Genomic DNA, 558,674 nt, shown 5'->3' on the forward strand with positions numbered 1-558,674 from the left:
TTCAAAATTGTATTCCAAAGATGCACATCAAATTGTATTGCAAAGATGTACATCAAATTGTGTTTCAAAGGTGTACATCAAATTGTATTCCAAAGATGCACATCAAATTGTATTTCAAAGATGTATTGGGTCGGAAAGAAAGTTCGTAACGTTTTGAAATTAAGAATCCAAGATAAAATTAAGGTAGTTATTCATATATTGATTCAATAATATGAGAAGTTACCTCGAAAATGGCAGAAAATAATAGACTAGAATGGAAAATATATTACTAAGTAAATCTATGAATAAATATCCGAATGTTAGCTTTCAATTTTAATTTACAACCGCTACGAACTTTCGTTCCAACCCATCAAATTGTATTCCAAAGATGTATTGGGTTGGCAACTAAGTTCGTTCGGTTTTTGTGATTTATTTCAATGTAAAAAACCGAACGAACTTATTTGCCAACCCAATACATCAAATACTTATTTCAAAGTAATCACCAAATCATTAGCTTTGTAACGTATGAAAACTGTGTGCAGATATGTATGTGTATTTATTTCCAGATAGCACGCGACGTCTTAACACTAGAACTACCGAGCACTAAACGCAATTGGCATACATTGCCTTACAATAATGACAAAATTGCATTTGTTTAGATTCTGTACCAGTTTTGTTTAAATGTGTACTTCAATAGAGATGTTGACTAAAAAAATTTCTGAGAGAAACATATTTACAATTTTAATATTTCTAATTGAAGAAAACAGGAGCAAGTCATTCTGACTCATCTGGTAGTTCTAGTGTTAAAGATGTCTTTCTCGAGACGTCGTTTTAACGTCTGAAATAAGACAAATGATCAAAACACAAATAATTTACACATTAGCTAGTAAACTAATCCTTCTATCATCTGAAAAGAAACTCAAGCTGTTGGGTCCAATTTTGAAAAAGTAATTCGTTTTCTTAACGTGTACGAATACTTTGTGCACCGACTGTATTAGCTTCAGCTTAATAGGACAATTACAAGAAAAATACAGTTTTTATTTGGCTCCTGTGTCCTGCAATCAATGTCAACATTTTTTATTTTGCATGAAGAACCGCAGTCTAGTAATTAATTTTTAATATTCTTAATGATTGAGCTTGATTTGCAAAAGATTGAATTTGACTAGCAAAAGTGTGAATTTGGGGTGCAAAACCTATATACTCCATTTATCTAACTTCATCAGAACACTTGTTTATCAGACAACTTGCGCCTGGACGCATGCGTCTACTTCTATGGAGTAAAGATCGCAAAACATTGCGTCCAGACGCGTTTAGGAGATCCGATCTTTACGCTTCTCGCTTCTGGCTTCTCCGTTCTAGCGAATCGAAGGCGCATCGTCCCGAGGGACGTTTCGGTTGACCCACGCCCCACGCTGGTCCCGAAACTGGTTTGGAACCTGGGATTGTAGTACGGCGGCCGAAACTGTACTCGCATAGAACACAAACAGAACGGTTCGAGCTGCGACTCGCGACGCATCTCGACCCCCCACGCGTCGTGTTGTGCCACGCCACGAAGAGGATCCTACGGTAAATGCGGTTGTTCGTCCATCTTCCCGGCCTTGAACCCTCTTTACCCTCTCGTCCCTCTTCGACCGTCTCGGAACCCAACTAGCTCCCCTCCCTCTCGGATTCGGCCGTACCCGTCTTCGGTATTCCTCGTTTATTCCCCGCTGGTTCCGTCACCTTTTCTCTTGGCCCTGTTCTCGAGTCGATCCCGCTACTCCCACTACTCCTGCTACAGCGTCTTCCTCGTTCGCGTATTCACGACCGATACTCGAACGCTTCCCGATTCTGCACCCGTATGCCCTCACCTCCGGCCTCGCGCACTGTGGTCTGGAAACCCGCTTCTTGGAGCCAAAATATTTCAGTTAAGGGCGTAGTCTCGTTTCCAGGATTGCAAGGGTGCTCGGTGCGCATTCTCATTTCTCGATAATCAAAAGTGCTACATTAAAAGATGAATCTAGACTGCAGTCGCCCTCAAACGTCCTATTTTTACGTTTACTTTGCGTAATTTTCATTATTCGGCAGCTACAAGTAATTTGAAGAAGGTGGGACCGAATCAAATCCTATTTTCATTGGCAACAGCATTTGTAGATCCGAAATGAATACAAATTATACTAAATCCTGTCCAATTTGATACTCCAGCATTTTTTGAAAAATTTTGGACATTGTAAACGCATGAAGATCCGCAATCTAGTAATAACAATTTCCTTCGAATAGGGTACCAGTTACCGGATATTTACTGACGAATTGGAAGTTTTTTTATTAATTTCAAGACATTCTGTAATTTACTTTGCATTGTCAACCTTTTTTCTGTATCGTCAAATTTTTCTGGACGATTTTGTTGGGAACCAAAGAAATATTAACGAATCTTTAATCCGAAGTTTTGGTTCTACTTACCGAACACAAGAAATTTTTGATAACAAATTAATCAATTAATTTTTTTCTAATATTAAAATTGCTAGCTTGATTTCTCTCGAAAATGGACTTAGGCCACTTTCAAAATAAACGGCTCACTTCATGTTATTTTTACTAATTTTTAAAAAGTTTGTTTTATGCAGGGCTTCGGAGTCGGTAGACAAACATCTTAACTCCAACTCCGACTCCAACTCCTCTTTTCTTTAGCTCCGACTCCGACTCCGACGCTCCAAATTGAAACAATATGTACTCAAAATAATTAAGATTTGTAATAAAACTGAATAAATAGTTGAAATATTGTATTAAAGTCTAAGAATATGGAACAGATAACTCTGATACAACACAACACGACTGTTACTTTCTCACTTTCAGGAAATAGTTAGGAGAGATACTACTACCGGTAGTAGTACTACCTACTACTACTAGGAGAGAAATACTACTACCATAACTTTAACTGTTTCTCCGCTACATAGTGCCGAGGTATACATATACATACATATACAATACGTCTACACTGTAGATCGAATATTAGCAATTTATTTATGTATACATAAATCTATTCATGATTTATAAACAAAAGAGTCAGAGTTGGAGTCGGTTGTCGATATATTTTTTTCCGACTCTGACTCCGACACCGGGAGTCGATCTATAGCTTTTTCTTGCTCCGGCTCCGACTCCAGTGATCAGCAATTACTCCCAAACTCCGACTCTGACTCCACGACTCTGACTCCGACTCCGAAGCCCTGGTTTTATGTCCGATAACCGGGTGGGGCACGCTACCTAAAGAGTGGATTTATAGTGGAGCAGCGAGGTGAGCTGTGCGGTGAAAAATAAGAAAAACAAAGAAAATACAGATGTACTTTTTCATTAGTATGTGACGAAATGTTGTCACGAATGCTGGTTTCTTTTCACCGCGCCGCACAGTGATCGATTCCTCGATTCTAGGTGAACAAACGTTACAATTGAATTGTTATATTTGTCCATTTTAAATAAATGATATAATTCGTTTAAATTCATGTAGTTTTTATACACTTGTCATGATTTCTGAGAAATAAAGCGTTATTACTACAAGAGAACACAAAAATTTGAATTTTGTCCACCTAGAATCGAGGAGTCGATCACTGTGGCGCCGCTATCATCAATGCTCGCAGCTCCACTATAAATCCACACTAACACTACATATTCAGTTTCGACAGAAGAAAATCGTACATCGTGATATCGTGTTATAAACGAGTACATATTGCGATATGCAATATCCGCACAGTACGCGAAGTTATTCGACGACTCGCCTGGAACGAATTTAAAGAAGCCGCGCGCGGTACTCCAGGCCATCTATGGACGATCGAGGAAACCAGCAGGATCGTAGGAAGATCGACGCGTGCGTCGCGTCGTGTCGCTTCCCGCACGTACGCTGAGTATACGCTCCAGTCACGATTCACGATGGAAAGAGTAGCACAGGCTACGGTAGGCTATGGCAGGCTACGACTACAGCCTGAGCAGGCTGGTTGAGAGAGTTGAGAAGGGAGGAAGGAGAGAGAAGGGGAAGAGAGAAGAGGACGACTGGGACTGAGAAATACTCGACGACGGCGACGGTGGTTCAGTGGTTTCGCGGTAGTCGAACTGTTCGAAGGCAGGCTCCGCGTTTGTTGTTTCTCCGTCGTCGGAGCACTCGATCGAGCACAACGGACCGTTTCAATGTTTTTTTACCCGATAATCTCTCGCGTACTCTGCCCGATCGCGGCGCGAGTTTAACGCTCGAACGAACCTCGAGTGTACGCGTCGGCAATAACCGTGGTCCAGCCGTTCGCGAGTTTGTACATGGGAATCGACGATCGTAAACGATACAGCCGAGATTTCTGTTCGTCGATTCGGAGTACGTAGAACCACGGGTCAAGCAACCCGAGCCATGCACGAGAAAAAGGAAAAGACCGGTTGGGTGAAATCGGAGGATATGTGATCGGTTCTCTCTACATCGGAAGCTGTAAGTACGATTCTCTTCGAAGTTTACCGAGCGTTTTACAATCGAGTCGCGGATCGTTTGCGATCGGTCACGATCACTGTACTCGAATGTGGAGTAAGCTAGAATTTCATTTTTCTCGACACGAGGCGACGCTGCGGGCCGGCTCGGGCAAAACCGATAAATCCCTGAGCACTGGCCGCGTTCTGGCTTCGGGGAAACCCGACTCGGGTCCCCGGGAACAGGCCCTTCGAGCACGAACCGATTATCTCGTTTCTCGGATAACCAAAACACTGAAACGTTCGACGAATCAGACGTGCTCGCCTCGTCCAAACAAACAAATCCGACCGCGCTCGGAAATCGGTATTCGTCGCGGCCGGGGTACCGGGAGAAAAGAAGCAACGCGCAGATGGAAGAAGGACAGGTATTTTACGGGTAGAATCGGCGGTTGTCTCGTCACGCGTTCCCCTTGAAACGACCGTAAATCGTTTCTTCCAGTCACGTACGCGTCGCGTTCGATGTTTTGTTCGGAGTCCGGCGTGCAGCGTATCCTTGGGTAATTCGAGCGGTTATAGAGTAAGGGCGTCTCGATTTGCGACGCGGAACGAGAAAGAAATCGGGTATTGTCCGATTTCCGTTTCGGATCGCGGGGAACCGATGCACGGAGAGCCGCGCAACGAGTTTCAACGATCCGTATAAGGAGCTGCTCTGCCGCCGGTTCTCTCTTCTGCCGGGGTCGGTCCACTCGAGGAACCTCTGGGGGGCTCGGACGACCTAGAAAATGCGCGTCGCGCTCGTCCCCGGATCTTCGCGACGATCCACGCGCGAATTCGCGAACGAGCTCTCTCGCCGATGCTCGCGCAGTGCGCGGCGCGCGTAAAAGTCACACTTTCTCTCGCCCGCGGCAAGGCAGCCTCGAGAGTTTACCTTGCCGTGTGTCGCGAGGCTCGGTTTTCCGCGAAAAAGCGGTCCCAACGGGAGATCCCGTTCGAGAAGACGGAGCGACGCCGCCGCCGCTTATCGTGAATCGTTGTCTCGTATCGGCCGATGCGACGATGCGTAGATACGACGCGACGTTCCGCGCCGCCGAGCCTCGCGAATCTCGGCCTCGGTTTCGCTTTCGTGCTCGCCGCGCGGCGTACCGGTTCGTCGCGTCCGTCGACGCTCGGCCGAGATTCGTCGTTTAAACGAGCGTAATTTATTGCCGGCTATTATACCGGTCGGAGCGAGTCGTTGCTCCTCGGCAACGAGCGCGGAAAACTTGGCCAACGAATCCTCTCCCCGTCCCGCGCGGCGGCGGTTTGCCACCCCCGTTCGCGTGTTTCGCGAAGCAAGACACAGCTTTCGCCCCGTAAACTTGCGCGCGGAGGTCGAGCAGCGATAGATGACCCTGTTATCGGTGACGAGCGTGACGGTCCACCTGTTTCGCCTCGATCTCTCGCGTTGTTCTTCACTGTCGGTTCTCCGACGAACCCGCTGCTCCACGAAGCGGTATCGACCCTCGTGCCGAGGAGAGCCGCGTTCGCGTGACCATGTTTGGCGACCCGCTCCCATAAAATTTCTCGCAGGCCGTTCGCTCGCTCCGCCACGCGCGGCTACACTTTATTCGTGCTTCGTCGTGTGTACGTGCCAGCAATCTAGTCGCCTACCGACTCGGGATAAATCGCCGCGTGGCGGTTGTCGCGAGGAAAGCACAACCGCGAACGCGGCTACGCCAGTCGCGACGCTTCTAGCCGTGGAAAGCGAGTTGGTCTCGCGAGGTACAGATGCGAAGAGAACGCCAACGGTGGAAGAGAGAACGAGAGACTTTGAGAGAAAGAGCGCGAGCCGCGCCACACCCTGCGAGAAGATCCGCTGGAAAAACGGCGTCCGGCGAGGCTGGACAGAGACGGATACCGGGAAATCGCGTTTAGGAGAGAATGGGAGTTTATGCTCGTTCGGTAGGTGGGTTCCGTTGATGGGACGATGTTCTAGATTAGTTAGCTTCTTCCGTTTCGCGTTATCCTACGCGGACGGATAAGATGAGGCCGAGATCTAATCTCGCGCTACCTCTTATCTCAGGTAATCAAAAGCCGACTGGAAAGAGTCTCGCGCAATACGAACGCGTTCGTCGGCCAAGCTAACGGGACTCCTCTCGTCGACTCCTCCGCGAACTTCTCGCCGTCACATCGAGCGTCGTCTCGTCCTTCTCGACTCCTCGAACAAACCTCCGTGGAACCATCGAGTCGCTTCGATGACGGAGTTTCCTTCGACATTCATTTTTCTTCGAGATTGGCTGCGCGACACCCACGCCTTTCCAGCCCTTCCCAGAAGATCATCGATCACTGCCTATCTTCTTCGGTCGTTAATCGGACGCGATTAACGCCGGCAACGTTACGTTTATTTTTCGACGCGCGGTTATCTGTAGCCGATAGGCAAATAAAAAGTTTACAGGCCGAGAACGAGCGATACCTGTACGTGGACGTATACGTGTACGTTAAGGGTGTGCGAGAACTCGATGGTCGAAGAAGAATTTCGAGATTCCCGAAGGAATCCGACATATGTCACTCTTGAATAGAATTCGTGATAACATTCTTTCAACGAAAAGAATTTTGTATGATGATTATGAATATTTATATTATACTAAATATATAATTTATTTATAAACAGATGATTGCAAAAGTTTGTACCCTATGTAAACAGTTTTATGTATAATGTCACAAATATGGGACATCCATAATCTGACAGTTCACTTAAAAACAGTGAAATTAATTTTGTGCACTTCGTTGTTTAAAGTCATACTGGAATGCATCATTTTTTTAGATAGTCACCACTATTTTCTACAATTGTCTTCGAATACTTTTCACTCTGATTTCCTTTTTCGTAAAAGTTACATGTAAGTTTATTCTCAAAAAGCGTGGCTACAATGACAGAATTTCACGAAAAAAACCATATACCAACGATGTGAATCGAAAGAAAAGATTACTGTTCGCCAAGGAATACATTTCTAAAGAAGAAATATGGTGGAAAGATGTCATTTTTGCTGATGAAAGCAAGTACGATATTTTTTGGTCCGGTGGTCACAAACGTATGTGGCGTAAAGACAATGAAGAGCTTCATACTAGAAATCTCAGACCCACCCTGAAACACGGCGGAGGAAGTGTAATGGTTTGGGGTTGTATTTCGGCTGCCGGAATGGGCGAATTAGTTTTCATTGATGGAATTCTGGATATGAATAAACATTTACATATTTCGAAGCAAAATTTAATAAACAGTGCCACTAACATGAACATTCGCCACAGTTTTAAATTTTATCAAGATAACGTTCCGAACCACAAATCACGTATAGTTCAAGAATATTTATTTTATAATTGCCCCAAAGTATTGCAACCTCCTCCACAGTTACCGGATCTAAATCCGATCGGAAAATGGGATTAATTTAGATCGTCGAATCAGAATACCACCGATAAGGTCGAAGGAAGAATTCAAATTACGATTAAGTGAAGAACGGTCACGTATTCCACTAGAATATTTAAACAAACTTATTTCTAGTATGGCCAAACGATTGGGCCATGTAATTAAACAACAGGGCAATCCGACAAAGTACTAATATCGATATCTTTTTTAATTACAAAATTATAATTCGGGAAGTGTCCGAATATATTTGCGATGTTAAAATTGAGCATATTTTGTGTAACACCGATTAACGCGAAAAGTGTACAAATCAAATAAATAAAAATTATGTTCCTAGCATTTAAAACAAGTGTTTTTTCTCATTACAAAACGACGAATTCTTTAAGTCCATTAACAGTGGAGATAGCATGGCGTCCGAATATTAACGCCGGCGACTGTAAATTATTTCGAGAATCTCGATATTTTCAAAATCTAAATCTAGTGTACGTATACCTATGCGTATGATATTATACAATAGATGCGAACGGTTGTTACAGTCCTAACGGAGAATCGGCTATCGGCTACTCGATAGGCCGCGTACGGTCTTCGCGGACCAATACGGTAAACCGTCTTCCGCCTGGCCTCGTTCGTTGCGGATGTCTCCGTAACGGGCATTGCTCCGCGTCGATTCCCCGATTTCATGTTTTCGTTTGAACCCGCCAAACCCGAAGCTCTCGAAACACCATCCGTATCGTTTCCGCGACGAAACAATTCGAATCGGCCGCCCTAGGTTCTCGATATTTATATTCGACGGAAAGCCGCGTCCCTTAAACAGTTTCGGGACCACCGTGGCGTTCGTGTATTATCGTACCCTCGACCGAGGGATTTTTAAAAAGTTTACCCTCTCGAGACCACCTCGACGCGGACCGGAATATTTTACGTGGGACGAAGGGGAACGCGACCGAACCGATTCGGTCGGTCCGAACGGTAAATGGCTGCGAACGACGGACGAAAATTGCGGAACGGCAAATGGCGAACGCGTTGCGGGAAATTCGCGTTTCGAGTCGGCATTTTCCAGCGAATCGCGAACAGACTCGAAAAGGAACGTCGACCCCTGTGTCCTCTCTCCTACGCAGACTCGGAGCGGGACGGAAATACGCGTACACTGTATACGTAGCGCAACCACGTGGGTCCGATGGCCATATCTCGAGTCTCCCGTCTCTCGTTCCTCGTCCTTTGTCCCGCTATCGTCTATTCATAGAGGAGAAAGCGCGAGCTGTCACAGTGACGGCCGCTCAAAGAGGATGCGCGAAAAATGGAAGACGGGCTCAGCGTCGTCGACGATCAACGGCGAAACGCCACTCCAAGGCCCGCTACACACATCCGTTTTTCTAACGTGCGGCGACCGTGCGGTAACGGAATTCCGGTAAATATTGTATTGCGGATGCCGCAACTACGGTTCAAAGAAATGCGCAGCGCCTAATTGAATCCATAGTACAGTAAATCCTCTATAAATGAAAAAGCCTCGGGGAGGTTCGTTTGCAAAGGTCGTAGACGGGCAGTATCTTTTTTAGCTTCAATGGCCGAGCCGAACGTAGAGAAGGACAGCGGCCGAAGCGACTACGACTCTCCACGGCTCTGTCTTTCCCATACGCTGTCCTTCCTTGCGCCCGTAACGTTCATCGTCAATTAAACCACTAAATATAGTTGAAGTTATATCGTGTTTGGTCTCATTTTAATCAGAAAAATGCCACAAATATATTGGTGAAAGTTTCATAAAAAAATAAGTAATAATAAAAAAATGTTTATATTGGTATTACTTTGTGAGTACGCCCGGGTCTTTGAACTGTGCCGGCGACAGCGACTCTCCGCGTCGTATTAGTAGTGGTTCACACCGATATACCCGAGTCGAGATCAGATTACTATAATGGAAGGGATATTTTTTGGTGTTTATAGAGGATTTACTGTACAGTTAGGAGCAGAACTGATCACACACACTTTAAATCAGAATAACTTTTTTATGAATGGACTGAACGTCTTCAATTTCTCTGTAAGGCTAGAAGAATTAGTTTAGTAAGTGGCGTCTAAAAAATATGTTGGAAAAATACATTTGGTCGGAATTGTGAAAAACAATAGTAAAATTTATTTTTACGGCTTTTTTAGCTGGGCCAATAACAAAAATTTATAAGGTGTGTTTGGTCAACTTGTATAAATTATATGCGCTCCGACAGTTTCATTGAAATTGGTTAATTGGTTTACAAGTTATAAACGATTAAAAGTGGTGAAAGGCAGAAAATCTTGAAAAATTGCAATTTTTACCACTTTTGATCGTTTATACTCGCAAACCGATTAACCAATTTCAATAAAATTTTCGGAGCGGATATAATTTATACAAGATGACCAAACACATCTTATCAATTTCATTGGTCCTCTGCCCGAAAAGTTATAAAAATCAATTTTCACTATTGTTTCTCACAATTTCGACCAAATGCATTTTTCCGGCATATTTTATAGACGCCACTGACTAAACTAATTCTTCTAGCCTTACAGAGAAATTGAAGTCGTTTGGTCCATCAATAAAAAAAAGTCATTCTGATTTAAAGTGTGTGTGCTCGTAACTGTATTTCAAATCGCAATTCAGGCACCGCACGGTCGCCGCTAGAAAAACGAATGTGCTAGCGGACCTTACCATCTCCGAAAGAGGAAAAACCCACTGATGGATTTTTCCCCCGTTGTTCGTTTCAGGTGCTACGTGGACGCGTCGTTTCGAGATGGATTCGAGACGAAGCTCGACGCTGCTGGCGATGCTGGGAACGCTCGTCGCGGTCCTGAGCGCCGCCGATGACTTTCGACGCATCTCCTACGATGGTAAGCGAAACGCGCGCGTGCAAAACCGCGACTTTCGACTCGCGTGCTCCTCGTCCTTTCGAAGCAGCCATGCAGCCTCGATTGAAACGTGGGCGGCCAGCCGTGGACGCGTGGCCGATGCGCAAGTAGTCTCGGGATCGTGCGCGATCAAAAAGTTGCCGAGGCGAGCTGACTGCTATGGTTTTGGCCTTTGGGCGTGCGACGTGCGGCCGCGCGGAAGACGCGTAGAGAGTAGAGCGTAGGCGGCGAGCATGGCACGCGTCGGCACGCGTTCGTAGCCTCGGCGAGTCGCGACATACGCTTCGATTTCTCTGCCCCCACTGTTGTCTCTCGCCTCGTGCCTTACGTTTTTACGCTTTAAGGGAGTAGACTCGTTTTTTCTTCAGGATTGCAAGGTTCCCGGATGATCTCAATAATGCAAAGATGGGGGTTTTCAGCAGTCGAAAGCGCTAGATAAAGGATCTAGGACGAAATCGCCCTCAAAAGTCCTATTTGAGGTTCACGAGGCGTAATTTGCATTATTCGACACCCCATACAATACTTTTAGTAGTGTATTAAACTATTAAGGGGGTTCTCATGTCTCAATAATACAAAGATGGGGGTTTTCAGTAGTCAAAAGTGCTACATAAAAGATCAAACTAGGCCGAAATCGCCCTCAAAAATTCTATTTGACATTTACGAAGCGTAATTTCCATTATTCCGCAGCATGTACAGTAAAGTCGTGATCTCGCTCCCATCGCCTGTTCCGAGCAAGGACAGAGGTCGTGTAGGGAAACTACCGAGCACTAAACGCAATTGGCATACATTGCCTTATATTAATGACAACATGCTTTGTTTAAATATGTGCTTCAGTAGAGAAGTTCACTAAAAAAATTTCTCAGAAAAACATATTTATAATTTTAATATTTCTAAAAGAAAAGAGATCAGGAACCAGTCATTCTGACTGGTGTGGTAGTTCTAGTGTTAAATACAAGAGTTTTTGAATAATCTACACACTCTGGTTTTAGCTGCATAAGGGTTAATGTCCGTCCTTCTCGCGTCGCGTCGTCGGGACGCCCTGTACCAGCTTGCGTCTCCTTTGTTACTCGTCGCATCCTACGGCGCGGCATCGTTTTTCCTTTCTCCGACGAGGTTGCGAGCGCGAAGCGTAATCCCTCGACCTCGAGCGTCGTCCTACGTCCCCGTGGAAAGCTGTCCAAATCGGTGCCAGTATGCAGACGTTTAAGGTTCTTGAAACCCGTCGCTTCGCGGTTCGTGGTCCCCGTGATCTTTCCGGTTTTCACCGAGAGGCGGACTCGATTCTGTTGTGCTCTACCGAAACAAGATCCGCGCGCACGTTTTTATCGTTAGTCGAATTGAGTCCGCGATCCGTTTACATTCGCGGGCGTGTCTCGGGGCGCGTCGCCTCAGCCGAGACGATTGGGGTTCCGCGTTGCTCTCGAGCCGATGCTATTTCGAGGACCAGCGCTATACGAAAGCTGCTCGAACTCGGAATCGATCGCACACGTTCTTAGCCCGCGTTTTAACCCTCATCCATCCTTCATTTCACCAGATGAATCTGTCCCTCGGTGTCAAACTGACACAGTGGTGAAAGATCGATGAAATAACAAGGTACATAGAATACAGTTATTTCTCGATGTTGTTTCATACAAATTGACGAGTTAACGTTTACATCTTAGGTTTCTCGGACCTGTGTTTCGCATTAGTTGTTGTCTATCCAACCAAAATGTATAGGTCATTTAAAACCTTTTGTATTTAACATATTGTCACAAATTCTCATTTTAAAATATACAGTTGGGAGCAAAACTGATCACACACACTTCAAATCAGAATAACTTTTTTTATGAATGGACCAAACGATTTCAACTTCTCTGTAAGGCTAGATGAATTAGTTTAGTAAGTGGCGTCTAAAAAATATGTTGGAAAAATGCATTTGGTCGGAATTGTGAAAAACAATAGTAAAAATTTATTTTTACGACTTTTTTAGCTGGGCCAATAACGAAAATTTAGAAGATGTGATTATTGGTCAACTTGTATACATTATTATTATTATTATTATTATTTATTTTAAACGGACCGAAGCCCTCTTACATAAACGTTTACAATAGGAAACAATGAAAAACTACCCATATAATAACTGTAAGTTGCTCGATGGTTGGTAGGTGGATTTTAATGAAACAACGTAATATGGTTAACTGAAATTTATTTTGTCCGTCAGTGACGAGCGCTGGTTCAAGTCTGACTCCCGAAGACCTCCTCCAAGGTCCTGTCCCTTCTCGGGTTTTGTTTTGTTTTTCAATCGCTGTATGTACCAACTCTCTCGATTTTGCCGGCAGCCCGTCGGCTCTGGAAGACCTTATGTCTTCTTGTGCATGTTCCCACCATCGTTATCTCAGGTACCTAGCCCTGCGTGGTTTTGCGGCCGCGGCCTAGGAAAGACCCTGTGTCTTCCCTTCCACTTTATGACCCTCATAAATTCAGGTACCTGGCCCTGCTTGGTCTAGCGGCCACGGCCTAAGGATGACCTTGTGTCTTCCCCCGCACATTGGGCTACACCGATTAAGAGTTGGTGCTCATTATTATTTCAATAGCTCAAAAACCTTCTTCTTCCACCTCGAACCAGCCTTCGCCGCTCTTCTTACACACATATCTCTCACATAAATTTACTTTTACGGAGAATTACAACAATTTTACAACATACGGTACCTCGCCCCAATAATCTCGCATACATCCTTTTTATCGCCGCTACAAACAGTAATACGCTAATTATCCTATCCGCAACAATAACATAGAAGGGACATGCACCAAAACTAATGGTACAAACTATATGGTATTATCCTATAATCCTGCGTAATTGTTTTTTAAACATGTGCAAAGATTCAATGAAAAAATCAACACGATTATACAATTGTATTATACAATTATATACGCTCCGAAAATTTCATTGAAATTGGTTAATTGGTTTGCGAGTTATAAACGATCAAGAATGGTAAAAATTGCGATTTTTTAAGATATTCTGCCTTTCACCACTTTCAATCGTTTATAACTCGTAACTCAATTAACCGATTTCAATGAAATTTTCGAAGCGTATATAATTTATACAAGTTGACCCAAACACATTTTTTAAATTTTCGTTATTGGCCCTGCTAAAAAGGTCGTACAAATCAATTTTTACTATTGTTTTTCACAATTCCCACCAAAATTCGTTTTTTCAACATATTTTTTAGACGTCACTTACTAAACGAATTCTTCTAGACTTACAGAGAAATTGATCCATTCATAGAAAAGTTATTCTGATTTAACACTTTGATTGCCCAGCGTAATTCGGCTGTTTTCCGCGGGGCCCAAATCCGACCGTCGGTACACAGAACGTAAACACAGCGAAAAGCGAGAATTCATGTTGCATATCCTATAGATAAAATCCTATTTTTAATTAACTCGAACAAGAAGAGCGTCACCCATATTTGGGTGACGGGACCTCCACGGAAGCATACATTCTCCTTCAATTGCAATAAACTGGAGTGAAATAGAAATTTATTTTCTTCCTTAATATATTTAATAGATCGAAAATGATGTAATAGTATTTTTAAATTCTTCTAATGTTTTCACTGTTTGAAATTACGCCTCTCCAATTTTGTCACAAATGCATAAAATCCGCAGCGTAGTGATCAGTTTTGCTCCTAACTGTAGTACCAAGCAAAGAATGGATATTCAGAGAGAAATTTTGCAATATTTCTAGAGGAACATTAACAAATTCCTGAAAGAAATGCAGAATATAGGTACCCGGGTGGCCGGTTGCTAAGCAAGGGTTAAAATAATAAAAGTAACAGGCACAATTTTTGTTTTGGATTATTGATCCGCGCGGGCAGATGCGAACAAATACGAAGACGCCGATGTAAATAAGTACCTCGCGTTTTACACCGTGTCTTATTCGATTTCGAGCGAGTCGACGTTGGCGTGACGCGACATGGAGTAGTCGCCGATAGCGTCGTTGTCCTTTCCCGCCGGTGAAAAAGAAAGGGCGCGTAAACCGCGAAAACGCGGATAGGCTTCGAATGGGTGGAACGGCGACGTTGAGGACGGAAAGAGCGGACAGGGACGCAGCACGCGGAAAGGAGAAAAACTCTTGACAAGGTAGGGACAGAGAGGGGACGAGGGGGGACCGGTCGAACAGGGAAGGGATCTCGGAGAAAAAGAAAAGGCGGAGAGTGAAGGGAGGATACCCGAGAGGCCTTCGAGATCAGGTTATGCTAACTGGGGCCCGTTCGTCCCACACGTATCTACTTATAAGCGCGTGTACGTGGTTGCACAGAGAGACGTCGATGTCCGTGACGGTGTAGGTTTGCGGTGTACATGTACGTTTCTGTGTGCGTGTTGCGCACTGGCTGTAGCTCGCGGTCTTGTTCGCGGGAGCGCCCGCGCACGCACCATCGACGAACGAGTGTACCTGAATACGTGGAAACGCGAGAGGTACGAGCAACGATGCAGGTATCTCGGCGGAATCGTTTCTCGGCGTCGGCAAACCGGCTGGAAACCAACAAGACCAACGCGGCGGCCCGAGGAAAAACCGGGAGACTTCGAGCGTTCGGAAACCGGAGAGGAAACGAGTCCACGACCTCTCCGTTCTGCTCGCGCCAGTTTCACCGGCGAGAAGTCGTTTCTCCGGCGCGTCGACCAATGGCGATCCGTCCGTCCGGCGGGCGGTCGCGAAAAACTGGAAAATTCTCTGCCGCCGAAGAAGTCGTCGTCGAACGTAATACAAAAGGGGGGGTTAGGGGAGGGGTAGCACGTCGCGTCAACCGTACGGATCGTCGCATCGCGCGTTCCTCGGACGTCGTCAAACTAGTTTGTCCGGAAGGGAAAAAACATTTCGCGGAACACGGATGCGATCGCGATCTCGCGAGCATCGACGAGGTTCAGCGAACGAGACTCTCGGTGCCGATGGACCCGAGGTATCGTCGCGAGACTGTACGATATCGTTGACGTATGTTTCAGATTTGGTGGACACTGCGCTGTTCCAGCAAGAGGGAGTGACCGCGTACTCCCAGTTGCTGTTCGACGTAGCCAGACAGCAGGTTGTCGTCGGAGCACGGTAAGCGCGTCCAACCACTCGAACGCCCGAACACGTTTCCGGGTTCGGAGAAAAAAATCTCGAACCACGTCGGGCAAACCGAACGTTGGATGTTGGCGATACGCCAAACGGGAATCGCGTGTTTCTCAGCCGACGAGACGCGTTCTCGGGATCGTCGACCGTTTCGGCGATCCTCGAGGAACGCGCGACGCCCGCGTCGCCCTTTACAAATTCACGAGAACCGTCGGAAAGATCTGCGCGCGCAAGGAAAATTGTCGAATGTCGGTCGTCGGTGTAGATCTACCTACGCGTCCGACTCGTCCGGAAAGGAACGCGCGGATATTTGAAAAATCGATCCGGTTTCTTCGGTTTCGCGATTCGCGTCCGGCGAAAGACAGGCGGCCCCCCGCTCGCCGCAATCCGGCTCGGCTCCAAGCCCGATTCGCTCGGACAGAAATAAAATTCGGTCGACTTCTTCCAGTCGTTTCCCTTCGAGAGCAGAGGCGGTCGGTTATTCGGAGTGAAAAACAGAGAAAGGAGAGACTGAACGTCGGAGAACGTCGAGACGGCGGCGCCAAAGTGTCCTGCCCGCGAGTACGCAATCGTTCTTGTTCTCGGATAATCGCTCGCGCGCGCGCGCGAGACCAGGATCGCGAGCCTCGCGAGCCGACAGGTAAACGAGTGGGCAGCGTTTACGTCGCGATATCGGCCCAGCTGCCAACGAACCGACCGATTCTTGTTAACCGGACCATGGAAATTCGACGAAACCAGAAGGAAAATCGTGGCGCCGACTCGTGTCGCCTCTGTGGACGTGTCTGACACCGTTTACATTCCTAATTGACTCGCGGTGCTCGACAACCGTGACGTCACCAAATTAGAGCTGATCGAGAGCGAACAGCGACAGGTATCGACGGAACGAAAAGAACCAGAGTCGCTCGCCTCGTCCGAGCAGTTATATTTGTCGCTTTCTACGCGACGCGACGACGTACTGTTCTATTTTTTACGTTTCACGCGGTAGGTAAAATTCTCTCGTCGAGGAGGGCGACGAGAGCAGCCGCGTCGCGACGTTGCTTGAATCGAAAGACGCTCGCGAATCGTCGGACGACGCTTGGCGCGGTCGCGCGAGGGAGCCGACAGGAAGCAATCTGTTTCAATGAGACGACTTGAACGTCGCGATGTCCCGAACGCGCTCGACACCGCAGGGTTCCGATCGAACAGTCACGAAACTGTCGTCAGACGCAGTATAGAAATTTCGTTTCGACTTTTGCCGAGACAATGATATATTCTGGTCGCCTAAGCGGGTTGCGGGGAACGGAGGACTACGGAGAGTGGTCGTGCAGGCGCCGTTTACGCTTCGCTGCGAGAGGTCGCCTTCGGCTAGAACGCCGCACAGTGGTCCAGCAGCCCGCTGTTTGCGGGCGAAATTCAATTTTTGCACTTTCAATTTTCAACGAAATGTTTCTTTCTCTTGAATATGAACCCTTATAAAATATACACCTTATAGAATAAGAACTATAGGGTAACTGCAACAGTGAATGAACATTTAAGAAATTGTTCAGGAAAAGATATTTTATTTTTAAAAAAATATCTGAATTAAAAGAATCTCATATATGCCTATACTTCATTTGTCAAAAATAAATGAACACAAATAAAATGAAATTATTATTATTTTTCTTTATCAAAAACGTTAAATAAAAAATATAAAAAATACCAGTCAATGAACACTACATTCTAGTACCAATATATTCTTACTATATTCTTTCTATTGTACCAATAGGAATACAGCTACGAAAAAAAGTCATATTTCCGGCCGAAACCGGAAGTTAAAAATATCACCATTTGATAGAGCGCATCTGATTTATAAAAGAAACACTTTGCATTTTTGAAAATATAACCTATTTTCTAGATTATAAATGGGTGGTGTGGGTGGTCTGGGACATCCGGTATATAAAGAAAATTTCATCGAAATTGATTAGCATACACACGAGGTATAAGTGGTCAAAAGTGGTGAAAATCTTGGTATACACAGCTCCCGGTCAGTTCCTGCTCAAAATCCACAGATTCGTACATCTTTCGATGAGTGTTGAACTATTCGATCTCGATGAAATATTCAACACATGTTTAACTAACATAGTAGATCTACAAAACGCATATTTTGAATTTTCATTCCGGGTCCAAGTAAATAATAAATAAATATATATTTATTTTTTTGCCACATAATCGTTGTACATGTGGCATGCTTTCCACAAATTTTCAAGCGGATTTGTTGGATGGTTTGGTTTTTATAGATTTTTTCCGTTTTTTGGCTACTTGGCACCACTGTGCGCCGCACAGTGGGTAAAATCGACGTTCTAGCTGTTCACGCCTATTTCACCATTATTTCAATACATAAAGACCACATTAAATAGGTCGTTGGATTCGTCTTGCCGTCAGCTATAACATTATTGAATAAAAAATATATAGTTATAAATAAATAATGAAGGTGACCACAATTTTTTATTGAAAAAAAATTTTTTTTGGAAATTTTTTGTATTGATATTTGTAAAAGACTGTGTACTGATTACTTTTTGTAGGAAACATTTTCTTGTTACACCAGCGGAAATGTCTGAAAACTCGTGTGAATAATGAATAATTTGGCCACGATTTCGATCGAACTCACCACTGTGCGCGTGTCCCGCGACGCTTTAAACTATCATAACTTCGGATAATGGATTATACTGGAACTAAATTTTGCACGATCTTTTAGAGGAGATCTTGCTGAAAATGTTCCACTTTGTCAGAACATGGACATCTCCGGACATTTTAACTTATCCCTTGTCAAAGGTGAAAAACTTCGACAATTTTCCTTAGTTGATTAAATATTTTTTTTTATAATAAATTATGAACAATGATGTTTAGTTCCTGGTGCGTTCTCAACATAGATATACATTCTTCATATAAAAAAAAATTGGTCACTTAATCTTCAGTAGGTTTTCCAGGACATCATTATGAAGACAAGGAATTTTTTCGGTGATAAATCGTATCTGAAAAAGTTTGATCTTTGAATGTTTATTGCAACGAGAGTTTTCAATAGCTTTAATTAATATTATCGTTTTCGAATGTAATAGACATTTAAGAAACATTGTGCATTCGTGAAAAATCGATATGAGGACTTTGAGTTTTTAGCCCGTGAACAGCTAGAACGTCGATTTTACCCACTGTGCGCCGCGTCGAGAGTCGACCTACGCGCTTCGTCTTTCGACCGAGTTGGTATTCGTTAGGTACTTGGTACAGCGTCCGCGTTTTCAGAGATAACCTGTACCGATTGACCCTGACGTCACTGACGCGGCTGGAGCATGCGGAATGGCCCGCCCCGGACGACAAGATCAACATGTGCCAGAACAAGGGGCAGACCGTCGAGGACTGTCGCAACTACGTCAAGGTGCTCCTCAGCAATGGGAAGAGCTTGTTCACCTGCGGCACTTACGCGTTCAGCCCTTGGTGCACCTGGAGAGAGGTGAGTTCGAACTTCGTCCTCGGAAAGTCGAGGAGAGTCGGTCAACGATCGAGTGATCCTTTCGTGTCGTAGATCGAGAACATCACCAGTGTGACCAGCGAGATGCCAGGCGTGGCGATGTGTCCATACTCGCCGCACGCGAACGTGACCGCTCTCCTCGCCAGAGGACCCACTGGAGGATTGTTCACCGGTGCCCCGACTGATTTCTCTGGCGCCGATCCTGCGATCTGCAGAACGCTAGCATCGCCGAATCTTCGTACACACCAATACGACTCCAGGTACGAAACGGAGAAATCCGGTCCTGGTCCCAATCCCTTTCCTCAATGCGATCATCCGGTATTATTATGGGTCACTACCTCTGCGCAGGTGGTTGAACGATCCGCAGTTCGTCGGCAGCTTCGAGACCGAGGATCACGTCTACTTCCTGTTCCGCGAATCCGCCGTCGAGTACATCAACTGCGGCAAGGTAACGATCCGAGGCGATCCCTTCTACTCGAGAACCTTCAATACTAGAAGTTTGTTGATCCTCCACTTGTTGAATTAAATAATATCAATAGTTGTGCTGAGTTGTGCTAAGTTTGTGCTTCATTGTGCTCGAATGTTAGAACTATAGTGTAAAATAGGGGTCGGCGGGTACCCGAGCGTCGAGTCGGGACTCGAAAATTAGTGATACTTTAGAAAATTAGTGATACTCTAGAGAATTAGTGATACTCTGGAAAATTAGGGATACTCTAGAAAATTAATGATACTCGAGAAAATTAGTGGTACTCTAGAAAATTAGTGGTACTCTAGAAAATTAGTGATACTCTAGAACAGTAGTTCTTAAACTGTGGTCCGCGGACCCCTGAGGTTCCTTTATTTACCGGGTGGTCCGCGAAACAGTTTTGACATCAACAGATATTCCTTATTTTTGCTAAAAAAAAGTCATTCAAATCAATTTCATCTGCTCTAGAACATTAGTGATACTCTAGGAAATTAGTGATACTCTAGAAAATTAGGGATACTCTAGAAAATTAATGATACTCGAGAAAATTAGTGATACTCCGAAAATTAGTGATAATTAGTGATAAACTAGTGATGGACCCGAAAATATATGAACTTCGGGTCCCCGAACAATAACAATTTTTAGGTTTTCGACCCGACCAAATTTCGATTTACCCTTATCTTTTATATTATAGTTTTAATGTTCGAGCACAATGTAGCACAACTGTTGAAATGATTTAATTCAACAAGTGAGAACTAGCTTCTAGGAGGCTTCATTGAGCGTTCATTGATACCCGAGTCTTATCTTTCCCAGAAAATCTACTCCAGGATCGCGAGAGTCTGCAAAAACGATCGCGGCGGACAAATCATGATGAGAGAAGTGTGGACGACCTTCAGCAAATCGCGATTGAACTGTTCGCTCCCCGGCGAGTTTCCATTTTACTATGACGAGATCCAAGGCGCGGTCTATCATCCAGAAGAAGGCATCGTTTACGCGACATTCACCACACCCGTGTAAGTAAGCAAGTTGTTCGGGATCACGGTTGAACAATCCTGAAACGGTTTGCGATTTTTCATGTCTGGGTTCGAACCCGAGAGGATCGCGGGAAAGGAAGCGCGAGGCAGGTAGGTAGCCGACTGAAATCGTTTTCGCAATACAAAAAAAAATTCATTGTTCGATCGTTCCGGAACGAATGGGGGAGGTTACGAGGGCGGTCGATCTAAACCTAAACTCTGCTCCGCTAAACTCTGCGTTGTCGCGTATTTTTAGCAACGGAATCGCTGGCTCGGCGATCTGCGCGTTCAACATGTCCGCGATCACCGACAGCTTCGAGGGACCGTTCAAACACCAGGAAAACTCGGGCGCGGCTTGGCAGAAAGGCCCGGTCCCTCATCGGTCGCGACAACGATGCGGAAGTTCTGCCGACGTGGCGCCGCACCAGATCGTCGACAGCCAGAGGTATCAATTGATGGACGACGCTGTTCAACCGACAACCCCCGAGCCGCTTCGTGTCGCAACCCTCGAGAGGTTCACGCACATCGCGCTCGATCAAACTCCGACCAAGCTGCACCGGGGCGTCACTGTACTTTACGTCGCCACGGAGGCAGGTCTGATCAAGAAGATCTCGGTGCTGCCCAGAACGCGAGAGACCTGCGTCCTCGAGGTATGGGGGCCGTTGCCGTCCACCCCGTTGACCCTGCAGTTTCTCAAGGACACGCAGAGCCTGTACGTCGGCACGGAGATCGGACTGTCCAGGTAGGTACGCCCAAGAATTGTTCACACACTCGCGCGGGATAAATCACTGATATTCGTGAAAGGAGAGTTTTCTCCGTGAGAGCTTCCCCCTCGAAAGACGAATAGCCGGTCCAAACCGCGCGGTTTCCGTCAAACACCTCTCTCTCTCATAGCAAATAAAATTGTTCAGAAGCGACAGCCGCGCGGTCCAACGATCTAAAACAAAAATTGCGCGAATCACGCTCAACTTAAACCTACCGAGCACTAAAAGCGATTAGTGTTGCGGCTTACAAAAACGACAAGGCCCTGTTTATTTAGCTTCAGCGCAATTTTTGCCTGGATAAAGAAATTTATCGAATCAACTTCCATGTATTTGCAATAATTGCAACATGAAAAATATAAAACCGGTCATTTGACCGTCAGTGGTAGGCTTACAAGGGAAGGACCCCAATTGTCCGACTTCGATTTTGATAATTTTTTGTGAGACGATGGTATATGGATCCCTAATGATGTCTGCAAAATATTAAACAATTAAACTTTCATACCTTGTTGATATGTGTACCTTGATATGCTGCTCAAGTTTTCGAAGTTCCATTAGCCATCTCTTTAAAACTATTGAGTAACAACACCAAATATTTTGCAGACATCATCAGGAATCCATATACAATCGTCCCACAAAAGATTATCAAAATCGAAGTCGGACAGTTGAGGTCCTTCCCTTATTAGTGTTAAACACTCGTAACTTTTGAACCACTATTTCTCCAGAATAGAAACTTGGATATTTGGCATTATCTCGCCTGTATCTGCTAGGTTACATCACAGAGAGGCAACAATTTCTGGTTACCCAAGTTACAGAGCAGCCGAACAAGCACCGAACAGACTTTTTACTTTGGTTTCTTGTTTGTTCCGCAGAATACCCGCGGTCCAGTGCCATCGGCATCGCAGTCGCCAGGCCTGCTTGAACGCCCAAGAGCCGTACTGCGGCTGGAACGAGTTGTCGATGAAGTGTGCACCTGCGCCTAGGCAAAACCATCTGGCGAACCATTGGCACCAGGAAGTGACCAAGTGCCCGGTCCTGACGGATCCCGTGGACGGCGGCTGGAGCGCCTGGAGCTCTTGGTCCGGCTGCCAGCATGGCACCGCGGATCACGGTCGATCCCACTCTCATGCGCATCCTCACGCTCATTCACATTCGCACTCTTACTCGCACTCGGATCACGCGGAGGTTGGTTTTCGCTGAAGATTGTCGTTTTGAACCTGTATACGTGTATCCTAAATATTGGATTGGCAAGAAGGTAATTTCGGTATTTTGAGGTGAAATAAAACCGAATTTCTTTATTCAAGCGATGTACTTTAATCAATAATATATTTTCTTTTTTAGTCTTTTTGACAAATGATCATCAAACAAAAGGGAGAATATCATCTTTATTAAAATTCATTGTATGGATAAAAATAATTAGACTCTATTTCACCTGAAATTAGTTTCTTGCCAACCCAATATTAATTAAAATTCGGATACGTTGATACGCGTGTATTTCGTGTACGTGAAATAGTACACGTGTTTACGTGTACTTAAAGTGACGCCTTGTATTTAAATACAGTAAATCCTTTATGGGCGCAACAATTTCTACAGGGTGTCCCAAAATTCCTTCAACAGCCGGAAATAGGAGGTTCCTCAGATCATTTAAAGCAACATTTTCATACTCCGATTTTGATGAAATTTAAATATGTTATACAGCAACACATTCTGAACAACTTTTTCCTTTTCCAATATAGGGGGAGTCGCGTTTAGTTTTCGAGATATTTGCAAAAAACTATCGCTACTACTGTATTGAATTTTTCGTATTCTCGCACGCTCCGTGGCAACGTAAGCCTGTCCCGGTGCGGCGTTTTTTTTTAAAAAGCGACCCCCCTATATTGGAAAAGAAAAAAGTTGTTCAAAATGTCAATATCTATAACATATTTAAATTTTATCAAGATCGGAGTAGGCAGACCTTATCTGTATAATTACCTCGGATAGAAAGTTTTTATTTTGAATAAAGATCCGCTGTCTACATGTGAAATAGGGATCTCTAGTTTTCACCGGTTGGCCGCCGCGGTCGATTGACGAGGAATGACGTGTCACGAACGTTTTCAGGTGACGGACAGCTGTCAGTGCCAGACCAGAGAGTGCAACAACCCGCCGGCGCAACACGGTGGAGCCGGTTGCACCGGTGCCAGGGTTCGAGTCACCAATTGCACCGTGCACGGTGGTTGGACAGCCTGGTCCGCTTGGTCCGCGTGCTCCCAGACCTGCGGTTTGGCTATGAGAACGCGTCGACGCTCTTGCACTAATCCAGCTCCCGATTTTGGCGGTAGAGTTTGCGTCGGCCACGATCACGACGACATCGTCTGTATAGATCTTCCTCCTTGTCCCGCGCCGACCAAAGCCGCGACGCCCGCTCCCCAATCCGGTCAGTGGTCCTCGTGGGGCCCCTGGAACTCTTGCTCTCGACCTTGCAACACCGGTAAGTTCGTCAAACCCCGTCTTGATCGGTTCTTTTGATCGTTTCGATCTTTTGCTGATTCGGTTCCCTTTCCTCGCAGGCATACGAATACGCAGGAGAACGTGCGAGAACACCTCGCTGCGGAAATCCGGCGGCGTCGAGTGCAACGGGTGCGACGTTCAGGTAAGCGACTACTCCCAGCGGTGCCAAGTGGCTAAAAAGCGGCAAGAAATCCAACGAATTTGTTTGAAAATTTGTGGATAGAATTTTTTTAAAAAGTTGTTAAACGTTAAGTAATATGGGCTAATCGGAAATCTTTGTTTTCTACTCATTTTTATTGCCGCGCTCATATTAACTTGCCGTGTTGTTGTTGTATGCGTCAAATTTTGTAATCGAATTTTAAACCTTTTCACGTATACACACTTGCTTCCGATAACAATAAAAGTAGAAAATGAAATATATAAAAAAACTTTTTGCAAACCACGCTTATATTAAAATGCAATAAAAAGGAGAAGATAATATTTTTACTAGTTCTCCATAAAATACCGAATCCAGTTAAATGATTAATAATATTGTCTTGCAAAATTGTAAGCAATTAGTTCACAAAATTGAAATGAAATCATGAAATTAGTCACTATAAAAATAAAAGCGCTTTTATTTTTTTTTATTGAAACTCCACGCTTTTATTTATAGTCATTTAAATTTATATTAAATTTTTCTATCGATTTCAACACTAATTCTATAACAGAAGAAATTTTGAACTAATTGCTTAAAATTTTGGGGAAAAATATTATTAATCATTTAACTGGATTCGGTATTTCATGGACAACCAGTTAAAAAGTATTTTCTCCTTTTTAGTGCATTTTAATATAAGCGTGCTTTTTTAAAAAGTTTTTTTAATATATTTTTTATGTTTGAAGAAAATCTTAAATGTGATACGAAGCTTCGGTCGGCCACTTTAGCAAGGTTTAGCAAGGTGTGACGTTGAAGTAACTTTGTGTTAAAAATCTCGGCTTACTTTGGACCACTTTCGCCGCAATTTAACTTTAAATATCAACTTTTTAGGAATATTTCTAAATAATAAAGAAAAATTCGCGCGCGCAGGTCGAAGAGTGCAACAGCCATCGATGCGTCGAGACTAAGAGGTACTCCGGTTGGACGCCGTGGCTCGCGACGAACGCCACCGCCCTGCAGACAGGCAGCAATCTTGGATACGTCGAGAAACGTTTCCGGTTCAGCTGTCGAGCGCAAACCGACGACCCATCGAGCGTCAGAGTACAGCTCGCCAAGGAGGAGGAGCGTTACTGCAAGAACGACGGCTCCTGCACGAGGGGCAGCCTCGGTCAGAGCGGATACGGGGATCTAGCGACGGAGACCGGTTGGAGCGAATGGTCATCTTGGCGGGCCTGCGATCGCCCCTGCGGCGGAGGTTCTCAGCGCAGGGTAGGTATCATTAAAAAGAACGGCTGCTCTTTTCCTTGCGCAACCAGAAATTCTTGCTATTACCAACATGGCGGCGCTCTTACCTGTCAAAAACCCTGTAAATCGCTCAACTTTAAACACTTATAACTAGACTGCAGATGTTTATGCAATTCTCAATTTTTGTAGATAAATTTTAAGGAAGTGGTACCAAATGAAATCCTATTTTCATTGGCAATAACATTTGTAGGTCCAGAATAACTAAAAATTGTACGAAATTCTGTCCAATTTGATAGCGCAGCATTTTTTGAAAATGTTTATAAACCATAAATGCATAAAGATCTGCAGTTTAATTATAACTAGACTGCGGATTTTATGCATTTATAACAAAAATGGGCCCATACAATTTAAAGCATGGGACGCGTTTAAAATATTTAAGGACATCAAGGTATTAGTTTCAGCTTAATAGGATCATTAAAAGAAGAAGACCATTTTTATTTGGCTCCTGCGTCCTGCAATCAATGTGAACATTTTGTATTTTGCATAAAGATCCGCAGTTTACTTATAACCATTGATCCTCCAGAATCGGAACTTGATTTCTCGCATATTCTCGCTCAAATCTGCTGGATAACGTCGGAAAAAGGCAAAAATTTCTGGTTACGCAAGGGAAAGTTTGCCCAAAAGAACCATCGTCGAATCACCAAAGAAAACCAAACGAATCGATCATCTAATCTAGGTGAGGCAGTGCGAATCGCCGCCTTGCGAGGGAGGAGTGTCGATTCAGACGAAAGCGTGCAACACGCATCCGTGTCGATCGACGACGCTGATCGGCAGCAGCGCGACGTCCATCGTCGCGGAAAGTCCATGGTCCTCGTGGACCGAATGGTCCGAGTGCTCGACTTCGTGCGGCTCGGGCGTTCGGACTAGAACCAGAGAATGCCTCGGCCCGGAGGATTGCGAGGGACCGCGTCTGGTTCGCGAAGCCTGCGAGACGCCGAGCTGCGAGTCCCTGTTCGGTTGGGACTCATGGTCGAGGTGGACCCCGTGCGACGACGATCGTCAACAGTATCGGAAGCGTTTGTGCGTCGAGCACGCAGACGGAGCGTGCCAGGGACCAGCGAGAGAAACGCGCGACTGTATACCAGACTGCATGGATAATGGTGGGTTTCGGATAAGGCTGTTACTTTTCAAAGAATTCGAAGTAACGAAGGGAACTTCGAACTACACGAAGTTTCAGTCTTCGAATCGTATGAAGTTGTACTGATATAAACATTATGTGTCATAAATAGACAGCGCATTTTATGGATTCATGACAAAAATGAGTAGGTGTAATTTAAAACAGTAAAAATATTAGAAGAATTAAGAAATGCTATCAACCTATTAAACATAGTAAGAAAGAAAATAAACTTCTATTTCACTCTAGTTTGTTGCAAATCAGATAGAAAGTTTTTATTTTGTATAAAGATCCGCTGTCTAGTCATAAAATGTTGGGGTATTTGTTTATAATGCACGACTTCAATCTTTTAGCTGCGGGGTGTCGTATCAATCACGTTTTACAATCACTGTAATTGCATCAAGTATAACACAACAGCGAAATTTCGAAGTTCAAAGCCTCGAAACTCCGTGTCTTTTAATCTTCTAATAATTTACTACGCAGGTTCGAAAATCGAAGCTTCGATTCTCATCAGTAGACAGCGGATCTTTATGCAAAGTAAAATTTTTTTACCAGAATTGCAACAAATTGGAGTGAAATGGAGATTTATATTCTTTCTTAAAATGTTTTTAATGGGTTGAAAATTATACCAGAGTACGTTTAAATTCTTCTAATGTGTTTACTGTTTCAAATTACACCTACTCATTTTTGTTATAAATGCATAAAATCCGCTGTCTAGTGATGAGTAGAATGCATATATACAATTTTCAATTTTTGTAGGCAAATTTTAAGAAAGTGGAATAAAATAGAATCTTATTTTCGGTGATAGTAGCCTTTTTAGATCTGAAATAAATTAAAATCGTACTAAATTCTGTGTTTCTGAAACCGAAGCTTCGAAGCTTCAAAATCTTCGACCTCCGAAGTAAAGTAACAGCCCTAGTTTTGGACGTTCGCGGACGAACCGTACTCGAAAACTGATCGTTCGTTGTGTTTCAGACGTGAACGCGCTCCGATCGAGCGTGGAGCAGTCGGGCGTTACGATCGGCGTGGTGGTCGCCAGCTGCGCGGTCGGATTCCTGGTCGGTTTGGCAGTGACTGCGGTCCTCGGCTACTGCTATCTGAAACGACGCCAACGGCGAGTCCCGGGGAGCCCGCACTACGCCGCCAAGCAGAATCCTTACGTGACGGTCCCCTTGAAAGAGGTGAGCTGAGTTCAGTTTTTCGAGGGCTGCGTCCCCTTTTCCCATCCGCGCGTCTCGCTCCCCGCGAGGGTCCCAAATAGTTCTCGAGCCAGGAAGTGGCGGCGGACTAATCGGCCGCGTGGAGCCCCGGGATTCCATAGCGCCCCGAATTTCACAACATTCATTTCTTTTACTCTTCTTTTTTGTTAGTAAGCTTATGAGAGTTTTCTTGCAACTTCTATTTCTAACTTGAGTTTGAGAGTTAACAATTTTCTTGAAATTGTGCAAGTTCAACGAATTTTCTCAAGGTTAAAAAACGTTCGTACGATAACCTCCCTATTTTTCCCATATTCTGCAAAGTTTCAGCTTTAATTAAAAAAAAATTCATCGCTCTAGCTCATTTCTATCGAAAGTTCTCTGATACTGAAAAAGATTTCGTCCAAATTGCCCACTGTGCGGCGCAACGCGAGGACGACGGCGAATTTCTCCGCTCCGTGAATCTACAATTGGGTGAAACACAAACAAATTTTCTATGACAGCGTTATTAGACTTGGGTAGCTCTGTAAGTTTTGTTGAAGGAAATTTTGTACCGAAAGATATTCCTAGAATTACACTATACAATTAAATTATGGTTCGAAGTCCATTCCAGACGCTAGGTATCTGAATGTTATAGAAAGTCTTTCGTTCGCAGGGATAGCTTCGCGTATAACAGTGTCTTCTTTCTGGATGTTGGGCCTAACTAGCTCTAATAAAGTTTGAAAGCCTTCCTCGTCCATTCGAAGAAAATTTTTGTAGTCGTTCGGTTCTGTAGAACGCAAAACATTCAGCAAATGCTCGTGTATAAAGCGGCTTCTCAACTTGTACCACTCTTTGGACCAGCGTCTATTTCTCTGTCTCTTTGATTTTTTTTGTTCGCACAGTGAAAGAGTCAATGCTAGGAAACCCAAATCCGAACTGGAGAACATTTCGAAATTCACAACGAAAACACTGTGCAAAAACACAGCCCCGATGCAGCACGAATATTTTTATATTGGTGAGAATATTCATGCGTTTATATTGAAGCATGGTTGATGCGCGCTTCAATATATATGAGCGTCAATATTGACGCGAATATTGACAATATAATTGATCGTGTAGGAGCCACTTTATAGGCCTATCCCAGACAGCACGCGATTAAACTCGCCGACCTCTAGTTGATCGTCGGTTTACTTTTTGCGCAGGTGAACACCAAACGACAGCCCAGCTTCTCGGGCAGCACGAACGGCAACGGAACTCTCCGGGGGAAGAACAACGCGAACGTGAACGGCCTCGGTAGTCCGAAACCGTATCCGAAGAGTCTCGACTACGAGTCCGCCACGCTGAAACGCAACAGCCACGGACAGCAGCACATCCGAGTCGATCTCGACCAGGACAAATACTATTGAAGCGTTACCGTCGCCGATTCTCCGATTGGAACCGGTGATCGCGCGAGGACGACGGAACGCGGCGGACCAACCACTGGTTCGAATTCGACAGAGACTCTTCTCGACGCGAAGGGAATCGTTCGGGGAGAGACGCGAGAACGTGATCGAACTATAGAGAACTACGATTACCCTTTTTATTGTACAGACAAACGATTTCTATTCGAGTTTTATATCGAACAAATCAGTGCCATCGCATGGGACGAGTGCGCGAACGGAGTTGCACCCGGAATGAACGTTTTTGTGTATGCATCTGCGTGGGTGAGTGCATGAGTATGCGTGTATGTGCGTTCGAGGCACATCGATTTTATTGGCTCACATTGAGTCTCGGAGACGCGTCGAGAATACCAATAAAGCAACGACCGTTCGTCCGGATAGGGCGAGCCGTGTCAAAACAAAAAAAGAAAAAAACGGACGACGTTCGTTCGAACCGCTTATAAATCACCGCCGAATCGTTCGATCTTATCGATCGCGTAATCCATCGAAGCTTCCGTCGGAGGAGGTTGACAGGTGACGACCATGCGGAAGAAGTTTCCGTGATTCTTGTAGGAGAGCGGCGTGTAGCCGACCATCAGCGAACCTTCGAGCATCATGCGCTCCTTGATCTTCGTCGTGATCCTGTACAATTTGTTCCACCAGTCCTGCGTTTCCTGTTCACCGCGCATGCTCGGCGGCACGAACCTGCAACAGGATAGACGATCCGGTCGAATCTACACGTTCGAAATCACGCTTTCTCTTTCCTACCAGAAGCAGACGTTGCAGCTTTCGTAGCTGGGAAGAACGAGCCGAAATCCTTCGCGATTCTTGATACGTTCGTAAAAGTACTCGGTCGCGTGCATGGCGTTGTCGACGGATTCGCGAAGTCCACTGGTTCCTCGCGCTTTCCACATCAGCCATAATTTGACGGCGTCCACCTGACGGAAATGTAGGAGAGGAGCAAATTGATTTTGATCGCGATCTATACGATATTTTACCTTTCTTCCGCATTGCAAGCTCTTGTCGCCCGTGTCCCACGATACGTCGTAGTGCTTGTCCTGCTGGAAGAGGTACTTGGCGCCCGCGCAATTCGCCTCGTGCAATAAATTCTTACCCTTGATCAGGAACAGCGAACACTGGAACGGAGCGCCGAGCATCTTGTGCGGATTCCACGCCATGGAATTCGAGCTGCGACCATAACAACAACCGAACGATCAATGGAGATACCAAAACGGAATCGACCGCGCAATACGGCGGTCGCGACTCGATCGTATTACGTACAGCTCGATTCCCTTTAGTCGCGCTCGATACTTCTCCGATAGCAACAGCGTACCGCCCAGACAAGCCTGAAACAAGAGGTCGATACATACACCGCGGTTTCGGGGGTAGTTTCGATTCCAGGATTACGAGGGTGCGGCACGCGCCTTCTTTTTCAGTAGTCAGGAACGATAGATAACAGATCTGCTGGAATGTACTTCGTACGTGAGGAACATAATGAATCTATTAGACGATTGCACAAGTTCGTGTCCGTATTCTTCAAAATTTAAACATTGAATTTTATTTTCAAGTCGGGCACGAATATATGCGATCACGAGGAACGATCGGTTCGATTTCGGTTTGTTTATAAAACCGTTGTTCGTTTGCTCATGGGATTCGATCAATTTTCTGGCCCGACGTGTTTTACTTATGCTTTTCTTTCTTTTAAATAAATTTCGTTGATTTAATTTATATCAGAGACCAAAAATAACAGTTATTCTAAAATTTTCTACGATAGAAATCATGAATGAAAAGTTGATTATTATTGAAATTTAAGATAATGCACACAAAATGTAAAGAACATGTTCGAAGAACAACATGATTATAATATATCGATTTTTATACTTTTTGGTTAAAAATAACAGTTATTGGTGTCCGAAAAATTGGATCCTCCTCGATAACTATTATCGACGAAGAAAAACTGTTTCGATTGCTCAAAGCAGTTATCGATGAGAGAAATTCGATCGCTCGTAACAGTTATCGATGAGAGATGTTCATTTCGAACACTCATAACAGTTATCGATAATTTATTTCTCTCGCTTATAACAGTTATCGGTGAGAGAAATTTATTTCGATCGCTCATAACTAGACTGCGGAAGTTTATGCACGAAAAATATGCAAATATGCTCGAAACATATGCAAATTTTTCCGATATTAATGATATATTACATTAAGTGTTAGGTACAATATCGAGTATTAACAGACATTTCACAGTTATACTGGAGTATTTCGATTTATTTTCGGCAATAAATCGTGAAAATCTGCAATTTTTACCACCTTTAAACGTTTCTTGAATTTTGACGAAATTTTCAGAATATATTTAATTGACACAGATCTACAACGTATTTTTTAAATTTTCAATATAAGCCCACATAAAAAAGTTAAATAGTCAACTTTTAGTATTTTTTTCAACAATTCCGATCAATTGCAATTTTTGAAAAAATTTCTTTTCACATCCTTTAGTAAACTAATTGCTCTAGCTTCCCAAAAAAGTTCAAATCGTATAGTACAATATTAAAAAAGTTATCGTCTTCTTTAGAGCGGTCTTAAACTTTTGTCCGCTGCAACCAACAGCTGCATGTGTTCTTACAGCTGATTCAGCAAGCAATATAAGGTCGTAACATCATAACTTGTTGAGGCTTTTTCAGTATTATATCGGCGTATGACTATTATCGACGCTATTCGGTTATAATACGAGTGCTTATTAATAGATTAAATAAATTTAACAAGATAAATGATTCGTATGAGCATGAGATATGCATATACACGGTAAATAATATGTTCTTCAAGAGAAATATGCAAAACATATGCATTATTCAAAAAAATGCAAAATAAAAAACATATTTTTGGAATCCTCTAATCGCAAAACATATTTCTGTTTAAGTCCCATTGCTTTATCAGATTTCTATATAATTATGCATTTGCATAAACATCCGCAGTCTACTCATAACAGATATATCGATGATCGAATTTCTTTTTCACCTGTTCATAATAATTATTGATGAGAAAATTCATTTTGGTTATTTATTTATTGAGTTGTCTACCCTTTTTCGGAAGGAGCAAGCCTGTGAAATTCATTGAGAAGGTTTCGTACAACAAGACGTATCAACAGAACATAAGAACAACACAAAATCTGTTTGTTTGTCACATTAAACTTTGATTGCAGCAATTAATCTTACGAATAAAAAATTTATGAAATAATTGATTGTCCACCATTTGAAAGTTGTACTATTTTATAATAACTATTACTAATTTCCCTCATCAATAACTGTTATGAGACATCGAAATGAACTTCTCTCATTGATAACTGTTGTGAGCGCGCGATCGAAATAAATTCCTCTCATTCATAATTGTTATCAGTGATCGAAATGAATTTCTCTCAACGATAACATATACAACAAGATAAAACAATTTCGATTGCTTACACTAACGAGCATAACTGATCACACATACTTTAAATCAGAATAACTTTTTTATGAATGGACCAAACGACTTCAATTTCTGTGTAAGGCTAGAAGAATTAGTTTAGTAAATGACGTCTAAAAAATATTTTGAAAAAATGCATTTGGTCGGAATTGGGAAAAACAATAGTAAAAATTGATTTTCACGAGTTTTTTAGCTGGGCCAATAACGAAAATTTAAATGGTGTGTTTGGTCAACTTGTATAAATTGTATACGCTCTGAAAATTTCATTGAAATTGGTTAATTGGTTTCTGAGTTATAAACGATCGAGTGAACTCAAATTTTTTGAAATTGTCACATGCGGCGTTTTTCCTGACAACCACAGAGTTACGGTCCCTGATTTATACAAAGCGCGGTTTACTCTAGTACATAATCTATTAAAAGTCTCATATATACGAGGCGTAATTTGCATTATTCGGAAGACAGCTCTATCATCGAGAAACGAGAAGGCGCATCCGCACCCTCGCAATCCCAAAAATAAGACCACCCCTTAACGATTCGCGAACTCCCCGCGAATACGTACGTCGACGTGCAGCCACAGACCCTCCTCTCGACAGATCGCGGCGATTTCGGGTAGCGGATCGATGGATCCGAGAACCGTGGTTCCGCAAGTCGCGTTCACGAAGAACGGTACGTCTCCCTGTTTCCTGGTCTCCGCGATTGCCGATCTCAACTCGTTGGGCAGCATGCGACCTAACGAATCGGTCTTCACTTTACGGACTTGATCAGTCCCCAATCCCAGCCAATGAGCTCCCTTCGAGATCGAGTAATGACCAGCTTCGCTGGTGAAGCAGACCAACGGTGGTAGACCCGCGAGACCCTTTGTCTTCACCTCTGGAAACATTTTGAATCGAGCAGCCACCATTCCGTACATGTTTGAGATGCTTCCACCGGGACACAAAATCCCATCGCCATCTGGCAGCGCAGGGTAACCGGCCAAATCTAATGATTTCTGGATGACCAGTCGTTCCATCAACGTAAACACTGGTGCGACTTCGTACGTGTACCTAAAGGATCGCGCGTAACGTCAAGCATATCGCGCGAGATAACGCTCTGATAGTTTTATCGCGTTGCGAGAATCTGTCTACTCACTGGCTGGTATTGAACACATCCGTCAACCAAGAGCCCGCCAACCCGTACTCGTCGATGCCCGCGTACAGTTGATTGTGGAAATGCGGGCTGAACGTTCTCGCCGAGTATCTGATGGTCTGTCGGATCGCCGTCTCGACGTCCTCGTCGGAGGCCGGCTCCTCGGCCAAGTCGATCGACATCAGGTTCTTCGAACAAAATGGAAACGAACGGGACGATCAGACGCGGTCGGTTTCTCCGGGAAGCGACGCGACGCGACACGCTTACCCTCAACTCGTCCGGCTGAACGAACCGCACCACAGGCTCGTTACCCGGCTCGTCGAACACATTCTCCTCCCGCAGGATCTCGAGGATCCGTTTCAGCAACTGGAGCGTTGTTCCGTCGGTGGATCGTGATCCTTCCATCGCGTATCGTCAACTGCGCTTCGGATCGAACGGGATCGCGATCCAAGCAAACTCTCTTTTGTCCCCACCACGGCTCGGTCCGTTTGCTTGGTTATATTAATGTTGGTTCTGTCTCGAGTGAACGGGCGCGCACGCATTCACGCACGCACGCATACGCGCGTTTCCCGCGACGCGTCCTTCGGCGTCCCGCAATCGGGCAGACGAAACGACGCGACGCGGTCAATCGGGGTCGACAGACGACAACACGAAACCGAGATAACGACCGCGGTAGATCGATCGAAAGAACGCTGACTCTCCGGTAGAAAATAGTGTAGCGATAAGTAAGCGTCGTTGCGTTCGTAATATTCCATGCTCGGAGACAGAATCCGGTGGTGAAGTCGTAGTAAAAGTTGATTGTCTAAATTTCAGAAGCGGAATCTTCCGAGGACGGTGGGTCCGGTTTTTCGCGGGAAGCGTTGTTACCGGCGGTCGAGCCGTGATCGACCGGCAATCGCGGCGCCAAGCCTTGCATCGAGGCCCATTGTCCCTCGCACAGCTCGTAAATCGATAATCGCATCACCATCCTGCCGCCCAGGGTACCGGGCCCTCTGCAGACAGCTCCGGCTCCGAACTCCCATGCCGTGAAACTCTCGGACGAATTCGCGGTGACGTTCGCTCGAGTCCGGTATCGTTTCTGCAGCCACGTCGCCAGATAGGAGGCGGCGCAGTCGCAATGCCATGGATTCCGAGCCAGACGTAGCTGTTCGATCGACGAAACAGGATCCAAGATTCGAGCCGGCAACGAGGACAGATAGTTCGACTCCAGCTGCCTGAGAATTCAACGGGCACACGGGAATATCTTCGACGAATTTCGACTAGAACGGCCCACGGACGACATGGTTTGTCGTGTGGTGTAGCCAAGTTCAGTGTAGACGTCTTTCAGACGGCTAGATGACGCCAAACAGACGTCTTAACCCTTGTGTAGTCGACCAAAATGTATTTAAAGATTATTTAAAACCTTTCTGTATTTAACATTTTTGCACAAATTCTCGTTATAAGACTATAATATATTAGTAGACTGTGCGGATTTTATGCATTTATGACACAAATGGACACGTACAATTTAAAGAAGTGGACATGTTAAAAATATTTAAGGACATCAACGTATTAGTTTCAGCTTAGTAGGGTAATTAGAAGAATACAATTTTTATTTGACTCCTCTGTCCTGTAATCAATGCGAACATTTCTTAGTTTGCATAAAGATCCGCAGTCTATATATTAGCGAGTGAAGAATGGACAGTCAGAGACATTTTCTAATATTCTTTAGAGGAACATTAACAAATTGTTGAACGAAATACAGTAAATGGGCACCCGTGTACCCGATTGACTACACAAGGGTTAAAGACGTACCGTTTTGCATCACAAGACGATCAGAAAATGTTTGAAAAATCTGCTTACAATTTTTGTAAATTCGGCGTGTCCTGGAACAACTCCGGGTGCAGTATCCTGAGATGGTTCGAGTGCAGAAACAGGGACGTCAAATTTGAGAGACCGCGAAAGGCACCGCGCGGCAATCTCTCGATACCGTTCGCGTACAGAACCAGTCGCTCCAACGAGCTCGAACCCGTGAACAGGCCCGGCGTCACGTTCCGTATGCGATTGTGGCCGAGCTGAAGATCTTTGAGCGCCGCAAGACCGTGGAAGGCGGACGGGTGGATCTACAGGGAACGAGCAAACTTGAGTCTAGCAAACTGGGATTCTAGCAAACTAGAAGTCCAGCACAATAGGAGTCTAACAAACTATGAGTCTAGCAATCTAGGAGTCCAGCAAACTATGAGTCTAGCAATCCAGGAGTCTAGCAAACTAGGAGTCTTACACAATAGGAGTCTAGCATACTAGGAGTCTAGCAAATTATGAGTCTAGCAATCCAGGAGTCTAGCAAACTAGGGGTCTAGCAAACTATGCATCTAACAATCCAGGAATCTAGAATACTAGGAGTTTATCACATTAGGAGTCCAGCAAACTATGAGTCTAGCAATCCAGGAGTCTAGCAAACTAGGAGTCTTACACAATAGGAGTCTAGCATACTAGGAGTCTAGCAAATTATGAGTCTAGCAATCCAGGAGTCTAGCAAACTAGGGGTCTAGCAAACTAGGGGTCTAGCAAACTATGAATCTAACAATCCAGGAATCTAGAATACTAGGAGTTTATCACATTAGGAGTCTACCAAACTAGGAGTCTAGCAAACTAAGTCGAGAGACTAAGAGACCGTTCAGACACCACGCGATTTTTGTTTTCAATGGTTCGATCGCGCGGATCTTATTTACATTTGCGTCTTGGTATTCGTTCACACGTGTCCACGCGGTCAAACAATCAAAAACAAGAAACGCGCGGTTTCCAGCTGAGCGGACTCTGAACTAATTCTAATTCGGAAATTTACCCGTGATATTTTGTTGCTGGACATTTCGAGAGAGCGCAGCTGTTCGAGCGGGGCCAGCAACCCGGCGGATATCTCCGCGAGTTGATTGCCTCTCGCGTTTAACTCCTGAAGCGACGTCTGTCCGCGGAAAACTTCGTCGGGCAACGCCTTCAGTCGATTATCCTCCAAACCGAGAAACCTGAGGCTCTTAAGGTCCCCGAACAGATCGTTCGGCAACGTCGAGAGACGGTTCTTACCCAAGAGCAACTCCTCGAGCATCGTCAATCCACGAAACGTACCTACCGTCAGCGTCCCAATCCGATTGCACGACAGATCAAGCAGCACCAGCAGGTTGGTGCTAAGGAACAGACTCTCCGGCAACGCTCGCAGTCTGTTCGAGGAAGCATCCCTGCGTCGAAACGCAATCATTTTATCCGTTCCATTGTTCTCTTTCGAGAACGATCGCGAGCTAGATTCGATAAACACTCACAGCATGCGAAGATTGCGCATCCTGAAGAATTGAGAGCGATGCAGCTCCCTCAGCAAATTCTTGCTCAGTCTCAGATGCGTGACGGCATGCAGCGAGAAGAACAAGTTCAACGGAAGATGCTCGATGGAGTTGTCGCTGAGGTCTCTGGAACGACGCCAAGTTCCATCACGGAATCCCGTCGCGATCTCGCCGAAGCGCAGTGTGATGTTTCGATCGTTTAGGGGAATTTATTAGGTTGAGTTATAAATAACTATCGTTTTTACAATAGGTTCTACCTAGCTGCATCGGCAGTTATTTATGACTCGACCTAACAATTCCGAAATTGAACATTTTTAGAAAATCGCGTATTTACTCCTACATTGAAAGCAACACCTCCCAGAATCACTATTGTTTTTCGTTTTTATTTAGAGCAATTTATTAGGTTGAGACATAAATAACTACCGTTTTTAATTGTAAAAGAACCTGTCGTGGTTCTACCTAGCTGCATCGGAAGTTATTTATGACTCGACCTAACAATTCCGAAATTGAACATTTTTAGAAAATCGCGTATTTACTCCTACATTGAAAGCAACACCTCCCAGAATCACTATTGTTTTTCGTTTTTATTTAGAGCAATTTATTCGGTTGAGACATAAATAACTACCGTTTTTAATTGTAAAAGAACCTGTCGTGGTTCTACCTAGCTGCATCGGAAGTTATTTATGATTCGACCTAACAATTCCGACATTGAACATTTTTAGAAAATCGCGTATTTACTCCTACATTGAAAGCAACACCTCCCAGAATCACTATTGTTTTTCGTTTTTATTTAGAGCAATTTATTCGGTTGAGACATAAATAACTACCGTTTTTAATTGTAAAAGAACCTGTCGTGGTTCTACCTAGCTGCATCGGAAGTTATTTATGATTCGACCTAACAATTCCGACATTGAACATTTTTAGAAAATCGCGTATTTACTCCTACATTGAAAGCAACACCTCCCAGAATCACTATTGTTTTTCGTTTTTATTTAGAGCAATTTATTAGGTTGAGACATAAATAACTACCGTTTTTAATTGTAAAAGAACCTGTCGTGGTTCTACCTAGCTGCATCGGAAGTTATTTATGACTCGACCTAACAATTCCGAAATTGAACATTTTTAGAAAATCGCGTATTTACTCCTACATTGAAAGCAACACCTCCCAGAATCACTATTGTTTTTCGTTTTTATTTAGAGCAATTTATTCGGTTGAGACATAAATAACTACCGTTTTTAATTGTAAAAGAACCTGTCGTGGTTCTACCTAGCTGCATCGGAAGTTATTTATGATTCGACCTAACAATTCCGACATTGAACATTTTTAGAAAATCGCGTATTTACTCCTACATTGAAAGCAACACCTCCCAGAATCACTATTGTTTTTCGTTTTTATTTAGAGCAATTTATTAGGTTGAGACATAAATAACTACCGTTTTTAATTGTAAAAGAACCTGTCGTGGTTCTACCTAGCTGCATCGGAAGTTATTTATGACTCGACCTAACAATTCCGAAATTGAACATTTTTAGAAAATCGCGTATTTACTCCTACATTGAAAGCAACACCTCCCAGAATCACTATTGTTTTTCATTTTTATTTAGAGCAATTTATTCGGTTGAGACATAAATAACTACCGTTTTTAATTGTAAAAGAACCTGTCGTGGTTCTACCTAGCTGCATTGGAAGTTATTTATGACTCGACCTAACAATTCCGAAATTGAACATTTTTAGAAAATCGCGTATTTACTCCTACGTTGAAAGCAACACCTCCCAGAATCACTATTGTTTTTCGTTTTTATTTAGAGCAATTTATTAGGTTGAGACATAAATAACTACCGTTTTTAATTGTAAAAGAACCTGTCGTGGTTCTACCTAGCTGCGTCGGAAGTTATTTATGACTCGACCTAACAATTCCGAAATTGAACATTTTTAGAAAATCGCGTATTTACTCCTACGTTGAAAGCAACACCTCCCAGAATCACTATTGTTTTTCGTTTTTATTTAGAGCAATTTATTAGGTTGAGACATAAATAACTACCGTTTTTAATTGTAAAAGAACCTGTCGTGGTTCTACCTAGCTGCATCGGAAGTTATTTATGACTCGACCTAACAATTCCGAAATTGAACATTTTTAGAAAATCGCGTATTTACTCCTACGTTGAAAGCAACACCTCCCAGAATCACTATTGTTTTTCATTTTTATTTAGAGCAATTTATTAGGTTGAGACATAAATAACTACCGTTTTTAATTGTAAAAGAACCTGTCGTGGTTCTACCTAGCTGCATCGGAAGTTATTTATGACTCGACCTAACAATTCCGAAATTGAACATTTTTAGAAAATCGCGTATTTACTCCTACGTTGAAAGCAACACCTCCCAGAATCACTATTGTTTTTCGTTTTTATTTAGAGCAATTTATTAGGTTGAGACATAAATAACTACCGTTTTTAATTGTAAAAGAACCTGTCGTGGTTCTACCTAGCTGCATCGGAAGTTATTTATGACTCGACCTAACAATTCCGAAATTGAACATTTTTAGAAAATCGCGTATTTACTCCTACATTGAAAGCAACACCTCCCGGAATCACTATTGTTTTTCTTTTTTCATCGCATTCAGATAATAGAAATAAGCCTCAAGTGAAATTCTTCTGATTGCTCGAGTGATTCTGAATGATCGAAATATCATATTGTGCGACGCGCTCTACTCACAGGTGGTTCAGCCGCGTCATGTCCAAGAAGGTGTCTCTGTGGAGCGCCGTCAATCGATTCCCTCCCAGGTCCCTGAAAGTATCGCGCGAAATCATTTAGCGTTTCGTTTCGTACCGTGCGACGCCTAAGCTTACAATTTCAACACGTCCCGCGGGACAAGCTGCGCAGCCGGAAGATCCAACAAGTCCTGTCTCCAGCAGGACACCGATTTGATCTCGGGCTGACATCGACACGGCCCCTCCGCGCAGATCTCCCAGTCTTCCTCGGTCGCGCCCATCTGCCAAACTAAACGATCCGTCGAACATCGAACCGCGATCTCCGGGTAGCCGTACTCACTAGGGCTGTTACATTCCCGAAGCTTCGACTCTTCGAAGGAACGAAGGGAACTTCGAAGTGTATGAAGTTTCGAATTATTGAAGCTTCGAAGCCTTCGAAGTGCCCGAAGTTTCGAAGTCTTCGAATCGTAGGGTAAAGTGCCCAAATATGAATCATTTTTTGTTGACGTCATTTTTTAATTATTTTAGAATGCTCTTTTCGTCGACCAAAAAATTACCAGTTGTAGATTTCCTCTCTATAAGATTCTGGGGTCAAGTTTGTTCCAAAATGAATACAGCTTGGGAAAAATATTTTTTTTTGCGGTGTCATTTGCAGGTTCCAGCGAAAGGGGTTCTTAATATGGTACACCTTGAGTCCCTAATATGACACCTAGTGCCATATTCGGCACCCACAGCAAGAGTGTCAATAGCTATACACATATTAGGGAACTCTTGGTAGTGCCATATTGAGAACTCCACGTGGACTGATAATACTAGCTACTGACAAAAAGAAAATGAATTTCATCCCGAACCAACAGTTGGCAAACGTTAATATAAATAAACTGAAACTACAGACATATTCAAACATTTCAAAATCACTTACGTTCCTCGAAAAAGATACTATCGAAAATCTAACCACAAAAATATGTTGAGTAAACTTGGAAAACTATCGTTTGAGGATTTTCTCACTAGAGTGCGACTTCCCTTTACAAGATATAAGGTAGTGCCATACTAGAGAACTATACCATATTTGGGCACTTTACCCTACTAAATTCTGTCATATTTTATATCCTACCTTTTTTAGAAAATTCTCAAAAGCCATAACTGCATGAACTTCCGCAGTCTACTGCATGCAATTATGTCTTTTGAAAATTTTCTAAAAATGCTAGGATATAAAATATGACAGAATTTAGAAGGGTAAAGTGCCCAAATATGGTATAGTTCCTCAGTCTACTCATCGCTTTCGAAATTTCTGGAACCGAAGCTCCGAAATTCGAAGCTTCGAAGCCTCAATATGTTCGACCTTCGAAGGAAAGTAACAGCCCTAGTACTCACCGGGTTGCTCGACCGCCCTCAGTCTCCTCTCGAGTCGCGACAGCCGACCTTCGAGTTCCTCGAGGAACGTCGAGAGATCGCTGTCTTCCGCCACGTTCGCAATCCGCGTCCCCGTGATCGATGCCGATTCCGATGATCCCGGATCCGCGCTTGTTAGTCGATCGACCTTCGAATTCGGAACAACGCAATCGCTCGCAGCTTCGGACCACGGTATGGCAAGGTCGCGCCGAATCGCTATCGTCGAAAGAAGAAGCAACAGGTAAAGGCTCTCGGTCATGCGCGCCATATTGGTCAACGAGATCTCGCGTGAGCTACTTCGATCGGTCGCGGACGACTCTAGACTAATTCGACCGAGTAGGACGCTTGTCTTTCGGGTTGCATCCTCGTTGAACGCGACCAACGCGCGCAACCGTCGAGATTGGCGAACAATGGAGGAGCGATCGCGCAATCATTTCCCTCCAAACTCTCGTCCCTCCTTTCTCAACGAGACGACGAAACGGGGGAGAATCAGTTTCGATACGTGTACCACTTCTGAACGCGACGAAAGAAAAATTGACCAGCGCGTAACTTGGTCGGAAAGCCTCGAGGAAGCATCGCGTAAGCGGCCTCAATTCGGTATAACATCGAGCGATTAACTATCTCGTTATTCGCCTTGTTTGCGAGTACGGCCTCGGTTGTTTTTAACCGACTTCGAAAAAGGAGGAGGTTACTCAATTCGATCTGTATGTGCCTTTTTTTTCTATGAGTGTTCGCCGATTACGCCGAGATGGATGGACCAATCGGAACGAAACCTTTTGCATCTTGTAGAATATGTCCCCGGAGTGGTCCCGTGAAAAAAATTGAATTTTTTTATTCCTTACGATTTTATTTGCGAAGAATGAATTTTTTCACGTATGTTCACCGATTACTCCGAGACGGATGGACCAATCAGCACGAAACCTTCTGCATTTTGTAGGGTATGTCTCCTGATTGGTCCCTTGAAAACAAATTTTGCATTTTTTCATTCTTTGCGGTTTTTATTGCAAATAACCAATAAGACCGAAAAACCATCCTACGGTGTTCTACAAATTCTGCTCGTTCCACTAAAAAGTGTGAAATAAAAAAATTTTATAAAAAAAATTAATCCGACCGAAGAAACGCACTAAATAGTATGAAATAATTTCCATTTAATTAATGCGAATACACACGAACTTAAATACAATACAATCTTTTGGGAGGCGGCGTAAAATTGAAAATTTTCCAAGTGGCAGATGTTGCTGATTATAACTTCATTGGAATATGGTGAACTTGGATATCAGTAGGTGGGAAGAGAAGATACATTAATATGTGAAAGCATGTAGACGAATCCAAGGATTTTCGTAATTTCCAGTGTCGAAAATTTTCAATTTTGCCCCATCTCCGGAAAGATTGTATTGTATTTAAGTTCGTGTGTATTCACATAAATTAAATGGAAATTATTTCATACTTTTTAGTGCGTTTTGACATCGTCCACACCGCAAGATATTTCGTATGATCGAACGTCTTTCAGGGCGAATCTTTTATTCGTTTCGTACATGCGTACATGGACACGGTGGCTGTCGGATACGGCGTACCTTTGGCAAGTCTCGCGACGACTCGTGCGTCGCGAACGATCATATAAATAGCGATAAATAAATATTGGATCAACAAATTCGTCGACTATAAACGCTACGATTTCGATCGCGCTTCTTCCAACGCGTAACTACGCAACAAGAGGTCGTAATCGTGCCAGGTTTCGCGGAATTCGATGCTGCCCTCGTTCGATCGACCAGCGCCGTTCAAGCTCTCGTATTCCTCGAAGGCGTTGCTCGCGAACGCTGCCAGCTCGTTCAAGCGCCTCCAAAATCTCGGATGAATCTCTCCTGAAACCAAACGAAGAGTTTCGAACAGTTCTAGGCATTTCTGAAAACAACGATAGTGGAAACATTGGGCCATTACCATTTAGCGATCGTCGACCCTCGTCGTCGTCGTCGTCGTCGTCATCGTCTTGCATGCTCGGCCTGTTTACTTTCTTCTTGATCTCGAGTTTCGGAATAAAGAGAAGCAAGCAAATCACGGCTATGAACTTGACGATCATCTTGAAGATGACTAATTTCAGAATGATCTTGGCTAAAGTGAAGGCGTTCAGCTTGAGCGCGAACGGCCAGGAGAAGTCAATCGTCGGAAGCACGAAGGTCGGCGATTCGGAGATTCCATGGGGTGCTCCGTAGACGGGCGCCGGTGGACCATACGCTGAAAAAAATCACAGGCCTGTCAACGATTTTCGCCGCGGGCAGCACCCTTAATCAGCATTCGAAGACTGCGGATTTTATGCATTTATGACAAAAATTGGCTGGTGTAATCTAAAATCGCAAAACCATTAGACGAATTTAATGCTACTGTTATATTATTTTCAATCTACCACGTTTTTACCACGTTTTTATTAGCTTGCTTTCTTGTCTGTCTGTCTGTCTGTCTGTCTGTCTGTCTGTTTGTTCGGTAGAAATTTTGCGATTGATTTTAAACTAACTTCCCGATGAGCTAGAGATTTGAAATTTTATTTATTTCAGCTCAGTTTGTTGCTATTCAGGGAGAAAGTTTTTATTTTGCATAAAGATTCGCAGTCTAAGCATTACAAATGAACGACCGGTCGTACGAAATTAAAGCATCTTCGAGCCTGAGCAAAATTCAGACTCGCCATTTCTTCGTTCCCTTTACGAACTCTCAACGTGTCAACTTCCTTCGCTATTTTACTTTTTAAGGGATTCCTCAGAGCGACACGGTCAACAAATCGATTTCTTTTTACAGCCTGCTTCTTTACATATTTCTTCTTTCAGACGATACCATTCTTCTCTCTTTATATTGTAGTTTGGACAATAGCCAGGCTCATGCAAATTGGGAATTTTTAAAGGAGAAGCATCCTTTTGCAACTAAACCATATAAGCATTTTATTTAATCATTCTTTTCTTGCCCCGTAGCACTTGAAACAAGGTTCGAAAGCATTTTTAAACTTTGTTTTAAAAGCACTGTATCCCCTTTCATATTTCAGCATAAAGTACATGTTTGTTTAAAAACGGATAACTATGAAACTAAACTATATAATTTCATGTAATAAGAAGCATTTTAATAGCAGGCTTGTTAATCATTCTATTCTTGCCCCGTAGCACTTGAAACAAGGTTCGAAAGCATTTTTAACTCTCAGAAACGATCTTGCCCCATTTTCGGGGTAAGTGCTAGTTGACACTTTGTACAATATCCTATTAAAATGATAATTTTCAAGGAAAATTAGAATCCTACATAATACCAATTCATCAGTAATAACTGTGGCAAGAGTTTGATACCAAGAACATGAAGTTTTTACATACCGGACTGAAAATACATCAGTTTAAAATCCAACTTTGCAAAAACTAGGGCGGACTTACCCCAACCCAGCTTACAAATTATTTATTTTTTGTTTCAGTTCACCCTGGAACCTTCAAACACCTACGTCCACAAAGTACGTTCTATGAACACGATCGGTTAACTAAAACTGTATGAAAATTGCTATGCACGACGAAAAAGCAATGAAATAGAATACGAAGAATTATATTTCCCGAACGCAATCATCAAAAAATCGTTAAAAAAAAAACAAAAAAAAAACAGGAAGTACGTTGAACGCGAACGCGATACGATACCTCTTCCCTCACCTTGCTGCGGCGGCGAGTAGTTGTGAGGCGCTGTAGGGTAGCTGTGGCTGGGAGGACCGTAGGTTGCTCTAGGGGGTTGCGATTGACTGTAAGAGTTTTGGAAGCCGGTGAAATCGGTGGATCCTCGAGTGGGAAGGCTGTACGAATCGCTCGGAACCATGGAGAAGGAATCCCGGTCCGGAGAGCCGTAAACGATTCGCGGATGCGTGTCGGAATCCTTGCCGGTGTAGACCGGGCCGGAGATGTACTCTCTTCTTCGTTGAGAGGGGCTGGTCGCATCCGTCGACACGACTCCCTCGCGAGGGTCGGTGCTGGTGCGGGAGTGGCTCAACGCCTCCAAGTAGCTGTCTCTGGCCGAACTGGCTCGTCCGATCTTCCAACCCTTGGCCGATTTCAAGGGAATCGCGTCTCGTCTTGTTCCCTCGTCGAACACCGTCTCTATAGTTTTCTCAGCAACGGATTCGACCACGGTCGCGTTCTCTTTGCTACGATCGATCGACGCGGGACTCTGGGCGAGATCGCTGGCACTGGTCAGACCGAAGACGATCAACAACGCGCAGCAGACGTAAAAGCATCGTGTACCTCTTCCGATCATTTCTGGCGAACACGATCGACCACCGAATCTCGAATGAACACTGGACTGTGAAACCGATCGCTCGCCTTCCGAACAATCGAACGATTCTCGAGGTTCTGAGTTCTCGAACGACACCGAACCGTCGAGCAAGCAAACGCTGGCCACAGTTTCGCTGTTCCCCTCGGACGCGTCTTCGGCATATTAATCGAGTAGCGGTCCTCGGCCTATATCCGGGTTTCCTTTTCACCCGGTCACCCGCTACCGCCACGGAATGAAACACCAGGCGCGGCGGTTCCACTTTCGTCGAATAACGCGCGCGATTTTCGTTTTCGACGGACGGAGAGTGGCCGGATCGCGTCCTCGCGCGTCGTCGGGACGGTTCTGTTTCGTAGATTTAGTTGATTGCATTCCGAGTCGCGTCGTTCACGGCCAACAGTGGAAATTCCGCGCGAGGATATCGCGGGGAGTGTTGGCCCATTGCTATGCGCTGCGCGAGGTTCGCGATAACGGTCTCACGATTCATCGAACCCTCCTACGATCGCAGTGATCCGCTGACCTACTGGGCCCCTTTGTTCAAATTCTCGCGGCGATATCTCGTTTCGATCAGTCACGAACATCGACCACGACCCGCGACGAAAGCGAAACGGTCAAACGGAGCCGTATCGCGTTTTCGGTGGTCGTCACGGACTCGCACGATCGATTTAGGCCCGTATCCGAGCAACCCGTCCGCGAAGAACGCGACGCCTTCCAGTCGAATAGGATCGTGCGGAAAGGGATGCGGTTCGCCAACGTCGAGACACCGTATGTATGAGATGTCGTTAATACTAGACCTACTGACACTTGTCGGATCATGTAGGATGATTTTATACCCTCGATTTGGTTGAAATTGAACTAAGGAAGGTGCCGTAAAATTGACCTTGATCTTGAATTTTAAGGTTAACAGGTCAACAATGTCTTTTTAATTGCATCGTATTTTACTCGTCACGGTTGAGTCGCGACCCATGGTTCCTTTTGCACTTTTCACCCTCGCAGCGAGTAAAATACGATGCAATTAAACGAAATTGTTGACCTTTTGACCTTAATATACGTACATATAAGTTCTTTACACCTTGTACAGGTTTTGCACTCCAAATTCGCCCTTTTATAAATCAAATTCAACCTTATGCTAATGAATTTTATCTAAAGCAACTTTTCCAGTCTTTCTTCAACACTAATTGTTTCTCTCACGTGTGCGGTTTCTTTTTTGTAATTTTATTTAGACGGCAGTACAAATAATTTGAATTGTTAACCCCTAGCAGTCGAATGATGAGTATGAAGCGTTACTAAAATTGCTGTACCATTGTTTATATTATTAAATATATCGGTATCTAATCAATTACTAGACATTTACGTATTGCGCGAAGTATTATATCAATTTCATATCCATAGAATTAAAAAAATCTTAGGGAACGGAAATATTCTAGGTCGGAAGAGATGTTTAATTTTCGAGTTAAACCAGCTCCGGGTGCAAAGTGTTAAAACGAAGAAATATTGTAAAAATTACAATTGGTCGAAATTACAAAACAAAAAAATACTAAAAGTTGTTGTTATTAAAAGATACATTTTGTATTAAAATTTCTAATTCTATAAAGTTGGAAAACATATTGTAAAAATTTCATCCGAACGAAGGAGAAGTTTCGTTCCGGGACGGAACAACTGAGATTCACGTGGTCCCTCACGTTTTCCGCGTTTTCCGCAGATGGACGAAGTTTGCGAAAGCCCAAGACTTCGCGTTCGTCGGAAGGGACGCCCTCGCCACGGTCTCGGGGGTGCACGCGCGTTTCTACGACCTAAAGACGGGAGAGACGCGAATCGAAAGATTCGAGGGCCGCGAGAGAGGAGACGGTGCATGCTGCGTGGCCGGGCTCTCAGTAGCGCCGATCTTCTCCCTGGTCGAGAGGAAGTCCAATCCCAGGATCACGATATTCGCGTACCCGTCGATGCGGAAGGTAGCAAGATGCGCCAACAGTCAGGAAGCGAACGGCTACGCGTGTTGCGCGTTCGCTGGCACCGAGTACCTGTTAGGTCAGACCATCTTTCCCGATTTCCGGACGATCCTCTGGCAGTGGAGAACCGGAGAACAACTCACCACGACCGATCCCGCGACCATTACACTGAATCCCGCCGGCGATCTACGCGCTACCTTCTCGTAAGTGCTCGATCGAGCATCTCGATCACGACCGCAATCGATTCTCCATTTTTCCGTGTCTCGGCAGATGCTCGCCGGACTCGCCTCTGCTGGTGGCGAGGAAACTCGCGACTAAGGACTCGGCGCTGATGGTTTTCCGAGTTTTAAGCTGCTCGAAGATCGTGCGATTGTTTCCTATCGAGATAAGCGGTATCTCAAATCGCGAGCCATCAGTTTCCCTCTCGTGGACTTCCGAGGGAACGTTGCTTCTCTGCGATCGACTGGGAAACGTTGAGGCGATCGAGATTGATGAGGACGAGGCTCGCAGCGTTGGAACGGTCGTGCCATCGGTCGGCCAACCGTCGAGGAATCCCGTGCTGGTGGCTCATCGGGATGGAGCGATGCTCGTCGTCGCGTCGCCCGTGGGGGGATCGAATCGCCTAGACGTCCGCGCCACGGTATTGAATAGACGTAAATCCTTATCCCAATAAAAACATTCTGTACACAGGAGCCAAGTTCCTATGGCCGTAAAAAGTTGTGAGATCAAACAAAATACGGCCAAGTTCGTTAGCTTAGAAAAATAAAAATAAAAATTAGTTAAAAAGAACGCTATTTAGTCAGTCAGTCAGTCAGCCAGTCAGTCAGTGACAAATTTAGCGATTTTTATCTCGGAACCTACTAATGTTGGAAGAATAATGTTTTTTCAATATTGAGACATGATAGCATTTAACAAGTGTACGAAATTACATCTCTCCATCTGCCTCCAGTGTCGAGTTATAAGCCTCTAAAAAACGGCTAAGTTGTTTCGCGTAAAAGGAGGTAGTGCAAGAACTTGGCTGGTGCACTACCGTGCACCTAGGATTTCAGGTGTATGCAACGCGTATACACGTGTAGCAAACGAATCCGAATCTCAAACATGTTTAGAATCCGTGTATAGTGTACACTGTACAGTGTGTAAAAAAATGTTTTGTCGTGACTATCCTGGATCGTTTTTACATCTTCCGATCGGTGGAGATCTGTTAAAAAAACGTCCCGCAAAATTGACCTTCAGGTCAAATTCTTTTTCTTGCATCTTTCAAAGGAATCATGGGTCGAAACTCAACAGTTTCGTCAGAAATGAACTAAGTAATTGTCACTTGTGAGATGAATTTTATTCGTACCCCTACCAGTTCCATATTTGAAACTTATATGCGTGTATCAGACAAGTCGGTGCGATAATGTGAACAGACCGTCGGAACGTTACTGAAACACCTTCTGTTTCCAGTATTCTCTCAATAAACATAAACACTTCTATTATGTATATCTTCCCGGATTACCTCTTCTCTTCCCAGATAATTTATGCCTCGGATTTCCTTACACGCGTATGCTGTAAAGGATATGGTTTACAGAGAGAGATCGGGACAACAATTAAGAAATTATCCAGGAATTAAGAGCCCGTATAGATGATGCATTCCACCGGTTGCAAAATATTCCAGCCATTCACCAAAGAATACGTGACAGTACAAAATCGAGACTTACAAGTTTGCTTACGAAATAATGGTGGTCACATAGAAGTTGGTATGCAAGCTCGATTATTACGAAACATCAAACAAGATGGATCCGTTCTCTGGCAAGATCTCTGGAAGATAAACATTTTTGAAAATTCAACAGGTAAAATTCACGAATATTTACGTCATATTATTCAATAACTATTTTCAAGATAATAGTTGAGTTTCCACCCATGGTTCCTTTGACAACTTTAACCCTTGTGATGAGTGGAACAGGATGCAAGGAAAAAAATTTGCTCAATTTTGCGGGACGTTTGTTTCACAGATCTCCACCGATCGAAAGATGTAGAAGCCAGTTATGATAGTCACGACAAAACATTTTTTTACACCCTCGTCTTCCCTCGCATAGTGTTACTAGCTCGGGGGTATGGAGGCTCAGAAAACGTAAAGGTACTACGTTCTTTGACGGTTCATTTTCGAGGATTTTCCTAAACGCAGTTCTCTGTATAACACCTTATACTCGAGGAAGTGGAACTCAAAAATGTGTTCAATACTTTAAAAAGAAAATATATAGAACGTTTTCCCGTTATCTGTGGCCACTCAAACTTTGCACAGATTTGGTTTCAATTCATTGGAACAACCTTGGCGGGTGCCGTAAAAGGAATTCGCCATAGCTGTTACTTCTCTTGAAGTTTTTCAGAAGGCGGACAAACGCGACCGATCGAAACGAGCATTGGCGACCGATCTGGACGATATCGCTGCCGTCCTATCCCAACAGGGCGGAGAGTCATTCGAGCGACGACAGGATCGTCCTTTTCGGGGAGGGTGGCGAAATGTTATCGATCGTAGGCGGATCGCGCGATCGCTCGCCACGACTCGACATATTGTCCAGAGACGACGACGTCGGCGAGGTGGCAGCGATCGCGCCTCTGCGAGGCCTTTCGCAGTACTTCGCAGCCCTGTCTAACCATCCAAAGTGCCGACTGTCCGTGCTGGACGCGACAACCGGGATGGTGGTCTCTCCGAGGAACCGTTCTCCGTTGTTGAATCATCACGGCGAAGGTTCGCGTCGATGGACGAACAGGAAGAGAAACGGGAGCGAACAAAGAACGCGACGTTTCGGTTTCAGTGACACGCTTGGCCTCGCATTCCTCGTCGCCCATTCTGGCGACGTGTAGCGTCGATGGAAACTGCCTGGTGCTCGACGTCTCGACGCCTTCCGCCCCAAAGATCGCGCGCTGCGCTCACCTGCAGAAGGACCCGTTGGACCGACTCAAGTTCTCGGAGGAAGGAGCCTTGCTCGGAGTCGGATCTTCTCGCCTGGGTCGGGTGTTTGTTCTAGAGGCGACGACCGCCGGGGAGGTCGTAGCCGCGTTCAACGTCGGTCGTCAGGTACTAACGTTTAGTACCTGATATACCTGATTATAGTTATAGTGGAGCGGCGAGCATCGATGATAGCGGCGCGATGAAAAGAAACCAACATTCATGACAACATTTTGACACATACTAATGAAAAAGTACACATGTATTTTCTTCGTTTTTCCTTTTTTTTTCACCGCACAGCTCACCTCGCTGCTCCACTATAATAAACCCATACTAACCCACACTCGGTTAAACCTTCTCTTATTCATGCTTTGGGGCCAATCAGTTGAATTTATCTACGAATCAATTTTAAATAATATAAGTTCAAACCATAGACATATAGAGATAGACTGCGCCTTTTATGGGCGAGTTGAAGCCCACAATGGCGGCGCGCGGTACAAAGAGTGAGAGGGAGAGCATTAGCCGGGGTCCATAGCGCTCTCTTTCTATATGATGTGTCGACACATCAATTAGAAAGAGAGCGCTATGGACCCCGGCTAATGCTCTCTCTCTCTCGCACGCCGCCATTGTGGGCTTCAGCGCTTCGTTCAGGCCACGCAGTCTATCTCTATATGTCTATGGTTCAAACATCGTACTCAAAACCCGTTCTTAGTGTGGGTTACACAGTTTCATGGATAACAAAAATCGAAAACCGATTCGGGTTACGGCTACGATCCCTGTTTTAAAGCTTTCCGACTATAACCCGCTCTTACCGGGTTAACCGGGTTACAATGAGGCATCTAGTAACCGGTTACCGAAGCTACGCGTGTTACAGCTGGTTATTAAGAACCGAATACCCATTTTCTATAAAAATATGCATTCGCATAAACATCCGCAGTCTACTGATCAAGTAGGAAAGCGATACTCCGCGCGTCGATTAATCTTGATCGAACGTTCTCCGGCAGATGGTCGACTTTTTGATTTACCGCACGAACTCGCGCGTCGAGGCGAAAGTGCTGGTCCTCGTGGCAGCGAACGAAACGCGTCCTCTGGCCGGTGGCGCGATCGCGGTGTTTTCCTGCCAGCTGAACGGCGAATTTCGCGAGACAGCGACAGCTGATCGCGCGATTACGGTGCCGTTTCTCTACGAGAGCGTGTACGGCATCGGCAGATCACATCCCGGCGGCGCGAGCTCGGGCGAGGCAGTGCTCGCGATCCCGTACCTCTCGAAGCAGTTGCATCGAATCGAATTCGAGGTAAGAGCAGGGATTGAAAACAGTTATGATATCGGTTTCGGTCCTCGAAACAGTTATGAAGGACCGATATTCTGAATAACTGTTATGAAGGCCCGAAATTTTGGTTGATATCGGTTTCGATTACGGTCCTTCGTACATGGATATCGGTCCTAGCATAACGGTCTAGGACCGTTATTTCTCGGTCCTATATCGGTCCTCATATCGGTTCTAAGTTCGAAGTTTCAAGTTATAGCAATCAGGGCTTGAAACGGGTCCGAAAATAACTACCAACATTAAAAACGGTTATATTTTGGTCATAATTCAAAGTTGTTTTATTATAACAATAAATGTATACGTTATTGACTATTTTTGAAGTGAAACTTCATTTGGCAGGGTGTAGGCCTAATTCGCGTCACGGAATTCGCCGAGCTAGTCTTAAATAAAAAATGGCTGTATCTCGAGAACGGTGCGTCCTACCGCAAAAATAACGAAATTTTCGAAAGGCTCAACCCCGAAGCATATAGGGTACGCCGAACCACATGACGTACGTAGTCTTTTGAATTTAAAAAAGAAACCACGTGCGGCAAAAGTGAAACTTCTTGCAGTCTAGTAATGTTTAGAAGTAAATTAAGATTGGAAATGGTAAATAATCCTAATGAAGCGACAATAAGATCAGGAGAACTTCGAAAGTTGCTGAGCTTCTCTCTAGGCTCTAGGTTTTCGCTTGCAGAGTGGTGAGTCTTGTGTCCAAGAGGATGTGTTTTGTTTTACCAGAGATCATTCTGATTGGTATCCCCGCAAAAGCGTCACCGATGACGTCGAGTCAACAGTCGCGTCGGCAATCGACAATAAGGTGCCGGTCTCTTTGCCACCGATTACAAAGCATCGGCCGACCCTTAGAAGTCGCTGTGCCTAAAGCATCGGCCGAGCAACAAAGTATTAGAACCGATATGAAGACCGATATAGGACCGAAAAAATATCGGTCTTAGACCGTTATGCTAGGACCGATATTCATGTACGAAGGACCGTAATCGAAACCGATATCAACCAAAATTTCGGGCCTTCATAACAGTTATTCAGAATATCGGTCCTTCATAACTGTTTCGATCAAGCCCGAAATGAAACAGTTTCAAACAGTTATTTCCGGGCCCGTTTCAAGTCCTGGGTAAGAGACTGCGAATGACGATCCGCTTCGATATTCTTCCCCTCGTCGCTTTTCAGTCCGATTTCCAAGAAGCGACGCTGACCGAAGTTGTTCCATCGCTTCACCGAACGAGGAACCACGGGATTGGCCTGCACCGTGGTCGATCACGCGATCGAGCAATCCTGCTCGCATGCGGTTACGACGGATCGATCGTTGCGCGAGATGATGCACGCACGTTGCGAGCTTTCGCGGTGTTCGTCGCTCATCACAGAAGCGAGGGCGGCACCAGGAGCGCCGTGCTCGTCGCCGCCACGATTGTTTCCCTTGGTCGGAACGGGGATCTAGCGGCAAACAGGTACTTTCCAACCGTTCTCTGATCGATCTCGGCGTTCTCTCGCGAAAATTGATTTCGGTAGGATCTTCGAAGCGAACGGTAAACGCGTCCGAGACCTCGGCGATCGTCCCGACTCTCCGCGCGGAAGGAACTCCGGACCCGAAAGCGAGAGCGAAAGCGAAAGTAAAGCAACCACGCAAGAGGAAGAACACGCGAGCGAAACATGGATGGAACGGAGCATTCGTAAACGGATCGCCGTCGAAGAGCGGGAAGCACTTTCAACGCGTCTCTCGATTCTTGACGACTTAAATGGATTGAGAACGCGGGTAAGTGATATTGAAATGAAACAACAATTTTGACCTTGCGATTTGATTTTAAGGATAATGGTACCGAGACGTATAATTTTGAAACACCCTGTAAATTCTGCAAGTTTACCAGAGATTTCCAAGGTTAGAAAACGTTCCTATACCATAATTTCTTTATTTTCCATACATTCTGTCCCAGATAAAGACGTCTTCAAGACCATAAACAGTGTGGTTTTTATATGCCCATAATAAGCATTAAGTATTAGCATTGGTATTATTTGTTCGAGTTAGTATTTTTGCTTCAATTTCAATTTCAACTTCAACTACAATTTCCATTTTTATTGTGATTCTAATTTTTATTATTTTTACTGTGATTTCAATTGCAATTGTTATTTTTATTACACTTTTTCTGTTAATTCCACATGCGTTCTTCTGATAAAGCCATTGGGTTGGCAAGAAAGTAATTTCGTTGTTTCATGGTGAAATAAAGCCCAACTTTCTTTATCCAAGCAATGAATTTTAACGATTAAGATATTCTCCCTTTTGTTCGATGATCTTTTGCCAAAAAGAATAAAACAGAAAATATTTCATTGATTAAAGTTCATTGCCGGAATCAAGAATTTCGGTTTTATTTCATCTTCAAATACCGAAATTACTTTCTTGCCAACCGAATATCTATTGGTTTCACTTTAGACTCGTTTTTGTTGAAATCTATTTTTACTCTTCCCTTCTTTTAATTTGATTAGAGACGTCTGTAAGACTTACCGAATGTCCCCTACGTACGTCTCACTTCTTTAAGACGCGACATTTTTTAATTAAAAAAAAAAATCATTGCTCTGACTCATTTCTGTCGGCAGTTCTTTGATTTTGAGACAAAATTCACCACTTTGTCCTACTGTGGAACGCAGATGAAGGCGTTGCTCGATTCGAACGAGAGCGAGACCCCGGAGGCGAGACTCCCGATCAGCGCGTTCGATCTCGACGCGGTAGCTCGAGAATGTAAACTGGCAGCTGCGAGATCGACCGGGGAGCGAGTGTCGCAGTCGATCGAGTTGAAAATCGAGCGATACGATCGAGCCAGTCGATACTTGCGGGAGAGATTCGTCGAACCTCTGCGTGTTCCGCCGAGCTGCGTGTCGTCCGTTCTAGGAAAATCGAAAGTCACCAACTATCCTCTGGCAGAGATGAGTTCGCAGGACTCGGATCTGCTGGCTTGGTGTCGGTTCTCCGAGGAAACTAGACAAGCCGTGTCGAAGTGAGCTTAGGGCTTAGAGTATCGTGAAGAGATTCGTTCGACCGGATCGCGGGAACATAATGTTTCAGGTTGGAGGCGGAATACGACTCAGAGCCATTCAACGAGGAAAACCAGCCAAACCAGCCGAACCTGTTCGACTCGCGCCACGGATACCTCCAAGTCCGAGAGGCGAGTATCCTCGCTAACGATAGCGAACGCGCCGCTAAAATTCGTTTCAACGAATTGTACGAGGAGATTCGAACGGATAAACGAAGGGAGACAAAGGCGGCTATCGAACGCACCGAGGAAACGCGGCGCTGCGTCGTCAAACTGATGGAAACGTTCGGCGTGGACACTTCCGAGCGGCTTCCGAACGCTTCCCTGTGGTACAATACCGAGGAAACGTCTTCCCTCGACGGCGATCGAGTCGAACCGCGGCTCGAAGCCGAGAACACCGGGAACTCTGAGAACTCTGAGACCGGAGAGGAGAATGATTGCGCGTTTCGCAGATCGGCGCTCGAACGAATGATGGACGGTGTGCTCGAAGTCGGGTAAGGATCTTCCTATGGCAAACCGATCACGTTTTGACGTCACCATCGACGAATTTCTTCTGAATAAAATATGATTAATAAATTTTCGTGAATTATCGAAGAACACAAATATATTCCGATGATAAGAATTAGTGTTACAATTGTGGAATTGTCGCGAACGAATTGAATTTAGAATAGAAAGAATTGAAAGAGGATATTACCTAACTAGGATGCACGGTGTTGACGCACTGGCAATGCCGGGGGTCTCGGAGCAACTTTATCACTGCCTAATAGATTTTACACCGGACTCGCGGAATCTATACGGTTAACTTCTGATTCGAAGGTGAACATTAAGCCCGATCTCACTGGTAGATCACTTTCCGAGTAGGGATTGCAATCCCGCGTCATTAGTCCAGTCAACGAAAAATCGTAGAGGAAAATGGAAGGAACACAATTTTTAATTTTGGGACTTTGTTTGGACTAGTTAGGAGGTAAACATACTAAAAGTCCCCACTCCTAGGAGGTGAACGGGGTGCAAGGGGCACGTAGAAGATCCCTTTTTCGGTTTTCCGCTTATATTTCGGAAACTATGTGCCCCCTGCACTCCGCTCACCTCCTAGGAGTGGGGACTTTTAGTATGTTTACCTCCTAACTAGTCCAAACAAAGTCCCAAAATTAAAAATTGTGTTCCTTCCATTTCCCTCTACGACTTTTCGTTGACTGGACTAATGACGCGGGATTGCAATCCCTAATCGCGATTCGCTCTCGAACATTCCAGATTGGAGGAGAACGCGAAGAGGATCGTCCCGATGCCGGATTGTCTGGTGAATGAAATTGATCCGTCTGGCTACACGAAGGAAGACGTCGAGGCGATCGAAGCGTACGAGAACAAGTTGAGCGCGTTGCGAGCCGATCGTCTCGCGTACAGATCGACGCTGGAAGAGAACATAGATCGCGCTAACGGTTGATGCATACGTAGTTGTACTGTCCAGAGAAAGAGTGTAAACTAGCGGGACGGGAACACAGAAAGAAACCCGACCATTCAGATTGTCTTTGCGTTCCTCTAGCCCCGTTCCCGTCCCGCTAGTTTACACTCTTTCTCTGGACAGTTAATCTTGCGAGCGAACGAGCAAGATAACGAGGAAGGGAGATCAGGATCAGGATCGAAACCGGCTGCGTATTGTTCTAGACGAATTTTGGAGCCGCGCGAGAGCGTTCGACGACCGGCTGAACGAGTTGGCGGTGGAAAAGATTCGAGTCGAGCGATCCGTGCTTTTGGATAGGTTGACCGCGTCCTGGCGAATCTTGTGGCACCGACGAATCGGCCAACGCAGACGCGAGATCCGCTACGCGATCGAGCACGAGCTCTCGCCCGCTGCAAAAAGGGTGCGCACCCTCGCTGCCGAGAGCGAGCTGTTCGAGGCGGGCCTGATCGAACTGAGAAATCGGTACGAGGTGACGCGTAGGCGAGACAAGCTGCTCGAGGAGAAGTTCCGCACGGATTTCCTCGATTCGAAACAACCGATGGCGGCGGAACAGCTGCTCCGGCATTATCGGAAACGGCCGAGAACAGCGTTGGCCGCCGCATGCGGCACATCGGTCGCGTTCCTCCGCGAACTCGCCGAACGCGTCTTGGACGCTACAGCGAACGAGTCGGAGTTGCTGCCGCGAGAATGGATGGCGTATCTGAGAGGCTTGCGCGATTTGGACGCGACTCCGGACGGTGGTCTGCCCTCCAGAGTGGAGGCGGACCAGTGGCGAGAAGCGTGCGCGCTTCGACGTCTCAAAATCGAAGCAGAGATAAAGGTAGACGCGATTTCGCAGTATGCTTCGTTATATTAAGAAAAATATCATAAATAAATGTTAGAATAAACATAAGACATTGAGTACTGATATCACTTTGCACTGGGGGTCCATGAGCACTGGGGTGAAACTTTTTATGTGAGATCTTTTTCACAACTCCTCATAAAATGATGCCATTTGGTAAGAAAATAATTCCTGCAAAAGATGAAGTTGATCGGATAAGGGAAAGGTGTGCCACATTGACGTTGAAGTTGCAAAAAAACATGAAATTTTATAGGAATGGGAATATTTGAAGGAAAGACTTTTGATTATGACCAAACGTTTCTTCTTGTTTGTAACTGAAGATCAATTTGGCGCGACTTCCCCTTATCCGATCAAGTTCATTTTTGCAGGAATTATTTTCTTACCCAATGGCACAATTTTAGGGGGGAAAGTGAAAAAAATTTCACCAGGTATTGCAGAGGTCCACCCTAATGCGTTACACCTTCCCGACGACCGATTGATCTAAAACTTTGGGTATATCATTTTTTCGTGAAATGGAACAGTATTGGGTGGAGTCGTGCTCAACATTTCATGGTCGAAAAATAAGGTCCATTCTAATGAGCACCCCACGTGGACAGTAGTGGACACTTTCGTTTCAGAAGTTCACGTCGCATCGGGGCACTGCCGGGTTAAATAAAAAAAAAAACTGCTGTTCCGTTCACCGTTCGGTTCGTCGTCCGGTACAATGTTCGGCGAAATGTTCTGTACGAAGCTTTATCGAAACCGCTAATGGACAACGAACACGCGTGCACGCAGGTCAGGGGCTGCGCGATCGAGCTGGCGGAAGCGGAACAGAGTCTCGCGTTCCATCGAAGGGCTTGTTCGAATGCGCGCGCGGCTGTCGCGCGTCGCAAGGAAAACGTCCTCCGTCTGGAAAAGGCGATGCTAGAGCTGCTCGAGGACCAGGAGGTTCGTCTGGTTCTAAAAACGGGGCAACTACGAGAGCAACCTCGCGGTTGTTCCGCTTCCGAGTGGGCCGAGGCCGTGCTGATTCCGCGGAGGGAACTCGACGACGTCGCCGAAGCTGTCGCAGCCGCTAGCCAACGAAAACTGGCCGAACTACGTCGAGTGGTGAACCTACAGAGAGCCCGATCTCAGGAGCAATGGCGGCGCGCTTGTTTGCAACTTACGATGGAAGATTTGCGAGCGAGTTTGCTCGACCTGACCATCGTCAAGGTAATCGCCTCGCTTGGTACTTGCGTCCGCCGTTCAACGAGCATTCTCGTTTTACAGGCGAGGAAACTGGACGGCCGAGGATTCGTTTGCGCGAAGAATCTCAGCGAGCTCGCGGAGTGTTCCTCGACCAAACTCTCGATTCGGGAGCTGGAGGATACGGTGAGGGAAGAGAGGAGAAGTTCGCAGCGGATATCGGACGAGGCGGGATCCTGGCGAAGGAGAAACTCGAAACTGAAGCATCGAATCCAGAAGACCGAGGCTGAGACGGATCGCATGGCGGCGGCGATCACCCGAGACCCTCTTCGCGTAAAAACTGCCGGTTTTCGCGAGAGAAAGATGCGCGCGATCGCGAGAAAAGCCAGCCTCGCGCGAGCGGTCCGAAGCAATTTTGAGGAACTGACGACTCTCGAGAATCACCTAGAAATTTCCAAGCTGAGGACTTACCCTACCCTGAGACTGAAAATGTGAGCGCGATAGCCGCTACACTCGGTACGCACGCTGTGTATCCAAGCTTCATCCGTTCGCTCGTCGTTTTATGTATATGTTCTCGATCTTCCTCAGGAATTTTCCTCGGCTAGCATCGCGAATTCCATCGGCTATGGATTTTCCGCGACGCGCGCTCACTTTCCTCTTCCGCGGGACTGGCAACGCCCACAAACTCGCGATAAATATCGCTGCGAGTTATACAAGGTGAAAGATTATCGCCGTTACCGAAGTTTGTTTTCGTGTTTACTCGGGTCCTACACAAGGTCTCGGGTCAACTCACCTCGCCTCGATATCCGCGCATCTCATAGCTGCGCCGAGAGTATAACGACCTTGACACCGGGGAATTACGCGGATCGTTTGCACGCGTCCCGCGTTTCGAGCATCCCGTCTCGACCAATGAGCAACCACGAGACGTGCCTCACAGATCCACGGGGGTTCACGCGACGCGACGCGAAATCGTAAAAATAATCCCCTCCTAGAAGTCGTGCTAGGTTGTGCTAAGATTGTGCTGCAGCGTTGCTTTAAAAAGATAATAAATAAAGAAGTTGTGGTGAGTAATAGTCTTGGACATGTTTTCCAAACAGCATATGTAATCGTTAGATTGCGGATCTTTATGCATTTATAGCAAAATTGTGTATATGGAAGTCGAAGTTGTTGAAAAATTAAAAAATAAAATTGAAGATATCAATATATAATTTGTCCTCTATATTAAGATCATTACGGGGCGAAGTAACCTTCAATTTAGATTTTTATTTCTTGCAATCGGTGTAGAACATTTGTATTTTGCATAAAGATCCGCAGTCTAGTAAACATATTTCTGCTACGCTAGCACAATTCAGATATGTACAGTCGGTGTACAAAGTATTCGTACACATTAAAAAAACGAATTACTTTCTCAAAATTGGACCCCCAACAGCTTGAGTTTCTTTTCAGACGTTAGAAGGATTAGTTTACTAGCTAATGTGTAGATAATTTTTTTTTAAATTGTTGTTGGTCGCAATTGCGAAGGAAATAGTGAAGATCACGATTTTTTAATTTTTTATCTGTACCTGTAATGAAAATTTAGAAGGCGCCTCTTTGGTAGGTCTAACAATAAGTAAGTTATACAGGGTGTCCCACGCAACTGAAACAAGCTGTACCTCCTAAACGGTCGGAAATAGAGGAAAATGTTATAAGAAAAAGTTGAATGGCATCAGATGGTGCATACTACGCAACTAATTTTATGCACTTTTGTGCATCGGTGCATCAGAAATATGCAACTGCACTTTTTTTTAAAAATGGAAACCTACATTTTTGATTGCACCAATCGATGCAGTTTGTTATGCTCTACATAAAAGTACTAACATACCTATGCCCTAAACTTATTCCTTAGGAAGTTGTCGAAGCTGAAAGTTCTCTGATTTATAATGGAACATAACGTAGGTACCGAATAAGTTTAGGGCATAAGTACAGTCACTGACAATTTAAAGTGGACACCCTTAAAAATCGCATAACTTTTTAGAAATTGGACCAAAGGACGTGAATTTTTTAAAGATGTTAGACCGGCTAGTTCGCTAGAGTATAAGTAAACAAAAATTTAATACGATTGCAATTGGTAGAAATTATACAAAATTTTTAAAAATGATGTTTCGTCAACTTTTTTATCTGGGCCTGTAACGATAATTTAAAAAATGCGTTTTATAGATTTTTCGATGAAAATTTCATCGAAATCGGTCTACATTGCAATGAGCTACATAAATCTGCGACTTTCACCCTTAAGCTCCCTTTTTCAAACGTATCTAGCTCATTGCAATGTAGACCGATTTCGATAAAACTTTCAGTATGCATATAAGTTGCCGAAATCTATAAAACGCATTTTTTAAATTATCGTTACAGGTCCAGATAAAAAAGTTGACAAAACATCATTTTTAAAAATTTTGTATAATTCCTACCAATTGCAATCGTATTAAATTTTTGTTTACTTATTCTCTAGCGAACTAGCCGGTCTAACAGCTTAAAAAAATTCAAGTCCTCTGGTCCGATTTCTAAAAAGTTATGCGATTTTTAAGGGTGTCCACTTTAAATTGTCAGTGACTGTACGTTAGTACTTTTATGTAGAGCACAACAAAAACTGCATCGATTGGTGCAGTCAAAAATGTACGTTTTCATCTTAAAAAAAAGAGCAGTTGCATTTTTCTGATGCTTATAGAGAGTTCGAATTCGATCAATCAAAGTTCGAACCTGTTTGCGAGGTACTTGATCCCATCCCTAGCGACAAGCGAGGGGCTACCTTCTAGGCGGCAAAATAATCGTAGATCGCGGAAGAGGGGCGACAAAGAAGTCTCGGCGGGGAGGTGCATTTCGAAAGGAACGAATCGAGAGGTTGTGTTCGAACGAACGATACAAAAAAAGAAGAGATGCGCGATAATCTCGACGAGGTCAAAACTGTTCTCCTTCGAGATCTCTCCGTCGTCAACCGCCGCGTCCGCGTCTCACTCCGCAGGTAAACGCGTCGAGACCGACAACTAGTTGTCGCTGCTATATGTATATAAGGAGGCTGTCGTCGAGTCTCGCCGGTAGTGTTGCACGGATCGCGAACCAACGAGGCAACTGTAGTCTCGATCCGCGATCGCATCTTGCCGCTTCGTTCGCATTCGTATCCGATTTCGCGTTATCAAAGTCCGCCTTTTGAACCGTTCGAGCGCAAAACTCCCGAAACGACGATGAGGCGAGATATTGGCGGCACGGTCGTCGCCTTGACGATCGTCGCGCTTCTCGGCGACTTCGCCATGGCCGATGGCACCACACCGGCTGGAAAAGTCTGTAAGTAGAATTCCGAGATCGGTAGAAAATACAGTGAATTATGGTCCGTTTGCGAAGAACCTAATTAGAGTCGGTGTACAAAGTATTCGTCCACCTTTTAAAAACGAATAAATTTGTCAAAATTGGACTCAGCAGCTCGAGTTTTTTTTTAGACGTTAGAAGGGTTAGTTTACTAGCTAATGTGTAAATAATTTTTTTTGTAATTGTTATTGGTAGCAATTACGAAGGGAACAGTAAAGACCACGATTTTTAAATTTTCTATCTGTGCCTGTAATGAAAATTTAAAACATGTACATATTTTGTACATCTAAGTAAGTTATATACAGGGTGAGACGCGAAAAACAGGCCACCTGAATAACTTGGCTGATATTGGTGTTAGGAAGAAATGCATTAGATGGAACTTGCTTGGTTTCGAGGGGGCATTAATCTGATGTTAGTAGCTCTTTTGTAGATGGACGCGTAAAGAACATATGAAGGTCAACTTCGTTTTCTTTAATGGAATGAGGTATTTTTTAATACATCAATCGATGCAGCTGGACATTCGCTATAAAAAAGTACTAGCCTATGTATGTCAAAAAGTTAGTAGTTCAGGAGATATTTCAGTTTAAATAAGTCTAAAATACCATTACTGTCGTGTGTACCAATTGTAAGACGTTACATAATTAAGTAAAGTAAACACAACGGACCATAATAGCGGTGCGCTCGACTCGCCTGCATCTGATACGGGGGTACACGGCGTCCATCACCAGTTCATTTTAAAGGGGAAACTTCAAGGAATATAACCATATTTTTTCAAAATTTAAATCATTCTGGTCCATCATCGAAGAAAACGTAAAGAAAGAATTTGTTTAAATTTTTTCGACATTATAAAGTTGATTGTCGAGGTTGAAAAAATTACTTTGTAATAGCCCAATCCTTTCCGAATAAAACAGAAAAGGATGTAGCTCAATCGGACAAACAGTTCCAGAGATAAAATAAAAAAGAATGTAGCTCAATCGGACAAACAGTTCTCGAGAATTCCCGAGAATTCGTAAGTAATGCCCGTTTTCGCCAAAATGGGCAAAAATTGAAAACTTTGAAGGTCTGCCATTTCTAAAAAAAATTCGGAACCGGCAAAATGATGACTTAAACTCCCCCCGCCCCCACCCTAATTTCACATGGACTACAACATATTTCATTTAGAACAAAATCGACAATGGTGCCTGCAAAAAGTGTCCGATTTGGCATGGAACGATTTGTTTAATGTCACTGCTAAAAATCGGATATTTCGTATGCAACAACCTAATAGATCGTTGTAATGCTGATTATAATCAACTCGCGATATATCGCCGCCTAATTTCTCGACGTCTGTCTCGTTCAGTCACGATCTGCGTGCCCGAGATCTATTGGAAGGAATGCAAGGAAATGATCGAAGACTCGGCCGTGAAGGGTATCCCGATCTCTTGCATTTCCGGTCGCGACCGATACGCGTGCATCGAGAAGGTCGGCAAGAAGCAAGCCGATGTGGTGGCCGTCGACCCGGAAGACATGTATTTGGCAGCGAAGAACAACGCTCTTGCCTCGAGCGCCGGCTACAGCGTCGTCGAACAGGTGAGCTCTCTCTCTCTCTCTCTCTTCCGAACCGACCAAAGAGCCTAAAGCTTCCACGGTGTTAGATGGTATCCCCCTAATCGTTCGATTCGCAGGTGAGAACGAAAGAGGAGCCGGAAGCGATCTACCGGTACGAAGCCGTGGCGGTGATACACAAGGATTTGGACATAAGCAACGTGCAAGGGTTGCGCGGTTTAAAGTCCTGCCACACGGGGGTGGGCCGCAACGTCGGCTACAAAATACCGATCACCAAACTGACTGCAATGGGAGTCCTGCAGAATGTTCACGACCCGCACTATTCAGCGCGCGAGAACGAGCTGCGCGCCTTTAGCTCGCTCTTCTCGAAAGGTTGCTTGGTGGGCACGTGGTCGCCGGATCCAGCGATCAATCGACGACTGAGTAAGTTGCGATCGTCCGTGATCCTCTTTCCCCTCGTAACTCTCGTTGTTTCTATTCCGCAGAGGAAACGTACTCGAACATGTGCGCTCTCTGCGAGAAACCGGAGATTTGCGACTACCCGGACATTTATTCTGGCTACGAGGGCGCGTTGCGCTGTCTCGCCCACAACGGCGGCGATGTCGCCTGGACCAAGGTGATCTACGTGAAACGATTCTTCGGGTTGCCGGTTGGCGTGACTCCTGCAGTACCCACGTCGGAGAACCCCGACGAATTCCGGTACTTCTGTCCGGACGGTAGCAAAGTGCCGATCGACGCCAAGACGAAACCGTGCACCTGGGCGGCCAGGCCTTGGCAAGGATACATGACCAACGGCGAAGCAGCCGAAGGTGGTAACGTCGGAGCGTTGCAGCAGGTACGTTTATTCTCCCGTTTATCAGTAAGACAGTAATTAATTACATGTGTATTTAATAACATCTTCAATTACATGTGCAAAAGTGGACTACAATTACAATAAGAAAACGGTTAAATGGTCCAAAACATAAAAATTAATGGTTTAAAAGAATAATTACACCGAAGTACTTGTTAGACTTACATGTACATGTAATTGTAATTGAATTTCTGCAATATCAAATTACAGTAATTGGTAAATAATTGTAATTGTAATTGAGATTACATTTTGCCCAACTCTGCCGTCCGCGTTCGCAGGAACTGACCGATCTCGGCAAACTGGGAGAAGAGGAGAAGGCCGATTGGTGGAAAGACATCATGCTGTTGGACAAGAAGACCGTGGCCGTTGCCGCGCCGCCAATTCTTCCCGAGGACCATCTCAAGAACTCCAAGTACCTGGACGTGATCGAAAGAAACTCCGGTGCCGTGGGCAAGATCGCCCGCTGGTGCGTCTGGACCGAAAGCGCGCTGGACAAGTGTCGGTCTTTCGGTCGAGCCGCGTTCTCCAGGTACGCGAACTTCAATTTTCTAGGTACTTACTCTCCGTACCTCACAAGAAGCCAATGGTGAGGCCGTTACGTTACACACTTCAGCCAATAATTCTGCTATAACCGAAAGTGCCAGTGGAATGACCTAATCGGACGGCTTGCTGCCGCATTCCTTTCGTATTCCTGCCAGGAGACTTCTTGTGAGGCACTGCGAGCACAGTTGGGCAATAATCAACTAATATTTAAAAATGACTAACAGTCTTCTTGAATGTTAATCGCAGCAATAGCAAAATAGTCATTAGACTTTTTGATTAGTGAGTGATAACTAGACTGCGGGTTTTATGCATTTATCACAAAAATGAGTGGGTGCCATTTAAAACAGTGAATAAATTAGAATGATCTAATAATGCCAATCTAGTATTGTCAGCTTGTTAAGATTCTTAAAATAAGAATTAAACGTCCATCTGACTCCAATCTTTCGCAAATGATACAGACAATTTTTATTTTGCAGAAAAATCCGCAGTCTAGTGATAATTAATTAATAATATTAATGTATGTTAATCGCACAATAGTGACTGATGACTAAAGATTGATAACTGATCATCAACTACTAATTAACTAATAAGTAGACTGCGGATCTTTATGCATTTATAGCAAAATTGAATAGATGAAATTCAAAATTGTTGGAAGATTTAAAAAATTCAAGATGTCAATATACGATCTCTCCTCTATTAAAATCATTAACGGAAGAAATAACATTCGATTTAGTTTGCATAAAGATCCGCAGTCTGATAATAAGCAATAGCTAACGATTACCTAGAGCTGTGACTAACTATTTGCCATATAGTTATCACTAACTAAACAAAAAGTTTTGACTAATGACTAGTTTGCTATGACTAACATTCAAAAAGGCAATTAGTCATTTTTAAATATTAGTTGATTATTGCCCAACTTTGACTGAGAGTATGCAGATTTATCCGGACAAACCTCTACGTCAGGGGTAGTTATTTTTGTCTCAATTGTGGCAAGACCGTCCCCACCATAGCACTCAACGTCCCCCACCAGTATCCATCTTTACCTTGAAGAAAGAAGCGCGCTGCATACAAGAAAGCATGGTGGGGGAACCAGGAGTTTGATGGGCCATAGGCCCCTACCGTGCCCACCTTGCTGTGCACCGTTGGGGTCCCTCAATCGCTTGCTTCCCCCACCAGCATTTCTTCCGTGCAGAACGCACCTTCGTCGCGTTCGCTAGTGTTTCGTGTCTTCGTTGCCCCACCGTAACAGCGCTAACTGGAAAGGGTCAGTGAGTACGGAGACGGTGGGAACGGTTTTGTCTCAATTGCGACAAATGTGCCCACCCCTGCTCTACGTTGAACGCGTCTCCGACAGGGACGTCCGGCCGAAATTGGAGTGCGCGAAGTTGGGAACGGATCAGGACTCTTGCTTGAACGCTCTGAAGGAGGGCAAAACGGATCTGGTGGTTCTTGAGGGAGGCTCGGTGCTTCGGGCGATCCGAGATTTCCATGTGGCACCGATCGTCGCGGAATCCTACGGAACAGGATCCACCAAGCTGAGCGAGAGACCGGCGGTCGCTGTGGTGAAGAAATCTTCCTCGATCAACGCATTAGGTGAGCCAACCTGGCGTTCTCTTCGACTGGATCGAATCGCCGTCGATTCGATCATGATCCTCTTGAACTCTTTCTCGCGTTTCAGCCGATCTGCGTGGTAAACGCTCCTGCCACAGCGGATATAAAGACAGCTTCGCCGGCTGGACGGCTCCGATCCACGTGCTCAAAGAAAAGGGCTTGATCAATTCCGAGGACGAGGCGGCCAACTTCTTCGCGGGATCCTGCGCACCAGGCGCACCAACCAACTCGAAACTGTGCCAGCAGTGCGTTGGAAGCCTCGCAGCCGGTGACGATCGAGTGCGAGACGCGACCAAGTGCTCGCCGACCGCGGCCGAAACTTTCAGAGGCGGAGCCGGAGCCATCGCGTGAGTTTTGTTGTTAGTTAGAATACGGATCTTTATGCATTTACAGTCGGTGTACAAAGTATTCGTACTAGGGGTGTGAGGAGAGATTTCCGGAAATGTTCGAGATTCCCGTAAAATATCCGGGATTCCCGAAAATATCCGAGATTCCCGAGAATTTTCGAGATATAGAATAATATTTGGGATTCCCGTAAGTGTCATTATTCGCAATTACTTTCTACGAGATTAGTAACATGAACATTCCCGGCTAATAAGATATGTAATCTTCGAGAACACAATGACTTTCGGATACTTGTAATTATTGGAAGTATGCAGAACCTTCAAAATGTCGGGAATCACAGATATTTTCGGGGATTCCGAAAGACCGGGATTCCGTCTCGATCCCGCGAGAAATTCCCGTCCCGACCAGGATCACATACATCCCTAATTCGTACACATTAAAAAAACGAATTACTTTTTCAAAATTGGACCCCCAACAGCTTCAGTTTCTTTTCAGACGTTAGAAGGATTAATTTACTAGCTAATGTGTCAATAATTTTTTTAAAAAATTGTTATTGGTCACAACTGCGAAGGAAATAGTAAAGGTCACGATTTTTTAATTTTTTATCTGTACCTGTAATGAAAATTTAGAAGGCGCCTTCGGTAGGTCTAAGCAAGTTATATACTTGTACAAAGTTTCATCAAAATCGATCAAGGATGTTACGAAATATGATTGATTGAAAATAGCAAAAATCGTAAGGATCTGCGATTTAAATGAATCGCAAACCGTAAATTCTAAGACTTTTGCGAACGTCGCTCGACGGTTGCCGCAACGGCCGGCAAATCCCACAATTTGAATCCCGAACAGAAATGCTGAAACATGAAATTCCAGAGAATATAGTACAATTTTTATTTATCTTACAACCGCAGGAGTAGTAAAAATAAGATTTTACCATGTTTCGATTTATAATTCGCGCCTGCGAAAATGAAAAATTACATAAACGTTCGCAGTCTAGTTAGTGTTCGGTCACGAGACGTATAAATATGTATACATATAAAAATAAAAGAGTACACCTACTCGAATCGCGCGTCTCGTTTCAGATGTTTGACGGCTGACAAAGGAGACGTGGCGTTCCTATCGTTAACGGCGCTGTCGCAGATCGGTGAGTAAAACCAGTAGAATGTATGAATTCGTAGCGTATCGCGCGCGCGCGCAGAACGCGACCGCCATCGTGTCTTCGTTTCCTGTTTGCAGACGAGGATAAGAAAGAGAAGAACGAGGAGCTGGACGTCGGCCGACAAGGAGGATCCAAGAGCACGGACTTTGAACTGCTGTGTCCTCAAGGTGGACGCGCACCCATCGACGAATGGTCGCGATGCAACTTGGGCATAGAACCACCGCGGGTTATCGTCAGTTCCGCCGACAAAGACGCAAACGCTCTCGAGGAGTTGACGCACGGAACGTTGGCCGCTAGCACTCTCTACTCGAAGAGACCGGATCTTTTGAATCTGTTCGGCGCATGGGGAGGCGTGGTCAACTCGTTGTTCAAGGTACGAGACCGCGCGAACCGTTTCTCGAGTTTCCTCTGCGCGATCAATTTAAGCGACGCGAATCTTTTCGGTTTCAGGACGACGCGCAGGGTCTGGTCTCCGTGGACAAGTCCTGGGACAAGTGGAACGAATGGCAGAACACTCAGCAAGCGTACGGCACCGCTTGACGGACGAACGAACGGCTGTAACGAGCGCGAACGAGCGCAATCGCGGCGGAAATGCAAAATAAACGACGCATCTGAACACGAGAAAACTGACTTTCTTTTTATTCGTTAAAATTGTGTAAAAAACTATAAAAACAGTAAATCTGTAAAAGACAACGAGATCGCGAATCCTCCAGCGCGATCCTTTTCAAAATTCGATCGACTCGTGGAACGTCAGCATGCCTGCTAGCTCGAGAAGACGTGTGGCTATCCGACCGAATCTGCTGCGATTGTACTTTTTCCACACCACCGTGAATTTGGTGTTCTGCTCCCCAGACAGTAGAATGCAACGCAGCATCATGACTCGGCATCGGTCGATCTCCTCGTCCTGAAACCTGTTCCCCGTCGTCACAACACCGTCGCTTTCGCTTCCAATAAGACAAGAACAAAGCCGGTTTAAGGCAAACACGAGAACGAGCTGGCACTAACCTGTAGGTAAAGCGAGAGCCGACGGTTGCGCCAGCCCCGCACAGCAATCCTCTCCAATATAGCCATCGCGGTTGAACGTCGGTGGTACGACCCGCAGCGCAAGCCAGCTCGGTGTCCACGATGAGGCCGAGAACCAGCTCGGCCGCTGTAATGGCAACCACACTCGCGGACATCCGACAAAATTTTTCGTCCAGCAGGGTCACGTCAATCTAAAAAACATAAAAACCTAGTAAAATACGTTCGGTCGAGCTCGCGGTATTTCAGACAAGTAGAGTTTTCGTATCGTGCGTCAGCTTACCACGTAACCACCCGCTCGATAAACGAACGCGAACCTGCCCTCCGAGAGGTCCGCGCTATACCTGCAGTTGATCAAATGGTACGCGAAAAGAGAGTGCACGTCGGCGAAGGTGACGTTGAAATTCAATACCCGCAGGATTTTTCTCTCGTAACCGATCAGCAGGTCCTCCCGTCCAGCGTAAAGGTCCTTGGCCAGGCTAATCATCTCCGTAGCCTGGAACCGAAAACGCGGAAATACAAAAATCGCGCTGATCGCAGTCACGAACCCAGCTCGCTTACCGTGGGTATATCATCATATTTTCCGAGCGCTTTCAGAGCGATCCACATGGTGGCCAACGCTGCCAACTGTATAAAAACCGTGCTCACTTGTAACTTGTCGATCGCCGCGTCGAACAGCTTCACCGCTCGATAGATTATATGCGATGGGTATCTGTTGTGCGTCTGCGAACAATCGCGCTGTTAGAGCCAGTTAGAGCCCGTTCAGACGCGGCGGAGACCGTGCGTTTTTTGCTGTTGATTGTTGGATCGCGCGGAGACGTGTGAAAGACGCTAATGTAAATAAGATCCGCGCGATCGAACCATTGAAAACACAAATCGCGCGGTGTCTGAACGGACTCTTATCTCTCGTCTTAGTTTGCTAGACTCCTATTGTGCTGGACTCCTAGTTTGCTAGACTCCTGGTTTGCTAGACTCCTAGTTTGCTAAACTCCTGGATTGCTAGACTCCTAGTTTGCTAGACTCCTAATGTGCTAAACTCCTAGTTTGCTAGACTCCTGGATTGCTAGACTCATAGTTTGCTAGACTCCTAGTTTTAGACTCCCAGTTTGCTAGACTCCTAATGCGCTAAACTCCTAGTTTGCTAGACTCCTAGTTTTAGACTCCTAGTTTGCTAGACTCCTAACGTGCTAAATTCCTAGTTTGCTAGACTCCTGGATTGCTAGACTCATAGTTTGCTAGACTCCTAGTTTTAGACTCCTAGTTTGCTAGACTCCTAACGTGCTAAATTCCTAGTTTGCTAGACTCCTGGATTGCTAGACTCATAGTTTGCTAGACTCCTAGTTTGCTAGACTCCTATTGTGCTAGACTCCTATAGTGTTAGACTCCTAGTTTGCTAAACTCGTAATTTGCTAGACTCCTAATTTGCTATAGACTCCTAGTTTGCTACACTCCTAGTTTGCTAGAGCCCGTTCAGACGCGGCGGAAACCGTGCGTGTTTTGCTTTCGATGGTTGGATCGCGCCAACACGTGTGAACGAATACGAAGACGGTTGAAAACGCGCGCGTTTCCGCCGTGCTTGAACGGGCTCTTAGCGTCTTCGTATTCGTTGACACGTGTCCGCGCGGGTGAACAATCAAAAACAAAAATCGCGCATGCCAAAAACAAAAATCGAGAATCGCTTACTCCTAAATGCAAAAGAAACATAACAATGAGTGTCCTCTGATCGGCGTTCACATGCTCTCTGAGGAAATTGGTCGACAATCGGGGCTCTCGTTCCTCCTTTTCGCGCTCAATGATCAACAAATCCGCGTGGTACGCTGTGTTCCAGAATAACTCGGCGCGGATCGAGGTAGGCCGTGCCTCGGACGCTCCGACGGAAGCCTGCTGTTCCGGTGTCTTGCAAAGATCGACGGCGAACGTCTTCGGCGAATGAGCGCACGCCGGTGTCGACGGCGAATGAGCGCTCGCCGATGTCGACGGCGAATCGTTCCGACGATGGCCTTTCCTAAGCCACGGTCGCAAGTCGTTTGAGTCGACCGTCCTCCTGAACCTAAAGCGAAAGAGAAAGTATCAACGATTCGTCGCCACGGATCTGTCAAACTCGAACGTACCTGTTTTCTTGAACCGTAGTCGGTGTAACAACGCGTTCCGATGGTTCCACCCTGTACGTACGATGTGTGAGCGCCGCACATTTTGCTGCCCTGGTCCTCTCGACGGCTCTGGACGATAGACGGGTGGCCGAAATCGCCCGCCGCGGCAACGCGTTCTCATTGTAGCACGACCGAGATCTCTGTTGAACCAATCCGGTGGAGGTCGATCTGCGAGCAACACCAAATTAAGATCGTTCCAGAGTCGGTTACAGAGAGGTGTCACCTTACCTGACGCGGCGGGGAATCTTCGATGGCAACAGGTTCTCATTTTTTCGTGATCGGTCTTCCGGCAACCGTTTTCGCGAAGTTCTGTCGCCCGTCTCTTCGATTCCCGCAGCAGGCTGGAACGCCGAAAATAAAGTAAACGAGTGGATTCTGCATAGTTCGGAACAGAGATCGCCATACCTGTATGTTTTCGTGTCCTTGGACTCGCAAAGAAGCAAGCGGTATGGAAGACGCGGCGGAACCGCGGCGCGGTCGCGCTCGCGGTTGATGCTTCAGTTGCAGCTCATTTTTGTCGTCGCAATGAACCTGAAACGACGTTTTCTTCGACGAGAGGGTCTCGGCGATGGCGAGTCCCTGCCGCCCGGTCGATCCCGCCAACCCTGCTCTTCGTTCATCGTTTGACGATAAAGAACCGTGTCTTCGAAGAGCTAGTTTCTTGCACTTTTTCACTGTCGTGGTCGCAGTCGTAGTCGCGGGATGTAGCTGATTTTCTTTCCCCGTCGACGAACCCGAAACTTTCGCCGCGAAAGCGTTACGCGGACCAGGCGCCATTTCCCCGTCGTTACAGCCGCACAACTCTATTCGAACTCGCAATCGTTTAGCACTGTGGATTCGCTCACCTTCAATGTTCTGTCCGCATAACTCGAAGAGACAACCGCTTGTCCGGACGCGCGACAAAACTTGTCGGCATGTTTACTTTCGGGCGACGACGCGGCGATGCGCAACTGATCGTCGTCGGCCGAACGGCGGCAATCGCGCCCAATTAGATTGCTGAGCAATCGCGGGGCGCGAACGATCTATGCTCGGCTCGACAGAGGCGCGAGGAACCGTTTCCGAAATCGGGTTCGAATCTCTGCGTCGCGAATAGATCAGCAACTCGGCGAACAACGTCAGCCATGTGATGAAAACAGCGACAGCCAGGAAGATCAACAGCGGCATCGCGTCTTCCAGCTCCACCGACGTCCATCCGCTTTTCGACTGGAACCGAACAAGCTTCCGATTAGAACCGGAGCCAGACACGCGAACGAAACCAATCAGAGTTGTGCCAATTTAAATAAATTGTATCAGGTTGTTGCATATGAAATGTCCGATTTTAGAATGGAAATGTTACACTGCGTTTTGATCTAGAAATACTATTACAGTTGACACGTTCATTGTATGTCACTTTGAGGTACAAAGCTTACGATCCTATGTTTAGTTATAATTTACACATACAGTGACTCCTACTAATATTCGGACACTCTTAAAAACACCCTAACTTTTTTCATAGTGGAATATACGACTTGAAATTTTTGGAGAAGTTAGAACAATTGGTTCGCTACACAACGTGAGAAGAATTTTTGAAAAAATCTGCAAGTTGTCGGAATTGCAGAGAAAATACTAACAGTTGTATTTTTCAACTTTTTCGTGTGGGCTTATATGGAAAATTTAGAAAACACGTTTCGTAAAACGATTTCATCAAAATCGGTCGGCGTTGTAATGAGCTACGAACGTTTAAAGATGGTAAAAATAGCAGTTTTTCACGATTTTCGGCCTCCAGCTACAGTAATTTTAAGGATTGTTACATCTTTCAATGCCTATCGTTTTTTTTCTACATCAACCGATTACTATGAAACTTTAAATCAGAATAACTTTTATATGAATGGACCAAACGACTTGAATTTCTCTGTAAGGCTAGAAGAATTAGTTTAGTAAATGACGTCTAATAATTATGTATAAGAACAAAATTACAAATGTTTAATTTTAAGTACACAATTACTTCTAACTCTGTGACTGCGATTAGAGTATAAGATCGTCTGACGAAAAGCTACTGTCTTATAGTTTTATCGCGGAGTGTAATACAATCTTTGGAAAAATAGAGGAAAGAACTTATTTGCACGCCTAATAATTCAACACAACTCTGAAACAAACTCTCGACGAATAATATTACCTTGCTCGAGTGTGTGGCCCACTCAGCTTTCAGCAACCTTTGAAGAATCCCGCTGTCTCGTAGCACCAAAATACTTGGAATTCGACAAAGACGAGATAGCAATGAGCATTTGGATTTTCGAAGATCCCGTTCGATCACTCACTTGGTATCGATGATGCCACGATAAGGGCTCTGACTCGGTACCGCCATCGCCACGGTCGTCTGCACCATCGTGTCGAGTGGTTCCAGCGGGCATTCCACCACTTCTTGAAGCACGCTCGCCATATTATCCAACGTCATGAACGCGTATTTGCTCTCTCGACAGACACGCTGCAGTCCGTCCAAATAGTTGACCGGCAGATCGGTCTCGCTGGCCAGCAACTCGTCGAACATGATCGCGAGTATACGGTCGGTGGTGTTCTGTCGCGTGATCGGATCGTGTAGAGTGAAGTTGAACCGGAGAATGGATCGGAGATGATAACTTAGATATGTATATTCACCGTGCTGATTGATTTTTAAAAATGATAGTACGCATGTATTTATTGAAGCTAGGGGTGTGCGAGATTCCCGAAAATGCTCGAGATTCCCGTAAAATATCCGGGATTCCCGAGAATATACGGGATTCCCGACAATGACAACATCGACAACTCGGCAAGCTAATATAAGCGTGGTAATAAATAGAAATTGATTTGCAAAAGGTTGAATTTGACTTATGAAAGGGTGAAATTGATGTAAAAAAGGATGAAATTGATGTAAATACAAAAGGAATGAAATTGATGTACAAAAGGATGAAATTTGAAATTGATGTAAATACAAAAGGATGAAGTTTATGTACAAAAGGATGAAATCGATGTACAAAAGGATGAAATTGATGTACAAAAGGATGAAATTGATGTACAAAAGGATGAAATTGATGTACAAAAGGATGAAATTAATGTACAAAAGGATGAAATCGATGTACAAAAGGATGAAATCGATGTACAAAATGATGAAATTGATGTACAAAAGGATAAAATCGATCTGCAAAATCAACGCGTGTATTTGGCTTGGAAAAGCGTGAATTTGGAGTGGAGAACCTGCAAAACATACCTGGAAAAAGCTGTAGTCGGCCGAATCGCCAACCACGGCGAACCGATAGCTGCCGTCCTCCAGCATGCCCTCCATCGTGGTAAACGGCATCAAGAACGTCTTCACCGCGAGGAAGCTGATCAGCGCGGCCGAGTAAGCTGCCAGCACGACCACCGCAGTCAAGTGAATGCTCAGCTGTGCCAATCGTGTCGGATCCAACGACGACGGCTCCATGCCTGCCGATTTCACAAATCAGACGACGAGCATACCTTGCGTCGCCTCGCCTCGCCGTTCCATTCAGTTCGTGATCGAAAACGCGAGGGGTACGCACCTTGACCGCAAAGTGCGCCAAAAACGCAAAACAACGCCTCGGAGAGCGTGGATCGCGGCATCGTCGACGAAGTTTCCGACGGCGAGAACGCGTCGATCGTGACTATCGCTAGTCCCACAACCAAGATCGTCATCGCGATCGCGTTCCACGTGTTCAACGCAAACGGCGCCAAGTACGCGTTCCACTTGACCGCCATTGTGTCCGGCTTCTTGATGTACACGCGACATCTGAACACGGGAATGGAAAAACGCGCACATCTTATCTCTTCCGTGTCTCGTAGAAGCCGCGCGTCTACTCACTTCGTCGAATAAACAGGGGTGGTGAATTTCACGGCGTCCAACCTGTCGGATGTCATCATCAACTCGGTGGCTGCGAGGTCCGCTTTGTCCTCCATCAACATCTTAATGGAACCGGTCCACGTGCCGTTCGGCAGTCGCACCCCCCACGAGCCTGCCTCCATGTAGGTGAATCTGCAATTATTGTCTGCTATTGAAGGGTTGCGTGGCCCAACAATTCGCAACCTCTAGACCCAACAATTTCTTTACGATAAATGCGACCAAGAATACCCCCCCCCCCGAACTGAGTAATCTGATCTCTCTTTCGGGTCGGTATCAGTGTCGCCAGATCAGGTAGAAACCGGCTTCATTTCCCCTCTCCTTCTCCCCTTCCACTATCCCATTCCAGCACCATGCGCATACTCCAATGTCCCCCACTAACAATAAGACCGTAGACCACGGTGCCCGTGCCGTGGACTGGTCTGCTCATCAGAGAGGAGGTACATCATCTCACCGTGATTCCCCTCATCTGGCGATACTGGATGTATGTATATGCATTTTCCGATTCCTTCTCCTCCTCTTTTTTAATAATAGAGCAAGGGGAAGCAAACTTTCGTTTGATGCCATTTTCCTCCTATAATACCACAGCACAGCGTTGTATCGACAGCGGAAATAAACGCTTGGTGGTACCACATTATTTTCTACTTTTTAGTCTTCTTTAAATGCAACGCAAGATATAGTAATACTGATATGAAATAGTAAGATATATAGAAGCGCAAGATAGAATGGGGGGATAACTCCGAGAGAGACAACGTCTCTTGGTGGGGTCCGAAATGGAACTGAATGAACGGAAAACGGAGCAGTGATGCCGAAATCGTGGTACTGTGGTACTAAGCCGTGGTACGAGACCCCCCCACTATGACCTACCGTTGCCCCTACTGGCCTTCTCCAACTCGCTCGCGCGCTACACTCACCAACGTACCTCTCCTAGGATATGAGAGGTACGTTGGTGAGTGTAGCGCGCGAGCGAGTTGGAGAAGGCCAGTAGGGGCAACGGTAGGTCATAGTGGGGGGGTCTCGTACCACGGCTTAGTACCACAGTACCACGATTTCGGCATCACTGAAACGGAGTGCGGATGAATCGGAGTGGGAACGCGTAGCGGAGTAGGGAGCGCTGGCGCGCGGAGTGGGGATCGCTGAACGTGATGACGTACTACCGAGCGTCGCACGGCGAGGTGTGAATCGCGGGAGCCACGAGCTGAATTTGCAACCGGAAACCGCGGAAACAGTGAGCCGATTCTCGAGAGCGCGATCGTCTTCGGTTTTCCGCAAGCGACGCGCGACGGCTGCGTTCTCGCCGAACATGTTACGCGGGTTAGGAGCGAGGCTCGCGCGACCCAACGGCCCGGGTACTCGGAGCCATGGGCACACAGCTCGTGTGTTCTTTTACGAAAGACAGCGAAGGAGCGGCGACGGTCGGAAAAGAGACGCGTTCGAGGAGAGGTCCGCCGCCAATCAGGAGAAGTACTTCCGTAAGGAGACGGCCAGGCAGCTGAAAGAACTTCGTGAGCGCGGTCGCAAGAGGAAAACGACGGATCGCGAGCCGGAAGATCGCGAGCCCGAGAATCAATCACCGCAGAAAAACCCGCGGACCGAATCGTGACAAATCGGAATCGGAGTTCGGAACCACGAAATCTTGGAGCCTCACTCACGTGCAATTCATCCCTTCCTGCAGCAGATTGATCACTTCGCCGAAAAAGCCCGCGATACCCACCACCTGATTCGCCGTGTCCCGAAGAACGCGCGACACCGGAGGATCCTATGAACACAAACATGTTTCTGTACGTATGCAAGTGAAATTAATTTGCGTAAAAGAATTTGGAGTGCAGAACCTATAATGAATTCAATTGTAACTCGAATTTCGTAGTTTTGGTCTTGGAACGCTATACAGTAAAGCCGTGATTCTTGTCAACCAGCCTGTGTCCTGCACGGACAACTAACGCATACCGACATTATTTCTTTATGACTGCGTCTACCGCGCCGACCGGCCGAGAGTTCAATCGAAAGCCGAACGTAGAGAAGGACAGCATGTAATGTATCGGCGACGGCGACTGTCCGTGTCTCTTTCTTTCCCATACCGTATGGATGGTGATGGTGCGCATGGTGCTGGAATGGGATAGTGGAAGCGGAAAGGAGGAGAGTACATGATATCCGTTTTGGTGCCACTCTGGCAACACTGGTGGCTGGCACCTGACAACTATCGCGTACCCGGTCGTTGACAACTATCGCGACTTTACTGTATCTGCTCGGAAAGTGATCTGAAAGATCTAATATTTTAAATTTCTAGATCTCAAAGGATTCTTATTTCAGAGAAAGAGGTTTGTTGACATTTGAAAGTCGAAAAATTGAATTTTCTCTCTCACCTGTACAGTGACCACCCTGATGTTGCGTCCATAGAGATCGTGTCTGCGTTGGTAGAGGCCCAGTTGCGATCCGTGGAAGCCTCGATCCTTGTCCCACTCGCCGAACGTCGTCCATCTGAGATCCTCCTCTTTGCCGATGCGGTACACGTCTCTGATCACCTCGCCGTTCCCCTGATCGTCCGGCTGAGCGATCATGAAAATGCAGTCGAACGGTACGTGAACCTCCGCCAGAAAATCCTCGTATCTGGTGTCGTTTCTCAGAAACAGCAGCCACGTAGGATACGCCATCGTGATCCACTGGGAGACCTGTTCAATTTCGGAGAGTCATCAACCTTTTACCGTGATACTCGCCCGACCAGACACGACGCGATTCGCCTGGTTGCAGCCGTTTCGTTTCGCGCAATTTACCCGAGAAAATTGCTCTCTGATTTCCTCCAGATCGTTCAGCAGAACAAACAACGGCCTCTTGATGGAATTGTAGGTGTCGCCCAGCTGAAATCAAAGTTCCGAATGATCGGGTGTACGCCAACCGAGAAGACAACTGTCGCTTTTCAACGTACTCGGTTCTTGAACGTGCGAAAATCCATGATCGAGGTTCGTATGCTCAAAGTTCCGCTGAAGTATCTCTGAAGGGACAGCAGTCCGTCGAGCTCCCGCAAACCTGAAACCATGTTTCGTTCGATGCGAACCATCGCGCAGTGGGGTATTTGGACGAAAAGCCGGAAAAATCTATTTTAACGTATTTAAACATCCGCAGTCTAGTTATAACTCTTCGATCTGGGCAAATCTGCGACCAATTCTTTTTGTATTATGATCACAAACCTTTATCGAATGTGACGGTACCGGAAAGGGCACCGGATGTTACTCAACAGTATAAAAAGATCGTCAATAAAGTTTTATTTAGACGATAATTAATTTAGACCTAGTCGACAAGTACTATGCGGCCCGACCAAAAACTTTGAAACTGTTGCTGAAAATGTATGACTGGAACTGATCGAAATGCAGTGTGAAACTAACAAGAAATATATTGATGTTGGGATCCCAGATTTCTACAATTATTTATCCGTCGATCGATTTCCAAATATGTTATGTGCGATCAGGCGTATTTCAGCTATGGTCGGTAGCACATATACTATGTGCGACCCACTATTTTCAACGTTAAAAAAACTGAAGATTAATTTCGAAAATAATTACTGCTCAACAAATTCAACCGAATTTTCAAAATTTCGTTAACCGAAAACCGTTGCCAAGTTTCTTCGAAACGAAAAAATGAAATAATTTTATTCAAATGAAGTAAATTTGAAAAAAAAACAACTTTTCTACTTCATACGTGTTTTCGTAATATTGTTGTGTTTGTACTATACGTGTTATTTTGTATGCGTAACTGCAATGTTAACCAAAAAAATGTGTTTCTTCATTATTTCGAATCTGCTTCTTTTTATTGCGGCCCTCGAATTAATTTGTAATACTTAACGAGGCCCTGATTTAGACAATAACAAAATGAAATCTGTGCGAAAGCGCTCTGTACACCTACCTGAAAAACATCAGTAATGCAAGAAGAATTTACACAATTTTTTGTTAAAACACTTGAAAATCTCCAATAAACGGACGCTGTGCTCGGTTTCTTGAATTTCAATGAAGTATGCTACTTCACGGGTGTACGAATAAAAAGAAACAATACTGAAGGACTTATTCTACAGACCTTTAACTACGTCGGACATCAAAAATGTCATGGCACGCGCAAAAAAATTTAGACATTTAGAAGACTGTTTTCCGGCTTTTCGACGAAATATACCACACTGTGCGTCGACGACCAGCGACCGCGCTCCGTCTCACTTATCGTCTCCGGCGAATCGTGGAAAAGTATGATGCAAGTGTTGTTGAAGTAGTCGTGTACGCCTTTGATCAAGTTCTTGTAGACGAACAGTGGTCTGATAAGAATAGGATAATCTTCCGACTCGGAACTGTCAGCCGTGCTCCCCTGCGAGACGCGAAGCACGAGCAACAGCAACAGGAACGCCTTGCCGCGAATTCTCGATCGGAAGACGCGGTCCGACGGGAATATCTCTCGCTCGCGCCACGAACTCGCCATTTCTAATTTGTATTTCGTAGTTCGTAATTTGCAGTCGCGTTCCCGTCCGCGATCCACGCGGAACTGATTCGCGATGCGTTGTCTACAATCTCTGCTGAAACGCGCGGATAATCTGTGTTCCTCCAACCCGATAGTTGCCTAGTCCGACCGGAATCGACGAAAACACAACAAACCTACTACCGTGAAATCGATCGCGGCTCGCTACCACGAGCAATCGCTGTCGTGATTTTTGCGAAGAAGAATCGTTGCGGCATTGCATCGAAATCTCTTCCAATATTTGCCGTACAGAGCAAACACCGTTCGTCCAGGCTGCGCGAATAATTCATATCGCCAGCGAGACGAAACGGTTTACTTTTCGTTTCGTTTGGTTCCGAACTCGATCGAGTCGACCGGGAATATATGCCGGTCGATTGTTCGAGTGGCTCGTTCGTTAGCGAGTCGTCCAAGGACCTGTCGCTATCGGTCGCTGTCATTTCTGTACGCAATTAGCTCGGCACATTATTCGCGACCCGATTCGCTCGCAGTGAATTTTCGGAAAACGTTATGTCGACTGTTTGTCGAAATGCAAGGTCGGGCGAGACGACGCGCGACGGGGCCGCTTCAACACGCGTACGGTAGAGACCGCGGTTTTGAACGTGTACTGAAATCAGAGTTGTGCGGAATTACAATGGATTAATCCAGGAATTACAATTACAAGATAATTGAATCACATCGTAATTCAGTCATATTGTAATTTATAATTCAGATATTCATTCAATTAAATTACAATGTAATTCTTAATTGAAGTACAATTATAAAATATTTTGTAGTTACATTAGGATAGAATAGAAGGACGAGGAATAGAAACTACGCCGCACAGACAGCAAACAAGCATATGGAAGAAAACGGACTTAAAAGTATAAAACAATTTTTCCAAGCCCCGTACAGATTCCTAATCCCATACAGATAGTCCTGGAAATTTGTGATTGTAAATTTTGAATAGCTATGAAAATACTTGTAAGATTTAAAACGAAAAACGTGGGGCGCTGTAGTAAGCAGAGTCGGGCAAATTTTATTTCGAATAACGAATAAATCCTGGGATTTATTATTATTATTATTATTATTATTATTATTATTATATTATTAGAATAACGAATAATTATTTTATTCGCTGAGAAATTATTCGTAGCTTACGAATAACGCTTTATTCGTTATTCGTTAGTCACGAATAAATCCCGGGACTTTTATTCGTTATTCGTTATTCTAAATGACGACAGCGAATAAGAATAAAGGCCGAGAATAAGCGCAACCAGCGGCGGGCCGCTTTTGAAGTAGGAACCCGACGACAATAAAAATTTCGTTCGTGAAATTTCGTTCGAATAACGCCCAACTCTGTTGACAACTCTAAGCGTAGATGTAATTTCGATTGTGAAACTCTTGACCACGTCCTTTGACAGTGTAATCTGTATGATACCCAAAGATCATTAGATCTACATTACATACAGCGTTCTACGTAAACAGTTATGTGGAAAATGGAGTGCTAGTAACTGCAGCTTAATCGTCACACGGATTGAGATCTGAACTCGTTTACTACATTAATGGCCGCCCGATCAACGAACCGGACGAACCGGAAGATGAAAACTCGAGAGGATCGCGACGCGTCGAACGGGTCCGCCGAATTCGGCACGCGAACGCGTGAAAAAGTTGAGGAAAATCCAACCGATTTAGCCCGCGCGAATGCGATCACGAATGCGAACGCGATCGCGAACGCGGTCGCAAATTAGCATCGATAAGAACAAATGCGCAGATAGGACGAGCCACGCGAGTCGTTTCCAGCGTATCGTTTCGTGCCGCGCCGTGCCGTTTCGTACCGTGTAATGTTTTCTATCATGTTGTACCCCGCCCGCCGCACGAAACCGGGGTGGTGGAAGAGGGTAGAAAAACCGGGCCGTCGATCGGTAAGACCAAGACAAGTTCGCAACGATCGGCGATACCGCCACGCTTCGTTCGCTGCATTCGTTTGCTCGTCGCGCGTTTCTGAACCGAAATCCTAAATCGGAACGATGAACGATCTCCGAACGATCGTCGCGGTCGCGATCGCGATCGCCTTGTCCTTCCCGGATGGATCGTCGAAGGGCTGCGTCGCGCTCAGCGTAGCGAATGGCGAAACTGCCGCTACCGAGATTTCCGTTCCGACGGCAGGTAAGCTTCCGTCCTCTGACGGCAGGTACATTCCGCGACAAAACTATAAGACACCTGCGATTTTAACTAATATTTTATTAATACTAATTTCTTCGTAAAAGTTTTCGTTATTAATCCAAAGAGTCGACTAAAGTACATACATTTCTATAGTGGCAATGTTGTTGAATTAGATTGAAAAAAGTTTCATTAAAATTTCTAATTTTTGATAAAATAAGGTGCGACAAAACTACAAGACAATGTGTATTTTACGTAAGAAAAAGTCGGTGGAAGTTGATGAAAAATATTTTTTTCTATTTAGTAGCAATGTGTTGTGCCACCTTTATTTTTTATAGTTTCAATTGATCGTCGTGGTATCGATTTATATAAATTTTTTATTTGATCTTGACTTAACTTGGCCCATTTTCTTCAACTCGAGCTTTCAACTCTTTCACCGACGAAAACTGTTTCTGATTTCCATATATACAGCACGTGCTAAAATTCCTCAGATGTTTTCTATTATATTTAAATCTGGAGACCTCGCAGGCCATGGCAAAATTTGTATGTTACGGTCTTCAAAATATTTTTTTACACATATTTAATTGCATTCACGCTGGTGTGTTAATCAATTTTGCATCGGTTCTCTCGTTGTACCCTATTGCGGCCCATACCATGATGCCGCCTCCGCCCATTTGCCTCCTTGACAAATGCAATTCTTCCTTCCGCAAATCATGAAAATAATATGAACGACCATCCGGTCCGTCTAAATTGAACGTTTTTCATCTAAAGAAATAACTTTTCTCCACTTTTTTCCACTGGAGATGTCTCTCCGCAAAATCTTCCCTGGCTGCTTTGTGTCGATTCGTAAGTGGCGGTTTTTTATGCAATTTTCGTCTTTTTAAATGCTTGGCCCGTTTAATTTATCCGTTGCACATTACGAATATTGGTGTGAACGCCAGCTTGCGCTGCAATTTGCAGTGCTGTCAAGCTAGAATTCGACGCTACCCTCAGAATGGCTCGCCTTTGTCGCTCGGTTGTCGCTTTTAGACGTCCACCAGAATGTTTTTTCCATAATTCTCTCTACTTTTTAAATAATTGAGCACGGCACATCGACTTTGCCCAGCCACTCTTGAAATTTCTGAAATAGAAGTATTCTTTTCCTTTAAATTTACGATCACTCTTATTCCACTGTCTGTCAGCTATTTCCCACGCGGCATTGCAGTTATATTATGTAAGAACAAAATTACAAATGTTTAATTTTAACTAGACAATTACTTCTAATCCTGTGACTGCGATTAGAGTATAAGATGGACTGACGAAAAGCTACTGTCTTATAGTTTTGTCGCGACGAGAATAGCATATTTGCATACATTTCCCAAATTCTTGGAATTGTAGCTTTCGATATTTCGTAGAACTGTAGAATATACTTTTGTATAACGTAAACAATAACACTATGAATGAAGACGAAACTCGAGGCTTACATAGAATTTTCATCGAATGTCGCACATGTCTTATAGTTTTGTCGCGAAATGTAAGCTTCAAAGAATACAAGAGCGATACTTTCAGAAGTCGAGACGAGATACGACAACCCGTTGGAAGAAATGATCCTGCGCGCCATCACCATCGCACGGAGCATCCTCGTGAACACCGAGGTCCAGTTCGCACAGTACAAAGACAAAGTTCTATCGTTCCTCGCAGCTATCGAGGCTCCATTTGTACAACCAAGCACAAACAACGCGGCGGACGACACCAGCAGAAACAGACGGCGAAGATGGACCGACCCGCTGGCAGACCTATCCTTCGGCCTGTCCGAAGTCCCAAATCTGCTGGGAGACTTGGCGGTATCGATACCAACCGCCATCGTGCATCCGTTCGAATTCGCGACCAACCTGACGAGCGCCGTCGAAGGATTGGCCATTGACGGGGCTGAAACGGCCGCGCTCAGCGGTTTCAACTATCTCTGGAGATTTCTAACCACGCAAGGTCTGCCGTGGTTGCGCACCACCCTCGACAAGTTGGACCGAAACACCGCACTCCCTCCCAGCATTCACGATTTCATAAAAAGGTTCGACACCGCCTACGATGTTGTTAAAACGTTGGGTTTCATCTAATAGTACGCTACATTTGTACGCGGATCCTACAGTATCTGCTTCTTCGTGCGAAATAAAGTATCGTGCAAAGTCGAACACGCCTTTTGATCCATTCTGATCGGTGCGAATCGGGACCGGAAAACAGACGATCGCGAACGAAGCAACAAGATAAACAGATGGCGCAACGCGGACGGAGAAATCGGCCAGATTTTCGCGTCCCGGCGATGCGGGCGCGAGTATCGTTCCGCGACTGTTTCGACAATCGGAAATGATGCGGGTCGGTTCTGTTCTGGTTCTCGCGCAATCTTTCTTTCGTTCCGCCGGGACTGCCTCACGCTTCCGAATCGTTGAACCAATTTCCGAGTTTCGGGCAACGATCGAGCCGAATCGCGCGTCAGAATTCGCTGTCGTTACGTAAGCCGAAGGACGCTCGCGTCGCACCGTGACGTGTCATAGACAGAGTAGCAATTTGAGATCGCGATTTTGAACATTTTAGTTCGTTTTAGTAAATAAACGTGTACACGTGAACCGTGTAGTAAGGAATTGACACTAAACCTACCAACACCGGTTCCAGATTTTTTATTTTACTATTATTGAAATAATAAAAATGATTTCATAAGGAATGGTTGTATAGATATCTTTAGTAGAGCACGCATTACAACAGGAGTCGCACAAAGTCCAAATAAAATCAATCTTGCGATTTTTCTAAGGGAACATGTACCAGGAACATGTACCAGTTACTTTTAAGGCTCGGTAAGTTTAGTGTTAAATGGAAACGGATCCGTCTTCACGGATTCTCGACACGTTTCACGCGCCACGTGTACCCGAAATACGCGGGTATGAAAAATTGCACGGATGGAGATGCGTATTCATTTACTACACGTGAAATAGCGATGCTACTCTCCTTCCCATTCCCCGCTTCGCCGTCGATTCGCGTTTTATATCCGCGCATTGTAGCTCGCGATTCGTCATCGCACGTCCAACGGAAATAGGCGACGAGGCGCGATAACAATCGTTGAGCCGCGAGTATCGTTGCGTGTCACGCGTCCCGCCTCGCCCTTTGCCCGTCTCACTGTTCCATTTAGCGAGCACCGGGGCCAAGCCTTCGTCGATGTCTGCGAACGATTCGTCTCTCGTCGAAACCGAGAGCTCGACGACTCGTCCGAGATCCGTTCGCAGCATGCTCCCAATTACGCGCGACATCACGTTTACACGTTGTTACACCACGGTTCGACGATTGGCGAAACGCCGTGCGCGCGCGGCTGTGCTTATTCCCATTCGGTTTCGTTTTTGAGGATGCAGGTGAACGCGCGAGCCCATGCGGTTACATCCACGTTGCGCATCAGTCGTCGGTGCATTTGCGACGCGTCCGCACGATTTTCGTGTACCGAGTCGTTCCCACGATTAGTAAATCGCGTCGAACAACCGCACCGTCTTCGTCGTCAATATCGCTTTATTCTCGGCGAAACAACGCGACTCGCAAATAACGATTCAAAGTCTCGAATGTCAACTAGTTGCACGGTTTTTGCGCGGCGCTCGCGTACAGGTTCGGCGTGGTCCGCTTCGGTTACGTAAACGAGCAGGCGCGTAATCTATGCTGGCTCGCGATTCTTCGGCTAGCGGCAGGACAAACGACCAGGCGATCGGGAAAATCCTTGGCACAGTCTCGGCCGGCTCGACGAGCACGCGGCCGCGAGAGCAGACGAGCAGACTAAACCGAGCATGTCGATGATCGCGCGTCTCGTAGTCGCGATCTCGTTTTGCGGCACGGTCGCGACCACCAACGATCCCGACGAACGAGAATCGCGTGCGAGGACAATGTGCTCGGACATCGGTTGGGAAAAGATCGGAGGCGTGAAACCGGAATTGGTACATTCGCAGACGATGCTGTTCAGCGCGGTGAATTCGCACGGCATCACAAAGAGTTGCTTCGAGAGGTAGGCTGGGACCGGAGGAGCCGACAGGAATCGGTTTCGTGATCGTCGTTTCTCGGGTTGCAGGTGCTCGCGCTCCAACTGCACCGCGTTCGTCGTGGATTTTAGTAGGAGCGTTTGCTACGCCGTGGAAACGGAAAGCGACGATCTCGTGCCGGAAGCCGGCTCGACTTATTATCATCAAATCTGCGTGAAAGGTAGCCGAATCGAGAGTCCCACTGGAATCCCACCGGTTAAAAAACGTCATGCTTACGATCAGTTCCAGCCAGATGCAAGCGAGACAGACTCTGGCAAGTAGAGAGAACCGCGGGAGCGGTGTTCATCGATTCCGGCGGGTTCCACTTGTCTCGCTCGATCACCAGGAGTCAGTGCTACGAGATATGCGCGGAAACGGGTAAGCGCATAGAGTCGGTGTCCGAACGAACGAACCGATCCGATCGCCATATTGGACGTCTCGATCACAGGTAGAAGCTGCAAGTCGGCGCAATTTCGAACGAGCAAACCGCTCTCGGCCGAGAACGCGATCGGCCGATGTTCGTTGTCTCTGCTCGAGCGAGGTATCAGGCCGCAGGCCTACAGGGCTTCGATGTACAGGGACGAGTATCTTCGGGACCAGTGTCGAACCGTGTGTAAGTAAATCGAGATCGCGGAGAATCCGTTTGTCACGCTCCGCACTCCGCGTTTCTTGCCGATTTTCAGCGAAACGAGAATACTGTTCGTACGCAGAGTTTCGCAACGCGTCGCTGCCGTACTCGGACGTCGCTCTGACCAATGTCGACCAGAAGCAGGTAAGAACGAACTCGTGCCGCGTTTCCTCGTGTCTCCGAACGCTGTGATTTTCTCGAATTCAGTGCGAGCGAAGCTGCGACGCGAACGATCACGGTTTCTTCTGTCGGGGATACACGATGGACAATTCTTCCGGCGCGCCGATCTGTCTGTTGCACGCGGAGGACACCGTCGGTCTCGGCGTTAGTTCGTTGGTGCCCATGGCGAACGCGATTTACCGGGAACGAGAGCCTTGCCTGGATCGTAAGTACACCAATTCGAATGAGGCTACGATGGAAACCTGCTGCGGTCCATCTTTCAGTAAAGGTGCGATGCAACGAGACCGCGATGCGAGTCGAACTGAGCACCAGCGGCGGCTTCTTCGGGCGAATTTACGCGTCCGGCTTCGCGGAGAGCTGCGCGGTCCAAGGACGAGGCGCGAACCATACGGTATTGTCGTTGCCGTTGCCGTCTCTGCCGCCTCTAGCTTCCCTTCCTCGAGTGGAGCAATTTTCCAACGTGGCGCCGCGATGCGGACTCAACGTCGCGTTTTCCGTCGACGATCAGAATCGGTAAAAAGCAGAGGTCGCAGATTCGAACGTGTACTAACATACACATGTACGCGTGGCACGTGGACCGTGTAGTAAGGGATTAAGGGGTAGTCTAATTTCAGGCAGGCATTCTAATTTCTCCAAATTTTCTAGGGCTAGTTTAAATATATCAAGCCATCTCTTTGTTTATACTCTCCCTTTATTTATACACGGATTGACACCCAGATTCGTTTACTACACGCGTACACGTGTGTTCAATACGCGTGAAATATGGATCTCTGGTAAGCAGTGCTTCCAGCTGAACTCGCATCGCAACCGCTCGAAAACAATCTGTCGCAGGACGCGTCCACTCTTTTGGACAACGATCGTGGTGCAGTTCAATCCGATTGTTCAACGTCTGGGGGACCAAGCGGTTCGAGTCGGTTGTTCGTTGGACGATCGGGAACCCCCGGAACCGAGGAACGTTACCGTCCAATCGAGTTTCAGCTTTCTCGACCCGAAGTAAGACCATACCGATTCTACCAATCCGCGTTCTTTTCTTTTATTCTATTCTGCCCTGTGTTTTCCCTTCGTCTGACGCCTGGCGATTCGAATTTCGTGCATTTAGCGCAGGAGTACCGCCGATATCGTCGACGATAGTGAACGCATCGTCCCAACCGCCGTTGGTAACCATGAGGATTCTCGATGAAAATTTGAAAGACGCCGTCGTCACCCATCTAGGACAGAAACTGATTCTCAAGATCGAATTACACCCGGCGAACGGTAAGTGCGTCGCGGTTGTGATCGCTAGACTGCGGATCGTTATGCATTTATAGCGAAATTGTGAAATTTTTGAAGATCTCGTCTACTAAAATGAAACAACGTTCGAAAGATCCGCGGTCCGGTGATCACGATGCGTTTGGTCGATTCACTTTCTACGTTATCTCCGGTGTGTTCGCAAGGTCCTTACGACATCGAGGCCGGTCACCTAGTGGCGAGCAGCGCATCGGGCGACTCGTCTTTCCTGTTGCTAGACGTGCTCGGTTGCCCCACCGATCCGTCCACGTTCCCCGCTCTGTCTAAAGACCCCACCGATGGGAAATCGTTGATCGCGACCTTCGCCGCTTTTAAATTCCCCGACAGTCAGCTGGTTCGATTCAACGTGCTCGTTCGATTCTGCGCGGAAGAGTGTACGCCGGTGAGTAGTGGTTCTTTAGCAGTTTATCTCACGTCTTTCTTACGTCTAAGTGTTCCCGCGGTCGATTACAGACCAGGTGCAACGGCGATCAGCCCTCTTACGGCAGAAGGAAACGCGAGGAAACGAGAACGGACTCTGACCAGGCTGCTCCGGATGAACTTCCGCTTCAGCTCTCCATAATTGTTCAGAATCCCGTGGCGCCCACGCCGGACCGATTGTCCTCGAGGGAGAGAAACCCGTCCCCCGACACTGTCTTGCTCACGGCCGGAAGTAAGCGCGTTTCGCGTTCCGCGACGCCAGATGCAGAACGCAGAATACAGAACGCAACGCGTACCGCTACCGCCGCTTTATCATCGTCTCTCCTCCTCTGTTCCCAGACTCCGTAGACGGACTATTTTGCGTCGACGCGAGTCTCGCTCTCAGCCTCCTGATCTTTTGGCTGATCATTCAAATCGCGTTGATTCTCGCCTGCCTGATGACCGTCGCGCGATACAGACGAACGGCGATACGAGCGGAACAGGAAAGGATCAACGTGCTGACCAGGCATCTGTACGGCATTCACGGAGGAAACTATGAAATCGCGCGAAGAGTCAGGTGGGCCGATCGCAACACTTCGTCGTCGTCCATCGGCTGAAGGCTCGACAACTCGACCATAATTCTACCCGACACCGTTCGAACAAACTTTCTGCCTGCCCGCGCCTGATACAGCGGAATACTAGGATAACGAATAAACGCTTGACGATCCGTCCGCTTCGAAATCACATTTTTATTCGACAAACGATCCTTTGGTAGCGCAGCGATCCAACGATGATTAGCCTCTCCCGGTCGAAGTCTGACAAGGCCCGTAGTAGTTGATCCTCACGTCTACGAAACAGCAAAACGTTCCATCGATTAATTCTCAACCGACTACGAGATACGCGTCGTACCGTATCGTTCTCCATCACTCACCTTTACCGCACACCGCCGCGCAATTCAAGCGTCCTGGATTCTGGTAAAGGACGTTGTCGGACCCGCAAACTGGATTGTATTCGAATGTTGTCTAGAACACGAATCGTGTCTCGTTACTGCTCCGAGGAGCATCGCGTTGTCCGCGTGAACTTTCATCTCGGACGATAAACTCGACCCGACAAAACCGGTACGATAATCCTGACGACCTTGTCGCTGCGAACGCGAAGGAAACGTTGTACTCACCGAACATCTGTCGAGGCACGCGGTGTCGCCGCTGGCCGCTGTAGTAGTCGTGCTTGTCGTAGTAGTCGTGCTTGTCGTTGTCGTCGTCGGCCTCGTGGATCTCTCATTGCCAGAAACCGGCCCGTCGAACACGAAACCGTCCACCGCGAAAGAATTCGGAAGGTCCGCGGATTGGTCGTTGTTCTGCCGCAAAATAAACGACTATTGATCGCCGGAAGTGTCGACGAGTATGTAGATATACACTCCCGTCCATATAAGTCACTTATGGACACTTATTCAAACTTGGATGCAGACGATTTTTCATTTAAAACTGGTACTTACTAATTTTTTCTTATATTGTCTAATTTTAAAATATAAGTGGAGTAATCGTTTTCCAATCTGGCTTCTAGACCTGTCCATAATCACCCCACAATTTCTCAATCTCTATTTTCCAACATTTAGTAATTAATTTTGCATTCAATTATCGTATAATACATAGCTACACCTAATCAAATCAACCTGGAAGCTTGTATTCTTCAACCTTTTGCACTCGGAACAATATATATAAACATTTCTTCTGACCTAGAATATTTCCATTCCCTATGATTTTTTAAATTTTGTAGATATGAAATTGGTATAAAACCTCATACAATAGCTAAATGTTTAATAATTAATTAGACACCGACATATGTGTAATAATATGTGCTAATAAGTGTCCGATGATTTATGGACAGGAGTGTATCTGCGAGAATCCTTTCGGCAAACCACTTACCTGTGGGAACGCGACCAGACTTCCACTGAGCGCGGCAACTGCGTAAAAACGATTGTACGTGCGAGACGTTATGTTTACTCGGTAACGCGATAATTATCAGAAATGTTCGGAACACCTCCGCTTACTCACCCAACACTACGTAAAATATCCACATCCTGATCGATTTCGCGACTTTGTTTCTTCTGTTGCTCGACATATACCTATATCTATCGTTCTACCTGCAGCTTCCTCTTGCAGCTTCGTTTACCAGAGAGTTCCGTCCGCGAACGTGAAAAATTGACTGATCGAAAAACTCTATCCGCATTTGCTTTTATACATAGGTCAAGACGAACCGGGCAGGGGAATCCACGTATGAATCTCCGCCTCTACCGCATCAGAGAACTCGTCTGATCTCCCTGCATTTGGTCTCTGCCTCTCTCTCTCTTTTTTTCTCTATATTTTTCCGTGACCCCCCTCCCCCGTCGTAAGTCTGACTAAGTATAAAACAAAGACGAGAACTCGGAGAGACGTAAGAACAGCGAGACATGCTTGAACGTAAATAGGTGGAAATCCCACTTTCCTTGAGATTGCAGGATCAAGGTCCGTCCGCGCAGTTGAAGAATCGTGTTCGATCGACGCGTACGATTACTTCTAAAAAATTGCTCGTTCCCTCCGTTTACAACTCGTACGCACAATTGGACATAAAGTACCATCCTAGCAGCATTTATGGTCGGCGTTTTATGACCTTTTATGCAGTTGGGCCAGCGGTCAGGGCCAACGTCGCTATAATATAAACGGCCAACTGGGCCCACTAATATATTATCCTGATCTTCTCTTTTCTGGTTATTTTTCCACGATAAAAATTGGGGAAAAATAGGAAAACCTAAATTACCCACGTCTGATGCCCTACCATTGAATCTACAGAGGCGTCTTGCACGTAGGTGCCATAATCTGGCCTATTAGATACGCCAACAAATTGAAATCAAAATATCTAAAAAACAAAGGCTCATTCTGAAGAAACCCAAAAGGGTTTTCTCATATTACATGAGCAGTAATGAGCACTTGCTTTCCCCTTGGAACAATATCCCAACCATAAATGCTACTAGGGCAGCAAACGGAGATCGACGACGAAAGGACAACCGAAACAACAGTTTTTCGGATCCATGTACATGTAATTACAATTCTATATTTTAACAATTTCTCCGATCGGGTGACTCTTGCATCGTTCACGGACACAATACTGGCTAAAAATAGACATATTATTCCTATCGATTGGTGTGAATTCCTTACGTAGCTTCTGGCTCGTGGTTTGTACACGCTTCTACCGTACAAGCACAAAGACAGCGCGCGGACTACCGTATTTCGATCTAGGCGATACAATACGCTTGCACGCGCAAAATTGAACAAAACTGACCGTGGATGTGCGTCGAAATGAAATTTTCAAATCGTCGTTAAGTACGCAGCATCGAATACTGATGCGAATCATCGGGATCTCGATCGAGTCGGCTACCGTTGATTCCATCGTTCCGAAACAACGTAAAACACGCGAAAAATGTGGATAACTGTCGTGCCGGTCACGCGAGATACGCGAGATAGTACGGTTTATCGAAATATAACAACCGAACCCAATTACCCAATGCTCGTTTCACGAGAATCATGGTTTGTTCGAACGAATCGGATTCGTTCGAACAGCCTTGTCGAGAAAATCTCTCGCGCGATCTTTCAAAATATATTACAGGATGACGTACGTCGTTTGCATTTAATCGAACGAATACTTTTAAAGAACCATTTACAGATGCACCGGAATCGTGAACTTCCTTCTTAAAATGTTGTGTCGTTGCGACAATACCGTAACGGTACCGTGTTCGAACATTTTCATTCTGTTTTCGTAAAAAAGCATAATCTTGCGTTTCATAACGCGACACAGAACAAAACGATTAAACACGGATTGGCAGTTGAAAGGAATGATAGTGTAGCATAATGTGCAGCATTACCGTAGCAGAGTTGTTCGCGTGACAATTTTTCTGCGATTCTTGTGCAAGAACGATGCTTGTACGACGCTTCGAGTAGACGCTCGAACATGGGAAAATGATAACATTTAAATGTAAAACTAACTAATTCCCGCATTACCGATGTCAACCTCGATTTCACGCTATCCTCCGTGTGCTACGATTCCTACGGTAACGATCATAGTTTCGAAACATTCTACATTTTAGCCCCAGTCTCCGGAAGAAAAGAAAAACTGTCTACCGTTCGAAACTATCGGAAAACTGACGCGCGTCTCGAGACTGTCCTCCAGCGATTAACAATTTCTTTAGTCGACGACGAGATAGTACGAGTCGTTTTCATCGCGCCGTATCGTGCCGTGCCTGGCCGTTGTTCGTTTACGACTGCTGCGGTTGACAAGCGGCGTAGATCGGTCCAGCCTTCTTCTTCGCTAAATCGGTCGCCTTCTTCGCAACGTCTTTCACCTTCTCCGCTTTTCCTTGCAACGAATGCTGGAAATCTTCCGCCAGTCTAGATCTACTCGCAGTTCCATCGTCGAGCTAGTACAGAGCAATCGATTAAAATGTGTAACGCGCAGTAACGAGCATTCTTTGGGGACGCCCCGCCCGCTACTCTTCTCTCAAATCGCGTCAATGTCGACTCACTCGGTGAACGAAACCCATTTGAGAAAGGGTCGGATTCATATGCTGCGCCGTATGCGGATACATGTGTGCCAATACGTAGTTGAAACCCGCGTACATGTCGTTACAATTCTTTTTGAATTTGTCCAATCCAAACGTCTGTATAGCTCTGCCCAGTCCCATCACTTGACTGTCGATCCATGCCGATCTTTTCGCTACCGTCCAATTAGGGTTCTCTTCGCACACCTTGTAAACAACTTTCTCCACGACGCTCTGAAAAGCACGAATTACCATTAGTTTATTATACGCGTCAAGAAGGAAGAGAACAAGCGCGCTCGCTCGAATTACCATTATCTTCGTGTAGCCCAAATTTCTTGTGTATGTGGTAAAGGTCTTGGTTTTTAGATCCACCGTACTGTCCTCTACAATCTTTACCGTGTTTTTGCTAACGAATCTCTTTGCCCACTTGGGCACACTGTTGGTTTTCGTCAGCAATCTTTTTGTGTATAGAACTCCATTTTTGACTTCCCTCGATACGGTATCCTCCGTGAGGACATGAGTACTGTGGAAACAGATTGAACTTTATTTGCAAAACTATTCCTACACATAGAACGAAAGAAAAGCTTCGCATACCTGTTGGGATTTGGATATCTATGCCAAAATCCTTGCGCCACTTGATACCAATCAAATTGAAAGATTTTAGTATTCTCGTAACGCTTCACCATCCTTTTCAGATGCTAGAACCGTTCTACGAATAGAACCACTTTGTGAGGATGCACAGCCCTGGTTCTAAGAACACCGAATCGACCATAAGTACAGGCGTACTGCCTGTATCGTACTGATCGAATTAATTTCCGTGGTTCCCTCTGAAAGCAAGAAAAGACATTTGCATCGTTTGTCGTGTATACGTTTTCAAAAATTGATTTACAAAAAGTCTCTCTATGTACGTGTATATACTAAATACAATATGTAAATATGTATGTGCGCGTATACACAAATCTGTGTATATATATATGCATATATATACACGGGGACAGAAGCACCAGTTTTATGAATGATGCTAAATCTGTTTCTGCTATAAACACATGTATTCGACCATAACAATCGATCGAGTTGTAAAATTCAACGGAAACACTAGTGTCTTAGCTTGGTAAACTTGATAAATTACATAACCCTCATTCACGTTCGATAGCTGCGAATCGCTTGCCGCGTGAAATTATAAAACGAGAACGCGCGAATTGCGTTCGACGATGTTCGGAGAAATTTCGAGATGCAGTTGAATTACGCGCAAACAATAACCGACAAAAATTTCTCGGAAGAACTTGTCGGTGAACCCACTGCACGATCACGTAAGAGTTGGTAAGAGTCGCAAAACTCTACAAAAGCATCGTTTCGATCCAGTAATCTATACATATATGTATATTGTGTATGCACATGCACATAAGTATGTATTTGAACATTGAGTCCAATGGAAAACACGTGGAGGCAGGGCTTCTTGTTACGGATTACGGGTAACCAGAAATGACAAACATTCTGAACTATCCTCAACTATCCTTCGTGTGCGGTGTCTAGAAAAATCTTCATCTATTTACGTGTGGTATAGGCGTATGCAAATCATATTCGCGCTATGTATATGTTAGTATGTTAGAAACGAGTTGCCAGTCATACATACGTACTTACATACAATAAATACACAGATAAATACACAGATGTATGTACTTATATAGATTATACTTATCATCTGTAGGTATATGACACAATATGACACAACAAGGAAGTCTGTGTATAAGAATAGACTGAACGCCTTATGGACTTTCTTGGGTCGCTTAAATTGCTTTACCGACTGAAATTAAGGCCTAATCCACAGACGAGATCTATATGTCTATATATAGTCTATATATATAAGAAAAACTTCAACAAACGCTTACAGCTATTAGAAAGTATAAAAGAATATATGTAATTGATTATATGGATATATAGGGAAGAGTCCCCTCTATATTTTCATTCAAACCTGAACTGTCTCGCATGTTTAGTTTTCCCATAACACCCAGGGTATCGCCACTCTAATAGGAGAACTGTTAGCACGAATTTAGTACTATAACACGAAATAAAGATGTCACTACTTGCAGGAGTAATTCTCAAACAGTCCGCCAGATGGAATTGATGCCAGTATTTTGGTGCACGTTGTAAACAGTTGTAAACAAAAATATACGGTTTCAATGTATTAGGTTGGAGAATCTTATTATTCCGGTCGAATAAAATTCTGGAGCCTGGAGGTGACAAACTCGTTGAATGCCGTTTCAGCATCTCTCTGGGATTTGAAGCATTTCTCACGCAAGAAGTTGTCGAGATGCTTAAAAAAGTGGTAATCGGTGGGCGAGAGATCTGGTGAGTATGTTGGATGAGATAGTTTCGTAGCCTAATTCGTTCAACTTTTGAAGGGTCGGCCGGGCGTTGTCGTGGAGAAGGATAGGACCATTTCTGCTGACCAGTGCTGGACACAAACCTTGAAGTTTCTTGTGCATTTCGTCGATTTGGTGGTGGTACTTTTCAGCTGTAATGGTTTCACCAGGATTCAGGAAGCTGTGGTGAATCAAACCGGCCACAGACCACCAAACTATCACCATGACCTTCTTTTGGTGGTCAGTCGTCGTCCTTCGTCGTAGTCTAGCCACTCAGCCGATCGTTGATTGCGCAAAGGAAGGACAGATGACCCTCGCTTTCTGCGATATGCGATATGTTATGCGATATGCGATGTGTGTTGTATGATCTCGATGTATGTTCTGCGATATGCGATGTATGTTATACAATGTTGATGTGTGTTACGAGATATAAGATGTGTGTTACGAGATGTACGATGTGTGTTACGAGATGTACGATGTGTGTTACGAGATATACGATGTGTGTGATGTGTGTTATACGATCTCGATGTGTGTTACGATATATACGATGTGTGTTACGCATCTACACACATCTTATATCTCGTAACACACATCACAGACATCGTATATGTCGTAATACACATCGTACATCTCGTAACACACATCGTACATCTCGTAACACACATCTTATATCTCGTGTTATACGATCTCGATGTATGTTGTGCGAGTTGCGATGTGTGTTGTACGTCTCGATGTGTGTTACGAGATGTACGATGTGTGTTACGAGATATACGATGTGTGTGATGTGTGTTATACGATCTCGATGTGTGTTACGATATATACGATGTGTGTTACGCATCTACACACATCTTATATCTCGTAACACACATCACAGACATCGTATATGTCGTAACACACATCGTACATCTCGTAACACACATCTTATATCTCGTGTTATACGATCTCGATGTATGTTGTGCGAGTTGCGATGTGTGTTGTACGTCTCGATGTGTGTTACGAGATATACGATGTGTGTGATGTGTGTTATACGATCTCGATGTGTGTTACGCATCCACACACATCTTATATCTCGTAACACACATCACACACATCGTACATCTCGTAACACACATCTTATATCTCGTGTTATACGATCTCGATGTATGTTCTGCGAGTTGCGATGTGTGTTGTACGATCTCGATGTGTGTAACGAGATGTACGATGTGTGTTACGAGATATAAGATGTGTGTTACGAGATATAAGATGTGTGTTACGAGATGTACGATGTGTGTTACGCATCCACACACATCTTATATCTCGTAACACACATCGTATATATCGTAACACACATCACACACATCGTACATCTCGTAACACACATCTTATATCTCGTGTTATACGATCTCGATGTATGTTCTGCGAGTTGCGATGTGTGTTGTACGATCTCGATGTGTGTTACGAGATATACGATATGTGTGGATGTGTGTTATACATTATTTTGCTTTTTATTGAGCCAGTTCATTGTTAATTGCTGTGATATGCATTTGATGTATTCTCATTGTGAAAAAGTTTGTAAATAATGTTTAATTTGCAATATTTGTAATGAAACAGTGTTATCGCGCTTGATAATATGGTTTGAATTTATTAATAAGTAGAAAATTGTACATATACTTTTTGTAAGTGTTACAATATTGAATATACTGAATTTAAAATGTATTAAAATGTTTTAATTTGTTTTATTTTCAAATAAAAATTATAAATTAGCAAGGAATGGGTAGTATGGATTTAAAATTCCCGCGTTTACCCGTTAGTTATATAACACGAAATTCAGATGGCGTTCGATTTCCGTGCTAACAGAAAAATACATTGAGTGGCGATACCCTGATAACACCTCATTTTTTATCACAATCATGCATTTTTACAAAAATCGATGTTCTTCAAAATGTTGCGCGATAGAGCAATTTTACTGTTGGATTTGGAATTACCCAACAGTAATTGCTGAACATATTTGTTGTTGTACATTGTACAGTGTTGTCAAACTCTCTGCAATTATTGGCAATTATTTATATATCCAATGAATTTTTGTGGCCCTTTTCGAGGGTCACGTATCCCCATTACCATTTTCCTCCAGCGAGTTTTCCCCTCTCTGATTTCACGCGATTTAGACGAGTTTATGCCAGAATCTTCGTGCTACAAATAAATAAATAAGTCTATTTCTGTTCTGAATCGTTGTTTCGCGTGCTGGATAACTTTATTTGCATGCAAATAGGCGAAATATAAAAGATAATGACGTTACGTGACCCCACAAAAGTGGGCCGCAAAAATACGTTAGATGATTGGTCTATCCTTATACCTCGTCTGTGGTCTAAAGTTCATAATAAAAAAAATAGTTCTGCTCTGTCGATAATGTTTGACGTGTTTGACTAAGAATTTGAACATTATGCCGCCATATTTAATGGCGCTATAGGTACTTTGAGCGCAGCAAATGATTCTTGCCGAAATTGATATTGCGTCTTACGGAAAAAATACCAAGAATCATTAATGCTCCTCTAAAAATTAGTATTTCGATGCTTTCCCGTTGGGATTTTTGAACTTTTGAAAACTCCGAAAGATCACACTCAATCACACTCCTTGGAAGGTGGATTGTAGATCATTATTTCCAAATAATCCATCACCGAGAATCGCTGAAGCTTCGCGTCTGTAAAGATGTTTTGTGATTTTGCGACGCGCTGCTGTTTATTTACAGTGGACGAGCGGTAAATAAGATTGTTACGAAGTGTGTGAAACACTTCTGTTATTGCTTGTCTTTATAGAAACGATTATTCGAAAATTTCTATGGGCAATAGAATTCACTCTGACAACGACGACGTCAGCATCGGATTTGTTGTTGTTTTGACAGATCGTGAATAAACAGAGAATGGTGGCGACGTGAGAAATGAACGAACACCGAGTTTCATCGTTCAAAACAGACAAAAACTATTCATTTGCTGTATTCACATTATTTACAAACAACCACGAGTCGCAAAGTTGACAACAACGTTTGATTAAACGAGGAAGGAAACGACAAAATGTCTATAAAAACGAAAGAAATAAAAGGGATATTGATACCCATAGAAGAACAGGTAATAGTATACATTGGCAGCTCTTATTTATGACTACAATAATGTCCACTTATAATGGTATTGGTTTCTTACATTGGACACTTCAGGTAAATAAATTAAGAGAACTAATAGAAAGTAACTCTTTGTGTGCGAATGATACGTTGCCAACGAAATCGACTCTTTCCGACCGATTAGAACGTTTAGGAGAAAAATTTGATGCTCTGCGGAAGGAAGATATTGTCGATTATGAAGAAATGGAATCAAGAATTGCTGGTATAGTACAGGAGTTTTGTTCCCTGGAACACATAAAAGATACGGTACGTTTAATTGAAACACGAGTCAACAGAATTTGCTATTCATTGTGGTCCTTAATGTAATCCTTGCCTTGTCATTTCTTGATAATACAAAGACAGGATTTATCAGTAGTCAAAAGTACTGGATAGGAGATCTGGATAGAAAAGGCATTATTTGCATTATTCGGCAGCTTGTAGCTATCGCAGCTTTATGAAAATAGCAAATTACACCTTGTAAACGTAAAAATAGGACTTTTAAGGGCAACTGTGGCCTTGATTGATCTTTTATCTAGCATTTTCGACTACTGAAATATTGGAAACGAGACTACCCTGTTAAACATTTTCAGAGGGAAAGTGTAAACAAAGAGACAGTCGAGAAAATCCTGTCAGTCTTGTTCGATAAATTTAAATTAGCCCTAGAAAATTTGGAGAAATTAGAATGTCTGCCGCTGAAGCAAAGATTAATCGATTGTTTGGATTATGTCAGCGAAATGGGTAAAGCCAATGAAATCGAACATTTTCAGAACATAAAGGTATAGTAGATACTTCTGTAAACTATTGTCAAATGCTTTAAACAAATCATCAACATACCTTTTTCTAGGAGTTTGGAATGTCCATTTTGGAGTTGCTCGGGCCGTTACAAATATACAGAAAAAGCTTAGCGTCTCGTGTGGACGCAGAGAAGATCGTATTATATTCGTGTCAGCTGTGCACGGCGTTTAAATTATTAGTCCAAGTGGTACAAGAACAACATAAATTGAACGCGTCCATCTATGTAATGGCATAATCTATGATATCCAGTTTATCCATTTTATCCAACTTTCCTCTAATCGAACGTTCATTCTTTTATTCGTACAGAATTGCAAGAAGTACATCTGTGAAAGGATTTGTTTCTGTTTGACGATGATATTGGAAATACTGGACACGCCGGATCCATTACCCGAAGATGAAATACTGGAAAGAGAAGATCATTTTGTTTATAGGTGAGATATCGCGCGCTTAGGCTCGCTAATGAAACATTCAATGTTCCGTTTGCATCTAGAATGGACTTGGTGTTGGATATATTGGCAGAAATGTCAAGCAAATCTCAGGAGGACCAAATAGAAGAATGCAAAGAGTTGTGGGTACAAATCGAAGACGTATTCGCGCACGCTATGGCAATAGCACAAGTCTGCAAACCTTGCAACTTTAAAGCAATCACCGGAACCTGCCATTCTATCATATCGGAATACGAGAATTTAAAGTTTCAGCTAACGTCCGAATCGTCCGACTCTGCTTTGAATAGTTTATTTATGAATAGTTTAAACGATGCGCTCTATCGTTTGGAACGTAAAATTAACGTGTCGGTACTGAATCTTGTTATGGAAGTTTTCAGCGACCGTTTTAACGCCCTGAAGAAACTGTTCACGATCTGTGGCAATCCGTTGATCGCTAAAAATCGATCCAAGAACGATTTGTCCGATGCTGTGGAAGATTTCGATCAAATTATAGATAAGACTATGCAAATCGGACTGTTCGCTGTTGCTTCCTGTAAAGATAGAAATCGTAAGTTGTAGAAACGTGTAAGAAACCAAAGTGCTCCTCATTCAACGCCAATTTGTTTTAGGGATCATTCAGATTCGAAATTCTTTAGCAAGTCTTGAGTCATTGGAGACTGAATTGATTTCATCGATTACTACTTTTTATCTACATCCCGAAAGCAAAGAGATGCGAGCAAACGTAAAACTGTTGACCGCCCAGTGGAAACTGGAAATGAATAAGTTACACGACGCTATCAACCTGGTTATGGATTCGGCAGCCTATTGCGAGGTATTACGATAGATGCAGCACAGCATAAAATATGGTTTGAACAAAGTCTTGCCTTACGTATTATTATTTAGGTAGTTTTAGACGATCTTCAAGAACGTGTCGCAATAATGTCAACTTGCCTTGACAATAGAGAGCCAGTAACCCAAGCGCAGGTACAGAGCGTTGTGCTTAGATCCGCGTCGTTGTCTCGTCAAATCAGCACGACTATAAACGACATTGGAAGCGACATCATTGAACGGCAAACGATAATGATGATCAGAGAATTGAAAGCTGGTAAGAGTTTACAAATTGGATCTGTTGTATATGTTGGGACACGTGTAATCGTGTATACTTTCAAGCAATATTCGAAGCTGACGCTGCATCGAAAAGTCTCTTAACGGACAATGCCACGGAACCGCAACAGTTGCGTGTAATAAAACGATGCGAATTAATCTTGAATGTCGTGAAAAGGTTGCATCCTGCTCTGGTTGGCATCATGAACAACACGTCGTTGATAAATTCAAACTATGGAAGGAACGGGAAAGGTCAAGGGGACACCATTCATGGTACATACATACATCGAATCTTGTCACAGCACACCATATCACATCACACTTAATAGTCGCTAGAGCAACGTTGTTTCGATATTGATCATAATGTTCGTTATTCCCAGACATAAATAGTCGGTTGGCATCCACGCTTTGCGTATCGTCTTACGATCGCCGACAAAAGTCTGTTACGTACATCAGAACACCGTACACAGGTGAAAACTTTTCGTAATGAACGTAATAGGTAGACTGCGGATCTTTAAAAACAGTAAAGGATTAGAAAATTTTTAAGAATATCGTAATGTTGTTTTTAATGCAACAAAGTCATTAAGGGATGAAATCAATTTTTATTTTATCCTTGCTTCCCACAATCAATGCAGAACATTTTTATTTTGCATAAAGATCCGCAGTCTAGTAATAGGCGATCGCTACGCGTCCGTAATTACATCTATCCGTAATTTTTCAGTGAGCAACTACAAATCACCGTTGTCCATACAATCTGCGAATAGCGTTTGCAGAACGCAGTCAAATTTATCGTGTCTGATACCATACATCAAGAAAGGTCGTGAAATGCGAACAGAACGTTCGGTCATGTATAAAACACCGCGTAGACACGATACCGTTGACCGATTGTCGAGAAATGCCAAACCGAAGACCAGAAATCTGTCCAACGTTAGACAACATCTCTTTAGCAGAGACAGTATTAGTTCTCAAGATGATATTTGCTTAGCCGAAGAAAGTATCAACTTGACAGGTAATTATCACGTTGGTTTCGTGAATATCAACCGGCCATTATCGATGCATTGACATTTTTCAGACATTCTGGAAAAATTTGTAACTTCTTGCGCGACTTTAAACGGGACTACATCGAAATTCCACTCCGATAAATCGCAGGACGACGCATCCGATGAGTCGAACAAAAGTAAAAAGTCGATCGCAAGAATGACGGAGCCACTGGTTGAATCGATTGAAACTCAATCCGAAATAACAACTCGTCAGATAGATCAATGTTCTTCAATCGGCGGTGGAGATGGGCCATCGGTCGTAGAAGCGTCGAAAAGTTACAGTGACGTTCAAAGGATGAATCATACCACTGAAATACCGCAGAAAACATTATTTGGGGATTAAGCGTATACATATGTGTATCGTGTATTTCTATAATTCAGCGAGGACTTGTTCACTTTTGTCGAGTTCCAATTTCAGTGTATGTATTTTCTGGAACAAAAGATGTGAAGTATAATTACCTGCATTTCCATCATCATTCAAATAAAATGCCTTACCAGGAAATAAAAAAAAAGCAGCGGAACGTTTTATCCTTGCACCTGGAAAAAATCGACATTTCTTTGCGCTATTCATTTTGAAATTTCAAAAATATTGTCTATCCAGGTTTAGCATAGAACAGAACCTATGCTATGGTTCTGTTCCATGCTAAACTGGCGTGGCTGTGATGTCAGAAAATGCTCCTGGTGTTAGCACTCTCAAATCCTCTCTGTTATCAATGACTGTCGGATTTAAAGACTTCGATCCTTACTTCGATTATCGAGAAATCGTATCGTATCGTGTGCGACCTATCGACTACGTATTTACTTTCGAGATATCGAGATTCGTATTCACGTGATCCACACTTGTCAGTCGAGTTGCCAGTTTCGTGGTTGTTCCAACCCATTTGTTCAAACATCGAAGAAACAATTAATTAAAAGTATAAAATGGGAGCATCGTTGTTGCCAATATTATTTTTTACAGCACTTTGGGCCGTAGTGGGAATCGTATTACCCATTTTTGTCCCAAAAGGTGTTAATCGGGGGTACGTTGCTTATTTCGTTTCATCGACTTCTTTCATAGGAATGTCTATTTTTCGAAGACTATTAGCGTTACAGAAAAAATATCAATAAAACGTCATGGCATTGTCGTACTGTTATAGTCGCATGTGATTCTTCTACTAACACGCCCTTTTCCATTTTCAGGATTCTTCAGGTTATCCTTATGTTGACAGCGTTTACGTGCTGGCTATTGTAAGTTGACGAGAACTCCGTTAAAAATACTTCAATAGATTTTCCTAATACTTATGTTTCTCCATTCTCTATTTGTTCTTATAGCTGGTTATGTTGCTACATGGCACAGATGAATCCGCTCATCGGACCAAAGCTATCCAACACTACGATCCTTATGATGGCTCGTGAATGGGTAAATATTATATGTACATATAATCTTTATCGTGGTAATATCTTCATATTACGGTCCATAACTTTGATATATTCTTTTGCAGAGCAACGTAGAGTTCGATGCATAATCTGCAAGAATCGAGCAATACTATTCAAGTGGGAGCATTAAAATAATTCCATAAATATAATGCGTTATCGTTTACGAAAATAAATTGTAGAGATGAAGTTGTATGGTTGGAACGAGCATTGGTCGATTAGGTATTTGCAAACGTTGAATTCCCCTGATGACTTTTTCATAATGTTACCATTCCTGAACACGCAAAAAGTTTAGTTACAATTGCTGTACAATTTAATCGTTGACCCATTCGTTCAACGTTCAATTCGTTCGGTAAAACGACTATATTGAAAAAATGTGTACAGTACACTATTCAGTGTGTGAACTGTATGTAATATATGTAAAAACAGCCAACACAATAATAAAAATAGATAATAAGTGACATATATGTACATATAGGTTCGTATTAGTTTTTCTGTTTATTAAACTTCTATGTATCTTTTCCATTATGGTTTCAAAGCAAGTTGGTGATCCGAAATCGATATGAATTTGACGTGCATGATGCGCGCACACGTTCCAAGTTCCATGTTCCGTGTTTCGTCGTTTCGTCCAGTCCAGTCCAGTCCGGTTCTCGGATAATGCATGGGTTCCACGCGCATGTGTGACGATTTTTAGCGCCAGTACCGTAAAAGTGTGGCTAAAATGAGGTACCTTGGTCACCCTGCATAATTCCGCAAAATTTGTTATTGTTTGATTTTGAAATATGAATGTATAACATGTTTGCGTTGTATTAAAATTTAATATGTGTGCGTACATATAATATAGAAACTTCTGAATTCTTCGGGTAACTTTCCTGCCAGTAATAGTTCCCCACAAACTTAGAACGTAGATTGTCGTAGATACGTTCCTGCATTTAGTCGCGCATGTGCGTGAAACCCTTGCAATATGTCTCGTGTCACGGTGATGTCGATAATGTAGATTTGCAAGCATTGTCTTCATTGTCTTGTCGTGTCGGGCCAGTAGCGAGCAGTAGCGAGCAAGACGCGCGGGTGAGTGCATCCATGTTTACGAGTGTGTGACTTGGGAAGCCTATGAGGCATGTGATTCGTGCATAAAGCAAAAGTGACAAGTAGTGACGCGATATCAGCCAGGAAAAACAATAATGGAGGCGTGTAATGCGGTTGAACGTGAAGTTGACAAAGTTTTATTGAAGTTTGGTGCAATAAACGAGCATGCGGAGATGGTATTGCGGGATTTAATAAATCATATAGAGTCTCTAAAAAAGGAATTCGAAGAAGGTAAAATAGCAATGGCTAATACTACCATGTCCCGATGACATTCCATACAGCGAAAAGTAAAATTTTACTGAGATCTTCATATCTATAGTTATTGCAATGCGCGGAGAAAAATTTGGACGATACTTTAATACGAACACCGAAGGATACGTTGATATCGTAAAATCGACTTATCGTAGTCCACGAATCTTGCAATCTTTTCGCTTCTACCATCCTTTTCTTTACGTACATTTCTAACCTCTTTTATTGAGGCGGTAAATCAAATGTCTTGTAGCATTTAACGCGACTAGGAATTCTCAATTCAAGAATGAACCATGGAAAATTCGTGATTCTCCTAAAATGATGGTACTCTAATTTTATAGTGGTGACGTTTCTTTTTTCTTTCCAGCACCGTCCGATCATGAGTTGACACCAGGTCAAGCGCAAGTGTTGAAAGACACGATGAAAAAGGTACGGGAGACCGCTCATCACTTGGCTACTGAACATCGGGAACTGCATAGTACAGTGTCGAAAGTGGGAAAAGCGATTGACAGGAATTTCATCGCTGATTTCGCAAGCACCAGCAGAGAAGATGTTTTTTCTGGTCCAGAGAAATCGCATATGCTGAATCAGGTCATTTGTCAGCATTTCTATCGGCATGGAATGCTGGATATCGCAGCAGAACTAGCAGCGGTAATTGTATAATCGTACACTTGTACAACCGTTAGGATCAAATTTACCCGTAAGATTTTATTCTAGGAGGCTGGAATCAAAACGGACGAAGGAACAGGAGAGCCGTTCACGGAATTAAATTACATACTCGACTGTTTGAAACAGAGAGATCTAGAGCCGGCTCTTTCGTGGGCTAAAAAACACAGGGATGCTCTCTTAGCACAGGTATAAACAGCTTTTCGTACAGCTTTCGAAATACACGTAACAAAGAATAACATGCCATCGTGTTGGTAGAATTCGTCCCTGGAATTTCAGCTGCATAGATTACACTTCATAAAGCTAGTTCAACAAGGACCTAGTAAACAAACCGAAGCGATAATGTACGCTCGACAAAACTTCACGCAATACGTAGGACGCCATGGGAAAGAAGTGCAAGCGTTAATGGGTACACTACTTTACTTGCCAAATGGAATACAGTCCTCCCCTTATAGTCATTTATTAGATCCAACATTGTGGTTGGATATTCACGACGTTTTCACGAGAGAGGCATGCACGTTATTGGGCTTGAGCGTCGACAGTCCTCTTTCAGTGTGGTACGTGTTTTATGTTTCACTTTAATTAGAATTTGGAAGACAACGCAGATTGTTAGAAACGTGTTCTCCGTTATAGCATTAACGCGGGATGTACTGCGTTGCCCACGCTATTAAATATTAAACAAGTGATGCAACAGAGGCAAGTAACGGGAGTCTGGAATGGAAAAGACGAGCTACCCGTAAGTAAACGTTTTTACACGATTCTCTTATGATTACTTGTTATGCAAACGTATCTTTTTCCATACAGATCGATATAGATTTGGGCAAAGAGAGCCGTTATCATTCTGTGTTCGCTTGCCCGATTCTACGGCAACAGAGCACGGAAAACAATCCACCGATGAAGCTGGCCTGCGGCCATGTGATCTCGAGAGACGCGCTCAACAAACTCACCAACGCGAATAAGTACGTAAACGGATAGAAACAGGATTATACAGAGTTCTCTCGATAATTGTTCAAAACACGTCGATTTTCTTTCAGATTGAAATGCCCGTATTGTCCAGTGGAACAGAATCCGGAGGATGCTAGGCTGATATATTTCTAGGATACTGTGATACAACTGTACGGAAAAGATATTACAGTTGTTCCGTAACGTCACGCCTAAACCGTTTAAGTATTTAGTGACTTTTGCTGGTACATCCTGTCTCATGAACTCTTGTGGTAAACGCGATAATCGCGGTAATTACCTTTCATTTCCCTTATCGGGATGCACGGGATATCGTTGAACTATTCGATTCTTTTGGTTAAATTCTTTTAGTCGTCGGTAACAGTGTGACAACCATTAATTTCAGTTAATCATTTAATATTTCGACATCTTTCAAAGATTAACAAGTCATTCAAAGGTAATCGGATTCAACATAAATGAAATATATTAATCGAGTTGCGATTTAGAACGAAATATATATTTATATTCGTGTACCCGCGAATCTGACGATACTAACATTGTAATTGCATATTTTGGTAGCACGAGCTCTCGAACATACACGTTAAATATCGTCTCACTCACCATTAAAGCTAACATCCTCTCGTGTTGTGTCGTGTCGTGTCGTATCGTATAGTATGATATCGCATCATATCGTATCATGGCATATGATCTTAATCCAACCAAGAGTTTCGTGCTACAGTTACCGATAACACTACCTTTTAACGAAATATTTTTCTAACTTGAATATTTAGAGAATAAACAAAAGAAAATGTATATCTATGAATTGTATATCTATTGTAAGAATATTTCGTACTGTAATTAAAATAATATAGTATTGTACAGGAATAGAGAAGAGAATATCCTATGTTGACGACACAGGTGGAAAATCCTTTTTCGAAACCGTGCCCCAACTGCAGTAGAATCTTTGAAGCTTCCTCGAGCGAAACACTTTTATTAATATACACGATATATCGGACACATAACACACATAGAAATGCACGATGCATATACATTAAGAGAATAATCGTGATCAATGCCGGTTGATTCGTTGAAGTAATGCTGAATGAATGCAGAAACGAATCGTTGCACGAGACTTTCAATCAATTTTCCAGTTTCTCGTACCAATAAGCAGGAGTGGGCGGGTACCCGAGCCTATACTGCGGATGTTTATGCATTTTCCAATTTTTGTAGACAAATTTTAAGAAACTGGAAGCCTTTGTAGGTTCAAAACAAATAAAAATCTTACTAAATTCTGCCGAACTTTATATTCTAGCATTTCTTGTAAATTTTCATAAGCCATAAACGCATGAAGATCCGCAGTCTATTATATTCAGGTCTCCGAACAATATAAATTTGTTCGGACCAAATTTCGACTTCTGATACCCGAAATTTCCGGGCACCCGCCCACTTCTACCAACAAGGACCGATAAATATATATATATAGATACCGGAAAAATGTCCACGATAATTCGAATCCGTTGCACGCGTTTCAGTTTTCATTCATTTAATCTCCGTAGCGCGGCACACGACTAAACAACGCTTTCGCACAACATTCGCACGCTACGATTCACCGTTCTAATACAAGGGACACCTTTATTTTTCTCAGATCTCGTTGTCTTCGAACAACTACACAGGCATTAAGTATCGGACCCATACACCAGCTGATTAAGTATTTACGTTACGAGCATATTAGGAAAGGAGCTGAAAATGAGAAGGTCGCGTACGCATAAAAATGATTAGTAGGATTGACGTTCGTTCGTTCGTTTTTCTCTTCTTTTTTTTCGTTGATTGGTGTAGCTTCGGAGATTTATTCTTTTCTTCGATGAACAACGTTACATTATCGGTAACGAGAAAACGATAATCGTTCGTCTCCGTCATCGTTGCTTATTGTCTGTTCACAATAGCAGCTGTCGACAAATTATTCGCTAAGGGTTCCTTCAGTTTTTCTCGTGTTACACGAAGACACATCGAAAAAGCATTGAATCATCTTCGGCGATTAGGGGATCGTACGAGACACGCTTGTTTATATATCTTGTGCTTTCCAACGCTAAAATCTATCATTTTATCTCATCCCCGATGCTTTGTACCTAAGTGGTCGTAGTTGTACGATCGTGAACCAAAACGAAAGAAAAGCGGTGAAAACGTGGACGATCACCTTCGACAAAGTTGGCCCGAAGAAATAGCCGTGACATGCTACGCTATAGTTTACGAACACGCCGAATACACATTTGTAATGTATGTTTTCGGTATTTACAGATATATCCGAAGGGATTCTTAACGCGAGTGCGGCGCACCGTACATACACATTTACATATACATATATTAGAATAGAATTGAATAGAATAAAATACAGTGGAAAGCGTAACATTGTGACGATGCAACAAAGGCGACCCGTCGTTTCTCGATGCGATTCTTTACCCCCTATAACATGGCTACTTTGGTCTTTCGAGGATTACACGATTCTCAAAATCGTTTCAGATTTTCTGTATTGTTCGCGTCGTGCTTCGTGCGCCGTGCTTCGTCCACATCCCTTTCCTTCGGCTCCGCATTCTCTTCGTTTTCAATTATTCGTAACGAATTTGCAAATCGAATTGACTCGTTCTTTTTATCGGGAGTAGGTGCGTCCCCGGACACTACCTCGTGGATTTCATCGAATTCGCGGTGGAACGCCGTACACGTAATCGCACGCTCTAGCAGAGTCGGTAAGCTTTTCAGGATACTCGCGTTACGCGCCAGAGCGTTCGACCAGCTTCCCTCTTCTACCTCGTATCTTCGTTTTCTACTCCGTCTTCTTCTTCCTCTCCGCTCTCCATCCAAGCACATTATTGTATCTGGGATGAAACTTGCGACGGATCTCAGAATTATCTTAACGTACTGTTATGCTTTTAAACGACGCTACTGGCATTCTATAGTGTTCAGAAGACTACTACGAGCAACTACCGACCCGTTTAACAATGCGTGAACGTGTTCTTATCACGTTTTCTATACTCTATCATTTATCCTCTATTCTATCGTGCTAGAACGTAAAGCTTCTCTCATGGAGCTTTACTATATATTCACAGTAGCTTAGAATCCAAACGATATCTACTACTATACCTAATACCTCGCGATCGCGAAACTACAATTACTAAATATATGTGCCTACTATTTACCATGCTCGTAACATACATTATAGATAATACGGAAACGAGAGACTAATGACGATCATATATTATACTATGCACAGTAGTATACCGAGTGTAGGGATATACGAACTCGTCCCGAGATCCAACGCAAACGGAGAGGAAGCGTAAATCGCTTGTTCGTTCGAGTTCTCCAGCTCGAATTCGCATCAAGCGTTTCTATGTGATTTGCAAATTCGACGAACGTTTGACGCATCCGCGAACATAACGGTATTCATCGTAACGATCGTGGATTGTTAACAGTTCACCCACCGATCGAAGAACCAAGATTTGTCCTATCGTTGTTGAACAAAGTATAGATCGCAAAATCTCGGTTCTTCGAACGGAGCATGGTACAAGGTTCGAAGAGCTTCGATTCGCGATACTTCGGAGAACTCTTCATCGTGCCTAATCGTCGATTTCGCTGTCGGTTTCCCTGCAGCCATTCAGGGAATCCTAATTAGGCGGTTCTCCGTATTTAACAGCGTCCCGGTAGAATAATTCAAGTTATATTTATTATACGATTTGATCATCGAACACGATCCAATCGATGAATACCGATCGAACGCGGTCCAATTTCCCAAAACATATCGATCGATGTGTGCGAACGTCGCGCAACGCAACGCAACACACCGCGTACAATACGTTATTTATGTTTTGATTATCATTGCGACGCTAATCATACCTTGGAACGCACACGCTAGTTATTACCCCGTCTATTCCGTTATACGCATCTATCTATATACAGTGTTGCAGTTTGCGTCGGATTAGATCGATCGAATAATTTTCTGCAATTACAAGGATCAATTCTTAATCGTTCCTTGAAACGGTAGAAACGTTACGAACGTTCCCGAGAGCACGGTGTTTGAAATATTCTGATCGTCGGGAATGAAAAGAGAACAAATCGATTTCGACAACAAGAAAAAAGCATGCTCTGTCGTCCAGTTGTTTCGTCCTCTTCAATGAAAGGGAGTCGATGGTTAATGGAGAAATGGCGAATCGCGTCCAGCTCGTGGTTCCTCCGTATCGTGAATTGCCGAAAATGGAACATACGTCTATTGCTCCTCTTCCTCGTTCTGGTACGTTACGTAGCGCACAGATGATTTCTCGCCGATTATCAGAGACTGAAACATCATCGATGCTAAATGTCATAGTTCCCGTTAAGCGTGTTACGCTTATCACTAGACAGCGGATTTCATGTATTTACGACAGAAATGAGAAGGCGTAATTTAAAACCCCATAACCATTCGAAGAATTTAAACATACTGTTATGTAATTTTCGACCTATTGAACGTATTAAGGGCCAATGAAAGTCCTGAGGGGTACCGCAAAAAATTTCATAAGAGCTACCCTAATGTACCACGTATATAATTATGCTTTAAGACAGAAAATAAATTTCTATTTCACTCCAGTATGTTTTAATCCAGCAGGAAAATTGTTATTTCACATAAAGATCCGCTGTCTACTTATCACGCATATTACGCGGTGACTCCAAATTCTATTATAGATAGTAGATCGAAGCAGTTACCTTCTTTTCTTCTTTCGTCGGTGGTGCTCTCAAGAAATACATCAGTGGAGCGTACAGGAAATTTAAGATCGCAATACCGAACAGCATCCACTCGAACCCGATACTATTGACCAACGTTCCACTGAGAGCAGGACCTAAAAAACCCATTTTCCATGTAAATACCTGTGTAAATGAGTAATAGTAATTCAAGTTCGCGAAAAGGAAGATCATCAGCATCGGTGGTTCAGTGGTAGAATGCTCGCCTGCCACGCGGGCGGCCCGGGTTCGATTCCCGGCCGATGCAAATCTTTTTGATTTTTCCTCTTCTTTTACAACTTTTACCTTATTTATTCATATCTAATCTTTTTGTTGATCTATCGTTCCTTTTGGAATTTCTATTTCTTCGCTTCTCAATCCAAAAATATTGGAACGGGTCGAATACTTACCGATGGCGAAACCTAAGCAGAACGCAACGTCTCCGATAGCGTAAACACTCCCATAAACAGCGCTGTGTCGTATGTCGACTAGATAGCCTAATTCTGGCATTATCGAACTGTCCACCATACCGATAGCGAATCCGAGACCGGCGTTCGGTATGATTAAATGGTTGATGCTCGTGGCGAGTGGTATCTACGGACGCAAAAGAGTCGTGAGTCGATCGACGAAAAACAGCGAATATGAAAAATAATAATAAATATAATAGTTGTCGGGATAGATGCACCAGATACTTACGCACATTAAGCAAACACCGATCACCACGAGTCCGATCAAGGAAGCCAGCCACCTGAGACAAAAAATTAATCGTTATGATACAGGGAAATCGGTAAATCGATGATCTCGATTCAAAACATTGAACGAACGAAATAGAACGAGAAACGAGAAACTAAAAAGGAAAAAAAATCCGCCCGAACAGGGACTCGAACCCTGGACCCTCAGATTAAAAGTCTGATGCTCTACCGACTGAGCTATCCAGGCGATGGAAGTCTCGTCCCACATCGCTCCTCAGTAGTTTCGAGAAGCAGCTAAGCGAATTTTCGAAATTCTCGAAAGTGTACAAGTACTGCAGGAATATTTTTAAAGAACTCCTATACCTTGAGAGCGTGGTTGAATAATTTGGCTCCAATACTTCTAACACTTTCTCCTCGTTAACACTAAACCTACCAAACGACCGGTGTTATATTTCCCAATTATAAAAATTGTAAAGATCTATTTACGACAGTCTCAATAAATTTAGTGTTGCCTTTTTTATATGGCAATATTTACCAGATATTTTTAAAGCACGGTAGATCTAGTGTTAATGCTTCGTAGCTCGCAACTCGCAACTTCACTCGCTCTCGACTCTCATGATTCTGGCAGCCCTTGCCTCCGTTCCTTCTATCAATTTTCATTTCTCATCTCTCGCACTCTCATCCTCTTTCTATCAGTCTCTCGTATCCATTCGGAAAACCCAATCACTAACGTACGGCCCTACGTTCGGCACCCCTAGCTATTACCATTACTTGACGCTTGTCACTAATTGTAAGACCTACTAAACACTCTTTTTCACACCTCGGCACAGACAGACAGACTTCCTTTCACGCAGGACCTAAACACGTCGGCGCCACGATGTCGCGACCACAGTCACTCTAAACATTCACATCCCAACGATAAGCAAAAAGAACTTGACAATTTTACAGAAAGTTTCTTTCGAGTCTTCGAAACACGTTCAAGTACTCCTTTACCAACCTGCCCATTCTGTGTCCGAGCGGTCCGAAGAGATTGGTTCCGATCAAGTAGCTGATGCTCGCTGGTAAAAACGCGGCGCCTTGCTCCCATCTACTGGCACCCATCGTGTCCATCATCCAAATCGGGAGACTGGGTTCGAGCATCGCGATGCCCATATTGGCGAATGTAATAGCACCTGACAAAAAACACCGATTATTAGACAGGGATCTCTCCAAAATAAAAATTTTGTACCTAAACTGCAACAAACTGGAGTGAAGTGGAAGCTTATTTTCTTTCTTACAGGTTTTGCACTCCAGATTCACCCTTTTGCAAATCAAATTCAACTTTTAACAAAGTCGAGGGGTGACATAGAGTCACCACTAAAAATTGCTGAACCCTTATTCACAATATTGTTTAGATTAAAGAAAAATATGTTGGTATCTACTTATTCTACTCAATTACTTAATTATTCTAGGTCAGAAGAAATGTTTAATTTTCCAGTTAAAATAGCTCCGAGTGCAAGAAAGGTTAATAGATTGAAAATAATGTAACAATGGGAAACATACCCGCAGCCATGACGATGTAGGGGTCGGTGACCAGTGCCTTTAGCGAAGGTGGGTCCGCTTCGGTGTAGACGACAGACGGTTGAAGCACCAGAAGTTGAAGAACTGAAACATTTTGTCCGTCGAAGGAAACAACATTCTTTGAGAGTTCGTTATTCGAGCAAGTGTGTACTCACGGCCGTCGCCGAGCGCTAACGCTGAGAGTACCAAGAACGGGGCTGATTTTCCAACGAATTCGTACATGACGCCACCGAAGGGTGGCCCGATTAGAACACCGAGAGCTAAGCCGCCGAGAGCGATGCCCATCGCGTTTCCGCGTTCCTTGTCGTCCTGATATCTTTCAGCTAACATGCCCATACCTGCGGATAGATCGGCAATGTCAGTGACTCGATGCGACACATGACACACGGCTATTTCGCGAGCAAAATTATTCTCTAAAGTCTACAGATCTAACACAATGTGAAGAAATAAGCATAACAATTCACAGTATTCGAATGAAATAAAATTTAGCAATGTTAAAATTAATTTTTGAAGCTATCTTTTATAGTTCCTTGTAATTTGAACTTTTATCTCACCATCAAAATACCCTACTTCGAAAAATGGTCATATGACCAGCTTATCGCGGTTTGGAACGGTGTGCAACGTATTTACCTACCGAGACGTTTCCAATTGAATCTCTAAATTGTTTCAATTACCTGATACGCTCGAGCACGAGGATCCGATACCTTGCAACGCTCGCGCCAAGAAAAGAATGCCGTAACTTCGACCGAACGCAAAAATCAGCGTCGAGAGGAACATAATGATAAAGCCGGTGAACATGGGTATACTGTAACCGATCCTGAAAGCAGAACAAGCATTTTTCAAATTCGAGGATTGTTTCGCGGAAGATTATCGATCACGATTCGTAACGCGGATATTGTGTACTTACTTGTGCGTAAGCGGACCGACGATCGGATTGGCGAGCAGCTGCACGAAAGCTTTCGAGGCGAACATTATTCCGACAGCGACGGTCTCCTCCAGCAGCTCGCGATGTCGTTGTTCCTTCTCTCGCCATTCCGTGTAATTCTCCCTGACGGCTTCGCTCTCTACGATAATATACGAGAATGTATCAGAATATACAAGAATATGCCAGAATGTACAAGAATATACCAGAATGTACAAAAATACATGAGAATGTATAAGAATATACCAGAATATACCAGAATATACCAGAATATACCAGAATATACAATAATATACAAGAACATACCAGAATATACAAGAATAAACAAGAATATACAAGAATAAACAAGAATATTCAAGAATATACCAGAATATACAAGAATATGTATATAAGAGAGGATATATGTATAAGAATATATCATATTAGGTCATCCCATAACTTCGTGCCGTTTTTCGAGCGGTTGCATATGTTAATTTTGTAAACATACCTCTAAGTTTGTTTTAGGTATTTTCAGAATATCTCCTAAACAGATAAACTTCGTGATTTCTGTACAAGGTCCCGAATTTTATCTTCGTCTGTCTGAGGAGGACGTCCGGAACGTTCCTCGTCTTCTAAATAAAAATACCCGCCTTTAAAACATTGGAAACCACTTCCTACAGATACGAGATGGAAGCGCACTTTTTCCGTAAACAGCACATATGTTGTTCGTGGCGATTGTTACTAAACTTCCTTTCCGAAATTCATATAACGTGCAATGTCGGAAATGGATACGCATTTCACTCATGATTTTTCATTGCTAGGAATCACTGTGTTCACTATTTCACGATCTTATAACCACGAAAGCCTTCTCTAGACTGTTCCCGAACAGCTACGGTTAAGTGCATTGGTCCCTTATCGCCGTATGTTTATAAATCGACGCGTGAAATGTATACACAAAAGTCGGCACGAGCTTATGGGATGATCTAATGCAAGAATATACCAGAGTATATCAGAATAAATACGAATATGTTAGAATGCACTGTAGAATATCGTATACCACACTAATACAAGAATATACAAGAATACATGTATGTACATACAAGAATATATTAGGTCATCCCATAAGTTCGTGCCGTTTTTCTAGCGGTTGCATATGTTAATTTTGTAAACATACCTTTAAGTTTGTTTCAGGGAAAATCTGACATGTCCTCAACTAATAAACTTCGTGATTCCTGAACAAGGTCTCGAATTTTATCTTCGTTTATCTGAGGAGGGCGCTTAGAACGTTCCTCGTCTTCTAAGTAAATAAAAATTCTCGCCTTTAAAACGTTGAAACCACTTCCTACAGGTACGAGATGAAAACGCTCTTTCTCCGTAAACAGCAAGTATGTTATTCGTGGCGATTGTTACTGGACTTCCTTTCCGAAATTCATATAACGTGAGATGTCGGAAATGGATACGCATTTCTCTCATGATTTTTCACTGCTAGGAATCACTGTGTTCACTATTTCACGATCTTATAACCACGAAAGCCTTCTCTAGACTGTTCCCGAACAGCTAAATACGGTGAAGTGCATTGGGCCCCTATCGCCGTATGTTTATAAATCGACGCGCGCGTAAAATGTATACACAAAAGGCGGCACGAGCTTATGGGATGACCTAATGCAAGAATATTATAAGAATATTCCAGAATGTATAAGAATATACAAGAATATACCAGAATATATCAGAATATACACAAATATGTTAGAATACACTACATATATAGAATATCGTATACCACAATATGTCAGAATATACCAGAATATACAAGAATATAACAAAATATAATATACAAGAACATACAAGAATGTACAAGAATATAACTTACCGGTCGGTTCGTTGGGAGGAAGAGTCGTCGCGTAAAGAAATTCCAGTTGTGAATTGTTCGATCTATCTGGCGGAAGTGGACATCTTGGCATGGTAGTAAAGCTCGGGCTCGCTGTCGTTGCGATCTTGATCGCATGCTGCATTCGAACATGGCCACTCTCCCCCTCTAGATGCTGACTCAACGTCGAGTTCGGATGTTTGATGTCGTACAGGAATTCCGGTATAATCGGAACTGCAACAAGAACAACGTCCACCTTGTTCTCGAGGATATCCGTTCACTGTTCGGCGAGAATGCGATTCGCGAGTCGTGACTTCAACGCGGGGGGTGTAACTCAGTGGTAGAGTGTCTGCTTCGCATGCTGAAAGTCCTGGGTTCAAATCCCAGCACCTCCAAACGATATACATTTTGTTTTTTTCTTTGCCGAGATCGTCGAATTTTTGCCACACCGTGGAAAGTGAATTTTTTAAATTGTACAGGGATTGTAAAACTTTTGTGTCTCGAGGTAGTTGAATGTCGGAAGAACAATGTATCCGTAATGCGATACATTGCATTACTGCGATTTGTCGGGAGTTTGAAATTCCGATAACACGTTTTCCTCTCTCAACGAATTCACCTATTAGTAATTTTTAACACTTTACCTACCGGAAGCCTATTAATAGGATTTTCAACAATTTTGCTGCACCAAAAGAAAGCATAGAAATTTCCTTTTACATTGCAATCTTAAATGAAACTAATAGATGACGTTATTGAGGGTGACTTGTCAGTTCATAATGAAAATTGCTGTTGCTACTGAAGGTTCCATTAAAAAGTGTTTAGCCATGTATCATAGATATTTCAAAATTATGCAATAATCACCGGTCAGTAATGTGTTAACTTATTCGCATAGATTAAATAAATTTCTGTTTTATGGAAGTTTCTTTAGCTAAGTGTATGATCAATGATTATGAGTATGATAATGAATATGATTTCAAGATTCACTTGTGTACTATACATACATTTTTGTAGTTATTAGTATTTGAAGATAACCAATAATTCGATAATTGTATTTATGTGCAGCGTTTCTGTGTTCTAAGATCTAATCCTTTCGCAGAACGATTTTCGAGAATGGTTCGACGGTGACAATTTGGGCAACGAAGCGCGGCCAACGGCGAAACTGAAACTGGAACTGAAACTAGATGCGGAGGGTGAAGTGAAAGCTTTCAACATAGGTTGAGGCCGAGGCCGAGACGAACACGGTCGACAAAGATTCGAGCGGTCTGTTCCGCCGACGAAAGCGCACCTCATGATTTGTTAGCGCGCATGAGGAAAGCACGAGGAAAAGCTGTTTCGTATACGCTCCATAAATGTATGACCACTTATCTGGATTGCCGGAACGCGTTGGACGTCCCCTCGCGTATATTACGTTTTCGACGTCTCTGAACTCCGCAGGGACCTGCTAGAAGCCCGTGCCTCGTGAATTAAACATCTTACCGCGCGATAAAAGAAATCAAAGCACATCGGACTAGACCCAGCGGCGCAAGTGGGAAAAGTTAAACCGCTGGAAAATCCGTAAGCGAGTACGATCGAGTCGAAGCGCGAGCGGGAAAAAATATTTTCCTCGTCAATCTGGTAAACGGCAAACGCGACGGTAGTATGCGAAAAAGAACATAAAGAACCGACCGCCCTTTTGGGTCCTCCTCAAGTTTAGGGGTGACTGGGCCGCATGTGTTTACCAGATGCTTATTTGCTACCTGGACATTCGCCACTGGGACTTTACGATACGGTCTCTTAGACCTGGCAAGTTCAATTGTGGATGCACAAGTTAAGAAAATCTTAATTGTACTTGTTACTACGTGCCACATGTTGGCTGCAGACCGGTCTACTAAAGAATTGGCAATAACACGATCCTTAGAGAGAAATTACTGAAAATCTCACAGATGGTCGACCGTACCATAAAGTCATTCCTAGGGTCCTTCATATACTTCCGTCCATAAACCATCAAGTACTTATTCTGGACGCAGATGATTTTTTGTTAATAAAGGATCTATGATATGGTATGATTAGATTGCGGATCTTTATGCAATCATGGCTTTTGAAAATCTTCAGACAATGCTAGGATATAAAATATAGCAGAATTCAGTACGATTTTAATTTATTTAAAATCTAAAAAGACTAACAAGGGAAGGACCCCAAGTGTCCGACTTCGATTTTGATAATTTTTTGTGAGAAGATCGTATATGGATCTCTAATTATTTATGTAAAATATTAGGTGGAGTTACTCAATTGTTTTAAAGATATAAACAATTCAAGTTTCATACCTTGTTGATGTACCATGATTTGAGCTGTATACCATTATTTGTAACAACTAGTTACATCTTTCAAATAACCCGTCAATTCCTGTTTCCCAATCACTCACAAGCAACACGTGTTTTTCATTTACAAGCAAAATTTCCTGCTTATTTAAACTACGACTTACCCACTGCGGTGAGAAGCATGTTATCCAAAAGCAAGGCGATAGCAACGATCACGAGAATCAGTCTGCGCGATTCTCGGCATCGTTGCAACCAACCGGTCCATTCTACGCCGCTCATCTTCGCCTGTCACACCACCTTTGCCCTCTTCCTCTTCCGTTGCACCACCTGAAATAAAAATGTACGATCGTAATCGATAGACTCGAAAGAACGCTCGTTTCAATTTGTCGCGGCCTCCAGCGACTTCCGTTCAAGCTGTTCCGTTTCAAACGGAAGAAGTATCTCGGTTGTAAAACGGACGGAAAATTGGATGTATTGTCCTGTGCAATCGATCACGCGGACAATACTTTACTCGCGGATCCGACGCTCGTATCGTTCACGATCGAAAATTCCCAAGAGTTATCTTAATTAAATTGGTTGCGACCAGGACTCGTCGGTCGGTCGGACGATTCATCGTTTTCTCGAGAAACGCGAATGGCAATGCGCGCGAAAATGGGAACGATGCGACGCGACATTTAGATCGTTTTTCGTCGAGCGACTGGAACGAGTCTTTATTCGACGAGATTGGACGATTTTTCCAATCCGCGAACTGGAAACGAAACTTTGCGACCGGATCGTCTCCGTGAATCTTCATCGATCGCGTTCCCCGCCTCTTTCACCGGTAAAATGTGCGAATCGAGTGAAATTACTAAAGTGCCAGGAAAATGGCCGAATGGTTCTTTCGAATGGTTCGCGCGTAAAACTTGAATCGGAACGGATCGTGTTCAGGGGATCTACAGCGGAACAACTATTACCTCTGTAGAAGCGATCGTGGACGTTTCGATCGCGCAATGCATAGCCTATGAAGCCTTAACGGAATTAATTAGACGCTTTTAATGGTATCTACGATGGCCTCTCGCGCGACCATTCCACAGCCCATGCTCTCACCGCTTCTCTTTTATTCGTAATAACTCGATTACTCGATGCTTTTAGCCGGGCTAATTTTCACACGCTCCCCGTGAATAGCAAACCATTAAGACCGTTGAAAGCGACGCCCGACAACGAATCGTACCACGCCCCCTTTCCGCCGTTATATTCGAAAGCGTTCTCTCTCGATTTTTGCGAAAGTCACCGAGAAAGAGAGACACGGTTCTCCTCTCGACTCTGTTCCACTTGGGGAAAACGTCTGTCAATCTTCTCGAACATAAGGCGCCTGGGAGGGTTGGTTCCGTGAGATAAGTCGCGCGTTTGATTTCGCTCTGCTCGGCCAACTATATGCCCAATATCTAACGCTGCTCTCCATCACTCTGTCCGCTCGATCGTCCGATTGTGCGATTGCCCAATCGCCCGATTATGCCCGTATTGCACAGTGACTCCCACTAATATTCGGATACTCTTAAAAACACCATCACTTTTTTAATATTGGAATATACGACATGACATTTTTGGAGAAGTTGGAACAATTGGTTTGCTACACGACGTGATAAAAAGTTCTGAAACAAACTGCAAGTTGTCGGCATGGCAGAGAAAATACTAAAAGTTGTATTTTTCAACTTTTTTATGGAAAATTTAGAAAACACCTTTCGTAGATCTTGTATCAATTAAACATTTTCGGAAAATTTCATCAAAATCGGTCGACGTTGCAATGAGCTACAAACGTTTAAGAATGGTTGAAATTGCAGTTTTTCACGATTTTCGGCCTTCAACGGCAGTCGTTCTAAGGATTCTTATATCTTTCAATGCCTGTCGTTTTTTCCCGCATCAACCGACTCAGAGTTGGGTATTAATCGATTAAAATTTTAATCGAGATTGATTGATTAATGTGTACGATTAAAAGAAGTAATTCATCGATTGATTCAATCGATTGATGAAGTTAATCGTGAATTGTTGATGAAAAAGAAGAAACCATCGAAAAATCGGCGATTGATTCAATCGACTGATGAAGTTAATCGTCAATCGTTGAGTAAAAGAAGAAATCATCGAAAAATCGGAGACTGATTCAATCGATTGATGAATTTAATGGCCAATCGTTGATTAAAAGAATGTTGTTTTGACGCAGCGTGTATGTTATTCCGTGCAATAGTGACTTCAACTGGCCATCGCGTTTTCTTTGGGCGTATTTGAAAGAGCGAGTGTACGTCAATAAGCCAGCGACCATCCCCCAACTGGAAACCAATATTCGCAATGAAATCCGTGCAGTAACACCTGAAGTTTTGCGAAAAGTTATGGGAAATGTGTTGGAAAGAGCACGAATGCGTCGAGCAGAAAATAGCCGTCATTTGCGAGATGTAATCTTTCACGTCTGGTTCAATAAAATTCCTCTTCTGTACGCTATATTTTTTCTAAAATAAAAAACAGTTTATTTTTAACTTTCTCAAAAAATGTAAGATTATACATATATAACATATATTACGTTATATACTTCTCTATCTTTTTGTAAACTGTTATAGTAATGTATGCTATATAATCCAAACTAGGTTTATGGTATCAATAAATAAATAAATAATTAATTAAAAAACAGTTATTACAAATTCAAGCCATAAAGGTCATTTTGCGCCACCCTGTACGTATAGGGATTGCACTCGAATGTCTCTACGTTCGATCCCATATAATATAATAGAAAATATACTACATAATACATGGTAGGCATGGTATGCGGGAGAGGGTGTGGGAGACGAGTCAAGAGAATCGGTGGTCGAGAAGAGGGAATGCGAGAGGAGAGAGAGAAGCAATCAGCATTTCCCTGAAAGCCGGGTCCCCTGGGTGCGTGCATTATTCTCGGGAAAAGCCGAAGAAGATTTTTCTCTTGCCGCCCGTCGACAGTCCGATACTTCGCTTTCTCTCCTCTCCATCGTGTTTCATTCTCTTATCTGTTCGGTAATTACAACGAAGAATGACCGCGAGCGGTTCCGTCGCCGGCTATATTGTGCGAGAAGTCTTTATCGGCTCTTTGCTCTCTTTATCCTTCTCTCGTCTGTTCTCGTCTGTTCCCGCGTAGACGAGTCTCGTTACATTGTCGTTGTCGCGGTCAAAAAGTCAATTCCACCGTTCAATTACGTTCGATTACGTTTACGATTACGTCGAGATAAATAGATATCCCCATCTATTCATAATAGAGATCGCGGTTTTCAACGTGTACTAAAATACACGTTGTGGTAAGGAATTAAGGGGGTTGTCTCATTTCTCGATAATGTACAGATGAGCTTTTTCAGTAGTCAAAAGCGCTAGATAAAAGATCCACCTAGACCGCAATCACCCTCAAAAGTCATATTCTTACGTTCACGAGGCGTAATTTGCATTATTCGGCAACGTGTAGCTGTCGCAGCTTTATGCTACCGAATAATGTAAATTACGCCTCGTAAACGTAAAAATAGGTAATTTGAAGGCGTCAGCGGCCTGGATTGATCTTTTATCTAGCGCTTCCGACTACTGAAAACCCCCATCTTCGCATTATCGAGAAAAGAGAATCCCCCATAATAGTATATAATAAACTACTAAAAGTATTGAGGTGCCGAATAATGCAAATTGCGCCTCGTAAACGTAAAAATAGGACATTTGAGGGCGATTTCGGCCAGGATTGATCTTTATCTAGCGCTTTTAACCACTGAGAACCCCCATCTTTGCATTATCGAGAAATGAGAACCCCCCATAATAGTATATGTATAATAAACTACTAAAAGTATTATATCAGGTGCCGAATAATGCAAATTACGCCTCGTAAACGTAAAAATAGGACTTTTGAGGGCGAATGCGGCCTAGATTGATGTTTTGTCTCGCGCTTTCGACTACTAAAACATCTTTGTATTATCGAGAAATGAGAAGGCGCATCCCGCACCTTTGCAATCCTGGAAAGGAGACTATCCCCTTCAAGATTACACGGATCGACATCCGAATTCAATTTACTCCGCGTGTACACGTGTATTTAAAATTTAGATACACGTGAAATGGGGATCTCTGATGGATAGGTGTGAAGCGATCGTTGATCCAATTGAATTTTGCGATAAGTCGCGGCGCGCGCGAGACCGGAAACGCAAACCAGAGGTTGGAATCGATGCTTCGAGAGTGCGTTATCGAGGGAGCTGGCTGCTGTCGAAAGGGTTTGACACGGTAGTGGTTTTGCGATTGACAGCTTAGTTGGTTCCGCGTTGATGAAGTGACTGCGGATCCAGCAACTCATCCGACCTCGTTATCCCGATTCGATGGACGTGTACGCGCTACGGCATCGGTTCACGCGCGCTCACATTTCCTCTCTCCCTCACTCTCTTTTCCCTCTCTTCTACTTTTTTAGTCTCTTATCAACCCCGCCTCCGATCCTCTACGCCCATTTTCTTGTTGCACCGACGTTCGTGCTCGCACTCGCACTCGCGATCAAATTCCGGAGACGAGTGCTTGGGGGATAGTGGAGGGGGCGAGTATAATGGCAGTGGTACGAGTAGAGGGGCAAAGCTAATAGAAAAATCATGTCCAGCGTCGAGTCGCTCGATTTATCTTAGAATCGTGTCACTGGTCTACTGCACCCGATTCATGATACCCTTCCTCAACCCCTCACTTCTTCTTCTTCTTCTTCTTCTTCGCGACGTATATCATCGAAGAGTACGCGACTACAGATAGCTAATGCGATTACAAGAGACGAAAAGCGAAAGACGAAATACGGCGCGCGGCACAGTCGGCCCAGATGAGATTCTCGGCAAGCCGCGTATATATATACTCCCGATTCTCCTAAAGTAAGTTTCAACTTTGAAAAGCAATTAGTAGTACGTATTGCTGGAGCCGAACAGTCGAGTCCGGAGTGGTAGCTACAGTTCCGCCGAGTGAATAGCTCGATCGTGTCTTTGAAACAACTTTAACGCGGCTCGCAATCGAGGAGCTGCGAGTGGATCGACGCACGATTAGACTCTACAGATCTCTCGAACCTACCGAAACGACGTTTCCACGATACTTTCGAACGTGACGCTAACCGATTACTGCGGTATCATGCTTCGATCATACTTTATTTGAATTACATTCGTAATTTATCATGAATAGACTGCGGATTTTATGCAATCATAGAAAAAATTGGTACATACGTACAATTTAAAGCAGGGAACATATTTAAAAGAATTTAAGAACGTCAACGTATTTCTTCCTGTTTAATAAAATAATTGAAAGAAGAAAGAAATTTTTATTTAGCTTATTCTGTGTCTTGGTATCGACGCAGACATTTCTTATTTTGCTTAAAGATCCGCAGTGTATTTATCATGAATAGACAGCGGATTTTATGCAATCATAGAAAAAATTGGTACATACGTACAATTTAAAGCAGCGAACATATTTAAAAGAATTTAAGAACGTCAACGTATTTGTTCCTGTTTAATAAAATAATTGAAAGAAATTTTTGTTTAGCATATTCTGTGTCTTTGTATCAACGCAGACTGTTTATCACAGGGACAAATGAGTAGGTGTACCTTAAAATAGGAAAAACATTAGAAGAATTTCAAGCTACCGTTACCTATTAAATATTTTGAAAGGAAATCAATTACTAATCCACTCCACTTCGTTACAATGCAGAACATTTTTATTTTGCATCAAGATCTGTCTAATCATGAAATAATAATATATGTAAGCATTTTAAGGAAGAATGATGTGTTCTGAGTACAAAAAATTGGTGGCCCCGCTCGAAATAATGCGACATATATTATAAGGGTTAATTCCCTTATAACATAAGACAATATTAAAAAATAAAATCGATAACATTTTGTACGTATTACTGTGGACGAAAAATAGCCATGTATCAATTAAAGCAGTGGTCCGGTCCGTGGATCAAATGGTACCGGGCCGCCCAGGGAACATTAAATACAATTAAATTAAAATTATTAAATCAAAACAATCTAAAATATAAACAATCAACGTCCCTCCCCCCTCAGCCGACCGCGGTAAAATTATCAAACGTTGACCGGTCCGCGGCGATACACAGGTTGAGGAGCACTGAATTACAGCGTACCCATTACTGCGGATTAGAATTCGAAGTATACGAGCGCATATAAATCTCCGTTTACGGAGCCCAATCTCCATTCACGGATTTCCTCGAAAATTCCCAATTTACCAGACTTCTCCGATTCGGCGAGGTAACTTTCCCGCGGCGTAAAAAGATAGAGAAACGGAGACGGAAAAAGTGGATGTCGATACGGTCGATATATACCAGGGAGGAGAGAAGTAGCGCGTTTAAAAGGCAAACTGTTGCTTCGCGCCTCAACAAGTTGGCCGACGAAAAGCAAGATTAATCGAGCAGCCGATTTATTCGAGGATCGTTGCGTGCCACGGTTATTCGAAGGGATACTTGTGCTCATACCTGCGGTCTTCCGTCGTGTCGTTCGATTATCTCACGTGCTAGTCGCACCAAAGCTATAAACTGTTTGCGACGAATCTTCGCGACGGATTGCCTCCGACAATAGAAGCGGTTCGAAGTAAGCGTAAGTATAATACATACATACATAAGAAATGTTGCCGTCTGGTCGATTCGTATCTCGTTTCGTCGCGTGTATCTTGTTCCGTCGCACCATCGGGATGTTTGCGCCCGAAAGCTGGCTGGGGAGACTGATCCGTAAGTCGACGTAACCCCTTTACCATTATAAATTCAGAACCCGCGGCGTGACGCGTTCGATCAAGAAAATTCGTATATTTTCAGGAGAATTCAAAGCGAACAAGAGAATCTTTTTACGGACCCATTTTTCGTTTAATTCCGAGACGGATATCGAAGCGTGAGTAATATGAAAGGAGGCGATTGGATGCAAACAGGAAAGCGAAATAAAATTACGCCATCGATCAAAAATTCGTATATTTTCAGAACCATTCGAAATCAGGAAGAGAATCTTTTTAATTCTTTTAGTTCGGAAACGAAGAGAGATGAACGAGAGAATCGGGGATGAGACGCGGGTCGGATATCGAAGCGTGAGTACTATGACAGAAGACGATTGAATGCAAACAGGAAACCGAAATAAAATTACGCCTTCAAATAAAAATTCGTAAATTTTCAGAAGGATTCGAAACGAGGAAGAGAATCTTTTTACCGACCCTCTCTTTTTCAATTCCGAGACGGATATCGGAGCGTGAGTACTATGGAAAGAAGACGATTGGATGCAAACAGGAGAAAGCGAAATGAAATTACACCTTCAAAAATAAAAATTCGTAAATTTTCAGAAGCATTCGAAACGAGGAGGAGAATCTTTCAACATACGTTTTCTTTTTTTAATTCCGAGACGAGGAGAGAAAAATTCGTGAATTTTTTCAGAAGGATTCGAAACGAGGAGGAGAATCTTTTATAAACGTTTTCTTTTTTAATTCCGAGACGAGGAGAGAAAAATTCGTAAAATTCGGAACGAAGAAGAGAATCTATTTACAAACACACTCTTCTTTCAATTCCGAGATGAAGAGAGAAGAACGAGAGAACCAGGGAGGAAACACGGGACGGATATCGAGGCGCGACTACTATGAAAGGACACGATTGAATGCAAACAGGAAGGCGAAATAAAATTACGCCTTCGATATCGCCTAACGAGACGGGCGAGCTTCGTAACTGGAACTAGGAACGAGATCCGCGTTTCACGGATAACTATACATACGTCTAGACGATCGTTTTCCCTTTTCTGTCTCGCTCGCATCGTAGATCGACGAGGAGGATAAACACGATCGCGGCCGTCGGGGTCAAAGGTGAACGTGGAAGAAGAAAAGCCGGATACACAGACAAACAAGAAAATAGTACATATGTAATAGGGTGGAGGTAGGGAGAGGAGTTGGTAAACAAAAGTTTGGGAACAGAGACGAGGAAAGAATGCAAAAGAAGCGAGATAAAGGAGGAAAGACGACAAGAGCGGTGTCCGACGGCGCGGCGACTTCTCGGTTACGGGGTCTGGCGATCGAGTAATCGTATTATAGCCGGTAATTACGAGACCGCTCGCAGTGGTACAGGGGAAGCCTGCAGCTCGGGCAAAGTACAGGGTAGGGTTATGCAGATTGCTTTATAACCTAGTTACCGATCGCTCTATTAACGTCGCGAGCTTGATACCAGAGATTCCGCTCTGCGCCTTTCGAACCACGTTCGAAGGGGTGTGCGCCGAAAGAAAGGGGAAGATACCTCCGAGAAAAACGGGGACCAATAGCTAGGTTGAAAAGCAACTATTACAGCTAGAAAAACTATTATGTTTTGGAATATTTATCGTTTCTGTGGTTTCGATCTGTTCCCAGTTATCGGTGCGAAATCCGTTCGCTCGTTTCCGCAAGGTAAGGAGAGGCCGTTCGAAAGAGGAGCTGCGAATGACACGCGGAAATGAGGGTGGAACCTCGAGGACCGAAATCTCGATCAGGAAGTTGCGCGATCCGTCGCTAACAAAGCGATCCGGATGAGGAGCAATTCCAAGGGATCTTTCCTCGATAAAATTATAAACGCGAGCGACCGCGGTAATCGATAATCGTGGAACTCGAGATCGCGGCGATCGTCGTTCGGGATCGCAAAGGGGCGTCGTTGCGCCGATCGAGAGATCTCAGGGTTCGAACTCTAGACGACTTCGACGATTCCGTCAAAACTAGAAACGGGTAGAAATACAAAGATTGTTCCTTACCTATGACAAACCGGATGTTTGAACGGTACAGCGACGATAGGGAATTCACGGCCGGACGGAAGGTACAGCAGTTTGGTTGAACTCTGTGTGCAGATGGTCGACCGGAAGGCGAGCTGGACGTCGAGGAGTACCCGTGCTTCCAGGTGGAAGCTCCGCGGCCGATTGAGAGCGACGAGAGCGGTAAGGGTGCATCTCACCCCGATTTTTCCGGCTCGGGGCCGTCGCACTCTCTGCCCACCGTCGTCCGCGTCGCGTTCGCGTCCGCGTTCACGTCCGCGACTCCGGCGTTTCTTCGCCCATCACCCTGTACCCTATCCCCTATCCCCTATCCCTCTATTCCCTATACTTCGTGCACCCTGCATACTCTATACCCGTCACCAGTTGCCCGTCGCCCGTCAGCCGTCCTCGTCCTCTATTCGCGATCCTCGAAGATCCAAAGTTCCGCGACCGAAAGCGCATGGTCCATCGCGCCTCCGGAAGCCCCCACTGTTCTCCTTTACTCCCGCCCCTTTATAGTTTCGCTTCGTTCACCGATCCGTTTTCCTCCTCCCCTCTTCTCTTTCTCTTCTATTCGCTCTGTCCCGCCAGCTACCACGTTAACGTCGCCCCTACCCCTAATACGTGCACCCCTACCAACGTTATCCCTATCCTGCTCCTCGCTGTTCCAATTCGATGCTTCCCTCGCGCTTCTTCTCGCCTTCTTCAAGTTCATGTTGCTTTACAGCAACATTGTACGTTCACGAGCTTGCTCCCGAAATCGGCGAAACATTTCGACCGACAATGTAGAATTACGGTTCATCTAGAACATGAAAGATAGGACGCCGAGCGTGGATCGCGGGGGCTTTCCTCCTCGCCTCTTTCTCTTCTATTCGCTCTGTCCCGCCAGCTACCGCGTTAACGTCGCCCCTACCCCTAATACGGACACCCCTATCACGGTTATCCCTATCGTCGTCCTGCTCCAAGTTGTTCCAATGCGATGCTTCCCTCGCATTTCTGCTCGTCTTTTATCGGTATCGCCTTCTTCTGCTTCTTCAAGTTCGTGTTGCTTCGAAGCAACATTGTGCGTTGGGAGTTTCGCCTTCGAAACGATTCCCTAGAACAGAAAATATAAAGAACAGAAAGCGGGGGCTCGGAACAGAGAAGTATTCGGTGATAGACACCATCGAGGGGGATGGCGAAAGAACGAGAGCGAGCGGATCAGGGAATGCGGTTCGAGGTCAGAGGGAACGCGAAGCTTTCCAAGAATTCTTGATACGCGGACCAGGATCGGGGCTTTATTAAACTGCCTTTTATCACGTTCCAGAAACGAAGACGCCGACTCTGTCGTCCTTCCCGTCTCTTCCAGCAGCTGCAGAATTACGCTGGATTGCCGGCGTAAATGTCGAGGGAGAATCGTCGCCGTCGTCGTCGTCGTATCGATCGATGAGCGACACCAAAGACGATAGCTCGACCCGCGAGCGAAGCTGAAATTCGTTCGGAAGTCGCTCCCTTCCCGATCAAATCCTAGGAACGACCATCGGCCGAAGCAGGAACTGTTTCGTCTCGTTCTATCCTGTTCTGTTGTTGCGCGTCGCCTCGACGAAATCGACAACGCTTCTCGCACGAGCGAATCTTACCAATCGAAGTTTCAGTTACCACCTGTGGAGTCAAACCGAAAGCGATATAGAGATTCCAGCCAGGAAGCCGATTCACTTGTTGATACTAGGGAGCTCTAGGGGAAACGCACGAGGTGCAACTTGTTGCTAAACGACATTATCACTTGGACTCGTCATCGGGAATTAAATACGGGCGATAAACAGTCTTCCTTCGCATAGTGTCACTTTTACTATGGGTTTCCACTTGGTCGGTCGCGCTACAATGTAACACAACGCGATGATGAACCTTTATGCGGATCTTTATGAATTTATAGGAAAATGGAGTAGATGAAATCCGAAATTGTTGGAATATTTAAAAAATCGATGACGTCAATATATCATTCCTCCTCTATTAAAATCATTAAGGGAAGAAATAACATTCAACTTAGTTCCTATTTCTTGCAATCGATGCAGATAATTTTTAGTTTGCATAAAGATCCGTAGTCTATTTTTTTACTTTATTACTTTTTCGTTGAATAAGCGATGGGAGTTTCGAACGCAACGAGGAACAGCAGATACTTTTTTATTTTTTATTCTTCATTTCCACAATTTTCACTAACATATTTGTGAGATTTCCCTGGTTGAAAGGTACCAAACTCGACAGAGTTTCAATTATATTTACCTATATCATTTAGACTCAATTTAATTAGGAAAATAGAGAACTTTCGTATTTGTCTCTTTTCCTCACTTTCCTCTCATTGTCAGTCACTCTTTGTAGTCCCTCTACGCTTTCTGAGACTCCACACCCCCGAGGTAGTAACTAGAGATCCGTATATAAATGCACGTGGTACTCTAACTCGCATAGGCTTCATCGATGATCCTGAATGGTGTTGCAAGGAGGGACGTGAGACTCTGAACCACGCTTTATGGCAATGCAACTTGTGTACAATGAGGAAAGCTTAAAATTAATCCTGAATGCAGTTGCAAGGAGGGAGATGAGATTCTGAACCACGTTTTATGGGAAGGCAACTTGTACAATGAGGAAAGATTAAAATTAATTGGAAAGCTCCGTGTAATCAACTTTCAGCTTCCCATGGATATTTCACTGATAATAGCCAAACCCAATATCAACGCTTATCGTTACATGTTGTCATTTTTTAAAAGCTGCGGCCTTAGTGTATAAGCGGTTGGTCTACACCAGAGTTAGGCAAAAATTTAATCAACGATTGACGAATAAATTTCTACTTCAATCGTTAATCGCAATTAACAATTAATCTCCTAGTTTAGTCGTTAATTGGGAATAACGATTAAATTTCTACTTTAGTCAGTAATTGCGATCAACGATTACATGTTTTTTTCGATGATTTCTTTTTTAATCAACGATCGACGATTAAGTTCATCAATCGATTGAATCAATCGTCGATTTTTCAATGATTACCTTTTGTGATCGTACACATTAATCAATCAAACTTGATTAACATTTTAATCGATGAATGCCCAACTCTGGTCTACACTGTGTATAGTAATCATGTTTCATTATAATGTTTATGTATCTCCAGTTGTATATGCTGTAAAAATTTTCCTTCGTTTATAATCTCTGTATCGTAATCTTTGTATTCTCTGTTATGTTTAAATAAACCTCATATGAGAGTTTTTATAATAAAATCAAAAATACACGTGGTACGTGAACCATTGTACTAAGAATTTAAGGATCCGTTCGGCACGTTCGTTATGTTTTCACGTGCGTTACTGTTTCTCGATCGAATTTTTTTTCGACTGTTGATATTAGATTCGCGGATCCATTTAAGTACACCGAATCGTATTCACAGATCCATAAATTCGTACTACACGGTTCACGTACCACGTGTACACGTGTAACACCATGCGAGGGAAGACTGTATACGCTTATCGAGCGAGAAGTGTACCGCGAGAAGAGGAATTCAGCCGTCGTTCGCCGCGAAGAACAGGACAAATTTTCCGAGCAGATATAGTTTGATCGTCGACGTTCGATAACAGGTTTTCGAATGGTTCCGATTCTTTCTCCCACTCCCAGGAGTCCTTTTTTCAGCGGATACCGAGGTCGAAGGTGCCAAGGGAAAAGAAAAATCGCAGAGAACGTTCGAACATGGTCTGAAAGAAGATAGAAGGTCTGGCCTGTCCACGGCAGCCACTCCTCTATCACGGTAGACCCATCTTCCGTGTAATTAATTCGAGGAGGAACGGATGGATCACAACGGGGGAAGAATGCCTCCAATGGCATCGGCCACTTGCAGTTTTCTCTCTCCCTCTCTCTCCCTCTCTCCCTTCTTTCTCCCTCTCATTCTAGATCTATCTAGCTCTCGTTCCGCGCAGTTTCTTTGGTGCCGCAGCGGCTGAATCTTTGTCTAGTCCTTCAACGTTCTACGTACTCGAGTCTTCATCCTCTTCGCTCGTTCCATCAACTGGCTCTATCTGTCTTGATTCCGCATGCCCGTTCGCGGGTTACGAGGGAGGGATAAAGCGGTCGAATTCGGTGGGAATCGCGAATACGTTGCGAGATTACAGAAAAAAACACTCAACGCGCGGAATCACCATGTGATACGACGCGCGTGTCGAACGGCTCGAACGCAACGTTAGCGTCGTAAAAATTATCGCCGAAAAGCGCGTGCGAAACCTTGACGCAACTTCCTCGGTGGAATTCCAAGAAATGCTTGGATCGGTGTGCCTCCGCGAATTTCCACGCTCGCCAAGAAAAAACCGAAGCAACGGAAGAACGTGATCATCGATAGAGAAGCCGATTATCTTGCCGGATGGAAGCGCGCGATCGTAACGAGCAAAGTAAAAACCGTCTCGCGACTAGGAGGTTCGCGTCGATCGAAAGTCAGCCTCGTCGAACGAGAACGTGGCTTTTCTACTTTCGGCCAATACATACTCGCCGACTACGGTCGATGCCCGTTCGCTACGGACGACCGCGTCTCGATCGAAAAGAATCTAATCGCTCTACGAAAACGTAACCGATTCGATCTCTGAAAAGAAATTGAACTCTTTCAGAAGGATTCGGATCGAGAGAGAGAGAATCTTTTTACAAACACACTCTTAATTCGTACTGTTTCTTAACTCTACTTTGGGCCAATACTCGCCGACTACGGTCGATGCCCGTTCGCGTCTCGATCGAAAAGAATCTAATCGCTCTACGAAAACGATTCGATTTCAGAAAAAAACTAGACTGTAATAAATTAGAGAGATATTGGGGGAGGCAGAGAGAAAGAGAGGGACGAAAGCAAGAAGGAGAGTACGATCGATGTCCATCATGAGCGGCGAACTACATCGAAACCCTTTTCTCCAGCACTCGACTTTCTTTTGCGATTCCCTGCACGAGTTACATTTTGCGTTGGATGCTTCTCCCTCTCTACGTCGCTGCCTATCCTCGCCTCGTCGTCTCTCCTTCTTCCTCGCTCCTTTTTCTCCGTATGCGTACTCCCACGCAACCGGGAGAGCCTTGAAACAGAAAAAACAATATTAGACATTGAAATCTTCGGAGCATGCGAAACGCTTCGACAAGCGTAACGAAGGCACGCGACTTCCGGATACTCCGGCTCTTAGAGACCTTCTAGAAGTTAGCCCCCCACTTGTTAAATTAAATACTTTCAACAGTTAGAGCCCGTTCCGTTCAGACACGGCGGTAACCGCGCGATCTTTATTTTGCGTTGTTGGTCCGCGCGGACACTTGTGAGCGAACATGGAGATGCTAATCTAAACAGGCTCCGCGCGCTTTCGACCGTGCGATTTGCGTTTTCAATCTATCGGCCGTGCGAACACGTGTGAACGAATACGAAGACACTTACAAGTAACACTACCCAACTGATACTCAGTCGATTTGAATGAAATTTAACGTACTTATTAAACACCGAAAAATATTAAATACGTGTTTTTTTGTTTCGGCTAAATACGCTTTTTAGGGGTACAAAACACCTCTGGAGATGGAAACGTTTGTGGCTAATTATTTCTTAAAGGATTCATATTTTTCTACAGGATCCGCTCAAGGTCCGGCATAAAAAAAAACTGTTGGTATAAAGGTACTGATATTATAAGTTAATCCTGCGTAATTTTTTTTTGAAAGTGTGTAACGACCCATTTAAAATAATCAATACTACTATAATAGAGTGTTGGAGTTCGCAATAATTCGATTTATAGGATTCATTAATCCCTATGTGGATTTGCATTTAAGTGTTTGAAAACCTGCTCGAGATCTCAAAGCACGTTCAGGTGCGTAAAAATTGATTTGCATAAGGAGATAGGGACAATCTCTATATGGTTATTAATTAAATTAAAAATAAAGCTCTGGTCGGATACTCTTCTGCGAGCAGACAATGTTTCCAGGTTGACTATGTTTAATATTGTGGAGTAATCGTGATCAAAGATTGACATAGGATTATTAATCTTATAAGAACAAAACCTAAGAAATATATGCTGCACTCTCTCTAGCATGATTTCGTAATTTAAGCTATTCGTAGACTATATAACTGAAGCAAATTCTAACTGGGGACGGACAAGGCTAATATATAGCAATCTAATTGTGTGTATTGAGTGAAAATCTGTAGAAAAGCGTAGTATAAATCCGAGTGTTCTTGAGGCGGAATTAACAATGTTATGAATATGTTTGGAAACAACGTATTTAGCCGAAACAAAAAAACACGTATTTAATATTTTTCGGTGTTTAATAAGTACGTTAAATTTCATTCAAATCAGTGAGTATCAGTTGGGTAGCGTTACTTGTTAGTCTTCCAAGTCTGGTCTTCTTAGCCTGGTCCGCGCGGACAGATGTGACCGAATATGAAGATGCTAATGTGTCTCAACTAACTGTAAAAGTCATTAGCATCTCCTTAATCGCTGCTAATCATCCTAATGTATGGGACAAGACCGAAAGATACGATTAGTAAACATTCTACGGCTTCTAGTTTCGCGGTCTTCGGTCAGCCGGTAGGAACGCGAGTCGTTCCAGTGCGCGAACAAATTGAAACATGGAACGTCGCAGAAAGGGGAGGGAAACCGACCGAGAAGAGACGCCGAAAGTACGTCCCGTTCCATCTAGTGGTCGTCGATGAGAAAATCTGTACTCGTGAACTGGAGAACCCGAATAGAGAAGATCGTCAACGAATAAGTCGGACCTAGTCGAAAATGCGGCTTCTCGCGGAAACAGCGGCAAAGAGTTGATACACCCTCGCGGCTGTTATCCGCCGAGAAGCAACGTTTATCGACGTCGGCTTGGGCGTCGTCATCGGCGTCGGCGTCGACGACGCCCGGCGATAGAAAATTCCGAGGGATGGCAGGGCGAGGAGAGATCGATCGTCTCGATGGAGATTGCACCCCCGTAAAGGGGTCGCGTGTGGCGCGGCGTGCTGTGCAACGTGTAGCGCGCAACGCGCAACGTGCGACGTGCAACGTGCAACGTGCAACGTGCAACGTGCAACGTGCAACGTGGTGCGAGACGCGCGTCGAAACTAGAACCGACGAAGGGTGGGCGGAGTCGTCGCCGTTGTGGCCGTGGTCTTGATCGTGGTCGCAGTCTACACCACCGCCGTCGTCGTAGTCCAGCTGGAAATTATCGAAAGGAAGTACGATCGTAGAGCAGTTCGCTCGGAAAGTCGGTCTCGAGCTGCGTGCAACGCGAGGAGACGCAACAAAATATACTGCGGCCGGTAGCAATGACGCGCCGCTCCTCCTGCCCCACGTATCTCGCTGTCCATCTCGGCGTGCTCGCCGATACGTGATCAGTCGAGTTAAAAGACGTTTCGCGACCGCGGATTCGCCAATCACATCGGAACGTCCTGACGGCGAGAACCCGCGTAAGTAAACTGAATTTCCCGATTGACCGAACGCATCCAGCCCGCAAGTCTCTTCCGGTCCCCGATCCCATTTCCCCCCGTTCTCCGCTTCTTCATTTTCTGTGCCCAACTCTGGCCCCAGCCCCGGTCCGCATCGTCCCGGACCTAACCCGGGCCAGACCCACCGATCGATATTCCATACTTCTCGTCCTCGTTGCCTCTTTCCGCCTCTCTCCGTTTCACTTTCTCCATGTCCCTCTCTCTCGCTCTCTCGCTCTACCCCTCTGACCTATGACTTTGCTCCGTTTGCTAAAGCGTTCGGCGCTATCTCGATTCTTTCCACTTGTCTCTCGGCACTTGCCAGCATCGCCGGCCTTTTGTCATTGCCCGGCCTTTCCAATCTTTCCGATCTCCCCAATATCTTTTTTCGATCGCCGATATTCCTTGCCCCCGAGATCTCGATGCTCCGGATCGAGTCCGTGCCCCTTAACCTTTCCCTCGCTCGTTCCTTTTTCCCTCGTCCCGCTTCATCGCCTCCTTCCTTCTCTCCCATCGTTCGTTTCGCCTAGACCCGTTGCCACCCGGTTACTCTCGCGTAGTTTTCCGATTTACCTTGAACGGTCGACGCGTGACCGACACGCGTAGCACGATCGCTCGCATTTGCGCGTCAAACGAGCGAGAGCAGTCGCCCATTGCTCGCCACCCATTGCTCGTCGCCCTTCGCCTATCGCACGACATACCACATAACGACGTACAGCATACAACATACGATACACAATACGTAACGAGGTCCGCTGCGCCAGGGACCGTTTAGCGCCTGGGCGCAACGCGTTCGCGTCAATTATCGGCCGATGAATCGTCGACGACGATTTCTCGACGGGCACGATCCACGATAAACGCGATCGACTCCGCGAAATATGCATCGAGCAACCTGTACCGTGTAAATATCTGTTCTTTCGCATTCCGGTAAAAAAATAATACAAGGTTCAAAGAGACCGTGCAAAGACTGCGACGGAAGCTCGCGAGGAAGGAGGAAAAACGAGAAGGTTAAAGAGTTTTATCGTAGCTCGAACTCCTTGCGTTCGAGTGGTCCGACTTCTCTCTCCTCCCTCCATCATCCTTCCTTGTTTCTCGTTCCTTCTTCCTCGTTTCTGTTTCGAACCTCCCTCTCCCACCTCGCGCCGGCCTCGCCACTTGCCACGTTCCTTTGCTTCGCGAAACGAAGATATCGTTGCGGTTGGCTCTCGTTCTCGCGGATATCCGCATTGTTTCGCATCAGCCAGCCAAGTCAGCTGACCTGGATTGTACAGGCACGAAGCAAAATGGTATATCGCGCCACTCGATGCTCGTCTACGGAAAACTGCAAACGATCCGCTGGCCAAGAGGTTTCGAGCGAGGCGACGCGCGACGTCGCGATTCTTTTCACACCGCTCCTCTCTCTCTCTCTCTCTTTATGTACTTGGACCCGTCGCGTCGCCGGCTGTTCCTCGCTCGATCGCTCAAGGTGCTACAGATTTTTCCGCGTGCTGCGCGACTCGATGCAACACGGAACCGAAAAGTTTTCAAAGTCTTTAAAATCGGTTCTACTTTCCTGCGAAAGGGAAACTCGATAATCAAGGGCTACCGCGATTCTTTTCTCCGCTCCTCTACTTGGACCCGTCGCGTGGCCGGCTGTTCCTCTCCTCGCTCGATCGCTCAAGGTACTACAAATTCTTCCGCGACTCGATCCGACACGGAACCGAAAAGTTTTCTCATCGGTCCGTCTTTCCTGCGAAAGGGGAAATCGATGATCGAGGGCTGTCGCGATTCTTTTTACCGCTCCTCTCTCTTTACAGTGACCGTTCGATCGCTCTAGGTGCTACAAATTTTACCGCGTGTTCCGCGACTCGATCCAACACGGAATCGAACAGTTTTCAAACTCGGTTCATGTTTTCAACGAAAGCGGAACTCGGCGATCCAGGGCTGTCGCGCGACGTCGCGATTCTTCCTCCGCTCCTCTATTTGGACCCGTCGCGCGGCCGGCTATTCCTCTTCTCGTGCGATCGCTCAAGATGCTACAGATTTTTCCGCGTGTTCCGCGAGTCGATCCGACACGACATCGAAAAGTTTTCTCGCCTTTCCTGCGAAAGGGGAACTCGATGATCGCGGGCCGTCGCGCGACGGTATCGATGAAACCTTTCGAGAGATTGAAGCTCTCCAACGATTCTGATTTGTGTCGTTCCAACGCGTCGCTCCTCACCCAGACCTAACTCTCTCTTCTCCTTGTCTCTTTCTCTCTCTCTCTCTCTCTCTCTCTCTCTCTCTCTCTCTCTCTCTCTCTCTCTCTCTTGCTCTACCTCTTCGAAATTACTGCGAGTCCGCGTGCCATGCTAAAAATAAGTTGAACAGCGGAGCAACCGTGTTCCACGTGCACCGTGCTCTCTAGAGAAAAACTATCGAGGAATCGACATCACGGTGCTTTCATCTTCCGGTGGCGGAAAGGTGATGTTCGGAACCAGTAGATCACGTGGAAAGAACACCTCGGAAGAGCTGCAACACCGTGATCTCGATCCTCTACCTCCATCACTCTCTCTCTCTCTCTCTCTCTCTCCAGTTTCGTAAAGCGACCGTGTTCTTTCTGTTCGCAGACTCGGTGAAAAATGAAAAGCTGCTCGCCGGCATCTCTCTTTTCTAAATCATGATAAAGCGGGATTCGCCTTGAACAGCGAACCGCGCGATAACACGAGCTACCAAGGATGGGCACCGAGAAAATTTACAATCGACAAATTCTCCGGCGACGAGACAGCGTGAACGATAGCTTTGCGGCGAGCAAATTTTTGGAAAAGGGAAAGCAACGATTCAACGCAACGTCAGACTTGTTTCGAAACGATCGCTTAGGAATGTCAGGATGAGAGGTAAAACTGATGACGCGGAACTCGAACCACGCCGATATCGATCGCTCACCGTTTTGCCGGGTTTGCCGTTCTCCGCTGCAAAACCATTAGAGTATTAGACCCCGTTCAGATACGGCGGAGAACCGCGCGTTTTCGATCGCACGTGTCCGCGCGGTCGAACTATCGAAAAGAAAAATCGTGCGATCGAGAACGCGCGGAGCTTATTACATCATGATATTCAATGATTTATCACGTTTACCAAATTTAGTGGTGATTATATACAGGGTGTTTCAGCTGAAGGAGGCCACCTAAATATCTCCTTTATTTTTAATGGCACAAAGATATTCATGGCATAATGTAAATGGTATCGAAGGAGGAATATCATAGAGGAACAATTTCTTTTGTCCGGTTATTGTTTCATAGTTTTTCATAGTTTTAAAAATACATTTGAATATGTGCTTAAGTCATTAACAAGATGGAATAAAAAAAATAAGTTTTCCCGATAAAGAATAACGATGACTTTGAAAAAACTGAGAAAATAACCGGACAAAAAAAAGTTTTTCTTGTATGATATTCCTCTTTCGATACCATTTAAATTATGTCATAAATATTTTTTTTGTGCCATTAAAAATAAAGCAGATATTTATGTGGCCTCGTTCAGCTGAGACACCCTGTATAATAACCGGTTATTATGCATAATCTACGGATTGATCACATTCACCGTAACATATACAGCGAAGTCGCGATCTAGCTCCCATCGCCTGCTCCGAGCAGAGACAGAGATCGTGCAGGGACACTATTGGGTTGGCAAGAAAGTAATTTCGGTATTTTAAGGTGAAATAAAACCGAATTTCTTTATTCAAGCGATGAACTTTAAGCAATAAAATATTTTCGTATTCTTTTTGGCAAAAGATCATCGAACAAAAGGGACAATATCTTATTCATCAGAATTCATTGCTTGAATAAAAATATTGGGCTCTATTTCACTTTAAAATACCGAAATTACTTTCTTGCCAACCCAATATTTTTTATGACTGCGTGGACCGCGCCAAAAGTATAATACAAAGGATGTCGAACGTAGAAAAGGACAGCATGTAAACACGGACGGGGTAGTTGGAAGGGGTAGGCGAAGGGACAATGATCATGGAGATCATCAGGGAGCTAGATCGCGACTTTACTGTACCGGAAAAACTCATGATGTTATTGTATATTGTATGTGTATCGTGGAATTTTTTTTCTCTTTTAGGAGGGACGCTGCTGGGAGGAGGAATAAGATCGGTCCGTGGAACTTTTCTGAGAACGCTGGTTGTCGTTTTCCTGGCCACGTTTCTGTGGCTCCAAATTCACGTGATCAGCTTGACCGGTCGAGACTCTACCGGCCACTCCTCCCCGAACGAAACGCTGTTCGCTCTTGTACCGCAAGAGCTGCACAGGTAAATCGAACGAAACTGCGCACGGTGTCCCTTTCCAATTACATACATATGCATATAAACATAAATATGAATATAAATATTCATATACGGATACGTACAGACTTATGTGAATATTTATGTATCGAAAGTCAAGGTAACGCGGCGAGATAAAGCGACGGTGACGCGTGGACGACGATCGGTAGCGAGAAAACCTTCGATGTTGTTCTATTTAGACTCTAGACTCTCTGGGCTCTAGACTCTAGACTCTAGTCTCTAGAGTGTAGACTCCAGTCTCTAGACTCTAGACTCTTGACTCTATACTTTAGACTGTAGACCATACAACGATAGAACAGAATATAGGATAGAAGGAAGAAACACGAGCGAACCTCCTATATTGTTGTAGGGTCTAGACTCTAGACTTTAGACTCTAGATTTTAGACTCTAGTCTCTAGACTCTAGAACGTAGAACGATAGAACAAAATACAGGATTGAAGGAACGGAGGAAAGAAAATGATTGAAGCAAAGACGAGCAAACCTGCAATATTGTTCTAGACTCTAGACTCTAGACCGTAGAATGATAGAATAAAATACAGGATAGAAGGAAAAACGAGCAAACCTCCAATATATTGTTCTAGACTCTAAACTCTGGACTCTAGACCGTAGAAAGATAGAACAGAACAACGGTACAGAATGAAGAAAGACGAGCAAAATTTGTTTCGTTCGGTTTCTCACAGGTTTCTCAAGGAACGTCGAAACGGCTCTTCCTCGGCTACCAACGGTAGCTCGGAGATTCTTACGGAGCTGGAGATAGCGGAGATTCGACGCAGCATAGAGAGAGCGAATGCCGAGCAGAAAGTATACAACGAGGAGGCGTTTGGTCCACTGGCCATTGACGCCCCTGTGATAGTGGTCCAGGTGCATACGCGTCTCACCTACCTGAGACATCTGATAGTATCACTGGCTCAGGCAAGAGGGATCGAGCAAACCCTACTCGTCTTCAGTCACGATGTCTGGCATCCGGACATCAACTATCTCGTGCAGAGCGTCGACTTTTGTCGCGTGATGCAGATCTTTTATCCCCACAGCATGCAAACGCATCCGCACACCTTTCCCGGCGAGGATCCCAACGATTGTCCGCGAAACCTTCGCAAGGAACAGTGAGTAACGTGATTTTACTTGTTCCGCGGTACTCGTTGGTCTCGATCGCCTCGGCTAGGGCTTGCAATCCCGCAGAATCCAGCGTTGTTTTTTGGTCCTGCATTTCTTAAATAGGTGATGCGAAAACCCGCAAATTTATTCGACCTACAAGTGTTGAGGCTGAACGAGATTTTTCCAGGATACCTTTGTAATGACTCGAGGAACAACCTAGAAGATACAACAATTAATAGTATTTGCTTTTTACGATCATATTTTCAAAATTCTACAAATTAAAATTTTGTCGTATAAAAGACAGCTATCTATAGTTCGTTCTAAACAATTTTTACCTTACCGCGGGATTGAAATAAATCCTATTGGGAATATTGGGATTGCAAACCCTAGGCTCAACGCTGTCGAGTTATTCACCGATTACCACTGTCCACGATTGTTCGTTTCTCGGGTTGTTGGCGCGCGCAGGGCCTTGGATCTAGGCTGCATCAACGCTAAGCATCCTGATCTGTACGGGCACTACAGAGAAGCGAAGTTCACGCAGACCAAGCATCACTGGTGGTGGAAGGCCAACCGAGTGTTCGATCAACTATCGATAACGAGAAATCACACGGGCATGGTTCTCTTTCTCGAGGAGGATCATTACGTCGCCGAGGACTTCTTGCATGTTCTCAGGCTGATGGAACGGACTTGCAAGCACAGCTGCGAGAAATGCAACGTTCTCTCGTTAGGCACCTATCTCAAGACGTATAATTACTTCGCCGATTTTAGCCGGAAGGTGAGAATCTTGAATTCCCGATTACTCCCGTGTTCGTATCAACCCTCTGGTCGACCCCCGCGTCAATATCTTTCATGTTCGCCGCATTCGTCGGAAAAATTTCATTCACTCCATGCATACGATGTTGTTGGTCGAGGGGTATGCGTCGCCTCGCCTCGCCTCGCCACGAAATTCATTCTCTCGTTGTCTCTCTTCTTCTCTCACATTCACCACCATATTATATATGTCTCTTTCTCTGCCGTGTTTTATTTTTCGGCGTCTCTCACCCTGGTCTCTTTCATTCGATCTCGCAGAACGAAGAAGAGAGACCGAAGCGATCGGGAAACGAGACCTTGAGTTTGTAGCAATGGTAGAAGTAGTCGTGGTAGTGCATTGAGTGTAGTTGTATGACAGTAGTAAGTAGTATGTAATAGTAGCGGTGTAGCGTCAGCACGAAAGAATCGAGCCGCGACCGGCAGGCGATACGACGCACAGCGGGACAAAGTGATGAGGTTTGTGTCAGAATGAAAGTACTTTCGATAGACATGAGATAAACCGATGATTTATTTTTTAAATTGAAGCTGAAATATTGTGGAGCGTTTTTAAAGGTCATCATCAGATTGCGGTCCATATATGAGAATACACTTCAAACTAGTGGGTCATCAAATCATTTCATCGAAACAATGATTTCATTAGTTTTTTTCACAAAAATCCATTTCTTGCAAAATCCTGAAGTGCTAGACAAATTTTGTAACCAGATTGGAATGAAGAAATGATGTGTAGCATGTCAAGAAAAAAATCTATCCGTACATGCTATTGGCAAAACCACAATTTTCCCATATTCTGCAATATTTCAGCTTTAATTTAAAAAATAAATCGTCGCTCTATCTCGTCTCTATCGAAAGTTTTTTGATTTTGACAAAAAACATCATCTTGTCACACTGTGCGACGTCGTGTAAAAATGGTATCGAAGGCGCGAACAATGCATCGTTAAAGATATCGGTTGGAAATGCGCCGGTGCGGCGGCAGCATGGTGGATGTATGAAACGCGAGCGCGTATTAGTCCGTTGACGGTAGGTGCGTATCATCTGTATCGAACAAACAGTAGCTCCATCTCAGTGTGAATATCTGTGTGTCGATGTTTCACGCACGGCCCGTCCATTAGTTCGTTGGCGTCAACAGCGCCCTGCAAAAGGAGCTCCTACGCGGACTAAAGAGATGGGACACATCGACGGGACAGCAACAGCCGTCAAAAGCGGAGGGGAACAGTGCCACCGGTGCAGTTCCGAGCAGTGGCATCACAACCGCCACCGCTGCTGCTACCGGGACCGGCGCTGGAACCGGAAGCGGAACCGGCACCGGTACCAGCACCACCGGGAACTCCAGTTCGGCCGGGAATGGGAACGGCAACGGCAACGGAGCTGCGAGGAGCGTATTATCAGCCGGTCGGAACAACGCGCTCACGGCGCAACCTGTTCCCGCATGGGCATTTCAGCTCCTACCCGGTCTCTACAATCATTATCAAAAGGTTCCCGACGATCTTTCGACGATTCCAGTTCCAGAATCTAGCCGGTGTTCCATTGTCGTGTATCCGTCTTGTCTCGACACGTGTTTCCGTCTTGTCACGACTCGTGTTTCCCGTTGTTTGCGCGATCGTTCTTTTCAATATGTTCATTCGACACACGATAAATCCGGATCAGATCGTCCCGCGATTCTATTCAACCCCTGAACCCTTCGCCGCTCGACGGAAACGTTGCCGCCTCTGGGTAACTCGGTAATACGTCGTTCTTGACAGGCCGAGGTAATCCCTTGGATCTCGAGCAAACATAACATGGGCATGGCGTTCAATCGCGTCACTTGGAACAAGCTGAGAAAGTGTGCCGCGCAGTTCTGTTCGTACGACGATTACAACTGGGACTGGAGTCTCCAGCACATAGCGCAGTCCTGCATGCCGCCGAGCAAGGGAGCCGGAGTCTCGCCGCGAACCGAGTCCGGTTTGGTTACCATGATGATGAGAGCGCCCAGAGTCTTTCACATCGGAGAATGGTGAGTCGAGGCAACGACGTTTTATCGTTGATCGCGTTCTCCACGTTTCTGGAGCGAATGCTATTCTCCTCAGCAACGCGCAGTGCTCTCCGTGCCTCGGTAAGGTAGTCCTCGCTCGCAGCGAACGGTTATTTGAATTGGTTTCTCGAATTCCTGCCAGGAGACAACTTGTGAGGCACGCAGAGCACCCATCTAAGCTAACACATCGTTACCACTGCACGACGCTTTTCGTTTCAGCGGTGTTCACCACAAAAAGACCAACTGCGAATCAACCGCCGCCATCGCCAAGGTTCAAAACGTGCTAAAGACCGCCCACTCGCATCTTTTCCCTAATCAACTGACGCTCACCGTAGCTGGTACTGCAAAAAAGACAAAGCTCAGAAAGGGCAACGGTGGATGGGGTGACGTACGAGATCATCGACTGTGTTGGAACATTACCGTTTATCCGGACCTCGCTCTACCTTGAAATCGAAACGCTATCGAGTCGCTGCTCCGCCTCGACGTTACCTACTTCCCCTCCTCCTCCTCCATACCTCGCGTATCCTTTTATTTTCAACGAAAAGAAAGACTCTCCTCGTACAAGTTCCTTCAGCGAGACTAGACTCGCTTTCACGCGGTTCCTGGCTCGAGCCTCTCTCGCGTCGTGGTAAAATTACTCGACTCGCACGCTAGCGACTCGATTGCAAAAGTACGAACGTACCCACCGAGCTGGCGTCCCGTTCGGTCACCTCAATGAATCAACGTGACCCAGCCTACACTAGTTATCATCGCGACTCGAGGCCTGTGCAAAGTAGAGCTGTATGTATCTTTGTTTTCTTCGCCGCGCGTGCTTCCTAGCTCTCTCTCTTTCTTTCTTTCTTCGTTTCTGTCTTTCTCCTTTTCTGAAAAACTCGAACACGCGACACGTTCGCAAGAAGCAAATCTTTTTGCTTTTAGATACGTCGGATCGAGAAGAGACTCGCAGAACTTTGCCATTCACGACCCGAGTCGAGTCCAGTGGCATCGAGTCGCGATATATACATAGGGTACATTTTATATTTATAACGACGTCAACGAAAATAAACGAATCGACCGATTTTCTCGTACATGTTTATCGTTGAAACTTTATTATATCGCACCAGCGTGTCTCCATCGATGCTCGTAGTAGAATTTGATCTAATCCGAATTCTAGGTTACTCGCGAAATAAAACTTGTTCGTACCACCACCTTTATCGCTGTGCGTTCGGGAACGATAGGGAGGATCTGGCGTTTAAAATCCTAGCAGCTTGGAATACTTCGGAACGTTGTCGTCGTACTCCGCTTTCATAAAGTTTCCCGCTATCGGACCCTCTAAATTGTACTTCTCCGCGAATTTCTTTATGGAAAACCGCCTCCTTTGCTGGCCGTCTCTGCAATTAACAATCGTCCCGTTACTATCTCGAAGTTCAGTGATTCTTAGAGTTTGTTATTATAAAAACAAATTCGAAAATGAAATTGCTCTATCACGCAGCGTTTTCGAGAGGCATTGATTTTTGCAAAAATGCATGATTTGATAAAAAATGAGGCGTGAAAAGATGGAGCAGTGGTCGGCAACGGCTCCACCGTTCAGTCAGTTTTCGAGTCCTGCAATGCTGCGACTGTAAAACTTTATTTTTACTAATTGTCGTCTTATCGTTATGATTGTAGGACTCCTCTATCCGATAGAGGAGTCGTCGCATTGCAGTCTTTCCATACATTGTATGCTGACAATGAACATTTCCTTGGCCTGCTCATGTACTAACCGAACTAAATACTTTTTGTGAATGGTGTTCTTGCGAGAAATGTCTGCAGATTTCAATGCTGTATAGTAAATTCCTGCTAGATAAAAGGTTTTTCACAAAAATACAAAAATAGAGCGTATAAAGTACCCGCGTCAGCTCTTTTCCAAACTTTAACGAGCATTTACAACAATTAGAAAGTACAAAAAATATCATTGACCACATCGCTATATAGAGTATATCTTTTCACTCAAACCTGAACTATCTCGCATGTTTAGTTCTCGCGTGACACCTAATTTTTACAAAAATCAATGTTTTTCGGAAACGTTGCGTGATAGAGCAATTTTGGTGTTGTACAGGGTGATTCGTTGCCAACAACGTTTCACCTGTTACTCAATCTTCGCTCGTCGAACGTGATGGACCCTTGATTCTGCTTGTACACGAGGAAAACGTATCGATGTTTCCCGGTCCCCTTTGGTGGCGCCGGGCCCACGTATTCCGCGAGTACTTCTCCTTTCGCAACGTTCTCCTCCGGTATGTTTCCAACGAGCCAATGTCGGAACTCTCGATTGTAGCCTTTCCTGGTCGGAGCGTCAGGATCTGCGAATATGCGCAATCACGCCGATCAGTCGATATACCGTCGAGATGAAAACGATCGTGTCGCTTCGATGCGACCAGAAACAAAACCTGTTTCTGCGCGCCTGCTTGCGTGCGTTGCGTTTCGAGTTGAATACTCGTCTCGTCGCGTCACGTCGCGTCGCGGTGAAAGCCGTCGAGCGTCGACCTCGAGCCAAATGAAAATTAAGGTCGTTTCTCCGATAATTCGAACAAAAATGGAAACGAGAAAATAAGCAGAAACGTTTTACCTGTCATTACAAGCGTATAGAGAACTCCTCCTTCGTGTTTGTAGTGGATTCCGGGGATCTGTTGCGTATCGGTCGGTGTCAATTCGTTTCCAAGCTCGACCACTTTATCTCCATAGTTGACCTAACTCGTTCAACGTATGTACCATCGAATTAGACGTTATCGAGCGTAATCATTCGCATCGTTCAGATAATACGTTATGTTATTATATGTATATACATATAGCGCGTTATTCGCGTGGATCGTACCTCGATTTTTCCGGTTGGTGCCGAATCTATTATTTCCGGTGCAATTTTTGCCGTCTCGAATTCCGACTTCACGTCTGCTGCTACGATTACACGGAGACCGCAAATAAAGATTCCTGAAACGAAGCGGACGTACAATTATTTTACGGTATTTCACGCGATTAGAGAAACTATGCGAATACGTATTGTGTTGCTCCGCGCGTTAACAAACCTATAGTTAGAGAGTACATGGTTTCCCTCGTTGGTTGTGCACACTCGATTTCCAACCGTTCGGAACTATGTTTCGAATGTCGCGAGCAAACTCTTTTATTCCTTCCACCGGTATCCCCTTCCCCTTCCACGCCGATCGATATATCGTGCTCCTCCTAGGATCTACGAAACCTCTCACCGTATAGTGCCTACAGGCTGACGATCAACTTTTCCTTTCCGATCTCGATGTCCTCCGAGCGTCGATCGTCTAACAATTCTACGTCTGCCTTACCATCGTCCGTTTTCGGCAACCAACAGTGGGTGCACGAAGTATTCGTACAACTTTTTAAACTTTTTCAAAATTCTACCCAACAGTTTGAGTTTCTTTTCAATACGTTAGAAGGATTAATTTGCTAGCTAATGTGTAGCAAAATTGAGTAGATGAAATCCAAAATTGTTAAAAAATTTTTAAAATTTTTAATTTTTAAATTTTTTTTTGAAGATGTCAATATATGATTTCTTCTTTATTAAAATCACTAAGGGAAGAAGTAACATTCAATTCAGTTTCTATTTCTTGCAATCGATGCAATTTTTATTTTGCATGAAGATCCGCAGTCTACTACTGTGTAAATAATTCTTTTTAATTGTTATTGCTCGCAATTGCGAAGGAAAAACCGCGATTTTTAAAATTTCAAACATGTATTTTCAATCAATCATCAAACTTATTTAGACCTACCAAAGAAACCCTCTACATTACAGGACAGATAAAAATTTCCAAAAACGTGACCTTTGCTTTCCCCTTCGCAATGCGACCAATAACAATTTTAAAAAACAATTAGTGACACATTAGCTATTGAACTAATTCTTCTAACATCTCAGAAAAGCTCAAGCTGTTGGGTCCAATATTGAAAAAGTTATTCGTGTTTGAAAAGTGTACATTGTACAGCCACTCTACGTACGATATTCGAAAGGGGACGCAACCACGCGACTATCAACAGAAAATAACAATTTCGAATAGAGAAGTAACAGATTTAATAGTGCTTCAAGAGATATACATTTCCAAAAATGTACTGCGCGTAAAAAAAGACTGCAGGGATGACTTCAAGCTCCCAACTGTTTGTAGAGGATAGGAACGTAGTCGTCGAATTCCGCCTGATACATGTTCCCCGCGATAGGATCGCCGAGTTTGTATTTTTCAGCAAACTTCTTTATGGAGAACTTTCCGCGATTATCGCCGCTCCGATTCGTCAGACGTTTCTCGTCGAACGTGAGCTTGCCAGGTTGTTTGTACAACAAGAAGACGTAACGATGAAGTCCAGTGCCCTGCGGCGGACCCGACCCGACGTACTCAGAAAGGACCTCTCCTTTCGAAATGTTCATGCCAGGAATGTTCCCTACCAGCCAGTGATGCCATTCTCGAAATTTCGGATCTTGTCGGCTCGGTGCATCGGGATCTGCAACAAGAATACGGTTCGACATTCGGTATTCGACATTCGTCGACAATTAGTGAATCACGATCACGGTCGTAATTTAAACTTTATTCACGTTGGGATCGTGATTTTTTAATCTAGAGTGAATTTGCTCACTGTGATCCTAATTCTCAATGACTTTATTCATTATTCCTCATTGTTCCTCATTATTAGACTGCGGATCTTTATGCAATTATGAAGAAATTAACTGGGTGAAATATAAACGATTAAAGATATAAAAAATCTAAGAATATTGTTATGTTGTATTCAACGTGAAAAGACTATTGAGGGAGAAAATGAATTTTTATTTAACTACTGCTTCCCGCTTTGTTTTAATTTCGTTAATACAAAACGTACATATCTTCATACAGAATAAAAACATTTTCCAACAGAATTGCAACAAACTAGAACTGGAACGAAATAGAAATTAATTTTCTTTCTGAATATACAGGGTGTCCCAGCTAACCTTGAATATCTCGCTTAGTTTTAGTAATAGAAAAAAAACGTTATAGGACAATATTAACCTAACCGAAGGGGCAATATAATGATTGAGAAAAAACATTTTTCAAGATCATTTTTTTCTAAATATCGAGGTCATCAATTTCTTTTTTAATGGAACTATATATTTTTTTATCGCGATGTAATAGTAGGGGTGAAATCCTCTTCAATGACATATTATACAATGACCACCGTGTGACCTCGGGTATGAAAAATCAAAAAAGCACATTACAGGTATTATCAGTGATTAATTTACTACACTAATTGGTTTGGCTGAACTACTTTATTTCAATAAATGTTCAAAATGATGGCCATTGTACAATATATTGTTGTATACGGAAAATAAATGATTCTCTGGCTTTCTTTGTAATAGTTTCATTGCTAATATTGGGACATGCAGTTCTAATACGCATCTTCATATCTTCGGCTGTTGTTGGAACACGTTCATAAACAATACTCTTATGTAAGTGTTCCCCATAAAATCGCTGATATACCTTTAATGCTTTTTGGATTTTCCATACCCAAGGTCACACGAAGGTCATTGTACAATATGTCATTGAAGAGTACTTCACCCCTTCCATTAAATCGCAATAGAAAAAATATATAGATCCATTAAAAAAATAATTGATGACCTGATGATATCGAGAAAAAAATGACCTTGGAAAAAGTTTTTTCGCAATCATTATATTGCCCCTTCGGTTAGGTTAATGTTGTTCTATAACGTTTTTTTTTTTATTAGTAAAACTAAACGAGATATCCAGGGTAGTCAAGTTAACTGGGACACCCTGTATACAGTATTTCTTCTATTGTGTTTACTGTTTTAAATTACACCTACTCATTTTTGTCATAAATGCATAAAATCCGCTGTCTAGTTAAGTCTCTGTGACTGGCACGAAGAACAGCTATATTCTCCGCAAATCAGAAGCGATCGCGAAAATCGTGAATCGCTGTGAAAAATGATTGCGAACGAACGTGATCGAATCCCGAGTGATCCAAAAGTACATAGCAATTCACCGAGTTCACGCCATTCCCAAAGGATACGTTTCTGTTCGATTTTCGACATTCGACGTTCGATATTCGTCGAGAATACATACCGGTCATGCACAGAGTGTAATAGGCATTTGCGTCCGCGTCCCAATTGACCGTAGGTGGACTTTTGACTTGCGTGGGGGTCAACACTTTACCGATCTCCACAGAGATTTGATTCGGATAAGCGACGCTCAGTATTTTCCCCGGGTCCTTGTTGATCACGTCTGGCACGACGCCGTGACTCGTCAAAGATTCAGCCATGGATGAAGCGAAACGTGTAGCAATTTCCACGAGAGACTTACCAGCGGTGAATTTCGCTAAAACAGTAACACACGATACGGTTAATCGAGCAGCGAAAATAACGCTGGCACGCCGGTATCGTGACTAACAAACAAAAGCAAGAACGAAACAAGGTTATCGTCGATTGCCGTGCCGACACTCGATATACAAAAAAGTCGATCGCGGTTCGACGATGTAAACGTTCCCGATTGGATAGACAAAGTGTTAATCGTTGTCGAATAATTTACGTAATATTGTATTTTCAGTAATTTTCGTAACACGCCGATCCCCTTGATTCCCCTTGATTTCAAGTTGGAATTACTTGCGGTCAATGAGAGCAATCTCATGCTCGAACACAACGGATGCAACGTGTCGCACGGTACAATGAAAACTGGCTCAACTGAAACCGGCAAACCGGCTAGCGAGAGTGAGAGACTATATACATGCAGCGAAACCGGTGGCGGTAAATTCGATAACGAAATAACGAATCGCTCTCGTATTCTATTTGCATAAACTGCGGCGAATTCGAAATAGGACCAATCGCATTAAAAGTATTCAATTGAATCCCTCCAATCAAACTCTGCAACTCGACCGACGATCTTCTATCTTCGTTGCCCAAATGTTAGCAACATGGAAGACAAGGAGAGTCGATTATCAGACAAGAATACACGATATCTTTTATATGCACGCACACAAGAGAGAAAATAAGCGATAGTGCTACACTCAGCGGACAAATCCTCGTTTATTCCTCATTAGCAAAGACTAGAACCCAGTTATCGATATTAGTCTGGACGAGAACTCACTGATTTTGGAAGACACTGTTTGTACTTACATACACAGCGACCTGTATAAATAAGACTCTTCTGACACTTTCCTGCCAGTAATAGTTCCCCGCTACTTTCCCCACAAACTTAGGATATACATAGATACGTATGTACCTGTTTTTTTTTTGTCTTTACTCTAGACAACGGATCTTTATGCAAAATAAAAATTGTCTACCTGAATTGCAAGAAACTGGAGTGAAATAGAAAATGATCTTCTTTCTTAATATGTTCGATAGATTGAAAAGAATATAATAGTATTTATAAAAAAAAGCTCTTCTAAGTTTTTTACTATTTTAAATTACACTTACCCATTTTTGTCGTAAACGCATAAAATCCGCTGTCTACTCATCACTGTTTGTATACTCACAATCTGTATTATTCTATCGCAGAAAAAGGGTCGTTTGTCGAATAGAATGAGATCTACGGTGTAATATTTTCAATACCTATATATTTTAAATGATTTGCATTTTGCCCGAACAGTTTTTCGGTAGTCAACAGTTGCCGCTTACAACTGTGGATATATTTACAAGCGTTTGCAGGAACGTATAATAACATCCCACCAGCGATCGAACTCCTTTTTTACAGCTTATCATTGCACGAAATTCATAGCAACGCGTGTTGAATGTAGGAAATTAATACGAATCTGTTTTAACTGCAGAAACGATATATTATAAACTAACGACACATATCACGTAATCATTTTTCAGTATACACATCCATATTATATGTATGCATATATACATATACATATATGTATACATACACACACATTACATTTGTCGCGTCCTACGTACACACACGCAGGCAAATTGAAATCGTTCGCTTTCCTCTATTCCCTCTTTCGTTCGTTCAAACACGCGTACATGTATGAAATGAAATTTGCACTTATACATAGAAACAAATTTAAATCTCTGGTTATAAACACTTTCGCGGCGCGTATTACACGGTGCATATACATTATTCAAGAATATCTCTCTAGGCGTGTGCGCGCGAACACGCTTAAACTTTGGCTACACAGTACCTCGAACGATCGAGTACGCTAAACAACAAATGATCGAGTAAAGCGCGGCAAGATTTCGCATAGGAACGAGTAACGAGATCGCATAGTATTATCATTTGACTGCGGATGTTTATGCAATTCTCCAATTTTTGCAGACAATCTTTAAGAAAGTGGTACCAAACAAATGAAAATTGTACTAAATTCCGACGACTTTGATACTCCAGCATTTTTTGATAATGTTTACTAGCCATGAATGCATAAAGATCCGCAGTCTAATTATCATTCATACAATGTTGAATACGCACACAATAAAAATTTGCCACTCTTCCGCCGGCGTTACACGTTTTGTTGCGTTAGTCGCACCGATCCGTACGTATTCGTTTGACGAGGACACCGACACAACAACGTTAATGTCGCTCGTCGATTGAAATAAGCGTTTTTCCTTTGCTTGTACTAGAATTTACTAAAACATAACTAAGCGTATTAAATGCGAGACCAGCTATTTACATGTACATTGTACAATTTACATGTACAATGAGCTGTGAAAACTAAGACCAGATGTTTCGATCCAACTTCAATGTCAAAATTATCGTCTGCGATTAATTAATCGTTCGCAATTTTCGCTTCCTTAATTTCTCGGTGAAGCAGTCGGTCTAGAAAAAAAAAAACTAAAAAACAGTACCAAGGGATAGGAGCAACTCTCCAACCGAGACTTGGACAAAGAAATAAAGACAGACAGCGTCCATGATTAAAAGCCTAAACGCTTCAAATTTGTTCGTATCGTGGAACCAGTAATCCTTGATTTCTCGCCTTGCCAGCTTTTGCTTTTGTTGCGGAATTTTCGCAGATCCGCTTCGTGATCGGGATGTCTCATTGGTCGATAGCCCTGCGGCGAGCACAGTTCCTTCTGTTCTTTGAAGAATTGTTGGTAACCTCCGTGCAACAGATACACCTCCGGATAATGGAGAGCGGGATAATGTTCTTTGTTTCGTTCGCGATCCAAATTTCGCAGAAATCGTGACAAATTCGGTCCGCGTTCCCAGGAGAACTCGCAATGGAAAACTAGAATATCTCTCTTGTTCGACTCCGGTTGGATCGTTGGCGTGCCGGTTAACGGATCCAACAAGTTTCGTACGATCAGATCTTTGCTGTACAGATTCACAGCGCCATCAATGTGGCCGGCTTCGAATTCGTAAGGGTAGCGACAGTCTACGATTCTAAACGAATTTACGCGATCGTTAAAATCTCCGCGGATCAAAGCGACCAACGTATCCGTGGAAATCGATTTCAAATTCTCGTGACGACCGACGGCCAACGGTAAGATGCAGGGTTTGCTGAAGTCACCTGTGAGATCGTCATCGGTGGTGCTACGGTGAATCGCGGACTCGATGAGCGCGTGCGACTCAGTTTCGATCTCGAGTTGATTATCGGTGTATGATTTCGTAGTTTCCATGACGGCGATCGTGGCCGATGTTTCGGACAGACTTCTCTGGAGGGAAAGACCGGCGAACGGAGGACTGGATGTCGGTGCATCGCTCGAACAACATTGCCGTATTGTGTTTAAGAAACTGCTGCCCGATTTGCGGGACCTCTTGACTCTCTCTAATTTCGGACTGTCATCGATCGGCGGGTCCGGTCGCTTGAACGTTCTCACGGATAGGGGTGAAACCATGTTGCTGATGCTACTATAGCTGCTCGGGGACTCTTCATGGTAACAGATTCGTCGTCGATGGGAAGTAGGTACCACCGGGACCGTTCCGAACGCGGTCGGACTAGCTCTCATGCGCATCAACGGGCTAACTTCGAAACCGACGTCCGCGGCATCGGTCGTGGGGCTCACACTCGGAGAACGGAACAAGCAGGAACGTACTTTCGACAACGAGGAATTCTTGCGACTTTCCGGTTTCTCGTTTTGAAGAAACAGAGACCGTCTAAAGTTACCGGTGCGGTTTGTACGGGGAAACTCCGGCGTGCTCGGACTGATAGTAGTATCCATCTTGGTGGCGGACGAGATATCAGAGACAGGGCTTATGCCGACGATATCGCCGGAAATAAGATTTGAAATACCATTTGGCAACTCGTTCTGGCTGACCTGAGAGTCCACTAGAGGTTCCACGTCGATTAGCTCATTGAAACCGTCGTCCACGCTCTCGTAACCGGATGATATGGAGCGGAAGAGCGCTGATTGTTGTAGAGCACGCAGTCGTGGCGAAGATTGAATCGGTGATTCTATCGAACCTCGAGATTCGATCGACATTCGCCGTGGAGCAACGGCCATCGGTTCCACGAATCGAAACATGTCCCGCTGCTTCTCCTCTTTTTCCAGATAGATCGCGTCGTAGCCGCTATCCTGACTATTCGGGTCGCAATCTTCCAGCGGGTACCGGCACTTTTTTACTGCTAGTGGCATCTGCAACAATGAAATGATATGTTACAACACTGTTTCCGATAGACAACACGGTTATTGTATAATAGAATGGAGAAAGAATGGAGAGAGAAGTGGTCTACGTCAACGTTCAATCATTATATTCAAATATAAATTCAAATTCAACGTTCAATTTCATTATATTCAAATCTAAATTCAAATTCAACTTTCAATTTCATTATATTCAAATCTAAATTCAAATTCAACTTTCAATTTCATTATATTTAAATCTAAATTCAAATTCAACTTTCAATCATTATAGTCACATTAGTCTAAACTAAACTAATTCGATGTAATTTTTACGATATTGTCAAAAATGAACCGTTAAATAGTGCTTGTTATTTCAACGTTAATATTCTTTTGCTTTAAATATCTCGAAACAAGAAATATATGACTAGACCACTTTCATAATTATGGGTACATATTAGCATTTTTAAGAATATGTAAATCGAAGTATATTCTGTTATAGATGGCATAAGAACAACGAGAAAGTATGATTGAACATATATTTTATGTGTATGACCAGTTTACATACCTCAGATACGAGCTAAAATGTTTAAGTTCACTCTGAGGTACGTAAACAGGTCATACACATAAAGTATGTGTTTAATCATGTTTAATTATACTTTTTCCAATATATTTCGATATATATAGTTTTAATCAATTCGAAATTTACCTTTTGTGGGCTGATCCCGCGTGGACTGCGGCCGGTAATACTATTCTCTTTCTCGACAGATGGCGAGACTGGTTCCGGACTGAGGAAGCGTCGCGACGCCATCCCTAAAAGTCGACGTCCCCTTGGCCTGGACTTTATCGGGTTCTCTGGAGTAGTTTTGAACTTGAAGGCATCTTTGAATAGCCTGTAAAATCAATGAAACAAAAAATTATTTACTAGAACTTGACTCGATAGAGGTAGGTAGAGGTAGAGTCAAGCCAAAGCCGGCGCGGCGTGAATTCCGACTACGATGAACCTAACCTAAACTCTATCTGTAGCGGTAGACGCTCTAAAATCACGCTTTTACACGACGAGTTACCGAAAAAGGAAATCGGAAAGCTCTCTTCAACACGTTCCGAAATCCGATCTCGATCGTATCCGGAGCACTAATTTTATTTCGATCATCGCTTAGAATTACGTTCGAAAACACTAGCCTCCATCTCGGGCAAAGACAATTGTATCGAACAGTTTGTTTGCAGCAGCGAGAGCGAGCGCGCCCGCGCACACGCACGATCATCCTCGCGTAAAAATTACATGCCGTGCCAACACGTTGCCGCCTGAACAACAAACCCCCGCGTAATTAATTGTTTTTCCGAGCAAGACACGAGGCAGCGACACTAGCGCGCGCACGATCGTTTGGCGCGCGAACACGGTAAACATTCTCCCCGTCAAGGGTACATAACCACAAGTGAATCAAAAATCTTTCTGAATACTGCAGCGTTGCTCCGATAATTTTCCATTCGCGAAATCGAATTACTCGAGAACTACTCAGCTCGTTTATATCTTGTACATTTTTCTTGTATCATTTTTTTGTAGAATCGTTCACCGAAGCCGAAATAATCGCACAACACGAACACACCGGGAGTAAAACGACACGTGTGTGTCCCGGTAAAAAGGAAAAACTCGAAGATTCTTAGGTATGTACCTTGTACATTGACACACATCGCAGGAATCCGTGACAGCTTCCCAAAACATATCAGCGAAACGATGATTAAGATGGTCCGTTCGGAAAAACGTAGACTGCAACGGTCGAGCAGAAGAATGAATAATTATGTTGGCGAACACGCACGAGAGTCGACGGAATGGTAAACGACACCGTAGCGATGCGGACTGAGAAGTCCTGATCGGCACGCGTCCGACCAACCAACGAACAGAGTCGACGCACTACTAACCACTGTGGCCCGACAAGTCTAACCGACCAACTGATCGATCCCGCGGGAACTTCTGTCTTTATACACGTTGGCCGCGCCCGGTGGGGGAAAGGGCCGACCAATCGGCGACTGGGAAAGGGCCCGCCTAAATCTTCTCAGGGCATGCAGGGAGAACGGAACGCGGAATCCTGTGTTTAGGGTGACCGCTATGGGGGGCCCTTTCTGCCTCTTTGCCGCCGTTTTTCGTTACGTTCGTTATGTACGTTCGTTCGTTGGTACGTTCGTTCGTTCGTTTTTCGTTGGTACGTTTGTTGGTACGTTCGTTCCACCGAGAATTCATACGTTAGAACAGGTAATAGAAAGCTTGTACGCGGTGGATTGCACACCCACCTGTATGTACACGTATACAGATAGCTACAATCTCAACGGTACTACCATCAACGGTCTGTTTCAAACGTTGCTCGTCCTTTAAACTTTAACACTAAACCTACCACAATTATTGAAACTACAATTATTGATTGTTTGCAATGATTGCAGTGGGTGTGTACGAAGTATTCGTACACATTTCAAAAACGATCTGTACCATCAATAGTACATGTTAAACTATCCATTCAGGCTGACATGTTTGTTTAATGCGCTGAAAACATATATTTTATAACAAGTTTAACACTGCACAATATATTTTCAACAAAAGATGCAGTGTACATACAACGAAACACATAAGTTTGTTTAATTGTCGAGTTAAAAATGGTTCGGCACGGAACGTGTTGTTATTGCTCGCGATTGCGAAGGAAAAAGAGAAGGCCACGATTTTTAAAGTTTGTTATCTGTGCCTGTAATGAGAATTTAAAACGTGTACCTTGTAAAAGCTACAATCTCAACGGTACTACCATCAACGGTCTGTTTCAAACGTTCCTCGTCCTTTAAACTTTAACACTAAACCTACCACAATTATTGAAACTACAATTATTGATTGTTTGAAATGATTGCAGTGGGTGTGTACGAAAAGTATTCGTACACCTTTCAAAAACGATCTGTACCACCAATAGTACATGTTAAACTATCCATTCAGGCTGACATGTTTGTTTAATGCGCTGAAAACATATATTTTATAACAAGTTTAACACTGCACAATATATTTCCATCAAAAGATGCAGTGTATATAGAACGAAACACATAAGTTTGTTTAATTGTCGAGTTAAAACTGGTTCGGCACGGATCGTGTTAATTGTTATTGCTCGCGATTGCGAAGGAAAAAGAGAAGGCCACGATTTTTAAAGTTTGTTATCTGTGCCTGTAATGAGAATTTAAAACGTGTACCTTGTAAAAGCTACAATCTCAACGGTACTACCATCAACGGTCTGTTTCAAACGTTCCTCGTCCTTTAAACTTTAACACTAAACCTACCACAATTATTGAAACTACAATTATTGATTGTTTGAAATGATTGCAGTGGGTGTGTACGAAAAGTATTCGTACACCTTTCAAAAACGATCTGTACCACCAATAGTACATGTTAAACTATCCATTCAGGCTGACATGTTTGTTTAATGCGCTGAAAACATATATTTTATAACAAGTTTAACACTGCACAATATATTTCCATCAAAAGATGCAGTGTATATAGAACGAAACACATAAGTTTGTTTAATTGTCGAGTTAAAACTGGTTCGGCACGGATCGTGTTAATTGTTATTGCTCGCGATTGCGAAGGAAAAAGAGAAGGCCACGATTTTTAAAGTTTGTTATCTGTGCCTGTAATGAGAATTTAAAACGTGTACCTTGTAAAAGCTACAATCTCAACGGTACTACCATCAACGGTCTGTTTCAAACGTTCCTCGTCCTTTAAACTTTAACACTAAACCTACCACAATTATTGAAACTACAATTATTGATTGTTTGAAATGATTGCAGTGGGTGTGTACGAAAAGTATTCGTACACCTTTCAAAAACGATCTGTACCACCAATAGTACATGTTAAACTATCCATTCAGGCTGACATGTTTGTTTAATGCGCTGAAAACATATATTTTATAACAAGTTTAACACTGCACAATATATTTCCATCAAAAGATGCAGTGTATATAGAACGAAACACATAAGTTTGTTTAATTGTCGAGTTAAAACTGGTTCGGCACGGATCGTGTTAATTGTTATTGCTCGCGATTGCGAAGGAAAAAGAGAAGGCCACGATTTTTAAAGTTTGTTATCTGTAATGAGAATTTAAAACATGAATCTTGTAAACCTAAGTAAGTTATATGCATGTACAACGTTGTATACGTTGACAGACATTGTAAGATGTAATCCTTAGATTTATTGCAGTTAGACGCCGAAAATCGTGAAAAACTACAATCTTTACCATCTTTAAACGTTTGTAGCTGATTGCAACGTCGACCGATTTTGATGAAATTTTCAGAATTCGTTTAATTCATACAGAGCAGAGTTGGATAATAATCAACTGATATTTAAAAATGACAAATAGCCTTTTTGAATGTTAGTCATAGCAAAATAGTCATTAGCCAAAACTTTTTGATTAGTTAGTGATAACTACATGGCAAATAGTCACAGCTCTAAGTAATCGTTAGCTATTGCTTATTAGTGAATTAGTAGTTGATAATCAGTCATCAATCTTTAGTCATCAGTCACTATTGTGCGATTAACATACATTAATATTATTAATTAGTTATCACTAGACTGCGGATCTTTATGTATTTATAGCAAAATTGAGTAGCTGAAATTGAAAATTGTAGGAAAATTTGAAAAATTGAAGATGTCAATATATGATTTCTCATCTATTAAAATTATTGAGGGATGAAATAACATTCTGTTTGGTGTCTACTCCTTGCAATCGATACAGACAATTTTTATTTTGCATGAAGATCCGCAGTCTAGTTATCACTAACTAATCAAAAAGTTTTGACTAATGACTATTTTGCTATGACGAACATTCAAAAAGACTATTAGTCATTTTCAAATATTAGTTAAAGCTCGGTAGGTTTAGTGTTACACGTAAAGTGGTAAAAGAAGAATATTGTAACGTGTGTATCAACGAAAACCCGTAGGATCTAGGACCCCCCTTGCTCTTCCTGCATCCACTTTGCCGACCCATCGTCTATCCCACTCGTATTCATTTTCGGTCATTCACTGACTACGGGGCTTCTCGATTTCGATAGCAGAACGGAAAGGTTGCCGACCGTAGGAGTTGCTCGCATTGAAAGAGTCTGTTTCCGTTCTCTCTCGTTCGTTCGGTCGGCACTCATCTCGTCTCGCTCTATCTCGCCCGTCCCGACCCGTCTCGTCTGGTCTCGTCCTGTCCCATCCCGTCCCGGCTTCGTCGGTTGATGCACCGACTATTCCGTAGGATGCATTTCTCTGCAGGTACGACTCCGGTCCGTTTTTTCATTCTACCGATCACACAATGCTTCACCTGATCTCTGATACACCACCCTCGCATTCTTCGGAGATTTTCACACGGCAGGTACCCCGCTCGTCGTTCCGAGCGTATAAGTGCGTTCGGAGTTCGCCATTCAGACGAGAAGAATGCGGAAAGGGAACAAACTATTTAACTGTATGTCCACGAAATGCATATTTCTTTCGTGTCGCCGACCGTAGCGACGTTAATCGATCGATTAAGACACGATTGCGTTCCGTGTCCTCCGAAAAATCGACGATCTCGAGTCACCTTGGCCAGCATCTACTTTCGATCGTTTCACCGTGCCCGTTACTCCAACAACAAACTCTTTCTCCGTTTATTAGACTGCTCTTTTATAAGCAATAATAGAAAAAAATGATACGGGAGAAAATCATATTACATATCATAATATCGCACCCCCGCAAGAAAAGTGACACAATTCAAAAATGCAGCATTTGAGAAAAATCAACTTAAAGGATACTGTAAAACTTATGCATAGTTCACAATGACATAATCTCAAAATTGCCATTTTTTGACTTGTGTCGCTTTTCTTGCGGGGGTGCGATATGAAGTAACTTCCAATCACTTTATTATTTACTAGCTGTACCCGGCCACGCGTTGCTGTGGCTCAGTCGCGATTTTATTATATACCATTTTTACCATATTTTACCGTTTTGTCCATATTTCTGCTTCTAACTTCCGTAAAACTGTTGGACTCATTTTGTAGACTTTCGCACGCTAAGTAACCCTGTTTGCCCAAAACTTATTTCCGACAAACGGTTCAAAAGTTACGACCGAAAATACCTTAAAGCAAAACTATCAACATTTTCGAGTTTATATCGTTTTTATGCATGACCCCTTAGATCGCGTCGGAGAAAAAAGTGTCAAATATGAAAGTTGTAGAGAATTAAATTTCCAATCGCCAAGGTGATCTCAGTTTTTTTCTAAAACCTGTCATTGAAAAGCTACAGCTGTTTAAAAACTCGGCGAACCAAAAAGTTCAAGAAAAACGCACACTTTTCGTGTTATAACTCCTAAACTATGCAACCTACAGAATCGGATCAGTGACCATTTGAAAGAACTCGGCGAGCTGAATCCAATGAGTGCATCAAATTGAATATTGGTGCTACCAGTCAAAAGTTATAAGCAGAAACGTGCCCAAAATAGGGCAAAAAAGTCGTCTCTGATCACTAATGACGTCACAACTTTTGAACGAATGGACTTTTTTGAATGCGGATTGTCCTAAAACCTTCCTGAAGGAACGCTGCGTCTAATAGCTCAAACCCCAGCTTTCTACGTTCAGCCGTTTCGGAGTTGTCAGATTTTGAACAAACGAACATTACATTTTTATTTATATAGATAGACCTTCGATGCACCGACGCGCCCGTCAGGTGCAATCGCACTTTAGTTTATAAGGCAACCCAATTGTTTTATTTTTAAGTTGTTCTGGGAGGTGACCATTGCGGCATATTTGTAACCCATTAAAATTCGACAGACATGGGCAAAAATTTTATTCAAATAAAAATTTCGAATAATGGACACAGTCGAAATTCTATCGAGTTTAGTGTCATTTCAATAGGTACAACGTCACAAACTAGCTGAAGCCACTCCCATGAACGAATTATGAGAAACAAACAAGTTTTGCCATTGAATTGCACACCGATATACCTGACTGGTCGTCGGGTGGTCCGGCCGTGTTTATTGCACCCCTGGCCGAAACTTATTCGAAGGATCTATTCGAAGGATCTATTCGAGAAGACCTTCCACGAATAATCCTACGAATAAACCCACGTTATCCGAAACGGTTATTTCAATAAAGTTTTTGCCCACCTCTGAAATCCGAGAGAGCAGGTACCGTCACGACTTTACCTTATTTTTACAATGGGGTGTTCTCGTTTCCAGGATTGCATGGTTGAGGAATGAGCCTTTTGTCTCATTCCCGTCTCAGTCTATTTCTATGTTTATTACAGGTATTTACAGAAAACTGCGACGGTTAGATGCTATCGAATAATTCAAACTGCGGCTCGTAAACGTAAACGTAGGATTATCGAGGCCGACAGCGGTCTAGATCGATTTTATACCTAGCGCCTTTGACTATGTACTGGGAACCTCTATCTTTGCGTATCCCGTCCCCTTGCAATCCTGGAAAGAACAACACCCCTTAAAAGAAAGCAGTGACTTGTCCCCGTTCCCAGAATCAGCCTGCAAATCGGCATAAAATTTTATTGATTTTCAGAAACCTCGTTGAAGGTTTCGGAAAAACGGTGACACGTTTACGGTATCGGAGGAGAGGAACCAACGAATTGAGAGAAGGATAGACAGACAGACATATACGGGTGCTCCCTCTCGCGCATACACTGCCATATACATAGGGGGAAGAGAAAAGAGAAGAGTAGAGGGTGGTGATGGTGGTCGACTGGCGGAACGAGCATCGCCGAGTTCAATACAAGATCCACCGGGTCATTTCCCAGCAGTACTGACTGCACAGATTATTCGCTATGGGGAATCGAACGCGTAGAACGTGCGCGCGGTACCATGGGGGTAAGCTCAGCTGCTTTCTGCCACTGCCACGTACATCAGGGGGTATATGAGACCCCTCGTTCGCAGCTGCCAGATCGCGCACCTTCCACGGCGTAACACGTAACACCGCCTTCCGAAATATGTACTTCCGAAACATGATCCGAAAGCTTGATCCGCGAACAAGTCACATTCTCAAGCATTTTCTACTCGGATCTACTCGTTCCTCCGCGTCGAGTCGGGGTGTACGTCCATTCGAACGCGATTTGCTTTTGATCGATGATAACGATAAGACCTGGACGAACGCGCGGTCCATAGAGAAAGAGCGCGACGTTCTGTCTGGTCCGTCTTGCCAGAAACGAGTATGTATGAAGTTCGAACGTATAACGGACTGGAAGGGGGACACGAAATCGGGCGAACGCCCGTGTCCCTACGCGACTCTGATTTTTCTATAAGAAGGAGTGCAGATGGTCGTATCCATTGTGATGGTTGGCACGTGCCAACTATGGGTACCCCGATGGTGCACCGCTAAGTGCATACACGCATATATGTATGCGCACGCACACGAACACGCGCGAGACACTGGCTGCGAACGTGTACAGCGAAACATATGACATTTTGTATATATACATACACGACACCGGGCGAACTTGTATTCTGCGCGCGTGTATGTGCGTAACGTGTGCCGCACATAGGCGTCCCGGTGCGGTGCGGCGCGATGCAATGTGTTCTATTGATACCGGCAAGAAGTACAGGAACACATTACGCAACATACCTGTCGAAAGGTTCTCAAACCTCGGAACCGTTGACATGTTCCACGGAAACTGTCGGTTATCTTAACTGACTCGACGAACGTTTCTTGTTCGATACGATTCTCCGAAGTATGTACATACGTGTATGTAATTATGGAAGTGGTCTAAGTCATATACATACTGGGTTGGCAAGAAAATAATTTCGACTCTGAGGCGCCAGTAGAAATTGCTGTACCCTTATTCACAATATTGTTTACATTATTACTAGAGAGAGACTGCGGATTTTATGCATTTATCACAAAAATGGGTGTATGTAGCTTGAAACAGTCAGAACACTAAGACGATTTAACGAGGTCCATATGTTATCAATTTATTCAAATTGTTAGAGATACGAAGACATTTTTGTATGGTTCCCGAGTCTTGTAATTGACGAAGACAATTTTTATTTTGCATAAAGATCCGCAAGCAATGAACTTTGATCAATAAAATATTTTCCATTTCGTTCGATGAACTTTTGCCATCTTTCCGGTAATTTCTAATAAAACTTTTGGTCCTTATCGGCGAAAAACTAATCCAAGTGCGATTTCAGGTAATTATTATTAGTGAATGTTTTATCATTCAAAGAGTTTTGTAAACTTTGAAATAAATGGTAATCTCGTAATCTGATGGTGCAATGTCCAACCAAGCTCCAATAATTTTTCACGTGTTATCAAAGATATGTGTGGCCTAGCGTTATCATGGTGTAACACGTCTAACCGAGTCAATAGAACCGCAGGAAGAAGAACCACTGTGGATGATGACCCCGTAACCGTAAAGTCTGGTAGCGAGTAGCGAGTATAGCGAGCAAGACAGCTTTGCAGCTTTGATCTCCTAAACGGGATCATCATCTGTTCCTTCGGGATCTAGAAGGGCGCACGAGACAGCTTGTTCGTTCTCGCTATTCTTACGATACGAACAGCCGTCTCCGTCGCAGATGCACCGTATGGGAGATCAAAATTTGCAATACGGCGGGAAGAAATCGAAAGAATGAAGAGAAGGAGCATAAAATTTGTTCGAACCCCTCGCCAACAGTTAGCGAATGTCCCCCTCTTCCCGATGGATAGATGGAAACGGAGGGAAGTCAGAAAAAAATAATCACTCTGGGAAGAGACGAACCTGGCCGTCGAGGTCGGGATATCGGATTTATAAAGAGAAAGAGCGGAACGCGATAACGTGGGAAATTGTGCTTATCCGGGAAACCGGAAACGTAGGATTCTTGGAAGAAATTGTTCGAACAAAAATTGGCCACTAATTATTAGACGGCGGATTTTATGCATTTATGACGAAAATGAATAGGTATAATTTAAAACTCGAAGTTATTAATTTTCGGAGTTCGAACCCACTTTTTCGAAGCAGCCTAATTAAAATCGGAATCAAAAATCGGGAACGTAGGATTCTTGAGAAAAATTTTTGAGACAATAATTGGCCACTAATTATTATTAGACGGCGGATTTTATGCATTTGTGACGAAAATGAATAGGTGTAATTTCAAACTCGAAGTTATTAATTTTCGGAGTTCGAACCCACTTTTTCGAAGCAGCCTAATTAAAATCGGGAACGTAGGATTCTTGAGAAAAATTTTTGAGACAAAAATTGGTGAGTAATTATTAGACGGCGGATTTTATGCATTTGTGACGAAAATGAATAGGTGTAATTTCAAATTCGAAGTTATTAATTTTCGGAGTTCGAACCCACTTTTTCGAAGCAGCCTAATTAAAATCGGGAACGTAGGATTCTTGAGAAAAATTTTTGAGACAAAAATTGGTGAGTAATTATTAGACGGCGGATTTTATGCATTTGTGACGAAAATGAATAGGTGTAATTTCAAATTCGAAGTTATTAATTTTCGGAGTTCGAACCCACTTTTTCGAAGCAGCCTAATTAAAATCGGGAACGTAGGATTCTTGAGAAAAATTTTTGAGACAAAAATTGGTGAGTAATTATTAGACGGCGGATTTTATGCATTTGTGACGAAAATGAATAGGTGTAATTTCAAACTCGAAGTTATTAATTTTCGGAGTTCGAACTCACTTTTTCGAAGCAGCCTTAAATAAACCCGGAATCAAAAATCGGGACCGTAGGATTCTTGAGAAAAATGTTTGAAACAAAAATTGGTTAATAAATATGCAACAGCAAATCGTCGCATTTTCTTTTCCGTGAAACGACGTACCTGCATGTCCTCTGTAAAAGTTTATTGGGGAATTCAGGCCGAAAGCGATTAGATTCGAAGTCATTAATTTTTTGGTTCGAACCCCATTTTTTCGAAGCAGCGTAACATTCAAATTCTGTGCGAAAGAAAGCGAGCATGGGACAGCAGGTAACACTGGGTAACAATGGCCGGATAAAGCGGCTGGGTATCGCGCAATAGAATACAAGTTGGACGAATTTTGCAGCAGTGCCGGCCTGCTTGAAACAATAGACAATCAGGCATATAGGTCAACGGTTTATGGCTAAACGAAAAGGGCAGATAGCGATAGAGGTAGAGAGCACGAGGCAGGCCTGGCTCGACCTACCTTTGCCCACTTTGTATTCTTTCGCGGCAAGTTCGGCCGTGTTTCCACAATAGGAAAAGGTATTTCTACGGATTTTTGTGCGAATTTACAAAAGGTAAGGTCTCTGGGTGTCCTAGCGCATATTAGGCGGCGGTCACCTGTTAAATGGTGCAAAATTCCGACACCCTGCCGATCGTACCTACGAATCAATGCCGCTCCTCGAAAGCTGTTTAGTATTTGGCCTCGCTTTTTCACTGGTCGTCCACGGCTATTACAAACACCATTCTACACCATTCTGTTCTTCAAACATCAATATTACTTACGATTATTACGGTAACATGGCGCAATTAGTTCTCGAGCGCAGCCCGAATTACTCCGAATCGTCGACTGTATTGCATCGTTGACCTTACGGTTCCATTGTGTTACTCGTTTTCAGGTACACAGGGTGATCATGCGGAAACCCGGTAGGAAAGCGGCTGGTAAAATCTTTGTTTTCGGATGAATGATTTATAATATGCGCACAGAGGCACGGAAAGTATCCGCCCACAGCCAAGTAATCTTCAATATTTATACTACCTGTCGTTCCGACATCGGTGAAACCGTTCGACATTCTCGCGAAGAATACTTTATCATGTCATAAACTGGTCCGGTACTTGTCATAAACTGGTCCGGTACTTGTCATAAACTGGTCCGGTACTTGTCATAAACTGGTCCGGTACAAATATTTATATTGCTAGTTTTTCTTTTGGACTAATTGCTTCCTTGAAGCGCATGTTCTTCTACGTTAAAGTATCTCCAATTTTTCCCAAAAGAATATTGAAGCTGCATTCCCTATCTTTAATTTCTCGTGTTAAGATTATGTTAGCGTGGAAACCCTGTGTGTAGCGTGTAAAACATACCTTCTGCGAATATGTAAACAGAACATAGATTGTCTTTAGGTCAATGAGTTCTCTTAATTGGAAGGGAAACACATAATCCGACACAAACAAAATGATAGCACACTTGAAAAATAAAGATATATAGGCTTCTTTCGCAGCTTTCGACTTTCGAGGGCGATCGTGGCCCAGATCTACCGCTTTTATTATTATTATTATATGTATACGGATAGAGTTGCCAGATCTTCTATATTTGATACGAGTCTTCTATATTTGAACTTGATCCCCTATATCATATTTGAATTTTCAAAAATCTTTGTTTGAATGAAAAAGTTTAAAATGTGCTGTGTACCTCTTTTACTTGAACTCCTATATTTTGAGCCTATCTCATATATACATAATTGCAGTTTTCACTACTTCTTCTATATTTGGATAAAACATTTCTGGCAACCCTGTAAGTACGGACCGAGGTCCTTTTATACAAATGTATACAGTTTTCTACAGTATAACTGATAAAAACAAAAAGAAACACAACAAAAAAAGTCTTGACCTATTTACATAAGAATGGACAAGCGCGAAACTAAACAAATACAGGTACGATTAACAAATAGTCCTGCGTAATTTTCTTTTGAATGCCTGTAACGTGCCATTAAAAAAATCAATGTTATTATAAAGTATGTTTGAGCTATCAATAATGCGAATTAATGGATTTATTACTCCATATGTGGATTTGGATTTCATTGTTTTGAAATCCTGCTCTTGTTCTCAAAACTCGTTCAGGTACGTAGAAATTGATTTGCCTCAGGAGTTATATTATCATTAGACTGCGGATCTTTATGCAAAATAAAAATTGTCTGCATCGATTACAAGCCACAGGAACCAAATAAAAAATTCTTTCTTCTTTTAATTATCTTATTAAGCTGAAACTAATACACCGATATCCTTGGATCGTTTTAATATGTAGACTGCTTTAAATCGTACGTGTCTATTTTTCTCATAAATGCATAAAATCCGCAGTCTAATTATTATTTGTCAAATTAAAGATAAAGCTCTGGTCGGATACTATTCTTCGATCAGAGATAATGTTTCCAGGTTGACTGTGTTTAATATTTTAGAGTAATCATGATCACAAAGATTGACATTGGGTTTTGCCTATTGAAAAACCCCATCGTCGCATTACAGAGAAACAAGAAGGCACATCCCGCGCCCTTGCAATCCTGGAAACGAGACCAGCGAATTCAACCGCGAAAGCGTTGAATCAGCTAACTGGGGAAAGCTGGTCGCGACGATCGAGATCGAAAACCTAAATCGATCGAGATGCGGGTACGGATTGGCCGTTCCGGGTGGCACGATAATCGCGGACGGAACGGTCGTTCCGTACACAAGCGTGTTTCTGGGAATGGCACTGTTACGGTGGCTGTAAAGCGGTTCAACCTTGGGACACGGTCAGGTCTTATCGACGCTCGACCGCAACCGAAATATATATCGCAACGATATCTTGCCTTTTCTCTCCTCGTCTCGCTGCGATATTCCCTTTATCGCTACATCTTTCCCTCTCCGATGTCTCTGTCCCGCTCTCTCTCTCTCACTACTCGTTTATCTCCATTCGCGTTATCAGGTATTTTGTCGGTGCGAAGCTGATGCCTGAAGACACGGGACAGAGACACGGATAGAAAGCGCGAACGTCGCGGATTGTGTTTACACCGTGGTTGAATGTGTGCGATGTAAACGTAAAAAGAAAAACGGATCATGTACCGACACAAGAACATAATCGCTGTGCGACCTGGCCGAGAGGTTTCGTATGCCGCGACCGTTCGAACGAGGTTGGCTCGCTCGCCTATCCATCGATTATTCGCATACGAGTAAACAGCGAGTAACAGCTGTGCCCCTATAGCGTATCGCGATTGCGAACGTTAGACAATACGGTACACGATGCCCACATAGGGGAAACCGGAGGCGTTACACGGGGGTGTGCTTACAGCTCGCTCGGTTCCTACGTTAACGAAAATCGAGCGGTCTCGATGTCCTGCACGCTTCCGTCGGCCCTGTGAATTTCAACGTAACGTCGGCCTCCATTTTACAAACGCGCGCGCAATTAGGAAAGTGGTCTATGTCATGTATTTCTTGTTGTATTAAGAGAGGCGCCACTAAAGATTGCTTTACCATTATTCAAAATATTGTTTGCATCATCAAATATGTCGGTATCTAATCAATTACTAAACATTTAGGCATTGTATGCGGTATTGTACCAATTTCATATCCGTGAAATTTAAAAAAAGTCGTAAGAAATGGAAATATTCTAGGTCGAAAGAAACGATTTATTATCGAGTTAAAATAGAGAGCGAAGGGTTAACACGAATTCTCCATACGATGTTGAAATAACGATGACTACCTAACGGTTCATTTTCCACAATATCGTCCGATTCGACCGCGTGGATCTACAAATCGACGCAACAAAATCGTCTGTGGGCCATCGCGCCGACAACGAAGACGATTGCCGTCGACTTTCCGTTGCCAGCGCGAGGTCGATATCGCCGACATAGCGTCGCGGTGCTATCAAAATCCTTGTTGATCGATCTTTTCGAAAGTTCGGAGGGAAACGGTCCAATTATCAAGCACGAAGACGAACGGCGAAGAAAAAGGAGAATCCCGTACGGCGTACGATACGTAGACGGTCAAAGCGCCGCCGGTCATTTTCTTTCCGTCCCGGCGAGGAACGTTGTCCGTTCCCAGGCCGGAGTCGTCTCTTCTCAGTCCACCCGGAGAGGAATTTAAATCTCAACGGTCGGTCGTGGTCTTTCATAGTGGGGAGAGGCGACACCGAGGTTCGCGACGGTGCACGGCAATGAAACGGAGAGGAGCGAAGGGTGGACGGGTAAAGGAAGGGGGCAGGAAGGAAAGAGCAACCACCGATGAAACGTTGCTCTGCCTCTTTTCGGTCTTGGTCTCGGTCTCGATCTCGATCTTGGTCTTGATCTTGGTCTCGTTGCACCGACGACCGTTGCACGGGTCTACCCACACCGATGCAACCGCAACTCCGAGGAAAAGGAGATCCGACGTGCCACACCGATCTACGGATGTGTATCGAGGAGGCGCGCATGACCGGGATACGAACCCACCGGAGGTAGAACGGTCACGGAGAGGACGGATGAGAATGCCGCAGGAGGAAACGGCTAACGATAAACAAACCGAACAGAATAACCAGAACCGGACAGAAGCTTTCGACGTTGTTGTTAGAGGCTTTCGAAGTTGTTTTGTTTTCCGCTGTAACAATCGTCGTTTTCATGATTGAAACACTGGATCGGAGAATTAACGAAATACCTCTGTGGTCTTGCGAACAGGTTGCACAACCAACTCGAATACGATTCGACTCTGCGATCAATATAACAGAAACACCAGTCCAGTCAGAAGAACGTTGTTGTTAGAAGCGTTCGCAGTTGTTGTTTCGCGGTGTAACAATCGTTGTTCTCATGACTGGATCTAGATTTGTATTTGCTAACAGGTTGCACAACCAACTCGAACACGATTCGACGCTCCGATCAATATAACAGAAACACCAGTCCAGTCAGAAGAACGTTGTTGTTAGAAGCGTTCGCAGTTGTTGTTTCGCGCTGTAACAATCGTTGTTCTCATGACTGGATGTGGATTTGTATTTGCTAACAGGTTGCACAAACAACTCGAACACGATTCGACGCTGCGCTCAACATAACAGATTGACCAGTCCAGGCAGAAGCTTTCAAAATTGTTGGTTGTTAGAAGCTATCGAAGTTGTTGTCTTGCGCTGTAACAATTGTTTTCACGATTGAAGCACTGGATCGAAGAACGAACGACATACATTTGTATTCGCGAAGAAGTTGCATAACTAAGTCGAACACGATTCGACGCAGTGCTCATCTGGACTGGTTATTCTGTTACATGGAACGCAGCGAAGAATCGCGTTCGAGTTGGTGATGCAACTTGTTAGCAAATACAAAGATAGTTCGTTGATTCCTCGATCCAAACAACGCGCAAGACAGCAACTCCGAAAGCTTCTGTCTGGAATCTTTTTCTAGTCGAACCAATGGTGTGCACAACCGAGTGGGACTCACCTCCACGTAAACAAGAATCATTGATAGTCTGTTCGTATTCGAACGGAAAGAAAGATGCTCGAATGTACGGAGGGAAGAGGGAAAATAGGAAGACGACGACGAAGAGCGACAACCGATAGCGGTATTCCTCTAGCTCTAGCGGGTTCGCAGCTTCAAACGGCTGCTCGTTTAAATTTTACGGTTACCACTTGCGTAGTAACGCAACGGCTATGGCTATGGCTGCGGCTCTCGGTCGCGCCCACCATGTAACTGGTAACTGCGCCGATGCTGTCTTTCTCGACACGGTTCTATCCTCTTTCCTCCGAAGCGGCGATTCGGGAGCGGGCTTTCTTTCCGTGTTTCTCGGGATCCGTGGCGCAACACCTCGCGCGAACAATCGATTTTCCCGAATTCGAAATATCAAATTCGAGGTTGAATCTCTCAGAGGTCCCCGGAGGCTTGCGGTACGTAAACGGAACTCGAAACTCGAGGTTCAAACGCGGAATTCAAAACATCAAATTCGAAGTTGAAACTCGCGGTACTTAAACGAATTCGAAAGATCCTTGAAATTCGAAAACTGGCGGTACGTAAACGGAACGGTCGAATTCGAAATTCGGAGTAGAAACTCGCGGTTCCGCACGCTGAATCTCCGAGGTTCCCAGAGGTTTGCGGTACGTTTTCAAGTTTTCCGACAAAAGAGTCTACCCGTGCCAGTGGAGCACTGGGGAAGCTTAATGCCCTGGTCTCTACGTCTCCGGTATTTTACCTCCGACGTCGGATCCTTCTCTACCGTTTCTCTAGAATCTAGACATTCTAGAGTTCTACGGTAACAGAAGAACCGTCCCCGAAAAGGTACACTTTGACGTTTCGGAGTGCGGTCGAGGCGTTTGGCGCGGCCGCGGTCAGCAATCCTTGCTGCTCCCGCATCGACCGCCTACCTCCCGCAACTCTAACGACGCAGAAAAAAAAACAAACGAAATGATCGAGCGTTTTAAACGTTACGAGCGTGCGAGTACGCGTCAGCACATTCTCGTATCGTTTCAACGTTGCATCGGCTATCGTAGAAGGAAAGGGGCAAATCATGAGATTCGAAGGTGTCTTTCGAATGATTTCGAATGCTCGAGGCCCTCCGGGTCCGGCTGTAATTCCTAAAAACAGTGGCATTGCCGTCGAAAATGGCTTGATTCACGTAGTGGGTGCGGCAAAATTAACTTTGAATGAGAAACGGACAAAATGGAAAGGGCGTTCGCAAGTGATAGTGCATAGTAATAGTGGTGTTGGTATAAAGAGGAGGAAGAGTACGAAGAGGAGGTGGACGAGAGAAAGAGGGAAAGAGAGAAAGAGAGACGTCCCGCGCGAGTGGGAACGAAAGAGAAAAAAGTTGGTTGAAAGGGCGTTGTTGCTGGGGGCACGAATCCGCCGTTAAGAGTCGAGTTAAAGCGCTTTAAAAGAGTAACGGAGAAACGGAGTGCCCAGATACCGAGAGAATAGAGAGGGAATAAGGCGAAGGGAGGGAACAGAGGGAAGAGAGAAAGATGGGGGGTCGGAGAGAATGTTAGTAGGTGGGGAAGTCGTGATAGGAACGAGACGAAACAGAGAGGCGAGAGAGTGGAGTGGCGTATACCGTGGAATAGAATAGGCTAAATGGAGAAAATGAGAGAGACAGCGACGAGGAGAGGGTATAAGAGAGAAAGCCGAAAAAGCGAAATGGGAGGAAAGCGCGCGAGAGAAAGAGAGAGAGACAAACGAAGAGGAAGAAGCAAAGATGAAACGGATGAGGTGACGGGATGATGGGGAGACAAGTGTGGGTAGACACGCAGGCATGCAGACAAACAGGCGCGTAACCGGCCGGGCCGCGGCTCCGCTCGGCTCGGCTCGGTTTGGCGCGTAACCGACCGGGTCGCGGCGCGGCGCGGCGGGTGGATGTTGATGTGGAAGAAAGAGGAAGTTGCGCAACGGTTAACCGTCGTTCGAACGTCACGCGAGCTATCACACCGCGAGCTTCCGAAAAAAGAAGGCTCGATCGTTGTGATTCTCGGCGACGGAACGACGGAACCGATGAAAACGGAGAAATCGACGAACTGCGAACGCGAAATGTCTGCGCGAATGGTTCCCGAACGCAGGATCGCCCACGGAGTTCCTGACACGTACAAAGTATAATGGCCTCGGACGATGGGAAGATTGCAATAAAATTCATCCCTCGAAACGAGGCGGTTCGTCGAGGCGTGCATCCACCCTCTTTCTTTCTTTCTTTCTCGGATTTAGGCCGACTCGTCGGTTAAAGACGCGTGAGTACCTGTGTCGGAGCGAGCTGAAAGAACACGAATACGAATATTCCCTGCTACCTGTTCCAAGGAGCAGTGCGCGGGTGGTAGCTAGGCTTCTTTGATCTCGACTCACAAAGACGGACACCCGCTAACACGTACCTTGTACGCTGCCATCGCGACACATCCGTTCCTTGCTTTCCGCTTTTTTCCCGCGATCTCTCATCCAGCCAAGGCCGTGGTTCGCGTCGATCTTGTTGCGGGCATGCTCGCCTCCGAATTACATTACTCTCGGCAAGGAAACGCCGACTCGTGAGAATTGGCGAACGGATAGAAATCAACGGACGAGGAAAGAAAAGCAGAGAGAGAGAGAGAGAGAGGGGAAAGAAGAGCGACCAAGAAAACGCAACTCCGAAAGTCCGAACCGATTTTCCGGAGCGACGAGCAATGATTTATACTCGGGGCCGGAAACAAGCTCGTTTCTCGTTACACTCCGGCGTATTGTTTTTTTTCGCATTCGTCTCTTCGTTGGGTCGGTATGTCTCCGCGCCAGTCCACGCACATGTTTCTCGCCAGGCAGGAGATCGTCGGCGACAACAGTTTCTCGGAACTGGAGGACCTGTCGCCGCTTTCCCAAGGGATTTTCATTTGGCGGTGGCCTTCGACATATCTCCCACGGGCGAAAAAGAAGAGACAAAGAGGCGAAAGGGACTATCGAACAATCCATGGAGCAGAGTTTCCATTGGTTTTCCCGTTGATGTCTTGACAGAAACGAGAAAAGGTTTGCTCAGCGTTTTCTTTCGTTTCGGCGAAACCGTTCGGCGGGACCGTATCGCAAACGTAACGTCTAGATTTCCCTCCAAAACCGGTCAGCTGATGGTATTTGTTCGACCAGCTGAAGGGACGAGGGGGGTCGAGAGAGACGATAGAGCCGAGGGAGGTTGAGAGGGGTCGAGAGGGAAGAAACGGGGCGAGAGGAGACGGGGGAAGACGGACTGGAATGGTATGGGATTCGATGCTTGCCATGCTATACGATGCGATGCGATACCTTGCCGTGCCGCGCCCCTAAGTTAGAACGAGACGGAAGGGCCTGTGAGATAAGGAGGGGATAGGAGAAGGGACTCCATGGGACGTGGCGGGCTGGAATGGTGTGCTGCGGTATGGCGCGGTGGGGTGCGCGGTGCGGTGTGCTGCAACCGCCAGGGGTAAGCTGTTTCGGCCATTTTTAAATCCCTCGTAGCCGCCGATTTAAAAGACCAAGGTTGGTTTCTGCTATGCGGCGACCTAGTCGCCCCCTTGCCCCCCGGGTCCCCTCTACCCGACGAAACGTCTCGGCGACAGCCGTCACCGTCAGCACGTTGTTCTTTCGTTCTTTTCGTTCGTTCGTTTCTCTGTTTCTCCGGTCCTCCGTTCGCTCGATCCTTCGTTTTGCTGTAACGCATCCCACGGCCTTGCACTCGTATCTTTTTCCCGCGCTTCTTTCCTCACGCACGCACGCAGACACGCTCGTCCATCCACTCGAGGATACATCTCGACGCTCATTTCGGAGTGTACTCGTCATTTCGATCATTATAAGACTCCGGGCAACCGGAAATACAACTTCTCGATAATCGGGGCAGCAACGGCAACAACGACTACGCGCTACAACCGTATTTCTTAAGTACATACTTCATGAGAATAGAACCGTGTTGGACGTGTAGGCAGCGATGCAGGGTTCCTTCCTTGGGTTAGGTTTGTTAGGATCTCAGGTAAGCGTATAAGTCTATTCTTACGACCGCGACACACACAGGTTCTACACAAAGTGGTCAAGATCTTCCCACGCCCACCTGTGAATTCGGTCGAGGAACAGACCGATCCGGATGGAATACGATGCAAGGTGTTTAGACCGATCTGTTCCGTATGAATCTCGGTGCATCGTCGTTTGGAGTACAGCTAACTTCCGTATAACGCGCGACCAGAAACTTGTTTAAAAAGACTGTACATATGTGTTGTATGTTATAGTAAATGTGCAGTACAATAATTTTAAAACAATTTTCTCATCGCTTTATGTGGGAGTCTATTGTCAAGTAACGATTTCTGAACTGCGACAGAGAAATGTGAAATGCGAAGTGAGAAGGGAGAAAGAAGAAAAGGCGGGAACGTTGGAACGATCAGCTGAGAAATATTTTGTAAGTAGCAGTCGATCCGTTGGGAAACCGGTTATCTCTTGGCGTGGGGTATATTGGCGGGAAATCTTATCCAATGAAAGTTTCGGGTTCTTTAACGCACCTCCTCCTCTCCCACCCCCACTATTCCGATCCTCCGGTTCTCTCTTTCCCGCCGTTTTTACCTCCTTCTTCTTCCTTACTTGCTTGCTTGCTCGCCTCTCCCCGAACCGTCCGAGCTGGTTTTCTTAGAAGGAACTCAAAGCATTTGCATTCACAAACGAGACCACCGCATAGATCCTCGGCCCGTATCGAACGCACAATCATTTTTACGAAACGTTTGAATTCGTGCCGCTTTTCCCGACCGAGCAAATTCATCTTTCAGAAACGACGTTCAATAGTTATTTAACCCTACTCCGTTCCTCGTTTCACGAACTGAATCTCTCCCTCAGTGTCCGATTGACACGTGGCGGTAAAAGATCCATGAAATAACAAGGTAAACAGCTGTTTTTCGATGTTCTTTTATAAATTTCGATGAGTAGACTGCGGATTTTTATGCGTTTATCAAGAAATTTTGGCTGGGTTAAATATACAGTGGGTGTACAAAGTATTCGTACACTTTTTAAAAACTAATCACTTTTTTATAATTGTACCGAACAACCAGACTTTTTATGACCAACTAGAAGCATTGGTTTACGGAATGATATGCGGAAAAGATTCTCAAAAAATTATAATTTACAAGGTTACAATGAAAAAATAATCCTTAAATAAAATTTAAAATATATGTTTTGTAGATCTATGTTAGTTAGAAATCGGTTGCCGTAGGAAAAAACGACACGCATCGAAAGATGTACGATTCTGTGGATTTGAAGCAGAAACTGATCAAAAGTCGTGTAAAACTACGATTTTCACCATTTTTAATCGCTTGTAGCTCGTGTGTATGTTAATCGATTTCGATGAAATTTTCAGCATGTGTATAACTAACATAGATCTACTAAACATACATTTTCAATTTTCATTAAGGACCCAAATAAAGAAGTTGGAAAAATGCCTTTTTTATTTTTGCATTTAACCTTGTAAATTATAATTTTTGGAAAATCTTTTTTGCATATCATTCCTTAAACCTAATTGATTATAAAAAATCATGTCGTTCGGTACAGTTATAAAAAAGTTGTTGAAGTAAACTTCTTTTTAGTTTTTAAAAAGTGTACGAATACTTTGTACACCCACTGTAAAACGGTGAAAGTTTAGAAAAATCTAAGAATATTGTTATGACGTTGTCAATGTAAAACATCTATTAAGCGACGAAATTAATTCTTATTGAACTCCTGCTGCCCACAATCGTTACAAATCATTTTTACAGTGAACATTTACATCATAGGTTTCCCAGTCGTGTGTTTCACACTGAAGAAATATAAGTGACAAAGTTTCGGACAAAATTTACCTACAAATACAGGACAGTAGAATTTATTTCGGGAAAGCTGTGTCAAATTGACACGAGGGACGGATGAGGGTTAGCCCTTAGCACTTGAATGGTGACTCTGGAGAGGCGCCACTAAAGATTGCACCATTATTCAAAATATTGTTTACACTCTTAGATATTGGGTTGGCAAGAAGCCACACACATCGTTGGTACACACACGTGAAAAATATCGAAATTACCAATTGTTACTGAACATTTAGGTATTGCATGAGGTATTATACCAATTTCATATCCACAAAATTTAAAAAGACATAGGGAATGGAGATATTGTAGGTCGGAAGAAATGTTTAATTTTCGAGTTAAAACAGCTCCGAGTGCAAAGGGTTAATATGATACATCTCGGGTAGAGACGGCAATGCTTTCATCGATTTCTTAAATCAAACAGGAGAAAATGGGATAGGAAAATTACGATAGAACGACGATGTGTACATCGAGGGAGAGGCTAGAGGCCAGAGCGGGAAGCTGTCTCCGTGCGGGAGCAAAGTGGGCGTTCTCCTCCGCGAGAGAGCAAGGAAGGATGCGGCGAACTCGGTTGCCCGAATCGTTTTGCTCGATTTTTTAACGGTCGTGCCGAGAGAAGGACGAAGAAAAATAACAGACAGAGACGCGAGTGCGCGCATATCGACCGTTACGGCAGTAATTCGTACGAGAAAGAAGACCAAACGAGAAAAGTAGAAATCGCGTCGAGTCGTTATCTCGCTTGTACCGTTTCTTGATCGGCGTTTACCTTCACGATTTATCGTGGATGGGCACACAGCCCTCCTGTGACTACGACCTTGGTAACTTGTCGGCTATTTACCGAACGTAAACAATGTAATTCTGAATTAGACACGGTCCTCCCGCTTTTCTCAGCATTCTTTTCCTTTTCGCCGTAAATGTACGGATATAGTGGAGCGGCGAAGATCGAGAATTCATCAGACACATTAGAGATGTATTTAACGCTAAGATATCGATAAACTATATTTATCAATATACAGGGTGAGTCACCTAACGTTGCCACCTCAAATATCTTTGTTGTTTTTAAAGCCTAAATATGAAGTCTACAAATAACGGGCTTCGAAAATTAGTGAGTGATTAACGAATAGACTGCAAGTTTTTAATAGTTAACGCAAAATAATAATGTTCTGTGTATGTTATATGGACTAGCAGCTACTTAGACTGTTTATACGTGCATGGGTAATTATAATCACTTAATTCCTAATGAAAGGAACTATCATTGTAGATGTTTAAAAAAATGCTTCCATTAAAAAAAATGAAGGTGACCTTGATATTTCTAAAAAAAAATCACATAAAAACAAAAATATTTTTGGTATCATGTGAGCCCCACTGAACCATTCAACTTTGTCCTTCAGACATTTGACGTATCTTTAAAAACAAAGATATTTGAGGTGGCAATCCTGTATACAATTTTTATCGATATATCAATAATATATCTATTTTGTGTAGAATTCTGTCGAGCAAGCTTCGTTTTCGGTATAAATGTATAATATAGACTCTTCCAGCTCTCATTTGTGATTATCTGAACCATTAGTCTGTGTGTGCTTCGGTCCATTCGAAATTAAATAATATTAGATAATAAGTTCGTGCCCGATTTGAAAATAAATTCATTGGTTAAATTTTAAAGAATACTACTTTATTAATCAATTATACATACAGTCACCATTCTTTTCTAATTGTAGAAAATTTAACCATTGAATTTTATTTTCAAATCGGGCACGAACTTATGCAATCATCTGATACATATATAATATATTTTCCGGAAATATCACGTCTATCCAGTTTTCTTTATTTTCGTATCATTTCAATTTGGAGTTAAAGAAAAGGGAAACTTTTTTTTAGAAGAAATTAGAAAAAGAGCGACGACGATGATAATAAGTATATAAAAAAAGAGAAAGAGAGACAGTGAATGAGAGACAAGAGAGTATGAAAGATCTATTTTAGGGAGAAGGAGAGAGAGAGAGAGAGAGAGAGAGAGAGAGAGAGAGAGAGAGAGAAAGAGAGTGCGAAAGACACACTCAACAGACATACGCATACTCAGAATAACCGTACAATATTTGTCAATGCCTGGGACATCTGTTCCAAATGAATGAATATTTTCAAAAACAGATATACTGTCAGATCGCAGATCTAGATTGAAGTTTAACCGTAATCTGTATGTATAATAACTAGACTGCGGATGTTCATGCAATTTTCAATTTTTACAGACAAATTTTAAGAAAGTGGTACCAAATAAAATTCTATCTTCATTAGTCGCAGTATTTGTAGATCCAAAATAAATCAAACTCCTCCTAAATTCTATCAAATTTAATACGCCAGCATTTTTTGAACATTTTTATAAGTCACAAATGCATAAAGATCCGCACTCTAATAATAACAAATAAGAATGTTTATAGAAAATATGGGTAGAAAAAAGCAGCGCGACTTAGTGCTACGAACTCGTCAGGAAAACAAAGAGAATAGGGAATACCGGTCAACGATCAAATTACTTACCTCTGATTCGTTGCATTCGATCCTCCGAGTCGTTCAGACGGACAGCGCATATCGGAATCTGTAAGGCAATGTTAAACTATATGTTAATTTGTTAGAAATAAACAAATCTGAGTGTATATATGAACGTATATTTAGCAAATACGCAAAATCAGGAAAGATTGAGATATGGCTATAGTCGAGCAGGCGTGTAGGCGGCCAAACAGACGTAGGAATGTTTCACATAAATGCGATTATACGTATACGGGTGCCGGGGTATCTGTACACGTGTATCCCATGTGCGCAGCACGACCCACCATAAAGGTTCGACCTTCTCGATCGGCTGCTTCGTTTCGGAGCTGGACAATTTCAGCGAATTTCGCAAATATTAGATGATTGCACAAGTTCGTGCCCCATTTGAAAATAAATTCAGCGATTACATTCTAAAGAATACAGCTTTATTGATCAATAATAATAGTCAACATTCTTCTCTAATTGAAAGGGTGGATGGATACAATTTAAAAAAAGCAGTGAACATATATTAAAAAGATTTAAGGACATCAATGTATTAGTTTCAACTGTATAAGATAATTAGAAGAAGAACAGGTTTCTAGGTGGTCCCTGTTCTCTGCAATTGATGTAGACATTTTTTTTTTTATTTTGCATAAAGATCCGCAGTCTAGTGATAACTAAGTGGCAAATAGTTAGTCACAGCTCTAAGTAATCGTTAGCTATTGCTTATTAGTGAATTAGTAGTTGATGATCAGTCATCAATCTTTAGTAATCAGTCACTATTGTGCGATTAACATACATTAATATTATTGATTAGTTATCACTAACTAATCAAAAAGTTTTTACTAATGACTATTTTGCTATGACTAACATTCGAAAAGACTATTAGTCATTTTTAAATACTAGTTGATTATTGCCCAACTCTGTACCAGGGCTTCGGAGTCGGTAGACAAAATTCATAACTCCGACTCAGACTCCAATCCATCTCTTTTTTTATCTCCGACTCCGAATCCGACTCCGACTCCGGCGCCGATTTCCACTCCGACTCCGACTCTCCAAGTTGAAAAAATATGTACTCAAAATAATTAAGAATTGTAATAAAACTGCATAAATAGTTTAAACATTTGTATTAAAGTATTAAAGTCCAAGAATGTGGAACAGATAACTCTGATACAACACAACACGACTGTTACTTTCTCATTTTCAGGAAATAGTTAGAAAATACGTATCAGTTTGAGGAATACTAGTTTCCATTTTCGAAAATTAATATAATCTCTAATATTTCATAGAGACACGAGACACTTGTTGCTTTTAGGGCTGTCTTTTCTCTTTTTGGCAGTGAACTAACCATAACTTTAACTGTTTCTTCTCTACATAGCACCGAGGTATATACATATACAATACGTCTGTACTGTAGATCGAATATTAGCAATTGTATACATAAATCTATTAATGATTTATAAACAAAAGAGTCAGAGTTGGAGTCGGAGTCGACATATTTTTTCGGACTCTGACTCCGACTCCGGGGGTCGATATATAGCTTTTTCTTAATCCGACTCCGACTCCAGTCATCAGCAATTACTCCCAAACTCCGACTCCGACTCCAAAGCCCTGCTCTGTACTGTATTTCCAAGCTATCGTTTTTCGTTGTGTTCATTTGTGGACACACGCGTACGTGCCGTTACGCCATGGAAAATTTGATCGCTTTGTCCGAGGCATTACGAAAGTTACGAAAATTCTGTAAACTGTGTGCAAAGGTTAGAACAAAGGTTGCGATGATAGCATCGCCGAAAGAAAAGACATAGTTACGGAGGGCGAGGGTCGGAACAGAACCGGAACGCCGTTCCTTCGTTGCAGTCGCGATCAACGTGAAATACTTCCGCAGGAAGTTGATGCAGTCTCTGTGACGGACGTTAGGTCGTTCTACCTGCGTTATTTCTTAAGCAGTATGGTGTATACTTGATCGTACTGGTACATTCATAAAATATGTACAATGTACAAAAGGAGTATTGGTGCTAGGTATGTGACGGACTTAAGGTCATTTTCTACCTGCGTTATTTCTTAAGCCGTATAGTGTACTAGGCTTGCTCTTATTTTCGACTATTGTATTTCTTTTACGGCACCCCCCAAGAGTTGTCCCGATTAAAAAAAAAAATCTGTGTGAAGTTTCAGCTCGATCGGGTAACGGGAAAACGTACCTGGTACATTCTAGTATATTATACCTAGTATATTCTCACAAGTGTGTGTAAAAAGTATTCGTACGCACTTTAAAACAGAATAACTTTTTTATAATTGTACCAAACGACCTGATTTGTTTATAAGCAATCAGTTTTCAAAAAAAATGGAGAGAAACGTCGGACCAAACTCGAAAAATTTATTCTGAAATTTGAAAATTGAAGTGTGGTTCCATTATCTTTCATCAATAAAACATGTACAATGTACAAAACGAGTACCCATCGATGCTAGATTCGTACCAGACACTATCCACTCCGCTAGATCTAGATCCGTTAATCGGACAGACGCCGAATTGTTTTGCAAGATCGGATAACGACGTCGAGTAACCGAAGCGAATCAACCAGTCGAAGCTAAACGAAGCTGTTGCTGTCACTATGCCCATGGCACGTTGGAACGACTCGAATAAAAAACGCGGTGGTTAAATATATACCGCGAGAGGGTGAGGGAGACGCGTGTGCCACTACGGGGGAGGGTCTGGGTTAGGTACGACGAGTCGCGCACGAGTATTAACTTGAAAATAACCACCCTCGGGAATCTATTTTCGACGTGAAAATCTGTTCCACAAATAGTGTTTAAACAGTCTCGAGTAAACCGTGTACGAACAAAATTAGAAATGATATTCGGTGCGAGGCGGATGTGCTCCACCCTCGTCTGCGAACCGGTACGAAGTTACTTTACGTTACTCGTTACGCTTCTTCATATCTGAGCGTCCCAGATGCACGAATAAAAGCAAATGTCCGACGTTTACGATTGTGTTCTTCTTCAAGGTAAATCGAACGAACAAACCAACGAATAAAAGCAAATGTCCGAGGTAACGATTAACAATTTTTAATTCTTCATCAAGGTGGATCGAACAAACAAACCAACCAACGAATACAAGTAAGTGTCCGAGGTAACGATTAACAATTCTTAATTCATCTTCAAGGTGGATCGAACAAACAGACCAACGAATGGAAGCAAATGTCCGAGGTAACGATTAGCAATCGTTAATTCATCTTCAAGATAAATCGAGCAAACAAACCAACAAGTAAAAGCAAATGTCCGAGCGTAACGATTAACAATCGTTAATTCCATTTCAAGGTAATTCGAAGAACCGCGCCAACGTTTCCGTCGGACACGTTCTAATTAATTCGCTGTAAAACGAAAGGTGGAAGAGGGGAGTGTAAAAATCAGGAATCGGAAATCGAAAGTGGGGAAAGGAAATTCCTACGACAATGTCGAATGGCACGAGCCAAGAGAGTTGTGTAGGGGTCATGGTACGCTTAGTGGGTAGGGGGTACCCTAAACGTTGCACGTATATGTATAGTACATATAGGTTCCATCGACGTCGCGAGTATGCTCGCACGCACGGGGATGGCAAGCGTTCGGCTATACGATGCCAGGTGGCGAATGTCGTTCCATGTGTGCTCATATGTCTGCCCCCGTGAGCCCTTACCTTCCCTTCTAGGGGTGAACCGACCCCTCGAAATACCAGAAGCACCAGAGACACCAGCAGCACGTTAGCGCCCCATCGTTACCGTACGTTCGCGCGCGAGTCCTCGACCGTCTAATTACTCTCGTTCGTGTCGCGGCTATCTCGAACGGACATCTAGCACAAGTCGATTCCTGCTTTCACCTTCCCTCTGCCCGCTCCACCATTTCCTCGATAGAAATTCACTTAATTAGAATAGATTAAGAACTCGCCTAAGCATGGAACCACTTGGTTACATTCCCTATTGTCTTCCAAATTGTACGCGTCGTTCTTCGCGCGCTCTGTCTGAGACGAACGTTCCTTTCTGTTCTATCTGAAACTGTTCGCATCGAATTCCACCATAAAACCGAAACAAAAAATTTACGGAAGGGTGCCGGTATCGATCGAAAACCAACGCGACGACGGGTGCATGTGTCTCTATCGGCGATCGCCTAAGCCAGGCCTGGGCGCGGTTGGCTCGGGGAACACATGTTGCTGCTTCTCCTCTTGGCTTGGTCGGCAAGTAAGTCCCCACCACGGCCGCTCCGACTCTTCCCTTAGCTTTAGCCTTAGCCTTAGCACGAGCACCCCCGCGATGCTGCACCGGCAGGTTACTCACCACTACTATGTAAACATGTACACGCACATAAGACTCTTGCCCGAAGCTGTGGAACTAGCGGCATTTACCAATTCCTTTAATTTTTATGATAGAGGTGATTCACAGGTACAGGTGAACTCAGGTAAAAAATTCGCAGAGCCGAAAGAATTTGAAGAAAAGTTTGTAGCTGCGACTAGTAAGTCGCTTGCTATCGTACGCTACACACCGTCTCTTCATCGCTGTTTTTTGTTGTTTTCGTTAATTTTGGTTATTGTGTTATCTCATTTTTTGTTATTGTTGTTGTGTTGTTATTCATTTTATTTATTGTGTGGTGTTATTGTCCATATTTTTGTTGTGTTGATACACACCATGGCCAGTGAAAGCAGAAATCGTAATGCAGATGGAGAGGTGCGCTCATTTCAAGAAAGCTGGGAGAAAGAATTCTTTGTTGTTGATTGGAACGGTCAGCCCCGATGCTTAATATGCAACAAGAATTTGTCTATGAAGAGAAGCAATCTTTCCAGACATTATGATACGCACCATGCGGAATTTTACAAGACATTCCCTGCATCGTACCGAGCAGAACTATTGAAAAAAATGAAAGAGCGACGTGGATATGTGGAAAAAGAAATACGAACGCACCAACAGCAATCTGTCGCAGCATCGTTTGCAATCGCCTTAGAAATTGCGCGCAGCAAAAAAAGTTACACGGATGGTGAATTTGTTAAAAGATGTGCCATTGAAATGGCAAAGGCATTTGGCGATGAAATAGCTGCCAAGAAATATGAAGCGGTGCCATTATCGCGCCGTACAATTACCTCGCGTATTGAGAGCATAAACGTACATATTTCTAAAAAATTAAAAGCGATGTTAAGTGATTGCAAATATTTTTCCTTGTGCTTAGACGAGAGCACTGATGTCGTCGACATAAGTCAATTGTGTATTTTTGTGCGGTCGATAGACGATAAATTCCAAATTACGGAAGAGCTGCTAGAAGTAGTGCCGCTGCTTGAAACGACACAAGGAAAAGACATATTTGCAGCATTCTACAAGACGGTAGAAGAGTATGGAGGATTTTCAAAATGCACCGCAATTGTTACGGACGGCGCAAGGGCAATGGTAGGACAGGAAAAAGGGTTGAGAGGCCTATTACGGAAGCATGGAATCAATTGCCCGACGTTCCACTGCATTATACATCAAGAGGCATTATGTGGAAAAATTATCAGTGTGGGCCCCACTATGAAGATTGTGACAAAAATTGTAAACACAATTAGGGGTGGAAATAAATCTTTATCCCACAGGAAGTTTAGATTATTTCTCGAAAGCGTTGATGCTATTTACAATGACCTCTCATTGTATTGCGAAGTCCGCTGGCTCAGCGCAGGAAAAACTTTAGAAAGATTCTTCGCTTTGAGGAAGGAGATTCTGGAATTTCTCCAAACAAATTCGAAGTTAGATGAAGACATCATCAAAAAAATGGATGATATTGAATTTTTATGCAATTTAGCATTTATCACAGATATAACCAAGCACCTAAATTGCTTAAACAGTAGATTGCAAACGCAGAATCAAACAATTTCTGATTTGATATGTAACATTTATGGATTTAGGAACCAAATCGACTTATTCATAGCAGAAATTAAATCGTCCGAGCTGCACAATTTTCCAGCATGCAAGCAGATTGCTGATGAATACAGAACTGCAAATTTTGACAAAATAGTGCCAATTTTAGAGGAAATAGCAAAAGAATTCAAATCAAGGTTTCAAGACTTCAATACATTGGATCAGGATCTTCAATTATTTAATAATCCGCAAGGATGTGAAATCAGGAACCAGAAACAAGAATACCGTCTGGAATTGTGTAATTTGCAAGCAGATCCATTTGCAATGAGCAGAAGAGAGCATGGCCAAGAATTTTTTAAACTACTTCCTATGGAGAAATATCCGAAATTAATAGATTTCGGCCTGAGAATATGCTCGATGTTTGGAACGACATACAAATGCGAAGCGGCATTTTCAACGATGAAATTTGTTAAATCCAAATATCGCTCCAGCTTGTCAAGTTGGTCATTGTCATCTTTGATGAGAGTGGCAACCTCAAGGATTTCAGTGGATATTGATGCACTGGTCAATGATGTGATGCGCTAGGAATAAATAAAAAATCAAGTAAGTATATAAATATTAATTTGCATGAATTATTATATGTACGTCCATGGCCGCGACTTACTAGTCGTAGCTACAAACTTTCCTTCAAATTCTTTCGGCTCTGCGAATTTTTTACCTGAGTTCGCCTGTACCTGTGAATCATCCCTATCATAAAAAATTAAAGGAATTGGTAAATGCCGCTAGTTCCACAGCTTCGGGCAAGGGTCTTATGTGCGTGTATATGTTTTCTTAGTAGTGGTGAGTAACCTGCCGGTGCAGCATCGCGGGGGTGCTCGTGCTAAGGCTAAGGCTAAGGCTAAGGGAAGAGTCGGAGCGGCCGTGGTGGGGACTTACTTGCCGACCAGGCCAAGAGGAGAAGCAGCAACATGTGTTCCCCGAGCCAACCGCGCCCAGGCCTGGCCTAAGCCTAAGCCTTCGAGCATCGACGATCAATAGTCTGCGTCTAGCACTCGGACGGATATTTATTAATCTTTAGTTACTCGCATAATTCCTGTCAAGCTTGTTAGTTAATTAGAACTAAAATAATTAAGAACTAAAATAGAAATAAAATAGTTGTTTTATTTCGATTGAAACATTATTGTATTGGGGTCCTACGAGACCCCATGCGAGCAATTTTGCACAAATCGAGGTGCCAGTAACTAAAGGTTAAACCTACCGAGAGCACTAAAAGCGATTATAATGTTTCAGCTTACAAAAATGACAAGGCTCTATTTATTCAGATGTTTTGCAATTTTTATTACTAGACTGCGGATCTTTATGCATTTAAGGCTTATGAAAATGTTCAAAACAGGATAGAGTATCAAATACGACAGAGTTTTGTACAATTTTGATTTGTGTTGGATCTACAAAAGCTGTTTCCATTAAAAATAGAAGTTTATTTCATTCGAGTTTCTTAAAATTTGTCTATAAAAATTGGAAAATGCATGAACATCCGCAGTCTATTAGAATATGTGCTCGTATTTTAGCGAATCGATTTCCGTGTAAGCAACTTCATAATTTCAATAATTGTGAGGTGAAAAATATAAAACCAGTTGACCGCTGCGGCGGTAACGTTTCGAGTTCGTGTTGAAACACATTGACTTTTATGTTCATTTCAAAAAAAATATGTTCACAGAGCCAAAGTCGAAATTACTTTATTACAGGAAACATCTGGTTGTACGCTAATCTCCAGGTAGCGCTACCCAAGTGCAATTCTGAACGCAGGTACCGCGACTTTAGAGCCCAACCATACGGTCCCCCGTCACCTACACCTTGGCTTTAGAGTTTTTCAGTTCTTTTATTGTTTTACAATTGATTGTCGTGGGTACCGGCAAGCAGGTAAGCAACAGCATCTGTGAAAGTAGCGTGTACACGTACATATGGATAGAAGTCTGATTAAATTTACGGACCGTGAAGCGTAAGAACGAAGACCGCATCTGCGCGCTCGCGAGCTTATCCTTGTGAGTGGCACAGGTGCAACTTACCCCACCGTGACCGAACACCACCGGCGAACACTGTCGTTTCGCCGTAAATATAAGTCGATCGTCGCGAAATATTTTTACTGCTCGTACAGTTATCCGTTCGACTACCGAGTACCCTACTTTAAAACTAAACCTACCACCACCGGTCAAAATGACCGGTTCCAGATTTTTTATTTTACCGGCTGTATAGAATGGTTGTATAAATGTCTTTAGTAGAGCACGTATTAAAATGGACGCCGCACGAAGTCTAAATAAAATCAATCTTGTCGTTTTTATAAAGGAACATGTGCTAGTTACTTAGGTTTAGTGGTATGTAATCCTTAGCACTCGAATGGTGCTTCTGAGGCGCCACCAAAAATTGTTCTTCCATTATTTAAAATATTCTTTACATTATTAGATATGTCGATATCTAATACATTACTAAACATTTAAGTATTTTATGTGGTATCACAGTGTGTGTAAAAAGTATTCGTACGCCCCTTAAAATAGAATAACTTTTTCATAATTGTACCAAACGACCTGATTTTTTATAATCAATTAAAAGCATTGGTTGACTAAATGATGTGCAAAAAAGGTTTTCCAAAAATTATAATTTACAAGGGGAAACGAAAAAGTTTTAAAAAATGCATTTTTCATTGTTGCATGTAACCTTGTAAATTATACCTTCTGGATGATCTTCTTTGCATATCATTTCGTAAACCAATGCTTCGAATTGATTATAAAAAGTCAGGTCGTTTGGTACAATTATAAAAAAGTTTTTACACTCACTGTATATCAATTTCATATCCACCAAGTTTAAAAAATCAAAGAGAATGGAAATATTCTAGGCCGGAAGAAATGTTTAATTTTTTAGTTAAAACACAGCTCCCCGACTGCGAAGGGTTAAAGATTCTCTAATGTCAACCGGTCGGGGTTTCCCTTTCGCGCGTTGTATTAATGCGCATACGTTTGTTCTTCACGGGGTAAACCCGACAAAAAATCGGAACAGGGGTAACGCAGGTAGTACCTTGGAACATTCGACGAAATTAACGACACATACTAATGCGGCGCCTGCCATTCTTTCTTCGAGAGCGTACCGGTAAAAAGACAAGAAATATCGAACCTACTCGTGCATCAACGCGTGGAAAATGATAAAGAACGGACACCGATTAAACAAAGCGCGCTGTTGAGCGAGTCGCACAGCTGCTAACTAAGTAGATGCAACGGCACGATGCACTCGCGTATCGTAAGCCGCGATAAAAGTCTGATAATGAGCGCAAAGTCGGTTCACAAAATCAACTCGTCTTTGTTACAATAATCGTTGGTGCAAAAAGCTACCTAAACGCTACAATGGCATAGAATATGACACGTACTGAACGAGTCACGCTCGTGATGAAGATTTTAAACAAAGTCTAACAAATATGAATGTTACGCCTTTCTCTTTAAATGAAATGAAATTTCATTCGTTTGTAGTCAATATTTCAGCATTAAAATAAATATCACAATACAAAAGATATCAATTTCCTTCTCTCTTCTATGTACAACATTTTGGGGGATGAAGACTGTAAAGAAAATGTTACTCCAAGGGGTTGATAGTCAATTCGATAGTCGAGAGTCGACGGATAGCGCTTATTCGAGCTCTCTTTTCCTCATTGTCAGTCGGTCTGGGCGCCTGGGCGAGGTCTCTCCCTCGATTTTGTATGCTCTGCCTGCGCTACAGCGAAACTAGGGGTGGCGAGCGGTGAATCGGTGAGTAGTCGTGTAACCGGCACGCGCCCAACGAATTTTTCAAATAACGGATATCGAGGCGATTAATAACGGAAGGGAGCTAGAAGCGTTTTGGCTTCGAACTTTGGACAAACATACAGTAACTCCCATGTCAATTTCTTTGTAAAACTTCTTTAATAATTTTCTGGACAAAAAGCAAAATTATTGTTGCTTTTTATGCTCTTAAATGACCACAGATTAATTTACATTTAAGACATAAAAATATACATACTTGAAACTGTAATGTACATCATCGAATATTTTAGAAAATTTTGGATTATTGACGTAAGAGTTAATATTCGGACGCTCTCAAAAAAACAATAACTCTTCTAATATTGGAATATACGATGTGAAAATAGGAATTTTGAGGGAGACAGCGGACTAGATTGAACTTTTATTTAGCACTTTTCACTACTGAAAAACCCTCATCTTTGAAAAAGCATCATCAACCACACCCTTGCAATCCTGGAAACGACACTACCCCCTTAACCCTTCGCACTCGAGTGGTGACTCAGAATAACCATTAGTTGGTATCTAATCTCAATTACAATACATTTAAGTATTGTATGTGGTATTATATCAATTTCATGTCCATAAAATGAGAAAAATCATATACAATGAAATTATTCTAAGTCGGAAGAAATGTTTGATTTTCAAGTTAAAATATAGCTCTGACTGCAAAAGGTTAATAGGCACGTTTCCAAGAAAATGATTCGCATCAAGGGAAACAAAATCGATTACCGTTTCCGTCGACAACCGTTAAAGGTTAAAAGGAGCGCATATTTAATCAGAGTCTTTTCAGATCAAGTTGCGAGACCTGCCTTACCAGCCTTGCAAGAAATGCTAATAAGCCGAAGCCAGATAGACCCCCGAGAGACCCCGGAGACCCGGTAAAACTCCTGAGACCCAAGGAACCCTCGAGACCTCAAAGACTTCGTGTATTGTGTACGTATACATACGTATACCATAGTCGTGAAACCCTTCATCGTCCTTTCTCTTCCCTGTCCGTTTCAGAATTCGGTTATCACCGGTATTTCCGACTGAATTTATTCAGCGCGACCGACAACGTTTTCGCGCAAGAAACCTTGCGACGAACACCTCGCTCCATTCGATCTTGGAAAATTGTGACCCATCTATACAAAACACAAAAGCTATATTCGGGTTTGGTGGTGAAATTTTCGCCCCTGTCCCGATTTTAATCGGGCCAATCGATTGCCTATCCAAAAAGATCTCTCTCTCTGCCAAGTTCCAGCCACACGTCTTTATCTATAAGGGTAGTTATTGAGGAAACTCGAAAAACCAGTTTTTGGCCCATTTTCCCCATTTATTGACAATTCAAAATTCTGAAAAAAATCTGATACATTTCGGATAATAAGTCACATGTTAGGTATTATTTTCAGATTTTTCCGTTGCAAACTCTAGTTGTAGAAAATGAATATGTTGCTTACCTTTAATATGACGGCTCTCGTCTGTTTCCCTCTTACAACTTTGCGGACAATCTTCCGACGAAAGCGACGATTTCATCAATCCGCGAGCAATGCCGGTAATTGGCGACGGTGACGGCGATGCTCCTTTTTCGCACTGTCTCGACGACTTTTCATCCATTTTCGAGATATACGATAACATTATAAGCGACTGAAAAACAAACACGTTGTTTCATATCTAATACTTTGATAAGCAAAAATAGAAAAAAATGATAGAGGAAAATATCATCCGTTAATTATAATACGTCCTAACTTCCTATGACCTTATTTTTTATGTGCATGCACAGATGCACCTGCCAGGTGCAATAGCACTTTATTTTTTAATACAACCCAATTTTTTTGCTCAACCAATCGATCCCTTTTATTATCCTACGTACAAAGTACTAACCCAAAGTCATCAAAATGTCAATACTTTACGAGAATTTTGCATATTTCAATGGCTGTAGTTTTTTCCGCATCTACAGAGTTTGATGAAATTTTTCGAATATGTATAATTGGCACAAATTTTCAATATAGGCCCACATAAAAAAGTTGTAAAATTTCAAGTATTTTCTATGCATTTTTTGAAAAAAATTCTTTTCGCAACATGTATAGTATAAACTAATTGCTCTAACTTCTCAAAAAAAATATCCAAGTCGTATGATCTGATATCAAAAATGTTATCGTCCTTTTAAAGTGTCCGAATATTACTGTGGTTCACTGTACTCCTCGTATCTAAATATAGTCTGTAACCGTGTTTCCAAATTGTAACCACGACCCGACGCAAATTTGTACATACCGCTCGACAGTGAACAGTAGTATTTACACGAAGATGTATATGTCATTATGACACAGTCCTTGTCCGACTCAGTTCATAACAAACGAATCCCCCATACAGAAATGTAAAATACATCCACAATGTTCGTTCAGAACGCTTTTAATTTAACATTTTCATCGTTTGCATTCGATACCTTGTAAATATAAATTGTGCTTTATCCATACCCATCGCTAATCTGTCGTCTACCATGTATCGTTCGTTTCTATTCGCGAAAGAAGCGGGAAACGTCCGAGGCGGATTCATTTTGTGACATATTACGCACCACGTGCATTTAGAAAAACAAAATTGCATCTATCTAATACACGTACACATACGCGTGTAGTCTAGTCATATCGATACACAAAATTATTGATAAACTGAGCAGTAGTTCAATAGCAGAATTATTAAATCGGTTACTTACCTTTCGTTCAAGACTTTTCAAATATACTACTCTTGAAGGAGAACTGTCACTGCAATAATTTTATTTTCTATCGGTAGTACTCCGAGGGGTTCTTTCTCGATATATTCGACGCATTCAACATGACAAAATCAATTGTCGGGAACTCGACGATCGACCGATGACGATCAACCAGACGAACTCAACTGTCACTTTTGCCTCGTCGTTGCACTTATACGGGTACAGAACGACCTTTAGCAGCCCGCGTAAAGTATTTTATTAGCATATGCAACGCCACCTACGAAAATACCGAAGCGGACAACTAACGAATAAAAACAAACGAAAGGAAAAGTAATGTCCGTGAGTAATGTATATGTAAATACGTACCGTTCACGATTGGTCGTCGTTCCGTATTCGTGTATTTAGAGTACTATCCATATTTAAATACACATGTATTTCGCGTATATTTAAATACACGTGTGTTAACATATCCGAATTTTAATTCGTATTCATTTTTAGGATACAGTTACTAATTTTCGAAAGCATAATATGACTATATAAAATAGATACAAAAATTATTTTGGAAACCACTCTCATTAAAAAAGTGTAATGAACAATTCTCAAGTTTATTAGAGAAGAATCTGATATGTTTTAATGTTCTGACATTATAAACTACTTCTTTTGGGATAACAATATTTTTAGCTGTTGCAACTGCTGTTCCTGATATGTTTAAATATTTTCTTGCCGGTTCCACAATTCTCGGGCTTCGAATTATAATTAAATCTCAAATGTCAGCTTAAAGATACGGCGATACCATTCACGATACATCTACACTACGTATGCTACAATTAACAACCAGCCATCATCAAAGCAGATTCGCTCATTCGCACCATACAAACCATGGGTGTACACTTAAAAGAATAAACTGTATGCAACGGTATTCCGCGTAAAATTTCAAATATTTATTTTAGCTTATGCATAACAACATTCGTCGACTATAAATTACAATAAAATATATGTCCTGTATAACCAGGAGAGTAACAGCTGTATTGTAAAGGAATCATAAATATTTATCAACTAAGATTGTCATTCGATGCAGACAAGGTATTGCTCGTTGAGCGACAACGTTACTCGCGTCAAGGCACTTTTCAAATTTCATGATTCGGATCATTTGATCGATCGGATGGATCACCGGGTAAAACATCGTATACGTATACAGTAGGACCTCGATTGTAAATAGCTCAATCTAAGGCGATCCATATGCAATACTATTTATTGTGTAAATTAATAAAAATTGAATCTAGCATTATATCAAACTAACTGTTCCCATATTCGAACAGTTATATTTCCCTGTTTGGTTCAGATAATTGACGTTCTACTGTAATAGTATAAGAACACAATAGCGTCTACGACAACGACCGCAATCACGATGATATCGTGGTCGTCGTCGTGATCCTGATCGTCGTCGTGGTATTTATTCGATGTCTCTTCCGCCTTACATATTAAATAGTACGAAATAAATCAGGCGTGTGTATACGCGTATAGCATTTACTCGAATTCGAAAATGTCTAAAAAATTGTGTTAAACGGCTTTAGTCGAATAACAAAGTCGGTGTACGATATATAAAAAGAGAAAAGATATGTGCAGTGTAGTTTCGAGCGCGTTAAAACATATTTTTCCGACTTAATTCGGTCGAGCCAAGGGGAACTGTTCGAGTAGGCTTTGGTAAAGATTTCGAGGACAAGACATACCCAGATTTACTAGCATTTGGAACAAGATTTTTCGGTTTCGGAGGAAGAGGAGGAGGTTTCGGTGATTTCATACTTGACGAAGTTCGCACGTCGAAAGTATTCAAGACGGCTGTCCTAGAGGCAGATCCGTTTTCTACAACGAGCCGATCCCCATCCGTTATGGTCGTTGTACCCAATGCCATCGAACCGTCCTCGGACTTACTTCGTGTTTCTTTTCCAGTTGTGGATACAGAGATTTCTTCCTTAACATTTCCGTTTCTCGAGGATGCTACTATCGTTTCTTGATTCTGTCCTTCGCAACTTTCCCGTTCGGTCATCGACCCATAAAACTTGGAATTCGCTTCGGAGGAACTGGCACAAATTATCCTATGTCTGCGAACCTTGTTGCAGCGATCCGCCGGCTTACCATTTTCCTTGTTCTGATCAGTAATTTCATAGCTTTAAGGGTCGAAACGTAGCGTGATCAAAGTTTCAACGTAACATATATAAACGTAAAAACGCAACGAGATGTCCGCACGCGCAAAATGCACAAAATCTCATACCATCGGATATATTGTAGATACGTATCAACACGAGTATATCTCAGAGAATATGCTTTTATCCGTTTACCTTTAAAAAGTCTGGCAACTCAAAATTGATCTCCGTTCCTCTTTGATCTTCCAATCTGGATCTCTGAGCTCGTTTCAAACCTTCGTACAGATCTGCAAAAAGAACAACGACGATGTATTATGTGCTCCGGTTAGTAATCGATAGACAGCGGATCTTTATGCAAAATTTTTTACCTGATTTGCAACAATCTGGAGTGAAATAGAAATTTATTTTCTTCCCTACTATGTTTGATAGGTTGAAAATAATATTTTTACTGTTTTCAATTACGCCTACTCATTTTTATCGTAAATGCATAACACCCGCTATCTAGTAATCAGCATTATCGCGATTGCACATACAGTGGGTGTACAAAGTGTTATTTACACAAGTAAAGTAATCCTTCTAACGTCTCAAAACAACTCGAGCTGTTGGCTCCAATTTTGACAAAGTTATTCGTTTGTAAAAGTTGTACGAATACTTTGTACGCCCAACTGTAGCGTTATATGTTCCGTGATCCTCACCTTCGCCGTCAAATTTTCCCGGCAATTGTAATTTAACGCCGTTCCGCCACTTCGCTATCAAAGGAGGATGGGACTTGACAGTTTCTTCGGATGTGTAATCGTTTGCGTTTCCTTTCTCACTCGTGCTACACTTGGACTTTCCCTTTAGCAGAAATAAGAAAGAGTCAACGAAGAGATCGAACGCAAGTTCAGTACAAGAGAAAATATCAAGATGTACTATGTCGATGTACCTTCTTCTTTCCGTGCATCGTAGAATCGCGAAGAAAAAATTTACTAGGTAAGATCGAGGAGCCCTCGGAGCGTTGATCGTCCGACTGCTTGTACAACATAAATAACTCGATCAGAGAGAAGCCGAAAAATATAAAACAATGCTGTTTTTAATAATTTCAACAATCTCGACAATTACTTCCATTACCTTGCACGAGCCTTCATTGTACTGATACTTGCTCGCACCTTTCCCAACCAATAGTTCTTCGAAGACTCTGTTGGTGATTTCATCCAACGTCGGTTGAGCGAACGGCACATCGTGTGTATATTTCACCGTGTGCAACTCGTGCCGAGAATCTATTATACGTGTATATGCGTATGCATATATTATACATATTACATACCACAATTAGATAGAAAGGTTTAGTCTCAGACTACTTTACCAGCCTACAGAGTTAAAAACTAGTTATAAAAATGTTTTTTCGGTATTACCTTCACCTTTGACATTCGTCAGCGTCAATCTAGGCGGAGCATCGATAGCTGGCATGTCCATGGAAACACAGTGATTATCGCTCCATACGTTGATCGTATTTAAATTAAAACCGTATTTATTTAAAAGCGGTTTTAACACTTCCTTCAGTGTTCTACCTTTGTGCGCAATCACAGTTATCACGCGTCGCGAAGGTAAATCTACTTTCAATATTTTCGTTGGTACAACCTCCACTTCTTGGCCGGCCAGTACGGATGACGGACATTTTGCTTCTATTGTCTGAAAGTATAGAACACAGAACAAAGCAACGTAAAGCATCGGCTAACCCAACGAATCCTTCGTAACGATTTCTCGTTAATCAGAAGCCATAGACATCGCGAGTTACAACTGTTTTCGTGTCGTATAGACAAGTACACGAGTACACAATTATTCTCATACACTCGAGTGCGCAACTACAAAAGCAGTGTCGAAAAACGCATGCATGTTGCGATACTTTCACGATAACAACATGTAATCGAACGCGCGTCCTCCTCGCAACATTTAATCACATTCTTCTTACATACACGTATACCTTACCAAAATGCTATTGTAACAATGCTATTATTGTCGGACGTCGAGCACCAAGTACTTGGTGAACAGTAGGAGAAACACCATTGTATAATAGTTTATAGTACATGGCCGAACTGTAATTCAAGACAAGGCGTGGTAACAAACAGAAGGCAGTACCTCGCTGACTGTGTACCATTTATGGCTTCTGAAAATTTCCAAAAAAGAGTGGAATATAAAATTCGACAGAATTTATATGAGAACTGGATATAAGATTGTGTTTTATTCCACTATCTTAAAATTCGTCTACAAAAATTTAAAATAGCATAAACATCCGCAGTTTATTAATCAACAACTTTGTTTCCTGCAAATCGGGAACGGTTTCTATTTATTAAATATGCATGTTGCTCGGTTTACAGTCATCTAGGTACTATCTTCTGTTTGTTAACATGCCTTGTTTTGGATGTCTTAGCAGCTACAACATAAATTATTACGGTTCGGCCATATATTACAAACTGTTACAATTAGGTGGCAGAAACGTGTCTGGAAAATAGCAAAGCGTGTCCTGGTACTGGCGTGGACTCGAAAGAAAGAGAGGGAGAGGGAATGAATGTGTGCGTGTGTGTGTGAGAGAATCAAAGAGAGAAAAAGAGTTAGTTAGAAACAGCAAATCAGTAGATTTTCGAAAGATGCGTTAAATAAATACGAGAGAACACAAACCTCGTCTGTGGCTAGGATTAGAACATCATAGTTAGAGTATCGAAGAGCTCTTTTATCAAGGAGGCGTGTAACCACATCTTTAATACTCTCCGTTTGGCTAGTTGGCACAACCGTAGTCGATCCGTCGGGTAATATTACCCGACACAACCCGGTACATTTGGTACGAACCTCTTTCAATTCGTTCGACTGTCCTTCGTAGGACGATAAAGACTACAAGTCATACATATAGCAATTTTGTAGAGATTCGAAGAACAAAAACATTCATTTAATTAATCTATTGCACATTATGTGTCATCCGTTGTATTTATTTATCGTTTTGCTTCAACAACAATTTTCTACTCGTGCTTTTATAATACGATTCTCGCAAACAATTATCAAAAAAGAAAAAAACACTAAAAAATTCTCTTTTCAAATGCATCGTAAAACAAAATTCTGTTACAATAAACTCACACATAACGTATGTCATTTAACTAATAAATACACCACTGTTCTATCAAATATCCGTTTGCGTTTAACTCGCAGTTGGTACAATGTACAAGAGTACTTACATGTTTGTGAAACGATTGTCTCAACGCCAAATCCCAGGACGCTAACGAGGACCTGCTACTAGATATAGAAATACTGTCGTCGTTGTTATTACCTTCAGTTTCTCTCTTCATAGTCGTGAAGCTCTTATAAATGGTTTCGCTTCTGCTAGGGGTTTTACTGTATTCAGTCTCCCCACGATCTTTTGATTTCGATCTACAGGAAGAATACAAAAGAATGGTACATAACATGTTACTCATCTTTGTGCTACATGATAATTACCTGTTTTTTCTATTCCATGGAAGAATAGACTTTCTACAACGATCTTCTGCATCCGAGTGGCTCTTTTTCAGTTTCACGCTAGGCGAATTAGTGAGACTTAAATCACAGTCCTCTATGCCAACTACGGAACATCCTGCTTCCATACAACGACGGTACAGATCCGACCTCAAAAACCTTGGATAACTATCGAATTTCATCAGATTGAAGACTTGCTTTTGCGCCTAACAACAAAAATCAGAACGATTATGATCATTTCATCTCACAGGGAAAGAACAAGGTGCAGATAACAGAAGCAACAATGGGCACTTGCCTGCAAAAATAAATCAGCAGGGGCTTCGCCGAGAAGATCTACAGTTATTTGTCCTGTGGCATGGCTATCGACGTTTACAGGTTCCGATGCTGTGTTTGACAAATGACGTTCGTAGATTTGACTGGCCAACTTGCGCCGCGTGACAACATCCCTAGTGTCTTTGTATCTCTCGCACGCAGCCCAGAAGTAAATGTTTTCATGACTGAACTCCTTCTTTAGAAATTCCTTTAAAAGAGCAATAAATGAGGAGAATTGACTTGCTAGCAATAAAATATATTATGTACTTACAGCAAATGTTTGCAATCCTTTCGGATCTTCCAATAATTTCTCGAAACCATTAGCCCACGCGTGTATACCTTTGTAATCAGTGTTTTTGTCGCACAGCTCTGTGCTACCGTGCTGCGATCAAAGAAACATTAAAAAATTTTACCTTGCTGATCAACGTCGTTAACTACGAGTTAACAAGTCGTAAAGGGGAACAATCGAGCGCTTGCGCGATTACGTCGTCAGAACTCTCATTTGAAAACTTAAAACTGCGATCAAGTACGAATTTATTAAAGGTCGGACGACAATGAAATTTTCTCCGGAATTTTCAATTTCCGAAAATTTTTCGGACGCGTCTTAATTAATCGACTTGATATCGATACTAGGATAAAGGTACCAGTTACCGTGCCCCACCCGGTTATCGGACGTAAAACAAATTTTTCAAAAAAAATGTTTTAAAGAAAAATACAATTGATGTTTCCCCTTCGTATATAAATCGAAAGTATTACAACAATTTTTGTTTAAGATACAAAAAACATTAATTAAAAACCGTATTGATTGTAGAAAATGCTAAGAAACTGTGATATGTACACCAGAGGATAGTAAAATAATTATCTTATTGTGTATAAATTAAGGACCAAAAGTTCGGATTAAAACATCGTTAAATTTCTTTCGCTTTTCAATAAAATCGTCCAGAAAAATTTGACGATACAGATGAAAGCTTGATAATCGATCGTTCATCACAAATAATGCAGAATAAGTTGCAAAATGCCTCGAAATTAATAAAAAAACATTCAAATATCCAACTGGTACCTTTACCCTATACGTAGACGCACAAATCTCTGCAAAAGTTCGAATAAACAAGGTGATGTTGATCTCGTTCGCATTTCCCATGAATTATATTAATGGAACGAATCCTACGTACGCGTAAGCAATCTTACGAGTCAAAGCGTGTAAAGAGAGAGGTAGAAACAGAGCGTGGGAATGAGGAGTAGCATTCTCGGTACACCGTAACAAACAACTTCAAAGGTTTTCTTCAACAACATAAGTTGCACAATTACTTATGTTTATTCGAAGATCGACGACAAGCTGTCGCGCCTAGTCAATAACAGAAGTAAATATTACACCATGATTCAAGGAACGGATAGTCATCGAAAATTCTTAGAATGATATCGTATGGGTAGAACTATTTAAATTCATTCTGCTGACTCGTAATAATTGAATGGAGAAGACACATGAAATGTTTCTGTTTTCAATTGTTTTTAGACGAAAAAAGAAAAATTAAACAAGTACATGTCTGCGATGAAACAATATCGACCGTCGTCTAGTACCGCACGTACCGATTTCACCTCGGTGTCCATGTCGTGACCGAAGATCGTATTCCTTTGTATAGCCGCGGCACGATCCCATTTATCGAGGAGAAAAACTAACAAATTATTGGATATCGAAACGATTGGCTTACGAGGCGTGATTTCCACGAATTATTTCCATAGAAAACATTGCCCCGAATCCGCATTAATAAGGGCTCCGCCCAGCTGCACCGGTGCACCGTTGACAATTGTGATTCCACACACGGCGCTCTCCGAGCAGTGCTCATCAGCGAAACGCAATGACCACTAACCAACCGACACTATCGACCAATCAACTTGCTATCGAACAAACGTAACACGATCAATGAAATCTCAAAACAACGAGCTTCAATTTCATCACACATTGTTCGAACGCTATCGAAAGCGTCACGATCAACGTCACGTTCATTTCGAGTTTAACATGTCACTCTCATGTGCACACTGCCACGAGCATGTATTCGCCCGAACTTCATTTCCTTCTCCCTCTCTCTCTTTCTCTCGTTCTATCTCCTTTTCGCTCGCTCTCTTCCCCTCCCACTTTTACTCAATTTACTCAGTCGGTTGCTTGATCTCTCGGTCGGTCTGTCCGTTTGTCGGTTTATTTGTTCTGATAAACTTTCGAAAGTTGGTCAAATCGGATTGAGCTAAAATTTGGAACATCGATTCATTTTGCATTAAAAACAGGTTTCCCAAAGAGTTTCTTGTCGATTCGAAGAAAAATTTCTTATCATTTTAGTGTCATTTTCTACCTTACCGGATTTAGGTTTAATGAAAATTAAATATAATTATATTAAAATCTTCTTTTTTAACGTGAAGGGAATCCGCCGTGTGGTATCCTGCCCCCTTGCTGGAGAGGGGGAGGGATTACGCTAGGCTATCCCCGAAGGGGTATACCAACTAAACCCTCACGGCCGTCCCTAGACTTGGGAAACATGTTTATAATACAAATTGTTTGTTCGTCCATCCGTCGGTCGTACATTTAATTGCAGGAATGTTCAATAAATTAATTTCTCATTGTTTTTATATCTCTTTCGTGTATACCGATGATTTAGGAATTGACCGGCCGTATCGTAAAGTAATATAATAAAGTAGACCTTACCAAACAGGTATCCTGCACGCAGCTCCCGATGTTCCGAATCTCTTGCAAGCTTCCCCACGGTCTTGAATTATCCGATTTATCCGAATAACTTTGGCACAGCGGTCGAGTATAATCCATGCTTGCTTTCAGATCTTCGAAACTATGCACTAATGATTTCGAGATACCGGAGAATACTTTTGGACTGAATTTATCCCGATTATCTGTATCTGTCGATTCGGTTAATTGCGTGAATGTAAGCAACGCGTTCGATGTGAATATAGGATTGTCGGACGGATCAACACGATCTTCGATGCCATGCAGCATCGCGGCGGTACAAACGGATGCAAGCGAACCAACGGACGAACTAACCAACCCCTGCTTCACAGTAGAAGCAGATGGTAATGGGCAGGTGGGCATATTCCCCCTCTTCGATTCCTTTTGTAAGTCGGGGTGTGCCTCGTGATCCTTTACCGATGCCGTGCACACACTTATTCCATTGCAAAAATCGTCAAAGACGACACTCTCGTGAGACAACTTCGAATTATTTTTACACGCGTCCGTTTCGTTTCTCTCAGTTTGGCATGCGTTGGATACAGCTCGAACAGTCAATCGAAAGTCAATGGCCGCGTTGCCGTACGTTTTCGGCGGATGTGCACACGCATCCTGAAAATACATTACATTCATTCTGAGTGTCATTGTTCTCTGCGGGTTATTGTAATAATTAGACAGCGAATCTTTATTTTTAGAGTTATTTTATATTTTAGAATTGCAACAAAAACTGGAGTGACATACAAATTTATTTCCTTTCTATTATTTAGTATTTTAAAATTCCTCTAATGTTTTTACTGTTTGAAATTACAACTACTCATTTTTCCCATAAATGCATAAAATCCGCTGTCTAGTAATAATTCAATAATTCTTTATTTCAAAGATTGCCAAATGATTGACCAAACGAATAGAAGGAATTTCTGTTATCAGGGTACCTTGTACTCTGAAGTAGGGTAGCACCTTCTTCGGACAACATCCTGCACGTTATTCTTATCCAAACGGCTAGTGCAATCGTCTTTGAATCCAATTCCTGAATCGCTGTTACTCGAGTGCGCCGTAGAAGTGCTTATGTTACTCGGCTGCGGAGAGGAAGCGTCTTGATGCCTGCGTATTTCATTGTACGAGTTTGCATCCGCGCTCGTGGGATCAGATATATATAAAGTTTGTATTGCGCCGATGAGACTATTGCAACTGTCAGGAAATTCTTGACAAACGTTCAACTCAGATGTTTTAGTACACGTGAAGCCGAATATATTACACGCGCTGGAATGTACAGCGTGATCTATCAGTTTATAATAGATTGTGAAGACATGACACGAATTGGAGACAATATTTTCTTTATCCTTAACGGATTTGGTCAGTATACCAAAATACTGTTTATCTTGGTCGGAAAAAGAGTTGCAAAATATGATTCTATAAGATGGATACTCTGCTATAACGTGATTCTCTGAATTGGTAAGCTTTATGTTCGCCACGTGTATAGTCAAGAGCACCGTAGTTGGATTTCTTTTCTCTGCTTTCAAGCGCTTGATGCATTTCTTTAGGACCTGAAACGATAAATAAATTTCAATGACAAGCTAAACATTAAGCGATTCTCATTCCTTCATACGCTTGCCTTACCTGCATCATACACGAAGGATGCAACTGGTTCGGAATATCTATTGTTCCTAGGTAACCAACTACCGTTCTATGTACTATTTTCTCAGAGTCCCTTTTATGCGAAGTAGGCGGCGGCGGCGGTGGAAGAGGACTAGACATATCCCAACGATACTGTATACTGTTATAATTTTCTTGATTCTGTAACTCAGTCGACGTTCTCTCTGTCGTATCGAACATAACGCCGCTTTGTAGATCTCTGACAACTTTGGCAACTCTACATTGCAATTGCAGTGCTCCCATGTTACTGGTACGTGGTTTGTGCGTATATTTAGGCCTACAGCGTACCGTTGCAACACCTTCTTCGTCCGAAGAATCAGAATAATAATTTTCAGCAATTTGTAACCTTAGGATACCTTTAGAACGACCGATAAGCTGTACAACATCATCGTGAGGCACTTTACTGACATTGTGGCCATTCACCGATACCAAATAATCGCCAGCTCGTAATCCTGCATTTTCAGCTGGACTTCCTGGAACGATGCAACTCAAAATACAAGGTTGCTGTCCCGAGATCGTGAAACCGAACCCCTTCGAGCCCCGCAACACTTCTACTGTCCTTACGCCATAATTCACACGCTTTTTCTTCCTTCGGTTTTGATGCATCCTTGTGTTTTCTTTTCATTAATATTCGCTAAATCGACCGATAAAATTATCATCGAACCAACACTTTCACGAACGAAAAAGTATCTCGATCTGTCTTTCCCTGTATCCGGCCCAACGGATCCTTTCTGTTTTCTAACGGGGGAATGATATATTTGAAAATCAAATGACTTCTTTCTGCCCTTGAGAGATCGAGAATATTGATCATCGTCGATCGTCAATGTCGATTGTAGAACATTTTCCTTGTAGTCCGTTTACACCATGAATCGCGGCGGCGTTCTTTCTGCATTCTTGCACCTCTTTCTTGTACTCGCTACATATATATCATCGTTATCATTACACAACTACCAAACATATTTTCGAACGCTATACTACCGTTGAACGATTCTCAACATTTTCAGTTGAAAATATATCACTGTTCGATTATCTCGTGCACCTAACAAGTCAAAGCAATTATAAAATGTTTTGATAGTCACTTTACTCCTTTTCTTCTGCTTCCATCCTTTCACTCCCTCCACTTTTGCCTTTCTTTCGTTTGCATCATTGTCATATATATATGTATGTATATATGTATACAGATGTATATATATATATTTATCTAGATGTATATGCATCTATATCTATATCTATATATGTATAGTACACATATATCCATCGATTCTCACACTTCCGGTATACATTTGAATGATACAAACTCATTCAGATCAAATTTTCTCTTTGTGTATCGATAGGGCATCGATAGGGTAACAACAATCATTAGAATTTTCTGAAATAATTCTTTTTCATTATGTTCTCACGATTATGTGGAACATAGCACCTTTGTAAGTGTACTTGTCGAAATGAAATGAATCCTTCGCAATTCCTTTACAATACTTCCACATTGAAAAAAGAAATCTGATAAATTTTACATTTATATACATAATTGAGAGCTCTTATTCGCTGTCTACAGCATTGTAAGAGGTTCAAAGTTTACTTTTACAAAGTTAACTTTATACGTTTCACAGACTTAATTCCTTCTCGTTTATATGCATCATTTTCCTATTTTATATAGTTGCTTTAGTTAATTTTAGTTGAAAGATATGCGTGTGGAACAGTGTGGAATCAGTAGGTCCATTGAGGTCCATGTGTGGAACATGTGGAATGCACTGTGGATCAGTGCATATACGGTATAATATCGTCGACCGTTATTGGTCGATTTAGTCGCCTCTTGTCGAACTATATATACAGCAGAAGTACTATTTTAAAATCACCAGAAAAATAATATTTACGAAATATTTTCGGGAAGAAAATAATAATAATACAGTATTTAATGAAAATTGTGTATCGAACTGTTAAACATTGCTGTAGTGATTTCTTCCACGCGCTCTTACGCTCTTACAAATCGTATGTCATGTGAACCAATGCGAACTCATGTGCAGTGTGCAGTCTTGTGTGAGTGCGACGTGCGACCAGTGTTGCTAGATGGTACGGGAAAACTCGCGCATGCACGGCGAATCCAGGAACGTATCTGCGTTCTACAGTCCGTAGCTTGTGGGGCAAGTTTTCTTTAGAGCGGTCTTAAACTTTTGTCCGTTACTGTATATATACAATTAGAATATATTTATATATTACATGTACATACACATCAAATTTTAATATAACATACGCATGTTAAACGTTATGTTTGAAAATCGAGAAGAAAAGATTGTGCGAAGCTATGCGGGACAACCAAGGTGCCCGATTTCGTACTTCAGTGACACTGGAATCGTCGCGCATGCGCGAGTTTTCCCGTACCATCTAGCAACACTGCGTGCGACTGCTCCTTATTTCTATACATTTGTATATGTGTGTGTAAATACTCCAGTGTACTTGAGTGTACTCCAGCGTGTTCGAAAGCGTAAACAACGTTTACGCGAGTTTTTTACTTTTATTTGCTTCTTATCTTGCATTTATGAGACGCTGTAAACTATTACATACAAAGTGTTAAAATTACATCGTCGTACATTCTTCTTGTGTGTTTTCATCGAAAAGAATGCTTCTTGAATCAACTAAAAGTTAGGTTAGACTTCTCACACAAAGTACAGAAAACATTTTCTCTGACATTAATTTCCCTAAATTAATTTCGAAATGGATTCCAATGAATTTAATTGGAAAATAGTGTCAAACACAGTAACGAAAAGAATGGTGGATTCTTCTTTTGTACACAAATTAGCACCGTCTAAAAGATTATGTCGCCGAACGAAGGTTATGAATACTGCCATCAAACATCTCCATAGATTTAAAAACTACAAAGAGTTTATTGATATGAAAACGGCTATTCTTCGGAATTTGTCGGATGATGACGATACCGACGATAATAATGATCTCTCTGACACTGAATATAGTGTTTTGTATAAATCCGATGTGGATTTAACAACTTCCGCGATAGATATTACGACTACAAGTATACATTATTCTGAATCGGAATATGATGTTAGCAACTATGATATATCAGATATGAAAAATCAAAGTCCAAATGCTGAACGATCCAAGAATAAATCCAGCTCAGATTCTGTAAATTTAGGTTTGCAAAAAGTTGTTAAGAGAAATGTACAATCGACTTGTTCCCCAGAGAAGAATATTCAAGAGAGCGAACCAAATGAACTAAACGAAACTAATAATTACGAACCTTCTGCGAGTAGTTCTAAGAAGATTGTTTGTAAAAAGAATATTCGAAAGAGTGAACAAAATGAACCTTCTGTGAGTAGTTCTGATAAGGTTGTTTGTAAAAAGAATATTCAAGAGAGCGAACCAAATGAACCTTCTGCGAGTAGTTCTGATAAGGCTGTTTGTAAAAAGAATATTCGAGAGAGCGAACCAAATGAACTAAATGGAACTAATAATTACGAACCTTCTGCGAGTACTTCTAATAAGGCTGTTTGTGAAAAGGTTTTAGAGACTTGTAGTAGAAAAATGTGCTACAATAAAAAAACCAATGGCATCAAGGCAAAACAAGGAACAAATGAGGATTATACAAGGTCGTCGGAAGGAGTAAGTAATAGTAGCAATGACGAAGGCAATGAAAAGTTGAATAAAAGTAACTGCTCTAGAACTCTCAAAAGTAATGAAAAATTAAACGGTATAAGAAAAGACTTGATCTCTTTTTTAGATGAAGAGACCATGGTTCAACATGTTGATAAACATTCTGTCAACGCAGAGGTATGTGTCAGAGAAAGTTGTTCTAGGTTGAAGGTCGAATACCTAAAAGTCCAAGAAGTATCTACAGATGAAAGGGAAAGTAGCGAGTCTTCGCTGATGCAATCTCCGTTTAATGGCAAAACAAATCACCCGAAGGATTCTGGTATCGACGAAGATACGGAAGAAGAATTCCATGATATAGGAAGAATAGTTTATGCAAAGAAAAAGAAAAAAATGCCAGAGGTCTGTAAAAATGCAAAGCTTACGTTGCCTGTACTCAATTGTAAAGATGCTTCCACAATTGGAACAACCTTGTCGAATGCTGACGACTTATTATCTGATATTCACGATACATCGGATACCACGGATTCACAATATACAGCACCAGTTACAAATAAAGGTACGAACAGCGAAACAAAGGAAGAAAATAAATTACAAAAAGTAAAGTTGCAGCCGAAAGTTACTTGCTCTACAGTTATTAAAAACAAATACAGAATTATATCGGACAATGCTTTGTTATTGGATAAATGTTCGGAGTCAAGCATCAGCGATGATTATATTAGCAACAAAACAATGGATCCTGCGAACATTAAACACAATCCGGAAGATAGCATGTCACCTTTGTCCAAAAGACGATTACAACAAATGAGAAGGCTAAACCTGACTGGAGATAGCGAATCTAGTCCTAGCGATGATGACAATGAATATTGTAACACAGAGAATATGAGAGACAAGTTATTCAACAGGTCAAAAGAACTTTCCGATTTGTCAGGTAGCGAAGACGAGAACATGGGTTTCAAACACTCATTGTCTCTACAAAACAATAAAAAGTTAACAGCACATAGAAACTCTAGATTCGGGAAGAACAGAAAAAAAAAGAATATTCACTCGAGAGAATCATATACTGATAATAATGAATCTGTACAATCGTCAAACACAAGTAGTAACAACTATAAAGATACTTCCAGCGAAACAGAAACGTATTTGTTGGCAGACCAATATAAAACAAATACATGGAACTCTTTCGAACAGAGTGTACGTTGCTCTAGTAATGAAAGCGATAGTGCCAAAGAGAATACGGAACACGAAAGTTTGTCCCAAAAAACTCACCACACTGAAAAAATTTCAAAAATTGATGAAATCGCAACACGAACCATGACCAAGAATTCAGCGTTACGAACCAGACCGCATAATGTATGAAATAAAAATGAACATTATAGTATCATGCCACTTTGCAGCATTTCGTTCTTTCTTTCAAAATCTGTTCTTTACAGTTACAGGAATTAATGGACGAGGAAAGCTTAGTATACGAAACTACCCTACCTTCTATTACACTAAAAGATCTACAAGAAAACAATATTTTTGTATTAGATATTCCTTCTATGGTAAGTTATACATGCGCGATAATAAAATTAAATATGTTTCACGGATTCATATATAACACAGGATTCTTTTTTATATTTAGGTAGTTGAAACTAAACTGTTGGGTCGGAAATTTATTCTAACAGAAAATAAGCTAAAACTTGGGAAACATAAATATAAAGTCGCACTGAATGATATAGATCACATGTCCTGTGTCCTCAGTACTGGAGAATTTTGTAAAGACTACAGAGCTGGTAAGATATTAGATCTGTTTTCTCTAGACTCTGAAGATTCGTGTTATGTTTTACATATTTTTTCCTTCCAGTTAATATTAAACCAATGAAAAAGTTAATTGCATATGAGAAAATAGTGAAAGCAGCATCAGAGAAATAACGAACCATACCGACGATACCAGTGTAAAAAGGATACCAATTTAGCTTTGACAAAGTTATATGTATAAGACTAACGCTGCAATTGCCTTTTTTTTGTTAATAAAAAATGTATGTGCGTCAGCAACGACAAAGGAATTGCATTACATTCCACGAAAGTTATTTTCACTTCTTTTCTACGAATAGTTACTAGTGTTGAGCCTGTCAACATGAAGAAAGTTTCCGATTATTTATACATTGTAAAATATGTATTAATATTTTGTTTTTTAGTTGTACAATGTCGAGAACAATACGGAACGATAAATAAACAAATATGATTCGAAGTATTAATGTTTTTATTGAAGTACAGAAATAAAAGACGACGTTTACGAAGTTTCCATAGCAGCGGTCGAGTCCTCTGTATATTTTCCTTTGTCTTTACCTAAAGCAGCCAATCTGCCTTTACTTCTCCTGTCGATAATCTTTTTGCGATCTTTATCCATCTTCAGCTTTACGATAACGGTCTACGAGAAAAAATTAATTCATGTATGACAACAGTCACTATATATCGTAGAAACTTCTGTTTTACATTGAATGTATCAGTGCCAGTTTGTCTGCAGCAAAAAGACTAAGCAAAATAAACTTACAGATACAAAGGAGAACCCTAAGCACTGATTCGTTTATCTAGCTCATCGTCTTCTTCTACGTGAATGGTTTAGTTCATCATTGAATGAAGGAAAAATGTTATACATAGTCAAAAGTAGTTGTTTACCTTTGATGGATCAATACCGACATATACACTGGCAGTATTAATCTTTTCTCGCTGTATTCTTTCTATGTATATGACGAACTTTTTTCTGTAAACTTGTACAACTTTGCCTACTTGTTGACCCTTGTAGTGGCCACGAACAACCTTTGACCAGAAAGAAGAAATATAATTTATAGAATAGGATAAAATAGTAGAAAACCATATTAAAAATTATCATTCAAGTAAGCGAGCATACCTGTACTTCATCATCTTTGCGAATTGGCATAGAGCGTACATTATACTTCTGTCTTAATTCTTTGGAAAGTGGTGCTGACATAAGCCGCCTCCGAATGTGAGAAGGCGCCGTGAAATGCCTTTTCCTATTTTTTCTGCGCGAAGAAGTAACAAGTCGATTGAACTTCATCGTTGCTGGTTTTCTGTAAAAACAAAGAAATTGTTCACTGTAGTTTATTAGCACTGGAATTATACTAGCAAAACGTCAAAGGAATCACATGGCTTTTTTCGATAAAAACAACAGTACGAAGAAGATAACCATTACTGTTGGAAATATTGTTATTGTTCGCGTTTTAATGTTAAAAGAATGCATTGAGTCGCAAGCGGGAAAATAATTGACACGAATCCATCGAAAATATTGTGTTAAAACCGATTGTCTAAGTTCGATTGGAATCGATTTAGATTTCAGCGAACTTACGTTAACCGTTTAACACCACGGTCACAACCGGAAGAACATTCGACGGGACGAGTTTCTGTTTCTACCACTACAAACGCCGGAAAACTACATACACGCATACACATTCAAAGCAAACTGAACGGTGCGGTCTTGTGATAGGAGAACTCGAAGCATCGTTTCGATTGGTTGGTTGTGTAGACGGCTGATACAATTCGCGTTGCGATTGGTCGAGAGAAAGCCAACAAGTTATATAGTGTTCGAAGATTACTTCATCTACCAGATGACGAATGTGGACAAAGTGCTATAGTCTGTTGAGAAATATCAAGAAATATGTACCACGAAGCTAAAATGTATCTATTTAGAGAGAAAGGGGGAATCGTCACCGTATCTCATTCTGTATAAATATTTATGAAATATTTATTTTATTACTGGTTCATTTTTACTTTACTCTTATTATTTTCAACAGTGCTAACTGATCTTGTCAATTATAATTTGGAAAAAGTACAATATCAATGTAGATGTTGATAATATGCATAATATGCAATCTGTATTTATTTCCTCACAATAACAACTCTCGTTGCCTCACAAGTTGCCATGTGGCAGGAATTCGAAAGGAATGTGACAGCAAGGCGTCTGATTGGGTCATTCCACTCTTACTTTCGATTCTAGCCAAATTATTGGCTGCGAGCGAGGGACAACTCTGAGGCACGGAGAGTATACATATATATATAGTTGCTAAATAATTGTTGAGCACATATTGGCACATATAGACAAATAAAATTGTACGTCTCGCTTCCATAATTGCCGTGTTCCTTTTTTTAGGAAGGTCAAACACAAACAAATACCACAAATACTACAGTTTCCTTTCTCGTTTCCCCTAGACTGTCCTAGTTCTTTTGGCGTTCTCTCGAAAACAGGAAATTTCCAACGAGGAAAAATATCGCTTCCTTTGACACAACACAAAACGACGTAATGTATGTCCAAAGCTTGTGTCATTCGCTGTGATCGGTCGACAACTGTGTCGTTTCAAAGTGTACGGTGTTACCGTTTCCAAGGCCTTACAAAAATAACGTAATTATGGGGGTACTAACTTCACGGAAGTATTCGACGCATCGTAAAAATCGCGTAAGTAAATATACACGCAGTTTACCTGTATGCATATCATCACAGAGTACTTACCTACGTCGTTGCAACGAGAAAAGCAATTTGTTTACACGTTAGTGTCGGAGGAAACGCGTGACGTTGAACGTTGTGAACTGTTTGTGATATTTTCGATTATTGTAGTACATATTCGAGTATACACACGATCGTTTGCTATGACATCGAATTGAAACTCGATAGCAGATCGTTAGAAGAAAACGCGCTTCGACGAACCTTTCACTTATTCGTTTTGTTATTGGTTTTTGCTCATTCGCCACAGGTCCGAATTTTCATTTTCTATGTTCTCGACCGTTCGTTTTTCTTGTCCCCCTTTTCCTGGTCCCGTGTGAACGTAAATCTCGATTCGTTGCAAAACGTAATAATTAGATTGCGGATTTTTATACATATTTATGAGGAAATTGGAAAAATCTAAGAATATCGTTATGATGTTTTCAATGTAATCAATCTATTAAAGGATTAAGTGAATTTCTATTTAATTCCTGCTGCCCAGAATCGTCGCAAAATATTTTTATTTTCCATAAAGATCCGCAGTCTAACATTGTAATTCGATTAAAGAAATCGATTTACATCGGCGAGAGCTACGGGGAATCGTATCGATCGAGAATTCAAGCGAAATATCTAAGCGAACACGTTCACGAGGTTGTCTTACAAATAGAAAAATGCTTTACAATAGGAAGAAGAGAACAGAGAATGTAATGAATGACCAACGTGAAGATTATTGGACAACCGTAACGTTTTAGACGGCGGTAAATACGAATAACGTGGTTTATTCGACCCAGAGAATTAATTTGTTCTCATCTACGGGACGAACAGAGAAACCTCGTATTTGTCCACTTCTGAAGCGCGTATGCGAACGCGGACACTTCTGCATAATACGATAGACTACGTAATTACTTACGTACGCACGCATGCACCGTTTCGTTTATATGTTGTAGGTCGGTAGAAGAGCGTGCAGACTGATTTCCTAGGAAAGGAGTCGTTCTGCAAAATTAAGTTTCAAGAAAATCTTTCTTACGAAACATTTTCGAACGGTATTATAACCCCATGCGTCGAAGTAGAAGTTAACGAAAAAAAAGGAAAGTAACCGAAAGGGAAGGAATATTGGCGCCTCTTACGAAAATCGTATCTGAGAAACGAAAATCTCGATAGCTACGCAATGGATTCGACGAGACCGGAAGACAGATCACTCGGCAGCGGATTATCTTTACCGCAATGGATGAAGGGAAAGATCGATAATAGGTACCTTTTTTTTTGCATCTGCTTTACAAGCTTTACTGTTTTACATTCACATTCCTAATAGACGAAAAGGCAATTGTGTAATTTTTTACTATGTCGTCAGGGTGATGATTCTGAACAATTTTTTCCTGTACATGTAACCGCCGCTCAGCCTTAGTTTTCGAGGTATTTGCGAAATACTGGACATCATTCTTCATCATCATATGTTATGAAAAAATTCACGCGGTATATAGATCGTCCGACAATTGTCGTGATATATCTGTAGAAACAATTGACAAGCGGTCGCGTCATGCTGACGCATACGCACGCACGGACTAAGGATAACTAAGGATAAGCGGCGGTTACGTGTATAGGAAAAAGTTTATCGAAAGCGGTGAGGTGGGAGTTTGGATGTACAATTACCGAAAAAAAGACCGGACGTGATTGAAGAAGATTGAATTTCTTTTCTGATTTGGTAACGATTGATTTCTTTGATCGTATGTATAGATTACTTTGAAAAAAATTATGGTTACTACTAATACTATTCGTATATGACACTGCAGGGAAGAATAGCAAATTTTGCGGCTATCTTCATGCTGAGTGTCATAATAACTAAATTTACTCTTGTAATAAATATAGTCACTGGTGTGCTATACGAAGTTACAAACAACAAGAAAAGCAAGTGCGTCTAAAATTTCTTCCTTGCAGCGCCGTATATGAATAGTTTTAGTAGTAACCATAATTTTTCAAAGTAATCTAAACATACGATAACAAAGATCAATCAAAGATTCATCGGAGGGTACGTTTTTGTATTTCGTACTTTAATAGATTGTAAACTTTTGATACACACTGTATACCAAATAAGAGAAGAAATTCAATCTTAATTTAATGATACGCGCTGTATTCTGGAACGAGTGAAAGAGGGAGCGAGTACGCGCGCGCACGTGTGAGCGGGAAAGAGAGAGAGAGAGTGAGAGAGAGAGAGAGAGAGAGAGAGAGAGAGAGAGAGAGAGAGAGAGAGAGAGAGAGAGAGAGAGAGAGAATATTTACGCGGAATGTGAGCATCGTGACTAAACAGCTGGTTGTGCAGGCCACTGCTGATAGCTATTCTTAGATGTCAGCGACACGACTGTTTTCGCGCGTTCGAATGCTCCCTCGTGGTTCAACCGCGACTCACATCGTTCGCTTCGCTCTATGCTCGAAAATCGAGTAAAAATTGAGTAACGTTTTTATCGCTTTTCTTTTTTTATTGTCTTCTTGTTCGCTGATAGTCCGTGACGTACACAATGCCGTAGCGTATGCAAGTTCCGAATCAATCGACCGAAACCAACGAATCCGAACATGACGTTTCCACTGGTACGATTCGCGAGCGATAGCCGGAGAGTTTAGCATATCGTACTCTCGATTCTCGACTCTCGACTCTCGACTCTCGACTCGCATTTACATACGTATCCTTTACGCAACCAACCCTTTATAGCACGATTATTTCTTTCGAATACTTTCTACCAGTCCTTCTCTGTTTCGCAGATTCGATTTCGATGACAGCACGTTCAGCCCGCCATCTCATGACGACAATTTCTTTTATATACGATATCCGAAGGCGCAGAACGAATTGCCAGTTTCGCAAGAATTTCGACCGATCGATAAAGTGTTCGGTGAACAAAATATCGGCTCATCGGCGAGTAATGCGAAAGCTGAACAACAACAGCTTGTTACCGAGAGTAAACGGAGTATTCAGGAGATCGACTTCAGCAAGCACCCGTTACCGTGTCAACCGTTTGTACCGAATTCAGTAGCTAACAAAGGTATTGTAGTGGTATTCGTCGTAGTACGCATTTACGTTGTCTAGAATCTAAGAGCATGTGATCTTGTTGATTTTAGGGAACGAGATCAAGCAAAATTCGAAGGCATTGTCGATCGGAAAAGTGATAGCTAAGTCTCAAGGTGTGGACGATGGGTTTCACAGTGAACCAGCGCTTTGCGGAAAATCGATTGTTCTTGTAGCCAATCAGATAATGTCAAACAAATTCAACAAAACGTTCGCGGCTGAACAGGCCGAGATTCAGCCGAAAAAGGGCAGCAAATCGTTGCCAGCTACACCGTTAGCCTCACCAGCAGGAAGTCCCGACAGTTCACCGAAACCACGTCGGCGCACGACATCGAATCGATACTTCACAGGCTCTTTCTTCCCTGATCGAGAAAAATATCAAGGAGGTTGGATCTTGGCGAGTATATTGGGACAGTCCAGAGAACTCGTTACCCCCAAGATCGAAGAGGAAGACGAGTCCAGCATCGACGCATCGTCGTCGTCGTCGTCCCAACCACCCCCATCCAGACTTCTAAGCCGAAAGAAATCTATATCTTCCCAAAATCTTACGTATGTAGGATCCGACGAGAAATCCGCTGCCGAGAAATCGGCCGTCCTCCCGAACGTATTCCAAGCGAAGCCATCCGAATTGAGAGAAATGAATTTTTGGTCTCCCACGTCTATGTAAACGAACACACTTCTTTCTCGCGCTTCTCTTTCTTTCTACCGGGTGTTTCGTAATTCATGGTACAAATTAAGTCAGGAAATAAGACGAAAATCAAGTATAACGAAATTGCGTGGGAGACTTCGTTTACAAGAAAATTTAATTTAAACATCAATCGAGTACAGGCGTCCTTAATATTAGGTTGGACGGAAAGTTCTGTCGTATTTTAAATAAATATTTTAATGAATTTATAATAAGTTCCATTATTTCTAACAACTTGTTGCCATCTTTCAGATAACCTGTCAATTCCTGTTTCCCGACTACAAGCAAAATTACTTCAATCGTCAAATACGACAGAATTTTCCCACGAACCTAATAAACAGACAGCGGATCTTTTTATGCAAAATATAAATTTTCTACTCGAATTGCAACAACCTAGAGTGAAGTAGATATTTATTTTTCTCTTAATACGTTTAACAAGTTGAAAATAATATTTAAATTCTTCTAATGTTTTTACTGTTTGAAAATGCACCTACTCATTTTTGTTATAAATGTATTAAATCCGCTGTTTAATAATAAATAACGTGTTTGTACACGGTACAACGTCAGGGCTTGAAAACGAAGCCTCCCACGCAATTTCATTTCTGATTTTCGTCTTATTTTCAGCCGTAGAATCGACCTCGCCTAATTTGTATTATAATTTATGAAACACCCGGTATATTACTATATTATAATATTATTATCGACACGCGATCCCGCAGCTAGGTTTCGCGGACATAGTTTCAGCGAATCTGTATATCCGCAGTTTCAGTTCTTCTCTCTTCGCACTTCTTTCGCCACTTCTTTTTTATGCATCGCTTGCACTTTTGCCACTCGTACCTCGGGAGAAACCTATGCTTTCGTTTACGTCTGTCGTATAGTTTGATATTTAGCATTAATGTCTCCTTTATCCAATGTGCTTTTATAGTTTGTCGCCTCGTCGCCTCCTAAACGTTTTCGATTGTTCATTGACATTGTACAACACGCAGATTATAAACAAACGAAACGAAGTGGTTGCACGATTCGAAATCTCCTTTCGAACTTTCCAACGTGCGAGGCAGTCGCTTTCGTTGCGCGTTAGAACTATGCGACAACTATTCACCCCTTCCCTTAGTTGATTATTTGATTTTAATATTTAATTTTAAATGATACGATAGAAGAAAAAGAATAATGTATATCGCGTAGGTCCCCATGGTATTAATTAATATTATTTTTATTATTATTATCACTATTATTACTACTACTATTATTATTATAATAATAATTATTATTATTCGTTACGCTTGTGCAGCACGAGTGATTATAGAATCCGTAAAAGAGCCTACTATTTGATAAATCCATGTAAGTAGCATCATTTTTTTAACGCTCTATCGATCGAATGACTGCATACCTTGCATTGCCGATATCTTATCGGTAATAGAAACGAAAACAAAAATGCGTATCGTATAGGCCAGATATGGAAATCGTATGACAGGAGGTATTACCGTGTTGGATGACATATCGAGGCAGTTTTGTATAGTGGACAGAACGAATCTTGCACATCGCCATGTTAGACTCTTTCGTCAAACTGTTAACGATAAAAGCGTCCGCAGCTACGGATCACACGCAAACCTACAACTTCTGTATTAAATTTTCCAAAGAATTAATAAAATCAAGAGTTTCCCATGCCAGCAACATTGTTACCTTGTATTTCTTTTAGAACACCGAATTCAATGAAAATCAATTTCAGTGCCTGGTGACAACAATACTTGCAACAATTTAATTCTTTTTATAGCAACCGTGTTCAAACTGCCAACAAATGTGATTTCACAACGTGATCGATCATTTTTTATCTACGCACGAAAGTGACAAGCTCAGGTAAGAAATTTCTCCTATCTCAAAACAAACGAGCTGGGTGGCTGTTACCGACAGATCGATGCCTAAGGGCTTCAATCAGAAAACGTAAAAGGCGGGATACCGGTTTGACAAAGTATCACATGTTACTGTGCCTTTGGCATGCTTATGAAATTACAAAGCTTTTGGCCGTGCTCGACTTGCTACACTTCGCCAATGTCGATTACGTAACTCGCGCAAACGACTACGACGCGATGAAACATTCCAATTCCCATTCCGGTTGCTCGTCCCGTTCTCGTTTTCGTTTCTGCGTTGTCTTTTTCATTCCCGTTTTCATTCATTCATCGTGTATGTACTTTTTGCGCAGAATTTCGTAATTTATTCGAATTTGAGAAAAAAGACATTCTATTCAGAAAAACCGAAGGTGACCCTCATATCTCGATAAAAAAGCAAAGTAATAAAAAACAGATCAGAGCACTGTGTGTCCCCCATACAACTTTTTGTTTGAAACATTTTTTCGTATAACAAATAACTTACGAGTTTTATATGCGTCGAAAAATATATATTACGTACTCCAATCACGTTTCGCAGTTAGGGGAGAAAAAATCGACTTCCTCGAGGCCAGAATGCAACACCGATTGCCCGAGTTTAGCAATTCGGTATCAAATGGTCTTCAACCCGACGAACGTAACGTAATATCGGCTGCGTATCGTTACGAGCCTATGCGTCTGTGTGTTTGCCTTTGGTCAGGGGACACTCGATACCGCGTTTTCGGGCTCGAAAAAATATTTCAAGTCTTGCTGATGGATAGGTTTACTAGCGCTCATGTATAAATACTCTGTCCGATTTACCATAAGCATTCAATTCGTTCTACGGTTTGCTTCTGCACAGTACAAGGAGAATCCGCTTCGATCTCTCTCTCATCATGTATAGGGTAAGTATACGAAGATCGAAGAAACGAAAATGGAGATATATTTTGAAAATGTTAATCTTCTTTTGGATTTTCCGCGATGGAGAAGTACAGTAAAGTCGCGATCTAGCTCCCATTCGTCTGTTCCGAGCAGGGACAGAGATCGTGTAGGGAAACTATTTTTTTTAAATATTGGCCCAGCTAAAAAAGTTGTAAAAATCAATTTTCACCATTGTTTTCCACGATTCCGACCAAATGTATTTTTCCAACATATTTATTAGACGTCATTTGCTAAAGTAATTCTTCTATGTAGACTTACCAGAGAAATTGAAGTCGTTTGGTCCATTCATAAAAAAGTTATTCTGATGTAAAGTGTGTGTGATCAGTAGACTGCGGATTTTATGCATCTATGACAAAAATGAGTAATAGATGAGTTAAAAGACTTTAACAGTGCCGCGATACTATTTTGACCATATCAAAATGATTAATGAACAAAACAAATTTTTACTTAGCTCCTGATAGATTGCAATTGACGTATAAAAACTTTATTTTGCATAAAGATCCGCAGTCTAGTGATCAGTTAGGCTCCTAACTATAGTAGCATAGATTCTAGATATTTGTGTTTGCATTGATATCGTGATTGTCACGTTCTCTTTCCAGTTCTTGGTGATCTGTGGATGCTTGTTGGCGGTCGCGCAAGCTGGTGTGATCGGCGGGGGTTTGCTAGCAGCGACTGCACCTGCTGCACTCGCGGTGCAACCGGCAGCTCTTCCTCTGTCAGCAGCTACGGTCGCGTTGCCATCCATCGCAACATCCACCTCTAATATCATCCGGGGTATCGGTAACTTAGGTGCCATATCAGCCTACTCGAAGAGCGTAGACACACCAATCAGTAGCGAAAGGAATGCGGACGTGCGCGTTAACAATCCAGGAATCGTGACGGCGACCGCTGTGCCCGCGCCAGTACTCACGCTCGCAAATACTGCTCTCGCAGGTACCTGATTCGCAGGGTGCCGTCAGTTTACTTTACAACTATAGTTTACCCGCAACACAATCCATCCTAATTCTTATTCTTTTTGTTGCAAAATCTACCGGTCCGCTGTCGTACAACGATCAAAGAAAATACTAGACAAATTCTTTGATTATAATCACATCGGAGGAGAACGCGAAAATTTATTCGTCGAAGATAGTCCTCGCGAACAAATTTCGGCTTGGCGCTTGGCAAACGCTTGCTGACACGCTTCCTTTATCTTTCCTCATTTTAATCGGTCCATTCTTTGTTTCCCGCACCCACGGTGTATTATAGAGGTGTCCAGACTTCCCTCAGAAAAGTCAACCTTACAGAGGTGCTTAGTAGTAACACCTCTATAATACACAGTTCACTGCACCGCACGCGCAGTTAGATATCTACTAACCCTTTGCAGTCGGAGCTATTTTAATTCGAACATTAAACATTTCTTCGTAACTAGAATAATTCCATTCTATATGATTTTTTTCTGGATATGAAATTACATACAATATTTTTAATAATGGTACAGCAATTTTGAGTGGTGACTCTGAGGCGCCATTAATTTTCAAGTTAAAATAGCCCCGACTGCTAAGGGTTAATCATTACACGGATTGAGATCCGGATTCGTTAGCTACACCTGAAATAGGGATCTCTAATATGTAATGTTAGGCTAATAATTGCGGCGAACTGATGAACTTTTTGATCTTTTCTCGATCCGCTTCTACCATGGCCATTTGGAACGATCTACGGTGATCTACGGCGTTCTACATCGATCTATGGTTTGACGGGTTTAGGTCCAGTGGCTCTTGGTGGATCCGCGCTCCTCGCACCCGGACTGACAACCGCAATCGCCGGACCAGCTCTATCTCCTCTGGGACTCCATGGACTCAATGGACTCAATGGCTTGGCATTGAACGGCTTGGGAGCGGTTAAGGTTCTTTAAAAACTACATGCGAACAGCCACGGATCGTGAGGGGCTTCGACGCTGTCAACCGCGCCCCTGATTCGCGGCGACAACCAATCGTTGCCACCACGCAAACAAACTACATGTCACAGAATGTAATAACCGATTAACGAATAAACATAAAACCCTTACGACTTCAGTTTTGCTTTGCTCCGTCTTGAAACTCCGTTACTCGGGAACCATGTATCCCTAGTAGCATTTATAATTGGGGCTGTACAGGGTGTTCGCGATCATTTGTACCAGCGTTTTTTTTTCGTAAACAATAAACACTGGGAAAAAACCGAAGAGGAGGAAGTTGCAGTATATTTTACTAGCAACACGACAGCATATCTCAATTATTTCTATTTTTAATATTTTTCTAGAAACAAAGATGACCTTCATTTTTTTAAAAATGAAATGCCACGTATTTTTTTACATTTTGAAAGCTGGCCGAGTTCATTCACACCGTGATCGTGATTTTTAATCTAGAGTGAATTTGCACACTGTCACCCTAATTCTTCATCTCGATTGAATTAGTTCTTCTTTTAAACACATCGATTAGCTGGCTTAAAAATATCTGTACACACCGTAAATTCAATATTACGTTAGGTTTTCGGTATACAGGGTGATTCTGGGAACTGGAACAAGTTATATATGATGGCAGAAGCATAAATTAGCCGTGTTCACGTTTCACGTATACTATATTTAATACATACAAACAGTGATCAATTAAAATCCGCGTACAGAGTCATCGAAGAATTCACAGTCAGATCTGAGAATCGACGAGCGATTACCAGGAATAAGATACGCCTACGGGACTGCTGTAGACCATGTGCGAAACAGCAACAGCCGGAGAGTAAGCAACGCCGAGGAGCGGGCTTGGATGAGCAGCAGCCAGGGGTGCAGCAAGAGGTGTAGCAAAAGGTGCTGAAGCGTATGCCAATGGAGCAGCGTGTGCATAGATAGCCGGGTTCGTCACACGAATATCAGATTTGCTGCTGCTAGAGAACGGGGTGTTGATTGTTTTCGATTGAGTCGCGATCTGCGCCAAATTTCCTGTGCTGCGGAGGATGTTGTCCGACGTTGATGTCAATGCTGCGGTAGTCAACGTATATTGACCAGCGGCAGCGTTCCAGGCGGCACCGGCGTCGCTCATTGCCAGAGCACAGGCGAGAATTATGATCTGAAAACGATAAGATGTGTAATTTAAGTATACATATTTCACTCGAATCCGTTCTTCTCTCTACTGAATATGAGTATGCGAGTAGACGAATACAATGTTATTATCCCTTTGCAGTTGGAGCTATTTTTTTTTTTAGAATAATTCCATTCTACCATTATTCAAAGTGTTGCTTACGTTATTAAATATGTTGGTATTTAATCAATACATAGTGGATTTTTGTGCAAAATAAACATTTTCTATCTGATTTGCAACAAACTGGAGTGAAATGGAAATTGATTTTCTTTCTAAATATGTTCAATAGGTCGAGAATAATATAACAGTACTTTTAAATTCCTCTAATCTTTTTACTGTTTTAAATTACACCTACTCATTTTTGAATAGGGGTTTGTGAGATCACAAGAAAGTCCTTGGCAGCAGTGTCGCCAGATGAGGGGAGGGAGCACGAATTGAGGGGAAAGGTTACCCTCTCTCTGTCAATATCGGAAGCGTGAGGAATAGCGTCGTAGAAGGGGAAGATAGAGTGGGGACAAAAGTTTTGCCGCGGGGACCTTCTTGTCATCTCACCACAGTAAGTACTGAATTATTCTAAGGCGGAAGAAATGTTTCATTTTCGAGTTAAAATAGCTCCGACATTTCTTCCGACCTAGAATAATTTCAATGTATATATCTTACAATTAGTAGAGAGAGATTAGATACCAACGTATTTAACAATGTGAATTATATTTTTTATATAATGGTACGGCAATTTTTAGCGGCGCCTCAGTGTCACCACTCGAGTGCTAATAAGGGTTAATATGTATATATATTTATATATGTATATGTAACAATACCAACCTTGGAGAACATGATGAGTCTGCGATTAGAGACGGTAAACGATCAGGATTCTTCGATGATGCTTGGAAGCGAATGTGTACCGATCATTGAACAGCCGAAATCTTATATAGTGCAAACGATCCGGCTGGAATAAAGTGGGGTACAAGGGCGTGTTTCGTGCCGATGACGAAAAACTTTCGCCGTAAGAATACGGCGTAATCTTAAATCGTTCTACCACGCCCGATCTTTCTTCTTTTTTCAACAAAATCGTCGAGTTATCCCCTCAGTGACCTTGGACCAGAAAGTCAAATTCGTCGACTGGTAATACGGCAAAAAACGACCGTGATCCATTTAACTTGTCCTTTCACCCTCCGGCCGAATTTTTCATTGGAACGCCGCGCCGCGCCGCCGTACCGATACAAACGATAACGTGCATGTACCATTCGCCTGTTTTCAAAATGTCCCGCTCATTTCCTATGGAAAAACTCGTGTCTCGTGTCGCCATATGCCATATATGTGGATCACATGCGACTTCAAATCACATATCTACATTTATACCATTATTCAATCGAACAATTAGATATAATTACTTCTACTTCGTGTACAGGGTGATCTGGGAACTGGGACAAGTTCTGCTCTTTTTTTAACCCTCATTCGTCTATCGTCTATCGTGTCTCATGTCGCCATTAGCGGACGACATGTGACTTCAAACGTACCAAACCACATATTTACACTTATAACATTATGCTGTTTAGATTTCGATGTAATTACTTCTACTTTGTGTACAGAGTGATTCTGGGATCTTTATGCAAAATAAAATTTATTTCTTCTGCGGATCGTTATGCAAAATAGAAATTGTCTTCGTCGATTGCAAGAAATGGAAACCAATATACTTTATGTGTATATTTAGAGTGCTATTTCCTCCCTTATTCCTCCTACAAATGCATAAAAATCCTCAGTCTAATCATATAATACGTCCTAACTATTTTTTTGTTCATCCAATAGATCCCTTTCATTATCCTACGTACAAAAGTGCTAATCCAAGATCATCGAAATGTCGAATCAATATTTCACGGGATACGTATTTGTAAACTCTCTTTATTCTCGTTTACTCTGACACAAAACGTTAAATATCTCGGCGATTATGAATCTCGATGAATGAAGTTAAAATCACGACCGTGATCGTGATTCTACGATCACTGTGATAAATCAATAAACCTAAATATGTATAAATGCGAACCCTGAAAACAAAAAATACTCGGACTCGGAGGTACTCATGAAGCACACATTGACATTGAAGCACAATGCACATAAAGTTCCCATCACTGATATAGGTTCCCATACGTTCGAAAAGGATGCGTCCTCTATGCGAATCTTTGTCAAACTCGTAAGTATTGCAGTTCAATTCAATTCAGTTCAATTTCGTGCAGTTACTAGAGTAGTATTGAGTAGTATATTTAGACGTACGAATACGACGATACATGTAATTTGTCATCTTTCAATTCAAGCGTATAAAAACTTGAATCAAAGAGAAAACTTGTTTTCCATTCTGAAAGAAATATCGAAAACTGATAGAATTAGAAATGTATCAGCAATTTCAACGTTTACGAGACCCTGAGAAGCAACAGGAATTGCGCGCATTTATTCAAGATTCGAACGTGGAAGAGGTAACGATACTGCATAAAATAATTTATTACTAATTAGAACTGTGGAATAATTTACGATTAATTAACATCTTCGACAGCTCACGAAGATAATAAACCACAACGTTTGTAAGACAGACGCACCGAAAATATTCGACGACATATTACAAGCATTCCCTGATTCTGAATTCTATCGATCAAAGCGGCTCAAATTGATCGAGAACACGATAGGAATTTTAGAAAAAACCAAAATACCTACCGTACACGCGGATGCGATTGTCAATCGAATAATTTTCGATCTTCCGAAGCATTCGAAGCACAATATTGTTAAACTTGTCGATGTTTGTGTAATCGGTATTCGTGACGACAATAATAAAAATAACGAACTACTATGGTACATTAATGACCACCGTTTCTGTAGAACTTTACATACGTTCTAAAATATCATGCTAATTTTATTATTTTTTCTTATCAGTTGGAAAGACCTGTTACCTGCGCTGCTCGAAGCATTGGAAAATGAAAAGCAGATTGTTCACGTGGATAAAGAAGTCTCTGGGAGCGAGTATAAATTGTTGATCGTTAAAGCGATATGTAATTATCAATGGAATACCAACCACCTACCGTTGCTAGCTAAAATGTTTGGGTAAATGATTTTTAAGCACAACATAGTTGCGTGTTTTAAAACATTATGCTATATTATACAATATTTGTTCAAAGGGAAATGGCTTTGGATAAACAAGATCGTCAAATAGTTGTCAGAGCATTGTGTCGTGCTTTGCCTGATCTATCGCCGAATCAAGTGCCACCTTTTGCCTATCAAGCTCTAAAATTATGTAAGAATCAAGACCAGCGATACTTCTTCGACGCGCTGTGTAAATATTTTGAGTCTTCCTATGCAAAAGCACTTTCTACTGACGATAAGGACAGTATGGAAAGCATCGGTACGTAACTCAACTATGTGTTGCAACTTATTCTATTCTATCTTGGTCCAATTGTTCCATACAGGCATCATCGGCACAAAAGAACTCGCAGATATTGAAAGCACTGTACTGTACTATGTGTACCAAGCTGTGCAATTAGACCACGAAAGTCTGAAAGACTTTCTTCGTAATCTTAAATGTGCTTGTTACGCGTCAAAGTATATCTTACAACCGTTTATGCTTGCCGTGTTAACATCTGTATCCAATATATACACAGATCAGGTAATCAAAGTTTCAGCAAATAAAAACATTCTTTGTTTTACTTGAGAAGTAGTAAGGTCTGTTTCATTTTAATGACAAAGGATGCATCCGGCAGATTTTCGAAATATTGAAATTGGCTATCGTTAATAGCAGCATGGACAAAGAGAAAAGACAAAGTAGCGCCTGGCTGAGACAACTTTTGCCGTCTGATCTCAATGTAATCGATATCGTTCGACGAATCATAGACACCAGGTAAGGTATTCGAATTTCTTTTACGTATAGCTTTCTATTTCTCGAGTTTACAGCAACAAGGATCGTCATATGGTATTGAAAGGTCTCATAGATCTAGCGTTCGTGTTAATGAGTACAAGCCAAAAGTTTAAACATAATACGGTGGTCTTGTGGAATACAGGAGCCGAGATCATTCGAGAAATAATTAAAAAACGACACGAAACAGTGGCCACTGTGTTACAGGAACTAGTTGACAAAATAGTAGTGAGTGGTACACCAATGATACACTATACGGGTAACAAATCATTTATGTTGGTCACAAATTCTCTAATGAATTTGGAACTATATATGTACATCTTTTAGATTGTTTAAAGTACGCATGCCGTGAATTATCGGTAATAATTCTGGATCATCAAATTTGGATCATGACTCTCCTCGAACGGTTGATATTCCTGCCGACTGTTGTAGCTGATCAAGTTTTGTTTGCTATTCTGCCGTTGATGCATGTTTCGCCCAATATACGGGAGAATCTTCTTTTGACTTTGAGAAAAGCTCTTTATAGGAAAGGTATAGAGAAACGTCAAATGGCGATTACAGGATTTCTTGAAATGTTGAAATATTCCAAGATGCACTCCTTGAGCAACTTTAGACTGAGTCAACGCTGCAACTCTTCCATGTATGCTGTTAGCTCGAGTTCTACGTCGACGTTAACTCAGGTATATTCGGTTGAAATTTAGTAACGAAGAAAATTTCAGCATCTACAGGTTTTGCAATCCAAATTCACCCCTTTGCAAGTCAAATACACCCTTTTTCAAATGAATTTCAACATTTTGCAAATCAATTTCAAAGGGTGAAATTGATTTACATAAGATTGAATTTGACGCAAAACCTATATACTGACGCGACAATGTAGATCTTGGTAATTCTTATAACAGGTGACCGTAGAATGCGGTACACAACGGGAGAAGCCAACCAACGAACCTGACAAGACTTTGTGTTACGAAATATTGGATATATTAAAGAAGAGCTTTACCTATGAGTTTGAAGTTCGATTGCACATGTACAAAGGTTCACAGAGCAGATTACGTTTCTACATTTGCTTTCTACATTGTACATACGTGGAACATTTCATCGGTACTGAATAATATCATACATTTTAGGCTTTTACAGTATCGCTGCGAAAAATCATGAAATAACAGAAGTCGTGCTGAATATGCTTGCTTCGCATTTGAATCTTTATCTTGAGAAGGACGAGAATGTCTTACCACCTATCAAATTTGAACTGTGTATCGACGTTCAGGAAACAGAAATTGTCTTAAAAGAACCTATAGCAGAGCTGATATTTGCGATACAGAAAATATACATTTGTATGTTATCGAGGAAATCGAATACATCTGATAAATGGCATGCTATTTTAGAGTCTCTGTGCACACGTATGTCAGCCACTGATTTGGAACATTTCAATTTGGTAATTTAAACAAAATCACTGTTCATAAATTTTCTGTACACAGAATTGCTTACGTTCGTTTATCTATGATCATTCTAGGAGCGGGGGATAGATCTTTCAGAAGACTCTTTAAAATCTCAGATCAAGTTGCAACATCTCAACATGGCAATTGTCACTTATGAAGCTTTAATAGCGTTTCGAATAGGACAATGGTTTTTGGAAGAGAGTTCAGAAATTTGTGATAGTATTGGGAATTTATTCAAGGGTTATACGCAGTCGATAGACTTTATTAAAACGGTAATATACATATCATTATCCTTTTTATTTGTTTGAAGCTATAGTTTATTCACTGTATTGTCATTAACAGCAACAATCTACAAAAACGAAGAAGCCAGACGGTGGTAAAGCTAAGAAGAATAAGGATGCGAGCCACACGACCAGAAAACCTGTTAAATCGAATAACGTTAAAGTGCCTACCTCTATTATGGACTTGGATGCGATACATCAATGTCTATCCCTATTATACTCGTAAGTGTAGATACTTACGCTTGGCAGTTTCGATGTGATACATTTCTACGTATGATTTATTCAGGAACAAGCGATCTTCTTCGGCTCAAACCCAACTTGTTGAGCTTCGTGAAAATCGTAACTTCTGTTGTTATATACTCCAAACGTGCGAACAACTTTTACAAACAACAAAGCCACTGAAGACCGATACCGGTCGAGTGCAATCGAATTCGTACGTAGACGTCTACATCGGGATCGGAGGGTGAGTACAAGAGACGGGAAAAATCCATGAGTCTCGACATTTGTTAACATGCTATATTTTGTGTTCAGGTTACTTTACGAATACTTTGTCTTAAGTCTGGCCGATGTGGTTGAGCAAGATGAACAGATGACAGTATTAGCCCTGCAATGTTTCAAGGAGATTTGCTATTGTATGTGCACGACATTCTCAACGGAACTGCCTCGATTTCTCAACACGATACGTAGGTGATTTTGTATGATTGCTTGCGTTTCATAATTCCATTACATCTCTTCATTAAATATGTGCGTCTGTTTCCTGCTAAAGTACAATCGATGAGTAACTTTGCATCGGGGGATATTAATTTACAACTGCAGAAAGTTGTTCTCTCTTTAAACGATTGTTTCGTGGAATCGGTTGGCCAAGAAACAGATAGTAACACAAAGAAGAAAGTATCCATTCTGCTGTTACAGATTATGGAACAGTTTGCATACAAAATTAATTTCGCTGAATTCAATGGCGAGAAGGTCGGTAGATCAATTGGTAGATCTACAATCTACATTGATATTATGTACTGCTTTTTAATATTATATTCTGTATGTGCACGAAAGGTATTCGAATGCGTTAAAAAGGTGGTGCAAACAAAAGAGCTGGAAGCGTCTGTCGTTGCTATTGTAGTTCAGTTTCTGTTACGTTTGGAAGGATATACGCAAGAGTATGGAGAGACGTTGAATGAAATCTGTGAGAAACTATGTGAAAAAGTTGGCAGTATCGATGGTGTAAGTATTCATGCGACTGTTTTTAATGTGTTTTTACTCTTTACGGTTTGCTTTGATAAATACAGAATCAATTGACATCGAACGAACAATACGAGATTATTCACGAAGAGACATTTGAGCTGATTTACAACGTACTAAACGATTGCATAAAAGAAAAATTGAATAACGCTTCCTGGCTGCTGTTGCACTTGAAAGCTGAAGATATCATAGTCCGAGCGTCTGGAACGATCGACGAAATCTGTATGTAGCGATTCAAAATCTATAATTAATAGCTACGACATTTTGCTGGTGTTTTGTACTTAATAGAAATATCTCGATGACGATATCAAAACAGATAATAACAGTTTAAGAGACAAGGAACGAAATTTGTGTAAACAGCTGTCTTACCTTATGCAAGTGCTTCATACATTGACACGTACGTCGATAGAACCAGGTCCATGTACCGATATCACGTTTAAAAATTTACAATATTTGTATCATTTGCTGGGGAACCTTACAAAATATTTTTACGCTAAATCGAACGAACAGAACGCGGCTTTCCAAACAGTCAAGTACGTAACCACTATCAAGGTACATATATTATTGTTGTTGTGATATTTATGTACATGTTACATTCCAGATTCATTCAAGTGATACAATTGGCTGGAAAACCATTAAAATCTGCCTTTTACAATCTTGTGACGTACCTCGAGGTAATCAGACTTATTCTCAGCGTTATTTATATTTTTCTTTCTGCATTAGTAACACTGTACAACACCAAATTTGTTCAGCAATTACTGTTGGGTGATTCTTATAGAGTTTGTCATTCTAAAACGATTTTTGTAAAAATGCATGATTTCTCAACTCTATAAGAATCACTCAACAGTAATTGCTGAACAAATTTGGTGTTGTACAGTGTAATTGAGACGGCCTGTTATTCGAGACATTTTATCACAGGAAAATCAGAATAAATTAGACTCCAAGACTGACTCTCACGCGCGAAGGAACAAAATTTTACGCGAAACCAAAGTGATACCACGCGTGGTTTATGAAATTGAGCAGTTCAACAAAGAAGTACTGCTACTTGGCAAAAGAACGGGCGTGAGTATTATTACAGATACACAGCGATACAAAACACTTATCATTTTATTGACATTCCATATGAAATTTGAATTGCATCTTCGTATATATTTGTGACAGATACCTTTGGAGAATTACATGAAACACAGCGTCACGCGAGATTTCCGCATTAAGAATCCACAACTAGTGGAAGGTCTTGAGAAAATGGATACGAGCACGGTAATAATATAGATTGAACAATTAAGTATACAAATGTCGCAGAGACATTTTCCGAGATTATCGTTCATATTGATTTTTCTAGCTTTCATTGTCACATTCGGAAGAAGACAGCGAAATCCGTAATTCCAATATGAACGAGACGACGAGCAGCACTGCCGATGATGACACACCTTCGAGGAAACGATCGAGAATCGAAGACTGAAGCTGCGTGCTCTTCCCAATAATAAATTACCTTTAATTTTCATTTCTCGAGATTTGTATTTTTTAGATAAACACTTTGCAAAGATAATCTGTTTGTTTCTGTAATTTCTGTGGTAAACTTGCACACTTAGAACAAGCTTTCTACGCCACAAAGTCCAACGGTCTATTGAATCCTCCTTTCCTGTTCATGTATTGCCTATACTTTCTCTTCAAAATAACGTGTACGGCACCCACGTCGTTGCCGTCAACCTTTTTACCCTTGGTAGTATCGAAGCCACAAAAACCCATTATTCTCATCATTTCCTGTTCCTCGGGTGTTTTCCCTTGAAGATCAGCCTCTGTTGAACATCAATCTTGTTAATAAAATCGTTCGGCTTACGATCAAACATAGCATTATCTTTAACATGTTCCGTGAATATTTTATAACAAATTTACGTGTTAAATTGCAACAGATATACCTGTGATAACAGGACGTTCTGCTGTGTTAGCTTTTTGTTTAGGTTTTGGCCTATCCCTCTCTCTAGATCTGGACCTACTGTATGAACGTCTGTGCCTCTCTCGATCACGATCACGTTCTCTTTCTCTGTCCCTCGACTTCACCCTATCTCGTTCTACGGATCTAAAATAAGTTTTAGTTTGTGACAGACACTTTTATACATCGCAGTGGATCTAATCGAACTAGAAACGTGTACCTTCTTCTTCTCTCACGGGAACGTCTTCTTCTTCGATCTCTGTCGCGTTCTCTTTCGCGATCCCGGTCTCTCGATCGATCTCTCCTCCTTGCTGGGGAAGGTGTTCGACTACGTCCCATTATTCTATGAAACTCTCTACTATTACTATCAAACTAGATAAGTTGTTTCATTGACGCACGTTCCGCCGTGTTCCTCCAGTATCTGATCCTAAATAATGTTTCGAAACTATCTCCAAACATGCCTGAAAGTCATGATATACATAAATTTTACAAGTTAGGTTATGTTTACGTGTACCGGTTGCTCTACCACCTTGTCTACTTATATACCTCATCCGATTTATGAAATTCGAGTAATTGATGTTTTCTGCATAGATTAACTATACTGCAATTAATAACCGTAGACATGTAATATTATACTTTTGAAATGCCGATATTGTTATGCACTGTTATTGACTGTTATGTACACTCATGTATTTACACTGTAAATACCAGTAAATACGTATCCTTTATTTTGTCAGGTATTTTTGTGTAGTAGTGGTGGAGATCTATCGAAGTACTATCGATGGTTATCGATAGTTCTCACTATCGAGATGAACAATCGATGATTTACTTTTACTATCGATAGTTATTTGTAGCGAAATTTCGGGGTTGGTATTCGTACAGTTGTAATCGTTTTACCATCGTTTTACTTGGTTTTACTCGACAAATATTACTAAAATCCGATAAAACCAGATAAAACTAATAAAAGGTCAAACTTGAAAAATGTTTTTTATTCAAGACTAAACAACAATATCAAAATTCATTAGATAAGCATCAATGGCTTTGTATACGTATCGATCTTCAAATATGGATGATGAAGACATCACCAATTCGAATTCAACCTTCATTGTAAATGTTTCAAATTCAAAACTCAAAATTATTTTATTTTTTACAGAAGACTATGGTGTCATCTAGCAGTAATCCGAGATACTAATAGTCTGTTTCAGCGTTTTACCACGGATGGCGCCACCGGCCCAAAACTGGACACTTTACTGAGCAAATGTTTTCTGCCGAAATCTGCATTCTATCTTATAGTCAAAACGGCAAGAATTTTTCAATAAAGATATACATTCGTTAAATTTCTATTTTATTATCTCGTACAATTTTAGGATATGCATCCTAAGCGCCTGTAATTATTAATCACGTTCATGCCTATGTTATCTTCATCGTTTTGCGTGATTTTTCGGAACTGGACCAATTTTAGATGATTGAAAGATATATCGATAATCAACAAGCTTACACAGATCCAATGAACAAAGGGAATAATAAAGATGATTAAATATTCTCCGAACGAATGCATAATTATGTATGTATGCAGAATTTAGATATCTTGAAATGACTGGGGCCTCGAGGATTACAGAGCGAGAACGAGGTGTACATTAGGATAAAAATAGAATAGAGGAATTTGCATCGTGAACGTTTCGTTTTGGACCAGGCTTTGCGCATCTTGGCTGGCTATAACGTTCATTCGGGTCGATGAAGTAGCTAGTACGCTATTTATTTATATCTATTTATTAAATACGAATCTGAAATTACCTGCGACGTAATCGTTCGAAAGGTAGATCTCACCGAAATGCGTCTGGCGTTCGGTGTCGATCGTGTACATTTCACATCAAGTGCAAGGATAATTAAACGATAAAACGAAACGCGTATAGTAAGCCAGACGTATTCGGTTCAATAATCAGAACCGACTGGGAAAACGCTAGGGAAACCACAATTCTTAACAAGATGATTGCTCGCAATCATTACGAGATAATTCTGAGACGACGCGAAGGCGAGGATATAAGCGGCCGTCGACCGAACTCGCGTCATTAGTTGCTATCGTTCAGAGAAACGGCGTCACGTTTTTCTAGAAACGCGTTGGTGCTCGACGAATCCGTGTTTCTCCTTTCAACAACACAAGGAATACGTTCTCAAAATGGTAAGACGGAATCGTAGCGGTGTCGACTCGTGAAATTACAGTGTCAACGATCAAAATCGATCGTTAATTCGATGTTATTGCGTCAAATGTCGAAATGCGACGAAGCATCGGACATTCGGGACTAATTCGTCTCTTTTTCATGATTGTTCTTTGCTTTGTGTTAATATTCGCCGATATCGACCTTCACGAAACCACGGAGAAAATAGAATAAGAGAGAGTGAGGAAGGGGGAGGGAGGAGAGAGAGTCGGAGAGTGTGAGGGGTGTGGGGGAGAGGATGAGAGAGCGAGCGCGGGAAATGAACAAATTTTTGAAACGGAACGTTGGACTGTTTCTGGCGTGCAAATTGGAAACGCTTGTTGGGAGTTGTACTGTTTGGAACACGGTCTATTTACATTATCATTCTAGGAGCGGGAATAGATCTTTCAGAGGACTCTGTGAAATCTCAGATCACCTCGACATGGCAATTGTGATTTAAAATGCTTTAATAGCATTTCGAATAGAACTATATGATTTTTCGAAGGGAGTTCAGACAATTCCGATATAGTATTGAGAGAATTTATTCAATTTATACGCGGTCGATAGACTCGATTAAAACGGTAATATACATACGATTATCCTTTTTATTTGCGCTTCTTCGTTAGAAGAAACCAGATGGTTGTAAAGCTAATATTCGCTGTTATCGACCATCACGAAACTACCAAGAAAATAGAGTAAGAGAGAGTGAGGAAGGGGGACGGGCGGGAAGAGAAAGAGTCCGCGACTGCGAGAGGGGATTGGGGGGAGAGGACGAGAGAGCGCGCGCGGGAAACGAACAAATTTTTGAATAGGAACGTTCGATTGTTTCAGCGCGAGTGCATATCCATTCACGTCGGCCAGGCTGGCGTGCAAATTGGAAACGCTTGTTGGGAGTTGTACTGTTTGGAACACGGTATACAGCCCGATGGACAGATGCCGTCAGAGAAAATGATCGGGGACGATAGTTTCAGTACTTTCTTCAGCGAGACTGGTGCTGGGAAACACGTGCCGAGGGCGGTGTTCGTTGATCTGGAGCCTACGGTGGTCGGTAAGCGAGAACGAGGGGAAAAAAGGGAAAAGAATAAAGAATGAAAAACGAAAATGAAATACAAGTAGAAATGGAAAATGAGATATGTACGACGATTGTGTTTGCAGACGAGGTACGAACGGGAGCGTATCGACAGCTGTTCCATCCGGAACAATTGATCACCGGCAAGGAGGATGCGGCGAATAATTACGCGCGTGGTCATTACACCATCGGCAAGGAAATCGTCGATCTGGTGATCGATCGAGTGCGCAAGTTGGCGGACCGGTGCACCGGATTACAAGGATTTCTGATCTTCCATTCATTCGGAGGCGGAACCGGCTCGGGTTTTGCTTCTCTATTGATGGAACGACTTTCCGTCGAGTATGGGAAAAAATCGAAATTGGAATTCGCGGTTTATCCGGCGCCGCGGATTTCCACAGCGGTCGTTGAACCTTACAACTCCATTCTCACCACTCACACGACCCTCGACCATTCGGATTGCGCTTTCATGGTGGACAACGAAGCGATATTCGACATTTGTCGACGGAACCTTGACATAGAAAGACCTAGTTACTCAAACTTGAACAGGCTGATAGGACAGATCGTGTCCTCGATAACGGCTTCGTTGCGATTCGACGGCGCGCTGAACGTCGATCTAACCGAGTTCCAAACGAATTTGGTACCCTATCCGAGAATTCATTTCCCGCTGGTGACCTATGCCCCCGTGATCTCAGCCGAGAAAGCTTATCACGAGCAGATCTCCGTGGCAGAAATTACCAATTCTTGCTTCGAGCCGGCGAATCAAATGGTCAAATGCGATCCACGACACGGAAAGTATATGGCCTGCTGTATGCTCTACAGAGGAGACGTTGTTCCGAAAGACGTAAACGCTGCGATCGCCACCATCAAGACCAAACGTTCGATACAGTTCGTGGATTGGTGTCCGACTGGATTCAAGGTCGGGATCAATTATCAACCACCAACAGCCGTTCCTGGTGGCGATTTGGCGAAAGTACAACGGGCAGTCTGCATGCTGGCCAATACCACGGCCATCGCCGAAGCTTGGGCCCGGCTTGATCACAAATTCGATCTTATGTACGCCAAGAGAGCTTTCGTTCATTGGTACGTCGGCGAGGGAATGGAAGAAGGAGAGTTTTCCGAAGCTCGCGAAGATCTTGCAGCGCTCGAGAAGGACTACGAAGAAGTTGGACTCGATTCGATTGACGCAGACGCGGATCTGAACGATGAATTCTGATGCAGCTCTTCGTTTATCATCTCTCTTCTCCCTCCGTCTCGTATACGCTTTGTCTTTGCTCTTTCGCTTTACGCGCTCTCTCTTTCTCGTCGCAGACTACCCTAGTAGCATTTATGGTTGGCATTTTGCTGGGCCTTGGTTGCAATATTGGGTGGCTAACCGTTAGAAATTGATGTCACCTTTTTACGCCGGCGGACCAACGTCACTATAATACGAACGGTCAACTGGACCCCCTAACATATTATTCTGATCTTCTCTTTTAAGGTTATTTGTACAGTATATAATAATTAACAAGTTTTTAGTTGTAGCAACGTTTCCAACGTCTGTATGACGCACTATATTTAATTTTTAATCAGTATTTACAATTTCGAAACTTTAAATTTAGCGTTTCAAGCATAAACAGATGTCGATTACACTAGCAAATGCATTCATTTTGCGTTAAGGTAGTTATTTTATTGGATAAAAATTGATTTATGTTGGAGTTATATAAAGTTCCATGTAACTAGATATGTACACAGTAGAGTGCGAGTAAATGACGGTTGAATGTTGGTAAATTTCGTGTTAATTAACCGACTATAATTGTCATAAATTTTCATCGTTGGCCAACCATAAATGCAACTAGGGTATAAAATTTCCACAATTGATCTGAAATAAGATACAGGACGCAACCACTAGGAGAAATCAACGTGAACAATACAACACTACACAAAGAGCATTGACAATGCGAAAAATCTATTCCGTACGCCGTACAATGTACAATTTAAAATTGCACTGGAAACGTTCGTCCAAGTAATATATATATATATGTATGTATATATATATATATGTATATATATATTAAAAGCAAGCATAGCAATACCCGAAAATTATATTTCTGTGGTTGCTTCGTGAATTTCAGACGTAATTTTGTTTTTATTGCATTACACAAACGGGGGCTGGGAAGGCGAAATTAAATAGCGGATTAAATACATCAGCGTGACGCCTTAACAAATTAAAAACGTAAAAACATTAACAGTACAATATAGTTCCTTATCATAGACGTAATGCGATGGCAGTCTTGAGTCCTGGAAAGATGCTGTGATTGTTGCACAATTAGTTTTACTTCCGATCTTCTATTTTCTATTTTCTATTTCCTATTTCCTATATTCATTCGTCTTCTAGATACGCACTTTTTGTTTCGCATTGCGACCTCCGACTCTTCGCTGTCTCGCGTTGTCATCTTTATTCGGTTCCATTCGTTTGTGTTTTCATTTCTTTTCTTATTTATTTATTTATTTATTTGCAATAAGCTTTTGTTCGTGGCAGTGTCTGCGAATGAAAAGAAAAGTAAAACGATTATATTAACGGTAACAGTACCGGTGGGTTACGAGAGCAAAGGAAATGACGGTACAGTCTTCCCTCGCATAGTGTTACTACAGTGATTCCGCGATCTAAACCAGATCGCCTACCCCTTCCACGATGGGGCATACTCCGCTTAATTCGGAGTATAGAATATTAAAACAAATAATTCCACCAATTCGTTGGGACAGGTTTCGTAACGAAATAATTAAAAGTAGGGGGGATAAGAAAGTAACACTATCCGCAGAAAAAAGTGACTATGCGTGGGAAGACTGTACATGCGATTTTTGGGATGCGTCGCGACCGAATATTCCAGTGGTAAACAACAGAGAAATCTGAATTCTGAATAGAATATGTAAGACGTATGTATATGTATAACGGCCGTGAGTAACAATACGATTCATACCGCTGCAGCAACCATGTCAATCTCTATCTGGCGGCTAAGAAGAACGCGTTCTAAGTTTACTGCGTCTATGCGAATTACAGTAGCGCCAGCTCGTCTACGCTAATATAAAAAGAATGCACAGACGTGGAAACCTCCTGCCTACCTTATCTTATTTTGCGCGTCTTCTCGGTTATTCCAAAATATAGGTACGAACGGTAATGGCCGCGAGTCAACGAATATCCAACTAACTCGGAGCTCGGAGCTCGGAACTGTTAAAAGGTGACAGTCTCGCCTTCTTGCGATCGCTATATCGAGGAATCGTTATAGAAATCTCCGATGTGATTCACGAGACTCCTCACCGCCATAGTGGTCCGAGAACGCGATTTTACTAGCCGAAGGTGGATTTTTGAGGTTCAACCTTTTTTTTCTCATTGCCGCTTACTTTTAAGGTTATCCTTAGGTGTTTAAAATGAAAAGTTATGCTTAAGTGTTTAAAATGAGAAGTTATCCTTAAGTGTTTAGAATGAAAAGTTATCCTTAAGTGTTTAAAATGAAAAGTTATCCTTAGTGTTTAAAATGAAAAGTTATATTTGAGTGTTTAAAATGAACAAATGAAAAGTTACCCTTAAGTCTTTGAAATGAAAAGTTATCCTTAAGTTTTTAAAATGAAAAGTTATCCTTAAGTGTTCAAGGAAAAAATATCGATGATCTTGAAAACTCTGGAAAAATTCACCAGCATTCACCTTATTGTGCTACCGTTTATATTGCGTTAAAGACATTTGTTATGTCATCACAAATAAAGGACATATTTAGGTGGACCACCCTGTATATATGTATACATATTGCTTACGTTAGTTGAACTGTATAGCTAAAATATATTTCGTTGGAAAATGGCGATATGCGTGTCTCTTTATTTTTGCTTCTTTATTTTTTTATATGCGCATTCAAAAACATTTGATTACCAACATTCAGACTTTTGGCCAGTAAAATCGCGTTCTCAGACCACTGTGCGCCGGTCGCTCGATACAAGTCAAGTATATAAAGATTCAAGATCGACCGATCGATCATTCGTCGATAGAAACAAAGTTATTGTTGACGTTTGCGATTTGCGTGTACGTACCAGAATTAGGACTACCTACGCCTCGAGTGGCTTCTTCTTTTCTTTCTTCTTCTTTAGGAATGACGGTGTCCTGAGGCCTTTCTTCTTCTTCTTTTCCTTCTTTGGCGATTCCTCGCTAACGCTCACATCCTGCGACACGGAACCCTTAACACGGAAGGTCCCAACCATAACCATAAACCTTTTTGCATGCACATGCAAACAGCCAATTTTTGCAAATACATGGCTACATGCTTTTCCACCCCTATCGCGGATTCCCATAGTCCCTCCGTCCCTCTCAATTATGGTCCATCGCGCGCGGCCCCTCTTTTTCTCAACCGTTTTTCTTTTTTTTTGGAAATTTACAAAAATATGAACACGAACGATAAATTGTCCACGACTTTAAAAGAAGAACAATATCCCACCCCTGCCGCCCCAATCATGCAAGCGAACATTATCGACAGACTAGCTTGTTTAAAGGCTGTTTGTAACACTATTTATGCATGAGTTTAAAAATATATTCATGTCGTCAACTTGAAGCGATGAAACGATGAAATACGAAACGTTGTCGGACAAGCTGTCCGATAAACTAACTTTCCGAGAGGTATACAGTATACAGTGGGTGTACAAAGTATTCGTACAACTTTTTAAAATGAATAACTTTTTCAAAATTGCACCCAACAGCTTGAGTTTTTTTATTACGTTAGAAGTTTACTAATGTGCACATAATTTTTAAAACAGATAAAATATTAAAAAATCGAGACCTTTCCTTTTTCCTTCGCAATTTCTAGTAAACTAATCCCTCGTTAGTCATTCGTTTTTAAAAGGTGTACGAATACTTTGTACACCCACTGTATTTACGTCGTCAACTTGAAACGATGAAATACGAAACGTTGTCGGACAAGCTTTCCGATAAATAAACTCTCCGAGAGGTACGTAGTACGTATGTGGGTCGGTGGTGGAAACGATAGTGTCTCGATGTCGTCTTCAGACACATTTTAAATGTGCTCGAACTTTCCCAAAGTCGAACTTGCTACTAGAACCTGGCGTAAATGAATTTTGTCGAGGCAACGCTAGAATTGTGAATCACTGAGAACCGCGTCAAGTTGCTTCGAAGAAAGCCCGAGAACAACATAAAATGTGTCAGTGAACGAAAGTACGGGCAACAAACCTCTTTGCTACTTTGTGAAAATGTACTGTGATGTGCGTCCGAGTGATCGCCGTTTACAGTATTTTCTCCTGCAACATAAAGCACAAAGTTACGCATCGCAAAGTCAAAAGAACGCGTCCGTACACAACGATCGTCGCAAGGTGCAAGTTATACACTCGGTTAGTTTTCTTCGTTTTGGTGAAGCGCGTTAACCAAGGTCGCAAAACATTAACGAATCGCCGAGACCATGATCAAGCATATGTGAATGGCGACGAATGGCGAAAGAAACAGAAGAGACAAGCTACAGTCGCGTCAATTTGAAAAACACGGGAACAATTTATTTCGCTGCAAACGCAAGATATACATGCCTGATGTGCAAAGCAGTCGCAAAACACGAACGACAACGATACAAATGAGAAAAAACAGAACAAAAAAACGCATTCTTCGAATTACATTGTCGCTAGGCCGACAACGGCTGTTGTTATCGTTCAGAGGCGAGAGCGTACGATTAACAAACAATTAACAAAACTAAAAATTAAAACAACCAACAAAAAATAAATGAATCCGCATTCCGAATATAAAAGTAAATCAATAAAAACGAAACTGAAAAAGCGTTCTTCGCAATATGATTCGATGCTCGGGTCATTCGCGAGCTAACCCTTTGCACTCGGAACTATTCTAATTCGAAAACCGAATTTTATCAATATAAAACTGATATAATACCTCGTGCAATACTTTCAGTGGTTTATTAAAATATTAAATAAAATTTAATAACTCCGAGTCACCACTCGAGTGCAAAGGGTTAAACCGATAACGAGGGAACATCTTCGAGAGAATGAACAGCCACGCTTAAACCAAACGTTCGATTGAGTTAGTTTCGAAAGTGACGTTTCTTTCGTATTCTTTCGATTGTAAGTAGAGAGATCAGGCTTGACTTCATTCTCGTGACAATAATCATCCCGTTGTATTCGTCGACGCTACAAATGAGCTCTCGGATTCCTCGTTTATAGATGGCAGAAAACCGTCGCGATCATGATCGAGCGCGCAGCAGTGATTAACGCAGTAAATGCAGTCGTCGGAAAACTCGGAACATTTCAAAGATGTCTCGTCGTCGACGAGATCCTCGAATTCTGACAGTTTCGGCGACTCTGTTTGCTTGTCGTCGCTCTCGTTCTCGAAGGAATTGCCGAAACTGGCTTCTCGTTCTGCGCAACTGATGCTATCGGAACCTGAAACTGAACCGGAAGACGACCCTCCTGCCAGTAACACAGTTGCTTCGTCATTTGGGCAGGTATTGCACAGCGTCTCGTGTTTTCCATCGTCTCCATCGTCGACAATGTATCTATCGCGACTCGTCTCGACTCGAAAATTCAATTCTACCTCTTTCTGGTCGGCTATCAAGTTTCTCCTCGCTATCGTGTGGAATTCGAAAACTGCAACGGACTCTGTCTTGGCTCCAATAACCGGCTCTGCCGTAACAGTGACAGATTCGTTCTCCTCCTCGGTCAAGGTAATTTGATTTCTTGTAGTATTTTCAGCTTCTTTAAGATCCGCGTTCGCACAGTCTTTAGCCTGTTTGAAAGACCAGTCCGCGATCGTTTCAGTCGCGGTGTTCTCGTATTTTCGTTCAAATTGATCGTTCGCAACGTTTACATTGTTTACATCGATTACGTGGTGGACGATTTCGCGTACAACGAAGATGGGTATGTCTTCTCTGCTTCTCTCGCGTTTTCCGACATTCTTCTCTGCGGGATGATAAATTTCGTCTTTCACTGTGGACAACAACGTCGACGACGAAAGACATCGAGACAGTAAAGGCGATAAAGTCGAAGTGGACGTGGACACGTGTAACTCGCCGTACTGATCGATCGACCGTGTATCGCAAAGTGTATAAACTCTCTCGAAAATTTCTGCGACAAGACAAAAAATACTCGCGTAAATGTCGTTGGCGTCAAGCTCCGCGATGATTTCGTTCGCGCTAATGCTGATGTCATTTCGAAAATCGTCACCAGAGGTCTCGAGCAATTCCAAAACTGTGGAACTAGGCAATTCCAACGTGTCGGATCCCACGTTCGAATAAACTCCGGTATGTGCGCTGCTGAACGAACGATCGTGTTTCTCGTTATCTTCGAGAAGATCGTCGAACCAGATGAAATTAGGGTCCTCGAAATCACGATCTTGCTGTTTCCCTTCGTTCGATCGGTTGGGAGAATGCAGATGATTATTGTTCGTTTCGCCTGCTAGCAACGTTCTCTCATTCATGTTGTCCAGGCACTCCGATTCCACGGAAGGTGTCAAACTATACAGTAACGTCATATCCGTCTCATTTAGGTTGTATTTTGTCGAAATCCCGACAGCTGACCGTGAAAGAGCGTTTGATCTTATCTTGTTCGAACGCGCAGACGTATCACCGCGGCTTAGAATTTCTGCGATACGTTCTGAAACGTTTGATTCGATCGACCTGTGACTCATTACTTCGTCTTTGTCGTTTTCTCGAATTTGTTTATCGGGACAAGTCGGTAGACCTAATATTTCCATTGTTGTTTGGTCGACTCCTGTCCCGCTCGTATTCCACAGATTCTTTAGCTCTTCTGTCTTCATCCCATTCTTCTCCTTCTTCACAGTTTTCATATGTACGACACTCGACTCAGCCAAGGTGTCGAATTTCTGGAATATTATTTTCGGAGTGTATACTATCGTAGGTGTCATCCGCTCCGCGATCATACCACTTCGAGCTACCTCTAACCGAAGTCTGTGTTCATGTTCTTGATCGTGTTCGCGAAAGTATTCGTCTAAGTATTCGTGTCCGTCTCCGTGTCCGTGTCGATGTCGAATGCATAGTTGACAAACGCATTCCTTGTTATCGACGCAAATTTCATTCTTCATCTCTCGACCATTCTTACTTTCGCTGCAGTACCTGCTCGGCGAATCACGATCTGCAACCACATTGTCTAAGAACACTACTTTTGTTTAGGAAAATTCTCCCCCTTCGGTGTTATGATCACGGATGCTCACACCCGTGTACCTGAAACTCGACGTGTTCGCGAGAAACCTATGTAAAAAGAACGTAACGCGTTGCAATAAACTATTAGATTGGATGCGTATGCACAGCGACAATGTAGTCATCAGGAATTCGTATTCTTTGGATTTTCTCCTTTCTTAGATTTGACAGAGTGTTTCGGGACACTCCTTCTAAGGCTCGACGATTCGTAATTGATAATGATAAGTGACAAGCATAATTACGTGCAGAAAAGAACAAAACAGAAAATGAACGAGACAATAAAACGATTAATTGAAACAGCAAACATGTGGATATGCGAATTTAGGGTCATGCACGGTGCAAGCGTTAGTGATCATAAATGAAAAGTATTGTGATAGAAGGGGAAGGAGAACAAATGGATTTTCAATCGTTAACTCTTAGCACTCGATTATTAAATACGTCGATATCTGATCAATTACTAAACATTTAGGTATTTTCATATCCATGAAATTTAAAAAATTCTAGCTAGGAATGAAATGTTTAATTTTCGAGTGCAAAGGGTTAAGATTTTCACCGTAAACCTCGACGAGGATATATAGAAACGATTAATAAGAAATATAGGAAAGACGGAAGTAAAGTGGGGTAAAAAAGAAAAAAAGCTCCTGCGAACCACGACTTTCCACAGAATTCGCTCTTTCCCAATGCTTTACCTTACCCTTGAGAAAGCTACGTGTCTACACGAAAGCGGGAGTATCATTTGACAAATGGAGAAAACGCTTTCGTGACGACACGTAGAATATAAATAAATATTACCAAGCCTCGGTCGACTCTTACCGTCGCTCAGGACAACTTCTGGCTGACTCGGCGCAGGCACTTGTTTCGTTTCTATCCGGAGCACTCGCGGTTCTGTGAATCAAAATTAAATTGTCTCTGGTTATCTCCGTCCATACACACTGTATACAGGGTGCGGCGTTGCGAACAGGTCACCTGAATAACTCGCTTACTTTTGAAGATAGAAGAACACACTTACGTGATATCGAGGCGCTTGTAATCTGATGTTACTCATTTTTTTTATAGGTGGAGACGTCAGCGAGATATGAAGGTCAACTCTGTTTCTTTAAATGGAACGGTATGGTTCTCTATTTAAATTCTGATAGTGTGTTTCAAGGCGAATACGATGACCAATAGGTCATAATAATGAAGATCATTCAACTTAAGATGAACTGCAATAGAAAATGAATTGTCTCAAAGCACTCTTCAAATACTTCGAAACACGCTACCAGAATTTAAATAAAAAACCATACCGTTCCATTTAAAAAAACAGAGTAGACCTTCATATCTCGTTGACGTCTGCACCTGTAAAATATCTTCAAAAGCAAGCGAATTATTCATGCATGCACGCATACACATATACTTACCATCTCTGCTTTCTTCTTCAGTTTCTGAAGTTACCGAGACCGGCGACTGGATCGGACTTTTCGCAGTACTCGACTCGTGTGTTGCGCGACTAACGTTAAACGACGACAAGGCTTCCGATTCTGACTGCGACTCGTCGTCTAAATCGAGAAGAAGATCATGCTATAGTACTCCCTACATGAAACGAGTGCCATTACGAATATTACCGAAAAGTGTGGTAGCGCTTTATCACTCACATGGATCTCCTTTTTGTTTGCGTTCGACTTCTTTCTTATATTGATCTAGCTCTTGATCCGTGACGGCGTCGAAAGGATTTTTGGCATACGGAGTTTTGTAGACCATCGCGTTGTGCTGGAAACCTCGTTGAATGATACCTTTACTGGCTGCTCCCACCAAAACTACTTGTTCGCCGGTTCCGCTAATCGTGGCATCCTTGAAACCAAGAAAACGCTTGTATCTCACATTCTTTTACGCTTTTGTCTTTGTGGAAAGCATAGCTACTATACAATAATATTCGACTGCGATAAATATCGTTTGGCCGGACATCGTTATGCGAATCTCTAGAAGAAAATGTGCGTTACCTGCATCTTCTTAGCTTCCTCCCATGTAACACCTTCTAATATATGAGACTGTGGTCCGGCCGATATCTTGTCCGCTCTTCGATAATCTTTTATCTAGAAACATCGAAATGCCAATGTGGAAACACAGCGCGCAAAAGTTTCTGCATCCTCTTAATTTTCAAGTACTACACGTTACGTCAGAATAACGAATACTTACGCGCGAAGTGGGAACACTTACCTGTTGCTGTATTTGCTTAAACTCCTTCGGATTGGTGTTTTTCGGTACAAATTGGAGAGCACTGTCGATCTTGACCGGTGTACTGCTATGGGTCGGTGAGCCGTCTGGCACCCACTGCACACAAAACCAGAACGTTAGTCGACCACCGTCAATAATTCAACGTACGGTACAGCATCGTCAAAGTGTGTTTCGCATTGTTTGCGTACGCTATGTGTGCCTGCGTAGTCGGTGAGGTCGTCGCGTGTTATTGCAAACCATAATATCATATCATAAGATGGTACGGTGCAATATTATATTATGTTACATTCTAGTATAGTATAGTTTAGTTTATAGTATTTCGGGAGAGATGCTGTAATCTTTAGTATCGTTCGCCCATCGAATTCGACAGTTCGAGTTCTTCGGCTCGTCAACAACTTTCATTAGTTGCGAACGAATTCCGTATGGAATTCAAATGAAACGCGTAAACTCGTCCGCGTGTATCGATCGCGAATACTTCTTTTTCCCCGTAGACGTTTCCATTTTCTCTATTTACAGGGTCGATCGATCTGGTTTTGTATATGCAGTGGGGCGAAGAATCGAACATTCATCGCTTCGACGACACGACTAACAGGCACACGTTCATACACAATCCCGAATCGACGTTTTACGGCTACCGGTAACATCGTGATCGCGCAAATTCGGACAGATAATCCGTACAACTTTGTCCTTCATGAGAACAAGACTGATCGAACAACCGCAACATCTTATTTCTTTATCACTTTTCCTTGGCTAACATGAAAACAGGTCCATTTCTTTTCTAAAGAATTACCTATACACGATGAACAGTAGACATATATTTATTTGAATATCAAGAAGCTACAATAGAGAAATCCAGTAAAGTTTATTAACGGCGACAATCGTTTTAATACGGACCAAACGACACATTGCTTACGGCTCGATAGACAGAATTATATTTCGAGTTCGATCACAAGCGAAAGTCTATGCGAGTCATTTCGATGATTCTTATATGATAAATTACGTTTCTGTTGCTTGCTCTCTCAATCCTCCCTTTCTCTCTCTCTCTCTCTCTCTCACTCTCTCTCCATTTCACACGCCCCCTAATTCTTTTCGTAGACTATATATATCCGCAATGTATCTTCTATTGAATTAGCATAAAATGGAATGCATGTAACAGAATACGAACGTCGTTCACGCGCGACAATCGGTCCAGTGATACGATATAGCTACAAACAGTAGAAGCGTTCAAATCGTTCCGAGTAACTTTTTTGAAAAATAGACAAAACAAGTTTGAAGGGAATGGCGGTTCGTTCGTTGAAATGGAACTATATGTGTTTCTGGAAAGCGAAAGAAAGTCGGGGAACGATATCTATTCCTTCCATTCCTCTTTTTGCTTATCGACTAACGAAACGAGTAATAGTTACAAAAAGTTGCACGTACAATTTCTTTTCTTTCAAACGAATAGCGAGCGATAGTTCCTAAACAATGACGAATATAAGAACACGGTCTTGGAAACATTTACGAACGTTGATACTGACATTTTTTTCAATAGTAACTTTTTTTTCTCATAATATAGTTTGCACTTTTCGTTCAACATTTCGATAACATTTTTTCCCGAATTGCACCTTACATTTTTTTTAGAAGTTATTATTATACGTGCTCTTCCGTACGCAATTATATCTCCGAGTCTACTCGGTTTTATTTTCAAAAGTGATAACCTCTACCTTTGTGATCTTTTTCGGGTCAGGAGTTCCGGTCTCCAGTATTTCAACCTTCTGATACACATTCGGTGAATTCAGCCAACGCGATCTATCCGTGCCTTTCCGACCGCCTTTCCAAAGTCTGTAAAAGTGAAAGACAAACGGTTCAATTTGTTTTATCTCGTTAACAATTACATTTACACTCCCGTCCATAAATCACCGGACACTCACTTATCTTCAACAAGATGGTAATTACAGCATAGAAGCTTCCAGCTTGATTTTACTGTTTTATTTTGTGATTAGACGTAGCTATTATACAATATACTTGGAAGTTTTTTATTAATTTGAAGGCATTCTGTAATTTATTTTGCATTATTCGTGATAAACAATTGATTATCAACCATTTTCCTATATCGTCAAATTTTTCTGAACTTATGGATTTATGGACGGGGGTGAATACGCGCGATCAATTTGTATATTTACCCTTGTTTGTACAGCTCCTCCTCTTCGAGTAAATATCCCAAGGATGAAACTGCCGGCGGTACTTCGACGTCGTTTCGAGGTCGTGGAGGTTCTCCTTTCACCAATGGATTTCTATACATGTAGCCTGTACGAAATCCCTACAAGAAATAAAAATGAATGGTTTCTTGAACAAACACAAGTAAGATGCCCGATGAAAATGTGAAGACGAAGATAGAAAGAGGAAATTAAGAAAAAAGAAGAGAAGGGTGCGACAAATGCTTACGGCATTATCGAGCATCCTCATGAGAGCATCGAATTCGGATCCGCCGATTCGCCAACGTTTCTCAAGTTTCTCAGCTAAAGCCGTCCCCTCGGGGATCGAAATCGTTTGCTGCGGAGTTGGCGGTTTTCTAGAAGCCTCGAATATAGCTTTCTTCGATTCTTCGGATATAAGATTTAAATTATCCAGCCCGGCAGGCATCAATTTCAGTTGCGTCTCGCAAGCTAACACCGTATTGTAAACGTTGTAGAAGGCTTCTTCGACAGTTTCTCCGCAACAAAGAGCTCCGCGATTCGTCAACAGCATCACTTTGTTCACTGGACCAAGATTTCTGGCTATTTTCTCCTTCTCCTCCGGTTCGAAAGACCCGCCTATGTACTGATGCGAGCTCACCTCACCTATCACTATACTCTCTTGTCCGATAGGCAACAGACCACACTTTAAAGATGAAATCTGTGCAAAAAGGTTTTCAAGCATTTCGTCAAAATTGATCGCATAGCAAACACGCGCGGATATCGTTACAGAATGTAAGGTAAAAGCACCAATAGTTTTCATCCTTTATTACAGGCCTCGGAATTCATTATTCGCGCCTTCTCCGAAAGATTATTACGTCCAAAAACATTATGTTTCACGTTTTCCTGAAAAATGGTCAATTACCGGTGCCTTTACGTCACTAGGTACGACTCTCGAATAGCTTTTCACTTACGGCGGTAACGGACGGAGTGGTGATGTGAACGATGCACTTGATGTCAGGTCTAGCGGCATGAATCGTCGAGTGTAATTGAAATCCTGTCACGTGGACCCCGAAATTGGTCGTTCCTTGTTCCACGATCGTCCCTTGCATATCAACCTTAACCAAACTGGAGGCAGTGATTTCGTGGTATAGCAGCCCATACGGATTAACTAAAAAGTGTTCTTGATCTTGATTCAAACGAGCCGTGATTTGTCCACCTACGCCCTGAGTCCAGCCGTATAGGTCAAGCAACCTAAACACTGCCGCCAACTTGCAACGCAGCAATTTCTCTCCTTTCGCGTATCCCATGCTTTCGACACCGCGTATATCGTTAATAGGTAAAACGCAATTCGAATCTGCGAACAGACCAACCATGGTTAATCGGGTCACTGAAAGAACGTTTATTAATGTACTTTTCGACCTACTTTTAAATACATTGCCGTTAAACCGAGCACCTTGCGCACCCATCATATCCGAAATTTGCTGCAGAAGGCCGGATGACGCGGCTCCGTCTTTCATTTGCGTTTCAATAATCCGTTCCAGTTCTTCCCGAAAGAGTCTCGAGTTCATCATCATCTCGACTCTCTTCCTTCTCTCCATTTCTCTCATATCCTATGATAGAAATTACGAAACGTTCAATTTTCCGCGCTGTTTTACTTTATCGGAGGAATGAACGCTATTACATAGTAGACAACGGATCTTTATGCAAAATAAAAATGGTCTACCTGATTTGCAACAAACCAGAGTGAAATAGAAATTGATTTTCTTTCTTAATATGTTTAACAGGTTGAAAATAGTGTAACAGTATTTTTAAATTCTTCACAAATGCATCAAATCCGCTGTCTAGATTTTAGACAAAGATATACCGCGTGTATTACCGCGTCGATATCGGCAGGCCTCATTTTACTTTTCTCCTCTTCCGTCAAGCCGTCCATTATGCCGTTCGTATGCGGCTCGGACAAGGTTTGTTGCTCGCTCGTGTCCGTCATCTCGGTCAGCTAGTATAGGTCCTCTCCACAAATTTCGATCTCTTCTTTGTTTCCCTAAACTATAAATCGTTGTTACGTATTTTTCGTTCGAACCGTTTGTTTCATTTTTCGCGTTTCGTTACCTTCTCAACCAATACCGCCGCCACTGCCGCCGCAGCCACCACCACCGCCTCCTCCGCCTCCTCCGCCTCCTCCGCCGCCGTCACTTTCTTCCTTCCCCTTTGCAGGATACCGACTGAAACAAATTTTATTCTTCAAAACCACAGTGCCATTTCCCTATGATTTTTCGAATTTCATGGATACGAAGTTGGTAGAATACCTCATACAATACCTAAATGTTTAGTGATTGATTAGATACCGACACATTTAATAAATCAAACAATATTTTGAATGATGGTGCAGCAATTTTTAGTGGCGAATCAGAGTCACCATTCGAGTGCTAATTTGATTTGATTGATTGAGACTGACGCGAGAGTCAAATCTCGGAAAGTCCTCTCAGGTGTGTGGCCATTTGAATTTCATTCAGAATTACTCTCAGAATTTCACTCTCGAGAGTAACTCGCGATAGTTTTACTCTGAAATGGACACGCACCTTTACGCATATTTCGCCGATATTTGACATGTTCTAAATACGAACGCGATCTACTTAGAAATACTTCTAATACAACGTCTAGAGATGTTATCGGCAACGTAAACAAAATAGAAATAAAGAATGAGAGGAAAACATCGGGGGCGTTGTTTTGATCGCGGCTTCCGGCGTCCAACTTGTACACGGCATTTTGCATTTCGTCGATCGGCGGGACGCGGAGAACGTCAGAAAACCGGTAGAAGTCAGCAAACGATCAATAAACTCGCAGCCAACAGTCAAGTGTAACGCGCGTTGAATGCGTAGACAGTAGGGGTGACTGACGACAGGAATCCCTAGAACGGCTGAAATCGCAACGTTCTTTTTCCATTTTTTCCCTTTTTCCGTTTTCGTTTTTCGGAAATTCTTACTGCGTTTATTTATACCGCAGCCGCATCTCGTCTTTCCTTCGCCCCCACCATCGTTCTAGTCTCATGTTCCATCTATCTTTTTCGTTTTCGTTGCTGCATTTCTTTCGCGGAGATTAATTAGTTAGCTTCCACTGCACAACTTAATGCATATTTCCATCTGGTTGACAAAAAGAAACTACATACATTTACCGATTCTGTACATGCGCATTGCGATAAACTAATTTGTCCGAAATCCGAAATTCACGATTATTTTATCGAGTCTCGAGTACCCTGTCGCTATAACCTTGCTACGTAACCACGGTCGCTGCACTATGAATGCTAATTAATAGACAGTGGATTTTATGGAAACAGTAAAAACATTTAAAAGATGTAAAAATAGGGAGACGTTATTTTCGATCGGTTTAAATCAATTACATAAAAGATAAATCTTTGCGTTTCCATGAAAATGACGTATAAACATTTTATTTTGCATAAAATCTACTAATTAAACATGCTAATTGTGCCCATAATTCTCAAAGTGGTTCAAGTCGAAATAAAAAGAAAATTAATTCAATGCAATTTTTACAATATTGTCAAAAATTTATTTCAACATTATATAGAATCATTTAGTATCGTCAAGGTCACCTTTTTTGCGAATATACAAACACGAACTCGATAAGTATCATAACATAGAAAAAATTGTTTTCGTTTTTTTTTTTAATTGGACTGCTAATAACAAAATAATCTGTACCGATCACGATGCACTTTCATAATTATGGGCACAATTGTATAACTGAAAAATGTTTTGTCCAGTAACTTTTTCGTCGATTTACCTTCACCCTAGGCCTGAAACGTACAATTAGCCGTGACTAAATAGTCGAAGCCCGTCAATTGGTGTTCATCAGTGTTATTTAACGGCAAACTTCAATTGAACGTTCTTTATTTATAACCGGTACTTGTATAATCGTTTTACCCGCCGTTCCGCATCATTCGATCAACAGCGTGAGATTCTATATCGTTCTTCGACGGGATAGTGGAATATAGACCGGTCAAAAATCAGCAATGCAAAGTAAAATTCGTAATGAGTTGGAGCGGTAAGACCTGATAATGGACCGGGCCGAATAGAACACGTATCGCGCGCGAGATACTTAATGTGACGCGTCCGCTGTTCCTCGCCGCGATGATGTCATAACTTAAAACGCGAAGCTTATTCTGCTATCGTTGAATGGGTGGTACACGGTACATACACTGCGTTCGGCCGATCAAACATAGCACGCCGTATTCGTGACTGTCGTGTATACTCGTACGTACATGCATAACAGCAATGTAGGTGTATGCATGACAAATGTATTTGCCCAAAACGAAGTTTGTTCAATTTTGAAAGAAATCCGACCGACAAGCATACAGCGGATCTCGATGCAAAATCAAATGTTCTACCTGCGTCGTAACAAAGTGGACTGGACTAGAAATTTATTTTCTTTCGATGATGTCATAACTAAAAACGTGAAGCTTATTCTGCTATCGTTGAATGGGTGGTACACGGTACATTGCGTATTCGTGACTGTCGAGTATATTCGTATGTAGATGCGTGCAGCAATGTATGTAGGTGTATTGTATGATGCATGTATTTGCACGAAAAGGAAGTTTGTCCAATTTTGAAACATATAAAATGTTCTACCTGCATTGTAACAAAGTGGAGCGCATTGGAAATTGATTTTCTTTCAAAATATGTTTGACAGGTTGAATGCAATGTAACAGTAGTTCGAAATGCTTCTAATGTGATCCGATACACGAAGTGTGCTTACATTGCAGAGATTCTTCGAACGTGTTTACTACTTTAATTTACAGCCGCTTGTTTTTGCCATAAACGCATAAAATCCGTTGTCCGCTGAAGTTTCCATAGACTATGCTAAAATCGAGTCATCTCCGTGTAACAAGACACCAGAAGTAAAAGCGACGCGCCTCGGTGAAATGGCTTGATTATTTAGATGCTGTCGAAGCAACGATTGCATTGAATCGATGATACGAATCGCTCGGGATTTCATTAATCGGAATCAAAATAGAGATTGAGATAACCGGTGCACAGGGGAGCATTCCTTCTATAGAATCGAAATCGGAAAGAGAAAGAGCGAGAGGAGAGGAGAGAGAGAGAGAGAACAGTCAGTTTATTTCCAAGGCATAGACGATAGATTGCGCGCGGGCGGTTTCGAGCTCCTTCGACAAAAAATATAGATAGGCATGCGGTCGTTGTTGGAAAATGTGACCTGTTTCAAACGGTCGTCTTCTCGATTCAGACTTGTGACACACAGTCAAAAATAATATGAAACTTTCGAGATATACGAACTTGTCGTCGAACGAACACAGAGACACAGAGACACAGACATGCGAATTGCACCGCACCCCATCGCATCTCGCTTCATCCACGTTACATCAATATTTACTATACATCCAATACGACGAATGCATACGATGATCATGAGGACGTCGAGACGAACTCAGTATACGATTATTCGTGTGAATACGCCCAAATGACCGAATCTACAATGAACGTGTTATGCCACGAAGTTTATATTTTGTCAATATCTTGTCAAGCTTCGTACGTTATCTCGAATGTTACTATTTACACATACATCGAGTCGAGTCAAGTCGAAGATAATTCTGGAGAAATTTTTGAAAAATGTCACGACGATTCGGCGACGACTGCCATAAAAACCAGAGCTCCTAACGGATCGATTAAACGCGTATGCAGAGGAAAGAACTGAACCACCATGATCCACCCAGGGATACCGAAATTTCTTACTCGCAAAACAATCCGCAAACCTTCAAATTGTACGTGTCTTTGACAAGTAACAAGGAAGACCATTCGAATTCGAAATAATCGATGGAATTGTTACGATCCGACCGAAAATTCTTGGGATTCGTGACAAACCAGAATAAACAGAATCGCTTGGGTTCGCTTCCATGTACCTGCTAGTATATGCTAGAACGCAGCGACGGATGTTTCATCTTTTTCGACGGAAATTAGGAAGAGAATAAGGTCAATGATTTAACAATGCAAATGGCGATACAGCGGCAGAGAACGATGGTTTTCGATGGCGTAACTATCGCAACGTAAGAGCATCTCGATAATTACCGTTAACGGTAGTTTCGCGAGATGCTCGAGGTACGGTGTGAACGATAATAATCTAGATGCGCGAGAATAGACGGTGTAACGTTATTCGAAAGCGATTATCGGACACCGAGAAAAAACTATCCAAGATTACCGCCTAATCGACGACACACCCCTTCAGCTACGTCATTCCTGTCAATTAATAGTAGCCACGATGTTCGCCCGCGTCTAAACAACTTTTCGGAATCGAAACGCGACTCCGTGGATCACACACAAGTTCTTCGGCCGTACAAACAAACATACCTGACAGAAAATCGGTGACTACCGTTGATAGTTGGTATACTCAATACTCGTATCCGTTTGGGAAACCGTTCGACTCGCTGTTCGTATCACCGAGCGGTCGTTCCGTTCGGTGGACAGCTTCCCCGCCCCCGTCGCCGTCGATGCTCTTCCGGCGGCTGGCAGAGCCTTCCTCGAGCCTTCTCTACCTCCTGCTTCCCCCGTACTACTACTACTACTACTACTACCGTCACCACCACCACCGCTACCGCCGTTACCACCACCACCAATTCCACGTTTCGTCGTCCCCACTGTCGCCACTATGAAAAGCAAACCGCGCCTCCCTTTCCCGTCACCCGTATTCCGCACAAACTGGGACACACTGGGACAACAGACTGCAACAGACGTTCTTTAACCTATTCTTCTACACATGTATCGGGTTCGATATTCGAACAAGCTCGAAAATTTTCATACACGATCTCATTTTTATTCTTCCGAATGAATTGCAAACTTGTTTATCCTACTTGTACACTGTATACTGTATACCATATACACGTAAAACTTTGTCTCTCTGTTCGATGCAGATACCGCGTCCCTTCTCTGCTCTTCCTTTTCATCTAATTCTAGGTTGAACGGGTTGAACGCCGAACACGCGGAACGTGCGCAGAATCCTGTTGCGCACCTATTCGCGAAACATTCGCGGCACCATGGCGGCACCCAGGGCCGTGTTATGATACCATATACATAGACTATGTATACTTATAGAGCCTGCATAGGTGTAGGATATGTTTAGCAGTGGTCCAAGATAACGGAGTACATATCTGGTACCCACAAGAACGTCACAAGATAATTCAAGATAGTGAATAGCGATATAAAAGCAAGGTATACATGTTTATGTATTATTTCGTAAACGTTTGAAAAAATGGTGACAAAACTATGTACATATTGCTCTTACTATTATTTTTTTTAATCAAGTAAGTTGTGAGGAAATAAATACAGATTTTATGTTATCAACATCTACATTAAAATTGTACTTTTCCCAAATTATAATTGTCAGAATAAGTTAGCACTATATTTAAAATAATATAGGAGAAAAGTGAAAATGAACGAGTGATCAAATAAAATATATATTATACATTGCGACTTCTCAACTCTCAGCACTTTGCCCACATCCATCATCTGATAGATGCAGTAATCTTGGAACACAGTATGTTATCTGAAGCCGGGTCTATAAGTTTATATGGTCTAACTAAGGGGCAGCATAAGCAGCGAAATCAAAAAAACAATTTGAACCATTCAATAATAAAAAATCTTTACGCTACGCTTTTCTATATTGGTCCATGTTATTCCGATATTGATGTATATGATTTATGATTTTTATTTATATTTATTTATCGATTTTCTTTTCAAACCACAATCAAAGGTTATTTTAAAGAAAAAACCATTTCGAAGACCCGCACCATACTGAGAAAATCTAGCGTACGGCCCTGGCGGCACTCCGGCGAGAGATCGATTCTCGACGTTGTTGTTCAACTGAACTGAAGTTAGCGTCCAATGGGAGTAGTATATGTATTCAAAATTTCTACAATTGATCTTGATTGATCGCGAACCAAGTGCGATCCATCGTATCTATCGTGAAATACGATGATCGAAATTCATCATCTATCCGAGCGGGACGATATTTAACATGTACCCGAGTACAAAATCGTAATGCAATAATCGAAATCACTGAAATCACGAGAATTTCTCGTCAGCATTGTCTAACGTGCAATTTAAATTAAATAATAGCATTATTTCGTATGGCACCGTTGCATATCGCTATGGCACACGTTCGTTTTTGTTCTTCTCCGGCATAGATATCTTCTTTATCGCCCGTTACATTCGGTGGCACGCGTAGTTTAAAGTACGCCGATAACGTGTTTACAGTTAACAAGCTTCAATCAAAAGTAATCGAATTATATATGGAGTAGAAGTGGAATGCCGCGTCGAATACGAACAGATATATAACATGCTCCTTTAACAGCATCTCGTTCGAATATGGATCCAGATCGAAAAACATTTCTCTTTTTTTTTCTATCGAACTCTAGCATATGAAAAGGGTCTAATCATAGAGAGAGAGAGAGACTACGCGAATGTTCGTATACGTGTATACTTTCTCCTGTCCTTCCTTGTGTACGTAGAAGGGGATCTTTGATTTGTCAATAGATCACGTACGAATGCCTAATACGGCTATATGTATATTCATGTACTGGTGTGACAATGTATCGCGTATACATATATATGCAATAAAGAACACAGGAGCAAACAAAACCAACCGTCGCCGGTAAGAAGATAGATCGAGACAGGTTCGGTAATACATCAGAAATCGTATTTGTTTCTCTTACTACATAAAAACCTGTTCGACGCTTCGACAAAATAAACTATGAGCCGAGGAGTTTCGAGGGGGGCCGATATTATTCACAACATCGCGTTCCAGAGGTCAGTGTTGGTTTAGCTTGGAACCTGGCAACACGCGGGTCTACGTTGTTCAGCGAAATCCTCTACATTTTTTAACAACGTATCATTTATACACGCTTACTTTTATTCCCACGACGAGAGTTCGTATCGAAACATGAATTCCAAATTAAGTATGAAATCGTTCGCATCGCTGATAAGACAGGTACGTAAAAACTCAGAATATTCTGTCGCCTTTTATACCTGTTTTTACAATTTAATATATAGTTCGTATAATTGCACAGTCGGTTGATTAATAATTGCATACTTGTCGCGTATTATATCGAGAATATATAACGAGAATATATATCGTGATTCGAAAAGAATAGCGACCGTTATCCATCTATTAATCTAGGAGTACGTATGTATGTATATGTACATATGTACGTACGTATGCGTATGTATGTGTATGTGTATATCACTTGTATAGTTGTATATCTAGCATCGTGCCGCGCAGTATTTATCTAGATTTTGTCCCAATTAGTACGCACCATAGATTACAAATCGAGTTTTTGCCAGCTCGATGGTGAACACTAATCGCCCAAAATTGTACAAATTGTTTGATAATTGAAAATGATAATTACTGTGTATACAGGGTGTCCCAAAAATGGTGTGTTCCCTTGAAAGGGGTAATTCCTGACGTCATTTGAAGTAACTTCTTCTTTCGCGAAAATCTTCTTCGCGGCGTTGTTAAGAATTATTAATAGGTATATTATAGAAGATATTTTTTCGCAAAAGAAAAAGTTACTTTAAATGGCGTTACCCTGTATAGCTGTACAGCTATCTGTATATCACGAGTATCACGTGCCCCATATGCACTCGCAGTGATAAAATATCTAACGCAGCAAATTCTAACGTTTATTATCGTGCTGATTGAATACATTCAGTAATAGAGGAAACGGTTATGTTTTTGTCTTTCATTTTATTTACGCAACTGCATTATCTCGTAATCAGCACAACGCAACGTACGTTAGTTGCACGTTTTGTTTTCTCACGGAATTTTGTGCAGCTTATCAGTATCGTAAGCTGTAAATTATACAGCTCAGTAAAACAAGTATTATATTAGTTATATCGCTTGTTTAATACTTCTGTTGGCTGCTAATCGATAATTAACGGTTTCATCATTCGATTGAAATCCCACAGAGCGGATACTTTGCAAGACATTTCGGAGTAAGCACACCACGATGCGACCAATGTCCAGGACCTCTCACTCAATTCTCGGAGGATGAACTTATGATGAAACAAGCTGGTACAATAGTTATGCTGCGTATATACATATTGTTTTTGCACCCTTCAGACTCGAAGCAATTTTAATTCCACAATCAAGACTCTTCTTTGAACCCACATCATTTTTATCTGTACATCGAATTGCATCTGTTATCTCATATAACACCCAGTCAACCAGGCCTGTCGTAGCAGAAATTGAGCCCAGTGTGCGGAGGCCACCTAACGGGCATTATACTGGCCGAACGTCGCTCGAAGCTGCTCAAAGCACACGATGGCTCGATTCTGGCCATACCACAAAAGATCGCGTGGGCTCGTACTCTTGCCACGACATAATCCCGGCACAAGCTGCCCTCTTAAAATGGACCGAGCTGCCAGGATTGTGCCGAGGCAAGAATACGAGCCCACGCCAGCTTATGTGCCATGGGCCGAATCTAGCATTTTTGCTTACTGGGCAGTTCAGCTTCTGCAATTTATCGAATACAGACGAATTTAACAATATTAAAATTGTTTTAATAACGGTATGGCCATTTTTACTGGCGGCTCAGAGGGTGCGAAGGGTTAAATGCTTCTCTTTACGTAAGTGTTTACGCGAAACCTTCCAAGTAAGCAAAAATACTACGTTCTGGCCATGGCACATAAGCTCGCGTGGGCTCGTATTCTTGCTTCGGCACAATCCTGGCCGCTCGGTCCATTTTAAGAGGGTAGCACGGTCCATAATTTAAAAAAATTTTTTTTGCATAAAGACGTTGTAATTAATGCAACTGTAAAGAAAATGGTACGGCAAGGGGTTAAGAGGAAAGAAGTAACATTCAATTTAGTTTATATCTCGCAATCGATGCAAAACGTAAAACGGTCCCTGAAAAGAGGGACCGCGATGCCCTCTTAAAATGGACCGAGCGGCCAGGATTGTGCCGGGCTGGTGCCGAGGGCAGAATCGAGCCATCGTGTGCTCGATTTCTGCTACGGCAGGCCTGATTGACTGGGATGTTTCAATAATAGTATGGCAATTTTTACTGGCGCCTCAGAGGACGCGAAAGGTTAAATGCTTTTCTTTACGTAACTTTTTACGCGAAACCTTCTATGACTCGAACATAAATAAATTTTTATCGACGAAACAACTACTTCAATGCAAAATAAATATTTGCTGGTGGTAGACGGCACTTTTGTTCATGCTTGAAACACTAAATTCAATGTTTCTCAATCTCAAAAGATCGTATTGCTCGCAATATATTTCAGTTAGTAAGTTAGCGAAGGAAGAAATCACTCCGCTCGTACGCGACATGGAGCAGAAGGGCAAGATCGACGAAGGTCTGTTGCAGAAACTCTTCGACAATGGTGTACGTGAATAATATACTGACAAAATCTTATCGTTATCTTGTTTTTCGACGGAATGACGCGATACGATGTATTCATGCTGTTATCGGCTTTAGTTGATGGGCATCGAGATTCCTGAAAAATATGGTGGTTCCGGATGCAATTTTATGTCGACGATTCTAGCAGTCGAAGAAGTGGCGAAAGCCGATGGGTCTGTCGCGGCACTAGTCGATATCCACAATACCTTGGTAAATTCGTTGATCTCGAAAGTTGGCTCGGAAGAGCACAAAGCAAAATACTTGCCCCGATTAGCGCAAAATTACGTAAGTTCGATATCTATATACGTGTATATGTCTATTATGGATTCTTTACCCGTCCTCGATTTTGCAATCGGATGACGCGCCTATAGCCACGACTATCGCGCGCCAGTTTCGCTACTTTTATGTAAATACAGAGATACTATAATGAAAAACAAATTACATATGTTCTTGTTTTAGGCGGGCAGCTTTTGCCTTACAGAGCCTGGATCCGGATCGGATGCGTTTTCTTTGAAAACCGAAGCGAAAAAAGACGGATCCAATTATATAATAAATGGTACAAAAATGTGGATTTCAAATTCAGATGTTGCCGGATTATTTATAGTTTTTGCGAACGCAAATCCATCTGTCGTAAGTCGATGTGTTCCACTTACTTTCTCAGTCAGCAAAATTGTCAAAATTTCTCGCATGTAATCGTAAAGGTCGAAATGATTCAATAAACATTCGGGGAAACATTTCTATGAGTAATGACTGTGCGAATATACGATTTTAGGGATACCGTGGTATCACAGCGTTCTTCTTGGAACGAGATACGCCTGGACTTACGGTCGCCAAGCCAGAAGACAAACTGGGAATAAAAGCTTCGGGTACCTGCATGGTCCATTTTGATAACGTACAAGTAAGGAAATTGCTTTACTCGAATCCTCAAGATCGAATACTTGAGAATAGAACGGTTTAGAAGAACGCATTCATTGTACACACAGGTTCCGGAAACTAACATCTTAGGAGAGTATGGCCAAGGCTACAAATACGCGGCTGGATTTCTCAACGAAGGTCGAATCGGTATCGGAGCTCAAATGATTGGTATAGCACAAGGATGCGTGGATGCCACTATACCATACACCCTGGAGAGGAAGCAGTTCGGCAAAGATATTTTCTCATTTCAAGTATAGAAAGAAAACTCGTACTTTTCTTTAAATAAAGTAGAAACTCCGAGAAATATAGTCTAGTAGTAAGCACGTTAATGTTCCCTTAGTCGATGCAACATCAAATCGCGCAAGTGGTTACCGATCTCGAGTGCGCCAGATTATTGGTTTACAATGCCGCCAGGCTGGTCGATGCGAAAAAGGACGTTATGAAAGAAGCCGCCATGGCGAAACTGGTTGCATCGGGTAAAAACCACAATAATAACGATGACGATGATGTTGATCGGAGCGATATATTCTAAACTTGTCAAATTTCAGAGACAGCATTACGCGTTACCGCAAAATGCATCGACTTCATGGGCGGAGTAGGATTTACGACCGACTTCCCTCAAGAAAAGTACTTCAGAGATTCGAAGATCGGAACCATTTACGAAGGTACAAGCAACATGCAGCTATCAACCATAGCCAAGTGTATTCGCAAGGAATTTTCATGAATTGGTCCGTGTCGCCGGTTCCAAGTTTATTCTTCCGCTTCATTTCATATTATACATTATAGATAATATTTTTTACATTTTTGTACTGTTCTGCGCGATCCTAGCGATCAATAAATATATGTTTTGTTTATAACTGGTTCGAACCAAGATTACAATGGATCGGCGGGGGGTAATTTAAATCCTAGAAGATCCGCAGTTTCTTGGATACTTCGTTCACCTTTACCAGTGTAGCGGATGAGAATCTCTTTGCACGTTCTTCGGGAATTCAAATAACACAAATACGTCTCAGCTAAATTTCTCAACTCCTCTCGGGCTTTGCATAATACCTCGGAAGTCTCTCGATGAGCTCGTGCTTGCTCCAAAATGTAACGCACCATCGTATCATTTTGTATCTTCCGATCGGGCGGCGATGCCCGCCGAATTTCCTGTATAAGCGCACGAATCAATTGCACGTTGGTTTTCATCATCCAGTCGGCCTAAAACAAATGAAAACGATTATTAAAACCAACATATAAAACGTGAATGCTAGATTATCGAGATATCATGAGATCTTATCGCGTCGACAATATTATATTCGTCGTTTCATGCATTTTCTTGCGAATCTGAAAGGTTAATACCTAGAAACGTAATTAGAGATTCTAGCATCTATTTGTTCTGTTTGTTTCGCAGTGAAATAATCTATGGTCGTGTTTCGGTAACAGGGTTCCTCTCTTTCGTTCCAGAAATTCCTAGGTATCTTATTGATATCTTGTTCCAAAAATATGTGAAGGTTCAGATCGTTGAATGCTTCTTCGTGTGGGAAATTGTTTCTCAAGGCAATTTCTGTGACGTATGGCTGAATCCGTACAATATAATCGATACACCCAGACCTATTAGCTGCCGTCAAATTATCGACCACAGCGGAAAAGCTATTCGTCAAAAGGATACATTTGCATAACCTTTCGCCCCAATTCGCATAAAGGAAATTATTGGTCAAATGCGTCGCACAGTGCGGCATATATACTAAGGTCACGTTATTCTCGACAATTCGTTTGCCCTCCTCGTTGACATTCAAAACATTGAAACCAAACCTTAATAAGAACTCGATTTCTTTGGAAGAAAAAATTGGGTCGTATACATACACACGTGAACCGTAATGATTTTTCAAAGAGAGCAGTAACGCCAATTGATATTTAGAAGATTTAAGACGTAAGAAAGGCCCTAGACCGTAACATAGTATCTCCGAAACACCGTCAACGTTCAAAGCATTCAACGAGCTTTTCATGGAATGGAAAACATTATCGGCAAACAATGTGCTTCGCAATTCGGTCTCGGCCTCGAGAAGTCTTCTGAAAATGATTGTAAAATAAACGAACGAGTGTGCAAATGTGCAACAAATGTTCTCGATACATCGGAGAAAGTCTCTTACCCAAACAGGACCTCGCAATTAACATCGCTAAAATTGTCATCGTTATCGTCCTCGGGTAAAGGTACATTTGGATCGGAACTGTTTCGAACGCGAGACACTCGCTTCTTTCGACGAGATACAAGTTTAAATTCTCCGGTGTCTCTTGTCTCGCAAGCCATTCTAGGTGTATCCAATTCGGATGTGTCTACTTTTGCATACATGTTTTCTTAGCAACTCGTGTCACTGATGATTAAGCGACTTACGTAAAGATAAATCTCTAACTCTCAAATTTAGCGATGCAAAATACCCAATACGTGTGCAAAAACTAACCGCACTTTTAACTACTCGAGACTAAATTGCCATGCATTCACTAAAGATTAGTACAAACGTCATACCGATGTAAATCGCGGTCACTTTGAATCGAAATTATTGATACAACTATCGAATTTGCTGCCTTCTCGATATTTTCACAAAATTTTCATTCAGCAATACATGTGTGTTTACATATGATGATTGATCATGGCCCATGCAGCATGATGAGGATGAGATCCAATGAGATCTTAAACTATAGATACTTCTAGACCCGGCTTCATCTATAATCTATAAGATTACTTTATCTACCAGATGACGGATGTGGGCAGAGTGCTATAGTCTGTTGAGAAAGGGGAATGGTCACCGCATCTCATTCTGTATAAATATTTATGGAAACAGAAACTGTAACTGTAATATATATTTCATTTCATTACTCGTTCATTTTTATCTTTTTATTTTAAATATGGCTAACTCGTTTTGTCGATTATAATTTGAAAAGAGCTAGATTTTAATGTAGACGTTGATAATATGAAATCTGTATTTATTTCGTCACATAACCTATACACGCAATTATCATTGGATAATGTCGTGAGCATTGTACGAAATGTGTATTGCAAGCTGGTCTAGATGGAGCTAACGAGAACGAGTCCAATTGTTCGACCGTTGCCGTTTATGTTGCCGTTGCCACAGACGTGCTGTTGCCGTTGCGTTGTGTTGTGATCGTGTGTTGTGTATGCATGCAAGCATGCATATACAGTATACAGTATGTATAAAATGTACAGTATACAATGCGTACATATTAATAGAATACATACATGACACAATGAATATATTTTTCACGAGATAAGAAAATGTTCAAATGTTGTCTTCACCGCGACAATGTCGCGTTACTCATCTATTCTTCCAGGGCCATTCTTTTTTTTTTGGTCGTACCGTTTCGAAAAAAAATCACAGTCACGATAAAACGTATTCTTCGAGTTCTCAGCCTCGATCACGAAATTGCTAAATGATATCAACACACGTATATGTATATGTATATCTATACATGCATATGGTGTGCAAACGGTTTTGGTTTCGAAAAGATAAAACGCGAGAACTCACAGAAACACGTGACAGAGCGTAAGCTCGGACTGGGTAGAGGTAGAAGTAGAAGGAAGAAACGGTGAGACGTTCGTAACATAACTAACGATGTGTAGCAGTGTAGGTACAGCGCATGACGCGTTATTCGTCAACGACAAACTGACCGAACAGACTGTGACGGTCGGTCGGTCGGTCGTATTGTCGTATAAGCGTAAGGCGTAAGCGGTCAACCAAGCAAATCGACAGTTATGATCGATCGGCATAAATTGGATCACGCAAAGTGTACACAACAAGTTCGTATCGATGAATTCGTGCCGATCGATTTTGACTAACAGCATTTTAACAAAGTGTATTATATGTTATAAAAGCGGAGGGAACGCGACGTTACCGTAAAGGAAGGTAAAGAAAATATTTATCGTGCGCACCGCGTTGATCAACGAACGTGACCGTTCGATCTCTCGGTGGTATTTGTGCTTCTTTAGGTGCACTTTGAAACGACGACTTTCGTATTTTATACTTTTATTATCGTGAGAAATGAAATCGTTCTAACTACCGTTTCTTTCTCTTTAGATATCGATAGGCAACCTAATCGGCTAGTCGATGCCATATTTACTGGATGCGAAAGTAGAGGCGAGAACAACAGTGAACGGTATCGAAATAACGTTACACGTAGATATACTTGCTTAGCGTTTTAATGTCTCATCGTATACAGTTTATTTCTTCCGTTTCGAATCGTTCGTATATCATCGATATTGAGCTTCTTCGTTTTTTATTAAAACGCAAATCAACAGCTACCTTAACAAATTCTCGATCGTGCGGAATTACAATCGGACTTACGCGACAAGTCCTTTTGTCCTTCGAATTGATTAACTTATCGTTACGGGACGATCATAATCGGAGCGTGAATCACATTCCTCATTGCCTTCCAGAATCTAGGGATCGATCGTAGGAAAAAAGGGGTCGTGAGATATCGTCTTCGAAACGAGAAAATCGTAAACCACAACGGGGAAGTAAGTTTTTCATCGTAAAATAATTCTTACTATTTTCTATTGCATTCTTGCTTCACCTTGAACGGCGATACATTTGTCTAATCATATACATTGACTTGCGCCGGTGTCTTCTGTCCATTGTGATTCAGGCGTAAACCGGCTTCCGTTACCGACCTGCAGGCATTTTTTATAAAGATGTCTTTTACCACACAAACGAATAAATGGTCTCCGAGAGTAATAATAATCTTTCAATTAACCGTTTGGACCGCCGTTGGAATTATACTTCTGCGAAAAGGTGCAAAATCCTTACGCGATATTCAGGATTCGCTACGAAACGACACTGCTGATACACAGGTTTGACATTTTTATAAAAGTATCAAATAATTCGTGCTACACGCGCGTATGCGTGAAACGCACGTGCTACACAGAACGTTGGCCAATGTAAATAAATACATATACGTACTCACATGCGTTTGCATACACGTAAACGTGCGTGTACGTATACACATGTATATGTTTACGTTGAACGTCCCGCTGAGTAAGTACGCGTGCGTAGTGTGCGTATATTTCTGTAAAAGGGAAACGCAATGAAAAAAATGAAATATCGATCGATTGCGTTTTCTACTATATCGATTCTTTTGGCGCTGGGACTGGAAGCGATAATAAATATATCGAAAAGACGAAACATATGTCTGTATAGTAATTAATATCTAAATCGATTGGCATTTCTTCATATTTCTTAGATTTCTGTACACATATATACACATATGCATATGCATATCCTTGAGAAAAAGAAAAGTGAATCAACGAAAGCTTCGGGAACACTATTTTCACAGGAAACGATCGCGAGGCGGAGCGAAAAAGAGTTGATCGAAGAATCGAGTATTACAGAAAATCGTGATCGAATTGCTGAGATTGCAACTCAACGGAATGACGTTGCGACGGCTTTGAACAATTCCGAGGCTCTTAGACGAAACAAAATATGGTTATCGCTGAAACCGTATGCATCTTATCGAGCAGACAGTATTGCTATCAAAAAACGGACTACATCTATCGATCGTAAACAGGATCTTCGAGGCGTACGCGCGATCCAAACTCTGTGGATTCGTGCATCCAACGAGAACAAAGACGAGCAAGTGGAAAATAAAACAGGAGCTGTTGTTCACAATGTAGCTCAATCGATACAATCCGATGACACGACAAATCTTTACGATACAGAAGAGAACGCATCGTTGCAATCGACAGAACCTGATTCTACCAATCTCACTAGCCAGACAGGCAACGACAAAATCGGACGAAAAGTACAGCGCGCTCCAGTGAACAGAATCGGTGTGGCTGTTGCCATAACGATGCTGGCGATCGGTGTAGTTATGTTGCTGTTAGGACCTCTTATCGTTATCCTTCGGGCTTACAGCGATAGAAGACGATCCACGCAAATCTTTCTAAAATCAAGGTGTCATTCCGATCGACCACCAACCTATGAGGAAGTAGTATTAATGGATCAAGCGCCGAGATATTCGACGCTTCAATTAGACACGATCACCGAATCTTCTCCCTCCCTGTAAACAATCCTCTTACGATTAATTTGCAATCTTTGAACACTCTGTATATCGATCGGTGTATGCATGTGTATGTGTGTGAGTGTCGTGCGCGTCTCATAGTATTTCAGGAGTATGTATAATGTTATGTATCCGTGTTTGCATGTGTGCGTTTATATATATGTAGCATAATCTTTCGTCAAATTTCATTTATACATACTGTGATCGCACAAGCATTTTCCATTTTCGTTACATTTCTGTATAATTTCGTTTCGAATCATAATACGAAGACTTCGATCGATCGATAATACGATTTATCTAGAACAGATCGTACTTATACATTTGTCGTCCGTACTTACTTATACAAGTGATCTAAGTAAAATAGTTTAAGAAATACGCGAACGATGTAATTTTTTTCGTTACATATATATACATATATATATTTACCTTTTTCTTTTTTTTTAACCATTCATTGTTTACGTAAACAATTATTCGCGAGTCCGTTGCCTTCGAAAATTGACGTGTAGAATTTTAAAACGGAACAACGCGTGCGAATTGAACCGAACCGAACGAAGCTGAACATAGGAAAATACGACAACGCCAGACAGAACAGAACAGAACGGAACGGAACGAAACGGACTGAAACAACTCAGTAACTCGAGCCAAGATGGTACTGGAAAGTACGATGATATGGTAAGCTATTGACATTTGTTCGATTTATTCAAAGCAATATTGTATTTTATTGTTTCACGCTTTACGAGAGTCAAAATTTAATCATGCTCGACGTTTGTGACCAAATATCCAGGCAGCTTTGTAAGAATGAAAACCGCGAATAACTCGCGAACGTTGAACGCGAGTGACAGTGCAAAGTTGAAACGGGCCGAAGCGGACTCACGATCAATTTTTTTCAAGTTACTGTAATTGCAGAATATTAGGTGTAGTTTGAGCATGGATTATACGTGGAATATTTCTCACCGAGAAAAGGAAAAGCCGATGTCCTCCGATCAGAATGTATTCGGCATAATAAATTGCGGTTGGAGGTTATACGAACCCCAAATGACTTCGGTACAAGTTAGCTGAGAAACCCAGAGTACTTATTGGTACCTGTTTGAACGTTTTCAGTGTCGACAACAGCGATTACATGAGAAATGGAGATTTTTTACCAACACGTCTTCAAGCACAACAGGAAGCCGTTAATTTGGTCTGCCACTCGAAGACTAGGTCTAATCCTGAAAACAATGTTGGTTTAATAACATTAGCCAAGTAAGTAAATAAATCATTTTACATGTGCTAGCTCTACGCAGAACATAATTGTCCCACGAATTAATTTCATATTTTTCTAACAGCGTTGAAGTATTAGCTACATTAACCAGCGATGTAGGTAGAATTATATCCAAGCTTCATCAAGTTCAACCGAATGGCAATCTATGTTTGATCACTGGCATCAGAATTGCACATGTAAGTATATTTCGCTTGTTATCGTTCTCTTATGCATCGTATAAACAAGTGACGCAGAATTAATAATAATCGTTGATGTAATGTTACGCAACAGTTAGCATTGAAACATCGTCAAGGTAAAAATCATAAAATGCGTATCGTGGCTTTCATCGGTAGTCCGATAGAGATCGACGAAAAGGAGCTGGTAAAATTAGCGAAACGTTTGAAGAAAGAAAAAGTGAACGTAGATGTGATTAGCTTTGGTGAGGAAAGCGTCAACAACGAAGTGTTGACTGCGTTTGTTAACGCCTTGAACGGGAAGGACGGTACTGGCAGTCATTTGGTCACTGTTCCACCTGGACCGCATTTATCCGACGCGTTAATTTCTTCTCCCATAATTCAAGGAGAAGATGGGATGGGTGGTACTGGCATAGGAGGAGCCGCCTATGAATTTGGTGTTGATCCGAACGAAGACCCAGAATTAGCATTGGTTTGTAATCTATCGTTTTTCTAATTCTCTACAGACATTGAAACGAACAGAGTTTCTCAAGCGACTTTTTTGCACAGGCATTACGTGTTTCTATGGAAGAGCAACGACAACGTCAAGAAGAAGAAGCACGGCGAGCTCAAGCGACCGAGGCAGCTGCGACCAAGCAGCCGGAAACTATTAAAGAGGTGCCGAATGAAGAAGCAATGTTGAAACGCGCGCTCGCCATGTCGCTTGAGAACGCAGAAGATTCATCTTCGGCATCCGATAATACTACACCGTCTAGTGGAAATGTACCGGACTTTGCTCGTATGACGGAAGAGGAGCAAATTGCTTTCGCTATGCAGATGTCCATGCAAGATCAACGTACGACAACATCCCCATACACGTTTACCAGTACATACACGTTACCAGTTTCTCCTCTTTCTTTTTTGCAGAAGAACACGAGTCCTTGAAGGAAGAGGCAATGGAAGTTGAGGAAGACTATGCCGCTGTCATGTCCGATCCAGCATTTCTGCAATCAGTTCTGGAGAATTTACCGGGTGTTGATCCTCATTCCGAAGCCGTCCGTCAAGCTGTTGGATCTCTTCAGCAGAACAAGGATAAAGACAAGGAGAAAGAAAAAGAGAAGGAGAAAGAGAAGGAGAAAGATAAAGACAAGGAAAAGAAATGAAAAATCAGTGCTCCTTCGATATATAACTATATGTTAATCGCTGTTTTGTGAATACATCTATACCAAATATAAGTTTTCGATTTTTCAGGACTTTATTCACCGTTTTCTGTCCAGTCCTTTTCTTCGTTCGAAACCGGTATCGAATGATATTGATCATCTCGTGTATATACATACTTGCATATACATACTCCCAAAGCTCGCTGCGTGTACATATATCTTACATTACGTATATGTATCTACATATCACTACATATGTACTGCTACATACTGTTGTATCCGTCTTCGTTGCCAACCACACTACCCCCTCTCTTTATGTTCCCCCACCCCCACTAACGTTTCTCATAATCAGTGATGCCAGAATCACGCGTCGTGGGTTTTTTCCCCTCCGCTCGCTCAGCCGACTCGACCCCCCACTCTGACGCACCGTCGTCGCCACGCACCGTCGTCTACTCTGCCGAGATACTCTGATACAGATACGTTCGTGTGTAGCGCGTGCGCAGTAGAAGCAACGTGGCGACGACAGTGCGTCATAGTGGGGGGTCGAGTCGGCTGAACGAGCGGAGGGGAAAAAACCCACGACCCATGATTCTGGCATCACTGCTCATAATGGCTGCGACTGGCTTGACAAACGCGCTCCGTCTACCGTTGGAAGAGAAACGCTAAACCTCAAAATGGCGCCACGCAGGAAAAGTATCGGAACTATTCGGGGCTGTTTTAACGATACTTTGGATAAAGAAAATAAATATTTACGTTCTTTGAGTGATTATCAAGCACGAGTCAGAAGACGCGACAGCATCAGAAACTGCAAAAATATAGCGGTAAATTTAAATTTATTTGTTTACACTTGTTGCTCACCCTGTCACAAGCCATTTACCGCTCTACTGTATATATATATGTTTATAAGAACAAATTGTGATACACGATAATTGTGTTTCTTGCAGGAACATGATTTACGACGAAAGATCGAGTTGGAAGTAAAAATAAAAGAAGGCTCTTCAAAATTGTTAGCTGCAGCCCGACATCCCACGCAAAGTTTGGAAGCTGCGCGTGCTCTACTCATATCGAGTAAACGAATGTCTATTTACACAATCGAACTGCAACATCGTGGCACCGATGCTACTATAAACACAAGGTAATAGCTCTTTATTCAGACGTACTTAAATATTAATTATAGCTACTAGATACAACTTGTTACAGCATTTCCAGAACCAATGGAAAATTATCCGTTTCGGATCTCAGATTCCCTTTGATGTGGAGAGACTCGGATCATTTTAAAAATCGAGGAGATCATAGAAGATTCGCAGTTTTCTGTTTAGCTCGTGTCGGTACTGAAATTCACGATACAACCTTAGTTTATCCTGTTGATAGAGGACAGACAGACATCAGTTTTCCCGACACTTTACTATTGTAAGATATCATAGTTTTATTCATTGTGTTTGACAAAAATAACATTGTTCTATTTTCAGTAATAGTGTACCAGCTGAGTTTGAATTAACATTAGAGGTATACAGTCACGTTTTACAGGAAGACCTTAGTATCGCCAGTACTCCGATAAGAATCAGGAGGTCCATCCATTCGTCAATTTCAAAAACTGTGGGCAGAAAGTTAGCGTCATCTTTACGAGACGAGTACAACGCTGCGAAGACGTGAGCCTCCATTCTAATTAACGTACAGCATAACGATTAAAACGTTAAATTATTTGGTTATTCTCGAATTTTTATCTTTCAGAGGACCACAATTTCATTTAGTGGCCTACGCAAAAATGTCTCTTAACGACACAGATGGGAATATACATACGCACGACTTGGCCTTAAACAATTTTGACACAGGTTGATTTTAATCTACAGTTTCTCTTTCTCCCTTCTTTCTTTTTGGACGGAAAATTTACCTTTGACTACCGATACATCGATATCAAATGAACTTTTCCAAAGTTTCGAAATTTGACCTTTTAGAGACCAAAGCTCATGCTTTGCCACTATTCGGACACTTCTGTTGCCGTCTAGCGGTACAACCGGATTGTATCGATAAGGAATTAGACATAGGATTTGTAATTATAAACGATAAACGTTGCTGGGCACGATTACATGGCTTCGAGATAGAAGCCTGGAAAACGAAAAAACTTGCAGACGAATTACAAAAGCCTGAAATTACGATTTGCGTGAACAAGGTGCGGAAGAACGTAGCTGTAAATTTGTGAAACGTTCTGTTGACAAAACGATGATATTTCATTTCAGGATACTCTCGTCCGACAATCAAGATCAGTGATTTGTCAATTACGAATTATCAATTGCGTAGACGGCATCAGGAAACGGGATACTATTGAATTTTACTCAAAGGACGATGTTCGAAAGTGTTTGGAACAGTTAATACATCGTATCGATGAACATTCGAAATGGAAACATGCGGCAATGAACTTTCAGCGAATTCCATCTTTGGAGAATTCATGTACGACTACAAATGCGAAACACTTATTTGCTGCCAATAGACAACAAGGATCCTTGTACGACGAAATTCCGTTAATAGGTAATGTCTTCTAGACAGTGAACATAATTACTTGGAAATTTCAATAGCAAAAATTATACGCTTTTTCAATCCTATAGAACCTGCACATTCCGAATCTGTTTCGAGCATATCTATATCGAAAGGAATGCGAAAATCCAAGCGTCTCGACTCTCCATCTTCGGTCACTGCGTTGAATTCGCATCAGAAATTTTTCAATACGATTCACTATAGATGAATTTCTATATGAAGAAAGGTAAAATATCGATAACACAAAATATTTTTGTGTTGTACATTCTTATAAACAAGAACTTTATATAGCTTGTATATTTTTCCTATATTCTACAGAAAATATTATTTATGTATTTCTTCAAATGCAGTAATTACAGAATAAATTTTACTGGATAATCTTACATCAAACTTAGAACTTGCGTACACAAAAAGGCTGTTGTATGTTTCATTGGTTGTATTCATCATCGCGAATAACAGTATAGTCTAATCAAGGATATACATATTGAACATCTAATAGTATTAAATTAGGGTTGCAAACATATTTATTGTCCTTTCTTTCTTGCTGTAAGAAGAAGTCCGGCAACAATGGATAAGAGAGTGAATGCTTGTGCACCGACTCGTGCACGCATCATGTACTGAGACATTTTGGTGTTTCCTACGTAAAAACTCTTAAGACCGACAAGAAGAGCGGTTACAGTTGCTATGGTACCTGAGGCAACAAAGGAACAATGTAACAACTTTTTCCATATAATTGGAATAATATTGCGACTTTCGTAAACTTAATTTCTTACCCAGTGGTACCATAGGGTTTTCCTTCGTTTTGCGTACCAGTTTTTCTTTAAAGGTCTCAATACCGCTGTTTCCAAAAGCATCGTTCTGTAGTCGAACCCAATCTAGTTCATTTAACATGTCCACCTTATCTTTTGAATCTTCCGGCATTATCATTTAGAAAATAATTTGTTAGTAACGGTACAATGTGTCGGTTCTTGAAATGTCGAATTTCTTGATTTGGTCATGAAATATTGTTTAAATTGTTTTGTACCAATTCTAACAAGGAAAAAAGAACACGTTACTATTACACCTTGCTAGCCGATAGCGTTATGCGTTTCATTTGTAAGTATTAATATTCACATTTATATTTAAATATATAATAGTAAATAGAGAACACATAACCTATTATTAACGTGTGAATGTGCTTGTTTATTTGGTATTTACCCATAGACATATAGAGATAGACTGCGTGGCCTGAACGAAGCGCTGAAGCCCACAATGGCGGCGTGCGAGAGAGAGAGAGCATTAGCCGGGGTCCATAGCGCTCTCTTTCTAATTGATGTGTCGACACATCATATAGAAAGAGAGCGCTATGGACCCCGGCTAATGCTCTCTCTCTCAATCTTTGTACCGCGCGCCGCCATTGTGAGCTTCAACTCGCCCATAAGACGGCGCAGTCTATCTCTATATGTCTATGTATTTACCACACTACCACCATATTGTGCGCTTTCCACGCGCATGCGCGACCAAAGCCAGGAACGTATCTACATCTACGTCCTAAGTTTGTGGGGAACTATACTGGTAGGAAAGTATACCGGAAGAGTTCAGAACAGTTCAGAAGTTTATATATTATATGTACATACATATTATATTTTAATACAACACACACACATATTATACATACATATTTCAAAATCAAATCATAACAAATTTTAAAAATTTTACAGGGTGATAAAGGTACCCTATTTTATCGAAAATTTAACTTTGCGTAAAGGCTGAAGGAGAATGAAGACCTCTATCGTTATTCTGATTGGTCGACATTTTCATTTCAACCAATAGCAACACTATGTGTGCTAAAGCTGCTAAAGACCATTCCCTTGTGACGTCACAGGGTAAAGGGGGTCCTCGCTCGCAGCCAATGGTTAGGCTTTGACGTCACACGCTTTAGCCAATGATTCGACTAGAACAGACAGTGCGAGTAGAATGACCCAATCAAACGGCTTGCTGCCGCATTCCTTTCGAATTCCTGCCGGGAAACAACTTATGAGGCTCGGAGAGTATACTTAATTAATCGGTATTGTTAAGCCGAATTTATAAATATGTGCACGATTGGTGCGATTAAAATACATTGAAAATTCGACCTTCTTCCATGATGCATTTGCATAATGTAGCGTGTATATACATGCGTATATATACATATACGTAATTTACATGCATTCTTCCCCCTACTTTTAGAAAACTTAGTTCGTCTCGTTTACAATTCTACTTACGTATTGTGTGTAAATACATATATGAATACTTGGGTCTTCCAAAATTAGTAACTTTTTATATATATATATATACATAGATATACATATTATTCAATATTATTGCGTTCAGTCGATTGTTATTGTTGAGGGTGTGCCAAAATAAAAGCAACATGAACGTGCGAGACATCGTAGAAGAATTAACGCAAACTTGTATAGAAAATCGTCGTAATGTGGAATTGTGCGCCGACAAGCAGGAACGAGAGGAGCTAGTATTAAAGCATATCAAAACGTACACGGGAAAAGGGTTTCGTATTACTGATTTTCAAACAGGTTATTACACGGTTTTTGTTTTCATGTAGTATCTAGAAAAATAAAATTTGTTCGCGTCATCTCAGATGTACATACATACACACCCATACCCACACACAAACACACACACATACGTGTGATTGAATTCAAACGATCTGTAATCAACAAATCATGTGTCGGCGTTTTTACATAACAATTCATCAATTGACGCTTATACTGTAGTTAAATGTGTTTATGTAGACGTGTGTTCTAAATAACGTGTATGCGTGTTCGAGATTCTCGGTAGATTTTAATGGTTCGCTTTGATTTTCGTTAGGTGAAAAATAAATTGTGATTGCATTAATGTCGTGCAGCGAAGAGTGTAACGAATCCAACGAACCACCTCAGAAAAGCAGTAGCAGATCGAGTTCGAATTCATTATTGAATTCGAATTCGAGTATGCCTCTTACGGAAGAAGAAGTACATGAGTATCGCGAACTCGTAGAATTCGAAAAAGTTCTCGATAACGAATTATCCAGTTTAAGGAACCATGAAAAAGAATTTCCATCCAGTAAAGAAATCATGGACTTATTACACAAGTATAACGATATCAGAGATGCAACTCAGGCACTTGTAGGTGCGATAGCTGTAGCGAATAGAACTACTGTCAAGAATTTATATCAACGTTATGGTTTATCCACGGAAGAAGATTAAATAGTCCCCTTTTCTCCCTGGATTCTTTTATTGTTCCGAAAGAGTACCATTCTTTATTTCGGTTGTTTCATTCGTCATTGCAAAAATTTGAACCATACAGAAGATGAGTAAAGGCAATTTTCAAAAGATTTACTTCTTTTAAAATATATCAGGGCTAGAATGGTTCAACGTCGCAGAGGGATTGTCGGTGTACGGACATCTGGCTGACAAGCTAATCGTTCTGGATTTTTTTACTTATTGTTGCATTAATTGTATGCACGTGTTGCCAGATTTAAATCTCCTCGAAAAGCAATTTTCGATCACGGATGGTCTTGTTGTTGTTAGTTGATACGAATTATCATTTTTTACATATCCGATCGGTCTTACATTAGGGAATAGACTGATAAACGTTTGTTTTCAGATTGGGGTGCACAGCGCAAAGTTTTCCAATGAACGCGATTCGAAGAGACTCTTGGCAGCAATTCAGAGATACAACATAACACACCCTGTTGTGAACGATACGTCTCTGTCGGTATGGCAAAATCTAGGAATTTGTTGTTGGCCGACATTAGTGATGATAGGTAACAGTAAAATCGATACGATTGCATGTATTAAAACGCAAAGACTGTATTTTACCTGTTGCAGGGCCTAGAGGGGAACCGTTGGCAGTCTTTGTAGGAGAAGGTCATAAAGAAGAATTGCTTCTATACACGAGCATTGCGTTAACGTACTTCAAGTCGTTACGTCAGATATCAAACAGCAATCTTCCTCTGCAACTGGCAAAACATTTGCTGCCTTCCAGGGGAAACAAAACCCTTTTGTTTCCCAGTAAAGTAGAGACTTTTCGCAAAGAGCAAGGAGAATGTTTGGTAATATCGGATACAGGCAACAACAGAATTTTAGTCGCAGATGTAACTGGAAACGTGGAACACGTTATCGGTGGTCCTGATGCAGGGTTTCGCGACGGAAACTTGGAAGATGCTAGATTCAACGCCCCACAGGGTGTGTGCATATTCGGTTCTACAATTTACGTTGCCGATAATGAAAATCATGCGATCAGAAAGGTAAATAGTTATTAAATTAGCTGTTGTCGAGGCGTCCGCATATTCGAATGCAACAAATTATACGCAGCAACGTTTGTAGATAGATCTGACAGAGAAAATTGTAAGTACGATCGCTGGTACGGGTCTCCAAGGCCACGATTACGTTGGAGGTAAAACTGGTAGGGATCAAGCTTTGTCTTCTCCGTGGGACATCTCGCTTTATAGACACGAGTACGCAGAGAAATCCGTGCCCGTGTTATTAATCGCAATGGCGGGTACGCATCAGATTTGGGCGCTTTTTCTGGAAGACTGTGTTTGGTGGAAAAACAGGTAATCAAGGTGTTTTAGCTTTAAATACAGAGTTAAAACAAAATACAATTTCTTTCTTTCACTGATATAATTTGTAAAAGACTGGAAGTGTTTAACACCTTAATTTTTCTAGAGAGTACAAAGCAAACACCTGCGTTGCGGTCGTCGGAAGCGGCAGGGAGGAGAATCGCAACAACACGTATCCTCACGCGGCTGGTTTAGCACAACCGTCTGGATTGGTCATCGTGCAGGATCGTAAACTCGCCTTCTTCGCCGATAGCGAAAGCAGCGCTATCAGATCCGTAGATTTAAAGGATGGACGAGTTTCTGGTGTTTGTGGAGCAAACAGAAATCCGGCGGTTAGTTTCAATACAAAATATAACGTGTCGGAGTAAGGAAACGTAATTGAATCGAGAATTAGTTTGGTAACGTAACGATATCTCTGAATCTTGTTGGTCACGGTAACTGTGTCCCCGTGTCGCAGGATTTACACGATTACGGGGATTCCGATGGTGTTCGAAACGCCGTTAAGCTTCAACATCCGCTGGGGATAACGTGGCACTCGAAAGACAATGTTATCTATATAGCCGACACGTACAATCACAAGATCAAGAGGATCGATGTAAGCACAGGTTGCTGTAACACCATCTACGGCGACGGAAAACCGAACGAACTGTTTTCGGTACGTTGTATCGAGCATGAGAACTTCTCGTTTTCTATAATACTTTTCTATAATAATTTTCGTCGTGTCTTTACACAGTTTGACGAACCCAGTGGCCTCGCGGTCAGTGCGAATGGGGATCTTTTATACGTTGCTGATACGAATAATCATGCCATCAAAGTGGTCGACGCCAGAAACAATAGCATCGCTGTGGTAAGCTATAATACACAAGCTGTAGTACTACGATTATACTAAGTCACCGGACAGTTATTCAAATTTGGATGCAGATGATTTTTTGTTATTAAAGGATCTATGTTATAACATAAAACTAACTAATTTTTTCGAATGTAGACAACATGTAAATTATGATTCTTATATTTTCTAATTTTTAAAATTTAAATGGGGTAATTGCTTTCCAAATAGTAAATAGTATATGTATATATTTAATTTTGCATTCGAATATTATCGTACAACAGCTACATCTAATCAAAATAAAGCAATAAAATCAAGCTGGAAGATTGTATTCTTTAATTACCATTTTATTGAAGACAAGTAAGTGTCCGGTGATTTATGGACAGAGTGTACATTCAAGCGCGACAACAACAACCATAGTACGTCCATGTATCCAAGCATTTTCATGTTTTAGTTGCCTATAGACGTTCTCGTAACTGGAAAAGGCGATCCGGAAAGCGTGTGTTTCTTCGACACGACGATAAGCGAGATGGGGGGTGAATTGAATATCACGTTCGATGTGATCTTCTCCGACGATCGTTTATACTTGAACACGGAAGCGCCTCAGAGATGGTCCGTGAACTTGTCAGCGAGCGATTGGATCGCACAAGTACGAACCGGTAACTTGACCACTCCGGTATCGATCAAAGTTTCCGAAGGAAGCGGGACGCACGAAGTCTACGTGACTTTGGATGTTATAGCGTGTAAAACCACCGAATGCGTGCCAAAGAAATTATCGATAGTATATCGAGTACATCAACGGACGCAAGCCGCCGATAATGTAACGGAGCACAGACAAGTTGTCATTAAATAATAAACGATTTTCAATGTTACTTCACACTACGACTACGCAACTTCATTTACGCGTTACCGAGATATCTGGAACTTATGGAATTCTGTATCCGAAAGGAACTGTCCGAGTAGCGTAGACGCGGCGTGTTTCCAAACCTAAAGATCGGATTCCGTTCGACAATATTTATTCGGGATCGGTGCTTCGGCGGGGATACACAGATCGCGACAATGATCTTCCGTTTTACGAACACTATCACGTCGAAACGCTGTCAACCTGTAGAAGCGAGTAAGTAACAATTCCAGGACACCGAGAAAATCTGGTATATAAGTATCGCTTATCGTTTGCAATTTTATACCTTTTCCACCAAGATTCGGACGAACATTTCGAAAATGGTAACAACGACGAGAGAAGGTGAACGTTCGGGTCGTCTGGTCCCTGAGGAAACCAACATTCGTGAAGATCCGGGCGATGTCCAGTCGGTTCTGTCCAAGCTTTTCGACAGTTGTCTTTTATCCATCGAGCCATCTTCGTGGTCGGTATTTTCACTACCTACGAGATTTCATTTGTACGTTTTCATTTCTTTTGTCTGTGCACGTTATCGGATTTTACCTTTCTCGGATTTCGATAAGACACAATACAATGCGTAGAGGGATCGAATATTCCAATCCCCGAATCGTAACAGCCCGACGGCAACATAATTTTCTTTTCGTTGTTAGTACTCAAAGTAGCTCCAGCTGGGCGTAATCCATATTTCAGACATAGATAGAATCTGGAAGCGGAAGGTTTATACATAAATACATACACGTACACTCCCGTCCCTAAATCACCGGATGCTTACTTGTCTTCAACAAAATGGTAATTAAAGAATGCAAGCTTGCAGCTTCATTTTATTATTTCATTTTTCTTATATAGATGTAGCTATTATACGAAAATATTCGAGTGCAAAATTAAATATATACATGTACTATTTGAATAAATGTTGGAAAAAAGAGATTGAGAAATTGTGGGATGATCATGACATTAAATTTTAAAAATTAGAAAATTTAAGAATAATTATAATATAAGAACAAGAAGTGTGTCCGGTGACTAATGGACGGGAAGTTGCGTCTTTTAAGGGGGTGTTCTCCTTTCCATGATTGCAAGAGTGCAAAGATGGGGTTCTTCAGTAGTTAAAAACGCTAGATAAAGGATCAATCTAGACCGCTGTCTCCCACATTAGTCATACTTTTACGTTTATGACGCGTAATTTGCATTATTCGGCAGCTTTACAATAGTTACATTCTGTCGAATAATGCAAATTACGCCTCGTAAACGTAAAAGTAGGACTTTTGAGGGAGACAGCGGTCTAGAACCGGGCAACTGGTGGCCCGCGGGCCGTACATCGCTTCTTTCCCCTCTTCTCAGTGTGTACCAACGTCTCCCACTATTCGGACGTACGAAAGGAACAGACGAAATGCCCCTTCCTCCATGGTAACGACAGATGCTGGTGGGAGACACTGGGCGTTATGGTGGGGACAGTCTTGTCTCAATTGATACAAAAAATGTCCACCCCTGTATTAGAGGGAAGAGGTGTGACTAATGGTGGGGACCTTGCGGTTCTCGGAGGGGAACAAGTTGGAACTCCCTGTTCTACGGCAACGATGAAGTCTAATAGTGGGGGTAGAACCTAAGCGGGGAATGCGCCGCGTATGACTCGCGAGCTACAAGTTGGAACTACCAGGTCTAGATTGATCTTTTATCTAGTGCTTTTGAGAAACGAGAACGCGTATTCCTTCACCCTTGCAATCCTGGAAAGGAGAGTACCCCGCGAACGACTTTGCAATTATGGTTTACCGACCGTCTATCGGGAAATTGACAGTATTTCCATCCATCTTTCAGGAAAATTAAATCGTCCGCGAAGACGTATCGGTTCTGTGTGCATTCACCGCGAGACCACACACCGTCCATCCTTTGACCACGCGGCCAATAAACGCTGCCGTGCCCGTGAAACGTGTCATCGCGGAAGTCTCCTTGAAACTTTGTATCTATTTCGGGCAAAGAAACGCGGGTCGTCTCGATTTAATTTGATGGAAGAGGAACCAACAGTAAGAAAAGAAGAATATTCTCCAATTTCGAACGTGCATACATACAATTGTCTACGTACGATACATACGGCGTATACGTATATATTTTGAAACCAGTATCCCGTGATGGCCTCGGGTAAATGAAAAACACGTACAAACTCTAGAATACGAAGCAACCAAAATGGTCGTGTAACGGTACGCGTCGACTTACGCGCGAGAAATGCTCGATGTCGTGCTCAAAACCAGTACATACGATAGTACATATATACGTTCGTAGACACAATTACTGGCGTTGGCCAGCAGCTTGCGTACACCTCCTTCTTGTCCTCGTTTCTTTCGTAGATGCTCGCGAAACTTATTTATTCGAATTTCTTTCGTCAGAAAACTCTTTTCGCCATTTCTTTCGCACCCCTGAAACCGATCGCTCAAACTATTCTTTTTGTCCTTTTGTTATTCTTTTTCCTCTTCTTCTTCTTCTTCGGAGAGAGAGGGGAGAGAAAGAGAGAAAGAGAGAGAGAGAGAGACGCAAAAGGTTACGAGAAGTCGTTCGCGAAGCGACTTCGCCATGCCACTTTTTGCAAATTGTACTAACTATGTGGGAAAATGTATGTGCCGATTCCATCCATGCCAACTGCATTCCAAGTGCCCTCGTATTGGCTTCCATCGATGAAACGCGTACTACCATCTTCAAAATGTTTCAGACATGCCTCCATAGTGTCTACAGTTACCTGCGAGCCAACGTCTATTTCAGTTTATTTTTTAAAAGCTTCTCTTCGCTCGTGTTCTATTTGTTTTTATTTTCCGACGAAGAGTCAAATGTGACGACAGTTTAGAGTCGTACGGATCGATTCACACTTCACGCATCCTTCGTGTCCTGCTTCAAGTTACTTCGGATGTCAACTATACGTACATCGATGACCCTATATCGTGGTTATTAGTTTAATCGTTACATTTGTAAAGTTCGCGAGTTCATTTTTCTTTTTTACAGCGACCAGACAAGTATACAACTTCTGCTTTATAGGCGACCAACGACGTCAAAAGATAACGTTACTTAAAATGACCTCGTATAAGCGATTGGTCTCGAAGAACCTCCTAACGGAGTCTTCTTGTGTTTTTCTTGCGCACGACGCCACGCGCAATTCCTCGGCAGAACATGCTGCCCAAATATTTCTCGAATCGGTCGAAAGATAAAGTGGAAAGGGAACTAGAATAAACGAATACCGTTAATCGTTCGTACGTGTTCCAAACTTTACTTATGTATGTATTATATGTACTGCGCGTATGTATCTATGGGAAAATATGGAAGAATAGCGGCGACGACGCGACGTCTTTGTTCCGTTCCTTTTTCCATCGTATTATAGTTGAACCTGCGGTAATAATAATGTACGTTGATCGATCGAATCTCCTCGAAATTTCTTGCGACAAGACGCAAGAACGCGCGCTATCCAGAACGTGCCGTCAAGAAGGCGATTTATTCGGTCGATGTACCGTTAATCGCCGTTAATCGTCAACGTTCTATCTATAGTAAAATCGTATTCGAAAAGGATCGATTCGATTATCTTCCCTTTTCATTTTACACGATCGACATTATTCTCGTTTGTCCAATTATGTGGTTGTCGGGACTAGCGCAGCGTCGCGCCGCACAGTCGGCTGGATCGAAGATTTTCAGTGACATTTTATCGAGCAATGAACTTTGTCAAATCGATGTCTAATTCATTGAAGAATTAATTTTAGAATTGAACACTTTAGAATCTATGTATGACACTCGAAAAAATGTTCTTCTTCTCCGCGATATTTTGATGATCCTGTTCAATCCTTCATCGCCGTTTTTTTTCTACAGTAAACAGTAAAAATATTAGAAGAATTTAAAAACACTGTTATATTATTTTCGACCTATTAAACGTATTAAATCAATTTCTATTTCGCTCCAGTTGGTTGCAAAACATTGTTACAAAAACTATAGTATATTTATTATGATAATTGTCTATGATAGGCATAATTTTTTAATGAAGTTTACTGAAAATTTCTCGATCCAGCCCATTGTGCTTCGCACATTTTTCAAAATTATCTAATTATTAGATTTTGTAAAAAAGTAAAGCTGAAATATTGCAGAATATGGGAAAAATAGAGATCGTGGTAGGAACGTTATTTAACTTTGAAAATCTGTGTTAAACTTGCAGAATTACAAGAAAAATCCTGTCGCAAAATTTGTCTACTACCTTAAGATTTTGAAAGAAATCGATTTGTGTGAAGGAAACGAATGAAATCATAATGTTCCGTTGAAATGATCATAATCTTTTTATTTTCCCATATTCTGCAATAGTTCAGCATTAATTTAAGAAAAGAATCATCGCTCTATCCGAGTTCCATCGACAAAATTCAACACTTTGCCGCACTGTGCGTCGCGCCGATGTAAAGTATCAGCTCGTGAGTCGTGCAGAGAAGAATTGTTCGCGTGTGAACATGAGCATGCATAAAATCTCGAACAGCGAACAAGATGTAAAATTCTCGGATCGTCGTTACACCGTGGCACGGTCCGAAATATGGTACACATACCGTTCTATTCGTACAGTTTCTCTCTGCATTCTTCGTTTTCATCTCCTTTTATTCGCTTCGGTTAGTTCTACGGCTGGTCCTTCGACCTCATACTATCCCTTCTTCCTTTCCTTTTCTTTCGTTTCCTCTCCTTCTCTTTTCTCCCGATATATATATTCCCATGTATTCCGACATCCGTCTGTCCCCCCGCTGCGCCGGTGTGTCTGTAAACCGTACCGACCAACATCTCGACTCTCCAGGTTCACCCTTTCTCCATCTTTTCGTTCGAAAAGAACGAAGAGCCACGTTTCCCCTTCTACTCCCGCTTCTCTTTCTCAGTCCGATGCACTCGTCTGAACGAAGGATTCGGCCAGGCAGTTTGCGCTCATCCAAGGTAGGAGACAGTAGAAACGACAGGTGGTACGGAAAAGACGAACGAGCAGAAGGGCGGCGCGCGCTCTCGCAAACGTACTTTTCAAAAGGACACACACGCACACGCGCACAGATTTTGTTGCAACCCGTACGCCTCATTCGTGTATACATATATATACATATACATACGTATATGTACATAATATACGTATACAGCTGTATATCTATATAAAAGGGAATAAACGGAAACAGCCAAGAGAAAAGGAACAAACTGACCGCTTGTCAATTATCGATTCATTCGGTCGTCTATCCTGGGTGAACTCGTCGACGACATCGTTTTCATACCGTTCGGTTGGTGAAAGATCGCTTCCGGCATCATTTCTCGTTAACTAGATTCTTGATAGGTAAACAGAGACAAACAACTAGAAGAGGGAAAAATAGTTAAACAAGTGGCAGTGCGCGTAAAAGCGCAACCGTTCATTTTCTCCGGCAGACACATGTTCCTCTTTCGTTGACGCGATTTATTCGAGACTTACGAGGTATCTATCAGTGAAATGATTTTCCTCATTATTCGTAAAACTTCGACGAACTTGTTCAGAAATGAATTTCTTTCGTTCCTATTTATCTAACCCGAACTTAATATTTGCCATCGTCCGTTCCACTCTGGTCCACTCTATTTCGTTTTCTGCTGTTTTACGTAATAATAGATTGCTTAGAAATATGTATATTGTATATACAGTGACTCCCACTAGTATTCGGACACTCTTAAAAAGACGATGCACTCGGAGCTATTCTAATTCATATGATTTTCTTCATTTAATCGATATAAAACTGATATAATATCTCGTACAATATTCTCAGTAGTTTATTCAAATAACATAATAAATTTAATAATGCAACAAATATGAGAATTATTAGTAAACTGCGGGTTTTATGCATTTATGACAAAAATGGGTACGTACAATTTAAAACAGTGGAGGTATTAAAAGGATTTAAGGTCACCAGTGTATTAGTTTCACCTTAATAAGATAATTAAACGAAGAATGAAATTGTTATTTGGCTCCTGTGTCTTGCAATCAATGCATTTTTTATTTTCCATAAAGATCCGCAGTCTAATTATATTATTGACGCCTCCGAGTCACCACTCGACTGTAAAGGGTTTAATTACACCATACGATTTGAACTTTTTGGAGAAGCTGGAACAATTGGTTTGCTACGCAATGTGAAAAAAATTTTTGGATAAAATTTCTCTTCGCATCCTGTAGCAAACTAATTGCTCTAGCTTCCGAAAAATGTGCAAATCGTATAGTCCGATATTAAAAAAGTTATCGTTCGTTTTGAGAGCGTCCGAATATTAACGTGTGAGTCACTACAAAAGTCTATGGTGTTCGTACTGAAAATTACCGGAACATTTGTTGTTACATTGAAAAGAAATTCCTTTTAATTTGCAACGAAACGTATCTTTCAAATTTTCAATATAGGCCCATATAAAAAAGTTGTAAAATGCAACTTTTAGTATTTCCTCTACGATACCGAACAATTGCAATTTCTGAAAAAATTTGCTTTTACATCCCGTAGCAAACTAATTGCTCTAGCTTTCGAAAAAAGTGCAAATCGTATAGTCCGATATTTAAAAAGTTATCGTTTGTTTTGAGAGCGTCCGAATATTAATGGAGCACAGTGCATCGATGGAATTTGTTATACGCATTGATCGGAGACCGTTTTCCTAAGAAAATTTGTTCAGTATCCACAGCTGAACGTGCTCGGCGCATTTGCTGAACGATTTACAACTCGATGGAAAACCGGTCGACACGTTAAGGCGATCGTCGCGTCGTCCGTAAGGGGGTAGCAAGGGATCGAAGGGTCGTTAACCGAAAAGAAGAAAACTAGACTCTCGAGTTTTTCTTTCTTTTCTGTCGTTCGTCCTGCCTTCCTCACTTTCTTCTTTCCTCGCTTCCTTCTTTCCTCTCTTCTTTCCTTTCTTTTTTCCTTCCTTCCTTCCTATCTTTCTCCTTTCTTTCTTCACTCTCGTCCGACATCGTGTCTCGTTACGAGTTTCATATCCGTCTGAATCTGCTATGCAACGTTCTCAATTTTCTTCCAGATTATTCAAAAGGAGAAGCAAGTATGCATTCGGAATGGTTTTACGTAACATCGGCGGCATTCGTGATGTGGATGTGCTGTTTGAATTTGAGCATGGCTGTGCCGTTTCCAGAGAACACTGTGGCTCTACCGTCTAGGAAATTTCTTAAATCTAGGTCAGTATCTCGTTGTTTCGTTTTGCCACGGTGTGTGGGAAACTATTCGATTCTGCACGATAAAACTAATCAGGCGAAAGAGAAGAATAGGTTCGGGATCGTGAGAACGATTAAATGCGGCGGAAAAAAGAAACGATCTCGCGCGAGATGAATATGATCGCAATTCTATCGTGTTTGGTCTCGTTTTAATCAGAAAAATTTCACCAATCCGTTGGTAAAGGTTCAACGCTAATAATGGTAAAACATTATGAGAGAGAAGACTGTATATTGCAAATAAAAATAATAGCTTCGCGCTGTCAGATCAGGAGTCTTTCGGCGAGCACCTGCACCGGAAGCCGAAATCAAAGGGTATCGAAAGCGCTTAGAGGCGTGCGATAAATCCTAAATCTTACACATCAATATCGGAGTAACATAGAACAATATAGAAAAGCGTTGCGTAACGATTTTTAATTATCGAATGGTTCAAATTACGGTGTGTGATTATTTCCAGCGCGATCTCGCCAGTGTCGGTCTTCGCGGAAACTAGACGAAACAGCGAAAGAAACGGCAACGATCACGCGGCAAGAAGAAAAGGTGGAAGCAGCGATAGACCGTCGGTGGTGAACGACGTTAAGTTGTTGTATCGTTTGCCACCTTCCCCTGCCAATTTGCTGAAGCCCGATGCGTTTAAGTTTTACACTTACAACGACAGAGGCGACATGATCACGAAACAAATGACTCCGCAAGAAATTCAAGCTTTGATCGCTAGCGGAGGACCGGATCATTCGAATATAGGTGTTCAGGAACCTCAGAAAGCTGAGGACATACTCACCGGTGGGAAAAAGGTCTGTAAACTGACGGGTGTACGGCTAAACATTGTCCAAGGTAAAGGCACCGGTAATTGAACTCGTATCACCTGACCATTTTTCAGGAAAACGTGAAAGATAATGTTTCTTCACGTTAATTAATAGACAGCGGATTTTAAGCATCTACGACAAAAATGAGTTGGCGTAATTTAAAACAATGAGGCATTCGAAGAATTTAAAAATACTGTTACATAATTGGCAGCCAATTACAGGTTTTCTCGTTTTCAAGGATGGCCAACTTCTGACACAATTATTGTATTTTCAAAAATAAAGAAAGTGAAGAAAGTTAGCATCGTTACACGATGTAAGAAGTTCGAACAGCATTTTCTTGCATGGAGTCTCATTATTTAATACATGGACTGCGGATCTTTATGCAAAATAAAAATTGTCTGCATCGATTGCAAGAAATAGAAACTAAATTGAAAGTTATTGACATCTTCAATTTTTAAAATTTCCCAGCAATTTTGAGCTTTGTCTACTCAATCTTGCTGTAAATGCATAAAGGATAAAAGGCATTTACTATGTTTCACGCAGAGAAGTGTTACTAACTGGTCAACTATTGGTGCTTTTACCTTCCTCACATTAGAGTCTAGCAAGCAGCAAAATCATTTATATTATACATGTTAGTACTCGGTTCGCAGGTGATGGATGTCGTGGAGAAAGTGCAGAACGTGTTGAAGAGTGCAATGAACAAGCCTCCAACGTTAATGGGAACGATGTCGAATCCGGTGCCGGAAACAGCGAACGTCGAATGGAGCAACATTCTACCTGCTCTTTTGGGTGGTGATAAGCACGGAAACATCACCGACGACACTGCTTACGTTGAACGATCTACAACAACTCCAACCTCGACAACCGTTCGAAACGATTACACTGTCGACAGTACGTTCGCAACAGCGTTTACAACAACGGATAACGGTATCAAGTTTTCGGAGACAAAGGAGGATAAAATTCCTCAGGGATTCGGCGGGGATAGAACGAAACAAACGACTTCAATTATTCGTTCTACTCCAACTACCACCGCCTACACTCCCACAGAAAAATTCATGATACCTGTGGCCGTTATAACAACTGAACAGAAACCACAACTATGGCGTAGTACCACTCAGAGTCCCGTTTTCCAGAAGATTACCGAAATCTTGCCAACGAACGACGTCGCTAACGTCGGAAATTCCAACGATAACATCAATCGTTTGGCTTCGAACGGGTCTGATCTCGATTCGGCAACATCGAACGTCTCTACAGTTCCCCTGGATGCTACGAAAACGAGCATTCTATCCACTGAATCTATAATAAGCGTAGAATCAACGACTCCCGCAGTTTATTCATCAACGAGCGAAGCTAAACCGACATCGGTGGCTGACACGTCGACCACGTCGTCCTCGAGCAAAGCAGAGGAACCTATCACCAACGAATTACTTACAACAACGCCTGTTTCCTCGGTAACTGCTGTCACGCGCACGGATCAAAGTAGCACACCGTCGGCGCTGGAAAAAGAAGCAATCACAACGTCCTCCACGTCTCTGCCTATGGAGCTGATAAACTCGTTGTCCAGCATGATCGGTCAAGTCTCGGAGATTCCCGCGTCTCCTATTCTACCTATATCTACCGATCTCCAAGGGCAATCTTCTTACGTCGAGGAGAAGAACCGTAAAAATAGTTCCGAGATATATAAAAGCGCAACGGCATCGTCGATAGACGTACCGATTAAATTATCTACGATTGACGAAGACGAGGAACGTACGGCAGAATCGCTCGCTGGAGCAACGTCCACGGTGCTGCCGCGAGTCGACCAAGCTCAAGTCACTTGGACCATCCCGCCAGCTTCTTCGTCCGCGCCATCGACGAACCAGATGCATTCCGATGGAGGCGTCAATTTTACTCGCATCTCAACGTCTTCAACAAATTCTACTTCGTTGGAGAAGAATACTGATACGGAAACGGCGGTTACAAAGGGACCACTCGGCGCAACGACCAACGCGATGCTTGTTACCGTGAAACCACTCGATTCTGTGAAGACAAATTCGACGGAGATCAAGTCCTCGTCGAAAATATCGGACGTGAAGCAACAATCGTCCAACAGCGACCCGATAGCGATGATTGAAAGCATGCTTGAAACGGTCTCCACCGAGTCGAACATCCGTTCCACGGAGCCACTAGCTTTACCAAACGTTCCGTCAGAACTTCTTCCTCCGAAAACGTTAGCCAGTGGTCTTATCGCCGGCTACGAGTTCACCGACGCTCCTTCGAAACCAGAGGCACAGACTCCAGAGGGCAGTCTCACGAGTAAAAATGAGACTCGAACTAGTCCTGCGAACGAAACGATTTACGTTGAGATCCCCCGGCCGTTGAGTCCGGTTGAAGAGCCAGCGACGTTCAAGACGGACCAGACGACGGCATCCACTACGAACCAGGAAGATATGCAAGTAGAGACGTCGACGATCCCAACGACAGATTCGTCTGTATCCGATGCTGCTGCTTCGACGGATGCAGTTGCGGACAGTAGCAAGGTGTCTCCTTCAACTACAGTATCCAGCGAGGAGTCCAGTGTTTTATTCGACTCGAAGAAGCCGGTGTCGCAAAGTACATCAAATGCTGACGAGACCACCGAGCCTTCAGGAATTGCCAAGCTCGAAGACGCCCCTCTGGAAGCGTTCAAGAAGGACGACGCAACCACTTCTACGGAGTCTGATGGTCTCGATCGAGTCTCATCGACGGAGTCTATAGTACAAGTTGTACGCGACACGTCGACGACGAGCGAGTCGACGTCGACGGACGCCAGCGTGGACGCTGCTGGTCCAACGATCAGCAGTATCGCTAATTCCACCGTTACCGACGCGTCGATCTCAACGAACAAGGAGACGAAAGATCCTCCGAGTACAACGATTGATACATTAAGCACGAATGTACCTAACAAAACAAACTCGGTAGACGTTGAACCGACAACGGAATCGATCTATCCATCCACAGTGACCGAATTGAAATTAAATGTTACACACAATGCGTCGAAGAATGAAACGGAGAAACTTGGAAGTTCGATGAATGCAACGGACGACGGTAATCTCGATGATAAATGGCAGCGGATAACTTTGCACGAAACGGCTCCAACGTCTCCGACGAAGTCTGCCGTGCAGGAAATTGGACAGGGAGCGAAATCGACGACCACAAGGATGACGACGACGACGGTAGCGTCGTCGACGCTCGAGACCAACGCTGCGGAGACTGAAACAAAGTATCAAACGACTCCGGTGAGCCAAACCGCGACTACCGTCACGCTGAATCCTTCAAAGAACACCGGCGGATTGGATAGCAGTACTAAAAACGCCAGCAACGATATCGTCAACTTCACAAGACTCTGCAACGAGCTGGCATTCAAATTTTGGATAGCTGCGAACAAGGGACTGAGCACTGGAAGATCGCTTGCTCTTTCGCCGTTCGGAATGATCAGCTTGCTAGCGATGATCTTCCTCGGCGCGCGGGGATCGACGTCCGATCAAATGAACGAAGTTCTCGGACTCGACAATGTAGCTACCTTTAATCCGCATTTGATCTTCCAGAATGTGACGGACGCTGTAGGATTGGCGAGGAACCAGGGAATCGCGAATGCGGCGTTCGTTCGGGAATTGTTTGCGGACAAGGTGAAGATCCGGAAGTTGTTGCCGTTCTACAAGGAGCAGGCGCAACAGTTTTATGAAGGGCTAGTTGCTGAAGTGAACTTTGCTACCATCAGCGATCTAGCGCGGCGTCGGACCAATCTCTTAATCAGGAAACAAACTGGTGGGAGAATCAGGGATTTTGTGAAGAGTAATGCTGTTCCTTTGAGGTCACCTCTAGCGGCCATTTCCGCGAATGTATTCCAAACGGATTGTAATACTAGCTTGGCTAGTACTATGGGAAGAGACGGGGAATTGTATTTTGCAGTATCATCCGCGCATAGATTGAGGAAATTGATCCCAGTACCGGCAACCGTTTGGCGATCGAATGTACTCGCTGGTTATGAACCAAGCTTAGATGCTACCGCGATCGGTCTAGGTGGTATCGGTAAATTAGTTTCAACGATATTCTTGTTACCCGGCCAACAAGGCCATGCAGCGCCTGGCGACACCTTGGACCGACTTGAACAGAGGTTGATCAAAGGAGCTTTTCGGGATGATACATGGAATAAACTTCTTAAAGTTCTGATACCTAGACACGGTCTCGAATTACAAATACCTAAGTTCAGTCATCGATCTGTTGTTAACGCTACCGCTGCTTTGAAAAGAATGGGCTTGGATCAGTTGTTCTCCAGCGACGCAGACTTCAAAGGGATCAATGGAATCGGGAATCGTTTATTCTTGTCCGATGTTCTGCAGGTAACGTTGGCTTCGATTTGATTTTATGTTTTTCTACTTTGTTGAGCAAATCAATTTCAATTTTAAAAATTTATTAATCAGAAAATGTGTGGATACAATGAATATATGTATACACGTCTACACACAGTTTTCATACATTACAAAGTTAATGAATTGGTAATTACTTTGAATGTATTGTGTGATTACGTTGATGTACATCTTTGTAATAAATAGAATTTTGAATTTCTTAACAATTAATTTACATTTGATTTTTTTTTTAAATTACTGCAAACGGTTGAAATCGATTTGCAAAACCTGTAACCCACACCATCTTTTTTCCAGATGAATCTCTTCAGTACGTGCGGCGACGAAAACACTGCCAACGGGCGACATCACGTTGAAATTTATCCAGCGAGTCCTGTATCGCGGCATTCTTCGAGTCAAGATTACGAACACCGAACTGCGGACGCCGAGGAACAATTGGATTCCGATTCAGCCGCATCAACATTCGATTTTCGCTTGAAAAATCATCGAAGAACCGTTTCCGCAAGCGGTACCACGCCCGGAGTCTCCGAGAAACAAACCGAAGACAGACCAAGATTGAAATTAGACCAACCATTCCTCTATTTCGTACGACATAATCCGACCGGTCTTATTCTTCACATGGGTCGTTTCAACCCAAGATTACTTTAATTTTGGCAACGTACGCGTATTCGTTTCCTTTCGCCAATTATTTATCGCTATCTATTTAATCTTGTGTCCTATTTACGTATTCCTATCGAAAATGATCCCCTACGTTTTCTCATCCATCGTCATTTTTACACGTATTCGCGTCACATTTTTAACTAGTTTGAACTGTACGTTTTCAAATTCTTCGCACGACTCGGTCGATGTCTAATCGATTCGAATAGGACAACTCGAGCATTTTGGTCGGCTCGTTAAAGTCGTCCTACGTGTACGCGATTACGTGTAAACACAAGGTACGCTTCTGCGATATTACTCAAGCTTTAATATCAGCAGGATCGTTCGAAAAAGAACTAATCTATTGCTCGCAAAACACGAAAACATCTACTGGAAACAGATGTCTTCTGGTTGGTGACAAACTCGATTCTTAGCCCTTAGCACTCGACTAAATATTGCTATGTCAGTAATGTAAAATAATTGTTACGTTGTCAAATTATTTTATATCAAATAAATTACAAAACATTTCAGTATTAATATAATGTATTAATAAGTGACAAAAATCGTATAGAATGGAAATATTCTAGGTGAGAAGAAATGTTCAGTTTTCGTGTTAAAATAGTTCCGAGTGCGAAGGGTTAACATCCCAGTAAGCAAAATGCTCAGTTTTGGCCGGGCAGCTGTGTCAGCAGAAAGACCCGGAAGGAGCTCAGTCCTGGATTCTGCCGTACATACACGTGTATTACAACATTCGTGGAGCCTGCATAAATATCTGTAAATAATTTCTAACCGTAACAATTTTCAGTAAATTCTGCCAGAAATTAATTGGTTATTATTTATTCCCTGACACATTATATTTACATTTATTGATGAAAAATCAAGAGTACAATTGGATATTCAATGATATTCATTACAGCAGCAAATGATTCGTGCCGCTTTTCCCATAAGATGCAATGTTAATTCCGGCATGATTTATTTGCTCTTCCTAAACGTCCGTACAGCGCCATTTCATGCAGCGGCAAAACGTTCAAACTGTTAGCTAAATGTTACCGACAGAGAAGTTTAGGCCATCTAGTATTGTGTATTGCGCGCGCATGTTATATGGCGACGATATCTTGCCCCAGTCCGTCAGATCATAGCCCTCCGTATTTTGCAAGAAGCGATTGTCATCGTACTGATTTTCGTATTCGAACGGTTCACCGAGCGATCGACTGGCGAGTCGAAATTATTTTCAACAAATTTGTTCTATCAAATCGTCAAGACGAAGCTCAAAATGCCATTGGTAAGTTTCCACACTTTTCGCACCGTCTTCTTTCCCCTTCTTTCCACTGTCAATCTCGCGAACTAAACACTCTCGTTTCTCGAGTGTTTCGAACGTTGTAATTCGAATTCCGATTGAATGTTTTCGAACGTTGTTGTTTCTCGATCATCGATAGAACCTCAACTTTAAATACATGGAGTCTCTCGGCCCAATTTGGGTGCGGTTTTGTGGTTAGATATTCTGACGCTCGACTTTCGCGATAGAGCAGAGCGGTTATCCTTACGCAGACAGATAACGATTGGGTTTAAAGATTGTTTACTCCAGGAAAACGATAAACGGAGGATTATTCAGTCTTTTTCTTTTCAGGGCAATCACGTTGCCCTTACACCCCTGGAGGATATGTCAGCTGGCCTGGGGCAAGGGGGTGGGGGGCCACCTCCAAATTGTCAAAAGGTTTATATACAACGTGACTACAGCGAAGGTACCATGGTCAAGTTCCAGACAGGGTTTCCTGCGCAGTTAGAGAGCAGAGTATGTAATTCAATTAATCTCTCTCGTCCTCTTTCTCTTCAATGTTTATATTCAACATTCACTGGATCGGACAAATTGAGATTATCAGATTTCGTAGGGTAAAGGTACCAGTTTTCGGACATTTAGAACGACTTGAAAGTTCTTTATTAATTTGAAGGCATTCTGCAATTTATTTTGCATTATTCCCGATAAACGATCGATTATCAATCTTTTTCAGATCTTCTTCTTCAGATCAATCTTGTTCAGAAGCAAAAGAAACATTAACGAAGTTTTGGTCCTATTTATCGGATACAAAAAGTTTGCAACAACAAATTAATTAATTGATTTTCTCTTTTATGCCATAGCACTATAATTGGAAACGAAAGTTTTGAACTAATGTTTTCTATGTCTTAAATAAAAATTATTGCAATACTTTCGATTTATATATACCAAGGGGAAATATCAATTTTATTTTTAAAAATAAAGTAATAGTAGGTAGTTCGTGTTATTTTTGGTAACTGGTACCTTTGGCCTATGTCAGGCCTGGGCAATGCTGGCTCACAGAACAGATGTGGCTGCTTCTCCTCTTCATCTCCACTCCGACTCTTCCTTTAGCACGAGCCCCACGATGCTGCACCAGCTGGTTGCTCACTTTCAATTCATTCTTTACCTGTACCTGAATCGTCGCTATCATAGAAATTCAAGGAATTGGTAAACGTTGCTGTGTCCATGCCTCACAAGAAGTCACTAGAACCGAAAGTATCATTGGAGTGACCCAGTCGGACAGCTTGATGCCGCATTCCTGCCGAATTCCTGTCAGGAGACTTCTTGTGAAGCACAGAGAGTATATGTACATCTCGTACTGACTTGCGGAACAGGCGAAGATGAGAAGCAGCCACATCTGTTCATATTTTTGCAGAGAACAATCGAAATCGGAACACTTATTCTAGCAGATAGTATTTCTAAATATGTAACGAACTGATAGTACATCTTGTCCCTATATTATTTTCTACTCTAGCTGGACAGACAATCGTTCGAGCATACGGTCACTCAGTTGAACAACTACTTTGCCGAAGCGGAACGGGCCAGTTGTTCGACGTATTGTGAAGGCTGCTTGGCCTGCCTCACCGGTTATCTAATTTACATATGTACAGAGACTCAGTACGAAAAGTGTTTGCGTAAGGTGGCCAAGTTTGTTAGTGAACAAAACGACAGAGTATATAAGCCTCGTGGGCTGTTACTAACTGATCCGACGTTGCGCGGTCTTAGGCTAATAGAAATCTCGATATTAGATAGACCTGCGTCGTGACTGCACATTAGCCGATCCAGGGAGTTCTTTATGTGATCCACGCAATTCTGCCACTTTTGCCAGGATCGCAGCCCCCCGTGTATGAGCCATTGGTGTGTTTCTGGACATAACCACTTTGAGTTCCGATCTTCTTCGACTTAATTGTGCAATGTGAATTCTGCAACGATCCGTGAATATCGACAAATTATATTTTCAGCGAACTCTAAACTGCGAACATACATGCAATGTTGTTTGGAATTCCTCGAATGACGCTTACCTTCTCTGATGATACGTGGGATAAATATGTATACTAGGTGGAAATTTTTTCATTTACGACTTCGAGCGTCGAGACTAGAATCTTGGTAGACGTACTCGCAAGAAAAGGTTTGTCTGTGCAACGACAGTGTTTAATTGCATGTATGTTTTTCGACCGAACGAATGTAACTTCGTTCGGCGTTCATGCTCGGACGTTGCGTGGACACTCACGACACCATGACGTTGCGTAAGTTGAATTTTGTACGCGTACAGTAATATATACCGGTGTAAACGGAAACGATTCTGCAAAGAAACAACAACGTACGTAAGAAAGAAAGAAAACGAAGATCGAGCGAACCGTCTGAAACACAGAGAAAATGTGTACGCGTTGTTTCTTTTTGCAAACGCTAAGGTTCGAGCAAATTTTTTTTACTGTTCATTTAAAGACTTTACCGTCATCTGCATTTAACAGGCGACACCGCGAGCCAAACTTGAGTTCCATGCGCTGTTCTCCATCAGGAACAGACCTGGCCCTCAAATTTGCATTCACCAGCTCTCTCTCAAGTAAAACGAGAAACGTTATCCGGCATTGTGAGCTTTGAAGCTTCTCGAAGACAACACAGAGCGACAACACTTCAGTTTTTCCTCTTCCACGATCTTATCTTCCATGAATGCTTGCGTTCGATTAATTCGAGCATATATGTACGGGTCAAGTTATTCGCTTCTGCCGTGGTCGACAAACCTTGAAACGAACACAGAATTCGATCGAAATTGCTGGCACATAGGTGTTTGCGCTGAGAGATCCTGGGATTGGCTAAGAAAAATTGTACCGAGCGAAAGAAGGAAAGAGAGAAAGGGACGAACGAGCACGAAGAGAAATGAAAGTGGTGAATTATATTTAGTAGATTATATTGTATTAAACAAAAAAACAAAAAAAAAAAACGATTCATTGCGCGTACATTGTGATCAAGGATAACCAACACGAGTATGCACGTTGTGCGGCGTTCGGTGCATGTATGCCGTATGCATGGCGATCATTTTTTATTTTATATTTTTGTACAAACAACCTGTCGGTTACGCATCGTGCGAGCGACTCGACCGTGTTTGTTCGTGTTACACGCTGGTCGCTCGACGTTTCTCTCGGGGTCCGTTCCTCTAATTCGATTCGTTTGAAAGGAAAAACGGGATGATCTCAAATGCGACAACTATTGATTTCATTGTCGTCAAGCGTCCACGAATACTATATACACACATATATATATATATACATCATTATAATGCCTTTTTATGTGTCCAGCGTCGGGGTATGTAGATACTTATCTACCGCGCACAGTTTCACAAAGAGGAGTAAGGATTCATTTTATACTGCGGACAATGCACGGTCTCGTCCTTGGTCACAATGAGCCCGCGGAGCCTGCCGATGGAAACTTTGCGACTGGGATCAGCGAATAGGAGAGAGACATGTGCATGAAATTTTCCATGGCTTGGATTCTTGATATTGATAGTGTTCGAGGCGTTCGACTGTGCTGTCCCATTTGGAAAAAACGGGTGTGCAACGTATCGTACAATCATCATATGTTCATCACTTAATGAGGCTTTTATACCGTCGTAGCGTTCAGTTATCGCACGGTTGTAATGTACAGTTTCTCGGTTATTGTACATTATACTGTTATCAGACTAACGTATTGTTATTATACAATTATCATATACGCCAAAGTAATATCACACTGTTGTATCTTACAGATTTATCATACGCCAGCATATTTTTATCATACAATATCAGACAGGAGTCACACGATATCATGGACCGTTGCCGAACACTATCGGAGCTCACACGGTCGGCATACGCCAGCATGTGTTTATCATACATTATCAGACAGCAATCACACGATATCATATACTGTTACCGAACACTATCGGACCTCACGCGGTTGGCACTCGCCTAGTTAGCATACGCCAGCATATTTTTATTGTACAATATCAGACAGGCGTCACACGATATCATGTACAGTTACCGAGCACTATCGGAGTTCACGTTGGCATACGCTGTGACCTAGCTATCATACGCCAGCATATTTTGATCATACATTATCAGTCAGGAATCACACGATATCATATACAACGTTGCCCAATACTATCGGAGCTCATGTTGGCATACGCTGTTGTCTGATTATCATACGCCAGCATATTTTGATCATACATTATCAGACAGATATCATACACTATCATACGTCGTCGAACACACAATTATTTATGAACATTCTCCGATTCCGTTACCAAGTAGGGCTCGAATGCTACCATACTGCTGACGAACACTATCATACGATTACGTTCTATCGCCTTTGTACACTATCATAGGATTAGTAATCCAGTTATCATACAGTACGATATCACGATGTGTTCAGTGAGGCTGAGGCGGGGATTTCCAATGGGACAGCGCGCACGCTCGCGTTCCTCGAACAGCCATTAATCAAGGGATCAATGAATCTCGCCAAATAGCCGCGTCACTGCCACGACGTTTGTTTCCGCGTGATCAGTGAACAGGAGAACGGGGAACGAGGACGAGGGAAAAGGAGAGGTTCGAAACTCAGTTGCTCAGGAGCACAGATCAAAACTGAGATTGGACAACGGTGTCCTAGACGATGATGTTTTGCCACCGTCGTCGCAGAAATTGCATCGCGCCAGGCTCCGCTCGTATGCAGCGACTCACATATACACACTTACACTAACACACACGGACACACCTACACAGAGAGACACGCGCGCGTTGCATAATGTAAATAGCGAATTAATTGCCGACAAAATGTGTACTGGAGAGGGAAGAAAAAGAACCGTTTGTTATACTTAATTTAATCGTAGGACCAAAAAACGTTTGCTGATTCGTTAGCGTGTAAAAGGACACCGTCGTTCGAGTGTAATTTCTAAATGTTTTATTAATAAAAACAGCGTAAAAGCCAGGAGTACATTATCCTCCGAGCGAAACAAGTGTGGAGTCAACTGAGAGAAAGATTGAGGTAACGAATGACAATCGAGAGAGAGAGAGACGTATGATTGAGAGAGAGAGATAGAAAGCGGTATTTTGAGCACATTCAGATCTTTATTTAATCGGGCGCAATAATCCTCTCGACAGGCGTGCCCTCGTTCCTAACTGTAAGACTAGAAACCAGTCTCACTCGTTGCACTGAATTCTCGTGTTCGCTTGGAATCGCCACAACCGAGCATCGCGGGGATAATAATATCTGTAGCGTAGTTTCGACGCACGCATTTTCATTGATTCGCTCCTCCGATACAGTACCGGATAAGCGGTTCTCTCGGTTTGTTCAGCACCGTTCAACCCTTCGCGAACGACTCTCGTTTTACCGTCCGGAACCTTCTCGAACAACTTATTCGATGTCGCGTGTAAAACATTTCTTAAAAGACGCCGCGGCTCTTCTCGTTCGTGCGCGAGGTAATTGACTACTACTCTTCGCAAACTCTTCGCGTCTCGACATTTTAATAATACATTCACGGAATTAGTATCTCATTAAAAATATCCCGAGGACTATGGTGATCGTTGATGACTGAAAAAACATGACTTCTAAACATCCGCGATCTCGGAGAACACAACTGCACAATAAGGTTCGCGTTACACTCTCGTACATATAGTTACAATCTCCTCTATTCGTACATCTTTTACGTGTGCCGGTGCGACAGAGACGTAACAACAATCGTTTACAGTGCAACAAACAATGCACAAACACATATTTCGATTTCCGTCGAGGGCACAGCGAAAGTTCGTGCAGGGATCTTCTGGTCTAGACCGTCTCATCGAACTTTTCCGAGTCCGAATACTGTACGAACAAATATACAGGGTGGTGCGTTTAAAAGGATATCGATCACCTTGAAAACTTCGGGAAAGGACCTTGAGAAAAATCACTAGACAGCGGATCTTATCCATTTGTGGCTCCAAAAAATTTTCAGAAAATGCTAGAAAATAAAATTCCACAGAATTTCGTACGATTTTTATTTATTTCATATCTACAAAGACGACTACCACTGAAAATAACATTTCACATGACTCCACTTTCTTCAAATTTGCCTACAAAAATTGAAAATAGTCTAGCCTAGTGATCACAAACAAAGAGGAGATGTTTAGGTGGCTACATTTAGTTGGACCACCCTGTATAACTCGTGAAATTTTGATTACTTTTATACGAAAGAAAACAACGTATGTACTTCAAGTACCCAGGAATACGCGTGCGAAATCTTCCTGGTGAACGGCCTTCGAAAATCAAAAAGGCCCCGTTAACGCGCAACTGTGACGCGGTTTCCTTGATCGTGTAAGAATATCGAACAAACCGGCAGGGTGTTCGAGCACGTTCGTCCGGTACTGTGCCCGTTTCGCTCTCGAACGTCACAGCCGTCGATCAGGACGCTGATAATCCCCGGTAAGAGGTTGTCCAATCGTCGTCGGTGGTTTTCCTGCTTGTCGATGTTCGCCTTGGCCGACGAAGAAAAACAGAGGTGTAATGAAATACAGGAACGACGGGTCAACACGAGGAGCCCGTGGCTCGTGTCCTCGAGCCTCGACCGTATAAAAGTGGAATGCGAAATCGTGTTATCCGTTTCCGAGTCGTCGACGAGAGACGGTCGGGTTTCGGCGCAAGGCCCGGCTGCCCGTCCGTCTCTGACGTAACCGAAATCATTATTGATTCGATCGAACCGACGTAGCTCGCCGGCCAACCGGGATTCGTCATTTCCGAATGCTTCCGGTGGAACGTGTCACGGTGACGCAACGTGTCCAGGTGTCCCATCGTTGTCTCTTTGCCCCCGTTGAATATATAAAAATGCCCTTCGCCGCGAAACAGCTCCATCCCCCCCGTCGTGCTTCGATAGCTAGCCTAAGGTTTATCGAGATATACAAAAAGATTGTCAAAATTGAATCCGCGTTTCTCGGCCGCCGTTCAGCGTTCAGCCCAACTACCTAGCCATCGACTAAACTCTGAATTACTCTACTTTCGTCAGACATGAGCGCGGATTGCCCAGCGGGGCACTGCCCTGGCCCTGTTGAGCAACGAGGCCACGCCCACTCGGGGCTCTCCGCAAACTGGGGGCAGGGTAGTCTTCCATCGTTAGGGTATTCTTCTTGGTAAAGTACCTTCTGCCCATGCCCTACCTTCTTGCCTCATTCCCTAAGTATCACGAGCAACGCTTCTCGTGGTCGATTCTACGTCTCGTTCCAACCAGACCTAGAGTCCCGTCGATTTCCAAGTTGCCTCGCGTTGTCTTGGTTTCTCTTAGCTTCTTCGATCGAGGGGATCTCCCGTTTAGGAGTTCTCCTCGTTGCCAGCTGCTCTCCAATGATTCATACCTCTGCGGTACGTCATTCGCCTGATCAGCCGACCGCCCACGCGACTGGGCGGCTAGAATTGACCTTCCAGAGTACGATTAACTCGCCCTCGATCTCGTTCACAGACTCTCCAGAGTAGTCGACGTGAGACGTCAAATGAGCAAGCACAGTTTGTTACGGCTCTTCCGGTCGGGAATCAGCGCCTTCGACTTCGTCGTGTCTTCCGGAGTCCCGGTTGCGTACAAGGATCTGCTGATACGGTGTCTGACACCTTTGCTCAGCGTTCGACCACCCTTCCTCAGGGACGCGAATCTGCCGAGGGCAGACTTCGGCTCTGGAGGACTGTCCTTCTTCTCGGCGTGGGCGCAATTTAATGTCGTCACCGTGAACTCGATGTCCTTCGGCTCGTAAGAGACGAACTCTTCCACCGGTTCGTCGATCGTGTCCCTGTCGATCCAGGTCAGACCCATCTCCACTTTCTCAGCCAGGTCCTGCCAGTGCTTCCTGTTCTCCATGGTGCCGTCGTACAACGGCATGATCCACGGGAACGTCTCCGACATAACCTTGTACAACGGCAGACAGATCACGTCGATGAACCCGACCTGCATCTGGGGAAGCTCGTCCCTCTTCTCGCGATCCATCATCGCCACCGGCTGCTGGTTCAGCTGGAGACGTTCCAGGTCCCCTTGGTCGAAGAACTCGTCCGCTACCAATTTAGCTACCCGGTGCTGCACCTCCCACGGCTTCGCTATCGCGCTCACGTCGCAGGCGGTCATCATCATCCCGCAGAGCACTACGAACAAACACCGCACATTAGGGTTACATCGTTTGCTATGTTATTGGGGCGCTGGCTTCTCAAGCAATTCAGGGGAAATTGGGGAGACAGATCTTAATCTAGCGAACCTGGGTCGGGAACAGGGGTGGTCAACCTGCGGTGCATAGCATTCTTGCGTCTATACTTATTCTTTAAAAAGAATTGACGCATGGTATGTGACAGGTTGGCTACCCCTGATCCAGGAGAAGCTTACGTTCTTTCTTCTCCTCGCTCTGCCAGTCGAACTCCCCATCGTCTATCAGCTCCATGAACCGATTCTTCTTCTTGAAGTAGACCGCCAAGTCGGTGGATAGAATTGCGCTCTCCACCACCCTCATCACCCTCCTGTAATCCTGCATGGACAGGTTCTGGAAGATGTTGTTCAGGTCAGAGTTCAAGATCATCACGCACTGATCGAAATGATGATGTTCCATCGTGCTAGTAGAGTAGAGGATTGCTAACGGGGATTCCGTTTTCGTTTGGAACGCGTTGTTCGTTCCTCGGTGATCCAAGTCGTGGCATAGACAGGCCACCAGGAGTCCTAGGATCTCCAGGTCGGTCATGAATTGCTCCATCTTCCCGGTCTTCAGCATGGCGAACATCGTCTGCGCGACGTTCAACGCGTGCCTCCAATTGTGGTACTTGACTGGTCTGTTATTAAGAGGAGAAGTCAGTTTCTATGTAACAATGTCGGATGATCAGACTGCGGATGTTTATCTTTTTAGATCTGAAGCCGCAGTTTGCATCAATGAGAATTGGTTTTCAGATTACCTGTAATTTTTCTTAACGCTCAGTATCCACCTGCACAGAACCTCGTAGGGTATGTGGAACTTTTGGATCAGGTTACATTGCTTGAACATCCGAATGGTAGCTCGGCAGGTGTCCTCATCGGTCAGATCGAAGTCGATGAACGTGAAGCTGTACAGATTGAACGTTTCCGCGGACGGTATCGGTTCCGAAGTCAGTTTGACGGTGTCGTCGTTGCTGGCGGTCGCATGGTAGCTCAGACATTCGAGAGCCACCTTCTGCTTGGCCATCAGTTTGCAGGCGGACTCGTACATCTGCGTATTGTGGATCCCGAGACCGCAGAAGATCGCGAAAGCCTCGAAAATCGACACGTCCGAATCGGTGAAGGACGTTCCGTTATCCTGCGAACGAAATTATCCTGTCACTACTTGTCCGAATTAAAATTACGAAACGGATTTGATGCGTTTAAAGCAGTGGACATGTTAGAAAAATTTGAGGACATCCATGTATTATTTTCAGCTAAATAGGATCATTAAAAGAAGAAGACAATTTTTGTGTGACTTCTGTGTTCTGCGATCAATGCGAACATGTTTTACTTTGCATAAAGAGGAAGAACAGACCTTGTTGATCAGCTGAGCAACACCGATCACAGTCCTCTGACCGTTCACAATAGGCATGCAGAGGATGCTCTTGATGGGTTCATTCCCCGATTGCATCACGTCCTTCTTCAACCAAGTAGCAACGTCCCCAATGTTCAAGATCTGTCCGGTCGACGCTACGTATCTAGCGATCTGACCAAGAGGACTTGCCAGATCGTTCGCGTTGGGTCTATAGACCTTGCCCTCCTTGCTCTTGTTGTCCATCTCGAAGATGGTCGTGAACTTGTTGCTGTCGTTCGAAGCCTACGAACATTCAAGTTGTATGTCTTTGTCGAAACGAACAGGGTAAGAGATTGAACTTTTGGGGACTATTATATACAATTTGGTCTACTCACGTGCTGTTGGAAAATGTCCTCCATTTCGATGTTGTTGCTCTGGGCCGCCAGGAAAGAGAAAAACACGATCAGACTTACGAGTTCGAGCAACGGGAGCCGGTCTCACTCACCTCTCGCCTCGACAGCGGCTTTCTGCTCTCTTGCGTCGACTTTCCCGGTCGTTCGACGATCTTTTCGAGGTGTCCCTGAAATCAGACTCGGACCTCTAAACACGCTCTTTGACACTCTAGGAAGTTCTAGGCTCGTATCCTTGCAATCCTGGAAACGAGTCTAGCCCCCCTTAAGTGCCACCAGAACTTACCGCCTCGCCGCAATCGAGATCCAGAAGATACACAGCGCACCTCTCGCATTTGAGCAGTTCTTTGGCCTCGGTCATGATCTTGGTGACGAGGCACTCGAGATTGTTCTGCTCCTCGAATATGTTCCTCGCTAGGTTCAGCAGAATCTGGTTCCTCCTGTACTCCTGGACAGACAGCTCGAACAGCTGAGCATTTTGTATACCGATCCCGCAGAACGTTAGATACCTGGAAGAATTGATTTCAACGGTTACACAGGGACCATGATCGCTACACCAACAAAACCAACCATTGGCGAACCTTTGGAACACTTCCACGTCCCTGTCGGTGAACTCGTTGCTGCCGTTGGTCTTGTTGATGATCTGCGCGACCCCGATCACGTCCCCCTCGTAGTTGCAGATGGGCATGGACAGGATCAAGGTGGTCTTGTAACCGGTCCGCATGTCGATGGTGCTGTTGAACCTCGGGTCCTGAAGAACGGATTCGAAAGTTGGTCTTATCACCCTAGGAAATTCAGTTCAAACGATGCTTTCGATCGTTCGGACCTTGTAGGCATCCTTGATGTTGATGATCTCCTTGGTCTGAGCGACGTAGCCGGCGATCCCGATCCCAAACGGGATCTTGATCTCCTCGTTCTTAGCCTTGCGCACGGCTTCCTCGATTTCGGTGTCCTGCGTCACGTCGAACAGCTTTGCTACCAGGTATCTATCCTCCAGAGGTCCTTTAGCTAGGAAGAGGCTGCCTCGATCAGCGTGGGTCAGCAGGCCGACATTCACCAGGATCTTGTGGCAGAGTACATTGATGTCCAGCTCGTTCGCTACGTCCCGGATCAGTTCCATGAACAGGTCGCTCTCGTCCAGCCTGTTCAGCTCCTCTCGACGACCCACCAGCGACGAATACGTCCTAAATGGAGGACAACGGATTTAACGACTGCGCCATCTTGTTCTTTCCATAAAACAAAGCGGGGCCAGCTAGCGAAAGACTTGAGGGGGTAGACTCGTTTTTCCAGGATTGCAAGGGTGCGGGATGTGCCTCCTCATTTCTCGATAACGCAAAGATGGAGTTTTTTCGTTTGGAGTATAGTAAAGTTTGGAGTAATTTGCTATTTTTACGTTTACAAGGCGTAATCTGCATTAAAAGCTGTGACAGCTTTTTTTTGTTTGAGGGCGGCGGGGGAATGTCACTCTCTTACGCACACCCCCTCCTCAGATGATGTTCGGAGGGGGTAGTGTGGGACTCGGCATCCCCTAGATGGAATTTGGGGGAAACGGGACTATAGGGAGTATACCCCTACCCATACCCACTAAACAACCCCCACCGCCCAAGGCCTCTTGGCGCGACCAGCTCTTCGCAATACAACGCCCCACCTACCACAGAGTTAACCACTCCTGTTCTTGGCTTTTTAAAAGCTGTGACAGCTACATTCTGCCGAATAATGCAAATTACGTCTCGTAAACGTAAAAATAGGAAATTTGGGGGGCGGCCTAGATTGGTCTTTTATCTAGCGCTTTTGACTACTGAAAACCCCCATCTTTGCATTATCGAGAAATGAGAAGGCACATCCCGCACCCTTGCAATCCTGGAATCGAGTCTCTCCGCAGCACAGTGTATCGCAAGGGTGGGCATGGTAGGGGCCCCTCAAACGCCTGCTTCAGGCGTGTAGAAGTGTGTTTGACTGCTAGGTCGAGTTGGATTCACCTGTTAGGACTCTTGCTCCTCTTCGCCGGCGAGCTGGACTCCAACCACGTTTGGAAAATGTCCGACGTCACGCTGTTACGCTTGCTCCGGACCAGAAGGTTCTCTTCTTGGTGCGAAGTCCTCACTGGTGATTTGCTTTGGGGCACGGTTGGTACACCCTGAAGACGCTGGCGAAGCTCCTGGCTAGCGTTCTCGCGCAGCCAGGTCTCGACCGCCTCTGGATGCGCTTCTAGGTACCTTTCATCCAAAAATACTCGGTCTGTACTGATATATCGATGGAAAATATTATGTTGGCCCGGTTCCTTCTATTTCCGTAGTTATCGGACATGATACGTTCGATCGACCAGACATTCTCGAAAATTAGTTGTTGGTTAGAATATGTCCGATACCGGGCAGTGAACTTCTACAGGCTGATACAAGTATCTTGTACCGGCCATTGAATATTTACAGACTGATACCAGATACCTTGCTATGGCCATTCAACTCCTACAGGCTGACACAAATACTTTTCAACTGCCATTGAACTTCTACAGACTGGTACAAATACTTTTCAACTGCCATTGAACTTCTACAGGCTGATACAAATACTTTTCAACAGCTATTGAAATTCTACAGGCTGATACAAATTCTTTTCAACTGCCATTGAACTTCTACAGGCTGATACAAATACTTTTCAACAGCTATTGAACTTCTACAGGCTGATACAAATACTTTTCAACTTCCATTGAACTTCTACAGGCTGACACAAATACTTTTCAACAGCTATTGAACTTCTACAGGCTGATACAAATACTTTTCAACAGCTATTGAACTTCTACAGGCTGATACAAATTCTTTTCAACTGCCATTGAACTTCTACAGGCTGATACAAATACTTTTCAACAGCTATTGAACTTCTACAGGCTGATACAAATACTTTTCAACTTCCATTGAACTTCTACAGGCTGACACAAATACTTTTCAACAGCCATTGAACTTCTACAGGCTGATACAAATACTTTTCAACTTCAATTGAACTTCTACAGGTTGATACAAATATATTATATTTATTCAAATCCTGACAATACAATTCTACAGGCTGATACATATATCAGGGTGATCAGGGTGATACAAGTATTTGATTCTGGATGACTTTCACAAATACCTAGCATCGAATAATTTCCATAAATTGATAAAAAAGTTTGGTGCTTAACCCAGATGGTGCAACGCACCTTTACAGCGTGATACAAATGTCTGGTACTCGATAACGAATATTTACAGACTGTCAGTAATATCAGATTCATGGTTTACACAGGAGGTTAAGGACAGAATAAATAAACGATGCATCTTCTAATAGTGCATATACGTAGAACGTGTCTTACACAAGTCTGTGCACGGAATATCGGAAAACAATGGCGAATGTAATTACCTAATGAAGCGTGCATCGTGCACATAGTGTATTTTATACAAGGTGATACGAAACTAGGCATAGCCACAGAATATTGAAGTTTATTGAACAGTTCAGATGTCCTTACCTTCCAACTTTCTCCATAGTCAGACCATCCTCTTCGTCGTACTCGTGTATAGTCTCCTGGCAGGTGATCCTCTTGCTTCTGCAGAGCCTAGCTATGTCCGCGTCCTTGACATCAGTCTTACTACTTGAACTTACAGGTAATTTTGATTTTTCTTGCGGGGACGCCTCCATTTTCTCGGTTTCCTTGAATGGATCAGGTGCGTTCGGTTCCTCGGATACTTCAGGGTTCGGCGAGCACACCAGCTGGCACTCGCTTCTCTCTGCAGACTTCGAGGACATCGGTTTCGTCGAAATTTTCATCGTACTGAAGCTCTCTATGTTGTCATTGTGATTCACCTGTTCGGAAAATTACAGAAAAATTTTCAAAATCATTTCCAAGAACATTTTTTAGCAATGTTTATTTGAGATCGAGAATGAAGAGCGGCGGAGAAGGGTGAATATCATTTGAGATTTTTTCACAGAAATTTTTACAAGCCCATTTTATCATGGAAAAATCTCCAAACCATTTTTAAGAAAATTTTTTAGCAATATTTATTTGAGATCGAGAATGGAGAGCGACGGAGAAGGCTCGTGCAAATAAATATCGTTTGAGTTTATTTTATACAAAAATTTTTACAAATCCATTTTATCATGGAAAAATCTGCAAAGCATTTTTTAGAACATTTTCAAGTAATGTTTTTTGAGATCGGGAATGGAGAGCGACGGAGAAGGCTGAATTTCGTTGGAGATTTTTTCACAGAAATTTTTACAAGCCCATTTTATCATGGGAAAATCTCCACAGCCTTTTTAAGAACATTTTCAAGTAAAGTTTATTTGAGATCGAGAATGGAGACGGATGGAAAAGGCTGATGCAAATAAAGATCGTTTGAGATTTTTTTCTGGGTTCCGTCAAGAAATTCGTACCTCTGCATCTTTCGGCTCCGGCAACTTCTCGTCCACTTCGTCCTCAGACTCCATATCATCTTAGGTCTGAATTAATTACCATTGAGAGCAATGGTAGGGGACGTCTCCGCTTTAACTCGCGGAAGTTGAGAACGAGGTGAGGACACTTCACATTGTACTCGCGCCGCTTTGTTAAACTTTACGTACTTTCTGAGCTGTGCAACTCTCGGAACTCTGGGTCTGGAATAAGCATTCGTTTCGGTGAACTTGCGTCGGTTAAATGACGGCATTCCGCCGAGAGAATTGAATTTTCTACAGGAAAACAGAATTTCGAAAAAAAGAATTATTCGTCCCCAATGAAAATAGATCTTGTTCGTAATTAGTTCGCTGATAATCACACCTCGGAGTCGCTGTTATTTCCCTCGTGTGACCCATAAAACGATTCAAAATCGATTTATAACGATCATTGGTAATTAGTTATGCCAAGTTACTCTCGATACGTTTCATTTATTTACGCACCCAGCAACAAGTTCAGCGACAAAGTGTGGGGGAGGGAGGAACGGCTAGAGATCCAACAGTTAATAGGTCAGTATAAAAATAAGGACGCACAAATAACCGGGTAAATAAATAATCTCATGTGAATAAACTTACGAGTCGTCGGTGACAATCTCTTTAAGAAAACCCGTCGACAAAATTTGCACGTGGAATTCATATGTCGGTTTGGATAATGGAGGTTCCACAGAATCGTGAATTAAACGAGAAAATATGCTGCGAATTGCGTCGTGTTTGGGCTCATTTTGTTCGGAAAAATGTGGCGGATCGATCCGCAAGGAAATAATGCAGAACAAAATGGTTCCGCGATCGTCCATCCCGCGTGGGGACGAATCGATTGTTCCATAAGATAAAACGTACAGAAAATTAATGAAAACGAATGGATTTCAAGTTCCTTAAACCTTTGTCATAAGTAGACTGCGGATCTTTACGCAAAATAAAAAATGTTTGCATCGATTACAGGACACAGGAGCCAAATAAAAATTGCATTGTTCTTTTAATTATCCTATTAAGCTGAAACTGATACATTAATGTCCTTAAATATTTTTAAAATGTCCACTACTTTAAACTACAGATACCCATTTTTGTCATAAATACATAAAATCCGCAGCCTAGTCATAAATGTGAAACGTTAGGCGTCAATCAAGTGCTTTAGCAGTGAAATGTTGTAGAATTAGAATAGTGGCTCGGTTCCACATGATTTGGGAAGATTATTGGCAAAGTGTCTAGGCGACAAACATTTCAGTGAGTCCAAAATGAACTCGCGTTTTATTTTCGCGTTTAAAGACGCCGCTAATCGCGTGCACCGCTCGCCCGACTTGTGCAACATCCCCGTCCACCTTCCATCCCCATTTCACCGTGTTTCACGGAACCGATGGGAACGACTCGCGTGGGAAATCCTGGTCTAATCGCTGAATTATGAAATTGCGCGATTTGATATTCAACGGGTCGTCCCCGGGTTTTCTACCGAAAATAACCGGCTGCAGCGCAAAACAAGCCAGCCATCCGTTAAATTAACGTCCGCCGTCGGACCTACATATTTACCAAGACGCCACGCTGCCTTTGTACTCGCCAGCCGTCGCAGCGTGTCGCCATTTTCAAAGATAAAATTAAGGAAGATCGATAGTCCTTTCGAACCGTGCCGCGAACGGAATTCTCCTATATTTCGCTTCAGATCCCGTTGAACAATTCTTCTGTAACATTCTGAGAAATTCGACTGTATCTCAATCACCGTTTCCTCGCGATCTTAATTCGTAGTTCCCTCTTATCTTTTCGCGAGAGTATGTTTAATCAGTTCAGAAAAATGAAACAGCACCGTAATCTTTAGCAAAGTTCTTATTTTATTGTGCCCCCTTTGAAAGTGTGAAAAACGCACGGTCTGCTGGCGACCGGCTGTCCGCAAAGGGATAAAAAAAGAAAATGCAATACCACGGCAAACTTTATAATTTAACTTGCGTCGAAGTACGCGAATAAATATTCTTCGACGGCTCTTCGAACGGCTAACGCGCCGTTCAAACAATGATTGCGCAAGGCCGGGGCGCACAAGTTTTATGCAAGACACACTGGTACCGGAGCAATAAATTGTCATTTCGTTAATATTGAATCTGAAGAAACTGTGCCAATAAATCCATCAGTTTCCCAAACAACAATCTGGTACCAGCTCTTATCAATTCTCCACCATGTGGATGTTTAAATAATAATTGCACGGCCGTTTACTTCCAATTTTCTAGAATTCTAATTCTGCTTTTCGATAAGAAATTATTTGAACCATCATAGAACAAAGTGGCATAAAACTTATTTGAAATGGTAAGAAATTGACTTTCATTTTCGCTTGAGAAAACGGAATGACTTTCCAAACGAACTATGATTCACATTCTTCAATTTTCCATCCACACGTTTGACAATTAAAATAAGAACAGTATAGACTTTCCGCGTGCATAAATATCCACTATCAATAATAAAGCAAACATTGAATTTAAATGATGAAAAAAACCTTTTTAAAAACCACGCTTGTATTAAAATGTACTAAGAAGGAGAAAATAATTTTTTTCCTGGTTCTCCATAAAATACCGAATCCAGTTAAATGATTAAGAATATTTTTCCCCAAAATTTTAAGCAATCAACTTCAAAATTTCTTCTGTTATAAAATTGGTGTCGGAATAGATAGAAAAATGTACTATTTAAATAAAATCGTGACATTAGTGACTATAAAAATAAAAGCGTGGAGCGCTAAACTATATTGATGTAATCTTCGTGGGCGCTCCACGCTTTTATTTATAGTCACTAATGTCATGATTTTATTTAAAATATTAAACTTTGCTATTTATTCCGACACCAATTTTATAACAGAAGAAATTTTGAACTAATCGCTTAAAATTTTGGGGAAAAATATTATCGATCATTTCACATTTCGGTATTTTATGGAGAACCAGGAAATAAATTATTTGCTCCTTTCTAGTGCATTTTAATATAAGCGTGGTTTTTAAAAAGTTTACTATATATATTTTATTTTAATATTGAATGAAGGTATAATAGCCAATTTGATAGTATAAAAATAGTTTCTTTTATTTAGAAGTATAAATTAATTCATACTCTTTGAATGGCTTGACATTTTGGGGATGAATATTCAAAGGATAATATAAAAATTCAAATATAAACGGTAAACTAAAATATAAGCGTGGTTTTTAACCAGTTTTTTAAATATTTTATTTTCTACTTTTATTCTCATCGGAAGCAAATGTGTATACGATGTTTCAGCAAGATTGGACTATTGGAAGAGGTTTAAAATTCGATTACAAAATTTGACGCATACAATAACAACACGGCAAGTTAATATAAGCGTGGTAATAATGAAATGAAAACAGTATGGACTTTCCGCGTGCGTAAATATCTACGATCAATAATAAAGCAACCATTGAATTGAAATGATGAAAAAAGATTCTATTCGATCACGAACATACCTGCAAGAACAAGTTCGAACAATTCTTTAGGAGAAGTTCGTGCCGGAAGTCGCTTAAAGAGTCACTTCCTCGCGGTAGATCGAAGCGATTCTCTTCGGAATTGCCAGCCAGCAGTTTATCGGTCTCGTAGATCACACATTTGTCTCGTGGGGAGATCGGACGTCGCGCGTTTCAGTTGATCTTCAGTGAGTTTGGTGGCGAGTATTTCGAAGTTTGAAACAACGAGGAAAAGAGAAGCTTGCGCGTGTCTCTCGGTTGGCACCCTCGTTTTTCACTTACGCACCGCTTTTACTGCATCCCTGGGCCTGCAATCGAGCGAAAGTTAATCCTTTGTGAGGCTCTCCATGGTTGGCGTCGAGGTGTCCCCATAATAACTCCATGCGGCTTCAGAAAAGAAGGATCGCCTGGCAGAATCTGATGCCGGTGGAACGAGCACAAGCTGGGCAGAGATTCGTGACACTTTTCGGACGGTTCTTCACGCGAAAATGTGCGAAATCTGTGGAACGAATTTTTCATCGCGCACGTTTCCTCTCTGGGAAATTTCACTCATTGACAACTGTTATGAGCGATAGATATAACTTTTTCTCATCGATAACTGTTATGAGCGATCGAAATAAATTTTTCTCATTGATAACTGTTATCGAAATGCACTTCTCCCATCGATAACTGCTTCGAGCAATCGAAACAGTTTTTCTTCATCGATAACAGTTGTCGAGGAGGATCCAATTTTTTGGACACTAATAAACAGACTGCGGATTTTATCCATTTATGACAAAAATGGGCACGTACAATTTAAAGCAGTGAACATGTTAAAAATAATCATGGACATCAATGTATTTGTTTCAGCTTAATAGGATAATTAAAAGAAGAATACAATTTTTATTTAGCTCCTGTGTCCTGCAATCGATGCGAACATTTTTTTATTTTGCATAAAGATCCGCAGTCTACTAATAACCGTTATTTGTAACCAAAAGGTATAAAAATCTATATTTTTTAATCGTTTTGTTCTTCGAATTTGTTTCTTTATATTTTGTGCACATTATCTTCAATTTCAATAATAATCAACTTTTTATTATTGATTTTTGTCGTAGAAAATTTTAGAATAACTGTTATTTTTTGTCCCTGATTTAACGATCATATTTTAATGATTTTAATAGGTGGATAATGATATAATACAATAATGTATTTCAATCTTTTGTCACGTATAAAATCCACATTATTTTAAACTAAATTAATTCAATGTGATTTTCACGATATTGTGCAAAATGGACCGTTAGATAGTGCTTGTTATTTCAACATTATTCTCATTATATATCATAATTACGGGTACGTTTATAGTCATTAACGAACGTCGCATTAATTTCGAGATACAGGAGAGACTTTATTTTTTTTTTTTACTATTTTCCATTTCTGCCATGTATAAAATCCACGGTTACATTATGCAAATTGTCCGAGCAAATATTGGTTTTCACCGAGCATTTTAAATTGCATTCCTATGTACACTCCCGTTCGTAAGTGACTGGACACTTATTCAAAGGGTATGCAGACCGCAGTTCCTAATCTTTTCTCCAACATTTCTTCATATAGTATATGTAAATATTTAATATTGCATTCAAATATAACAGCTACATAATCAAAATAAAACAATCAAATTAAGCTGCACCCTTTCTTCATATAGTATATGTAAATATTTAATTTTGCATTCAAATATAACAGCTACATAATCAAAATAAAACAATCAAATTAAGCTGCACCCTTGTGCTCTTTAATCACCATTTTGTTGAAGATGAGTTTCGGAAACTCAAAGAAAAGCGATCAGCACAATGCCTGTAGTCAGTGGCATTAGTTCGCCAATGTTTGCAGAAACTTCGCAAATCCGAATTGAACAGTATCAAGCTACAATTAAATTCTATCGAACCCCGATTATCCTGTGAAGACTACAGAAATTAAATTACTCCCTAATGACGGTGAAAATACGCCGGAGAAAATGTCCCTAACAGTTTCTTCATCTGCGAATTAAATTATCCACGAAGCGTGTATAAAAATATGTTGGACAGGATTCGATATTCGATTTGCCTGAATGTTTCTTTATCTGTGAACCAAGTCACCCATAAACTAGAAAAATACGCCGGACAAGGTCCGATTCGATTTCCCTAAATGTTTCTTTATCTACAAATGAAAATACTCTGGACCAGATTCGAAATTCGATTTCCATGAAAGTTTCTCGCAACGAAATCTCGTTCGACAGTTTTATTTGTGCACGTAAAGTCTTCTCCGCGTATCCCGAAGCATAGTATAGCGACATAGCGAGGTTTCATTGGCGGACGAGGATCGCCGAAATTGTTTTACGCTGCGAGGAAACATTGCCTGCTCGGCAGGACCGTAAGTTAGAGGTTTAAGGGCCCGAGGATTTTTATTACTCTTCTCTGGGATCGGTTTCCGGCTTCCTGTTGTTTCTCTCTATCCTCGAGCTCTTATCTAGGGACTGAGAAGAGGGTCAATCCTGCGTGGATCCCGTGTATGGCCCTTCGACACTCGGAAACGTTTCCGCGTGACACCCTTCTGGTTTTACGAGTCTGCGTTCGTTCCACTGACAGCGCAACTCGAAGGTAACGATGTGCGGTAGAGCCTCGATAGTTGCGCGAGACCGGAGCCGATTTAACGAGGCAGCCGTTCAGCATAAACTCTTACAATTCCTCTTACCAGCGAAATCGAACTGAAATCCGAGCTCGCTCATTCTCAGTTTCTGTCGAACAAACAATCTCTTTCATTATTTGAGAACAAGGTAAATAACAAATGAAATAATCTCTTTCGAGTAGAAATTAAATCGTGTGATTCACGAGTGAATTAATTGAAGTTAACTGGAACCTTTTGTCAAGTGTTCTGTTGATTCGAGCGATTTTTTCGTTTAATTCTCCGGTGAACCGAGCATCTACCGCAGCGAGCAGTAAACACAACTGAAGAAACGCTGTTTGCAGTAATTATTGGAAGATAACGGCAAGAGGATGACGACTTGCTCGCTGCTGGGCTTTTGTTAGTTTCCATTTTGAGACCGGTTTCGAGAAATTGTTTCGAGATGATGAAGATTGTCCCGAGCTTAAGGGCCATGGCCCGGAGCTACTGTTTATATTCCCATTGGGTTTACTGCTTCACTATGCTGTTACCTTCGAGTGTATCTCAAGATCAAATGAGAAAGGGCTCCTCCAAGTTTGCTGTATTCATTTTTCATGCCCTCGAGTGTCTCTCCTTTTCTTCGGGACCTTATACTTTCGAATTGATGCATATGGAACGGTGAATTCCAATCCACCACTTCTCTCTTATAATATTTCTTTCTGTTCTGACGGTTAGTATGTTTTGCCGGGGGAATTACTCGGTCGTTGAGATTCGGTGTTGGTAATTAAATTAAACGAGTTTTCTTACCGTGACTTGTGATTGCAATGGGAATAAATTTCAGTGAATTTACGAGAAACGAAGTAGACGAATTTCTGAGTGGGAGAATTATATAATATGCAAGGTTCGATCAATTGAATAAGTAAATAAATATCATGAAGCTATTGATGGATTTGCAGTGGAGGTATTTTTCTAGATAGAATTTATCTTGAATTTTCATGAAAATTTGTCCGCTTCCGAATAAAAACAACACGGAGGAACAAATAATTTCTACAATGTACAGCGACATTTTCGAATTGAAGCCATCGATGACAACGAAAACCGAAGCGATTGTACGAATAACGTTTTATTTACAGTTCGTATACAGCAACTCAGCCTTTCGCCGAGTTTAATCAACAAATGAACGAGACTCGATCAATTTTTCATAAAACTCTTCGTTTCTGCTATTCCTTCGTCGCGACGCCAGGCCCCGGATGTATGAAAATGGAACAAAATCCGAACTATACCTAGTGGAACAACAAAAACAAAAAAAAAACAACAGGTGCATCGGAGATCGCCCTCCGAAAAATAATACCAACGACAATTTACAATGGAGATACCGCAAATAAACAGAAACGACAACGAAACAATAATAAAACCATCTGCACAATCTCCAGAAATGTTATTACTCACAGACCGATCATCCGAGCAACAAATCTCCACGAAAAATTCAATAAACAATTCCCCTCGTCTGCGGCAATCACAAATCAGCGTCCACAGATCAGTCTCCTCGGACTGTACCAACCACCGAAACGAGCCGAATCGGAACCCGAGAAGCAAACAAGAGAGAAGCTCGCAGGAAACCACCGTTTCCATACACAACAACCGCAGAGCGGTATCGGTGAACGTACTTTGCCACCTCTTCGAAGCTCTCGGTGCCGATCTGTACGAGCGGGGGTTGTTCACGCGGCCCGGGATCCGACGCCGAGATCGAGCCGGGCCGATCTGTCCTCGATCATTTCATTTTCCCGAAGAAATCAGTGTGTGCGGCGGGTCCGGCGCCGCTGATCCTTGCCCCTATCCGTCTTCCGTGACAGTAATCAAGCTGATTCGACGGTCTCCGAATCGATCTCGAGGCGAGAGAGACACACACAGAGAGAGAGAGAGAGAGAGAGAGAGAGAGAGAGAGAGAGAGAGAGAGAGAGAGCGAGAAAGAGAGAGAGATGGACGAAGAGGGAGGGAAATATAGAGGGAACGAGTAGTGAAAGAGAGAGAGAGGGAGGGAGGCAGAGGATTTGGTTCTGCACGCTCTCGTCCTGGCTACCGTGACTTCCGGTCGGGATGGGTGATCGCTATTGGCGCACGGGTCTGGCTGGTGTCCTAGGCCCGGCCAGTGTCGGGCCTCCGGGGATAGCCGAGCATCCTCGTTGATCGACGTTTATCTCCTCTCATCTCATCACCTCTCATCCACTCAGCCCTGTCCTCTCCGGCTCGCCTTTTGGCTCTTGTTCACAGCTCGCCGCTGCCCGGACTTGTTCTCCGCTGTTGGCCAGTCAGACTATTTGCAACTGTCATCAAAAACACCAGGTCTCCCTCGCTGCTTCAGCTGGTAATAGGTTCTACGATCAAGTCTGGGCCAGGTTCCTCAGTTCTAGCTAAGGACTACTGTCATCGAGGACCAGTTTGCTACGCGGAGAGTGCTCGCGTGCATCTCTCTCTCTCTCTCACTGTTTCACCCGCCGTGAAATCGGTTGGTGTCGGACCCGGAGGATCCTGGAATCCTGGAGAATCGAACGGGGTCGCAGGACGTGTGGCAGGTCGAGCCAGGACACGCACATGTCCCACGCAACTGCGTAAGTGAGGATGCGTCGCGACGGGACGCGATTGGCCGCGGCACGCGATCGAACGCCGCGACTGGACCGGTCGAAAGCTCCGAGCTTACTGAACAGCCAGGCCAACCGACGGGTGTTCGTGAAACGCGGAGCTTGGCCGGATACGCGCAAGCTTTCCCCGTCTCTGTCCCGTCGCTGGCTCTCCCTGTGTAGGCGTCTGTCTCGTTTCCCGCGCCTGTAACTGTGCGCGTGCCTGTCCCTGTACTTGCGCTTCCCTCTCACTGTGTGCGAGCGTATCTCTTTCCTCGTAGTTGTGCCTGTAAATGTGCTTATACTTGCGCCGGTGCTTGCGTTCCAGCTTGTGCTTGCGCCTATGTAGGACCGTGTCTCCCTCCCTGCGTCTGTAACTGTGCTTTTTACGCTTGTGCCCGTGCCTGTACTGGCGCTTCCCTCTCTCTGTGTGCGAACGTATCTCTTTCCTCGTGGTTGTGCCTGTAAATGTGCTTATGCTTGCGCCGGTGCTTGCGTTCTAGCTTGTGTTGCGCCTGTACTTGTGCTTGTACTTGTGCTTGCCTCTCCCTGTGTTCGTACCTGCGCCTGTAACTGTGCTTTTTACGCTTGTGCTTGTAAATGTGCCGCGACTGTGCTTGTGCCAGCGCCGCCGCCTGAGCCGCCTGTGTCGGCGGAACGCGGAAACTAGCGCGCCAGCCTCGATCCTACACTTGTCTCTCTTCTTCTTTATGTTCTTCTTCGAGTTCTTCTTCTTCTATATACTTCTCTCTCTTTCGTGAGCCCCTTCTCTTTTCTACCTCCTTCACTTTTTCACCGTCTCTGTCTCCAACATGAAGACACCGATCAGAAGAGAGAGCGACTCGTACCACCGGTGAACGCGAGCTTTCACGACGATGTGCGCGTAAGACATCCAAGCCCTCTGTTTAGGCTACAGGGTGAGCCTCTCTCTCTTTCTCTCGCTCCTTCTTTGTGTGCGCGAGCCTAAATGCTTGTGTGAGCACGCGTGCATGATACCTCTGCGACTAGTTTCAGAGTGCGTCGAGAGCAGAGCTGGGGAAAATAGTATTTTAAATAGTATATAGTAAGTAATCCTGTTTGTTTTAAAGAATGTGTAAAACTTTGAAAATAAAATATTTTATTTGATGCAGTATTTATTGAAAATAAAATAATTTATTCGAGGCAGTAATTTTTGAAAATAATATGATTTATTTGAGGCAGTAATTTTTTCGGAAATAGTATTTTATTTGAAGAATATTGAAAATATTTATATTTTGTCTTTATTTTCAGTTTCAATTTCAAATATTATTGCTGGAAATAATGGTTCGGAGTCAATACATTTATGCGGTTTCTCGGAGTATTATAACAATGCGAAAAGTAAAATATTTTATTTTGTGGATCAAATTGTTGATATAGAAATATTATATTTTGAGGTTCAGATTGTTAAAATGGAAATATTTTATTTTCCGAAATTGTATATCTTATTTAAAATACTATTTTCTTTAAGCAAAATAAGATCTAAAATATTAAATAGTATTTGAAATATTTGTTTCGCCAAATAATGTCCACCTTCTGGTCAAGAGGGATTGTAACGCGATCAGAATTAGTGTAGCGTTCGGAACATTTTTTTTCTTGGGAATATCTGAGATCGATTGTTCCGAAAATTGTTTGGTTGTTTGGTGCGCCATTGGAGTAGGGACGAGGATTTTTGGTTGGTGGGTAAGTATGCTTGTTGGCGAGATGAAAGTAATTATTGTGTGAGGAGTTTCTTGTTTTGGGAATATTTTCCTTTCGGAAACTGGCGCCATTCCATCAACGCACGAAAATGTGGAACTAATTTTTTGGTTGCGTTCTCGAAGTAACCGAAGGGTTACTATAGACACAAAAGTAGTACTTGTTCAGTTTTCTGTTCGGAAACTACGTAACCACTTCTCTGGAAGTTTTCAAAGTATTTTATCACACCCTTAGAGACGACGAAAACTTCGCCTTTTATGGAATCTAAATTCAATTTTTCATTTCGGGGAAGTAGAACTGCTCCAATATAACCATTTAGAAACGCTTTCTCATGAATTATTCAGAAGAAGTCCAACTTTGATTTTTCCTGCCCTATGAAAAATTTACAAGCATTGTTGAAACACAAAGAAAAATATACACGAAAATCCGACTCCGAGCATTTTTACGCTTTCGCGGTAGAAAAATGCTAAATTGAATTTCATATATCACTCGCTAAAAGTTCATTTTAAAGAGATGTCGCTTCGTACGTCAGAGGGAAGTTGTTGTTAGTTGAATCTTTGTGCTGGTTTTATGTAAGCCTTGTTAATTATTTTCTTGTGCGTCTCACGCGGAGAGAGATTCTAACAGGAACAGAGACGTGAATTCTTGCCGGAGAGTCAGTTACGACCACCGAGCGTTTAACTTTAACCTTTACGGGTTTTGCTCCGTCCGACGGCTTCGTACAATCGAAAATTTTTTCCCTGGAAAATGGAGTTCGAACGTTCAAGTGGAGGATGGGAAACGTCCTGCGGAGAAGTTCTTTTTAATGGAAAAGTTAGGGTCGTTGCGTTGTTGCGAAAATCTCCGCGGTGTAGAAAAATGAACGCGGAGAACTGCGAATATGTTTTACTTCTGTTGATGGCACGGATCGATATTCGACCTTACAAGTTCGCCGTGTCTCGACCCCGAATTCGTGTAAAAATTAATTTTTAATATTTATCCTACTTGCAGATAGTCTTGTCTGATCACTCTCAACCTTTCCTACTTTTCCAGTATCAAGTAGTTCAAATCAATGAATTGGATCAATACACTTATGTTTTTGTATTCAACGAGCTCTTTATTTCATGCTGATAAAAATATGTTATTTTTAAACTGCGGATTTTATGCATTTATGACACAGATGGGTAGTTGCAATTTAAAACAGTGAACAAAATAAAAACATTTAAGAACATCAATGTGTTAGTTGCAGCTGAAGAACAGACGGAAAGAAATTGTTACTTGGATCTTGTTTGTTGCAGTTGATTCAAACAATTTTTATTTTGCATAAAGTTCCGCAGTCTAGTTATTGTCAGATTGCGGATCTTTATGCAAAATAAAAAAAATTGTTTGCATCGATTGTGGGAAGGCAGGAATAACACAAAAACATCCCTTCATCCCTTGACGACTTTGTTACGTTAAAAGCAAGATTACAACGGTCTTGAATTTCTTTAAACTTTTACTGTTTTATATTCCACTCGACCAATTTCTTCACAAATGCATAAAGATGCCTACAGAATGCATACAGGAAATATCTTTATTATTGTACATTCTATACGAATAATGTACATTCCAAACGAACCATTCACTCCGAAAATATTCCAGGTCATTTCTTCCCTCGCCTGATTGATTTCGTTGCTCGACTACTGCGTCTAGCACGAATCAATTAATAGGATCATCATTCTGGCCGTATCATTGGTTCCCTGTGTTATTCCACTCAGTTATGCCCGGAGTCCTCTAATAACACGGCAATTGTCTCGAATCATGTCCCAGCGGATCGGCGCCCGTGAATTGTAACTCGTCAACGTTCAAGTAGAACACACACACGATACATCGGACTATTCCAGCCGTGATCGCCCGGCAAAAGCGTAAGTCAACTCGATGACACTCTCTCCCGTATCGTCGGACCGCAATCTTCCGCGAATCTCGATATCTTCTGGCCAATTTCATCTCTGACCATAGCTGTGACCAAAATACCGAGGCAACATGGCAACTTCTGTATCAACGCGTCCCTATTTCTGTTCGCGTGTGTGCGCGTCCATTCCCGACGAATTCCGACGCGACCCTAACGCACAGTCCGAGACAGAAACATCGTTTTTTTTCCACGTAAATTTCGGGCGAACATCTTCGAGCGAGAATATTTCCGATGAAATTATAGATCGTAATCCGAGCACATTATCAACAATCCAATGTCAATCTTTGATCACGATTACTCTAAAATATTAAACATAGTCAACCTGGAAACATTATCTGATCGAAGAACAGTATCCGACCAGAGCTTTATTTTTAATTTGATAAATAATAATATAGATTGTCCCGCACTCCCGAGGCAAATCAATTTCAACGTACCTGAACGTGTTTTGAGAACGAGAGCAGCATTTCAAACAATGAAATCCAAAAATGCACATATGAAGTAATAAATCCTTTAAATCGCATTATTGCAAGCTCAAACATACCGTATAATAATAATGATTATTATTAATGGCACGTTACAGGCATTCAAAGGAAAATTACTTAACGATTATTTGTTAATATCGTACCTGTATTTGTTTAGTTTCGCGCCTGTCCCTTATGTAAATTTTAGGTTAAGACTTTCTTTTTTGTTATGTTTCTTTTTGTTTTAATCAGTTCTACTGTAAACATTTGTATAAAAGGACCTCGGTCCGTTTTTATATAAAAATAATAATAATAAAAAAAATTATCAAATTCTCCATAGGGGTTGAATCAATGGAGATAACATTCTCCGGATCACGGTGTAGCGTTACGATAATTAAAAGTGTTCGTAACAATCGTGTAACACGATCCTACCGATCCCATTTTCTGTTTTCAGAGGAGATTGCAATAACCGCTTCGAATTTCTGTAAACTGTTCTACAGGTCTCAATTATAGCGCTGTAGACTTTTATAGCAGTGTTATTTTCATCCCCTACCTCTGCAAGGGTAGCACGCAAAGGTTACTTTATATTTTCCCAGAAACAGCTTCACAACTACTAATTTTAACTTCTCGATAACCTAACAGATTTTTAATAGTCGCGACGAGGGAAATCCTACGGTCTTCATCCCCTATTTTCATGGGTAGATTGATACGTCACGTCAAATATTTTCGAAGGGGGGCTTCCTCAGCTTCTAATTTTAGCTCGATAAATTTGTAGAACAACGTCATCTCCGTCCCTTATTTTTACAGGGGTGTTATTATTATTATTAGGTGTGCAAATAATAGTTGCGGTTGTTTAACGTTACTGTTCAGAATCCGACATTTCATATGCGACGACCTAATAGTTGAATACGTGATTTAATTACATTGCGTTTCGTATACACAGTATATGAATTGCATTACAGAATTCGAACCTTAATTTGACTGCTAATTACGCGAGTGACGAGTGTAATCGAAATACAATATAATGTGAATTAGTCAATGTGTACGTTACCCGCTTAATATAATTCATTCGTTAAGTAAGTCATTGAGTAGCCATTAGCTATACTGTACTTTGTAATTGTATTTCAATTATGAAAACGAATTACATTGTGATTCAATTGAATGAGAGACCAGAAGTACAAATTACATTGCAATAATTACAACAATTAATTGTTTAATACAATTAATTGAATGAAGCGACTGATTTTCGAATTACGAAATAATTGAATACAATGTAATTTAACTACTTTGTAATTATAACTTGTATTACTTGCCGATTTTGGTGCCATCTGAAAGAGCGTTCTTTGGGAGCCACCAGACAAGATTTTCTTACATTTTATCTACGTAAAATGTAATAAAATCTTGAATTTGTAAAAAAAAAGGGAAATACCTAATTTGCACACCTAATACCTAGTGTTGAAATACGTAGTGCATAAAATCCCTTGTTCCAATGTCTACTAAATAGCCGCCATCGCTCTTCCCAATTACAGATTCTCGGCGGTAACACTTTCCGTCGGGAATTTATCATCGAAAATTATCATCTCCTATTTTATCACGGGTAACATTCAGAAGATAATCTAATTTTTCACCGAAACGGTATCGTTCCACGCGTGTTACTTTGTCACGCGGAAATATTTGGTGCTAGTCACGCGACGAGATTATACGAGTAGCGATGCTTTCGAACGGTGGCACGTTCGTTCTTACGTTTCACCGACGGAGGGACGGGATTGTACACTGTATCCAATTTCCCAGAAAATGTTGCTCGTTACTCTTCCCGAATGTAACTTTATAATGACTGGTAACCACCGGCGCTAGTCACGCGACAGTGGCGATACAACCTCCGAGACGACGACTGTCCGACAGTGACGCATGCATCAGGATATTTCACTTGGAGTACAGTCTCGTGTTCTACGCCTCTCCTCGAAATAGCCGACATTCGTTTTTCCGCTTGTAACTTAACGCGTAGAATACATAAATCCTGTATCAACACCCTGAGCTAGTCACACGGGGGACTGTAACAGTGGTTCTCAGTCGCGAAACCGTCTTTTGTCTTCGTAATGTGAACAACGATGATAATCTTGAATTTGATTCCAGCTACGTTTAGGTGCACCACCCTGTATATCGTTGGCTCATGTATGCACAAGGCAGAGTTGTGCTAATTCAATTACATTGTTAATTCAATTACACAATTGAATTGCATTGTATTCCAATTATATAGTAATTAAACTACGTCGTAACTGAATTACATAATTCAAACCTTTCTATGAATTCAATTACTAAGTATTTTAATCAGATGTGTAATTGAAATACAGTATAATTAAAATACAGCTCTCCAAATTATAACCCAGAACATTGAAGAAGTGCGATATATTTTTATGTTTTTCTTTCATATACTTTCATAATACGTAACGCTATTTTATAATTGTACTCCAATTGCAATTACGAATTACATCGTAATTTAATTGAATGAAGATCTGAATTATAAATTGCAATACGACTGATTTACAATGTAATTCAATTACTTTGTAATTATAATTCCTGCAGTAATTCCATTGTAATTCTGCACAACTCTGGTAGAAGGTAATTTTCAACATTATCGCAAGTTATTCATCTTGGATTTGATTCAGGGTACGTTTAGGTGGACCACCCTGTATAATATGTGAAAATAGACAGCGGATTTTATCCATTTATGACATCCCTGATTAGATGTAATTTGAAACAATAAACCATTAGAAGAATTTAAAAATAATAGATATATTAAGAAAGAAAACAGATTTCTATTTCATTCCAGTTTTTGTTGCAATTCTTCTTTTAATTATCTTATTAAGGTGAAACTGGTGGTATCGAATCTTTTTAATACCTTCACTGTTTTAAATTGTACATACCCATTTTCGTTATAAATACATAAAATTCGCAGTCTAGTCATCGAAGATAAAGCAGATATTTAGGTGGTCACGTTTAGGTGGACCACCCTGTATATACGACAGTTTTTCATCGCAAAATATTTTGTTCACTGAAGTCGGCTACAGAGAGCGTTTGAGCAAAAAGCCTGTCGAGAAAGTGTCTGAAGGCTTTCTGAATAGAACCCACCATTAAATTTTTATTATAGCTTTTCAACTAGTTAAACTTTGCTTGAGAAATTGTCATATTTTATGAAACCCGGAATAATGATGAAAATTATTTATAAATTAAATATCAGGACTGGTCAAATCGTTCGCATTTTCTAAATCAAACTTCTTAGGTTCAATATAATTTTACAATATTTTGTAACTTGACAATCTGTGTGTTGTTCGCGATTTATATTTTGATAACTGTTCACACTGATGGTACAAAAACAATTTGGGAGACACTGAGTTACACAATTTCCTATATCTCGTAGGACACGCTTGCCTATCTCTGACAGTGACGCATGTGCCTCGATAGATTTCAATATGAATAGAAGGCAAGGATAACGTTTCCAATTTTTCCCAAGAATTGCGGCCATTAGTCTATAGAGGGGTACCTAATTTTTTGAGAACGGCACACAGCTGTGTCTGCAGGAGTACTCGTATAACAAGTAGAGCACATAAATGCTGCAACAATGGGCCATCCTGTATGACCAATATTATACAATCTTCTTCCCGTTCAACAATGGCGAATACCGATTCAAAGAGTTTCATTCTGAACGTTGCTGAAAATATTTATTGTGGCACTGGGATGCTCAATATGTTATACTTCGGTCTTCTAACTGGTTACTCTCCCTTTAAACGAAATCAAGGGTTGCCGATAGGGGCAGCTCTAGAACCGCGGATTTGTTAGATTATCAATAAGTTACCAGCACAATGAACTTATTGTTCGTTGTCAAAAATGAATCATGATCTCAGAATTTATCCCCAAAAATGTCGTAGAAGGGAAAAGAAAATTTATATTTTCTGTATGGCTACTAAATATCGATTACAAACGAATCAAATTTTATTTCATCTAAAACGATTTCAGAACCGTATTCATTTACAGATTACCAAGTACCGACGAAACGATCTCAGAATCGTTTCTCAACCGGGGAGCAAAAATAACAGTTATTCTAAAAGTTGATTGTTATTGAAATTTAAGATAATGTACACAAAATATGCAAAATAACAGTTATTCTAAAATTTTCTACGATAAAAATCATTAATAAAAAGTTGATTGTTATTGAAATTTAAGATAATGTGCACAAAATATGAAGGAAAAAATTCGAAGAACAACATGATTAAAAAATATCGATTTTCATACTTTTTGGTTACAAATAACAGTTATTAGTGTTCAAAAAATTGAATCCTCCTCGATCATTGTTATCGATGAAGAAAAACTGTTTCGATTGCTCAAAGCAGTTATCGACGAGGGAAGTTCATTTCGATCGCTCATAACAGTTATCAATGAGAGAAAATTTATTTCTGTCGCTCCTAACAGTTATCGATGAGAGAAATTTATTTCGATCGCTCATAACAGTTATCGATTATCTAATTTCTTTTCACTTGTTCATGATAATTATTGATGAGAAAATTAAAGTTGGTCTCTTATTTATTGAGTTTCCTACTATTTTTCGGATGGAGCAAGCCTGTGAAATTCATTGAGAAGGTTTCGTACAACAAGACGAATCAACAGACCATAAAAACAAAACAAAATCTGTTTGTTCGTCACATTAAATTTAGATTGCAGCAATTAATTTTACGAATAAAGAATGTATGTAATAATTGATTGTCTACCATTTGAAAGTTGTACTATTTAATCATAACTATTACAAATTTCCTTCATCAATAATAATTGTTGTGAGCGATCGAAATGAACTTCTCTCATTGATAACTGTTATGAGCGATCGAAATAAATTTATCTCATCGAATAACTGTTATGAGCGATAGAAAAAAATTGATCTCATCGAATAACTGCTATGAGCGACCGAAATAAATTTCTCTTATCGATAACTGTTATGAGCGCGATCGAAATGAATTTCTCTCAACGATAACATATACCAACAAGAGAAAGAATTTTCGGTTACTTACAATCCTTATCTGTAACCAATAGGATTTTAGTCGATGAAATACTTATTATTCTATGTCCTTTTTTCTTTTTAGTTATAACAGTTATGATCCCTGTTCTCAGCAAACATTTTGAAGTACCCCAACCAATACTTCGTTTCAAGAGCCGGACTGTGGGGGCCCAACCTCAACAGTCTGGAGATACAAGAAGACCCTGGTTTCGTATAGTAAAGAGCTTCTTCCCGCATCGTGAAATAGGGAATAGTTTTATTTGAAAAGTACCAGTGTGTATTTATTAACATGCATTCCGAATCAAATCAAATACAATCAAGATAGAACAAAAACCTTAACGTTCTTTTTCGGGGATGATTTCCTACAACCCTAACAGACAAGAACAATCGAGAAACAAATACTGCCAACAAAGTTCCATAATTGTTGCAATGTCCCCAATCTTCCCACGAATAAAAATAGCTTGCAAATCTCACGGAAATCCCACGTTGTTCTTTCAAAAACCACCCCGGTGAGCCCGAAAAAGTCGAGGTCCTCAACTTCCGGTTCCACGTGTATCTGCACGGCCAGACCCACACATGAGCTTGCTGCCGACACGGACACACACCGTAACAGCACATAGTTTCCCGCAGGTTCCCGTGGCGACGGTGGTATGCGCTCGCTTCAACCCTCGTGCTCGCTTAGCGAGTGCGCGCGGACTCTTGCGATTTCGAGTCCGAGCCGCCAGGCTAGGCGCGAACTTTCCACGGGCGGCTCGCACGATTGTGTACGAAGCACACGGACGTCGAGGCGCGTCGGTGTGCCAGCGTCGGGACGCCTGGAAGATCGATAGCAGAGTACGGGTCCCGGACGCAGCATCCCTCGTGTCTGCTCGCGCGATTTTCCACCGAAAATTTCTCGCCGATATCCGATGGGCCGCGTGCTCCATTGATCCCGAGGATGGTCCAGAGCCCCTGTTCACGGTCCCATTGTTTCGGGATCCAACGTTTTCCGTTTGATTAGCCGCATATTTTTTTTTTCGGAACCATCCTGACGGCTGAACATTAGAGGTCATGGCTTCGGACGTGCGTTAAAGACGCACGTGCACGGGACACGTGTGAAACGTGTTCACTCTTGTGAAAGAGCACTGGGTCGCTCGAAATCCATTCCCGAGGAAATTGCGATGGAAAACGTTTAGTCGTTTTATGGATTTGTTCGATCATCGCGTCACATGTGCGGAACGTGCTCTCGCGCTTGTAAAAAACCACTGGGTCGTCCGAGACCCGTTCCGTTGGACGTGGAGACGGTAAACGTGTATGTTTTTAATATTAATTTTATCTTGTTTCGTTCGATCATCATATCTGGCCAGCGGATCTTTATGCGAAATAGAAATTTTCTACTCGAATTGCGACAAACTGGAGTGATATAGAATATGGTAAAATATGGTCAATATGGTCGTATCTGTTTCAATATGAATTCTGTATAATTTTTACATATTCTAGTTTGTGATTTAGGATGATGGAAATTTTCATCCCATAGAAGTGACATCATATCCATGAATTGTACAGTTAGGTGCAAAACTGATCACTGACAGTTTAAATCGGAATAAATTTTTTATGAATGGACCAAACGACTTGAATTTCTCTGGAAGGCCAGGAGAATTAGCTTCGTAAATGACGTGTAAAAGTGATGTTGAAAAAATGCATATTGGTCGGAATTGTGAAAAACAATAGTAAAAATTACGACTTTTTTTGCTGGGCCGATAACGAAAATTTAAAAGATGTGTTTGGTCAACTTATATAAATTATATACGCTCCGAAAATTTCCATTGAAATTGGCTAATTGGTTCACGAGTTATAAACGATCAAAAGTGGTAAAAATTGCAATTTTTCAAGATTTTCTGCCTTTCACCATTTTTAATGTTGTAAAAACTGTCGTAAAAATCAATTTTTACTACTGTTTTTCACAATTCCGACCAAATGCATTTTCTCAACATATTTTTTAGACGTCATTTACTAAACTAATTCTTCTAGCCTTACAAATAAATTCAAATAAAAAAGAAGTTATTCTGATTTAAAGTGTGGGTGATCAGTTTTGCTCCGAACTGTACATGTATCTTTCAATTGTCGCATATGATGCAACATCAGCGACATAAAAATTGAAATGTTTATCTGCATGCACTGGGGACATTCGGCATAGAAATTGTTGTGTACAGTACATTTAAATTATCTATTAGGAGGTTCTTTGTGCAGCGAGGTACTTAGTATTCCGAGAGGATCCTTGTAGTTTCAACTTCATGCTGTCTGATTAATTTCGTCCTCATACTACTGAAAGCAGTGCAGAACGAACGAACGAAGCCCAATACACTGAAGAAGTTTTCGTTTGTTTTTGTTTCGTAGTCGAACAGAGACTCTGACGCTTCGTTTCGGTGTTTGTTAATATTATTATTGTCGTTGTTAATTGAAACTCTGTTGTTAAGCATAACATACGTTGGATATGGCGAGGGAAGGGAATTCTATCTGACGTTGACCGAATGATATAATAGTACTAGAGCGAAAATTATCTCCGGAGACACTTTTGTCTCAATGGAGGATCTCTTGAGGGTGTTCTCGACTGGTTTTCTTCATTCTGAACATCCTTGGTCAATGACTATGTTTTGATCCTGTGGGGATCCTTGATACACACCGACAACTCTTAGCGATATTCTCGATGGTTACTGACCTGGACGACTGCTGGCAACTTTTGCGGACCTTTCGAGAGCTTCAAGGACACTCGTAGAAAGTTCAATGGTCCTGTGGATCTCATTAAGGATATTGCAGAACTGTTAAAGCGTTTATCAATTTTGAATCTGCAGACGTCCTGGAGAAAATTAAAAATCCTTGGCCATATTTATGGACTGCTGACGAAATCTTTCGGACTACAAGGATCACAAGGACTCTGGACAACGAGTCTGTAGATTTCTCCAGAATTTCGATACATCTGGATATACATGGGATGTCTTAAAATTCTGCAAAATCCGTACAGCTCTCAAGAATACAGAGTAGTGGAGACTCTAATCAGCTTTACGAATTCCTGGACAACTTCGAGGAGACTCGAGAACTGTGTGCGTATATTCCTGCAGACCCTCCACCAACTAGAAGCTAAGGGAATTCCCAAGTTTGTGCAAAGTCTCCCGAGTTCACCTAAAAATCCCAGAGAGCATCTTACGATGCACATCATCTCCAGCAATTACAACCCATCCTAACAAATTCTAAACATCTTCGTTAACTCTCAGGAGACTCCAAGAAACCTTTTATACCATTCTACATTTCGAACAATCTTTAGACTCTTCGCAAGTAGACTCAAAGAATTCAATTGAATTTGCGAAATGATTTGCCTAAGGAAAATTAATAGAAATGTTTTCTATCCCACCAATTAAAATTCCAAGACCATTCCGTTTTCGATTTTTATCAATCAGATTCGTTCCTCAACGTGGAGGATTAAAACGGTGTACCTTAAGGGAATGGTTTTCTCCCGTCGAATGAAATCAAGATTTAATTAAACGAGCGAATAAAAAAGTTCTCTCCATTTTATCAATTCAATGTTTGATACCAGCTACGTTATTCTTCAAATGACTTCCTCGATCCGGTTCGGTAAAACAATGCAAAATACCGAAAGAACGCGGAAATCTGAAGAAAATTGTTTTCTCCCGTTGAATCGAATCAACGTCTAATTAAACAAACCAACAAGAACTCGTTTTATTCCGTCGATTCAGGCTTACAATACTACGTTGCCATTTCTACTACATTTAGAAAAGATTGGAAGGATGTATCCGAAGGAAATTGTTTTCTTTTGACGGATTTAATCAGAATCTAATTAATCGAACTGATAAAAATTCTCTCCGCTTTGCAGATTCAATATCCACTTCGATATTTTTCAAACAAATTTCCTGAACGAAACTTAATCTCCGGATAAATTCAAATCAAATTATATACCGGGGTCCCACGTGACTAGCGATGGCATGGACTGCTACTTTTGGACCACTGTGATCCAGCGGTGATTCAATTATGAATCATGATTGATGAAGAAATTGGCTGGGTGAAATATAAAACAGTAAAACGTTAGAAAAATTCCAGAATACTGTAATGTTGTTTTTAACGTAACGGAGTCATTAAGGGGTGAAATCAATTTTTATTTTATTCCTGCTTCTCCCACAACAAATGCTTTTTACCACGCTTATATTAGCTTGCCGAGTTGTTGTTGTATGCGTCAAATCTTGTAATCGAATTCTAAACCACTCCCCGATGAGCTAGAGACTCGAAACTTTAAAGATAGCTCAGAACTGGATGACAATGCAATATTAAAAAACAAATTTAAAAAAAACTGCGTCTAGTAGAAAAAAAATTGTTATATTAACCGTCACACCTGGCCGCGCGACGCTCGGTAGTACGTGATCGCGTTTAGCGATCCCCACTCCGCGCGCCAGCGCTCCCTACTCCACTACGTGTTCCCACTCCGACTCATCCTTACTCCACTGGCCCATTTCGCACCGAAGGAGCTCCGTGTGGTTGTGGTGTTCCGTTCATTCAGTTCCAGTTCGGACAATTTCGGACTCCATCAAGAGACGTCTCTCGGAGTCATCCCCTCATTCCATCTCGCGTATTTCCACATTTTGCGTTTCTATATCTTAATATTTCATACCAGTATTACTATATCTTGCTTTCGATTTAAAAAAGACTCTAAAAAGTAGAAAACAAAATAGTATATAAAAAAAACTTTTTAGAAACCACGTTTATATTAAAATGCACTAAAAAGGAGAAAATAATTTTATTAGGCATTAGTGACTATAAATAAATGTGTGGAGCGCCCACGAAGATTACGTCAATATAGTTTAGCGCACCACGCTTTTATTTATAATCAGCATAGTCACCAATGTCTGAAGAAATTATTTTCTCCTTTTCAGTGCGTTTTAATATAAGCGTGGTATTTAAAAAGTTTTTGTTACATATTTTTTATGTTGCATAAAGATCCGCACGCCAACACGATTCCTGTACACTAGCTTTCGAATTTCAGAAAGGTTCTAGACTGCTCGTTACTCGCTAATTTCCCCGAGTCGCCGATCCACGGGGGTTGGATTGAAAAAGTTGGCCGATGGAAAAATCGGGCGCGGTTAGAAACAATATCGCTTTTCCATAAATTATTCGGGGCCGCGCACGCGGACAACCGTTTAAGTAGCCCGTCCCGTATCGTTTGGGGAAACGAAACGGCAGAAATTATACATATACATATACCTACCGAGGTTGTGTAGCCTGAGGTATCGACACCGTTCGCTGGCTCGTTCGATCCGTTCCTCGACGCCATCATTCTTTCGGCCCTGTCCCGCGGTCATTTATCTTTCTCCGGTGCGGCTTTACTTACGGAACCATTGCGGCCCTCCTTTCTCCAACCCCTGGTCCCTCTATCAGGCACGTCAACAGCAATGGAATCTTCCGAATTAAGGGTTGTACATACACATTTGTGAACACTTAACACTAGGAGTAACAGACCAGTCAAAATGACTGGTTTTACAAATTTCATTTTAAATTTCCTACGTCATGTTAAATTTTTTCCCCGCAATGATGTAATGACTTTTACAGCAATATAACTAAAGGAGTAATATCGTGAATTTTATTTTTGTTTAATTTATTTTGAATCAAAATAATTTTGTAAATGACGTCTAACAAATATTTTACTAACGAAAATTCAAAAGATGTGTCCGGTCAACTCGCATAAATATTCAGTTATTCTGATTTAAAGTGCGTTGAATCAGTTATGCTCGTTAGTGTACATGTTGAATTAAATTATGCATTAGAGGACAACATAATTGATTTTAAAGGTAAAAAAAAAATAATTATTAGAAAAATCAGAGAATTTCCGGTACGATATTCATAAAAGTTTCGATTCTGTTCGACCAAGATTCTTGATCAAAGTTCTTGTAAAAGGTTCGAAACTGTCTGACATAGGTTCGACTATACTTAGGAGGACTATTTCTGTTTTTCGAAGTACTTGTAGAGAGTTCGAATTCAATCAATCAAAGTTCGAACTTGTTTGCGAGGTACTTGATCCCATCCCCATATCTAGCATCTTAAGAAAACTCAAGTTGTTGGGTCCAATATTGAAAAAGTTATTCGTTTCTAAAAGGTGTACGTCAATATACGATCACTTTGTACACCCACTGTATCTCTGCGAACTTTAATCGGATCGAATGAAAATGTTCACAGAATATTCTTAGGATACTTTCCGGAGAAAAGTTATTTTTTCGCCATCGATTTTTCCATCGATTTTATACATTCACGTATCCAACGGCTTGAAAATCGACGTGATCGTTACACCGGCGGGACTACCGCTCGTTTGCACGTCGTAAATCCGAGAAGCGTCGCGTCACACGATCCCGAGGAAACGGAAAAGATCGTGAAAATCGATCGTCGAAGTATGCGCAAATGATTCCCTTCGCAACCCCCCGAACGATTTCCGCGAGGGTGGCAACGCGAGTTTTATCACTGGGTGCTGGGAATCGTTCGAGGGACTGTACGTGACCAGCTGGACCGTGAATGTTATACTCGCCAACCCCGGCAGCCATCGACATGAAATAAGTTTCAGACCATAAGTTTGAGAATTACTTATTCTTCGTTCGGCGACGGAACGGTCCGATGCAGCAAGTGAAGAATAAGGAAGCATAGTGTCTGTCGAGGAGTTTATGGTGCGACTTCTGGGATGAATCTTTAGATCCTGATAGCTGCGCATTCTGTAGATCTAGGACGTTAGGGTGCTTACACAATATTAGAATTGAATACCCATTTATCATTGTGCAAAGTTAGGTTTTAATTTTTGATAGATGAGAGTTTGAAAAACTGTTGGTAGCTTCAGAGGACATTTTGGAAAATACATGTAAAAATTTTCGGCTCGAGAGGAATTCATTTTTTTGACCAGATATAAAAATATTTTTGTAGGTCCCTTCTGTCTGGATAAACGAATTTAGGTGCAACTTGCATAAAATTGGATTTTCATGGAGATCACAAAAATGACATAAATGACATTTCAGAGAATACGCATAAAAACGTTCAGCTCGAGAAATTCATTTCTTGATAAGATATAAAAATGTACATAAAATTGGATTCCTATAGGGATCAGAAAAATTGCGTGAATTCTATTTAAAAGCGACTGTGGCGTCCGTGCAATGACAATTTAAATATCTCTGATGGAATCGCATTGACTGGAGCGCCGAGGTTCGAATGGCGACACAATGTAGCAGTGAAATCGCTATTAGCGTTGTTTCCAATTTTCCAGCGTCGGTGTACATTTCATAGACGGCGTATTTGCCGGGGCAAACATTGGACAGTTGATAGTGAGCAGATTAGCGAACGAGGACGGAGATATTTGTTTGTGCTTCCTGCGGGATAGGTACGCGGATATACAGCGAGAACGATCCTGGAGCTTGTCCAGATCGCGATCGACCCGGATGGGAATAAAAATTTCATAGCGCACGCAATGTTAGGGCTCGTGTAAATATTTAACGAATACCCGGATGACGAGATAGAACGGGATGAGGAGTGAAGAGGCGTCTCTCAGCCTCTCCGAGGAAAACTCGTAAGCCCTGTTATCTGTCGTAAATACGTTCGTCGCGAAGGGTTGGACGATGTTTGCCGTTTCGCCGCGGTGTTCCTTTTTTATGGCCGGATAAGTGGCCATCGGGTGAAGCAGGTGGGAAACTCATTGATTAAATTCATGAAGGAGCCCAGGCAATCGAGAGGATTTCCCTTTTGAGCCATGACGAGACTTTAACGGCAGCCTCGAGTGCTTTAATCGCTCGCCTCTTTTAATTAAATACAAAAGTGGACCCGGATGGAAGATTGATATCCGTTCCCAAGATCGTTCGGCTCACAATGGCTGCCGATGCTTCGAATATAGACCGCCTTATTCAGCAGAATTTAATACCTATCTCTCATTGTTCAAAGAAATTCTGGAATTCATTCGAGATCATAGAAATATTCATTCTCGGGCGCTTCCGTGCAGCTTTCGGAATTTTTGGCGATCGAACGGCTCAATGTAAATTTGTGAAATTATTATCGTATTTGGAGGACATTTTCGGGAACATGTAGAAAAATTTTCAGATTGCAGAATTTATTTTTTAATGAGATAAAACGATTTTTTGGCGATCGAACGGCTTAATGTTTGTGAAATTATTATCGTATTTGGAGGAGATTTTCGGGAACACGTGCAAAAATTTTCAGCTTGGAGAATTTATTTTTTAATGAGATAAAACAATTTTTTCATAGGCCCTTTTCAGATAAACGAATTCAAGAAGAAGTTAAGTGAAATATCGAATAAAAGATTGGATCTTGAAAAATGTGAATTGAAGGAGTGGATGGATTGTTTTCTGTGATAGAGTTTTTAACAAAATATGTTGTCCTTTTTTGATGAATGAAGATAATTATTATCTTTTTTTGCATTGGAGAATAATCTTCATTCATCAAAAAAGGACAGCGAATCTCGCTAAAAATTCTTTTACAGAAAACAAACAATTTGTTACTTGCGACCTTTATCCATCCACCCCTTCAATTTATCAAATGGAATAAAGTTTTAGGATTTCGAACCATTTTTATAAATCGAAGGCCTTCATACAAAAATTAGCCAAGTTCATTTGTTAGTTAAATCGTACTTGCTGAAGTTGTAGAATCTAGACTATCGTCGTGAATACTGCCGATTTTTTGCAGTAAATTATTTGCGAGTGCAACTAAGAAGCAATTGCCAGTAGATATTAGTCGTTAGTAACAGCAAGAAGGAAGTCTCACGAACGGAGTTTATCTTTCCGTGGGGAGTTCTTCGTCCTTGTTTCTTGCGACGGGCTTTCACGCTGCCATTTGACTCCGCTGGCTGGTTTCTTGCTCACCCCCGCGGTGCACAGGCGATATTACATTTTGTTCCGATCGCGAGGCAATTAGTGCCCCACGGTTAGCACCCCTGTGCAAGAAACGATACAAACTGGCTCTTGTTTCACCCTCGAGAGAAAGAGAGTCTCCTACGGTAACATTGAAACAGAGAAATCCTAGAAATATCAGAAACACTAATAACCACTAATAAGCTCTCTGAACCATTCCCCAGCTCGTTAAAAAAATGAATTTCTAAGTTGAACATTTTTGTACGTACTCTTCGAAGTGTCGCCTAATCATCCCCTATCGTCTACGCGCACCTCTCTCTCTCTCTCTGTGTTGGGCAATAAATAAATTTATTTAGATAAATAATTATTTAAATAAAAATTCCTCAGCTCGTTAAAAAAATGAATTTCTCAAGTTGAACATTTTTGTACGTACTCTTCGAAGTGTCGCCTAATCATCCCCTATCGTCTATCTGCACCTCTCTCTCTCTCTCTGTGTTGGGCAATAAATAAATTTATTTAGATAAATAATTATTTAAATAAAAATTCCTCAGCTCGTTAAAAAAATGAATTTCTCAAGTTGAACATTTTTGTACGTACTCTTCGAAGTGTCGCCTAATCATCCCCTATCGTCTATCTGCACCACACACACACACAGTGTTGGGCAATAAATAAATTCAATTAGATAAATAATTATTTAAATAAAAATTTAAATAATAAGTTATTTGTTATTTGGATATTCAAATAAAAAGCAAAAATAATTATTTATTGTATTATTTGAGCAAGTCTAAATGAATTATTTAAAATAATAAAGTTAATTGTTATTTACAAATACAATTTCAATTATTATTTGCATTGACAAATAATAAATTAGATTGTATTTTTTTATATATATTTATTAGCTAGGCCCTCCGGACGTGCCCGACCACTGGCGGTATACCCGAAAAGGTTGCTATAGCAGACAAAAACTATTTATTTAATTTCCACCTCGATCCAATTAATAAATAATCTTTTATTTGCAAATAAGAAATAATAAATAGATCAATTTCGGAATTATTTAAATAAAAGTTTAGTTAGTATTTGCAATTAAAATCACACGTTTATTTATTATTTAAAATAAAATTTGCCCATCACTGATCTGCATAGCAGTAAAGCAGAATGAATTTGACATTTTGTTTAGCTTGCATTCAAATTCGTTTATCTGGAAAGGGTGTACGAAAAAAATTGTTTTATTTCTTTCGACGATCCAATTTTTTAAGCTGAAGCGTATTTTCAACATTTTCGTAATACCGGACGAAAATTTCGACATCACGTTTTTCGGTTCAAGGTAGAAATGCCGAAGCGTGCAGCGCAGTCGGCGCGGATGAATAGTAAAAAAAATATTTTTCCGCTCGGGCGGTTGTCTGTTTTATTATTCGGTCGTTCGTCGAGAGGGGAAAAACACGTCCGAAGGTACGGTGGTCGGGTCTCGTGTTGGCGAGACGAAAATTGCGAGAATTGCGCACGGTTGACGCGGTTTCGCACAATGAGCGGAAGTGTGCTTGACGCTCGCGAGAGAGAGAGAGATCGGTCGCAGTCAAACGACTAATTATCCCTCGAATCGCTCGCAACTAAATTACCGGTGTAATTGCGCGCGACGTGACGCTAATGTGGAAGCAGTTTGGATATTTAATAACGATACGTTCGTGTGTGCGCGCGCAAGAGAGAGGACCCGGAGGAGAGAGAGAGAGAGAGACACATATTATACACACCCACAGTAACCATCTCCTCCCTCATGGAAAATAACCCTGTTGGACACGCGTTGAATGATTCGTGAGACACGGAACACCTGCGCGAGCTTTAATGGAGCCGATCGCTTATTTGCGAAGCGAATTAACCTTAACGCGCGGCACGAATTGAAGAAATTAGCAGGGAAACGAAGCAGATTGTATTAACCCATAAAGAGGCTGCCGTTCAATTAGAGTTAAATTTAATGGCGGGCTAATTTCCATGAACTTTGTACTTACCGACGTCATTTGTGCGGCAATAAAGCAATTAAGACGACGCCACCAGCATTTTCGCAACCCGAGTTGCTCCGCTGTTTCCAGTTCACGTGCAAATTATTTATTATTCTGTACATTTCTGCAGCTATTATATTGTTGCTGGTTACTCTACGATTGTTCAATGAGATAATTCATTCACATTTAATTTATCGAAAATTACTTCAGCCCTCAGTTTATTTTTGGTACATTCTGAATCCTGCTATTATTATTATTTATTACTGCTATTTTGATGGTATTTACTCTACGATTGTTCAATGAAATAATTTATGATTCAGATCATTTTTCTCCCCAAAATTAATTCACTGTTTCTGCACCCTGTACAGGCCATTTATTAACTACTTCAACCCTCAGTTTATTTTTGTACATTCTGAATCTTGCTATTATTCTTTTCGGCTTCTATTTCGATCCGTGGTTACTCTATGATTGTTCAATGAAATAATTCATGATGCAGATCATTAATGTTCCCACAATTAACGCACAGTTTCTGCACCTTCTAGAGGCCATTTGTTAACCACTTCGACTCTCAGTTTATTCTTTATATTGTACATTATGTATTATACATTATGTATTATGTACATTATTGTACATTATTAAAGATGTATTAAGGCGGAACGGTTACCCGGTTGAACTTACTTCTCGTACAATCAAGGAACGTATTGTTGATATTTATCACCCTCTTCTCGTCGATAAACGAAAAGAGGAAAAATTCAAAAATGCGGGTCCAAAAAACTGGAAAAATACTGTTGTCGTCCCTTATGTTGAGAACATATCTGAAGACATAAGGAGGATTTTTAGAAAAATAGGAATGCATACAATATACAAGATACCTCAATATATTAAAACATTTTTTCCACCAATTAAAGATAAACTACCACTTTGTAAAAACTGCAATGTGGTATATTTAATTCCATGTAAGGGATGTAGTCAGGTTTACATAGGACAGACATCTAGGTTATTAGAGACAAGAATAAAAGAACATAAACGTAACATTTTTTTGAACCCAACACAACATACGGCACTAACTAAACACTCTATGGAGTATGACCACGCCTTTGACTTTGAAAACGTTAAGGCAATTGAGAAAGAAAGTAATTTGAACAATAGGATTTCACTGGAAACGATTCATACGATTAAACATCACAGCGTGAATCTTAGGTATGAAACTCCTACGATTCAAGAATATTACGCAACACTACTGAATCAGTAGTGTGTTATGATGAATCACTTCCTAATAACAACTACTTTCCTATTACATGTTATATAAATTACATCTTTATCATATATTTAATAAAAGTTTTTCATCATATGGTCACGAACATGTTGTAAGTTTGGGTTGTTGACGTTTTTCACGGTTTGAAATAACCGCCAAACATCGATCGACGATTGACTTTTGTTTTGATCGATCGACCGGTTACGTTCTGTGTCTAATAACTTCGATGGTCTATGATCCAGTATCCTGTCTGACGACATGAAAACAGCATGTGCTAAGACAATCTCAATTCCGTGTTTATAATCTTTATAAAGCAATGTAAGTAAATTATTGCAGTATCTTGTTACATTTTTACATTCTGGTCACGCAGATATTTTAGAGTTTCTGGTTTTTACATTGTGAAAATATATTTTTCAGACGCAGTTTTTCTACTTTCTTGAAAATGATCTGAACTAAGATCGAAACGTTGAAAGTTCCAAACTAACGTGCAAATTTTGCTTTTTTCCTATAAACTGATCGAACCGTTGCGCCGAGAACATTTGAATATTATACACTTCACTACCTTGCGATCGATATTTCAAACAACATTGTACATTATGCAATACAAAGTTCTGTACACACATACTAACATTATACAGCAGGAGCTCCTAAGATGTCACATTAAGATGCAATCCGAAAATCATTCAGTAAATAAGATGTCGCAAAGTTCATATGTGTGCAACAATCCTCGTCAGTTTCAATGGCGCACAAGTCCAATTCTAAATTCTCAGGTTCCCGGAAAGTTCCATTGTCTCGCGTCGAGATTTCGGCGGAATAAAACCGGGGGAAGTTTACGTCGCATCGTTACGTATCGTACTTGGAGTTTTCTTGACTCCGGGAAGGTAGATATTCACGAAGATCCGCGGTGCCCTCGCAAACAACGAATGTTCGCCGCGTGTTTTCCCGGTTGCACGTGAAAGGATGATATTCAAGTTCCCGTTCCTTTTAGCTTCGCGGGGGAACTCTCTGGCGGAATTTGTTTCGCCAGGGTCTCGCTTATTAAAATAATGCTGTCATTGGTCGGATAGAGACGCGTAGCGGCGAGGTTTTTCTCTTCTAGCATTTCGAAATTACCTTAATGCAATGGCTGCCCCTTCGGCGTTGGTTCCGCGAAACTTCGACGGGCGCTGTGTGTCGCAGCTCTCGGCCAACAGCCCCGAGGCATTGCTTAGCGATTCGGGGGATGGTAATTTACTTCGTTATAACTTACGATGGAGTTAGTCTCCGAGGCACGGTTAAGTGGAAGTACAATGATGTTGTTAATGTTGTTTCGGAACGCTCTCCGGGCTTTAATCTAACGCCGGGTAGATGTGGAAATTGATGGAAACATCCGGCGACCTTTTCTTCGCTCGCGCCGATTAGAAAACGCTGTATCGTTGTCTCGAGGAACTTCGTGGACAATTTATAATATATGTATTTTCTAGTTTAATTAACATGAATAAATATTTCGCCTCGACGTTGATAGAAATCTTTAGTGGTTGAATTACTTTTCCAAAATAGTAACATTTGAGAAAATGGTTGGAAAAATGATTAAAGATCGTCATCGGAATCGTGAAACCGTTCGTAGCTCGTCACCGGTTTCTGGAAGGTCTCGTAGTCCTTCTTTTCATCGTTTTGTCTCGATAGTTTCCCTCGTTCCAGAGAAAGGTATATTAGCAGCGGGCAGTAGGCGACGTTCATTAAGCCGACGATACCCATCAGCCATTGAAAACCAATCGCTTTCACCATTTCGCCGCCCAGGATTGGTCCTGGAAAAATAAAACCAAATAAACCTTCTAATATTAATGGGAACCTTTTGCCCAAAGACTCGCGGTAATTAAAATGGTTTAAAGTGTTTCATTGATAATTTTCCTGCGTGTTGTTTGAAATGGTGTGTGGGTGTTTGTGCAAAATCGAGTTGGTATGTCGTAGTTGCTTAAAGTTGGCACACGTGGAAACCTTTTGCTTCAAGACTCATTGAGATTAAAATGGTTATAGTGTTTCACTGATAATTTTCCTGCCTGTTGTTTGAAATGGTGTGTGGGTGTTTGTGCAAAATCGAGTTGGTGTGACGTAGTTTTCTCAAGTTGGGACTCGTGGAAACCATTTTCTTAAAGACTCATTGAAATTAAAATGGTTATAGCGTTTCATAAAATGGTCAGTGTCGGGTTCCTAACAACGAGAAGTGTCGATGGGACACGGATTTGATAAAATAGAACCAGATCGACAAGCTTAATATTGTTTAACGAGAAAATAGCGTACCAAGGGAATAAGCCAAACTGACGGCCACTTGTTGAATCGAGTAAATAGGTCCGTAATCGCCATTACGGTCCACCAAACTAGCCAACAGAGGCACTAGAGCCGCGTCTGCCACTCCAATGCCCAAGCCCATTCCCAAATGCGGAACTATTAGCTGCGACATAGTGCTGGCCGATGGAATCAAAATGGCGCTCACGCCGACGACGAACATGGCCAGGACAGCGAGTTTGCTGCGTCCGCATCGGTACGCTATCATCCCGAAGAAATTGGTGCCGACCAAGTACCCGACGCTGTCTGGAATAAACACTGTTCCCAGTTGCCATTTCTGCAAGGGAATTTAGAAATCGAACAGGATTCAAACAGTAAAGAGATTAAAAAGTCTCAGCCAAAGCAGGCCACCTAAGTAAATATCTCCTTTATTTTTAATGACACGAAAAATATTTATGGCATAATTTAAATGGTATCGAAGGAGGAATATCACAGAAGAACAATTTTTTTGTCCGGTTATTTTTTCACAGTTTTTTTTCAAGGTCATCGTTATTTTTTTCAATTATGCCATAAATATTTTTATGTGTCATTAAAAATAAAGAAGATATTCAGGTGGCCTGCTTTGGCTGAGACACCCTATGTATATAAAGCGATAAAAAAATTGTTTAAAATTACGCTGTACTGTTTTCAACGTATTAAGATTATTAATGAGCCAAATTTTTTAACCAGATTCTACAGCTTGCAATTGATGCATACAATTTTCATTATCATGATCATGATAAGTGATTGACGAGGATTCCGGTACCTTGGGTTTGATGTGGGTCCGCAGCCATATTGGCAAGCACGGCTCCAAAATGGCCATCGGGGACGTCGAGCACCAAATGGCGCCGAATATGATTAGGATGTGTGGATCGGATAGCAAATGGGTCCAGGACGTTTCTTTTTCCTTGAACTGACCATCGAAATTGTTCATATATTTTATTTTGCGATTGTGTTGATGCTCACCTGAACTGGCGTCTCGATGTCCAGAGCTAAAATTTGCAAAGCTGAAGGAAACGTGACAACAAACGTCCATTAAAAAGTTGTATAAACAGCATCAAGAGGAAGAAGAAGGTTATTGACAGAAGCAGGTTTACGGATTGAATGGAAGAGAACGCGTACATATGGCGACAACAATGAAGCAAGCGACCAACAGGAAGGGTGCCATTTTTCCCTCGAGGTCGTAGAGCACCGAGCCAATCGGATATCCGACGAGGACACCTAATGCAATACTCCCGAGGACGAAGCCCATGATCTTCGACCTCTTGTCCTCTTCAGGGTATTGCGAGGCGACCAGTGACATTCCGGAAACTCCGATACACGCGGACGATATGCCCTGGACACTTCTAGCGAGGAAAAGGACCTCGTAGGTCTGTCCAAACGCAAACACTGCGAACAGATTCGAATTTCCCGCCTGATGAAACGCGCTTTCAAATTTCATTCGATCTTTTCCGCGAATCTCTTCCTAAATATAATCAATTATTCTTTGCACGGACTTAACAATAATAACAGAAGCGCATAGCTATTATGTCATAAGTAGACTGCGGATCTTTATGCAAAATCAAAATATTCCGCATTGATTTTTGGGGAAACAGGAATAAAATAAAAACTGATTTCATCCCTTAATGACTTTGTTACAGTAAAAACAGCATTGCAATATTCTTCAAGTTTTCTGATCTATTACTGTTTTATATTTCAGCCAACCAATTTCTTCATAAATGCATAAAGATCAGCAGTCTAGTCATAAGTTTAATTTTTGATTTGCTATTTCTGAGAATGCAGGTGAATCTCTTTCTAAATATCAATTATTCTCTTTGCACAGACTTAACAATTATCATAGGAGCTTTAAATATACGTTCATTTCCTTAACAATTCTGATAGATTAACAACTATATAATATGTTTAATTTAATTACGAATGTAGGTGAATCTGCTTAGTGAATCAGAATTTGCAATCACTTACAAAGAATAATTCCACTTGACGAGTGGAGGGGCACCTATGAACGGGCCGAAAACAAAAGGGAACTTACGCATGGCAGCCAGCAGCAGACTTATATTTCCAAGGAACAATGGCTTCGTATATCCCAGGGTACCAGTTAACGTGCCCACGGCTGGGTTCAGTATTAATTGTACCAGCGCCTTCGAGCTCAACAATAATCCCACTCGACCGTTCTCGTCCTCCTCGGCGTTTGTCGTCGAATTCCCGTCGATGGTGCAGAGGTAATCGGGAATAATCGGCACTGGAACGTGTAAATTCCCCATGAACGGTCTTTGCGCTCTTCGAGATCGTAGGTAAAAGTCAACCACTTACGCTACCATTAGCTTATCAGCGTTAAGTGTTAAGAGGCCGCCCTAAGAGCTCGGTATTTCAACCCTAACTGCGCGAATTTCCTAACGAAACCACAACTTTTCCACGAAAGGACAGATAAAAATTGAGCAACTTTTAGACATGTTTAAGAACGTCAGTCTTAACTATACACATGTATACTTAAAGGTATACGAGAAAATTTATACAGAATTTTAAAAAGGTCCCAGTACGATACTTCATAATCTGAATAAACAGTGTACCACTTAAGGTTTGGTGAAGACACGTCGGAATAATCAAATTAATTAATAATTCTGATTCAATTATAATTTTTTTATTCGACCACGAGTAAGAAAAATTTAAGACAAATTGTACGATAAAAAATCGAACCTTCATTGAAGATCGCACTATACTCGATTTAAGAAAAATTGTACGATAAGCAGGATGTCGAACAATTGAAATTACTAATTCATGCTCGCCAAAAATAATTTTATTTGACCACGAGCAGCAAGGAATATCGAACCTTCATTGAAGATAGCACTATACTCGATTTAAGAAAAATTGTACGATAAGCAGGATGTCGAACAATTGAAATTACTAATTCATGCTCGCCAAAAATAATTTTATTTGACCACGAGCAGCAAGGAATATCGAACCTTCATTGAAGATAGCACTATACTCGATTTAAGAAAAATTGTACGATAAGCATGATGTCGAACAGTTGAAATTACTAATTCAGACCCACCAAAAATAATTTTATTCGACTACAAGCAACAAGGAAAATCGAACCTTCATTAAAGATCGCACTTTACTCGATTTAAGAAAAATTGTACGATAAGCAGGATGTCGAACAATTGAAATTACTAATTCAGACCCACCAAAAATAATTTTATTCGACTACAAGCAACAAGGAAAATCGAACCTTCATTCAAGATCTCGCTTTACTCGATTTAAGAAAAATTGTACGATAAGCAGGATGTCGAACAATTGAAATTACTAATTCATGCTCGCCAAAAATAATTTTATTTGACCACGAGCAGCAATGAATATCGAACCTTCATTGAAGATAGCACTATACTCGATTTAAGAAAAATTGTACGATAAGCAGGATGTCGAACAATTGAAATTACTAATTCAGACCCACCAAAAATAATTTTATTCGACTACAAGCAACAAGGAAAATCGAACCTTCATTCAAGATCTCACTTTACTCGATTTAAGAAAAATTGTACGATAAGCATGATGTCGAACAGTTGAAATTACTAATTCATGCTCGCCAAAAATAATTTTATTCGACTACAAGCAACAAGGATAATCGAACCTTCATTCAAGATCTCACTATACTCGATTTAAGAAAAATTGTACGATAAGCATGATGTCGAACAATTGAAATTACTAATTCACACCCACCAAAAATAATTTTATTCGACCACGAGCAACAAGAAAAATGACACAACTTGAAAAATGGATTACCAACAACGGTGAGCAGGACGTTGTCCAAGAAGAGGCTCAGGTATACAAGCGCGACGACGATGGTCCGTGAATTCCATGGATTCCCGAACATCATCATGGACATCGTCGTACGATTCCTTAATTAGAAGCAGCCGGGAAGCACGCGTGAGATCACGGCTGTCCGATGGTTCGAAGGGCATGCCTTCTCTGTCCTTTGGTTGTTCAAGTTCTCCGTGGTTCTGCCATCCCCGCTATTCTTTCGTTCGATCCCGAGCGGAACCGTTAATTCGCCGGTCGTAGCTCGAATTCCCGTTTTCCCGATACCAGAAACGGGGGTCCGTGTACGTGACTGGAAACCGTGCCGGTCCAGATCGAGCTTTTATAGCGTTCGAAAGCCTTGTCCTTGCGCAGAAGCTTTTTCAGAATCCGTGGAGTAATCACCCCCGGACACCCTCGAATCTCGGGGCCCTTTCACGTGCCGATGCACCGGCCGATTTATCGCCGGTTATGGTCGCTTATCGTGCCGAGCCAGACACCCGCCATAGTGATTTTTCACGTGGCCTCATGGCGCGGAAGTAAAGCTGCCCAACATCTCCAAGCTGCGTCCCTGAGATTCTCGAACGTCTGCTTCGCGTCCTCTTTCTTTCACCGATTTCTTTGTCACACATATGCTAGCAAACTCACTTTTTTATCAGACCATTGTCAAAGTTTAGTCTCTTGGGAAAATTCTTTTATTTTTATTAAATGATCTTGGGAAACTCTGCGAGGCGCAAGAATTCCTGAAGCTGGGACTCGTAAAATATTTAGTTTGTCAAGAAATGTTCATTTTGAAGTTTATAGTACAGGTAAATTTTATTTATGTTACTGTTTGCTCAAACTTGAGTTGGCAGAAGCTCGTTTGCCAAAGCCAGATTGATAAGATATTAATTTCTTGAAAGAAATTGTTAAATTATAATTAAATTGAAAATGAATAGTTCAGATAAGAGAACTCCCTTCTATAATTTAATAAATAAATTCTGTATCCAAACATTTTACCGCGACTTAATAAAAAGAAGTCCTAAAATGCCAGGTTTATTTTCGAGCGGAATTGGAAGTTTTTTGCTACGTAAAATTGATGTCTCGATATTTTGAGGGACGTAAAAATATTGGAATTTTGATGGATTCAATCTTTCCGGGACGAAAGTGTCGGTGCCCCTCGCGTTTCCGGTTACGGCACTGTCATCGATATTCATCCGCAACATACACCTGTGCCCTGATTGCAGAATTACGATCGACCATAATGCAATTTCAGAATGGAACATGCGAAATTGGTTCTCCGTTCGACGAGTTCTCGAGGCACAAAAGGGGCCTGGCGACCGGTGTGCTGCATCGTTTTCTACTTTAATTACGGGGATAATGGTGGAACGAGAGCGAGGCCGCCATTTTGTGGCACGTGGAATTGAATGCCAGTTAGGTAAGTACTTTTCGAATCGATTCTTACCGACAAGAAATAGTTCTTTCAAGAGCCGTAACTGTTTGAAACAATTTAAAAATAATCCGAATGCGGTGTTTAAAAGAGCTCGAACAAATTAATAGACTGCGGATTTTATGAATTTATGAGAAAAGTAAGTAGGTAGAAATTTAAAACATTCAAGACATTAGACGAATTTAAAAATACTTTTATATCATTTTCAACCAGGGACCGAAAATAAGAGTTATTCTAAAATTTTCTACGATAAAAATCGTTAATAAAAAGTCGATTGTTATTGAAATTTAAGATAATGTACACTCAATATAAAGAAAAAAATTCGAAGTACAAAATGATTAAAAAAGAGAAAAAATTTTCGGTTACTTATAATCCTTATTTGTAACTAATACGATTTTAGTCGATGAAATACTTGTTATTTCATGACTTTTTCCCTGTTTGGTTGTAACAGTTATGATCCCTGTTTTCAACCTATTGAACATATTAAGAGAAAAAATTAATTTCTATGTCTCTCCGGTTTGTTGTAATTCAGCTGGAAAATTTTTATTTTGCGTGAAGAAAGACAGAATATTTTTGACAAAAAATTAAAAAATCGCGACATTTACGTTTTTCCTTCGCAATTGCGACCAATAACAATTTAAAGAAAGAAATTGTTCACACATTAGCTAGCGAACTAATCCTTCCAACGTCTCGAAAAAAAATATGACAAGTTGTCGAGGCTCCAATTTAGAAAAAGTTATTCGTATTTAAAAGGTGTACGAACACATTCACTGTGTATCTGTCAAGAATAATAATTCAGTGTTCGAGCAGATGACAGATAGAATTCAATGAAAACTCCGTGGTATTTGATCATGCATCGGAAGGGGATGAAGAGAAATCGGAAGAAGACACCCGGCCTTTCGAACGAGGATTTATTTAATCGGGAACAGAGTTCTCTCTATGCGGCGCGTGACTACAATGTGAACACCGGCAGGATCAAAGTCTCAGAACCGCGTGATCCTGGTCGGCTCGTCCTCTTCGTCCTCCTCCCGTATCGTCGCATCAATTTGCGTCAATCTAGGGCTGGACGATCTAATCGGATAGATCTCGTCGTGGTCCCTTCGACTAGTTGCGGCGTTCCTCTCCACGTACACGTCCGTCTCGATGCAATCTTTGTCGTCTTTGGTCCTCCGCTTCCGATGGCATCTTGGACGGGCGTACGCTGAATTCACGCTGCTTCTCTCCACCGGGCTGGTCCTAGACTAGAAACCGTAGTTTTTCAGTCCTTAATGTAATTCATTCGTCGGAATCGAATTACAGTTGCATCGTTACTCGACTGCGGATCTTTGTGCAAAATAAAAATGTTTTGCATTGATCGTGGGAAGCAGGAACAACATAATTGATTTCATCCCTTAAAGCGGGCATTACACATTCTTGAATTTCTTAATTCTTTTACTGTTTTATAGCTCACCCAGTCAATTTCTTCATGAATACATAATGATCCACATTAATGAATCGTTAATATTATCAAGGGTGAACATTAGAATTTTTAACAATAAACCTGCCGAGCACTAAAAATGTTTCAGCTTACAAAAATGACAAGGCTCTATTTAGTTCGATTTTGTGCAATTTTCATCACAATGTGAGCTTGGATAAAGAAATTCATCGACTCAAACTTCATGTAAGCAACTTCATCATTTTAATCATTTCAAGATGAGAAATATCAATCCGATAATTTCACCGACAGTGGTAGGTTTAGTGTTAACACAAGTTTTACAAAATATTTTTTCATTTTATCGTGGTAAATACAGGGTGTTGCCGGACGGGTGGTACAATCAAGGAGGGGGTGATACTACGTGTAAAATAGGTCTTAAAAAAGGAATAACATTTTTTCGTTTGACGCTTCGTTTCCGAGAAAATCGAGTTTGAAGAGTTCTCGGTGTTCTCAGTGCTCGGATTTACTTACTCGCGACGGCCGAGTTTCGAAGGCTACGCCCCCTCGATCCGGCCGCGCGTCTCGCTCCCCATGGCGGTCTTAGTTCGGAGCTCCTCAGGCGCGTACCATACTCGCTATTCGCGGCGCCTAGGAGAACTAGGGCTGCCACGGGGAGGGAGACGCGCGGCCGGGTCGAGGGGGCGTAGCCTTCGAAACTGGGCCGTCACGAATAAGTAAATCCGAGCGCTTAATATACAGGGTGTCCCAAAATTCGTGAAAATCCCGAAAGGGGGTGGTTCCTGAGACCATTTCAAGCGACATTTTCCTTTGTAAAAATGTTATCCGCGGCTTTGTTTAGGAGTTATTAACGAAAAACACGGACCAATCAGAGAGCGACCTAGACGCGAGTTGCCACAGTCGGCCAATAGAGCTCGCATCTAGGTCGCGCTCTGATTGGTCCGTGTTTTTCGTTAATAACTCCTAAACAAAGCCGCGGATAACATTTTTGCAAAGGAAAATGTCGCTTGAAATGGTCTGAGGAACCACCCCCTTTCGGGATTTTCACGAATTTTGGGACACCCTGTATACAGAAAGAGTAGAATTGACTGATCACATGGTCAGACGCGTCAGACGATTCCTATGCAATAGCACGTATATTCCCTGCATTTTCAAACTCGATTCTCTCAAAAACGAAGCGCCAAACAAAAAAATGTTATTCCCTTTTCTCGACTTATTTTTACATGTAGTATCACCCCCTGCTCGGTTGTACCACCCGTCCGGCTATACCCTGTATACCGGCCAAAAGTTCCGCTATCTACTCCTCCGACGAAAAAATTAGTCAAATTATACCTGAGAATGTATCTCCGAAATAGCTGCATGCAGGAATTCTTTTACATATGCGCGGTAAGGATGAAAAAAAATTAGCACGACTGGTTCTCGGATAATGAACACAATAAAATGAATTTATGAAATGTTTCGAGAATTGCAGCGAGCAAACATTTTTTCACCCACCGTGCTCGGCGAGCCGCGAGACTAGGCTACGAGAAAAATGCAGAAGAATGCGATCGGAGGGGGGGAAAAAAGCGTAGAAAAAATCTCACGTCCGCATCCTCGATGCAGACTTGCGGTATCGTGTAAGAGTTATTCACTTCTCGCATCTCCGTGTGGAATCCGTAGTTGTTGTACCCGGGAATTCGCCTTGGATCGGAGCTTCTGTATTGGCTCAGGTACTTCTGGTTTGGACTAGAGTTGCCGTAGTAGTTGGGGTACGCGGACGCCACGTTCAAGTTCGTCATGCTTCCCCCACCGGCGTGAACGTAGTCGTAAAACGGACGCGACTGTACAGAAGGAAGTTATTTAGAAAGCTGTTAAGGGGGAACTATACCCTCGATTTGTAACTAGAAAATAACTATTTATCAATGTTATAAACCTCTGTGCAAAAAAAAAAGGTTTGGTAACATTGATAAATACGCAACTGCCTAATGAACAGGGCGCTCTTCTCGTTATGTCAGTCAAAAAAGTCTCCTTGAGACAGAAAAATACATTGAAATCTGCGGTTATTTTTCTAGATTTTTTCTCTACTTTGGGCACTCATATTATTAGATATAAACATAATCTCGTTAAATCATGAGAAGAGCGCCCTGTATTTAACCTTCCTCTACAGAATGAGTCCTCACCCAGCTCAAAATATGTTCAAATAACGACAAAAAATCCAGGCGCGCAAACCCATGTTTCGACCCAAAATCTAGTAAGATTCTAGTTATTTTCTAGTTACAATCCGAGGGTATAGTTCCCCCTTAACAAAGATATCTAAACGTATCTCAAAGAATTTTTCGGCAATCTTAAAAATTGTTGGTTTCATACACGTGTAAAGTAATGTAGTAGGGAAGAACGAGTAGCGTCGAATAGAACATACATATAAAAATATGTATTTCTATCTTGAAAAGTGAAGGTGGCCTTGTAATCTCCGAAACTCTTCAACGTGGAAAAAAATTGTCAGTACCACGTAGTGGTTTGGTCCATGAAGTCGTTCAATATTTTTAGAAACAGCCGAGAATCGCAAGATCACATCTTGAATTTGAAAAAGATGCAGTAACGTGGGGAAGGTACTTGTTCAGAATTTAACAACATTATAGTCGGAGTATCTCTTAAATACATATAATATAAATATAGGGTAAACTTTACTTTCTCCTATACATTATGATGTATTGTGACCGCGAGCCGCTTACCGAGCAGAACCGTCGGTCCTTGCTGCCCCCACACTCGTCACTATAAACCAATATGGCGGCGCCCTTACCTGTCAAAAACACTGCAGATTGTTCAACTTTAAGCAAGCATAACTCCTGAACCATTGATCCTACAAATCTACGGGATTACATACCAAATACATCATAATTTATAGGAGAAAGACACGAATTTTGAGTCCGATAAAGTAAAGAACAGCCAAATCAACAATTTTTAAGATATCGAAAAATCCATTGAGATTCGTTCATAGGTGACTAAAGACTACAACATATTTATATTTGAACAAAATCCGAAATTTTACTCGGAAAAATGTTCGTTTTCGCGTGGAATGACCCTATAGTAAGGGCTTTGCGTCGCTTGCTTGGACACGGATACGCATGTGTCGGTAAATTGCAACATGAGGGAAGCCACGAGATTGACAAGAATATTCTAGAATATTCCCCGAAAGGATAATGCGATATTGTTTCTTGGCGTAGACGCAGTTCTGATGAAGTATGACGAATGGAATATAAAACGCGCTGAGATAACAAAACGCTGCGTCCAGTCGCGCAAAGTAGATCCCGCCTCAAGATTGACTGACCTGTCTAGTGACAGTGTTTATCCTCGGATCTCCCGTCAAGTCCGTCGACCCAAACCTCTGACCAAATTCTCTTCCTCTGGCCAGATGTGTGACCATGTAATAAGTCCTAGGTATCAGGACACCAGCGATGATCAGGTAAGCTGTGGCGATGATGCCGAACGAGACCACTGTGTCCCTGCATTCTGGCTCCACCAGGATGAAACAAGTTAACCAGATCGCCCAGGCTATCAATAGGCCGATAGAGGTCCCGAAGAAACACTTTCCCTCGCGGTAATTCCGTGGTAATCGAGCGATGAAGAAGCACACCACGAAGAACGTTGCTAGCAGGAATATGTCGTACCCTGAAAATGATTATTATGTTCTTATTAATCCTCAGAAGGTAGACGCTCCCAACAAGTGCAGAACTGGTGATGAATAAACAGCGGATTTGATGGATTTTTGACAAAAATGAGTAGGTGTAATTTAAAACAATAAATCATTAGAAGAATTGAAAGAATTGAATGTGTGTGTGTGTGTGTGTGTGTGTGTGTGTGTGTGTTACATAATTTTCACCCTAATAAACATATTAAGAAAGAATTCAAATTTCTATTTCATTGCAGTTTGTTTGAACATTTTTATTTTGCATAAAGATCCGCTGTCTAGTGATGATTCATAAAATAAAATAAAGTGTAGATACCCAAGAGACCAATGAAGATCAAGCTTCTCACGATGACGGCCGAGTCCTCCGGGCCGAGAATGAAATACATGAGGGACATGGCGACCTGTACGCCGAACATGAAGAACACCATCAGCCCTTGAAGGTAGCCGTTGATGTGCGCGGTGAACACGCCGCCCTTGGAGAACACCAGGAAGAACGCTCTAGACAGCATCACCGAGAAATCGATGCCAAAAGCGAGCGTTGTCGCGAGGATCTTCTTCGAATTGAGGGCTTCAGCGCCTACGTAGTCGTCGTTCATGCTGAACGGGACCACCGTTAGCAGCGTGAAAACGTTCGCCAGTATCAGGACGATCGTTAGCGAGGGATTCCCGTCGAGAACGTCCTCGACGATGAAACGGTAGATAATGAAGATGGCAATCACGCTGCAGGCGAACGCGCCGCACACCGCCACCGTCAGGAAAATTGGTATCCAGCTGCCCGGCTTCAATAAACCCATGTCGAGTATATCTGCAACGAGGGAGACATTCTACAACGTTGCTCTTCGCAATACTTGCATTTTTCTCGATAAAATTCTTCATCAATTTTTCTCTGCTTTATGTTCGTAATACTTCGAGGAACTATTTATAAAAATATTTATTGCGAACCTTTGGTCACACCACGAGGGCTAAACCTCTTCTTGAAGTTCAAGCAACTCTCGCAGTTCTTCGCGTACTTCTTCAAGCATAGCTTCGGCATCTTTGGCACTCTCGACTCCGGAGTGATCCGGAACTTCAGGTTTGCTGGCTCGACTCTGCAAACAATGATTTAGTTGCATTTATGTGCAGGTTTTGCACTCCAAATTCACCCTTTTGCAATTTCGACCATTAAGGATATTTAAAATTAATTATTTATTTATTTAGATTAAGTTATAATATGTGTACATCGCTTTCTATTATATGTATGATTTTTTCCGAATTTTCGCACGCCGTTTCACCGAGCAAATCAGTTAAATAGTTTGCTAATTCGATTTTCCTCTGTAACAGCCATTTCGGGGGCATGATCTAAACTCAATTCCTAATACAGGGTATCCATGACCTTGTATTTGACCTTCTGATCCATTTTCAAGGTTATTTGGAGGTCAGTACGTATTTTGTAAATGGGAACCCCTACTTTTGACTACGGATTCTGAAAGACCTCGCACGTTCAGATATGTACTTATGTCCTAGATTAAAATGACTGCTAGAGGCCATAAAAATACGCACTGACCTCCAAATAATCTTGAAAATGGATCCGAACGTCAAATACAAGGACATGGACTAATGTCCTCCATTAATCCCTGCAACTTTTATTCCAAACAATTTTACAGAATATGCTTATCTGAGAAGTTAACACCCCGTCTGGACTGGTGGTTTTGGACACCATGTATACGCTCCCAAAATTTCATTGATATTGGTTAATTGGTTTACGAGTTATAAACGATTAAAAGTGGTTGAAAGTCAGAAAATCTTGAAAAATTGCCATTTTTACCACTTTTGAGCGTTTATAACTCGTCAATGAATTAACCAATTTCAATGAAATTCTCTGAGCGTATATAATTTATACAAGTTAACCAAACACATCTTGTAAATTTTCGTTATTGGCCCAGCTAAAAAAGTCGTAAAAATGAATATATTTTTTCAACATATTTTTTAGACGCCATTTACTAAACTAATTCATCTTGCCTCACAGAGAAATTGAAGTCGTTTGTCCATTCAGAAAGAAGTTATTCTGATTTAAAGTGTGTGCGATCAGTTTTGCTCCTAACTGTATACACACAGTTTTTAGAAATAACAAAGTTCATGAATTGGCAATTACTTTTAAACACGTATTTGATGTACATCTTTGAAGTATATCTTTGAAGTACATCTTTGAAGTACATTTTTGAAGTACATCTTTGAAGTACATCTTTGAAGTACATTTTAAATACGATACTCTTCAAATAATCAGGAGTAGTTGGGAGCAAAATTGAAGAAAATGGGAAAGGATCAATTGTCAATTTTAATGAAAATGTTTTGTACTGTTCACGTGGCTGGATCTGTCTGTACAGTGAGCTTGATACCCACCTGTAGACGGCCATGTCGACCAGCTCTTGCTGGCTCTTCATCGCCACGATGTACTTAATCGAGTGCAATTTCGGCAATATCCGTAGAGCATGGTACACTTCACCGTTGCGAATCTCTTGTCCCGAATTGGGATTGAAGCGCGGCATCACGCAGCCCGTTTCCACTCCTCGGGGACAGTTTCGTTTTTGGAGATCTTGGAGAGTCTGAGCCAACTCGACCATCGCTTTGCCGACGCTCAGGAGACGGGACGAGTGAATCACCGATTCGCTGGCCGCCTCGAGGAAATCGTCCGTCGAGGACGCTTCGTGTAGTAGATTCGGATCGAACGATGGCGTCCTTATCACGTACGATCCTGGGGGAATCAGCTCTGCAACATGGACGCCGTTGCTTCAGCCTTTTCTTACAACGTACACAACTTCGAGAACGATTCAACCCTTCTTTTCTGGACGCTTTCCACCATTTCACGATTCCTTCGGAGGCTTAGTAATCCTTAAATCCACTATAAAGAGTTGCATAACCAAACTGACTGTTAATTGGACCCTATACATTTTTCGAAATCTAACGATAAATTACTCTGCACAGGAATTTGTAAAATTTTATCGATTTTTCAAAGATAAGTATACATATATATAAATATAAGTAATCTTTGGAACTTTTTCATTCGTCAACTTCTTATTTCCGGTTTTATCAGCCTGGCGTGCTTCTGCACCCCGCACGCAGAGAGAAGGTTAACCCTTCGCACTCCGAATTATTTTTCAATTTTACTGCCAACAACTCCCTACTGTTTTAAGTGTTTTATTTGAAATTTACTTCAAAGGACAGTTCCTAATTATTAGACTGTGGATCTTTATGCACTTATAGCGAAATTGAGTAGATGAAATTCAAAATTGTTGGAAAATTTTAAAAATTGAAGATGTTGAGATATGATTTCCTCTCTATTAAAATCATTGACGAAAGAAATTAATTTCAATGTAGTTTCTATTTCTTGCAATCGATGCAGACAATTTTTATTCGGCATAAAGATCCGCAGTCTACTAATTATATAATATTAAATACAGCTCTCAAACTGTGTTGTAATTTATATTTGTGGAACTTATACTTGCCTTTGACCAAAAAATAAATTAAATAAATAAAGGGAGAACCAAATACATATAAAAACCCATTTCATTTACATTTTTCTTTCTCTGATGTCGAGTCCTACTCGACAAAGGGGTGCAAAGGGTTAAAAAGGTATTGGAGACGTAATTCTAAAGAACGCATATTCAATTATTCAGCAATCAATAATCGTCAACAACACCGCTCGGGACTCAGAACGTGACTATAGCGAGCGGTGGTCAAGATTCTGTCGATAATTGCATTCGCTAATTTCAATTTGTCTACTTACAATTGCGAGAATTGCGACATCGATTTATCGATTACCATAAAGTGTCCACAACAGGAAACTCTGGTCGAAGTATTAATAATTCAGAAAACTTCGAAATTGTTTAAGAAGTTCTAAAGTTCACTGGCCCTCTAAGCTTGTCGACTCTAAAGGGATGGAACGTTATGCCGTTATACCTCGGACGCCTTCGAACCTCCCTAAATCCACCATGCGAACCTAAACCGATTTCGATGCTTCTACAAGCATATCAATTCGGCTCGGATAATCCATTCAAAAATCCAATTTTCTCCATTTCCCGGGGAAACTGGCGCGCATTAAAATGTAAGCCTATCGAAGCAACAAGTGCGAGACACGGGCTCTTCGTGGTCGCGGAAAATAGTATCGATAACGCGGTGCTTAAACCACCATCTTGAAAAACGCTGTGTCATCCGTACTATCAACTTTCTAATCTTAGACAATTGGTTTAAATCGGGCATGTCAAACACGCGGCCTGTCGACGAATAGTCTGAGGCCCGACCAAAAACTTTGAAACAGTTGATGACAATTTGTAGGTTTTACACTCCAAATTCACCGTTTTGCAAATCAATTTCACCATTTTGCAAATCAAATTCACCCTTTTGCAAATGAATTTCACCCTTCTGCAAATCGAATTCAACCTTTTGCAAATCAATTTCACCCATTAAGAATGTTTAAAATTCATTATTTATTTATTTCGATTAAATTATATATTTATTTAGACACACGTGAACAGTGTCATTACTGCGGGGTAAGACTCGATACTCTCAATACGCTTCAATAAATATGTACTATCATTTCTAAAATTGATTAATGAGAAAATGGCTACAATGTTTACACATATCTACGCAGAGTTTTGAAAATTCGATTACTGAAAAACATAGCCAAGTTTCTTCGAAACAAAAATGAAATTGTTTTATCCAAATAAGGTAAACTTTAAAAAAAGTATGTTATTTTGTATGTGTAACAGCAATGTTAATAAAAAACTGTGTTTCCGTTTTATTTCTAGTCTGCCTTTTTTTCTATTGGGGCCCTCGAATTAATTTATAATACATAACGAGGCCCTGGGTGGTGAAAGAGTTTGACATGCCTGGTTTAAATGAATTAAAATCGTACCGTCGACGTTGGATCCATCGATGGGCAAAACGATCCACGTCTTTTTAGGTCCTTGCACCTTCTCTCCCCTCTCGATCCACTGTCGAATCTCATTTCTGGCGCCAATCACAGCGATCACGGCTTCCGTGTCGCTTTCATCGAGCACAACAGTGCTCGCATAATTTTTCACGCAGATCCCAGCTTCCTTTGTGACGTCCAAGAACAGATTCAACGGATAATCCGAGTCGACCAGTAGGAGATCGATCATTTCGAATCTGGTGGTCAAGTAGTGCACCATCAGGTTGATCAAGGGCCTCGTCAGGTTCTGCTCTTTGTACGTGCTGACCGGAAGGACGCTGTAATTACGAAGCGGCTCGAGGATCGTAGCATATTCCGATGCCAATAGGATCCCTAGATCGTAATTGTCCACGCAGTCGGTGTCCACTGCCGCTTGCAGAGCTTGTTTGTACACTGTCATTTCGTCGTGGCAGGTGTCGTACACCTTCATACCTGATGTCAACGGAAAATCATTGTTAAACACTCTCCTAGAAAAAAGATACAGTTGGATTTTATGGGAAATCTTCATTTGGCAATTCTCTTTCGGAAATGAATTTGGACTACCAGTTACAGACTTTCGGAAATTGTGAGACACCTTTAATTTTCAGTTTCATTAAATAAATCAATAAAATTTTATATAACAAATTTGATATTATTTAAAAACAACATTAAATTAATACGAAGATAAATTCACTACTTTATAGTTTTAATTGAAAAGAATATTTTAACTCGATGATTAATTAATTCTATTCTATATGATTTTTCTCATTTTATGGATGTGAAATTGATATAATATCTCATGCGATACTTGAATGTTTAGTAGTCGACAAGTGGACTGCGGATCTTTATGCGTTTGTAGCAAAATTGAGCAGATTAAATTCAAAATTGTAGATTTCTCCTCTATTAAAATCATTAACGATTTATTTTACGGTTTTGGTGACTAGAACTTTTTTTTGTAGATCGTAATTTCCTAAAAAAGGAGAATATTGATATAAATTGTGTGCATATATGTTCTCACATAGCTGTATATTAACAAAACTAAAGTAGAACTTTATTTGAATCTTCATCGCGTGTCAGACACGATATTGTAAGGCAAGCGGTTAAGGGAAGAAATAACATTCAATTTAGTTTCTATTTCTTGCAATCGATGCAGACAATTTTTACCTTGCATACGTATCCACAGTCTATTGACAAGGTACCAACATATTTAATAATGTAAACAGTATTCTGAACAGTGGTTCAAATACTTTTTGGATCCACTGTAATCTGTTAAATATGAGTGATATTCGTTTACTTTCAACATTCAAGCATCAAAGTAAAGATAGACAGGCAATATACACGAATTTTCTTTCGCATCTAGGAAATTACAAACGGCATAGGTGTTCTAATTGTTTGTACACGTAAAAAGAATGTATTGCAAAGGGGTTGATAATAAAATACCATTAACTCTTGTACGATCAACCATAAGTTATACGTATAAGCTTAATTATACAACGTTCTGTTATAGTAATGATATACGTTATACCTATCGAGAAGCCAGGTACGAATTCGTACTTGTTCAGAGCGTGCGCCACGTAAAACGCAGTGGAGGCTTCTTCGAGACCTTTCGCCGAAGTGATGTTGCAGTAAGGTCCATGATTGACATCCAGAAACACTGAAATTCGTGAGAATTATTCCATCTGATCACATGTTGATCGTAGAAACCCGGCGAAACGAAATCGTCTTACATGACAGAACAGCGTCTCCAGGGATCTCGTACAAGCTCCTATTCCTCGGGCACATGTTCTGCTCCTCGATCGCCAAGGTCATCCAGAGGAGCTCCGCGAGGATGACCACCTTGGCGAGCATCATGATGAGACTAAAAATCGATGGTGCATCAATAGAACATGTGGAACAGCGGATCACTGTGTGCGGAGCTTCGAACACGGTGCCTCATCACTGTTTAATCGATATCCTTGGTCGAGGGGTCGAGTCCTGTTTCCGCTCGAGTTGCTCTCACTCGATTCCGGAAGTGACGCACGCTATCATCGTCGGAAAACGGAGCGGAGACGTCTCCAGTCGAGCTGGTAAACCGTTCAATCGCGGGTCAGCATGTCTCTGAGTGGCCCTGGGGGCTTTGGAGCGTCGTTCGAGGGCCACTAGGAGCTCCGGAGAAAAATGGCGAGCCACGCGGTCACTTATCGCGATCAGTATCCGGTTGTGGAGCGTGATCCCCGGGATTAATTCCGATCGGATCCATCAAATCGCGTGGTAACCACCACTCCGGGGGCAACAACTGCCCCGGGACACGCTTCCCTCTCTCTGTTTACGATTATCGCCGGCTGCATTTCACGCTAATGCCGAGGAGGCGATCCTCCAGGACGCTACGGAAGCGTGTTTCGTTTTCTATCCTCCTTCGAGAGGCGATTGATCGCCGCCGACCCAACTCCTTAACGTTTCTTCTTAGGGCTGGACGAGGTACACGGAGGGTAGCACAACTGTTGGACACCCTTCCTCACGCACTTTCCATGGCGATAGAGCATTATTGATTCGGTACCTTGGCTGGGGGTCGCGTTAGGGACACCTGGAGGAATTACGCTCCTGTCCCTCGGCTCCACCGCCGGGACTATTTTATTTTCCACCGGGACCCAAAGACCAGGCGAGATTATTGCTTCCGCGACCTTTCTCCCCACCTAATCGAAATTCAACAATCTCCACTAGCTGATCTTTCCTCTTTTACCTTCCTCCGATGGTAAATAGTTCCCCGAAGCTGATTAGAATTGTTCCTCCACCGACCTGACTTCTTCCTGCTCCAGAAAACGCCCTACCAAGAAGCTTCTCGAACTGATATGTTGATCTTCGTCAGAGTTCCTGGCTTTTAAACTTCGCTAACGGTGAATGCTCCCTCGGATGACACCTTTCAGGGTCTTCCTCGCAGTCTACGCGGACTTCATTCACTATACTCGCGAAGCTGTTCAGTCCTATCACGATCAATCATCGATGCAGTTCGTATTCTACACTTTTATAGCCAGCTCTCTCTTATTCTCGTTCTTCTCGAATTCAATTCGGAACGAATCGACGTAGTCCGTTTATCCGGTGACTATTCGTGTCGATATCTGTCGCGATCTGTCATCGATACATCTCTATGTCCACTCCGACCGCTTATCTCTTTCCTCCCTTTCCCAACGATTCGTGAAAGTGAAGCGATCGATAAATAAAGATCGCTCCAGCCTGCGAACCTTATGAAACTTGTATGTCTTCTATTGAAGATTTAAGATTGAACCTACAGGAAGACTCAACGTTCAAGATCGTCTGGTGGGAAGCAAGATGAAATGATTACCGACTATTTTAATATTTTTCTGAATTTTATTAATTTATCGTATGCCGCGTTGAAAACGGCACTTTCATCGCTCCGGCCTGCAAACCTTACGAAACTTGTGTATCTTTTATCGAAGATGTAACAGTAAACCTACGGGAAGATTTAACGTTAAAGATTTTCTAGTAGAAGCAAGACGAAGAGATCATAGAACGACTATTTGAATATTTTTCGGAGTTGTATTAATTCATCGTATGCCGCGTTAAAAACGGCACTTTCATCGCTCCGGCCTGCAAACCTTACGAAACTTGTGTGTTTTTTATTGAAGATGCAACAGTAAACCTACGGGAAGATTTAACGTTAAAGATTTTCTAGTAGAAGCAAGACGAAGAGATCATAGAACGACTATCTGAATATTTTTCGGAGTTGTATTAATTCATCGTACGACGCGTTAAAAACGGCACTTTCATCGCTCCGGCCTGCAAACCTTACGAAACTTGTGTGTTTTTTATTGAAGATGCAACAGTAAACCTACGGGAAGATTTAACGTTAAAGATTTTCTAGTAGAAACAAGACGAAGAGATCATAGAACGACTATCTGAATATTTTTCGGAGTTGTATTAATTCATCGTGCGATGCGTTAGAAACGGCACTTTCATCGCTCCGGCCTGCAAACCTTACGAAACTTATGTGTCTTTTATTGAAGATGTAACAGTAAACCTACGGGAAGATTTAACGTTAAAGATTTTCTAGTAGAAACAAGATGAAGAGATCATAGAACGAATATTTGAATATTTTTCGGAGTTGTATTAATTCATCGTGCGATGCGTTAGAAACGGCACTTTCATCGCTCCGGCCTGCAAACCTTACGAAACTTATGTGTCTTTTATTGAAGATGTAACAGTAAACCTACGGGAAGATTTAACGTTAAAGATTTTCTAGTAGAAACAAGATGAAGAGATCATAGAACGAATATTTGAATATTTTTCGGAGTTGTATTAATTCATCGTGCGATGCGTTAGAAACGGCACTTTCATCGCTCCGGCCTGCAAACCTTACGAAACTTGTGTATCTTTTATCGAAGATGTAACAGTAAACCTACGGGAAGATTTAACGTTAAAGATTTTCTAGTAGAAGCAAGACGAAGAGATCATAGAACGACTATCTGAATATTTTTCGGAGTTGTATTAATTCATCGTACGACGTGTTAGAAACGGCACTTTCGTCTTCTGGTTACCAGCCAAACAAAAGATTTCGATTACTCCGCCGCGCGCCGCTCGGACCGCGAAACGACCCATCGGTTACGTTACCGCATATTCGCCGACCAAATTCCGTCCGATAAAAATCCGGTTTTTTGCAAATTTCATTAATTCATCTCGCTAAAATACTGCTCGCGGTACGACTATCATTTGGTTACTGGCCAAGGCTCCGGGTAGACAGAGAGACGTTATAAATTCGGGAAGTTAGGGGATTGCAGTCCAATGGGTTTGCAGATTTTTATACAAATGCACTTTTTCGTTCACTGATCCGTAAGAAATGAATGAAAAAAATCTGGTTACAATGGTGTAATGTTCTACCAATTTGTAGCTGGCGAAATGGTTGCAGTGGCCCGCAGGGGCCGATCTAGAGAGCGGGAGCGCGCACAAGTGCTCCGAACGAGTCTCTCGGAGCCAATTGAGCCATGCTTCCCCTTTTCAAACAGCTTCTCCCTCTTTCTCTCTCACTTCAGTCCCCACTGTGGATGGAATCGCGGTGTTCACGTCCGCGAACGCGTCTTCACGGTTCGAACAACAACTTTGACGCTCGACGCGGCTGGCCGCGGTTCGGGGGCACGACTGAGAAACAATGGTGTGCGTTTTCGGCGCGGCGTGCTGCGGTATGAAAGTTTCATGACCGCGGGCGAAGGGAGCAGCTGGCGGCAACACACTGCACACGACAGTGACCACCGCCGAAGCCATAGTTCTGGCCCTCCCCCTTTTTTAAACGTATTACGCGTACGGTCACGTTGCGTTCTGCAGCCATTTAAGCGGCGCGCACACGCGATCTAATTGACAGCCGGGGCCTAGCTTCTTGACGGGGCAAGCTCCCTGCTCTTCTTCGACTTCTTTATTCCTGATTTCTCGCGACGCTTCTGCACCTCTTTCAAATCTAAGATGCATTCTTGCAATTTGAAAATATCGAACGACTTCGTGCAAGCTCTTCGGTAGAAAGAGGACTACAGTATGGCACTGACCATTTTTTTTCCAGGTCAAAGAGTTTCGGAGATCTCAAGGATACCTTCACTTTTCAAAATATTTTATATTTAGGCTGCTCTTTACTTTACCGGACTCGAAATTTGTGCCTTTCTCCTATAAATTGTGATGTATTTGGTATGTAATCCAGTAGATTTGTACCCGGGGCGGCTGCAGATCGAAGCTTCGATCCTGTCGGATCAATGGTTCAGGAGTTACGCTTGCTTAAAGTTGAACAATCTGCAGTGTTTTCGACAGGTAAGGGCGCCGCCATATTGGTTTATAGTGACGAGTGAGGGGGCAGCAAGGACCGACGGTTCTGCTCGGTAAGCGGCTCGTGATCGTCACTACAAACCAATATGGCGGCGCCCTTACCTGTGAAAAACACTGCAGATTGCTCAACTTTAAGCAAGCATAACTTCTGAACCATTGATCCTACAGGATCGAAAATTCGATCTGCAGCCGCACCGGGTGCAAATCTACTGGATTACATACTAAATATGTATATCATAATTTATAGCAGAAAGTAAAGTTTACCCTATATATAACAACTATAATGTTGTTAAATTCTGAACAAGTACCTTCCCCACGTTTCTGCATCTTTTTCAAAATCAAGATGCATTCTTGCGATTCTTCGCTGTTTCTAAAGATATTGAACGACTTCATGGACCAAAGCTCTCTGGTATAGACAGGACTACGTGGTACTGACAATATTTTTCCACGTTGAAGAGTTTCGGAGATTACAAGGACACCTTCACTTTTCAAGATAGAAATACATATTTTGATATGTACGTCCTATTCGACGCTGCTCGTTCTTCTCTATAAAATAGCGTTGACCTATGTATGTCGAGAAATGATTAATTTAAGAGACATTCTGTAGATTTGGTTTATCATATTTTCTTGTTCACCAATGAACGTGTACAACAAGTACAAAATTGATAAGTAACTACACGCTTGAACTATGCTCTTAAACTACGACTCTTAAAAATCGCGTACGCGAAAGAAGTCTTAGGATCGTAGTCGTCCGAGCGCACGATAGATCATCGGAACCGTGTCCCAATGATCGAACACGACAGTCCGCGACGATTCCAGCGTCGCTTTCTCGCTCTTTCTTCATCTAATGAGAGGATAACCCAGTTCCGGATCTGTGTCGTCGTTCCGTTTCATTGAAATCGATGCCGACGAGAACCACGCGACGGGCCCCCCCCCCGGTTGTCGCTCTAAGACCTTCGGTTTTCATTCCGCGGCGAGGAGGGTAATCGTTTTTGGCAGTTCGATGAATCGGAACGGGAAATTGAAGTGTTCCGACGACGGGTTTCGCGCGTTTTTGTTATTCTCGCGTTGTTGCCTTCTCGATCGAGGTCTCGAACAGCGATGGGGTGGACGCGACGATGCTTCTCGGTTCCTGCTGACAAAGTTACTTCCAGGACCCCGGAGAATTTTTTTGGAATTTTCCTCGTTTCCCGTGGACCTCGATCGATGTACTTGCCAATCGTTTTTTTTCTCTCTCTCTCTCTCTCCGCTATTTTTCGGTTCATTGAGGTGAAAACCTCCGAAAGAGTTGCTTCACTATCTTTCGATATCGTCGCTCCTCGAAGGACACTTTCATCCCTTGGAGCAGTGTTGTACTCGAAGCCAAAGCAAAATGCAATTGTTGGTTAAATAATTAGCGTTTCAATTTTTCTATATAAAAATTATTAGGTCGTTCGGAAAGTGATTTCGTTTTTCGTCTAGAGGTAACGTTGCTTCCATTGTTGGTTGGGCGAAATATGAAACAGTAAAAGATTAGGAAAGTTTCAGAATACTGTAATGATGTTTTTAGAATGTAACGAAGTCATTAAGGGATGAAATAAATTTTCATTTTATTCCTGTTTCCCCTCATGAAGAAATTAATCTGCTGTTTTCGCTTTTCTCAACATTTTTTATGCGGTGCAAATTTCATTTCAAACTAACTCAATTCTTTGCTAATAGAAAACAGAGATTCTACGAGCAATTGTAATTGTAAATTCGAATTCGAATGGTAAAAAATTGGCTTTCATTTTCCCATAACTTTTAATTACTCACATATAGTATTTGCAATTTAGAAACTTTAAATTTAGTGTTTCGAGCATAAACAGAGGTGTAGACCACACTAGCAAATATTTATTTCGCATTAAAGCAGTTATTTCATTAAATAAAAATTGTTTTATGTTGTAATTGCAGGTTAAGAAAACGATACGACTTTCCGAACGACCTAATGCATTGAATTAATTTAGTTTAGAATAATGTGATGTAAAATAACTGATAAACCCATTTTTTTAAATTTTAACTCGGACCAGTTTCGTAATTATGGACACAATTGTTGACTAAATAATTAGAGTATCAATTTTTCGATGCGATTGATTATGATAGGTACTTTCATCCCTTGGAACAGTGTCGTATTCGAAGCCACTAAATATTTAGAATTATAATTTTTCAATGCGGTCAATTGTCATAGGGTGCTTTCATTCCTTACGGTGTTTATGGCATTCCAGAGCGCACTGGCAAAGTGAAATGCAATTATTGACAGAGGATAAATAATTCGAAGTATCAACTTTCGCAGAGTCGCTCGTCAGAGGGTACTTCTATTCCAAAGACTATTCTCCACCCTCGACTCGAAGCGTTTTATGGCATTCGAGAGTCAGCTGGCTAAGCGAAATGCAATCGTCGGCGATTGTTAAATAATTGGAATTATCAATCTATCAATTAGTCTCGATTACCGCGGGAGAAGCTCGGGAAATTTAAATCCCCGGGTATAATAATAAATCCGGTCAGATTTGACGCCATCGTTCGAATGAAAATGATGTATTAATTACGGCCGATACGATTTCAGGAAGAACGAAATTGCCGGACGAGCTAATTAACGGGTAACATTGTCGTATGAAATATTTTACGTGGCTGGTAAAAATGGGTTAGCAGGATGTCTGGTACATTAAGCTAATGAAAAGTAAATGAACATTCGAATACATCGAGGTTACTATTACATCTGATGCTATAAAGTACATGTATGTACCTACATAACGTTCGTTCGATCTTCCGCGTGAATATTGATTCAGCGAGGAGACACGCGTTATTCAACTTTTGTTGTAGAATTAATTTAAGCGACCGAGATAATTGACAGCCAAGGCCCCGCCGCGAAAAAAGTAGGTAACCATCAGATTAGACCCGATCATGATCGAACATGACACCGTCTTCGTTCAGGAAAAAAGACCGATAGAAACTTTAGAAATTTTCCGCTAATGCCGAAACGGTTCTGCAAACAACTGTTTGGAACATGAATAGACTGTGGATCTCTATGAAGAAATAGAAACCTTAATAACTTGAATAGATAGAAGAAATAAGAACAGAATGATATTTCTAGAGTGCGGATCTTCATGCAAAATAAAAAATGTTGGCATTGATTAAAAGACACAGCAGCGAAATAAAAATTTCTTTCTTCTTTTAATTATCTGGTTAAGCTGTGACCAATACGCTGATGTCTTTAAATCTTTTCAATATGTTCACTGCTTTAAATTGTGCTTACCCGTTTTCATCATAAATGCATAAACTCCGCAGTCTAGTTATTTCATACATCTTCAATTTTAAAAATTTTCCTACAATTTTGAATTTCATCCGCTCAATTTTCATCCACTAAAATACCCCACATAAATTTAAAAATTAGAAAATATGGGATATTTTAGTCAGATTTGATTTACACGTTCTCTACATTGGAGAAAATTAGTAGGTACCATTTTTATTTCATAATATACGTCCTTTAACCCCTTGCTTTACAGTTACAGTGATTAAAACGTCTTTATCGTATGGCTACATTTATTTCAATACTTAACTATTAATTACAAACGAATCAAATTTTATTTCATCTAAAAAGAAACGCGTAACATCCATATTTCTTAAACTTTGTTCGAATCTTCATGACGAGTCTGACTCGTTAAAATACAGCAAGGGGTTAATAACAAAAAATCGTCTGCATACAAATTTCTCTTCTTTTCCACGTTCTCCAAGTCCTTTTCTAACTCAACCCGTCAATCTTTTTATTTCCCGTCTCATTTGCTACATCCCCTCTTCTAAAAAAAGGAGTTGGAAGACGTTTACGATTGAAAAGAATGAAAAAAATTTCGGTTGTTTCCGATCTTCGATGGGAATGATCTTCATCAGGTGTCCAGCAGGAGCTCGTGCCTCTGATCGAGTATTTCCAGGACACCGAGTATCGACTAGACCGGGAGCAATGCGGTAGACGACAGACAAGCCTCTCTCTCCTGAATTGTTCATTTATTAGCGTAGTCGCAGTTTAAAATCTAGAACAAACTATGAGGATAGCGCGCGAGGTCCGACGTCTATAAATTCGGTCCTAGACTCCAAAACTTGAGATTCCGTGCGCGGCGAGCATCAGACGCGAGGAGGTCGTCCTGGAACGGCTTCGATCTGTCCGGCTGGTTGCGCGGCTAAGGCGCCGATCTATATAACACCTTCGAGGGTAATGCAGCTTGGACACGATGGATAAAGATTATAATCTTTGACATTATCCCTAAAACAAACTATCGATGCCGAGAAATTTATTCCGCACTCCGTTTGTTACTCTTTCGAAATGGTTCGACGCTTCGTTATCTTCGGAGGAGCGAAAGGTCAGTTTCGTGGCTGAACCTTCGAACTTGTTTCCAACAGGTGCATGTACATGCAAAATAAAAATGTTTGTAACAATTTTAAGAGACTGTAAATCCGTGTTACGATGTTTTCACGTGCAATTAACAGGAAAGACTCGGAGAAACCGCATAAACACTCATAAATGTACTGAATGCGAACCATTATATTTTTGGAAATAATATTTAAAATTAAAATTAAAAATAAAGACAAACTCTACAAATATTTGCAATATATTCTTCAAATAAAATACCATTTTCAAAAATTACTGCCTCTCTCAAATAAATTATTTTATTTCAAAAAATTACTACATCAAATAAAATATTTTATTTTCAAAGTTGTACGCATACTTTAAAAAATAAATAGGATTATTTATTATTTACTCTATTTAAAATAGTATTTTCCTCAGCTCTGCAGGCTACGAACTTTCTGAATGACCTGGTACATACAAAATAAAAGTGTTTGTAACAATTTTGAGAGACTGTAAATCAGTGTTACGATGTTTCCACGTGCTTTCGTTCTTGGCAAAGACTACGTAAAATTCGCAGTCTAATATTTGCTTTCGCAATTAACAGGTTGGACACTTGAGGTATTGTATGATTAATTATAACTCACGTAACGCGAAGAATAGGGTAAAAGTTGTTCAGTTTCATGGATGTAACTTCGGACTTGTTTCCAACAGGTACGTGCAAAATAAAAACGTTCTGCGCGAACAACTCCTTTCCAATTAATGTCTGTAAATGAGTGTTACAATATTTTTCAATGTTCTTGTCATGTTCGCTATTTCATATTCCACTGATCCATTCTTGCCGAGACTGCATAAAATCCACAGTCTAATTTTTGTTTTCATAATTAACAGGATGGATAACACGCGAAGAACAGGGTAAACATTGTAAAATGCTAAACGCTGGTGTTTTGAATAATGTTGAAGCCGAGATGGTTACTGAGCGATGAAACATTTTTGAGCGATAGTGTGTAACACATTCCACGAGTCACTGGAGTGCGATGAAACATTGTGGCATTAATCAGTCAAGAAGATTGAGAATGCACGTGGAAGATGAATGAAGCACTCTTGCAGAGGGGTGAGGTTCGAAGTGAAATTAGATGAAAAATGGGTGAAAGATTGACCGTCAAACTGCGATGACTGGCATCAAACGAAAACGACCGGCTTATTAAAAATGTTCAACGCTGTTTGTGCGACTGTTTGTGCGAAATGATTAATAAGAAACTATTTCAAGAGTTGATTAACTTCGTACAGTGAGTGGATCACTGTAAATAAATATAAAACCTGGCTCGCAATCGTGTTAAACACATTAAGACGTTTCATTTAACTGTTTAAAAGGTCGCAAATTATCATTAGGTATATCTTGTGCGAGTTAATTTTGCCAAATGGGGTTCTGAAGACGTTGTACTTCGTTTGAAGCGCGCACGCTGCATTAACCCCTTAACTCTCATATCGCGTGAGTAATCAACGAGTAAGTAAACCACGCTACTTACCGGAACCGCGACACTTTTTCAGGCCCCCAGGTCCTCGTAGTTAATGCGGCAATAAAACGGTTAGGCTCCTAGAGAGAGAGAGAGAGAGAGAGAGAGAACGGGAGAGAATTCTGAGAAGTCGATGAATTCCAGAGGGAACCACGTAGCTGAGAGCTCTTCTGATTCTCTATTTCTAAATCTGCACGAATTAATAATTCACCTGTCTCGTCGCGCCTTCTCTGGTCTCATCGAATTAAAATTGTATATCTCAAAAGAAATAGTGACACACATCGTTAACCCCTTGTCCTACAGACTCGCGACGAAGATCCTGAACGGTGTCTAATAACTATGTTATTAATCTACTTTATATTATACCCCTGTGTTATTCCGCGGGACCAGTAAGTGGGCGCGAGTGGGCGCGGGGATAACGTGAAAGTTACAGTGATTTGATATACCACATCGCTAAAAGTTCTAAATAGTGCTAAAATAGTGCCAAAACATCGTCTGAAATATGGCGGAGAATGTAACATTTAATAATAATCGATATGGTTTCGTAATAATTCGCATTCACACCGATGCATCGCGACGAGAATCTCCTCAGTGGTCTTCTTTATATTATGTCTATGATTATAGTATACCAGGTCATTCAGAAAGTTCGTTGTGGAAAACATCCGTTCTTGATGTGAACATACCATACATTTTACATCGATTTGTCAAATAGCTTACTTCAGGCAGCTGATTAAAGTAGATGTGTTTGCTTTGGTTATAAAAATGGAAAACTTGAAAAATCGTGCAGTCATTGAATATTTATATAAAAAAGGATTAAGCGGAAAGGAAATTGTTGATGGTGTGGTGAATGTGTTAGGGGACAGTGCTCCTTCATATGCAATGGTAAAAAACTGGGTTGCTCTATTTAAACATGGTCGTACAGGCATTAATGATGATCCACGTTCAGGACGTCCAAGAATTGCAACCACTTCAGAAATGATTGATCATGTCCATGATTTGGTTTTGGAAGATCACCGATTAACTGTGGTTGTGAGATCTTAACTAATTAATCAGGTGTGAGAAAGCTATTGACAAGATGGGTGCCGCATTCGTTAAATTCGTATCAAAAACGCATTCGCGTGAAATGTTCTCAACAACATTTGGATCGTTTGCAAAAGAATAAAACTGATTTTGTACGTCGATTTGTAACCATGGATGAGACTTGGGTTTACCACTACGATCCTGCATTGCGACAACAAACCGCAGAGTTGACTGAGTCCGGTTGTTCAGCTCCAAAGCAGCCAAAGTGGTCAAAATCGACGAAGAATGTCATGGCATGAGTTTTTGGGGATGCAAAAGGAATTTTGTTAATTGGTTGCCTTCAAACCAGGAAAACAATAACAGGAGAGTATTACTGTAACCTTTTGGATCAACCGGATGCACAAATTCGGAAGAAAAGACCTGGTTAGCGAAGAGAAAAGTCATTTTTCACCAGGACAATGCACCGGCTCGCAAAGGTGTCCTTGCAATAGCAAAATTGAAGGAGTTACGCTATAAATTGTTGCAGCATCCACTACATTCGCCATACCTGTCTCCTTAGACTTCCACTTGTTCCCAAACCTCAAAAAATTCCTACGTGGCTGGCGTTTTTCATCAAATGAAGAAGTTACAATAGCCGTAGATGAGGATTCTAGAGGTCTCGAGGAAAATCATTTCAGAGATGGGGTAAATGAATTAGAAACTCGCTGGAAAAAATGTATTGAGCTTAAGGGAGAATATACTGAAGAATAAATATGTTTTTACTCATTAGTTCATGTCATTTCATTGTTAGGCTACGAACTTTCTTAATGACCTAGTATTTCTATGTACGTGATTGAAGACTGAAAAGTTCGAATGTTCTAGAGAAACTAAAGAAGAAAGTTAGTGTACAGAAATTATGTTGGGATCATTAGAGACTCTGTTATTAAAGTGCGTGGTAATAACTTATTTCAATATTTAATACAATAATAATATTCAGTGGTGGTTGGAGGTGGACAGTCTAGAAAATAACGAATGAACTGGAAAACGAAGTGAAAGACTAAACTGGCGAACTAGAGACGAATAAATCGTGCGTTACAAGATGGCGGTGGGATGGCAAGGCGTGAAAGAAGTGCACGGATTGCTCAGATGGCGAGTTTATTGTCGGCGACGAGCAAGAACAGGCTGATCGCGTTCGAGGAGGTTGACAACGGTCCGTTATCGTTACAGTTTCGATTCTTTCTTCTGGTTCGCCTCGTCATCGACTGACGACGACGACGTTATCATCGCATAATGGCCCTCCGTGTCAAGGCCGGCCCATGACGCAACCGTGTACAGTGGCAAAAGATCCCGTGTAGAGTAGGCGACAAATCGCCGCGTTATTGTCGAACGACATCTCGCCCACTTTGAACTCCGGATTCACCGCGACCTGAAAACGTAAATATCGTTCGATTATCGTTACCCTCCTATGGCATCGCGATTGCTCGGCTTCTCTTTCTCCCTCCCTCTGATTCAGCTTTATGGACCGGGGCCATTTATTCGCGTGCAGTATGGAACCGGCTCTTATCCGACGCGTTCCTATTAACGTCATCCTCCGGAGACCGATCCGTACATCCGATTAACGTTCCCTTTACCGTTTAATGTTTTTCCGTTATGCAATCGGTGCGAGTCGTGCTCGCTTTGCTCCTTCTCGCGTTATTGTACCGAGATCGGTGATCGGAATGAGTGGGACTATAGCAATTACTCCGCGTATCGATTTTCTGCTATAATGGCTCCTCTTCTGGGAATCTACGTGGCACCGGTTTTCGCGGAATCTTTGCAAATGGGTCGACCTTACGTCAAAACGGTGTGTCTCGAAGGGAGTTTTGCGGGTTCTTTTTTTATGTTTGTTACGAACTATCTGGTTTCGGAAATTATTCGAAGAATGTGGACGTACACTCGAGAATTATGTATTAAGAGGTACGCTTCATTTTTAGCAGACTCGACTTAATTTGATTTACTTCGGAATGCATCGTTTGACGCTTGCATTGTCGATTTCAAAGGTTTCCCGCTAAAACCGTGCACGGAGAAATTAAATAAATATTTTCTGTTTGAACAGAAAGGTCACCAGCAACGTGCAGATTTTTCGAGAGAGCTGGACAACTATAGAACCATGCCAGCCACCTTTCCAATCATTTTGATATCCAATAGGAATCAACTGAATATACATCGAGTGACCTTTTCACATATTTATTAAAAATCGCACGTAAATAGCATTTAGCTTGAATCCAACCATTCGCGTACGAGAAAGTGAACTAATAAATCATTTTACAATCAGCATACTCAAACAATGAAAAGGTTGAAATGAAAGGTTCTTATTTTTAAAAATAACTTCACACAATCTTCCACAAACATTGCTAATCCTGTTAATAATCTCCCAGGAAGTGAAGAATCGAAAAAAACATTGATAAATGGACTGCGGATCTTTATCCATTTATGGATTATGAAAATTTTCAGGAAAGGTTCAAATATTCAATTCGATACAATTTTTATTTGTCTTATTGTTAGATCTACTTGTTTTCGATTTTATTTCATTCCGGTTTCTTAAAATTTGTCTAGAAAAATTGAAAAATGCATAAAAATCCGCAGTCTATTGATAAAGGCGACTCTTTTGTTGAATCGCGATTCTTCGAAACCGTACCAAGGCTCTACCATTTTGCATAAAGACGCGCAGTGTACTTCGGACGATAGCAAAAGCATAAAACCCAGAATCTACCTATCAAAGAACAGAACTACCGTACCGGAACGCACAAACATGCTCCGGGACCCAATCAAGGCAATGTCAGAAGACCCGTACCTTAAATGTATACTGTCCGGGCTGGAGCTCCGATATATCCACCCACTGGCAATCGATATTGTGTTTGTACACGTCGCTGCAGTTTACTGAAATTCCTTGGTCACCGTAATTGGCGCATTTGTACCTGAAATCGCGGACCGTGGCTTGTTTAATTGGCCGGCCAATTAGACGGGTCGTCGCGTCCACGCTCGAAAAATCTCGATGACGGGACTTTGGCGACGGGGACACTCGGGAAACCGATCGTTTCCGATAACAATTACCGATGGGATCAAGTCACATGCTCTGATGCACCCTGTATATTGAGTTCAAGTAGCTGCAACTTCTTTAAAAATGTCTTTACAACGTCTCGAAAAAGATGTCTGAAATAAAACGTCTTTAAAACGTGTCGAAAAAGATGTCTGAAATAAGACGTCTTTGAAACGTGTCAAAAAAGATGTCAGAAATAAAACGTCTTTAAAACGTGTAGAAGAAGATGTCTGAAATACGACATCTTTGAAACGTGTCAAAAAAGATGTCTGAAATAAAACGTCTTTAAAACGTGTAGAAGAAGATGTCTGAAATACGACATCTTTGAAACGTGTCAAAAAAGATGTCTGAAATAAAACGTCTTTAAAACGTGTAGAAGAAGATGTCTGAAATAAGACGTCTTTAAAACGCGTCGAGAAAGATGTCTGAAATAATACGTGTTTAAAACATCTTGAAAAAGACATCTCTAACACGTCTCGAAAAAAATGTCTGAAATAAGACGTGATCAAATCGTCTCGAAAAAGACATCGTTGAAACGTGTCGAAAAAGACATCTTTAAAACGTGTCGAAAGAAATGTCCGAAATAAGACGTGTTTCAAACATTTCGAAAAAGATGTCTGAAATAAGACGTCTTTGAAACGTCTGAATCAGACGTCTTTATTGTAAATCGTAAAATAACATGCGCATATTGATGTTTCGAAAAACATGATTTTCTACGTAAACAAAATTTTTAATTTTCGCTTATGTTCCAGCCGTTCAAAGGTGGGGCAACTGCTTTAAGCGATCATCGTCAGCCTTTTTCGAAGTTGATCAAAAGCATCCCGGTTATCGAAGTTAACACCGTACCCGTAAGTACACATTGAACATGATCCCATCCGTATGTTCAGATCGGTTGTTTTACCTCGGCTCCACGCCCGGAATGCACTGATTGTCCTCTAGGCAGAAAGACGCTTTGTGGCCCTCGGCGAGCCTGGTCCCGTTCCCATCGAACACGTCGAACGTGGCGAACACCTCCATCGAGTGGTAATGCCTGTCGTTAACAAGCCGTAATGCAGAATTAATGATCGTGGCCCGATCCCGCCTCGAGTAATCTCGACGCCGGCGTCGCGACGATTGGAAGCCAGACTACGGGGCTCTCTTCTATTCATGATTAAAGATCCGATTCCCAGGCAGCAGATAAGGATGCGAAACGGGGGAGGTTCGGGGCGTAGCTTTCGCGATTCTAATACATTTTACCTTGGACAACCGGGGAACGCCTATTAGACTCTACCCGGTGTCCTCGAAGTACGGTGAACCCTCAAATACGTTTTCACCGACTCCAGATTTGACCGACAATAACTTTGGCCGACAACGCCTTTAACCGAAAACGATTTCTACTTACAACGAATTTGATCCTCAACGACTTGAGACGACCACAGTATGATAATACTGTACCATACATATACTGTATAATACATGCTGTGGTCGTCTCAAGTCATTGTGAATCAAATTCGTTGTCGATCAAATTCGTTGACGGTCAAAATCGTTGTCGATCAAATTTGTTGTCGGTCAAATCCGGAGTTGGTGAAATGTTGTCGGTGAAAACTGTGTCGGGGAAAGTGTCGGCGATTTCCATGGGACCCATACAGTCTTCCCTCGCATAGTGTCACTTTTGTCTCCACCGACAGTGTTACTTTTTGATACATGTAACATTTTTTAAGCATTCTTTCAACATATTTTTTACACATCATTTACTAAACGAATTCTTCTAGCGTTACAGAGAAATTGAAGTCGTTTGGTCCATTCATAAAAAAGTTGTTCTGATTTAAAGTGTGTGGAATCAGTTATGCTTCTTACTGTATATCAGAAAGAAATTTCTGCGAACAATACAGTAATTTTTCGTGGAACAGGGAATTTATTAGCGCGACGTTTTGCAATAAAACAAAATGTCGGAGAGCCGCAGAATGTTACCTCTGTCGTGTACGGTCGCTTCTCGATATTAAGAGAAAATAGAAATTCACCGGTGTCGATAAAAATGGAACCACATTGCTGCGAACAAGTTTGAAACCGCCAACGCCGCTGGACCTATATTACTTTTCTCCCCCCGTCGCCACTCTAATAGTTGTATAAAACATCTAGCAACACCATTGCCGGTGCCGTGAGAAAATGGGAAAAACCGAGACACATTTAAAGTTTGCCTGTCCAATTTCCCTGGCGAGGCGGAAACAGGGTTGATATTGATATTGTCGCATTTGTCTCCTGTGGTCGCTCGTTCATGAAATGTTTCTTTTAGCAAGGCCAATCTTTTCGCCAGAGATTGCAAAATTCAATCCAACCAAACTTAAAATGTTGGACATATACCATTTCCCAGAAACATACATGAAATCCAATAATGATGTATCTCAAAGAATCTATTCTTCTGTATTTATTTGAAGGTTGTGGCCTTGCAGAATTTTTGAATTCCTGCGACATGTGACTGCTCTATTTGAAGTAAAAAGAGAAAAAAAATCCTACGTTGTAATACGTCTTAACTTCCTATGACCTTAATTCTAACTTCCTATGACCAATTTTTTTATTTTATATATTTTATATTATTTATTATATATTTTATAGTAAAGAAGTAATGACATTTCGATGATCTTGAGTTATAGTATCTTTTTTCTAGGAATCTCGAATGTATTATGATGCATTATTTATTTCTCTGTCATTTTTTTCTATTGTTACTTAAAAAAAGAGCAGAAACTTGTCCCAGTTCCCACAATCACCCTGTACAGAGTGGAATATTTTGCGAAATTTTATCCGTTGCATCCTGAAGAATTAACCTTGTTCGGATTTTTTACTAAAAATTTGAGTCGATTCTAGCAGTTTTGCAGTATTCGCGAACAAGATAGCAGCTCGGCCATTTTTGCAAGAGCGATTCTGTTGAACAGTGAATAGCGAGTCCAAGTCGGCGGTCCGATAAGCAATTGACCGGCGCTTTATCAGGGATGTTTCCGGCGAGCGGAACGCTTATCACTCACATGTGACACATATGCCATTCCCAGAGGTGTTTCGGGACAGAGGGCCGGAAGTCCGCGGTCCCGGCGTTCAGGATCCTCGCTGTGAATCGGAGCAACCTCCTTGTCTCTAGGTGCCAGTTTTCCGACTCCCTTTGTATCGTGTAGGCCGGCGAAGCCACGCAATTCTCCTCCATAGCGCATTGCAACCAATAGAGCTGTCTATCCTCCAAATGAGCAGTCCGCATCAGTTCCAGGTGATCGAAAACTAGGTCCGCCATCTCTCGATGACATACCACGCTCGCTATGTTTTCGACGCTTCCTGTAAACCAGACGAATCTCTCTAAAACAGTGATGGGTACACTCCGGATTTTATGCATTTATTACAAAAATGAGCGAGTGCAATTTAAACCAGTGGTGATATGAAAAAGATTTAAGCACATCAGTGTATTAGTTTCAGTTCAACAAGATAATTAAAAGATGGAACAAATTTTTATTTCGCACCTGTGTCTTGCAAACGATGCAAACATTTTTTATCCTGCGTAATGTCATTTATGCATAGTGTCGTTTTCTTTATAATTCCAGTAATTAAAACGTCTTTATCCCGAAATATGTCGTAGAGGAGAAAAGAAATTTATAGTTTTTGTGTGGCCACATTTATTTGAATGCTTAAATATTGAGTGCAAACGAATCAAATTTTATTTCATTTAAAGAGAAACGCGTTACATTCGTATTTGTTAGACTTTGTATAAATCGAAACTGTACAAATCTACTGGATTGCATAAAGTAAAGAGCAGCCTTATTTTCTCTCAAAATATTGGAAATGATATAACAGCATCTCTAAATTTTTCGAATGTTTTTACCGTTTGAAACTACACCTACTAATTTTCGTCAGAAATTTATAAAATCTGTATACTCGTCACTGTTCTAAAACAAAGTATGATGTTCGGACTCGTCGATCAGGATAATGGAGAGCCGTGATCCGTTCATTCTCGGAATGAAAGTAAATCCAGTTGTCCATTCACGAGAATGATTAAGCCCCTAATCTGCTCGGAAGAATCCCCTTCGCTTCGAGAATTCCTCCAAACTACAAACGGCGCTTGTCATTCTCGAATCTGTTACCTGGCGATTCTCTTAACACCAGAGGCTCGAACCCTTCCACCGTCTCGCCGGCCAATTGGCATTCCTTTCCTTTTCAATGAAACCAGGAATCCCACACGCGCGTACACACCGCTACCGTATCGCATTCATCATATCCGTCTGTCTCATTACAAAACCGTCGAGTGCGCCTCTAAAGCCGGATCCCCACTCGACAACGGCCGCGTTAAGCCGCGACATAATTCAATAACTCCAGTTTACCGGCGGCTTGATCCAATGATACCGAGAGGTTTCTGTTTTAAATATGCAGAAACGGATATTCATTGAACAATATCGAAAGCTCTCCGAGTCAAGTGTTGAGCCAGCTTTACGAGACGGAGAAGGTGTGTTGTACACTCGAGAATATGCTGTCGTACGAACAAAGAGTTCACCAACGAAGGTTCTACCTACATAGCAGACTCTTGGATACTCCTCGATCTACTGTCTGGAAGGATCCAGCCGTATAAATCCATTTTTATCGATATTCTCTTATAAAAATGACAAGATTGCTTTTATTTAGACTTTGTACGGCTCCCTATTGTAATACGTGCTCTACTAAAGATATCTGTACAATCATTTCCTCTGAAATTATTTTTATTACTTTAATAATTGTTAAATAGATATTTGGTCCCGGTCATTTTCACCGATGGTGGTAGGCTTAGGTTATTTAGTTGATTAGGGTCGTAAGAAACACTGCACTATACAGGGTGTCTCAAAATTCCTTCAACATCCGGAAATGGGAGGTTCCTGAGATTATTTGGAGCAACATTTTCCTCTGCAAAAATGGCGTCCGCGGCTTTGTTAAGGAGTTATTAACGAAAAACACACGACTGGGCCAACACGCGTCTAGGTCGCGCTCTGATTGGTCCGTGTTTTTCGTTAATAACTTCTCAACAAAGCCGCGGACGCCATTTTTGCAAAGGAAAGTGTTCTGCTTGAAATGATCTCAGGAACCTCCCATTCCTGGATGTTGAAGGAATTTTGAGACACCCTGTATATGTATTATGATATTATAATGGCCTAATTTCATTTGTTTTTCAATTCTTTAACTATGCTCCACCAATCCGATCATTCTGAAAACAGGTGTCACTCAAAAATATTTATATTTTCTACCCTTCGTAATTTGCTCAAAAAATTTATTATAAATACATATATATAAAAAATAATTTGCTGAAAAAATATATGATATGCAGGGGGTAATCTCGAGTATTTTCGTATTCTTTTCATCTTAATGTGCTCATTAACAAGCGAGGAGAAAAATGATAAAGCTTATGGTGTGAGCCTCATATTAAATGAGGGGTTAGCGACTTAAAATTTTGGAGGATTATCTTTCAACCTAAAAGCAATGTTTTGCACACGATATCAATAATAATTGTTATGGGGGCCGCCGGCCGGTGAATACTACGTTAAGACTTATCCTGCTAGACCTTTGTGGACGAGGATTCTCTGAAAGAATATTTTCATATTTGTTCATCCAACCCGAATTATGTTGATTCACTGGACAGGTCTAAAAATTGAGTTCGGCATTGTTTCGGCGGTTCCTCTACCTGGACAGTCGACAACCTTGTCGTGCAGACATTCGGTGAGACTGTTCTCGTCCCCGCGACACTGCACCCCGCTGATGATCATCGGGACCCTCTCGCCGCCGAAAAAGTTGGTTTGAATGGCGTCGGAGGCGTAACCGAGACCCAATTGCCGGCAAACCACCGCCGCTTCGAACAGAGACCAGCCGTCACCGCAGACGACACCCCAATCTAAAACAAAATTGCACCGGGGCCTGCATTATATGCGCCCACGCCCAAATTGACACGCCGCGAAGCCCTTCGACGCGCTGCATTCAGCCACCTCGCTAATTCTGTCTGCTTTTGTTTCGCGAAAATGTTCATCACTGCAAGCGGATTTGCTGGTAAGCTGAAGCCTGCAGTGGCGAATTGTCGGCAAACACCTCGCGGAAGAGTTTCTGCACAGTTCTCTTTGAACTTCGTTGGGATCTAGAAGATGCATTAAGGTTGAAGGAAGTAATTGGCTGCGATACATTTAATCCCTTCAATTTCGGTGCGATTAACCGAGTTACTTTGACTTCGTTGCGGTCATGTCAAGTGTTCTATTATCTTCGAGAATGCAAGAGCACGCATTTCAGGGTCACCAGAGATGTCCATTCCGCCTAATGGATACCACGAGGCGGTCGATTAAGCGGATACTCTGGCTCTTTGAACGGTGCAGCCTCTCATTGCTCCCGGGACCAAGAGAATCGTCATCGTTTTGCCAATACGTCGACCAGAGACGTCCAACTTTCAACTGTCCTCGGCGGAAAACTTCAAACGTGTCCACACGTTACGCGAATTGTGCTACACCTCATTTTGTTAGCCTGTTTTTTCAATTAGGGGGCAGTCTCGCTTCCAGGATTGCGAGGGTACGGGATGCACCTTCTCATATCTCAATAATGCAAAGCTTTTTGGTAGTCGAAAGCGCTGAATAAAAGATCAATCGGCCGTAATCGCCTCCAAATTTCCTATTTTTACTAACAATTCGCATTAATCGGAAGCATAAAGCTGCGCAAATTACGCCTCGTAAACGTAAAAATAGGAAATTTGGGGACAATGGCCCTCAGGAGCTCTATTTTTATATAAATAATAAAACTAATAATAATGTTACCATTTAGATTTCTTATGAAAGAGGTCGACTCATTTCTCATTTCTTGATAATGCACAGATGGGCTTTTTCAGTAGTCAAAAAGCGCTAGATAAGAGATCAATCTAGGCCGCAGTCGCCCCCAAATTTCCCATTTCTACGCTTACAACTTTGTGAGGCGGCTTTATGAAAATAGCTGCCGAATAATGCAAATTACGCCTCGTAAACCTAAAAATAGGAAATTTTAAGGCGACTGCAGCCTAGATTAATCTCTCATCTAGCGCTTTTGAATACTGGAAACCCCCATCTTTGCATTATCGAGAAATGAGTCTACCCCTTATTAGGAAATCTAAATGTAAGTAAGTAAAAATCTAAATGGTAAAATTATTGAGTTTCATGGGAACACTTGAGCATTAACACTGGAGCAACAATTCAGTTCAATTGCGAAATCTTTCGCAATCTTCGGTAACCTTTCCACGCCCCCGGACATTCGAGTTGCAGGCGAAATGTATAACAGTCTGTTGAAAAGGCCTAGCGGAAAGTGAAAAATATGTCCAAAAGAGAACCTCATTACCACCTCGACAAAATGACGAGTAACGATAACGAGGCACGCAAATGCGAACGTGGCGTTCCATTCACAGATTGTCTTGACGCTCCCCAAGGTTCCTCAAGTTTCGCTAGTAGCTGCGCCAAAAATGGCACAGCCTTGTTGGACGTCCCTGGCGCGTACACTATACCTGAGTTTCCTAGCTTGACCTCGACTCTGCCTTCGGCGTGTATACGTCCACCGGCTAGCCTTATCGCCACTCCCTGCTGATGGATATCCTTGATTCTCGACTTCTCCGGCTTCCTTTTGGGCTTCTTCTTGGCCGTCGTCTCCCCCACCTCGTCCTGGTCTTCGCGGGCGCAAATTACACCGGCAGTCTCGCTGCTCTCGCAATCGGAAGTGGCCCATCCGTCGAACCGGCATTTCGAGAGCTCGTCCTCGCTTCCATCGCAGTACACGTTGTCCATCCAATACCTTCCTGGAACGTTTTCGACAGATTCTTAGTCCCACAACCCCCCGCCCCACCGTGAACCCCTTTGCAACCCCTTTGGACACACCCTTCCTCAAGGTTAGATCCACAACAGCTGCTCAAATCTGGCAGATTTTCGAATATATTTAGTGATTCACGATAAACTTTACGATTTTCATTGAATCTATCTTGATTTCTAGGGTAAATGTACCTATTACTGCGGGTGTACGAAATTCACGTAGAAATAAATAGTTTGCCCCGAATAAATTTGTACGATTCAATGAGAATGTGTATTCTTGTTGGCGAGCCGAACGAAATTTGTCAATCATTCTCATATTTCTATAATCTCTGTATTCGAAAAACCACTCTTCGTAAAAGATAAAAATAGGCTATATTTCTTCTATCTTGATCACCAAAGTACTGTTGTTCACATGATTGTACATTCTTTATAGTGCTTTAAATTGCATGGATACGCAGTAGTTGGTACACTGCTCGTTTTCATCCGCAGTAATACGTACAAAATGAAATCTATTTTATTTTCTAATATTTTCTTATGTTCGTAGTAGTTCATAATATGGCTGTTACCAAGACATTCAAGACAAGGCGTGTTAGCAAACAGAAGCCAGTCGCCGACACATGAAATAACAACTTCTATAAAAATACGTATTATTATTTCATGATAAATTAGGAATAACAGTCAAATAAAGTACGATCAAAGCATGGTACCGCAGTAATCCGTACAGTTACCCTATCCGACGATCTTCCGCGGAAGAGTTTCGATAATTTTGTGAATAGTGAAACGGAGAACGGTTCGTTTGACGGTGTTAGGTTCAATGTGGAGTACAAGCGGCGATGAGTAAGGGTGGTCGGGGGAAGTATTGGCTACGATGAAGAGACAATATTATCTCACTTCTGGCCTGGCCAAAGTGACCGTTCACCGTCGGTTTAATTGCACCGTCGAAGCCTAATTGCCTGCAAACCACAGCGGCCTCCAAGTAATCCCATTCGTCGTCGCACACGCTGCCCCATTTCCCGTCGTGAAGTATTTCCACGTTTCCTGCGCGCACCAATCGAATTATTAGCTGACAGTTTTCCGGTTCCGTCGGAGCCCGCAGTAAACTTTATGGACCGTCACGGAAATTACTCGGGTTCAATCCTGCGCGACTGCCGCCGCCATTTCGGCCTCCTGATCAGGATGGATAAACAATATGGCCGCCGTAAACGTTCGACGGGGGAGGATCGTCGTTTATATTCTCTGCTTTTTGCTCGCGACATCTGCGCAGTCTTTCTCCTACGTACCGCATATATAAACCTTTTGCTTGCCGAACAATCACGGTGATCACTATTTCGGGAAAATGGCGAATGTGCTATCTTGATTGTTTTAATACGATGAATCGTATTCCCCTTGCCCTACCATTTTCTTTACAGTTACAGCGACTGAAACGTCTTTATCCTCTGCACTCGAAGCTATTAGGTTCGGAAGAAAGTTCTTGCGGTCACACGAAAAACAAAATTACTTTTCGAACGACCTAATACAATGGAACTATTCTCAAATTGACACGAAGGATTTCGTCCTTGAGGGTTAATGATTGATGATAAAAATGGATACGCACAATTCAAAGCAGTGGTCTTAGTAAAAAGATCTACGGACATCGGTGCATTAGTTTTAATTCGATAAGATAGTTAAGAGAACAAAAAATTTTTTATTTGGCTCCTGTGTCTTGCAATCAATGCAAACATTTTTCATTTTGCATAAAGATCCGCAGTCTATTGATTACAAACGAATTATGTCCTACTTCATCTAAAAAGATTTACGTAACACTCGTATTCGTCAGACTTTGCTAAAATCTCCATGACGAGCGTGGCTCGTTGAAGTACGGCAAGGGGCTAAAGAAAAAAAAAAAAGAAGAAAAAGTAGAAGCATTTTGCTTGTGGATAAATTGATCTGGAACACGAAACAGAAGAAGGAACGAACGCCCTCGGAATGTAGTATACCCAATGGAGGGCAATAAAAATTGACATGCGAACGTCTGGGACGGATTCTATCCTGTTTTATGGTCCAATTTGACGGTGACCATACTCGTCCCGTGACCCGGCCGTCACGGTTCTCCGGGGCTACGTGACGTTTACTACGCTGACACATAGTCGTTGACATAAATCATCCTCGAGTTGACCCCTTTTTAATCGGCATTGCATAACTTACACCGCGTTGAACTGCAACTGTTCCGCGTAAAGCTTTTTTTTTTCGTTCCTCTGCCCCGGATGATTTACAAGCACTGACGCGGCGCGCGTGTCATTCTTCGTTTATCATCGGTACTCGATGACGCGCGACGCTCGGGGACGGCGTTTCTTTTGCATTGCATTGCTGTTATTTTCACAGAACTAACGCAGAAAGATATTGCACAATATCGCAGCGATCTTGGAAAGCAGAAAATACGTGTCAGGGTGTAAGTTTGACGGGCGGGACCACCGAGCCGGAAAATAGGAGGAAGAATTTACAGCTCCGTGCTCTCGGCGGCAGAAAAATTCAAGAGTTTGTATCTGAAAAAAGCAATTTATACTTCGAGAATTCGTGCGCCAACTCTGTCCGTGTCGGAGCTGGCGGATCCGCCACGCGGAAACTTTTCGAAAAACAGGAAAAACCGAGCGCCGTTTACGATAAGAAGTTTGCCGAACTTCTGGGAGAAGTTTCCGCGGGTCCATTTCCGTTTACCTTCGTAGCTATGCTGTCCACCCACGAGCTTCACCGCTCCTTCCTGTTTCTTCAGCTTTCGGAAGTCCTTCTTGAGCTTCTTCACGATCCTCGCCTTCTTCTCGCGCACCTTGTCCCAGGTGTTGTTGCCGTTCGCAGACACGTCGAGCAACATCGACAAGCAAAGTCCGAGAAGAACGGTCCTCCAGTTCATCTTGAATCTGATCTCGCCGTGAGCTACGATGGCGGAAGGCTTTCTTCTCGGTAAGAAGGATTACGGGATCTGATTACGCTCGGAGCGGCCGGTCGTTCATCATCGCGTTCTATCTCTCGGAGCCCTTCATTTTTCACGGAAACCCTTCCGCCGTCGAATAACCAACCGACGATCCCTTTATCAACAAGTGGTCGATCTTCTCTTCACTCTCGGTTCAAGGAGAAACGCAGACGGCGCCGCCACGCATTCAAATCGCGACACGTGTCTTTCGTTTACCGATCCGCGAGCTACTGGTGCGTGCACACGCCGATCACGCAACGCGATACGTTTGCCCTGGTTCGAAGACGAGATATCACGCTTCCAGCCCGTACACTGTGCAACTTCGCTCATGCTCGCCGCGCACATGGCACATCGCTTTTTCTAGCCTCCCTTCCTTCTGCTTCTTCTCGGGATCCCAGATGATGATGGCTCACCCGAGGACCATGACGAAGTCTCCGCATGCGAAAGACATCCGCACTAATTCAATGGCAGAATCTGTTTCGTTTCGTTCATCAACGCATTCGGGACACTTTTCTGGTTAGAATATGTATAGACAAACAGGACAGATCTGCCCACCCGACTAATTCGGATAATCGAGGCTCCACTGTATCGTGGATTACATTAGTGAATATGATCCAAATGGTACCGTGTCTGGTATCGTTTCAAGCAGAAAAGTGTCACGAATATGTTCGTGAAAGTTTCATCAAAAAATCATTGAAAACAACCACGTTTTGTCACTGTATTGATGGTGGTGTCTGATTTCGTCTAAATGTGAAATCGTATTGGGAAGGTATGGTGTGAAATAACTGTGAAACTCATTTCTTTTAACCCCTTGCTTTACAATATCGTGTCTGACTCGTGATGAAGATTCTGAACAGATTCTGATAAAACTGTATGTTAATAATTTCCTTTAAACTGAAAGAAAATTCTATTTTGGCTTTCTTCATGTACAGATATACGATATGAATACGACAGATATGAATTTCCTCCTGTCTTTAGGAAATTATGATCTACAAAAGAGTTCTAATCACTGAAACCGTAAAATAAATCGTAGGGCAAGGGGTCATATTTTGATTTACGAGAGAGAAGGACCCCAAGTGCCCTGCTTCGATTTTGATAATTTTTTTCGAGACGATGGTATATGGATCCCTAATGATGTCTGCAAAATATTAGCTGTAGTTACTCGATAGTTTTAAAGATATAAACAATTAAACTTCATACTTTGTTGATATATAATACCATGATTTGCAGCTCAAGTTTTCGAAGTTAAATTGTTTATATCTTTAAAACTATACATAGAGTAACTGCACCAAATATTTTGCAGACATCATTAGGGATCCATATACCATTGTCTCACAAAAGATCATCAAAATCGAACTCGGACACTCGGGGTCCTTTCCTTGTTAGACCAGTTTAGGTCGAATATAGTTAGCTCGTTCTTCCTCCATATTGGACGAAAGCATATGAAAAGCCGAGAATTTAAAAGAATAACAGATATTAAAAAGTCGAAGCAATAACAGATAGAAGTCGAAGAAGAAGTATGGTGATGCGCGTCAGGCGCATCGGGTAGCGTGCAGAATAGCAGGTAGATAGGATTTTGAAGAATAACAGATATTCAAGAAATTGAAACAATAACAGGAAGTCGAAGAAGTGTGGCGATCTTCAGGAACGCCTGCAGGCCGATCGAGGAAGGATCCGATTACAGTCAGGAATAACAGGTCTCTATGGCGAGAGCTTAGGTCATCGTTTAAAACGCGGAATTAGCTTGGATTAATAAGATTCGAGCAACGGGAGTGACAAAATAGGTAGTCGCGAATGGACCGTGGGTTTCGATCAACGTTCTGCAAAGGTGTTTCGGATCGAGGAGATGAAATTATTCAACGAGAGAGCCCGGGCTTAATCAAAGTTCGCCGGCGCGACCGATCGAAATCCAACGATGGTTTGCTTGTCAATACGGATTCAGCGCGACGAAACCGGGATCAACGTGGATAAAAATATAGTTGGCAGCGGTTGTTCGGAATTGATTGGAGAGCACGTGGCTCGAATTATACCTGGGATCGGCTTACGCGAGAAAACGGAATAAAAAAACCTCCGGGATTCTATCAATCGGAGCTATTAATTCAAACATTTTTGCAAAAACGACGAAAGCACTCCGGTCCGGATCACGGAAGATGAAAAACAGAAGATGGCGACTGGATGGCTCGGATCATTTACGATCGAATCACTCGAACATGAACATGAAAGCAAAGAAGCCCCTGCGGAGCCCGAAAAACCGATGATCGATTGCTGCACGCCGATTACATTCTCTGGCGATGCCCCTGAAAAAGAGTCTTGATGACAGGGCGACCATTCAGCCACGGAAATCTCGTAATCTCGTTAGAGACTCCATATTGTATCTGCTCATAATTATGAAAGTGGTCTAAACTAAATGAATTCAATGGAATTTTTACGATACTGTCAAAAATGAACCGTTAGATTGTGCTTCTTATTTGAACAGTATATGGAATTTATTCGGTGTTAATCAGGAACGTCCTCCCCTTCTTTAAATCCACCGATCTATACGGACTGTTATAATTGCATGCTAAATGAAATGTTAACTATAGGCCTTTTTACAAATTACGTGTCAAATATATTATACAGGGTGAGAAGAAATAACGGAGTTAATCATTTCTTATTATAATTCTGTCAAATTGACGAATTTTGAAAAACCAAATAATAACAACCATAACATGGACCTTTAGTATTCATACATTTAAGAAGTTTCGAAATGGCCACCCTTTGCGCCGATACAGAGGCTCAAATGTGTCTTGAAATTTTCGGCAATGGGCCGCAGCTCTTCTGGCGTCATTCGGTCCCACTCCTGGTACAGAGATTTTTTCAATGACTCTAAATTTTCATGGGGCAGAGCACAGGCCCTGGCCTCCAAAATCGACCACACGCTGTAGTCCATCGAGTTGAGATTCGGTGAGTACGGCGGCCATTCCACAGATGTGGTGAAACCTGGAAGTTAACTCCGTTATTTCTTGTCACCCTGTAACAAGTGTAAACTGTTAATGCGACCACGTTAAAATAAACTGGAAGTAAATAAACAATAATAAAAAATATATGACTCCCCTCTCTCTCTCTCTTGGGCCACTTTCATAAATATGGGCACATATAGTCCGCCATGTCGGAGAACATAAGGAAGTGTTTGTAATGAATTGAAATATTTGAAACACATTGATTTATCCTGAAGTATCTCGATTTCCTAACTATATCGAAGCTGTTCAATGAAGTAGTAGATACATCGCAAGCATAGACATATAGAGATAGACTGCGCGGCCTGTACGAAGCGCTGAAGCCCACAATGACGGCAAAAAACAAAAATAAAACATCAATAAATACATCAATTAGAAAGAGAGCGCTATGGACCCCGACTAATGCTCTCTCTCTCACTCTTTGTACCGCGCGCCGCCATTGTGGGCTTCAACTCGCCCATAAGACGGCGCAGTCTATCTCTATATGTCTATGATCGCAAGGTTTCAAAGTTTTATTACCTCAGTTGGCAGAAGTTGCTATACTCAAGGGAAAGTGGATGGACGCCAATGGACGCAGGTACGGCCGTATATCCAGCCGAGTTGCTACGTTTGTTTTCAACGGGTTAAGGTGACCAGTGAGCAATAGTTTGTTTGGCGTATCTGCAGGTTTCGGTCGAAGCATAAATGATCGGTTCGACGATTGTGCAATGACGAATGATACGAGCCGGTGTATCGAGTAACGAGAACCACGTTCCACAAGCCACAGTGGCTTTCTAAGCTGCGGATCTTTTTCTCCAGATCGAATTGCCTTTCGTTCGTCGACGACACCAGCCATCGTGTCGAAGTCGTCGCCGAACTGTTCGAAGCATTAATCTTCGTACCTTCTTTCCGTTCCACCGAACAATAAATGAACAAAATTCCAACCCTTTGCACTCCACTGATGAAATTTTATCAAAATCTCAAGCTTGATCATTTTCGTCTGATCGTTTCAAACATGGTGCCAGTGAATTGTCGAGATTCTTCCGATTAAAATGAGCCCAAACACGACGTGGATCGGACTGGTTTCATAAACTGTAAATAACATAATCATGGACATTAGTATGATTGCCGAGTCCATAAAAGTGGACCGATGCAGGTCGTGTTTGGACTCATTTTACTCGGTAGAATCCGAACTATCCAATGGCAACACTTTCGGAAAGGCGAGACAAAATTTGACATTTTTTTTTTCTCGAGTATCTGTGTTCGACGCACCATCCTGTGGTGTTTTCGTACAATATATCTATATCCTCTGCATTGTGGAGCTCTAATCGATTGCTCGAAGAGAAACGCAGCGAAGCAAGAATTTCACTTCCTTCCCGAACGTTGCAGATTGAAGTGAGGCGCATCTCGTGCGCGAGAAAGAAGGCTACGCCGCGATGCACGCGTATAATAAAGACGACAGTGTCGCGTAATAAACGCGAAAATTCGTTGCGTTTCGCGCGAATGGGAGCGTGAATTATTTAAGGAACTAGAGGCAGAGAATTTCGTAGATACACCCGGAGAGAGAAAGAGAGAGAGAGAGAGAGAATCACACTGCTCGGCAGAACTTTTCAACCGTTCTCTCCACTTGATCATGACCTCATCGCCGTCAGCCGGACGAGGACGCGGCAAAAAATCTTATAATTCAAGTAACAGGCCGCTTTTGACACGGTTCGTTTCGTGGCGTAACCGCAACGAACGCGGCGAACCAATTATCGTAAGCTATTAGTGAAAACGGCCCACGGTGAAATTCTTGACATACTTCTGATATGAACCATGCCAGGGGTTGGAGGGATGAAGAGGGCACTCCTTTAATCCCGCGTTCAACGAGGCGGGCAAAAAAATTCGCCTCGCCTCCTCAACAATTAAATCGACGGTAATTTATTGCCGGAATTAGTCGACGGTAATTATCCCCTCCGTTGTTCAACTTGATATTTACTTCTCAGATAATAAGCTGACCATTTTGTCGAAAATAGATTAAGAACTTTTGCGCAGGATCAATTTCTTCATCATCGGCGAATAAAGAATAATTAGTCCCTATTCCTCGATTACGGTATGAGCATAGCTCCGAAATATTTCCCAAGCGAAAGAACGCAAGTAGAGCGAACAAGCTGGCTCGGGAACGGTAAACAAGCCCGGGCAACATTAAATTATCGATTAATCGGGGTTATTTGTTTGCGTTACATAATTCGTTTCGAAAGTTACAAGCGCCGGCAGGAAGAGACGAACCTGGTCGATCGTGTTTACGATGTTCCCGGGCGATTTTTGGAATCGCGAGCGGATCTCCATAATGGACGGGCGTTTGCCAGCCGGAAGGAGCTGCTTGTTTTTCGACGATATATTACGAAATTACAGCTCGCGGCGAGAAAAATGGATCGCCTTTTTGTACCCGCGACAATGGACATCGTAAATCGTCTCGCTCGCCCGAGCAAGCGTAATGCAACATCGCGACTACGGTGCCGGGACTCCAGGTGAATTATAGTTCTCGATTCCTTCTAACCGCAACCGCGACCATTAATGACACGCGTGATTGATGCTACGGACGCATTGTTGTGCGCGTCGCTTCTTGGATTACTTGTCTCTTTTTTTCTACTTTCGGGAGAGGGTCATGTTAGATGAAGGGCGAGAAATTTGAACGTCGTTGGGCATCATCGAAAGTCGTCGAGCGTCTGCGATTTTGAAAGTAGGGTATCGCGGGGCTCTTGTTCATTTTATTTGACGAACGCCGACGCGATGCAACACGTGCATATGCACGCGGAAAACGCGCCACGAAAGGCGCTGACAGTAAATCGCAGTGACTCGCGAAATTTCCGCGGAATCGCTCCAACGAGCTGCACACCTGCATCGGCACTAATGTCCGTCAACGTTATACAGCCTGTCCGACAAGCGAATCACTGCACGGATTCGCGGAAACTCGCGCACAGCTGATTTTACAACTTCGGGCTGTGTATTTTTGGAAACAATATCCTCGGGGACGGTCGTTAAACCTGACGCGGTCTCCTGGCCCTTTCCGAACCACTTATACATATTGTCGTTTAACGTGATCGCTGTGTCATGCTTTTGTACCATTGTACTTGCCAGAAATGGTTTAATTGTCAACGAGTCAATTAATTGATCGTTAACACGTGTAAAATTGTTCTGTGTTTCGTAGATTTGATGGACTGGTGTTTGTACACGTTTGTGGCTGATTTTACGTGTTTCTGAATGCGAATTGAAATTGCGTCTTTTTTTTAGAAAAATGTTGGTTCGTATATTTCTTTTCTTCTTCTCATTCTTCGCATTAATCGTTTACAACGACTAACTAATAGCTGGTAAGTGGTAACCAGATACCCCAGAGTTGGGCAGTAATTAATTGCACCAGTATTTAATTACATCTACAATTACATGTGCAAAAGTGGACTATAATTACAACACGAAAACGGTTAAATGGTCCAAAACATAAAAATTAGTGGTTTAAAAGAACAATTACACTGAAGTAATTGTTAGACTCAATTACAATTACTGTAATCGTGTTAAGTAATCGCAATTACTCCTTTCACAATTACTGTAATTGTAATTTTATTTCTGCAAATTTCAAATTACAGTAATTGGTAAGTAATTGTTATTGTAATTGAAATTACATTTTGTCCAACTCTGCCGGATACTACCATACTTAAGAAGTTACGAATTTAAATAACATAATGTGATATGTCGTTGAATTCGTCTTGGAAAATGCTATCGTGTTATGACGAAACAAATATATGGTCCCATTTAAAAAAATTAATTTGTCTTTGAAATTTCTCCCCCCCCCCCACCATTCGAATCTTGAAAAAAATTACACCGCATGATTGTTCCCTTCATACTGAACAATTTTTGTGAACAAATTTTCTTCGTAGTACTTCAGTGTGCCACGAGATATTTCCGTTACTAGATAAACGAAACACCCTGTACATGAAATGATCGATTAACCCCTTGTCGTATCTTAACCAGTCACACTAGTCACGAAGATTTTTGTTCGCATCTAATCAGTTACTAAACATTCAAGTATTGTATGCGGAATTATTATCAATTTCATATCCACCAAATTAAAAAGATCACAGAGAATGGAAATATTTTAGGTCGGAGGAGATGTTTAATTTTCCAGTTAAAATATCTGCGAGTGCAAAGGGTTCAAATAAATGTAACCATACAAAAACTATGAATTTCCTTCCTCTTCTACGACATTTTTCATAACGAGAAGACGTTTTAATCTCTGTAACTGTAAAGAAAATGCGAACTAATGAACACGCGAGGGGTAAAAGCGTTCGAACTTCCCGCGCGAGGTGAGCGCGGCAAGATGGCGTCGGCAGTTGGGCTTGCACCCGCAGTCGGTATCCGAAGACGAGCCTAGGGACTCTACCACGCCCAATCGGAGTCGTCCGCGCGTCTATCTTTGTCTCTGTCTGTCATCGTGGGGTGGGGGCGTCGTCACTGTCCCTTCCCCTCACCACTCCCCACCTAACCTCTCTTGATCCGTGGCGGTGCATCGCGGCTTGAAACGGAGCATGCCAGTCAGTCGGTTTTTATCCAGCGGACGGGACGGTGCTGGTGGCGGTTTGGCGCGAGTGGTAGCAGCGGGTTCATACGATCGGACAGTACGAACCGTCCCTGAGCCGCGTTCAGTGAAACGTTTCGGTTTTGAAAAGCGAAAGAGTAAAAGGGTTGGAAACCAAGAGAACGAAGATCGGAAAAGTAAGCGGAGTACAGTTTCCACGGGGTTGATCGCGGTGATATATTCGGTTAGGCCGGGTACGGATCTCGTGTTGGTGTGTTGGTGGTGTCGGGGGGCGAGGAACGGGGCGCCAGAAGTGTGTGAAAGAATCCTCGTGGCCACGGAGGGATCGAAGCTACCAGCGGAGGTGCACGGAGGCGGTCGGCCATTGCGCTTTCTTCGTGTCGCCGTTGCTACCGCGCGGTGCTCTGCCATCGGTATGTATTGCATTTATATGCCGGGTGTACCGACACCGTACATCTCTGTCCTTTCACACCCCCGAACACACCCTGCCCCTCGTGGAAAGCGTCGATCGTTTACGCCCGTCTCGTGTTTCACGAAAACGAGGCCTGTGCTGACTCGTGCCCCGTGACGTACGGAACACACCACTGACTCGGTCGGTAACAGAGCGCCCTCCTTTCTTCCCCAATCTTTCTCCTCTTTCTGTCTCGTTCATCCTCTTCATTTTCACTATTCCCTATATATCTCAGCCTCTCTCTCTCGCTCCCTCATTTTTCAGAATATTCTCGGAAACATGTGCACGCCGTCTAGATTCACATACGAACCATCAGTCTCACTATCCTTGGCCCAAAGGAGGATAGGCGGCTACTCGCGTGACAGTTTTCGACCGGCGCGGCGGCGTCTCGTGACCCCGGCCTCCCGAGTCACGTTTCGATCTCGGGAATATTTCTGTGGATGCTAGGGAAAACGCGCCGCATTTCGCAATTTCAGAAAACTTTCAGTTTATGCATTAATTCTGTGGTCGTCGGGAAGAACGCCGTATGTCACATATTTTCACTTTCTAGATTCACTAATGCTTTCACACAGGGCATCGGTGTAATTGCAGTATTTTTTTCAGCATTATACGGATTTGTTTTTATGACTTTTTTTCTGGTAAACACGTGAATCCTATACTATAAAGCTCAATCAATGCATAAACTCAAATTTTTTGGAGTCGTGACACCCGGCGTTTTTCCTGACAACCACAGAATTGTGTTCTATAGTATAGGATATATGTATTAGGTTGTTGCATATGAAAAATGTCCTCATACCCCAAATTCGAAAGGCCCAAAAAATAATGCAATTTAACCGATGTCCTACGTGAAAGCATTAGCGATGAAACTCCAAACGGCAATATCTCGAAAGTGAAAGTATGCGACATGCGGCGTTCTTCCTGACAACCACAGATTTAGGCGGGCTCCTCTCCGCCTTCTAAATGTTCCCAAGTTCATGGCCGAACAGGTGCTACGACCTTCTTCAGTCAAAAAACGTACATATTTACATTGCCGCTGTCACGTAAGGTGATTTCCGCTTTTCGTCTTCTTTCTTTGCAACAATAGTATTTATATACAAAATAAGCAAATATTCTACGCGTTTTTGGTACACCTCCATCTTCGATGATTGAAAATCGGAGTCGTCCCACGTTAAGGATGTTCTGGAGGTACAATGGGAGACAAAAGTACAAGAAATTCGGAATCCATCAATGTATTGGCAACGAGAGCCATTCATCAGCACATTTTTGTTTTTGAGTGTATTTTTTTTTGGAGTTTCTAGTTGCGTTTTTTCAAGGTTTAAATATGGTTTGAAGTGGAATTTTATGAATTCTCCATAAGAAGACGTGTTAAAATGTGCAAACTTTAAGTTGCTATAATTCTTAAACGGTGCAGCGAATCGAACCCAAATTTTGGTAATTGCATTAATTTAGTAAGAATTATATCTTGTCAAATTTCCAAAAATTTTTTTGCGTTTTTATATACCTCCAGAACATCCTTAAGGGGGTAGACTCGTTTCTAGGATTACTAGCATGCGATGAGGTTTTTCAGTAGTCAAAAGTGCTAGATAAAAGATCAATCTAGGCCGCAATCGTCCTCAGAAGTCCTATTTTTTTTACCACGCTTATATTAACTTATCGTGTTGTTGTATGCGTCAAATCTTGTGATCGAATTTTAAACCTCTTCCCATAGTCCAATCTTGCTGAAATTTTGTATACATTGCTTCCGGTGACCATAAAAGTAGAAAATAAAATATATAAAAAAACTTTCTAAAAACCACGCTTATATTAAAATGCACTAAAAAGGAGAAAATCATTTTTTTCCTGGTTCCCCATAAAATACCGAATCCAGTTAAATGATTAATAATATTTCTCCCCAAAAGTTTTAGCAATTAGTTCAAAATTTCTACCGTTATAAAATTAGTGTCGGAATAGATAGAAAAATTTAATATAAATTTAAATAAAATCATGACATTAGTGACTATAAATGAAAGCGTGGGGCGCTAAACTATGTATATTGACGTAATCTTCGTGGGCACACCACGCTTTTCTTTTTATAGTAACTAATGCAAAGGTGGGCATTATTTGGCGAAAAAAATATTTGAAATACTATTTAATATTTTAGATTTTATTTTGCTTAAAGATAATAGTATTTTAAATAAGATATGGAATTTCGAAAATAAAATATTTCTATTTTAAAACAATCTGAACCTCAAAATAAAATATTTTTATTTCAACAATTTGATCCACGAAATAAAATATTTTACTTTTTGCATTGTTATAATATTCTGAGAAACCGCATAAATATACAGTCTATCTTATCGTTAAGAAACTATTTACACTCGTAAATGTATTGTATTCGAACCATAATTTTCAGCAATAATATTTAAAATCGAAATTGATAGCAAACAAAATACAAGTATTTCCAATATTCTTCAAATAAAATACAATTTTCAAAAAAATTACTGCCTCAAATAAAATATTTTATTTTCAAAGTTGTGTACACATGCTTTGAAATAAATATAGGACCATTTACTATTTAAGATACTATTTTCCCCAGCTCTGCACTAATGTCATGATTTCATTTAAATTTATATTAAATCTTTTTAAACTTTTAAATTTATATTAAACTTTTGAGGGTGATTGCGGTCTAGAGCGATCTTTTGTCTAGCACTTTCGACCACTGAAAAAGCGCATGAAGCACCCTTGTAATTCTGGAAAAAACGGGTCTAACCCCTTAAACAAACGCAAGTGGGCGCCTTTCAGCTGAACCGCAATTCCGTTGACGCACGTTAGAAAAACGGATGTGTGCAACGTTCCTAATAGTAAGAGAACGTGCGTGGAATTAGAAACGATCGCTGAGAAATTCAGTTAATTGCCGGCAGCTTGCGGACACTGGCTACCTCTTTGGTGCTAGCGACGATTTAATTTTTCGATTCGATGCACTCGTATAAGAGGCGGTTTTGTGCTGCGGTCTACGCCGGGCACAATGTCTACCGCGATTCGCGGGCAAAAGTTCTCGACTCTCTCTCTCTCTCTCTTTCTCGGATCCCTTTCAATGAACTCGCCCGCACACTCGCCGGCTGGCATCGGCGCTCATTGTCTCTCATTCAGTCGCCCCTGTCGCGCTCGCGAGCTTTCCACTCTCGTTACACGCTCGCCCCGTGCTTTTTCGCCATTGCCGCGTGTCAGACTCTCCTTTACCCGGCTGTACCGGTAGCGGAAAAATTCGGCTTTGTCCCCGGTAGAAAGAACAACCCCCACGAGGCTCCTCGAGCTATGACTCCCACCCACTCGTCAGACAGGTATGCCCCCGTCGTCGCGTTGTCCATTGGAAACTCGCGACGGATGCACCGTTCAATGTTTACTCCCGCTATCTCTCCGAAGGGGTTGGTCAATATGCGTGAACAGTTTGCGTTTTAATGACCCTACGAACGTTTCCGTCCGACTACAGCGCGTATCAGAAGTTCAGACGCACCCTGTTACTTTAAAAACGTACCCTCCGATGAATCTTGGATTGATTTCTTTTGATCGTACGTTTAGAACACTTACGGCGACGATTAACAGTTTCGATTTCCTACTTGTCACCTTGATCATAATATTTTATCGAACCCCCGTGGCGCCGAAAGTTTATTTCCATTATCTACGATCGACATAACGAAATGTTCGTCATTTTAATGCTTGCAAACTGCATGCGATACGCAGGCATAATCGAACAACTGTTCGTTAAAGCCAGATAACGTTTAAGCATTCATGCGATCGAGTTGTAGATAGCCGTAACCCCTTCCTCGAAATTATAAAATGTACATCACAAATTACGATTCGTACGTTTAGAACACTTTGAAACATTGTGATTAGTATTGAAACTATTCCTATATGGCACTGCAGGCAGGGCCCGCTCTAGGGGGGGGGGGGGGGCAACCTGGACATTTGTCCGGGGCGCGAAAATTTAGCGGCGCCATTTTGGCTGTAAGTGTGTTAATTAAAAGAAAATTTGCTTTTATTAAAATTTAAATAAAATGATTTGATTTTTATTGAAGATAAAAAATATGTACCTTTATTTAAAAAATATATATCATAATATGTATATATCCTTAAGGGGCGGCAATTTGTCTTTTTGTCCGGGGCGACGTAACCGCTAGAGCGGGCGCTGCTGCAGGGAAGAACTTTTAGCCGCAAGATGGAAAAGGTCCGTGTCAGAAGTTTATAGTCATTATAATATAGGAGTGAAGTTAGAGGTAAAGTATTAACCCCTTGCCCTACGATTTATTTTACTGTTTCAGTGATTGCAACATTTTTTGTAGATCGTAATTTCCTACAAAAGGAGAATATTGATATATGTAAATTGTATGCCTACATGTTCTCCATTAGCTGTGTATCAACAAAACCAAAATAGAATTTTTATTTCGATTTAAAGGAAATTATATTGACACGATATTGTAAGGCAGGGGGTTAAGGGACTCGGCATGAAGATAGCCGTAGAATTGGTTGTTTGAAAATCAAAGAGAATTAAATAGAATACGATCAATCGACAAAGACGTAGAGATTCCTTGTTGTTCTTTGTTATAATATTATTAGGACTGTTATTGTCATTGATATTACTTACAAGTGTTATTATTGTTACCGTGCACTATTGTTGGTACCGCGGCAACGGGAAAGTTAAATAAGTTGACTGATTGTTTATGCTAGATATTCTAGTACGAAATCGTAATTTGCGATGTAGATTCTGTAATTTCGATGAAAGGTCACGGCTATTTAGAACTCGATCGCACGAATGCTTAGATTACGACTGCGTATCTTGTGCAATTTGCAAGCAGTAAAACTAGGAAATCGAAACTGCTAATGGTCGATTTTAAATTTCGAATTTCCTTGCTCGTCGCCGTAAACGCCTCCGATTATTGTCCGTCGAATATCACCGGAGGGGAATTCGAATTCACCTATCGGAGAGCCGACAATCATCTCCCTTCCGGGACCGAAAAAAGTCGTTATACCGAATATAATGTTCGTTTCCAGTAATTGCTCGATTCTTCCTTCGTTCACCGGTCCGGTATCGAATAGCTGACTCGTGAAAGAAGAGGAGTCCGCCAGATAGGATATCCGATTTGCATTTAAAAGGGTTTTCGTTTCCGTATTATTGGAAACCGTGCTACGTATTTTGTAAGCGCGCGTGCTGTCGGAACTTTGATCGCCGCCTTCTGTCGCGCGGTGTTGATCGGCCCTTTCCTGCCTGACCGGCGACCATTCACGCTGATACGGAACAATTAATTTCATCCCTTCCCCCACTTCGAACCCATCACCCTTCGTCGAGACTTCCACTAGTTACATTTCTACTCTTATGTATTCTGATACATACTTTTCTTCTGCCGTCTAACGTTTGTATTTACACACTTTTGGTATTTGCTAACTGTAGACTACGTAGGCGGGGCCACAAATTGCCCCGTGGGGCACTGTTGCGATTCCATCGAGGGTCGTAGCGAAATTGTTTTATATCGCCGCGTTTACGGTCTCGGATTATTTTGCAGAGCCTTTCCTGGGTCAGAAAAAGCTCTTCATTAGCAACTAGACCAAAATACTATTGAATTATCTCGTCAAAATTTTGGAGCTTAATAATTTCATAGGTCTCAAATCTTTCGTGGGCCTCTAGTCCCTCGTAAACCACTCGTTTTAGTAAACTTTTTGGAGCATTCTCCCGATGACCTCTACGATAGATTTTCGCGAATCCGAAGCATTTTAAGGGTTCCAAGTTTTCCGTGGGCCCTATGCGCAGGCCCTAGCTCTTTCTAGCCCAATGTCCTTTGTAAACCTCTCATGTTGCTAAACTTCTTGGATCATTCTCTGGATAACCACTATGATCGATTTTCGCGAATCCCAATCATTCGATGGAAATTTTCCGTGGGTCAAATTCGCACCCACCATGCCCCAGAAAGAAGACAGCCCTGCTGCCAGTGATATCTAATGCGGGTTTTCTCCGTCGCTCCATAATAAAGCCCCCGGTTCGTCCTCTCTGTCCAGCGTATAACGGCCTGACGTTCGCCGATATCGTTCGTTACGTATGAAACCCATTACCGGCTGACACGTCGCGGATGCTTTTAACGGATGTCAACATTCCTGCATATACGCGCGATGGGACACCGCGATTGATCGATTATTGGCAGTTTCTATTTCCGCACATAATCCGGCTGCGAGCCGGTCGACACAAAACAAATATACCCGACGCTGACCCGTCCCATGACGACTACCACGAGAGAGAGAGAGAGAGAGAGAGAGAGAGAGAGAGAGAGAGAGAGAGAGAGAGAGAGAGACCGGGTACAAGATAACAAGAGACCGACCCCTCCTCTTCTCGCTGTTTTGCAAGCGAACACGTTCGACGATCGTTTCGAACTCGTATTCGCGAAGACAGAAGGGGCAGCGGGGGGCGAAAGAGAGGGAGGACTTAAACGCCATTGTTGCGCAAATGCATCGTCTCGAGAGGACACGAAGTTCCAGGGGGGACAACCGGGAGCTTATTATTTATGAAACGCGCGACCCGTTCCTCTCGCGCTAGGAAATACCAAGCGGTTCTTTCTTTCTTGTACAAACAAACAAGCCAGCATCCAGTTTGCCCGGTGATTAATGGCTGCTGCCGCGGACGGGCCAAATTTACAGAAAAAAGTCTTTCTAATTCTGCCGGCGACGTTAGCTGGTGCACCGTTCGCGTATCGCGCGGATTTCGAGAAAGCTGTTTGCACTTTCTGGTGGAAATTGGTAAGGATCTTTCTTCTGTATTAATTAAATCCCCCCGGTCAGAAATATTTTCATTTTATATGATCTTCTTCATTTTATCGACATTAAACTGATATAATACCTCGTGCAATACTTTAATTAGTTTAATAAAATATTAAGTACGTTCACAGTTATTCATCGAACACAAAATTAATAATGCAACACATGTTTTGAATAATTGTGTAAGAACCATTCGAGTGAACGCGTTAATACCTGGATAGTTGATTTCATTTTTATTCATCAATTTCTTTCAGACGTACTTTTGCAGGCAGTTTTTCTGTAACTGTCTACACTACTGTTGTAGCTAATTTCACCGAACAAAATGGTACTAATTCGTTCAATTCGATCGATAAATTTGTCAACACAACAATCTCCTGTGCAGCGCGCCCCAGGGTAAATATTTTCCAGAATAAAATAAAATATATTAATCTCGCATATCAAATATGTGCTCGAAATATTTGCCAAGTATATTTGAAGAGGCACTGATAACGCATCGAGGCATTAATGTTTGGTAAACTGTATTCACATATGCACATAACAAATTAGTCGTTCAGAAATTAGAGTACCAATCGAATAGAGTATCATTTGAAAGTTGTGCATACAATTTGAAACAAAGCTAATTAATTCACAATGGTATTCAATGCAGATAAATTGTTTTTCCTGTTCGACGACAACGCGATATCATTCACGAGGAAAGTAGAATCGCATCTCGAACAGGAAGACTACGTAAATGGTTATTCCCGGTTTCCAACGAGACGTCACTGGTCGACAAACAATTAGAGTATTAAATTCAACTTCATCAACTTCTGCCAGTATTACGTCGACGAGTATGAATTTACCGATCGCGAGTAGCGTACAAATTCCATCGTTCGGAGTTGGGGCACAATAACAATTATTAATTTCACGCGTAAGAACGACAACACTTTAATGGAACACGCGTAATGCCGGACAATTTGAAGAGAGAGCGGACGTTTTGCACAGATCACTGCGAATATTGCATCTACATCCTTAAATGTTTTTTTTTCTCGAACAATTTATTGTCGAGGTTTTTAACGTTTCCATCAGAGGTCGAATAAAAATAACTCCATGTTCATCGAGACCAATTAAAATAACGAACGATGGTTAATCAGCGACCGGCTCCGCCGTGTTGCTAATAAAATCGGAAACGGACCGGTGTAATGGATAGACAGCGGATTTGATGCGTTCATAACGAAAACGAGTAAGTTTAATTTAAAAAATTCTGTTATATTATTTTCAACCCATTGCACGTATTAAGGGAGAAAATAAATTTCTATATCGCTCCGGTTTGTTGCAATTCAGGTGGGAAATTTTTATTTTGCATAAAGGACATAAACGTTTTTTTTTTTCTCGAACAATTTATTGTCTAATCTCCAACGTTTCCACCAGAGGTCGAATAAAAATAAGTCCATGTTCATCGGGACCAATTAAAATAACGAACGATGGTTAATCAGCGACCGGCTCCGCCGTGTTGCTAATAAAATCGGAAACGGACCGGTGTAATGGATAGACAGCGGATTTGATGCGTTCATAACGAAAACGAGTAAGTTTAATTTAAAAAATTCCGTTATATTATTTTCAACCCATTGCACGTATTAAGGGAGAAAATAAATTTCTATATCGCTCCGGTTTGTTGCAATTCAGGTGGGAAATTTTTATTTTGCATAAAGGACATAAACGTTTTTTTTTTCTCGAACAATTTATTGTCTAATCTCCAACGTTTCCACCAGAGGTCGAATAAAAATAAGTCCATGTTCATCGAGACCAATTAAAATAACGAACGATGGTTAATCAGCGACCGGCTCCGCCGTGTTGCTAATAAAACCGGAAACGGACCGGTGTAAATGGGTCGGAAGGGTACAATTCTCGGCGAGAGGTCTCCTCGCCGGTAATCAAAGTGTCAGTTTATAAATAAAATGGTGCGGATGGAAACGATTCGCGTTCACCCGTTGATAAGCCACCGGGGCCCCCAGAGGTTGGCCCCGGCGTTGCTCTTCAAGGCGACAGTGATTTTTATCGGAGGATAGAGAGAGGCGGAAAAAGCGTCGTTATTTCCTCGTGGTGGTGGCGGCATTTACGTGGGTATTTTACTTTTTCTGCCGGTTCGTTATCGTCGCTGGCCGCTTCCTAATCCGGTTTCGCGAAACAGGAATCGCGTCATCGAGAAAAAGCATTTAGAACCTTTAACGATCATCCGCTGCTCTCTCTTCTCTTTCTCTCTTGTTGATTGTAATAACGGCAAGTCTGTCGATAAAGTAGGTGCAAACAATTATCATCTGAACAGATAGTTGTAGTGACACCTGTTGTGTACTACTGCGTGTTGTGTATACTCTGAACAATGTATCTAATACAGTCTCTGTACGACCGCACAACCAGAAGGTCTTATATACAAGTATCAGATTAAAGTGTTATATTAAAACCAGTCTATACATATATTCCTACTCTGCTCATACCCAGTAAAAGTAATACTGTTATTACAACAGATAAAACTCAACAGGTTATGGGCCCAGGTCCAAAGAAAAGTAAAAAAGGTAAAAACTAAAAACTAACCTAATACTAAGAGCTGTCGAAAAGTCTAAGCAAAATTAAAATCAAGTAAAAAATAATAAAGAGCAGTAATAAGTAAAACTGTAGGAAAGTGAAAAAATTAATAAGGCTAACAAGTTAAACCATAAGTGTTCTGTTCGAAATTCAAATACACGTGGTCGTGAAACAAAAGTGAAAATGGCTGCCAGAAACGGTTATAATGAAGCAGATCATATAGAAAAACTGAAGGACGAAACCAACTTTCAGTTCTGGAAATTCCAAGTGACGATTCTGTTTAAGTCGCAAAACATACTCGATGTAGCGACTGGGAAAATTGTGCCAGCAAACGATTGGAACGAGCAAAAGAAGCTAGACTGGGAACTTAAGGATGCAAAAGCGCAAAAAGTTATCATACTTTCAAGTGAGAAAAAACCGCAAATGCATCTCCTGCATTGTAAAACCTCAATGGAAATGTTCAAGAAATTAACGGCCATATACGGAAAAGATACGGAACAAATGAAATGTACATTGCTGCAAGAATTCTTTAACTGTACTTTCGAAAAAGGAAGCGATATATCGACTCACGTGAGTACTCTTGAAAACTTAGCTCATCGATTAAATTCATTGGATCAAACAATAGACGATACAATGTTAATAACAAAAATATTAGCTACTCTTCCTGTTCAGTTCAAACATTTCGCAAGCGCGTGGGATTCGACGCCATTGGCCGAAAGGACCTTGACGAATTTAATAACAAGGTTACAGCTAGAAGAAAACAGAAACAAACAAAAGGACGATTCGCCCGACAATGTTGCCTTTAAAGCTTCTGTTAGAAGGTGTTTCAAATGCAATGGTTTTAACCATTTGGCTAAGTATTGCAGGTCAACAGAACGTAATCGCAACGAAAGAGGATATAAGGAGAAATCTTTCGAATCGGCGAGTGACCAATCATCACAAAGATGCGGAATCTGTAAGAAATCTAACCACTTAGAGAGAGACTGTTACTTTAGAAAGAATAAAAATGTATCAACTGCTAGACGTACTCAAGACAAGGTATGTTTCTACGTTAATAAAAACAATGACTGTGAAAATAAATGGGTAGTTGACTCAGGTGCATCGAACCACATGATTAACAACATTAATCTTCTAAGTGATGTAAAAACTGTAGAGTCCGAAATATCTACTGCAAAAAAGTCGGTAACAATGAAGGCCAAAGCAACAGGGCAAGTAATAACTGAAAATTGCACACTAAACAATGTAATACTGATTCCAGAACTCACGAAAAATTTATTGTCTGTAAATGCAATCACTCAAAACAATGGAAAGGTTGTGTTCACCAAGGACAAAGTAGAGATTTCAAAAAATAATACAACGGTACTTGAAGGATCTCGAGGACAGAATGGACTATATGCAATCGATTTCAATAAAACAAACAAAACTACAAGTTTGCTAACATTGCAAAACGAGACCTTACTATGGCACCGAAAACTTGGGCATTTGAGCGGAGCAAACATGAAGAAATTGGAAAAATTAAGTACAGGTATGAACTCAATGTCTATATCTACTAATAACCTAGAAACATGTGACATATGCATGAGAGCGAAACAAACGCGAAAACCGTTTAATACGGAGAGAAACAGAGCCTCAAAACCATTGGAAATCATACATTCCGACGTGTGTGGACCGATAGAACCACCTACCTGGGACGGGATGAGATATTTTGTAACAATTCTCGATGACTTCACGCATTTCACAGCTGTATTTCCCATCAAAGGAAAATATGAGCTAAACGGCAAAGCCGAAAGGTTGAACCGGACAATTATGGAAAAAGCAAGAGCTCTTTTGCTGGATTCCGGATTAAACAAAGAGATGTGGGGAGAAGCTGTAAGAACAGCAGTTTATTTGTTAAACAGAAGTCCTACCACCACGAGTGATAAAACGCCAGCGGAAAATTGGCATGGAACAATTCCTAACCTGGATAATTTACAAATCTTCGGATGTAACGCCTATGCAAAAAAACTTGGACGACTAAAAAAATTAGATGAAAGGAGTACTAAATATGTTATGGTTGGCTACTCCACTTGCGGATATCGCTTATGGGATGAACAAAATAGAAAAATAACACTAGCACGAGATGTAATCTTTAACAATGAGAATAAAGAAGAACAAGAAAACAATGAAAGTAAAATATCAAAGGTAATGATTAGAATAGAAGACAGTAAAACAGACGAACATCAAACAGAGAATACAGAAGAAAATCAAGAAGAAGAAAACTCGGAAGAGACAGACAGATCAGAAAACTCTGAAGAGACAGGCAGATTAGAAAACTCGGAAGAAAACGAAACATCTGTAAATGAGGATGAAGATATACAAAATACTGATCAAGATCGACAAGAAATGCCAAGAAGAAGTGAAAGACAAAGAAATCTACCAGAAAGACTTGGAGAGTACTATGTACATCTAACGTACAAGGAAGCAATCTATGGAGAAGATGCAGAAAAATGGAAAGCTGCAATCGAAGAGGAAAAGACATCCTTAAAAAAAAATAAAACATGGATTGAGGTAGATCCTAATCACATATCAGACAAAAAGATTTTGAGTGCAAGATGGATATTCAAAATAAAGGATGATGGAAGACACAGGGCACGTTTAGTAGTCAGAGGATGTGAACAACAAAAAGGAGTTGACTTCAACGAAACCTATAGTCCTGTGCTACATGCAAATCTTTTCAGACTGTTAATGGCCTTATCTGTTTTAGGAAATTACAAAATTCTGAAATTTGATATAAAAACTGCGTTCCTGTATGGACACTTAGATGAGGAAGTCTATATAAAGTTACCAGAAGGATTCGGAAACACAAACAAATTCTGTAAGTTGCAAAAAGCTTTGTACGGACTGAAACAAGCTCCAATAAATTGGAATCAACGTTTCAAATCATTTGTAAAACAAAACGGGCTAGATCCGATTCCTTCAGACCAATGTATTTTCAAATCAAAGGGAGGTCATTTGATATTGGCAATATACGTAGACGACGGAATAATACTAAGTAAAAATACTAAATATTTGAATCAAATTAAAGAAAAACTGTCAAAAGAATTTGAGGTAAAATTTTTTGGCTCTTTTGAAAATTTCTTAGGTGTTAATATAACTAGAAATAATACTTCGTTAATATTAGATCAAAGTAAATTTGTTGAAAAAGTATTAACAGAATATGGAATGGAAAATTCAAAGGCTGTTTCCACTCCTATAGTAAGTATTCATACGAATACTAATTTAAATGATGAAACATCAGATACTCGTTTTCCTTATAGAGAATTAGTTGGTAATTTACAATATTTAACGTCGAAAACTCGACCGGACATCGCGTTCGCTGTCAATTACGTAAGCAGATTCGTAGACAAACCAACAAACCTAGATATAAGTAATATAAAACGCATTCTCAGATATTTACAGGGAACTAAAAACATTGGTATTCAGTTTTCAAAACAAAACGCTCAACGAGAAAATGAATTAATTGGCTACAGCGATTCGGACTTTGCTGGTGACGTATCCACAAGAAAGAGTACTACTGGCTTTGTCATATTTTATGGAAATGGACCTATCAGCTGGTGCTCCCACAAACAATCCATAGTTGCACTGTCAACCACCGAATCCGAATACATCGCTGCTGCAGAATGTTGTAGAGAACTTACATACCTAAAAACTGTGTTAGAAACTTTAACTAATTCAAAGGTAAAGGCTACACTATTAATAGACAATCAGAGCGCTTTGAGCCTAATTAAAAACGGAATAATTCATAAAAGAAGCAAGCATATTGATGTACGATTTCAATTTATCAGCGAAAAATATAATGAAGGGACTATTGACATAGAATACTGTCCATCTGAAAAACAGTTAGCTGATCTACTAACTAAACCCTTAAGCAATGTAAAATTTAAAGAATTTAAGAATAGTTTACAATATACTATGTAGAAACAAGCATTAATTAACAGCGCTCATGAATCAATGATGTGTATTACTCAGTTTGGTTTATTGTTCTTGTGACTACATATGTTAAAAGCTATAGACAAGGCAATTCAGTAATATTTTTTGGTTTCTAAAAGAAATAATATTCAATCTATGTTGTAATTATAGAAATAAAAAATTAATAAATCTCTTAGACAAACTTACCGTTAAGAGGAAGTGTTGATTGTAATAACGGCAAGTCTGTCGATAAAGTAGGTGCAAACAATTATCATCTGAACAGATAGTTGTAGTGACACCTGTTGTGTACTACTGCGTGTTGTGTATACTCTGAACAATGTATCTAATACAGTCTCTGTACGACCGCACAACCAGAAGGTCTTATATACAAGTATCAGATTAAAGTGTTATATTAAAACCAGTCTATACATATATTCCTACTCTGCTCATACCCAGTAAAAGTAATACTGTTATTACAACAGATAAAACTCAACATCTCTCACCCCAATCTCCGTCCCCGAGACCCCTCTACTTTTTTCGTCCGTTACTTAATTTAGAGTCCGTGTCGGGTTACCAATTCGTTAGCCGTCGCAGTTTAATAGGATTTACTCGATGTAATGCAACAAGCCGGGCTACCGATCCACTTTGACGCGAGTTCATCTAGTTCGAATCTAATTCCGAGGGAGGGAGTGAGTCGGGCCCCGCGACCGTAAACTAAGTTCGAACCGTTCTTCGGGCCTGGGAACTACTGCGAATAGGGTAGCTGTATCGATTATCGCGGATTAATCAAGATGACCTGCACTTCTCACGAACAAATATCTTTTTTGAATTTCTTCCAAACATTTTTTTATCTGTTAGATGGGGCACCCTGTGTATAACATAAAAGATCCTTTATTCAACGTATGTATCTAATTTCACATTTGGGAAACATTGTAAAATCAAGTTTCAAGTAAATATTCGGACGCGTGAACAACGCAAAACGATTTCTCCGACATCACACTTCGATCGTACTTTCTTTTCATAATATTCCTGATCTATCATGAAATAATATGTGCGAGCATTTTATGGAAGAACGACGAGTTCTGAATATAAGAAAAAAGTTGGTGGCCCTCGAGATCTAATAGATCGGAAGAAAATATTGAAAAATAAAATCGATTACATTTTGTACGTATTACCGCGGGCGATAAAGAGCCATGCACCAATTACTGCGGATTACTCACTTATTCGTATATCGTTCAGTGACGATTGATTAGATTAAAGCACCGCCTCCGATATCATTGTTTCCTATTTATTTTCATGTAACAATGTTGTCGGATTCCTGAATCATCGCCGGTGTTTAGATAAGATGATGATTGCTATTTCCTTCAGTTTCCATAACAGGAACTACAAATCACGCGTTCCCATCCGACAGTAATAATAACAGGCTGTATAACCTATGACGACAGTATATAAATTATGAATCGAATAAAAATTTATTAATACCACGTTCGATTTTGATCTCGGAATTGAATGCAGAGTTTGATGCCAGCCATAAGGCTGAGAATGATAAAGCCGTTAAAACATTTAAAAGTGGACTTTTGATCTCGCAGCCATAAAGTCCGGAGCGATAAAATCGTAATGGGGGATCGCGAAGAGTGGGGCACATTAATCGAAACTGTAATAAATTAGTCTATTTCTAGAAACAATTATTGCAAGATCACACGAATGCAATGAACAGCAGAAATGTTACATTTTCGCAATTTAATCTATTAACTTTTATAATGAGCGCATGAAATCCTTCTCTAGTTGTTAGGCTGACAGTGCGGTTGGTTGTGTGTCCTTATCTTTATCCATGCGCGGTGCACCTGCCGCCCAGTGCACGCACATGTGCAGCGGCTGCACTCTGCACTCTCGCATGCAGAATGCGCGACGATAAGTGCGTGCCTCTTGCGCGCCGCAGATAAACGAGAAAGCCGCGCGGAGCATAGTGATTTTTCGAATATGCTGCATTCGCGAAACGTTAGTTCGACTGCCGCGAATCATCGCGATATCCTCCTCCTACCTGTCCCACCAAAGACAATGGCTGTAACGTCACGTTTCTACACAGCCCCTCTTGTTCACCTGCTCCCTCGAGAACTCGAAATGTTTTCCAAATGTCGCCATACGCTGCGCTTTTAATATTGTAGTATCCTAGGGCCACGGCAGACATCATTATGTTTCGGTCGCCGTAGGGGGTAGACAGCCATTGTGATCGGTACACTGCGGATTCTTACCCTAATTCTCGGTTTGATCGATTATTTCGGGAAAATGGGAGCGAGGATATTATTTGTTCCGCTGTCAAGAAAATCACTTACGGTCACACCGCTGATTTTTGTCAAAATTCTTGCTTCAATCAATTATTTCATGAAATTGGAAGCGAGCATATTACTTATTCCGCTGACATGAAAATCACTTACGGTTACACCGCTGATTTTTGTCAAAATTCTTGCTTCAATCTATTATTTCATGAAATTGGAAGCGAGCATATTATTTATTCCGCTGACAAGAAAATCACTTACGGTTACACCGCTGATTTTTGTCAAAATTCTTGCTTCAATCAATTATTTCATGAAATTGGAAGCGAGCATATTATTTATTCCGCTGACAAGAAAATCACTTACGGTTACACCGCTGATTTTTGTCAAAATTCTTGCTTCTCAATCAATTAATTCATGAACATGAACGGGACTTGGTAAAGTCGCTTGAAATTAAATTAAATTGAACTGAGGAAAAATGGAGTTGTAATGTCAGCTGCTTGATTTGCATTTTTACGATATTAACACGTTTTCATCATGCAAATTATGTCTGCAGGCGTTCATTTAGCTAAGAAATGCACTGGAGAAGAGTGAAGAAAATCTTCACTCTAGCTAAAAGAGTTGATTAAAAGGTAACACCGCCCTTTATCCAGCTGGACCACTCTTGGTAATGATTTTACCCTATCCATAGTTCCCCACTGAGGGTATAGTAATTCTCTGAGTACTCTTCTATTTTCTATCCAACCCTAAATCGCAATCCATTGCAACGATATCGTAACGAAGAGCTGAAATAATATTTATGACACATTCAAATGATATGGAACGTAAGACATGTGGCACTTGAACAACTATAACTTGCGGTGCGGGTTTCTGCGCAACAAGTATGCCAGCATCCGTATGTTTCGCGCGAAAGATCAATTTTCCAATAAAAATCGCGGCCGTGAAAGTGTTAACCTTTCGGCGTGCTAAAGGCCACTGTAATGGCACGTCAAGACACTGTTGAAATGTTATATTATTGCATAACAACGCGCTCGTGTATCGTTACACGAGTTCTATCTAGACTCCTACAACTCGAATTAACATACTCTCGAAGAACATCGAGCGCGACGCCTCACACTGGTCCACGCGCTCGATTTAGCTGCTCATTTGTTAAAAAAGCAACTTGTCTATTGAAACTTGTTTATTGAATGTATTGGGTTGGCAAATAAGTTCGTTCGGTTTTTGTGATTTATTCCACGCTAAAAAACCGAACGAACTTATTTGCCAAACCAATATATTGCTTCCTAAATGTCCATGACATTCGAAAACGATGAAATTAATGAGATTTATTAAAAATTGTGATCACAGAACAAGCATTTAAAAATCAACATTTTATGAATCCTATTTGCCACCGAAAAAATTACCTCTCTTCTTCTTGATACCTTGGAGAATCTATTTAATATTGTGTCCATTTTTGTTGCAAATGACTAGTATTTGTCTCTATTTAGAGTATATCTTTTGTACTAAGATTTAATATTTATAATTTATTGAGATAACAATGCTTAATAAGCTAAACAGAATCTTCAAAGTTTTCAATCTTTGGTAAAGGATATCTTTCGAGTTCCTCATCGTCCCTCATTGTATCAAAGTGCATTATTATCAGCGTTCTTTTGTCTACGAAATCATGCAAGGATCACATCCCATTCGGCCCTGGTACACAAGTTATTATTGTTTAAAGAATATGTGTCGCCTGAATTGCGGCCGAACCTCTGGCATTTTGATGATGGCAGTCGAAAAATTAATATTGAAAGATGTTGAAGAAGAAAGTGATGACGATAACGATTTGTCAATATAATATAATATAATGTCAATTGTTATTGTTGTTTATACAATAAAAATTATATTTTTGTGTTTTATAATTAATATTATGTTTTTCGCACAGTTTTAAGTAAAATATCTTTAATTATGTTTATAAAATCCATTATATTAAAAAATGATTGGTTATCGTGTTTATTTAAAACCTGATTTATCAGGCACTTCCGATAATCTGAGAAAAAAATGTTTTAAACAAAACTTAATCAACATTCAGCAGTCTACAAATTTGAATCCAAAAAAAATTAAAAAAAGAAACTTTTAATGCATAAATAATTAGTCACCTCGAATTCTTAAAAGCCAATATGCATGCATAACTTCATAATATTGTAGCTGATATCAAAACGAATCCAACAACCTAAATTATTATACCTTTAAACTTTCAAATAGTGCTAAAGTATTAATGAACAGCTAGATCGAGCGCGTGGACCAGTGTGAGCCTGCCTGGAAAAATCGCCAATTTTCCAAGTGAAATCTTCCAGTTGGTCGATTCGATTTTACAACCTGTCGTACAGCGAAACTGTTCGTCTGACGAAAGCGTTAACACGTGCATCGTCCAGCGTCACAAATTTCGTGACGTAAAATCGGCAGATAAATTTCAGCCGCCGCGTCGTTATTTACGTAGCACTCGGAAAATCAATGAGACACTTTGTCGTCGCATTTTCCTCGTTCCGTGACGTTATCGCTGTACAAACGGATCTTTATGCAAAATAAAAATTTTTTCGACCTAACTTGCGACAAACTGGAGTGAAATAGAAACTTAGTTTCTTTCTCAATATGTTTAATAGGTTGAAAATAATATAACGGTATTTTTTCACGAAACTTTACCTAACTTTATATATTGTAACAATAATTCATTTCATTAGAATTTAGGTTCTCTTAAAATTGTCCGAAGATGTGCAAATTTGCATGAAATTCTTGTAGGCATTCTTTGAAACTATTGGAACGACTTTTAAATAATTGCAATGATTATTAAAGCTATTATATTAATCATTGCAAAATATATTCACTGTTCGGAAATTGTAGGTTTCCATTCGATTTGGACGAACTTTCAACGCAATTCACCGTCACTGACTGACCGAAATAGCCTTCGGCAGCGTTCGTATTAAATATAAATATTTAAATGGGTATTATTGCCGGTGGGGCTGCAAAAATCGATTTTCTTTTGCATTTTACAATAGCACGAGGTCCGAAGAGTGTATTCCCGAAAGGAGACCAGAAAATTTGCGAAATTAATCGAGTTACAGCTTCTCGATGCGTTGGGATCGCTAAAATGTGATAAGTCGAAACTCCTATAACTCCAAGACTTTAGTTCTTCGACTGTACTAACAATAATTAACAATCCGGTGATCGTGAACGCCATATTTCGTGCAATTATTTCCGAGGATCGTGCGATGGTTAAACAAGTTTTGTACACATCTGGCATCGGTGTGATTTCGCGCATAATAAATTTCGCTTAGTTCATAAATTGCATTTCTGTTGCAGAGTCCGCAGAAGCGACATCGTCGAGCTGGAAGAAAGGAGTCGGAGAAGAAAATCGCGAGCGGTACGTTTAAGGTGTGCAGGCCAGTCATTGAAGCATTTGCAAATGGAAGAAGAGCGACGGTTATCCTTCGACGACGCGTAACCAGCGCGGCTGAAGAGAGAGAGGAGAGCGAAGATTCGGCTGTTTGTCGAAAGAGAAAGGGAAAACGTGGGCGAGAGAGGAGAGCCGATCGTCGAATATCAGTGATCGAAATCACGATCTCGAAGGATCTAGCGGATGCCCAGGCATCTGCCTTCGGTCGTCGAGGTGAAAGGCAGAGTCGCTGGTACGTGCGATGCGAGCGTTGTCCGCTCGTACGTGAATCCGCGGTGCACACGTGACATTTTTACGATGCCACGCTGACAAGGTTCGGAGGATCATCCGTGACGATCGTTAGCCGTGTGTGTCCCGAGCACGATTTCCGCTGGTATTTAAGAGAGATTTCTACGCTCGAAAGCTGCTGCTCCGCTCTGCCTGCTGTTGCTTGCCACGCTGCACCTCGTACAACGCGGTTTTACTCGACCGGTAATTTTCAAATGTTAAACGCAGCCCCCAGATATTTCACGAGTCGCGCCGCTGCTCGCCCTCTGTTTGCGAAAATATCAGAATTGTTGGTGTGCCCTGCTTTCCGCCTCAACCTCCGGCGTAGAATGTTCAGTTAGACTCATGGTGAATCCTTTGCAAAACAGTTTTGATATTATTAAATTCCTCTGTATTCTATGAATTGTAGAAAGCTCGACTGTTGTGTGAGGAAACAGGTTCGATTCGATGTGCACAATGTAAAAAGGATTACATAGAATGGAAATTATTCTGGGTTGAAAGGAACGTCTTGATCTTCGAATTAAAATTGCTTCGAGTCCAAACGGTTAAACTTCCGAGTCCCCGTTCTACCGTTCTTAAAATAATACCACTGCCTGAAGCCGTCCGTTGAACGTCCAAACAGTGATGCTGTTAATTAACGTCAGACATTATCCATCACCCCAGAAATAATCAAAGGGACCAATCGCCTGTTACCAATTACCCACGAGGGACGGAACTAGAGTACCCACTACTAAACACCTCATAAACGATTCAGTTCCTCCACCTGCGGCCGTACTATCTAAAACCCACCCCCGTCTTTCAGCAGAGTTTCGTCACAATCGATATACTGCCTTCATTCAACAGAAGAGCAAATACAAGAACAAAGTGGTAGCACAAAATTTGTATTCCGCGTAAGATCCGCAGTCTACTAATAACTATTCTATGTACAGGGTGGTCCATTCATCTTGAGACAGTCAATTATTACGGAAACCAGCAGGAATGTGAAAAAATGTTTTATATAAAATATTCTTCATATGAAGGGGCACATTTAATGGCGCTATGCACATTTTTCCATAATGGCCCTTTCAGGGTCAGATGAAGGGCAACTAAATCTTTTCAAATGGAAACCCATATTTTTTATTTCATATTCTTATTCTACATCGAAAAATAATAACATTAGATGTGCCATTAAATGTGCCCCTTCATATGAAGAATATTTTACATAAAACATTTTGTCATATTCCTGCTGGTTTCCGTAATAATTAACTGTCTCAAGATAAATGATACCACCCTGTATATTCCCCTTCAATTTCACGATCCATAGAATTCCTCAGTACCCAGTGGATCTTTATGCAAAATAAAAATGTTCTACCTTCAGTGCAACAAAATGAAGTGACATAGACATATATTTTCATTCGTAATATGTGTTTTAAATTACATCTACTCATTTTTGTCGTGAATGCATAAAATCCGCTGTGTAATTATTAGATTCGTAACATTGTGATCCACTAAATTCTTACAACTAGAACGCGTTAGGTTCCACAAGTAATTATAGAACCTCACGGTCAAGATTCTAAAGAATTAAAGATCACAATCGTCGCATTACAGGTGGAAGATCCTGAAGACGGAGAACAGGCCTAAATGCTGTGCAATCCCATGAAGCCTATCACGGAAGAGCTGCGGAAGCCGTGAGGTATTGAACAAAGATCGACGAGGTGTACGCTGTCAAAGGAATATATCTCGGGAAGTGTCTTCTTGACCCTGTATCCCGATCCTATCTCGAAACCAGAAGAGACCGAGGCTGAAGAGTGAAACCCCACTAGTTGAAGAGAAGGCCAACGAACCCTGCGTCGATTCGAGGATACATACAGAGGAAGAAGAGACAAGAGAAGGAGGTTCGTATCTTTGCAAGAGACGAAACAACGTCGAACGTTCCTGGACCGGACGTCCTCGAACCTCGAAAGCGAGTCGACTCGATCGGACAGCCGCCTGTCGACGTCCTTCCCGTTGTCCTTGGTCCTCGGTGAAGGGGGACCGATCGGTCCTAGTGGTGTCCTGGGGCCGCAGATGGGAGCTGGTCTGCCGGAGCCCGACAGGGTGGTCAACCCCGGAAAAAGACACCTGCCGAACGGACTTCCGCTCGAGGCGATTGCTGACGCTACCCCCATCGGCCGACCACAAACGCCGCCAGGCTTCTCCCTCCCGTTTCGGCCGCGTAAACCCGATCAAGCTGGAATTGATGGAGTTGGAGAACATTGTGGCGAACACCGTGTACCTGAAAGCGAGAGAAGGTGAGTCCCTCTTCTTTTCATCTACGACAGGCCCGGGAACTGTTTTTGTCTAGCGTAGTCAACTAATTCTTCTAACGACTCGAGAAAGTCCGATATTAATACCTTGCCGAATTTTAACGAGCCAGACTCGTCATGCAGATTTTAAACCAGGGACCAAAAATAACAGTTATTCTAAAATTTTTTATGATAAAAATCGTTAATAAAAAATTGATTGTTATTGAGAGTTAAGATCATGTACACAAAATGTAAAGAAAAAAAAATCGAAGAACAAGTTGATTAAAGAATTCAATTAGTTATTCAAATAAAAGTAACAGTTATTAGTGTCCAAAAAATTGGATCCTACTCGGTAACTGTTATCGATGAAGAAAAACTGTTTCGATTGCTCAAAGCAGTTATCGATGAGAGAAGTTCATTTCGATCGCTCATAACAGTTATCGATGATCACTTCTGATGATTTCACTTGTAATTATTGAGTTGTTTGCTCCTTTTCGGATGGAGCAAGCCTGTGAAATTCATTGAGACGGTTTCGTACAACAAGACGCATGAACAGACCATAAGAACAACACGAGATCTGTTTTTGTTGATCACATTAAATTTTGATTGTAGCAATTAATTTTACGAATAAAAAATTTACGGAATAATTGATAGTCTACCATTTGAAAGTTGTACTATTTAATAATAACTATTACGAATTTTCTTCATTAATAACTGTTATGACCGATCGAAATGAACTTCTCTCATTGATAACTGTTATAAGTGATCGAAATGAATTTATCTCAACGATAACATTTACCAAAAAGAGAAAATTTTCGGTTACAATACGATTTTCGTCGATGAAGTAAATACTTATTATTCTGTGACTTATTTTCTTTTTGGTTATAACAGTTATGGCCCCGGTTTCAAACAAAGTCTAACAAATGTTTCGCGTGTCTTTTTAAATGAAATAAAATTTGATTCCTTCGTAATCAATATTAAAGCATTAAAATATATGTAGCCATACAAAAATGCAAATTTTCTTTTCTCTTCTACGACATTTTTGGTGACAAAGACTGTTTACCACTAGCCGTACTGCGACCGGTTAAATGACTGCTTTCACATTGTTTATTTTTTAATTATTGAAATGATAAAAAGATGCTTCCATCAGAAATTATTCAATAAATTTCTTTATTCGAGTCTTTATTATTATAAAAGTTGTGGAGAATCTAAATAACTTCAGTCTTGTAACGTTTATAAAACAATATATATGTATAACTGCAAAGAAAATGATACGGCGAGGCATTAAAAAGTTATTGTTATTGTTACAATCTAATACAATGCGCGACAGGGAAGAAGGCAGTCGGAAGGTGGACGTTTCTGATTGGTCGAAGTGAAATAAGTTATCCTTACTAACCGGAGTCTACTAGTAGACTGCGAGAACTGTCAGCGCGAAGAAAATCGGAGAAACGCGATGCGCAAAAACCAAGTTGAATTGGCAGTTCTTCGATCCGTTCGGACTACAAATCAGCATTGACAGTAGTATTTAGATTGGGTAACTCGTCGGGAGACTGTTTACGCGGACGGAACGGCCGCGCAGAACTGGCCCGACGACCTAATAATAGTCAACAAGTATCTGTGTTTAAACTGGTTGATAGTTAAACTCGGTCGTAACTCTTTTTATCTGGTTAACAAATTCGTTCGACTTGCAATTGTAAAGCTTCGCGTGACGTCGCGTTATCGTTAGGAATTGAAAGATAACATTTTCTCCGCCGGTAATGCCGTTTCAGGTGTCTTCTTGCCCCATATCGCGGTTACGTAATTCCTCTGCAACATTGTCGTCATTCATTCGCTCTCTCTCTCTCTCTTTCATTCCCGTTGTGCTTACAACTGCGCCAGATCCACCTAACCCTGCTATGAAGTTCAGCCCTGTATTTCTGCGGTTGCAAGAGAAATCGATATGAAACGGTGAAAGAAGAATGGGTAGAAACATAAATGGGAAATAATTATGTAACTCGGGGCACGCGAACCGCTTACAAAAAGCCCAGGGAATTCATTCGTTGGACGAAGTAGCATTACGAAACACCCTTTGATCAACAAGTTCTCTGACCGTCTCTCAGGATCCCTCATTTGCGACACCCGCCCACGCTCTGCGAATTGTGGGAATTCCGTGGAAATTGTGCGCAATAATTACGCAAATGATGTCTCGTTGCAGCGTCGCAGTCCGTCTGGACAAATCTCGCGACATTTTCTAGTGAAACACTTGCCGAATTTCACGCGTTCATGATCTTTAGGCTACCTCCAAGGGAGGAGAGGCGATCCTTGATCGTGGTAATTTGAAATTAATTTTATTTAACCCTCAGCACTCGAATGGTGACTCTGAGACAGAGTTGTGCACAATTACAATTGAATTACTCCATGAATTATAATTACAAAGTAATTGAATTACGTTGTAATTCAGGCATATTGCAATTTATAATTCATATCTTCGTTCAATTTAATTACAATGTAATTCGTAATTGCAATTGGAGTACAATTATAAAATACTATGTGTAATTAGATTACAATGTAATTCGTAATTGCAATTATAGTACAATTATAAAATACTATGTGTAATTAGATTACAATGTAATTCGTAATTGCAATTGGAGTACAATCATAAAATCGCGTTACGTATTATGAAGGAGTATCATAGACAGCAAACAAGTATATGAAAGAAAAACAAAATTACATATATCGCAGTTCTTCAAAGTTCTGGGCTATAATTTGGAACGCTGTATTTTAATTGTATTGGATTTCAATTACACATCTCATACTTAGTAATTGAATTAATTGAAAGATTTGAATTATGTAATTCAGTTACGACGTAATTGAATTACTATACATATAATTGAAATACAATGTAATTCAATTGTGTAATTGACTCTGCTCCGAGGCGCCACTAAAAATCGCGGTACCATTAATTAAAATATTGTTCACATTATTAGATATGTTGGTACCTAATCGATATTACTTAACATTTAAATATTGTACGAGGTATTATATCAATTTCATGTCCACCAAATTTTAAGAAATCATAGAGAATGGAAATGTTTTAGGTCGCAAGAAATGTTTCATTTTCGAGTTAAAATATCTCCGAATGCAAAGGGTTAATATGTAAATATTAATTATGAAAGTGGTCCAAGTAAAAATTTAACCCTTAGCACTCGTATGGTGACTCTGAGGCGCCACAAAAAATTGCTCTACCATTATATGGAATTCATTCAGTGTTAATATCCTTTTCCTTTAAATATCACGAAACAAGAAATATAAATATTACTTACAATTAGACCACTTTCATAATTATGGGCACATATGTGAGTGCAATCCGAAGATTTTCTGCTCCGCGCACCCGGAGTGACACTTCCCGATACGTAACCGTGCAATGGAGCACTTTTAACACGGTCTCGGGGTCAAGAGCTCTTAAATCTTCGTCGAGGGAGCGAGGTCCCCGGAAAACGTCTAAATTTAGCCGTTCTTCTAGTCAATGGGGAACCGACAGCTTCATTGACAAAAGAGACGCCTTTTCTACAGGGTGTCCCGGAAAAAGTGTAAGAAACAAAAAGGGGCGAGTCTAAGCACCTTCTTGCTTCAGCAGTTCGGTGAATCGTCCGGGGTGTACATCTAAAAGTGGAAGGTCTAAATTCGCCTTAATCCTTTCACCGTGAAGGGTTGGACTTTGGTGGTGTTTTCTGTTCTAACGATCCCGGGGCGATTATAGCGGATCCAGTAGGGTGGCTCTTATTTACTCTTGACAAAGATTTTTGTCAAAATTTCTTTTACAGCGCCTCCCAGAGTCGTTTCAAATAATTAAAAAGAATCTGTGCATAGTTTGAGATCTCGCGCTCATAAAATCGTTTAGAAAATATTCAAGAATAACGATTTTATGAGCATTAAATTAATCATTTTAATGTTTAACCCATGTGGGGCACGTTTTCACGTTGTCCGATCGAGCTCAAACTTTGCACAAATTTTTTTTCGAATTATTTGCAACAACTCTGGCGGTGCCGTAAAAGAAATTCAGAAGTCGAAATCAAGAGCCACCCTAGGATCAGAATTAATCATTTGGCTGCTCTTTACTTTACCAGACTCAAAAGTGCCTTTTTTCTATAAATTATGATATATTTGGTATGTAATCCAGTAGATTTGTACCCGGGGCGGCTGCAGATCGAAGTTTCGATCCTGTAGGATCAATAAATACAGGAGTTATGCTTGCTTAAAGTTGAGCAATCTGCAGTGTTTTTGACAGGTAATGGCGCCACCACTTACCGAGTTGGTTGTGATTAGGTCGGGAGAGGAGAGGGCAAGGACCGGTGGTTCTGCTCGATAAACGGCTCGCGGTCGTCACTACAAACCAATATGGAGGCGCCTCTACCTGTCAAAAACACTGCAGATTGCTCAACTTTAAACAAGCATAACTCCTGAACCATTGATCCTACAGGATCGAAATTTCCACCTGCAGCCGCCCCGGGTACAAATCTACTGGATTACATACCAAATACATCATAATTTATAGGAGAAAGGCACGAACTTTGAGTTCGGTAAAGTAAAGTTTACCCAATCATATTTTAATTATAATAATATAAAATTATCATTTTAACCCATTTGAGGCACATTTTCCCGTTATCCGATCCAGTTCGAACTTTGCACAGAGTTTGTTGAAGTATTTGCAACAACCAGGATCGATTATAATAGTCGAGGCAGCAAGGCTCAAATTAGTCACGTGACATTGTGACAAGCGTGGGGATGCTCGCCGCCGGAAAGTGGGGGAACAACGTCGTAGAGGGGGAAGGGTAGAGTGGTAAACAAGTCTTAATCTGGCGACTCCAGCTCGAGGTATCTACAAGGAGAAATGTTTCGTCGGAAACAATGCAGAAACGATTCTTGCGGCAAGAATCATGCTCGGGCGATGCGTGGCACGGGATTAAACGCTCGCGAGTAAAGACATCGCGTAAAAAGAGACTACCGGTCGTATCGCTGTCCTTTGCTCGTATCCTAATTGATATATTGGACGGCCGGATTGAAATAACCGCGATTCTTAGCGGCGCCTCAAAGCTTTCTCACCCAGATACGCTCTCGCTTTTCCTCCGGCAACGTTTATCGTCCGACTATTTCTTCGCAATTAGCCGACGACGCTCGGATTACGAATATACAGGCCAGTTTTACGAGCGACCGGGCGAACACGTGTCTTCGCTGCATCCCCGATACGTTTTTCAAACGGACCCGCCAGAGGTGCATTAAGTGCATTCGCTGCCGGATTAGCCGTGCTGAATGTTTAGTCTTTGCCACGCTTTTGATCTGCCGGGAAAACTAAAGCTGACTATTTCGCATTGTTTCGTGAGAATTTCGGGCATTTGTTCTGTCAGATTTTTAGCCATTTTTGTCGTGATGTGTAGATTGTAGATCATGGATTTTTTTTTGTGTATTTTAATATGCATTTATGACAATGACATGGCGCAATTTGAAACATTGGAGACAGTTAAAAAATTCAAGAATCTATTTCCACAGAGTGGTAAAACCGCTGGACCGACTGGATTGATTTTTTTTGTTGAACAATTGCTGAAGTCGTGAGACAGTTTTGTCACACGTGACAGGCTGCTCAATAAAATGATTGGCTCGCGTGAAATCGCTAAAACTGCACTTTTATTGGTTTTTGTTTTTCTTTTCTTATGACACGGCGCTAGTCGTTTCATTTTCCAGGCGTTCAGATACTTGAAACAGGTTTCAACAATTACTTCGGTTATAGCTTGTGAACATTGGCACACCGAGGTCGTGATTAGAGAAAATCGATGGGAAAAAACAACTGATTCACTCCCGGTAATTGCCTCGGTGCCTTTGATCGATGCTTTTTTTTTTTGCATAATCACCAGTCAATTTTCTGAAGTCTGTCGGACATTCGAAATTGCACAATCTCCTGTTCAATACTTCATCAATACTTCGTCAATACTTCGTCAATATTTTCCACGAATGGCACTGATAGTCAATCTTCATTTGAACGTGGTTTGAAAGATACCAGAATTCTGAGAAAAGAACACAATTTACGGCATACCCACGACTTCTGTGAATTTCTGCAATTTCCGGGAAGTGCCATTCTCTGGTTGAGAATAGCAATAAAGTTACTACGCTAAAAATGTTCAATCATTTTAATGCCCAATGATTGAGGAGTTAAAAATTAATCTGAAAGAGCATGTTCGTACATGTCTCGAACGATTTTGATTACAATACGCCGGAAACTGAAAGTTCACGGCTGAAACTTCCCCGATCGGTTCGCTATTAAAAGTTAGGCTAATTAGTATTCGGCGTGGCGGGGTCCGTCGACTGCGGGACGATGCTTTAGACTTTAGGCAAAGAAAAACCGCTTCCTGAACGGATCTACGGGCCGAGGGTAGACGTCCAGGCCCGCAATTACCGGCGTGCACGCGTGTCAATCCTACGGTTCACTCGCTTTATTGCACGCGATACAAAGAGCAAGAACGTAATAACGTAAAGTATGCGGTTTAATTGGGCTTCTGTGCCGGTGCGCGTTCCCATTAAGCCATTTGCATAGAAGCTGATGACGACCGAGTAGAACGGAGCAGAGCGAAGCGCAGAGTCGGGCCGGGGCGGGCCTGGACCGGGCCGACGCGACGCACCAATGGCCGTTGTAATTTCCACCCCGGCGAATAAATTCGTGAAAATACTGCATTGTGTGCAGCGCCGATAGAATTTCCCGGTTATCTTCGGGGAAGTTTCGTATTTGTCGGGCCACTTGTTAAGTTTAATATCGCAAAGTTCTGTCGTGTTTTCAGGAAAACATTTGGATCGATTTATAAAAATATTTGATGATATAATTTCCATTATTTGTAACAACTTGTCAAATCATGTTTTACAAACAAAATTACCTGGTTATTTAAAATACGACAGACCTTTCCCTCCAACCTAATAAATGGGCCACTTGCATAGTGCAATATTATCTCTTTCCTCAATAATTTTAATAAATGAGAAAGCATATAGGAGCAAAACTGATCACACACACTTTAAACCAGAATAACTTTTTTATGAATGGACCAAACGACTTCAGTTTCTCTGTAAGGCTAGAAGAATTAGTTTAGTTAATGACGTCTAAAAAGTATGTTGAAAAAATGCATTTGGTCGGAATCGTGAAAAACAATAGTAAAAATTGATTTTTACGACTTTTTTAGCTGGGCCAATAACGAAAATTTGAATGATTTGTTTGGTCAACTTGTATAAATTATATACGCTCCGAAAATTTCATTGCAATTGATTAATTGGTTTACGAGTTATAAACGATCAAAAGTGGTGAAATTGCGATTTTTTATTTAAGACATTCTTTCACCACTTTTAATCGTTTATACCTCGTAAACCAATTTCAATGAAATTTTCGGAGCGTATATATTAGGTTGTCCCAAAAGTTTCTTCCAGAATGTGTTCCTTTAATGTCGCTAAATAAATACAAACAATACGATAATCTTTATGTTAATATTTTAGTACTTCTTAATATGAATTTGCATTATGTGCATGCATCGAAAACCAACTCTTTTGGGCAATCTAATATTTATTTAGCAATATTAAAGGATCACATTCCGGAAGAAACTTTTGGGACAACCTAATACTTTATATTGGGTTGGCAAATAAGTTCGTTCGGTTTTTTACATTGCAATAAATCACAAAAAACCGAACGAACTTAGTTGCCAACCCAATACAAGTTGTATACGAACACTTTTGTGGGCCACTGTGCGTCTTTAATTTTTAATATTCTCCTACACTTTTGAATTACATCTACTCAATTTCGCTATAAATGCATAAAGATCCGCTGTCTAGTAATAACAAATAGAAGCAATGCCATCTCTCTACACGAAAAATTACTAATGAATTATTATTATTTATTATTTTTATTTATTAGTAATAATTATTCACTTGGCACACCGTGTACATCGCAGAAGGAGATACCAAAAAGAAAGAAGAAATAAAATTTTACGGAAGCCCGCTTCATTTTCGAGGAACATTATGATTCGATAGGACTTCGCTATAGTATCTGTTCATTGCCTGTCGTTTCTACTCGCCGCAAGCACAAGTGCACGTGTGCCACGGGTACATTGAAAATCAATTTTCTCGTTGAAAATCATTTTCGAAAATGATTTCAGTCGACGTCGGCTCGAGGACCGGGCCGACTGATTTAATTATTAAATCTGTTCGCGCTCGATTCAATCAGCGAAAAATGGAAACAATTTTACGATGGTTTCTTTGGCTCGTTTCGTTTAAATACGTCCGGCTACCATTGACGTAATATTACGTCACTGCGTAAAGTCGCGGAACGATGTAAGAAAATAGTACTATGGAACTGTAAACAAAATTAATAGTTCCGTTTAAACGTATCATTTTGCCTTGTAAATACATTTATCTATCCGTTCGAAAAAACGGACCGTTATCATTATTGGCACTATAAAACTAGTGTTATTATTCCTGATCGATCACGCTTTTTGTTGGCGAAACATGTTGATGGAGAATGACTTGATTGTATCATCTATGTCACTTTTTTCCTGTAGGTTAGAAATGGACACTTCGGTACATTTACGTGACCAATTCTTTCTAAAAGCTACCGGAGGATTTCAGTTATCGTAGATTAAAAAGTTGTTGGGAGCTTTTTTTATTCATTTGAAGGTATTCTGTAATTTATTTTGCATTAATTGTAATAAACTACTGATTATCAACCTGGGTAGGTTAGAAATGGACACTTCGGTACATTTACGTGACAATTCTTTCTAAAAGCTGCCGGAGGATTTCAGTTATCGTAGATTAAATAATTGTTGGAAATTTTTTATTAATTTGAAGGCATTTCGTAATTTATTTTGCATTAATTGTAATAAACTATTGATTATCAGCCTTTTTTCTGTATCGTCAAATTCCTCGCGACAATTTTGCTAAAAAGTAATAGAGAAATATTAACGAAGTTTTGGTCCTATTTACCGGACATAAGAAATTTGATAACAAATTAAATAATTAATTTTTTTATGCCATAGCGCGAAACGAAAAATTTTCTAACTGATGTTTTCTATATCTTAAAGAAAAAATTATTGCAATACTCTTGTTTTCTATACAAAGGGGAACATCAATTTTATTTTTCGAAATAAAGTAACACAAGGTTCTCCATGTTATTTTTATTAATTTCTAAAAAGTTTGCTTCGTGTCCGATAACAGGGTGGGACACGGTATTTTCGCCACGTTTTTATTAGCTCGATTTCTTGTCTGTCCGTTTGTTTGTCTGTTCGGCACAAATTTTCCAATTGGTTTTACGTTTAATAATTACTAAATCTCTCCGAATAATGGCAGCGCGTTAATTGGTCGGTAATTTCCGTTTGAAATACCTCGAAAGTAAAAGATGCAAATGGATCATGCCAGTCCTCGAGCCTCTCCGCGCGTCCAGCATTAATTGGATGTCAATCCGGCCCCAATTTAATCCACGAAATATTCATGCAACAATTACGGAGGCGTACCGGTCGCCTGTTAAATAATAAATGCCGTCGGCAATCAGCCTCGGACTTACCGGCTTGCGACTTCATTTTTAATCGGCCGGATCGCGACCGCGGTAAAGCGCGAAAAATCTATGCGGCGAATAACAAATAACGAACTGTCGCGATCGGTCAAATAAAACGCGTGCTCGCGTGATCGGGACGCTACGACGAAATCGATTTCGTTCGGGAAACTAGGTGTGTGTCAGCGCCATTAGGGCAATCGACGGGACGACGGGTGGGGATGAAAAGGGGTTGAAGAAAGAAAAAAAAACGAATGTTAATTAGCATGGAATTCTGCGAGCGAAAATTGTGATCGTGGTCGTCGTGCGAGCCTGTTGCGTGGTGGCGAGCTGCGAAAGTAGGTAAATGGGTGTTCGCGTGATGCGTGGACGACGTCAATGGGCTTGTAATCGCATGAACATTATAAATATATATAAGAGCGGGACGAACGTTAACGCGGCGGCGGCTGTAAATTACGTAAGAACCACGAACCCGTTCGGGTTAATTGTCCGGGCGCCGTTTTCATCGTAATCGCCAACGGCCTTTGCTGTTCGAACCAGCTCCGAAAGAAAGGAAAATTTCGACACACTGTGGATCAACACACTTGCTGATCAATTTGCAATGTTTTTAGACGTATTTCAAGAATGTGGAGTTAAATGTAATTTTATTCTCAGTGTGGTAGTAGCCTTTGTAGATCTGGAATAAATAGAAATCGTACTGAATTGTGTCGAATGTTATGTTTTAGTATTTATCAAAAATAAACATCTTCAACCTAAATTGCAACAAACTGAAATGAAAAAGAAATTGACTTTCTTTCCTAATACATTTAATACGTATTCCCCGGACGTCCGCGGGAATGATCGCAGTGACGACCCCGAGCCACACAAACCGCATGCAACCGCTTTAAAAAGCGATGTTCGCGTGATAATAATAAGAGATCAATGATACACACACTTCGCCGTACCGTTAGGTGCAAACGTGACCTGGTTGCATTTGCGAGAGCTCGAAAAGTCGCGACGATTATTTTTGAAGGATCACGTTCCTCTTGACGCACTTCGGCTCGCGCAAGAAATATTAAACCGGGGGAAATACGTGTGTGCGCGGTGTGTGTGCACTGCCTCCGGACGATGTCGTTGTATCTCTTATTATTATTATTGCTAGCTTTATGGCTCCGAGGGACATTATTGGTGACAATATCGTATCGCACGCTATTATTGGTTTGCGAGAGAAATATGCCTGTCTTATTCGTCGTGTTTTGTTTCCTCGAATACTCCGTCTGAAGGTTATTGGGCATCGAATGTTCCTATATCTTCAGCAACTATAAATATGAAGATATTTCGTAAGGTTGTTTAGTTACTGTTAAATAGGAAGATCATTATGCGCTGCACGCTATTATTGGCTCGGAGACATATTTCCTTATCCATCGTTTTATTCTTTTTCAGGACTCCATCTCAAGGTTATATTGCGAACTAAATATTCTAATATTTTCTGTAATTGTAATATCACGATATTTAATAATATTGCACGCTTCCATCGACTTTGAGAAACTCAAGAAAATAGTTCCATTGTTATTCGTTGCTTTATTGCATCAAGAACAGCAATCGAAAATTACCACCATTGAAACATTTCAATATATTTTTGATAATTATAATATTATGAATATTCTTTAGATATTATTAAATAGGAAAACTACTATTACTATTAAATCATTAGATCTGTTATTGGTTGCTTTATTGCATCAAGAGCAGTATATTAAAATTATCAAAACACTGAAACATTTCTTATATCTTGAATATTTAAAAAGAAGCTAGTGTTCAACTAGAAAACTGCAAATTATTCAATGTGGGCGTGTTGCGGCGCCGCCATCTTAAATATGCTGGAACCGGACAGAGCAAGTAGACAAAAAATATAGAATTTAGTATTAATATTTTTGATGAGAGACAATAGCTTCGTTCTAGCAGGACGAAAAATGTGTTGTAATTTTTTTGTAATTGTTGGGTGGGAGGTCGATCACCATCACCATCTTTTCAACGACCACGTCGCCGTCGAGTCACGGCTTTGTGTCCGACAAAGGCCATCGAGGAGCCGAGCGGTCCCAGAATTAACTTCGTTCATTAATTTGCAAATGTATTCGGGCTAGAAGCGCCACGCCATTGGCTGCGATGCCGTAATACGTTTATGACGCTTTAAAGATGAATGAACCGTGCATTCCGTGCGAGACCTACCGCGATTATTTTCTCGAATACTTTCCCCCGTGTGCTAGACACTCGGCTCTCCCGAGTACCGTTCCTATTTTCGCCGAGGAAAATCTCGGAAATTTCAAATTTTCCAACTAGCCGCGATTCTCTCTCCGTGCGGGTTAATAAATAAAATTCAGCTCGCGGCCACGCCCCTCTCTCGCTCTCTAATAATACAACAGAAATCTCATTTATTCATACCGTTAACAACAAGAAGGAAACACTGACGACTGTAACCTGCTTGATTGATCGATTTTCTCGATTTAGCTCGTAACTCTTTTATTACCACGAACGTCATTTCAATACTCCAAGGACACGCTGCACGCGTAAGAAGCTTAAAAAGTCGCCGCAGAAAAAGAGAATCGATCTGCTACGCTGTTGCACTGATGCGTCTCAATTCGCATGACTTCCCCCGGCAGATTTATGGACCCAGTTTCGCTCAAATAATGGCACGACGGTTTTTATTTAACGACGGAACTGCCGGATGCGTCGCAACGATGGCCGCCTCCGGATTTTTTATTCCGCTGTTTCCGAGATTGCGAAGATGCTCTCGTGAATGCGGTTATTTATTCGGCCGTGGATTGTCGTAAAAATCGCGCTGAATCCGAACGAGGACTGTTATTTTTGCGATGCTCAAGGGGCTCGGACGTTTATCATTTCTTTTTCAGTAACTGAACAAAACGTTTCGAACTGTGTGACTTTGTCCATACGTTTATACATGTTTTTTGGGAACGTTCGGAATTTATGAGAAAATCTTTTATGCTGTACTTTGAGATCGAAGAACATTTTCCACGTCAAACGGTTCAATTTTTTAAAAACAGCGAATAACTCTGCCGTTTTTTAATATTTCGTTGTGAGCAAAAGGTGCAATAAAGTTAAGGGCTGCTCTTTAAATTATGATCTATTTGGTATGTAATCCAGTAGATTTGTACCCGGGGCGGCTACAGATCGAAGTTTCGATCCCGTAGGATCAATGGTTCAGGAGTTATGCTTGCTTAAAGTTGAGCAACCCGCAGTGTTTTTGACAGGTAAGTCCGCCGCCATATTGGTAGTGACGGTCGCGCGCCGCTTACCGAGTTGGTTGGTGATTAGGTGTGGGTGGGGGCAAGGACCGGCGGTTCTGCTCGGTAAGCGGCTTGCAGTCGTCACTACAAACCAATATGGCGGCGCCTTTACCTGTCAAAAACACTGTAGATTGCTCAACTTTAAGCAAGCATAACTCCTGAACCATTGTTCCTACAGGATCGAAACTTCGATCTGCAGCCGCCCCAGGTACAAATCTACTGGATTACATACCAAATACATGATAATTTATAGGAGAGAGGAACAAATTTTGAGTCCGGCAAAGTAAAGTTTAGCCGGAACCGCAATTTTTCACTCCGTAGTTGTTCTTAGAAGTATTCCTAAAGGCTCATGTTTAGATGTTGAAGATGGTCTGCAGTTTGATTTTGGGGTTGAAACAGGAGTCGCTTTTAAAAAGCGATTTCCATCGGAATAACGTGCAGAGAGTATCGCTAATTTTCTGACGTGGCTTCTGAATCATGCCCGCGTCTTATCCAAGCGGCGAATTTGGCGAGACCCTTCGGTCGAACCCTCGGTAAAACGTGGGGAAAGGGAGCGAACCCTTCGGGCTTCCGGTAGTAGATCGGATGAGCGAGTGCACACGGTCGCGGAAATGTAATCAGTTGCTCACGGATCCGCGAAAACCGTGGCGACATTCTCCGCTTTCCCGGCTCCTTGCCCTTTTTACTCGGCGGCGATCGATGACGGACGCGTTTCGAGGAAATTTCGTCCCCCTCTTTTACTACCCTCCTGCATCCCCTACACCCCCGCATCCCTCTATCTCTTTCTCTCTCCCTCTTCACGATGACGAGACGGAGCATCCTTCGAAAGTTGAAAGCCGATTGGAGTATGTGCGCTCGAATCGCCGCGAACGAAAGAGGATGTTAACCCACTTGCAGAATCTAGTTTCGCGTAGATCCCGGACGAGAGGACCTCGCCAATTAAAAAGTAAAATAGAAATCCCGGCCTCGGAAATTTCATCTCGGCGATTCGGAGAACGTGCTGAAAATATTACGTGTTAACGCTTCATCCAGCGAAAGCTTGTTAACAGGATTTTTCGTGATTCTGCTGTACCAAGAAGCACGAAAATCCGCTTTCAAACTATGGTTCCAGAAAAAGTTTTATTTACCCTTATTTTGAAACTCATTAACAAATGAGTTTATCAGTTATTTCACATCACGTTGTTTTCAACTGAATGAATTCAATGTAATATTTACGATATGTATTGTTAAAGATGAACCCCGTCAGTCTTCAAATAATAACATTGAAGAAATAGACCACACGTTGTACAATGACTAATGCCAAATAAGTCATTAGACAAGATAAGTCGAAATATCAAAATCGTTATTTTCGAGGTACATAGTATTGTTGAATAAACCCATAAGTAAACATCTTAATATCTTTGAATATTAATTTAAAAACGCTACGAACTTTCGGTCAACCCTATACATTGAAGAGAACGTATAACAATATTCTGAAATTCTTCGAACGTCTTCCCACATCTACAATGAAATCATAATCAGCAACACCTGTCATTTGGAAAATTTTCAATTTTGCGCCGCTTCCGAAAAGATTGTATTGTATTTAAGTCCGTGTGTATTCACATAAATTGAATGGAAATTATTTCATACTTTTTAGTGCATTTTTTAGTATGATACGTTTTTTCGAAGTCGGTTTAATTCTTTTTTATAAAATTTTTATAATAAATGCATAAAATCCGCAAGAGAGAGAGAGAGAGTGTAGCAATTATGCATGAATGATCGACGAGAAGCACAACTTTTGCAAACACTCTACCGGAACACTTCGCCAGAGAAGCATGAAAAAACATCTAAACAAAATAAACGTCTGCGATTCATTTGCAGCGAAATGAGAAGAGGAGGGAGAATTGTAAAACGCAAAATGGGGGAACAGTAAAAAAAATCGTAACAAAGTTTACAGGTTTCTGGGCGCACGAAGGTAGAAGATGTTCTCGGAGGAGAGGAAGTAAGGCTTTGTTTAACGTCTGTAAAATTTCGTTGCACCCCCGCACAGGCCCCGGATTCGTGTCGGCGCGGCTGTTCACAGGGAGAGAGCAAGCATCCTTCGGAAGCTCTGAAAGCCGATTGGAGCATGTGCGCTTGAATCGCGACGAACGAAAGACGACGTTAACCCACTTATACAATCGAGTTTCACGCAGGCTGCGCCGTAATTCGCGCCGCGAACAGGGTGACAACACCTACCGACGTAGGAATAAATCGAAGATGAGATTCTTTTGTCGATGCTGCCGCCGGCCCCGATGAAATGAGGTTCTCGGACCATCTACATTCTACATCGCGCGGAATTGCGAGTCGTTGAAATGGAGCTTTTATCTGCGATTCGTAGGTGAGATTTCAATCTGCAGTGACGAGGAAATTCAAATATCCTTTTTTAACGCGTTAATCTTTTGACCCTTTTGTTCGAGTCACCACTAAAAAGTGTTATTCCGTTATACAGTATTATTTACTTTATTAAATATGTTGCTATCAGATCGATTACTACACATTTCAGTATTGTATGAGGTATTATATCAATTTCATATCCATAAAATGGAAAAAGTCATATACAATGGAACAGAGTTGGTCATGAATCGATTAAAGTTTTAATCAAGATTGATTGATTAATGTGTACGATTGAAAAAGGTAATCATTGATGAAGTTAATCGTCAATCGTTGATTAAAAAAAGAAATCGTCGGAAAATCGGAAACTGATTCCATTGATTGATGAAGTTAATCGTCAATCGTTGATGAATAAAAGAAATCATCGCAAAAAAAAAAACATAAAAGCACGTACACAGAGTTTGTGTTATAGACCAAATGACAATGCACCTAAACTCAGTTTACATTTTTTTCAGTATTCATGTAGTTTTGATTCCGTATTTCATTTCGAAATTTCAGCAATTAATCATTAATCAATTACCTGATTGACGATTACAATTGAAAGAAACGTAATTTGTTAATCGCAATAACCGACTAAAGTAGAAATTTAACAGTTATTCCCAATTAACGATTAATAAGTATTTAATCTACAACATGATAAAATAAATAATCATTGACCAATCGTGTCTCTCTTGCAACTCAACACTGCATTCATAAAATTCATGAAATTCATACGACTCATAAAATCCACAGTCTAGTCTCCTATTTGAAAATGAAACATTTCTTCGGACCTAGAATAATTCCATTGCAGAGTTGGGAAAAAATTTAATCAAAGATTGACGAATAAATTTCTTCTTCAATCGTTAATCGCACTTAACAACTAAACTAGGAGATTAATTGTTAATTGTGATTAACGATTAAAGTAGAAATTTATTCGTCAATCGTTGATTAAATTTTTGCCCAACTCGGGAATGGAATTATTCTAGGTCCGAAGAAATGTTTTATTTTCAAATAGGAGACTAGACTGCGGATTTTATGAATCGTACAAATTTCATGAATCTTATGGATGCAGTGTTGAGTCGCAAGAGAAGCACGATTGGTCAATCATTATTTATTATCACGTTGTAGTGTGCAGTACCTATACATTCATTCAAGTTAAAGTAGCTCCGACTGCAAAGAGTTAAGGATTGATTAAGAAACAGGGGACTAGACTGCGGATTTTATGAATCGTATGAATTTCATGAATATTATGGATGCAGTGTCGAGTCGCAAGAGAAGCACGATTGGTCAATCATTATTTATTATCAGGTTGTAGTGTGCAGTACCTAGACATTCATTCAAGTTAAAGTAGCTCCGACTGCAAAGAGTTAAGGATTGATTAAGAAACAGGGGACTAGACTGCGGATTTTATGAATCGTATGAATTTCATGAATATTATGGATGCAGTGTCGAGTCGCAAGAGAAGCACGATTGGTCTATCGTTATCTATTATCATGTTGTAGTGTGCAGTACCTATACATTCATTGAAGTTAAAGTAGCTCCGACTGCAAGGGGTTAAGTGACCCTTGTTCTGCATAAAACTCCACATTCTCTCGTGCTCATAATTGGAAGCTTAATTAGAGACAGTGTTGGAGAAAAATGTTGCACTTCGACTGGAGCCGAAACAGTTCGTGGATTAAACGAGCCATTAAAATGTTGATACGTTTTTATCAGTTTAAATTGTATCGGAGTGGCTCCCTTAACAGCCGAAGTGGCGGTGCACGGTCTTCAAACTTCAGCTTCGTCGAAACTGCGAGAACTAATAATTACGGGTTCGCAATACGGAACCACTTCACCTGCGGTTAGGCGAACTTGAAAACTATTTTCAACTACGCCCGGCCGCGTATTGATTATCCGCGAAACCGTTTCTGTTCGCGTGTACCCGTTCGCCAAAAATTGACTGTCTGTTTCGTTATCAACTTCCTTCTTCCCTCTCCCTTTCGATGTCTCTGCTCGTTTGATAGACAAATTTTGTTGTTTGTTGACGAATGCAATTTTTCAGAAAATTCTGCAGAAAGGGGTTGAAACTATCGGATTTTATTTTTCTATGAAACGGATGCCGCTGCGTTTCAATCGAGATTGAAATAGCTTTCCCATCAAGTCTTTCCTCGAACTGCGATTGTTTATCGAGCCGATTGTGTTAAGAGCGAGCCGCTGCTGTGGCCAACATTGTTCGATTGATTGTATTTGTATAAAATGGAAATTTCTGTTCGCTAGAGACGCAGGATGCTTTGTGTTATCGCTCCATAGAAATAGATTGCGTGTCGCAGTGACACCAACGAATGGTGGTAGCGTAAAAATGGTTTCAGATGTTAAAACCGTGATCACGTGGCCCGTGGATCCTTGAACAGATCCATTGGCACGCGCGAGCAGACACAATCGAACCACACTAACTACAACAACATTCGAACGAGTACGGGCGAAACCGTTCGATCGATGAGAAATTAATTACGAGAAACAAGGGCTCGATGTTTCGTTCATCATTAAATTGCTTTTCATTTGTTTCCAGGGGGTGGTGACAGCAACAAGGGTAAGAGCAAAAAATGGCGGAAGATACTTCAGTTCCCCCATATCTCCCAGTGCATCGGCCTAAAAGATAAATTGGGTAAGTCCCATCACATTGTTAAACAATTTTATATCGCTCCGAAAATTCTCGCTTTCTCGTAATACTCTGGGCGGAGCAATGAATTAGGGGTGGGCCAACAGACACCATCAAACAGTTCTGAAACTTTTCTAAAACATAATCAGCAGAGGACACTAGATCTTATCTTGAATTACTATCAAACTTGTTTTTCTCGTAATGGACGGGACAATGGGCGTGGCTAAATCGCGATTCATCAAATTAAACATTCACAGAGTTAAAAGACAGTTGTCGAATCGTTCTTCAAAATTTTCATCGACACATCGTGTTTATTAACAAAGTGTTTATTAACAAAATCTAATCAGTAGGCAGGCTGAAGCGTTAAGGGGCGGAGCATTGGGCGGGACAATGGGCGTAGCTAAATCGTGATTCATAAAAATAAATTCGTTCTTCAACATTTTCATCGAAGTATCGTGTTTATTAACAAAATCTAATCAGTAGGCAGGACGAAGCGTTAAGGGGCGGGACAATGGGCGTAGCTAAATCGCGATTCATCAAAATAAATAGGTTCTTCAAAATTTTCATCGAAATATCGTGTTTATTAAACAAATCTAGTCGGTAGGCAGAAGCGTTAGGAGACGGGGCAAAGGATTATGCTCCACACGCGTTCGCTAATACTCGCCGTTGCTACCATAATCAAACTATCCTCGCACCTGTGTCTCCCAAACGTGTATTCCTACGATAAATAGCGAGCATGTTCGTTAACGAGACGATTCAGGCATTACGTTATTTAATCCTCCTATTCTAATCCGCCGGTGATAACGATAATAAGTAGACACCGATGAGAGGGGTAAAGCGAGAGACTACATCCCGAGCAGACACGTTGATTAAAATATCGAGCATATGGCGGTCGAACCAGTTCGATGGATTCTCTGTCGATCTACAGGTTGTTCAAAATGTCCGCCACCAAAAATGATAATCCTACAAAATCTTTTCGTTCCTTATTTTGTTGTCATTCTGTAAATCGACAGCGTTCTTTGTATTGCTCTTTAAATCCGAAGAATCTGATCTCGCCACCCTGTCGACGACCGGGTCAACGTGGACCCAGCAAATTTTTTGCAGAATTTTCTACATTTAATTGTCTAGTGCCCATTATTCTCAATTATTAATGTTACTATTGATTTCAATAATGAATACGGGTCAAGATATTGTTCGAAAAAGATTATCAAATATTGTTTTATAGTTCCAGCTACCGACAGATCGGCCTAAACCGTGAAATGAAACATGATATTGTTTTCACGAGTTTCTGGGTAAAGATAACGCGAAAAGTGATCGACGTATCGTCAAATGAACAAGCATTTGCCGTTCCTCAAAGGGGCCGCCAAATGATCAGACGTAATCCAAGCGAGTCTCTCTGCAAATTCTCTTGGGAGGCCGTGCAAACACTGAAAACGTGAATTCGATCCGAGTCGTGTAGTATTTGCCGAGACGACTATTAGTTCATCCGACTTGAACCACGATAAATCCGAGCGGTTCGTTCTGATCGTGCACCGCGATACTTTTCAAACCCTGAAGACGCTCGCTGCTCGACCGACAACCATAAAAATACCATAGGGGCTGAAGAAGTCGTTCCTCCTTTTACCCCGGATTCCTCGTAAAACTTTTATTTTCTTAGCAGGACCCTCCGAAACTCTTGAAGTAGACCGCGAATGTTTGCACTCGGCCAATTAGCGGGTTTATTATGCTAAAAATAAATTAGGAACGCAAGGCAACATTAAACGGGGACCACAAATTTAAGGAAGGTTGAGACAACTTTCTCGTGACTCAAATTTTCACGCATCTCTGAAATTTTTTAACAAACACATAAAGATCTGCAGTCTATTGATTAGATATCGATACGAGAGAAAGCTCATTTTAGGCAAGACATCACTGAGTTTCTCGGTTCGGACCACTGTGCGCGGCTGCTGGTCATAGAAATGTACGAGCTCGGATCGAAAGTCGTTCGACGAATCGCCGCGGTGTTGATCGCGAAAAAGGAGCGATGTCCGCGATTTTTCCGAGCCGTCACTCGACTCGTTTCCGAAACTGGGGCACGGTATCTCGGGATGAAACTCGTTTCTTTACTTGTACATCTCTCTCGCAGTCTCTCTCGCTGACTCCGCCCCCGTTCAGCGAATTTCGTGGTTAATCAACGCGCGACCCCATCGTTGACCTCGCCCCGGATTATTGAATCACGTCGCCGCGAATCTCACGGAGACGACCACGGAGACAGAGGCATGCTGTGGGCGGGGACAAGGAAGGAGCGTCTCCTGCCCCGGATAAGAAGCTATTTTGCTTTGTTGTCTCAGTTAATTAAACCGTAATGCTCGATCGTTGTTCTGCCGCAGGAGGCGGTGGAACTATCTCTCGCCTTTCGAGAGCCTCCTCGATCGAATTCACTTCACGGATCGACGCACCACCGCCCGTCAACGACTCGGTCTCCAAACAGCCCGCCCGAGCTGAAATTTAGAGGAATATTGTCAGACCTTGTTCCATTACCTGTTGGACGTTAAATCGTTTGCTATTTGCTCGCTCAAATGATTCTTTATTATCGAATATTAACACTAAATCTACCGAGCTCTAAAAGCTATTCAAGTGTTTTAACTTATAGAAATGACAAGGCTCTATTTATTTAAATCTCGTGCAATTTTTATTATAATATGTGCACGGATGAAAAAATTGGCTGTTTACTTTATCGGACTCAAAATTTGTGCATTTCGCCTATAAATTATGATGTATTTGGTACGTAATCCAGTAGATTTGTATCCAGGACGGCTGCAGATCGAAGTTTCGATCCTGTAGGATCAATGGTTCAGGAGTTATGCTTGCTGAAAGTTGAGCTATCTGCAGTGTTTTACAGGTAAGGCCGCCGCCATATTGGTAGTGACGGTCGTGCGCCGCTTACCGAATTGGTTATGATTGGGTCGGGGGAGGGGCAAACCAATATGGCGGCGCCTCTACCTATCAAAAACACTGCAGATTCCTCAACTTTCAGCAAGCATAGCTCCTGAATCATTAATCCTACAGGATCGAAACTTCGATTTGCAGCCGCCCCGGGTACAAATCTGCCGGATTACATACCAAATACATCATAATTTATAGGAGAAAAGCACAAATTTTGAGTCCGGTAAAGTTCTCCCAAAAAAAATCGAATCAATTTCAACATCATAATTTCAGTAATTATAAAATGAGAGATACAGAATCGGTCATTTGACCGGCAGCCGGAATAAAATAGAAAATTTTCTTTCTTAAACATGTTTATTAGGCTGGAAATTACGTAACAGTATTTTCTGAATTCTTCTAATGTTTTCACTGTTTTAAATTGCACTTACTTCTTCGTGCAAAATAGACATTTTCTGAATGAAATAGAGATTTGTTTCCTTCCTTAACATGTATAACAAGCTGAAAATTCTGTAACAGTATTTTTATATTCTCCTAATGTTTCATTGTTTCAAATTACACCTGCTCATATTTGTGATAAATGCATACAATCCGCTGTCTAGTTAATTCTTGTCGGGGGTTCATTTTATTGTGTCCAATCGAGATGAATATTTTTATAGTTTGATCCACAATGTGCAATCTGCTGTTTCAATTTTTATTAGAGCTGGAAAATTAATACTCTGCTGGGGAACTCGAGTTCATTATATTTCAGCAAGGTGTAGCTGCATTTTTTCGGTTGAACAAGGTGACACGGTACAGTTTATGACCGAGAAACCTCAGTCAGGCTTATAATCATGCCACAACTGTGTTTACAACTGAAACACCAACCGCATTCGCAACTGAATACTGATCCTCGCGCACAATCCAAATTGTAACCGCATTTACAATCGGAACCGCAACCGTATTTACGATCGGAACCTCGGCAACGCTCGCAGCGGAAACCGCCACCGCATTCACATGGAAATTAGAGGGAACATACGCATATATCAACGATTATTTTACCATAGCGACGCGGCAACGCGATCCACCGAGACAACTTTACACTTTGCAGAGCGAAAAGATTTTTCTCGAATCGATGTACGAGCTAGTTGTTCGCTCGAAATTCCTTCAAAGTTGAGATAAATATCCTGTAAAGGTTGGCTATATGGTTTATAATACCTTTTTCGTTTGAAGTAACAGCTTCTTCGAAGCTGAAGGCACGGGTTTAATATACCAGAGCCATAATATTTGTGCAGCTCTCTGAGAAATTTAAGCCAAATTTCATGCTTCATGTCGTTCGGTTAATGACAGGAGTCTGCGACAGACAGCTTTAGACTTACTTCTTTCCAAGCCGCTTATGGTTTTAGGGGAGCGAAGAAATTACCAAGTGCCACCGTGTGGAGAGTGAAAAATAAGATGAAAACGTAATTACCCGTCGCGAAATTCTCTACCCTCCTGTTGTCTTGATGAAATAGTAAAAGTTGCTTTTCACTGCTTTTTTATTTGCACTTTTGACGAACATTTAAAAAATACATCTTCTGTATAATAACGCAAAAATTCTCATTTCCAAGAGCTCAAACTGTGAAGGAGTGTTAAAATATTAATGGGGGTTGTTGTACGTCTTATTGCACAATTGAGCATTTTTTAATTCACGAAAGTCTACTCTTCAATTGAAATAAAAAAAGCAAGCGAAAAAATATTAAATAGTTTAATATATTTATTAAATTGTACGAATTTCTTCATTTCCGAGGTCCATGGACATTTAGGAAACAACGAGAAAGTTCATTTTAGGCAAAAGTCAATGAATTTCTAATAAAACTTGCTTTCCACTATTTTTTTATTCGGACTTCTGATGAAAAAATTTACAAATATATCTTTTGTATAATAGCGCAAAAATTCATGTTTAGATCTGAACAATTCCCATTTCCAAGAGGCACGGTACTCTCAAAGGAGTGTTCAGATATTAACCCTTTGCACTCGTAGCAATTTAAATTCCAAAATCAAGATATTTCTTTCAACCCAGATCATTTGTGTTCGACGTAATCTTTTTTACATTGTGCACATAAAATTGAACCTGTTTTCTTATATAACAGTTGAGCTTTTTACATTTTATAGAATACAGAAAAATTTAATAGTGTTAAAACTGTTTTGAATAATGGTATGGCAATTTTTAGTGGCGCCTCAGACTTGTCATTCGAGTGCAAAGGGTTAATGGGGGTTATTGTACGTGATTGGCGCTTTTCAAATAAATGGCTCGATTATCCGCGAAAATTTCTGTGGAAAAGTTTTTTGATTTTGACACAAAATTCATCACTTTGCCGAACTATGCGTCGTCGGAGTAAAATCGCAATTACACCGCTCCTCGGAATTCATTCACCCCTGTAATTATGCGTCGCGTTAATGTCTTCGCGATTCCCATAGCTACACTGTTGCGAAACACCGCGATGGCGCGGTGGGAACCGTGGGATTTGGAGATGGCGGATTAATTGAATCGCGCCGCGCCGTGGAATATTCCCGTAGAGAGCAGAGCCGCGAAGGAACTACGTCCGTGATTCCAACGATTATTGAGAATCTGCTTTGAAATTTCGCTGCTCGCTGATCCGATTGAAATTAATTCCTCGAATTCCAACGATATCTGGCTATTCCCCCGCAGCGCAGTGTACCGAATGGCTATTCTAGATGGGAAAATGTCATGTCAGAGAAGTAGATATAACTTTCACATATTCTTCTTCGAGAATGTTTACAGCAGAACTAGCAAGTCTCAAAGAATCCCGTCTTGAATTTTTTATTGCATCAAGTTATATAATTTTTATACCAGTTGACAAAACACATCTTTTGAATTCTCGTTATTGGCCTAGCTAAAAAAAAGTAGTAAAAATCTCAATTTTTACTATTCTTTTTCACTATTCAAGTCGAAATGCATTTTTTCAACATATTTTTTACACACCATTTAGTAAACTAATTTTTCTAGCCTTGCAGAGAAATTGAAGTCGTTTGGCCCATTCATAAAAAAAGTTGTTCTGATTTGAAGTGCGTGGAATCAGTTACGATTCTTACTGTATGTATGTTATTAATTTCCTTTAAACCGAGATGAAATTCTATGTTGGTTTTGTTAATGTATAGTTATTGGAGAACATGCAGGTATACGACAAATATAAATTTTCACCTTTTTTTAGGAAATTAGGAACTACAAAAAAGGTTCTAATTACTGAAACCGTAAAATAAATCGTGGGACAAAGGGGTTAAGCATCGTTGCAGTATCGAGAAATGAGAATGTGCACCCCGCACCCTAGCACCCCTTTCGTTTGATTGTTTTACGTCGCTTCTACAACTGCTATGGTTATTATCTACCCCCCCCCCCCCTAAATGTACCAAAATCGATGTAGTCGCGGAGAACGATCTTTACTTGTTGTAATGGTGTTAGCGATTGACGAGAGCAATTGTTTTTCTCCGTAGACATCAGGTACAGCTATGTGGTGGACCAGCAACCGATCGGCCGCCTGTTGTTCAGGCAATTCTGCCAGGACAAGAAGCCGGCCTACCATCGGTACAATCTCTTTCTGGACGCGATCGAGAAGTACGAGATCGAGATGGACGAGAATCGCACCGAGCTGGCGAAGGACCTGTTTGAGCAGTACCTGAAGAGAGAGGGCTCGGAGGTCGTCGACATCCTGAACAACTCGTTGATAGCTCAGTGCGAGGAAAGACTCGGCACCGGTGGGAAGGAGCTCTTTGTCGAGATCGCACAGACCGTGAAGAACTTCCTGGCGGGAGAGCCTTTTTCAGCTTTCCAAACTAGCTTCTATTTCTATAGGTAATCCCCGAGTCCTGATAGCCTTCCCCCATACCATCCCTGGTCATTATAGACATCATTCATTCCTTATCATCGCGTCTGATACCTCTCGAAAGCTTTCAACTCGAAATTTCACTGTATTATACCGAGCACTTTGCCGATCCAGCGCGTTCGTTACTCCGACGACATGATTAAAAAGCCATTTTTGTCTCGTCAACATTCCTACGAGCTTGTATTATGACTCCGTTACTTTCCTCGTTGGTTAAAGCTGACGCTGTTGTTTTTCTGTGATGTCCTTATTTGCAACGACTCTAATTCGAGCCTGTAGATATTTTTATGTTTGTCAACTTGGATGAAGATATCCAGTGTACTCGTTAGCGCCATGATCTTCGCGTGACCTTGAATGCCCTTTGAAAAGACGCTGTTGTTCCTCTGTAATGTCCTTTTTTCTTTGCAACGTTTCTAATTCGAGGCTATAAATATTTTTATACTTTCCTACTTGCTTTTAGATGTACGGTGTACTCATTAACGCCATGATCTTCACGTGACCTTGAATGTCCTTTAGAAAGCTTTCAATGACCTCGAAGAGCATGACCTTCAAAATATTTTCTTGCTTATCATAATATTTGTCTCTCGGAGACAATGTTTCCAAAATGTTGGAAATAATGGGTTTCTGCAAATACATTGGATATACGATCGTGGTCCAATTTTGTGATATATGTATTAAACCGCCATCGACTCTTATTTGTCATTGTAGCGTATCAATTTTATTTATACCTGAAACGAACATCCAATATATGTTAACCCATTATATATTCGCCATCATTTGTAAAATAATTACTTGTTGCCGTTTATCAGATAGCTGGAGCACAATGAGTCATTAGTATAATGAATGCCTCGTTACGATTTGTTCTCAGAAACGGAAATTATTGATGACTCGATCCGATACACAGTGACCCATAAAACTGCCTCGTATTCAAGTCTATTCAATTTCATTTTGTCAGACTCGTAACAATTACAGTGCTGATCAAGAATTGCGAAAATTTTTCGACTTGGAACAAAAGACGTTTCTTTTGAATCTACGTTGAAATGCCTAGACAAAGTACGTAGGGGTTTTTCAAATTTTCGAATGCCTGCTATTTCCGCAAAAATCGATATTCTCAAAAATCCCTACGCACCTCTCTAGACATTTTAATGTAGACTCGAAGGAAGTTCTTTTTGTCGTCTAGGTAAAAAAATGTGGATGCTAGATGCCAGGCCCTCAGGAGCACCTTCAAAAAGTATATTAGGTTCCGTAATCGGTAGCGCCGTCATTTTTCGGATCGAAAAAATACAAAATATAATTTTTCAAGTATCTCGAGATACGTTGCAAACAGTAATTCGACTTTATGTTAAATTATTTTTTAATAGGTTTTGCTGTCCAAATTCACCTATTAAAAATGAATACTTTATTTGCAAAAGGATGAGGTAAACTTTACTTTATCGTACTCAAAATTTGTGCCTTTCTCCTATAAATTATGATGTATTTGGTATGTAACCCAGTAGATTTGTACCAGGGGCAGCTGCAGATCGAAATTTCGATCCTGTAGGATCAATGGTTCAGGAGTTATGCTTGCTTAAAGTTGTGCATTTGTCAGTGTTTTTGACAGGTAAGGGCGCCGCCATATTGATTTGTAGTGACAACCGCGAGCCACTTACCGAGCAGAGAACCGCCGGTCCTTGCCTCCTCGACCTAATCACCAACCAACTCAGTAAGCGGCGCGCGACCGTCACTACCAATATGGCGGTGCCCTTACCTGTCAAAAACACTGCAGATTTCTCAACTTTAAGCAAGCATAACTCCTGAACCATTAATCCTACAGGATCGAAACTTCGATCTGCAGCCGCCCCGGGTACAAATCTACTGTATTACATACCAAATACATCATAATTCATAGGAAAAAGGCACAAATTTCGAGTCCGGTAAAGTTAGGAGCAGCCAAAGGATGAATTGGGAGTGCAAAACCTGTATACCGATCAAATATCTACGGAATACATACTGATAAACAGACCAGCGGATTTTATGCATTTATAACAAAAACAAGTGTAAACATTCGAAGAATTTGAAAACAGTGTTACGATAATTTCGACCTACATGTTAAACATATGAAGAAAGAGAATAAATTTCTATTTCGCCGCAGTCGGTTGCAAATCATTTGAAAACTGTTTATTCTGCATAAAGATCCGCTGTCCAATCTAACAAAACTTCACACCAACGGAATGCGTCCATTTCCTTTTCAGGTATCTTCAATGGAAATGGCTGGAGGCTCAGCCGGTGACGTACAAGACGTTCCGGATGTACAGGGTGCTGGGCAAGGGTGGCTTCGGCGAGGTGTGTGCGTGTCAGGTGCGAGCAACAGGTAAAATGTACGCGTGCAAGAAGTTGGAGAAGAAGCGTATCAAGAAGAGGAAAGGCGAAGCGATGGTTCTGATCGAGAAGAACATCCTGCAGAAGATCAACTCGAAATTCGTAGTCTCGTTGGCGTACGCTTACGAGACGAAGGACGCGCTGTGTCTGGTGTTGACGATTATGAACGGCGGGGACCTGAAATTCCACATCTACAACATGGGCGGGGAGCCTGGGTTCGATATAAACCGCGCGAGGTTTTACGCGGCTGAAGTAGTCTGCGGTTTGGAACACTTGCACCTTCAGGGGATCGTCTACAGGGACTGCAAGCCGGAGAACATACTGCTGGACGATCATGGTCACGTGAGGATCTCGGACCTCGGGCTCGCCGTCGAGATCACCGAGGGAGACATGGTGAGGGGTCGCGTGGGCACGGTAGGCTACATGGCGCCGGAAGTGATCGACAATGAGAAGTACACGTTTTCGCCAGATTGGTTCAGCTTCGGTTGTCTTTTGTACGAGATGATTGAAGGCCAGGCCCCGTTCCGAGCCAGGAAGGAGAAAGTCAAGAGGGAGGAGGTCGATCGGAGAGTGAAGGAGGATCAGGAAAGGTACTCGCCGAAGTTCACCGAGGAGGCGAAGAGCCTCTGCCAACAGCTGCTGAAGAAGAGCCCGAAGAACCGGCTCGGGTGCAAGTGCGGCAGACACGGCGCCAAGGAAGTCAAGCTTCACAGCTTCTTCCAGTGCTTGAACTGGAAGAGGGTCGAGGCCGGTATGTGGGAACCGCCGTTTGTGCCGGATGTGAGTAGGTGTCGTTCAAATCGATTCTATTGTGCCCTTGCGTCATCATGTGTCCCTATTTCGGAAAACTTCTTCGGTACTCTCTGCGGCGAACATTATTCACCAAGTATTCTAGCCTATTTTATCGTAGTTCAGAATGTTAGGAATTTGGTAACGAAATTGGCAAGCCTGCGAGAAAATAACTTCAGAATCCTGCTGTTACGTCGTCGACACCCTGTACATACTTCAGATAACTGCATAAGTTCGTGCCCGATTTGAAAATAAACTTCAATGGTTAAATTTTAAAGAATACATCTTTATAAAGTTTGCGACATCTACGAAAAACGGCCACGGGCTTATACAATCATCTAATAGTATAATGCTGGATCAGCAATGATCATCGGTGGACAGCATAAAGATCCATAGTCCATTGATACATAACTAGGCGATCTAGGGTAGCTAAATAGCGTCTGTGGTCGTGCTCATTAGGCTCGCAAACGTGAGATACAGTTGACTCGATTCTAAATGCTAGAGCGGTAATCTGGGTTAGGTTTGTGGATCTGTTTTCAACAGAGACCATAATGGCGGTTCTATTTTGCTTGCAGCCGCACGCGGTGTACGCTAAGGACGTCCTGGACATAGAACAGTTCTCGACGGTAAAGGGTGTCAATTTGGACGCGACCGACGACACCTTCTACAGCAAATTCAATACCGGCAGCGTGTCCATCCCCTGGCAATACGAGGTAAGTCGTTTAACGATCAGGATGGTCGTCAGGGTAGGGTGGTCCTTATTTCACGCCTCTCAATTTTTTCTGGTGTTGAAAAATCTGAAAAAAGATTTGTGACCGGTATAGTGAAATACCCACCCTATTCTCTAATCTATATGTATCCAAAGGCTTCGAAGAGCACGTCAGCCGGCGTTTATCGCTCGCGCCAAAACGGCTCGGTCCACTTACACCCGGAAAATATGGTCCGCCCAAAGTGTTCTTTTGCGTCAGAGCCGGCAAGTGGACCTCTCTATCGCCGCTTTTATTTAACCGAATCCCCGTTCGAGCTTTCAAAGTGAACCCTATCGCCCCCCCCCCTCCCCTTCCTCCGATCGGCTTTCGCTCCAGCTTATCGCTGGGAAGATTGACTGGCCTTTGATAAAAAGGTGCACTGTCTTCCGTCAAAAGGAGACACGCCAACCGTAAAATCTCTTTTCCCGTTTCAGATGATAGAGACTGAGTGTTTTAAGGAGCTAAACGTGCTAGGCCCTAACAACACACCAACTCCCGACCTACTGATTAATCATCCACCGCCTAACAATGAGAACAGAGGCTGCTTCCCGTTCAGGAGACAGGTGAATCTCTATTTACTCCGGGGGACTGTTCAAACTAGTTCAGTGCATATGCTTGAACCTGGTCTGCATTGACGAGCATTATACAAACAGTATACACGTGTCTCTGTTTAAATGAATGTATAAATGAAATTAATCAGAAATAATGTCTGTCAGTGTTGCCCAGACACGAGCATAGACAAACCAAACTAGTTGAGTGCATATGCTTGAATCTGGTCTGCATTGACGAGCATTATACAAACAGTATAGACGTGTCTCTGTTTAAATGAATGTATAAATGAAATTAATCAGAAATAATGTCTGTCAGTGTTGACCAGACACGAGCATAGAGAAACCAAACTAGTTCAGTGCACGTGCTTGAGCCTGGTCTGCATTGACGAGGACAATATACAAACAGTATAGAGATTTCTCTCCAAAAATTCTTTCTAAAAATGTATAAATGAAATTAATCAGAAATAATGTGCGTCAGTGTTGACCAGACACGAGCACAGACAAGCCCGAACTAGTGTTCCTAATCGGTTGGTGTTAAGACCGCATGGTTTCTGGTTTCCAGAAAAAGCAGAGCGCCCGCACAAGACAGATCCCTCTTTCAGAGTGCCATTTGCTGGAGCTGTCCCAGAGCCAGAACTCGGAGTTACCAGCCAGCTGATCCAAGATGAACGCGAGTAGTCTGAATCAACCGACGCCGTCGTCGTTGCGACGACGTCGCTGTGGACGACGTCGACGGGCGCTGAGATGCTGCCCCAAGCTGCTTTGAACAAGAGAACAGCTTCATGGTGTCAGCTACCAACGCGGATACGCCGCGTGTTCGCGCTCGTCCGTGGAGAAATGCGAGCGTCAACATCATCGATACGGTTAAACACATTTTTCTCAGGTTTCTCGAGGCAGACAGAGATTCGTGGGTTCACAGGAATCGGTCAGTCTTGCAGGTTACTCGATCACATCAGAGATAGCATGAGATTTCTAATCTTCCTTTTTTTCTAACCATTTGAAGCCGTATTTGAACGAGTCAGACTCGTGATAACGATTTTAAATGAAACAAATTAAATTGTCCTTTTTGGAAAGGATCAGTTTTTCTACTCGTGCCGTTTCTCCTGTTCCGCAATCTGCAACTATACGTGTAGCATCGAAACATAATTTGTCACAGAGGTAGACAATGTGCCGTACGCGTGTGCACACTGCGTTGAATACATGGACACATGGATCTTTCAGTTTAGGGGTTGTTACACTGGTCTGTTAGCCTCTGAACCGTTCGTTTTGATACGAGAGACATATCTCTGATCGCCTATCGTTTCTAGTATGCTGTTTTTGCATAGTTTGTTCGATGTGTGTTCATGTATCTAAGTACATTTGCGAAGAATACTTGTGAGCGAGCAACGGAGGGTTGGATCATGGCCTATGGATCATGCTTCAATATACAATGCTCCACTATATATCGATAATTGCGTCTGAAGTTAACGATGTCTGACAAAGTTCCTAACTAGTCCAAGATTCTCCAAGCAACTGAGATCCTTCCAATATGAACAATACAACTGGTGATGACAAAGAAATAATGTCGTAAGATACAGCAAAGCTAACTCCTACAATTGGCACTCGGTATCAAAAATTGATGATTAGACTGCGGATCTTTAAAATTAGCAATGTTCGCATTGACTGCAGGTTGCAGAAGCCTTCTTTTAATTCTCCTATCAAGCTGAAACTAACATATTGATGTCCTTAAATATTTTTAACACGTCCACTGTTTTAAATTGTACGTGCCCATTTCTGTCATAAGTGAATAAAATCCGCAGTCTATAGATGAACAATGTTACGAGTCAAAATGTAGGGGATAGAGAAGTCCAGGAGAATAAGCGTAGCCTAATTGAACCGAAAATACAGCGAGCTAGCTTCAGACTGGGAAGGTCCAACAATCTCTGTGCATATTAAACATTTGCCACATGTATTTCCGCGTATGTACTTAGCGCAATCAGTGCACACGATGACATTAACGAATAGTGCGCTCATAAAGATTACATCACCGTGGGAATTATACATTGGAAACAATGAACATTATTGCGAAAATGTTTGTAATACATTCCAAGCTGAGCTTGGGACAAACCGGAGTCGCTCGATACAATTAAAGGATTCGCCCATTCGAAACAGCCTTTCAGAAAATACGAGATATTTAATCGGTATATATATATCTTTATATACAAGGTGTCCTCTAAAGTAGAGGCGCTATCCTGTATAGAGACTAGAGAATTATATGAATAATCGCTCTGGTCAATTCAACAGCGTATCCTTTAATTGTCTCGAGTACTCTCGAAGTGATCGTCTGCCTAAGTTTTCAACGGTTAGCCTAGGGAATTCTGCATTTTGATGATACGTTCGTTTCCCGACAGAATCGTTCTTTTGCTGTACAGAAATTCTCCCCGTTCGATTAAATACGACTAATTTTAAACGACGCGAAACCCGTCCTGAGATACGCACAAGAAGATTAGCGATTCGATTATCACGTCGAGTGATTTCGGATCGAGAGAGAGAGAGAGGCTGTGGATCACGATCGAGGGTCTCGTGATCTACAACACATGGTCTAATTGGAGAAAAGATGAATCGCACAGATGACGAAGCGTACAAGAACAGGCACATATACTTGAGAATATATTTATACAAAATGCCAAGAGAAACGCAACGCTTGTAGATGGAACTCTTTTTTATTTCTGTCGAGAATTGATAACGAAGTATAATAACGAAGGGGTGTTAGCGCATCTCCTTCTCGTAAATTTAACAACAAAAAATAATGGGGGGATTGTATTATATGTCACTATATCGAGGCAAGTCTTACCATATGTTACGAATCGACCGACGAACGAACGAACGTGAAATTACAATTTTTGTACAAATTATTTTCACTGTACAGCGCACGAATATTCAATTCGATAGGTTTTTGACGTTTTTTAATTAGTGACGAGCCGTTCAACAGTGTTTTACTGTTAGTATATATGTTAGTTGTTAGGTGTTCGCTCGCCGGTCGACTCGATCGTAATATTTATGTACCATTGCGTATTTAAAAAGAGAAAAAAAGGCGTACACGTGTAAGCGGTAACGATCTAGTAATTTAAACGTATTATTAATTAATCCACGAATTACGGTGCGACCTCCTATCGATTAATCGCGGTATCATATCTATCATTCGCCGCGGTTCTACCTGCGAACGTTCGTCAGAATTGGATCCATAGATCTCGAGGATCGTGAGAACGTTCGTTGGTCGAATCTCGGAATCTTTCAATCGCTCATGATACACCGTGTCACTCGTACAAATTGCGGTATAGTTCTCATTGGATGATCATCAAACGCGACCTCGCAACCGGAAGTGCTCCGTGGTCCACGAACCGGAAGCTAAGGTGTCAGGTTATCACGCGCGCGGTTTCTCGAGTCGTCAAGATGGTTACGAACGTAGCGACGTAATTTTGCATTACTCCGTATATCGTAAGGCTAGCGTTAAACAATGAATCATTATCGGGGGAAGAAGATGTGTCGCGGGGATTGAGGTAGTTTGATCTTTCGTTGCGTCACGCCGCCATATTGCTGGCCTGAATACTTCCGACTTACATAAAGAATCTCACGCGGGATGGCGGTACAGCGCTCGGGTCATTATTCGAACAGTATGAATAATTCTTATACTATCTTCCTGTTTCTTTAGTGCGATTCTTACACAGAACCTTTTAGGTCTATTTTATGCTTTTACCATTTTTATTTGATCTCTTTAATACGTCTTGTTGAATGCATAACAGTTTTCGATCTATTCAAGGTTGTTTTACATTTTAGAAAAATTTACTTGATCGCCTTCTTTCGACAATATTTAAGCTGCATGGCTCAACTGAGGATTGTAGAGAATTAATTTTATTAATTGAAAGATTCTCTTTATTAAAGTTTTACTTAATATTAAAAGCAAAGGCGTAATATTTATATTTGTTAGACTTTGTTTAAAATCTTCATTACGAGTCTAACTCGTTAAAATACAGCGTGGGGTTGCAGCAGTCGCCACTAAGAATTGCTATACCATTATTCAAAATATTGTTTAGATTATTAATATACTGTGGATCTTTATACAAAATGAAATTTGTCTACACAGATTGCAAGAAACAGAAACTAAATTGAACGTAGGAGAAATCATATATCAACAAGTTTGAATTTCATCTACTCAATTTTGCTATAAATGCATGAAATCCGCTGTCTGTTCATCAAGTTTCTTGGAAAGGAAGGATAATGACCCGAGGGCCGCGCGTAGATCCTCTCAGTGCTTTCAACTGTGATTATTTCCGATGTCCTCCAAAACCGTGTATTAATTTATTAACAATTCACCGAGCTGTCTGTTGGCGACCGTGGCCAACGAGGAAAGACGACGGATGCTCGCGCGTGTCTTTTGCTCAAAAGAGAAACACAGAAGAGATAACGGAACTCGTTTTGTATACCCTATGTAAGTACCTCGAATTCTGGTGGACAGATGTCCTGCTATCTCGTTTTAGCCATCGTCGCGATACGTAGTTAGTTTTCTTCGTAGCGTTCGTTTTCTCGTTTCACCTCGGAGTGGGAGGTGAAGGGAAACGTCTCTTCGTCCTTTCGCCAGTCTCTTTCTTTCTTTTCTACATTGTAAATTACATACTTAAGGGATTTCAACGTTGTTTCTGTACCGTGTCTTCTCGTTTCTGCTTTTTTCTTTTTAAGTCGTCTCACGCGATACCGGGAACGAGTGTTTGTTTTTAGCGGACAGGGATGAAGCGACGACGCGAATAACAGTGGGTGGAAAAAAGATTAAGAAGAGATCATTCCAGTAGTTTTGTTTTTTCTTTCTCTTTGCGCAAGCGTCCGACTGTGGAACCATTTTTATCGTCTCTTTTAAGTGCAATGTTGAGGGAGTGTGCTTGCGGGTGGCCATCTTGGGGGGCATTCTTGCTGAATCAGTTGCACAGGAGTAACTGGAAGCCCGCTAATTTTTGCAATCAGATCTGAAAATGCTTTCTTGAGATTAGAGTTTGATATTAGTTCACGCGAATGCGCTCGAACATTTCATTCGAATCAATAGCTGTTTATTTATTACAGTTTTTAGGATAGTAAGCTCTGAACAAATTTTACAATTAAGCAATTGCGAAGCTTTAAAGAATATTAAGGCATCGCAAACGAAGAAAATCTATTGGGACGGAAAACCTGCCCTGTATTTGAAACGTTGTATACAGTTTTTAAGAAACAGTAAGCTTCGAATGAATCTTGGAAATTCTCATTTAATTTTTAAGGTACCGGATGAAGGACAAAATCCATTGGAATGGAAAATTGTTCTTGAAAATCTGTCCGTTTTGAATGTTGAGAGCAATTCTTTTGAAGAAGTAAGCTCGGAATGAATCTTACGATTAAAACAATGAGAAGTTTCATGAAATACCGATTTATATGTATATTTAGGTATGAGGAGAGATTGTTCATACGCGAAGCAACTTCTCTTATTCCTGTGCAATTATTTAAACTATCAATTGTAAGAGGACACTGAACGATCCTCGAAGTCTCTAATAAGCATTATGCGGCGAGCTAATCGTAAGCACGTAAACGTTCTGTTTTTGTACATACATTCACGATAGTAACAATATTAACGGTAGTAACGCGGAAACAGAAAGCGACGAGTTAGGCGTAGAATGCGTGTTTGTATAGGTGCAAGGAGGGGAAAAATGCGATCACAGAAATTTGTCCTCCGTGACTGGAACGAGCCGGCGTGAGATTATCAATGTATTTATATTACATACCTTCTTCCACAATTCTTTTTAATCGTGAAAGACTCTCGAAAGCCAGGTGTCGATGTATCGGAGCATTTAACACGTCGCGTAGAAAGCCACGGTGCCGAGCGCGCGAACGTGGCAATATGAAATAGTATTTGAAATAAAAACTTTTGGAATTCCATTTTATAAGAACGGTTCTCGAACGTTTCTATTCTAGTCTTCCCTCGCATAGTGTTACTACCTCGTACATATAGTGTACGAAGGCTCAGAAAGTGTAGGGGTACTACTTTCTTTGAAGTTTGCCGAACATAGACGAGGAAAGTTTTTTATTCCTCATTCTTATTCTACAGAACTTTTATCAACGTATTTGTGAGATTTTTCTGATTAAAATGAATCTGAATACACGGCATAATTTGCACCGTATTTACTAATTTAAAGTGTGAAAGTAACTCGCTATTAAACTTTAATAAACAAGTAAATATAATCGCAGTTTTCTATCGTGTTGGCTCTCGTTTTAATCAGAAAAATTTCACCAATCCGTTGGTAAAGGTTTCGTAACGAAATAACTGTAAGTACCTTGCAGAGGGGATGAAAAATGTAACACTATCCGTAGAGACGAAAGTAACACTATGCGAGGGAAGACTGTAATTCTCAGTGAATTCAACTTCCGTCTCAGCGGAAAGCATTAATTTAACGAGCCTTTTTATTACAAATGCTATTTGCACCTGGGATCTGCAATCCTAATTGGATCGAGGCCAGTTACAAAACCTTAAGTTTCATAGGTTGCGCGTTAATTAACGATTCGATACATTTCCCGATCGAACGTGGAAAGAGAGATCGTCGGTTGAGAAGAAGAAAACACTGTGAATCTCGAGAACTGAGTTCGATATTTTTTCTATTTATATTTGTATAAACAAAACCAAAAAGAAGCAACGGTACTAAGGTGTAAGCTTCGAAGCTTTTGTAAATGAGAATTGTCGCCTAAATATAGATTTAGTTGAAGCGAGTCGATTGATTGTGTGTGTCGCAAGGGAATCTTGGAGCCGCCATTTCTTCTTTTTTATACCGGATTTACAAAACTTTTTTAAACTGCCAATTGTTTTTAAAGGATCCGCGTCTCTCTTTTCAAACTCGACGCACAGCTCTTAAAAGTATTAAGCGAGATCGCCCTCGGAAAAATTTGTTTATAAATATATATATATAAATATATACATATGTATAGACGTTTCCCCTTTACTTCCTCCGTTCTACTTCCTTTACGATCGACTAAGGGGAGCGCCAGAAATCTTTTGTTCCTGATGCGCCGACGAAGCCAAATGAAACACACTCCTTTTCTTTTTGTAATCTCTGTATGTTGTACAACTATACTGTGGATAAAGTTATAAATATTATAAGTATATATATGTATATATTGTGTATAAGTTATAAATATGTGAACCGCGTATATGTATTTATAACTTATATGTTTATACATACAAATATAGACGCAATGTATAACCAACATATCTCTCATCGTTTATTTCACGATGGCTAAAAACATTCAAAATTTTACCGTGCTTCCGAGATTAATATTGTTACGCCGAAAACATATTTTATAAACCACTATTTACCACTACTTTTTGTTTTCTTATATTTACAATTCTCAATTGATTTGTGTTGTTTATGTAAAAAGTTCGCCGTACAATTTCATTTCTACAATACAGTGATAGTAATTATTGATAAATTTATAATATTATTTCTGGCTGTTCAATATTTATAACAATACCTGGCACCAACGATATTGACAAGCACTCCCTTGGCCACCTTGCCATCTAATTTTTTAGTGAAAGCAGGTAATAGAACTCAGAGGTACAGACTGACTTTTAAACCGTGAACATTCGCACGCATTAATTTATTGAACACCATACACTGATCAATTTATTATTTCAAACTGATTAATATTTCTAACAATTCCTTTTGCCAACGATGTCGACAAGCGCTGACAAGCGCTCCCTTGTCTGTACTGATCTTGTTTGTGTGCTAGAAGCCAATGGGTTCTAGTCTCTGCTAATGTAGACAACTGGGTTGTAGTCCATGGTAACGACAAACAGGTTATTTTCCGATCGACTTGGTGCAGCACTAGCATTTCTGAAAAAATGAAAAACACAGAAAAAGTCAGGTGTCAAACACGTGTCAAAGCACTGAAAACTGCAATCACAGACGAGATATGAAATCCTATATCTCGTCTGTGCTTCAACACTAGCACCATTTCCTTTATCTAGATGTTAAAATAGTAAATGCACCGAGACGAGTATATACATGTACAACTGTACACACACACATGTACAATAAAGATAATTTATTCATGCAAAATGAAAAATATTGGATATTCATTACAGCAGCAAATGATTCGTGCCGCTTATCCCATAAGACGTAATGTTAATTCCGGCACGAATTATTTGCTCTTCCTAAACCTCCGTACAGCGCCATTTCATGCAGCGGCAAAATGCTCAAACTGTTAGCCAAACGTTACCGACTACTGATTTCATGTGATTTGGCTAACAGTTTGAGCGTTTTGCCGCTGCATTAAATGGCGCTGTACGGACGTTTAGGAAGAGCAAATAATTCGTGCCGGAATTTGGATTGTGTCTTATGAGGAAAGCGGCACGAATCATTTGCTGTTGTAATGAATATCTTATAAATAGTCTTGATTTTTCATTAATAAATGTATCTAAATAATGTGTTAGGGAATGAATGATAACCAATTAATTTCTGGCAGAATTTACTGAAAATTATTACGGTTAGAAATTATTTACAACCTGGCTCACGAGCCGAGTCAAGAGCTCCCGCTCCCAACTCCCAAACTCCCAAATCGTCCGGTTGTGCATTGTGCATGCCTGTCGTACTGTACTGTCTGTATGTACTACATGTACTATTTACGTCATTACATTCTGTCGATGTCACATGTTGTTCTCCACGCAAGATCTATCTCTGACGTGAATACCTATATCAACCTAAATATATCGCACTTATCAGCTGAATTCTCACCCAATGTTTTTGGAAGAAGTAATACGCGTAATCATGGCTAGAAATAGTAACGAATAATGACAGCTGAAGTCTTCGTAATTTTAGGTTATTTACCTTGATTTTCCTCATACATTCTTTCGCGAATGTCGCCTAACATTGTACTCGCGAGTTTGTTTGAAGTCGACAGACTACTTCGACATCAATGACTTTCACTGATCAACATGACACCATAATATAGATTCAAACTGGTCCGTAAGAACTGGAATTTCATGAAATGGATGAAGAGAAGTCGGAATCGTTCTGCGAGGACGAAGTCTCGTCAGAAAATCACGATCAAACTGATTTCAACATGAATCCGAATGTTCCAGTTTTAAAAGGTAAGAATCGAATACATCAACTGTATACACGAATTTCCACAAAATAAACCAAAACGGTTGTCAAAGTTATAGTACTTGTTCATTTCCAGTCGGAACCTAATTTTATCATCTTTTTCATTGATCTTTTCAGTCAGCGGATCCCAGAATGTACAGGACATCGTGATAAAAGAGGAGCCAAATGAGCAGGCATTCGCTCGAAATGAAATAGGCTCAATTTTATTGAACAACAATGATCAGAAAGAGCACCATTCTTCGATAGATGAAAATGTTCCAGTTTTGAAAGGTACAAATCAAATACATCAACCATATACACGAATTTTCTCGAAATAAATTGAAAGGATTGTCAAAATTGTAGTACTTGGTTAGTTTCCAGTTGGAATCTAATTTTATCATCTTTTTCATTGATATTTGCAGTCGGCGAATCCCAGAATGGACAAGACATCGTAATAAAAGAGGAGCTGATGCAGGAGGCATTCGCTCGAAATGAAATAAGCTCAATTCTATCGAACAACAATAATCAGAAAGAATACCATTCTTCGATAGAAGAGAACAGTATTAACTCGACAATTACAAGTTCTACTTCCTTAAGTAATTTATCAGAGAATAAGCTTTTAGAGTGCAAAGTATTACCTAGAGACACAGGCGATTCCCAAGAGAAGTGTCTATCGAAAACGTCTTCTTACAGCAGTATCGATCTATCTAATTCATTTTCGTATTCACCTTCAGATATAGTTTTAGATGATACTCCGAAATCAGTCGGTCCGAGTGATCGCAAGGAATTCAAATTCATATCAGACAATGAAGAAGAGACACTGTATAATATTAAACCGTGTTCGAACGCCGATCGAACAAACCCCTCGGAAATAGATACAATTCAAAACTCTGTTACATATGAGAAATCGAAGGAGAATAACGATCAACCAGAAACTTCAAAACACTTAAAGTATGAGAAACTTTGTAATAAAGATGGACAAAAGACTTCTCAACAGATCAGGAGTAACAGGTCACAAGGCAATTTGATAGTTCGACCGACTCTGGTCGACGACAGCAAGTTGGTTAAAATTTCACTGCCGACCAATCCCATTAACTTAATGCAATCGAATGCTCAGTTCTTGAACAAAAGTCGTAACTTTTTAAACTTTATTACAGAGAAGTCATCGAACATAATGGAGAAAGCTCTGTTGCCACAGCATTTGTCTGTGAAGTACAATTCGGCGATGAAGTCTGTAGATAACGGTAACAATGAAAAGAAATATACAGGAGAATCTCGTAGTGTGAAATCTCCGTTGACAGAACCAACACATAATAGCAAGTCGAACACGATAGAGAAGCCAACGGATATTCAGAATGTAGAGAAAGAATTGAAAGCGAACTGTGAAACGCGAGATCATTTTATAACGAATCGAAACGAAAGCGTTAGCGCTGAGAGAAGGGATGAGAAACATGATCAACCTAACTGTTCGTTGAGTAACGAAGAGCAATTAGAAATACATTCTGTTAACAAAGAAGACAATATGGAACATAGCAATCTGGTTCGCATAGAAGAGAACGTGAATTACCAAGAAGAGAGCAGTAGTTTTAATTCCGAAACTTCCACGCAGAGTTTGATGAAACACCCGGCGTACTTTACTATGTTGAAAGATTACGCGGATTTTAAAGCGAAGTGCTTGAAATTGCAAGAGAAAGTTGAGTATCTAGAGGAGAGGAATCAGATGTTGGAAGCAGCGAACAAAGGAGACATTTATGCTTTGCAAATCGAAACTTTGGAGAAAACGGTAAACAGACTTACGTCCGAGCTGCATACTTCGTTGGAGACTCGGGAGACCCTGAAGAAAGAATACGGTGCTGCTAATAAAGAGAGGGAGAGCATGGTGATGAAGTATGCCGTCAGCGAAAAGCAATTGATCGACACTCAAAGGTAATATTCAAATCTTTTTATTTTTACATTGAACGGGGAACACGTGTGTTGGAAATTTCTTTGCATGCATGCGTTATTCTAATAAACTACACAATGTTGTAAAACTTACAATGTTGTAAAGGTGTTGCTCTAAATAGCAACACAGTGTTTCCGCCTTGGGAAAAACTCTTATACTTAAGACATTATGCCATCGTTGAGTTCCAACAACGTGTATAACATTTACAGGGCGAGAGAACACGCAGAACGCAAAGCAAAAGACAGCGCGAGACAACAGGAACTGCTTCAGAATAAATTACGCGAGATGCAAGGGGAAAGAACGAGAATATGTAACATTTTGGATGGAAAGTGTCGCGAAGTGAGCGATCTTCAGAAAGAAATTGAAAAATTAAAAGAGGACGTCAACATGAGGGATATCAAATTAAAATGGACTCAGAACAAGCTTAAATCGGAAATGGATATACAAAAGGAGACTCAACAAAAATTGGATAAAGCCACGGTAATCATGCTTGCAATCGGCGTTATCTCGTTAGAATTTCTGTCACTGACACCGCTATCTTTTTAGGTCAGAATCAATGAAATGAAAGAAGAGTGTGATCTGATACGTAAAGAGACGCAAGAAACGATGCGGCAATTCCAGCAATCGGAGGAAAACAAAGCTGTCACATTAGATCAACAATTGAAGGAGCAACAAGCGCGTCTGATATTAGAAAGACACGTTACGGAGGATAAGGAAATGTCGAGGCTTCAGTTACAGAAAGAGGTGGAGACCCTGAAGCATAGGCAGCAGGTTCTAATCGAAGAGAACAATACGTTCAGTTTGAAAATCCAAGATGCCGAGAAGAATCGCTTGAACTACGAGAGCAATCTGAGTAACCTGAAGATCATAGCCGATCAACGTCAGAAGGAAGTTATAGAGTTGAATGGGAAAGTGTCCGAGTTGGAAACAATGAAGGTGCAATTGCAGCAGTGAGTATATTGCCATTATAAAAATTAAAATTATAAGTTAGTTGATGTATTATTGACATTTTATACACATCAACCTAATATTTGATTTGTTCTGCAGCAAGGAGCAGTGTCTATATACAGCCGAAGCAGAAATAGAGAACCTGCGATTGGCCAACGAAGAGCTGCAAGCGGATATGTACGCGTGTCGTCAGAAGGAAAACGAGATGTTGGACTTCACGCAAAAGTTGACAGATAAAAATGTATGCCTTCAGTTGGAGTTCACAGCCATCAAAGCGAAAGTGAAGAACCTGGAAGAGGAGCACGAACCGTTGCACGAGCGCATTAGATACTTGATGGACGAGATTAAAATTCTCCAGATAAATCTAGCGAAGGAACAGGAAACAAGAACCGAAGAAAGCAAACTCTTAGCTATGCACGTGGCCGAGCAAACGCAACTGGCACAGAGTCTCGGTCAGAAGTTAGAAGACAGTCAAGGGGAGAACGCTGTATTGAAGAGAAAACTGCAGTTAACTATGAAAGAAATGACGAGAGAGTTGCAACAATGTAGGAAGAAATTAGAAGCTTATCAATCGTCGTCGCCTTGTAATTCCTTAGGGGCTGCGTCCAGAGCTGGATCAAATATTTCATTGAACACAGGTTCTTCGAATTTTATTCGGTATAAAGATATTGCTGTTCTATATTTTTTTTATTTACACGGTGTTTGTTTCAGGAGATACATTAAATGGTGCCTTATCTGATAACAGTATGAATGGCGATCAAAACGTCCCGGTCGTTGAACCTAGTACACACACGTTAATGGAGAGAATCGTAGAGCTGCAAGTAGCCATCGCTAAGAAGGCTGAGAGAATCGAATTCCTTGAGGACCATAATCGATATTTGACCGAGGAGGTGCAGAAGAAGTCGAAAATTATACAGTATTATATTTTACGGGAAAATTCTGGTGCCATGGGTAGCAACGAGCGAGATAGATATAAGGTAAATATCCAATGCATGTTTTATACTGCGTCTAAGCACGTCGTGCGTTTAGTAGCGTTCAATATCACTAATTGCATCGTACTTTGCTTCATATACACAAGCATATCAAGAGTAGACGAAATGCAGTAAGTATAGCAGTAAAATTGAGTATGTTAAGGGGGTAGACTCATTTCCATTTGCAATTGGATGGACGCTAGTTGCATTCGGATTGCAACTCATTTCTCGATAATGCAAAAATGGGCTTTTACAGTAGTCAAAAGCTCTAGATAAAAGATCGATCTAGGATCAATCTCCTAACGCGTCATGTGACCGGCCCGCAACGGAAGCGTGGGGAATAGTAGGAGGGGAAGGTATAGTGGGGACACCTGAAAACACCCCCATCTTTGCATTATCGAGAAATGAATGTTGCAATCCTGGAAACGAGCTACCCTCTTAATTGTTATGAGTTACATTAGCTTTAAATGTGGTTGCACATTAATCAACCGTATCCATTGAACGATTTTGTTGTGTCACAGGCAGAATTAGCCAAATACGGAGGAATAATGGCCTCAATCTTCACCCAACGAGTTTCGGACGAGAAGATGACTCTGAAGCTGTCGTTGGAAATTAACGAAAAACTGCAAACAACTGTGGAGGATACTTTATTGACGAATATGACTCTAAAGGTAAACATAAATGAGAAAATGAATGTCGGAAGTATAGCGTTAATCGATGCTCTTCTTTCAGGATAATATCGATACGCTGAGTCAAGAGATAGCTAGGCTAACAATGCAAAACCAACAAAGACAAATAACTAATTAAAGGTATACGGTTGTACTTATAATGAGACACTTGTACTTATTATGTACAAATGATCGAGTAACACGTGCATATGTATTAAAAATGTCGAGATAAGCGATTTCGTTATCCAAGAAATTTTGCGGTACACGAGTACTTCGAATTTCGACGTCGCAAATTGAACATATAAAAAAATATTTTAAGCATTGAACACTTACCTCAAGAAGATCTGTTTCGTTATAAATTGGACGAGAATATATTTGTTTAAGTGAGGAGGGTCTAGGTTATAGCTAACTTCTACTTAACTCTATGTGACTTATTGATACAGTTTGGCATTTTATCAATTATTTTATACGTTTCGTGACGATGTTCTTCGAATAGAAATCTCAAGATTTTTCATATGTTTTTTTAACTTCATTTTGTTTTAAGTTTAATTGTTGCTGTTTAATTGGAACGTAAATGAGCGGAGACTGTATTTTAGCATTTAAAAAAAAGAAAACAGATTCGTCTTATCTAGTCAGAGACGGTTGTAACTTGTCGAATCGATTTTGTTCAGGAAGTTGAGTACAAACTGCGAACAACATTTATTTGAACGGTCCATTCCGTCGGAGCATTCCAAAATTTTCAACACACGACGTTTGCAATTGAAATTCTGTTGGTATTGTATCTCATGTATATACAACCTACACACTCGAACGCATAAGTATCGAAACAGAAATGTATCACTGGCGGAACGTGTGTATTATAAATATTCTATACATTGTAAACCATTGTAAAGATAACAAAAATTTTATGCTAATATATATATATATAAAAATATTGCAGATAAAAAGACGTTCTCGTTCTTCTAAAAAGTTGTCACTCACCTGCGGTTTCAAAATTGGTACGGTAATCCCGCGATCTAAGCCTTCCTCTTTCCTGCGCTGTGACAGAGATCTTGAAGGGATACTATTTACATCAGTAAGACAATACTAGTACAATAATGAAACTTCTTTATTTTTTACTTTTCTGATTAAAATTACACCGAGCACGATACAATTTGGCCCATATTTATTCTACATGTATACATATAAGAAAAAAATTGATTATAGAAAAAGTTAGCATCGCATTGATTATTTTAAACGATACGATAAGTTTTGAATTTTTGCCGATAAAATACAATTGAAATTATATCGTGTTTAGTATCATTTTAATCAGAAAAATGCCACAAGTAAGTTGGCCAAAGTCCCATGAAAATATAATGAAAGATAAAGAAATTTGGTGGAGGGGATAGGCGACCGGGTTTAGATCGGGAAGCTCCGGCGCGCTTAGATCGCGACTTCGGTGTAAAAGTAAAGCGTATGGGGAAGACGCAGAACAGAACGGAGTACAATTACTGGACGCAACAGTTTTTAGTAATTAAAAAGATTTAATGATATAGGTTTGTTCACACGTTTAATGACAACCTGTACTACATAATATAAAGTATTTGATTATAACAAGACAAAGCAGACCTCGTGACTCTGTAATCTATATTCTTTTTTGTATTTTTTTTATCCGTGTCAGGTAATTACGAAACTATTACACTTTTACTCCATCTAATAAGAGGAACACACCTATGATTCGCGACCGGTCTCATCGAGCTTACTCGTACGGGAACACTCGTCGATTCCCCGCTACTCTGCCATAATATATAAGACACATTATTTCATCGGACAAATAATTTTGTTTTCTCTAGACGCGTGTCGTCCTCGACACTCTTTCGTCACCCTGTATATATACATATGCACAGCACTTACAATCTTACAAAGCACGTACTACCGAAATGTACAATCGAGTGGGCGAAGTTTTCTCACGGATAAATTGCGATTTTATTTAGTCGAAAGTAGGTAATATGTGTACTTCTTACGTATCTTCGTGTGTACATTATGTTCCTGTGTACTTTTGTACGCGTGTGTATACGTGCACGTATACGGTATGCCTAGTTTTCAATCGAGTGCACACCATTTATTCTTCTAGCTTCGGAGAGCGTGCAGAAAATCCCTCATGTACACTCCCGTTCATAAGTCGCCGGACAATTATCCAAATTTTGGATGCAGGCCATTTTTTGAAAATGGTACTCACCAATTTTATCGAACGTAGAGAGGCCGTGTGAATCAAATCTGACCAAAATATCCTGTATTTTCTACATCTGAATGTGGGGCAATTGTTTTCCAATTTCGCTTCTATTGTATTTAGAGCTGTCCATAATCGTCCTACGATTTCTTAACCTCTTTTTTCCAACATGTTTTCGATGTACATATTAGAAATTAGAAGACGATTGCATATGTTAACACATTGCCATTCTTTTCTAATCGCAGAAAAGAACGGTGACTATATAATTGATTAATAAAGCTGTGTTTTTTAATCTTTAACACGATCGCATCAAATTAAAATTAAACAAGCGTCCAGTGATTTATGAACGGGAAGTTATTTACGACATTGGTTCTCTCGTGTTGTACGAAGACCATTTAGCGCAGCGCACGAATATTTCTCCGCAAAATCGGAGACATAATCTGGCGCGTTCACGTCAGACGAAGTTCGTTGCACACGGAATCCATTCAAAACGGTGGCAATAACAAAAGTGAGGTCGATTCGTCGCGGAAAAATAACTCGAAAACGCGGTGCTGGATTGTTCGTGCTCGTCTGACCACTGCGCGCTGTTTCTACTTATTTATTTAGACTCATCCGTCCCTCGTGTCAATTTGACAGTTTTCCCGAAATAAATCATGCTGTTCTGTTATTTCTGGGCAAATTTGCAACTTTGCAACTGCATGTAAAGAAACTTCGTGATCTTCATTTCCTTAATGCGACACATATAACCAAGAAATCTAAGATGTAAATATTAACCCTTACCATTCGAATGGCGACTCAGAGTCACCATTAAAAAAATTGCTATCATTATTCAAAATATTGTTTAGATTATTAAATACATAGGTATCTAATCAATTACTAAACATTCAAGTATTGGAGGAGTTGTTACATGTCAATTTCGTATCCATAAAATTAAATAAATGATGTATCAGATGATTGCATAAGTTCGTGCCCGATTTGAAAATAAAATTCAATGGTTAAATTTTAAAGAATACAGCTTCATTAATCAATTATATAGTCACAATTCCTTTTAAAAAAGAATCGTCTGGGTTAGGTTCTTTTTAGAAAAAAATGGTTAAAATTTAACCATTGAATTTTATTTTCAAATCGGGCACGAACTTGTGCAATGTGAATTATTCTTGGTAGGAAGAAATGTTTAATTTTCGAGATAAAATAGCTCCGACTGCAAAGAGTTAACTCATCAATTCGAACAAAAAAAACATCGAAAAATAACTGTCTATTCAGTTTTCAGTCATTCAGATTCAGATCGTGAAATGAGGGATGGACGAGGGTTAAATAAAAATTCATTTCATCCCCTAATAGGTTTTCACATCTGAAAACAACGTAACGCTATTTTTAGATTTTTCGAATTTTTCACTGTTTTATATTTCACCTAGCCGATTACTCGAATACTCGAAGAGGAGAACACTCTTCTACTTTCTCGACCTACTTCTCGCACACGCAGATCCACCCGGATTTTGTTCGTGCCACGATTCCGTGCACACCCTGTATAACAATTACATACATATATACGTGTGTGGATATTGCTTTTTGTACATCGTATCGTGGTATACACATGTACATGAACTTATGTCCTACGTTACTGTCGGTTCCGTATTAGATCGTCGATCCTTCCGCGATCGGGCCAATCTCGAGCGGCGATTTTCGAGAAATTTCCAGCACACAGGGTGTTTCGTTGAATTCTGTATTTGTTCATTCACTTACTTCGTTGGCAGGCTTTCGCGCGAGAGATGTTGCACGAGATTAGTGTCGCTGTAGAAGTTAAGGGGAAGCGAAGGTCGTCTGAAGGTCGTAGAAACGTTTCTGCGGTCGGTCGTTGTCGTTATTTAGAGATTTTACCTGAAATGCAATCATTATCGAAGTTTTTCATATAATTTCCATGAAAATCACGCGAGATCAAAATGTCGCTTTGCAAATCTATTTCCTCCTACGCTGAATCCCACTGTCAGTGCAAGCTAAAAAGAGAAAATTTCCCTTTAATCCCTTTCATTATTTTAAAGAGCAGGGTCGCGAGAGCAGTTTGTAAATAATTTGAGCAATTTACGTCGACTATCACGTTACGCGTTACTCAGTCGTGTTATTATTTTCGCGATGTAATTGATGAAGACTGGAATTAGAAATTCGAGAACTTGGTTTTGAGGACACGAGGTTGTCAGAAAATTGTCAGTATCGTCGATGCTGATGACACTGTGTAATACCAAAGTTTAACAATATCTGTTGAGTGATTCTTATACACTTTGTCATTTTAAAACAAAGAAACATTTCTGTAAAAACGTATGATTTCGAGAAAAAAAATAGGTGTTACGCGAAAACTAAACATGCGAGCAAGTTCAGGTTTGAGTGAAAAGACAAAAGGGACTTTCCTTTACATATCCATGTAGCGAATTATATTTTTTTGTAGTTTCTAATTGTTGTGAATGCTTGTGAAAGTTTGAGAAAGAGTTGACGCGGCTGCTTTACACGCTCTATTTTCGTATTTATGTGAAAAATCTTTTATCTTGTTGGACTGTGTGATTAGTAGACTGCGGATCTTTATGCAGAATAGAAAATGTTTGCATTGATTGCAAGACACAGGAGACAAATAACAATTTCTTTCTTCTTTTAATTATCTTATTAACGTGAAACTTATACACTGGTGGCCTTGAATCTTTTTAATAGGTCCACTGTTTTAAATTGTACGTAGCCATTTTATGCATTTGTAACACAACACAAGTCAAGATGTTCGAATTATCAATGAAGAAAATCAATTTGGGCTTAGCTTGTGCAGTCTGGAACGCATAAAAATTATATTTTGCATGAAAAGATCCGCAGTCTACCGATGATCGATCACCCTGACTGGATTTTCGGCGAGGGTGGGTCACCGGTGACCACGGCAATCATAATTCTGGAGGAGAAAAAAGAGAGATCCAGACGAGGCCTGTCCGGTGAAAAGGGAAGGAAGACTACGTCTCTGGTTAATCGCTCGCTTCCGGAGAACAGTGTCTGAATTAAAGGCGAAGCGGAAGAGTGTGCTCTCGCGCGATGGAAACGGATCATCCCGTGCATCGATCCTGGTGTCCGGGTACGGCCAGGCCTGTATGCGCGTTCACCCGATAGAATTGCAAATGCCCATTTCGGCGGCGAGCGGAAGAAAAAAAAGGCGTAAATCTCTTAGTCACCATTGTTCCTCGGCGCCGGGATCGATTACGCTCGTAGGTACAGAGACGAGGTGTAACGAAGTCGTAAAATAAATGAGGCGCGACGTAAGTGGACCGGAGGAACAACGATGAAGAACAATCAAGCACAAACAAGAGCACAACGAACGCGCGAACAAATCCAGTTGATGAACCAACACGTTTGCTTTGTGGACCTAGCATCTTGATCAACAGATCTATCAACAACTGTACGATTGTCTTCATGATCATGATTTTTGTAGTAACAGTTTCTAACAACCCCTGTACAATTATCTTCATGATCATGAGTTTTGCAGTAACAGTTAAAACAACTAAAATGAATTTTAAGGAAAGAAACTAACGCATTTACTTTCTGGACCTAGCATCTTGATCAACAGATTTTATCCCTTTCGATTAATTTTTAATACTTGATCAGTGTCCATCAACCCCTGTACGTTTGTCTTCATGATCATGATTTTTGTAGTAACAGTTAAAACAACTAAAATGAATTTTAAGGAAAGAAACTAACGCATTTACTTTCTGGACCTAGCATCTTGATCAACAGATTTTATCCCTTTCGATTAATTCTTAATACTTGATCAGTGTCCATCAACCCCTGTACGATTCTCTTCATGATCACGATTTTTGTAGTAAGAGTCCAAACAACTAAAATGGATTGTAAGGAAATAAACCAACACATTTTATCCCTTTCGACTATTTTTTAATACTTGATCAGTGTCCATCAACCCCTGTACGTTTGTCTTCATGATCGAGAAACTGGAACAACCTCATTAAAGAGAACTGATGTTTTACAATATTTTTGTAGTACGAGTATAAACAACCAAAATAAATTGTAAGGAAGGAAGCCAACACATTTATTTTTGAATACTTGACTAAGATCTATCAAACCCTGTACGAATATCTTCATGATCAAGTAATTGGAACTTCTATAATAAAAAGGAATGATGTTTTAAAACGACACTGTATGATCATTAACCGAGCATCTCTCGTGCATATAAACAGCAATAGCTGCGTCTTTAATCACCGCTATCTAGCAGCCATTTGTGTGCAAATAGTAATTTTGTTGGGTCACGAAAGTAGCGGTGAGAACCGCTGGAACGATTTTCTGTGGGAAAGACGGTTGCAGGGCCGTGAGTAGCGGGTCCAGGACTTCGTTACCCTCGTCTCAGCCCTTCGGCCATGCCTCGAGTGTCCTTGCTATGTGCTCGAAGAGGATCGGGTCCCGGGTGCTTGATGATGGCCCCTCGACAGTCGCTCAGGCCCTGAGGGCCCTAAATTTTCGGGTCTATCATGATCTTGATGGAGCTGAACCGTGAATTGTGAACTACAGGGTGATTCACAAAGCCACGGAGAAACGCGTTTCTTTGGTGTCTGCGAAGAGACCGATATCGATTTTCCTTGTTATTTCATCGATTTTTTACCGCTGTGTCAATTTGACACCGAGGGACAGGTTCAGTTCGTGAAATGGGGTTTATTCGCACAGAGAATTTTTCTTAACTTGTCGACTATTGGTGCTTTTACCTTATAGAAGACCCGCGTGGCTTGAACGTAAGATAATCGAACATTGGTCCGCCGTGGAATATTAGAAAATTGAAAATTAAACATTTCTTTCAAGAAATTCTAGATTATTTCCATTCACTATGATTTTTTAAGTTTTATGGATATGAAATTTGTATAGTAGCTCACACAATACGTAAAAGCTCATAAAATAGCTACATGGGCAGCTGTACGTTTCCGAATAATGCAAATTGCGCCTCGAAAACGTAAAAATAGGGCTTTTGAGGGTGATCACCCCCAAATTTCCTATTTTTACGTTTACGTGGCGTAATTTCCGTAGCTTTATGCTTCCGAATAATGCAAGTTATGCTTCGTAAACGTAAAAAGCGCTTTTGACTACTGAAAAACCCCATCTTTGCGTGATCGAGAAATGAGAAATGAGTCTACCCCTTAATAAAAAATCTAAATGGTAACATTATTATTAGTTTTATGAAAACAGCTGCCGAATAATGCAAGTTACGCCTCGAAAACGTAAAAATAGGGCTTCTGAGAGTGATTGCCCCCAAATTTCCTATTTTTACGTTTACGAGGCGTAATTTCCGTAGCTTTATGCTTCCGAATAATGGGAATTATTAGTAAAAATAGCCAATTCGCGGCGACTGCGGCCGATTGATCTTTTATTTAGCGCTTTTGTCTACTACAAAGCTTTGCATTATTGAGAAATGAGAACGCATGTCTCGCACCCTTGCAATCCTGGAAAATCGAGTCCTCTTAAAATCGGGATTCGCGGATCGAACGTGAAATAGGGACCTCCGGTTTGGGTCCATCGGCGAGTGAATCAGCCTGTAGCCAGGCGCAGTGCGCAGCCCTCGAGCGCGTTAATTTCGCCGGGCGAATTGATTTCGGTGCTGGCGAACGTCGCCCGTCGCCCGTCCGTCCGTTGCTGCGTTAACTCTGCCCAGTTAGATCGAAGTTGCGAACCGCCACGAGGGAGAGAGCCCCGGGTTCGGAGTGAGGAACGAGTGCCAGAGTGAGGGAGAGAGGGAGGTAGGAACGGTGGGAAACGGGCTGGATATACGTGACTTAAAGGGAACGTGTCAGAGAAACGAAAGAGAGACGCGGCGACGGCGGCTGCTATAGCTGGCGAGGTCGCGAACGAAACGAAACGAAACGGAGAACCAGACGAGAGAAAAAAGGAGATCGCGTCGACGGGGACAGAATGCAACAAGAACACCGCGCGATATCCCATGGGCGGACGGGGGAGAGAGGGAAAAAAGACGAAAGGTGGCACACACACGTACACAGACAATAGCGGACGGGGTAGGTTTTTCGCGGGGTGAAAACATGGAAACAGAAAAAGACGCGACGATGGGAAGAGCCACCGTCACCACAGGGGTGGTGGAAAAATCCTGGAATCTAGAAATAAAGAGAAGGGTAGTAACGAAGGATAGGGACAGACGCGAAGGGTAGAAATGAAAATATAGATGGATAGAGACGGGAGGATTTACGTGGAGAGGAGAGAAGAACGTAGAGGGATAGAGAAAACGGGGAGGAAGAGGGTTTACGTTCTAAAGCCCGCGCGACCCACCCTCTATAAATTCTAGCAGCCGGAGGGGTTTTCGTTAAAGGGGAACCGTCGGTGCGACAGTGTATCTGTCGAGCAGTTCAAGGGGATGGGCGGTTACGGGTGTAGCATAAGCGACGGATATGATCATATCCCGGGTTTAAAGGCACCTCGAATTCTATCGCATCGAGCAGACCCCTCACGAACGGATTAACCCCCCCCCCACTCGAGCATACCACTCTCCCTCGTCCTTTGTACGCGATTTCTCCTCGTTCCCTTTTATTTTTGCCCTTTTCCACTGTTCCTCTCGCGACCCTCGACGCCGCGCGAATCGCGCCAAGCAGAGAGGAGAGAGGAGAGAGAACGCGAGGGTGTCGAGAGAGCACCGGCCGATCCCCTCTGGTCGTCGATTCGAATAGCATCGCAGTCGCAAATTAGAGGCTAACTCCCTTTGGCCGAGGCACGCCACGCTAACGGGATTCTGCGACGCGATCGAGGGGCCCCGTTACCACGGCAGCCAACCGAAACCCGATCGATCCCCGGCTGCCAACGATCGATGATGCGTGCGGTACCAGCCAACTTCCGGAACTGGTCGATGGAAACGCGAATCCGTCGCTCCTCCGAACCTCTATGTATATGTATGCTCGAGTGCGGTAATGCCTTCCAGGCCAAACCCTGGATCTTACCACTTACAGAGCGTCTGTCTGCTCCCCCGAGTACCACACGGTCGCATCCCTGCTCACTCTGTTCACCGACACCCGCAAACGCCAGTGGAGGCCAACCATTTTTCTCGGGAATTCGCAAATATCCTCGCCAACGTTTTGTTGCAGATTTGATTTTAGTTTATCTTATACGAGGGGTTAACTATTTGGTGGGAACTATTCTTGTGAGGAACCCTTCACTGCCTAAGTGTGTCACTCGGTGATCATCATTAGACCGCGGTTGAGAAAGTGGAATGAAAGAAAATCTTGTTTTTAATGGGAACACCATCTTAGTTCATCACTCTTAATTCTGGGTCCAGATGAATTCAAGTCCTGTCGTTCGAGGGTCAACTATAAAGTACAATTTTTATTGCAATCCTGATGAACATATTTCAAGGGCAGCGTGATCGGAGCTGTGTCTCCTTTCGTCAATATTTACCTAATTTATTTTACAATTTGACTAGACCACTTTCAATTTTTATTGCAATCCTGATGAACATATTTCAAACATACCTATTTCAAGGATTAACTGTAAAGTGCAATTTTTATTGCAATCCAGATGAATATATTTCAAACATATTTCAAGGGCAGCGTGATCAGAGCTGTTGTCCCCTTTCGACAATATTTACCTCGTTCTTTTTAAATTTTGACTAGACCACTTTCAATTTTTATTTTAATCCTGATGAACATATTTCAAAAATATTTGAAGGGTTAATTATAATGTGAAATTTTTATTGCAATCCTGATGAATATATTTCAAGGGGAACGCGATCACAAAGCTGGGTCCCCTTCCGTCAGTATTTACCTCACTTTTTAAAAATTTTGACTTATACCACTTTGATAATTATGGACCCATATCATTTTATTGCAATCCTGAAGGAATACATAGAGATCAAGAGACTCTGAGGAACAGGTATGTACTCCGCAGTGGCAAGTTTCAGAGAGTTTGACCTGGAAAGCGTTATGGCACTTAACCGTACACCTACACCTCTTTTTGGAAATGTTCTCTGAGACCGTGGATGAAAGTGATCGCAATACCATTCTTGAATATTATGTAACAACTGTACATTAATGATGTACGTCGATCAAGATACAATCCAGAATTGGTATTTTGCGATCGCTCTAGGTACGCGTCTCGTTTTATAGCGATGGAGAGTCGTGATGAGGCTCGGTCCCGACGCTTCCTCGCTAAAAGCACCAACGGGGAGAACTTATCGAGCACACCACACAACGACACGCGAGAGTGTACGTCCGTATACGTATACACGTTGTATACAGGTTTGTGTAGCGTCGGCTAAACACACAGAAAAGGAATCGCGCTCAATTGCGTCCCTGCGTGACGCGTGTTCCGTGTATCGACCGGGTTTCGCGCAATTTACAACTAGAGAGAATTTGATCCCGACGTGCTCGTGAATTCCTGTCGATACACTCGAGATACCACGTCGAGTCGCATCAAATTTTTAATCGAAATCCTCGGAGAAAGCACTTACTTCTCTTCGACGTTAATCGCAATTATTCTCGAATACTCTTTGCAACTCCCCGACGATTTTAGACACGGAGATCTCGACGAAACGGAAATTTTGAACGTGGTCGCCTCGAAATCGTTCGACGATGCTCGGCGTGATTATTCCGGCGACGCTGCGGATCTGCGAAAGTCAACGAATTAAAATTCGAGAAGCCGGGAATCCCCGTAAATAAGCTATTTGGTCGTTCGAAGAGTAATTTCGTTTTTCGTATCGCGATGGCATTGCTTCTATTTGTTATTACCAGATTGTGGATTTTTATACAAGATAAAAATGTTCTGCACGGATTGTGGCAAGCAGGAGTAAGGTAAAAATTAATTTCATCCCTTAATGATTTCGTTGCATTTTAAAACCAACATTACAATTTATTCTGTAATTCAATTCACAAAGCATTCTGACATTTTTCTAATCTTCAGTAAAAGATTAGTAAAGAATTTTTTTAGTAAAAAATTAATAAAAAGATTTAGTAAAGAATTAGATAAAGCAGTAGCTTTATATTTCACCCAGTCAATTTCTTCATGAATGCATAAAAATGCATTTTAGACGCTGTCTAGTTATTTGGCTGCTCTTTACTTTACCGGACTCAAAATTCGTGCCTTTCTCCTATAAATTATGATGTATTTGGTATGCAATCCAGCAGATTTGTACAAGGGGCGGCTGCAGATCGAAGTTTCGATCCTGTAGGATCAATGGTTCAGGAGTGCCTAAAGTTGAAAGTGCTTGCTTAAAGTTAAGCAATCTGCAGCGTTTTTGACAGGTAAGGGCGTCGCCATATTGGTTTGCAGTGACGATCGCGAGCCGCTTACCGAGCAAAATAATTACTTGATTGGTGATTAGGTCGGGGGGCGGCAAAAATCAAAAACTTGCCTGTCAAAAACACTGCAGATTGCTCAACTTTAAGCTAGCATAACTTCTGAATCATTGATCCTACAGGATCGAAACTTTGATTTGCAGCCGCCCCGGGTGCAACTCTGCTGGATTACATACGAAGTAATTTATAGGAGAAAGGCACAAATTTAGAGTCCGGTAAAGTAAAGTTTACCCAGTTACTTTCTAGACAAATCATAGAACAAAATGTCAGAAAACCTATTCCAAATGGTGAAAAATTGTCTTCCAGTTTCGAGAAAACGAAATGACTATGCGAACGACCTAACATTTTCACTAACTCCCCCTCTCCCCGGTTAGGCCCTCCTGCGTTCGATTTCCTCGCAAGAAATCCTGTTCCTGAGTCGAGCGATCGTGATCGTGAACTGAAAAGAAAATGATTGGTGGCGTAACGTGAAAAGAAAAATCGTGTAATTAGAGAATAATAATGATCGATAATATTTCATTAATAATAATCATAATAATAATAATAATCGTGATAATATTAATAGCGATAAAAATAATAATAATAATAAGGATCATGATAATAATCGCAGCGGTTGTAATAGTAGTAGTTAGCTGTACTGTCGGTATTAATAATATATATAATGTTTAGCATCGTTATCTTCGCGTCTGTACAATAGTATTGTTTCTTTCCTCTGCTACCACGAAGACGACGATATCGAATGATTTCTCCTCATTGTTCGTGATCGTCGTCTCCACGCTTGCGAAAATCAGCGATTACAAGGCTAGCTATCGGATAAACTTAATGAACCAATATCGTCGTACGTTAATAATTAACATAATAATAATGGTAATGATACAATAATAATAATAATAACAACAATAACTAACGAACAAAATTAAATATCGTAAATACACAACTAAAAAACATTAGACCGAGCGTGGTATAAAAAAACGTCTAACGCAATCTCTGGCATACGCTTCGCGGAGAGAAACATTTGTGGTATCAGCAGCAACGTCGACACTCTGATCGTTTGCTATCGAGTAGAAAATTCTCGTTGAAATCGTCGAGAGCACACGACGCGTCTACGGATCCCGGCTAACTATAATATTTCACTAACAGCGAAGCGGTTTTTCTTCAACGACGGGGGCAGGATAAAAATACAAAGGACGAGAAACGAATCTCGACGGAAAATAACGACACACGATCCTTCCTATCCGACGACGCAGGATAACTCGATCCTGGGAAACGTTTTTAAAGAACATTAATCGTCCCTCGAATCCATCGAGCTCCACCTTTCGATTCCTCGGATAGGGAGGCTCTGGGGTGAGCTTGAATCGTTCAAGATAAAGGATACCTCCCTCCAGGACAACGGGTAATTAATTAACTTTACTCGTAACTCCTTTTCCACGAGTTATCGTGCTCGTCGGATACGTTCTTTCGTTCTCTCGCTCGCTCTTTATTTTCTCCCTTGCGTTCCAATTTCCGCGTGAATCTTCCCCGATCCTTTCCCAATATGGCCGACCGTTTCTCGAAACTTTATCTCCGCCAGTCGGATAACGGTGCACACGCCTCTCGAGATTGGTTCCGACGACAACGGCGGAAAAGAAAAGGCGGTCGGGCGAGCGCGCTCTTGCTCGACAAAGAAAGCACCGGCTCCTCGCCGGAGAAAATACTGTTACCGTTTTCTCTTTCGCGCGTAAGCGAACGAACGTTACGTAAACTAATGGCGTCGTGCTTGTACTATGCTCGTAATCGAGCGATTCCTCGCGAGCCATTCCCGATCCGGTCACTCGCGGAAACAATCCAGGAGTTTCATTAAATCGAGAAACCGGATCGAAAAATATCACGCGCTGCGAATCGACTGCGTTTGATTTATTGCTGCAGACTTGGGGAACCATATACTCGCCCATGATGTCCAGACGAGACCCGGGTCAAATTGGCGATCGACAATCATCAACCAGATCGGTCTCTCTCTCTCGCTCGAGGAACGACGCTTGCTTCGGTTTGATTCGCGAGAACCTGAAGATCTGCTCGTCAAACTGTTACGCCTATCAGCTGTTAACGAGCGATTAGCACTGGCCTACGACCAACATGGACGACGTTTATGCTCCAAGGCCAACATGGCCGCCAATTGATCCTTCAGCGTGAACAGAGTCGGGATTTAACGACTCCTGTCACGATCATGAGTTTTTTGAGAAAACGTGGCGGGCATTATCTGCACTATGGCGCGATGTACAGGTAGACATTGCTGTTTGTACATCTATTAGTAAAGGAGGAGACTTTGAAGAAGTCAATAGCTGTGAAATTAATGAAACAGTACGTTGCAAAGGGCAAAACTGCAAATAAAGGTCGAATGAAAATTCTGCAAAATTAATAATCAACCAGAGCACACCAAGTGGTGGGTATTATCTATTAGTAAAGGAGGGGGCTTCGAAGAAGTCAACAGCTGTGAAATTAATGAAAGAGTACGTTGCAAACGGCAAAACTGCAAATAAAGGTCGAATGAAAATTCTGCAAAATTAATAATCAACCAGAACACTCAAGGTGGCGAGCATTATCTGCACTATGGTGACGTAGACATTGCTATTTGTGCATCCTACCACTAGAAATGTGGAAGAAAAGGCATTGAAGAAACCAATACTTGTAAAATTACTGAAACAGCACATTGCAAATTGTAAAACTCCGAATAAAAATGATCTCCGGGTATGCAACAGGAGGTATCCTGGCATTGGCGTCGGGCTACGCTACCTTCAACACGTACAATGAGGAAAATCCCACACAACTAGAAGCCCGATGTCGAACGGGCTAGACAGGTTAGAGCGGGACTGCTACCTGAGAAAGGGTTTTGAGCAGTGGAAACGAGCGGCAGCCCAGACAGATAGGATTACGTTCCCCAGAGTTGACCCCAATCAAGGAATTTCTCTAGCCTAATACAGTTCAAGAGGATAAGGTTACTGCTAGCACACGAAGTTATTGAAAGAAGGTACTCCCACAATTTCAAGGTCGTGCGAGCTGGGAGCAGAGCTCAAATTTTGTGTGAATGAATACAACACACCTCGCAACTCACAGAGATTGCAAATTTCCCTAAACTAACCCTCTGCGGACGGCGATTTTGGAGACAGTCTCCAGTGCTGTGAAGAAATAAAACTGTATACTGATCTCTTGTTGCTGCAATAATCGAGTTATTTATTTGCAATTTTCAGGATTGAATACATGGACCTAACATGTGGAATCGTGGCCAGCAGAATCGGTAATCTTTGATAGAAATTATAAATTAATTCGATAGCCGACGAAAGAAAACGATTTCTCTGGCAATGATGCGAGAAACTGAAACTTCAGATAATTTTTAGTCGGCGGATGAACTATCCTCGTCCATGTTGGCCGTGGATGCTTTTACGAGATGAATACTTCAGAGCGACAGCCTTCGATATGCATAAATCAGTTTAACGCGCAGCTGGCATCCGCGGCAGCCACGTTAACGCGCAAGTTCAATATTATAGTTGTAGGGCCAACTAACTTCTCTACCCTAAGTGATCGAAAATCAAACGTGTTTTTTCGCGTCTCTCGGTCGATTAGCTCGATTGTGTCCGTGTGTCTCCGTATGTGTGCGTGTGTTTCCCTCTCCGCGCGTGTGTGTCTGTACGTGCTCTCTGCACATCTCTGTACGTGTCTCTCTCTCTCTCTCTGTGTACATATGCGGCGGCTGCGCGTGTACACCGTGTATACACAAACGGATACAATGTTTCGTCGTTCTCTATGTACAAATAATATGTATATATGTATACCGGCTTATCGGTTACGTCTAAAAGCAACTCGCGCGAACTCATACACATCGGAACAATTACTTTTGGTACTGTTTCGGAGATCGGTTCCCGGAACGTGCGCGATAACGTCGGACGACCACGCAGCGTTTTAGTGAAACTGAAACGTCGTTCGTCCCGGTTTCAGTTCCGTGTGCGCGTGCGTGTTATGCCAGTGACAAATCGGGACGTTCCAAGAACCGATCGCGGTTTTTGTTTTCTGCTGCGACTGGTACACTAGGCTTCGGGGTGTGCTTAGGGTACACGTCACGGGTTGATTATGCTATCTTAGTCTAAGCGTATCAAGGGACGGAGCGTTGGACGGGCCAAGGTCACCGGAGCCGAAAGTCTACGTCCTCGATGTGTCCTGCGTCTTTCACGGCTTCGAAGCTTCCGGTTGCGTCGAGGTCGACTTATATTTGACGATTGCATAAGTTCATGAGTACAAAAAAAGAAATTATATAGTCACCGTTCTTTCTTAATCGAAGAAAAGCATAGTGAGTATATATAATTGATCAATGAAGCTGTATTCTTCAGGATTCAACCACTGAATTTTATTTTCATGTCGGACACGATCAGACAAATATTCTTCACCACATGTACCGACATTTCTAGTCAAATGCAGTGAGGGATATCTGTCTGGTCGGACACGTTCCGTTTCTGTGCGGATATAAATCGACCTTTATGCGTCTCCTCGTCGAGCGTCATCATAGATTCCCCAGCAATGACAATGCTCGGCACTGCGCAATATTATGAAATGATTCGTCGCTAGTTGTCCCCGGTGTTTTCCAATCGCTGTACACTTCCGACCATAAATCACCGGACACTTACTTGTCTTCAACGAAATGATTAGAATACAAGCTTCCAGCTTGACTTTATTGGTTTGTTTTGATCACATGCGGCTGTTGTACAATAATATCGCACCCACGCAAGAAAAGTGACACAACTCAAGAAATGGCAATTTTAAGGTTATGTCATTGAGAAATGTGTATGAAGTGTCCCAATATGCACGAAAAGCGTCACATCTCTATCTCGCAATTTATCCACCTGTGGGAAACTTAAAAACAGCTTTTAAACTATTTCAATATAAATGTTATAGTATTCTTGAAGTTGATTTTTCTCAAATGCTGCATTTTTGAGTTGTGTCACTTTTCTTGCGGAGGTGCGATATTTTAACGCAAAATTAGTGGGATGATGAAATCAGAGAACAATTTTCCCAGCTGAATTTTAAAAATACAAGAGTGATAATTAAAATCTAGAAAATATAGAATGTCTGTGTCAGATTTGACGGAAGTGTACAATTGAGATCACCGGGGATCTCCGACAGAATCATCGCATCGTCCGACACCGTGAACCGTCATACGTTATCACAGGCTAACATTTGGTATCATACAGCGTCGCACCCTGGTATACTCTATCATACGTTGTCCAATTTTTTCACGTACAGTTTCATACACTATCACACAGTGTCGCACGGTGTCGAACGCGATACCGAGAAGCGCCGCGGTCATTGCTAAGGCTAGGTGTCTCGAACATCCGCAAACCTCGATCAACGCCGAACACGTTAGAGACCCGAAAATCAGGTCGACGCATTTACGAAATATTTTTGATCGGTGACTCGCTGCGTCGGTGTCCGGCACGTCATCCGGGACAACGGAGTCCCTTCGTTCTGGGTGTGAAGAATTGAATGACCCTTGCGTAGCCAACCAAAATTTATATAGATTGTTTAAAACCTTTTGTATTTAACATATTTGCACAAATTCTCATTTTAACGAGTCACACTCGTCACGAAAATTCTGAACAATGTCTAACAAATATGAATGTTACGCCTCTCTTTTTAAACGAATAAATGTAGCCATAAGAAAAACATAATTTTTCTTTTCTCTTCTACGACAGTTTTGACATTTTAATCACCGTAACTGTGAATAAAATGATAATCCAAAGGGTTAAGACTGTAAATTAATGTATTAGCGAAGGAAGAATGGACATTTCGAGATATTGTCTGAGGAACATTAACAAATTGTTGAAAGAAATTCAGTTGTACCCGGTTGCCTACACAAGGTATGAGGAAAAATCGTTCCGGAGGAACACGGGTCCACAGACACCGACGCACTAGGTTGACCTCTTCGGCATCAGAGTTCCTACCGATCGAACGCTCGTCCCTTTCGACGTACCTCTGGTTTCTCTCTTCCTCTCACGCACACGCACGCAGACTTATGCTAGTAGAAAATGAGCCTTCTCCTTCTTCCTTTTCTTCTTCTTCTTCTTCTTCTTCCTCCTCCTCCTCTTCTCCTCCTCGACCCGGGTCGAAATGCGACAAAAAGGGCGAGCGTGCGAGACGCGTGGACACGATGGGAAAACTTGTGATATGTGTTCTCTTACGCATCTAGGAAAAACCAACACACTTCTCTCTGGCGTTCTGCAACCCCCTAACCCCCTCGCAAACACACGCACACGTACACGATTTTCTCTTTTTTTCACTTTCTCTCTCTTTATCTTTCTATCTTCGTCTTTTTCCCATTTTTTTTTTATATTCTTTTCGGGTCATCCGGCGCCGTCTGCTGCGTTCGCGATTTCCGTTATTCAAAATATTGTCTAATCGATTACTAAACATTCAAGTATTGTACGAGTTATCGTATCAATTTCGTACCCGTGAAAGTCCAAAAATTATAGAGAATGGAATAATGGAATAGCTCCGAGTGCAACCATTGTTCTCAATGAAACTGATCGTCGCGAACGCAGCTTCAGGCTCAGTGCCACGCTACTCAGAAGTACTTTGTTTACGTATATGCGGTTGCACGGACGAGTTTCGCTTACCAGTTGGGACCGCTGTTCACCGCGCCAACTCTCTCCGTTCCGAGATCCTCCAAGCTAGGTGGTAACAACAGTGATCTGGCGCAAACATTACCCCGAGGGATCAGAAAGAAAATCATCAGACCGACCAGTCTCTGTAAATCAACACGCTCACGGTCCCTCGGCCATCGGAAGCTTTTCGTTCGCCGGTATTCTAATCCTTCGACCTATTTGATAATGCAGCAAATGTTTCTAATAATGGTATGAGAACTGTTAATGGCGCCTCCGAGTTGCAAAGGGTTAAGAATCATTTAGAAACTCTCACGTATAAGACAGTGAACGTGTTGCTCGGCGATGTTAAGCATTAATAATATTTTAAGAACTTGGAGTATCTCTCCTCGAAGGAGGGTATAGTTCGAGTACCAGTTCGAAAAACGAGCAAACGAGATCTCGGAAAGATTAAGAATAAATTCATGTTTCAAGGTTTGCTTGAACGTAGAGCTTGCAACGAGTTGTAGTAGCAAGCTTCTTTTTCAAAATTCGTCGTATAGTTATTTGCTGTGTTTCGGAGCTGGTATCTTCGGTGGTACGTCGCGCGAGTCGAACACGGTGAAAGCGCGTAATTTTCGAGCTACGTGCCACACGTGGATTTGTCCCCGTCCTCCAGGTAGTACTGGTGACGTTCTCCACGCACGCGACGGTCAATTCCGAGACACCCCTAACGATTTAACCGCCCGAATACTCGGAAGGAATCGGGGAAACTTGTTCTAGTCGTTGCAGAAATCTGTGTTACGCGTTTAATGTTCTTACGCTATGACCGTAATCGATAAACTGCGGATTCGATGAAAAATGAGCACGTACAATTTAAAGCAGCGGACGAATTAAGAAGATTTAAGGACACCGGTGTATTAATTTCAGCTTGAGACGCGCTGAGATTTTGGGAATACTTGTTGGAAAGCTAGCAATTTAGCAAAGTTGACGATTCCTTCGAGCATCGAAGCGGCAGTTCCGCGGTGCGACTGTACGCGAATCTTCTCCTCGGCATTTTTTTCGCTCGAACTCTCCGTTTCCCGGTACTCGGTCGATACAGTAAAGGCACGCAATAAGAAATGGAAGGATAGATATACATCAAGGAGATACAAACATGACCGGACGCGTGTCACGCTCATTTCCTTTTCCGGATTACCAGATCGCCCATACTGTACGAGGGACCACGTGATTCTTCAATCCGAAACCAAGAGAAAAACACAACCGCGAAGAAAAATCTCTCTCTCTCTCTTCCTCTTCCCTTCTCTCTCTACAACTAGAAAACGAACCGAACAACGGATACGCGAACGAAAAACGGAGAACAAAGGAAATACAGAAAGCTTCAACAAAGAACAACGTCAATTTTCTTCGAAACAATTTAATACTAGCAAAAACGAATTCGCACTACCAAGGAAGAACTATCTAATCGTCGAGGTTTCTCTCGACAGGATCATTGATTAATCGCGATCGAGTGATCTCGGACACCATAAACTCTGGCAACGGGACTCTCTCTCTCTCTCTCTCTCTCCTTTTAAACACGTAACTCATCACTTATCCTTAAACGTTAATCGTTAAATTTAATTAGTGAAAATCCTCGAATCTCGGTCGAACTCGTCTTCTCTGTCCGTCGGTTTTCCTTTCTCCCACAACTTTCTTCCATCACTTTCTCTCTCTCTCTCTCGCACTGTCTCTCGATTTTTTTGGTTTTCTTAGCGTACGTACGTTTATTGTTTATGAGATGTGTGTATAAAAAAATATGAATCGTTTCATTTCATCTATCAGAGGTAGATACGCAGGAAACAGAAGCAGTATTCTTATCTTTCTTTCGCCTTCTTTTCTTTCTTTCATCTCTTTATTTTTGTTCATTATTATCGTCGACAGGTGCACGTTCTGCAGCCAGCTCGAATTGAAGTTCGGTCTCGCGCCACGGTCCATTCTGGACGGTGCCATTTTTCTTCCTACTGACTCCTAGGCGAAGTTTATCATGTTATCGCTTGATTATTGTTGGAAGGTGTCGGCCGACTTCTTTGGGACTGTCAACCTGACCGTACTCAAGTTGTAAAATACTAGAAAGACTGAAAGATCGGCCAAAATCGGCTGCAACGTGTACCGAAATTGAAATCGTGCTGGCCACGTGGCGTGCACACGTGTCGACATTGTTATTCAGTTTTGTATCTTCTTTACGTAGCCATTTTGTTTTGCGTAGCGACAACTATTGCCGAAGAGCCTTCTCCTTCTTTTCGGTAAATCTATTATCTTTCGCGTTCTTTCTCTCTCTCTCTCTCGCTCTCTCTCTCACAACTGTCGTCACTCTTTCACCGGAAGTCTACGGTCTCTACGGGTACCTGTGTGAGTGTACGTTTGTATGTATATATGTGTGTGTGTAATCGAATCCTTAAGTAACGCTCGTCGTCAAACCCCACTCAGGTTCGTACCCGAAAAAGAAACGATTAGAAGCGCAGTAGAAACCGGTGGATCGCCGCGAGAAGAAACGAAGAGAACGTGTCTCTCTTCGTCGAGGGACGAGACAAAACGAAACCGAACGAAACGAAACGAAATTAAAACGTACAAGAACATAGAACGGGAACAAGCGTACACATTCGTTTCGTTTCAAAAGTATTTGCGCAAGCCCCCCGCCGTTCGGTACTCGATTCCGTTCGCGACGATGCGGCGGGTTACTCTGTACAAATCGCAAAAGAAGTAAACGATAAAAAGAAAACGGAAATATACCCGACTACATTTGGTTAAGTGCTCCCCCCCCCCATCCCTCCCGCCCAACCCCCTCGAGGAAACAAAAACAAAAGAAATAAAACGGATACACCTACGATCGATTGTATGCGCACACGTAATTACGTATAGGAGGAGTGTTTTATGCAAAGTTAATATGTACAATTGGTAAGACTGAAAGACAACTATACAATAATATTAATCATTTATAATAATAATCATACGAATAATAATAATCCTAATAAAAACATGGAACGTTATTGGAAAGTGGCAATAGTCTCGCGCGCGAACACACACACACACGAGCCCTAATTCATTCTGTACACTATCCGAGAGTATAGTTATAAACACAAAAAAAAAAGAAAAGAGAAAACCGGCAAACGAGCGTCAGATTACGTCAGTACACGAGGAAACGAAAACTCGTAGGGGTAGGGGGAGGAAAAGAAAGATGGAGAAACGGGTGACGAAGCTCGGAACGAAAGCTTGACGAGAAGCAACCGGAAAGTCACGAACTATTTTTTTTTTTTCAACTAAATATCGGTGTGTTTGATTCGTCATTTTTCTCGAATAATCATTTCTCTCGTTCGCTTCCCGTTCTTCCGTCCGCACACCTCGATCTTCACCCGTGGAAAACACAATGGAATAGACGCAGCGACGTTGTTCGCTTTACACGAACCTTTTCGTTCTCGTTCGCATGCTGTAATTAAAATCGTGTACCTTCGTCGTAATGGGTCCTTTTCTCGGCACCGACACATACATCTCGTACCCTGAATTTACTTTCTCTTAATATTTCTTTTCACCTTGCTCCCCTTTCTTTCACACTCTACTCGCTTCCGCTCTCACTCACTCATAACTGCTCTTTCTTTCTGTGTCCCAATGCGCCTTTGTCACCGAAATTCCTCACCGGAAGTCGCGGTCCGTTCTATGGACGAGAACGAGGCAGGATGATGATCATCGCGTGACGACGACCGGGTCCCTCTCTCTTTTTTCACTCTCTCTCTCTCTCTTTATCTCCCTCTCTTTCACTCATTCTTTCTCGATTTTACTTCTACGCGACGGGGCCAGCACGGCTACGAGAAAAGGCGCGCAAATGCGTATCAACAGAAATTTGCACAAACCAGCAACGTGACGGCTGGATGCTCTGTGCGAAGTAGCGTCCCTGAGACCCGCGACAGTTGGCGCTAGTGCACTTGAGCAGGCTGGCGTCAGTCGCTACCGGTCCCACTATTGCCGAAATACTCGCCGGCGTCGCCACGACATATTGGACAGGTTCGGTTCGACTGTAACAAACAAATTAGAAACACTCGGTTAGTCTTCATCGGTAACAAGGGGCTGCGTATTGCATTGAATTGCCTCGATACAGTCTTCAATGATGTAACTTTATTACTAGACAGCGGATTTTATGCATTTATAACTACATGAATAGGTGTAGAAGAATGAAAAAATTCCGTTGCATCATTTTCAACCTATTAACCATATTAACAAAGAATATAAATTTCTACTTCACTCCAGTTTGTTATAATTCAGGTAGAACATTTTTATTCTGCATAAAGATCCGCTGTCTATTAATTACTTCCAGTTATTTCGTTGCGAAACCTTTACCAACGGATTGGTGAAATTTTTATGATTAAAACGAGACCGAACACGATAGAATTTTCGAACGCAAAGGGAGACAGCTACGCATCGATTGCAATGGTAACGCAAATACAAAACTTCTTTATTCTTTATTTCCAGAACATTTACTGACATATTTTTGAGATTTCCCTGGTTAATAAAGACCATACTCGACAGACTTCAAATGATCACACTTTAGACCCATTTGAATTAAAAAAATCTCACAAATACGTTGGTAAAAATTCTGCGAGAAAGGATGAAAGATGAAAAACTTTCCTATTTGCATTGTCCTTCTCTGCACTGTCCTTTTCTACGTTCGGCAAACGTCAATGAATGTGGTACCTCCACGCTCTGCGTAGTAACACTACGCGAGGGAGGACTGTATACGTGAAAAAGATGAGGAGAAGAATTCGACGACTTACTCTGAGCCACTTGTCGATGCACTTGGAGTGGAACTCGTGAGAACAGGGCAGAACGCGAAGGGACTGCGAGGCTTCGAAGTCGCACATGCAGACCACGCAGTTGGTCTGATCGCCCTGGTGCGTGTCCGCGTTGAACTTGTAGGAGGGCAGTTGCTCGACTTCAGCCCGAGTCATGCCCCTGGGTTTCGCTTCTCCTAGCCTCTCCGCTAAGGACAGCAGAGCCTCGTAATTCTCGGTCGCTGAATCCGAGACGGACAGCGAGGACAGCTCCGCCTGGCTGTACGGTGATAATGGTGGCGGGTTTCTTAACATCGCCCTGCGAAATCACGAAATGTTTCGTTGATTATTGCGGTTTAGTTTCGATCGAAAGAAGCACGAGTGCAAGATATCTTGACTGTGTAGATAGCCCTTTTGACTTGGCGTTGTAGACAATGCTTACAAAAGGTGCAGCAAGAATCCTGGGATGGGCACCGATCCAGGTGGTGCGCCTCTCCATCTGGTCGACCTCAATCGTCTCAGCGCGAAAATGTTTCGATCGGCCGGGTGACGAGGTCTCGTCATCATTTCCAATTGACTGTTTCTGGTTTCCGACAAGAATACGGGTGAAGGTGTAGTGACTTGTGTGAGAGCCGGCGGTGAGTACGAATGCGGTAATGGTAATGGAGCACCCGCGGCGGCTCCGACTCGGTGTGGGTGATGGGATTCTATTAACTCTAATTCAACTTCCCGCTGTAACAAAGAAGGAACAAGTAAACACCTAAATTGTTGGGCTGACGGTAACAGCTAGAATAAGAAGATAATTGTTGGACATGGAAGAATGATCATACCTGTTGTGAGAGCTGGTGATGCGAAGGATAGTGAGCAGTATGGACGGGTGGCGGAGGTGCGTGAGCATGATGGAGGGCTGCGACAGGACCTCCAGGTGGCGTTGGATATCCTCTGGATGGTGCGCCAACTATCGTACCGACCAGACTGTGGGCTGGGTGGTTCGGATGAGGCGTGCCATAATGGCCGGGGTGAGGGGTGACCTAAAAACGTTTAAACATTCCCATGTATCTCGAACAAAACGCTGAATCGACGAAAACTATCCTCGTTTCGTCACGAGGATCAGTCACAAACTGTTGCGAGTCGATGTTTCTCGCGAGGATAGAAAATTAAATGCAGATCAACCCTTTCTCTACCGTGGACGGGATGTCTCGCTTCCACGATGTCGAAGAAACGATGCTGTGGACGAGATATGTCGTCGTCACGCTGTCGTATGTACTGCTATGAACGAGATATGTCGTCATCATGCTGTAGTGCGTACTGCTATGGACGGGATATGTATGTCGTCATCGTGCTGTCGTACGTACGTGAGTTGTATTTTTGTATGTTAGATCTTCTACATCGATTACAATGATCCCTCTGCATTCCATACAAAATGAACAATAGGTATTTTGTATTTATCAAGTTTTTAAGCACCTTCCACCAACGATGACGTGTCATAAAAGTCGATGACGTGTCTTAAAAGTCGATTACGTGTGTCAAGTTTTCAAATAGAGATACACGAGGTATTTCGCCCGTAGTATTATACGACGAAATCATGGTCACGAGTAGACTGCGGACGTTCATGCGATTTCCAAATTTTTATAGACAAAGTTTTAGAAAGTGGAATAAAATAGAATCTTAATATAAAATAGAATTTTATATGCTGGCATTCTTTGAGATTTTCCATGAGCCATAAATGCATAAAGATCCCGCAGTCTAGCGACGAGGTATCTCGTCCATAGCATCGTCTCTTCGACATCGTGGAAACGAGACATCTCGTCCATTGTAGCGAAAGGCTTAAAATTAGAGATCGCCGGGTAAACGAGGAATAATAGAGGAACAAAGCTTCTGAGAGGGTTGGAGACGTTCCCGGCGGTGATTCTCGTTGAGAGACAGCCGATCGGGTATCGCATTTAAGAAATATCGACTCGTAACGGTTTACGTGAGCATAGCACGGTCCGTGGCAGAGGCCAGAGATGCTTACCTGACAGGAGTGCGCAAACGCGTGTGCCCCATTCGGCGTATATATGCCGTGCAGCTGGCAAGGAATTCTGTAACCTGTCGCTTGAGGATGCCAGAGCGGTTCCCCGCTCACAGCAACCCCCAAGCCGGTTACACCGACCTGACCGACGTCGACGACCACAGGGCCGTCCGCTCCCTGCGCAGGATGGTGTCCTGTCCCGGCCGGATGATGGGGATGCGTCTGATGCGCATTATGCATATTATAGTGGGAGTTGTGCAGATTGTGTGGCGAGTTGTGAATGTTGTGATGGGAGCCGTGGATCCCGTGGTGCGAGTTGTGAATCGTCAGATGGGGATTGTGACCGGGCAGCAACGGATGGGACAGCCCAAAAGAGTCAGTGTATCGCTGATAACGATTCCTGATGGTTGGACTGCCGCGGTTCGACATGTGATTGCGGGGCGATCGTCGCTGAGGCGCCGGTGAGAATTCCCATGGCGCTGAGGGGGTCGGCAGGGACGGTAAAGAGGGTATGGATGGCAGGGTCGTATGCAGCGGGGGTGTAGGCGACGGAGGCGTTGTTTCACGGACCTCTATCTCGGACACGGCCCCGTTGCGAGATATCCGACGACGTTTTCTGGATGGAGACTCGCTCTGAAATCGAAGAACCTTGTTTTTATTACGTGTCAGTACCTAGGTAAACAAATCTATCGGTTTTGTACACGAGAAGAAGACACTTCGACAGGCTGGCAACGACGGTGATCTTCGAGATATCGTCGGCCTCATATGAAAATTGCTCAAGTCCAAAAAAAACGATTTAAAGCGAAACTATTTTGCTTTACACGGGGATTTCGAAGTCTGATATTGTGGCGCTACCTAGCAACTTATCGCTGAACTATTACCCTCAAACTGTAGAAATTGAAGTACCTATTGAAGTACCCTGAAAAAAAATGGACTTAGGCAGTTTTCATATGAGGCCGACGATATACCAGATAATTGTGAGTTTCTCTATGCCTCTTTCTCGCAGACGAATGATAATAGCCGGCCGAGTGCGACAGAGTTAAAGTTCCATTTCTCAGATTGTAAGCAATGGACGCGCACACTGCTGCTACACCGTCTTCGTTCGATCGAGTACGTAGCAAGCTTTGCTAGTAGACACCGCTGGACAGTTTCTAGGAAGCTGATTTACCTTTCTGCCATCGTCTTGACTAGGCTGTCTGTAATATGGCGACGACGTCTGGATTTGTACAGGACTCAAAGGTAGCTGATTGGTGGCTGAAACACATGCCGTTGGTTAAAGAATCGTAACGAAGAGACACGCACGGTTGGCCGAGAGAGATCGATAGACTGTTTCGAAACTCGGTGTGTGTGTATGTATATATACCTTGAGAACTCCTACGGTACTCCATATCGACGCCGCTGGCTCCGAGTCCCGGACTCATGTTCAATAATGGATCACGCATCGTGTTCTCCTGCGAGTGCATACATTTTTTAGAAAATACTGAACGGTGGGGGAAATGTCGTGTGTGTCGATTCGTCTTGATGGTTTCAGAGGATGCTTACTTGGCCGCAGATGTTGATATGCAGTGGAGGAGAATTTGCTGGAGGGCCCACAGACTCCTGTGCGAAGTGGGCCGGTGGACCTCTTGATTGAGGACTGTGCTGTGGGGGCGGTTTGTACCCCACGCTGGATCCGCCTACGTTCCCGTGATACGACACTTCCTTACCGTTCGGTCCGGAAGATGTACCAACCCCGGGACAGTCCCTGAATACGCAAACAATAAGTTAGTATCGTCGCAGTCTCGCCAAGTGCCGAACGTTACGGTGAAAGTACTCGATACTCCACTAAAAATACTCGGCAACTCGCCGAGCCATCTCACTTTCGATCTTATTAAACCAAGGAGAGAATGTAATCCGCAGTGGTCTGAACTATAACCCATCATTAGACCGCGAATTTCATGCGTTTATGCTAACAATGGACGAAGATCCTCGGCTGGTCGCCTCACTTTCGATTTTATTCAACCACCAGAGGAGAATGCAAAGCTTTGTATCCTCAAGGGGGTAGTCTCGTTTCTTGGATTGCGAGGGTGCGGTATGCGCTTTCTCTCAGTTCTCGATAATGCAAACCGGTAGATAAACGATCAATCTAGGCCGCAATCGCCCTAAAAAGTCCTATTTTTACGTTTACGGAGCGTAATTTGCATTATTCGGCAGCATGCCGTGAGACGGCAAGAAGGTCTCAGGCAGCAGTATCGCCAGATAAGGGGAGGGAACACGAATTGAGGAGAAAAGTTACCCTCTCTCCGACAGAAACGGAACGCGTCACGTGATCAGGCCGCGACGGAAGCGTGGGGAATGGCGTTGTAGAAGGGGAAGGTAGAGTGGGGACACGAGTCTTGCCCCGGTGATCTTCTTGTCTCACGAATAATGCAAATTACGCCCCGTAAACGTAAAAATAGGTCTTTTGGGGGCGACTTTTGACTACTGGAAACCCCCATCTTTGCGTTATGAGGAGGCGCATACCGCACCCTTGCAATCCTGGAAACGAGTCAATTCCTGATTCCCAACGACTCACTAACAACATTTGTTTCTGATTTACAAACAAAACTACCCGCTTATTAAACACATTATGAAGCAACATCGACCAACTCCTTGCCAGCCCTTGTTGCCTTCCTCTTGTGTCGCCGAATGAAAGAAAAAGGCAACAAGCGGAGAAAATGTCGATGTTTCTTCTGTGGTGGCAAAGTTGCACTTCGACTAAAAGTAAGATGGACTTACCCAATTCAGAACATTGAGCCTGAAGAAGCCTCATCAAAAATACCTTTCTTCTTCGTTTCGAGTACTTTTACCGCAACAGGGGCGATCAGGTGATTTAAGAAAAGGAACATGTCTGTTGATCATTCGCGCGCGTGGTCGATCCGTTCAAGAATTGCTAAGTATGCACGATATACCGGTTCTAACGGCTCGACGGCACTGGCCAAAGTGTCATGGAACAAACACACCTATACACGCCCTCCGACACAGCACAATTATCATCGTGTCGACGAGATTCCTGCTCTGTTATCCTTAACTCGTTACTAAATCCGAACGCAACGCGATAATACGTTTCGTTGCACTAGATAGAAACGTCGCAGTATTATTTCTAGCGCTACGCAGCTGAACAAATGTAGCCGCGGCGCGACGAGAGGCACCGTTGTGTTTACTCGAGAATCATTTGCGATATAATAATCAACAAATCTATACCGACGTCGCTATCCCATCGACCGACGCCTTGTGTTCACCGTCACGGATCGGATGCGTAATTACAGTAAGTGGGATTTTTAACTGGATCAAAATATTGCCGTACACTTCGAGAAATTGCTCGTTCTACTCAAAAGCAGCCTGAATATGTGCCCGTAATTATGGAAGTTGTCTAAGTCATATATTTCTTGTTATATTGAAGCTAAATGAATTACATAATTCCATAATTAGTAAAACTTGCATTGAATTAATTTAGTTTAAAACATTTCTTTTGAAATTTTGACTGAGACCACTTCCATGATTATGGACAACGTACGCAGGAGCACAATTCGAACTATTTCGTACGATTTGACCGTCATTCCACGAAACAATAGTTGGCTCTTTGCGCGTAGATCACGCGCGATTGAAGTACGTGAGATTTTGAACGAGCTGCAAATATATCGATACACTTCCAGTTTCTTATTTCACTCGCAAAAGCACCCAACACGCAGGAGAATAATTAGAATTGAACCTCTCGCAGCTCTAACCCACGTCTTTCTGAAATAATGGGGCGCATAGCAATGAGAGTACCAGACGAAGAAGGAGGAACGTTGTGTGCTCATCCAAAACTGATACACTCGTATGTACAGTGGCATGCTAAACAAGATAACCAGTGATGAAACGTATAAACATGGTACGCAAAGAACAGAGAGAACAGTGGGGGTACACAAAGAGCAAGTAGGGTTCGGTACAGAATAAAAGGACAAACGTACAAGCATTCGAGCAGCGAAGAGAACGAGGGAAAAAATCGCGTTTCGCCATTGACGAACACGCTGCAGGAGAGATTGTTATTGATCTGAAGTCTGAAGTAGTACCTCGAAGGTCGCGTGCTGTACGGCGTGTATCATGCAGCAATGACTCGCCTCGGCGAATTCGGAATTTCCATGCTGGTTCGCGAGATTCGTCGTCGAAACACCGGGAATACAGAACGCTTTTTTTTTTTGCGGCGCGGTTCTACCGAGTCGACACCAACAGTTACTATATTCTATTTACAACGATGATCGCATGTATCTATGCACAGATATGCTTTCACGAACGTGTATCCGCGAGCGAGGCTGAGGTTCGCCTTCTTCCTCGTGCAAATCCACGGATTTTTGAACGGTCAGCATCTACAGCAAGATTTCGCGCGTCTCCGGTGATAAAACACAGCAGTGCACGGTTAAATTCACATCAGTCAGCCTGTTTTATTACATATATCTACAGAGTGTCTTTAAATGGTATAAACGTGGAGGGGATGAGTCTACGCGGGAGAATAAGTGAAAAATATACAATAAACTCTTTCATTTGACTCGTCGTTTTCGAGGAAATTGACTAACAGTTCGATAGAGCGACGAGTTAGCTGGCTTTGGAGCTGATGCACATTCAACCGTGCACTACTGTACTTTTTGAAGAAAATCAGGCAGAATTTCGCGCGTTTCCGGTGACGATGTAGCAGTGCACGGTTAAATTCACATCAGTCAGCCTGTTTTATTACATATATCTACAGAGTGTCTTTAAATGGTATAAACGTGGAGGGGATGAGTCTACGCGGGAGAATAAGTGAAAAATATACAATAAATTCTTTCATTTCACGCGTCGTTTTCGAGGAAATTGACTAACAGTTCGATAGAGCGACGAGTTAGCTGGCTTTGGAGCTGATGCACATTCAACCGTGCACTACTGTACTTTTTGAAGAAAATCAGGCAGAATTTCGCGCGTTTCCGGCGACGATGTAGCAGTGCACGGTTCAATTTACATTAGTCAGCCGCGGTGTTCGACTCAGTTCTTGGATAGATGTTCTAGGAGCGAGGGTTTAGCTTGCTTTCGAACAGAGGTACATTCAACCGTGCACTACTGTACTATTCGAAGAAAATCGAAATCGATGAACCGTGTGGCGACGCGAAACGAACGACCGAGGCTGGCGTAACGTCGAAACGCGTGCATCGCAAGGAGACCGCCCCTGCGACCGTTTATTATCGTTGATTAGAATGGTCGACTCCTCAACGATGGCCACGCTGAAAATTAAACACACACTTGCCAGGTCGGACGCGTCGCTTGGCAAAACACTTTCGCGACGCTCGCTCTCTATCGCAGACTCGGCGTAGGACAGGTCCGAACAGTGCTGGACTTGTTCGAACGCTACCAACATTTTACTCTTCACTTTTATATGTGCCCATAATTATGAAAGTGGTCTGAGTCGTGTATTTCTTGTCTCCAGATATTTAAAGGAAAAGAACGTCAACGCTAAATGAATTCCGTACAATATTGAAATAACCAGCACTATCTAAATTTCGTTTTTGACAATATCGTAAAAAGTACATTGAATTAATTTAGAGAGTTTAAAATAAATTCATATAATTTAATTTAGACCACTATAATTATGGGCACGTATACGTAGATGATAAATTTCAAACTACTGTTACATTATACTCAACTCATTCAGCCTCTGCTTCTTGTAATTAATACAGCACATTTCCATTTTGGTGTGGTTCAAAATTTGAACTAGTTGAAATTCAAGTAACAAACTTCTCAAACAATAGAATATGTTTAAAGTTAAGCTAGAGTTACTTTTGCGAATATCGTTTCATAATCGAATAGAATGGGATAATTAATGGTAAGAATTTAAACTGGACGTAACAAGAGCTAAATATCTTAGCAGGAATAATAGATGCAAAGTGCGTTTGTATCGTTGCATCGTGCTTCAAGTTGCAGGAAGAGTACAATCTCCAGCATCGTCGCAAAGGAGGTCACAAAATTTGTAAATTGCTGAGAGATGTTGGATCAGTTTCACACCGGGTCTGCGATCGAATTTTTGTCGCGGCCGTAACGAAAGAGAACTGATCGGCACACTTAAACTGCCGGTCGACCGTTATAGAAACCGTTTTGAGAATTATGCCAGCATTGTGCGTTACGGAATTACGCAACCGGTATCCCGGTCAGGAAAAAAAGAAACCGGGCGATAATTATTCGCCTCATTACGTGATAACCAAATCGCGACACTTCCGATTGCGGGAACAGAGAATGTTATGCGGATGGGTTACGATCGGGTACGAGTCAATTGCACTGCCGCGGATTTACGAGACGAATCCGTAACGAGTCGACCTGATAATAATCGAGTTTAACCTGTTAACCGGCTGGTTTTTGAAAAAAATTCGCTAAAATTCTGGAAACTGGGACAAGTTACTGCTCCTTTTAAAGTAAAAACAGAAAAAAAATGATAGAGGAAAAAATCGTGTGTCGTAATACGTCCAAACTTCCTACGACCTCATTTTTTATGTGGGTACACCGATGCAACCGCCAGGTGCAATTGCACTTTATTCTTGAATGCAACCCAACTTTTTTGTCAAACCAATCGATCCCTTTTATTATTCTACGTATAAAAGTACTAACCCAAGGTCATCGAGATGTCAAGGAATCTAATGCCGCGTTTATATCATTTTACCACGTTTTTATTAGCTCGCTTTCTTGTTTGTTTGTTTGTCTGTTCGGTGGCAAATTTTGCAATTGATTTTAAACTAACTTCCTGATGAGCTACAGACTTGAAATCGGTTACATGGCTCAGAAATGGATGACAATGCATTATTGAAAAAAAAAAAATTTTTAAAGTCTATTTGTCTATTTTTACAACTATTTTTGTAACTTGTCCCAGTTACTAAAAAACCCTGGGGTCCTACAGACCTGAAGACATCTTCAACCCTTCAGTGGACCATCAAAGTGCACTTTAAAAATGCAATGATTCAATGAAATTTAATATTCATCAGTAGACTGCGGATCTTTATGCAAAATAAGAAATGTTTGCATCGATTGCGAGACACACGAGCCAAATAAAAATTTCATTCTTCTTTTAATTATCTTATTAAGGTGAAACTAATGCACTGGTGGCCTTCAATCTTTCTAATACGTCCACTGTTTTAAGTTGTACGAACCCATTTTTGTCATAAAAGCATAAAATCCGCAGTCTATTCATCAGAAAGGGTAAATAGAATATTTCATCTAAATCCACAAATATTAATGGTCGCGCAATTAAATAATTATATAGGCACTTTCAGTGGGACTTTATAATTCACTTCAGGGTTAAACCAGACGTCTTATCGCTCCAGAAGAATTTTTGCAAGAATTCCATTTCTAGTCGAAATATTTCTGTGAAAGACTAAACTAGTTCCACGTCGAAAACTGTCTACCGACAAAATTTAGAAAGGAAGTCGTGAGTAGGAACATTATCCCAAGAACTCATTTACATTTCCGCCCGAGATAAATAATACACGAGTGCGAGACGAAGCTAGCTTCCCAAATGTTGCTCTGCCTTTTTAATGAGTACTCAACCTGTAGCATAGTGCTCGTCAACCTTGATATCGCGGTGCTCGCGTTAGGGGTTAATGCCTAACGGTTCACGAAATATTAAAAGATTACGGAACGAGCCTCGAGAGACGTATCAAAAGTATTAGGACGTATCTCGAGAACACGGTGCGCCCTCGGACAACGTAGTATCGATACGCGAAGTTTTTTTTTTCAATATTCATTCTCGAATTTGCATATTTAACGTTGATCCGCAATTTTCTCTATCGTGTCAGAGGATCGAAGAATTAAAACGAGAGAATAAGAAAATAGAGAGGCGAGACAAATTGAAATTTATGATAATCCACTTCCGCCTATACAATAGGCAATGCAAATATGTGCAGTATATGCATATATTTGCATTAGTTGGTTACTAGTTAGTCGGAAATGCATTCGACCAATTAAGCTATTGAACGAATTTTGCATAGTTCCGTGTGTTTGCGAGTGAAAATTAGTTTCTTTTGCTATAGTTTCCGTACTAAATAAACCGGCACAGAAAATGCGTTGTTTTGTGAAAATGTGGATATTGTTTTTCGTTGATAACTCCTTCACCCCTTGCCGTGTTTTAACGAGTCACGCTCGTCACGAAGATTATAAACAAAGTCCAACAAATATGAATCCGACGCGTTTCTTTCTAAATGAAATAAAATTTAAGCATTTTAATACTTAATAATTCAATAATTATTAAAGTAATATTATTAATTTATATAATATAATTATAATTGATATTATAATAATAATAAAGGTAGCCATACGCAGAAAATATAAATTTCTTTGCTCCTCTACAACATTTTTGTGGATAAAGACGTTCCAATCCGTATAACTGTAAAGAAAATGATACGGCAAGGGGTTAACGAAGCCGTGGAGATTTTTGGGTGGAAAAAAGTGGCTTGAAATAACCTGGGGAATCACTTCCTTTAAGAAGAAGTGTTCCTGGCTTTCTTCGTTGTTCGAGGGAGCATGGCAAGAGACGGAAAGTGTGTTCGAACGGACCGGAAGTTCAGAAAATCGTTATATACCCGTTGTGGAAGCGTGGCGGTGGACACTGTCGATACGGATATTCCTTGTTGCCGGTGTATTGCTGAGGTATCTGGGCATGCTGAGGGTGTTGACTATGGGGGTGCCATCCACCGCGAGCATGGGGCGGCGCCTGTGGTCGCGGGTGAGGCCCAGCCTGGGTGCCACCGGTTATTACGGCCCTGTAACGTCCCTGCATGCCCAAGCCGCGATGCTGATGACTCCCCGGGCCGTTCATATTCCCTTCCCCTCGTTCGGTCTCTTTTTCGAGCCTATTCTACACACCCTTCCTCCTCGTATATCCCTCTTTTTACCTTTTCTCTCTCTCTCTCTCGCGCCACCTGTGAGTGTATTATACACGTATATGTATGTATAGATAATTCAATCCCTATCTCCGTTTTCTCTCTTTCTTTTTTTTCTCTCTCTCTCTCTCTCTCTTTCTCCGTCTTTTCTCTATCACACACACTCTCTCCCTCTCTCTCGTTTTTGCTCGTGTTATCGTTGTAGAATAGCAGAGACACCGAGCGAGGTTAAGCTCACCGTGCAATTTCGCTCGGCTCGTATTTTCTCTCAACAGAGAGCCCTCCTCTCTCGTCGTGTTTACGTGCACGCCCCACGCGAACAGTCCTCTGAGCTATCGAAACCTGCCGAGATCATTCGAATGACGTTACACGATACGCTGGAGAGCGAGGCACGAGGCTAGCACAATCCGCTGGAGATTTCAACTTCGCGCCGCTCTTTCGAAATGTCGAGGGAACATCCGAGCTGGCCGCCATATTGACCGAAGCCACCAGGGACGGCGAGAGACACGCCGGCACCCACGCGATGTCTGACTACGAGCCACGGTTTGCAGAAACACCCACAAGTTTGATGAACTACGGACAATTTTATTGTTGCGTTGCAGCAAATTACGTGTCCAAGTTTAAAATGCGAATTTTGCGGAACATTTTTTGAACGTGAAATACAATTATACCCTGCAGATTTGGAAAACAGACAATTTTAACTATTGGCAAATGAGGTGTCTGATTTTAAAATGCAAATTTCACGAAGCATAATGTTGATCAAGAAACACCACTACATCATGAAGATTTGTTTGATCAAGAAACAACATTATACTTTGAAGACTTCAAAACCGGACAATTTTACCACGTTTGACGTGAACTTTATAATTACTGCTTCTAACATGCTTCCCAGCGTGTAAAGAATCGGATTTGCAAATTCGTCGCGCACGCATGGCATTGAATTGGTCGCGTCTGTGCATGGCTGGCCGTTTCCCCTTCTAGTAAACACCACATTCCGTGCCGACCGCGTTTCCAAACTAGATTTTCTCCGAACCAAAGCTTCCGGTGAAAAAATTGATTTTACACTTCTCTCGAATTTTTGACCCAGAAAATTCCTCGTGCTACTTTCCTAAACATCAACTTACAAAGTCGTAACGGTAAAATAATTTATCGCAACTACGACGCCACTTTTACTGAATTTTGCAATTCTATCAGCCACTACTGTATTCATGAGTACACGCGCGACTTGTGTAGCAGCAAACCCTGTCCTTGCAAATCCCGAGGACGCACGAGCAACAACCAATTTCGGCGTTATCTCTTGGAACAAAGTTTTTATCGAGTACAGCTTGATTTGCTTCGAAGCACGTGTGCGCGGTCTGATCGCCAACTAAAATGAACGTGTTCTACCAGTCACACGAATTTATTTTTAATCTTGCGCAACCATAAACGCGAAATGTGCAATTTACTCGAACGGGCAGCAGAATGTTAAAAAAAAATCAGTGTCGAGCATCAATTAGATAAAATTTCATTCGAACGAGAAATAGCTGTGACTTGTTTGTGAATCAGGAATGTATACGTTGCAAGTATGGATATGTTCTAATTTTAACGATTTAGTTGTGACTCATTGCAAATGCGTGTAACAGTGATTAGAAGACTGCGGATCTGTATGCATTTGTGGCTCATGGAAATTTCCAAAAACTGCCAGAGTATAAAATTCGATAGAATTCAGTACGACTTTATTTGTTTTAAATCTACGAAGGCTCTTCCCATTAAAAAAACAAGGATTTTATTTAATTCCACATTCTAAAAATTGCATATACATCCGCAGTGTGGTCAACAATTTTATAGATTCTGTACTTTGTATGTTTCTTACAGCCCGATAAATTGAATCTTTATTCTTTTATCAGTCTTTTTGAGTCTATATTTCCCAACACTGTCAGTAACCAGCCATGCCATGCAACACGCAGCGAAGACACAAGTTGTCCGAAGAAGAAGAAAACAAACTGAAGAGGACTGTTTGATCAGGCGTTCTTCGAATCTCGCGTTTTTTCCACGATTAAAGATGCTAGCTCGGCGGGACGAATTGTTCATGGCTCGGAGTAAACAATCAACATGCGAGTCACGGATGGCGACCAGTTCGGATGCGTGTTTTCTTGTCGCATCACGGATCGAAAGCTCTCTCTCCAACGTCTAGCCTCGGGTCCGACATACGGGAAACGTTTCGGAACATTCGAGGTGTACTTTTACGTTACAACTATCGAAATAAAACGAGTCTTCCACTCCAATAAAATCTGTTATTGCTTTAATAATTCGTTCGACCATCTTCTATTTCTGCCGGATGGTAAATACGGTCGGTGAACACGACAGCAAAACCGATAAAATTTTATTCAGCGACCGCAAACACCACCCCCGCCGTTTTCTCGCCCACTTCGCAGAAAAGCTCTAAGAGGCCGGGAGAGAACGTAGGCTGTGACTGTGGAAGTCACTTTGGCGCTGGGCGCATGCTGCAGTATGCACGTCGTTGATAAACCTTGAACGCGTTCCGCAAAATGGCCTTCGGTTTTCAGAAATTCGAGTTTGCAAGTTTTCGAGCGTCGAAGCGTTGTAACATTCGCCAAATGCGGTGTCTATAGGAACAGTTCTTCGATTGTGTGTTTTTCTAAAGCTGTGTCCGCAGTAGACAACGGATTTTATGCAGTTATGAGAAAAATGGGTTGGTGCAATTTGAAACAGTAAAAATATTAGAAGAATTTCAAGATACTGTTATATTATTTTCAACTTATTGAACGTGTTAAGAAAGAAAATCTATTTCTATCTCACTCCAGTTTGCTGCAGGTCAGGTAAACAATTTTTATTTTGCATGAAGATCCGCTGTCTGGTCCGCAATGACGCAACATAAAGCAACATCGAGCAACTTTTTGTCGCGTCTTGCCACCCTCTTTTCTCTTACAGGTTCTGCACCCGTTTGCAAATCAATTTCGACCTTTTCCAAGTAAAGTGTTTTTAAGTAAGATTTTGCAAAGAAATTCCAAATTTTACTTATTGCAAAGATGTACATCAAATGCTTATTTAAAAGTAATTACCAATTCATGAACTTTGTAACGTACGAAAACTGTGTGTGCCTAAATAAATAAATAATTAATTTTAAATATTATTAATGGGTGAAATTGATTTTCTAAAGGTTGAATTTAATTTGCAAAAGAGTGAATTTGGAGTGCAAAACTTATAATCGGTAGAAGAAGAGAATTGGTCGATGTGGATTCAGTGTGGACATAGCTTAACGCTGCAATTTTGTTTACTTTCAAGTTCGCGAGGTACAAAACCAAGATCTAGCCGCATAAACGAAGACCATGTCGTCGGCTCGGGTTCGAAAACTTGCGATTGGCTGGATTTCTGAAATTCCTCGAATCTTCCGAAGCGTCGCGTTGCAATTAGGTACACATGTATGGATATTCACTTTGTTGAACGGCCCCGTTGATCCTCATTTTTCTCGGTCGAGTCTGCAAACGTTTGCGTTCGTCGCCGTTCGCGCTGCGGAGAGCCGGTGAACAGGAGCGGCTGATAATTCCGCGGGAATATTTATGAAATCGGGTTTCGCCGGCCCGATTCTATCGCTAATCCCGTTTCGGCTCGTTCTCCGTTAGGGCCTGAAGCGTTCAAACGTAAAAACAGATATTCTCCTGGTACCCACGTTCAACAACGGACGAACAACGACACGGTCTTCAACACTTGACTACCATGTGGCCGCCATGTTCCGGATGTCGCTCATTCAAGTCCGAATTGTTGGCCGAAAGAACTTGACGCGCTAACCGATAGAACGCTCGCGAATTTCAAACGATCACCGACTTCTTCAACGAACTGCCTCATAACTTTTCGAAATTGTGCCAAATATATTTTCTCCGACTTCGGTAGTGTTAGCAATCTTCTAAAATCAATAATAAGTACAATAGCTTTTGTTATATTACCTTAACGGTCTTAATCGGCTTGATTGCCTCTTTACAAATTCTTCAGCGAACTTAAAAATCAATTTTTACGATGATCTATTAACCCTTAGCACTCGAATAGCGACTCTGAGACGCCACTAAAAATTGCTGTACAATTATTTAAAATTAATCTTAATCATTTAAAATTAGTCTTAATCAGCTTGGCTGCCTCTTTACAAATTCTTTAGCGAACTTGAAAATCAATTTTTACAGTGATCTATTAACCCTTAGCACTCGAATAGCGACTCTGAGACGCCACTAAAAATTGCTCTACCATTATCTAAAATGCTACTAAACATTTAGGTGTTGAATAATAAAATTTAAAAGATCATAGGGAATGGAAATATTCTAGCTAGAGAGAAATGTTTAATTTTCGAGTTAAAATAGCACCGGAGTGCAAAGGGTTGAGTGAATCAACTTTCGTTAGGATCTACGCGAGCAGTGAGAAAATATCATTGTTCGACTGAAATAATTTTGAGTTTGTGTGACTTACATGAACGCGCCGAAGTCGTTACGAAACAAAATGTAGTTCGGCGCAACGTGCGAGTTCGCGGAGGCCGATTCGATCGAGAATCGCGGAACGTGAGTTCGTCGGTGGTCCGAGTTTTGAAGCGGTGAAAAATTTCAGTCGCGATCTTCACGGAATCGGACAAGGACCGGTGTTGTTTTGCGAGAAGAGAGGCGCAGGCGTGTCCCGATAGCCGTCGCGTTAAAGACCGATACTGTTCGTGCGTGGTCGAGGACGACCTGTTAACGTCAAAATTCGTGTTATCCCGTAGCCGTACTGCGGACGTCTCTCCTTAGCATGGGAGCAGGTTTCCTCGGTAAGAAAGAATTCGACGGAACATCGCTCCTCTTCGATGGCTCGCCGTCACGCGAACCGTCCCCGGCGACGTTTAGCGTGACTTTAGCTAGAAGCTAGAAGCACAAAACAGGGTTGGCCAGTTAACAAAAACGGACGATCAACAATTTGTTTGTTTGTTTGTTTTTTTTTTCGGCGATCGGTTTTTTGGACAGTGACGGAAATCGATAGGATGGCGGTATTGTTAGACTCGGTGGTTTTGGTGCAAGCGTCGAGAGGGATAGAGATAAAGCTCTCCGAAGAAATACGTGTCCTTGGAAACTGTACAAAAAGCCGCTAAGCAGATGCGAGAGGCGCTAAGCTTGAGATTGGGGAAACTTCATGCAAAATGGCCCAAGGAGGATGCGCGCTAATACGCGCGGATCGTTAATCCTAAGTGCACTGGATGCGGATACGTGACAAGGAACATGGAACTCGAAAAGGTCTTTTCGAGTGTTTCTTCGATTTTTTAGTTTATTAAGTCGGAGATCTGTTTGGTAAATGTGCGGTGGGTTGTTCGTGAAAATGATTCATTTCAGGTTTCTAGCAGCGAATGAGCCTCGACGTGCGTGTCATAGTAAATGTCCACCCCATTTCGATTATTCTGGGTTGTTCGTACGAGTGAAACGGAAGTGGGTGGACAAATATTACGACTACACTGCAGATCTTCGTGCAAAATAAAAATTGGCTCCGTCTACTACAGGAAACCTATTTTAATATTTGTGATACATCTCTTATTTAAACAAACAGATTGATCGTAGTGCAGTTTAGTTAGGGATGCTGCAATCACGTTTGATTGAATAAGAGATTCATTGTAAAGGATGCATTACACTTTAGAATATCTTATTTTCTTCTAGGATTAACTTATAATAAAACACTAACTTTATCCTGGAAGAAATCAAAGATTAACCCTGACTAAGCCTTCTTCACTAGAATCTGGTAGCGTCGAAATTATTGATACTGTTTAATTGCGAGTCACGTGGACACGAGAATGAATGGTAGTTGTAGTTCGTTCAATCAGTTTGAAACTCATTTCTATACCTTTCAAGCAATAGCGTGGTATATGACCGACGTATTATTATTACATACTCCGATCCACTGTAAGAATTGTTCTGCGCGATGGAGAGCCGCGACAGCAAATACCCCAGAAGACGTCTAGCCGGCGCGATCTTTTGCGGGGTGTGCAAATTGGTAAACAGTAGATAGCGAAAAACATTTCCACGAATCGTTTGAACATGCAATCGACCGAGCTATCGGCGTCGCAAAGGGTACAACGATCTCTCGCGGCGGTAGAGACGATCGAAGGTAGCGTATAGTCTATCCTTTGTCAAATAGTCTTATCGTTGCGCGGCATATGGCGCGTGTTCACCTGGTGACTGGACTGAACTCCCTTCGGCCCAAGTGTCCCAGTTACTTCCGACACGAGTGCGCCAGTGTCCGTCGTGGATTTACATAAACGCACAGCTGACATAGACTCGTTCGACACCTCTCTCCTTCTACAGGCCGACGTTGCGTTTCCGTTTACGATGGATGAATAAGTAGAGCCACCGCGTACACCGCCGACTCGTAATCGTTAATTCCATCTCCGTGTTGCGACTCGACTCGACTCAGTTCGGCTCGTCGTCGGAAGTCTGCTGGTGCCATTTGCGACCATGCAACTTCCAGACCGTTTACCCAAGGAAAACGTGTAAAGGTCGATTCCGCACAGACACGGACCGGTTTTGAGCTACCTCAAAACAAACTTTTTCGAAATTAATCAAAATAACATGAAGTACCAAGCGTTACTTTATTTTGGGAAATAAAATTGATGTTTCACCTTCGAGTGTTTAAGGAAAAGAAAAGTTCAAGGGGAATATGGGACACTCTACAAAAGATTAAGGGATGCGCCTTCTCGGTTCTCGATAATGCAAAGATGGGGTTTTCCAGTAGCCAATCCGCCAGATAAAAGATCAATCTAGGCCGCGATCGCTCTCAAAAGTCCTATTTTTACGTTTACGAGGTGTAATTTGCCTCGGCTTTATGAAAATAGCTACATTCGCAGCTTTATGCTTGCGAATAATGCAAATTACGCTTAGTCAACGTAAAAGTAGGACTTTTGAGGGCGACTGCGGCCTGGATTGATCTTTTCTCTAGCACTTTTGACTACTGAAAAAGAGAAGACGTAACCCGCGTCCTTGCTAATCTAGAAACGGGTCTACCCCCTTAACAGAAAGTATTCTTCGAAAGAGCGCCGGATTCCGATACGATAGGAATAAACAGTTCTCTTCAAATGCACACGAAGAATATTTATCTGTGCAGATAGTACATATAAATCGATTTTTACTCGGTCTACCACGGGCGCTGAACAAAGATGACGAGGTACACTGTCGCGTCGTCATCTCCGTCGACCTATCGGCAATAACCGTTCCACCGGGTTCACACGCGAACCGATACCGAGTTACGATTTTGATAAAACACCGGGAGGGATGACTATAGGAAAGAAGAGGATCGTATTAGCTTCGCGAGCAGCTGTAGCTGTTCCTACTCAATAGTTTACGAGGTATTTTCATGGCTGCCGGTGAAGTATCCTTGTGCTATACTCGGCGAAACAATGGACACGTGCGAGCCGCACACAAGGAAAATGTTTATCGCCATGTTTAACGTACTCGATATACTTTTCTAGCTTCGGACAGACGGTCCCGAAGTTTTCATCAAATTTTAAGACTCCCCGGGCTTTCATCAGCCGGAGAACTTTCACGACCTCCTAAATCGTGGAGGTTTGCCGACACTTTCAGGGCTTTCAAGACCCTAGGAACCAGGGGGACAGCGTTTGGGAGTCTCGAACAGCTTGGAGGTCTTGTAGATAGATAAAGAACAATTGCAAATTTCGGAACAATTTAAACAAACGTCTTCAGGCCGGCCGTGCGATACTTTTTCGACTTTAGAGATGAGAACCTCTTAAATTGAGGCTTGCCAAGAATTTCAGGGCTTTCAAGACCTTCTACAGAAACCAGGAGAACAGCATTTAAGACCTGAAAGAGCTTAGAGGTCGTTTAGGCAGCTGAAGAATATCTGTACATACCTAGACATGCCAGAACAATTTAAAGAAACGTCTTCGGACCTGCCGCGCGATACTTTTCCGACTTTAGAACCAGGTCTTCATCAGGTCCTCTTAAATCGAGGCTCGCCGAGACTTTCAGGTCGTTGAGAACCCCCGGCACACCTCCGGCATCCTGAAAACTAGGGGAACAGGCCAAGCATTTGGGACCTCGAAGAGCTTGGAGGCCTGGTGCATTCTCGATAGTTTCAGGATATTCAAACGATACTATTTGACATGCCGGGAACAGTGTGTCCGAACAACCGACATTCACGAAACGATTTAAACAAACGTCGCAGAGATTCTCTCAACAGTTGCGCCTACACCAGTGCAGTTCTATCGGTAGGCTATTGGAGAATGCTCAGAGCTGCCACGTGAGCCGCAACATTGTTCGGTGGACCAAGGACCAAGTCCGAGTCCTTTCAGAACCGTGTCCTCTCGTGACTGGAGCTTTTTTTAGAACTTTCAGGGTCGAGTCGAGTTTCGAGGATGCTCGTCGAGAGGCCGAAAATTCGCTACGATCGGGGGCCCGCCTCGTATTGCTACTCGTCGTTGATTTTTTTCCTTTTGTGTTGGGGCCATGGCCCAGCGAAGAACCAGAGAGAGAGAGAGCGAGAGAGCCCGGGCCCAAAGCAACGGGGCCTGGATATTCCGGTTCACTTAATCGTTTCTTCGGACTTGAGATCGTGGCTTGTTCACCGTCTCTCTCTCTCTCTCTCTTTTTCTCCTCGACTCCGTTCTCGTTCCACCTCTCTGCGGCCGTTTCCGACCGAAAAAATGAAGAAAAAGATCGAGGGCCCACGGAGCTGTCCGTGTACACAAAGGAACGAGAAAACGTTCTAGGCCCCGGTAGAATGCAGCTACTCAAAATTGTCTGGCAGATGTTGCCGAATTTCGTTCGTGGAAGGTGCACTGCTCGGCGAGAATGATCGCGCGGCACCCACGTTGATCACTAGGCGGCTCACGGCGAGGACTCGCCGGCGAAACTTCGTGGACGGAATCAAAACAACCGGCGAAATTTAATCGAACATCTTTAAATACCCTTCCGAACTATCGGCGGCCCACGGCGCGCAACAAATCCGAAACTCGGATTAACTGCAAAACCCTCTGCTTTGTGTCGACGCGGGAATAAACGACTGCGACTCGCAGATAAAACGAATGAAGCCCGGTCGCAAATTAGCCGGTGCTCAATTCAATCGTCGTTTGACACGGAACTCTGCACGATTTATCAGCACGTGGTTCGATCGAATTTTTAGTCGGAACTCGAACGAAGCATGCTGTTAACGGGAGACGAGGGTTCCTGTTTGGTAAATGTCATTTTTTGTAAGGAAATTCGTGAAGAAAGATCTGATATTTCTTGATTTGTTAGAACGATGAAGCCATTCAATCGTCGTTCGACACGGAACTGCACGTGGAACGATCAAATTTTTAGTGGAAACTCGAACCAACTCTCAACATGAGACAATGAGTTCCTGTTTCGTAAAGAAGTAGTCTTGATTCGTTAAAACTATGTAAGCCCGTCCGCTAATGAGCCGGTGCTCGCAATTCAATCGTCGTTCGACACGGAACAGCACGTGGATCGATCAAATTTTTAGTCGAAACTCCTATTCCTGTTTGGTAAATGTTATTTCTAAGGAAATGCACGAAGAAATATCCTGATTCGTCGAAGCGATGTTGTCAGACGCACAGTTTTCGGATGGCCACCCTGTACACGCCAGAGAGATCAATCCACAGAGTTGTTTTACTAGAACGTTACAGTCGCATGCTACTGATCAGACTTTCCTTAATTAGCAAGTTGAAATAGCGTTGGGAAACTTGTTAAAAATTTGATGAATCCTCCGGTAGCAACTTGAACGTTTCCAAGGAACTATGTTATAATTAGACTCGGAGTTTCTAAGTAAAATAAAAAATGAATCGGAGTCAATCAGAAATTACTTTCGTAACAATTTTTGATAAGCTTGGACACACGATGATAAATTACTGATAATAAAGTAAGATTGAACGCCTATTGAACGCGTTCATTTTAGCACGTCCAAGCGAGTTGCAACCTTGCAACATTGCAGAGAGTTGGATTGCGCTATCTTCTGCGAGTATCGTTGGATAAAGAAGGACCGATTGTCCGGTGTGTTTCCACGATATCAGCGTACACAGGCATTTACTCCTTCGACAAAGATAGTAGGTGCACGTGTGCGCGAAGAGCGCGCCATATGCCGCGTATTTGCAATGTCCGCCGTGCTGTATATCATTAACGGGCTCACGGCAAAGTAACTAGCAGGTGCTACGAAGCGCTATTTAACGGCTAATACATCCCTTTGTTCCAATGATAAAAAACCTCGTGGCTTTGTAGCGCGCAATATCGGAGCCGAGCTCTCCGGCTCTCTCTCTCTCTCTCTCTCTCCATCTCTCCTCTTCGAGGGACGCGGCGCTGCTTCAGCTGCGGGAAGAGCCAAGGCGCCATCATGCTTTTCGCGTTTAACGAAATTATCAATCGATGGCTCTCTCCCCTGCTGTTCTATCGTGAACACCGGTCTGGCCGATACTTTCAACATTAGAACTACTCGCGCCGCTCGGTTTTTATAACTTCTTGCAAACATTAGTTTGATCAAGAGCACGAAGCATGGACGGTCACCGGGGGATGCAATATTTTTATCAACGTACATTCTCCTTAATGCTTTGAATTTTGCACAGCGGAAAGTTTACTTCGGTACAATAAAAATATAAAAAGAAACTTCTCTTGCCTTTTTTCAATAATAAAATTAAGCCGACAGCATTGCGTACATGAAAGTGAAGGTGGAGCTCATTACTGCGGCACAAGAATCACTAATTCTAATCCGCAGTAATGCGTACAAAATGTTATCGATTTTATTTTTTAATATTGTCTTATGTCGTATTAGGTTTCGAGAGCCACCAATTCTGTTTTGTATTCAGAACGCATCGTTCCTCCACAAAATGCTTGCACATATAATTATTTCCTGATAAATTGAAGTAATCGGTACAGTACCCCTACACTTGAATATCTCGCGACGAATAAATAAATCGGAACTGTTAATATCACCGGCGCCGCTCAACAGATGAGCAGAGGTAAAAAGCGACTGGAGCCGTTAATCGTGCTTTTTCTCTAAATTTAATTGAGAAACGTGGCAAACAACACGGTCAGATTGCAGTCCGATGCATCCACGGTTAATTTCGCGGGACCGCGGCTCTTTTCCGAGAGCAACATTCGAGTCAAAGAAGGTATGCGCGTTCAGCTACGTACTCTCCTACTAGTACAGTTGCGTAAGTAGAGTTAAGTGCATTAATGCTTGCCAGGTCAAAACCCGAAGTTAACCACTTCCACTGTGTGCTCCACGGGTGCTCCCTGTAGACGCGTGTACTTTATTTGTGTTCATTACCGTACTATGCTGGCTCTGGCCCGTTCTCTTAGTGGTGGGTAATGACTTCATAATTTTCAGATACTTTGGAATAATATACTGATCTTTCGCTGGACCCGGCTCTGCCGCTGTTTCTTGCAACCGTACGACACTTTATACTCGGAGTACGCTCGAATAATTTAATCTGGTACGTCGTCACAGTTTATGATAGCTACCCTGTACGGTATTTTATGATAACGTATATCACCGATGACTGTTGTGATATTTTATAATGCGCGGTATCATCGCTTTTGTCAGCTATTGTAATTGATTATTCAATATCATGTTTCTCGTTTGCTATGATACGTTATCATAAAACATCGGGACTATCATATGCTATTGCAACTTTCATACACTATCACACCTTATCATAAAAATATCGTACACTATCATGAACTATCATATGCTATCATACGCGAAAAATATCCCCTAGGAGCCACGTCCAAAGCGAACGATGACGAAACTACTGTGTAGAAGAAATTCCCTAGGAGCTAGTTTCTTTCGGGATGGACAAATATAGTAACAGAGCCGGGCTCCAGTGGGGAAGAAGCTTCTGGGGGCAGGATCCTAGTAACAAAAATCAGTGGAAGACATTGTACGTGGAGCCGAGAGCGGGTCGAGTCCTCGGATGATGTGGCGCGCGGTCTGTTTACGAGAAACCCGTTTACCTTTAAACTCCTCTCCCATGGCAGCAGCTCTCTCACGGAGCAACCGGCAAACGCAAAAACCGTCCGAGAACCGAGGACGAACGAGAGACGAGAAACGCGTGCACAAACCGTTCGAGACAACAATGTGATCAAAAGTTGGTCTCGAACGGGGTCACCAGACGATCTACGTGTTGCCCGGCTGTTTAATAATCCCATCAGCGAGTTGGGAACCGCCGCGGTGCTAATGATTTTTCTGGAGTTATGGGTTCCTCGCTTTGTCTATGTTCCGTGGTACCGCGGAAACTGTTTCGCGGCAATTCGCCGATTTATCGATGTCGTGGTCACCGGTCCAGAAGATTGTTTATAATCTCGGAGGTTCGTTTTCTGTCCTGTTCGTACAGCAGGTCCGTGGAGCCTCGACCTAGTTGATGAATGTTCATAACCCCCGGAAATTGGACGTCTGACTACTCGCAGCCGGGGCTACTTCGTAGTCTAGGTCGACGTTAGGTGTCTAGATTCATCTTAGTCGTCTAGGTTCATTTTAGGTGTCCAGATAGTCATCCAGAAGCGTTCAAGCGTACACCGAAAATGCCGAGGTTGATACGTGCCTAGCGATCGAACGTTTCTACTAGAGATCGCGGGTTTGAACGTGTACACGTGGTACGTGAACCGTTTAGTACGAATTTAAAGGGGTAGACTCGTTTCTAGGATTGGAAATTAATGTTTTTTCTTTAAAATAACCTCCGATTGTGATTCTAAAAAAATACATAAATTGTATACATCGATATCGGAATAACGTAGACCAATATTTTTAAAACTGTATTTTGATTTCGCTCTGTGTCATAACACGGCACGGCCCTGATATCTAGTTTCTACGGACTGTTCGGGCTTCGGAGTGTCCGGAATAAGCCCAGCCCTGATGAAAGAAGCTCTCGGAGGCGCTGCAGGGGCGTCATCCTTTACGTTTCAGTCTCCATTGAACCCTCGTAATGGCTCCGGAGCGGGCACGATTTGAAATTCTGGTCTCGAGTATCGGGGCTCCGTGGAAGCGGAGGGAAAAAGTTGGAATCGACGGGGACCTCTGTCAGCTGGGGCGATTGGTCGACGCTCCGGTCGGAGGTCTAGCCGAACCAGTTCCGGACCGGAGGAGACCCGATCGGGGACAACTCCCACGAGCCGGGCTGGCTGGGAGTTCTCTCTGCGTTCGGGTAGACACGCCGCGCCGCGCTGCGCCGCCGTGCCGGTGGACGGCCGGGCATAAAATTGGACCTGCACATACACACGGGGGCACAAAGGCTCGAATTTATGCCGGTCGAGAAGGCAGCAGCTGCGTTTTCGATTTTCCAACAGCTGGTGCGCGGCCCGTGTCTCACGGACGAGGCCGCAGAGAGGCGGCAACAGACTTTCGTCGTCCACTCGACTAGCCCTTAAAAGGCCGGAACGACAAAAGCCGGTCCCTAGGGCGACGCCGGGCACAGGTCCGGACCCCAGTCTCTCTCTCGCTTCCTCTCCTTGAAAATGCTTCGGTTCCTTCGAATCCTCTAGGAATCGCCAGCCACCGAGAGCGAGAGAACGCGAGAGACTCGAGAGAGAACCAGAACGAGAGAGAGCAACCTCGAAGGAGCTCCTCCGCTCTCTATCGATCCACGCCGCTTCGTATCACGAAACTAGCTGGCACCCTGGAGAGAGAGTAACCGAGAGAGACGCAGACGGATATAACCAGAGAAAGAGAGAGAGAGAGAGAGACAGCTCAAGGGAGGGAACACGACCAGGGGCGGGCAGAGAAATAGAAGGAGATCGAGAGAGGAGAGAGGGCAGAGAAATTTCCACTTTGGTCTCCTCAAAGGATGTACTGCTCGGACGATGGCCTTTTTGTTTTCCACCTCGAGTTTGCTACTATGACTACAAGCCGGCTTCGGTATTACGTTGTCGCATTCGAAGTTCTGGATCTCGCTGATTGGCGTCTCCGCTCGCGAGACGCTGTTTGCTCGACGCTGATGCGGAATTACCCCGGCATTGTTTAAAATGGGAGAAACAAATTCGATTTATGCGATACCTGGTACGGTTCCGGCTCTACCTGGTTTTATTGATTTCGAGCTACATTAGGGAAAGGTCTGTCGTATTTGAAACGAGCAGGTAATTTAGCTTGTAAATCAGAAATTGACAGATGGCAACAAGTTTATAATACTACATTCAAACGTTTTCTTTAAAACACGACAGGACTTTCCCTACGACCTAACAGTTCGATGTTCATCGTCAACCTTTGGTCTTCAGCTTGGCTCTATCGCCGTATTCTCGCCAACGAAATACGAAATACGGATAAATCCGACGAAGGTCAACCATGATTTCGGACTGAACCGAGCGTGAAACGAGATAAGACGAATTTATGTTTCTCTGGGAAAGTGTTAATTCCAGCGTGGTTCGCGGAAGTTCGTCGAAGTTCCCTCAAAATTGCCGGACGAAGTTTCCGTTAAGTATTAACACCCACGTTCGCGGATACTTGTAATTTTCTTTTTCGCCGGTGAACGCCGCCGGCAGGGAAACTCGGTGGTCGGCGGGACAAGGAAGCCCGAAGTTACAAGCTATGACTTCATAATCCGTAACGGTGCTCTCCTCCCGTCGCGGATCAAAGACACCACGGCGCAATTTTCCTAACTCGTCTCGTTCACGGTAGAAGGAGCCCGGCGAGGGCTCGAATTTATGTCTTAATACCGGTTACACGGGAGCCAAATAGATGTTACTCGTGCACCGCGCCGGAAGCTCGTTACAGGGAAGAACGTAACACGCGTTATCCTTCGGGATCCTCCACCATCGTCCGTTTCGCGTTCGCCGCGTTTTCGGACCCTGAATATTTTAACGCATCCTCGTTTCGCGACGCGAACGCTGGCTCTTGTCTTCGCTCGAAGGCGAAACTGCCGTCCGTCAATCCGAGTGAAACGGGCTCCTCCTGTTCCTCTCGGACAACAAAGGGAAATTGTTAACTCGCAGGCCTTAATAACCTTCGAATCGCGCACCCACGACCGACTGCACTGCGATCATTCTAGTCTACAAGAACAACAAAACTCTTTCTCTTCTCGCTTATCGAGGAACAGCGCTTCCAAAAGGTGCTCCAACGTAATAGATAGACAGCGGATCTTTATGCAAAATAAAAATTTTCTACCTAAATTGCAACAAACTGGAGTGAAATAGAAATTATTTTCTTTCTTCGTGTGTATAACCCTGCTGTTCCCCCTCACTTACGCTGCACTTTCGTAGCTCTTTGGGTCGCAGTGACACGATGAATGAAAGTGTGACACGTTACGAACATTATAGGGTATATTTGATAATGAGGAAACAATGTATAAAAGAATATATGTCTACTGATATATCTCCGCTAAGATCAATTTTGATATTCTTTCGGATTACAAATTTGTGGCAACTGTTCAAGGAGAACTGCAAAGCTACAGAAAGTTTCAGAAGAAAGGATGTTGTAGTTTCACGGCAAGAAAATCCTGAAGTTCGCTCAAGGCATGGCGGTCCAGAGTTGAATACCCCCTTCAACCGAGTGGTAAAAACTGAAATTCGCGAGCATTTAACGGGACCGGTGTACTGTAAGGGCTACTGGGCTGACGACGCTCACTGAACAATTAACGAGTTCCTATTGTTACGCGATAATTTATATTCGAATAGTGGATACGAGTCGCGGGCGCTCTACCTGAAACGGGAGTACGGATATTTCATGCTAAAAGATCGATGAAACTTATCGATATTGCACAAAATCGATCGACAAAATATCTTTACCTGAATAAGAATATTTTCACACCAATCTTGAAAGAGTAACTATGACAGACATAAAAAGTAAGGCTAACAATTAATCTTTATAGAGTTAGGTCTGGATTATATGCCAGTAATACCTAAATGTATCTTGCAGTGATTTAACGAATCCTTACTGCAATAACCGAGCACAAAAGAGAGGCGAGCATTAAACGGATGAGAATGATGAAGACCGAATGGCGAGTGATGAAAAAGTATCCTATCGATAAAATTCACCGGAAAGCAATTAATCAGTCCCTTTTATCAGCGGCCGCTTAACGAGTCCCTATCTAACGATTTTACTTTCGCGAGAAATACTCACTCGATGCCTGTTGAGACGCAACGCAATGCGAGACTCACGAAAGCGTCTGTAAAATTTGACACTGAGTCGCAAAGACTTCGACCAGCTGATTAGAGGCAATAAATTAGTCTAAGAGTCGAAGGCTCTTGAACTCGAAGCGACAGGACTCGTCCGATTTTTACATTTTATGACAGCGTCTGGACCATTTCTACAGCTCCACCTCCAATTTTCTCCCACTAATCTTTACCACATCCCCACCACAATTTTCACATCCCTTAAGAGGCATCTTTCCATTCTAGTCTTCAGTCTTCGGCCAGCTCTTGCATGAGCTACAACGTTGTACAGTGTACAGTACCTAGCTTAAATAAGGTATTGTTACCACAACTCTTTATACAACCCCTCACCCTTTACTAATTACTAGACAGCGGACCTTTATGCATTTATAGGAAAATTGAGTAGATAAAATTCAAAATTGTAGGAAAATTTTGATAATTGCAGATGTCAATATATGATTTATCATCTATTAAAATTACTAAGGGAGGAAATAACATTCTATTTGGTTTCTATATCTTACAATCGACGCAGACAATTTTTAATTCGCATAAAAGATCCACAGTCTACGAACCTAGCACGGTTTCTCGGTTCTCGAAAATATCAAGATTCCCGAAAGAATCCCGAGAATATGACATGTGACACACTTGGAAGGAATTCGTGAAGGACAACATTCTTTCAACGAAAAGGATTTTGTATAATATAATTACATATATAAAGAACAAATTATTTCGAGAATCTCGAAATTTTCGGGTACCCGTCCCGATGCCGAAAAAATTTCGTGTTCCCGACCGGATATTTCGGCTTCTCGCACACCCTGATAAACAAGCGACGAACTATTCGATCGGTAGAAACGCCTCTTCAGCATTGAACGCCAAAATGATTTTCCATAAAACTGTCGTTCGCAAGTATCGACTGAATGCAACGCGTAAATCCTAAAAGAGTGCAACGTTAGGTCACCCGTTGCATGAAACCGTGCGCCAGCTCCGTTACGTTTCGCATTTAAAACGTAACAAGCTCGACGCAGGTGAGGAATCGAGGCACCGATAAAAGTATCGCTGGTTCTCACGATATTGCGGCAGGAAAATCGTTCCGCGTGTTAACAATTATTCAAGGCGTGCCGTCCCTCGCGGAATCGGTCGTCGAGCTCGAGATTAACTGCGCCAGGTATAATTTATGCGACGGTACGGTATAACAGGTACACACTTTAGCCCTGCTAAACTGGACCTACTGGTTTGACGAAATAAACGAACCGGACCGGAGTTGGCAATCCGGAAACGGCAGCCAGTTTCTCCCTATAAGCGAACGATACGTGTCGGTGCATCGCGGGCTTCTCCCCCTTTCCGTTTGTTTACATGCACACGGACACACGCGAGGGGGGGAAAAACGCATCCCGTCGTCCTCCTCCTGCTCTTCGTCGTCGTCGTCGTCGGTGCACTCCCGCATTTCTTGGTCACAACCAATGATTAACGAGTTCTTACGCGGCGCAGTTTACTTTAGGAAATTAGTTTCATGACCTGGCGAGTCTCCGCCTGTACGCGCACTTAACCATGCCGCCTCGTTACTTCCCAGGAAACCCTGATTTATTTGCCATGCCAATCGACTAGTTTTTCCACTAACGAATCGATACCATCGTATCCTGCCTCCCATCTTTGCAAATTGTGCACTCCGCTCCGAAAGATATATCTGAAAGACAGATTCACTTGAACTTTAATCGTCCGCACGATTCATGATAATATTTTGTATGCTTTATCGCCGCCGTGATATGTGGATCCGCGAATTAACTTAATGCTGCTCCAAAAAATCGAAAGTCCCACGCGAAGCACGCTCGCGAGCGTTCCTTTAAGGGGTAGTCTCGTTTCCAGGATTGCAAGAATTCTCATTTCTCGATAATGCAGAAATGGGGTTTTCCAGTAGTCAGAAGCGCTCGATAAAAGATCGATCTAGGAAAAATTAGAAGGCGCATCCCGCACCCTTGCAATCCTAGAGAAGAGTCTACCCTGTTAATTCGAGAAATTAACGAGAAACAGCGCGTGCAGCGGAAAACGAGTTTATTCATACGCGCACATTGCCACAGGACAGAGTCATGAATTAAGGAACGTTTCGAAGAAAGAAGATGGCCCCCTGGTATTCACCCCGAAGCGAAATGGTGAAACATTCTATCTGGATGGAAAGGTTCGAGAGTATAAAAGAGCTTTCAGCGACTGTGCGTCGACTAAAAACAACGTTCTAATTGTATCGTGAAATAACATTTTCGCGTCAGAACACGTTCAACCCTGCGCAACCCTTAGTTCACAGGCCGGCCGTTTAGCATAGCAGCGGGAAGACAGGTTCCATTATCGATTTTACGCCGTTTCAAGCTTTAAAGAAATCCTTAAAAATACATCGCCGCGCGCTAATAATGATGAACCGCGGTAATGATTGTACGCGAAGATGTGCTGGATATTTGTGCAAATTTTATATCCATTATCGCCGGCTGTGCTCCAGAAGCTCGACTGCCTAGTGGGACAATATTATAATTGAATGACGGAACTTCATTGTTTTTACTCATCTTTTTATGAAAGATCTTTTTCCAAGTGGAACGACACCAAACACAATACAATTCGGATCGTATTTTCTTGTGTTATCCACGTTTCAACGGTATTATATCTACATACGCGCCGAAGGAAGATGATTCAATTCGAACACAATTTGCCGGGCGAATAATATTCTGAAGTTTAATTTGCCGGGTCTTCGGGTCCGGCGAATTCGTTTGTTATTTTCATTTGTGCGATCCCATGCGAAAGTTTTATTTCCCGCCGCTGTTTCAAATAAAAACACAGCCCCATCTACAAGTGACCCGCACCGGCTACGGCAGACGTAATTCCCCAATAAAACCAGTTAACAAACCTTCATCAATCTAACTTCGCTAAGCCCCTCGAAAATTTCAAGCGGCCCTCTCTCGTCCACGGATCTATCCATAAACTGGATGTGCGTCGGTGCACCCGCCCGCATACCCGCCACAAAGAACTACAAATTTCCACCTTAAGGGTACCCTGCGAGTTTTACGGTTCGTTTTTCTCCTCCCCACCCTGTAGTTTTTCTTCAAACCGATGCAGAGAACTTCGGTAGAAGGGGTCACAAGAAAAGAGGAAAGAAAGAAATAAAGAGTGGGGGGGGAGACAGAGAGAAGAGAGGGGCCCGTATGCGTCATCGTGCCCGCATACCGCAGCAGCGAATTACAGAGAGAGGAACATCCCCGACGTTTCCCTTCCCAGTATAATGATGGATATTGTGGGCAGCCCCGAGGGAGTGGGAGGCTCGAGCCTCTTCTGTCCGTGGGTTTGAACGCGACACAACAATCGTGGCCAGGTACCACGGGCCCCTACACTATTGCCACATAAATTCATCTACAGAGTGCTAAGAACACGTACTACCTTTCAGAAACATTTTTTGGGAGAGGCTGTCCAATCAGAACCCATCGGAAACATATTCGAACGATACTTTGAGCGTCGCACTGTGGAGTATTCACGCAAAAGCTGGCCAGAAGTAGACTCAAAAATCTTCCGAGATGGTTGAATATAGTATAGAAAAATAATATTCCAATTGCTCTTTTTTGGTTTTATTCACTCATTAAGTGTTATGCTTTATGCGAACAATTTTCGTGATACTGTTTCTCTCAACTGGTCTCTGAATTACTGTGAGCTCTTCAATGATTTTTCTAAAATGTATCGTAAAGAAATGATGTGCCAACTTTTTCCTTTACAGATTTATTTCAGATAAGAATAATGAGAATTTCCAAATGGTTCTTCTGTTGCTACGCTCGATACAATGTAAATTGTAGGGCGATCGCAGAGCTGGAGGAAATAGTATTTTAAATAGTGAATAATAAATAATCCTATTTATTTTAAAGTATGTGTACAACTTCGAAAATACGATATTTTATTTGATGCAGTAATTTTTGAAAATAAAATAATTTATTTGAGGCAGTAATTTTTGAAAATAGTATTTTATTTGAAGAATACTGAGAATATTTGTATTTTGTCTTTTTATTTTCAATTATTGCTGAAAATAATGGTTCGAATTCAATAGATTTATGAGTGTAAACCGTTTCTTAACGATAAGATAGACTGTACATATGTTTATGCGGTTTCTCAGAGTATTATAACAATGCGGAAAGTAAAATATTTTATTTCGTGTTTCGGATAGTTTAAAATAGAAATATTTTATTTCCTCGATCAAATTGTTGAAATAGAAATATTTTATTTTCAGGTTCACATCGTTCAAATAGAAATATTTAATTTTCGGAATTGTATATCTTCTTTAAAATACTATTTTCTTTCAGCAAAATAAAATCTAAAATATTAAATAGCATTTGAGATATTTGTTTCGACAAATAATGCCCACCTCTGGGCGATCGTCATTGTTAAGTGACATTTCGTATTCAGTTAGTTGTTCGCAAATTCACGCTATATATTTCATAAGTTTATATTATTACTTTGTAGTTTATTATAGTCGCTTTTGTAAAAAGTGAAAATCGTTTTCAGAGGAACACGAAACAAATAGTAGACTAAGAATAAATGTAATCTATACGTACTGAATTTCTTGAAAAATATATTTATATACGATTATAAATGTATTTGCAATTTTTTTATGCCACGCATTTTTTTTAAACCGCAGAAAATAATGGCATTATCTCTATCACAAGTGCTTTCAGCTTAATGAAAACAAACAATAATTTTGTTTAAAAAATGTTTTTAAATTAATCAATCGAGTTGTATGTTCGAGGTATGAAAATCCCTATTTAACACGCGATGAAAGAGTATTTTATGGAATAGATAATAAAATGGATAATCGTTTAATTACTTCAACTTTGATTACCGAAGGGTCGTTAGCTGTTTAAAAAAAAAAAAACAATGTCCCGTTTACGGTACCGAAATAGGAGTCACGGTCAGGTACGCAGAGGTTCGGTAAAGGCAAAGGTATCCACGAAAAGTTTCCTTTTCACCTGGCGCGGTGCGCACCTCTTCGTCTGGCCTGTCGCGGGTGCTTGGTAGCAGAGCTATTCATAAATCCGACCACCGACTTTCTCGCCGCTTTCCACGAGCACGCCGAGCCTTTCGGCCTGTTCGACTACTTGCGATTCCCAGGCTAGGCGAGACTGTTGCCACCTTTACCCCCTATTTTGCTGACAGAGATCCTTTCCAACCCCTGTCCAGGTAGATGTGATATTTAAACGGTTTATGATGCATCTCTTTCTTATTAGTTCCTATTGTTGTGCGATACGAAATGGCGATTATTCTTCCGCTTTATCGAGCAGGTCGAAATGAACCATTTTTGGGTTTTTTATTCGACTAAGCCTGAATCGAATGTCGAATGACCGGTTTTATACTTTTCATCTTACAATCGTAGAATTTATGATTTTGTAATAACTAGACTGCGGATTCTATACATTTATAACAAGAATTGGCACGTACAATTTAAAGCAGTGGACATATTTAAAAGTTTTAAGAACATCCACGTATTAATTTCAGTTTAACAAGATAATTAAAACAAAAAAGACATTTTTATTTAACCTCTTGGAATCCCTGTCTTGGAATCTAGTAATAACTAGTCTAGTAATAACAATTGCACGAAATCTAAATGAATAGAGCCTTGCCATTTTCGCTTTTAGTGCTCGGTTTTTAGTGATAAATACATTTTTAATTCAAGTAGTAACTGAACGAAATTGACAGAATCTTCAATTTTCTAGAGTGACAGCAACAGTGGGAATCATTTTTATGTTCTTCGTTAAAAGATGAAAAGAAAAATGTTGTAATTAATCGTATGTGGATTACGAAAGTGATTTTCCTGTTTCCTATTTGTCGCGTCAAGCTGGCAAAACAGCCATTAAAACATCGGGAGTAACACACAGTTTCATTAATAATGTAAAAATCGTGTCGCCTCCATATGTATAACCCATGGTATCGAGTTCCCATTGTCAGTGTAGAGAGTGTGTTCGCTTTTAATAATGTCCGACTGATCAGAAAAGGCTAGGCACTGGCTGGCAATCGAACGAGAAGCCCGATACGATAGCTCGTTCCATTGCGTCTGTTTATCGCGTTATTGACGAATGTCTCTCGGTATCGTATCGCTGCCGAGAAGCGATGATGCGGACGTTTCTTGCGGATAGATTAACCTACGTGACGATCGAGACTTCGACTCGACATGCACCGATAGAGAACTGCTGCGTGCTCGATCTTTGCCCGAGCTCTAAGCCTTGCGGATCACGATACTTAGGGAGACTTGCCAAAATCTTCGGACGTTCTATCGTATATACCCTGTTCGACGATCATTTGCACGCGAATACTCGGAACTCGGAAGAGTCACTGAAAATTTCATTTCTAAGAGACCGACATTTTTAGTTCAATTCTTTCGTGAAACGGGATTTTACACTCTCAAAAATTGATAAAGGAAATGGTGCACCAATTGTTGAAAATTTCCATTTTTAGTTTTATTTCTTTTCTAAAACTGGGTTTTTTATACTCTCAAAAATTGATAAAGTGAATAATTGAACAATTGTTGGTAGGTACGTTTTCCAAGGTAGATTAAGAGCCACTGAAAATATCAGTTTTAAAAGACCAACAGTTTTAGTTCAGCTCTTTTCTGAAATTGGCTTTTACACTCTCAAAAATGGATACAGTTAATCATTGGACAATTGTTGGTACTTCCAACATTTTCCAAAGTAGATTAAGAGCCACTGAAAATATCATTTTTGAAAGTCCGACCTTTTAAATTCAATTTATTTCTGAAATTGGCTATTATACTCTCGAAAAATGATAAAATGAATATCTGGAAAATTGTTGATATGTAGTTACAACAAGGAAGATTCAGAGCCACCGAAAATATCATTTTTAAAAGTCTGACGTTTTATACTCTCAAAAATTGATACAGTTAATAATTGGACAATCGTTGGTAGTTCCAAGTTAGATTAAGAGACACAGAAAATTTCCTATTTAAAAGATCGACACTTTCAGTTCACTTCTTCTCTGAAACTAGCTTTTATACTCTTAAAAATTGCATTAGAGGATGACTTCGTTCCATGGCTGTGAATGTGCAACTTCCTCCTCGGAAACATAAATTTCAATGTATGTGTACAATTGTATGCGTTAAAGAACACTGTTGTCAAATTCCTCGAACACACGTTTGCTGTACTACACGTATTTCAGGTATTCATTTCTGTTGTACACGAATAAAATCCGTTTAGATAGAACATTTTGCACCGCACGCTATGTAAATCCATCGAGGAGTAGCTGGAGTATAAATTCCTGAAAAATCGCTGGAGAAACAGCCGCGAGTTAAGCAACCGACGTCCGCGAAGAGAAATTCGCGGATTAGCGTAATACCCGGCAAATTTTTCTGCGCGCTCGCGCGCTCTTGCACACCAGCAGCGCACCGGTATAAATAAATTGCACAGCATCGGGACACAGTGACGCAGAGCCTTGACGAGCCTGCATAAAGCGAGATGCGGAGCCGACAGTGAACTTCGCGGAGAGCGTCGCGTACGGTTTGTTCCCTTTGCAATGGAAATACGCCTACTTATTTTCGAGCGTGACGCTTCGACAAAAGAAGATCTCGAGTTGCGATCTGACGATGCTGTACCACCGATAAGCACCGTGAATCTCGAAATTCGGAACGGTTCTCTCGAAAAGATATACTCGAGCCCGTGAAATTAAAGGGGCGCGATCGAGGACGGTGGAGGAATGGTCAGAGACGTGACAGTTAATTTTTCATTCGACAACCATGGTCAGAAAGATTACCATTTTCTAATCTTTACATGTTCATCAAGACGAAAGTCCGTCCAGACGACAGACATTGAAAGATGCAAGAAAATCATGAAAAACTGCAATTTCTGCCATCTCTAAACGTTTTTATAATAAATTTTCACAATATATTTCTAAATTTTCCATATGCATAAAAAAGTTGCGAGGTACAACTGTTTTTTCTCTGCAATTCAGACAACTTGCAACTTTGTTGTTGTTGTTGTGGCAAATCAGTTGTTTCAACTTCCCAAAAAAGTCCCGTGAAAAGTGTAAATTACAAATGAACGATCTGTTACCTTCAAGTGGATGGATCATTATCCCGAAGATCTAAGATCTTTTGTTTACGAATAACAAAGCAATTCGACGAGGCGCTTCGAATTGCAGTTAGATCGTCGAGCAAAGTTTATATTACCTACTGGAATTAGGGGGAAGTTTACTCACATTGAAAGTATTTCGCAGCTATATAACTAATAAAATCCATTGGCATGCTCGTGATTCTACACGACCAACGAAGGATTAGAAACGATACTAAAACGCTTTACAGCGCATTCAAAAACGATCGCCCCCCGTGCGCCGATTTTCAAAGGCTTGTATTTCCCAGCGAGTAGGTACAATTTGCTCGGCTGTTGTTGCTAAAAAAAAACATAGTGGGTCAGATATACATGAATGAGACAACGAAAAGCGCCTAATGGTCGATGCCCGAAAGGAAACGGCGAGTAGCGTGGGCGTTAAAGGTATTAACCATTGAATGGCAAATGGAGGGATCGGTGAAAAATATCTTGCCGCGTATAGCCGGCCAGCTTACGGTCGGCCCGGCAAGGGGATTTATTGGAACATCTATTCTACCCTTGTCTTGCCAGCGTCTCGTCCCCCGTAAATCTTTCTATTTATTTTAATTCCCGTATCAATAAACGCATAAATCTGGACTAGGCTTTATCAGGTATGCCTGGTACGGCCTATTTATTGCCGTGGAAACGGTACCTGCGTTCCATTTCGCTGCGACGCCGGAACCCTGAGGCACGAAGACCGCGTCCACCTTCACGAATCAGCCCCGCTTGTAAAACGAAAATAATCCTGGGACAGTATAGATCGCCGGGTTACCCCGATCGAGGAACGACCGTGTTCAAAGAAAATTGTCCGCTTCGAACAAGGACACCGGAAAACCAGAAAGAACAGACGTAGCTGTAGACTCTAGCCTAAGTCAGCAAGTCGGAGTACTGAGTATGGAGGTCTTAGACCCTTCCCAACTATGGATACGCGAACCATGGAGGTACCGTTCTCTGGATGGGCGATGTCCACTTCCTGAAAAACCCAGGTGGACCTGCCGCCTTTCTTTCGCCACCACCTGCCCGTCCCTCGCAACAAGCCGTTCCCAACAGCGCAACTCGCTTCACCGTTCAGACACTCTCAAGATGGCTGACCGGTTGCTCGGTTGTGTACCAGCGTTAACATTGGAAATTCTAAACTTATTTGAAGTAACAGTCTAATTGGAACACTCCTAAGCTGCTTTAGTTGAGATCACATTTGTTCTACTCTTTCTACGGCGCTCCAGCCATCACCAACCCTTACAGCAACAGCCTAGCAACTAGGGTTGGCGTGAACTGCTACTTTTAGATCAGCCGGGATTCAATCACGATGATTATTTGCATCGAATTTTTAGCAAATTTATTAGATTTGCAAGACGTTTCTCAAACTATCATTTGCGTTTCCTATATAATTGATTGATACTTGTGTGTAAATGTTTGATATTTGTATTTATTGATATTTCCGATTAAAGAGATTGTCCGCGCGTTTTATACTATTTACATAAATATTACGATTTCGAAATCGAGAGGACGAATGAATCTTTTTCTTTTTTTAGTACTGAAGTATATAAGGGGAGCTTTATCTACGCAGCATAATCGACTGGCCATTGTCACGGCTAACCGTGTAAGTTAATGTAAACGTATTGTATGTTAAAGGGTTTCTATTTGCACGTAGAAATGAATAGATAAATTTAGGGGGCGTCTTGCTACTTGCTCTTCAACTGCGACTCCAGATAACGGTGTCGTTTCAAGAAGACTCTCGTTTGAAAGAAATATAAGAGTAATATAACCGAAAGTTCGCAAATATTTTGCACGAAGATAACGAGGTGTTTCAATATTGTAAGTGCTGCTGACAATTTAAATAGTACATAGTCGGCGGCGCTCAATTATTTGAACAATTTCGACGAAATAATATATTCGCTAGCTTAATTAATATTCTAGTATTCTGAGTAACTCAATTAACATATCGGAACTTCAATATTCCTCTCTAGAATATTCAGGCATCTCTATTTAACCCTCGGCCAGCGGGCTCCAGGTCCAATTTGATCGCACAAATTGTTTATGCTTGGTCCCCGAACGCTGGTTTATTGTTGGTAATACGATAAATACTGTAAACGCGATACAACACAGTAGCTACAATATTGAATATATAGATACAAGGAAGATGACAACAATCAATGATCTAAATCTAAAATAACGGAATTCTTTATCGTGCGTCCGAGAGTTAGATAATCATCATCAAGACCACCAACATCAAGATATTTATTTCAACCCAGATCATTTTTAACCCTTTTCACTCGGAGCTATTTTCCATTCCCTATGATTTTATAGAATAGAGAGCTTAGTGAATACTTGGAGAATATTTCCATTCCCTACGATTTTTCAAGTTCTACGGATACGAAATTGGTAGAATACCTTGTACAATACTTAAATATGTAGTAATTGGTTAGATACCGACACATTTAATAAGGGTTAAACTATGTAATCTGTTTTACTCATACGCGACAGTTGAGCTTTTTACAATTTATATAATAGAACACAGACGAGTCTATTAATATTACAACTGTTTTTAATAATGGAATGGCAATTTTTAATGGCTCCTGGGAATCGCCATTCGTGTGCAAAGGGTTAACAGAATTAAACATCGTTACGGTACCCGAGTCTCGAGCCCTTTCCATCCGAACTATATAAACTTTACGATAAATCGATACCACAGCGCGATCCCAAGGGGTAAGAGGAGCAACCATGAAATCTTCTGATCCTGGTTCTATACGAGTACAAGGGAAATGGAGGGTTGAAAAATTCTATGTTCCCGAACGTGACGACGCGCGGAACAGAAGAGGAAGAAAGCCTACGAGGAAGAAGGAGGAGCACATTGTTTATCACGACAGTATCGCATTTCTCTCGGCGGATGGCCGGATGGGCGAACCGTGGATCGCCAGTAGGAACCTTCTGACAAAGCAAAGAAAGAGAAACCGCGGAAGGGAAACGTGCAGAGAGAGAGAGAGAGAGAGGAAGGAGAGAAAAAAAGAAGAAGAGACAGACACTGGGACACGTTGTATGCACACCTTGCGTCCCTCGAATACGCTTTGCCAGATATTAGATTTCTATCCCATCAAATTCCATCCTCTGTCGGTCCAAATCCATTTCGTTATTAAAAAAAATTATTTTTAAAAAATGAAACGTTCCGACTTAAATGTACACAGAATTTTTAATTTGTCCAACACCTTCCACAATTCCCAGAAAAATCCATCATTTCGATGGACTTGGTAATAACAAAAAATTTAGTTTAGCTACATCAAGAATGAAAAAGTACTCGTACATAAAATTATTCACACATTAGCCAGTGAACTAATCGTTCTAACGTCTGAAAGAAAGTTTTGGAAAAGTTATTAATTTTTAAAAGGTGTACGAATACTTTGCACATAAATTTAAAAAAAAAATAAATGGTTTATTCAATTTCAGAATGGTCCAGAACTTTCAGGTCACCCGGTAGCGCAGAGCGAAGGAAATTAAAATTATGTGAACACGTGTAACTCCGGAGTAGCAACATCGATAGTTGCTACAATGTTTCGACACTATACGCTATTATCAGCTCGCACATGTTTCCCCATGCAACGAGGAGAGAAAAGACCTTCGGTCATGGTAGACAATTCAGACAGCGGCTTTAAAAACGAAGGACAAGTAAGAATCCAGCCATAACCTCTTTATACTTTATGTCACGCGGGCACACGCATAATCGATTCGATTTCTTACTTCGTTTATTGATGGCAATAGGACCAACAAGTAACACGTTCAACGACTCTGTAACAGGACTATCTGCCCTACGGCACACACCGGTATATCAGGTTATTTATTTATACGTTTCATTTATTTTATTAGCCGTCGTTTAAGTACAGTTTTCGGAGCGAAGCTGTCGTTACTGCGTCGCACTTCCGGTAATGGAAACGTTATGCTTCGTCAAATTTTCATGCGTTACAGAGTTTTGAATTAAAATCAAGTACTCAAGGTTTTGTAGATCTGTGTCAATTATATGCACTGTGAAAGTCACGAGAATCGTGAAAAACTGCAATTTATACATTCTTTAAACGTTTGTAGCTCAAATTTTCAAAATATGTTTAATTGATACAGATCTACGAAACGTGTTTTCTACATTTTCCATACAAGCCCACATAAAAAAGTTTTGAAGTACAACTGTTAGTATTTTCTATGCAATTTCGACAGCTTGCAATCTTTTGCAAAAGTTTTTGTCACGTTGTGTAGCAAACTAATTGTTCTAACTACCCAACAAAAGTTCAAATCGTATGATTTGATATGAAAAAAGTTATCGTCTTTTTAAAAATTGTCTGCGTCGATTGCAAGAAATAGAAACTAGATAGAATGCTATTTCCTCCCTTAATAATTTTAATAGATCAGAAATCATATGCCGACATCTTCAATTTCCAACATTTTCCTAAAACTTTCAATATCATCTACTCAAGTTTCCAGTAAATGCATAAAGCTATGTCCGACCTTAATAAATTTAATAGCTGACAAATCATGTATTGACATCTTCAATTTTCAAAATTTTCCTACAGCTTTCAATTTTATTTACTCAATTTTTCTGTAAATGCATAAAGCTATTTCTTCCCTTAATAATTTTAATAGCTGAGTAATCATATACTGACATCTTCACTTTTTAAAATTTTCCTACAACTTTCAATTTTCCTATAAATGCATAAAGCTATTTCTTCCCTTAATAAGTTTAATAGCTGAGTAATCATATACTAACACGTTCGATGTTCAAGATTTTCAATTTCATCTACTCAATTTTCCTATAAATGCATCGAGCTCTATTTCTCCCTTAATATTTTTACTGACATCTTCAATTTCCAACATTTTCCTACAACTGTCAATATCATCTACTCAATTTTCCTATAAACGCGTAAATACCCGCAGTCTACAGATCACCGAAACCAAAATCGCGTTATCCGACAAACGACAATATAATTCTACACGATTTCTCACGCGACCGTTCGAAATTTTCCTAGTTCACTAGCGTAAGCTACGCCGGACGCAGGTACTAACACAGGCGGTTACGTTCGAAAAAAAGCCGTTGTTGGAGCACTCGATTCCGACTGGCCGAGTAGTAGCTCGATAAATCGAATCTAAATGACTGGGTGTACATCGTATCACTAATCCGTGGCATCGGGTTCGTTCGACGTCAACTCGGAAGAGAACAAGAAAAAAAAATCAACGAACGTATCGGCGATACTCTTTGCACACAGTGAGCGACATTTCTTTCGAATAAATGTATACTCTCCTTAAGGTTTTTAATCGTAACGTTAAGCAGAGAGAAGGCCTTGGGTGAAACACGACGAGGAGACTCATTCGCTGTCGGGCAGACATCGACGGAGAAAAATATACGCTCCCTCTCGCTCTCGGATCGTGTCGTATCGTATCGTTCGAGATATCGATAGAGGCCTCGGTGGAACACACGGTTTTCCCTAGCTAGAAACACGGCTGTTTGTTCGTGAGTTCTGAACGCGTGACGAGCATGAGTCGGTGGAAGCATTGAGGCTAGCGAAACACGGAGAGCCGAGAGCGAAACGATCGGTGAGATAACCGTAGAAAAGGAGAATGCGTGTTACACACCCTATCGGAACATGAACGCGCACTGTTTATTGTTTAGACTGTTTCGGGCACGACTGTATATATGCGCGTGTACGTATTTACGTAGGTACAGCGAAGAAGGACAAGCGTTTCCGGTTGTGCATTCCGCGAGATACGAAATGCCCGCCGGAGGGCGTATCGATTCGGGCAAAACATTCGTGGCCAAGTTGTGCTCCGAAAACACACGTTCGGGGAAAACACGAGTGTACCGCGTAGAATCGGTTCGGAACGATTTTTCTTTGCCTGAGAACGTTTTCAGGCCACGCACGACTAGAACCAAGTTTTTCCTACCGTATGGGGTAACACTCCCGCGTCGCTGTCATGCCTCGATGTCACACCGTGACTGTGTGCGAATGGTCGAAAGCGGAGGCCAGGATGATAGTATCAGATGCACGTACACACTGTGGGACACCGTCGAAGAGGCACACACGCATGTACTCTCACGCACGCGCGCACAAGCACACACACACCACGAGACACGCGTGCGCCCGCGAGCGTACGTGAAACAACCACCACCGCGTGCGCAGTAACGCCCGAAGGACACAACCTCACACGTTGACGGCGCGCGACAGACTGAGACGAAACGCGGCTCGCCAGACTGGAAGGGGTGGTGGCGGTGCGGTGGGGGAACCAAGTGGCGGAGATGGTGGGGAGACTCGTCACAGGGACGTACTCCGGGATCACGGTGCCCGCGCCGCCTTGCCTACGATAGGTCGATAAGCACACCGTTCGACCGGATATGTGTAAATTTATTATTTAGCTAAAAAGTTCCGGATAAAGAATGCCCGCGCGAGGTTCAACTATTCAGGCCATCGAGGCCATTCAATATTCATAAAGAGCCACCGTTTCGGAAACCTGACACACATTAGTTTGCAAGTTCACGGTTTCGAAACGGTTTCGAGAATACGTTTCTCTGGGAACTAATCGATCAATGATTCTGCACAACTCGAATTACTTTCAAATATATTTCGTCAATTGCGGATCAATAATAACAACGCTGTTGTTGCACGAAGATATTTATTCGAACGAACAAATCGGGGAACGGCCGACGAAGCGTTTCTCAAGGAAGAATGACACACGAGTATAGCAAGAAGTTGCCTATGTACTGATACGACGACTATACTTTTACATTGAACTCGAATCGATACTATTATTACGTTGGAGTATATACAGGTTAGGTGGTATGAAATTTATCATTGAGAACGTCATCCTCGCTGTTCCCTCGATTAAAAATGATGATGGCTCTTACCGGAAGAAAAATGGTCACCTCTCGGCCACTCGATGGAACGGCACGATCGTTCCGCAACTGCAATACCGTTTTCTTTTTCAATATCTTCGTCGACTTTGAGTCGTTCCTAATCGGTCGGACAGGGGGAAACCTTAATTTCGCGTGCAAAGGCTACGCGATTTCGTTTCGTTCGTAATACGAAAACAAAATATGTATTGCTTTGCAACTTAATCTCCGAGCACTCCAGACGGTCTCCTAACCTTCGCTGATAGTCAATCGAACGATATCTGTATCTATATTTAATATTACAATCCTTCGTGTCCGTAAACGGAGATGGTTAAACGTGATTCGAGTAATGTAGAAGCGAAATAACGTTGAATCTTATCAATTCCTTGTTCGTAGCCGCGATGCGAAGGATTTCGTTCGAGTAATGGCCGACCGAAAGCGACGAACACGCGGAATTCGTTCCGCGGCGTTTCATTGGACTTATAAATTCGCGTGTTGAAAATGGTCTACATCAACGTTCGCTCGAACGAATAATGCTGATCAAGTGCAATCGATATAAATAGGATACTTTTCCGCGACATGTTTCTTATTTGTGTCGATGCAATGTTTTTGCATCGTAACAATGTATGTAATCTGTTGACCGTCGATGACAAAAGTGTAAAATATTCTGTTCCAGAAATAGGTACAACGAAAGACGGTGTACAGCGCAACCTGACAATTCCCATGAGCTCCATTTACAATGCAGTTCACTTTCTTGAAGGATATCGAATTTTTACCGAATCGATAAGAAATCATCGGAGTCATCGGGATCGAACGACGAAAACCATTTCGTTCGCACAGACCAGATACATCCCTGGGTCCTACAGGGTTTAATATCGTGAAGGGTAGCCGAGAGGAAGGAAGATAGGGGCGACCCTAAAGCGAGGGAGTGCTGTTGCTAAAGCCGCGAGCATGAAGGGACCTTCAAATAAAAAAAAGCTAGGACCTACTGAGCGAGCGAGTGAACGAGAAAGGGGGGGGGGAGAGAGAGACGGCGAGAGAATCCGGTCCCCCTTCTTTCGAGACCGGGGAAAGGCCGTACCCACGCAGTTCTTGAAGATCATAGTGGGTCCCCGCTGGCACAGCCCTGAGCGAGTAAGTAAACACACCAAAGTTCTGGTACTTCGACGTGGAACGAAGCATTTTCCACGAGGCTGGATACCCTCCTGAAGCACAAACGGTCACTCGCCCTGCACTGGGTGCTGCGAAAGTATCGGAGCGAACTTCCGAAGCGATCCACTCGGTGTGCTCCGGAGAACGAAGTTTCGAAAAAATTGTTGGGAACAGCTCGGCGGAGAATCTTTCTGTTTATCATAAACGATATTTCGTTTAATAGGTGACGTCACAGTGGGGTGCGAATCATGACCGGCAGTGCCCCGTGGCTCTCGGTTTACACGGTTTTCCCTTCGAACGACGTCGAGGACAATTCAGTTAACATCGTCTGGTACATGCCGCAAATGGAAGCATAAAAACCGTCTTCACGCTGCTTCAAGGGACAAAGAATGCTGATGGGATCAAGAGCCTCGACAGGAACCGGGCAAATGGGAATTCGTCACGACGCTCGGGTCCTCGGTGCCATCGAATTTCACGACAATGATTCGAGGTCCGCATCATATTTCTCGGTAGCTCGGGAACTTTTACAACTATGAAAAATTACGACTCCGGACAGAGTTCTGTCGGAGTTGCGACGGCTTCGTTGCTACTCGGGACACACGCGTGCCGCGTCGCCGGAAAGTTAACGAACTTATTAACTAATAATAACACCGGGGGTTTCGGACGATGGCGCATGGACACACGTGGACAAGAGCCTTCGGAAAGCCGACGCAGGGGGAAGTGCTCTCGCGATGGAGTTCCATTCCGTCGAATACGAGCGCGGGGCGGCTGCACAAAAGGGACGTACGAAGATCGCGCGGGTCCGCGAGCATTGTTAACACGCCGATCACACGCGCGCAGGCACCGAGAGACGGTTGCACAATATCGGCGAAGTTGCGTCGCGTTTTATCGAAGCGACACCTTTAAGGCGAATTCGTGTCGGCGGTGACGTCCGTATTGTGACAATACGCGAACCTAAGATAATCAGAATGCACACACTCTCGGGCAGCACGAGCTGGCCGGTTTGGTCAAGCCAAAGTCGACGCGTGGCAACGCCGCGGCGCGCAGCTGTCACACGCGCGTCATGCATCGAGTCAAAGCTCAACTTATTCTACATAAGTGTTTTATAAGAGACGAGGGATTCTGTCTCCTTCCGCGCGGCGGCTTGCTCGATCGTTCCCGGACTCCGTTTCTACCGGCTACACCTATCCGTAGAATCGTTTTTTGCGAACGTTGTTGCTAGCGTGTACAGGCTTGCTTCGTTCGTTCGAATCGCAGTAGGACATTTATGTTTGCATGTCGCGGAACACCTGCTCCCGTATGAGTGGGCAGTTTTCTGAATAACTTTGCTCGAAAGCTCCGTCAGTGTAGGAGTCTTTTCTTGCCAATCGATCGAATGGTAAAGCTGCAAGAATGACAACAATGGTAATAATACAAATCAATCGGTCCTTTTTATTCGAACTCGTTCCATATTCGACGATCGGTTTGATAGTCGAGGAAAAATGTTCACTAGGTAGGTTTGAAAGAAGCTGGGATTGTGGATTAGATAAATGAAACGTCCTGTTTACATCGATCACTTTTTTCTTGTAGTTTTTTTTTGCTGTAGTTGGTTTAACAAGATGCATCGAGTCTAGCGGCAGAAATCTACGGTGGTCTTCGGCGAACGGTTCTCAGACAAAATGGCGGCGAGCTTGTTAATATGCTAGACAGATCGTTTAGATTCAAAGTAACTTTCCGACTTCCACGGTCGAAATGGTGTAGAGTGGGGAAACAAGTAGGAGATTCATTGAGATAGCGCAAGATTTTTATTTTCTTAATAAACACGGTGTTAAGTAAATTCAATGGAGAACAGTATGGATTCGTAGGTTTTTTTATGAGACAGATTCATAGTCATCAACGATAGATGCCCGACAGTATGCCCGACGTTACACAGTGTTACAGAGTACGGGAACGAGTGCGTTGACCTCTGGAGAGAGGGCTGTTCGTTTCTGAAACTGTCTGTACACATCTTCCGAAGTGCTTCTGAAACGATCGGTTGAAATAAGGGATCTGGTAAAAATGTATCTCATAGAAAAACATACAAGCTGCGACGTTAGCGGCTGAGGAGTCGAGGGGGTGAGAAAATAATGAAACATTAACGGTTAATATTCTTGGTGTATACACTTTATATTCATCGGGCGTGGCGTCGTGTTCAATTTAAAAAATAAAAAAAAAAAAGGAGAAACAGCTCATCCCAAAGACTTCCCTCGTGAGTCAAAGGACAGGCATTGCGTGGCCTGGGGTATCGTTTCTCGGGGCGTCCCAGCGTCGACTCACAGCGTTCTCATGCCATCCGCTTCCCTCTCCCGAAATCCCAGACGGGAAAGTGAGTTTCGGAACATGATTGTTAATTTTACGTAACGTACAGCTCGGCTGCTCGCTAGGAACAAGTTTCCCCTCCTGCGTTTACCCAGATCTCCGCTCGATACCGAGCTTCGAGCAAGAACTTTTCTCTCGGTTTCCCGATATCGACGAACACGGAGGGAAAAAAGAAACGACCCTAGAAGAAGGAGAGACCGTGTGAGAGAAAGAGAACGACAGAGTGAGAAAGAGAAAGAAAGAGAGAAAGAGAGAGAAGAGAAAAATATAGAACGAAGGAGAAAGAGAGAGAGAGAGAAATGAAAAGCTGCTTCGTAAATATCTCAAGAGAGAGAGAAGTTCTCACGCTCTCCTCGGGAGAACGTTTCCATTCGAAACTACGAGTCGCCTCGACGCGAGGCTTGGTTCTCTCCTCCTCTCCCTTCCTCTTTTTCCCTCTCTCTCCTTCTCCGACGTGCTTTCGAAAAACAAACCGATATTATCAATGTTAACTTCACGGTGGGAGAGGGGACAGGACAAAAGCGGGAGTGACAGCGAAAGAGAGGATAGAAGGATAGGGTTAGTCTCTGTATCAACTGTGCACCCTTATCAATTGGAAAATTGGTGTGTGCAGCGGGAGCGGAAGAGGAGGGGACTCGACTACGCTCTCGGCGATGGAGGGGAGGAAAGAACGATTAGGTTTGCCAGCAGGGCCGTACCGATCCGAGTGGATCTACATCGAGGGCGGGGAGAGCAGCAACGAGCAGCTCTGCGAAAAAGACACGAGGGGGAGAGAGAGAGAGAGAGAGAGAAAAAGGGAACTACATAGGTGTATCGGCGAGTGGGCGTAATTTCGCAACTTTTCGATGCGCGCTTATTACGAGATGCAGAGGAGGAATTCTGTAAAGTCCGAAATTGTTTTAACGATCCGCATTGTCTATGCACCCTCCGCGAGAATTAGACATTTCCAGAGGCCTGGCTGGCGAGAAGGGTGCTCGTACAAAAGCCAGGGGCGTATCCAAGGAATAGAAGGGAGCCTTTGTGTGCACGTTGAAAGGGAGGGAGGCAGGGAGGTAAAGAGGGAAAGAGGAAGAGAGAGGGAGAGAGGAGATAGAGCAAGATAGACCCACAGAGAGCAGAAAGAGAGAGAAAGAGATAGAGGAGCGAGAGAACCGAGGCAAGTGAATCAGCGACAGAGAAGAGGAGATGGATCGAGGGTTGACCGAAGGAGGAAGAAGAAGGAAGAGCGATAAGGCGGTTAGAGCGCATGCGTCACTCGTCGTGGGCGTCGGGAATGTGTTGACACGAGAACCCGAGAGAACGTTGTGGCTCTAATGCCATGACGTCCGCGTTATCGTCGATGCGGTTCCCATACTGCAGGTCCGCCCGCAGTATACTCCGAAAATCACGAAAAAAAATCGCCTAGCCAAAAATCCCGTTTCATCGATCCACCGATCCTACTTTAATTATGCAACCACTCCTTTAACCGTCGGAACGACCGACGTTCCTGCACGACTTCACTCGAACGATGGATCGTTCAGCCCCTTTAATCCTTCAGTGCAACGGATCGAGTCTGCCAGATCCATCCATCCATAGATTCAAACATCTGTAACATTATTATTCTTGCGAGTTTAATCGAACTCTTTCGTGGACACAGATTTTTAAAGGCGTGTGCTTTAAGAGAGTGGAAAGAGAATCGATTTTTTCAAGGTTCTAGACCAGAAGACCCCCTTGAACCCCTACCAGTACCTACGGCTACGTTTCGGAGCGTACTTCTTCGGACCCGTCGATCCCTTATCAGATCTAATACAAACAACCACCTACTTCAGCTAACGACTATGTGTTCCAAGCTTGATGAACGTGTCCGAACGCCAGGTCAAAACAGACCCGAACACAGTCAACGGACAGCGCTAGTGGAAATTTCAATTTTATCGAGAAGAAATACTTTTCTGCGCAGAGAAATATCGTTCGAGAAGGGACTATAGTATTTAGGTTGGATTTCAGTGCTCGAGATGATTATCTTCTATTTTCTATTTATGGCTTGATATTTTTTGTGCCTTTATCAGGTCGGAAATTGTAGATTCGAAGTGGAAGATTGCATATAAATCGAGTCCTTCGAATACCGCTGAGTTACTTTCTCGGCATTACGTTCGTGTGTACGTTTCTTCTATATATATAAGATCTGTAATCTTGATACATACACCCTTGGTTTTGTGTACATATACGGTATCGCACCGTAGCGTTACTCGTATTCTACCCAAATTGCGTCGAATTATTTAATTACGACGGTATTAGCATAAATTTCAATAAAGTACTCGTTTCCAGATAGTACACACGCAGGTTCAAATTCGAATATAAATGTTCGAAGCACCGCTGACTCGAGCAGCTTTCGCAGTTCCTTTACAATTATTTACACAATTGCCGAAATCAATCTCCTAGGAAATAAAACAAACTTTTGAATAAAATATGTACAACCGAGAACACACATGCTGTATTGTTGTTAGTTGTCGCGTTCAGTGTATGTACTTTGTAAATTAGTTAGCATACCGCCCCAGTTTCAGGTCTACGGCGACACCTGGGAAGGTAATCCACGTTTAATGTTAAAACAGTAACGTTCAAACTCGCTCCTCGGCACTTGAACATTAAGATAATGAAAAAGATTTTGCAATTCTCGTACCGCCGTCCTGAGGATACGAGTGTCCATTATTGAGTCAGCTCTATCTGATAATGCTTCGGACAATATTGCACAGACACGATGACGATTGCGACGAGCCATCGAAAGGCGAAAGAATGATCGTAGTTCACGTTTTGTGAAATACGTTCAAGACGAATACGTCAACCGGCGTGGTTGTATTAGGTTGGAGGGAAAGTTGTTACAAATAATGGAGATTATATCATTGAATAAAATATTATAATATTTTTATAAATTCGTTCAAATGTTTTCTTTAACCCTTAGCAGTCGTGTGGTGACCCTGAGTGAGAGAGAAAGTATTGTTTAAATTATTAAATATGTTGGATGACGCATTGTATCAATTTCTAGGTCGGAAGAAATGTTTAATTTTCAAGTTAAAACAGCTCCGAGTGCGAAGGGTTAAAATACGACGAACTTTCCCTTCAACCTAATCATTTGTCTCCACCGACGATCAGAATTTTTCGTAAAACTTTCAGTCGATGCTCGGAGACTCTACCATCATCGTTAGGGCTCGAGATCGTGGGGAATAGCTTCGTGGAACACTTCACGCAATGAATGTACATTCCCCCATGCGTAGAAGAGACTGCGATGCGCAAAAATCATTTTCATCGACGAGCAACATTAATAAATTGAGAAAAACAGCAAGTTGTTATCTGTTATACACAATGGCGAATCAAATAATGCAGCTAAAGGATTTCTATTAGCAATGTACGTCGGTGTGTCAAGTTTTATGTATGAGCCCGGGCTACCGACCACTTTTGAAAAATTCTATGCATTTATGAGTGAGGACTTTATAGGACGGTAAGAAAATCGCTATTGTCGCCTACGACTTGTTCCTGCGGGATTACGCGTGCGAACTTTTAACGCTGCCATTTGTAAACACTGTTTACATACGCGGAGTAGTGAAATCTATAATAACACGAGCGAACAGCTCCCTTTCTAATAACAAAACAAATTAGATACACGTTGCATTCTTTCTACAATAACAACAAAAAGTATCCTACTTGCAGAATATCTAAATGAAATACACAATGATACATAAATGATGCTTTAAATGCGTTTCGTTCATATACTACTGTACAACGAAGAATCTGTCGACTATATACAGAACACAGACATCATTTTTACACCTTTTTTTTTAGTACTTTTCATTAGGTCAATAAAATTAGTAGTGACGCCAGTCGTATTATGAAACAGTCAATATAAACAAACCCGTGTGTCACGCATACACATGTGCCTCCGTCATACACGGATCTCGATGCGAGCGTGATGGAGGATAGAGTACTCGACGGACAAAGGGCAGCGACAGTTATCAGAGCGAACAAAAAAAAAGAACCCTAGGGTAGAACGCAGGTGCACCAGTGCAAATCAAACAGTACCAATAAACCATCCCGTGTGTGCATGGTATGAGAGGAGGAGGGGGCGGATTGTAGAGAGAGAGAGAGAGAGATAGTAAAACATATCGCCACGCTGTGCATCCTCTGTTTACGACGGACATTTATCAAAAATCGAAGGTGGTATACACAACGAAAGCGAAGAATCAGTATATGAACCGAGTGGGACAAAGAAATAGGGTTGGCGAAATGGTTATGGGAACGAGGTGGGAGACGGGGAGGTAGCTGGAATAAAGGAAAACGAAAAGAGGAGGAGAATGGTGGGGAAGCAGGAAGCTTTCGAGTACTTAGAAGGGAGTGGAGAAAGAGAGAGAGGGGCTACAACATTTTCAAGTTCAGTCAGCAGAAAAAACTGCGTTTTCGAAAGTACTACGTAGAAAGCGATGGTGGAAGTGTTGGGGAGACAGCGCAACACCGTGTCAGGGTGAAATGTAGATAGGGTCGAGCGAGCGAGACAGAGAGAGAGAGAGAGAGAGAGAGAGAGAGAGAGAGAGAGAGAGAGAGAGAAATAGATAGATAGATAAAGAGAGTAAGACAAAGAAAGAGAATCAGAGAGAGTAAGAGAGATAGAGATAGATAGCGCGCATCCAAATTTCGGTGGGAAAACCCTCCTACCTTTTTTACTGGGATAATCTGGGGTTTTCAGAGCGATGTCATAGCAGAGTAAACGTTGGTTGCTCTAGGCGAAACCGACGGTCGGCGATGGCCGTGCAGCTCACCACTGAGAACACTGAGGTCGCTCCATGTCTCTCACTCGACCAAAGCCACGACCCCGCCCATTGTGGGCCCGCTAATAATCTCGAGGTCGTATGTTAAACCATAAACCACCGAATACGTTCATATATATGATTAATTACGTCCGTTAAACCACCGTAGATATCGTCTGATATTCCGCGTAGCGATATCTGCGTCGCAAGATTATCAGCGTTCTTGGCCACTGACGTCAAAGCCCCTCGTGCGAACTTCGTATACCTCGCCGTAGCTTAATGGCGGCACCACTTGCTTGCCGCACGCAATAGTCACCGTTGTTGTCGTCGTCGTCCTGCACAGATATATCGACGGAGAAAAAACTCGCGCTCGGATTTCCCATATTGCGAAATACCGTTTGTTTTTTCTTTTCGATTTTATACGACTCCCATTTTGTACGAGCTTATCTCCCCGAACGTTATGGAAAAAACGACTCACGGTGAACCATCGCGGTTAGCCTCGAGAACCACGGAGTTTCTTTGTTATCTTTGTTGATACTCGAGCGCTTCCACCTTCCACGTCCCGTGTATAACCACGTTGCCCCATCATCAGCCTATGCACATGTATAGCTCTCGTCGAGTTTAAAAAGATCACCGTGGTGGGAGAAACGGTAGGCAGGTCATTTTCCCCACCATTTGTCTCCATAGACTACTTCTACCTCAGTTCCCGTGCCCCTTTCATTTTTACGAGTCATCCTGCGTCGAGATTCGAAAACAGAATTTGAATATCTCAGACACCGTTCGAATTCGAATACCAAGATACCCCAGTCATTCCCTTTCTAAGAATACTCTTCGAAGTCATCGGGTGACGTGTATTTCAAATGAGATTTAAATTTTACGTACAATTTGAGTAATTGAAACATTCGATATATTGTATCACATTTCTACGTTCATAAAAATGAAACATATAATTGATGTTTTATGCTCCTTTTACTTACTCCATCTTGCGTACTCTATATTTTGCGAATATTGTATATTTTGAAATTATATAAAACACACCTTTGATCATGACAATCCGATAAATATAGGAAGGAAATAATAAGGTGTGCAAAACCATTTCTTAAATTCAGACCAGTGTCACGAGGTGTCGTGCTTCACTGCACCCCACCAATCGGCTTCCCACCACCTTCCGATCGTTATACACAATGTCAATTCATACCGTGGATTGATGAAAAATTATCGAATCGGAACGGTGTGTCGTGCGATAAAAAAATCGGGCAACTTTGTGATACGGTAGAAATCGCAAAATCACATTTGCAACGAGATTTTTAACGAAACATAACATACTGCACGAGAATAGTCGAGAATAGCCGATGAGGGAGCGCGGTGATTGGTCGTTGGAAGACATGTGCACCGTAACACTGTCGCCTATTGGTTTAGCCCGAGAGGAGGGAGTCGTTCATAACCCTTAAGATAGGCTTGCGTTTTCACAAAGGCAAGAGACAGTGTTGGAAAAGGATCGTGCTTACGAGTACACATAGTTTACGAGTTCGATCGCAGTATCCGGTTTCAGCGAGTGTGTTGTGTGAGTCGGCCAAGGCACAGTGTAGAGTAAAAAAGGTTTCGAGTGAGAGAAAAACGACGGAAGCGAAGACCGAGGGTTGGAACGTCCTTAAGGGAAAACAGAATGATCGGAAGTTCTTTTTTTTTTGTCAATGATATGTAGAGCGAACGTTGTTTAGTGCATGTGCATATACAGTCAACGTACGCGGAGTATTACGATATAGAAAAGTTAATTTCACATCTGCGAACATATGTGTATGCGCGCGTGCGCGTGGTGAAAGGACGATTTCGAGAGAAGCTTCGCTGTCGAATAAAAAAACGGTGATATCGTGTTTATCGCGAAAGATCCTCCGTGTAGGGCACCGAAAACAAACAAATCGTGTCCGCCATCTTGCGCCTCTCCAGCTGCGTTGATAAGAAGTGGGAGAAGTCGGACGACGCGTGTGTTTTCGTTTTCGTGGGGCGAAAAAGTGTAAAAGGTGGCCAACGGTCACCGAATGTGGTCAAATTCGCAAATAATACGAATAGGGAGGACTGCGAGAGAACTCGAAGCAAGCGGGGCGAGGTAGCATTGCGCTTACACAGGAGGTTCGTGGGGTACCCCACCAAGTTTATTCCTCCGCGTTCCCCCTACCCTTTTGCCCTGGATCCCGAGATTATTGCGCAGTTAGAAAAATCACTGAACCCAAACATCGCCGGAAACTTTTTGGTCTCATCTTTAAAAACTGGCCCGCAGACATAGTACGGTATGTTTTCGTATTGTATTTATCACACTCCAATTAATTGCATCTCCTTCCCTGTATAATATATATGTTTACGCGACTCCGATAAACCGGATTCACTCATAAGTAGCTGTTTTATCTTAAGCGGCGCAATTCTTTTTCACTATTGTTCGAATTTAATTAGTTATACTTAACAGTAGAACAGTACCGTTTAAGTAGTAAATATTTATTTGATAACGCGTAATAGGATAACCTCGGCGTGTACATTGTCCCAGATTGAAGTAAATTTTAAGCTTATTTACAGTTGATAATGTACCACGTATCTTGTAAGGATCTTGACTTGATTAGTGTTTTATTTTTTCCTTTTTCGATGATAATGGTGCGAGATGTGTATATGGATGCATTAGATAAGTAAACGTACTAGAATTATGTTTTTTTTAATAAAAACGATATAAGATAGTTTTATTACATTTATTGATAAATTAGATAAAGAATACAATTCTTTGTAAACGTTAAAGTAAGGCACTTGAAAGACAATGAAAGACAATGAGAAAGCAGGAAGGTAATTAAAAAAGTAGATAACAAGAATATATGTTTATAATCTTACTGGCAAATAAACAATTTTTGTATCGTAAATGTTTTGTTCAAAATTCATTTCTACACTATAGATTTTTAGGAGCACTGAAATTTTTATGTATCAGTTCGTCAAAAACGGATTTTTGTTTATTCTTGTAGGCTTTAGCGAATTAGAAATAAAGTAAGAATATCAATAAAATTCCATCACCTTTTTAATTTCCCCGAAATTTCGTAATTTTTATCGTTGAAACGCGATAATTCGTGTGTAATAAGACCACCAAGATATTTTACATGGTATAGTTTTATATTTTTGATATTTATAAAAAGCAAACGGTATTATTTTTTATCCCACAATGTTTACACTGTCAATGTAAATCTATGACATTATTTTATCAATGGCCTTTACTCTCACCAAACCTGTCATTTTATCAAGTATATTCATTATATTCATTTTATAAGTTTTATAAATATGTATATTATATGTATTCAATGAAATTTCTTTGGAAAATGGAGATTTTAAAAATGATTGGTTTTGCAGACGGGTTGGCTCACTTTGTAAGTGATAGCAAAGTCAAAACTACAATAAAGAAGCCATGACGAATTCTGCACCAAAATTGAACAACAAGGTAGAGCGGCATGGTTCACCAAATGTTGGTGTCGAGCGACACCACCGCTCCAGTGCAATCAAATCGTCAACGTTCTTCCATAACGGTGGAAGGTCCTACAGCAGAAATTCTACTGGTCGATTGAACTGCAGCCCACATTATTCGTCCAAAAGTACAAGAAATTCTCTGTTACGGCATGACTATAGTCCTCGGGGCAGTCCAACAAACAGCTTTTACGCGGGTGCAAAGTTTTCTGAACCACCGTCTCCTGCGAGCCTTCCAAAACCACCGAGCCATTGGACTACGAGACTGATGACCAGTTGTCAGCAAGCCGACAGGAGTTGCGATATTTCAAATCATCTGAAGATGATATTAAACGTCCAAGCCTGATACCCAAAGACCAACAAGGGACCGGTATAAACGGTTATCAGCTCCTAAAAGAGAGAGACAGGTACGACATTATCGTTCCCAATCTTGAATTAAGGATGTATTTTTCTCTTGTACGTTATATATCAAGCTGATCATTTGAAAAGAAAGGAGAAAGTGTTTACATACAAGATTAACTGCGCGATAACACAATCTAAAGACGATACGAGTAAGATGCAACTAGTTCAGGGCACCAGTGTCTTCAGATTCACGGTATGGATGCTGAGTGAAAAAAGAAAAAGAAACAAACCATCATTTGTTCTTTAAGCTATTATACAAAGCATTACAAAAACATTTAAGAATAATGACGCAGGTGCGTCTACCGCGAACCGTGATTCAAGTATATGATAACTTGTAACGATTCTATTATGCGCCGTCTATGAAGATATAAACGTATGTATTTTAGATTATTATTATATATGATTAACTTGCAGAGACGCATACACATACACATATACACAAACACTGTTATATTATCTGTTTGACGAAATGGTACGAAGACACAGGCAAAGCTGCATTAGCTATTTTTAAAAACGATAGCTATAATTAATATTTTTTCCTTTATGAATCAAAATTGCTACAACTTTAGCACTGTTGATCATGGAAATATGGTTTTACTCTTTTCTTTTACTTCCGGGATTCTTTCTAAAATATAATTCTAACAAATCTTTCATGGTTTGTCATAGAATGTACACTTGTCATCTTTTTTTTTCTTTTTTTCGTCAAGAATTACTTTATACTTATGAATAGGGGTTTAAACTTTAAGTGTCACATATATTCATCTACTGCTCTTTAGCATAAACTTAGGTATCGATTCAGTATGTCTCTCAGACTAGTTTACTGTAACGCATAATTAATTTGTTGTCCCCCACCCCACGTTTCTGTTAAGGTTTCAATATTTCTGGTATACTCGATAAGTTTATTGAATCTTAGAGGGGCATAATCAAATTATCCCTACGAGATTATTCCAAATTAAAATTTTTCTTTCTATTCGTCCCACATCTTTTTATCAAAGATATTCTTATTCTTTTCGCAGCTTTGCAATATTTGTGCAAAGCGATACGCTAAGATTTAAATGACAAGTTTCTGATATGTATACAGATGGATTAATTTTTTTGGAAATTCGTATGATTCATTGTTGAAGGAATGAAATGCGATCGAGTGAATGAGAAGATGAGAAAAAATGATCTGATGTGTATGTTGATGAATGAATATTAATTATTTTCGGAAAGGTTCACGATTGAGCAATGTTTATGCTTAAATTGAAAGGTTTTTATGAAAAGTTCTTACACGTGACAAATTCAAAATTAACTTTTACAATAATATATTTAGGTATATAACGCAGGGAGTTTGTCGTTCAGGCTATTGCTAAGACTTTCTTCCTCGACATTAGAATTGTGGTTTCATTAGGTCAAAACAGTCTCTATTATTCTTTCGAATCTGGTATCGGATGTTAGAACTTCGGGGCATCCGTTCTCTTTTTGGCTGAACAAAATAGGTAACATCTCTAAAACAAGAAGGACTTTTGCTTTTTTTCGTGCATCCAGAAAATCAATTTTATTTTCTCCCCAATAATCTTGCACGTATACTTTGACGTTACATTACGAAGTGACAATGATAGTTTTTAATTTTCGTGCATATTATATCTACCCCCACCTTTCTTCTTTTCTTGACCCCAAAGCACATTTAAACACATATCGACTGACCAAATTACTTTTGATGCGAGGCTTTTAACTAATACGTATTCTTCTTCCTACCTTTAATCGAGATATCATTTTTTTTCTCCTTTTTTTTTTCTTTTAAAATTGCATTGGTTCCATTCTTTGCTTAGAATACTTCCTTTCCTTTCTCGTAAGTTAGTTTGTAGGCCGAATTACAAAATAGGTTTTCTCGTGTATGTATATGCAGATCTCAGAAATCAGAGTGTGTGCTTGCGCGCGTGAATGTGTGTATGCATGGGTGAAGAGAGAGAGCGAGAGAGAGAGAGAAAAAAATGCTAGTAAGTAGAAACATGCAATTTCGAAAAACTTTCGATTACTTTCTCTGTATTGGTAGCTGTGTATGGCGAAATTTTAAAATTGTTTCCATGGCCTCGCTCGCGCGTGTACGAGGCGCGTGCAAAATAACTGATAGAAATTCTGACGTAAAGTCCGACGTGAATTTCATTGGTTTCGATCGGCAACCGGTTCTCATTGGACACGATCTCTCGATCTCTCAACCTCTCTCATGTTCTCCTTTTCTTTTGCGATAGCCGGTGCCGTGCAGCGGCTCGCACCAAAGATCGGGAGAACAAAACTATTCGAGGAAAAAAGAAAACACGCATCCGTCTTCGTTCCTCTCACTTTCATGATTTACTACTACTATTCGTAAAAGCGTAACGTCTCTTTTCTCTGTTTCGTTCGAATTCGCGTAGTTTCCTCGAACTTCTGTTTATCCCTCTTCGAAAAATCGTTAAATTCTCCGCGTTCACAAAAATGATACTCTTTTTTCCGTTGGTTTGTTTTGAAACTTGCGAAAGACGCAAACAGCTTCGCCGGCAAACAGGCGCGATAACGGAGAGCCGCGCAGCCATTATTGCAAAAATAGTTTCCGCTCTCGACGGAGGTGGATTCGTCGAAACTTCGTGGACATTCTTTCGGAACATCAAAATCATTCTCATCGGGTTACATGTTTCTTTTATTTTCGTTCGGAACGACAACCTTCGATTCAGGAAGGTCCGCGCAAAACATTCTTCTTCCCATATGTTCTCGTTCGAAGCGAACGCGCGTCTCTTTCTTGTTAGCCCGTAGGCGTTCTCAGTATTTGTCCAGTGATGATTTGCGAACGAATTATCGTGTCAGCCCGTTAGTCTCTAATACGAAACAAAAAAAAAGTCAATCGAACAATTGTAAATACGGTGCCAGGGGATCGGTCGAAATTTTTTGCAACGAGCGCTCGGGAATCATGGATTCTCGGACGGTTTATCAGGCGCGCTAAAAGCAAACGAATTAAACACTGCCGTCCTGTGGGAGATGCACTCAAAACAGAAAACAAAATGAGAGGGAGGGGGGGAGAGAGAGAGAGAGAAAGCTCGAAGCAAAACACCGTGCAATGCTTCGAGTTTTTCTTCGGAGTCATGTAAATAGGACGAGACAGACTGACGGGTTCGAAACAAATTGTAATTTTGAGTCAGCACGTGTGTGTATAAATGTCCTGTAAAAATTAGTGTACATACGATCCCGAGAGAGCGCGCGAGAGAGAGAGAGAGAGAGAGAGAGAGAGAGAGAGAGAGAAAGGGAGATGAGATGAAAAAATCCAACGGGCACGTAAATTATGTATATGTAAATACATACGTACAGAGTAAGAGAGCCGATTACGAAATAATGGTGTACGGTGTGTCTCGGTGGCAACGGCGTTTTGTTCCGTTTCCGATCGAGAGCGTGACTAGGGGGATTCGATACTTCGAAAGTGCAGCAATACGCGTATTTTACCTGTTCGGGTCTCGCGGAGGAGCGAAAAATAGTCAGCATATAAATATATGTATATATATACTATATATATATATATATGTATGTATATGTAAACATATATAAGCATTGGAGAAGGTAAGAGAGGAGGAGGCAGAATAAACGGTTGAAGATTGTCGTATCTTTTCGTGGCACGTAGCAGTATGCAGAGACAATGTATCGGGAAGTTTAGGCAGGTGGAAGGAGTAAAGAGGATGAGAGGGGATTTGTGGTCGATGATGTTCAATAGATAGAGAGAGAGAGAGAGAGAGAGAGAGAGAGAGAGAGAGAGAGAGAGAGAGAGAGAGAGAGAGAGAAGGGGAAATTAGAGTCGGCGTGTTAGGAGGAGGGGCACGAATTACAAAGCGAAATAATCAACCAATTGATAAATGTTTATTGAAAAAGAATGATAAGAAATTAGCTGTGATGATGACCCTATAGGTACTATTAATTTTTAATTGGTAACTGATCAACATATATATGTATATATATATTATATATATATTATATCTATATGATAAGCGATAAGATGTGCTAATCTAAGAATGTGCAAGTACCGATGAATACCGTTGTAGTTCTTTCAAGACGGTAACACGGGAGAGAATACTCGCGGGTGTTAATTGTCGAAAGACAGCGAAGAAGAAAACGAAGCAACATAAATTTTTCGCCCCTTCGTTTCCGCGTTAATAAATTGATGGGGAGGTGCGTAGGGGGGGAATATACATTAAAACCCGGTATATACTTTTCTCGCGTGTTACTACGTTTCGTTTGTCGGTAAATACTTTTAGCGATTAGGGTTGCGAATAAGGATGAAACAAAGCAAAACAAAGAAATGCTCGAAAGCGCTGCGCGATTGTGAGGTGGGGTGTAATGCGTTTTCCGTTACAAGGACAAAAGAGAAAGATATATATACATACATATTATATATATATATATATACATATATATATATATATATATTATTTAGGAACTTTCGAGTACGTCCATCAACGTGTCGTAATCCACCTTCGTGACTTTAAGATGAGAAATATAGCTAGTAGTTCTAATTATAAGAGCCAACGCGAGAACTTGGGTCGTTTCGTCGAGTGGGATCATGAGCGGTCGGGGAAATTTTATCCCCACGTTTCCGGTTCACGGGTTACGCTTCTTTCCGTTTTCTGATCCTTCAACGGGGCGGGGATTCCCCTCCAGAGGATCGAAGGTCAACGGAAACGGAAAGAAGTCGTCGAAGTCCCTCTAGCGGACAAAGAGAGAGAGATGGAGGGGTGGATGAGGATGAAGGGACGGGACGATCCATGCTCGACTGGCATTTATTGTGATATTGTAACGTACAAAATCGTTCGTCGCGAGTTACACGAAAGATCGAGGAATAATCGATAAGACAACAAAACAATGAAAAAAAATTCAAAGAAAATTCAGATTCTCGTGAAGGCTTCACGGATGTGTCATGGGTCCATTTCCGGAAAAGAACAAAAGAAAAAGAGAGAGCGTAGACGAGTGGGGGGCATACTAGTTTTGAACATTCTCCGCCACTTAACATCTTCGCTATCCACGGATCTCGTGTTTATCACGTGAGTTTGCATTTTTCACCTGTAAAATCGTACACACACATACACATGCACACGACGACGCTAACCACGCGTCTCGCTAACAGAACCAACAAACCGATATGAACCTCATCGTTGCATTTTTAACGAAACAATAAGACACACGGCATCGTATCGTACGATAAAAGACATTCGAAACTACCGGGCGTGTTCCGTGGAGAAAAAAATGCCGATAGCGGACGTGTTAAGCCCGAGAACTCTCACGGAACGTTACTTAAACCAAACTCACGAACAGTATTAGTATCTCCAACAAATTAGTTTCATTTTCAAATATAATGAAAATTGTATTCACGAAGGTATATATCATTTTCGGTAGCGTCCTGTCAAATCGGAAACAGCTTCAAACTATATATATACATATATATATACACACACATATATATATTTTCGTGGTATTTACCGAATTCAGATCGAACGATGTGTTCAACGAAATTGTTCTTCGTTAGTTCGTTTATAGAGATGTAGTACGATCGAGGAATGTTCAAAAGGTTATTCAAACGAACACCTATACAGTTAGTTACCTGACGCTCGCAGACGTTCACGGCACCGTGAACGCGGCACTACAAACTGCCAAACACTCCGCCATATTTACACCGTGATGCATCCGTCGACGAACATTACGCGACATGCGAGTCCATGAAACACAGTGTTCGCATAAGCGTGCACTCGCATGTCCCGTCTTCAACCTACACACGGTATCGTCGTACCTTTCGAACAATTTTCTTTCGCTGGTCTTTCTTCGAGAGCTCGAATCACCGTGTTCCACAGTTTCATTCGCGTGATCAAAAACTAAAAAATTCATCGGCCTGAGACGGGCGAATATTCATAATTAAAAGTCATCGCGTGTCAAACTACCATCTCGAACGACAACATTCGAATATCCGTTCGACGCTGGAACCACCGAATCGGTCGCCTTCCGAAGGTGCGATATTTAAAAAAAAAAAAGAAATTACAGAGAATTCATTTACATATATTTACCGAGAAAAATTAGCGAGAAAGCTGCGTTTCACATTTACGAGTAATTAGAGGCAATTTATTCCGACCAGCCGCGGGTGGCGTCCGAAATGATCGCGATCGAGAGAGCGAAGTGTGATTTCTTTGATACACAGGTTGCATTTGACGATATGTATACATATTCTAACCGCGAAGATAGCGTCGCTGAGAGAATGGTGGGTAGAGCGTGTTGTACAATAATGTTGCCGGTCGCGTCGGTATAGTCTGCTAACCGGAATCAAATTTTACCCGTCTCCGCGATAAGCCGGCCGCGAAAGCGGGGCAAACCATTGACGTTACATATCTCGTTTAGTTGTCTTCGACTCTGTTAACCGGATTTCCCGCCAGTGGAATTCGTCGTTGCGTCAGAAGATACGCCTTTTCTCTTCTAGTTGTTTCGTTTTTTTTTCCTTTCCTGCCCTGGGGTAAATCAGCTTTGGAGCTTCCACGAAATGTTAGTTCTCGTTCGTTAGATTCTTCTGTGACGCGTCGAAACAGCGTTCCGCCGTTTTTCTGCGGCTTCCTCCGAGCGACGGAGGGCTGCGTTCGTTCCCAGTGAAAGCGAATCACGTCGTGATCGATTAGTCGACTAATTTTTAAGTTTCCCCTTCGCGTATATTTTAGTACCGCCCGCGTTTTCTTTCTTCCCTGTCTGTCTTTTCTTTCGAAGCGAGGAATTTATTCGTTGCCGTGCACGTACCTCGATTCGTCTTCTCTTTCCTTTCTATGTATTCGACTTCTTTTGTCGCTTCTTTTTAAAGTAAGTTTTAACTAGGTTTATCGAGGCGTGCTCTTCGTTTTATCATAAATTGAAGTCGTTCGCACGATTGTTTTTTGGTGTGCAACACCCGGAAAAGCTGTTGCTTGCTATTATCGTCGTTTCTTTCGTAAGTCGTGATTTAATGATAGGTTTCGATTTGATAAGGGACGATTGCTTTCGGTCGGCGAACAATTTTAAAGCGAACGATCGCCGAGCGACGCGTCCGTTTCTCGACCCGTTCATTTTCGTATCTTCGAGGAAACTCGCAACGCGTAGACGTTAAAGAGCAGTGAGGACAAATTCGTTGGAATTCTGCATATCCGTGCCACTTCACACGTAGAAAGAATACCGGACAGAGAGAGAGAGAGAGAGACATCTTCTCTCGACTGTTTGTCCTTTTGTTTTGTCGAAGAGAGCACCGCAGGAGGTCGCTCGTCGGATAGAAATGATATAAAAGTACCAAGAGAAACGTCTTCGAACAGCCGTCAAACGGAGAAAAGCATTACATATTTCGAGCGTGTCCGCGGACATCCCTCGACTGTGTTTTTCGCGAGGGGCGTTCGCCACGCGGCAAAAACAAAATCAACCAGCATCTATTATATGTATGTATACATCGATACACCGCGAAAAAACCGCGTCATTGGAAATTTTTGCGAGAAACACCGAAAATTGGAAACGTCAGCCGCTCATCGATTTTCATATGTACCAAGCACTGATCCATTACACAGGGACACAAGAACACAGCCACATGAAACACTATGTCGATTAATTAATTAAGCCTTAAAATTTAGGATTAAGTTTGAAACGGTTCGAGGAACCGCTATATTCGGAAGAAGGGAAAAAAGGAGAACGTAGAAGATGAAAGAGGGGAAAGAAAGAGAGATAGAGAGAGAGAAAGAATTCGAAGGAGAAGGAGCACTGTCATTGAAAGCATCAATGTCCTAAACGATTTTCCTGAATGATCTTTTTCATTTTTAAACGTAAACGACGGTCCTTGATTTTACCATGGCTTTTTATACTCGATTACACCTTCTTTCTTTCTTCGTCTTACGAAGTCTCTTGCAAAACAGAAAAGAGATTCGGCGCGCATTCGGTTTCTTTTTTTATACTTCGAAATTCGAGGCACGCGTTCTCATCCGAGTTCAAAGAGCCGTTTCTTCTTTTTTTTCTTTTGATGCCGAAGATGGCGTCCGCCGCGTTGCCGAAGGTCTCCGGACGAATTTCGAATTCGTGTCGCCTTCGGTGCGCGACGAAGGCTCCATCGACGAAACTACTGTCCATCGAGAAGAATGTAACGAAAACAGACTCACGAATGCGTGGTTCTCCATGATCAAAAATATCTGTATACAATTGTACGGCTACTCCGAAGGAAGGGAATAACGTAAAGACATTTTCCGAGGGGATCGATAGAAGATGATGAAGGCGATCGTTCTCCGCGGGTGAGAGGAAAACGTGCGATTTTTACCTACGGTAGAGCAAGGAGAAGTACTCTTCGCGATCTTGTCGATCGTTCACTCGCGGAACGACAAACACGGATCCCATCGCTAACGCGTCTCTGACACGAGAGCCTGTCGACGACAATATTTTTTATCCTTCTTCCTGCTGCTGCTCGTGAAAGTCCGGCCGTACGCCATCGCGACACGTGGCCTCGATCGTAATTGTTCTCAGCCTTTCGTCTCTGAAACCGACGTCGATCCGCCCGGAGACAACCAGCAGATCTTCGCTCGCATCCTGGAGAACTTGACAAATTTTTTTAACGCAACACACTAACATAATCGCAGTCCTAAAACAGTGGCGAACCACGCCCCCTGACCCCGATCAATTTGCAGTCTTCCGGCGGGCCGACTCGAATTTGCTAAGCGAGAATATGTGTCCTGTCTCTTCGGAGGGGACAACGAGAGAGAGAGAGAGAAGTTGCGGAAACATCTTTCTCGTACACTTGGTCGAACCTTGTGTCGTTATGGCGGACACGGCTGCTAAAAAGTAGGGGAAACGGATCGGCCGCCTCGGGGGCGGCGGCGAGATAAACGCACTGACTATTTTAGCGAATCGAGATTCAACCATGTACCTTGATATATAATATACCTTGCGCGTGTTTTCAGAAAGTATGTGCGTGTCCGAGAGAGAGAGAGACCGAGCACGGGAGAGAGAGAGGGAGGAAGGGAGGGAGAAAGAATTTTCTGAGGAACGAATGCCCGAGTGTGAGCGTGTGAGCGTGCCAAAGTTAACGAGGCTGAGTGAAAGAAATGAATATATGCGGGGACCGTCGCTTAAAATCCTGCACTCCGCCGGAAAAATCCTGCTGAACGATCGAAACCATAAATAAGACCGAGGTGCGTCGAGGACGCCGAAAGGAAAAGTTTCGGTAACGCACACGCGAATCGAATTTCGAAACTCGTACGGCGAAGACGGGGAATACATTTTGTTCGCGAGAGACGCGCGATTTACACGATTTAGACTGGCGCGATTTGTCTATACATTTCGGACGTCGAGGAATTGCTTTTGATTAAACTCACGAAATTCGCATGTTGTGTTCGAGTCACGCCTCCGGCGAAGCTTCTCCGCGGCTTGTCTTATTTGTAATATCACGTAATCTTATTTTTTAAGCGATTATACAGTGAACGACTTTCCGCTGCGACGAAGTTGCGGATCGTTGTCGAGAGCCTCCGAGAAGCTTCGCAAGAGGATGATTAAACGGTAAAACGTATCTTATCTGTTGTCTGTACGACTTTTGCTAACAACAAAGTTCTTCAACGCTTCGTTTAGTTCGCCAGGTGTTCGGAAACATTTCGATCGGAGTCTGACAGCGAATCGGAGCTGTACTCGAGCACGAGCAATCGTTCGGCATGATTCTGACGATGATGCACGGTTTCAAGCAACGGTCCCTGCTCATTATCTTATATAGCGTAAGAAACGATACACGGAGGGAAACTATAAAGTCCTGAAATGAAGAATCCGGCAGAATCTGAATGAGAAATCGAATACGGGAAGAAAAGATTCTTTATTCGAAACACTTCGTTATCCTTTCTCGAACGTTATTTGAAGCTTCTCGCCACCAGCGGCCAAACATATTCTAGTGTTTCAAGATGGGGGAAAACTTAGAAAAGCTTCAAGTAACTCGAGCATGCGAGAAGGATAGATCGTCTTTCGATCGAGACAGAGAAAAGCAGAATTGGTCGAAGAAAAATGAAATTTCTATTCGCGAACAGTTTCTCTTATTCGAGTAAATGATTTCAGAGGATGCCTGGTTCTGGAAGCGAACGAACGGTCGCGTTCCGTCTCACGGAGGCAAAGAGATCTCTTTCCCTATATGTGTTTGTCTCCCCCCCTCTCTCTCTCTTCGAGCGTATCTTGAAGAACCCCCAAACGATGAAAAGGGACGAAGAAAAGAAAGCGCCGCAAGAACGCGACCGTTCGGATTTCCGTTTTCTCGCACGCGCGACTTGTACGAAGGAGTTCGGAAAATGGAGAACACGATCGCGTGTTGTTTTTGGTCGCTCGAATACGAACACGTGGACCGCGTGTCCAGTCTTGCCGGCCGCGCGTGCGCGAGACAATAAAATAAATCCGTACGGTTTCTTTTTCTCACGACCGTGTTGTAAATCGTTAGACGGCGTGCGAAGTAAGCTTAGGGTCGCCTCTTATGTTTTCGTTTTTCGCGTTCTCCATTTATTTTCGTTCCCCGCGCGCGACTCGAGGGGGGCCGAACGTCTGCCGGCTCGAGGAACGAATTCGAGTTTCGTTTTCACGCCTACGAACAACAGCTCACACGAGATCATCGCCAACGATGGTGGCCCGTCAATTATTAAATCGATTAAGTTTTGTCTCCGTTGCGAATTGGCCAGTAAGACCTCGGGGGTCCTGGTCGCCGGATGTCCACGAGGATTACGGATCCCGGACGACAAGCGCCGTGGAAGCAGTCGATCATCGATCATTGCCGATAAACACTGCGCCGCGAATCGCGTTCACACAACGGCGGAACGAATTTTTTGTATATCGCTGACACCCTCGCTTTTAATCGTCGTTCTCAGCCTGGCCACAGAGATCCTTTAGATCAGACTCGAACCCTTCTCAACATCCGCCTACTCGTGATACACACTATTCGATTACCGTTCAGGAAAGTCAAACGAAACAGTCAATTTCTCTTTGTATCGTAAATCTGAAATTCAACAAACTGCTCTTCGCATCCGCCACGTTGCCGAAGGGTTCGGGAGAGCCAAATTATTACGGAGTCTGACTTGAACAGTTTTCACTCGCTGGCCACGCTGAGAAACCGACACTTTCACCGATCGAATCTACCGAACGTATTTAGATTTCCCCGAGACGCTGGGTTTCGGGGGACTCACGGTTAGCTTATGAATGTTAGGACTTTAGACTGCTTCCATGGTAGGCCTACACAGAGGAAGATCCGAGAAGTCTCTCCCCGCCTTCCACCCGAGATTCTCCGTTAACGAATCGACAAGTTTCGACTTGGAGGTTCCAGGAATATTCTCCAAAGCGAGAATCTAAAGTCCGGGAAGGCGGTGCAGCTCTCTCGGCGATCCCTCGACTCTCCGGGACCAGGACCTCGCGACAGAAAAAAAAAAGAATCGATCGTGGAATTGTTACGGTGAAATTGAACACAGACGAAAATGGCGTCTGGATGAAAACGGCCTTTCTCTCAGCGCGCAGGCGTCCGCCCGCTCGAGCAAAACCAACCCGGCTGTCCTACAAAACCACGTGGCATTTCTTCGAACGGTTATTACTATTTTACGTTTACCTCTGTCTCTTGTAGAAGCTTACAATTCTCCGCCGAGCGTCGCTGTTCAGAGCATTTGTCCCGCGAAACTCTGGTCTGCTTTAAAAACCGAAACGAAACGACCGGAAGCGAACGAGAGCGAAAGATGTTTGCGTACGGGCTGAGAACCCCTGCACTCGAGGGACACCGTTCGGGTCCGTTCTCTCGTATGCGCGTCTGAAAATTTTCTCCGGCAGTTTTTCACGAAAGAAACGAACGGGAAACGGTGTCCCGAGGGTACAGGCCTCGACGAGCCCGACGAGGTTGCAGAAAACACAAAAAAAATGAGAGCCAAATGGTGAGAATCGTTTCGTCCTGTCGTTTCGACGTAATAGAGGGTGGCGAGTTTATCGTAGGCAAGTTATAAATTGTAGATAATATTAAGGATTGTCGAGTCGCGATCTCTGTGATGAAGGACGTGCGTCCCACGATGACAAAGATACACATGGGGCGAAAGTTAGCGATACCCTACAGAAAAAGAGAGAGAGAGAGAGAGAGATAAAGAGAACAATGACACACACAACCGATCGATAATTGAATATTTCTCTTCGTGTCTCTTTGATAAGTCCGCCGCGGACATAATGCAATTTGCTGTCAAGTTTTAGGGTACATAAGGATAGAGTTATATATAATGTATAATCTATTGTACGTAAAACAAGGAAACACCGTATACACACACATACATACAGACACGCGTACATACACACGACACACGAAGTACATTTAAGATGCGACTCGAGCGCGTTTAACGTACGCGATCAATGTGTACCACTGTAAAACAAAACACACGTATTAAGGGTGCCCGAAGCGGTGAGAGAGAGAGCGAGAGAGAGAGAGAGAGAGAGAGAGAGTTAACGGGGCGATCGATTGATAATAAGGATAACAATAACAAATGTACATAAGAGGAAGTGAACTGGATCGTGCGAGGCTGTGGTAACCGCACGGAATAGAATATTTTGTTATGTAAAAACAATGGGAGACGAAGATTAAGAAGTGGAAAGAAGGGGAGAAGATTAAAGAAGAGATAAGCAGTTGGCGATCGTCGGGAGGACGGAAGGCGCGCCATTTTCAAATGCGCCGGAAACCTCGCCGACGCGTTTCGAGTCGAGGATGCTATATTTGGGCCTTGTCGGCGAGAGAAGACTAGAAAAGCTTAGGAAGAATGGAAGGTGGCAAAACGGATAGAAGGAATCCCGTCGTAACGCGCAAAGAACGAGATTCATTATTGTATCATTCCGCAGCTCATCCACCATCTTGGTCACGTCCGCCATGAAAACATGAAGCCGTAACGAGTATCGACAGGAATATATATATATATATATCCATACATGTATATGTATATATGTATACATTTCGGTCGAACCGTCGATCTCATGATCGCGACACGATCATATTTTTACCGGTGCGAAGGGGGAGAGTGAAAAGAGAGAGAGAGAGAGAGCAGGAGAAGAAAAGAAATTTCTTCTTCGGCGAGCTAAAAAAGAAAATGAAAAAAAAAGAGGAAGCAAAATGGAGGACCAAGAAGACTGAACCTGGAGGAACGAGACGAGAAGAGGATAACGGGAGGACTGACGAATGGCGCGATCGACGAGAAGGATCTGATTGTGGATCATCGATTGATTGGCCACCTTTCGACGCGCATCCCGTTGTTTTCTCGACGAAACAAGCGTCTCGTGTTTGCGCGTCCGACGTGTGATGGTTTGCTCGATGAAAGGTATATCAGAAAGAGAGATGGAAGATGGAGAAAGCGATAGAAGGAGGGGGGGGGAATGAGAGAGAGAGTCAGTTCCGAGGGTCTTTAATAAGAAATGAAGATACTCGAATACTTTTCGAGGGTTACACATAATCGTCCACTATAACGAGGCTCGATAGAGGAACACAGTTATTTTTTGCCGTTTTATCTCTTATCGTAAGAGGAAACCGAGGTTTCTGTCGACGGAAAACCAGCTACGGCGTACCGATTTAAAAAGGAGAACGGCGACGATCGATAGATCCTACGATAGGAGAATGGAGAGAGGGAGAGAACGAGTGAGAAGAGAAAGAGCCAGTTTAAGCATAGAACGGTGTACCGTAAACCGTAATCGTTTATATCGTAATTTTGGTACTGTTCGATATGTACACGGGTGATTGCAAGATTACACGCGTGCGTGTGAGAAGAGAATGGAGTCACGGGGCGTACAAATGGCAGCACTGAAGAATGGAAGAGAGAGAGAGAGAGCCGGATGCAGATGTGAAAAATGTCTTTCAAGAGAGGATCGTCGATTCGATCGGTGAGAAACAGGAGTGGATGAAGACGGAGCTGAGGGGACGAGTTCGGGCGCGCAAGGTCGGAGCGAATGTGTGAGGATTTCTAAAAAAAAAGCGAAGAAAAACGATCAGAAAAAATGTCTTTTTGAGAACAAAAAGCGCCAAAAAAAAATCTGTGTATAAAATCAGTTGAGAATGCCTGGGTATATCTGTATGAAGGTGAATGATTGAATGAGCGGTATGGTTCGAGGAATGAAGAGGAGAGAACGAGAGACGAGAAAGACAAAGACTACGACGAAGAAGAATCAGTGTGCAATAGCGAAGAAGAGCTGAACTTCCGGGTCACGGGAGACGAAGGAGCAACAGATTTTCTGGATCCTCTTTGATCTAGAAGCTGGAGGAGCATGTTTAGAGCGAGGATCTTTTTTAAGCAAACTCGGACGAGAATTTTCCGAGCGTACATATACATATATATATATATTATATATATTACACAGAATCGACGTATAAGGAGGCAGTATTTGGGTACAGTATCATCGAACACGTTTTCATACACATCCACACGAAGACCACACGTACATAGAAAACACGTACACACACACACGCATGGATACAGAGGAGGATACACATCTGCCCGCCGTACACACGTATGTAGATAACGCAACAGATGGAAAGAGGCGAGAAAGAAAGGTCGTGCGATCGAGATCGCCGAGGAAAAAGGAGAGAACAAACGCGCGAGTCACGCGAGCAAAATTTCAAAAATCAACAGAACACGCTGGACGCACATATCTGCTGCTTGCCGTACGATCACGTTCCATGGAAGAAGTGCGGGAGCCTTCGGAATATTAAACGAAGCGAGGAGAAAGTTCTCTGTCCCTGTAACGGAACGCCTGGAAGTGTCCAGCGAAGGCACCGTTACACCAGAAGTAACGCGATACACCGAAACACATGTGTTAAAGTTTTCTTTTGATGATCAACGAGGACGGAGACAATTCTCGGACAACGTGAAGGATGAAGGAACGAAGAGAACAAATTCGTCCAACGTTCCCCGGCATCGTAGACGACCCCTTTCCTAGTTTTCCATCATCTTTATTACCCATCCACATTATTTTCCCTTCACCCCTTGTCGCTTCGACGGAAACAGCGAGATATATTCCCTCTACGAAGCTGCCTGACTTCGTACTTCAACGCTACTCTACGAGAATCACTTTTAGTTCCTGTTATCTCGATACTCAAACCACGCATTTTTCCTGTACACATTATTTCCCTCTTACTGTTTCCCTTTTTTCTTTAGGGCCCCCACCAGGGCCCGCAAATCACTCAGCCACGCAGGTGCAACGTCTTCGATTCAACGCTATATTCAAGGAAACTGCCCTTTTCAGGGCAACCATCGATCTGTCCTTCTCAGGACAATGGGGAAACTGTCCTTCTCAGGACAACGCACTCGATTACCTCTTACAGGTGGATTCATCCGATGTTCATCGTCGAGGACTCCGAGGTATCTAGTCTAGGCAACGACGTCGTGGGAACCGTCTTCCCAGATTGAGCTGGCAAACTGAATTACTCTCCGAGGGAAAATATGTCCTCGTCTAGGACACGGCTCCGGGATTCTACGGGATCCTACATCTAGGAGGAATGAAGGCTACGAAGCATTCGAAAAGATAGTCCTGCTCAGGACAAGTATTCTAGTCAGTGAGATATCCTGTGATATATTTTATTCGAAAGCAACGTTACTTGGGTACGTATTCCTCCCTCTTTAATAAAATTGTTATCCAGTTCTTCCTAATCCTTCGTTTCTTATCGTTTTAACGACTACACACGGGTTTTAATTACTATGTATAATATTTGTATCTACAAATAGAAGATACAGAAAGAAGAAGTTTTATTTTTAACGTTCTTATAGATCTACAGAATTTTCTGTAATTGTTACTATTCAGAAAAACATCGTAATTTGCATCGCTATCGGTCTCGCATCGTCGGAACAAGTTACTTTGAAAATCAATAGTTTACTATCGATCAAATAGCAGGTAACCGGTATGTGTGTAGTTACAGTAAGTATTAATTAACACGAGCGTAGCACTATTTGCATAAAAACCTGAGAAGGCCATTGAGAAAAGATCCGCCGCAGAATGCTACGCAAGTTTTAAGTGTGCCACATCACGACACGTCGCGTTCGACTAGAACAGGGGTTGATATTCCTCTTTACGTGAAAAAATTACGTAATATAAAGAAATCACTTCCTAATAAAAATATTTTTAACCTATTTTTTTTTAATTTTACGATCTGGACATTTGTAAAAAAAGTTTGCCGTCCCGTTTTAAGAAAAGAACAATCTCTACGAAGAATTTAATACGAATTTCGAAACGAACTTAAAAAATTATGAACTACGAATGCGAGACCACAGAATATTGTTACCAAGTGTGTCGAATCATTTGTTACTTTTTCTAGACACCGTGAAACCTTGGTCGATGCGTCGTCGAGATCAGCATATAATGGCAACTCATGGAAAAATGTGCTTGTTCATCGGGAGTTTCACATTGCCTCCTTAAACATTGGTCAGCAAAGACAAATTACTAAATTCTCCGACTACGTCATATCTTTTTTCGCAATTACAGGCCTTGAACGTCTTTTTCTTTTAGTCTTGTGACACGCGTAAAAGTGACGTCGAAGTATGATCCATTGAGTAGATTAGACGTCTCAATTTTTAAAAAATGTGCACGACGATTGTAACTGTTCTTGGGTGAAACACATTAGTCATTTTATCGCGGTAATATTTTTAAACGAAGAAAGACCTAGGAATATATTTTTGTACCCAGAAGACTAGACGAGTAATAAATGTTTTTTCTTGTTTAATATCACTGTTGATTCATTAATAATGAACCACATACTGCGAGATAACATTAGTTTATCTTTGAAATATTTACTATATTCCATTTCCCTTAATATACTTTCAATCCTGCGAAAATCTCTGTCACATTTTCTTGGCCATTCTTTTGGCATGCATTTTCGCTTACAGCTATTTTAAAGTTGTCGCGGTATATTAATTATATCTATCCGAGTAAAAATACAAACCAGAGACATTTTTGTATGAATGTGTCATATATTTAACAAATATATACTTATGTCACATTTATCACAATAAAAGCAGCGTATGCGTTGTCTAGTATAATTTCTGAATCAAATGAAGAACATTTATTGCGAAATTTCGTTAAAGTAGCTTACGAGGAATTTTCCAAATTTCCACATTCCCTTGGGTATCGCCGATGCCCACCAAATCTCTGGAAAAAGTGAAAGATAATATTTGCAAATCATGGATTACATCAGGGAGTTCCAACTCGTTCCCCTCCGAGAGAGCCGCAAGGTCCCCATCATTCGAATCTCTTCCCACTACTACGTACAGCTGTCGAATTAGTGAGTGGGGCGGCAGTGGAGGGCCGGGGAAGGAGCCGCGTAGACTCGCGAGCTACAAGTTGGAACTCGCTGGATTACATATTCACAAATTAACATACTTCTTAGAGTTGACACGCAAACAGCTTGTATTGTCTCTGCCGGATGTCTCAAACTTTATACCAGTCACAGGTGTACCATCGGTGACGTTATATAATCTCACATCCGAACCCGCGCCATAAGTTGCTAATACATCTTGATTTCCCAACATCCACGCTAATCCCACGATTGTATTTTCGAAAGAAATTGATCGTAGGCACGTGTGCTACACAATGTAAAGTGTAAAATGATGGATACATAGATTTTGACCAGTAATAAAATTTACTTCAGTATTTTACCTCTTCGAAGTCATAAATACGCATTTCCTTGTCTGTACCGGAAGTAACGAATAAATTACGAATAGGAGAGAATTTGATACAAGTAATGCTACCGTCGTGCCTCTCGTATTCGCCTATCACTGGATCCATAAGGGTATTATCGCCTATAATTTACAAAAAGTCTTATTATTCTATCGGTGCAATCAAATTAATGTTAATTAGTACACTGTGGATTTTTATGCATTTATAATATTATATAAAAAATGCTACAATACAAAATTGCACAGAGTTTAGTACGATTTTTATTTATTTCAGATCTGTGCAAAGGCTACTACCACTGAAAGTAAGATTTTATTCGACCTCACTTTCTTTTAGAAAAATTCAAAATTGCATAAACATCCGCAGTCTATTAATTAGCATACAAACCTTCTATAGGAGCAATACGCTCTACACTGCATTTGTATATTCCACCGCACAGAGTACCAACAATAAAAAATATAGGATCTACAGATGAGAAGTCAAACGCGGTGATACATAATCCAGACTCCACCGCGCGTTCCCGAGATCCACCAGAACTGCGTGGTCTTATATTCTCTATAGGATTGTGTTCTTTGGATATTTTCGATCTGAAAAATTTGTAGAATCAAATTCCAGATTAATAGCTTTCAATCAAATTTCAATTCACCTTGTATATACATGAGAAACAGTGAAGTTGGCTACCATCTTATGGGTATAAATGTATCCATCTTTGCTAGCAGTAACAAGCATGGCTGCATCATTTACCGTTTCTGCTTTCCAGTATATTTGACATACAGTGTCACCGTGAATGCAAACCGATACTGACGTGGGTGATGCGTCATTCCTCAAGTTCCAAACGAGAACATCACCTACAGTAAATGACTATTGTGGAAACTGTATCTAATAAACTTATGCAGAGTGATCTCCTTTATTTTTGATAACTAGACAGCGGATTTGATGCATTTATGACATAAATGAGTAGGTGTCATTTGAAACAGTAAAAACGTTAGAAAAATTTAAAAATACTGTTCTGTCATTTTCAATCTATTAAACGTATCAAGAGAGAAAACAAATTTCTATTTCACTCCAGTTTGTTGCAATCCAGGAAGAAAATTTTTATTTTGCATAATCCACTGTCTATATAGTATCACAAGGTGAATGCTTTGCAAATGTTATTTTTCGATATCGATGACCTTAAAAACTTAGGAAAAATGACCTTGAGAACAAAATAACATTTGCAAAGCATTCGTCTTGCGATACCATTTACGTTGCATTAAAAATATTTGTTATGTCATCACTAGACTGTGGATGTTTATGCAATTTTCAATTTTGAAAGAAAGTGGAATAAAATAGAATCTTATTTCCCGTGGTGTAGTAGCCTGTTTAGATCTGAAATAAATTAAAATCGTGCTAAATTCTTTCATATTTTATATCCTAGTATTTCTTGAAAATTTACAGAAGCCATAATTGCATAAAGATCCACAGTCTAGTCAACAGAAATACAGGAGATATTTAGGTGATGCTATTCTTTAGAGTTTGTCGGATTACCATTAAATAAACCAACTGCTAAAATTGACGGTTCAGTTGGATGGTAAGCTAAAGTTGTCACACATGCATTTGCCTCTAACGTCTTATGCGGACTGTCTGTAAAAGTACCATCCTTTGTTTGATTGTACAGGTGTACTTTAGAGTAGTGATCGCACCATGTTTCATGGTAAGGAATACCATAAGAGACAGCTAATGTTCCTCCTCCGATACTCCAACACATATCTGTTACTTTCATCTAGAAATATAACTAAATTAATTATCCATTAGATACGTATCGGAGGCTGCAAGGATTGTAATTACATGTGATTCTGGTTCGCTTGTATTGATTTTCTGCACAAGCTGTGTGCTTGCAACAGAATCTTCATCCGTCTTTGTATCATAGTCGTCGAAAGCATCGGTTCCGTATGCCTCGTCTAAAGCTTCCAATATACTCGGAGTGACTCTATTTAAAAACTGAGCCAATTTATTGAAGTCCACATTTGGCTTTTTCTTCTCTACTGTAACGGTCTGAGTCTAGGAAGAAATTTATTTGGTATTTATATATTCATAAATATGCAAGTTACTGTTTCTCTCAACAATGAAAATCACTGAGGTCACATATTTACATATAAATACCTCGATACTTCTTGTCTCAACTGTTTGAACCGGGTTTTCATTATAAACAATCTCTGTCGTTTGTATGTTCGCCGATGATTCCGATCTAAACAATGTTTATAATTAAAAACAAAAGTAACGGTCATTTCAACGAAAATTGTATAAAACGTACTTTTCAGTTGATATTTGCGAATCGAAGCTTACAGCATCGAGTGATCGATCGGTGAACATTGTTAAACAAATATAGGGTTTTACTCTGTTTTTAACGGAGTAGATTCCTATATATATATATTCTACTGTAGTGTTTGTCAAAAAAATTAGAATAAATTACAAGGATTTATTGTAACGACACTTTATTTGACGATTTTATACAGAACACATTTTACGTGAGTATACATACAAATATGGAGCCAGCTGGAGTCAGCTGTCAGTTTCTAGGTTGCGTTGCAACGCCACCTAAATGCACAGTTTGAATCAGTTTGAATCCATTGAAATCTTCGCGCCAGATTCGTTGTTTTAAAAAATATTTCATTGTTGCATCGATTCAAGTACATCTTAATTATTATCATACAAAGTACGAAGTAGATCTTAATTATTACTAAATACAAAGTACTCGTACGCTTCTTAAAAACGAATAACTTTTCCAAAATTGGATACAACAGCTTGAATTTTTTTGAGACATTGGAAGGATTAGTTTACTAGCTAATGTGTAAATAATTTGTTTTTAAAATTGTTATTGGTGGCAATTGTGAAGGAAAAAGTAAAGGTCACGATTTTTAAAATTTTAATCTGTGCCTGCAATGAAATTTCAAACATGTACTTTGTAAATCTCAGTAAGTTATACGAATATACTCTCTGGCTATACACATGTACACAGTTTTATTGAAATCGGTTGATGTATAAAAGAGCTATGGGCATTGTAAGATGTAAAAATTTTCGAATTTAGGGTTTGCGATTCATTAAAATCGCAAATTCTTCCAATTTTTACTATTTTCAATCAATTATGAACATGTACATATATATTTAACTTACTTATAGATTTACAAAATACATGTTTTCATTCTAGCACTATGTGCTACCTCATCAAATAAAATAATAATAGTAACAGATTATTTGACACAAATGGAATAAAGTTTTATTAATTTATCAATGCCAACTAAAAATATACATTTTCTGTATAATACATATTCCCTGGCATTCATCTCTCTCACATTTAACAGTTATTAATTAATACTTCAGCAATTTACAACTGCTAACACATATGCACATTATCTCTCCAGGAGATTGCAATAAATTTTCGACAAAGATTGATAATATTCTATACATCTTTTATACACACACATGTTTTGGTTATCGATAATCACAATTACTTCCTTATTATTAGTTAACATCACAATTAATGATTGTTACTTCCTCGGAAGAGTACACAAAACAATTGGAAAATGCGAAATCATTTTACAAATGTAAAATTAGATTGAGTCATAAGTAATGTCCATTTCTCTTTTCAATCTAGAAACGCTTCTATAAAAATGATCAAGATCTATCTTAATCCAAAATGTATTCGCCATTGTTATCGATGACTTGTTGCCATCTGTCTGGTAGTTGTTTAATACCATGAGCATAAAAATCAGGATGCTTCGAATCAAAGAAGTTGGAAACAAATTCATTTATTTGGTCAGTACTTTTGAAAGATTCTCCATCTAACGCCTTTTGTAATAATCGAAAGAGATAGTAATCTGTTGGCACTAGATCCGACGAGCATGACGGATGTGGTAAAAGAGACCATCCTAATTCTAAAATTTTTTGTTGGATCGTCTTCGATGCGTGTAGTCTATCGTTATCGTGTAATAAAATAAGATTCTTCTGTTCATTCGTAGAAGGACTTTTTTCTTGGAGTTTCTCTTGTACACGTTCAAGTTGGTGAACATAAATTTCAGGCGTCACTGTGTCGTTCCTGTTTAGAAGTTCAAAATGAATAACACCCGAGCAATCCCACCATATACATAACAAAGCTTTTCTTCCATGAAACTTAGTCTTTGGTTCGACATCTATGTCTTTCTCATTTCCATCGTTTGATTGTCTTTTGCGAACAATAGCTTCGTACCTGATCCACTTCTCTGCTCCTGTTACAAGCTTGTCTAGAAACGGCTCGATTTTATGGCGAGAGATCAAACTCGCCGCGATGGACATTCTTTCCGCTTTGTTTCGATCGCTTAGCTGCCTGTGAACCCACACACCTAACTTGCTGACTTTCCCTAACGCGTGAAGCTGACGTATAACAGTGGACTGCGATACTTTAAGTTTCTCTGCTAACTCTTTAGTAGTTTGGCGTGGATTCTGTTCGAGCAGTTCATTCAGAACATCTTTATCGAAATCAGATGGTCTGCCCAATCGAGGCTCCTCCTTCAAAGACGTATCTCCCGATCGGAACTTTTTGAACCATCTTCGTACTGTTCTGTCTGTTACCGTGTCAACACCGTACACATTGCAAATTTTAATCGCTGTCTGTACAGAACTATTGCCTAATTTAAACTCCCATAACATTACATGTCGAATATGCTCCCGTAAGTTTTCCATTTCGAATGATTTGAATAAAACACTGTTCAGCTACAATTTTCACGCTACAATGTAAACTACTTAAAACAACTGAGTCGAAAAGAAACGAAAACTAGAACTACCCACGCTGGACATTACTTATGACTCAAACATGTCATTTAACTCCATGTGGGCAACATGGCGACGAGCATCTACGTCATTCTACGTCATATGTACATCGGGAAGCGACGCGTAACGTGAAGATGATGAAACATTTCGCACCACGTGCGCGTGCGAGTTGTATTTGTCTGGTACAATCTTAGACCATTGGTCCGAGTTACAATCAGGTACAATACTTACTTGTAGAATTATACATTGAACCGCAAGTGAGAGAATATTTGACCACTGCAAAATGTCTAAAATGTCGGTTCATAAAGTAAGGAGAGCATCGCAAATGTTTCAACCGATACTCACTACGATGTTGAAGCCTTCGCAGAAACCGAAAGTTACATCGAAAAGTTACGATGTATGCCAACAATTAATTACAACATGATGTATCATTATTAGATCCTCTTGTTTTTTTTTTAAATACTGTAATTACTATTGATTTGTTTGTAGAGCTTGATTAAATATGGATTTATTAAGTCTGTTAACAACGGCATGTATGCATATCTGCCGTTGGGATTACGTGTTTTAGATAAATTAACAAATCTTGTTGTCAACGAAATGGAAAACGTAGGAGCTCAGAAGTTGATGCTTCCAGCATTAACACCAACAAAATTATGGAAACAAACGAATAGATTCGATGATAATAAAACAGAATTGTTTGAAGTCCATGATAGGCACAAAAAGAACTATATACTTAGTCCAGTGAGTAATAAATATTTACACAGATCTATAGAGTAAGCTGCAAGAATAGAACTGTTAATTGTTAATGTATTTATCTATTTTGTTATAGACATACGAAGAAACAATCTGTGATTTAATTGCTTCCACTGGAACTTTATCTCCAAAAATTTTACCTTTGAAATTGTATCAAATATCTAACAAATGGAGAGACGAAATGAAACCACGTCTTGGGTTTTTCAGAAGTAGAGAGTTTGTTATGAAGGATTTGTATACATTCGATGCATCTTTAGATGATGCTAAGAAGACATATGAGTTAATATGTGAAGCTTATGATAATATATTCAAGCAAATAGGGATTTCATATGTAAAAGGTAATTGGATGAATTACTGTTACTATTATTTGCTTATAATGGTAAGGAAGCTTGAAATGATATAGGTTTCGCATTCTAAATTCACCCTTTTGCAAATCAATTTCACCTATTAAGAATATTTTAAATTATGAGTATCACTAATTTTTTTTCGGGTCCTGACCTGACCCGTGTCATCAAAACCTGACACGAACCTTGGGTACCCACCCACCCTTAAAAACCTGCATGGTAGAAGTGCGAAAAAATATTGATAACATTCCATAATTTTTTAATATTATTATGGATTGCAGCTATAGGTGATACAGGATCAATTGGAGGCCTAATGTCCCACGAGTATCACTATAAATGTGAAGTTGGCGATGATACCATTTGCATGTGTTCATCTTGTCAGTATGCTATTAACAAAACTGTATGCAAAGAATCACATTGTCCCGAGTGTAACAGTACATTTCTAGAGCAAAATACTGCTGAGGTAATTGAATGCATAAACGATATTTGAATGTATAATATAATAATTGAATGTGTATAAATGTATACAGGTTGTTTAATATAATTCAAATTTGTTTTTTGTTTAAGGTGGGACATGCATTTTTGTTAGACACAAAGTACACAGAGCCCCTAAAAGCACAATGTCACATACAGAACAAACATGTGCCTTCGGTAATGGGATGTTTTGGACTTGGCCTGAGTCGCATACTCACTGTTATGGCTGAAACATTATCTACAGAAGATGAACTTAGATGGCCAAAAAACTTAGCACCTTATACCGTGTGCATAATACCACCGAAGGTACTGTATCTCGTAAATTATATATTAATGAATTATAAAATCTTGTTTAAACATTTTCAGGCTGGCAGCAAAGAAGAAATTGCAGCGCAATACATTGACAAAATAGTAGAAATTTTAAATCAATTAAATATTGATGCTATACTCGATGATAGGACATACTTAACTATCGGAAACCGTTTTAAGCACTCGTGCTTAACTGGATATCCGTACATTATAGTAATTGGTAAAACTGCTACGAATTCACCACCCACATTCGAGGTTCATAACATAAACGATTCGTCAAAGTCTGATTTAAGTTTAGAAGCAATACACGGCTATTTTAATGCAGAAAATATAAAAAGTTAATATATTTTAAATTTCTCGTATGGAATTACAAAACATCGATTTTATACATAATTTAATATTAAGAACCTGTACATTAAAACAAGATTTATACATACACGTTTAATAATATAGAATTTGACGCAGCTATTTAATGTTTCAATTTAACTTTGACTTTGTGATACGCATTACAAAGGAAGCCCCGTAAGTTCCAAATATTTTTAAAGCTTTCTGGTTGCACGTTATAAGCTGAGTCCACAGCTTTCGCCCATATCTCTGATTCTTGACAGGAGGAATGTACAGGAAGATCAATGCTCCATAATGTCCAACTATAATAACGACCTTCCTTGGCGTTGGTGTCTTCATCGTGTAAATTAGCTGTATGCCAAGTGTTACCTTGATCATTTGTAACATCGACTCTAATAGTTTTCCTACCACCTCCTGACCACGCGTATCCTGTAAATTGTACAGAATTATAATAATGAAAATGGATTAACATCAAGTAACAAGCAGTAACAAGTTCCAAGATGTAGAATACCTTTAACGTTTATCTTCCCATCTTTTACTCGAACCGTGTCCAATGGTTCCGGTGTGCATATCGCAGAAATTACAGGCAGCTCTTGTATAGCGGGTGCCTTAGAAAAATCTACATTGTCCCAATCGGTGCTAGGGGAAAAGCCTTTGTAATCACCCTGTTGCCATTGCGACTGACTTTCTTCTTTCGAGAGAATTATTTTATCTGAAAATTTACGATGCAGAGAATTAAGTCGTTCATAACTGTAACGATACAGCGACTGTGTTTCTTTATTACCAAGCCATTTCACACTTCTCGCGCCCACAACACCGGGAACAATTACTCGAATAGGAAAACCATGATCTCTTGGTATTGGTTGACCATTCATTTCATAGGCTAAAATCACATCTGCTCTTGGATTCATAGCTCTACTAATGGATATACTTGCACCGTACGGTATACCAGAAGGATCCACGTCGTGCCCTTCAAACTAATTTCAATTATTTCGAAAATATTCATAACTGAGATATTCTAAATGCATTAATAATGATTAGACTGCTGATCTTTATGCATTTATGGCTTATAGAAAATGCTGGAGCATTAATTCGACAGAATTTAGTACGATTCTTATTTATATTGAATCTACAAATGCTTTTACCAATGAAAATAGGATTTCATTTGGTCTCACTTTATAAAATTTGTCTACAAAATTTGAAAATTGCATAAAGATCTGCTGTCTAACGATGACACAATAACGATACCTGAACGTGACTATAGTCATCCTCATTTATTTTCATGTCTTCCAAAATATCGCACAATCTTGCGCCTGTCCACGTAGCATTACCGATTGCTCCTACACCCCAACTGAGCCCTTTCAACGGTTTCTCCTACAACAAGATTGTTTATTCATCATTTTGTACAAACCGAGGCAGTAGTAACTCTATCGAAAACATTCTCCAACATTACCTGTGCCATTTCGGATCGCCTATTACCAGCACACATTACAGCGTTAGTTATCGTATATTTTGGATACTTTTGTATATCCTCGAAGCTAAGACACTTTTTCGTTGTTTCCTCTACAGCTAATTCCAAGGTGTACGTTTCTAGATCTACATCAGGAACGGGAAGATGATTCCTCACGTAAAACAATTCTCTAAACGAAAATAGAACTTTTATAAATTTGTTAGAGTAGATTACATTAAAATATGTTTTAGTTAAATAGATATTTACGTTGGTGTAATAAAATTTTCGACTAATAAGGAAGATGGTGGTTCAGCACAAAAAGGTCTACTTCCATTAACTTTTAGAGCTTTATGTCTCTGCGGCTCTCCTGTGTACGGATCATTCTGTACCGTATTAGTGGAAAACCTGTCTGCCTTAGAAATATTTCCAATTCTCATGGATTCTAGCAATTCGTATATTTCCGGAGTGTTATGATTAGCATAAATTGTCCAGAAAGGGTCTATAAAACTGCCAGCTGCCATTAACAGCTTAGAAGAACCGCCAGGATGATGTTCTATAAAATCTGTTATATCGTACACCCCTTGTTTAAAGATTACCCATACATGATTGTCCTTGTTGCTGTGTTTCCCTACTTCTTCTAAACTATACGTCTTTAAATCTGGTCTGAACTCTCCGCATTGTATATCATTTTTACCCAATGCATGTGTTTTATTCTTACGGAATATGTAATAATAACATATATAGGTTAATATAGATGCACCAAGGGTGGTGTATGCAGCACACAGAAAGTAGGAATTGTTTTTAGGACAATCCCTTTGCTTATTTGTTTTCTCATTTTTCAAGGAGTATTGTCTACATGGCTCGATGTAATATTGTACAGAAACTTTCGACGCCCGCGTCAAAGACCTGAAATTAAATTTTTATTTATATGTATACACATAAAAGAAATATTACATAATTACAAAACATATATGTATAAATATACTTGTTCCTCAGGTGGTATAAAAGCCTCGAATTCAGAATCATGGTTCTCATACGAAAATGAAAATGATATAGAGCGCCGGTAATAAAAATTATCTAATAATATATATACAGACAAGATTAAAATAGTTCAATCACTTGTTTTTCGTTTGTGCGATTGTTAAATTGTATTCCGGATACTCACTATAAGTATATATATTTATTAAGTACAATTTCTAAACGAAATACAAACTACGGACATATTACAAAAGATCTTAGTAGTCTAAATTTTAGACAAGACTCGGTAAGAGACTGATCGGAAGCGAATGAAGACTGTCAAAAGAATGCTTGCGAGAGGAAGAAATCAGCAGGAGATATAGGTTTTGGGTTCTGTAAAGTGGAGGTTGTTTTAGGTCTAATCAGGTCTAATGGTCAGTAAGGGACATATGGTAAGGGATGAATCATGGGGATGAGGTTCAAAGATGAGTAATGGTAGATGGAATGTCGAACTGAAGATAGAGAGATGAACTGAAACGTTTAGATTACATGAGTGATTATCAGTGATTACTAATGCTATTAGAGAGAATCTTATAATGGTATACAACACGATATTCCGATGTAAACTTTCGGAATCATCGAAGTAATTCTTATCTTATTCTTGAGTTTCATAAGAAAATGAAAATAATATAAATAGCGCCGACAATAAAAACACACATAAGTACATATACTTATATATTATCTATTTACAGACTCGTTTTTCATTCGTGCGATGTTCTTGCAGATTTTTTTTATCAATTTTAGTCTCGCATGGTCTCACAGCATCGTTTCTGATGAAATGGCATGTGTTGATAATTGATTCGTATCAGTTATTTCGTTGATGATGGCTCTCTGTAATTCTTATCTTCTTGAATTTCATATGAAAATGAAAATAATATATAAATTATTATTATAGCGCCATAGCGCCGGTAATATATATAAAAACACACATGTGTGCCTAAATATATCTATATATATATATATATATACTATATATATATAAATACATACAAGATTTATAGTTCAATCACACTCGTGCGATGTTCTGACGTACTTAACGATTTATGTAAGTAAATCACAGATTTTTTTTATCAATTTTAGTCTTGCAGCATAGTTTCTGAAATAGCATGTGTTGATAATTGGTTCGTATCAGTTATTTCGTTGATGATGGCTCCCTATGGCTCCCTGTCATTCACAAGCGACGGTGTTTTCGTAGTTCCTCGTCTTATTGTTTTTTCGTACCTTAGTACCGTACCCAGACATTTTTCAATGAAATATTCAATAAATTAAGCATAGCTGATATATAATAATAATAAGTACTATTTAGACCGTCCTTCAAATGAACATAGAAATTCCTTATTTGTTATCAAGAAATTCGTTGTTTTTTCAGTAAGTAAATATTTACTTGTAATATTATACTTTCCTCTGGCGTTCATTCTATTTATTAGATATTTTGTGATAATGTAAATCATTCCACGTAATCATTGGAAATTGTGTGAATCGTTACTATTTCTCCGAAAATACGTAAACTCTCTGTTTAGAGGTTATAATGCGCAGCTTAAATTTGCCTTTTGTAAAATAATTTCTAAAATATTATCTAATTTCTTACGAAAGAAATTAAGATTGTCTCGGTTACGTTACAAGTTAATTGATTATAAAAATTTTAACGTTGATAAATATTACCAATGTTTATTGTGCAAAGGAATATGTTTATAGGTGAAATGAGATAAAGTGAACAAACTATGGCTATGGCTATGAGAAAACGGAGCGGTTCTGGCTCCAAACGCCAGCACAAGGGGAAGCTCGTACCGATATACGAGAGCTTCTTCAAGGGAGAAGACTTAACGTTAGCTCATCCAAATTTTTGGAATGAACTGTTCCTCATAAAACCCATGGTCAGTAGCTTCTAAAATTATTTTTATTCCACATCAAATTTTATTCTGTATTATACAACACATAGCATAAGAAACAAAAAATTTTATGTCTTACAAATTCATAATAAAAGATCGATACAATACAAAGGAAATCTGGAAATTCTTTAGGTCTTCCACTGGTGTTACTCATTACCGAGCTTGTTTCATCTGCGATAGAAAAAGGTTCTTCAATTCTTAAGTGACGATATTCAATTTCGATTAGCCAGTTGTAATTAAGGTGCTCATTTCTTGATAATGTGAGAATGGGGTTTTTCAGTAGTCAAAAGTGCTAGATAAAAGATCAATCTAGGCCTCTATCTTTACGTTTACGAGACGTGATTTGCATTATTCAGAAGCATAAAGCTGCAACAGCTACATAAACAGCAGTAAACGTAAAAATAGGACTTTTGAGAGCAAGACTGATCTGTTATCTAGCGCTTTTGACTACTGAAAATGCCCATCTTTGCATCATCGAGAAATGAGAAGGGAAACCTGGAAACGAATCTACGAGAACAATATTCAAATCGCTTGGTAATTCATGCCAGTATAAACATGTTAAAGTACCTTTCTCTTTTTCTTTCTTGAATAATCTTCTTGACACTTCTCCTCGTTAACGTACGAATCTAAACATTCATGGTCCTCTTTCTTTGTATCAACTTGCTTCTTCTGGCAAGTCTCATTCTTTAAGCTTCTATCTTTCGTCTTCTTTTTAACTTTGTCATCTTTACCTATTAGAAACATATAAATGAAATACAGTAGTCTGTTAATCTAATAATTTCTGGAATATTGTAGAACAGGGAGTTCCAACTTGTAGCTCGCACTGTTAGACTTCATTGTTGCCGTAGAACCTTGTGCTTCTTGCGGGGAACAAGTTGGAACTCTTTGTTGTAGAATATACATACTCTTTGGTTGAACAACTTCCTCGCATTCGAGTTCGTTACGAAGACTACCTGGCATGAATTTGCACTTAAAGTTAAACCACGCTTCGCTCGTCTGAACTTTGTATTTGAAACATTTTAATTGATATATACATACTCTTCCGTAATATTTTGTCACTTCCCATGACGGCAATGACTAAAATTATAATTATCAATCATGGAGATACTCTACTTAAAATGTTCTAACAATTGTCCACACTCACCTGTATTACTTTAGTAACAAATTTACCAATCATGATGACCGCCTACAGTTCGTATTCTATCAATACAAAAACCTTTGATCGTTAAAATCATAAGTAAGAAGTAGCATTTTTCAATATAAAAAAAAATTTTTAATTAACCAAATAAAATGAGAAACTTCAGTGGATGACAAATTTCTTGTTGACAAGAAAAGAAAAAACTGTCAAAGGAAAAACAGATGAATTGTTGCAATATACTTAGTGATTATGAAATATCGACTACCTACATTTGTATGTATATGTATGATGATTATTTTAATGTGTTTAGGTTCCACACATTGAAAGTGAAATTTTACATATGACTGCGGAACAATTAAACGCAAGTAGAGAGAACTTAAATGCCTTGGTATGCCATTGCGTGGATACGTTAGTCGACGAGCATCCTTTCAGAGTTGTCTACGCTCTGCAAACTTTAGCAGCTGTTATACAGTCAATGTATAAGAAAGCTAGTCAAGGAGATTGCGGATTTAACTTAATCGACATCCTAGTGGGATTTGATTCCGCTGAACAAAGGATGACAACGTTGATGCAACATTGCAATAACTTTTTAACAGGTATACATCCATTAAATGTATTTCATGTATTTCATTCATGCTCATTAAACGATCAAAGATTCAAATATGCATCTCGTGCTATATTCGAAAGAGAAATTTGCTTACTAAAATTTTACATAATTCCAGGTGAATACCCTGATAGCTTAAAAGCTTTATGCTTGAAATTGTTGTTAATTATTGTAACTGGCATGGACAATGTTAGTCAGAACACTTTGTTGGAGTATGTTATGCTTAATAGTGTTTTTGAATCTCTGGTTCAAGTACGTGCTAATATCGAATAAGTATTTGAAATGAGAACCGTTCGAGAACACTGATTAGCCTATTAATATTTGGATACTTTTGGTGCAGTTGCTGAGAGACACAACAGCTAGAAGTCGTCATGGTCATGACGCAGTATTGCTCTTAACACTTCTAGTCAATTATAGGAAGCACGAAAGAGCGAACCCCTATATTGTTAAATTGTCAATTTTAGACGATGAGCTAGCTCTAAATGGATATGGTCAAGTAATATCGAGTTCGTTGATGGACTTTTGTAGGCAATTTGCTCAACAAAGAGCAGGTACAGAATATATTGAATTAGCTAATTAGCTAAATTACATCTAACATATATATATATAATAATAAAACATTTGTGTGTACGTAGAAATACAAGCATCTTGGCTGTCTTCCTTCACTAGCATAGTAGGAAGCATATTTGTTGGAGAAGAAGAAGCAAAAACGCAACAAGTTCGTGCGAATAACGCATTGTTACTAGCGCTTTACGAGTCTACACACTTAAATCGTAATTTTGTAACAACTTTAGCTTATACGCAAAGCGACACAAGTGCTCCGCCCTCTCCTAACAATACGTTAGGGCCAAACGCTGTGGCTCCTGGAGCGCAGCTACCAGATGTAATGGCCCAACCGTTTAATTTGTTGGCGACGTTCTTACAATATTGGTAACAATCTCTATATTTACAAAGTATCTCATTCTTCTGAAGATGTATCGCATTTCTCACCGTAAAATGTTTTCGTTATTGCAGTTCGATAGTTATGCAAGTTATCAGAACAGAAGCAATAATGAGTAATGTGAAATTGTGCTTCCTTATATTAAGCTGCATCGCGGAAGATCAGTACGCAAACAGTTTGATGCATGATGCAAACTTGGCTTTCAGAGTTCAGCTTCATAGAGTGCCCATGCACCACAGGAAGATTCAGGATAAAACAGCACCCGTACAACCGTTGGCTGCTACATTACTTGGTACAGTTACTATTGCCGTAAAAACGTTCGTACGGAAGTTTCTTCACCGTTATCATTTTCTTCGGTTAAGATAGAATAAGGGCATATTTTAAGATTCTCCTATAAACGAATAATCGTCATATCATTGTAGATTTGCTTGTTGAATTCATTACATCGCACATGATGAAGAAATTCCCACTCGAACTTTATCATCAGTGTATTGGAGTTTTGCAAAGACTGCTCTGTTACCAGAAAAGATGTAGAGTCCGACTCGGTTATCAATGGAGAGATCTTTGGACAGCGTTGATTAATCTACTCAAGTTCTTAACCACCCACGAAAGCCACCTTATTAAGAAAATGAACATCTTTCCATTAGCCATTCAGGTAAATTGATATAATGCAAACGCAGACGTATACTGTATCGATCAGTTTGAACTAATGTTTCAGGTTGTGAATATTTTGAATTTGTTTATTACTTATGGGGATACGTTCCTATCTTCGCCGAGCAGCTACGATGAATTGTTTTACGAGATAATACGAATGAGACTTATTTTCACAAATTTAAACGCAATGGGTAAGTAGGCAGAATGCGAATATGACTAGACTGCCGATCTTTATGCATTTATAGCATACATTGCAATCGATGCAGACAATTTTTATTTTGCACAAAGATCCGCAGTCTAGTTAGGATAGATTAAAAATTTGTTTGATGCCAATAAATAACGAGAATACAATTTCTGTACAAAGCACTCAGATATTCGACAAGCGAAGCTTACGAGTACAAAGAGCATGCGCTAAAATTAACAAATTGTTTGGTGAACATGAGAGACATAGTAAATCATTTTCCACCAAAGATAGCGGCATGGTTGGCCAGCGAAAGTTTGTCAACTCCGACGGAACAACAGATTTTAGCGATCATAATACAGAATTATGATAGCCTTACGTTGAAGTTACAAGATAATTTAGATCAGTACGAAAGATATTCTGAGAAGCCTGATCACGTTGCATTTTTCGAAGAAATGGTAACGTTTTATTCAATATAAAATGGCGCACCATTTGAAAACTATGATTGAGTGGTATTTATGTTCTCACGCAGGTAACTGGAGTTGTTATGGATACAAGAGGATCGATAGACTTGAACGCATTAGACACGCAGGCTATATTGCAGGAATTATCGAATATTTCGTAACACGCGGTACACACGTGATATGAAATTGTGGCCTGTGCACTGATTTGTTGTCATGATGTATTATAATGTATTTTTTTTAATACAGTCAGCTTTACATGTATTTCCTTAATATTCCAAGGAGCGTAGTTTACGGAGTTACTAAGTATCACGACATAATATGTTTTCTCATTAAGCTATATTTCTATAAATTTGTGTATACAAGGTTTCAGGAGTCATTAAAATTGAATAAGTACGAAATTGGAAATGATTCTAAATAATCTCGGGTTTCTCTTCGGTAATTACAAAATACATATAAAAAAATACATTATTACTCGCATCAGTATTCATATTTTCCTTAACACGTTCTGTGCCGAGCCGTTTCTGCTGGAAATATATTCTACAGTGTTAAACTTGTTGCAAAATATATGTTTTTAGCACATATAATGAATGGATAGTTTAACGTGTACCATCAGTGGTACACACAGCATGGATGTGTTAAATCTTAATGTGCTAATTACATCTGTTTTTTCAATCGTTCCTTCGCAAGAATTGCAACACCAGCCTTGGACTGATTCTTCCTCTGAAGATGACTACTAATGAAATCCCCAATTTTGGCTATTTCATTAAAGTCCACTCCCGTTTCCAAACCCTGTCCATGGAGAAGATAAAGCAAATCTTCGGTAGCAATATTTCCAGACGCACCTGCTGCGTACGGGCATCCTCCCAATCCAGCAACCGAGGAATCGAATACTCTTATACCATGTTCGAGGCCACAATAAATATTTGCCAATGCTTGTCCGTAAGTATCGTGGCAATGAAGTGCAAATACATTCGTATCGTACGATACATGCTTCAATTCACCTAAAACTTTCTCTATTTTGTCAGGAGATCCTACCCCGATGGTGTCTCCTAGAGAAATTTCATAGCATCCGAGCTTTAACAACGATTCGCATATATTGGCTACCATCGATGGTTTGATTTCACCCTCATAGGGACAGCCAACTATACAAGAAACATAGCCCCTGACTTTAAGTTTGTGTCTCTTAGCTTCTTCGATAACTGTTTTAATGTTTTTGATACTGTCGTCGATAGAACAATTAGTATTCTTCCTTGAAAATGTCTCAGACGCAGCGCCGAAAACAGCTATTTCTTTTACGTCTACTTTCAATGCACTTTCTAAACCTTTCAAGTTAGGAACCAGTACAGGATACGATACGTCAGACTTTTTATTAATCGTTTGATACACTTGAGCATTGTCAGCCATTTGCGGAACCCATTTCGGAGACACAAAGCTGGATACCTCTACACTCTTCAATCCAGTTTCTGACAATTTATTAATAAATTCGACTTTGATTTCAGTTGGTACAATGTTTCTCTCATTTTGTAGTCCGTCTCTGGCTCCGACTTCAACTACTTTAACGAAATCACTAAATGTTCTTGAATATTTAACAGAGAGACTGCATATGTTATTGACACTTAGGATTTTGAACATTCTTAATTCTCTGAATATATAACTATATTTTAAAATGTACAACTATATTTTTCTTTTCGCAGTAATAATGTATTTATTTGGCACGTGAGATATTGTGCGCGCAATGATTATTGCATCTTTCTACATACAGGAAAATACATATTCGTAAGAGATAAGAGGTAGTGATAAAAGTATTACAATGTACAGTAAACAAGCAGTGTGTTCGCAAGAATAATTTGATAAACGTACTTTTTATATTATTGGTGAATTAGTAAGTAAATTGGAGATTTCATCAACTATTCAAATATTCTTACGTTATCTATTATAACGTAACTTTAAAATTATGTTACCTTTTCTGTATATAACGTAAATTTACTTAATTTAAAGATAAAAATAACAAATATTAAATTTTCTTTTCTGTACGTTATTTCAGTATTTAAAAAAGAAACAAATTAATTCTTCCTCTTGATTTCGAAATCGTAATATTTATACTGAATAAATATTACTTCTGTTGAGGCTTTCAGGCTTTCGGGTGTAATATTTATTTATAAATAGTATAAAAGTGCAGACAATATTTCTTTTGTGTTTATGTATGTATATGCTATATATAAAGTTTT

The 558,674-nt window shown here is 41.7% G+C and overlaps 57 protein-coding genes, 5 long non-coding RNA genes, 3 other non-coding genes and 1 pseudogene across 148 annotated transcripts in view; 33 read left to right on the top strand and 33 right to left on the bottom strand.

Annotated features, from left to right (window-relative positions):
* Positions 1-3,851: 3,851 nt before the first annotated feature.
* Positions 3,852-29,114, top strand: Sema5c (Semaphorin 5c). Of its 4 annotated transcripts, XM_076439930.1 has the most exons (15): positions 3,852-4,417; positions 10,511-10,633; positions 15,629-15,725; positions 18,993-19,200; positions 19,273-19,478; positions 19,567-19,666; positions 20,498-20,697; positions 20,954-21,439; positions 22,331-22,643; positions 23,556-23,925; positions 24,005-24,087; positions 25,009-25,347; positions 26,060-26,483; positions 27,473-27,678; positions 28,878-29,114. In XM_076439930.1, the coding sequence occupies exons 2-15, from the start codon at positions 10,537-10,539 to the stop codon at positions 29,079-29,081; spliced, it is 3,333 nt and encodes a 1,110-aa protein (XP_076296045.1). In that variant the 5' UTR covers positions 3,852-4,417; positions 10,511-10,536; the 3' UTR covers positions 29,082-29,114. The 4 variants fall into 4 exon arrangements, with proteins under 4 accessions (XP_076296045.1, XP_076296046.1, XP_076296047.1 ...); XM_076439931.1 differs by lacking the exons at positions 3,852-4,417; positions 15,629-15,725; XM_076439932.1 differs by lacking the exons at positions 3,852-4,417; positions 10,511-10,633; positions 15,629-15,725 and adding an exon at positions 15,766-16,718.
* Positions 4,427-10,504, top strand: LOC143216663 (uncharacterized). Its single transcript, XM_076439940.1, has 2 exons — positions 4,427-6,333; positions 6,455-10,504. The coding sequence occupies exons 1-2, from the start codon at positions 5,778-5,780 to the stop codon at positions 6,514-6,516; spliced, it is 618 nt and encodes a 205-aa protein (XP_076296055.1). The 5' UTR covers positions 4,427-5,777; the 3' UTR covers positions 6,517-10,504.
* A 126-nt stretch (positions 29,115-29,240) lies between the features above and the next one.
* On the bottom strand, positions 29,241-34,085 carry LOC143216660 (cysteine sulfinic acid decarboxylase). The gene is made up of 7 exons (XM_076439936.1): positions 33,948-34,085; positions 33,684-33,868; positions 33,115-33,598; positions 30,375-30,439; positions 30,092-30,281; positions 29,862-30,031; positions 29,241-29,798 (listed from the first exon to the last, which is right to left on the bottom strand). The coding sequence occupies exons 1-7, from the start codon at positions 34,083-34,085 to the stop codon at positions 29,552-29,554; spliced, it is 1,479 nt and encodes a 492-aa protein (XP_076296051.1). The 3' UTR covers positions 29,241-29,551.
* Positions 34,086-34,482: 397 nt separating this feature from the next.
* On the bottom strand, positions 34,483-41,358 carry LOC143216659 (uncharacterized). Of its 2 annotated transcripts, none has more exons than XM_076439934.1 (7): positions 41,072-41,358; positions 39,836-39,986; positions 39,702-39,773; positions 36,974-37,117; positions 36,505-36,892; positions 35,523-35,782; positions 34,483-34,894 (listed from the first exon to the last, which is right to left on the bottom strand). In XM_076439934.1, exons 1-7 carry the CDS (start codon positions 41,355-41,357, stop codon positions 34,483-34,485), a joined length of 1,713 nt encoding a protein of 570 aa, XP_076296049.1. In that variant the 5' UTR covers position 41,358. The 2 variants fall into 2 exon arrangements, with proteins under 2 accessions (XP_076296049.1, XP_076296050.1); XM_076439935.1 differs by having other exon boundaries at positions 34,485-34,894; positions 36,783-36,892.
* Positions 41,359-42,751: 1,393 nt separating this feature from the next.
* Positions 42,752-45,349, bottom strand: LOC143216661 (uncharacterized). 2 transcript variants are annotated; one of them, XM_076439938.1, is made up of 3 exons: positions 44,755-45,349; positions 43,028-43,321; positions 42,752-42,951 (listed from the first exon to the last, which is right to left on the bottom strand). In XM_076439938.1, exons 1-3 carry the CDS (start codon positions 45,347-45,349, stop codon positions 42,758-42,760), a joined length of 1,083 nt encoding a protein of 360 aa, XP_076296053.1. In that variant the 3' UTR covers positions 42,752-42,757. The 2 variants fall into 2 exon arrangements, with proteins under 2 accessions (XP_076296053.1, XP_076296052.1); XM_076439937.1 differs by having other exon boundaries at positions 44,743-45,349.
* Positions 45,350-45,995: 646 nt separating this feature from the next.
* Positions 45,996-58,640, top strand: LOC143216656 (cilia- and flagella-associated protein 43). Its single transcript, XM_076439927.1, has 14 exons — positions 45,996-46,129; positions 47,067-47,516; positions 47,584-47,953; positions 49,675-50,044; positions 50,112-50,374; positions 51,250-51,540; positions 52,741-53,018; positions 53,080-53,323; positions 54,160-54,557; positions 54,626-55,087; positions 55,845-56,029; positions 56,256-56,872; positions 57,668-58,087; positions 58,145-58,640. The coding sequence occupies exons 1-14, from the start codon at positions 46,104-46,106 to the stop codon at positions 58,553-58,555; spliced, it is 4,785 nt and encodes a 1,594-aa protein (XP_076296042.1). The 5' UTR covers positions 45,996-46,103; the 3' UTR covers positions 58,556-58,640.
* A 2,475-nt stretch (positions 58,641-61,115) lies between these two features.
* Positions 61,116-68,072, top strand: Tsf1 (transferrin 1). Its single transcript, XM_076438893.1, has 10 exons — positions 61,116-61,375; positions 62,736-62,965; positions 63,061-63,364; positions 63,427-63,776; positions 64,070-64,320; positions 65,689-65,927; positions 66,013-66,292; positions 67,370-67,431; positions 67,524-67,819; positions 67,897-68,072. The coding sequence occupies exons 1-10, from the start codon at positions 61,276-61,278 to the stop codon at positions 67,984-67,986; spliced, it is 2,202 nt and encodes a 733-aa protein (XP_076295008.1). The 5' UTR covers positions 61,116-61,275; the 3' UTR covers positions 67,987-68,072.
* LOC143216111 (uncharacterized) lies at positions 66,146-71,541 on the bottom strand. Of its 4 annotated transcripts, none has more exons than XM_076438907.1 (8): positions 71,022-71,541; positions 70,845-70,957; positions 70,578-70,784; positions 70,150-70,516; positions 69,028-69,189; positions 68,750-68,962; positions 68,452-68,660; positions 66,146-68,357 (listed from the first exon to the last, which is right to left on the bottom strand). In XM_076438907.1, exons 1-8 carry the CDS (start codon positions 71,391-71,393, stop codon positions 68,171-68,173), a joined length of 1,830 nt encoding a protein of 609 aa, XP_076295022.1. In that variant the 5' UTR covers positions 71,394-71,541; the 3' UTR covers positions 66,146-68,170. The 4 variants fall into 4 exon arrangements, with proteins under 4 accessions (XP_076295022.1, XP_076295021.1, XP_076295020.1 ...); XM_076438906.1 differs by having other exon boundaries at positions 69,028-69,204; XM_076438905.1 differs by having other exon boundaries at positions 66,146-68,660.
* LOC143216108 (putative glutamate receptor) lies at positions 71,383-79,257 on the bottom strand. Of its 2 annotated transcripts, none has more exons than XM_076438895.1 (11): positions 78,684-79,257; positions 77,408-77,508; positions 77,256-77,339; positions 76,848-77,153; positions 76,137-76,243; positions 74,449-74,619; positions 74,150-74,376; positions 73,840-74,054; positions 72,914-73,170; positions 72,772-72,844; positions 71,383-71,819 (listed from the first exon to the last, which is right to left on the bottom strand). In XM_076438895.1, exons 1-11 carry the CDS (start codon positions 78,937-78,939, stop codon positions 71,535-71,537), a joined length of 2,082 nt encoding a protein of 693 aa, XP_076295010.1. In that variant the 5' UTR covers positions 78,940-79,257; the 3' UTR covers positions 71,383-71,534. The 2 variants fall into 2 exon arrangements, with proteins under 2 accessions (XP_076295010.1, XP_076295011.1); XM_076438896.1 differs by having other exon boundaries at positions 78,550-78,706.
* On the top strand, positions 76,097-78,802 carry LOC143216141 (uncharacterized). The gene is made up of 3 exons (XR_013010519.1): positions 76,097-76,265; positions 76,882-77,059; positions 77,286-78,802. It is a non-coding gene; the product is annotated as an uncharacterized LOC143216141 (long non-coding RNA).
* A 1,724-nt stretch (positions 79,258-80,981) lies between the features above and the next one.
* On the top strand, positions 80,982-83,282 carry LOC143216127 (uncharacterized). The gene is made up of 2 exons (XM_076438943.1): positions 80,982-81,120; positions 82,663-83,282. The coding sequence occupies exons 1-2, from the start codon at positions 80,982-80,984 to the stop codon at positions 83,205-83,207; spliced, it is 684 nt and encodes a 227-aa protein (XP_076295058.1). The 3' UTR covers positions 83,208-83,282.
* Positions 83,283-84,908: 1,626 nt separating this feature from the next.
* On the top strand, positions 84,909-88,247 carry LOC143216107 (uncharacterized). The gene is made up of 12 exons (XM_076438894.1): positions 84,909-85,123; positions 85,187-85,317; positions 85,380-85,514; positions 85,585-85,749; positions 85,820-85,908; positions 85,972-86,149; positions 86,208-86,457; positions 86,776-86,937; positions 87,044-87,198; positions 87,378-87,613; positions 87,685-87,883; positions 87,991-88,247. Exons 1-12 carry the CDS (start codon positions 84,909-84,911, stop codon positions 88,245-88,247), a joined length of 2,172 nt encoding a protein of 723 aa, XP_076295009.1.
* A 112-nt stretch (positions 88,248-88,359) lies between these two features.
* Positions 88,360-89,826, bottom strand: LOC143216134 (uncharacterized). Its single transcript, XM_076438954.1, has 5 exons — positions 89,685-89,826; positions 89,556-89,593; positions 88,805-88,987; positions 88,562-88,652; positions 88,360-88,477 (listed from the first exon to the last, which is right to left on the bottom strand). The coding sequence occupies exons 1-5, from the start codon at positions 89,749-89,751 to the stop codon at positions 88,425-88,427; spliced, it is 432 nt and encodes a 143-aa protein (XP_076295069.1). The 5' UTR covers positions 89,752-89,826; the 3' UTR covers positions 88,360-88,424.
* Positions 89,827-90,695: 869 nt separating this feature from the next.
* Positions 90,696-93,570, bottom strand: Prel (preli-like). The gene is made up of 4 exons (XM_076438942.1): positions 92,795-93,570; positions 92,510-92,723; positions 92,186-92,434; positions 90,696-92,080 (listed from the first exon to the last, which is right to left on the bottom strand). The coding sequence occupies exons 1-4, from the start codon at positions 92,884-92,886 to the stop codon at positions 91,919-91,921; spliced, it is 717 nt and encodes a 238-aa protein (XP_076295057.1). The 5' UTR covers positions 92,887-93,570; the 3' UTR covers positions 90,696-91,918.
* Positions 93,571-97,526: 3,956 nt separating this feature from the next.
* Positions 97,527-101,569, top strand: Spt (Spitting Image). Its single transcript, XM_076438885.1, has 12 exons — positions 97,527-97,664; positions 97,751-97,960; positions 98,284-98,469; positions 98,538-98,711; positions 98,795-98,919; positions 98,979-99,481; positions 99,543-99,745; positions 99,817-100,018; positions 100,084-100,290; positions 100,398-100,487; positions 100,739-101,026; positions 101,090-101,569. Exons 1-12 carry the CDS (start codon positions 97,611-97,613, stop codon positions 101,398-101,400), a joined length of 2,553 nt encoding a protein of 850 aa, XP_076295000.1. The 5' UTR covers positions 97,527-97,610; the 3' UTR covers positions 101,401-101,569.
* LOC143216140 (uncharacterized) lies at positions 97,800-101,918 on the bottom strand. Its single transcript, XR_013010518.1, has 3 exons — positions 101,553-101,918; positions 98,528-101,487; positions 97,800-97,939 (listed from the first exon to the last, which is right to left on the bottom strand). It is a non-coding gene; the product is annotated as an uncharacterized LOC143216140 (long non-coding RNA).
* Positions 101,919-101,933: 15 nt separating this feature from the next.
* LOC143216137 (V-type proton ATPase subunit e 2) lies at positions 101,934-102,993 on the top strand. Its single transcript, XM_076438962.1, has 4 exons — positions 101,934-102,076; positions 102,237-102,284; positions 102,369-102,456; positions 102,539-102,993. Exons 1-4 carry the CDS (start codon positions 101,979-101,981, stop codon positions 102,560-102,562), a joined length of 258 nt encoding a protein of 85 aa, XP_076295077.1. The 5' UTR covers positions 101,934-101,978; the 3' UTR covers positions 102,563-102,993.
* A 455-nt stretch (positions 102,994-103,448) lies between these two features.
* Positions 103,449-106,274, top strand: Sou (required for meiotic nuclear division 5 protein souji). Its single transcript, XM_076438923.1, has 7 exons — positions 103,449-103,787; positions 104,173-104,456; positions 104,523-104,660; positions 104,730-105,028; positions 105,105-105,207; positions 105,276-105,430; positions 105,506-106,274. The coding sequence occupies exons 1-7, from the start codon at positions 103,652-103,654 to the stop codon at positions 105,567-105,569; spliced, it is 1,179 nt and encodes a 392-aa protein (XP_076295038.1). The 5' UTR covers positions 103,449-103,651; the 3' UTR covers positions 105,570-106,274.
* A 111-nt stretch (positions 106,275-106,385) lies between these two features.
* On the bottom strand, positions 106,386-126,462 carry Vmat (Vesicular monoamine transporter). Of its 4 annotated transcripts, none has more exons than XM_076438915.1 (12): positions 126,200-126,462; positions 117,632-117,794; positions 115,177-115,407; positions 113,313-113,469; positions 113,080-113,222; positions 112,561-112,743; positions 112,388-112,489; positions 111,843-112,017; positions 110,850-110,901; positions 110,564-110,747; positions 110,139-110,272; positions 106,386-109,734 (listed from the first exon to the last, which is right to left on the bottom strand). In XM_076438915.1, exons 2-12 carry the CDS (start codon positions 117,744-117,746, stop codon positions 109,666-109,668), a joined length of 1,545 nt encoding a protein of 514 aa, XP_076295030.1. In that variant the 5' UTR covers positions 117,747-117,794; positions 126,200-126,462; the 3' UTR covers positions 106,386-109,665. The 4 variants fall into 4 exon arrangements, with proteins under 4 accessions (XP_076295030.1, XP_076295032.1, XP_076295033.1 ...); XM_076438917.1 differs by lacking the exon at positions 126,200-126,462 and adding an exon at positions 124,076-124,696; XM_076438918.1 differs by lacking the exon at positions 126,200-126,462 and adding an exon at positions 124,072-124,696.
* Positions 110,351-110,421, top strand: Trnag-gcc (transfer RNA glycine (anticodon GCC)). The gene has a single exon. It is a non-coding gene; the product is annotated as a tRNA-Gly (tRNA).
* Trnak-uuu (transfer RNA lysine (anticodon UUU)) lies at positions 111,020-111,092 on the bottom strand. Its single transcript has one exon. It is a non-coding gene; the product is annotated as a tRNA-Lys (tRNA).
* Positions 115,497-115,568, top strand: Trnaa-cgc (transfer RNA alanine (anticodon CGC)). Its single transcript has one exon. It is a non-coding gene; the product is annotated as a tRNA-Ala (tRNA).
* Positions 126,463-133,417: 6,955 nt separating the features above from the next.
* Mgat2 (alpha-1,6-mannosyl-glycoprotein 2-beta-N-acetylglucosaminyltransferase) lies at positions 133,418-142,896 on the top strand. Of its 5 annotated transcripts, none has more exons than XM_076438909.1 (8): positions 133,418-133,598; positions 136,205-136,471; positions 137,697-137,883; positions 138,597-139,019; positions 139,477-139,786; positions 140,931-141,293; positions 141,561-141,811; positions 142,049-142,896. In XM_076438909.1, the coding sequence occupies exons 2-8, from the start codon at positions 136,465-136,467 to the stop codon at positions 142,275-142,277; spliced, it is 1,770 nt and encodes a 589-aa protein (XP_076295024.1). In that variant the 5' UTR covers positions 133,418-133,598; positions 136,205-136,464; the 3' UTR covers positions 142,278-142,896. The 5 variants fall into 5 exon arrangements, with proteins under 5 accessions (XP_076295024.1, XP_076295029.1, XP_076295026.1 ...); XM_076438911.1 differs by lacking the exon at positions 133,418-133,598 and adding an exon at positions 134,349-134,623; XM_076438912.1 differs by lacking the exon at positions 133,418-133,598 and adding an exon at positions 134,659-135,277.
* Positions 142,887-145,153, bottom strand: LOC143216129 (protein D2). The gene is made up of 5 exons (XM_076438945.1): positions 144,868-145,153; positions 144,660-144,772; positions 144,414-144,534; positions 143,934-144,147; positions 142,887-143,199 (listed from the first exon to the last, which is right to left on the bottom strand). The coding sequence occupies exons 1-5, from the start codon at positions 144,884-144,886 to the stop codon at positions 143,061-143,063; spliced, it is 606 nt and encodes a 201-aa protein (XP_076295060.1). The 5' UTR covers positions 144,887-145,153; the 3' UTR covers positions 142,887-143,060.
* Positions 145,154-145,860: 707 nt separating this feature from the next.
* Positions 145,861-148,602, bottom strand: LOC143216128 (protein D2). Its single transcript, XM_076438944.1, has 3 exons — positions 148,443-148,602; positions 147,907-148,158; positions 145,861-146,299 (listed from the first exon to the last, which is right to left on the bottom strand). The coding sequence occupies exons 1-3, from the start codon at positions 148,465-148,467 to the stop codon at positions 145,947-145,949; spliced, it is 630 nt and encodes a 209-aa protein (XP_076295059.1). The 5' UTR covers positions 148,468-148,602; the 3' UTR covers positions 145,861-145,946.
* Positions 148,603-149,386: 784 nt separating this feature from the next.
* On the bottom strand, positions 149,387-189,871 carry LOC143216109 (uncharacterized). Of its 5 annotated transcripts, XM_076438898.1 has the most exons (5): positions 189,115-189,871; positions 187,862-188,048; positions 176,771-176,828; positions 153,046-153,229; positions 149,387-152,354 (listed from the first exon to the last, which is right to left on the bottom strand). In XM_076438898.1, exons 2-5 carry the CDS (start codon positions 188,037-188,039, stop codon positions 150,693-150,695), a joined length of 2,082 nt encoding a protein of 693 aa, XP_076295013.1. In that variant the 5' UTR covers positions 188,040-188,048; positions 189,115-189,871; the 3' UTR covers positions 149,387-150,692. The 5 variants fall into 5 exon arrangements, with proteins under 5 accessions (XP_076295013.1, XP_076295014.1, XP_076295015.1 ...); XM_076438899.1 differs by lacking the exons at positions 176,771-176,828; positions 187,862-188,048; positions 189,115-189,871 and adding an exon at positions 154,010-154,715; XM_076438900.1 differs by lacking the exons at positions 176,771-176,828; positions 187,862-188,048; positions 189,115-189,871 and adding an exon at positions 153,551-153,986.
* LOC143216142 (uncharacterized) lies at positions 175,943-185,379 on the top strand. Its single transcript, XR_013010520.1, has 3 exons — positions 175,943-179,804; positions 179,919-180,073; positions 184,350-185,379. It is a non-coding gene; the product is annotated as an uncharacterized LOC143216142 (long non-coding RNA).
* Positions 189,872-190,022: 151 nt separating the features above from the next.
* Positions 190,023-200,578, bottom strand: Loco (regulator of G protein signaling family member locomotion defects). Of its 6 annotated transcripts, none has more exons than XM_076438877.1 (14): positions 199,390-200,576; positions 198,705-199,316; positions 197,743-198,384; positions 195,319-195,429; positions 195,031-195,255; positions 194,721-194,941; positions 194,462-194,654; positions 193,914-194,123; positions 192,650-192,926; positions 192,366-192,514; positions 192,181-192,264; positions 191,951-192,092; positions 191,451-191,542; positions 190,023-191,260 (listed from the first exon to the last, which is right to left on the bottom strand). In XM_076438877.1, exons 1-14 carry the CDS (start codon positions 200,029-200,031, stop codon positions 190,754-190,756), a joined length of 4,107 nt encoding a protein of 1,368 aa, XP_076294992.1. In that variant the 5' UTR covers positions 200,032-200,576; the 3' UTR covers positions 190,023-190,753. The 6 variants fall into 6 exon arrangements, with proteins under 6 accessions (XP_076294992.1, XP_076294991.1, XP_076294990.1 ...); XM_076438876.1 differs by having other exon boundaries at positions 192,181-192,267; XM_076438875.1 differs by having other exon boundaries at positions 192,357-192,514.
* Positions 200,579-201,844: 1,266 nt separating this feature from the next.
* Positions 201,845-205,258, top strand: LOC143216103 (uncharacterized). The gene is made up of 4 exons (XM_076438884.1): positions 201,845-204,378; positions 204,459-204,569; positions 204,650-204,800; positions 204,872-205,258. Exons 1-4 carry the CDS (start codon positions 202,135-202,137, stop codon positions 204,937-204,939), a joined length of 2,574 nt encoding a protein of 857 aa, XP_076294999.1. The 5' UTR covers positions 201,845-202,134; the 3' UTR covers positions 204,940-205,258.
* Positions 205,253-206,534, bottom strand: Rpl26 (ribosomal protein L26). Its single transcript, XM_076438946.1, has 4 exons — positions 206,375-206,534; positions 205,919-206,099; positions 205,687-205,827; positions 205,253-205,438 (listed from the first exon to the last, which is right to left on the bottom strand). The coding sequence occupies exons 1-4, from the start codon at positions 206,476-206,478 to the stop codon at positions 205,301-205,303; spliced, it is 564 nt and encodes a 187-aa protein (XP_076295061.1). The 5' UTR covers positions 206,479-206,534; the 3' UTR covers positions 205,253-205,300.
* A 714-nt stretch (positions 206,535-207,248) lies between these two features.
* On the top strand, positions 207,249-212,909 carry LOC143216123 (uncharacterized). Its single transcript, XM_076438927.1, has 4 exons — positions 207,249-207,478; positions 208,450-208,753; positions 210,257-210,534; positions 210,611-212,909. The coding sequence occupies exons 2-4, from the start codon at positions 208,671-208,673 to the stop codon at positions 211,222-211,224; spliced, it is 975 nt and encodes a 324-aa protein (XP_076295042.1). The 5' UTR covers positions 207,249-207,478; positions 208,450-208,670; the 3' UTR covers positions 211,225-212,909.
* A 912-nt stretch (positions 212,910-213,821) lies between these two features.
* Positions 213,822-216,086, top strand: Cpf2 (cuticular protein CPF2). 3 transcript variants are annotated; one of them, XM_076438948.1, is made up of 3 exons: positions 213,822-214,006; positions 214,643-214,976; positions 215,786-216,086. In XM_076438948.1, exons 1-3 carry the CDS (start codon positions 213,998-214,000, stop codon positions 215,932-215,934), a joined length of 492 nt encoding a protein of 163 aa, XP_076295063.1. In that variant the 5' UTR covers positions 213,822-213,997; the 3' UTR covers positions 215,935-216,086. The 3 variants fall into 3 exon arrangements, with proteins under 3 accessions (XP_076295063.1, XP_076295064.1, XP_076295065.1); XM_076438949.1 differs by having other exon boundaries at positions 213,859-214,006; positions 214,643-214,832; XM_076438950.1 differs by having other exon boundaries at positions 213,859-214,006; positions 214,643-214,817.
* A 530-nt stretch (positions 216,087-216,616) lies between these two features.
* On the bottom strand, positions 216,617-218,108 carry Cpf1 (cuticular protein CPF1). Its single transcript, XM_076438956.1, has 2 exons — positions 217,952-218,108; positions 216,617-217,117 (listed from the first exon to the last, which is right to left on the bottom strand). Exons 1-2 carry the CDS (start codon positions 217,961-217,963, stop codon positions 216,725-216,727), a joined length of 405 nt encoding a protein of 134 aa, XP_076295071.1. The 5' UTR covers positions 217,964-218,108; the 3' UTR covers positions 216,617-216,724.
* Positions 218,109-219,323: 1,215 nt separating this feature from the next.
* Positions 219,324-225,526, top strand: Fanci (Fanconi anemia complementation group I). Its single transcript, XM_076438881.1, has 22 exons — positions 219,324-219,597; positions 219,675-219,967; positions 220,049-220,216; positions 220,291-220,514; positions 220,579-220,775; positions 220,870-221,006; positions 221,060-221,280; positions 221,349-221,701; positions 221,921-222,053; positions 222,146-222,453; positions 222,532-222,729; positions 222,800-222,960; positions 223,025-223,201; positions 223,270-223,421; positions 223,505-223,704; positions 223,789-223,956; positions 224,022-224,196; positions 224,291-224,507; positions 224,576-224,648; positions 224,893-225,036; positions 225,136-225,234; positions 225,317-225,526. Exons 1-22 carry the CDS (start codon positions 219,514-219,516, stop codon positions 225,434-225,436), a joined length of 4,002 nt encoding a protein of 1,333 aa, XP_076294996.1. The 5' UTR covers positions 219,324-219,513; the 3' UTR covers positions 225,437-225,526.
* On the bottom strand, positions 225,064-227,840 carry Ytr (U4/U6.U5 small nuclear ribonucleoprotein 27 kDa protein yantar). 2 transcript variants are annotated; one of them, XM_076438952.1, is made up of 4 exons: positions 227,702-227,840; positions 226,128-226,368; positions 225,894-226,054; positions 225,064-225,773 (listed from the first exon to the last, which is right to left on the bottom strand). In XM_076438952.1, exons 2-4 carry the CDS (start codon positions 226,244-226,246, stop codon positions 225,577-225,579), a joined length of 477 nt encoding a protein of 158 aa, XP_076295067.1. In that variant the 5' UTR covers positions 226,247-226,368; positions 227,702-227,840; the 3' UTR covers positions 225,064-225,576. The 2 variants fall into 2 exon arrangements, with proteins under 2 accessions (XP_076295067.1, XP_076295066.1); XM_076438951.1 differs by lacking the exon at positions 227,702-227,840 and adding an exon at positions 226,454-226,670.
* Positions 227,841-227,942: 102 nt separating this feature from the next.
* LOC143216118 (tubulin alpha-3 chain) lies at positions 227,943-231,434 on the top strand. The gene is made up of 3 exons (XM_076438921.1): positions 227,943-228,086; positions 228,934-229,150; positions 229,258-231,434. Exons 1-3 carry the CDS (start codon positions 228,084-228,086, stop codon positions 230,382-230,384), a joined length of 1,347 nt encoding a protein of 448 aa, XP_076295036.1. The 5' UTR covers positions 227,943-228,083; the 3' UTR covers positions 230,385-231,434.
* Positions 231,277-248,694, bottom strand: LOC143216105 (protein hu-li tai shao-like). Of its 7 annotated transcripts, none has more exons than XR_013010514.1 (16): positions 248,096-248,694; positions 243,831-243,943; positions 243,586-243,767; positions 243,145-243,331; positions 242,693-243,075; positions 241,990-242,439; positions 241,728-241,864; positions 241,269-241,386; positions 239,548-239,661; positions 239,331-239,423; positions 238,986-239,181; positions 238,752-238,889; positions 238,168-238,239; positions 234,375-234,442; positions 231,554-231,692; positions 231,277-231,459 (listed from the first exon to the last, which is right to left on the bottom strand). XR_013010514.1 is itself a non-coding variant. In XM_076438889.1 (16 exons), exons 3-15 carry the CDS (start codon positions 243,706-243,708, stop codon positions 233,243-233,245), a joined length of 2,193 nt encoding a protein of 730 aa, XP_076295004.1. In that variant the 5' UTR covers positions 243,709-243,767; positions 243,831-243,943; positions 248,096-248,694; the 3' UTR covers positions 231,277-231,692; positions 233,228-233,242. The 7 variants fall into 7 exon arrangements, 6 of the variants coding, with proteins under 6 accessions (XP_076295004.1, XP_076295001.1, XP_076295007.1 ...); XM_076438889.1 differs by adding an exon at positions 233,228-233,356 and having other exon boundaries at positions 231,277-231,692; XM_076438886.1 differs by adding an exon at positions 233,228-233,371 and having other exon boundaries at positions 231,277-231,692.
* LOC143216114 (uncharacterized) lies at positions 234,449-238,161 on the bottom strand. Its single transcript, XM_076438908.1, has one exon. It carries the CDS (start codon positions 237,237-237,239, stop codon positions 235,308-235,310), a length of 1,932 nt encoding a protein of 643 aa, XP_076295023.1. The 5' UTR covers positions 237,240-238,161; the 3' UTR covers positions 234,449-235,307.
* Positions 248,695-250,394: 1,700 nt separating the features above from the next.
* LOC143216119 (short/branched chain specific acyl-CoA dehydrogenase, mitochondrial) lies at positions 250,395-254,915 on the top strand. Its single transcript, XM_076438922.1, has 9 exons — positions 250,395-250,730; positions 251,708-251,813; positions 253,028-253,128; positions 253,222-253,428; positions 253,603-253,773; positions 253,916-254,041; positions 254,127-254,309; positions 254,399-254,534; positions 254,607-254,915. Exons 1-9 carry the CDS (start codon positions 250,683-250,685, stop codon positions 254,780-254,782), a joined length of 1,254 nt encoding a protein of 417 aa, XP_076295037.1. The 5' UTR covers positions 250,395-250,682; the 3' UTR covers positions 254,783-254,915.
* Positions 254,774-257,730, bottom strand: LOC143216124 (protein FMC1 homolog). Of its 9 annotated transcripts, none has more exons than XM_076438930.1 (5): positions 257,297-257,576; positions 256,191-256,374; positions 255,400-256,110; positions 255,109-255,258; positions 254,774-255,037 (listed from the first exon to the last, which is right to left on the bottom strand). In XM_076438930.1, exons 2-4 carry the CDS (start codon positions 256,346-256,348, stop codon positions 255,246-255,248), a joined length of 882 nt encoding a protein of 293 aa, XP_076295045.1. In that variant the 5' UTR covers positions 256,349-256,374; positions 257,297-257,576; the 3' UTR covers positions 254,774-255,037; positions 255,109-255,245. The 9 variants fall into 9 exon arrangements, with proteins under 9 accessions (XP_076295045.1, XP_076295047.1, XP_076295044.1 ...); XM_076438932.1 differs by lacking the exon at positions 257,297-257,576 and adding an exon at positions 256,565-257,258 and having other exon boundaries at positions 255,400-256,107; XM_076438929.1 differs by lacking the exon at positions 257,297-257,576 and adding an exon at positions 256,565-257,250.
* On the top strand, positions 257,158-260,470 carry LOC143216122 (uncharacterized). 2 transcript variants are annotated; one of them, XM_076438925.1, is made up of 6 exons: positions 257,158-257,854; positions 257,930-257,960; positions 258,132-258,210; positions 258,491-258,571; positions 258,700-258,904; positions 259,294-260,470. In XM_076438925.1, the coding sequence occupies exons 5-6, from the start codon at positions 258,746-258,748 to the stop codon at positions 260,113-260,115; spliced, it is 981 nt and encodes a 326-aa protein (XP_076295040.1). In that variant the 5' UTR covers positions 257,158-257,854; positions 257,930-257,960; positions 258,132-258,210; positions 258,491-258,571; positions 258,700-258,745; the 3' UTR covers positions 260,116-260,470. The 2 variants fall into 2 exon arrangements, with proteins under 2 accessions (XP_076295040.1, XP_076295041.1); XM_076438926.1 differs by having other exon boundaries at positions 257,170-257,960; positions 259,387-260,470.
* On the bottom strand, positions 257,934-260,674 carry LOC143216138 (uncharacterized). 2 transcript variants are annotated; one of them, XR_013010516.1, is made up of 5 exons: positions 260,536-260,674; positions 260,309-260,406; positions 259,018-259,119; positions 258,602-258,724; positions 257,934-258,493 (listed from the first exon to the last, which is right to left on the bottom strand). It is a non-coding gene; the product is annotated as an uncharacterized LOC143216138 (long non-coding RNA). The 2 variants fall into 2 exon arrangements; XR_013010517.1 differs by lacking the exon at positions 259,018-259,119 and having other exon boundaries at positions 257,996-258,493.
* Rpn10 (regulatory particle non-ATPase 10) lies at positions 260,639-262,775 on the top strand. Its single transcript, XM_076438924.1, has 6 exons — positions 260,639-260,781; positions 261,211-261,351; positions 261,435-261,546; positions 261,641-262,015; positions 262,093-262,378; positions 262,450-262,775. The coding sequence occupies exons 1-6, from the start codon at positions 260,756-260,758 to the stop codon at positions 262,683-262,685; spliced, it is 1,176 nt and encodes a 391-aa protein (XP_076295039.1). The 5' UTR covers positions 260,639-260,755; the 3' UTR covers positions 262,686-262,775.
* Positions 262,776-263,271: 496 nt separating this feature from the next.
* On the top strand, positions 263,272-265,604 carry LOC143216117 (rhotekin-2). The gene is made up of 8 exons (XM_076438919.1): positions 263,272-263,503; positions 263,627-263,817; positions 263,883-264,092; positions 264,152-264,331; positions 264,414-264,514; positions 264,638-264,852; positions 264,920-265,208; positions 265,286-265,604. Exons 1-8 carry the CDS (start codon positions 263,357-263,359, stop codon positions 265,420-265,422), a joined length of 1,470 nt encoding a protein of 489 aa, XP_076295034.1. The 5' UTR covers positions 263,272-263,356; the 3' UTR covers positions 265,423-265,604.
* On the bottom strand, positions 265,497-266,690 carry LOC143216136 (HIG1 domain family member 2A, mitochondrial). Of its 5 annotated transcripts, none has more exons than XM_076438961.1 (3): positions 266,672-266,690; positions 265,988-266,243; positions 265,497-265,905 (listed from the first exon to the last, which is right to left on the bottom strand). In XM_076438961.1, exons 2-3 carry the CDS (start codon positions 266,139-266,141, stop codon positions 265,739-265,741), a joined length of 321 nt encoding a protein of 106 aa, XP_076295076.1. In that variant the 5' UTR covers positions 266,142-266,243; positions 266,672-266,690; the 3' UTR covers positions 265,497-265,738. The 5 variants fall into 5 exon arrangements, with proteins under 5 accessions (XP_076295076.1, XP_076295073.1, XP_076295074.1 ...); XM_076438958.1 differs by lacking the exon at positions 266,672-266,690 and adding an exon at positions 266,412-266,545; XM_076438959.1 differs by lacking the exon at positions 266,672-266,690 and adding an exon at positions 266,370-266,494.
* Positions 266,691-267,401: 711 nt separating this feature from the next.
* On the top strand, positions 267,402-271,501 carry LOC143216110 (NHL repeat-containing protein 2). The gene is made up of 9 exons (XM_076438903.1): positions 267,402-267,766; positions 268,591-268,757; positions 268,839-268,998; positions 269,063-269,481; positions 269,561-269,790; positions 269,903-270,128; positions 270,254-270,451; positions 270,530-270,643; positions 271,077-271,501. Exons 1-9 carry the CDS (start codon positions 267,607-267,609, stop codon positions 271,473-271,475), a joined length of 2,073 nt encoding a protein of 690 aa, XP_076295018.1. The 5' UTR covers positions 267,402-267,606; the 3' UTR covers positions 271,476-271,501.
* On the bottom strand, positions 268,839-277,075 carry LOC143216125 (MORN repeat-containing protein 5). 3 transcript variants are annotated; one of them, XM_076438939.1, is made up of 6 exons: positions 276,074-277,075; positions 274,110-274,245; positions 273,292-273,478; positions 272,064-272,223; positions 271,810-272,003; positions 268,839-271,727 (listed from the first exon to the last, which is right to left on the bottom strand). In XM_076438939.1, the coding sequence occupies exons 1-6, from the start codon at positions 276,113-276,115 to the stop codon at positions 271,610-271,612; spliced, it is 837 nt and encodes a 278-aa protein (XP_076295054.1). In that variant the 5' UTR covers positions 276,116-277,075; the 3' UTR covers positions 268,839-271,609. The 3 variants fall into 3 exon arrangements, with proteins under 3 accessions (XP_076295054.1, XP_076295056.1, XP_076295055.1); XM_076438941.1 differs by having other exon boundaries at positions 274,110-274,437; positions 276,074-277,074; XM_076438940.1 differs by having other exon boundaries at positions 274,110-274,884; positions 276,074-277,074.
* Positions 271,543-285,382, top strand: LOC143216098 (uncharacterized). 6 transcript variants are annotated; one of them, XM_076438870.1, is made up of 6 exons: positions 271,640-271,986; positions 273,333-273,538; positions 278,529-278,682; positions 279,173-279,506; positions 280,169-283,879; positions 284,201-285,382. In XM_076438870.1, exons 3-6 carry the CDS (start codon positions 278,552-278,554, stop codon positions 284,549-284,551), a joined length of 4,527 nt encoding a protein of 1,508 aa, XP_076294985.1. In that variant the 5' UTR covers positions 271,640-271,986; positions 273,333-273,538; positions 278,529-278,551; the 3' UTR covers positions 284,552-285,382. The 6 variants fall into 6 exon arrangements, with proteins under 6 accessions (XP_076294983.1, XP_076294985.1, XP_076294984.1 ...); XM_076438868.1 differs by lacking the exon at positions 273,333-273,538 and having other exon boundaries at positions 271,543-271,739; XM_076438869.1 differs by lacking the exons at positions 271,640-271,986; positions 273,333-273,538 and adding an exon at positions 275,192-276,963.
* A 241-nt stretch (positions 285,383-285,623) lies between these two features.
* LOC143216133 (golgin subfamily A member 7) lies at positions 285,624-290,810 on the top strand. The gene is made up of 3 exons (XM_076438953.1): positions 285,624-285,821; positions 286,167-286,331; positions 287,329-290,810. Exons 1-3 carry the CDS (start codon positions 285,813-285,815, stop codon positions 287,617-287,619), a joined length of 465 nt encoding a protein of 154 aa, XP_076295068.1. The 5' UTR covers positions 285,624-285,812; the 3' UTR covers positions 287,620-290,810.
* On the bottom strand, positions 288,770-314,101 carry Pde6 (phosphodiesterase 6). Of its 2 annotated transcripts, none has more exons than XM_076438882.1 (14): positions 307,919-314,101; positions 303,639-303,943; positions 300,148-300,366; positions 299,246-299,580; positions 297,732-297,968; positions 296,579-296,936; positions 296,334-296,503; positions 296,039-296,261; positions 295,848-295,922; positions 295,738-295,776; positions 295,364-295,645; positions 294,768-295,144; positions 294,211-294,647; positions 288,770-293,975 (listed from the first exon to the last, which is right to left on the bottom strand). In XM_076438882.1, exons 3-14 carry the CDS (start codon positions 300,199-300,201, stop codon positions 293,335-293,337), a joined length of 3,228 nt encoding a protein of 1,075 aa, XP_076294997.1. In that variant the 5' UTR covers positions 300,202-300,366; positions 303,639-303,943; positions 307,919-314,101; the 3' UTR covers positions 288,770-293,334. The 2 variants fall into 2 exon arrangements, with proteins under 2 accessions (XP_076294997.1, XP_076294998.1); XM_076438883.1 differs by having other exon boundaries at positions 303,639-304,134.
* A 16,043-nt stretch (positions 314,102-330,144) lies between these two features.
* Positions 330,145-336,566, bottom strand: LOC143216169 (synaptic vesicular amine transporter). The gene is made up of 7 exons (XM_076439011.1): positions 336,221-336,566; positions 334,473-334,682; positions 333,566-333,832; positions 333,410-333,450; positions 333,210-333,356; positions 332,420-332,741; positions 330,145-331,926 (listed from the first exon to the last, which is right to left on the bottom strand). Exons 1-7 carry the CDS (start codon positions 336,321-336,323, stop codon positions 331,709-331,711), a joined length of 1,308 nt encoding a protein of 435 aa, XP_076295126.1. The 5' UTR covers positions 336,324-336,566; the 3' UTR covers positions 330,145-331,708.
* On the top strand, positions 330,145-364,842 carry LOC143216171 (uncharacterized). Its single transcript, XR_013010523.1, has 4 exons — positions 330,145-333,813; positions 334,367-337,044; positions 337,491-337,652; positions 364,188-364,842. It is a non-coding gene; the product is annotated as an uncharacterized LOC143216171 (long non-coding RNA).
* Boss (G protein coupled receptor bride of sevenless) lies at positions 338,393-352,921 on the bottom strand. 5 transcript variants are annotated; one of them, XM_076439006.1, is made up of 10 exons: positions 352,563-352,921; positions 349,418-350,952; positions 349,216-349,344; positions 347,655-348,143; positions 345,143-345,509; positions 343,706-343,851; positions 343,080-343,568; positions 342,404-342,744; positions 340,680-340,916; positions 338,393-338,905 (listed from the first exon to the last, which is right to left on the bottom strand). In XM_076439006.1, exons 2-10 carry the CDS (start codon positions 349,539-349,541, stop codon positions 338,648-338,650), a joined length of 2,580 nt encoding a protein of 859 aa, XP_076295121.1. In that variant the 5' UTR covers positions 349,542-350,952; positions 352,563-352,921; the 3' UTR covers positions 338,393-338,647. The 5 variants fall into 5 exon arrangements, with proteins under 5 accessions (XP_076295121.1, XP_076295122.1, XP_076295123.1 ...); XM_076439007.1 differs by having other exon boundaries at positions 352,545-352,921; XM_076439008.1 differs by having other exon boundaries at positions 340,728-340,916; positions 349,418-352,921.
* On the bottom strand, positions 361,091-374,149 carry LOC143216170 (lysyl oxidase homolog 3A). Its single transcript, XM_076439012.1, has 8 exons — positions 373,908-374,149; positions 372,105-372,251; positions 370,916-371,203; positions 369,095-369,301; positions 366,435-366,732; positions 364,337-364,465; positions 363,190-363,313; positions 361,091-361,782 (listed from the first exon to the last, which is right to left on the bottom strand). Exons 1-8 carry the CDS (start codon positions 374,098-374,100, stop codon positions 361,660-361,662), a joined length of 1,509 nt encoding a protein of 502 aa, XP_076295127.1. The 5' UTR covers positions 374,101-374,149; the 3' UTR covers positions 361,091-361,659.
* Positions 374,150-381,690: 7,541 nt separating this feature from the next.
* Positions 381,691-403,299, top strand: LOC143216482 (uncharacterized). Of its 5 annotated transcripts, none has more exons than XR_013010569.1 (3): positions 381,691-382,121; positions 401,053-401,617; positions 403,001-403,299. XR_013010569.1 is itself a non-coding variant. In XM_076439574.1 (3 exons), the coding sequence occupies exons 1-3, from the start codon at positions 388,787-388,789 to the stop codon at positions 403,050-403,052; spliced, it is 510 nt and encodes a 169-aa protein (XP_076295689.1). In that variant the 5' UTR covers positions 383,211-388,786; the 3' UTR covers positions 403,053-403,299. The 5 variants fall into 5 exon arrangements, 1 of the variants encoding a protein (XP_076295689.1); XR_013010570.1 differs by lacking the exon at positions 381,691-382,121 and adding an exon at positions 382,133-383,204; XM_076439574.1 differs by lacking the exon at positions 381,691-382,121 and adding an exon at positions 383,211-388,918 and having other exon boundaries at positions 401,053-401,378.
* Positions 403,300-403,488: 189 nt separating this feature from the next.
* Positions 403,489-438,008, top strand: Gprk2 (G protein-coupled receptor kinase 2). Of its 3 annotated transcripts, none has more exons than XM_076439549.1 (7): positions 403,489-403,683; positions 421,448-421,543; positions 427,934-428,291; positions 430,551-431,457; positions 432,042-432,179; positions 432,650-432,778; positions 433,329-438,008. In XM_076439549.1, the coding sequence occupies exons 1-7, from the start codon at positions 403,632-403,634 to the stop codon at positions 433,422-433,424; spliced, it is 1,776 nt and encodes a 591-aa protein (XP_076295664.1). In that variant the 5' UTR covers positions 403,489-403,631; the 3' UTR covers positions 433,425-438,008. The 3 variants fall into 3 exon arrangements, 2 of the variants coding, with proteins under 2 accessions (XP_076295664.1, XP_076295665.1); XM_076439550.1 differs by having other exon boundaries at positions 433,369-438,008; XR_013010566.1 differs by lacking the exon at positions 433,329-438,008 and having other exon boundaries at positions 430,551-431,461.
* Positions 438,009-441,395: 3,387 nt separating this feature from the next.
* Golgin104 (coiled-coil domain-containing protein 186) lies at positions 441,396-447,370 on the top strand. Of its 2 annotated transcripts, XM_076439522.1 has the most exons (11): positions 441,396-441,630; positions 441,764-441,902; positions 442,033-442,185; positions 442,317-443,820; positions 444,046-444,316; positions 444,383-444,786; positions 444,884-445,422; positions 445,496-445,761; positions 445,863-445,886; positions 446,277-446,426; positions 446,488-447,370. In XM_076439522.1, exons 2-11 carry the CDS (start codon positions 441,800-441,802, stop codon positions 446,560-446,562), a joined length of 3,489 nt encoding a protein of 1,162 aa, XP_076295637.1. In that variant the 5' UTR covers positions 441,396-441,630; positions 441,764-441,799; the 3' UTR covers positions 446,563-447,370. The 2 variants fall into 2 exon arrangements, with proteins under 2 accessions (XP_076295637.1, XP_076295638.1); XM_076439523.1 differs by lacking the exon at positions 445,863-445,886 and having other exon boundaries at positions 441,398-441,902.
* A 556-nt stretch (positions 447,371-447,926) lies between these two features.
* On the bottom strand, positions 447,927-520,230 carry Mura (ring finger protein murashka). 10 transcript variants are annotated; one of them, XR_013010565.1, is made up of 13 exons: positions 519,465-520,228; positions 510,353-514,965; positions 483,680-485,123; positions 479,944-480,585; positions 472,895-473,096; positions 472,716-472,803; positions 472,521-472,606; positions 471,356-471,985; positions 470,172-470,372; positions 469,784-470,073; positions 469,345-469,660; positions 468,427-468,588; positions 447,927-450,510 (listed from the first exon to the last, which is right to left on the bottom strand). XR_013010565.1 is itself a non-coding variant. In XM_076439537.1 (13 exons), exons 5-13 carry the CDS (start codon positions 480,177-480,179, stop codon positions 468,514-468,516), a joined length of 2,124 nt encoding a protein of 707 aa, XP_076295652.1. In that variant the 5' UTR covers positions 480,180-480,585; positions 483,680-485,123; positions 510,353-514,965; positions 519,465-519,891; positions 520,035-520,228; the 3' UTR covers positions 447,927-468,513. The 10 variants fall into 10 exon arrangements, 8 of the variants coding, with proteins under 8 accessions (XP_076295652.1, XP_076295655.1, XP_076295653.1 ...); XR_013010564.1 differs by having other exon boundaries at positions 447,927-450,626; XM_076439537.1 differs by having other exon boundaries at positions 447,927-468,588; positions 519,465-519,891; positions 520,035-520,228.
* Positions 520,231-521,009: 779 nt separating this feature from the next.
* On the top strand, positions 521,010-536,583 carry LOC143216485 (uncharacterized). Its single transcript, XM_076439576.1, has 2 exons — positions 521,010-521,844; positions 522,935-536,583. The coding sequence occupies exon 2, from the start codon at positions 522,990-522,992 to the stop codon at positions 523,389-523,391; it is 402 nt and encodes a 133-aa protein (XP_076295691.1). The 5' UTR covers positions 521,010-521,844; positions 522,935-522,989; the 3' UTR covers positions 523,392-536,583.
* On the bottom strand, positions 527,160-544,191 carry LOC143216474 (cytoplasmic dynein 2 intermediate chain 2). Of its 2 annotated transcripts, none has more exons than XM_076439554.1 (9): positions 543,393-544,191; positions 543,242-543,326; positions 542,927-543,139; positions 542,627-542,861; positions 541,746-541,947; positions 541,487-541,686; positions 541,082-541,224; positions 540,806-541,008; positions 527,160-540,574 (listed from the first exon to the last, which is right to left on the bottom strand). In XM_076439554.1, the coding sequence occupies exons 1-9, from the start codon at positions 543,449-543,451 to the stop codon at positions 540,505-540,507; spliced, it is 1,410 nt and encodes a 469-aa protein (XP_076295669.1). In that variant the 5' UTR covers positions 543,452-544,191; the 3' UTR covers positions 527,160-540,504. The 2 variants fall into 2 exon arrangements, with proteins under 2 accessions (XP_076295669.1, XP_076295670.1); XM_076439555.1 differs by having other exon boundaries at positions 543,232-543,326.
* A 140-nt stretch (positions 544,192-544,331) lies between these two features.
* On the bottom strand, positions 544,332-551,417 carry Shop (sulfite oxidase). The gene is made up of 9 exons (XM_076439551.1): positions 551,271-551,417; positions 550,708-550,723; positions 550,545-550,618; positions 549,827-550,465; positions 549,563-549,749; positions 549,358-549,483; positions 548,894-549,086; positions 548,621-548,821; positions 544,332-548,538 (listed from the first exon to the last, which is right to left on the bottom strand). The coding sequence occupies exons 1-9, from the start codon at positions 551,279-551,281 to the stop codon at positions 548,234-548,236; spliced, it is 1,752 nt and encodes a 583-aa protein (XP_076295666.1). The 5' UTR covers positions 551,282-551,417; the 3' UTR covers positions 544,332-548,233.
* On the bottom strand, positions 544,766-545,797 carry LOC143216184 (histone-lysine N-methyltransferase SETMAR pseudogene; annotated as a pseudogene).
* Positions 545,908-548,232, top strand: Prors-m (prolyl-tRNA synthetase 2-like protein, mitochondrial). 2 transcript variants are annotated; one of them, XM_076439556.1, is made up of 6 exons: positions 545,908-546,281; positions 546,374-546,625; positions 546,714-546,975; positions 547,263-547,444; positions 547,549-547,761; positions 547,822-548,232. In XM_076439556.1, exons 1-6 carry the CDS (start codon positions 546,168-546,170, stop codon positions 548,104-548,106), a joined length of 1,308 nt encoding a protein of 435 aa, XP_076295671.1. In that variant the 5' UTR covers positions 545,908-546,167; the 3' UTR covers positions 548,107-548,232. The 2 variants fall into 2 exon arrangements, with proteins under 2 accessions (XP_076295671.1, XP_076295672.1); XM_076439557.1 differs by having other exon boundaries at positions 546,453-546,625.
* Positions 551,289-558,674, top strand: part of LOC143216469 (armadillo-like helical domain-containing protein 3) — an 8,233-nt gene continuing 847 nt past the window's right edge. The window contains exons 1-12 of one of the 4 annotated variants that reach the window (XM_076439546.1): positions 551,805-551,944; positions 552,272-552,450; positions 553,914-554,199; positions 554,326-554,459; positions 554,548-554,758; positions 554,843-555,137; positions 555,222-555,439; positions 555,570-555,802; positions 555,866-555,992; positions 556,166-556,440; positions 556,515-557,385; positions 557,472-558,328. In XM_076439546.1, coding sequence (XP_076295661.1) covers positions 552,298-552,450; positions 553,914-554,199; positions 554,326-554,459; positions 554,548-554,758; positions 554,843-555,137; positions 555,222-555,439; positions 555,570-555,802; positions 555,866-555,992; positions 556,166-556,440; positions 556,515-556,607 — 2,025 coding nt within the window. In that variant the 5' untranslated portion in view covers positions 551,805-551,944; positions 552,272-552,297 and the 3' untranslated portion in view covers positions 556,608-557,385; positions 557,472-558,328. Of the gene's footprint in view, positions 551,622-551,804; positions 551,945-552,257; positions 552,451-553,913; positions 554,200-554,325; positions 554,460-554,547; positions 554,759-554,842; positions 555,138-555,221; positions 555,440-555,569; positions 555,803-555,865; positions 555,993-556,165; positions 556,441-556,514; positions 558,329-558,674 lie in introns of those variants that run through there. The other 3 variants (XM_076439547.1, XM_076439545.1, XM_076439548.1) reach the window with 3 other exon arrangements.
* Positions 551,763-558,674, bottom strand: part of LOC143216486 (uncharacterized) — an 11,982-nt gene continuing 5,070 nt past the window's right edge. Inside the window, exons 1-5 of one of the 3 annotated variants that reach the window (XM_076439579.1) lie at positions 553,610-554,039; positions 553,504-553,542; positions 553,371-553,418; positions 553,033-553,196; positions 551,763-552,636 (exon numbers count right to left, since the gene is read on the bottom strand). In XM_076439579.1, coding sequence (XP_076295694.1) covers positions 552,619-552,636; positions 553,033-553,196; positions 553,371-553,418; positions 553,504-553,531 — 258 coding nt within the window. In that variant the 5' untranslated portion in view covers positions 553,532-553,542; positions 553,610-554,039 and the 3' untranslated portion in view covers positions 551,763-552,618. Of the gene's footprint in view, positions 552,637-553,032; positions 553,197-553,370; positions 553,543-553,609; positions 554,040-558,674 lie in introns of those variants that run through there. The other 2 variants (XM_076439578.1, XM_076439580.1) reach the window with 2 other exon arrangements.
* On the bottom strand, positions 556,766-558,198 carry Hmgcl (hydroxymethylglutaryl-CoA lyase). The gene has a single exon (XM_076439568.1). The coding sequence runs from the start codon at positions 558,076-558,078 to the stop codon at positions 557,101-557,103; it is 978 nt and encodes a 325-aa protein (XP_076295683.1). The 5' UTR covers positions 558,079-558,198; the 3' UTR covers positions 556,766-557,100.

The sequence above is a fragment of the Lasioglossum baleicum genome, chromosome 15 (genome assembly GCF_051020765.1).
Source record: "Lasioglossum baleicum chromosome 15, iyLasBale1, whole genome shotgun sequence".
Taxonomy (NCBI): Eukaryota; Metazoa; Arthropoda; class Insecta; order Hymenoptera; family Halictidae; genus Lasioglossum; species Lasioglossum baleicum.

What these genes read in the sequence shown, in the direction of transcription:
- Loco (XM_076438874.1), bottom strand. Translation starts at nt 200,031, where the DNA reads ATGCATCAAAACCGAAGGAAGAAAAAGCGTGTGAATTATGGCGTAAGG. An exon ending in GGGAAAATTTGACGGCGAAG is followed by an intron (nt 191,543 to 191,950) that starts GTGAGGATCACG and finishes TTCTTTTTGCAG; the next exon opens with ATCTGTACGAAGGTTTGAAA. An exon ending in AGTTGCCAGACTTTTTAAAG is followed by an intron (nt 191,261 to 191,450) that starts GTAAACGGATAA and finishes ATTACTGATCAG; the next exon opens with AACAAGGAAAATGGTAAGCC.
- Gprk2 (XM_076439549.1), top strand. Translation starts at nt 403,632, where the DNA reads ATGGAGTTGGAGAACATTGTGGCGAACACCGTGTACCTGAAAGCGAGA. An exon ending in AACCGCCGTTTGTGCCGGAT is followed by an intron (nt 431,458 to 432,041) that starts GTGAGTAGGTGT and finishes TTTTGCTTGCAG; the next exon opens with CCGCACGCGGTGTACGCTAA. An exon ending in GCTTCCCGTTCAGGAGACAG is followed by an intron (nt 432,779 to 433,328) that starts GTGAATCTCTAT and finishes TCTGGTTTCCAG; the next exon opens with AAAAAGCAGAGCGCCCGCAC.
- Ytr (XM_076438952.1), bottom strand. Translation starts at nt 226,246, where the DNA reads ATGGGACGTAGTCGAACACCTTCCCCAGCAAGGAGGAGAGATCGATCG. An exon ending in TCCCGTGAGAGAAGAAGAAG is followed by an intron (nt 226,055 to 226,127) that starts GTACACGTTTCT and finishes AACTTATTTTAG; the next exon opens with ATCCGTAGAACGAGATAGGG. An exon ending in AGAACGTCCTGTTATCACAG is followed by an intron (nt 225,774 to 225,893) that starts GTATATCTGTTG and finishes GATGTTCAACAG; the next exon opens with AGGCTGATCTTCAAGGGAAA.
- Shop (XM_076439551.1), bottom strand. An exon ending in ATGACTATAGTCACGTTCAG is followed by an intron (nt 549,087 to 549,357) that starts GTATCGTTATTG and finishes AATTGAAATTAG; the next exon opens with TTTGAAGGGCACGACGTGGA. An exon ending in TGGGAAGATAAACGTTAAAG is followed by an intron (nt 548,539 to 548,620) that starts GTATTCTACATC and finishes TACAATTTACAG; the next exon opens with GATACGCGTGGTCAGGAGGT.
- LOC143216663 (XM_076439940.1), top strand. Translation starts at nt 5,778, where the DNA reads ATGACCCTGTTATCGGTGACGAGCGTGACGGTCCACCTGTTTCGCCTC. An exon ending in TGGGAGTTTATGCTCGTTCG is followed by an intron (nt 6,334 to 6,454) that starts GTAGGTGGGTTC and finishes CTCTTATCTCAG; the next exon opens with GTAATCAAAAGCCGACTGGA.
- Pde6 (XM_076438882.1), bottom strand. Translation starts at nt 300,201, where the DNA reads ATGGAGTCTGAGGACGAAGTGGACGAGAAGTTGCCGGAGCCGAAAGAT. An exon ending in CGGAGCCGAAAGATGCAGAG is followed by an intron (nt 299,581 to 300,147) that starts GTACGAATTTCT and finishes TTTTCCGAACAG; the next exon opens with GTGAATCACAATGACAACAT. An exon ending in ACATCAAGGATGCCTACAAG is followed by an intron (nt 296,504 to 296,578) that starts GTCCGAACGATC and finishes TCCGTTCTTCAG; the next exon opens with GACCCGAGGTTCAACAGCAC.
- Rpl26 (XM_076438946.1), bottom strand. Translation starts at nt 206,478, where the DNA reads ATGTGTATGCGTGTATGTAGTTTTCCGGCGTTTGTAGTGGTAGAAACA. An exon ending in CGTGGTGTTAAACGGTTAAC is followed by an intron (nt 206,100 to 206,374) that starts GTAAGTTCGCTG and finishes TTGTTTTTACAG; the next exon opens with AAAACCAGCAACGATGAAGT. An exon ending in TCGGTATTGATCCATCAAAG is followed by an intron (nt 205,439 to 205,686) that starts GTAAACAACTAC and finishes TTTTTCTCGTAG; the next exon opens with ACCGTTATCGTAAAGCTGAA.
- LOC143216659 (XM_076439934.1), bottom strand. Translation starts at nt 41,357, where the DNA reads ATGGCGCGCATGACCGAGAGCCTTTACCTGTTGCTTCTTCTTTCGACG. An exon ending in CCGCGGGACGTGTTGAAATT is followed by an intron (nt 39,774 to 39,835) that starts GTAAGCTTAGGC and finishes CGATACTTTCAG; the next exon opens with GGACCTGGGAGGGAATCGAT. An exon ending in ATGACGCGGCTGAACCACCT is followed by an intron (nt 37,118 to 39,701) that starts GTGAGTAGAGCG and finishes GCGTCGTTCCAG; the next exon opens with AGACCTCAGCGACAACTCCA.
- LOC143216105 (XM_076438886.1), bottom strand. Translation starts at nt 243,708, where the DNA reads ATGACGGACACGAGCGAGCAACAAACCTTGTCCGAGCCGCATACGAAC. An exon ending in AGGAAGCTAAGAAGATGCAG is followed by an intron (nt 239,182 to 239,330) that starts GTAACGCACATT and finishes CTTGGTTTCAAG; the next exon opens with GATGCCACGATTAGCGGAAC. An exon ending in TTTCACAAAGTAGCAAAGAG is followed by an intron (nt 233,372 to 234,374) that starts GTTTGTTGCCCG and finishes TTCCGTGTTAAG; the next exon opens with GGTTCCGTGTCGCAGGATGT.
- LOC143216127 (XM_076438943.1), top strand. Translation starts at nt 80,982, where the DNA reads ATGAACGATCTCCGAACGATCGTCGCGGTCGCGATCGCGATCGCCTTG. An exon ending in GATTTCCGTTCCGACGGCAG is followed by an intron (nt 81,121 to 82,662) that starts GTAAGCTTCCGT and finishes CGATACTTTCAG; the next exon opens with AAGTCGAGACGAGATACGAC.
- LOC143216170 (XM_076439012.1), bottom strand. Translation starts at nt 374,100, where the DNA reads ATGAACTGGAGGACCGTTCTTCTCGGACTTTGCTTGTCGATGTTGCTC. An exon ending in GGTCAAGCTAGGAAACTCAG is followed by an intron (nt 369,302 to 370,915) that starts GTATAGTGTACG and finishes ATTTTGTTTTAG; the next exon opens with ATTGGGGTGTCGTCTGCGGT. An exon ending in CAAGGTTGTCGACTGTCCAG is followed by an intron (nt 366,733 to 369,094) that starts GTAGAGGAACCG and finishes TCTGGTTTACAG; the next exon opens with GAAGCGTCGAAAACATAGCG.
- LOC143216111 (XM_076438904.1), bottom strand. Translation starts at nt 71,393, where the DNA reads ATGGCGCCTGGTCCGCGTAACGCTTTCGCGGCGAAAGTTTCGGGTTCG. An exon ending in AAGATTCCCCGCCGCGTCAG is followed by an intron (nt 70,785 to 70,844) that starts GTAAGGTGACAC and finishes TGTTGCTCGCAG; the next exon opens with ATCGACCTCCACCGGATTGG. An exon ending in ACTACGGTTCAAGAAAACAG is followed by an intron (nt 70,517 to 70,577) that starts GTACGTTCGAGT and finishes CTTTCGCTTTAG; the next exon opens with GTTCAGGAGGACGGTCGACT.
- Boss (XM_076439006.1), bottom strand. Translation starts at nt 349,541, where the DNA reads ATGATGCTCGCCAAGGTGGTCATCCTCGCGGAGCTCCTCTGGATGACC. An exon ending in CCCTCGTGGTGTGACCAAAG is followed by an intron (nt 343,569 to 343,705) that starts GTTCGCAATAAA and finishes CCCTCGTTGCAG; the next exon opens with ATATACTCGACATGGGTTTA. An exon ending in GATCTTCATTGGTCTCTTGG is followed by an intron (nt 342,745 to 343,079) that starts GTATCTACACTT and finishes AATCATTTTCAG; the next exon opens with GGTACGACATATTCCTGCTA.
- LOC143216123 (XM_076438927.1), top strand. Translation starts at nt 208,671, where the DNA reads ATGGATTCGACGAGACCGGAAGACAGATCACTCGGCAGCGGATTATCT. An exon ending in AAGGGAAAGATCGATAATAG is followed by an intron (nt 208,754 to 210,256) that starts GTACCTTTTTTT and finishes TCTGTTTCGCAG; the next exon opens with ATTCGATTTCGATGACAGCA. An exon ending in GAATTCAGTAGCTAACAAAG is followed by an intron (nt 210,535 to 210,610) that starts GTATTGTAGTGG and finishes TGTTGATTTTAG; the next exon opens with GGAACGAGATCAAGCAAAAT.
- Golgin104 (XM_076439522.1), top strand. Translation starts at nt 441,800, where the DNA reads ATGGATGAAGAGAAGTCGGAATCGTTCTGCGAGGACGAAGTCTCGTCA. An exon ending in CAATTGATCGACACTCAAAG is followed by an intron (nt 443,821 to 444,045) that starts GTAATATTCAAA and finishes TAACATTTACAG; the next exon opens with GGCGAGAGAACACGCAGAAC. An exon ending in AAATATTTCATTGAACACAG is followed by an intron (nt 445,423 to 445,495) that starts GTTCTTCGAATT and finishes TGTTTGTTTCAG; the next exon opens with GAGATACATTAAATGGTGCC.
- Tsf1 (XM_076438893.1), top strand. Translation starts at nt 61,276, where the DNA reads ATGAGGCGAGATATTGGCGGCACGGTCGTCGCCTTGACGATCGTCGCG. An exon ending in AGCGATCAATCGACGACTGA is followed by an intron (nt 63,365 to 63,426) that starts GTAAGTTGCGAT and finishes TCTATTCCGCAG; the next exon opens with AGGAAACGTACTCGAACATG. An exon ending in TTCCTCGATCAACGCATTAG is followed by an intron (nt 65,928 to 66,012) that starts GTGAGCCAACCT and finishes CTCGCGTTTCAG; the next exon opens with CCGATCTGCGTGGTAAACGC.
- LOC143216125 (XM_076438939.1), bottom strand. Translation starts at nt 276,115, where the DNA reads ATGAAAACGAAGAATGCAGAGAGAAACTGTACGAATAGAACG. An exon ending in GAAACTGTACGAATAGAACG is followed by an intron (nt 274,246 to 276,073) that starts GTATGTGTACCA and finishes GTTGGCTCGCAG; the next exon opens with GTAACTGTAGACACTATGGA. An exon ending in CACATACATTTTCCCACATA is followed by an intron (nt 273,479 to 274,109) that starts GTTAGTACAATT and finishes TGCCCGAAATAG; the next exon opens with ATACAAAGTTTCAAGGAGAC.
- Mura (XM_076439537.1), bottom strand. Translation starts at nt 480,179, where the DNA reads ATGAACGGCCCGGGGAGTCATCAGCATCGCGGCTTGGGCATGCAGGGA. An exon ending in GTCAAGACGATGGCAGAAAG is followed by an intron (nt 471,986 to 472,520) that starts GTAAATCAGCTT and finishes CTTCGATTTCAG; the next exon opens with AGCGAGTCTCCATCCAGAAA. An exon ending in CGTTTGCGCACTCCTGTCAG is followed by an intron (nt 470,373 to 471,355) that starts GTAAGCATCTCT and finishes AAACGTTTTTAG; the next exon opens with GTCACCCCTCACCCCGGCCA.
- Spt (XM_076438885.1), top strand. Translation starts at nt 97,611, where the DNA reads ATGTCTATAAAAACGAAAGAAATAAAAGGGATATTGATACCCATAGAA. An exon ending in TGGAACACATAAAAGATACG is followed by an intron (nt 97,961 to 98,283) that starts GTACGTTTAATT and finishes AAACATTTTCAG; the next exon opens with AGGGAAAGTGTAAACAAAGA. An exon ending in ATTCGGCAGCCTATTGCGAG is followed by an intron (nt 99,746 to 99,816) that starts GTATTACGATAG and finishes ATTATTATTTAG; the next exon opens with GTAGTTTTAGACGATCTTCA.
- Prors-m (XM_076439556.1), top strand. Translation starts at nt 546,168, where the DNA reads ATGTCTAAAATGTCGGTTCATAAAGTAAGGAGAGCATCGCAAATGTTT. An exon ending in TAGAGCAAAATACTGCTGAG is followed by an intron (nt 547,445 to 547,548) that starts GTAATTGAATGC and finishes TTTTTGTTTAAG; the next exon opens with GTGGGACATGCATTTTTGTT. An exon ending in TGTGCATAATACCACCGAAG is followed by an intron (nt 547,762 to 547,821) that starts GTACTGTATCTC and finishes AAACATTTTCAG; the next exon opens with GCTGGCAGCAAAGAAGAAAT.
- Mgat2 (XM_076438909.1), top strand. An exon ending in TCGCCGATTTTAGCCGGAAG is followed by an intron (nt 139,787 to 140,930) that starts GTGAGAATCTTG and finishes CCCGTCCATTAG; the next exon opens with TTCGTTGGCGTCAACAGCGC. An exon ending in GTCTTTCACATCGGAGAATG is followed by an intron (nt 141,812 to 142,048) that starts GTGAGTCGAGGC and finishes TTTTCGTTTCAG; the next exon opens with CGGTGTTCACCACAAAAAGA.
- LOC143216119 (XM_076438922.1), top strand. Translation starts at nt 250,683, where the DNA reads ATGAATTCCAAATTAAGTATGAAATCGTTCGCATCGCTGATAAGACAG. An exon ending in CCCGATTAGCGCAAAATTAC is followed by an intron (nt 253,429 to 253,602) that starts GTAAGTTCGATA and finishes TTCTTGTTTTAG; the next exon opens with GCGGGCAGCTTTTGCCTTAC. An exon ending in AAGATATTTTCTCATTTCAA is followed by an intron (nt 254,310 to 254,398) that starts GTATAGAAAGAA and finishes ATGTTCCCTTAG; the next exon opens with TCGATGCAACATCAAATCGC.
- LOC143216137 (XM_076438962.1), top strand. Translation starts at nt 101,979, where the DNA reads ATGGGAGCATCGTTGTTGCCAATATTATTTTTTACAGCACTTTGGGCC. An exon ending in GCGTTTACGTGCTGGCTATT is followed by an intron (nt 102,285 to 102,368) that starts GTAAGTTGACGA and finishes TTGTTCTTATAG; the next exon opens with CTGGTTATGTTGCTACATGG. An exon ending in TTATGATGGCTCGTGAATGG is followed by an intron (nt 102,457 to 102,538) that starts GTAAATATTATA and finishes ATTCTTTTGCAG; the next exon opens with AGCAACGTAGAGTTCGATGC.
- LOC143216122 (XM_076438925.1), top strand. Translation starts at nt 258,746, where the DNA reads ATGTCTTTTACCACACAAACGAATAAATGGTCTCCGAGAGTAATAATA. An exon ending in ACGACACTGCTGATACACAG is followed by an intron (nt 258,905 to 259,293) that starts GTTTGACATTTT and finishes CATATTTCTTAG; the next exon opens with ATTTCTGTACACATATATAC.
- LOC143216485 (XM_076439576.1), top strand. Translation starts at nt 522,990, where the DNA reads ATGACGAATTCTGCACCAAAATTGAACAACAAGGTAGAGCGGCATGGT.
- LOC143216133 (XM_076438953.1), top strand. An exon ending in CTGCGCAGTTAGAGAGCAGA is followed by an intron (nt 286,332 to 287,328) that starts GTATGTAATTCA and finishes TTTCTACTCTAG; the next exon opens with CTGGACAGACAATCGTTCGA.
- LOC143216109 (XM_076438898.1), bottom strand. Translation starts at nt 188,039, where the DNA reads ATGTTATCGTATATCTCGAAAATGGATGAAAAGTCGTCGAGACAGTGC. An exon ending in TCGAATGCAACGAATCAGAG is followed by an intron (nt 153,230 to 176,770) that starts GTAAGTAATTTG and finishes TTGATTTTACAG; the next exon opens with GCTATTCAAAGATGCCTTCA. An exon ending in GCGGGATCAGCCCACAAAAG is followed by an intron (nt 152,355 to 153,045) that starts GTAAATTTCGAA and finishes TCATTGTTGCAG; the next exon opens with ATGCCACTAGCAGTAAAAAA.
- LOC143216118 (XM_076438921.1), top strand. An exon ending in TCTGGAGCCTACGGTGGTCG is followed by an intron (nt 229,151 to 229,257) that starts GTAAGCGAGAAC and finishes TTGTGTTTGCAG; the next exon opens with ACGAGGTACGAACGGGAGCG.
- LOC143216660 (XM_076439936.1), bottom strand. Translation starts at nt 34,085, where the DNA reads ATGGAAGGATCACGATCCACCGACGGAACAACGCTCCAGTTGCTGAAA. An exon ending in GATGTGTTCAATACCAGCCA is followed by an intron (nt 33,599 to 33,683) that starts GTGAGTAGACAG and finishes GCGATCCTTTAG; the next exon opens with GTACACGTACGAAGTCGCAC. An exon ending in CGACTAAAGGGAATCGAGCT is followed by an intron (nt 30,282 to 30,374) that starts GTACGTAATACG and finishes TTATGGTCGCAG; the next exon opens with CTCGAATTCCATGGCGTGGA.
- LOC143216114 (XM_076438908.1), bottom strand. Translation starts at nt 237,239, where the DNA reads ATGAAGAATGAAATTTGCGTCGATAACAAGGAATGCGTTTGTCAACTA.
- LOC143216169 (XM_076439011.1), bottom strand. Translation starts at nt 336,323, where the DNA reads ATGTCCATGATGATGTTCGGGAATCCATGGAATTCACGGACCATCGTC. An exon ending in CGTCCTGCTCACCGTTGTTG is followed by an intron (nt 334,683 to 336,220) that starts GTAATCCATTTT and finishes TACACGTTCCAG; the next exon opens with TGCCGATTATTCCCGATTAC. An exon ending in GGACCCACATCAAACCCAAG is followed by an intron (nt 332,742 to 333,209) that starts GTACCGGAATCC and finishes ATTCCCTTGCAG; the next exon opens with AAATGGCAACTGGGAACAGT.
- LOC143216103 (XM_076438884.1), top strand. Translation starts at nt 202,135, where the DNA reads ATGGATTCCAATGAATTTAATTGGAAAATAGTGTCAAACACAGTAACG. An exon ending in TACGAACCAGACCGCATAAT is followed by an intron (nt 204,379 to 204,458) that starts GTATGAAATAAA and finishes TGTTCTTTACAG; the next exon opens with TTACAGGAATTAATGGACGA. An exon ending in TATTAGATATTCCTTCTATG is followed by an intron (nt 204,570 to 204,649) that starts GTAAGTTATACA and finishes TTTTATATTTAG; the next exon opens with GTAGTTGAAACTAAACTGTT.
- LOC143216661 (XM_076439937.1), bottom strand. Translation starts at nt 45,349, where the DNA reads ATGATCGGAAGAGGTACACGATGCTTTTACGTCTGCTGCGCGTTGTTG. An exon ending in GCAGCAAGGTGAGGGAAGAG is followed by an intron (nt 43,322 to 44,742) that starts GTATCGTATCGC and finishes GATTTTTTTCAG; the next exon opens with CGTATGGTCCACCGGCGCCC. An exon ending in GGGTCGACGATCGCTAAATG is followed by an intron (nt 42,952 to 43,027) that starts GTAATGGCCCAA and finishes GTTTGGTTTCAG; the next exon opens with GAGAGATTCATCCGAGATTT.
- Fanci (XM_076438881.1), top strand. Translation starts at nt 219,514, where the DNA reads ATGTATCAGCAATTTCAACGTTTACGAGACCCTGAGAAGCAACAGGAA. An exon ending in AAGATTCGAACGTGGAAGAG is followed by an intron (nt 219,598 to 219,674) that starts GTAACGATACTG and finishes CATCTTCGACAG; the next exon opens with CTCACGAAGATAATAAACCA. An exon ending in TCGATTTCTCAACACGATAC is followed by an intron (nt 223,422 to 223,504) that starts GTAGGTGATTTT and finishes TTCCTGCTAAAG; the next exon opens with TACAATCGATGAGTAACTTT.
- Sema5c (XM_076439930.1), top strand. Translation starts at nt 10,537, where the DNA reads ATGGATTCGAGACGAAGCTCGACGCTGCTGGCGATGCTGGGAACGCTC. An exon ending in ACGGAGATCGGACTGTCCAG is followed by an intron (nt 21,440 to 22,330) that starts GTAGGTACGCCC and finishes TTTGTTCCGCAG; the next exon opens with AATACCCGCGGTCCAGTGCC. An exon ending in GCGGAGGTTCTCAGCGCAGG is followed by an intron (nt 25,348 to 26,059) that starts GTAGGTATCATT and finishes CATCTAATCTAG; the next exon opens with GTGAGGCAGTGCGAATCGCC.
- LOC143216128 (XM_076438944.1), bottom strand. Translation starts at nt 148,467, where the DNA reads ATGAGATTGCTCTCATTGACCGCAA. An exon ending in ATTGCTCTCATTGACCGCAA is followed by an intron (nt 148,159 to 148,442) that starts GTAATTCCAACT and finishes TTACTGTTTTAG; the next exon opens with CGAAATTCACCGCTGGTAAG. An exon ending in TTACACTCTGTGCATGACCG is followed by an intron (nt 146,300 to 147,906) that starts GTATGTATTCTC and finishes TTCTTGTTGCAG; the next exon opens with ATCCCGATGCACCGAGCCGA.
- LOC143216134 (XM_076438954.1), bottom strand. Translation starts at nt 89,751, where the DNA reads ATGTCGAGCAACAGAAGAAACAAAGTCGCGAAATCGATCAGGATGTGG. An exon ending in GATATTTTACGTAGTGTTGG is followed by an intron (nt 89,594 to 89,684) that starts GTGAGTAAGCGG and finishes GTTTTTACGCAG; the next exon opens with TTGCCGCGCTCAGTGGAAGT. An exon ending in CGTGCCTCGACAGATGTTCG is followed by an intron (nt 88,653 to 88,804) that starts GTGAGTACAACG and finishes TTCGTGTTCTAG; the next exon opens with ACAACATTCGAATACAATCC.
- LOC143216117 (XM_076438919.1), top strand. Translation starts at nt 263,357, where the DNA reads ATGGCGCCACGCAGGAAAAGTATCGGAACTATTCGGGGCTGTTTTAAC. An exon ending in GAAACTGCAAAAATATAGCG is followed by an intron (nt 263,504 to 263,626) that starts GTAAATTTAAAT and finishes TGTTTCTTGCAG; the next exon opens with GAACATGATTTACGACGAAA. An exon ending in GATGCTACTATAAACACAAG is followed by an intron (nt 263,818 to 263,882) that starts GTAATAGCTCTT and finishes AACTTGTTACAG; the next exon opens with CATTTCCAGAACCAATGGAA.
- Sou (XM_076438923.1), top strand. Translation starts at nt 103,652, where the DNA reads ATGGAGGCGTGTAATGCGGTTGAACGTGAAGTTGACAAAGTTTTATTG. An exon ending in GACAGTCCTCTTTCAGTGTG is followed by an intron (nt 105,029 to 105,104) that starts GTACGTGTTTTA and finishes TCTCCGTTATAG; the next exon opens with CATTAACGCGGGATGTACTG. An exon ending in AAACTCACCAACGCGAATAA is followed by an intron (nt 105,431 to 105,505) that starts GTACGTAAACGG and finishes ATTTTCTTTCAG; the next exon opens with ATTGAAATGCCCGTATTGTC.
- Prel (XM_076438942.1), bottom strand. Translation starts at nt 92,886, where the DNA reads ATGGTGAAGCGTTACGAGAATACTAAAATCTTTCAATTTGATTGGTAT. An exon ending in TGGGCTACACGAAGATAATG is followed by an intron (nt 92,435 to 92,509) that starts GTAATTCGAGCG and finishes CGTGCTTTTCAG; the next exon opens with AGCGTCGTGGAGAAAGTTGT. An exon ending in AAATGGGTTTCGTTCACCGA is followed by an intron (nt 92,081 to 92,185) that starts GTGAGTCGACAT and finishes GCTCTGTACTAG; the next exon opens with CTCGACGATGGAACTGCGAG.
- LOC143216110 (XM_076438903.1), top strand. Translation starts at nt 267,607, where the DNA reads ATGAACGTGCGAGACATCGTAGAAGAATTAACGCAAACTTGTATAGAA. An exon ending in AACCGAACGAACTGTTTTCG is followed by an intron (nt 270,452 to 270,529) that starts GTACGTTGTATC and finishes GTCTTTACACAG; the next exon opens with TTTGACGAACCCAGTGGCCT. An exon ending in GAAACAATAGCATCGCTGTG is followed by an intron (nt 270,644 to 271,076) that starts GTAAGCTATAAT and finishes TTCATGTTTTAG; the next exon opens with TTGCCTATAGACGTTCTCGT.
- LOC143216482 (XM_076439574.1), top strand. Translation starts at nt 388,787, where the DNA reads ATGGCTGCTGCCGCGGACGGGCCAAATTTACAGAAAAAAGTCTTTCTA. An exon ending in GCACTTTCTGGTGGAAATTG is followed by an intron (nt 388,919 to 401,052) that starts GTAAGGATCTTT and finishes TTTCTGTTGCAG; the next exon opens with AGTCCGCAGAAGCGACATCG. An exon ending in GGTGAAAGGCAGAGTCGCTG is followed by an intron (nt 401,379 to 403,000) that starts GTACGTGCGATG and finishes GTCGCATTACAG; the next exon opens with GTGGAAGATCCTGAAGACGG.
- LOC143216656 (XM_076439927.1), top strand. Translation starts at nt 46,104, where the DNA reads ATGCGGTTCGCCAACGTCGAGACACC. An exon ending in TTCGCCAACGTCGAGACACC is followed by an intron (nt 46,130 to 47,066) that starts GTATGTATGAGA and finishes CGTTTTCCGCAG; the next exon opens with ATGGACGAAGTTTGCGAAAG. An exon ending in TAAATGGATTGAGAACGCGG is followed by an intron (nt 53,324 to 54,159) that starts GTAAGTGATATT and finishes TTCTGTCGGCAG; the next exon opens with TTCTTTGATTTTGAGACAAA.
- LOC143216108 (XM_076438895.1), bottom strand. Translation starts at nt 78,939, where the DNA reads ATGGCGAGTTCGTGGCGCGAGCGAGAGATATTCCCGTCGGACCGCGTC. An exon ending in TCAGAGAGCAATTTTCTCGG is followed by an intron (nt 77,154 to 77,255) that starts GTAAATTGCGCG and finishes GAAATTGAACAG; the next exon opens with GTCTCCCAGTGGATCACGAT. An exon ending in CCGACTACAGCTTTTTCCAG is followed by an intron (nt 73,171 to 73,839) that starts GTATGTTTTGCA and finishes ATCACGCGACAG; the next exon opens with AACACCACCGACCGTATACT.
- LOC143216136 (XM_076438961.1), bottom strand. Translation starts at nt 266,141, where the DNA reads ATGATAATGCCGGAAGATTCAAAAGATAAGGTGGACATGTTAAATGAA. An exon ending in AAACCCTATGGTACCACTGG is followed by an intron (nt 265,906 to 265,987) that starts GTAAGAAATTAA and finishes TTGTTGCCTCAG; the next exon opens with GTACCATAGCAACTGTAACC.
- Hmgcl (XM_076439568.1), bottom strand. Translation starts at nt 558,078, where the DNA reads ATGTTCAAAATCCTAAGTGTCAATAACATATGCAGTCTCTCTGTTAAA.
- LOC143216098 (XM_076438868.1), top strand. Translation starts at nt 271,682, where the DNA reads ATGATCTTCCGTTTTACGAACACTATCACGTCGAAACGCTGTCAACCT. An exon ending in CTGTCAACCTGTAGAAGCGA is followed by an intron (nt 271,740 to 278,528) that starts GTAAGTAACAAT and finishes ATTTTCTTCCAG; the next exon opens with ATTATTCAAAAGGAGAAGCA. An exon ending in TCTTGTCCGATGTTCTGCAG is followed by an intron (nt 283,880 to 284,200) that starts GTAACGTTGGCT and finishes TCTTTTTTCCAG; the next exon opens with ATGAATCTCTTCAGTACGTG.
- Rpn10 (XM_076438924.1), top strand. Translation starts at nt 260,756, where the DNA reads ATGGTACTGGAAAGTACGATGATATG. An exon ending in CTGGAAAGTACGATGATATG is followed by an intron (nt 260,782 to 261,210) that starts GTAAGCTATTGA and finishes GAACGTTTTCAG; the next exon opens with TGTCGACAACAGCGATTACA. An exon ending in GGTTTAATAACATTAGCCAA is followed by an intron (nt 261,352 to 261,434) that starts GTAAGTAAATAA and finishes TTTTTCTAACAG; the next exon opens with CGTTGAAGTATTAGCTACAT.
- LOC143216474 (XM_076439554.1), bottom strand. Translation starts at nt 543,451, where the DNA reads ATGTTCACCGATCGATCACTCGATGCTGTAAGCTTCGATTCGCAAATA. An exon ending in TTGAGACAAGAAGTATCGAG is followed by an intron (nt 543,140 to 543,241) that starts GTATTTATATGT and finishes ATTTCTTCCTAG; the next exon opens with ACTCAGACCGTTACAGTAGA. An exon ending in AGCAGTTGGTTTATTTAATG is followed by an intron (nt 541,948 to 542,626) that starts GTAATCCGACAA and finishes CATTTACTGTAG; the next exon opens with GTGATGTTCTCGTTTGGAAC.
- Cpf2 (XM_076438948.1), top strand. An exon ending in CGCAAATACTGCTCTCGCAG is followed by an intron (nt 214,977 to 215,785) that starts GTACCTGATTCG and finishes TGACGGGTTTAG; the next exon opens with GTCCAGTGGCTCTTGGTGGA.
- LOC143216124 (XM_076438930.1), bottom strand. Translation starts at nt 256,348, where the DNA reads ATGGCTTGCGAGACAAGAGACACCGGAGAATTTAAACTTGTATCTCGT. An exon ending in AATTGCGAGGTCCTGTTTGG is followed by an intron (nt 256,111 to 256,190) that starts GTAAGAGACTTT and finishes AATCATTTTCAG; the next exon opens with AAGACTTCTCGAGGCCGAGA.
- LOC143216129 (XM_076438945.1), bottom strand. An exon ending in CACCAACCGGAAAAATCGAG is followed by an intron (nt 144,535 to 144,659) that starts GTACGATCCACG and finishes TGAACGAGTTAG; the next exon opens with GTCAACTATGGAGATAAAGT. An exon ending in GAGCGAAGATTGAGTAACAG is followed by an intron (nt 143,200 to 143,933) that starts GTGAAACGTTGT and finishes TGTTAATTGCAG; the next exon opens with AGACGGCCAGCAAAGGAGGC.
- LOC143216107 (XM_076438894.1), top strand. Translation starts at nt 84,909, where the DNA reads ATGTCGATGATCGCGCGTCTCGTAGTCGCGATCTCGTTTTGCGGCACG. An exon ending in TCATCAAATCTGCGTGAAAG is followed by an intron (nt 85,318 to 85,379) that starts GTAGCCGAATCG and finishes GCTTACGATCAG; the next exon opens with TTCCAGCCAGATGCAAGCGA. An exon ending in TGTCTTGCTCACGGCCGGAA is followed by an intron (nt 87,884 to 87,990) that starts GTAAGCGCGTTT and finishes CTCTGTTCCCAG; the next exon opens with ACTCCGTAGACGGACTATTT.
- Vmat (XM_076438915.1), bottom strand. Translation starts at nt 117,746, where the DNA reads ATGAGCGGCGTAGAATGGACCGGTTGGTTGCAACGATGCCGAGAATCG. An exon ending in CTCGGACACAGAATGGGCAG is followed by an intron (nt 110,902 to 111,842) that starts GTTGGTAAAGGA and finishes TTTTTGTCTCAG; the next exon opens with GTGGCTGGCTTCCTTGATCG. An exon ending in TCGGTGTTTGCTTAATGTGC is followed by an intron (nt 110,748 to 110,849) that starts GTAAGTATCTGG and finishes TTGCGTCCGTAG; the next exon opens with ATACCACTCGCCACGAGCAT.